Here is a 544,081-nt window from a genome sequence, read left to right on the forward strand (position 1 = left end):
GCCCAAATGCCTGTGGGCCTCTGATCCCGTTTTCATCCACGGATCAGTACGTAACCTTTTTTATGACGGGCTGTGCTCACAGACACCTTATTTAACATACACGGTCAGTTCACGCACGGTGAACTCACGGCCCCCGGTGGTCTAACTCCCGCCTGAACAAAGCCTACGGACAAGGTACTTTGTCCACGAGCCCATCTCGGCACCCTGCACTGGGGAGAGGGAACGTCTTTTCCAGCGGCAAGATCATCAGCAGATAGACACAAGTGAGAGCAAAGCGGGTGTGAACAGATTCGAAAAGCACACTTCTGTGCAGCGGGGGAGCTGGGGCGAGACGGCGGTGGCGGACCTCAGCTGGGTCAGGAGACTCCAGGCGTCTGCCCTTCTGAACGTGTCCGTGAATGACCGCCAAAGTGTCGGGCACGGCGTTTGGAGTTACAGGCACATTTTATCACGTGGGCGGTTTCCCAAATACGGAATCTGTGAATAATGAGGACCGACTGTCTACCTGGGGAAAGAAACGTTTTCATCGAGAGTGAGTCTGGAAGGTGAATGCTGAATTATTTCCTTGTATGTGTTATCTTTTTTTGTGTGTTTATTTTTGAGAGAGACACAGACAGACAGAGTGAGAGCCGGGGAGGGGCACAGAGGGAGGGAGACACAGAAGCCGAAGGGGGATCCTGGCTCCGAGCTGTCAGCACGGAGCCCGACGCGAGGCTCGAAACCATGAATTGCGAGATCATGACCTGAGCCGAAGTCGGATGCTTCACCGACTGAACCGCCCAGGTGCCCCTGAATGCTGAATAATTTTAGAAGGTTGATTCTTTTTTGGAAAACTGGATGATCAGGGAAACAGCGCCAGGGCAAGCCCCATTTTCGCTCTGTTGCCATTGTGGCTTCTGAACCGGAAGGGAGGAATTCAGCACGGTGACGCCCCCCTCCCTCCCTGCAAGAGTCCCTTGAAGACCAGGACAGCGGCCACAGGTGGAAGGCCCCCAAAGCAAGCATGTGACGCGTGAGAGAACTTATGAATGTGCGCAGGTGATCTGTCCACACGGGTGTCGGTTTCCCTGCTCGTGGAAAACACTCCGACAAAAGACGTTTTTAAAAGACGGAGGGGAAAGGGGGAAAGGAAAAACCTACAAGCCACTCACCTTGTCTTTATCCCTAGAGTAGAATGGGGTGCATTGAGTTTCCCGAGGCCATTTCTCTGGAACCCAACGTCTCAGGGAGCGGAAGGTCGACTACCCTAAAATCTGATAAGAGTCTCATATTCAGAACGGCTCAGTTCTGTGCACAGCCTCAACGGGAGACACAAGCCAGGTGCTTTCACGACACACTGGGATTGTTTTGTGATCCAGCTGAGACACCGGTGTTATCGAAGGGTGATGGGGTGCCCTTCCGACGTTTGTAGTGCGTGCATACGTGTGGCTGCCGGCGTGGGACACTTTTTCTGGGGTCAGCGCCATTCCCTGTCTCCTCTTTGTCGTGTCTGTATACCTCTTCTGTAGATCCCGGGATGGGGCAGGGATGAGGGTACACGAGGAAAAAAGTGGAGCTATTTAAAGGAAACAACAAGCAGTATTTATAAAAGTCTGAGACCAAATTCAGTCTGTGCAGTTTATGCAAATGACATGTAAGTTGTATAATTACACACACACGTTGGCATCTCCAGCTGTATACGTCTCTAGAGTGCCCTTGGGAGTTTCGGATTCGAGACCCACAGAGCAGCCCTGATCTCGACGGATGACCCCACCGTTCCTCTCCTGTGGCCCGGCAGCCCGGCCCACCGATGTGCTCACACGCAGCGCTTTGACCGTCACACCATAAAGGTATCTATGTCATTCTACAAAGGCTTCAGGGCATATTAGGGAAGAAACTTTTTCTTTTCAAGCCAAGAATGTCCTTTGCTACGGGACAGCCTGTAGCAAACAGGGGGCTCCCAGAAACAACCTGTGCAGGTGTTCACAATGGATTCCTGCTGGAAGGTTCTGGATGTCTCAGAAAATAGGTTTGGGGCGCCCGGGGGGCTCACTGGGTTAAGCCTCCGGCTCAGGACATGATCTCACGGTTTGTGAGTTTGATCCCAGCGTGGGACTCTGAGCTGACAGCACAGGGCCTGCTTGGGTTTCTCTCTCTCTCTCTCTCTCTCTCTTTCTGCCCCTCCCCCAATCCTGCACTCATTCTCTCAAAATAAACATAAAAACAGAAAATAGGATTAGAACATAATGTACTTAAAAAACATTTAAAAAAAATTTTTTTTTCAACGTTTATTTATTTTTGGGACAGAGAGAGAGAGCATGAACGGGGGAGGGGCAGAGAGAGAGGGAGACACAGAATCGGAAACAGGCTCCAGGCTCTGAGCCATCAGCCCAGAGCCTGACGCGGGGCTCGAACTCACGGACCGCGAGATCGCGACCTGGCTGAAGTCGGACGCTTAACCGACTGCGCCACCCAGGCGCCCCCATGATGTACTTTTAAGAATGCAATGGAACGTAATCTCAGAAATGGTTAACGTAACTCAGGGTCCAGTATCCAAAGTGTGGCCTCTGTTTAATGGCACCAGAATGAGAAGGAATAAGTCCCATACCTCTCAAGGCAGGGATGCTTTCAGAGATAGGAAGTCGAGGGAAGGCCGCCACATGGCGTGTCAGGGTCCTGGGGCCCGTCCCTCGACCTTGGGCAGCAGGTCTGTCCTGGCAGTACAGCAATGCTGTGACATTCGGTGTTATGACAGTGGCATCACAGCCGAGAACTCAGGACAGCCTGACTGAGCCAGAGTGTGGACGGGCGCACGACCCCCATGTCACCCCTCGAGAGCAGGGGAGCTGGGGCGGCGAGACCAAAGGTTTGGCACCCGAACCTGTGCCTTCCTTATCATTTGCCACAGGCCTGGAAACAAATGACGGCATCCCGGACCTCTGTGTCCTCGCTCAGCGGACACACCAAGGTACTGGGTCGAGTGGCGTCCCGCCACAAAATTCACGTCCCGTGGGAAGCTCAGAATGCGACCTAACGTGGGAATGGGGACTTTGCAGGTGCAACTAGGCGAGGTCACACTGGATTAGGGTGTGCTCGGAGTCTAACGGCTGGTGTCCTTACCAGAAGGCAAGACCCGGACGCACACGGAGGGACAGCGCCGCCTGCCAGCAGGAACAGACTGGAAGGATGCGGCCACCACCCGAGGAAGGTCAGGGACAGCCAGCAGCACCCCGGAGCTGGAAGAGGTCAAGGACTCTGCCCGAGAGCCTCTGCGGGGAGTGTGGCCCTGCACACACCTTGATTTAGGACTTTCGGCCTCCAGAACTTCTGTTGTTGGAGGCCGTCGAGTCTGTGGTTGTTTGTGACCGTAGCCCCAGGACACTGATGAGGGTGCCCGCAGGGGCCGCTCCACCAACCAGACATGTCCCTGGGGACACACCTTTGCCCTTCCTGCCTTCTGCACAAGCAAAAGCTACAAGTGACCGCAGAGGGAGGTGAGGCCAGGCCAAGCACAAGACATCAGAACCATTTTCAGAACAAGCAGGGTCTTTGTTGATTGACAGCATCTGCAGCAATGCCTGACACAGTGTTTTTTGTTTTTTTGTTTTTAATTTTTAAGCTTTTTTTTTTTTTTATGTTTTATTTATTTTTGAGAGAGAGAGAGACTGAGCACAAGCAGGGGAGGGGCAGAGACAGAGGGAGACACAGAATCCGAAGCAGGCTCCAGGCTCCGAGCTGTCAGCACAGAGACCGACACGGGGCTCGAACCCACAAACCGTGGGCTCATGACCTGAGCCAAAGTTGGGCGCTTAACTGACGGAGCCACCCAGGCGCCCGAGAACTGTGTATTTCTTGAATGAACGCATGAAGGACGGAGTATGGAGAACAGGATAAATCAGTGTTGCTGCTTTCCAAATGGAGGCAACAGGCTAAATGAATAATAAATAAATAAATGAAATGAAAAGTCAACACACAAAATGGTCACGAATATCATGAGTGTTAGAAGGAAGTGAGTAGAGTGCTGAGATACAAAATAACCGGGCGACCCAGGACGGAATCACATTGGCCGGGAGAGGCCTCTTTAAGGCAGGACATTTAAAAGAAAGAAAGAAAGAAAAAGAAAGAAAGAAAGAAAGAAAGAAAGAAAAGAAAAGAAGGAAGGGAGAAAGAAAGAAAAAGAAAGAAAGAAAGAAAGAAAGAAAGAAAGAAAGAAAAAGAAAAAAGCAGGACATTTAAGGTGAGACTCATTAGAAAGAAAGAAAGAAAGAAAGAAAGAAAGAAAGAGAAAGAAAAAAGCAGGACATTTAAGGTGAGACTCATTAGTAAGGATGAGAAAGAGCCAAGCTTGGGGAGAAGGATTCCAGGAACACAGCAGGTGAGTGCAAAGGCCCTGGGGCAGAAAAGAGCTGAAATTGTTCCCAGCACTGGCAAACCCCTCAGGACATGGCTTGATGGCTTGGCTGAGTTGTAGATGAAGGGATAAGAGGGGAGGTCAGGAAGGGCTTCAGGGCCCGATCACCCCAAGCCTTGACAGGGTGAGCTGGGGGGGGGGGGGAGTCAGATAAAATACAGGACACATAAGTTTTTAGTATAATCATGTCTCGTGCGATATTTGGGACACATAAAAAAATGATTCATTGTTTGTCTGAAATTTAACAGACGTCCGGTATTTTTATCGGCCAACTCTGGCGACTCTAGTTCTGAGAACTGAAAGAGCTTGTGTCAAATGACTCAAGACTGAAAAAATGCTAAGTGGTTTTTTTAAATAGAATTTCTCTTGTCTTAATGTTTATTTATTTATTTCGAGAGAGAGTATGTGTGAGCAGGGGAAGGGCGGAGAGGGAGAGAGAGAATCCCAAGCAAGCTCTACGCTCAGTGCGGAGCCCAAAGCGGGGCTCGGTCCCATAAACCCTGGGATCATGACCTGAGACGAAACCAAGGGTCAGACGCCCAACTGGCCGAGCCACACAGGCACCCCCTACTCAGAAGACTTTTACTCTGAAATTCGTTCATGCTGCTTTCTCCCTTCTCTTCTCTGGGGCTCCCGACCAGCAGGTGTAAGGGACGTACAGTCTCCCCACTTGCGGGTGGTGGGCGCCGGGGGTTTGGGTTTGCTTGGGGAAGTCTCTGGAGGAGGTTAGCCAAGGAAGGTACATGTTCTGGGTAATTTTTTTTTCCAGCGAAGATTTCTTTGTATCGAGGTGGAATTCATATAATGTAAAAGTAACCGTTTTCACGTGAACAATGCCGTGACCTTCAGTGTTAGAGAAGACGCAGAGATCATTCCCCCCTACGCCAACTCCACGGGTCCCCAGCGGGTCCTCTGCAGATCGTCCATTTGTCCCCTGAAGCCCACCCCTCTGCCCGAGCCCTCCCTCACGCTGACCCCATTTCTCTCCCTGGGCTGATCTGTTTGCTTTCAAACCCACAGGTAACAATAATAAAAATAATCGTGAGCAACTAAGGGGAACTGATCGCTGCCTTAGATGCTGGGAACTTGCTTGTTTACTTGCCAGAAGAGCTCTGTGACTAGCTTCTATCATTGTCCCCTTTTTAGAGTGGAGTCCACTGAGGCACAGAGAAGTTAACTTACCATTTTCTTTGTGAAATGTGTGCTTGGAGTTTTAAAAAGGCTTTCTGACACCTCAATAATGCCTACAATTATGGCAGCAGAAGCCAGCAGAGTCGGTAACAGTCGCTCACTACAGGGTCAGAATGAGAATTTAGATGGATATGGCTTGTGTATTGAACATTTGCGTTACCACTGGCATTGTTCTGTGGTTTAAACATCACTGTTGCTAACATCGTGTTCCCAGCCATGCAGCCGCTGGCGGGAGGAAAGAATAACTAAGACCTTTACGGCTTCTGACTTTTATAGCCCCTGGTCTGACGGCGGAGGATAGGTGCTGTCGTCACATGCTATAAATACAACTTCATATTTTGTGCCTCGAGGTGGGATTTCGATACACCTTTAAGGGTAACATTTTCCTGGGTGAACTTTTTAAAAACATTTTTCATGTTTATTTATTTTTGAGAGAGAGAGAGAGAGAGCATGTACAGAGGACGGGCAGAGGGAGAGGGAGACACAGAATCAGAAGCAGGCTCCAGGCTCTGAGCTGTCAGCAGAGAGCCCAATGTGGGGCTCAAGCCAGTGAACCGTGAGATTGTGACCTGAGCCGAAGTCAGACACCTCGCCCACTGAGCCACCCAGGTGCCCCCTGGGTGAACTTAAACAAGTGCGATAGATTTTTTAAGAAGCAGAAAACAAGTGGATGAAATTCTTGTCTACGCTGCATGTAGTATGGATAAAAGCAATATGAGTTCCCATTGGAAAATGGTGTTAATCTTGAGCAAATGACTTCGTGAGTTGTTGGATGCTACTGGGACCCGCCTATTTGTGTTATCGGCGAATTTTGAATTGATTCTTTCCAGGAACATTAACCACAGTGAAATGTTCTGGACAGGGGTATTAGTAACATCTCCTGATTAATTAAAAAAGAAAAAAGGTAATTACATTCTCTGTCAGGGCCCTTAAATCATTTTCTGCTTATGAATTCTCGAAGCTGCTTGAGATTTGCTCAGATCTTTAGTTGAGCTGGTTAAAGACAGACAAGCATGAACTTGTAATAAACATTTAAGAGTGTGGCGGCTGCCCGGGTTGGGTCAAGCGGGGTTGGAGGAACTAGGAAGTTTGTGGAGAGAATCTGATGAACCCGCACCCACCCTCCAGGCACCTCCGTCACTCCCCCCTCCAACCACCCTCCCTCACTCCCCCTCCAGCCCCCTCCCTCACGCCCCCCTTCCAACCACCTTCCTCACTCCTGCACCTGGAGATTGGTTTCTGGACCTTAGCACAGCAGCCGGGCGCTGAGGCTGACAGTGAACAGGAGGAGTCTGTGGGAACGAGGGCTGAGACCCCTATGTCAGCGTGTCCTTCCTCAGCCCCATTGATGCTTGGGGTCGGATTCTTTATTGCGGGGGCTGTCTGATGCGCATGCATAGTAGGATGGTGGGAGCACCCTGTCCTCTATGCACCAGGCGCCCCCCCCACCGGCTGTCACATCACCACGTGTCCCCTGGGGGACAGTCACTGAGCTTAGTTGGCTGGAGGAACTGAGCAGGCCATATTTGAGGGTGGGGGCCAGATTTAGCAAATGAAACTACAGGACGCTGGGTTAAAGTTGAATCTCTGCTACACAATGAATACTTTCTTTTTTTTTTTTTTTGTATTATATGTCTCAAATATTGCATGGGCCGTACTGGGTCCCCTGTATTTTTTTTTTTTAAGTTGACTCATTTATTTTGAGAGAGAGAGGGAGAAAGCACCAGTGGGGGAGGGCCAGAGAGAGGAGAGAGAGATAATCCCAAGCAGGCTCCACACTGTCAGTGCAGAACCCGCTGTGGGGCTCGAACCCATGAATTGTGAGATCGTGACCTGAGCCAAAATCAAGAGTCGGCTACTCAACCGACGGAGCCACCCAGGCGCCTCGCGAATGTGTCTTGTTAGCAGACTCGGTTCCTCGTCAGCTTTCCGGCTTTGATGGAGCCAGTGGCCAGGATGGCAAGTCCCATGGCCGGCAGCTCAGGCCGTCAGTCCAACAGACCTCAGATTACTGAGTTCTGCCAGCAGCCGCCTGAGCCTAGAAGATTCTTCCCAGCTGAGCCCTTTCAGATGAGACCCCAGCCCTGGGTGACACCCTGAGACGGCCCCGGGAGACCCCGCGCAGAGGACCCAGCAAAGCCATGCCCACCACCTGAGCCACAGAGACGGTGATGACAAATGGGCTCGTCCCAAGCTCCGTTTTGGGGCAGCTTGTAACAGAGCAATAGATTCCTCGTGCCTTCCCTTTGCACAAACGAGATCGCACACTGGCCGCTGTTGTGAGCGCTCTAAGAAACTACACACAAGAGCTGCCGGAACGAGGGCCAAGGGGTACAGACTGACGGTGCCTCCGTCGGGCACAAAGCGGTGCCCTTGTCTCCCTGGGTTTTTTCACCAAACAGTAACTTGCTGCCCTAACGGTGTGACAAGTGAGGTCGGTGTCAAGCCATACGTAACATTGAAGAAAATGTGCAAAAAGGCTGGGCCACCTGGGGGGCTCAGTCGGTGAAGCGTCCGACTTGGGCTCAGGTCATGATCTCACAGTCCATGAGTCCAAGCCCTGTGTCGGGCTCTGTGCTGACATCTCAGAGCCTGAAGCCTGTTTCGGATTTCTGTGTCTCCTTCTCTCTCTGTCCCTCCCTGCTCGCACGCTCTATTTATTTATTCAAAACTAAATAAACATTAAAAAAACCAAATAAATAAAATAAAAGGCCAGATAGTAAATATTTGCTGTTTAGCGGGGCATGTAGTCTCTGTTGAAACTGTTCAAGGCTGGGGCGCCTGGGCGGCTCAGTCGGTTGAGCGTCCGACTTCGGCTCAGGTCATGATCTCGCGGTCCGTGAGTTCGAGCCCCGCGTCGGGCTCTGGGCTGACAGCTCAGAGCCTGGAGCTCATTTCGGATTCTGTGTCTCCCTCTCTCTCTGACCCTCCCCCGTTCATGCTCTGTCTCTCTCTCTCTGTCTCAAAAATGAATAAACGTTAAAAAAAAAAAAGAAGAAGAAAAGAAACTGTTCAAGGCTGCCATTACCACGTCTAAGCAGCTCTAGATTATACGAGTGCCAGTGGGCGTGGTTGTGACCCGTTAACACTTTATGGACACTTAAATTCGAATTTCGTATCATTTCCACATGTCGTGAAATAGTCTTCTTTGGATTTCTTCAACCATTAAAAAAAACAAAAACGTAGAAAACATCGTATGGCTCACCAAGTCGTACAAAAAACAGGTGGGAGCCAGATTCAGTCCACAGTCCACTTGAAAAAATGCCGTGTGTCATTCTTTGGGATATTTATTTATTTATTTATTTATTTATTTAAATGTTTATTTACTTTTTTTTTTTTTCCAACGTTTATTTATTTTTGGGACAGAGAGAGACAGAGCATGAACGGGCGAGGGGCAGAGAGAGAGGGAGACACAGAATTGGAAACAGGCTCCAGGCTCCGAGCCATCAGCCCAGAGCCCGACGCGGGGCTCGAACTCACGGACCGCGAGATCGTGACCTGGCTGAAGTCGGACGCTTAACCGACTGCGCCACCCAGGCGCCCCAAATGTTTATTTACTTTTGAGAGAGAGAGACATAGTGCTAGCTTCCCTTCCTCCCTTGGTCCTTCTCCCATTTCATTCTGTTGCTCACATTTAGTCACCATGGATATAGTTTCTCTTATCTGGTGTTAGGGATTTCTTAAGGACAATAATAATATTTTTCAAGGGATTTTAACACCTTTACTCCATATATCTCTTGTAGCTTCTCCTTTCATTTAAATGCTTCATCCCAAACTATTTCGCATGGGTCTTGTGTCTCAAAGTTTCTGAGGCCTTGGATGTCTTAAGAACATATATTTTAAGGTTTATTTATTTTGTAAGGGAGGGAGAGAGAGAGAGAAGGAGAGAGAGAATCCCAAGCAGGCTCTGTGCTGTCAGCTCGGAGCCCACTGCGGGGCTCTATCCCACGACCAGTGAGATCATGACTTGAGCCGAGGTCAAGAGTTGGCTGCTTAATTGACTGAGCCCCCAGGCGTCCTTTAAAATTATTACTCTTGAGGTATAAATCATATATTGTAACATTAATTCTTTTAAAGCATACAGTTCGGCAGTTTCTAGTATATTCACAAAGTTGTGCAACCATCACCGCACTGTAACTGGAGAGCATTTTTATTGTGCAAAAAAGAACGCCCGTGTTCATTAGCATCCACTCCCTGTTTACTCCCACCCCCAGTCTTGGACAACCTCTGCTCTGATTTCTGTCTCTAGGGATTTGCCCATTCTGGGCTTTTCCGTGTCAATGGAGGAAACCGTCCTCAACTCTACAATCGTTAAACACCCCCTCACATCAGATCTTTACCATCTCTTCTTCTTATGGGTTATATTGTGTCTCCAAACTATGTTTCAGTCCTAACCCCGAGGACCTCAGAATGTGACCTTATTTAGAAATAGGATCTTTGCAGATTTAACCAGCTTAAGATGAGGCCATTGGGGTGACCCCCAATCCAATATGATTGGTGTCCTTACAGGAAGGGAAATTTGGGCACCAAGGGAAGCTGATGTTAAGATACAGGGATAAGATACAAGAAGTCTACAGGCCCAGAAGTACCCAAGATGGTGGAAAAACACAAAAAGTTGGAAGGAGTGAGGTGGATCCTTCCCTGGAGCCTGCACAGGGCTCCTTGCCCCATCTCCTTCCTGCACGCCGACACCCTGGCCATTCCTCAGTTCCTTGAACACAGACGGGACAGCTTGGACCATCAGGATGGGGCCACACGGGTGAGCTGGAAAAAGCCTGGGTCCCTGACAGTTTTGCCAAGTAACCCTGGAGCGTTTGCCTTTGGACTTACACGTGAGACAGAAACGTCTATCTTGCTTGCGTCTCTGGTATTTGTTGACTGTTATCTGCGGCCAGAATCAACCTCATGGGTGTGCTTCTTGCGTGGTGGCCCAGGGTTCCCCACCTGGAAGGGCCCTGTACCTGGTTTACCATCTGCTGTCGCCATCTTGAAATTCTGATTAATATTTGAACAAAGGGCTCTGTGTTTTCATCGTGCACTGGGCCCTGAAAGTCGTGGAGGTGATTCTGTTTGCCACTGGATCTGACCCCCAATAACACAGCCTGACTCTGAAGCCTGAACTCTGTCTACTTCCTGGACAGCCATTCTTTTAGTGAGCAAGTTCCAACATCAATCGTTTGTGCCCGGAGCGTCAGGGATGTGGGTTGTTTTTGCTGCTTGGTGTCCATTCGCCTTTCTGTTAGAAGGACAGCAAATTTCCTTTAAATTCAAAAGTTTGGGATGGGGGGGGGAGGGGGGGGAGGGAAGGAGAGGGGGCCCACCCTAGCTCCAGGGTTGGGCATTTGAAGTAGGCTCATCAATGCTTTCCATTCCCTGGTCATAGGGATTGATTCAGGGTGGGGTCAGTGACCCATTTCCAGCCAGTGACAGTCAGACCCAGAATCTGTATTTCATCCGTAGGGACAATGAGCTCCATAGGGGACGCAGAGAAGCTGAGACTTGGGTTTAAGCCTCCGGATTGGGTTGTTTGTTTGTTTGTTTTTGAGAGAAAAAGAGTGAGAGAGAGAGACAGAGCACGAGTGGGAGAGGAGGAGGGACAGAGAAAGAGGGAGACAGAGTATCTGAAGTGGGCTCTGTGCGGACAGCAGCCAGCTGACACGGGGCTCAAACCCAGAAACTGTGAGATCATGACCTGAGCCAAGTCGGCCACTCAACTGACCAAGCCACCCAGCCACCCCAAGAGTTTTGTCTCAACTATCCCGACTTTTACTAGAACCAGTAAAATCTACCACCAGCACCACGATCCGTTTCCTTGAAAGTCAGTTGGATTGTATTTTGTCACTTGCAATGACAAAGGCCCTAATTAACCCATAAAATGAACCCATAAAATTTTCTCAAACAAAGCGCTACCTTCACAGTGCTATCTTAATGAAACTATTAAGGACTATCCTACTCACAGGATTCTGATGCGTTGTTGTTGCTGTTGTTTTGGGGGCTCCTGTGATACAGCAGATCATATTTGGCAAAGTGACCAAGATATCTCATAGGGGCTGGGCAACTTCTGTATCACAGGGTCAGAAAGAATATATCTGTTTAGCTATAGTACGCATTTAGGTCTTGAAGAAGTACACTCAGATACACAGGGGGAAAGGGAAAGGCGATGAACAACATAAAAAGTCTTTATCCAGGGGCGTCTGGGTGGCTCAGTCGGTTAAGCATCCGACTTCAGCTCCGGTCATGATCTCACAGTTCGTGGGTTCGAGCCCCGTGCCGGGCTCTGTGCTGACAGCTCAGAGCCCAGGGTCTGCTTCGGATACTGTGTCTCCCCCTCTCTCTGCCCCTCCTCCACTCAGGCTCTGTCTCTGTCTCTGTCTCTGTCTCTGTCTCTCTCTCTCAAAAATAAACATTAAATTTTAAAAAATTAAAAAAAAAAAGAGAGCCTAGCAAAATATAAATGAAAGGATGTGATATACAAAGTCTTTTTTTCCCCTGTTAATCCATAGCTTAAAGCCTCTGAAATAATTCGATCAGTGGTTGGTATCACGTGAAATGGTGACCCCAGAGCAGTCTGTCAGTTCCCTGCGTGCCATTTTTCAACAGCATGGCATAATTATAATGGACTTTATTGACACAATAAATATGGGAGCACTGGTGGTATCTGTTTCCAGTTGTCTAACTGAAGAAATAAAGATCTTGTAATATAGACTTGACATGGAGAATTTGTCAAGCCACAATAAAATTTTGCAATAGCTCTGACCTTGGGGTCATAAAAAGACTGATCAGGAGGAAAAAATTTTTATGATCTAGGAGCGATTCCATTGACTTATTTCACTCTTCGCTGGAATGCCAAAATGGAGGGAACCGCTTCCTACTGCTGCTTTTCTAAACCCGAGCGGGAAAATCAATACAAATACTGTCTGAAGTCATGAGCTACCGTTAAGTAATAAAACACAGGCAACTTTTATTTTTAAGAATACTGACCCCGACGGGGCGCCTGGGTGGCGCAGTCGGTTAAGCGTCCGACTTCAGCTCAGGTCACGATCTCGCGGCCCGTGAGTTCGAGCCCCGCGTCGGGCTCTGGGCTGATGGCTCAGAGCCTGGAGCCTGTCTCCGATTCTGTGTCTCCGTCTCTCTCTGCCCCTCCCCCGTTCATGCTCTGTCTCTCTCTGTCCCAAAAATAAATAAATGTTTGAAAAAAAAAAAAAAAAGCTTCGGTCCAGGAGATCGTGACACATACACAAAAGTACAAACCCACCGTGTTTCCCCGCAGGGTTTGTACATTTGTGTTCATCTGTGTCCCGCCGGACCTGTCCAAACCTTTTATTTGACAGATAAGGAAAACGAAACTCGCAGAGTCTTGACCGACACCGCTCATTAGTGGCAAAGCTGAAATGTGACCAGACAGCTTGACTTTTAGTTCCTGCGATTCCTGCTAGCCCCTCCCAAACCCCAGGTATTTCGTTTTAGATACGTGCGCGAAGAATCCGCTACGATAAGAGAGCTCTGATGAGTGCAAATGGAAATTAAGCACATTGAGACCTATCTGTCGTCCTTTTCTCAGAGTGATGATTTTAAATTTTGAAACGTCTTTGGTAATTGGGGTTTTCTCGTGCTTCCTTTGGCCCGTGCCAAAATATCGAACAACACAGATAAACAATTGTGCTCTGAGCAAATTACTGAACATGTAAACAGACCTAACAAAGGCGAAGCCTGGGATTTGGACCCAGAATGAGAAAAGGGTGCTGTGCACAGCTTTTCCCAAGCACCTGTATTCTTACCTTGGAGGATTTTTGGACTCTGGGATTGGCAGACTGAGCAGGAGTTATCATCCAAAGCGGTGGGGTGCCTTCATTCCAGGGAGCTCTGAAAAATCTTTTTTTTTTTTTTTGAGAGAGAGAGGGACAGGGTGTGAGTGGGGCAGGGGCAGAGAGAGGGGGAGACGCAGAATCCGAAGCAGGGTCCAGGGTCTGAGCTGTCAGCACAGAGCCCGACGCGGGGCTCGAACTCACGGACCATGAGATCATGACCTGAGCTGAAGTCGGACGTTCAACCGACTGAGCCACCCAGGTGCCCCTCGAGGGAGCTCTTATGAAAATGTTTTCTAGAAGTAATAATGCGATGACGAACGTGATGGACAATGAAGCGAAGGCAATGGACGTAAAGACATTGTGCTCACGGGGTCACCAGGTGTCATATATCTTTAAATCTTTTTTTTATTTGTTTACTTTGAGAGAGAGAGAGCATGAGCACAAGTGGGGGAGGAGTAGAAAAAGGGAAGGAGAGAGAGAATCCCAAGCAGGCTCTACGCTGTCAGTGCAGAACCTGACGCAGGGCTTGATCCCATGAACCGTGAGATCATGATCTGAGCCGAAATCAAGCATCAGATATTCAACCGACTGGGCCACCCAGGTGCCCCATGAAATGCATTTCTAAACATAAATTCATTACCTACGTGCAAGTCTTGGGGAAATGGGCATGTTTTAGAGAAATGGTGGGAAAGAGGGGTAGCGTTTTAAACTGAGTCCAAATTCTAGAAAGTGATGAATGCCAAACTGGGGAATTGTGACTCGAATCCAGGGGTCTGCAAATGATGGCTCACAGGCCAGACGTAGCCCATTGCCTGTTTGGTAAATGGAGTTTTACCAGGACACAGACATGCCCATTTGTTCAGGTATTGTCTGTGGGTAGTTTTGTTTTGTTTTGTTTTGTTTCACTCTAAGGGTAGAGCGGAGTCATTTCAACAGAGACCATATGATCCCTTCCAGAAAAATATGGATTCACTCGATGGCGGACAGTACTGAAGGTTCCAGAACAGAGAAGTGCTGTGCTCAGTCTGGCATGGGGGTGTAGGACGGGCTGGAACAGAGAGAGGTCCGAGTCATGAGACAGGATGTCACTGGAGCCCAAGTGAGAGTGGTTGCCATAAACATGGGGCGACAAGGACAGGTTCAAGAGCCATTCCAGGAAAAACGGAACCTGCCACCTGGTTAGAGCAAAGCAGAGCAGAAGACGGGATTCAAGGCTACCTTTGAGGCTCTGAGCTCCGGTTACTAGCTGCACATCTGCCACAGACCTGGAAGACCAGCGGCTGGCCCGGGGTGAGCGTCTGACTTTGGTTTTAGCTCTACATCCCTGGTCCCTCGGGTGGGGCAAGCGCCTGGGACGTTGCTGATGTGCGGCTGGAACGTGAGAGGTCTGTGATACAGTTCACGGCAATGCCACTGGTAAAGGTATGTTGCCATGAGCTAGGAGGGGTTTTTTTTTTTTTTAATTTTTTTTTTCAACGTTTATTTATTTTTGGGACAGAGAGAGACAGAGCATGAACGGGGGAGGGGCAGAGAGAGAGGGAAACACAGAATCGGAAACAGGCTCCAGGCTCTGAGCCATCAGCCCAGAGCCTGACGCGGGGCTCGAACTCACGGACCACGAGATCGTGACCTGGCTGAAGTCGGAAGCTTAACCAACTGCGCCACCCAGGCGCCCCGTAGGAGGGTTTTAACAGGTTGTGCGTGTCTGATGTGTGCACTGTGATATAAAGTGGCCCGTGACAGCCCTCCAGAGAGGTGCGCCCTTCGTGATGTCACAGCAGGAACTTCCTGGTGGGATCGGCTGAGGGGCAGCTAGAGTGGGCTCCAAGGACCAAATGTGTCAGTTCTCCCCTGGTGTCCCCTCCCTCAGCGCACGTGGACATCAGGCACGGGGAGCACAGAAGGGACACACTGCCAGGCGCAGCGGTCCCTGTGCGTGGACTACAGGCACTACGGGGTGCCCAGCCCGCTCACTGCTCACTTTACCACGGAGCATTGTGCACCTGGGGCCCTCATAGGTTCTCCAGTCCCTTCCGAGTTCCACCTGGATTCCGGCTGCCTCCGGTCAGATGTTACTGTTCTGTTTCTCCTCTCTGCTGGTGGAACAAGTCAAGTTCTTTCCGGCTTGGGCCACCCACACTTGAGAAGGGATCTGTTCTTCCCACAGCCCCCTGGATTCTGACTCAGCAGTTTGTATGGATCTTCCCCAGAACTTTCCAGAACGTTCTTGGGCTCTTGGTGCTTGGGCTACTACTCTGGAGTTGCTAGTGCTTTGTTTTCTCATGAATGCTCTGCCTTCTGATGCTTCTTCAAACCTTCCCGAGTCCTGCTCCCCCCAAATGTGCTTTCACTCTCCTCTCGTTTGCCCCAGCAGCCCCTAATCACCTTGCATTGTCCTTGAACCCTATCTAGTTCTTACCGTCCCATTCATGGGCTACCTTGCTCCTCTTCTCCAGACAAACGTGTGCAAAAATGTACACAAATATCTGTAAGCGTTAGCACATCTAGAATCTACTTAAATGTTGGCTGGTCCCTGGATGGAGACAGGAGTGGGGAGTGACACTAATGATTGATCACTCAGTATTTCTGCACCCGGGACGGATGCTGTAATTACAGGATCAACTTCAGAAAAGTTATTTTGTTGTTAAGTATATTAAAGGTGGTGTTGCAATTCATTAAAATAATTGCCAAGCTTTTCCTCCCGATTAGTAAGTGTAAAGTTGATTACTATATATTTTTCCTGTCACTCCTTTGTGACATACTCCTAAGATGGTTTGACAGCTGGCATGCTCTGGGGAGGCGACGGGCACAGCCTCATACCATTTCTTTAGGCAGACACGCAAGCTATCTTACCTCTGACCTTTGTTCGCTCACCCTTGACTCCTCCATCAAGTGGCAAGCCTAGGCATTCCTTGTCCTTGCTTCTGTTCACATCCATCCAAAACGCATTGACAAGTCAATTCTGTTGTTAAGAACAAACCAAGTTGACGGAATTGCTATAAAAAACGGATGAAACGAATTCTTTTCGCAACAAGAGGGTCCCAATCTGATTATTAACATCAAACAACCCCACTGTTTTAGGCTCGTGTTTCCAAGCAGCGTGTCTTATGAAAAGCCTTTTGTGTCCTAGGCTGACTATGCTCGCTTAATCTCAGATAGCTTTCAGCGAAAATTAATTTACTAAGATATGAAATATACAAACAAAAGTTAAAAAAAAATGTGACTCCCCTACTGAGGCTCAAGTGAAAAATGCTTGCAAACTGTTTTTATACTTTCTTTTTTTCCCTTTAAAGTTGACTTAAAATGCCAGTTCATTCTTTTGGAAAGATCACGGTATGTTCTTTTAAAGACAAAGACTGGAGAGGAAAACGGACAATTTTAAAAAGCTTTCTCTATTAAATTTGATATGTTGGGCATGTAGGTACTTTATTTGGCTTTTGATTGTTATTTGGGAAATTAAAAACTAACAAATGAGGAAAAGTAAAAGCTATGTTGGGATGGTAACATAAATTTGCCTCTGATGTTGTATTTTTCTTTTTCTTTTAATTTTTTAAATGTTTATTTATTTTTGAGAGAGAGAGAGAATGAGCAGGGGAGGGGCAAAGAGAGGGAGACGGGGAGAGACAATCTGAAGCAGGCTCCAGGCTCTGAGCTGTCAGCACAGAGCCCCGACACGGGGCTCAAACCCACAAACTGTGAGATCATGACCTGAACCAAAGTCCGACGCCCGACCGACTGAGCCACGGTGGTACAGTAAGCACCAAAGTTGCTTCTCCTTTTAAAGGGAGAAACTCAACAACTTCAATAATGGTACACGTGGACGAATTTAATAGCTCTAGCTGCTGGATCTTGACTCGTTTGCCCCTGGTCAGTACTCTAGTAACAATAATTCGTTTATGAGTCATTACACTAAAGGGATTTCCAAATGGTGGTAATGAAAATCACCAAGAGCCGGCAATTTTTGTCCGGCTCACCTGAGCCCAACAGCCGGCACCCGTAGTGGCCCACCCGGTTGGCACCTGTGCCCCTCCCCCACCCGACACGCTGGAGACAGCGCCCGGGGGGGGGGGGGGGCTCCCTCCCGCGGCCGCACCCTCAGGCACAGGCACGCGCACCTGCAGAGCCTCGTCCAGCCGGTGTCGGGACCCTGGGACTTCTGCTGGGCGCCCGACGCGCGTGCGCAGGCGCCCTACCTTCCGCAGCCCCGCCGCCCCTGCCCGCTGTCCGGGCCGGCGGGGACGGAAGAGCCGGGGGCCACGCACGCGCTAGTCTCCCGGAGCCCCGCCCCTCACCGGACGCGGTCGGAGCGGGACCTCGTGGCCCTCCGGACGGCGGAGGGAGCGGGGCGGGGCCAGAGCGAAGGGCTGGGCGGAGCACGCGCCAGGGTGGAGGGCGCGGCGAGGCGCGGGGCGAGGGGGGCGGGGCGTAGGGCGGGGCGAAGGCCGTTAGGGGCGGGGCCTGCGCTGAGGGTCTCGCGGCGGGCGGCCGGCGCCGCGTGCTGTGGAGAGGCGGCCGAGCGAGGGCAGGGCGGGCGCGAAGAGCCGCGGGGCGCGGCGGCTGAGGTGAAAGCCGCGGTCGCGCCCCGGCCGGCCTGGCCCGGGCGCGTGGGGCCGGGGACGCAGGGCACTCCTTGGGACCCCGAGCGCGCGGACCGGCGCGGTCTGTGAGGGGCGCGCGCGCGAGGGGCCTGCGGCGACGCGGCGCGCGGGGCGAGTCGGGGTTCCAGTCGCGCGGCTCTCATTTCCTTTGCTTCCCCCTGCGTGCGGGGCGCGGCCTTCCGAAGCGGGGTTCGCGAAGCCAGCTGGCCGGAAGCGCTGTGGTCGCGGCGAGGGGACTCCGCGGCCGCGGGTCACGGAGGGTGGCCGGCGGCGGGGCGGCGGCGGCGGCGGCACCACTTACGTTGGCCCCGGGGCTCGCTGGTCGGCGCCGCGCACCTGTGCCCCGCAGCCGAGCCGAGAGGCGCTGTGGGGACGCGGCCGGGCGAGCTGAGCGCGGCGCCGGCGTCGCGGCGCCGACGAGGGACGCCGAGGGCGGGCGGGGACGCGGGCAGGGCGGCGGGAGCGGTGTTCTCTGGAGACCGGCAGGATGTGCGGAGCCCGTCTCGGGAAGGACCGGGGGGCTGTGGGGCTCCTCAGGGGGCCGGGGTCGCGTCGGGGGAACTGAGCGGTTTTGGGGGGGCGTGGTCTGGCAGAGGCCGGACGGGCTGGACGTTCCAGGGCTGCACCTCCGCGTTGGGACGGAACTCCGTGCGTGCGACCGAGCGAAGTGTTGAAGGAGTTCTCTGTGGTGTGGAGAGGGGAGGGAGGGGGAGGCAAAGGTGGAGGTAGGGAGGAGTAAGGAGGTCAGGGGGAGGGAGGAGGGCGGAGAGGGAGGGGGAGGCAGAGAGGGGTAGGGAGGTCAGGGTCGTGGCGCAGGGCAGGGCGTGGGCAGGATGGGGGAGGCAGAGAGGGGTAAGGAGGTCAGGGGGAGGCAAAGGGGGAGGTAGGGAGGAGTAAGGAGGTCAGGGGAGGGAGGGGGAGGCAGAGAGGGGTACGGAGGTCAGGGAGGTCAGGGTCGTGGCACAGGGCAGGGCGTGGGAGGGATGGGGGAGGCAGAGAGGGGTAAGGAGGTCAGGGGGAGGCAAAGGTGGAGGTAGGGAGGAGTAAGGAGGTCAGGGGGATGGAGGAGGGAGGGGGAGGCAGAGAGGGGTACAGAAGTCAGGGGGAGGCAAAGGGGGAGGTAGGGAGGAGTAAGGAGGTCAGGGGAGGGAGGGGGAGGCAGAGAGGGGTACGGAGGTCAGGGGGGCAGCGGAAGCCAGCGGATTCAGGAGGCAGTTGGGAGAATGCGCAGGGCCGGGCTCGGGCGGTTTGGGATCAGTGCCTCGAAGGACAGGATTTGGTGGCGGACGAGTCTCAGTCTGGGGCCGGCTGCACCGCCCCGCCCCTGGCACCCAGGCTTCCCCAGTAACACACCCCTTCTGGGCTCGGAGAAAAAAGTCAGCGGGGTGTGTGGCAAGGGCCCGTCCCCCCCTCTGCTCCTGACTGTCATCCTGGGCCTCAAATCGGCTGACTGTGGCCTGCTCAGAATTGGGGACGATGGGACGATGGCCTCAAATTCAGAGGGTTGGTAGGGTTTGTCCTGAGGGCCCGGCTGTGAGCCAGACGCCTTGGAGCCAGCAGTGGGGCCCAGGGCCCAGCCAAGCCCTCACCAGGCCTGAAACAAGGGGCCGGAGGGAGGTTGCCTTTTATTTTTCCTAGTTGCTTTTGTTTATTTATTGTTAATTTTTAAATGTTTATTTTTGAGGGAGGCACAGAGCACGAGTGGGGGAGGGGCAGAGAGAGAGGGAGACAGACTCGGAAGCAGGCTCCAGGCTCCGAGCCGTCAGCCCAGAGCCCAACGCGGGGCTCGAACTCACGAACTGCGAGATCACGACCCGAGCCGAAGTCAGAGGCTCAAGCGACTGAGCCCCCCAGGCACCCCGACGATTTTGTTTTTAGAAATCATCTTTCATTGACCGAGTTTGCCTTTTTATTTTTTAAAAGTAATCTCTATCCCCAACATGGGGCTTGAACTCACAACGCCAAGACCAGGATTCGCATGTTCTACTGCGTGAACCAGCCAGGCGCCCCAGAAGGTTGCCCTTTGAAAGTGGGAGGCGGGCCCAGAGCTCAGGAAGGGGAATTTGGGAGATGGGGGGTGGGGCAGCCCGAGATTGTCATGCTGTGTCTGATGTCCGTAGCGTAGAGCCAGCTCGGAGCAGGCGCTCCACAGCTGTGCCCCGTGGCATTGCCACCGTGTTCCCTCTACCCTTGCCAGGGATCCGGATCCGTGGCCCTGAGGCTGTACGCATCCAGTCCTGCATCTGACCCTCTGTTTTCACTGCTGCTCTGAGGCTCCTGGGTGAGGGACCAGCTCCCAGCCCGGCCCGTCCTGATGCAGGGCCTGTGGCAGATCAGACACAACCTGCGTGTGTTGAGTAAATAAGTGAAATCGGATACATCTACCAGTTTGGTGCAGCTGACAAAGGTTGCTACGCTGACACCTCTTACAGTACAGTGAGTGATGACCCTGAGGGAGGGGCCACCATCCGATATTTTGATATCATCCATTTGATATTGAGTGCTTTTTATGTGCAAGGTAGCCTTGAAATACACTCATGAAAATCTCTGAGGTGCCGTCCTTCCCTCATGGAGCTTCCCATCTAGAGATGCGGGTAAAACACTACCTCTCCCAGACACAGTGTAACCAGATTTGAGGTATTTACCAACAGCGTTTGCTGTATTTCCAAAAGTAGGATTTATGCTAATTAATATTTAAGTCTGCAAGTGTCCCATTGAATCATCTTTACCTGCGGGGCGCCTGGGTGGCGTAGTCGGTTAAGCGTCCGACTTCAGCCAGGTCATGATCTCACGGTCCGTGGGTTCGAGCCCCGCGTCGGGCTCTGGGCTGATGGCTCAGAGCCTGGAGCCTGTTTCCGATTCTGTGTCTCCCTCTCTCTTTGCCCCACCCCCATTCATGCTCTGCCTCTCTCTGTCCCAAAAATAATAAACATTGAAAAGAAAAAAAAAAAAAAGAATCTTTACCTGAAACTCTAAACTTGCAGGGTGCTCAAAAATTGCTAAATTTACATGTTTTGGGGAAGTGAAAGTTAAAAATTACAACCTAACTATATCATTCAAAACTGTAAAAGGACTTTTGGAAACCTGTTTTTTACAGGTTTGATCTGTACTGACTTACGTATCGCTGTTAAAATAGAAACTTTTCCCAAAGACTGAATAAAATATCTGAGGCTTTCCTAGACGATTTTTTAAAATCTTGGCACTTTTCATGGTTTTTTCAGTTCTTTAATTTATGCATTCAAGGTATGTTTTCTAAAATGTAGGTAAAAGAATGGCCAACTCCTTTGCATCAAAGACCTTCACGGCACTTGCAGATCTGTATCCAAATATGGCTAACCTGGTAGGTTTTAAGATCTAGTGGTTTGGGTCTCTAATGAAACTGTTTGGTAACATTATATTCCATCAACATTATTGACTTGACACGTGCTTATATAATTGACAAGATACTCACTGCATCAGTACCATTATTAGATATTAGGTACCCCTAAACTGCTTTGAATTTATGTCAGCGACATGAAAATTAGTCTCTCTTTTGGTCAGAGGGTAGGACATTGTAGGTATGATTAGCAATGGTTCAAAATAATCAAGTTTAGTTGTATTGTTTTAATTAAATATTTACTAACAGCTCCAATTTAGCATAATAAAATTAAAACATTTTTCCTCAGCAAGATCTATTCTCTGGCCAAACTGTACTTAAGTTATACATTTAAATACTTATCAATAGGCTCCTTCCATGACCTAAAGGTACATGACAGATATAGTTGTGAAATATTACGTGACAATTCATTTTTTACTGAAGGGCTGCAGGGGGAGTCCATCATTTCAAATATACGAAGACTTATTTAGTCAAACAAAATCTAGATGGAATCCTATTATCGTAACGTAGTCACACCCCCTTACCTTCCCTGCCCTAGCAAATCTGTTGTTTATATCTGGCATTTACAAACCCGGTTTCTTAAAATGGGATTAAATTTACTTGTAACTGTAATAATGTGTAATGAGAAGTTTGTTAATGTTAAAAAATAATTGTTGCTGTTATAGTGTTTCTTGAAAGGTAAGCTATTTGTTCATTTCCTCATCGGTTAGAAAGTTGTACTCGATATTTCCATTAGGTGTATTTTTACAACACAATTTGGTGAGATCTGCATGCATATGGAATTTAAGAAATAGCAGTGTGTCTAAATGTAGTGAGACTAGTTAATAGCTCAGCTAGAATGTGGTAGTCTTGAAAGTTTGAACATATTTTAAATGTAACAGATTATTGCAGGGTTAAAATCAGCTGCTAGAATTAGTAATGTAAGTTTAGATTTATCTTTTCAGGAAAACATTTTTATTTCTTAAAGTACTTTTTCAATTTTTCTTTGGTAGTCACTAAAGAGAACGTTAAAATGTTTAGGGAGATGTTAATATCTTTAAGGTTAAGATCTAGGACTTCAGAGCATAGATTTATTAGGATTAATATACAAGTTTTGTTACAACCAGATTTATATTACCGTTTAGCATGTTTGGATTACAAAGCTAAGCAATTTTATGTGGCTTGTTAGAAAGTCCTATATTAAGGAAAGCTTTGAAGACCGTGGCAAATAAAACTGTATATACATGTGTTTTGAATGAATTCAGTAAGAATGGATAGCAATGGGCAGTGACTGCGCTCCAGTCACTTGCTAGTGATTGAAAGTAAAGTAGAAACTTGCTAAGTATTAAATGATTATATTTGCAGTGGCAGTTAACTGTCTTATTGCTTCGTACTATTCCTCGTGGAATTGAACATTTATGAAGTTCTTTTAGATGTTTGTCTGGAGTAAATATATTTAAATGGCTCCTAGTCAAAAATGTTTGTTAGAGCCAGTAAAATATAACAAGTCCATGAAATTAAATTTACCATCTACATCTGTGTTTAATATTTGTCTTCTATAACTCTTTTGTTTTTCAGAAAATAATTGGTATAGTTATTGGGAAAACAGATGTCAAAGGCTTTCCAGACAGAAAAAGCTGAGTTCTGGTTGACTCTTTGCTTCATTTTTCATCAAGTGTGGCTTATGACTGCAACAAAGTATATTTAAGTTATTGAACCTCTCGTGCCCATTGAACTCCTTGAGGGCAATGGCCATGCTCTCTATTGTATGGTAAAGTACTTGATTTAAGGCCATATGTGGAAGGACGTTAAAATCATTTTTAATGACATGTACAGCTGTGTGGCCATAGTAAGGACTCTACCTTAACGATCACTCTCAGCCTCAGAGGTGCACATACACAGGTACAGCTAAGACAGAGCATGACAAAGGACAGGGGTTTTGAGCACGGATGTGTCATGATAGAGTCGTGTTGAGGGAGAGAAGTCCAGCAGCACATCTGCATGTTTATTCAACCAGACCACCCAGTGGAAAAAATCCATTTTTTGTATGCGGAAAATACAGTTACCTTTGGTTTTAGTGGTTCTCACTGAGTTCTTTGACCTGTGTAAAGCTTTTAGGACTATGATGGGGCGCCTGGGTGGCGCAGTCGGTTGAGCGTCCGACTTCAGCCAGGTCACGATCTCGCGGTCCGTGGGTTCGAGCCCCGCGTCGGGCTCTGGGCTGATGGCTCAGAGCCTGGAGCCCGTTTCCGATTCTGTGTCTCCCTCTCTCTCTGCCCCTCCCTCGTTAATGCTCTGTCTCTTTCTGTCCCAAAAATGAAATAAAACGTTGAAAAAAAAAAAAATTAAAGCTTTTAGGACTATGAAAACATAATCCAAGACTAAAATTAGATTTTCAAAATCAAGTCGTTTTCAAACTATTGTAGGTGACACAGAACAATACCATATAAAATGCCAAAACTAGCGACGCATTACTGTTAGCTTTTCAAACATCAGTGCTGCGTGTTAAAGGTTGCAGTCTGAGTGCTTCTGGACCGTTGGAGGGAGGTCAGAGCTCTCATTAGACAGAAATTTTGTTTGAATCACTTGAGTAATTATGCCTGTCTTTTTTTTTTTGACTCATGGTAGCTTTCTTTTATTTCATGGAATTAAAAAAAATTTTTTTTTAACGTTTATTTATTTTTGAGACAGGGAGAGAGACAGAGCATGAGTGGGGGAGGGACAGAGAAAGAGGGAGACACAGAATCGGAAGCAGGCTCCAGGCTCCGAGCACTCAGCTCAGAGCCCGAGGAGGGGCTCGAACTCGCAGACTGTGAGATCATGACCTGAGCCGAAGTCAGACGCTCAACCGACTGAGCCACTCAGGCACCCGTATTTCATGCGGTATTCTTAAGTTTGATGTAAATAATGAAGATGTCATCTTGCACCCATGCTTGCCTACACCTTCACTTATTTCATCATGATTAATTAGATAGAATTATCATTTGAATAGTTTGAGCAAATCCATATATCTGTTTTCTAAGCTCTAAAAGGAATAACTTAAAATACATGAATTAGAAAAATGTCAGTATTTAAACATTTGCTAAAATCACAACAGTGAAATACAATTTTTACCTATCAGACTGAGGGTAGAGAGCTGTTCCTGTGGTGTTTGACTACTTTTTATGCGTATATGCACAAAACTCCTTTTGGAGACAAGGCGTGCTTACTGACTTTAAGGAAACATTACACATGTATTAATATGTCTTCACTAAAAATTCAAGCAGTTACAGAAGGTTATATAGTTGAAAAATGAACTTTTTAATTCAGCCCCCAGCTCTTCTGAACCTAGTCTCCTTCCCGAAGGTAAACGCTAATAACAGTTTGGTAGATATCTGTAATTTATACATGTATGTTAGGTTGTATTTAAAAACATTTTTTTTAATGTTTATTTTTTTTGGGGGGTGGGTGGGTGTTGGGCAGAGAGAGAGGGAGACAGAATCTGAAGCAGGCTCCAGGCTCCAAATTGTCAGCACACGGCTTGACATGGGGCTGGAACTCAACGAACCAACCATGAGACCGTGACCTGAGCCAAAGTCAGTTGCTTAACTGACTGAGCCACCCAGGTGCCCCACTTTTAAAAAAAAAAATTAAAAAAAAAAATTGTTTTAGTGAGAGTGAGTTTAGGAGAGGGACAGAGAGAAAATCCCAGGCAGGTTCCACAGCCTGACGTGGGGCTCTATCCCACAACCCTGGGATCTTGACCTGAGCCAAAATCAAGAATTGGTTACTCTACCGTCCGGAACCACCCAGGCATCCCATGGTTGTATTGCTTTTTTAATCAGCAAAAAAACAGGGAAGAAATTTTATTTCAGGGGGAAAAGATGTTCCTGCTGACCCCTAGTGGCGCATTTGTTAGCACACATTTATTTATTTGAAGTAATTTAGATCTGAATTACGACTTAGTTTAAAATAATATCAGTAAGAGAGAAATTGCAGAACCTAAGCTACTATCTGTGTGGTTCAAGCCTAGGTGTCATTTCCCTCGAAATCCACAGATAACTGGGGAAAGAGAACAGAGGGGTCAGTCTTGAGGAGAGTTACCGACTGGCAGCTTTGAGATTCATACAGGCATAACATCGTAGAATTTGTATCTGAAATAATATTTTTACCATGTGTTTGAGTATGTTTTTTATCATAATAATCCTGTTTATTCAAACTTAAGAGTTTTCATTTGAAACATGAAAGCATTGGTTTCCCTTAGATGTTGGATCCGAGAGGTACACTTTCAGTTTTACCATTCGGGACTCACCAGCCCATTTTGTAAATGCAGCGTCCTGGGGCAGCGAAGGCTATATCAGATCTCTTTCTGACAGCTTTAGGATTGGAGAGTGTGGTAAGTGGGCATTGGTTCTTAAACTGTTTCTGTTAGACTATTATTCCTGTGATGTATTTGAGGGAGTCAAAATAAAACACGGTTCCTAATTCTCAAGAACCTTATCAGAAGGAAGGCGTGCAGCTTTTCATTGCTTGAAATCCATTAATGTGATACTCCCGTATTTTTACCAGGTAGCTTTACGATCTTTGTTTTCTTTCCTTTTTGAGTTTGCCTCAATACCTGTTGTAGCGATAGCCATTTGTCTTTCCGCAAACATGATAAGGCTGCCAGATAGCTGTTGATAAAACATAATGTTTGAATTTTAATGGGACTTTAAGAAGCTTTGCTTTCAGATTCAAATACCAAGTCTTTGGTATCCTTTGCCCATCCCAGGATCCCTCTGATGGGACAGAGTACTGTACTAAAAAACAAGGACTCTGGAAACAGATCTGGGTTCAAATGCTGGTTCCAACCCTTATTTACATCATGGCTTTGAGGAAATTTCTTAACCTTGTTGAGCCTCGACTATGCATTAGTGCCCTGTAGATTCTCGCGAGTGTTAAATGAGGTTGTGCGCCTGGTGTCAGTGCAGAACTTTGTCATCCGCTGGGTGGCAGCTCCAGCCTCGTGCGGGAGACAACACGTACACCAGCCCTCTTTCGTGGTAGGAAAAAAAGGGGAAGAGTAGCGCACATAATTGAACTATTCCTCTCCAGCGCTGCGGCATCCAGCAGGGTACTACGTGTTCCTGTGGCTTAGCACCTACTCGTACATTTATTCCCTTGTCTTGTGAGCTGGCAGCGTTGTTTGTAGTGTCTCTGTAACTGAGTGATAACATGTGGACTCTGAAGGCAGAAAACTGTGCAAACTTCACAGGGCCCAGGACAGTGAGAAACATTTCTTGGATGAATGCCAGTATGTTAGTTATGTGGAGCTCAAGACATATTTTGGTTTTAAACCATATGTGGATGGGTGTGAGGGTGAATGAGATAAGGGATTCTGAAAGCATTAAGGCTGACGATAATGATAAAGCTAAGTAGGATCTCAGTGTGGTGGAGTGAAAAGATTACAAATTTTGGATCAACAAGTGTAAGTCTAGCTCTACTGCTTTCTAGATATAAAACCTAAGAGAGTTATTTAACCTCTGTGACTTCTTTATTTGTAAAAAGGGATCATCATGGAGTGGTTGCGTGAGGAATTCGCAAAACGGCACAGAGAGGTCTCGTGTAGACCATAATGAGGAAACAGAAGCCCTAAAATGTTAAGTCATAAAGCTGATGAGTTGTGGAACTGAAATCAGGAGGTGGATTTTGTATCGCTCTTTCTGCCCCGAGGCTCTCGTTTCCCAAGGCGACAGTGAATGGGGTGACGTTCACTAAAAGTATAGGATTTATGGAAGGGCAAGTCATGACCAGATCACATGTGGAGACTGACTAGTCAACAAAGTAACGTTAATGCAGGTCATCAGTTGGGATTGAAACCCAAAACATAAGAAATGTCATCTGGGATCAAACTGATGGTCAAACCCTGGGCTTCTGTGCCTCACCGTGCCATAAGAAAAGGACCGTGAAGGATGCGTTAACACTGACTCGGAAGTTAGAAATAACATTGTAATGTTCATTGTTAGAAACACCTGTTCTTTATTTATCTAGTTACTCTTCTGTGATAGTATCTTTTCCTCCTCTTGTAGTGATCATTGAAAATCCTCTCATCCAACGAAAGGAATTAGAAAGAGAAGAAAAATTCAGCCCGGCAACTCCTGGGTAAATATTCCAGCACAGAGTCAACACCTTTGTGCGAGAGTGACCGTCGCTGTTAAGTGCCTGTGCGTCAGCTTAGCAGAGGGCTTACTGAGGGTAGAGGCTTCAGCCTGAAAATTAGAAGTTTAGTTCTTCCTCACAGTATTTACCTTGATTGTGAAGTAATGGACGTTGATACAGGAGTACATGAAAACTGGCTTTGTTACTTTTATTCTCGTGCTTAGATTTAGACAAATTTGACTCTAGTCACATTAAAGCTGAGCAACAGGAAGGACAGCTAAATCTTGTAAGTCCAGTATATGTGTCATAGCAAAAAGGTACGACTCTGGCTACATGCCTTACTCTCTTAGTTCGTGTTGTCTGGAAGCAGAGCCAGGAGGAGCTTTTGTGTGCAGGTGGTGGCTGTCAGGGGCCGCCTGTAACAATAGGGTCAGGGTAGAGCAGAGAGGCGGCTCTACCGGAGCCAGGTGGGAGCTCTGGAACGTGAGTGGCACCCCCGAAGGAAGGGCAGTGGGCTTCGGGCCCCGTGTTCGCAGGCCACTGGCGGCGTTCCATTCCCCGCTGCTGGCATTTCTGATGGAGGACGGTTCTCCAGAGAAAGGTGAGGCTGGTACAGGGCTGTCAGTGGGACTCTGTCCCACTACACACATACCCTCCCCCCTTCCATTCTGTCCTCGCCATATACCAGACCCCAGTTCTCGTTTCTGTGCAGCCACACAGATCTCTTTCCACTTTCTGAACACACTGGGCTCCGTGCACCGACACCACGTGCATTTCACTTCCCTCTGCACAGAGCAGTCTCCTCTCATCTGCTTTGGACGTTTGCTCCTTCTCCTCAGTGAAGTGTCCACTTGAACGCCACCTCCTTAGGCCTTCTCCATTTACTTTGTGTTAGTGGCCCTGCCAGTCCCTCGCTGGGACCTCGCCCTTTGCCCTTATCATCATAACCTGCGATCTGAAATGATTTCATTGCTGTCTGTCCCCCACTCATACCCGTGAGCTCCATGAGATCAAAGGTCTTGTCCGTCTTCTTACCACTGTATTCCCTCTGCCTAGACTAGGGTTTGGCACATAATAGCTCTCGGCAGATATTTATGGAATGAACGATGAATGGATGGAGGGAGGGTCAGGAGGAAGAGCATTTTTGGTAGAGGGAACAAGCCTGAAACCTCCTGGCATTTTCCAGAACAATTAATAGTAGGTTGAAGCATAGGAGACTGTTGCTATTTGACTATATTTGGTCTAAAAACTAGTGCGGGTGCAGGTGTACGTGTCACTCTCGTCATCTAGTATCTGATGTGGCTGGAATACAGGGCAAGGGCAGGGAGCAGTGGGAGGGAAAGCTGGAGAGAAGAGCAGAGAAACCTCACAGGCAGCTCTGCCTGCCTGCCTACCAACTTCATTCTCTAGCGATGGCTAGCCCAGAAGGTCTTTGAGCTGGGAAAGAATATGTTCATATTTGTGGTCGAGGAACATCACTTCAGCTACCTGAGCGGGGAAGGAAGCTTAGGAGACAAGGCGGTAGTTGGGGCGAGAAGTGATAAGATAAAACCCTGCAGAAGTAGGGGGGGGGTGTGGGAAGAGGGCCTGGGTTAGAGGGCTGGACAGAGGCTCCCGGAAGGGACTTGGGAGTTGATTGGCTGCACGGGGAGCGCACCTCAATTCAAGTTCAGTATGTAGATGTTGGGCATCTATTCCACAGAGAGCATCATTGGAGGAAGTCTATGCACGGTCCTGATGCAGGCAGGGAAGGGGGTGTCAAGAGATGGCAATGATGGGACACCCCCACCCTGACATTTCACAGTACTTTTATGCCCCTGTTTCACAGAGAACAAAACAGAAGCTCAGAGTTTTGGGCAAGGTCAGAAACTCGTATGCTTACAACTCGGGCACGGATTGGTCATCAGAACATTTTCTTTTTTTTTTTTTTTCCAACGTTTATTTATTTTTGGGACAGAGAGAGACAGAGCATGAACGGGGGAGGGGCAGAGAGAGAGAGGGAGACACAGAATCGGAAACAGGCTCCAGGCTCTGAGCCATCAGCCCAGAGCCCGACGCGGGGCTCGAACTCACGGACCGCGAGATCGTGACCTGGCTGAAGTCGGACGCTCAACCGACTGCGCCACCCAGGCGCCCCTTTTTAAAGATTTTTTTTTTCAACAGAAAATTTTCTTAATGAAAATACATTTTAGACAAAAAATATTGTACAACATTTTTCACTGTTTCTGTGGGTATAAATTGTCTTGATATAGTCTAAGTCACAAGCAAAAAGATAATTTAATGTGAACCTGGAAATATTTTTCTACCAGAAAGTCACTTGATTTTAACTATTTGTGTGTTTATAATTTAGCAACTGTAAACTATTGCTCAGTGAGAATCACTCCACCGTAAAAGTTTGTTCCAGTTATGAAGTGGACACCAAGCTCCTTGCTCTGATATACTTACCTATTAAAGAGTCTCGTGATTACTATTCACTGGGTGATATTGTTGCAAATGGACACAGTCTGGATGGAAAGATTATTAACGTGCTTGCAGCTGTGAGGTCGGTGAGTTAAAGCCTCAACAAAGCCAACCTCTCTTTGGCAGGGAGTCCTATCACTGCATTTCTGTTTGGAAAGTATTAACCAGTTGGAGCAAATTTTCTTGATCCATAGTCACTTGAATTCAGAAAATGGTACAAGTTCTCATCAACATCAAAGTAGCATTTTATCTGTGAGTGAGTAGCAAAAGAAAATCATATTTGAGTGTGAAATGCAGCACACTCATAAGTGATCTACTAACTGTACGAGAGCTTTTCATACTTGGGTTAAATAAAGACACGAATGGAAAGGGTAAATTCATTGACTTGAAGATCTGCAGGAAGTCTCCTGAAGGAGTGGAAGTTGGAAAACTCATGTCGTCCATTCGTGTGTGTGCTCGTGATATCCTGAGATGGGGGTGAGAATATCCACTGTGTGGCCGGTCTGTGACCTAATGCAGGCATCGTGGGGTGCTGCGGAGCCCCTCATCATCTCTCTCTCACAGTTGCTGCAGTGAGTTTCAAACTGTTGGTCAGACTAGTCACTTGGCAGGCATTTAGAGAGAGATCTCAAAAGTAAGGTTTCAGGGCCCCTGGGTGGCTCAGTGAGTTAAGCATCTGACTCTTGATCTCAGCTCAGGTCATAATCTCAGGGTCATGAGTTTAAGCTACTCTGTGCTGGGTGTGAAGCCTACCAAAAAAAAAAAGTTTCACTAAAAAAAGCTCATGAAGAAGATGAAAGGAGCAAGACCAATTCCTCAGTATATATAGTGATGATAGTCAAAGACCATATATATATATATATATATATATATATATATATATATATATATATGAAATAGCCTTGGGTATTGAAGATAATGTAGATAATGTTGTAAGTAATTGCTCATTGCTTTTCTGTATTAAATGACAGGGTTGATTCTCCCTGTTGACAGACCTGTGATGGTGAAGCCATGTCTGCTTTGCTGTCCACCTTAGCCCCAGCCTAGCACAGTGCCTGCCACATAGTGAGCCCTCGATATAATTCAGATCAGAGGAATAAATACCCTATATGAAAATATTGAAAAACAGAAGCGGTGCCTTGGTGGCTCAGTCAGTTAAGCATCCGACTTTGGCTGAGGTCGTGATCTCACAGCTCCTGAGTTCAAGCCCCGCATCAGGCTCTGTGCTGACAGCTCAGAGCCTGGAGCCTGCTTTCGATTCTGTCTCCCTCTCTCTGCCCCTGCCCCTGCCCCACTCATGCTCTGTCTCTCTCTCTCAAAAACAAATAAACATTTAAAAAAATTTTTTAAATTGGAGAGATCCCTTTCTGGGCAATTTATCTTGTTAAATTTTTTTTTTCAATGTTTACTTATTTTTGAGAGAGAGACAGACAGAGAGAGGGAGACACAGAATCTGAAGCAGGCTCCAGGCTCCGAGCTGTCAGCACAGAGCCCAACACAGGGCTTGAACTTCTGAACCCTGAGATCATGACCTGAGCCTAAGTCAGACCTTTAACCAATTGAGCCATCCAGGCGCCCTGGGCAATTTTAGCTTCTTAGGTAAAGGCGAAATATGATCTCAATTTCCCTGCAATTCCATATAATGCCATTATATTACAATGTAGTAAGAATTCTCTAAAACTCAGTATCGAGTATACACAGAAGCCTGCAACAGCTTTTCCTGCTTAACCGCCATGGGTCTGGTACTCTCTTCTGGGATGATGTTACCTCTTTGTTTTCCCATTCTTTCTTCTGCCATTTTGCTTCCATCCCTCTTTCACTTCCTTTTCTTCACATTTTTGTTTAACCCTTTCTCTCTTCTTTCTTACCTCTTTGTCTTCACTTTAGAGGCCTTTTCCTGTAATTCTCTTGTGTGCTGTGGTACGGCAGACCTCTGTCCTCCTCGGGCTGTCCTTTCCTCCGACTTTCCTTCTAGATCCTGCTCTATTGCTGGCAGCTGTGTCTTTCCTCAGCTCCTTCCCCTGGAGCTCAGCCCTGCCAGGAGATGCAGTGGTGACAGTAGCTTAAGGAGCAGCCGGCTGACTGCCCATGCTTGGGCCACTGCTATGCGGCTGTCAGAGGGGCCTGCTCTTAAATTTGAGAACTCCCTGGGGGGACGGAAGGGCCCCTGAGCTTACCTCCACTTCCGTGATCTTCTTATCCGCAATGTGGGTCAAACGAGATGGGGGTCAAAGTGCCCTCCCATACGTCCCTCATTTGGTCCTCACCACCTTATCCCTATGGAGGCGGCAAAGAAGGCATTGATACCATACCTGTGCTAGCAAGAAGAGGTTGCTGAGGCCTGGGAAGACTGAGCTCATTCAGTCACATATACTCCATGCCAGGCTCTGAGCCAAGCCACGGGGATCACAGGGTGTTGAAAATATACTTTCTATCCTCAGTGAGTCTACCTAGATGCCACCCAGGGGCTTGTCTTGGAGCATGGTTTTTGACATGTTGAAAACATCCCATAGTCTTAAAGCACATATTTCTGTATCTCTCTTTAATCAAAGTGTGTAACTTATAACTTCAGCTAAATATAGCTAGTTTAGATAAAAGATGTTAAAAAAAAATTTTTTTTAATGTTTGCTTATTTTTGAGAGCGGGGGGAGAGGGAGGGGCAGAGAGCGGGAGACTCAGAATCTGAAGCAGGCTCCAGGCTCTGAGCTGTCAGCACGGAGCCTGATGTGGGGCCCAAACTCCCGAACGGTGAGATCATGACCTGAACCGAAGCCGGACGCTTAACTGACTGAGCCACCCAGGCACCCCAGAAGATGCTTTCTAAAAATGTGTGTGTGTGTGTGTTTGTGTATGTGTGTGTGTGTGTATGTGTATGTGTTTGTGTGTGTGTGTGTGTGTGTGTGTGTGTGTGTGTGTGTGAGAGAGAGAGAGAGAGAGACAGAGAGAGAGAGAGAATCCCAAGCAGGCTGCACTGAGCCATTCAGATGACCCCTAGATAGAAGATTCTTTTAAAATCACCAAATATATAGTAGTGATTCTTTCTATTTTGATATTTTAATTTGATATTTAAAAGATAAAGATTTGAGTACTTCCATTAACAAACATTTAAGTACCTCTACAACTATAGGTGAAGAGTAATTATTTCCTTCAATTCCTGAGGTTGGAGAACCAAAATACTTTACAACTTCAGACCGAAGAAAAGGCCAGAGGTGTGAGGTGAAACTCTATGATGAGACGGAGTCTTCTTTTACAATGACATGGTAACCTCCCACATCTGTTCCAAACTGAAATCCCTGCTGTTGTCACCAAGACAGAATGCTTTTGTTTCACCAAAAAGATGATGGATTTCATAGTAGGAGAGGGGTAATGACTGGAGAGAAATGATTATTGGAGACTTTGCTCTTGTACGTTGACTTGTTACACTCTGTGCTGTAAGATTAACTTAAAATGAGATCTTTAGGCAGCACAGGATTGTTTAGATGGACTCCACTGTGACTGGTTCATTCTTGTTCTCTGCTTTATAACAAACAATGATTTATTTGGTCCCATTGGTAATAAACCAGCCAGATTTTCCCTGATTGCCTGGGTAGCATCCTGGAGTCAGGCTGTGGGAAGATGGTAGAAAAGCCAAGTGTTGTCCCAGGCTGCACCTGGGGCACCGTAGGGTAGGACGTGGCATTATCTAGACTCCAGAAGCCAGGGCACCAAAAAAACCCAAAAACAAACAAACAAAAAAAACATTAATGTGAAACAGGCCTTCAACCCATCAGGTCCCCTGAACAGTTTATCCAATGTGGGAGCCCTCTCTTAATGGTCTGACAGAGAGACTTTAAAGGCTTTCAATTTGTAGTCACTCAGTCCTAACTCGCCTGGAATGACCTAAGTAGTGGGCAAAGATGGAATTGATGGGGCAGAAGTTGTTAAAGATGAATAGTATCAAAGGAATGATTTATCACACAGTTGTTAAATGCTTTGTGAAATAGACCGGGTATCCTGCAAAATGCAGGAGAAGCCAGCATCCTTAACTTGTGCCTTGATAACTTGGGGAATCGTTAACTCCAGCCATTAGGACATTCTTTTTTTGGTAAATAAAGTGGTCACTGCCAGTTTTCCCTAATGTATTTGACTTTTGCTTCTTTTTAAAAATATGCAGTTGGGATAATGAATCTATTCTAGTTGCACAGAGCTGGATGCCACGAGAAACAGGTATGATACTGTGATGATTGTGTTCACTGTCTGTCATTTTTTATACCCCCCCCCCCACATAATAATTTTAAAATGGCTTTTTCCCCCTAAACAGTAATATTTGCCTCAGATGTAAGAATAAGTTTTGACAAATTTCGGAACTGCATGACAGCAACAGTAATCTCAAAAACCATTATTACAACTAATCCAGGTAAAAGGCTATCTGAAATTTCTTATCCCTTTGGAAATGTCTGTCTGACACATTTCAGTATTTGTGCAGTATATTTAAGAATGAAAACAGTGCTTGGATTTCATTTGAATTAAAAGTGAAAACTGCTTTATCTGCTTTACATTTATATTTCTTAAATTTGCAGCAAGCTATCTCTTTGCTGTGTTTACTAAAGAAATGTGAAAAACTAGATTCATTTTTAGAGTATCATCCCTTGTAATGATTTCTGAGAGATCAATGCTATTGATTGGATTACCTAAATTTCTGTTTTAAAAATAAATTCAGTTTTACTATATTCAGATAATTTCATACTGGAGTACTGAGAACATATACATAGTATCATTAGTTCATAGCATGAATGAAATACCCCTAAGGCCCACGGGCGTGGATGTTGAAAGCAGTCACAGTTTATTCCAGCATGCAGTCTGGGGAGCGGGATCTGGGGAGACGTGAGGGGTTGGCGCTTTTAAGGACCCTCAGAGCACTTTGTACTGCAGATAGAATGCTTAGCCTGGCACCAGAGCCGGAATGACCCTTCACAATCTCAGGAAGATGTAAATACGACAGCGTTCCCTCTCGAACAGCAGCTCACTCTGCCGGCCACTAACAGAGCATCGACACTGACCGGGAATTATAAAACAATTTTCTGTCTTTGAGCAAATCATTATCAGAATTTTTTAAAGTATGACCTAAAGCGACAAGACTCTGTTGTCTCCGTAAGTGCACTGGACCTTGCACATCTGCCCAGGGACGCTGTGTCCCTGAAAGTGGTGTCGTGGAAGGTGACGTGATGTGCCCTGGCTTGCCTTCGTTGAGATCTCATCTGCTGTGCACATGCTGTGTGCCAGGAATTCTCCTGGGGTCCAGTGACAAAACACAAATGTCTCTGCCCGCGTGATGCTCATGGTCTAGCAGGAGAGAGAGATAAGAAACAACAAAGATAACTCATCTGTGGATTATGAAGTATTTAAGAAGAAAAAGAGGAATGGGGTCAGGAGGGGCCAGAATGACATGGTGGGTATAGGGAAGGTTGGCCTCCTTGGGAAGGTGACATTTGAGCAGAGACGTGGTGAGGCAGTGAGAGGGTTAACCACAGGAAAGAGCGCCAGGCAAAGGAGCAGCCAGTGCAAAGGCCCAGAGGCTGGAGGGAGCCTGCTTGTGGGTAGAACAGCAAGGAGGCCAGTGTGGCTGCAGCTGATGGAGCACAGGCAGGAGGAGGTGTCAAGGTCGGAGGGGAGGGTGGGTCTCAAGAAGGCTTTATAGGCTAATGAGAGGTCATAGGGAAGGGGAACCAGGTCAGGATTTGGAGCAGAGGGTGGCATTTTCTATGAACTAAAAGGATCGCTCTAGCTGCTTTTTATAAATCGATGGTGGCACAACTGTGATCTATTCTCAACATTTAAGACAAGACTGCACTCTTTGGTTCCTTTTCTTTCCATTTCTTTCCTTGAGAGGAATACTATGGTTTATTATTTTTTAATAATTTATCAATATTAATAGTTTTAATAGTATTATATAGAGTAATGTCAATGATTAAGAAATCTCCATCCTTTAAGGGTAAATTAGGCCTGGGAAAATTTCTTTTTTTTTTTTTTTTTAAATTTTTTTTTTCAATGTTTATTTATTTTTGGGACAGAGAGAGACAGAGCATGAACGGGGGAGGGGCAGAGAGAGAGGGAGACACAGAATCGGAAACAGGCTCCAGGCTCTGAGCCATCAGCCTAGAGCCCGACGCGGGGCTCAAACTCCCGGACCGCGAGATCGTGACCTGGCTGAAGTCGGACGCTTAACCGACTGCGCCACCCAGGCGCCCCAGGCCTGGGAAAATTTCTAAAAGACATTTGGGTTTGTCTGTTGGAAAAGGTTATCAAGCTCACTAGGACAAAACTCTAAGTTAATGAGACACATATTCAATGGATGCTGTCTATTTGGTTCTGAAAACAGATGCAAAGGTGAAATGTCAAAGTGTTTGAGCAATGCCAGCATCACCTGTAATTGATGCTGTGAATAGACAGTGAAGAGACACCTGTTTCTCAAAGCGAAAAGGAGAGTACTCAGGAGGGTGTGTGAATTTTCATGTGCATATTTCAAAAAGAATTTCAATGTTTGTTTGTTTTGAGACAGATAGAACATGAGCAGGGGAGGGGCAGAGAGAGAGGGAGACACAGAATCTGAAGCAGGCTCCAGGCACAGAGCCCGACGCAGGGCTCGAACCCACGAACCACAAGATCATGACCTTGGCTGAAGTCGGTCACTTAACCAACTCAACCACCCACGCGCGCCTCATGTGCATATTTAATCACCCTTATTTCTAATTTCCTGGGCTATACCAGCCAAGTAGAAATTAAAAACCTCTACTGGCTTAAACTGTCATCCTAGCTTTGCTTATGGCTTTCTCTGCCCTGTGAGTGTCCACCACACAGGCCTGAGAACCTTGTCGTTGGCAGGGATCTTCATAGCCACACCTGCAGGGGGGTAGGGGGTGGGGGTGGGGGGCCGTGGTTGGATTTCTGTGACCTCGGTCCAGCCCCTGCCCCTGTCTCCAGTGCCACAGTTCCGTCCATGGTTCTGAAACATGCATTCATTCACTCACTCACTTACAAATATCTGTTGAATGCCTTTTATTTGCCAAGCACTGAGATGACGTGAGTCCTTTCTGGAAGAAGGCCGGACACGATGGATGGATGGTCAGATGAGTGAAAGGACAGTCACTGTACTGGGTATGAGAGCCTCAGGGCTGGAAAGGCAGAAGCCCTGCTCACAAGGAATTTCAGGATGGTTCTGTGAAAGCTCAGTGATAGGACTCCAGATTGAACAGGAGTGAGCGAGAAGTGCCTGCCTCTGCCCCGGGGCTCAGTGGGGAGGGGCCCCCGCAATGGCAGGTCTACAGAGTGTTGGAGTCGGTCAGGGAGGGCTGAAAGGTCGTCAGGTGTTGGAGGTTGGGGGCTTGGGCTGAAGGTGTCAGGGTCACATGGAAACCTTCTGGTACACATTCTGACTATTCCTGAGAATACTTGTATTCCAAGTCGAGGAGCAAGACTTTCAAATAAACTTAAAAATTTTTTTCTGATCAGAAAAGAAATGCATATAAAATTCAGAAAATACTAAAAGCAAAAAGGGAAAACAACACCTATACTCCTACTATTTTACAAGAGAATCATTTCTTTGACACATACTCTTCCAGATAACCTTGCATATCTATGTGTGTGTGTGTGTGTGTGTGTGTGTGTGTGTGTGTGTGTGTGTGTATTTAATTTAAAGGAAATTGTTCCACATAGTTTTGTAAGCTGCCCTTTAACAATGTCTGGTCTACATCTCTTCACTGAATAGACTGCTGATGGCTGCACAAGATCCTATTTATGTTTTCATATGCCTTTACTTATTGAAAATCATTTTGGATCACTTGCAGTTATCTAAAAAGTGATCCATTGTTTTTCATTTATTGTGCATTTTTTATTTAAGATACACCAGAAGCTAACATCCTGTTGAATTTTATAAGAGAGAATAAAGAAACAAATCCTCTGGATGGTGAAATCGACAGTTATCTGAAAGATTCCATAAATTGTAAGCGACCTTTAAATGTTATTTGGATTTTTAAAAGGAAGTACTTTGTTTTACACAGTAAAAGATACCATATTCTTATTCTGTAACTGCTATATTTCCACTTTCTCAAAGGTTGTATAAAACTTTTAGAGGTTTCTAAAACCTTTTGCCAATCTCATGGGAGCTGAAAACTTGAGTTGACTGTCTTTTTCTTACTTTTAAGAATTATTTACGTATGTAGATAGGAGTCCTTTTTATCCTCTAAGATTGCTAGCATGCCCACTCTGAGGCTTGCCTTCCCACGCTTTTACTGGTGTCTTCTGATGACCAGAAAGTCTTCAATGAAATAAAATGAATTAAAATTCCCATTCTTTTCCTTTTTTTTTTTTTTGCTTTTTTTTTGTTGTTATGTCCATTTATATAATCAGGTTTAATATAGCAGATATAATAATTTTTCTGTTACTTAACTGAACCTGTTACACGTTCTCATTTGAACTTTATAGTTTTTCTATTTGGATATAATCTTTTGGAGTTCTTCGAATACATAGAGAGCTGTTAATTACTTTTTATTTTTAGTAAATGCAATAGTTGATGTCTATACAGTTGAACAATTAAAGGTAAAAGCTTTGAAGAATGAAGGGAAAGCCGACCCTTTCTACGGGATTCTTTATGCTCACATTTCTACACTGAACATTGATGGTGCAACCACAACTGTCATTCGACGCCGATGGTAAGCAGACATATTACTGTCAGCAAAGTCATTCTTGTAAGAAATAAAGACCAACTAACGTTAATAAATTTTAAGCCCTACAAAAGTTAAAGATATTCTTTGAAATAACAGTGGTTATATATTTGAACGAAAGGTATAAATGAATAACCCATACTTAAGTTTCCAAGACAGACTACTTAGGTTGAAAGATTATAATTGCCTTATATTTTTTTTAATGTTTATTTACTTTGGAGAGAGAGAGAGAGAGTGAGTGAATGAGTGGGGGCAGAGAGAGAGGGAGACACAGAATCCCAAGCAGGCTCCAGGCTCTGAGCACAGTGCCTGACGTGGGGCTCGAACTCACAAGCCGCGGGATCATGACCTCAACTGAAGTCAGATGCTTAACCAACTGAGCCACCCACGTGCCCCAATAATTGCCTTTAAAAAAAGATTTTAAGTAATCCCTATACCCAGTGTGGGGCTCAAACCCATAATCCTGAGGTCAAGAGTCGCACACTCCACTAACTGAGCCAGCCAGGTGCCCCTATAACTGCCTTTAAACAAAAAGTTCCTTTTTTTTAAGAGTCTCATGCTCTACCGACTGAGCTAGCTGGGCAAAAAGTTCCTTTTTTAAAAATATTTATTTTTGACAGAGAGGTAGAGCATGCAAAAATGGAGGCGGGGCAGAGAGGGGAGGGCAGAGGATCCAAAGCGGGCTCTGTGCTGAGAGCTCAGCCCAACGCGGGGCTCAGACCCACAAACTGTGAGATCATGACCTGAGCTGAAGTCAGACCGCTCAACCAACCCAGCCACCCAGGCGCCCAAGCTTTCTCTCTCTCTCTCTCTTTTTTAATGTTTATTTATTTTGAGAGACAGCGAGAGAGAGCAAGGGAGAGAGGGAGAGAGAATCCAGCAGGCTCCATGCTCAGCGTGATGTGGGGCTCCATTCATGACCATGAGATCATGACCGAGCCAAAATCAAGAGTCAGCTGCTTAACTGACTTAGCCACTCAGGTGCCCCTATAATTGTCTTTTAAGGTAAAATTTGATTTGCTGTGTTTCTGTAGTCACAAAATAAAAAGATATAATACTGCCAGAAACTTTGAACTGAGATGACAAGTGACAGCATTTAAAATTTTTCCTTATTTTTGAGAGAGAGAGAGCACATGTGCATACCCACAAATGGGGGAGGGGCGGGGCAAAGGAGAGACAGAATCCCAAGCAGGGTCCACACCCTCAGCACAGAGCCCAACTTGGGACTCAAACTCACAAACCGTGAGGTCACAACCTGAATCTAGATCAAGAGTCAGACACTCAACAGACTGTGCCACTCAGACGCCCTTAGCATTTAAAAAAAAATTCTTTTCAGCTGTGGGCGCCTGAGTGGCTCAGTCGGTTAAGCATCTGACTTCAGCTCAGGTCATGTCTCATGGTTCATGAGCTTGAGCCCTACTTCTCTGTGTCTCTGCTCCTTGTGGTATTTCTCTCTCTCTCTCTCTCTCTCTCTCTCTCTCTCTCTCTCTCTCTCCCCTCTCCCCTCTCCCCTCTCCCTCTCCCTCCCTCCCTCCCTTCCTCCTTTCTGCCCTCCCTCGTCTCTCTCTCTTAAAAAAAATTATTTTCAGGGGCGCCTGGGTGGCGCAGTCGGTTAAGCGTCCGACTTCAGCCAGGTCACGATCTCGCGGTCCGTGAGTTCGAGCCCCGCGTCAGGCTCTGGGCTGACGGCTCAGAGCCTGGAGCCTGTTTCCAATTCTGTGTCTCCCTCTCTCTCTGCCCCTCCCCCGTTCATGCTCTGTCTCTCTCTGTCCCAAAAATAAATAAAAACGTTAAAAAAAAAATTATTTTCAGCCACATGGTAAATATGATTTCTAGCCTCTCCTAGGTCAAAGTTATTGTACAAAAGCAAACCCCAGTAGATTTAATAATCTTAGCCAAAAGATGCTTAGCAAGAAACATCTAGGACGTTACTATGAATTTTTGTAATTGAAAATTTTATTGAGATAGTTGTAGACTCACATGGAGTTTTAAGAACTAATAAAGAGAATCCATGGACACTTTCTCCACTTCCCTCCGATAGGAACATTTTATGAAACTATAGTATTACATCGTAGCCAGGGTATTGATATTAATTCAATCTGATGATTTTTATTCAAATTTCACCAGACTGACATACAGTCATTTGTGTGTGTGTGTGTGTGAAGTTCTATGTAGTTTTATTACATGTGTAGCTTTGTGTATCTACCACCACAGTCAGGATACTGATCTATGGATTTTAAAAACATTTTATGATTTGATATCAAAGTTGAAAAAAAACCAGTGTGGAGGTGGCGATGTATGTCAGGTGTTTACTTTTTGAAAAATATTTTTCAAAAACTTTTTGAAAATTTTAATGTCTTTCTCATTTTTTCCTACATCTTTAATATTGATACGTGAGGAAAAGCATCTGAAATTTAGCTTAAAAGTGATACGTGCCCAGACAAGAAAGCACCGTCTTCAGATCGCCCCTCCACTTGAGAAACTTGAGTCGGTCTTTCTGTTCCAAGTGGCTAAAGCAGACTGCTCCAAACATATGGAACAGCATGTAATTCCCCTAAAGAGAGAAGAGTGGGCTCCTGGCAGTACTAACAGCATTCAGGGTGTGAACTTGACCACCCCTAGGATTTTTCTGTCAACATGTGGAGGCCTAGTACAGAAGCATCATGTGAGCATTTGTCGAACCCGGGCTTTCCGGGGACAGGACATGATCCTTGCCCTCAGCGCCCTGAGCCAGGGAGACTAGACGGACGTACCTGCAGTGTCAAGGAATAGGCCGTGACAGATTTCCAGGGCTGAGAGCCGGTCCTGCCGCTGTCTGCAGAAGGGAAGGGGTGAAGGAGCCCCAGCAGGGGGATGCAGGGCAGTGGAAAATGGGATTGACCGCAAATTGTGGTGTTGCCTGCTTCGCCCGTCCGTCTGGCATTGCATTGCTCTAAGGGCTCCGGAAGTCCTTACTCTGGTTTAGACTTTTAAGGGAACGTGGTTCTTCAGCTAGAGATCAGGTTGGTCATTTACGCCCTCACCTGTTATCACTGTCTTTGTTGCTTTTCAGCTCGGGCTGTGGATACGTTATGAAGGAAGCATCCGGCACCTGCCCTACTTGCCACCGAGATTCTTTGGAACTTAAATCTGTTTTTCTCAGCTTCCACTTGCTAATTGATGTCACTGACCACACAGGCACCCTCCATGCCTGCAGCCTCACGGGAGGTGTTGCAGAGGAGACTTTAGGCTGCACGGTAAGTAGCAGAAAGGAACGTGTGTTTAGAAATAATTCTAGATTGAATTCTCTTCCCCCAAACATAGGTTATTTCAGTGGACATTTGATAGAAATTAAGTCATTAATAAAGAGGTCTGGGGGAAAAATCAGTCTTGATGGAAACACACATTGCTTTAGTGAAGAAATAATTGCACGTTTGCCAATCACCGCGAATCTCGCTGCTGGGAATAGTGCTGGAGGCTGTTGGCTGCAGTGGAGAAAAACCTTCTCTGTAGTCACAGTGGGCAGAACAGCGCATTGGGGGGTGCCGATCGGTGGTGAGACAGAAGGAGGGTTTGGCGACGCGCCACGACCAGCTGCGCAAAGTGAGCCCGATGCAGGCAGCGCACACGGTGGCCTCCATCGGGACGGCAGCAGATACTTAGGGGCGTGTGGGCTTGATGACAGGCATGTGTTTTTTATGGTGAGAACCCGCTCCTGAAGTTTACCATTAAACCTCGGTCCCAAGCGGTTTCTAGTTTGTGAAGGGGAGTTTTCTGGACTGAGCCACCTGACTCCCTTCAGGGGTTTCCTTCAGAGCCTTTCCGACCTCTCCTCCATTTAGAGAATTGAGCTGTCACTTGTGTGAATAAAATCCCAGTCAAGTGAGCAGATTGAAGCTCCACATTGCTGTCAAGATGAGTTATTTATACAGACTTCGGAAATGTGTGTTTGATCGTTTTAACCAGGTGAATGAGTTTCTTACAATGACGGATGAACAGAAAACAGCGCTGAAGTGGCAGTTTCTTCTGGAGAGAAGCAAACTTTACTTAAAAGTTAGTATATTTTACAGTACTATGTCATTCTATATATTCAAGTAATAAGAAAATCCTAGAGTAAGACCTAGAAAGTTCGGGAATTTGTTATTTTTAATGCCCAATTCCACATGTGCAGAAGGACTTGGCTACTGTGGAAACAATGCAAGTCATCTGTTTTGTTTTGTTTTGTTTTGTTTTTTTTCCCCGTAAAGTATAAAGGGACTCTACAGGACACCAAAGAAATAGACCAGCAAGGGGTGCCTGGCTGGCCCAGTCGGTGGAGGGTGGGATTCTTCATCTCAGGGTTCTGAGTTCAAGGCCCACGTTGGGTGTAGAGATTACTTAAAAATAGGATCTTTAAAAGAAAGAGAGAAAGAAATAGACCAACAAAGACACTGTTAGGTTAACTCCAAGGCAGTGCACTGGGCTGTCAAAGCTGGTCCTCGCCCTGCCCCACCTGTGTGGCAGTGCCCCTCAGTTCAGTAAGCAGAATTGGATGGCACGGTCACATGCGTGGGTGTGGGGGGCTACACAGTCTCCGGGTTTGAACTCTAATCCCGCCACTCAGCCTCTGTGACCCTCTAAAATGCTGTGATCCTGCTGCTCTAACCAGAGCGGGGCCGCAGCATTGGGGGGAGGGGGTGGTGTCACAGAATCTTAGTATTAAAGGGGAAAGGGGACTGAGACACACTCCTGTTGTTTTGCAAATGCGGAAAATGGAACCAAGAAATACTGCTACTTGTGCCAGGTCACAGGTGAGATAGGGCTGCAGCCTACGTGACTCCTCTCCTTCTGCCAGTCTGAAAAGTTTTCTCCTTCACACTCTTCAAAGTTTTCAAGCTCCTCTTTCAGAGAATTATATCTGTCTGTATTTACTGCACGAGGACGTAACATCGAGAACAACCTAAAACACGTTCATGAGCACACATTCCTTTAACAGTCTGCAATGTCGTCATCTCATGTTTCATAGCCTCTGGGAAACCACCGTGTGTTCTGTGGAAGAATGAGAGTAAAAAGGCCAACCGCGTCTTAGTATAATCACGGAAGTAGTTGTGATCTCACAGAGACTCTAAAATAGTCTTTGAGAACACTGCATCTCCACCAGCCCAGCCTCAGAAGCAGGTGTTCCCATTTTCCAGTGGCTTCTTTCCTTGTGGCCTCAAGCATATCCGAGTGGGTTACCGACATGGAGTTACCTATGGTCTCACTGATATTTCTAGGACCTTGCTTTGAGACTTCTTCATTGCTAGGCCTAAGGGGGAAATTGCAAGGATATGCTGTGTCTCTTCCACCATTAGCATGGGTCCATGTGAATACTGTCCGTTACCAACTCAGAATATACTCAGATCTATGACCGACTTTGTTTTCCCTCCAAATACGAGGTGCAAGTTGCTAATGAATTTGATCAATTTAAATTCATGGCAAGTTACTTGCAGTTTTCCTAACTCAATTCAAACATACCAATAAATTGCTCTCAAGTAAATATTGTACCTTCCCAAAGAATATTTTTAAAAAGTATTTAAGTCAGATTGAACAAAGATTTTAAGCAGATATAAAATGGTCATATCACAGGGCCACCTGGGTGGTTCAGTCAGTTAGGTGGCCCATTTTGGCTCAGGTCGTGATCTCATGGTCTGTGAGTTCAAGTCCCATGTTGGTCTCTGTGCTGACAGCTCAGAACCTGGAGCCTGCTTGGGATTCTGTGTCTCCCCCTCTCTCTGCCCCTTCCCTGCTCACTCTGTCTGTCTCTCAGAAATAAACTAAAAAGTTAAAATGATCATAATACAAAATGTAATAAAGATCTTGGGGCACCTGGATGGCTCAGTCGGTTAAGCGGCCGACTTCGGCTCAGGTCATGATCTCACAGTCCGTGAGTTCGAGCCCCGCGTCGGGCTCTGTGCTGACAGCTCAGAGCCTGGAGCCTGCTTCTGATTCTGTGTCTCCCTCTCTCTGTGACCCTCCCTCGTTCATGCTCTGTCTCTCTCTGTCTCAAAAATAAATAAACATTAAAAAAAAAACTAAAAAAAAGTAATAAAGATCTTGAGAATCAAATACAATTTATCAATTATTTTAAATCAGTTAAAAAATGACAAAAAGTATTGTTGTACAGATGGGGTATTTTGTATATGCATATTTCAATTAAAAATAGGGGTGCCTGCGGGGGCTTAGTCAGTTGAGTGTCCAACTCTTGATTTTGGCTCAGGTCATGAGCTCATGGTTTGTGAGATCGAGCCCCACACACTGGCTTCCGCGCTGAGTGTGGAGCCTGCTTGGGATTCTCTCTGTCCCTCTGCCCCTGCCCCCCCCCCCCTCTCTCTCTCTCTCTCTCTCTCTCTCCCCTTCAAAACAAACAAACAAAACTATGGCTACTTCAAATGGTTTAGTTGGAGGGATTTCAAAAGAAGGTATTTTAATGTTTTAAAACACATGGTGATATTACTACAGGTCCTTTTTAAGTCTGATGTTAGTGTCAAATGATTTCCAAAAAGGGTAAAGCCATGACTGTCATACAAAAATAAAATGAACACATCAAAGATTTAATTCAATTCATTAGTTAGTGAAGAAACCAGGAATGTGTCCTCCCTGAATGAATTCAGAGGAGAACCGGGAGAAGAGGCATAAAGGCAGGCTACCAGCAGTGCTGAAGCGGGCTTCTGTGCACCTGCAGAGTGGTCCTTCTGCAGGGCAGAGTGGTCGAGTCCTCACCCAGATGGAGTTTATCTGGATTTCTCCGAGTGGGACCACTATTTGCTTCACTATCTGTTTCCTGCAACTTAAAAACCGCTCCATCAAGGCCCTGAAAAGTGCTGCCGAATGAGGCAGCTCCAGCGCTCCGGCCAGCCGCACCCCGACTGGGGGAGGGGGTGGGGACGCTCCATGGGAAGGTGCCCACGGAGCTTCGTTGCCCAGTTCAGTCTTGCAGTGTTTCCTGCCAGGAGTCTTTTCCTAGTAGTCTTTGAAAGTAAACCAGCTAGCTGATGTGCCCTTCTGCCCTGCGTTAAATAAAATGTTGGTGAAGGTGCTTTATTGTCAGAAGGGAGACGTTGTTATCAATAAAGCACATCACCACGTCCCCATAGCCTGACAGATTAGGTCGCCACCACGGGTTAACATCTGTCACAGCTGCTGGCTTGACACACTTTATTTTATGCATGATTGTACGCATGTAACCTCTGCACCCAATGTGGGGCTTGAACTCATGACACTGAGATCAAGAGGTACATGCTCCACTGACTGAGCCAGCCGGTGCCCCTTGAAGACACTTTAAACCCTTCTTTTTGTTAAGTATTGGATTTGAAACTCCAATTTTCCTACCAAAGAGAAATGCCATGAAACAAATAACATAGATTTTTACAAAATCAGCATCAGGAGCCACATCTATAATTTCTCTCCAAACTGGCCCTGAGACTGGGCTCTCTCGTGGCTCTCTTGTGCTCACTGGTTTTCAACTTTATATACGTGGTGGTTTTTAAAGTTAACTCCCTCTCTCTCTCTCTCTCTCTCTCTCTCTCTCTCTCTCTCTCTCTCTTTTCTCCCTGCAGTTCTTTTTATCACATAGAGCAAGGGGTGGACTGAGAGTTAGCGTGCTCTCTTGTAAGCTTGCAGACCCTACTGAGGCAAGCAAGAACTTGTCTGGACAAGGAAATACTTAAAACAGGGTGTTTTAAACTCTGAACAAGGATATGAGCTTCGACTCCCTGGAAAGTGGAAAACGAGTTTGAAGATTATGGATGAAATTGTATTTTGTTCAAATGTGGTAAAAAATGTTTCTATAAATTGTTATTATGTTACCTTCTGCAGTTGGTTGAGAGGGGTGAATCTTAAAATCTCTCATACAACCCAGCTCCTTTGTCAGAAGTCCTTTTCTTCCAGCTTTGCCCAAGTTGGAAAACGTTTGCATGAATTAATAAACAAGTTTAATCTTCCCCACAGATATGAATGATTTCTTTTTTTTTTTTTAATTTACATCCAAGTTAGTTAGCATGTAGTGTCACAATGATTTCAGGAGTAGATTCCTTGATGCCCCTTCCCCATTTAGCCCGTCCCCCCCCAACCCCTCCAGTAACCCTCTGTTTGTTCTCCATATTTAAGAGTCTCTTCTCTTTTGTCCCCTCCCTGTTTTGATATTATTTTTGCTTCCCTTCTCTTATGTTCATCTGTTTTGTATCTTTAAAAAAAATTTTTTTAACGTTTATTTTTGAGACAGAGAGAGACAGAGCATGAACGGGGGAGGAGCAGAGAGAGGTAGACACAGAATCTGAAACAGGCTCCAGGCTCTGAGCTGTCAGGACAGAGCCCGACGCGGGGCTTGAACTCACGGACCGTGAGATTATGACCTGAGCCGAAGTCGGCCGCTTAACCGACTGAGCCACCCAGGCGCCCCTGTTTTGTGTCTTAAAGTCCTCACATGAGTGAAGTCCTATGCTATCTGTCTTTCTCTGACTGATTTCACTTAGCATAATAGCCTCCAGATCCATCCACGCAGTTGAAAATGGCAAGATATCATTCTTTTTCATTGCCAATATACGAGTGTATCGATATACGAGTATCAATAATACTCCATCGTATAAATATACCCCATCTTCTTTATCCATTCATCCATCGATGGACATTTGGGCTTTTTCCATACTTTGGCTGTTGTTGATAGTGCTCCTGTCAACGTAGGGGTGCATGTGTCTCTTCGAAACAGCACACCTGTATCCCATGGATAAATGCCTCGTAGTGCAACTGCTAAGTCGTACGGTAGTTCTATTTTTAGTTTTTTGAGGAACCTCCATACTGTTTTCCAGAGTGGCTACACCAACTTGCATTCCCACCAACAATGCAAAAGAGATCCTCTTTCTCCGCATCCTCGCCAACATCTGTTGTTGCCTGAGTTGTTAATGTTAATTCTGACAGGTGTGAGGTGGTATCTCACTGTGGTTTTGATTTGTATTTCCCTGATGATGAGTGATGTGGAGCATTTTTTCGTGTGTCGGTTGGCCATCTGGATGTCTTCTTTGGGGAAGTGTCTATTTGTGTCTTTTGCCCATTTCTTCACTGGATTATTTGTTTTTTGGGTGTTGGGTTTAATAAGTTCTTTATAGATTTTGGATACTAACCCCTTTATCTGATATGTCATTTGCAAGTATCTTCTCCCATTCTGTCAGCTGCCTTTTAGTTTTGCTGACTGATTCCTTCACTGTGCAGAAGCTTTTTATTTTGATGAGGTCCCAGTAGTTCATTTTTGCTTTTGTTTCCCTTGCCTCTGGAGATGTGTTGCATAAGAAGTTGCTGCAGCCGAGATCAAAGAGGTTTTTGCCTGCTTTCTCCTCGAAGATTTTGATGGCTTCCTGTCTTACATTTAGGTCTGTCATCCATTTCGAGTTTATTTTTGTGTCTGGTGTAAGAAAGTGGTCCAGGTTCATTCTTCTGCATGTCGCTGTCCAGTTTTCCCAGCACCACTTGCTAAAGAGACTGTCTTTATTCCATTGGATATTCTTTCCTGCTTGGTCAAAGATGAGTTGGCCATACATTTGTGGGTTCATTTCTGGGTTCTCTATTCTATCCCATTGATCTGAGTGTCTGTTCTTGTGCCAGTACAATACTGTCTTGATAATTACAGCTTTGCAGTGTAGCTTGAAGTCTGGGATTTTGATGCCTCCTGCTTTGGTTTTCTTTTTCAAGATTGCTTTGGCTATTCTGGGTCTTTTATGGCTCCATACAACTTTTAGGATCATTTGTTCTAGCTCTGTGAAGAATGCTGGTGTTATTTGGATAGGGATCGCATTGAACCTGTAGATTGCTTTGGGTAGTATTGACATTTTAACAATATTTATTCTTCCTATCCAGGAGCATGGAAACTTTTCCCATTTTTTTTTGTGCCTTCTTCAATTTCTTTAATAAGCTTTCTATAGTTTTAGGTGTATAGATTTCTCACCTCTTTGGTTATATTTATTCCTAGGTGTTTTATGGATTTTGGTGCAGTTGTAAATGGGATCGATTCCTTGATTTCTCTGTTGCTTCGTTGTTGGTATATATGAATAATTTCTTTAAGCCCCTTTCCTGTTTGTCTTGTTTCCATGGAGAAGGATCAGAACTTCCGAAAATGATGTCCCTGGAGCTTGGCAGGGGCTGACTGCTCTCCAGGAGCTGGGGAGGGGCGGGAACAGTAGAAACCGGGGTGAGTGCTGGGCAGCGGCTTTGAACGCTCAAGAGGTTCTCTGATCCTCTCCTGTGATGACACATGAAGCCGCTCAACGCTTACGGAGGCTGGCTGACTCAGGGCTGACAGGTGTGAGCCCGACTCAGCTGGGAGGAGACCGGCCTCAGAAGTTCGTAGGAGCGGCGCCAGCCTGGGGCCTGGAAGGATGAGGGTGTCCCGGCAGGACGCCGCCCCCACCCCGGCTGTCCTGCTCAAAGCCCCGGGGCATCCTGCTCAGCCCCGGCCGTTCCACACTTGCTGCGTAGACCCACCAGCGCGGTCAACACTGGCCCACAGTCTGGGAGGTTTGGCCTTTCTGTCCCCCACGCCCGGAGTGAAAAACAAAAGGTAAGTATGTCAAACTCTTAGAAAGCAGGTGTTGGGACATAAACTTGTCAGCAGCGTGGTGTTTGCTTTAACCATGGGCAGCTTTGGGTGGACCTGGTGTGTCCAGACCGTGGTAAGAAACAAGATGATGGAGGACTTGCCTGAGTTGGGCAGGCAGGGAGTGTGCCCGAAGAAGCAGGGTACAGGTGTCCATCCAGACGACAGGCAGGGAAGGAAGGAGGAGGGTGGTGGTGGTGGGGGGGGGGGGTGGTCATGCCCTTCCCTTTGGAGCGGGCAGGTTCAGGGTGGGGAGGAGAGGGAAGTTGAGGGTGCCCGCCTGGTGTCCACATTCACACTCTCTGTTGGTTAAGCAAGAGTGGGTGTCCAGGAGCCCAGGAGACGAGGCAGGACACTGGCCCCTGATGGTGTGTCATGAACTGCCGTGCCCGGCCCCCTGGTGCCCTGACCTCTAGCAGCGGGTCCCCAAGACCAAGGCCTGGACCACAGGTGCCAGGTCCAGGTGTGGGCTCTTACGGTCCATGGGCCTCAGCTGCTCTGGCTGTTTTGCCACTGGCTTCAGCAGCCTAATACAGACGCCTAACACGGGCATTCTGAAATTGGGGTGTGTTTCACACTCTGTGTTCTCTAGCCACAGCCTGAGGACCCTAGCAAGGTGGCAGAGGGCTCTGAATGGCCTCTGCGCAGCTGCCTTGGTGACCTGTGAGTCCACCAGCATTTACTTAAGAAGACCCCGTACCTGTCACTGGAGAGATGCCCTGACTGTGCATTTCTTTTTTAAATTTTTATTTGTGTATTTATTTTAATATGAAATTTATTGTCAAATTGGTTTCCATGCAACACCCAGTACTCATCCCAACAGGTGCCCTCCTCCATACCCATCACCCACCCCCCATCAACCCTCAGTTTGTTCTCAGTTTTTAAGAGTCTCTTATGTTTTGGCTCCCTCCCTCTCTAACTTTTTTTTTCCTTCCCCTCCCTCATGGTCTTCTGTTAAGTTTCTCAGGATCCACATAAGAGTGAAAACATATGGTATCTGTCTTTCTCTGTATGACTTATTGCACTTAGCAGAACACTCTCCAGTTCCATCCACGTTGCTACAAAAGGCCAGATTTCATTCTTTCTCATTGCCACGTAATATTCCATTGTATACATAAACCACAACTTATTTATCCATTCATCAGTTGATGGACATGTAGGCTCTTTCCATAATTTGGCTATTGTTGAGAGTGCTGCTATAGACATTGGGGTACAAGTGCCCCTGTGCATCAGCACTTCTGTATCCCTTGGGTCAATTCCTAGCAGTGCTATCACCAGGTCATAGGGTAGATCTATTTTTAATTTTTTGAGGAACCTCCACCCTGTTTTCCAGAGCCGCTGCACCAGTTTGAATTCCCACCAACAGTGCAAGAGGGTGCCCATTTCTCCACATCCTCTCCAGCATCTGTAGTCTCCTGATTTGTTCCTTTTAGCCACTCTGACTGGCGTGAGGTGATATCTCAGTGTGGTTTTGATTTGTATTTCCCTGATGAGGAGTGACGTTGAGCATCTTTTCATGTGCCTGTTGGCCATCTGGATGTCTTCTTTAGAGAAGTAAGTGTCTATTCATGTTTTCTGCCCACTTCTTCACTGGATTATTTGTTTTTCGGGTGTGGAGTTTGGTGAGGTCTTTATAGATTTTGGATACTAGCCCTTTGTCTGATATGTCATTTGCAAATATCTTTTCCCACTCTGTCGGTTGCCTTTTGGTTTTGTTGATTGTTTCCTTTGGAGTGCAGAAGCTTTTCATCTTCATGAGGTCCCAGTAGTTCATTTTTGCTTTTAATTCCCTTGCCTTTGGAGATGTGTCAAGTAAGAAATTGCTGCGGCTGAGGTCAGAGAGGTTTTTTCCTGCTTTCTCCTCTAGGGTTTTGATGGTTTCCTAAAATACAAATTGTTTCCTGCTTAAAATACAAATTTTAGGACTGCTTGTTCTAGCTTCGAGAAGAATGCCGGTGCAATTTTGATGGGGATTGCATTGAATGCATAGATAGCTTTGGGTAGTATTGACATTTTATTTCACCTGATGACACAGGAAGTCTATAGGGCCAGGGGTCAGGCCACACGGAATCATAGGGGCGCCACAAACTGTAACTCACACCTTTATGAAATGAAGATGACAAATTGGTTGGTACCTAAGTTTGGTAGTAGATTGGCCAGAATTCACACACTAACAGGTAAAGAAGCTACTCCGTCCCACAAAATACACAGGCCCTTGTCCGGGACCTGCACTCCCCCGCTGCTCTCCAGGAGCTGCTCTGTCTGGTCTCTGCGTCCTCGGACCTGCAGCTTTGCTCTTGCTGTCCACAGTCGCATGGCGGGTGTACGATTCTTCCTGATCCACTAGTGGTTCATTTCGGGAAGATCCTCCTCTCCTAATGCTGCGCTGGTGAGTTTATTTGCCTGATACTGTGCACGTGGCAGAAACACGGTGTCCGTGTGTCCGTCTGTCACTCATCTTGAGGAACCCTGGGGTGGTTTCTGCTTTTTAACTATATTTTGTTATAAAGTTTGACGTGTTTATTGTAGAAAAATTAGAAAATACTAGATAACAAATGGGGAAAGCCCTAACCTCCCACCCCCGAAGTCTTTCCCTGGTGTGTGATGCATTCTTTTCTTGTGTGTATGTTTTTGCTGTTGTTTTTTATGGTAAAATATACATCACATAACATTCACCATTTTAGCCATTTTTAGGCTTACAGTTCAGTGGCATTAAATACATTCACAATGTTGTGCTGCTGTCACCACCATTCATTTCCAGATGGTGGTCACCATCCCGAACGGAAACTCTGCCCCCATTAGACTAGAACTCCCATTTCTGCACCCCCAGCCCTTGGGCACCTCTAATCTACCTCATCTCTGTGAGCTTGCCTCTTCCAGGGGCTTCATACACTGTGTGACCTTGTGTGTCTGGCTTTTTCTCCGAGCATCATGTTTTCATGGTTCACCTATGTTACAGCGTGTGTCGGTCTCATTCCTTTTTATGGTTGAGTAGTTTCCGCCGTGTGGATGGAAGGGAGGCTAATCTGCTCATCTGTCGACAGACGCTTGGGCTGTTCCCACCGTTGGCTCTTGTGGTCAGCCAGTCAGCGCTGTTATAGACGTGCGTGTACAAGCACTTTTCATTTTCCTGTACGTCTTTCCTGTCACGTATCTGTCTTTCTTTGTGAATACATACAATTTGCAAACGCAGGTTACATTATAATCTGCTTCCACACTGGGAACTTTGTGATCACTTACTACTGGACACAACTTCAATGGCCACATATCCTCTCATCACAGGAGTGTAGGGTGCTGAGTGTCATCTCCCCAGTACTGCTAGACATGTTAGGTGCTCCCCAGCTTTTGCTGTTGTAAACACCAGCTATAGCTAAGTGTTTGTCCACATTCTTATTTCCTTAGGATGAGTTTCCGGACATTAAATTGCTACAATAATACCAATAGCTGACATTATCGAGTGCTTTCTACGTGACACATTGTAACAAACACTTTACCTATAGTATCCGATTTACTCAAGTACTGTGTTTCCAATAACAAAACATTTGAAACGTGTGCAGCCTGCGGGGGCTGTCGGGCCTCAGCCAGGTCCCTTCACGTTCAGGCAGACATCTCCAACCCTCAGCTTCCCTGGGAGGCGGAGAACCACCTGGGGAAGTCATGGGAAGGGTGGGGGCAGGTCCCAGCAGTGACTTCCCCTTGGGACGGCCAGTGCACTGAAGCTCGCCTCTAGCTCTGAGCCCACCACGTTCCTTCTTAGTTTGCTCTCTGCCGTTTGTGGTTCCTCTTGAGTTTTCTCCTGAGGGTGGTCCTTCAGTAAGTCACCTGAACAAGAACCCCCCTCAGCTCTGCCTCTGGGGTGCTCAATCATAGTACCAGCCATAGAAAGGGATTATGACACAGCCAGAGAAAGGGATTACGAAATCTGTATTCACTGACCTGGAATGATGTTTCATCGTCTATCAAGTGGATGTAGAGTATTCGTTTTTTATAAAAGCTCAAGAAACATTAAAGAAAAAGTGCAAAAGAACAAATGTGAACCATAGGTTCTACAGGAACTACTACCGCATGGGATTGTTTCCTTCAGGGTGCTGACGGTATTGTGTGTAGAAGGTCCCTGTCCGTACGAGATGCGCACTGGAAGGGTAGAGGGTTTCTGCAGTTGGCAGCTTTCCAACGCAAGTGCGCCTAGGCATATGTCTGTGTGGAGGGAGGGGGGGGAGCAAACATAGCCACTATTGACAATTACCGAATCTAACGAAGGGTGTACGGAGCTCATTGTATTAGTCTTTCAACTTTTTGGTAGGTTTAGTTTATTCAAAATAAAAAGTGGGGGGAATATGCCTCCTGGGCTTACAGTGATTTTAGCAAGAGCAGGAATTGTGGGAATTGGTGTCTCTCCGTGTTTTATTCTCCCAGCCAAGGACTTTCTGTGCTATACGTGCAATGCTGTTGTCAGCCGTTTGTGACAAAGCCCATGCCGCCACTGCGGTGGACGCTGACCTCAGGGGCACCCTGCGCTCCCTGGGAGCTGGCTTGTGCCACTGGGCGCTGCATGTGTGAGCACTGCTCCTGCCTCCTACCTTTTGGCTTTGAAGGTCTTTCAGCTCGATGGACGCGTCTCAGTTGAACCTTGTATCCTAACCTAGTTAGACTGACACACTTTCAATACCAGCGGGCCCTTGAGTCAGCTCTTCCCCTTAGGAGAACCAGCCGGATGAAATAACTGCAAACGTGTTCCACTCTACTAGCAAGTAATGAGAAACGATTTCAGTTGCCAGCAATGGGGGGACGGACTTGAGAGTCTTACGCGGTCACTGAAATCAGGACTGCAGAAATGTGCCAACCGACATAGCACAGTCACAATGTACGGTGAGAAAAACGGGTTAGAAAATTGTGTTATGAGCAGACCTTCTTTTAAAAAATCACAGGGGCGCCTGGCTGGCGCAGTCGGTTGACTTTGGCTCAGGTCATGATCTAGCAGTCTGTGAGTTTGAGCCCCATGTTGGGCTCTGTGCTGACAGCTCGGAGCCTGGAGCCTGCTTTTGGATTGTGTCCGCCCCTCCCCTGCTTGTGCTCTGTCTCACCCTGTCTCTTAAAAATAAATAAATGTTTAAAAAAATTAAAAATTACAATGTCATCCACAGGTTTGGAAGAAGGTAGACTGCATGCTTCACTGTAGCTGGCTCTGGGTCAAAGAAATTTTGGGTGTTTTGCTGATTCATGTTCCCTACCTCTTCTGTAATAAGCGTATACTGCTTAAGCAGTTACAATAAGAAACCTGATTAGAAAAGAAGTTAAGATAGTGTGACATTTAGTAAACAAGTCCAATCCCGGCACCTCACAGTAAGTATGGAATCAAATGTGGGGGTTGCCTAATACCTAAACGTCTGAGTCTTCTTGTAGATCTGCTGACAAGATGCAGCCTGCCTTGTGGTCAAGACTTCAAGTTCTGGTCTTAGGAAAGCTGGGTTAGAGCACGGCTCTCTCCCTCAGCTGAGTGACTGTGGAGCCAGGCCGGCTAGCCTCTGAATCCACATCTTCCTGTGTGATAGGGACGGCAGGCAGAGCAATCTCACAGCTTTGCTGAGGGTTCAGTAATACGCGGAAAGCTCTTGGCACGGTCCCTAGCAGTACTAAGGGTTCAATAAATGTGAGCTATTATTAAATGAGATGTCCTCAGCTTTCTGGGAGGGGCCGGCGGACGCTGGCACTGTGCGTCTTGCCGAGACTCTCCGTCCGAGGAGGGCAGGCAAGAACAAGAGTAGCTCTCCCAGGCCATTCAACTTCCCCGAAGCCTCCTGTGTCTGGCTGGAGGTGGAGCTGCTGATTAACTCTGTTAGCAGAGCACAATGCTCCAGAGGCCAAAGAGCAATGATCAAGGTTTGAAGCCCCTTCATGCGAAAGCGTCCTTCCTAGCCACTACTGGAGGACAAAAAGTACACTTTAAGGCCAAACAAAAGGTAGCATATTTATTTGGAAAATAATCGTTTCAAAATTATCTCCCAAATTCAGAATCTACGGGCCATGGCACAGATGGGTGAGGTCATCATTAATTGGTCATTTATTACAATCTTAAATTAACTGATTACGGGAGCAGCCGTTTTCCCCAGTTCCGTGATAAGAATCACTTGGAATGCTGGCGATTAATTCTGCCAATTAACATGGTGGGCCTGGTATGTGTCAGTAAGGTGGAAATTTTTTATTTTTACAATTACCTCCAGATGGTTATCGTGATCAAGGAATTTTAGAAAACATGATTTTCAACTTCCTTTGCAGATTTTCAGTGTTGAATTCCTGATCCCAGAATGACTCACGGAAAAGTCTTATCCAGTCTGGTTTTAGGAAAGGAAAGTAAGGCCTCTGAACATTTAGTCTGATAAAGTCTCCTTTCTGGAAGCTTCACGAAAACTTTGTTTTTTGTTTTTTTTCCCAAAAGACAATCGTTCTTTCCATTTCTGGCCCAGCTTTTCGATCACGTTTTCCTGGAAGAGTCCGTCTTCCTTAAGTCATAACAACCCAATTAAGTCATATTTAAAAATTATTTCTTGGGGCGCCTGGGTGGCGCAGTCGGTTAAGCGTCCGACTTTAGCCAGGTCACAATCTCGCGGTCCGTGAGTTCGAGCCCCGCGTCGGGCTCTGGGCTGACGGCTCCGAGCCTGGAGCCTGTTTCCGATTCTGTGTCTCCCTCTCTCTCTGCCCCTCCCCCGTTCATGCTCTGTCTCTCTCTGTCCCAAAAATAAATAAAAAAACGTTGGAAAAAAAATAAAAATTATTTCTTATTAAAGCATCATTGCATTTAACAATTTTGCTTGCTTCTTCTGTCCGCCTCCCTTCTCTCCTGAAACTTAAGAAGTCCGGGTGCTTTGCACAGACTCAGTACTCTGGCCTTTCGACCTTAAATCTCATGCTGACGACCCCGTGTATGCCGGCCTGGATCTCATCGTTTTCTTTAACGGGTCCGACTCCCTTTGGCGTCCCGGTCAAGATAATATCTCCTTCTTCCAAGGTCATTATCTTAGAAACGTAGCTGATAATGTAGGGGATGGAAAAGATCATGGAGGACGTGTCACCCTCCTGCCTTAGTTCGCCGTTGACCTTGAGCCAGAGCTTCAGGTTGTGAGGGTCGGGGATCTTCTCTTTGGGCACGAACGCGCTGACGGGGCAGGAGGCCGTGAAGCTCTTGGCGAGGGTCCAGGGCAGCCCCTTCTTCTTGCACTCGTCCTGCACGTCTCTGGCGGTCATGTCCAGGCACAGGGCATAGCCGGCCACGTAGTCCATGGCGGCGGCCTCGGGCACCGCGCGGCCGCGCCTGCCCATTACCACGCCCAGCTCGAGCTCGTGGTGCAGGTTGCGGCTGTAGGCCGGCATGAGGATGGCCGAGCCCTCGGGGGCGTAGGCGGTGGACGGCTTCAGGAAGAGCACCGGCTCGCTCGGCACGGCGCTCTGCATCTCCCTGGCGTGCTCCGCGTAGTTCCTGCCCACGCACACGATGTTCTTTCCCCACTCCCAGAAGCGGGACAACGGCTTGGGGGCTGCCATGTCCCGGCCGCGCGACCCCGAAGTCACGTGACTCCGCCGGAACCCGGTCTCCTGATGCCTACGGCGCCCGGGAGAGAACCAACTACCTCTGAGCGCCGTCCCGTCGGCGACGGCCAGTTCCGCTCTGCGCTCTACCGGGCGCTCGGACTCCTGGCAGCCGCTGTCCAGCAGCTGCCTCGGCCACCGGTCTGGTCCCTGGCGAGAGGCGGAGGCCCTGACGCTGCTCTCCGGTCGCCGCCTCAGCCGCCTCCAGCCGCCTCCAGCCGCCTCCCGGCCGGAGCTCAGGTCCGCCGCTGCCGGGCCGCGAGCGGGCACGGGTTTGGACGCGAGCGCCGATTGGTCGGGGTCTGGGGCGGGGGCGCGAGACGTGCGCCGATTGGCTGGGGGGCGGGGCAGCGGGCGCCGATTGGCCGCGGCGCGCCTTTGGCGTGTGCAGCCCGCCCGCCCCTCGCGTCGCCGCCGCCGCCGCCGCCGCTGCCGCCGCCCCGGGTCATGGTGCTGGGCCGCGGGCTGCTCGGCCTCCGGAGCGTCTCCGCACTGGGAGCCGCCTGCGCCCTCCGCGGCCTGGGTACGTGGGCCGGGGCTGGCCGGGGTCTGACGAGGCGCGCGCCTGACAGGGGTCGGGGGCGCGGGGACCGGCCCGCGGAGGGGATTCCGCCGGCGTCGGGGCCGGGTAACGGCGGTTAGGCCGCCGCGCCCGCCCGACGGGGGCCGGGGCGCCGGGGACGGCCGGGAGGCGCCGGTCCGCCGCGGGCTGACGCTGTTTTCTGTCGACACAGGCTCGTAACCCCCGCGCAGGCAGGCCGCCTGGGGTCGGGAAAAGGCGCCGCGGCGCTTGAGTCAGGCTTGGCGGGGGCTGAAGACAGCGGGGTCACTGGTCAGCTGGGGGTTGCTGCAGGAACTGTGCCCGGTAAGGAGCCTCGCGCCGCCTCCCCGCCCGGGCGGGCCCATAGCCCCGGGGAGAGCGTTCCCGTCTTCTCCTCCAGGAGAAACCCGGGCCACACTATTCCGAGGTGTAGACAAAGGGCACAGACTCGGCGCGGGTCCCGGGAGCCGTGGGAACCTTGACCCCCGCCCCCCCCCCCCCCCCGAGCCTCTCTTCCTCACCACCCAGCCCTCCAGACTGAGAGGCGTGGGACGCGCCGGCCCAGGGGCCTGCTCCTGCAGCTGTCACAGTCACCGTGTTCCCTCCCGCCTTGAGGGAATGTTTTGACCTTGATCTTGAAATCTCTTTTTCCTTATTCCTGACGTCTCTTGTGGCTGGTGTAGCGGCAGGGGCAGTAGGTTAACCTGAGCCTTTGCAGATGGTTAGTCGTTACCCGAATGACCACACAGCTGTTAGGGACAGGAAGCCAGCCCCTGCAAATCTCAGCCAGCGCTCTCAGGGGTCTGGAGTGGGTGAGCTGTTGCCCTTGCTAAGGGAAGGGCCCCCGGAGACCCTCACCCGACTGTCAGGGCCTCTGGCAGATCGCCTGTCTGGGGCTTGGTTTACGGCTCAGGTCATGATCTCGTGGTTTGTGAGTTCAAGCCCCGGGCAGCCTCTGTGCTGACCGGGTGCAGCCTGCTTGGGCTTCTCTCCCTCCCTCTCTCTGCCCCTCCCCCTGTTCGTGCTTTCTTTTTCCCTCAAAATAAATAAACTGAAAAAAAAAATCCGTATGTTAAAAAGAGAGAGAGAGAGAGAGAGAGAAGCCACTCAAAACAGGTCTCGGGACTTGGCCCCGACTATAGGCTGCAGTCCTGTGCCCTCTGCTTATACACAAGCAAACTGGTTGCAAACCAGTGAGCTGGAAGCATTTCTCAGGCATATAATTTTTGGAAAAGGACTAATGTTTCTGGTGGTGCCTGAAGAAATAATTGTGAGTTCCCCAGGCTCCCCAGGAGAAGCCTCAGCACAGGTTGTAGATAGTGTTCCTTCACTGGTAGCGCTCCTCTCCCAGCCTGCAGAGTCTTGCTTTAATCCTTTAATCCTGTCACCCCCACCCCCCACCCCCACCCCACTCTGCTCTGCAGTCCTTCCTGGGCCCTGATAGCACTGGACTTTAGCAGAGGTGGAATATCACAGAAACTGGATGATACAGAAATGTTTGTTTTGCCGAGGGCGAGAAGGGCCGGGGAAATGCCAGCCGCTTGTCAGAGGAAAGGGGAATTGGATACTTGGTGTCCTCTTTAAAGCTGCGGTTTGGCCAGTTTCCCCATGAGCACCCCACCGCCCCTGGGGCCGCGGTCCGTCAGTAAGCTGGTGCTGCCTGCGTTTTGGATCCCTTCCGGGAGAGGCCCCCCCATCCCAGTAGCGACCCCAGAATTTCACGGCCGGGTCCTGTCACCTTTAGTGGTGCTGATCTTTTTTTGCGTTAAGACTTAGAGTATTGTTGGCGCCTCTGTGAATTTTTAGGTTGAATAAGTTTGTTGAAAATATCTTGGCACCTGACTCCCTGGTGGAGGATGCTTTTGGCTCTTGCCCTGGTGGGGTCCTGTGGCTCAACAGATGGTGATTCCGTCTCCTGCACACTTGAATCTGGAACCCTGGTGGCCCCTGGTGGGTTTTGGGGATCATCCAGACTTCCAGTTCTGCCCTTTGAAAGTGAATATTGTTCTCTTCAATGGCTGGAGGCCTGGGAGGGGCGGTGAGCCTGTGTGACTGAGGCTCTGTTAGCTGGGCCGCGGGGCACTGAAACGTAGTCTCGCTGGGCATGTGCCCTCAGGCTTCCTCTCTTCCTGGTCTGAGTCAGGTGTGAGCACCCAGAACGAGCGGCGGTCACAGCTGACGGTGGTTTGATCACAGCCACAAGCTGGTCCTTGTGTCCCTCTTGGAACCCGCGGGAAAGAAAGTAAGGATCATGGTCTGAGAGAAATGATTTGTGAATATGCACGTGAATAATTTTCTGTACTTTCCTTGCAGATATGGTAAAGTGAGGATATTTTCTTCTTTACCAAAGGAACTCAGAGAAGCAGACACGGCGAGCCTCACGCTCTGTTGCTCGCTGTCACTTCCCCAGGTCGTGGCATCAGGACGCCAGGGCTCCTGTGCCGTGTCAGCCTGGCGCGGCCTCCTGTGGACTCTGACCGGGGCTGCCCTTTGTCTTCAGGTCCGGCCCTGCTGGGCGTCCTTCTCCATCACACGGACTGTAGGAAGAGCTCCACCATGAACCAGGGAACCCTGAGGGTCGAGTTGCTGCCCGCGCTGACCGACAACTACATGTACCTGATCATCGACGGCGAGACCAAGGAGGCCGCCATCGTGGACCCGGTGCAGCCTCAGAAGGTGGGAGGCCCCGGCGCTGCGTGTTTGTCCCCCGCCGGGGTTCCTATCTGCAGTGTCCTCGCGGCTTGGCGGAAGCTAAACCGAAATTAATCCATTTGGTTTTGAAAAACAACTGAACTAGTGTCCGGCCACTCTGCTGTGGGGCGGAAGGCCAGGGAGGGGTGGGGCCGGCAAAGGCTGGGGCGTGGAGAGAAGTGGGTTTCTGTCTGTAAGGTCCCTGGTGGGGGGCGGGGAGCAGGAGCCCCCCTCAGCCTGCCCGCCCTTCCACGAGGCTTGCTGTCCCTCCGCACTGCCTCTGAGGGCGGCGACATCTTCTGGAGGGGCTCAGGTTGTGGCTGGCACGGAGCTGCCACTTGCCGTGTGAGAGAAAAAGGCCACCTTTGCCCTGCGCTGCTGGAGGGGTGTTGGAGGGCGGGGGGGGGGGCACAGGTCGGCAGGGTCAGGTCAGGGCCCAGCCCCTCCCGGCAAACCCTGGGTCCCGCTGGGCACTGCCGCAGGCTTTGGAGCCAGTGCTGGGAGCGTGGCCGTGGCCCATGTCTTGTCTCACGTTTGGCTGCAGGTCGTAGAAACGGTGAGAAAGCACGGCGTGAAGCTGACCACAGTGCTCACCACCCACCACCACTGGTAAGCCCTGGAGCCCGAGCTACCTCCACGTCAGTCGAACTGCCTGGGCCTGTATGCCCCAGGCTGGCGTCCGTGGGGGTCGGCACCTGCAGGCCCCCTGGACCCTCCCATAGGCGGAGGCCTGGGGCGTCGGGGTCCCCGGAAGCCGTCCCCTCCCAGCTGTATCCTCTGCGCAGCCGAGGGCTGGCCCCGGAGGGACCGTGAGAGGACTCGAGGGCGCCAGCCTCCGGGCCGCTGCCCCATCGACCTTGGCCCCGGCCACGGGCTCTGCTAACTCCGGGGCTCTGTGGGGAGGACCTCCAGCCGCATCTTTGAAGACTCTTGGGCTTGTGTGATGGGAGACCGGCTTTGATGTGGGGGAAGAAACTAGTCTAGACATCAGTGTTTTTAAAAGTCAAGCAGGTGTATTTGGAGAGGTTGTGGTTTTTGAACTTTGAAGGGAAAAGGATGAAAGGAGCACTTGTGTTTGGGTTTTAGACCCTCCTGTGGGGTTTTTGAAACTTTTGAGTCCCTTCTCAGCTGGAAAAAAATCTTTATTTGGCTCATTTTCTTTTCTAATTAAGTGCCTGAGGGCAGCCAGCCCCTGACAGCCCGTCCCCGAGGCTGCCGCTGCGCTTGAGTCTGCGTGGGGCGTCTTCCCCGTGGGAGTGTCCTGGGCACGTGGGTCGGCCAGAGTTTGCTCCGTGGTGGCACCTTCTCGGTCGATGTAACTAAGCCGCTGAGAGTCTATGGGGGCGTCAGGTGTTAATTCCTGGTGCTGACGGATGGGTTTACTGCCGTGACCTTGGCCGCTGCCCAGCCAGCTGCTCTTTCTGGAAGGTGCCCCGCGGGCTGCGGTCTCTCTCCTGCGCCAAGTAACCACCACATCACTTTTCTGATGTTGCGATGCTCTGAGGTTTTTCATGCGTTTGTGTTGGAACACAAGATCCCAAACTGGGTCTCAGGCTGAGCCCCAGGGCGTAGGCGCCTCCCTCTCTCACTGTCCTCGCTCTCCTCGGTGGAGGTGGAGGTGTTTCTGCAGGTCAGTAGGGGACAGTGCTGGGACGCTGGCCTGTGTGGAGCTGACGTGGGGGTGGGGGAAGGGCCCGCCCCTGTTATCTCTGGGCTTTGCCGTGTCTGGGCCCCCGGAGGACTCCGTAAATAAATGTGTGGTGAGGAGCAGGTGCTCTCTGGCCATCCGCAGCCCTCGCCTTGTCCTGGGAAGGCTGATCTGGTGTTGGGACACTAGCCCTGCTCCGAGGTCAGGGCCCTGGGCTCACGCTGGCGTGGTTCCAGCCCCACAAGGCCAGGGGTGGAACTCTTTTCCTGTTTCTGAAGTGCAGGTCAGGCTGCCCCCATTGAGCACTGGGAGCCCTGGAGGAGTGTCCTGGCTGAGGTTAGAATCCCTTGCAGGGTGGGGGGGGGGGGGGGGGGAGGGGGCATGTGTCCAGGGCTGGCCTGGCCCCAGCTCACCCTCTGCCTCTGCCCGTTTGTGTGTGTGTGTATTTGTTTGTTTGTTTAGATATAAGTTGTTTGTATGTTTTAAAGTTTTTAATATTTTAATTTTTAACATTTTATTTTAGAGAGAGCATGAGTGAGGAAGAGGGCAGAGGGAGAGAGAGAGAGAGAAGAGAGAATCCTATGCAGAGCCCCACAAGGGGTTCAATCCCATGACCGTGAGACCATGACCTGATGAGCCTGAGTCGGGTGCTTAACTGACTGAGCCCCCCAGGCACCCCTAAAGTGTTAATTTTGACTCCAGTTAACGTACAGTGTTACGTTAGCTTCACGTGTACGGTACAGTGATTCAGCAATTCCATACGTCACCTGGAGGTCGTCACGACAAGCGCACTCTTAATCCCCATCCTGTTTCCCCCGCCCCCTCTGGTGACCATCAGTGTGTTCTCTGTAGTTAAGAGTCTGTCTCTTGGCTTGCCCCCCGCCCCCCCGATTTGTTTTTCCCTTTGCTCGTTTGTTTTGTTTCTTAAATTCCACATATGAGTGAGATCACACGGTATTTGTCTTTCTCTGACTTATTTTGCTTAGCATTGTACTTTCTAGACCTATCTGTGTCGTTGCAAATGGCAAGAGTTCATACTTTTTTATGACTAATGTTCCGTTGTGTGTGTGTATGCACATAAATACATCGCATTTTCTTTACTCATTTATCAGTCAGAGGACACTTGGGCTGCTTCCTTACCTTGGCTGTCGTAGATAATGCTGCTATAAACATTTGGGTGTTCTTGTATCCCTTGGATAGACACCTAGCAGTGCAACTGCTGGGCCGTAGGGTAGTTCTGTTTTTAATTTTTTGAGGGACCTCCATACTTTTCTTCAGAATGGCTGCACCGGTTTGCATTCCCACCAAAAAGGGTTCCCCTTTCTCCGCATCCTCGCCAATGTCTCTTGTTGCCTGAGTTGTTCACGTGAGCCATTCTGACAGGTGTGAGGCGATACGTCATTGTGGTTTTGATTTGCATTTCCCTGATGATGAGTGATGTCGAGCATTTTTTCATGTGTCGGTTGGCTGTCTGGATGTCCTCTTTGGGGAAGTGTCTATTTGTGTCTTTTGCCCATTTCTTCCCTGGATTATTTGTGTTTTGGCCTGGACGGTCCCCTAAGTCAGGAGCATCACAGGCACATCAGTTTGATAAGTTCTTTATAGATTTTGGATACCAACCCTTTATCTCATATGTCATTTGCAAATATCTTCTCCCATTCTGTGAGTTGCCTTTTAGTTTTGTTGATTGTTTCCTTCGCTGTGCAGAAGCTTTTTATCTTGATGAGGTCCCAATTTTTGCTTTCGTTTGCCTTGCCTCCAGAGATGTGTGTAGTAAGAAGTTGCTCTGATTGACGTCAAAGAAGTTACCGCCTGTGTTCTCCTCGAGGATTTTGATGGCTTCCTGTCTTCATTTAGGCCTCTCATCCATTTTGAGTTTATTTTTGTGTCTGGTGTAAGAAATTGGTCCGGGTTCATTTTTCTTCATGTTTGCTGTCCAGTTTTCCCAGCACCACTTGCTGAAGAGACTGTCTTTATTCCATTGGACATTCTTTCCTGCGTGGTCAAAGAGGAGTCGGCCATCTGTTTGTGGGTCCATTTCTGGGTTCTCTGTCCTGTCCCATTGATCTGAGTGTCTGTTCTTGTGCCAGTCCCATATTGTCTTGATGAGGACAGCTTTGTGATACAGCTTGAAGTTTTGGCTTTCCTCTTCAGGGTTGCTTTGGTTATTCGGGGTCTTTTGTGGATCCATACAGATTTTAGGATCGTTTGTTCTAGCTCTGTGAAGGATGCTGGTGTTATTTTGATAGGGATTGAATTAAACGTGTAGATTGCTTCGGGTAGTATTGAAATTTTAGCGATTTTGTTTTTCTACTCCACTTCTTGCAAACGCTTTTGTTCAGTGTATTATAGTTTTCAGAGTACAGGCTTTCATCTCCTTGGCTAGGTTTATTCCTGGATATCTTATTCTTTTGGGTGTAACCGTAGATGGGCCTGTGTGCTCAGAGCAGCGGGTCCCAAACTGGGACGAGGGGGCCTTTGAAACTCCCGCTGTGCCAGCCGCCCCCCGGCCAACGGTGTCAGGAGCGGGGCAGGAGCCAGGACTTGGTGCTTCTTACAGATCCTCTGGCTACTCTTATGTGCCCAAAGCTTGGGAGCTGGGGGCTTGGGGATTATCCAGGTGTTTGTGATTTGGGTCGGTCGCTCCAGAAGCTTCTCCCGCAACAGGGCAGGGGCACAGAAGTGCCTCATTTGGGAATGGCGTATCTGAGAGCGTTCTTTTCAGTGGAGCCAAATGACACTGAGGCCAGTTTCCTGTGTCGGGAGATGCGTTCCCGCTTCTGAGAAGGTAACCAGGAAAGAACATCCGGTCGGGGTTTAAAAGCAAGCGGGCCCCTCCCATGAGCAGGAGCCCAGGTCTCCTTTCCAACTTCCAGGGACCACGCTGGTGGGAACGAGAAGCTGGTCAAGTTGGAGCCTGGGTTGAAGGTGTGTGGGGGCGATGACCGGATCGGGGCACTGACTCACAAGGTCGCGCATCTGTCCACACTGCAGGTGAGCGGCGAACGAATGGAAAGCACTCGAACGTGGTTGGCCTCTGGGCCTTAAAGGGGCGGGCTGTGGCAGGGACACTTGCCCTGCTCCTGGCAGTTCCCTCCCCTACCCAGGGGCCCAGAGGGGACCTCGAGGGCTAGGGATCGGAGGCAGCATAACCTGCAAATGGGTGGAGGGCCTCTCGGGGCCGCCTAGGCCTGCACGGTCCCCAGTGTCAGGAGCATCACAGGCACGTCAGTAGGCCGATGGTCCCGGCTGCGGGGAGAGGCTGCCAGGCAGGGTTTTGAGACCGTTGGGGAAGTGGAAAAACAGAGCACGCACGCATCAGGTTCTCACATCAGCGTCACGTCTCTTGGAAGTGATGACGATGTGCGGTTAAGTGAGGGGACGTCCCTCTCCTAGGAGACTCAGCTGGAGGCTTTAGGGGCGATATGTCAGCGCGTGTGCGACTCCAGGTGTGTGTGCACAGGACACGCTGCGGACAGGCGCACCGTTAGCATTTGGTGATCGGGTAAAGGTCACAGAAGTTCCTCTTTTTTTCAGTTTTTTGGTAGGTTTGAAAGTTTTTTTTAAAGTTGGCAGTGGGAGACAGAGAAGGAAAACCAAACGGAAGGTCAAGTACTTAAGAAGGAAAGCTAGCTTTTCTAGCACGACACCTGGTTCAAATTTGGCCCGATGTTGAGGAAGAAAGCAAAAGAAGCCCCTTTGCTTTTGCACACCAGCAATACCAGGTTGCAGGGTGCGCCTCGCCTCTGGGGCGCCCTCGAGGTCGGGGTCCCACGGTCACCGGCGAGATCTGTGTCCTGCTCAGTGGAGCAGTGGTGATGGAAGCCGCGCTCTCCTTGGGGCGTTGAGGGTCTGAGGGGGAGTCCGTGGGATCGGTGGTCCACCTCCTGGGAGCCCGTGGGCGAGTTCGCGGCGTGCAGGGAGCCCATGCCAGTGCGTGCTTCCTTTAAGGTGGGGTCTCTCAACATCAAGTGCCTGTCGACACCGTGCCACACTTCCGGCCACATCTGCTACTTCGTGAGCAAGCCCGGGAGCTCTGAGCCTCCTGCTGTGTTCACAGGTGAGGAGTGTTCTGATGTGCGTGCTGGGGCGGGGTGCACTTTAAAAGACCCCCGTGACTTAGGCTTGTCCGAGAGCTCGGGGCAGAGAAGCGGAGCGTTTGCGGCCAGGCTTCCCGAGCAGGGCTGTGGCAGGGGGCCGCAGGGGGCCTGCAGCCCTGGGGGCAGAGCACGGGAAGGCCGCTGTTTGGATGCACCCCCGGCCTCGGCCTGCGTGAGTGGCCGGCAGGTAGGCCTTTCCAGCAGTCGAAGGGGCTTTTCCCTTTGGAGAGAAAGTGAGAGAATGTTGCTGCTGATGGGGGAGCCGGTGAGGACCGGAGCGGCAGAGCGTATCAGCCCCAGCCTCGAGCAGGCCCTGCGGCGGCCAGAGGCAGCGTGGGGGCCCAGAGCGGCTCTGCAGCCGGGCGGGTGCGTGTGGGGATCCGGGTGGGGACCCATGTCGGCTCTGCGGCGGGGCTCAGTCAACAGCCACGTGCGGTGCGGGTGACATGAGACGTTAACTCGGGAAAATCACAGACGGAGCGTGGGGTGCACGGGGCCTCTGGGACCTCCACAGTGCTCGTGAGCCCCTCTTCCCCCGTCGAAGCCGACTTTAAAGACTGCGGCCGTTCTCAGTGTCTTCGGTGGTGCAGCAGCAGGATGTGTGGTCCCTGGGGTGACCCCGAGTTCGGGCTGTGCAGCCCTGAGCTCGCTCTGGGCCTCGCCCGCCTGTGCAGGGGCAGGTGGGCACCGGGCCCGGGAGAGTCTGCGCCCCTGTCATTGCTGCGTCGGGTGGGTCCTTGGACGTCAGTCTGCGCATCTGCCGGGTGGGCTCTTGGGGGTTGGAGTGAGGCGGGTCCCTCGGGACGGCACAGAGGGGAGAAGCCATGTCCCTGCCTTGGAAGGCGGGTCTGCCTGCGCAGAGACCCCGGTCTGAGCCCAGGCCCATGCGGTGCGCGTGTCCTCCATGAGACCACGGCCGGCGGGGGTGTGTTGTACGTGCCAAGTCGCGTGTGCCCTCGTGGCGCAGCTCAGGTGTCCGCGGCACGGACGGTGAGGACTCAATGTGTGGGAATCGGGACGTCTGGCAGGTCCTGGTGTGGAAATAGGGGAAGGCCGGGCCCCCGAGTCTCCTGTTCCTGTGTGCAGCCCGGCCTCCTCTGTGGTCTCTCTGGCTTCTAGCTGGTTCTGACTCACCCTTCCTGGTGGGGCTGTTCAGGGGCACAGCCCAGTCCTGACCCCACTAGGATGTCCTGTCGTCTTGTGGGGACAGTGCTGCACCACACTGTGATGGCCCCACGGTGGCACCCTGGTCCTGGGTTGTGGTCCCAGCGGCCCCCCCACCCCCACCTCGGGGAAGAGTCTGGCCTGCACTGATGGAGGAGGACTCCCCGCCACCGGGGCCTGGAGAGCAACGGTGCCTGAGCCCCCGCTTGGCACGGAGCCCTTCTCAGGGAGGACCCAGGGCGGGAAGCAGCAGCCCACAGAGCCTCAGTGGGGGTCAGGAGCAGGGGTGTCAGGAGGAGGGGAGTCAGGAGGAGAGGTGTCAGAAGGAGGGCCAGGAGGAGGGGTATCTGGAGGAGGGGTGTCAGGAGGAGGGTCAGGAGCAGGGGTGTCCGGAGAAGGGTCAGAAGGAGGAGGGTCAGGAGCAGGGGTGTCTGGAGGAGGGCCAGGAGGGGAATCAGGAAGAGGGTGGAGGTGGGTCAGGAACAGGGATGTCAGGAGGAGGGGACGCCCCTCTAAAGGGCTGAGGCAGGAAGGGGGTCTGTGAGGCGGCAGGCTCGGGTCTTGAGGGCCCGGGTGGTGGCCAGTGGGATCCCGGGGGTTCTATGGGCTGGCACTGCCGCCCAGGATGAGAGGAGACTTGGGGAGGGGCCCTGGCTGGGTCAGTCCGTGGGGCACGTGACTCTCGGTCTCGGGGTTGTGAGTCGAGCTCTACATTGGGTGCAGAGATTACTTAAGAAAAGAAAAAACAACCCCCACACAATTATAAAGAAGTAAAAAGAAAAAATAGGCGCCTTAGGGAGGTGGGCCTGGGAGGGCTGCTGGGCGGGTGGGGACAAGGGCTGGTGGGGGGGTCTCGGCGCTATGGGGACAGGCTAGGACAGTGAAGGGAGGAGTCGGGAGACCCTAAGGGGTGGGTTTGAGCCGCTGCTGGTGGGACTGGTAGTGCCAGTTAGCGAGACTTGACGGGAGAGGTTGGGGCACGGGAGCCGAGAGCTGGGCGTCTCTCTGGGTCCAACCTGGCAGTTGGGGGTGGCCCATCGGGGTCTGGTAGAGGCCGGCTGTGGGTACAGCCATGAACGCTTGGTGTCCAGCGTAGCTCAGGAGCTGGCCACCAGCCCCTCAGGGGGTGTCCTGCCGGCAGCCCCCCACTGCTCCGTGGCTGTCCCGTTTTGCAGGCGACACCTTGTTCGTGGCTGGTTGTGGGAAGTTCTACGAAGGGACAGCGGACGAGATGTACAAAGCCCTGCTTGAGATCCTGGGCCGGCTCCCTCCAGACACGGTAGGTGGGGCCCCACGGAGCGAGGTCCTCACCTCCCGCCCGTCCTGTCCCCCGTGTTGGGAAGAGTGGGAAGGCAGAGGCATTTCCTCTGGAAGCGTGGCTTTTCTTGTACTATTTATTGCTGTTTAACGTACACGCGAGAAATGCCCGTTGTCCTCAGGGACACCTCGGTGCGTGTCGCTAAAAGGACCTGGCCCAGAGCCCCGCATGCGTGTCTGCGAGGGCTTTGAGGACAGATCACGGAGACTCTCCGAACTCACAGTTTGGTGTTCTCCTCAGAGAGTGTACTGCGGCCACGAATATACCATCAACAACCTCAAGTTCGCGCGCCACGTGGAGCCCAACAATACTGCCATTCAGGAGAAACTGGCCTGGGCCAAGGTGAGTGGGGCGCCCCGGGCGGGGGTGCGTCCGCGGGTCCGTGACCCCGAAGTGCCTCTCTGGGAGCAGCGCTGTCAGGGCGCGGTGTCCAGTGTGGGCAGAGGGCGCTCTTCCTGGCCGGCAAGCCAGTCTGGTCTCGGAGCGGCCCTCCTGGAACTCCGCGAGGAAGGCCCAGTTCTCTGGTTAACGTCCTTTCTGACACAGTGGGGCTGGGTTGGGCCTGGGAGTCCGCATTTCCAGCAGGTGCCCAGGTGAGGCCGGCGCCGCGGGTCCCTGATCTGTGGCCCACGTCCTGAGCACAGGGTAGGGGGGACCGTGAGTGAGCACCTCCACCTCCCGTTTGGGGAAAGCGCACCTGCCGGCCAGCGGCTGGATTTGCCCCAGAGGCTGCTAGTCGGGAAGGCATTGATTTCCGTGGCGACCCCTAGGGGTGCTCAGAGGTGTGGCTGCAGGGGTGGCTGCTGCAGGTGGGTGGGCTGAGGGAGGTGCCCCTGGACTTGGGGGCCCTTCCCCATCCGGTGGCTGACGGGTATCAGTAAGCCACACCTGGAGGCCTCAGGTGCCGCTCGGCCTTCTGCTCCGTTCATGACCAGTGCTACTTTGGAGTTTTTTTTTTTTTTTTTAATTTTTTTTTTTCAACGTTTATTTATTTTTGGGACAGAGAGAGACAGAGCATGAAGGGGGGAGGGGCAGAGAGAGAGGGAGACACAGAATCGGAAACAGGCTCCAGGCTCTGAGCCATCAGCCCAGAGCCTGACGCGGGGCTCGAACTCCCGGACCGCGAGATCGTGACCTGGCTGAAGTCGGACGCTTAACCGACTGCGCCACCCAGGCGCCCCTGGAGTTTTGTTTCTTAATATATCCCCTGTTTTTTTTGAGCATCTTTATCAGGTTTTGGGCACGGGCTCACAAAATAACACCCGTAAGACTTCAGACGCTACCTTTATCACTTGGTCAACATTATCCCTTTTTTTTCGCAGTGCACGTAGGCCAGTATTTTAGTGATCTCCACGAACTCACCCTGTGTATGTACCACACGTACTGTTCCCTTTCATTTAGTAATGGGTCCTGCTGCTTTTTCCATAGCAATCTATTCATACTGAACTAATTTGCTTCGTAGTTACCTACTTTTATTAAAAATTTTTTTAAGTGTTTATTTTTGAGAGTGAGAGAGACCGAGTGCGAGTGGGGGAGGGGCAGAGAGAGAGGGAGACACAGAATCTGAAGCAGCTCCAGGCGCTGAGCGGTCAGCACGGAGCCCGACGCGGGCCTCTAACCTACGTGGGGCTCCGGTCATGACCTGAGCTTCACTGAGCCCCCCAGGCGCCCCGTGCACATTGCACTAATTTGCTTCATAGTTATCTACTTCTAAAAGACTAATCTTAACTGAGGATACTTTCCATTTGATAAAACATACCTGTGTTGAGTGAGCAGTGCACGGTTTGATGACTTTTGACAGTGTGTGCCCCTGTGTGAGCCCCCCACCCCCAGTCGAGATTCAGAGTCTCCCTTGTCACTCTGCTTTCACCCCCCAGCTGCAGCTCGGCTGTCACGTAGGTCACTCTGTTCTGGAGTCTCAGAAACAGAGCCGTAGAACACTGGCCGCGTCTGGCTCTTCAGCTCAACGTCACTGGAGATTCATTCCCGTTCTTGGTTTCCGAGCGGTGCGCTGTACTGCAATTTGTTTATCCGCGGTGGATGGACTCTTGGGTCGTTTCCAGCATTTTGCTATTGTAAACAAAGTTGCCGTGAACCTCTGTGCGCACGACTTTGTGTGAACACAGGTTTCCCGGTGTGTGGGTACAGACCTGGGGCAGCGGGGCCCGGCCGCCTGAAGTGTACGTTTAACTTTGAAGAAGCTCCCGAGCCTCTTGGCCCGCCCTCTGGGGACGTGTAAGCCCCAGGGGCTCCCCGTGCATAGGTATCGCCGACGTTTTCAATTTCAGCCGTTCTAATAGGCGTGTAGCCGTGTCTCCCTGTGGTTTTAAAGTTTCCGTTGCTCTGGTGGCTGTCGGCCTCTTACAGGCCCTCTTTTGTGAAATGTCTGTTCAAATCTTTGGTCCATCTGAAAAACTGAACTCAGTTGCAAGAATTCCTTATGTATTCTGCAAACACGTCTTTACCAGATACATATCTCAAATATTTTCACCCGGTCTGTGGCCTGCCCTTTTATTTTAAGTGTCTTTTCCGGAATAAAAGTTTACACTTTTGATGAAGTTCAGTTTGTGGATATTTTCTCTTTACACCCTTTGTGTCCTAAGAAATCTTTGCATACCCCTTGCCGCCAAGACTCTGTGCTGTGTTTTCTCCTGAAAGTTGTATGGTCTCAGTTCTTAGGGTCATTCAGATTTATACTTAGGCCCGTGATCCTGCTCGTATCGACGTCGGTGTCCGTGTGAGGTCGGGGTGCGAGTGCATTTGCTTTTGCCAGCTGACATCCTACTGCACAGCACCATTTGTTGCAAAGATCGTCCTTTCCTTGTTGGATTACCTTGGCGTCTTTGCTAAGTAAAATGGACAGTGCAGGCGTGAGTCACCTCTGGACCCTCCTCGCTGTTCCGTGGGTCTCTGGGCTTCTCCTCCATCCATAGCAGATGGTCTCAGTTACCGTAGCTTGTGGTAAGTCTGGGAATCAGGCTGTATGAATCCTCCAACTGTGGTCTTTTTTTTTTAAATTGGTTTTGGCTCTTTGAAGCGCTTTGCATTTCCATAGAAATTTTAGGATCTTGTTAATTTTTACAAAAAAGTCAGCTTGGCTTTTGATTGGGACTGTGATGCAACAAAAGATTTGGAGAACCGAGATCTTCACAGTATTGAGTCTTTTCATGAATATACTGTCGCTTTCCGTTTACTGAGGTCATCAGTTCCTCTCGGCAGTCTTTTATAATCTTCGTTGCTAAAGAAGCCGTGCGGGTTGTCAAATGTGTCCTTGAGTACTTCACATTTTTGTATTTGGCTGAAAATGTTGTTGAAGTCTTCAGCAACACAGATGATACTTGTTTGATCTTGTATCGTGACCTTGCTAAGCTCCCTTAGCTTAAGACTCTAGCGTCTTTTTCGTAGATTCCTTAGCACACAATCACGTCATCGGCTAAAGAGACACTTTTCTTCCTTCTTTTCCGATCGATGTGCCTCTTATTTACTTTGTTGGCCTAATCACCCCGGCTGCGGTCTCCGGTACGATGCCGAATAGAGACGGTGGGAGCGGACACCTCTGCTTTGTTCCCGGTCTCGGCGGGGAAGCATTCGGTGTGTCACCCGTACGTTAGCTGCAAGTTTTTTGTGATCTTTCTTAGGTTGAGGGCGTTCCCTTCCATTCCTGGTTTTCTGAGAGTTTTAATCACGAGTGGGTGTTGAATTCTGCAAACTGACTTTTTCTCTAGTGTGTAACCATATTCTGTTTTTACTGTTAATATGGCGGGGTACATCGATTGGTTTCATTTTTTTTTTAATTTCTTTGGAGAGAGAGGCAGAGAGAGGCTCCGTGCTGATGCGGGGCCTGATCCCACGAGCTGTGAGACCATGACCTGAGAAACCGAGAGTCGGGTGCTTAACCGGCTGAGCCCCCGGGTCCCCCCTCAGTTGGTTTCAAATGTTAAACCCACCTTGCTTTCTAGACAGACTTTGTCATGCTGTGTTACGCTGCCACAGTCCCTCTGTGTCTGTGTTCACAAAGGATATCGGCCTGTAGTTTTACTTTCTTGTAACGTGTTTGGTCTTAGTACTGGGGCATCGCCGGCCTCATTACGTGACTCGGAAGGTGTTTCCTCGTATTTTTTGAAAGAATCTTTCTGTGATACTATTTTTTCCTTTAATGTTAGAATTCACCATTGGAACCATCTGGACGTTGAATTCTCTTTGTGGAAAGATGTCGTCGTCGTTAGAAGTGGTGTCTGTCTTTTGCGTAGGGCTCTTAGATGTTTGCGTCTTCTCGAGTCCATTTTGTTAGCAGCTTCTGTCTTTCAAGGAACTGTGTACATTTTGTCAAGGTTTTCACATTTGTTGACGGTTTTCATGCTGTCTTTCTCGAGTGTCAACTTTGTGGTGGTACAGTTCGCATGTGATAAACCGCATCAGTTTCAAGTGAAGGGCCGAGTGAATTCTGGCAGATCAACTGACACCACTGAAACGACCATTACGATGAAGACACAGAACGTTCCACCACCCCCGAAAGGCTTCTTCACGCCTCACTGTCTTCGCGGCTCCGGACACCTACCGATCCGCTGGGTGCCCTAGAACTGTTGCGGTTTTTAGAATTTCGTGTAAACGGAAGGTACCTTATGCAGGGTCTCCTGTTCACTCAGCAGCAGGATTCGGAGGTGCACCCCTGCTGCTGCGTGTCAGGAGTTGATTCCTTTTCACCGCCGAGCAGTATTCCATTGTTGGGTTTATCCGTTCCCCCGTCCGTAGACGTTTGTGCTGTTTCCGGGTGTCGGCTGCCGTGAACCTCTGCGCACAGATCCGTGTGCGACACACCCTTTCGTCTCTCTCGAGTAAATACCTAGGAGTGAAACGGGTAGGTGGTAGCGGTGTACGTTTGACGTGTAGAGAAAGTGCCTAGTTGGCTTCCTAAGTGGCCGTCGCTTTACATTCGTGTCAGCCGAGTGTGAGAGTGCCACTCGTTCCACAAGCTCGCCCGCCCTCGGCATCGTCACGCGTTGTGGTTTTAGTCATTCTAGTGGGTACGTAGTGCAGTCGCGTTGTGGTTTTAGCTCGCGTTTCCCTAGTGTCTCAAAACGTCGAGCGTCTTTTTATGTGCTTACTGGCCATTTTGTGAACTGTGTGTTCAAATCTTTTGGCCATTTAAAAATTTGAACTAATTTCCGATCACAAGAGAATTTTGTAAGTATATGCTGGACGCAAGTCCTCTGTCGGCTGGTTTCTCTCGTTCTGTGGACTGCCTTTTATTTTTTTGACAATGTTTTTTGAAGAGCAAACATTTTTAATTTTGATAATCAAGTCCAGCACATTAACTTTTTTATGGTTCATACTTTTTGTCTCTTATCTAAGAAATATTTGCTTTACCCAAGTTCAAAAAACATTAAAAAAGTTTTTTTTTGACACTTATTTATTTCTGAGAGAGGGGCAGAGAGAGGGAGACACAGCATCCGAAGCAGGCTCCAGGCTCTCAGCTGTCAGTACAGAGCCTGATGTGGGGCTCGAACTCATGAACCCTGAGATCGTGACCCGAGCTGAAGTCGGACATTTAACCAGGCGCCCCAGCACTCGTTTTAATAGATAATCTACAAGGTGATGACCGTGTATGGTCCTCTGACTATACGTGTCAAGACGTGTTTTAGAATTATCCTTAGAAGTGTTAACTTGTTTCCTTCCCTCATAGGAGGTGGAGAAGGAATTCTCAGGAGGAGTGAATACTGGAGGAAGCAGGGAATATTCTAAAACACCCAGCTTGTTTTCACCAGAAGGGGAGGATCAGAGATTAGCGACAAGCCTTCATCTTGACCTCCCGCCAGACCCCTGCTTGGCATCCCACCAGCGGTTGAAGGATCATCTCTTGCCACCACTGGTCACGTTTGGGGGTGGCACGGGGACCCTCGGGTCTGAGGGCCCTGCGTGTGGGTGCCGACAGGTGCTGTCCAAGCTCTGACCCTGTGGCCCTTGAGATCAGCCCGGCAGAAGAAGGGCAGGGGCCGCAGGGAGGGCGGAGACCCCCAGCTGCCAGCTGACGTCCTGCACAGGTCCGTACAGGAGTGACCAGTGGGCCAGATGGTGCTGATCAGGAGTGAAACCATCCCGACTGGAGGGCTCGTCCTGGGTTTTTCTCCAGGGGAGCCTGTGACGAGAGCTTGCCGCCTTCCAGAGGGGCTGTGAGCCCAGGGCAGGGACCACGGGCACCTGTCACCTCGCTCTTGCAAGCAGTGAGCTGTGCGTGGCCCATGACTGGTCTCGGTGCAGGGCTGGTGGTGTTTTCTTCTGCGTTTTCTGCGTTTTTGCTGGTTATTTTATCATGTAAAACACACACTTCATATCAGCGTAAAAGTTTTCGCGTCCCCTTCCACTTCCAGGACAGCAAGGGGAGAAGGGACAACTCGTCGGTGGTGGCCGGGACACTCGCGTCTCCACAGCGGGAAGGGGCCCGTCCTTGCACTGACCTGACCCCGTTCACTTTGCCTTCTGAGTTGGATGGTATTTTAAGATTAGAAAGTACTGTGAAACGTTCCTTTAGACGTTTCCGTGTTCACGTGACCTCTGTCCTCTGCAGGAGAAGTACGGTATCGGGGAGCCCACAGTGCCGTCCACCATCGCGGAGGAGTTCACCTACAACCCGTTCATGAGAGTGAGGTAAGGGGCGTGGGCACCTCTGGGTCGCCCTCGTGCCGCCGGCGGGGGCCCGCTCACCAGTCCCTGCAGCTCCCGGGTGGCTCAGGCGACGCCACGGGGTCTTAGCAAGTGCCCTGAGCCTAGGAAGCAGGCGGCTTTGTCAGGGGTGCTCTCCTTACACGTGGCCAGGGTGTGGGGTCCTTTCTGACACCGCAGTCAGGATCCACGCGTGGGCAGGCACGGTCCCCGGGAATCTCGTGGAGCTCTGTCACCGGGGCGCTGCCGGGAGCCAGCGTGGAGTCCGTGTCCCCCGTCTTCTGGGTCACTGGCAGGACGGCTTGGCCAGCAGGCCTTCTACCGTTAGGAACACGCGAGTCGGCCGTTAGTGCCGGCCTTTCGTTTCGAAGAATGTCCCGACTTCTGCCTGCTCTTTTCTTCCCTGGGGCCCCGGGACCCCGGGGGCCCTGGGGCGGGCGGTGGGCCGGGGGGCACCACGTGCGGCCTGCAGCCTGGCCTTCGGCTTCTGCAGGGAGAAGACAGTGCAGCAGCATGCCGGTGAGACGGACCCGGTGACCACCATGAGGGCCATCCGCAAAGAGAAGGACCATTTCAAGGTGCCCCGGGACTGAGGTGGCCGTAGGGCCTGGGGCGCCCGTGGCCGCTGCCGCCTTCAAGCACATTTTGGGTGTTCAGATGTTTTAGGTGGATTTCCTGCCAGGAGTGCAGGAAATTCAATCTTGGCTTAATTTTAAACTAATTTCAGAGCCCTTTGCCCGTGTTATCAGATGTTCTAATGCATATTTATAAGAGAAGTCTAGAAAGTGTATTATTCCCCGATGCTCTGCTTGCGGACTCTCTGTTCTCTCTGGCTTTCGGTGGGGCCCTGGTCCTCGCCGTGTGAGCCCCACATGGTGCCCTGTGAGAGCCAGCCCCCTCCCCGCCCCGTGCCCCCCAGAGCAGGACGCCTGGGGGACGGCGTCGCCCTCACCTCCTTCTCTGGTGGGTCCTGTGGCGTCCTCTTCACAGAGCCGTTTACGTGTGGACGTGGAGTAGAACCCCAGCCCCGCCTGGGGCACCAGCCTGGGCTGGGGCAGTGAAGGGTTCGTTGACACAGCGTTTCTGTGCTTGGGGCCTCCGCCCTGCGATGCCCCGATCCCTGGGTGCCTGGTCCTGGGCCGCCCGCAGGGACAGGCGTGGACACTGTGCCCCATGTGGATGAAGGAACTCTCCGATGCGACCGTCGGCACCTTGCCGCCCCGCTGAGGGTTGATCCACCTGGCCCCCCTGCAGGGAGAGGCCCCCATCACCTTCCCCCTGGCCGAAGTGCGGGGAGGCCGCGTCCCTGACCTGCGTGTCCTTGTCCTGAGTTCCCTCTGCTTTTGCCGGAGGAAACCCCGAAAGCCGCTGTCCCAGGCAGCGGCCATTTCCTTAGCCAGCCGCCGCAGGCCAGACCCGGGCTGGGGGAGCGGGGCGGGCTCTGGCTGCACCGAGCCTCAGCCCAGGTGGGGGTAGCAGGAGGACCCAGAGGCGGGACGGGGAGGGACGAGGCTCGGGGCCCAGCCGGGGGCAGGACGGGCTGCTCACGTGTGCACCCGGAGGTCTTCCCGGTTCAGACCCGACCTCCTCCGCTCGGCTCTGCCCGGTGACGCACGGCGCCTGAGGCCCTGCCTGCCCCACCCTCTCCTGCTGGACAGCCCACGGTTAGTGCTTCTCGTCCAGCTGAGGTTGTCTCCCGCCACTCTCCTCAGACGGCCTCCGGTCGCCAAGGACCTGTCCAGGTCCTGGCTCTGCAGCTGCCCGTGTGGCCGGGGAGCAGTCACCCTTGTCCAAAGAGGATGCCTTAGGTGGAGCCTCAGCCCCCTGCACCCCCAGGTGTGTCAGGGAATGGGGTTTCTGTGGGTCCTTCTAGATGCTTCATTTTGTAGCTCTGTACTGCTAACTGGGCGTAGTGGCGTGGGCGTCTCAGGATGCGTCGTGGTGCTTTGCGAGGCCTGTCGGTACCGGAGAGTGCGGGTATCGGGTGTGGCCCTCTGCTGTGCCCCCTCCGGCCGGGCCCTGTGCGTGAGCAGTTCTCGTGTAGTCAGGGACCCCACGGCCACCGCCTCCCCAACCCACCTCCCCCCCACGGGGATGTGTTTCCTTAGTTTGCGTGTTACCGACTGCACATTCAGATGCCAAAGAAGAGAAATAAACGTTTCTGAAATGTACGAACACAGAAGCGCGTCCCTGCACCCGGCCTCTCCCCACCCCGGGAACCCCGGATAGCAACTCCCTTTGCACGTGTTGTCCTTGGTGGTGGGACCTGCTGGGCCACCCCCACTGGCTCTTGGGCTGTGGTGCGGCTCAAACGCTCTCACGTGGGCCCCAGCTGGCCGTGGAGGATGGGCACTTCCACGCGGGAGAGTGTGTTGGCCCATCTGGTGGAGGAGTCTTGTCCGCCGCACGAGGGTGTGGACCGCCCTGGGGCTGCTCCGCGGGCGTCGTGTGTGCTGGCGTCTGGGGCACTCCGTGGAGGCTGCACGAGAACCGGCGGGGACGGGGGAGGCTGGCCGTGTGCGTTTCCGACCCCGGGCTGCCTCTCCTCGGGCTTCTGGCCAGTGTTCTGCTGGCTTTGCTCCTCGCCGACCTTCCCCGTTGAGGGTCAGCCGCGCTCCGGTCACACGTGTTTGAGTTGGTCGCTCCGCACTCTGTCGTCTTATTGAAGAAATCTTTGATGGAGTCAAGTTCGTGTCTCCTACTTTCCATGCTCTGCTGCCCTCCTGGTTACGTGCTTGCTTCTGACACTCGTGTTTGTAATTCACGTGAAGATGCTGTTATGCCGGCGGTCGGTGGTTTGCCTCCCTGGAGGCACTTTACGTCCCCCCTGCTCGTCTGCACCGCCAGCCCGAGGGCCCGCATCCGGGGGTGCAGACCTGTTCTGAGGCCCCACATTCCCCCTTACTACAGCTTTAGAATAAGTCTTCGTTTCTAGGAAGGGACACGGCCCCACCTGGCCCTTTGCCCGTATGTACGAACGTTAAGAGTATTGACGGCTGTGGTTTGGGCCGGAATAGGGTTCACCGGATTTTTGGACTTGTGACAAGTGTCAGGCCATGGACATGCCCCCCAGTCTGGCATTAGGGTCTCTGCTGCTCTTCCTGCTGCTAAAACTCGTGTAGTGCCAGTGTCTGCGTGGCCCTGTGACTGAGGCTCACGGTCCCCAAGGAGACTGTCCCCTCAGATGGCTGTAAGCTTGGCCCCCCCCCCCCGCCAGGCCTCCTGCCCTTCTGACCACCTGGCTGTGACTTCCATGCATTCCCACTGACCCCTCATCTTCCGTAGGTCACCAGCATGGCTCCTAGAACTCAGAGAAGGGCCACCGTGATGATTTCGCAGTGTGATTGTAACGGGCACAACCAAGCAAATGGCCCAGAACGTGGGCTGTGCCCGCTGTGGCACACGTGAGCCTGTGTTGAGGCGCTCTGGGGTCACTGCGTCATCCCTGGCCCTGCGAGTGAACTCTTGCCACCGGGTGGGTCCTTCTGGTAGGACTGTCCCCCTCAAGTGACCGCGTTAGGGTAAATTCAGGTATGTCGAGGCTGCTGTGACCATGTGGGAAATTCCAAGGAAGTAGAGACTCCCTGCCCGACCCAGGGGAAGGCAGAGCGCCACGCAGCACTTGCCTGGGTGACGTCGGGTGTCACGGCTTCCTTCCCAGATGTCGGTTCTCTGGGAACGTCAGGCCCAGTCTACTTTGTTCTTGTTGTAAATGGTGTCTTTTTCAGATCACGTCAGTGCTCAGGAACGTAAAGGAGCGCAGTGAGCTTTGTTTAGGGAACCTCCTTTTCCCCACGTGGGCTCCGTTTCCTTCGTGAACTTTCTGCGGTCTTGCTGCTTGGCCTTTTGTCCCGTGGGTCTCCCGTATTGAGGTGGGGGGAGGGGAGAGGGGCACTGCTCCTCGTCCTGAACCCCAGTGACCGGTTTGACAAACACCTGGGGGCCGAGGCCGAGCTACCCTCGGGGTTGAGTGAACACAGAAAGCCCTGCCCTTGTCGAATTTCTGTCCCGGTAGAGGGAGTGACAAGATGGACATCCTGGGCAGCTCGGACTGAGGAAGCTCTAAGGAAAATAAAGTGGGCAAGGAGCAAGCGGGAAGCCTTGTGGCCAGGGAGGTGACGTGAGCAAAAACCAAAGGTTCAGGGAGAGGGCCTTGCTGATCTCTGGGAGAGACCAGCGAGTGCCGAGGCCCTGGGGCAGAAGTGCGCGACGGGAGCCCAGTGTGGCTGAGCCGTGAGGGGAGGCGATTGGGGAGCGGTGGCAGGCGGGTCGGCGGACAGGGTGTGGGGGGACCCTGGGGGCCACTCGCAGCCGTGCGGAGGTGGGGGCGGGCAGGTCTCCACGGGATCTCGAGTGCATGTGGGGCCGCAGGGGAGGCCAAGGGGTTCGCAGCGTGAGCCGAGCAGTGAGCATGCGGTTGTGGGGGGTCCAGCTGTGTCCACTGGGGCAGGGGGCGGGTCCAGGCCGGAGCGCGCCCTCGGGAGTCGCCAGCACCCAAGAGGCTGGGCGTGCTAGCGGGGCAGTGAGGTGGGGACGCTGGGGCGCCGGCAGGTGGCAGGACACGCAGAAGTGTGGCCGAAAGTCACCCCCAGGGGAACCGGGCTTCGTCACACGCTTTCCTCTGGTCTGGCCGACTCTACGTGAGTGTGTCGGCGGCTGCACTCTGGCCTTCCTTGTACAAGCCCGGTCTGCTTCCTGTAAATGACGGCAACATGGGGTGGGGGGGGGGCAGGGGGAGGTCTCTTCCCTCGTGGGGAGCTCGAAGGAGGTGATTCTGCAGGGAGCCTGGTGCTCGCTCTGTGCACTTTTTCACACCACCGGCTCCCTTTGTAAACGGTTATGGGCTGTCCCTCCGTGGGTTTCAGCCACTTGGGGAGACGTCTTTCTTTGCAACATTTTCTCTTTTCTCTTTTCAAGAATTAAATCTCCATACCCAGTGTGGGGCTTGAACTCACACCCCACTGAGCCAGCCAGGCACCCTCCTTCCAGCGTTTCCTGAAGGGGTCAGGGGTGCCCTCCTGCTCGCTGATCTCTTGCTGTGGCTCCCACCTCCTGGGCTCCTAGGTGTCGCCTTTCTGAGCACGGATGCGAAGCTGGGAGCCTGTCCGAAGCGTGTGGTGCGGGGCACGGTGGTGTGGCTGGGGCCTGGCGTGGCTTCTCTCCTTCACCTCTTCCCTGACACGTAGGGGCTCTGAGGCGGCCCGTCCTCTTCCCATCAGGCACGAGCCCAGGGCCCCCGCGGCCTGGGGAGGAGTGCTGAAGTCTCTCCCTAGGGCCGTGCGCCCGCTTTCCTGGCTGGGGTCTGCCTGCCCTGCTGTGGTGCTGCTCTCCAGCTAGGAAGGCGCTGGGGTCCTAGCGGTGACCAGGCCTTACTAATCAGAACCTACCACATGTCTCTGTGTACGAGGTGAGGTTCACAGCAGTGACCCGAGTGTGTGTTTCAGGGCCTTTGAGGACATTCATCGTGGTGTAGTCCCCTGAACTTTTCATCATTAACGTGTCAGTGAAACCATAAAAGCAGAGGCTTCTCTTGGTCCATCTCCCCAGGATGCCGATCCTGGGCCGGGGCAGCAGGGAGGCCTGGGACGTGGTCTGGTGTGGGGCCCACAGATCGAGACGGCGAGACACCCTGTGCCCATGTGCGGTCGGGGCTCTGTCTGCATCAAAGGTCAGCCCTTAGCAGAGGTGGGGGTCGGGCCCATCCGGGGTCCCACCGTGGCCAGGTGGGTGTGTGTAGGCAGGGAGAGGGGGGCGAGGAGGCAGGACACCGCATCCTGTGTCTTCCTTCCCCGGCTGCCAGCTCAGACAGGTGTCATAATTATGCGTCACCCGGAACCCTGACTTTCTCAGAGTCCTCTGATGAAGCAGCAAATGGTTCCTGTCCACTGAGTGGGCGTGGCAGCCCCTGGGGACAAAGAACACTTCGTATGTACAGCGGAAGCAAGAGTACAACTGAGAAATCGCAAGGAAGATAAGTAACGTAGCAGTAAGGATTAGAGGTCTTGATTCTCGGCAAGAGCCAGACCGCGTCGATGCCATGGCCAAGGACGCGGAAGGAGCACGGCGCGCGACTGCTCGACGGACCCCGCCTGGGTTCAGAACGGCCCGCGCAGCGGCGTCCTCAGGCACAGACCACAACTCCGGCCACGGAACAAGGCGTCCTAAGTCTCCAGAAGCCAACGCATACGAAGTACGTCCTCTGACCCCAGCGGAATTAGTTACCTGTGGCGGAGCGAAGTGAGGAAAACCTCCCCCTGTTTAGAAGTGAAGTAACAGATCTCTAAGCTTGGGGGTCAAAAGAAGCAAAAGCGGACACCAGTGTCTGTCAGACACAGACAAGCCCAGGGCCTCCTACACCTGCACAGAAAAGGCTTCTACCTCGGGAAACTAGAGAAGAGCAAGAGAAACATGAAGAAGAAGAAGACAGGAAATCAGCCGGACAGTAAACCCAAAGCTCTCTGAAAAGATCATCAAGTTGACAGACCCACAGTGATACAACACCCAGGTTCCCGAATTCACGCGGGAGACGGGGCCGGACCACCCACCCTGCAGAAATAAACGTCAAGGCCTCTCCAGGAATGCGAGTGAACGACACCGATGAATTCCTACAGACACAAATCATTTAAATGGACTCAGAAAAAAACAGGAAAACACCACAGACCTGTAATAAGAAACTGAATTAACACAGAAAGTCTAAAGTTCACACAAAGGAAGAGCCTGGTGACTTCACGGAGCATTTGGACAATAACACCCATCACTCACAAACTCTTTCAGAAGACAGAGGGACGCTTCCCAGCTCCTTTGCGACGCAAGCCTGGGCCTGACAGAAGACTAGACGTCGGTGTCCCTGGTGAACCTAGATGTTAACCTTGTAACACAGCATCAGTAACCCAAATACGGCAGCACTTGCACCATCAGCCGCACATCTGAAAACCAAAAGACGTCGCGGCCCATCCTAGGGGAACGAAGGACAAAATCCACGGGATCAACTCAACGGACGCAGCGAAACAAGGAATGAAACCCGGCACGTTCGTGGTGAGAAGTGTCCAACCGCGGGAAGGCAGCTTCCCTGGCCTCAGGATCAAAGACACCCGTGCGAAGTTTCCTCGCGGACCTCGTGCCGGCAGCCTTGAGTCGGACCCGGGCCACGCCGGACCACAGTGCCTGCGGGGCTGCGTCCTCCCGGAGGTGTCCTACTGCCGGAGGCGCCCACGTTCCTCGGCTCCTGGCCTCTTCCCTGTCTACTCCCGACCCGGGGTTGGGGTCCTCTCACTGCCTACGCCCGCCCTTCCTGACCCCCCGCTTCCACCATCAAGGACCCCTGTGGTGACACTGGGTCCATCTGGAAAACCCACGTTAGTCTCACTATCCAGGCTGATCAGCACCTCCACTCCCTTTGCCCGTGTAACCCGACACAGTCCGGATTCCGGCGGAAGGACAGGATATCTTCGAGAGCATCATTCTGCCTGTCAGAGCATCAGAAGTCATGGTGACGGGCCGAATGCTCACCTCCAACACCAGGAGCAGGTGAGGGAGGTGTGCTCTCACCTCCGTACTCCACATCATACTGGGCGTGCAGTGAGGCACAGAAAGGAACAGAAAAGGGGTAGTACACAGACTGGAGAGAACAAGCGAACACGTTCTTAGTCACAGCTGACAGGGTCCTACGGAATCCAGATACACGCACACACCTGGCCGGTGAGTTTGACGGTCCCGGACACAAGATCGGTAAGAGAAATACAGGATCTTTCTACCTGGAAATGAAATTCAGACCACTTCATACACAACAGCACCAAGACTAATAACATAAGTAGAAACTATTTTATCAAAAACACAAGGGGCACCTGGGTGGCTCAGTCGGTTAAGTGTCCAACTCTTGCTTTCGGCTCAGGTGGTGGTCTCAAGGTTGTGAGTTCAAGCCCCACATCAGGCTGTGTGATGAGCAAGTATCCTGCTTGGGCTTCTCTGCTCACGCTCGCTCTCTTGCTCTGTGTGAAAATAATAAATAAACGTTAAAGTTAAAAAAAATAGTGTCAAGTTTAGAAAACTTAAGGAAGATGTAAGTAAATGGGAAGGTACTCCGTGTCTCTTGATTAGAAGAACTTTGTGATCTTGGGTTAGGCACACAAAAAGCATGAAACACAAAAAACCTCAGTAAGCTGGACTTCACTAAACTTTCACGTTTCAAAGGACAAGGTTTTTTTTTTTTTAATTTTTTTTTTTTTTTAACGTTTTTTATTTATTTCTGAGACAGGGAGAGACAGAGTGTGAACAGGGGAGGGTCAGGGAGAGGGAGACACAGAATCTGATACAGGCTCCAGGCTCTGAGCTGTCAGCACAGAGCCCGACGCGGGGCTCGAACTCACGGACCGCGAGATCGTGACCTGAGCCGAAGTCGGCCGCTTCACCGACTGAGCCACCCAGGCACCCAAGGTTTTTTTTTTTTTTTTTTTTAATTGGTAAGCCACAGGCAAGGAAAAGTATCTGCAGGTATCGTGTCTGATAACCGACAATTAAAGTCTGGCAACTCAGAAAACAATTTAAAAACGTGCAAGACTCAGATCAACACCCCGCCTGTAAAGACGAGGACCACTGTGCACATGAGAAGGCGCTCGGCCCTAACTGTCCACGACACGGAGGGTCGCGGGATGGGAGCAGCTGACCTGCAGACAGCACACCCCACGTGCGGGTGAGGACGAGACCCAGCTGGAACGCTCCCACTTCTCACAATGTTACGCTTTTGAGAACGGTTTTTTAAAAAGTCAGACATAAGGGGTGCCTGGCTGTCAGGAGAGCACGAGAGTTGATCTTGGGGTGGTGAGTTTGAGCCCCAAGTCGGGGATAGAGGCTACTTAAAAATAAAATCCTTAAAAAGTTATACATAAATATCCTGTGAAGCAGCAATTCCACTCCTGAGAACCTACTGGAAGGACGAGACACACGTCCACACCAAGACTTGTATCTAAGCGTCCACGCCAACGCTGTAGCAGCCCCCAAAACAGAAACAAAGCAAATGCCCATCAGCTGGCGAGTGGACCCACACATGGTGCAGATCCCTAGGGCGACAGCCGTTCAGCCAACAAGGCACGAAGGACTCACACGCTGCTGTGTGGGGGATGCACAAGACCACAGAGCGCACACAGGGTCCTGTAGCGGCGGGGGGGGGGGGGGGGGGGCACCGTCCAAACCGCAGGGCTGTGAGCTTTCTACGCATCACAAGGCTGTTGGCGCGGAAGAGAGCCGTCGGTGAAGGGGTCGCGCCAGCTAACGCTCACTGTGCCACCCCACAAGTGACAGGCGCGTCCGGCCCGGACTGATGGGAGACGGAACCCAAGGGGAAAAAAGGGATCAAATAATATCAAGAAGCAACAACCACCTAGGAGAAAACCTACACACGACCCGAGATCCCAGGAGCACCGAGAGCACCGCGTGCGGGGGCGGGAAGACAGCATGGTGAGAACACCCGTCCGCCACGAACCTGAGCACGACCCTCACCCCGACAGCCTCCGGTTTTGGCTCACACACCCGGCAAGCTGCTCCCGTGACATTTGAGGAACCAAAAGGGGCCACGCGCAGGTGGCTGGACTGCTCCGGCGGGGATCTGCTCCACAAGCCACGGACACTTCCCCACACCCTCTGGCCTCGGGGGCAGCCCCCCACGGCCGGGGGCCCCGACATCGTGTCCACACGCACATCCACGGTGCACTCTGGTCCCTGTGGCACACGGGATGTGACCACACGAGGGTCTGCACGGTCAGGACTCTGGGTTTGCTGTCCCTCAGGCTGGCACCCGAGGAACCCAGCTCAGTGACCCTGCAGGGTCTAGGGACAGCAGGCAGGATGCCACGGCCCACACGTGCCCGATGGGGGACTTGTATCCGGAGAAGAAGTTTTTAAACACACACATCAGACTATCCGACAATCGAACAAAATCACAAAATGGGACATTCCCCCGGCGACAAGCCCGAGGTGCTGGTGCGTCACCAACATTTGAGAAACAAACGACAGTTGACATTCACCCCCCTTTGGGGCAAGGGACGGCTGGGGCGGGGGTGTGGTGGGCGACTCGACCGCCCAGAGCAATCCAAGTGTCGCGCCCCGAGGTCTGAGCTGGACGCCAGGACCGCTCAGCCTCCACGACAGCAGCGGCCAAAGCCAGTGCGCGAACCCCGTACACAGAAGCTGGGAAGCGAAGGACGCCGCGCGCCTCGGGCAGACCCTCGGGCGGTCAACCGTGCACGACAGGAGCATCAAGGGACCCGGCAGCCAGGACAGGCCGCTCTGGGAGGCCTGGGGCGCCGGGGACAGGCTGGCGTTGCGGCAACCCCCAGCCCCCCGAGTTCTCCAGCGCCCCACCCGGGATCTATAGACAGCACGGTCCCCTCCCCATGCTCACCCTCCCTTCCCGACGAGGGTCCTCGGCCACGAACGTGCTGAGTCCGCACTTTGCGCTGTGTCAGTGCGTGTTTACCGTGTAAATTTCTGGGCGTGGACTTTCTCCCGGCAGATCTATAATTTCTCAGAACAACCTGGAAATCAATCAAAGCTCAATAAAGGGAGAGATAAAGCTGCCCTCACCCCCAGGCATGAGCAGCTCAGGCAGGGCAGGGGCGAGGCAGGGTGGGGGGCTGGGGAGGGGCGCCGCAGCTGCCCACTGTCCCCTCCACGGGGCTGCGAAGCAACCGCCTCCCTCCGCATCGCCTCGCGGTGGGGGCGTCACGTTGGAGTCTGAACTTCCACAAGCCCTGCCTCCAGCCCCGCCTGCGCAGCCAGAGGAGGGCCCCATGGGCAGAGGCTGGGAGGCGGGGCTGGAGGGCCGACTGCACCCCGCCAGCCCCAGGGAAGAGGGGTTCTGGGCAGCCAGAGCAGAGGCCGGTGGATGAAGGCACAGCAGGGCTCCCCTCGCTCGAGCAACCAGCACCTTGCCGCCCCCCTACTTCCTGGCCTGACCCGGGGCTGCCCGCAGGCCAGGTGCTGGGCCGCCATCCTGTGCAGAGCGGGGTGGCCGTGCCCCCCCCCCCCCCCCCCAACAGCTCTGGGAACATCAGGAGTCCCAAAGCAGGTGGAGGCTGGTCTTGCGGCGCAAGACCTGGCCCCCAAGGCTGGGCCCCCCTCCGCTCTTCCCGGGAGGGCAGTGCTAGGAAAGCAAACACGAGGTGGCCGGGAGCCCGGCTGCTGTTCCTAGAAGAGGCTGGGGGAGGAGGAGTGGCCAGACACCAGCTGACCCTGAGGTCGCAGAAGCCCCGGGGAGTCCTAATGAGGACCCCACCCAGGCTGTTAGGAAACGGGCAGGGGGAGGGAAGGTGTGACCAGCATGCCAGACCCAGCTCCTACTTAACTCCCACGTGGCCATCTGCTGAGCCGGGAGGTCCCCCACAGCGGCCCGAGGGGCCCCCACCTGGGCTCCGGGGGCCGGCCAAGCAGCGGGGCCTCCTCTCCCGGCTTCCCCAAAGCTGTCCCAACCACAGGCTGCTGCAGGGGAGATCCCTGCCCCCACATGCCTGCTGCCCCAGCTCTGCTCAGCCCTGCAGGGCGAAGGTGGGGGGACACGCCCATCCCCCAGAGCTGCACCACCGCCCACCTTGATCCCCAAAGGTGGCTGGGGGGTGAACGCGGCACCCCCCGACTCTCCCCTGTGCTATGTGCACTCTGGGCACTCGGGGCCGATGCTGGCAGCCGGGCATGAGGGGGTTAATGGAACCCAGGTCAGCAGGGCTGGGCTGGCCTGCGGCAGGGTGCTGGCTGCCCCAGCAGTGGGGAAGTCAGAGGGCAGGAGCAGCCGGCCCCAGCAGACGCACCCCTGCTCACTGCCCGCCTGTGGTCTGCTCTGCACACGGGATGGCCCTGAAGAGAGGTGAGGGGCCCCCAAGTGCCCCGGCCCCTCGTTCTGGGGGCAGCCGCCTGGCCAGGGGCGGGCCTTTCTGGGTGGGCCGATGGGGGAAGTGTCCCTGCTGGGGTCCCAGAATGCCTCAGGTCCCTCTGTCCACCTCCACTCTGGTCCCAGGGCCCAGGACAGTGGTACAGGGGAAGGGTGGGAGTCGCCTCTCAACCCCTAGAGACCCTCCCCTGGGGACTGCTGCCCTTCCAGCCCCGTGGGGCCTGGTCCCGTCCACAGGGGATGGGGCATGCTCTGACCTCATGCTGAGTCCCTGAGCCCTTCCAAGGGCCGGGACAGGCCCAGTTCTGTGGGTAGCCCAGCGTTCAATGCAGGTTTTGGGGTGGCGCTGCTGTGAGGCCCAGCGCCCTTCATCCTAACACACCCCTGGCCCCTGGTGAGGGGATGGCGTTCTGTCCACCCTGCTTCTGTCCCCATGCCGGCAGCGGGCTGCATATGCCAGGGAGCACCCGTGTGAGGGCCCTCCAATCTGGGGGCAACGGCCGGCGCTCGAGGGCAGCGAGCACACGTGACCCGGGCCTGTGCCAGCAAGCCCTCCCGCATTCCCCCTGGGCCCACCTGGCAGCCTGGCCGGTGCCCGTGTTCGGGATGCAGACGGCCGCCCAGCTCTACGGGCAGGTTTCCTCTGGGAAGGGGCATCCCGGCCCCACCGGGTGGAGAGGACAGTTGGTCTGGAGCCGGACGACAGCTGTCCTGTCTGGCTCCGCTTCTAGTCCCGGCGGGGTGAGTACGACTCGGCTTCCACCTTTCTGCCGCCTGACTGGCAGCGCATGTCTTTACGGTCACGTGCTGTGGTCTCGGTGCCGAGTTCCATGCTGGGCTGCGGGCACAGGCCGAGGCCTGGAACGTCCCGGGTCTCGCTCGCCCCGGGACTCACGTCCTCCGGCTCCTTCTCCTTGCAGGAGGCCCGGCCCTGGCCGTGCTCCTGGTCTCCTGGGCAGCGCTGGGCCCCTGCGGCCTGGAGGGAGCGGAGCCCGGGGCTCTGGGGAAGGCTGAGAGCCCGCAATGCCCAGCCGTCTGCACCTGCGGCCACGAGGACTATTCGGACGAGCTCAGCGTCTTCTGCAGCTCCAGGAACCTCACGCGGCTGCCCGACGGCATCCCGGACGGCGCCAGGGCCCTGTGGCTGGACGGCAACAACTTCTCCTCCATCCCCGCGGCGGCCTTCCAGAACCTCTCCGGTCTGGGCTTCCTCAACCTACAGGGCAGTGGGCTGGCCAGCCTGGAGCCGCGGGCACTGCTCGGCCTGCACAACCTCCACCACCTGCACCTGGAGCGGAACCAGCTGCGGGGGCTGGCGGCCCACACGTTCCTGCACACCCCGGGCCTCGCCTCGCTCGGCCTCAGCAACAACCTGCTGGGCAGGGTGGACGAGGGCCTCTTCCGGGGGCTGTCCGGCCTCTGGGACCTCAACCTCGGCTGGAACAGCCTGGCCGTGCTCCCGGACGCCGCCTTCCAGGGCCTGGCCGGCCTCCGCGAGCTGGTGCTGGCGGGCAACAAGCTGGCCTACCTGCAGCCCGCGCTCTTCTGTGGCCTCGGCGAGCTGCGGGAGTTGGACCTGAGTAGGAACGCCCTGCGCAGCGTCAAGGCCAACGTCTTCGTCAAACTGCCCAAGCTCCAGAAGCTCTACCTGGACCACAACCTCATCGCCGCCGTGGCCCCCGGCGCCTTCCTGGGCCTGAGGGCGCTGCGCTGGCTGGACCTGTCGCACAACCGGCTGGGCGGCCTCCTGGAGGACACCTTCCCCGGCCTGCTGGGCCTGCACGTCCTGCGCCTCTCGCACAACGCCATCGCGGGCTTGCGGCCCCGCACCTTCAAGGACCTGCACTTCCTGGAGGAGCTGCGGCTGGACCACAACCGCATCCGGCAGCTGCCCGGCCAGGCCTTCGAGGGCCTGGGCCAGCTGGAGGTGCTCACGCTCAATGACAACCAGATCCAGGAGATCGAGGCGGGCGCCTTCCTCGGCCTCCTGAGCGTGGCGGTCATGAACCTGTCCGGGAACTGCCTGCGGGCGCTCCCGGAGCAGGCGTTCCAGGGCCTGGGCCGGCTGCACAGCCTGCACCTGGAGCGCAGCTGCCTGGGCCGCATCCGCCCGCACGCCTTCGCCGGCCTCTCGGGGCTGCGCCGGCTCTTCCTCCGGGACAACGGCATCGTGGCCGTGGAGGACCAGGGCCTGCAGGGGCTCGCGGAGCTCCTGGAGCTGGACCTCACCGCCAACCGGCTCGCACACCTGCCCGGCCAGCTCTTCCAGGGGCTCGGCAAGCTGGAGTACCTGCTCCTCGCCGGCAACCAGCTGGCGGCGCTGTCCGCGGACGCCCTGAGGCCCCTGCGGCGCGTCTTCTGGCTGGACGTGTCGCACAACCGCCTGGAGGCCCTGCCCGAGGACGTGCTGGCGCCGCTGGGGCAGCTGCGCTACCTGAACCTCAGGAACAACTCCCTGCGGACCTTCGTGCCGCGGGCCCCCGGCCTGGAGCGCCTGTGGCTTGAGGGCAACCCCTGGGACTGCGGCTGCCCCCTCCGGGCCCTCAGGGCCCTGGCCCTGCAGCAGCCCGACGTGGTCCCCCGCTTCGTGCGGGCAGCGCCGGACGGCGACGACGGCCAGCCGCCCGCGTACGCCTACAACAACATCACCTGCACCGGCCCCGCAGCCGTCGCCGGCCTCGACCTGCGGGACGTGGCCGAGGCCCACTTTGCTCACTGCTGACCGCGGGCTCGCCGGCCCAGAGCCCGGCGGGGACACGATGTCCGCCTCGGGCCTAGGCGTCACCTGCTCGCTTGCCGGGGTCCTGTCCCTGGGAGGACCCGGGGCAGCCGGGGGGTTCTGCTGGTGGGGGCACCGCCATCACATAGCACCCCCCCGCAGTCGGTAATTAAAAGCAATCTAACACATGCGTGTGACCGCAGGGGTGTAGCCTGGGGGAGGGGGTTGGGAAGAAGGGTGCCATCCCGGGTCCCCGTCCTGTGTCCCCCCACCACCACACCCCTCCTAGGACGCCCGCCCACACCTGAGGGGCAGCAGCACCCACTCCGGGGCTCCGGAACCTCGGCTGTCCTCTTCGTGCAGTGTCCCCGGAGGCCCTGGTCCTGGGAAGCCGAGGTTCAGCCGGGGCAGCCTCCATTGCCAGCTGGGACACCGGCCCGTGCCCCCAGCTCCTGGCCAAAGCTCTCGGCAGTGCCCCCTTTGCCGTCCTTTCCACACCCGGAAGCATCTGTCCGTGGCGCGCCCGCCCCTGTCCCTCAGGACGTGGGACCGGAGGTTGCCCTCCGCCTCGCTCCTCTCTCCTGCTCTCAGCTCTGCCCTGGGCCCTGGGGCAGGAGGAGGCGGGAGCGGCTAAGCCTCCCCCAACGCACATGCCTCTCCGCCATCACCAAGCCCTCCACGTACTGCCACCACACTTGACCCAAATGTATCCAGGGGGCTCGGGGCCGGGGTGCCTGCTGAGAAGTGCGCAACATGCAAACACAGAGCCGGGACCGGGACAGGAGAGTCTGGAAGCATCAGACCTGTCACCGCGGTGAGGGGTGGAGGGGAGAACATTTAATTGTGGGTTCCTTTGAAGCGACAAGCTTAACACCTCACGGCACGCTCTCTTCTGTCACCACCCCCCTTCTGTCACAGGAGTCCCGAGGACAGCAGAGGCCCCAACGATTTTCCAGGCACGTGGGCTTTGGGGCCCAGGGGGAGACGGCTGCCGTTTGAGCACCGTGAGACCAAGTGGGAACGTGCCAGCCAGGGAGAGCTCAGGCCACCGGGACCCCACACGTCCCCCTGGGCCCTGCCACGGGCCAACCTGGGGGAACCACTCACTGTCAGCCGCTCTGCTGTCCAGATGCTACGGCAGCACCGGACTGGGTCCAGGGGCAGGGCTGAGGGAGGGAATGCTGGCCCCACACCCTTCTGCTTGGGTCTGCATACACTCGGCCAGGAGGCCCGTGGTGGGGGGAGGGTTCGATCAGGGGACGCGAGCAGGCGCCTCGGTCAGAACTTTCTGGGCTATAGACAGGAGCGCAGGGAAGGCTGGGCTCTCAGGAAATTCCCGGATGAAGTCTCGACCCTCCTCTAGGCTCTTAGTGAGCTCTGGGTCCAGGGGCACAGAGCCTGTGAAGGGAGAGGGCAGGGGAGGGGCCGTGAGGGCGGCGGGGAGGGCCCCGCAGAGGGGCTCCCAGAGCCAGCCCAAGGGCCAACGGGGGCCGCAACGCACTCACCCAGGAAGGGGACTCCGGCGTGACTGGCCAGCTCCTCCCCGCCTCCCCGGGAGAAGATGCTGGTGCACTCCTACAACAGACACACACGTGCTGCTCCCTCCGTCGGCTCCCCCCGCGCCGAGGGGCAGGTCCCGGGCTGTCCCAGCCGGCCCAACCCCCTCAAGGGCTGCTGACCCCCGCCAAGTCCCCACGACTCACCGCGCAGTGTGGGCAGACGAAACCGCTCATGTTCTCCACCACCCCGAGCACCCGCAGCCCCGTTTTCCTACAGAAGGTCAGCTCCCGCCGCACGTCCCCCACGGACACCGCCTGAGACCGAGGAAGAGAGGACCGTGGCCAGCGGGTCACTCTGCCTAGCCCTGGGTGTAGGGTCCCAGACCTCCAGGAGACCGAAGGAGCTCACGGGGTACCTGGGGTGTGGTGACCACGAGGGCCCCCAGGGGACCGTAGGGACGCAGGGCGTCCACGGTGGCCATGTGCTCATCAGACGTCCCCGGTGGCGTGTCTACAACCAGGTAGTCCAGCTGCCCCCAGGCCACGTCCGACACGAACTGCTTTATCAGCGCTGTAGCGACCCAGGGAGGCCCCGGGGGCAGGTGAGGCCAGGGTCTCACGGGGGCCTCTCCAAGTCCCTCGCCAGCAGCCAGCCTCCAGCAGAGGGGCCGCCCGAGGGCAGCACAGCAAGCCGTTCCTCTGGGAGACGGAAGTGCACCGCGCGGCAGGGAGGCTCCTTCCCGGGCCCCCAACACTCCCGCTCAGGCCTTAGCCGGGACCCGTGACCCTCCTGGGGGTGTCGGTGCCCGGACCCGGGTGCACCTCAAGCCTTGGCAGCTGGAGGTGAGGCGGCCTGCAGCGACGGCCCGCACAAGCGCGCCCCAAAGCAGCCCCCGCGCTCAGCCTGCTGGGGCAGAAACCCCAGAGCCCAGCCTCGCCGGGGCCTCCTGCCCTCATCCCCCGCACCGGCCTGATGGCTCAGGTGGGCAGCAGGACCGTCGTGGAAACAGGGAGCCTGCCGTGGCAGTCTCTGCTTTACCCAACAACGCGGGGAGGGCCCGCGGTTCCTGCGCTTTCTAATGGCAACAGCTGAGGCGAGTAGGAAGGCTGGCCGCCCCCCTCCGCCCGCCATTACCACCGGCCATTACCATTCTTCTTGGGCCCCCTCCACACCACGGCCTCGTCAGGGTTCTCCAGCAGAAAGCCCACGGACATGAGGCAGATGCTCTGCTCCTGGTCCACATAGACGGGCACCCAGCCGCCGTCACACTGGTGCACGGCCCTGCCCTGTGCCCGAAGCATGCGGGGGATGCTGGGACCACACAGGTCCACGTCGAGGATCCCCACCTGCAAGGAAGCGGGACGTCCACACTGCGCAGGGGGCTCACGAGGCAGGGGCAGAAGGGACGCCCGCGCAGTGGCCGGGTTGGGGGGTGCTCACCTTCTTGCCTGCATGGCGCAGGGCCAAGGCCAGCTCCGTGGAGATGGTGCTTTTCCCGACCCCCCCCTTTCCTGAGAGCACGAGGATGATGTGTTGGACGCCTGCCAGGTTTCCAGCCTCTAGCCGGAAGGGAGGAGGGCAGAGGACCTCAGTGCCAGGCGCTCTTCAAGGCTCACTCACCGAGGGGTCGCCAAGCACCTCCCACGCCCCAGATTCTGAGACCTGCCCCCTCACCCTGACATCAGCAAACACCCCAGGCGGAAGGTCTTCCAGTCGCCCAGCCCCAGATTTGACCCTCGGGTTTTCTGAATGCTGCCACCACAGCCCCTGCCTGCAGCCAGGCTGCTGGGGCGGGACTGACCGGCCTCGAGCCGCCCCTTTACACTGCACACCTGTGAGCTCGCTCACACGCGGCCCGCACGTGGTCGATGAGCCGAGGGGCTGCTGGCTCCCAGCTGACTCCAGGGGAAAACAGGCAAACACGGAAGACGATGGGGGATCGGCTCATCGTGACCGATGGCAGGTGCGTCTGTGCTGGGGCGGCCCCCACCCCCGCTCCTAGGACGGACCTGTGGGTGCCCAGCGTCCTCTTCTCGGGAAGGACGCTTCTGGCTCCGGGGACCAGAACCGCCTCTCTCAGACCGGTCCTTAAACCCCAAGTGCATTAGGGCAGCCACAGTTTGCACCTGCATCCTTGGCTATTCCCCATGAGGGCCCGGGTCCAACAACCGTGGATCCCCGCTGGCCGTTGGCCACTCTGCCTCAGCCTCCCTCTCCTTTCAGGGAGCCTGAAATGTCACTGAATATTCACCATTCCCACCCCTGCCACCCCCAGGGGCTGCCATCTGCATCCACGCAACCCCTGTGCGACACTCTCTTGTTACCTCAGCGCCCTCTGGCCCTCGCCATCCAGACTCCAGCCCGGTGTCCGACAAGCGACTTTCCCCACCACCGTCGCTGCGAGCCCGGGTCCTCAGGCGGGCTCCACAAACAACGGTACCGATACCACCCCCCTGCTCAACGCTCCATGGGTAGGTTCAAAGGCCCCCACCTGCAAAGCCTCCACAAGAAAAACCGAGAGGGACAACTGGCCCGGCTTCTGGCGGGTCTCTGTCACAAAAGCACACAGTGCCTGCCCCAGGTCTGCCCCGAGGACTCGGACCGGACCGAGCACGACTTTGAGCCGCGAGCGGCAAAGCGCCGCTACGGAAAGTCTCCTATGCACCCCCCTCCCCGCCCCACTTCTCTTCCTCAGCAGGGACCTTTAGAAAGTTACCCTAGTACTTCGCGCAGAACCAGAAGAGACGTCCGTGTTCGCGTTACGACCCCCGCTTAACCCAGAACTCTCCAGTACGTCGGTTACAACCTGAACCTCCGACCTTCCGGCACCAGCAGGCCCACGAATCGGACGCGTGGGGTGCAGTACGGCGACCCCGCGCCCGTCACCTGCCTGCCCGCGGCTGGAAACCCAGGGCCGCGCCCCGCAGCTGCGCGCCGGACCCTCCCACTCCCGAGGACCCCGGCGCTCACCCGCCGCTGCCTCCATCCCGCCGCACCCCGCGGCCGCTTTCCGCTTCCAGCGCGCAGCGCCCGCCCCCTGGCCGTCCTGATAGGGCCACTCGCGCGGCACTCAGCCAATCACGTCCCACGTAAGGTGCACGCACGTTGCGGTGCGTCCGACGAACCGGAGATGGACTCACTTCCGTGTTGGGCCCTTTCTCGCCCTATGCCGAACGGGCGCACGGGCCCTCTCCCCGACGGGTTGAGATGTGACCAATAGGGATGTCGAGTCAGGATTGACAGGCCCAGCATCCTGTCGGCAGGAAACATGTGCCGCGCGGCCCGCCCCCTGCTCCGGGCCGCCAGCGCCCGCCAACACCCGGCCGCGGCAGCAGGGCCAATGCGGCGCGGGGGGCGGGCTGCGGGGCGGGGATTGTTTACGTCTCGTTCGGGAGCTGAAAGTAGGTCACGGCCGCCCGGCGGAACGCGGCGGCGGCGACAGGTGAGCGGCGGCCGGCGGCACCCGCGCCCGCTGGCCTGGCGGTTCCGCTGGCGGCGGGAGGCCCCGGTGCGCCTTTGTTCGTGCGGGCGGCGGTGCCAAGCGTCCCCGTCGTAATTCCCGCCACCGCGCGGCAGCGGACACCCGCGGGGACCGGGTCGGGAGCGCGTCGCCTGCTGTGCGCTGCGGCGGGGCCGCCACCTGCGCCGAGCGGGCGGGGGCGCCTGGGCTCCGGAAGCTCTCGGTGCAGGGGACCGCCGGGACGGTTACAGAAGCCGGCAAGGAACCTGCGAGCCCAGCACGGGAGGGGAGGGCATTCCGGGTAAAGGGCAGGGCAGGGCTAGCAACTGCAACGGAGCCCTTGCGGCTTGGGGAAACACAGGCGAACTTGAAGGTGTTGCAGAAATTTGCATTCTCTGTTAATGATGCAAGGCTGGAGGGGTTTCAGGGCTTTTTAAGGGTTGTTTAATTTTTAAGATTTGTGTTTCCGAACACAACCTTGGTTGTAATGAGTGGAGTGGGAGGAGCCAGAAGGAAGGTGAGCTGTGGTTGGGAAGTCGGGCGACCGCAGGGATGGAGAGGTGTTCAGGCCACGCCTTGGAGGTGCTGTGACGCTGTTAGGCTACCGCCCAAGGAAGGAAAGGGGTGTTCAGGATGACTGCGGTGGGTCTGGCATGAGGAACTGGGCGGTTGGAGATGCCATTTGTCAAACTGGGCAACAGAGGAGCCAGACAAGGTTTGAGATGCCTGAGGGACACGCAGGCAGGACAGCTGGGCTCAGTAGGCTGAGCTCAGAGAGGGGCTGAAATCCACACTCCGGAGTCATGGGTGTCTGGATGGTGTTCTATGCTCTCTGTCTGGCTTTTATCAAGGTGCTTGCACGCTGGAGGGAGGTGTGAGGTCAGGAAGAGTTCCAGAGCCCTGGCTGGGCACACATGCGGCTCCTAAGAGCGGCCACCTTGAGATGGGCCTGGCACCGCTGGCTGAGGACGGAGCGTGGGAGTTGGTGCCACAGATCTTCTTGGCTCAGAACCTGGGTTTTCTTCCAGATCCTGTCCACCATGGCCAGGCGTCCTCGCAGCAGCACAGCTTGGCATTTCGTCCTGAGTGCAGCCCGCCGAGATGCGGATGCCCGGGCCGTGGCTCTGGCGGGGAGCGCTAACTGGGGCTACGACTCAGATGGGCAGGTAGGTCCTAGCGGGGGAGGTGGACATGGCTGGACCGAAGGGTTGAGACGCCCAGGACGGGCACTGCCTGAGCCCAGACTGAAAGATGAAGATGCGCCCGAGGGCAGTTTATCTCGGTTGAGAACCCACCGGTCCTGGGGTGACAGGACCCAGGGCAGGTGCTGTATCCTTCTCTGTGCTTTCCATTTTCTGTCAGTTTATTCAACAAAAGCTTCTCTGTTCCACTCACCTGACCGTTCTCCAAAGGTAGCTATTGTTAACCGAACATGTGTGCTCTTGCCTGGACAGATGTGCATTTGACGTTTATGCATATGCACACGTGTGTGTAGGAAGACTTCCGATTCTTGGAGGCCAGAGTTGCAGCACCTTTCCTCCGTTGGCAACTCCAGAGCTCTGGGAAGGCCAGGAGCCAGGAGCTGTCCACAGAGTGGCTTGACTGGGGTGCAGGGTGCCTGATGCACCCGAGTCTCACCGCACCAGCCGCAGCCGGGCCAGGATGGAGCGGCAGGGCTGCTTGGCCATTGTGCCTATTGGCTGGGTGGGCACCGTGGAGGGCTTCCTGAGTCTCCTCGACCCGGGCAGGGGTTTGGTTTTGCCCTGAGTCCCCTCTGGCTGCCTGCAGGGATGATCCTTGGGCGACTCACGTCTGCCATGTCACAGCCACCCACCCTTTTGCCCCTGCGCAGCCAGGTGTTCTGGAAGAGGTTGCATCTCTTCTAGAGTGAGTGTGGCCGAGCCCCACGGAACCTCCAGACCTGGAGGCTGCAGTTCTGAGTTGGGGCGGCAGCCCCTTCCTAGGGCCTCCCTGCCCCAGCCAGCAAGAGGCCAGAGGCCTGCATTCCTGTCCTGCCTCTGGCTCCCCTGGACCACGTGACCCAGAGCAGTCTGTTCTGCCAGTCCCTGCCTTTACCAGCTCATCACTGGGAGATGCGGGAGGTGTTCAGGGGCCGGGTCACAGCATCTGACACATATTTGCTGCTCATCTGTCACCTGCTGGGCCTGGAGTACTGGATTGTGTGGGCGGGCCGGTCACCCTGAGAACCTCTGAAGGATGAACACGCCTCTCCCTTCCTCGTTCTATTCTGGTCTGTGACCCTGGCTGCTGACCGAGTGGGAAGGGGGCTAGGGTCCACCCCTGGCCAGTAGAGCCAGTCTGCCTTGGCTTTTGGGGATCAGCATTCCATGGTAGTTGTGTGCTTGGGGTCTCCTTCCTGTATCCCTTTGGCATCGGTCTGTAACTGAAATTTCCCATTGTCTTCACTTGGTCTCTGCCACACGGCTTCTGGGTGACAACCCCGTGGCCCCAACTGTAACAGAAAAGAAACAAGGACCGGGTTCTCCCGAGGGGCTTCCACTCCGGTGGGAGAAGGGAGGAGAGAGATCTGCGGGACGGGGAGCACAGCAGGGGATGGAGGGGCTGGAAGAGCCTCTCTGAAGTGACACACAGAACCTGCGGTCTAAAGGCGGACCACCCTCACCCTGTGGGAGAAAGTGGACAGGCCTGTGGGGGGTTGGGAGGCTGCCTGGTGGGCTCCGATGGAGGCTGTGGGCCTTCGCTCAGAGCAGTGGCTTGCTGAGGTGTGGCAGGCCCAGCCCGGGTCTGAGCAGGGGCTGCCGGCCTGCTGCGCGGAGGGCATTTCAGGGAGCGAGTGGAGGGCCCAGAGGCCAGGAAAGGGAGTTGGAGGGTGGGGCCGGACCAGGTCCCCAGCCCCTTGCTGGTTGGCCTGGAGTCCACAGCTAAGGCAGGTGTCCAGAAAGGCCTGTGTCTTTAGAACAGGAACACCTCCTGTGCACAGAAAGCGTCCCTAACTGGCCTGCAAGAAGGATCTGGCTCTGGGTCACCATCAGGCCTTCAAGACTCGGAACACGTGCCCTGACGACTGGGCCCCTCAGGCAGAAGACCAAGTCTCCACTCAGTGTTTTCCTACTGTAGAAGTGGCATGGGGCCACAGGGCTCCAGGGTGCCCCACCACGTGGATAGGGTGCACGGGCACTGCCACGGCGAGGGGCACCTGCTGGAGTCCGGCTGTTGCCCGAGGGCACGGCCTTCGTGGGGTTGGCATGGCCCTCGCCCTGGGGCTCCCTTGCTTCCGGCTGCCCTCGGGTGGGGCTGCGGCGTCTCCTCAGCCTGGAAGCTGCCTAGAGAACGAGGAGCGGTGGAGCAGGCAGGCGGCCCCGGGTGGCTCAACGTCAGCTGGAGGCCCAGTGCCCCTGGCTGTGTGGAAACGGGGTGGAGCCCTTGAAGCCACTGCCAGGATGCTGGAGCTGTCCAAGGTCACCGTGGGTGGCACTGGCAAGGGTGGGCAGTGCGTGTGTGGGAGACCCGGGAAGCCCTCCGGGGCCAAATCCCCGGGTCCCTTCCTGGGCCATTAGAGCGGCTGACCCGCGGGCCTAGGGATGGTGGGCGGCAGTGCCCCACACCCGAGCAACCAGTCTTTCCCTCCCAGCACAGTGACTCTGACTCGGACCCCGAGTCCTCAGCCCTGCCGCCACCCATCCCCAGCGCCGTGCCCGTGACCGGGGAGTCCTTCTGTGACTGTGACAGTCCGAGCGAGGCCTCCTTCTGCAACAGCCTGCACGCGGCACACCGGGGCAAGGACTGTCGCTGTGGCGAGGAAGATGAGCGTGAGTGCCTGGGGGCCCCTGGGGGGGGGGGGGGGGGCGGGGAGGAGCCTGGGGCCAGCCTGCCCTCCAGCCCTGGCCTCTGGCCTCCCCCTTCGCAGATTTTGACTGGGTGTGGGATGACCTGAATAAGTCTTCGGCCACCCTGCTGAGCTGTGACAACCGCAAGGTCAACTTCCACACGGAGTACAGCTGCGGCACGGCGGCCATCCGGGGCACCAAGGAGCTGGGGGAGGGCCAGCATTTCTGGGAGATCAAGATGACCTCTCCCGTCTATGGCACCGACATGGTAAGCAGCCGGGGGGCGGGGGGCAGGAGTGCCTCCAGGGCCCAGGCCCGCCCCCCACCTCCCCAGCTGGCGGGCCTCGGCAGGCCCTTGACCCCCTGTGCCGGCCCCGCTCTCCCCAGATGGTGGGCATCGGGACATCAGACGTGGATCTGGACAAGTATCACCACACATTCTGCAGCCTGCTCGGCAGGGACGAGGACAGCTGGGGCCTCTCCTATACGGGTGCGCGGGGCACTGCGGCCGGTGGGGCGGGCGGGAGGCCGGGGCGGCATGGCTCACCCCTCCGCCGCCCCCCTCCCCCGCCCCCCCTCAGGGCTCCTCCACCACAAGGGCGACAAGATGAGCTTCTCGTCGAGATTCGGCCAGGGCTCCATCATTGGTGTGCACCTGGACACCTGGCACGGCACGCTGACCTTCTTCAAGAACAGGAAGTGCATAGGTGAGGGCGGCTGGGCCCGGGCCCCCGGGGCCGGCAGCTGGAGCCCCAGGCCAAGCACCCCAGGCTCCCCAGGGGGCTGTCCTCACAGAAGCTGAGGCGCCGGGATCCCCGGCGCGAGAGTCGTCAGGGATGTCCGTGTCCTCGGATGCCGTCGGGGGACACGCAGCCCCCGCAGGGGCCAGAGCTCAGGCTATGCTCCCTGCTCCCGCAGGCGTGGCGGCCACCAAGCTGCAGAACAAGAAGTTCTACCCGATGGTGTGCTCCACGGCGGCCAAGAGCAGCATGAAGGTGATCCGCTCGTGCGCCAGCGTCACGTCCCTGCAGTTCCTGTGCTGCTACCGCCTGCGCCAGCTGCGGCCCGACTCCGGGGACACGCTGGAGGGTCTGCCCCTGCCGCCCGGCCTGAAGCAGGTGCTGCGCCACAAGCTGGGCTGGGTCCTGAGCATGAGCTGTGGCCGCCACAAGCCCCCCGCGCCCTCGCCCAAGGCCACGGCCGATCCCGGCGGCCCGGAGACCCGGCGCTGCCAGAGGAAGCGCTGCCGACGGACCTAACTTGTTTCCCAACGAAAACTGCTTTTCCGGGCCGAGGTGGCGCGTTCTCCGTCCCTCCCTTTTGGGCCACGCTCCAGGGCAGCAGACGGGACGGAGCTGAGGTCCGTCCCTCTGCCACCCGAGGCTGGGACAGGCCCTGCGCTCCTGAAAGCAGAACCGTCCAAGGGCACCTGCTTCCTGCGTTGGGTGTGGGGGCGGCCGTCCTGGCTCTTTGGGACTGACCGCGGGCCCGGGCGGCTGTTGTGGGCTGCGGAGGACACGCGTCAGAGGTGGCACCGCGGCTGCCGCCAGCCGGGGCTCTTTCTTAACTTGCCTTTTGCATGTCGTCAGCTGCTGTTTCTCCCGTCCCAGGCTGAAATGACCCTAATAAACTTGGCGTTTGGGCAACGCCTCGCAGTGGTGCTGGGACAAGGCCTGGGGCTCTTTCCTTATTAGGTCCAGCTGCATTACGGTGCTTTCCAGGAGACAGCCTGGCTGTCTTTCCTCCCGCAAGACCCCATCTTACCGCTTCTTCCCCTTCCTGACCATTCCGCTGGGGCACCAGGCCCGTAGCTCCCGTGGACAGGACCCAGGGCAGGGGAACCTCACCGCCACCCTCTCCAGCCAGCGTGGCAGCTCCTGGCAAGAGCGTCATCTCCTGCTCCTCCCGGCACCACCCCCTCGGGGCCAGGGGGCCAGACCTGACTGAGCATTCCACCCTCCCATCCCCCACATGCAGCGCTGTTCCCTTCCCTCAGCCTGTGGTAGTTTCCAGTTACTAGGCAGGGCAGGCAGCGTACCCCCTTCTGGTCCTGCGGACGTGGTCAGGAGCCCAGGTCCAGCAGGAGCTCAGGACTGGTCGTGGTCAAGAAGAGGCAGATGCGGCGGGCAAGGTCAGGGCCCACCCTGCGGGGCCGCGCACCATCGCCCGTCTTCACGGGGAGGTCAGCCAGGAGGGCCATGCGCTCCTGCTCTGTGTTGCAGGTCCTGTAGGCCTAGGACAGGCACGGAGATGAGCAGGGCAGGTCCTGGGTACCTGGCTCCAAACGTGGCGGGGGGGGGGGGGGGGGGGGGCAGTGCAGGGGGACCTACCTGCTGCAGAAGGCGGGGGGAGGGGAAGGCAGTGACAACAGCATCGGCCACGGCGGGGCTGACCCGGTTGAACTGCCTGATCTGCCGCCACCAGACCCCCCGAAGCCCTGTGCCATCTCTTGCCACTCGTTCACCCCCTGCCCAGCGTCCAGCCACACAGAAGGAAAAGGCACGGGACTCCCGGTACTGCCTGCAGACAGAGAAGGATGCAGAGGAACTTCTAGAAACTTCTCACCTTCTGAACGTCCCACTCTCCAAGCTCAACAAAGCCCTCAGTCTTCCCCGCTCCCAAAGCTATCAGAAAGGTACCACCTCTCCAGGCACTCCTGTCCCCCCTCCCGGCTGCAGCCACCAGTCAGGGTGGTGGTCACGCACTTGAGGGGGCGCTGCGCAAAGGCCTTGGTGAACGCGCACACGTGCCGACTCAGCTCCTGCCAGGAGGCCACCAGCAGCACATCCAGGTGTGCCCAGAGCTGCAGGAGCACCAGGGCCTGAGGACGTGAGCCCAGAGTGCGTCAGCGGAGGTCACCCTTGGGGACACCCAGCTGAGACCAACCCCACATGCTGCCTGGGACCAAAATCGGGGCTGCGGGGCCTTGGAGAGCAGTCCAAGCTCCAGGACCAAGGCCAAACACCTCACCCCACCCAACCAGCCCTCACCTCCTCCACCCTGGGCCAGCTGAGTGCCACTGCCGTACGGGCCACTGCTGCAGTCTCCAGCTGCCTCGTCTCGTGGATGTTGCTGGGCTGGTGAGACCTGAGCAGAGGTTGCCTGTCCCTCCGGCTCCCGCCACCCTGCCATTCCCACCCTCCAGTTCTGTTTCCCCGATCTGCCCAAGGAAGGGGGGCAGCTGTGTCACAGCCACCCCCAAAGCCACCACCTTTCCCCTGAACCCTCCCATCCCAGCTGGGCCTATTGAAGGCATTAGGGTGACCGGTACCACAGGTAGGCATCCAGCCCAATGACAGCTACATGGGGGCTGGCGGAGCCCTCAGGAGAGATCCACGGTACCGAGCAGGGTGGGCCACAGGTCTGCAAGCCAAGGATGAACACACCCGTTTTGGAGGCTGTGGCAGGCAGGACCCACGGGCTACCAGGCCACAGCCAGTTTGCAGACAGAAAAAAAAGCGAGCTTGGGAGTAACTGAGGGGTCCTGGGAAAAACAGGCACAGTCTCTCTCTGGTCACCCAGCCAGCTCCTGTTGGAAACTGGCTTTACACCTCTAGCAAAAGCAAAGAACATGTGAAAGCCCCGGGCACGTCCCAGGTACTGAAAAGAGCAAGTCTGAGTCCCCATCCCCCATTTCTGCTCTATCCCTGCACCCTAGCCTGCCCTGTGGCTGGCATATGACACGTTTGATAAGTACCTAACAACAGACAGCAAAACCTGCAAAGAGTCTGATTGAACGCCTCTGACTTCTCGCTAGTTTCTCTGGGAAACCTTCCTCATCCTGACTCTCATCCTGTGGAAACGGCTGTGGCTCCCATCCACTTCCAGGCCAAGGACCCACTTGGCTTCTCCATCTTGCCCACAACAGCTCCACAGTTGCTGATGAGAACTCCAGACTGCTACATGCATGCCCTGTCTGACCCTCTCTCCTTAAGCAGGGAAGGGAGGCACGCAGAACAGCTCCCCCACGCTAAGAAACCCAGCCCCTAGAGATTTGTGGACGACTACCGCCCCCACCAGAGCACCTGGGTCAGCTGGTTGACGCCCTGCAGAAACTCCTCGGGCTCCAGGAGCAGCAGGAAATCCTGTTCACCTGCGTCCCACACCTCAGAAGGCACCTGTGGGGCATCCAGGTGGCTCTGAGGCTCCTGGCCACAGTCAATCCCAGGCTCCACCAGAACTACTCTGCTAAAAAACCCATGTCCCATCCCCTGCCAGGTCCAAGGCCAGTCGGGTTCTAAGGACAGGAGCCCTGCAACTTACCAGCACAGTAGCTTGGACCCCACCCACTCAGTGTTCTTCCTTCCCAGTTTACCGATCTGTAAAATGTGCAGGGTGTGTGAAGCCTCGCACATAAAACACTCTGGCCAGAATCGTACTCTGTTACAAACCAGGACACTCACGGTGCGGGGGCAAGAATCCGGCTTTGCTCTGGTCCACCTGAGGCTCCGGGCCAGGCGCTGGGTTTCCACTTGGTACTCACAGCCCAGAGTGCTCAGGGCCTCCAGCAGGATGAGAGCACCAGCATCTTCCAGAACGGCTGTGAAAGGCCGCAAGAACACAGCGGTCACTACTTCCCTGCCCCGCGGGCGAGGCCACCATCTGGTCGCCCCCAGGCCACACGCGTCCCCGCCAGGAAACCCACGCCAATTCCTGGACGGGAGGCGGCCTTGGGGATGCGGCTGCCCCTGGGGCGCCCGCAGGGGGAGGTTCTGGGTCCCGCGGCCACTCCCCGCGCCCGCCCGCACCTGGGTCCACGCGCACCGCCACGCGCCGCAGGGCCTGCTCGGGCCGCAGCGCCTTGGCCGCTACCCTGCGCCCCTCCGCCGGGCCGGGCACCCTCGCACCCTCCTCCGCGCCCGCGGGGTCCTCGGCGTCCGAGTCCGAGACCTCCCATGTCGGGGGACGCCGCAGACACCCGCCCCGGCGCGAGCTCCCCGCCCTCCCCGCATCCGTCCGCGACATGGCCGGCCCGGCCTCCAACTGGCTTCCGGCCGAGCCCGGACGCCTTTGCGCGGGACACCGGCCGCTTCCGGCGGCGGCGGTGGAGCGGCTTCCGGTCGGCGGGGCGCGGACCATGGCGCGGAAGAAGTTGCGGCCGCGGCTCATCGCCGAGCTGGCCCGTCGCGTGCGGGCCCTGCGGGAGCAACGGGAGCGGCCGCGCGACTCGCAGCGCTATGCGCTGGACTACGGGACGCTGACGCGGCCGCACTCGGGCCGCCGGCTGCCCGCGCGCGCCTGGGCCGACGTGCGCCGCGAGAGCAGCCTGCTGCAGCTGCTCAGCCGCCTGCCGCTCTTCGGCCTGGGTCGCCTCGTGACGCGCAAGTCCTGGCTGTGGCAGCACGACGAGCCGTGCTACTGGCGCCTCACGCGCGTGCGGCCCGACTACACGGCGCAGGTGCGAGCGCGCGCCCCGTCCCCCGCCACCGCCTCCGAGGCCGCGCGCGCGCTCTGAGCCGACCCCCTCCCTCTGCCCTTGCTTTGCAGAACTTGGAGCACGGCAAGGCCTGGGGCATCCTGACCTTCAAAGGTGAGGCGTTGGGGCCCCGGGTGGGGTGGCCGTCGGCCGCAGCCTGCCCCGCGAGCGTGTGTGCGATGCGCGCCGGCCCTCTTTCTCAGGACACACGGAGACCGAGGCCCGGGAGATCGCGCAGGTCATGCACCACGACTGGCGGCTGGTGCCCAAGCACGAGGAGGCGGCCTTCACGGCTGTCACGCCAGCACCGCCCGAGGACGCTCAGTGCCGTGTGCCCTACCCGCCGCTCCTCCGGGCCATGATTCTAGCGGAGCGACGGAAGAGCGGGGACACCAGCACCGAGGAGCCCATGCTGAATCTCGAGAGGACGCGAGAGCATCCCTGGGACTACCCTGCGAAACAGGAGGCGAAGAAAAAGGCCAAGGCCGCCGCGGTGTAAAACGCCAGAGCGGGCAGGCTGTCGGGGAAGCGAACGGCGCTGGGCCCCGGTGTGAGCGAGAATGAACCCCCAGGAGCTTGCATCCGACCCGCCCCCGGCGACTTGTGCTGAAAAGGACGGGCCGTTGCCCCTGTGTCTTTCCTTTGTCCCCCAGCTCTGTGATGGCTGCTGGGGGGAAGCCGCGGGCGGCGGGGCTGCCCGTGTGCCGCCCTCGCGCTGGCGCCTGTACCTTCCAGGCTCTTTCCCCGTTCCCGTCGCGTACGGCCTCTGCCGGGACTCGGGCAGACTGCACGCGAATAAAGGCAGAAGCCATAGCCTTGGGGTGTGGTTTCTTTGAGTTTGGGGCTGGGTTGGAGGAGTTTGGGGCTTGGGGAGCGCCCGGCGGGTGTCGCAGGGGTCCTGGGGTGGGCGTGAGCTTCAGCGCCCGCCCTCCGGGCCGCGGCCCGGCCCCTTTAAGCGCAGGCCCCGCCCGGTCCGAACCGCTGCCACCACCGCCGCCGCCATCATGATCTGCCTGGTGCTGACGGTGCTGGCCCACCTCTTCCCGGCGGGTGAGCGGCGCGGGCCGGGGCGGGCCGCCGGGGCAGAGGCGGGGGGCGGACGGGCCTGACGCGCCGCGCCCCGCGGGTCCCCGCAGCCTGCGCCGGCGTGCACGAGCGCACCTTCCTGGCCGTGAAGCCCGACGGCGTGCAGCGGCGGCTCGTGGGCGAGATCGTGCGGCGCTTCGAGAGGAAAGGCTTCAAGCTGGTGGCGCTGAAGCTGGTGCAGGTGAGGGAGGGCGGGGGCGGGGCGCAGGGGGAAGCGGGCGGGGGTCCCGGCGCGCGCGGCCCGACCCCACCCCGGCCCGCCGCAGGCCTCGGAGGAACTGCTGCGTGAACACTACGCCGAACTGCGCGAGCGCCCCTTCTACGGCCGCCTGGTGGACTACATGGGCTCGGGGCCGGTGGTGGCCATGGTGAGTGCCGGCCGCGGGCGGGAGGGCGGGCGGTCCGTCCCTGGCCTCGAGCCGAGTACCCCGCCAACCCGCTCACAGGTGTGGCAGGGGCTGGACGTGGTGCGCGCCTCGAGGGCCCTCATCGGGGCCACGGACCCGGCCGACGCGGCGCCCGGCACCATCCGCGGGGACTTCTGCGTCGAGGTTGGCAAGTAAGGCCGCCAGAGCTTGCGCCCAGCCCGTCGCGACGCCCCAGCGGCCGCCGGCGCTCACGCGGCTCTCCCGCAGGAACGTGATCCACGGCAGCGACTCGGTGGAGAGCGCCCGCCGCGAGATCGCCCTCTGGTTCCGCGGCGACGAGCTGCTGTGCTGGGAGGACAGCGCCGGGCACTGGCTGTACGAGTAGCCCTGCCCGCGGGCCCCAGGGGCCATCCGGTTTGCGACCCGCCTGGAAACGCACTCGGGCCAGCGCTGAGGCTGGCCTGCACTTCTGTTTACAATAAAGTGAAGTGCTTATGCTCACGTTGGTCTGGGCCCAGGGACACAGAGCTACATGTTAAGACATTTATTACATACAGAGCAGATACGTGGGTTTGCTTGCAGGGCCAAAGCCTGAGGAGAATGTCCGCCCAGCCCCTCCCCCCCAGCCGCACCCACCCAGCTAGCCCCCGAGTCACTGCACGGCCTGTGGGAACAGACAAGGGACTGAACGTACATCACAGTGGAGGGTGGCAGGGTGGTGGGGGGAAGCCTGCAGCTGCACAGGGCTGTGGCCAGGCCGGCTGGGCTCCTGGGGAGGCTGCCGGAGATGTGTGCTTCTCTGGTGGGAGGTGGGTGGGCAGCAGGGCCGGGGGCTGCCCCAACCAGCGCCCCTCTCCAGTAGGTTCAGGGAGCAGCAGTCCAGGGCGGCACCCCTCAAAGCAAGTGGCCATCCACACCCAGAGCCGGCCACACTGCCAGCCCTAGGCACTTAGAGTGTGTCTCGGGAGCTGGGCTCCTTGGAAACTGTGGGAGGCAGTCCCCAGACAAGTTCCCCTGTCACCCTGAGGCTGAGCCTGTATCTTAGGACCGACCCCAGGAGAGGCCAGGGGCCTCCCCCTTCTTCCTGAGGCCTGGGCTTGCCCTGGCAGCCTGAGAAATTCCACCCTAGGGGTTTCTGGGATGGGTAGGACTCCAGAGCCTGCTCCTGCCAGGGGGGTCTCCTGCCCGACAGTGAGCAGAAAGAGGGCAGCTGCCTTAGGCAGGCTGGTCACGCGCTTTCATGCCAGTTCCCGGGGTGGCAGGGAGCGGGGTGGGGAGCGTCCAGGGAAGGCTAGTGGCTGGGCCGGCCCCCCTAGGGTCAGGCCCCCCCTTCAGGCAGCAGGCAAAGGCTAGTGGGCTCCAGCTGGGAAGACTTGGCGGGCGGAAATCCCTGCCTCCTGCTCCAGGAGCACAGGAAGTGGGGGGGGGCCCGGGGGGAGCTGGGAGCTGCCTGTAGGGCCTCTTCCCAGCCTGACCTACCACGGGATCCTGCCTCGCTCTGGCCCCAAAGGGCCCCTGGGACGTGGGAACTTGGGATGGGGGGCCGGCCACAAGCTGCCGGGGAAAGCACGTCTGTCTGGAGAGGTCCTTCCCCTCCCTGGTGAGAGCGCCACCCGGGTTCCCTGCCTCCCTGACCCACGTTGCCGCCCGCTGTCGGGGACGCCCGGCCGTAAGGTGAAAGCTGCAGGTTGAGAGGTTAGAAGAGGGGCTGGTGCCGGGCTGCCTGCAGGGCGGGCAGTGGGCAGGCGGGCGGGGTCGTATGTACACGTTGGCGTCGGCAGGAGGGGCGCCGGAAGCCGAAGCCTCACTCGGGGCTGTAGGACACCTGCCACACGATGATGTGGCTGCGCTCGGCCTTGGACAGCAAGGGCTTCACCTGGTTCACGTCCCCCGCGCTCTCCTCTGTGTCGTCATCCTCTCCGTCGCCTAGGGAGACAGCAGCCGCGGTGATGAGACGGCCCTGCTGGGGACATGCTGACCCGGGCAGCGCCCACTCACCGATGCGGAAGTCGATGTAGCCCTCCCCGCCACTCAGCACCAGCACGTTCTTCAGCTGCTGGCCCTCGGCTTCAGAGGCAGGGGCGGCCGGCCCGGGGCTCTCGGACGGGCTGTCGAGCACGCTGCCGTTGAGAGTGGCCAACACGTTCCCTGTCGGGGCACAGGGACCTCAGTGGGGCAGCCGAAGGGAGGCCACGCACGGCCCTGCGGCGGGAGTGGGCCCGGCCCCTCCTCACCTGGCACGGAGACGAAAAACTTGACGGCGTCGCGGTGCCCGTGGAAGCAGAGCTGGGCCTGGGCCATGGAGCAGTAGGGGATGAAGCTGCTGGCTGATTTGTCACTGCTGTCGTCACCGTACACGTGGATGACACCCCCCGGACGGGCCCCCTCTCCGGAGGTGGGGGAGGTCTTGTTGGCTGGAGAGAGAGCAGGGCCCCAGGACCCGAGCCTGAGTAGGAGACCAGATCTCTAGCGGGCGAGGGGCAGAGGGTGGGAGTGCACCCTCGCCGAGGGGCCAGGCCGGCCTCGGCCCACAGGGCCTCTCAGGCGGGGGCTTCCCTCTAGGGGCGGGAGACAGGTGCTCTGACTTACCCCGGAGCCCCAGGAGCTGGCCTCGGTGCAGGACCACGGCTGAGGGAGATGGGGGGGACGGAACATGGAAGAGAGAGGAGAGGAGTCACGGGAGGGGCGGGGGGGGGGGCGCGGGGCAAGGCCGCAGCCCGGGAGGCACCCCAGCCCCCCAGTACGGCCCGGCAGAGCCCGCCCCACAACCCCGGCCCTGACTCTCGCCCTTTGGCAGCAGCCGTCGGTGGGGGGTGACTCACTCTCGGTCAGTGGGATGGAGATGACGACGCCGTTGCCGGTGCCCACCCAGAGGCGGTTGCCCGCGATGAGCAGGGCTGTGATGCGCACGAAGGAGAAGCCCAGCTTGCCTGTGCCTGGGGGGGGGGGGGGGGGAGTCAGCATGGCGGGGCCAGGGGCCCTCCCTGCCCGCCCCCCGAGCCGTCGCAGCCCCTCACCCAGCATCTTGCTGACATAGGGTTCGATGTCCACGTCCTGCAGGTGCTGGTGGGTGTGGGCGTGGTAGAGCCTCAGCGTGGAGTCCAGGCGGATGGACACCCACACCCCGTCGCCGATCCACGCCAGCTGCCGGACCTGGCTCTCCCGCCGTGGGTGGGCGTCAAACGATTTCTGTGGAGTCACGGCAGCTTGCGTCAGCGGGGGGTGGGGGGGGGGGTACTCTGACCCTGCCACGGCCACCGGGTCACTGCAACTTCCCCTCTACTGCCTGCTTTGCTCCTCAAGGTCCAGGCTCCGAGGAGGAGCTGTCGCCACCCACCGGCCCCCTCCGCGCACGGCCAGGTGGCCGAGGGGAGGCATGTGGGGCCCACGTGGTGTCACTCTGACTTGTCACAGAGTGCAGCAGCAGGTGGGATCCGGAAAGACGCACTCGCAGCCTGGCCGGTGACGTCGTCTCCCCGAGCACGTCTCCCGTGACCCCACGAAGCCCCCAGTGCCTGTTAGAAGGCACGTTGGGAGTGACCTCAGCTGACCGCCCCTGCACGGAGACCCTCCTGCCGCCAGCACTCACCTCGATCTGCATCGTCTTGGGCTGGATGACGTGCACCTTGTTCTTGTAGCCGCACCAGACGCGGTCGTACACGACGGCCATGCAGCGGATGGAGTGGTGTGGGTGGCCCAGGTCCATCAGGTGGTAGTTGCTCAGGTCCCACTGGCCATCTGCAGAGAGTCCAAGACACCTGCTCACACCTGGCCGGGGCCCGGCTCCGCTCACACAGGGGTGGCTGCTCGGCCCAGGCCTCACCTTCGCCTCGGTGGAAGATGGCCAGAGTTCCGTCTGCCAGGGCCACCAGCACTCGCCCTTTCACGTGCCTGGAACGGAATGGTGGTGAGCGGGTAGAGGCCAGGCCACCCCGGGCCCCTCCCGTGCCCTGGCCTCTGCTGGCGGTCACGTACACCAGGCTCAGGACGGAGTCCTTCAGCTTGATGGAGTGCAGACACTTCTTCCAGTTGGCCACAGCCGAGTGCACGTAGAGCCTGTGGGAGGAGGCTGTGGTGGGCAGGGGTGCTTGCCCGGGGACCCTGCCCCACCGTGGCCCCAGGGCCCCACCTACCAGCCGTTCTGGGCTCCCAGCCACATAGTGGGGGCAGCGCTGGTGCTGGCCCCCGCAGGGTCTGCGCTGGGCTCCGGCTCTGGCTGCACACCCCCCGTGTCGGCCTCCTGCCCGTTCTCGCTGCAGGAAGGATGGCGGCTCCAGGGTGGCCTGTGGAAGCCCGTCCCCGCCCGCCTCTGCCAGTCTCCCTCCCCTCTGTCTGCCCCGTCCCGAGTTCGCCCACCTGCCAGGCTGGGTGCTGGGGGCCGGGGTGGGGGCCAGGTCAGTGAAGACGTGCTCCGTGAGGGGCCCGGGCCGCACCGCAGCTGCCTCCGCCTCGCTGGGCCCAGAGTCTGGCACCTCCGTGGCTTCTGTGGCCTCTTCCGTGGACTGAGCTGGGTTGACCTTCCCGTTGGCGACGGCAGCCACCTCCCCTGCGCGAGCAGAAGGTGAGCCTGGCTGGCTGTGCAGTGGGGAGGAACGCGGGGCTCAGAGAAGATAGCCGCCCGGGCTCAGGCCCAGACTCACCTTGGCCCTTGTCCAGCACCGGGGTGTCCCCTCGGGAGGAGCAGTTGCTGCGTGGCACGTTGCAGCGGGTGGCACAGCCCACCAGGGTGATACCCGCCAGCACACCGTCTGCACTGGAGTCTTCTGGGTTTACGTCGCCGTCCAGGAAGATCTCCCCCGGAGGGTAGTCGCTGTCACTGGCCGCTGGGGGGAGTCACCGCCCCGTCACTCCTCACCAAGAAGCCCCTACTACAAGACCACACACCCAGGGCTCCTGTCCCGGTGTGGGTGCTGGGGGAGGAGGTGGGCCCCAGGCTCTCCTCTCAGGCCAGCCCAGCCTCAGCACGGGGGCCTGCAGGCCACCACCGCCTGGAGGCCTGGGAAGCCTGCGAGAGTGGAGTAGTGAGACTCCGGTCTCTGAGCAAAGGACTGTGGTCACGTGACAGAACCTCAAGAAGTCTGAGGAGCTTGGGGTCATCTCAGCAAATGGACCCCGGCAGGGCCCTGGCCACCCCCGGGTGCTGGCGTGCGGCAAAGCCAAGCCTGGGGGGGCCCCAGCTCTCCCTGCTGCAGCTGGACAGTGGGAGCTGGGCCCCCCAGTAGGTCCACGTTCAGCACCCGACTGACATTTCCGTCTGTCCCGGGGCCCAACGCATCTCCTTCCAGTTGGGTGAGTGGGCCTCACCTTGGGTCTCGCCAGTTGTTCACAACACTAATGGGGACACCCCCACAGGCTCCCGAGTGTCCACATCATGTCCCAAGCAAGGCCGGGGCCGCCTCTACATCACAGCCACGTGTGGAGCGGCGCAGACCCCAGCGCTGTGGGTGTGGGCATCCATGCGGGGCTGGCCCTCACCTGGAATACTGGAGATGCACAGGACGTGGGCATTGCAGACGGTGAACTGGTCCACCACGGTGCCCGGCTGGTTGGCATCGATGATGACCACCTTGCTGGTGGTCAGGGTGCTGGTGAGGATCCACACGCGGCTGGAGGTGGCATCCACCTCGGGGAGCTCTCTTGCCTGTTTTGGGGCACAGGAGACGGGGGCTGGTGCCGGGTGCGGGCCACACCAGCAGCCGCACGGGGCGGTGGGGCCACCTGGACTCTATCAGGAGATAACCTTGCCTGTGGCCTTAGGGGAGACGGCTGTCCTCCCTTGTAGCAGGGCGACAAAAACTCGGGACTGGACTTTCTACCAAGACCGCCGGCATGTGTGGCCTCACTCCCATGGAGAACTGAGCTCCTGAGTCTAAGTCCCTGCCCCCCAAGTCAGCCTAGGCCACAGAACAAGGACCCGCGGGTGAATCATTTCCTGCCGCCCTCCTGTGCACAGCTCGCAAGGACAGAGATGCGCCCGGTGGCCTGACCCCTCCAGCCCTACCACCTGCAGAGCGTCTGGGCCTCCACACTTCCCCACCCGCCGAGGACAAAGCACAGGCCCCGCGTGCCCTGGACAGGGGGTGGGTCCTCAGATGAGCCCAGTCTCCAGCCCTGGCCTTAGTCATCCTATCTCTGTCACTCCCAACAAGACTCCAGTGCCGGGCACAGCCCGAGTACACACACGGCAGCAAAGCAGGTGTCCCCGGCCCTGCCTTCCACTCTGACCTTCTTCTCGGGGGACGTGTGATTGCTCTTGGTCTCTCCTTCCACTTCCCGGTCACAGGTCAGAGGGTCACGGCCTGGTGGGGGCTTGACTCCATTCGTGGAGTCGTCCTCGCTCGGTTTCCACCCACTCAGGTTGACGCCCGCAGCACACCACAGCTGGGAGAAGGGTCGTGTGGTCAGGAGCCCAGTCCCCTCCGCTGGCCCCTGGGGGGCGGCGGGGCCTGAGACAGGTGCTCCCGCCCACCCCCATGTGCCAGGCCGACTGGGCCGGCTCACCTTCATGGTTGGGTCCTTCTCCACCAGAGGGCGGCAGTACACGGGGACAGGCACGTTCTTCATCCGCGTGTCCTCCTGGCCCCCATTGGGACTCAGCTGCAACCACAAGGCCGAGCGGCCACGTGGGCGCGAGGCGTGGGGCAGAGGGCCGGCCCCGGGCAGGAAGGGCCGCGGGGGCACCGCAGGGCTGCCCCGGCACCCTCCCCACCCCACCCCGCGCCCCGCGCCCCCTGCAGCACCTGCTTGTACTTGGCCGGCAGGCTCCAGCCGCAGGCCTGCAGCCGCCCGTCGTCATTGCGCACGTGCTCGCGCACCTGCCGGTACTGCTCGCGCTTCTGCTCCCGGCGGGCGGACGAAGTGCAGTCACTGGGCAGGAGGCGCGGCAGGTTACTCCTCAGCCGCGCGGGTCTGCCCTGTGGGGCGTGCGCCCCGTGCCCCGGTGCCCGTTCGGCCGTTGCTGCCACCGAGGGCTGGCTGGCAGGGCCCTGCAGTGAGGTGCCCTCCCCCCACCCCCCCCCCCCCCCCGCCCCCAACCCTTAACAGGGCAACTTCAGTCTTCTGATGCAAGACACAGAATTCCCCACTTCTGCCCTGGAGCCAGATTCTTGGTATCAAAACTAAGGAAAACATAAAATTCCGAAGGACGCCTATTCCCCGGAAGAAAGCCAACCTTGCTGGTAAACTTCCCATCAGCTCCAAGCGTCCCTGTGGGGCGCAGGTGCACAGGCCAGGCGGGGTTGGGGGGGTCCCCCAGGGCAGGGGAGCACAGCTGAGAGACTTTGTGCAGGGACTGAGGGGAGGGACACCTGGGGCGCCCCGTCATGGTGTGGGCACAGAGAGGTTAGCCTCCTTCCCAGGAGGGACCCCGCCCCCAGCACAGGCCTCACGCTCCTGCCTCGGAGCCCAGAGGGGAGAGGCCCCGGGACACACCGTGTCCTCCTCGCCCCCCGCCCCCACGCAGGCCAGTGGGAGACACTCACTCATCGGGGAAGAACTCCAGAGGCCGGCTGCCAGCCGAGATCTGGCACATGGCATGGCTGCGGCGCTGGCTGAAGCCGGCCGTGGTGGGTGATTTGTAGTGAATGTTCACCGAGGGATAGGAGCGCTTGGCCGGAGGGGGGCTGGAGGAGGAGCTGAAGAGGCGGCTGAAGCTGCCAGCGGAGGCATGGGAAGTGAGGGGCGGCCAGTGGGGAGCCGTCCCTGCCCCCACCCCACCCCGGCGCCCCAACTCACAACTGCCAGATGGTGGACTTCTTCTTCTCCTGGACAGACGGATGCTCTCGGGACGCTCTGCGGGGAGGGGCCGGGAAGGAGCCCCGCTCGGCCAGCGTCCAGTGGACTTGCCCACACACCACACCCCCTCTGGGCCCTAGCCAGTCAAACCCTGCACCGCTGTTGCTGGACTTCTCTGGCTTCGCTTGCCCAGGACCTTCTCAGGGGGTGGGGCGGGGGGGGGGGCCCTCCCCATGGCCAGGAATGGAGCCTCGGGGAAGAGGGGTCCCTGCGTGGGTCGGTTCAAATCCCCCGAGGGGTTCCAGCACACCAGGCCCAACATGCCCCAGCCCAGCTCTAGCCCCTGGCCGGGTCGGGCCCCCAAACAGCTCCCATGAGGTCCCTCCAATCCTCCTATGAGACACGGGGCTGGGGTGCAGACCAAACTCAATCCCACCATCAGGGCCTCCTCTGGGGGTCACAGATCACAAAAGGAGATGGGGGTGCCTTCCAGAACCCCAAGGGCAGCCTGGGGGACCCACCTGATCATCTCGGTCCACCGCACGGCCTCCTGAAGCTCCATCAGCCTTTCTTTGTACTGGTTCCGCTCCATGAGCACACGCGCCATCTCCACCCGTGTGAAGCGGCGGCGCTGCGCCATGGGGATCTTGTCCTGGGGGGGGAGGGGGGCGCTGCCGGTCAGCCAGCGAGGGGCCTGCTGGCCGACTCACATGCGCTTCCTCGCCGGGCTGGCCCAGGTGTGGGCGAATCCCAGGGCGGGTTCCCACGGAGCCTCAGGAAACGTGGCGGGGAGGGTGTGGGCAGGGGGCAGGAGATGCTGGGGGCCTGCCCGCCCCCAAAAGGTCACACGATACACTTGAGGGCTACGACACGGCCCCTGGACACCCTGGCGATCCCAGGTGAAACCGTCCATCAACGCTAACAGGTGAGGCCGGTCCCAGGTGGAACCATGGGAAGACAGGTTCTAGGGAAGGTGCAGTGAGCAGGACCTGGGGTCACACGTCCGAGTAGGACGTGGGAGGTTCTGGCAGATGTGTGGGGTCTGCCGTCTGTGGGTGCTGTGACAGGACCAAGTCCGCTCCGAGGAGCTGTGTCCTGGGCTGCTACAGTCTGGCACAGGGGTGAGGGGCCAGGGGGAGCTGCTGGGCCAGGGAGCACGAGACCCCGGCCCCACGCAAGGAGGCACGGGCCCCGACTGATGCCTCCCGTGGCTCCACAATTCACCCACACCTTTGTTTCTGCTCCTGGGGGTGGGGTTGGCTGGGCTGAAGGAGCACCTACTGCGTCTCGGATGGCTGCTATGTGAGCAGCACCCTGACACCCCCGAAGCTAAGAGCTGACAAGAGGTGCGGCCAGGACGCACCACTCACTTTGGGACAAGGAGCTGGGCCCCACCCTCTCCTACAGGAAAGCGGCCCAGTCACCAGACCTGGGCTCTATTCCAGAAAGGAGGCCAGAAGGGGTCCACGAATTACGGGAAAAGACCCCTACAAACATTCCCTGCATGTCAGGTACGAACCCCCAAGGAGCAGAGGGCTCCTGAGAACATTCCTTGCACCTCAGAGGGGGCCCACAGGCCGAACGGGGGTTCCCACTAAGAAGGGGCAGAGGAGCTGACAGAGGAAGGATGAGGAGGGCCCAGAGACCCAGAGAATTAGCGCGCCCCGGGAGCCCACCCCGCACCACCCGCCCCCCCTGCCCCGCATGTTAATAGTGGAATATACCAATTCTGTACAGAGATAGCTGCTTACATCCTCCACCTCTTCTTTGGGTTCGCGGCGGGCGATGATGGCTTCTGACTTCACTCTGCAGGACGAGGAGGGAAATGTGACTGTGGGGAGGGGGGGTGGAAGCCCACAGCCCTGCTAGCTCACGCCTAGAAGCCCAGATGTCTCTCCTGGCTGCCCAGCAGGGCCGTGGGGCCTGGCTAACGGGCAGGCAGGGCCACGTGCACAGGTGGCAGGGCCGCAGGCCGGCCCCAGACAGGTGTGCGGCACCTGCAGGCCCGACAAGTGCCGCCTGCCCCCCCCCTCCTGTCACACCCCCACTCCGGTCTGGAGCTACAGGCACCCCTCGGATGAGCATCAGGCTGGAAGAGAAGCCACAGGGAGGTGCAGAGTGCTGGGGAGGGGACCCCAGAGCTTCCTGGGTGCCTGAACTCCCTCCTCCTCAAGAAACATAAGGCACGAGAGTGGCAGGACACCCAAGGCGCGACATCCATGCCTCCTGGGGGACTCCCGGGAGGATGGGGAGAGGAGGCCCACAAGTGAGCTGGAACAGAGAGGAGGTGAGGCTGCTGCCCGGGGGAGGAGAGGACTGGGGTGGGGGGCGGGCCTGGCCCCTCTTCCTCCCAGGAGCCTCCAGGCCTACGCTCACCTCCTCAACTCCTCCTCCAGGTCCTTGATGCGGCCCTCCAGCCGGGCTTTGGCCTGTCTGGCAGCTTCCAGGTCCCCTTTCAGCACCTCCTGCTCCCCGGACAGCTGGTCCACCTTGGCGATGAGGTCATTCTTCACCACGTTCAGAGCGTTTCTTTGGAAAGGCAGAAAGATGAGGGCTCTGGGTGAGCCAGCCTGCTCGCTATGATGGGGGCCTCCAAGGGGCTGAGAGGTCACAGCTCCGGGTTGCTACAGGGAGGCCCGGCCCTGGGGGAGGGCCATCTCAGCAAGCCCTGTGCCAGACAGGAGTCCTTACTTGGTTTCTAGAAGCTGTGAGTTCTCCAGCAGCAGGTTCCCCACTTCCTTGCCCATTCCTGCAACAAAAGGCACAGAGAGATTACCTGTGCCTGGTGAGGCCAGACCCTGACACTACTATACCTGCCCCAGAGTACCAAAAATCCTCCCTGGGGGATGGCTCAGCCCTGGGAGGGCAGAGGTGAGGGCGCGAGGCCAGCAGTCTGGTCTCCGGGAAGCCAGACAATCCCTGCAGAGGGATCTCTGCGGCTCCTCGGGCGGGCTCTCAACTCAACAACGCGGTCAGGAATGCAAGCCCAGAACAGCCCCTGGAGGGTACTGAGGAGGGCCCTGCTGCCTCAATGGGCACGGCAGCCCTGGGTTGAGCTCCCACGGCTATCCACGTGAGGCCAGCGTGCCGCAGGGCCCAGCCGGCACCAGCGTGAGCCGGCCCCAAGGACCACCTCAATCTGTCCTCTCTGCCAGCATCCTCCGGTCTCCCCTCGCCCTTCGGGAGGCAGACCCTTTGCAGGGCCGTCCCCGGGAGAACAGCGGTTGGTGCTGTGGTGATGGGGACAGAGAAGGCAGCTCAGGACGGCACAGAGCCCCCGGCCAAGGAGATGGGATGGCCCCATGGTAGGCGCGGCCCTCCACCGGGGCCAGGAGTAGGGCTGGGGGAACCTGGCCCGCCGCGGTGGGGACAGCAGGAGGCAGGGGTAAGGGAGAGCGGGGAGGACACACTCCCTGGGGTTGGTGCCCAGAAGGGCCGACCCGGCCCCTGTAGGCCAGCCCCAAAGTGGACCCCGCCGTCTGAGCTTTGCAGGCACGCCACAGCAACTCCAGAGGACTGAACCTCATCTGTTGGGACAGAAAGCCCCAGAGACCCAGGGTCTGTTCCTCCCATTCACCAGCCCCCCCACCCCCGGTATGAGGTGATCGTGAGATGAGACCCCTGACACACACGGTGTGCGCAGAGTGGCTTCTGACGGCTGTCCCCATCTGCACCCCCTGGCCTCGGATGTGGCCCGCCCCCCCTCCACCTGTCCAGGGTGTGCTCGGAGGGAGGCGGCTGGGGGGCTCAGCACTGCAGCTCCCCACTCGAGCCCCAACCCCACCCTGGAGCCAGGAGTGCCTGTGGCCCCTGCTGACCCCACCGCCAATCCCACCATGCAGAGCAAAGCAAAAGGCTCAGGAAGCACGAGAAGGTGTGAGGCAGACAGAGGAAGCCAAGAAAGGGAGGAACGCAAACTGAAACAGGGCCTTGGGCTTACCAAAGAAATCATGGCGCACTGCGAGAGTCGTCCCAGTGCGGGAGCCCAGTGCGGGAGCCGGGTGGCGGGGGGGTGGGGGGGGGCAGGGGAGGGAGGGAGGGAGAGAAAGAAGCGCATTAAGCCTCAGTGAACAGCAGGGCGGCGGTGCCGTGTGGCTGCTTCTTGCTGTGTTAGAGGTGGACACGGGGGAGGGCAGCAGGGCCAGGGGGGTGGCATGGAGCCTGCTTCTCGCTGGGTTAGGGGTGCACACAGGGGAGGGCTGGGGGGGTGGACACGGGAGAGGGCGGGAGGGAGGGCTGGGGGCTGGACACAGGAGTCGGGGGACGGAGGGCCGGGGGGTGGACACAGGAGACGGGGGGAGGGAGGGCTGGGGGGGTGGACACAGGGGAGGGTGGGCAGGCCGGGGTGGTGGCACGGAGCCTTCTTCTTGCTGGGTTAAGGGTGGGCACAGAAGAGGTCAGGGGTGCCGGGAGGTGGATGCAGGGGAGGGCTAGGAGGGCCAGGGGGTGGACACAGGGGAGGGTGGGAGGCAGGGTGGGTGGACACAAGGGAGGCCGGTAGGGCCGGTGGGTGGACACAGGGGAGAGCTGGGAGGGCTGGAAGGTGGACATAGGAGAGAGCTAGGAGGGCTGGGGTGGTGGACACAGGAGAGGACGGGAGGGAAGGCCAGGGGGTGGACAGAGGGGAGGGCCGGCGGGCAGGTGGGATGGACACAGGGGTGGGTTGGGAGGGCCAGGGGGTGGCACGGAGCCAGCTGCTCCTTCTGGACATTGCATCCTTGGCTGCACAGGTCACCAGGCCAAGGGCAGCGGGTGATGAGATGAGGGGCCGGGCAGTGTACTTGACCCCGTGCACCAGAGTCCTGGGCCGTGCGGGTGGTGGTTTAGGGCACAAGTCTGCAAATGAGGGAAAGCTGTGCCCGGGGACCCGGCACGCCTTCGAGTACACGGGGGAGGCCGCGTGTGGACGGGCCGGGGCCTCAGAGTCTCCTGCTGCGAACAATCGGAGAAGCCCGGAGATGGGCCATCTGCCACGTGGGCATGGGACCCCTGACTTCTGGGGTGTGCCTGACAGGGGAGAACCCTGAGAAATGTCACTGGGGCACTCTCTGCCTTTGAGGGACAGGGTCCAGGGCACAGCCATTCTCCCTCACGTGTCAGGGCCACTGTCAGTGGGCTAGTAGAGCAAACCAAGAGAAGCTTCCGAGCGGCAGTAGGCTGGTAAGCAGAAGCACGTGTGCCTTAGTGGCCTGGAGGGGACCCAGGAAGGGACAGGCCGCACAGCCTGTGGTGACTGGACAGCAGTGGGGAGTGTCCCCAGGATGCCCCCCACTGCAGCCGGACAGCGCCGTGAGGAGGGGTGGCAGACGGCTGGAGATACGCACCTGAGAACTCCCCTGGGGCCGTGTCCAGCAAAGCACAGAGAGACGGGGGAAGGAAGTGACAAAGGTCAGTTGGTGACTGGAACCAACAAAATAAAGAAATTCTTATTACAGAGAAAGCAACAACGCGTGAAAGAATACAAGCAGGTGTCACCAGGCCCGTGGGCGACAAATCCCCCTGGGGACGGCAACCCTGAAGGAAAACAGAGACCCTGAGCGCCGGGCCCCACACCTGCTCAGCCCTCAGGAGGGCGAGGCCCCGAAGACGCAGCAGCGACGGCCGGGGAAGGTGAGAGGGTGTGTGCACGGGGGCTGCGCCGGGGGGCCCGGGGCGTCCAGGCCCCAGGTGCCCCCAGAGCGCGTGAGCTTGGCCTCGTGGCCCCCACCTCTCCCGCCAGCCCAGGCCTTTCCGGAAGGGCGCGACCTCAGGGAAAGGACGGCCAGAAAAAGAGAAAGAAGCAAGGGCCCGGCTGGCAGGGAGGGAAAGGCAGGCAGAAAGCAGGGGCGCTGGGGACAGGGGTGGAGGCGTGTGGGGCCGGCAGTGCCTTCCTCCTGGGCTCCAAACTTTTCCCAGCTGAAGACTGGGTGCAACAGTACTGTGTACGTGGTCACTTCGTCACTTGACGTAAATGACACAACGCACAACGTGCTGCAGGAACTGAAATGATAAAGGAATGTGCCAGCTCAACAGTGGACGTGACCGCTCGTCTTGACGCCCCAGGGCAACCGTGCTCAAGAGCTGATCTTCTGTCTCTCAGAACTCTTTCCAGATAAACACCAGCTTTTCTTTTTAATATTTTTATTTTTGAGAGACAGAGACAAAGCATGAGCAGGGGAGGGGCAGAGAGAGAGAGGGAGACGCAGAACCCGAGGCAGCTCCGGGCTCCGAGCTGTCAGCACAGAGCCTGACGCGGGGCTCGAACTCACGAACTGTGAGGTCCCGACCTGAGTTGAAGTGGAACACAAGTGATTGAGCCACCCAGGCGCCCTGAAGAACACCAGCTTTTAAAACACAAAACCAAAGGGGCACCTGGGTGGCTCAGTCGGTTAAGCGTCTGACTCTTGGTTTTAGTTCAGGTCATGGTCTCGCGGCTTCGTGGGTTCCGGGCCCACGTTGGGCTCTACGCCGGCAGTGCAGAACCTGCGTGGGATTCACTCTCTCCCTCTGCCCCTCCCTCCCCACGCTGTGTCTTTCTCTCTCCCAATACATACATACATAGGCACATACGCACAAACCAAGGGCAAATACCCACCCTCTTGGCCCATTTGCTCTGTCCCACCTGACGCCATGTCACGGGACTGTGCACTGGAGATCTGCGCTCGCCTGGGATGAGTGCTCAGCGCACAGGGGCGTGCACTCACCGCCCAGCACCCCGGACTTCCAGGCGGGGACGGGTAGGAGCGACCGCTCACCTCACCCCGCCAGCACGGCTCCGCAGGCCGCACGACCACCTCCCGGCCGTGGGCGCCCTAGCACCTGCTTCGTGTTTGTTGCTCTTGTGAGAAAAAAACAAAAACAAAAACTCATCTGTGTTTTCTCTTTTCTGTCCTGCCTCATTCTTGAAGTTGAATATCTTTTTGTGGTAGGTGGGCATCTTCTGGGAACTTCCCGATTTCATCCTCTGCTCAGGTTCCACTGTACTTGACCTCTGTCAGCGAGGGAGATCACGTATATGTTGACTTGTGCGTAGCCACACCTGGCAGCACTTTCCTCTACGGTTGTGGCCATGCAGAGAACACTCTCCGGCGTTCTTCCAGTCCCGCTGTCCTTGCGTGTTTATGTTTAGGTCCGAAGTCCCCCTACAAAGTCTTCTGTATACGGCGGGAGGTTGGGACCAGACTTCGCTCTTCACCAAATGGCTATTCAACTAATCCACCCGTTTTCCGGGGATGTGAAGCGCCACATTCAGCGTCGGTGAATTCCCACGCGGGGCCAGCTCTCCTCACACGAACCGGAGGGGTCACCGGTCTGTTGCCACCCCGGGTCCGCCGCCCTCCGCGTCACAGCTTGTAAACCCTTTGGTGCCTGGAGCGTCAGGCAGCCCTGCAGCCTGTTCTTTCTTAGCCCTTTCCGGGCTCTTCTCACATGTTCTCCTGGACGGAGTCTGGAGTCTGCTCACGAAGCTCTTTGGCCGGGGCTGGGTACGGACAATGGGCTGAGCCGTGAGGCCACCCGGCAGCTTTACAGAGCTCAGCCCGCAGACCCGGAGCATGCAGAAGTTCTCGATGCATGAGGCCTTTCGTGTTCTTTTTTTTAAATGTTTATTTTTTTCTGAGGGGAGGGAAGGGCAGAGAGAGAGGGAGACACAGAATCCGAAGCAGGCTCCAGGCTGTCAGCACAGAGTCTGATGCAGGGCCTGAACTCAACGAACTGCAAAATCATGACCTGAGTTGAAGTCGAATGCTTAACCGACTAAGCCGCCTGGGCGCCCCTTTCTATGTTCTTCCGTCATGTTCCCGAGTTCTGTGCACACGGGCTGTCTCTCTCTCAAGGTTAACGTCTAGACGGCGTCTGGGTCTGGTTGCCACGGGGCGGGACCCCGCTATCCGGGCACAGCGCACCGGGTAGAATGCACGTCCGGTCGGCCTGTGCGGCCTTCGGACTCCAACTCACTGACGCAGGGTGCACTGCCTGGCTCGTCTGAGCCTCAGTTTCCTCGTCCGTGAAGGAGAGACGTGACCTCCGTAGCTCGGGCTCCCTGGAAACTCCCTGGTAGACGCCCAGCACGTGCTACGTGGTCACTAGGTGCTAACTCCTCGGCTCCCCAGCTATGTCAGCTCTGAGAGGCGCACTCTTGAAGCACGGCGCCTCTGAGACTGGGCGTGCTCTCAAGATCGAAGTCGTGTCCCCCTTCAACTTGAAGCAAGGGCTTCCTTTCCTGGAGATTTCTAAACTAACGGCGTATCTTACAAGCGGTGCGGTCAGCTTAGTGAAATGTAACAAGACAGGCCCATCCAGGGTCCTTCCTTCCTTGCTAAAGGAATTCACGGTCCAAATGCTGTGGCGAACAGACACGATCCAAATGCCCGATCCAGACACGCGGAGCTTTGAAGGACGCCGTCCTCAGCCACACTGACAACATCACCGTGTTTCTGCTATCGCAGGACCTTGTCACTGTGAGGACGGCCGCCCACTGGCCGCGGGCTTTTTGCTGTTTAGCAGCCACACAGGGAACGCAGGGGACAGGCACGAGGCTCTTCAGAAAGACTCTAGCCGAGCCAGACAACGGGGCTGGGGCCCCTCGGCAAGGGGACTGGAGCCGACCCCAGCCCATTCCTCCACCCTGCTGGGCAAAGGGAGGGCTCCTCTGCCTGGCGCCCCACTGACACAGTGTGACAGCGCCTGATTCTTTCTCACCTCCCAGGGGCGGCCTGCCTTTCAGATGCCCGTCGTGCCTAAGGCTCTGGAAGGGCACGCTCAAGAACGGGGCCCACGCCAGCCAGAACAGAGCGGGGCCCAGGGTGGCCACCGGCCAGTGACCAATGACGGGACGTGCTGGCGGGCAGGCCACCCAGAGTCACGGGCGGCAACGAGGCCGGCCAACTCCAGTCATCCTCCACGACCACGCGAGGGACCAAACGTGGAGCAGAAGCATCAGCCACGATGCCCAGCAGTGGATGAATGGCCACGGGAGGTGGAGGCCCATCTGTGCCACAGAGCACCGCTCTGCCGGGGAAGGATGGAACACTGACCCCTGCTACAACACGTACAAACCTCACGGGCACTGGTGCACAGAAAGAGGCCAGGTGGAAGAGTTGGGCCAGGTGACAGGAAGTGCCCGAGAGGGCAAGAGCACAGACACAGATGGGTCACTGTGTGTGGGCACAGGCTTCCTTCGGGGGGGGACAGTGCTCTAGAGCCGTGGGGTGCTGACCTCACGGCCCTGAGCTCACTCAGAGACACTGGACTGTGCGCTCTGGGCAAACCCATGACATTCCATCCCTAGAAAGCACAGAGGGCGGTCAGTCACGCCTGCTGCTCTGGCTGGACCTGGGTTCAAGTCCCCAGTGTGCTGCTTCACTTCACCTTCCCCGGGCTCAGCTTCTTCATCTATGAAACGGGGGCGGCGGCAGCACCCCAGATTAAAGGCAGACGCGCACATCTAATGCTGGTGTGACTCTTCTCGTGACCGTGTCGATGACTGGAACCGTGTCGTGAGACGAGACTGAAAAGCACAAGGTCTGGGACTCCAGCTGGGCGCCTCCCCTACGGTCCCCTCCCCAACCTGCGGCCGGCCCCTCAACACGGCGCGGGGCAGCTGAGCTGCCCACGGCCAGGAACTCGAACGTGGAGCCGGGTCGCGGACACACGAACGCCGTGTGCCTATGCGCTCTTCCAGGGAGAAGGCCGCCACCTCTTTCATCAGAGACTCAGGAGTGCAGCACACACGAGGCCCTCGCGCCCTCACAGCCTCCAAGGTGGGCCTGGCAGAAAGGTGCTCCTTCGCGGACACACACGTGCGCCTGGTCACCCACTACAGCCTCGCTCCCGGGCACAAACTCTAGGGACGGGAGTTCCTTCCCATGCCTCTCCCGGCCTGGCAGGTCCAACGTCTGAAGAACAGCCAGGCACAAGCCCCACGGAAGCCACATCTGGGAAAGCAACGTGGAGCCAGCGTCAGGAGCCCACATCTCTACGCTGAGGTTCCCACCTCTAGAAACCTGTCCTAAAGAAGTCTCCAGGGGGGGGCGAGCTGATTTACGCCCATAGGTATCTGTGACCGCAGTATCCAAACAGCAAAAACCAGAACCTGGCAGAACGGGTTGAGTAATTTACAGTCTCATGCCACAAGGTGAAGCGCACTGGGGGTATTAGCAGGTCAGAGAGATGGTAACATCGCCCACAAAGGGGAGGACAGACATGACCCAAACCCCCCCACGGGCCACGTACGTGTGTGTGCTACGGCACCTGGGAAGGTGCACTCGTCACGATCGTCTGGTTTTTACGCTCTTATTGGCAATTTCTGGTATTATGCGAATATTGTTATGAACGCGTGCTACTTTTCCAAAAATAAAAATTGGAATGTATATAGGATTACCTGAACTCTATAAAGGAGAGGGGAAAGGTGTCAGAATATTGAAAATGATTTCCTCTAAGTACCTTTTTTCTATATGTTAACAGTTTCTGTTATTTTTTTAAGTAGGCTTCACCGCAGGCGGCTGTGCTCCCGGGGGGCCTCTGCGGCCCGAGCGAGACAACCAGCAGGGCCGGAGCTAAGAGAGTGAGGCTGTGCAGATGGAAACCACCAGCTGGTGGCCCTCCCTCGTGGGCTCCAGCCGGGCCACGTCTGCAGCCGGAAGCCCGGCCATCCACCGAAGACACTGCCGTCCGCACAGGGGAGCTGAGCCCGAGGCAGACACACTCTACAAATGTCCTCAAGTCCCTGATGGCCAAAGGTCACCAGTGCAGAGGGACATTGGTGGGAAGTAGAACTCTTCGACGCAAGGGGCGCCTGGGCGGCTCAGTCGGTTGAGCGTCCGGCTCCTGTTTTCAGCTCAGGTCATGATCTCGTGGGTTCGTGGGTTCGAGCCCCTTCGTCAGACTCTTGGCTGACAGTGCAGAGGCTGCTTAGGATTCTCTGTCTCTGCCTCTCTCTCTGCCCCTCTCCCGCTCTCTCTCTCTCAAAATAAATAAACATTAAAAAACAAAACAAACCTCATCCACGTGAGGCAGCTCCACCTCCTTGGGCAGCACGTGACCAAACCCGGGCCACAGGGCCTGCAGGCGGCCTCACGGATTTCTGGGCTGAAGTGGCACCGCCGACTGGCTGCCCCTCCTAAGCCACGAGAGCTGGGGGTACCATCCCTCCACAGAAGCCAGCGTGGGGAGGAGAGGACAAGCCAGAGCCACAGATCCCCCACAATATGGTCACCCTCTGCCCCGGAAGCTGCCTTGCTGGGAGGAAGGGACCGAGAGCTCTGGTCCTGCAGCAGGCCTTCAGGGGACGAGGTCAGCAGGGGCAGGAGCTGGCGGGGGGGGGGGGGGGGGGGCGGGGGGGGGGGTGAGGCGTGCCACTGCAAGGATCCGATTTCCCACCTGGCCCCGGACCCCGAGGGCAGTGCTCGGCTGCATACATGGCCTCTACGTGCCTGACGCCCACCCCAGGACAGGAAGGAGGCCCCGGAGGGAGTCCACATGGGGAACTGTCTCTGCACCCATTTCTGACCCAGGTGCAGGGAGCTCTGGAGGCGACCACGGTGCCGAGAGCTTGCAGTTGGGCACCGACCCTGTCTGGGCATTTTCTGCGAGGAGCACAATTGCTAAAAAGTGCACCGCCTAGGCACGGGCACGGTTTTCAGGGTGATGGAACGCTCTAAAATTAGGCAGTAACACAGCTCTGTGAGCACCCTGAAACCCACTGAACTTTATACTTTAAGGGGATACCTTTTATGGAATGTGAAATATATCTCGACAAAACTGTGAAAAGAAACCCCTAGGTTGCAGCTGACAAAGACTTTGCTTTCATTACGAACAAAAGCAACGGCAGCAAGCCCGAGGCCCTGAGGTCACGGGGGTGGCCTGAGTTTACCTAGCAGGTCCGCTCCTTCATCCACGTCCCCGATGACCTCCGACCCCGCGGTCGACAGTTCGTGGTACAGGGAGTCAGTGTTGATGCCAAAAGCCTTGTTCACGATCCCCTGGGTTGGGCTGTGAGGACATGTGGCCGGGGGAGGGCAGGGTGAGTGGGCAGCGTTCTGGGCTGCAGGCGGGGGCTCTCCAACACCCTCCAAGGGGCCGCTCAATGCCAGCGCTGCCTGTGCAAGAGGCTGCAGGGGGCACCTTCGCCAAAGGCCCCACCTCCACAGTGAACACTGAGCCCACCCGGCCCCCGGGCTCAGTGAGTACCTGTTGCCCGTGCGATCGAGACGGGGCTCCCGACTCATGTCCAGCTCCGGGGTGGAGTCGATGATGTCTTGAACATCAGACCACTCGTCACTGCTGCCCATGCCTGAGGGGTGGGGGGGACACACAGGAACCCCAGGGTTAGGGGGGGCACCTGCCCTCTGGTCCCGTATCTGGAGACCCCACACTAGACCTCCGCCAGGCAGGGACCGTCAGGAAAGGGCTTCCTCCTCGCCGGTGGCCACGTGGGGCCCCTTCATCAGAACCGGGTCTCCTTTTCATGACCTCCAACGACCAGACCCAAAGCCCTGTCTCTCCTCCTGTCCCTCCTCTAGTGAGTGCGTCTGCTGGGTGATGGCAGTGTACCGTCAGAAGCCGGGTTGCCCCCTGAGTCCACGCGCTGAAGCCACAGCCCCCGGAACCCCTGCATGTGACTGCATCTGGAGATGGGGACTCTGAAGAGGTGAAGGCCACACGGGCAGGCCCTGGTCTCATCTGACCGTGTCCTAAGAGGAAGGGACGACCCCACGAGGACACTGCCACCCTGATCGCTCACTTCTGGCTCTGTGGCCGGGGAGCCCACGAATGTCTGCGCTGTCTGTGCTGGCACCCGAGCTAAAAGCGGTAGCTGGAAGGGACGGCAGGATAGCAGGGGGGGGGGGGGGGGGGGGGGTGCCGCCCGGGAGCACGCGGGCGGCCGAGGCACCTATGCTGACGTTCCGCATCTCCTGTGTGACCTGGACCTCCATGTTGCGGCTGTTCCGCTTCTCCCGAGCCCGCTTGCTGCTCTTTGTGCTGGCGCCGTAGTCCCCCAGCGGCTGCAGGCTCTCGTTGAGCGGCGTCACCGCCGCCGAGGGCACGGAGGACGTGGGCGTGTTGGACTTGGTGCCCGTGGTGCTGGGCGTGGCAGCCGCGGAAGACTGGCCCGACTCGGACATCTCGTCCTGTGGACACTAGGGCCAAACACAGGGAAGGGAGAAGCTCGTCATGTGGGCCACCACGCCCCCAGGCTCTGGGTACGGCCGGGCACGCGGTGCAGGGCCAGCAGGGGCCTTGGCCACCTCCACGGGGCCCCCGTGCTGGGCTCCCTCGGCCACGGTCAAACGGCGCTCTGTGCCGGGACCGGGAGGGACAGGAGACTCCTGCTCTCCTGTCGGGCCAGCTCCTCGGGCCCGGTCCCTTCGTTCACCCAGCCACTCCTCCCACTTTGCAGAGGCTGCTGCCACCTTATTTAAATGCTGCACATCGGGGCTTTTAGCCTACACGCTCCCGGGAACAGCCCGCCGATGCCGCGTGTGATGGACATGAAGCTAGGTGAACATGACAAGCAACCCTTTGCAGCCAGCGGGGTGGGGGTCGGAAACAAGGTGCGCCTCAGGGCGGGGCGGAGGGCTCTACGGGGCCTGGGAGGAGGCTGAGCATGCCTTCGGATCAAGCTACGGGTGCTGCGGCCGGCCAGCCCCGTCTCCCGCCTCCCGCCTCCCGCCTCCCGCCCCCCACTCCATCTCCCGCTCCCAGTGCTGGCCGCAGCCAGGGGCTGGGAGGGGCACAGACCTCCCAAACGAATGCACGAGACTAGAGGGAATGTGGAATTCTCAGCCCCCACGGCTCAAGCACCTACACGTCCACACAAATGCCAACAAACTGTGACTCTTCTTCCACGGAACGGGTCACCCTCAAAACATTCCCGGGGCGGACAGAGACCGACCATTAAAATGCGCCCTTGGCCGCTGACAGTGAGAGCCTCCTGCCGCGAACACGCTCTACTTGAGGAAGTACGGCGCAGGAAACCAGCCCGCTCCTCTCCCGGTCTTTCCTCCTGAAGCTCCTGACAAGATCCATAACCTGGCCCCACGCGGCTACGAACACCGACAACCGTGACTCACCCCCAACCCAGTCCTCGGTGGGCACGCCAGAACCTGCCGGCAGCACCCCCAGGCCCTATCACCACCCTCTTGCGGGGCCCAGCTCCCGGTGCACACCCCAGTCGCCAGCGCCAGTGGCTCACACGATTTCTCCAGAAGGGGTGCTTCTGGGGGCGCTGAGGGGAAGAAGCTGACGGCAGGGGTGCATGGCCTTCTCCGTAAAGCTGGACACACGCTGGGACCCGCTCACACCCGCCTTCAACTAGGAAGGCCTGACCAGGCTCCCGTGGCTGCCTCTAGGTGACCGGGAGGCAGAGCTGGTTGGGGACCTCTGAGACCTGCCTTTTCCTGACCCGCGTGGTCAGTGTCAGGCCAGGGCCTGGGGTGGTGACCTCCAGCTTCATCTAACAGGCTGCGGGGATGCGTGTGCCTGGAATCCAAATCGACACCCTCCTCGACCCGGCGGCCAGGTCCGCGGGGATGTGTGTTGATGTGTGGGAACACCCATGGCTCTCACAACTGGGGACGGGTAGGTGCTCCTGGGGTCCAGTGGGTGGAGGCGGGGGTCCGCTCACTATCCTGCAGGCCACAGGACGGCCCCCACAGCCAAGAACAACGGGCCCGGATTATTAATGTGCTGAGGCCACAGGCCCCGCGTGACAGGTCCTGTCTCCCTGGGGGCACCCCGTCCAAGCATTTTCTATTTGGGTTCCAGTGCCTAAGGCCGATTTGAGAAGGAAAAATCCTCTTTGTGACACGAGGCACACTGACAGCCTCTGTGATGGAGCTGCCCCAGTGGTCTGTCCACCCCACACGACACAGGCTCCCAGGCCTCCCGCGGGCAGGGGCCCTCTGCTGCACGGAGCCCCGGGCCAGCACTCAAGAGACGGCCGCAGGGGACCCGAGGCACGGGGAAGTCCGAGAGGGCCGAGGGAGGCCGGCATTCGAGTCCACACCTCTCCGGACCACACGTTTTCTGGGCCGCCTCCTCAACGGCCACGTCCGGTGGCCTGTCTGTGCCCCGCCAGCTGGTGTCTGCGGGTCTGCAGTGGGCCTCCTCGCCCCCAAAGTCACCGAGGGGAACCGTGCGGCGCAGCCAGGCCTCCCCCAGCCCCTGGCTCTCCCTGAGCCTACAGGCCGCCGCCTACCCGCAGGACGCTCCCCTGGCCACCACTTACCTAACGGCAAACCTCTCAACCTCCTAAACCATCAACGTGTGGCAGTGACCTCCAAATGCAAAGAACCCAAACTCTTAGCGGTCATTCCTCACCATGAGTAGCCACAACTGTTTGGTTAAAACACTGAAAATACAGCACATAAAAACAAAAAACAGAACAAAAAAACAACAAAAAAAATTAAGAAATTAGAAAGACCTTAAAACCTAGAACACAAAATAAAAAGAACTTAAATATAATTAAAAAAAGGCAAATAAAACACATATACGAACTGAAACAGAAAACACGGTGATAAAGAGTAAAGCTACTTTGGACGTCGCAGCGGCAGGAAGAGACGCAGGAAGAAAGCTGGTGGGGGTGCGGGCAAGAGGCGGGGCTCAGCGGCCCCGCAACCCCCGCGGTCACCTCCCCCGGCCGCCCCGCATGAGCCGTCACCTCCAGTGGCATAGCCAGGCTCTGCCGGGGGGGCGCACCTGGCCCCCCAGGCCCCTGCCCTTCTGCCCACCCCCTACACGGGCAGGTCCATTAACAGGTGGGCCGGCACCCAGGTCAAAGGTCGCAGAGACATGCTCAGTGTCTGCAGCAAAAGCGAAAGCGAGTGGGGTCACTTGGTGACAGAACGGGCAGCTTGCAGCCACCTCCAGCAGTCAAGCTGGACACCCAGGGACGAATGGACAGTCAGCCACAAGCTGCGGCAGGGAGAAGCTCCACAAGTTCAGGCCCCACAACCGCCAGCCCGCCCCAGTCCAGAGGCCCAGGGGCTTGGCCTTCCACAGGCACCTCCAACAGCCTCTGCAGGAAGGGCACCAGGCCTGGGTCGCCTCCTCCAGCCCTGGGGGTGCCATACTTACCTGGCGATGGGGCCACAGCCTGTCTGGTGAAGGCAGGCTGAGCTCACAGACCGAAACCGGCAGCACGTGACCAGGGGCCCTGAATGAGTCCCTGCCCCTGGCTTTCTCGGGGACCCCGCTGAGGCGTGCACTCCCCAGATAAGTGCACACACCCAGGACAGCCATCTCCCCAGACTCGGAGACCCAGAAGTCAGGAGCAAAGTAAGGACAGTCTAGAGGAGAAGACGCCGACCCCTCACCCTGGACTTTCCCGCAACTGGCGGGCAAACCTCAGATGCTAAGAGGACGGCACGTTCTGGGCCGGTGTCCAGTCTGGCCACGGGGCTCATGGGCGAGTTGAGGAACAGACGTGCTTGTGCCCCCAAACAAAGGGTCAGCTCAGCCCTGGCCTGAGGCCCACGCCCCCAGAGCAGTCCTTCTCTCCGGCTCGGACGCCCCTCCGCGAGAGGCCCTGCGAACCCAGGGGCAGCTGCAAAGGGTTGGCCGCAAAGACAGCTTCCTGAATGAGCATGGGACGATGAGGGGACGGGACGGGGGAGAGGAGGCGGGGGGACCCTCACTCCAAGGCACGGCTACAAAACCTGGTAGCTGGAGCTCAACTGCAGCTGGCCGAGGTCACTCAGGTGCCAGTGGTCCCCCGCAGGCACGAGCTTGCCCCCCATCTGTGCACGTACCATGCCGTCGGCCAGGGGGAAGACGTTCAGAGAGGTGGGGCGTTCCTTCCTGCTGAAACGTGAGGGAGAGAGGAAGGAAGCACACGTCAGAGGTGGCTCACCACTCGAGAACGGGACTCGCTCTGGACACTCAGGGGCCTGCTCTGAGGGAGCGGGGTCCTGGGTGGGGGCACAGGGGCCGCCTGCCCCGAGCTCCTCTGGAACCAAACACGGTCCCATGTTCAGGGGAACCTGGGCTGTCCTGCGGGCCTGTGTGATACTTCCTTGTTTCACCGTGACTCACGTTTGGTGATTTCGGTCTTACACCCGCTATGTGCACTAAGAAGTCCCATGGGGGAGCCAGCAGCAGGCCCCCTGGCAACGTGGCCGCACAGAGCGCTCCCGGGGGGAGACTTTACGATGGCGGTCTTTCCTATAGGTGGCGCAGCGTGCCTGCTTGTTGCTGTCGGCCCTGCGTCTGTGTCCTGGGGCCAGACAGAAGGGATCGGATGGACCTCTTCGCTCTGTACTTCGCTCCCTGTCCCCCAACCCGCTCCAATGTTCCTTCACGAGACCTCACTGCAAAACGTCAGAACCGACGTGTGCAGAGTGAAGAGGGGCTCCGTCCTCCTGTTGGGTGTCGGTGTCCTTTACAGCCAGAGGGGGCCCCTTTCTCCCACTCCACGCAGTTCTTCCTGGTCATCATGGAGCAAAGACCCCAGAGGGGAGTTCTTTTGAAGGTGTGCCAGGAGACAGGGATGAAGCCAGGATGAAGCCCAAAGCTGCCTGCCAAGTTCAGTCCCCAGGGGACGTTCCATCGGGGGCTTCTGATTGGATCCTGGGTGGCACACAGCCCAGGCCGGCCCATGCATGCCCTGCCCCGGGGCAGACACACCACACCCGGGAGAAGGTGGTCCGCTCAATAGCCCGTGCTGCCCAGAGCTGTTCGGGCCAAGAATTAAAGCCCCTGCACCACAGCATCTCACGCTTGCAGCCTGACCCCCAGAGAGTGTGGTGGGAGGAGTGGCGGGGGGCTTCTGCAGAGTTCCCCAACGGCAGGGTCCAGAGGCTGGACTGTTCTGGAGAGAGAAGACAGGCAGCTTCCTGCGGTGCTTGGAGGGTGCAGGTGACAGAGAGGAGATGTGAGGCCGTCACCCCTGATGTGAACTTGCTGCAGCCGGGCAGGGGCTTCGTGAGGCCTGGCCCTGGGAAGGGGAGGGGAGGCGCTCTCTGGCCGTGGCCAGGATGAAGGAGAAAAACACGGGGTCTGAGTTGGAGTCCTGCTTCGTCCCCTTTGAGGCCGGCTCGTGTGTCCTATTCAGCAAGACACTGCCTCCCCTGGACCCGCTGAGACCTGGCTGTGCCGTCCCAGAGTCCGTCTGTGGCAGGGACAGAACCAGAGGAGTGGAGTGCTCCCGGGGGCTGCACCCTTCACGGCCTCTCAGGAAGCTGGTTTCCCGTGGACGACCTTAGGGGCCTCATGCAGCCCTCGTCACCCGTGACAGAGGACGCGTTCTCAGGCGTGTCTCAGCTGCTCACGTGAGAGCTAGAGACTCAGATCTTAAGAAAGACATCAGGTTAGCAAGCTCTGAGCCTGCAGGTCCATCAAAACCTCAGCAAGCCTGAGGCTCAGCCGGTGCTCAGGCTGCCTCCTGCCAGCAGCCCGTCACCCCCCCCTGCCACGCCCAGGTGTCTGGGAAGGCAGTGGCCGCCACACGGTCAACACATCCCCAGAGGAGGGGCCTGGTCTCAGGCCACAGCGGCCAGGCTCCCAGGAATGCCCATCGCCTGCTCTTCCCCCTTGGGCCCCCAGGGCCAACGTGGGGATCCCTCTCCTCAGGCCTGGCTCCACCTCCGGAGAGATGCAGAGTGGGTCCCTGGGCCCCAGGTGGAGGGCAGCGTGTAAGCATCCCGCCTCGGAGGACACGTGTCCCCCACTTCCATGGCTCTGTGCATAGACGTGCCTCGTGAGCAGTCAGGCTGCTCTCTTGCAATGGCATCCTCCCTGGGGACCCAACATCATCTCCTCTCTCTGCTCCTCACACAGCCACGGGCAGCCGGGTCCACAGTCCCCTGGGCAGTTGCTGGGCACTGCCCACCTGTGGCCCAGACCTGTCCAAAGCTTGGCCACTTCAGAAGCCGCAGCCCTAGGGAGTCACACCGCCTGCAGAGGTCAAGCTGCCCGCAAGGGTCACAGTCACACAGCGGGCTCTGGGCCCAGAATTGGGAGCGACTGTGAGTCCAGGACCGTGTGACACCAGAGCACAGGGTCTCCAGCCCTGCCCGGCCGGGTCCAGCGCGGCGGACCCAAGGTCTGATCTGAGAACAAGGTGGATGCTTGCCGGGCAGGGCCCCTGCACCACCACCTAGTCTGGGGCTGGCTCGGGAACCCGGGCCCAGCCCACTGCCTCCTCTCCATGGCCTCCGAGCGCCACATCCAGACTCCATGATCGGTAACACTGCTGCGAAGAGCAGGGCGAGGACCAGCCCTGCACCTGTAATTAAGAACCGATGGCCGGACCGACTCTCCCGAACCCCAGGGCACCCCGAGCGCTCCGCGCAACAGCGCAGACGCTGCCCCAGGCTTTACCTTTTCCTCCACGACTGGCGAGGACTGCAGGGCAGCGACAGACAAGGGCCAGCACACAGCGGCAACAGCACAGAGGGCGAGACGAGAAGACAGTATTAGAGGGCAGAGGTCAGGAGCTCAGGTCACATGTGCTCACACGGAGGGTGAGTGTGCGGTGCGGGCCAACGGCCAGGCACCCCACTCTGGACTTCCCTCCACAGGAACAGACACGTGGAAACACGCAGACATCTGCACGCGACAGACACACAACACAGACACATGACCCTCTCCGCTTCACCGAGAGGCCCCCAAGTGGGGCCTGTGCAGGCAAACAGGTTGCACACAGACTCTGCGCAGGGAGGAGGGCGGGTGCCGTCTGACACACGTGGGCACGTGGGGATGGAGCACGCGCCACACATACCCTAACCCACGTCTCTAAAGACACACAGACTAAGAAGACCAAGCCAGGACTGAAGAAAACGCCGGAGTAGGTTTTGCAGCGATCGATGGCTCCCAGCACCGGTAGCCTCCAGGAGGGGCCAGAGAGACTGAACTTGGAAGCTGGGGCAGACGTACATCTGTCCCCAAAGAGCTGCGGCAGGAGAGGGACACCCTGGAGAAGCAGGTCAGGATGGTGGGGGGGGAGGGGCCTCCCCGGGCCCCCAGGTGCAGTAGTGCAGCAAGAGAAGGCTCATGCTTCCTGTTTCCACCTGCACTCCCTCTGGGAACGTGGGGTAGAGGCTGTTCACCCGGAAACAGTCCTGAGCAGTCAGACACGCACAGTGCACCCTCAGAGAGTGTGGGCTGCGGGCACGCGATGCAGGAGAGGTGGCCGGTTTCGCGGGCTGCTGAGGAAGTTCAACGCCGAGGGGCCGGCTAGCAGGGCGATAGCGGCCGTGCAGACCCACAGCAACCCCCTCCACCCCCCACCCAGACAAGGGCCGCTCCGGCCATCACCAGGCAGGAGCACCTTCCTCTTCGTGGCCAGAGGGACCCGGCAGAGGCCGACCATATCCAAGGAGGTCTCGGCTGACAGCTCCGGTGCATTCTTCCTGCGAGTAGGACTCTCTCACACGGGTGGGGCTCTGGCTCAGGAAGGTCTGTTAACGGACTGCTGACGGCCTAGAGACCATGGTGACTACATACCCCTCGACCGTGGGGTTCCCTTCTAGTAGGATCAAATCAGGGAGAAGAGGCTCGGCGGATATCCGCACCAGAGCCCCTCCCTCTCCTGGACAGCCGTCAGGTCCGTGTTACAAAAGAAGGGGCTCCTGTGGGCTCTTGCCAGAGTCCCCCCCTCCCCCCCCCCCCCCACCGAGGGCGGTATGGTCTACACCAACAGGAGGTGGACTGTCAGCTGAACGGAAGACACCCGTTCCTTGCTGAACAGGTTGTGGGGCTGCTTATGACCATCCTGGCGCCCGGAGGGAGGAGAGCGCACAGAGCTTCCACAAACGGCCGTGGGGCCTCGGAGGGGACCCTAGACGGGACCCTGTGAGCCGGCCCCTCTCGAGTTTGAGTCTTGACCAGCAGAAGGGTGGCACCTGCAACGGGCTGGACCCCAGCTCCGACACCAGGGAGGCTGGAGGGCCTGGTGCCGTGCTCCGTCCAGACTGGCTCAGGGTCGAGGGAGCCACAAGACACGCGGGAGAGCAGGTTCCCAGACCAGGTCCTGCGTCCGGCGCACATGGAGACATCCACGGAAAGCAACCCCATCCTGCAACCGTGGGGCCTCTTCCACATCCAGGAAGAAACTGAGGCCTGACCCGGCCCCCGGTGACGGCCAGGATGTTCGGTGCCCGGCTTTGTAACTTGCGCAGCTTCTGCTTTTGGCTGAGCCTGCGTCATCCTGAGGTTCTGTGCATCCCTGGGGCCCAGCGTGCTGACCCCTCGTAGAACCCTGCACGCTCATGGCCTCCAAGTCCTGAATTCAGAAGTCACACCTTCCCGGTTTCTGGGAAAACTGGGCCCTTCTCCCTGGGCTCTCTCCTTTGTGACCTTTGAGGTGCTCCTGTCCTAAAGGAGGCTGGCAGGGAAACAGCCTGAAGGTTCTGGAATGCTGCAGCTCTCAGGAACTGGCCACGAGCCCAGCGCTCATCAGAGATGCCCAAACCGCCCAGCTGCTTCAGCCCCAGCCCAGACTGCCCTGACCAACTCCCCACAGAAAACAACACAAAGACCCCTGCCCCAGGTTAGCATTCAAGTGCCGCTGCTCAGAAATCTTCCCGGCACCTCTGAGTGCAGGAGTGAGGACCTCACAGTGCACTCAAGAGAAAATCTCAGCCGTGAACCAGTAGCTTGCGAGATCGCTATATCCCACCTTCAGACATCTGTGACCCAGAAACGATACCTACAGAGTTCTGTCACTCAAACCGTTCGGTCCGTATGCCCTCACTACCTGGTGCTGACTCAGCTAATGAACAGCACAGCGTGTGACACCTCCCTGGGGCGTGAGAATTCACTGCAGAAAAGCGTCCTCAAGGGCCGGCGCCCCCGCTCCCCGCGAGAAGCAGGGGGGCTGTGAAAAACAGGCTGACTGTCCCTGCACCTCCTTTCCTAGGCCCTGCTAGGCCTTCTTCACATGCGTACTCAGTGTTTCTGTTTTCAAGTCAGACGCCTCTAGCACAGGATACAACAGCTCTGCCCGCTGGTAAAGACCGTGGTCGGCAACGGTCACAGCGGCAGGGCCTGAGCCCTCCCGTCTGCGGCGTGACCCATCGAAGAGGCGGGCACGGAGAAAGCTTTCGCAGCCAGCAAGGGCTTCATGCAATGTGACCATGACTTGAGGCCTTGGCCTGCAGGAATGACGGGCCACTGCTGGAAATGGACCCATCACCAAGCTCGATCTGGGGGACCTGGCATTCCAACCTCCGGCCCCTCCTCTGACCTACTAGAGACTTGGGACTTCTGTCCCGGCCCACCCGGCCCAGGTCCGTAACCTGGGTCTCCCCAGGCCAACTCCCTCAAGTTGCCGACACCCTCGAGAAGTTCGCTGACAGTCCGCTCCTTTGGGCCTTATCCCGACTGAAGGGCACAGAGTGGGGAGAAAGCAGCTGGCCTCGGCAGGCCTCTCTCCACCCCCCAAATAAAACCAGCGGAGCTCCTGGACTCAGACCAGCGAGGGCCTCTGGATCTGCTGGTGCCACCCTGGCCTGCAGTAAGAATGTGGCTCCACGCGGCGGTCACCAGGCTGTCTAGGCCTCTTCCCCACCCATGCATCAGTGCTCGTGATTCGAGGTAGTTAAGGCCCACAGTCACGGAGACCTGGGTTAGCGAATGAGACACACACGCCTCACAGAGATCAGAACCTTCGTTCCTGACTCCTCCTGGGAGATTCCACTTGCTATGTTTTACAAAGGAGAAAATGGGGTGTGGAAGAGGCTGCTCCAGGACACGGGCCAGAGCTGGGCTTCCAACGTCCCTGAGCGGCCCTGGTCCGGGCGTCCCACACAACACTGTACCGCCCCACCCGCCTCCACACTCTGGGCGTCTCTGCACCTGTCTGTGCGTGACCCCAGAAACCCCACGAGTGTCGATGGGAGGCCACAGGCAAGTTTTAGTGAGTAGGTGGGTCCAGAAACAAGGCCCTGAGATGATCAGGAACGGCCACCCCATTATCCCAGGGCCTTTGTAATCGCACATGGCCAGCAGGAGGGCCACCCCGTTCCCCCGGACCGGCTCGGGCGCCAGGGGCACAGGCGGGGCACGTTCCTGCTCCAGCCACGCACCCCGGCCAGGAACCCGAGTCAGGGAGAAGCAGCTCTCCAGAGCGCCCTCTGCCCTCCCGGCCCAGGCACCTCGGGGATGAGGGAACCAGAGAGCCTGCCACCTCCAGCTTCCCGCCTTACCTCCTCCCGGGCAGGCTGCCCTCGGTTTGGCTGTTTCCCCCAACCTGCTGCATCTTGGACCTCTCGATATGTTCTACGTAGGTCTGGATCATCTGTGGAGGAGGAGGCTGCCATGTGAGTCATTCCCACTGACCCCGGCCCCTCTCCCCTCCTCTAACTGTGGTACTTTCCAGGCCCGCTGTGCTCTGACAGCAGTAAAAACGATGCTCGCGAAAGGGAGTCTGGCCAGCACGTGGCTAACCGCTTTCTGGCGGGGGCAGGAGAAACCGGAAGTAAAGGCCAGAAGCCTCGCACGGCTGCTGGGCCGCGGGCGGGCACCCACCTCGGTGTGTCGCTGGTGCAGGGCGTTGTACTCCTTCTTCATCTCGGACTCTCTCTCCTCCAAGCGGGAAACTAGAAACACAGCCGCCGCGTGTCAACGGCACAACCCGCATCTCCACGCCCCCTCACTTCCCCTCCGGGCTCGGCACGTGGGCAGAGGGTCCCAGGACAAACTGACGCCTGGTGCAGAGGGCCACCCTCAGGAGAGAACGCCGGGGCCGCCAGAAGGCAGGTCCTGGCTGGTCTGGGCGGCACCTGGTGTGCTCAGTCCTGCCACGAGGAGAACCAGGGTGCCTGAAGCTCGGCCACGGGCGACTGGCTGCGTCTGAGCTGGCCGGCGGCCCCCGAGACGGAGTCAGGTGCAGACAGGACTCCAGCAAGTGGCTTGTGCGAGGGGGCAGAGTTCATACGTGAGTAGCCTCCGTGCCGAGGCAAAGAGCAGAAGACATCTGAACTGTGGGACGGGACACACAAGTGTCCCTTACACATACCGAAGGCTGCAAAGACCACGCCGTGACCTGCCACCTCCGGGCACGGGGGTTCCCCCTGAGTTGACAATCCCTGCCCCTCAGCAAGGGCCTACTCTGGCCGCGAAATGCAGGGAAGGCACCCGAGTGCCCCAGAGGCCTGCTGGGGAGCTCACGAGACAGCCAGGCACCCTGCACCTGTGCCCCACCGAGCAAGCGTGCGGCCAGGACACCTTCCGCCTGTGGCCCTCTGTTCAAACTTCAGCTGTGTCCTTTCTCCGTCACGAAAACTTCTACTCATGGGTCACCATAACGTTGACTTTTAAACAAAGACTTGTGAAAACCGAAACAATGCTTCTTATAACAACCCTCATCCAAAAGCACTCCATTGCCCCTGTGTGCAGGGGACACAGTGATCCTGCAGGCCCCCGGCCAGCCCGGCACCCCCAGGCAGGGCCACGCCGGCGGGCTCCCTCAGCAGGCCTGGCCTCCCGACCACCCAACACCGGCGTCCCCTCGGTGCCACGCAGACAGGGGCCCGCACCGCACGGGAGCTGTAACCCAAGGGGTCACACGGGATGGCGCGCCGGCCCAGTCTGGCTCGGACTGCAGCCTGAAGCCAAAACGCTTTGTCATCAAAGGAGCCTCGTTTACTTATTTCCACAAGGAATCGGAGGCTGATTACGGGAAATGCGTGGCAGCGTAAAGAGGTAAGACAAAGGGTAGGGCGAGTGACAGTGCGGGTAGAATATGGCTTCCCGGGCTCCTTCGCTCTCCTTTCATCAAAGGCTCTCAACATCCTTCCCAGCTGGGGTCAGCCTGGGAACAACAGACACATTCAAATGCCGGTCCCCCTCTGGCGGGCCACTTACTCTGATCCGCGTAGTTCTTGGCCTTCAGTTCCAGCTGGCGGGTCTGAAACTCATAATGTTCCACCTGGATTTGCAGCTCCTTCTTCTCCTGTTCCAGGGCATCTTCAAACTCGATGAATTTCTACACGCGGGAGGAGAAAGAGAGCAGGCGTGTGGTGAATGCGGGATGCCAGGCGACAGCAGCCTCTCACAGAGGGGTCAAAGGCTTCCGGGACCGACATTCACAGGCTCCCGAGGCCACACGGCCTGTCACCCTCAGGCAGCAAACCCCGACACACGGGGGCCCCTGAGGAGGGGCCAGAGTTTCCCAAGAAACCTTCGGTGTGCGTGGGGGGCTCCGTCGGTTAAGCATCAGACTCTTGATCTCCACTCAGGTCATGGTCTCGCGGTTGATGAGTCTGAGCCCTGTGTCCGGCTCTGCACTGATGACAGAGGCTGCTTGGGGTTCTCTCTCTCGTCTCTGTCCCTACCCCGCTTGTGCTCTTTCTCCCTCTCTCAAAATAATAAATACCCTTATTAAAAAAAAAAGGGGGGGGGCTCACGCCCGGTTTAATGTTCTGCTGTTGCCACCCTGCAATTCCTACTAGTATTTGAACAAGGGACCCCACAGTTCCATTTCCACACTGGGCCCCACAAGTCGGGTACCTGGTCCTTTTGCAACAGAGTGACGTTACGCCTCTCGATACCACAACACACCTAAACGAGGTCAAGTCTACTTGGCTCTTCATCTGTATTCCCATTGCCACTCAGTTCAGGAAGGCATCACTACTGGAATAACCAGCAATGGAGATCGGTCTTGGGAATCTTTCCCTTACATGCTAAGTAGCTAAGCAAAATTACCATCAAATCAAGTGAAAAGAAAGCACTTTGGGGAAAAAAAAAAAAAAAAAAAAAAAAGGACAATTCTTGGGACTCCCGGGTGGCTCAGTCAGTTAAGCGTCTGACTCTTGATTTCCGTTCAGGGCAGGATCTCAGGGTTCACGGGATTGAGCCCCGCATCAGGCTCTGCACTGACAGTGTGGAGCCTGCTTGGGATTCTGTCTCCCTCTCTCTCTACCCCTCCCCTGCTCACACTCTGTCTCTCAAACAAACATCAAAAGCAAATGATTGCTACCAACAATTACATGACACGCAAATTCGTGAAGCGTTCCCTATTTTTGTGTTGTATGGAAACCAATTTGACAATAAATTTCATATTAAAAAAACAAAACATAACAAGCCTAGTAAAAATAAATAAATTACAATTCATTTGAAAAACAAAAAGCGATTTCGTTTGTAGGAAGCAGGAGTATCAGCTACGTTAACACATGAAGAGTTTCTCAGAAGATGGGAATACAGGGGCGCCTGGGTGGCTTCGCCGGTTAGGCGCCCAACTTCAGCTCAGGTCACGATCTCATGGTTCCTGGGTTCGAGCCCTGCGTCGGACTGTGTGTTGGCAGCTCAGAGCCTGGAGCCTGCTTCAGATTCTGTGTCTCCCTCTCTCTCTGCCCCTCCCCAGCTCACATGGTCTCTCTCTCTCAAAAATATACAAACGTTAAAAAAAAAAATTTTTTTTTTAAAGAGATGGGAATATAAAACTGATGGCTGGTTTTGGGTTTCGGGCATCTGGAAGAGTGCCGGAATAACTGCACCCAGGACCCAGTGGCTCAAGGCCTTTGTGTCCCAAGCCGACTTGTCAGTGCCCAGCGGGAGAGGGCGGGAACCCCGGGGGAGGGGCAGACAAGTGCCCCAGGAGCAGGAAAATGCACGCTGATGGCGCAGCTGCGCACAAAATACAAGTCAGTTGTTCTGTGTGCTTGGGACTGAACCAGTGTGTGAAGAATAAACTGTTGTTAACAGACTGATGAGGATATTTTTTAAACTGGGTAATTTTAATTCCCATTACTTAAAAAAAAATTATGTTGGGGCGCCTGGGTGGCTCAGTCGGTTAAGCGTCAGACTTCAGCTCAGGTCACGATCTCGTGTTTGGGGAGTTCGAGCCCCGCGTCGGGCTCTGTGCTGACAGCTCAGAGCCTGGAGCCTGCTTCGTATTCTGTGTCTCCTCCTCTCTCTGCCCCTCCCATGCTCATGCTCTGTCTCTCAAGAATAAATAAACATCAAAAACAATTTTTTTTTTTAAATTATGAAAATAATGAAACGTAGGGGCGCCTGGGTGGCTCAGTCGGTTGAGTGGGCAACTCCTGATTTCGGCTCAAGTTATGAGCCCAGGGTCGTGGGATGGAGCCCCACGCTGGGCTCCATGCTGAGTGTGGAGCCTGCTTGGGATCTTTCTTTCCCTCCGTCCCTCCCTGCTCATGCTCTCTATCCCTCTCTCAATTTAAAAAAAAAAAAAAAAGAGAGAGAGAGGGAAGAATGAAATGTAAACAACATGTGCTTTTGTAGGAAAATCAGGTGAGAGTGTGAAGTAAAAAGAAGGCTATTTTCAAGAAACCACAATTCTACTCTCTGGAGTCGGTTTAAGATTAGGAGGTGTTCTTCCAGATGGGTGTGGGCGTGGGTGCACAGGGCAGACGCGCAATCTCTTGTACGCAGGGTCGCGTGGCCTGATTTACACGGTGGCTTCGGGCAGAGCTTCTTTCTACATCCAGAAACACTCTACCACGTCCGCCGTGAGAAGCGGTGCGTGCAGAGCAGATTCTGTCCCGTGGATTACCCGCTGTTGGGGCTTCCGGGCTGCTCGCACACGCCCGTTATTGGGGTCACCGCCTGCGCAAAGGCACGATGGCTACCTGCTCTCGAAGGCTGTGGTCGCACTCGGCTGACGACCCCTCGGCAGGGTCGCCCAGCTCCGGCTCCCCCGGGGCTAGGGCAGCAGCCCTTCCCAGAGCCCCCCGCTGCCTCGGCACAGAGCTTAACCAGAATGCTGCCAGCCGCACGCGTGGGAAAGCGACCGGCCACGATCGTCCCGGCTTTCAGTTCCCTGCTGACTCTGCTAGTGAACATTTTCCACAAACCGACCGGGTACATACTGCACCTCTTCCACGAGCAGCTCGCTACGTCCTGGCCCAGCGTCCTACGACCGTGTCCCCGCTGCTCTCCGTGATCTGCAAGGACTTCTACTGTGCCTGCTCGAGTCTGTCTCACAGGCTACAGACGCGCCCCAGGACGCGGCTGGGTGCGCACACTGTGCAAGTTGACTTAATGGTCTCTCCTGTCCCGTTGCTTTGAAATGCCACCTTTATCACAGGCAAAACCCTAGTAGAGATTTCGGTCTGTCTGTGAGCCAGTACCAGGGGGCTTTCTGAACGTGGACTGTTAACGTTACCCTTCGATACCTGTTCCACACTCATCCTCTCAAGTCCCCTTTCAACGTTTTCTTGGTTATTCCCACTTGCTCATCCTTCTAGAGTGGAGCTTCTTTCTACATCCAGAAACACTCTACCACGTCCGCCGTGATAGAGCACCGTCTGGAGTCACTTCTGTATTTATTTTTGAAGAAGCAGTTTCCCTGTCTCTAAGCACCAGCTCTCTGCACCTCGGGAAGGGGTCCCGGTTTTTGGTGACCAAGTCCTCAGGGCTGGGATCAAGAGAAAAGTCATCGCGAACCCGTCAAAGGCTGTTTGACAGAAGACGGAAAATTCTCCCTTCCTTTACACCGACCCCACCCGGGGCCAGTGGCACCACTGTGGTTTCACACAAAGAAGGGGCCACGTCGTGACAACCGCCCCGTCTCTATTTCGTCACGTGTTACTTGCACTTGACATGTGGAAACCAGCTAAGGGAATTCCAAACTAAAGACCGTGTCAGAAAGCTGTCCTTCCCAGGTTCTTACGAAGCTCAAGACAGACTTTCTTAAGTGTATCCTAATAGGTGATGATTAAAATTTTTTTTTTTTACATTTTTTTTCAACGTTTATTTATTTTTTGGACAGAGAGAGACAGAGCATGAACGGGCGAGGGGCAGAGAGAGAGGGAGACACAGAATCAGAAACAGGCTCCAGGCTCTGAGCCATCAGCCCAGAGCCCGACGCGGGGCTTGAACTCACGGACTGCGAGCTCGTGACCTGGCTGAAGTCGGACGCTTAACCGACTGCGCCACCCAGGCGCCCAAAATTTTTTAACGTCTATTTTTGAGAGACAGACAGAGAGCAAGCAGGGGAGGGGCAGAGAGAGAGGGAGACAACAGAATCCAAAGCAGGCTCTAGGCTCTAAGGTGTCAGCACAGAGTCTGATGTGTGGCTCGAACCCACGAACCATGAGATCATGACCTGAGCTGAAGTCGGACGCTTAACTGACTGATCCGCCCAGGAGCACCCCCCTCCCACCCCCGATAGGTGATCATTAAAATCAACCTAAGTGCCAGTGCCAGAAAGCTTTGCCATGGAACACAACCACCAACGTGTCTGCAGATTCCCGATGAAGCCAGCCCCAAACCAGACCACAGAAAAAGTCCTCTGACCTTGGCATGTTACGGCTTTCAGCGTCGGGAAGGATGGAGACACTGACCAGGAGCAAGCACCAAATGAAGCTATGAACACGGGCATCCTTAAGGCCAAAGGCAAAGGGCACGCAGGGGGTAGGGACACAGAGCCCACGGTGGGTAAGCAGGGCATCTGTGGTTCTCAGGCTGCGTGGAACCCTGTGCCCAAGGAATGGCCCTACGGGGCGGGAACCGCTCCATCCTTAGGGATGGGTCTCTTCCACCCTCTCGCACCCCTGCTCAAAGGCGTGTGGGCGCTCACGTGGAGCAGCCCCTCGGGTGAGCCCAAGTGACCACCAGCAGATGTGACGACCCCGGCCTAGGGCCCACGCTCTCCACGCTGGCTTCTGGACCGCGGTGTGTGCGGCGGGGAGCCCCTGTTCCTGGGCTCCCTGACATCGGCACCCTACCAGACAGAACTGACTGGGGGCCCCGCAAGGCCTCCGGGTCTGTGACAGCATTACAGACACGACGTGGCATGGACAGCTTGCAAGAAATCCTCCTCTCTTCCCCTCTTGAAGGAATTATTTCAGTGTCATTAAAGTAACTCTGGTTAACAACAGCGCAAGCCCGCCATTCACCCGAAATAGAACACGCAATGGAATCTTCATCAAATATTAGAGCGAACAAATAACGTGGAGGAACAGTGCCTGGCCGAGACGCCATACGGAATCTTTGCGTTTTAGCAGGACACGCTCAGAGCTAGACTCGGGAAGAAGCGCACATCATCTGGACAAGTGAGGGAGAAGGCAGGGGCTCCCTCGCTGGCAGCGAGCTCAAGAGAGAAGCAAGGAGGCTGCCAACCCCAGCTCCCCGGGCACAGGGGTGGGCCACGTGGGGGAGGGGCTGGTAGCAGGACACTGTATCATCTGGGTGAGCAAAGTCACCCCAAATTCAATAGATGGCTTCAAAAAAGCAGAAAATATTAAAAAAAAATTTTTTTTAACGTTTATTTATTTTTGAGACAGAGAGAGACAGAGCATGAACGGGGAGGGTCAGAGAGAGGGAGACACAGAATCTGAAACAGGCTCCAAGCTCTGAGCTGTCCGCACAGAGCCCGACGCGGGGCTCGAACTCACAGACCGCGAGATCATGACCTGAGCCGAAGTCGGCCGCTTAACCGACTGGGCCACCCAGGAGCCCCAGAAAATATTTTTAATTAGATACCACTTAGTTTAGATTTAAGGGAATCAAGATTTTTCAGTGCTGGCAGACAGGGTAGGGTGGAGAATAAGTAAAGTCTGTAAAGAAAATCTTCCAAAATTTTAAAAGTAGGATCTGACGAGGGGCGCCTGGGTGGCTCAGGCAGTTAAGAATCTGACTCTTGATCTCAGCTCAGGTCATGATCTAACGGTCTGTGAGTTCGAGCCCTACTTTGGGCTCTGGGCTGACAGGGTGGAGCCCGCTTGGGATGTTCTCTCTCCCTCTCTCTGTGCCCCTCCCCCACTCACAGGAGCTCACATGCGGGCTTTCTCTCTCAAAATAAATCCACAAGCATTAAAAAAAAAAGAATCTGTGGGGCGCCTGGGTGGCTCAGTCAGTTGAACACCCGACTTCGGCTCGTGTCATGATCTTGCAGTTGACGAGTTCGAGCCCCGCGTCGGGCTCTGTGCTGACAGCTCAGAGCCTGGAGCCTGCTTCTCATTCTGTGTCTCCCTCTCTCTCTGCTTCTCCCCCGCTCATGCTCTGTCTCTCTCTGTCTCAAAAATAAAGATAAACGTTAAAAAAAAAAAAAAGAAAAAAAAAAGAATCTGTTACAAAATAGGATAACTGACAAGAATAAAAATTTGACCGTCAGCATTTGGGCTGTGTGGGTCTGCATGGTACCGAAGACACAAAAACAAAAATCTCCCACCTGAACCCACTCTACACATAGTAGCATCTCAGGCCCAAAGGTGTCCGGAAGGCGTGACTGCAGCAGAGTGAAAACTCGGTGCACGTGCTGACTATACGTACCACGGGTTTGAGTGCATTTGAAGTTAACCATCGGTCTAACCAAGTCTCCTCAAAATATCACGAAGCACAGGATAACGCACAGTGTTAACGGTCACTCTTGTGACAAGTCTTTTGAGCGCCCCAAAGAGCAAGGACCGGCCAACACACAGTTGAGGAAAACGCGTCCTATTCTCAGCATCTAGACATCAAACACCGAAGGCGCACTTCTAAATACCAAGAGACCACACAATTCTCTTTTTCGATTTGTTTTAAGGAGTCTGCCCCCTCTCTCCCATGAACAAAGTGCTGTTTTATTTTATTTTTTTAAATTTTTTTTTCAACGTTTTATTTATTTTTGGGACAGAGAGAGACAGAGCATGAACGGGGGAGGGGCAGAGAGAGAGGGAGACACAGAATCGGAAACAGGCTCCAGGCTCTGAGCCATCAGCCCAGAGCCCGATGCGGGGCTCGAACTCCCGGACCGCGAGATCGTGACCTGGCTGAAGTCGGACGCCTAACCGACTGCGCCACCCAGGCGCCCCCAAAGTGCTGTTTTAAAGTGAAACTAGGGGCGCCTGGGTGGCTCAGTCGGTTAAGCATCCAACTTCAGCTCAGGTCATGATCTCATGGTCTGTGAGTTTGAGCCCTGTGTTGGGCTTTGGGCTGACAGCTCAGAGTCTGGAGCCTGCTTTGGACTCTGGGTCTCCCTCTCTCACTCTCCCTCCCCTGCTTGCGCTGTTTCTCTCTCTCTCTCTCTCTCTCTTTCTCTCTCTCTCTCTCTCTCAAAAAGAAATAAACATTAAAAAAAAGTTAAACTCAACTTTGGTTTTCGAATTTGCTTTCAGGTGAATTTCAAGACACACACTGAAATAACCTGAGCGCGGGCTCTTTCTAACTCAGAACCAGAGAATTTCCTCAGTGTTCCATGGAATGAGGTCATTCATCCCAGTGTGTCCATAAAAGCAAAGGCAAGAAGTAAACCGACCTTTTGTGTCAAATATAAAATTAAAAACACAGCAGAAATCAGTATCCCTAATTCCCAGAACGTAAGAGAGATTATCAGGTAAACACTTTTTATAACATAATCATTAATTCTGGCAACTTCCATAACACAAGGTTATTTTAATGGCAAAGTAAGTTAACATATTCAATCTAATCCTTCCCTCATATGTGTCCTTTAGGGCAGGGTCATACACAGGAAATAATTCAACTCTGGCTGGTTTGTTAGAAGAGAATCCAGGGGCGCCTGGGTGACTCAGTCAATTAAGCATCGGACTCCAGCTCTGGTCACGGTTCTCACAGTTCGTGGGCTGGAGCCCTGAGTCAGGCTCTGTGCTGACAGCTCAGAGCCTGGAGCTTGCTTCGGATTCTGTGTCTCCCTTGCTCTCTACCGCTCCCCTGCTCAAAGTCTCTCTTTCCCTCTCAAAAATAAATAAATAAACATTAAAAGAAAAAAAAAAATGAACCCAACAGAAATCAAAGACCTTGTGTTTTTGCATCAGTCATCATTTAATTCCTTCTGGGGTGGTGCAGGGATAGAGTAGATTTCCGAAAAAAGTCCTCTTTTTTGGACTTTTAGGCAGGCAGGGCAGTAAACAGTTGGGGTGCTGGGCACAGACTGCATGCACAGGGGGAGGCGCCCTTCTCCTGGAGGCTGACACCCCTGTACGGTGATGGCACTCATGAAATGTTTACCGGGCTCCCCCTGGGGCGATGAATCCCTAAGACCTCACACCACAGATGTTCTTTTACAGCTTGCTTTCCAACGGTGTCACCACGTAGACCATGAAACGCAGTGCGGGCAGCGGGGCGGAGCAGCCGGGAAGTTACCCCCAGGTACCGGCCCGCCGAGCCCAGGGGGTGGCCCACAGGGTGAGAGAGGAAAGTGCACTTTTGTATTCTGGTAGGATGCACACCTGTGGGGGGCCAGGCCGTGCAGGAATCCAAGAATCAGGCTGGATTCACAGAAAAAGCAGAAGTTTCTCACATTCATGTCACAGGGACCACTGGTTTAGCATCCGCCTGAACCGAATCCCAACAAATGGGGATGGTTTAATTCACACTGACTTCTAAGGATTGGCAAGACAGGAAAAATATCTTTATTTTTATGTCTCAAAAAAGATTTTTATGGGTGTGTTTACATACCAAGTATTAGCATATACTTTATATGTTAAGTATATGCTTTATGAAACACACACACCAGATACACAAAATACCTGACGTGGGTGTTAACGTGGGACAGAAGGAAGGGAGGATAAAACTAAGAGCCTGACTGTCCCAGCCTGGGACAGATGGCCGAGTCTCTCTCAGGGGTGTGCCCGGCTCCTTGCACGTGCTCGCCTGCCCCGTTCGTACCTGGCCCCTGCTCCTACGAGGCTGAGAGCACGCGTGCCAGGGGCACTCTGTCTGGCCGTTCTGTGGGCACAGGGGGCTGCTGTCTAGAAATGAACACGGCAGGCGTGACAGAGACCCCGAGCCACACGCATGAGCAGGCACCCACGGGCTTCCACAGTGCTGAGGAGGGGGCTGGGAAGGCCGCGGAAGGACCCATGAAGCACCAGGGCATCTGGACAGCGGGCAGAGTTCCTGGGGACGGGAGCCCAGAGACTCTTATGAGACGTGTCGCTTTGAACCTGTCGCTATTGACAATCAGAATCTAAACTTGCCAGCCTTTGCCCCACAAGGCCTCCCGAACAAGGGGTAGTCCTCGGGGACAAGGACCTGTCCCCACCTAACCTGGCATTCCCCAAATCTCCTGGCCGTAAGAGGTGATGACTACGCGGGCTCCAAGTATCTGCTGTCAGCCACCCACTGCTTGTGGCCTCTCCCGGGTTCGGGGTGTCCCCCCAGGACCCCCGCAGGCAGGGGCTCCGGGCTGGCCTGTCCCAAGCTACAGCAGCAGGGCCTTGGGCCGCGGACAAATGCACCTCCCCACTTCACCGGCACGGGCGGGACGGACAACGGGGCCGGCTCAGCAGTAAGGGGAGGGTACGGACAACACCTGCAAGAACCCGGATGAGTCTCAAAGTCATTACACAGAAAGACGCCGGACCAAAAAAAGACCAAAAAACTGCACGATTCTATTTATATAAAGTTCTAGAAAACGCAAACTAATCTACCGTGACGGAAAGCGGATCAGTGGTTCCCTGGGGGTGGGGGACGCAGGGAGAGGCCACTGAGGGGCAGAAGGAAACTTCAGGGATGGTGGCGACCATCGTCACCCTGACCGCAGGGACGGTTTCTGGGTGTGAACAGGTCAACACTCGCCACGCTGCACAAACGCATACAGTGTAGCGCGTTGAAGGGAAGACGCGGCCGGGGTCCCAGATCTCCACCTGGGCCGTGACGCCAGCCACTTTGTGGGCGCTGGGGATTTCTCGACAGGTTCTTCCCAGCCTTTCGAGAATTCCCTCGCCTCCTGCTCTTTCCCAAACAGCTGCCATTCCTTTGTTGTTGCTTGTGCCACAATATTTTGCTTCTGTCTGGTCTCCCGTGTCCAATCCTCCTGCTCTGGGTGCTCTCCTCTTTCGGACCACAATCACTGCCAGCGGCTCCCTTTCTGGCCCGAGGCTGTGTAAGGGGATGCCTCCTGCCTGCCCTGCCTGCCCTGCCTGCCCGGGGCGGGGCCGCTGATGCTGTGGCTGTTTACGGGAATTAAAGTGACATAAAGTAAAAACTCACTTCCCCTGCGGCCCGAGCCACCTGTGCAGTGTCAGTGATGCCATGTGGTCACTGGCTATTGAACCGGACAGCTGCCCCGTAGACTCAGTGGTGGAGGCCTTGCCCTCCGGGAACTAGAAGGACGGTTGGGTGTGGTGTGCACTGAGGCAGAGGAAGGCCGCTTCCCTCACCCTCACGCGCAAGGGCGGGGCCCACTCCCGGGTAGGGTGGGAGGTGTGGGGTGGGCCGACAGGGCCCCTCCCTCTGGTCGGGCACTCATCCATCCAAGCACCCAGCATCTGGATGTGTCCACAAAGCCCCTGTGCCAGACGCTGGGGAGGCAGGGGTGCACGGGGACTGGAAGAGCATGCAGAGGGGCAGCGTGGGGGGAGCAGAGCGTGGTGCAGGGAGCCGGCCAGAGTGAGGTGGGCCTGGCCGGTTCAAGCATGGGGGTGGGGTGTCGTCTCTGTCCCTCTACCCAGAGTAGTCCCGTCCCCACTTTTCACCCCGCATCCTGTGCCCCCACTGCACGGGAACATGGAGCAGCATCTTCCCCCGTACCTTCCCCCCGCCCCAGACCTAATCCCCAGAGCCTGCAGCCGAGCCTGGCACTCAGGGGGCTCTGGTGAACGAGGACACGGGAGGGTGCAGGCCCGGATGGGACGTGTCTTTGGAAAAGTCCCCTCTGGTGGAGGAGGGGTTGGGACAGGGAGAGAGGCTGGCAGGCCAGCGTGACGATGCCGACTGGAACCAGGACCGTGGCAAAGGAGACCAAAAAAGCACGGGAAACCTAAAGTCAGGCCACAAGAATGGCCAGGACTCAGTGAGTGTGGGGCTTGGGAGGTAACGTCCTGACCTTTCCCAGAGCACAGGAAACCCGTGCCCGAAAAGGCACATTGGCCCTGCCGCTGATGGCGCCCCTGGCTGTCTGCTGCAGCTCCGTGTTGGTGCAGTGAACAGGCCATCCCGCCACCGTCACAATGAATGGGACCTGAGAGAGGGCCCTGTCCTGCACTCGTGTGCCTCCGCCCGACACCCATCTTGTACACAGCAAGGATTTCAGGGACCCCAGGAAATGCGTGACGTCACCTCTGGGGGCTCTCTGCTGTCCTGAACCCGGTCACCCGGTCACGTGAAAGCCAAACCGAGGAGCGTCCTGCAAAACCAGGGGCCTGTGACAGTCTCAAAAAGTAGAAAGCGAGGAACCGGTCCAGGAGAGAGGACCAGCAGGACCCCGGAGTTGTTGGCAGAGTGAGGAGGAGGGACGGAGAGAGAGAAAACCAGTGCAGGGGGCGCGCGGGGGGGCTCAGTCATTAAGCCTCTGACTCGTGGCTCAGGTCATGATCTCGCAGTCACGGTTGGTGAGACCCAGCCTTGCGTTTGGGATTCTCTCTTTCCCTCCCCGCGCCCTGCTACCGCGTACATGTGCCCTCTCTCTCAAAAATAAATAAACGTTAAAAAGTTTGCAAATAAAAAGAACAAGGTAGAAAAGTGCTCCTATTTGGGAATGTACGCAGAGTATTATTTGCGCACCCTCTATAAATGGTTCCAAAACAGCAAGTTTTAGAAAACTTCAAAATATAAAACCCAGCGGGGTGCCTGGCTGGCTCAGCTGGTAGAGAATGTGACTCTTGATTTCAGGGGTTGTGAGTTTCAGCCCCGTGTGGGGGGGAGGGGCAGAGCTCATTAAAAAAAATTAAATTAATACCATTAAAAAAACACCCCAGGTATTAACTTTAATTTAGCATCCGACTTCGCCTCAGGTCATGATCCCCAAGTTCTGGGAGTTCGAGCCCCATGTCGGGGTTTTTGCTGGCAGCTCAAAGCCTGGAATCTGCTGCAGATTCTGTGTCTCCCTCTCTCTTTGTCTCTCCCATGCTTGTGCTCTCTGTCCCTCTCAAAAACAAACTGAAAACATTATAAACAAACAAACAAACAAACAAACATACATTAAAAAAGAAGCCCTCGCTTGGGAAGAACTCACACTGACTTGTTCCAGTCCTTGACCCCGCTGTCTAGCCGCCGCCACCGGGCCCGGAGGGTTCCTGACACGGCAGGACAGGCAGGTGGCAGGGCTGTGGGCCCAGAGGCCAGCAGACCGCAGTGGGCACCTTCCACACGTTTGCTCTGGCCGGGGAACGCCCCAACTTGTCTGCACGTTTAAGGGCGATGCGGTGGTTCTCTGGGAGACTCAGGACAGCTACAGCGGGCTAGCCTTTAGAAGTAACCGGGAGAGGCGGTACTGGCCACTAAATCTTAATGGCTTTATCCCCAAAAAAAAAAACTTACAGGCTTTTAAAAACTACTTTTAACATTACCACGTGGCAAAATCAGAAGATGACATGCCTTGTCCAAGCAGCAGCGAATTTACTATTTGTCATCTGGGAAACAAGAAGAAAAGCTTCTGATTCAGTGCATTAATTCACTTATGAGAAGAGACAAAATGATCGTCTCTACAGAGTGGATCCAGCTTAATCCTATCCAAATGTTCTCCCGAGAAATAAATTACTTTTACAGAACCAGAAACAGTTTGGGGCAAAACTTTCTTCCCGTCGGATGCCTTCCTTTGGTAGCACCAAATGCCGAGGCATCGGCACACGTTTCTCTGAAAGGGCATCCACTTGGTTGACTTGAATGAGTTGGGGGCACAACGAGTAGTCTCTTTAGGGGGAAGATGATTTTGATGCAAGTAACGGCTATCAAACTCACATCTGGCCGAAAAACGACTCTTTTTCCTCCTATGAGCTACGTGCCTGAGCCCTGCCCTGCCCCGGGGAGCCCTCTGCCTGTTCCTCCCTCAAGTCACACTGGGTGGGCAACTACTTGCTCTGTGTCGCTCTCACCCAACTGCCCACCGCCACCCTTCCTAACAGGAAGGAACTTGGTGGATTTAAAAAACAACTTCCTGTCAATCAGATAAGGATTCGGAATTTTTAAGGTCTCCGTAGAAATTTTAGAGCCAGCAATAGGTCCGCTTAGCTGCACAAGCTTGAGCAGGACTCCGAGATCTCAATTCCAAGGGCAAACCCCACACAATCAGAGACCGAGATGCCCAGCGCTTGCCGTCTGCAAATCCGAGGCGCTCTCCCCTGACTCAACTAAATCTGCCTCGCCGCAGTTCTCCAGGCAAATGACAGCCAACGGGGAGACTTGGCACTTGGTAGGAAAAGAACTTCGCAGCTGGCAAGCCGCTTGCCCTACGGAGGTGGCCACTGCGGCCGGAAAGGGGCACACCAGGCGATGCGAGTGCAGCTCCCAAGCGCGGGGCTGGTGCTCAAGCCCATGTGGACTCCAGGGTTTGGCCCCGCTGCTTGGCCCCCACCGTCTCTAGCCGCCCTCGCTCCCACCAAATGAGCCATCCCAGAACCAGAACATGCTCGCAATCCCTGGCTGCAGTGATTACGGGCAGCAGTAGGGGGACATGGGCAGTTGCTCTGCTCAAGGCTTTTTAAACAAAACCTGCAGATTCTGTCTGCTTGGAAGGCTACAGTGGCTCAGGTTACCCAGCTGTGACTAAGCCTTCTTGAGCAGAGTGGCCAGGGACGCAGGAGCTACTCTGCGCCACGAACGTGCCTCAGCCCGTGACGTTCCAGCTCCTGTGTTAGGAGACACACATCTGTGATCTCAATTCCCTGCCTAGAAAAGAAGTGGTCTTTTCCACAAAACTGGAAATAAATGTCTGGCAGATTTAAGGAATGAGACAGAATGCCAAAATGGTTACAGTATTTGGCCTTTTTCTTTACTTGTAACATGGCCTGAGGTCTTTCCAAGGGCGTCCTATTAGCAGCTAATCACAGCCCTGGGCCGGCTAGCCAAGCATTTGTCTGCTTCATGGCTTTCTGCTCAGGAAGCTCTAGGCAGCTTCTCTTAAGAGCCGGGCGATGCCGGGTCTCGGCCTCAAAGGCAGTGTCCTGCTAACCACACGCACACCCCCCAGCTTGTAATCCAGGCGAGTGCAAGTGGGAGGCAGGAAGCACAGTCACTCATGGCTGCACTCAGAACTGCACAGAGCAGAGCAGAGGCCTGATCCACACCTCGCTCATTTTTTAAGCTGGAAGGTTATCATCGTTAGCCTTAAGGTGGTCAATCTTGATCTTCCCCTTTCATCTCTTCTCACCCACCATGGGGACCAGACAGGCACAGGAAGAAAGAAAACACATCTATGGGAAACATCAGTTAGACATCACGTGGCTGCAGAGAGGAATCAGAGAAGGGGAGGCCGCAGCCACTCCCCACCACCACGGCCGGGCAAGGGTAACCCCCGCACTCCACTTTTCTGGGGGTGCAGCTCTCTGACCTCTCGCGATAGCATGATACAGAAGAGACCAGGCCAGGAGTCCGGGTAGACTGGGTCCAGCCTGGCTCTTGTAGGGCTTGTGACCTTGGTCCAGGCCCCCCCCGCCGCCACGTCTTGGGCCCACTTCCTTCCCCAGTTAGGGCCACTCTGAGCACTAAAATCCTATGAGCTCTTGCACCCCCTCCACTCGAGAACTTTAAACCAGTGGCCAGACTGGTACCCCAACCAATACACAACAGCCTCTTGACAGATGTATGACCCCAAAGGCAAAATAACTACCCTGAGTAGGAATGACTTAAGAACCAAACTAGAATGTAAACCACTCCGATTCAAGAAAAAGCCTGAACACCCAAACAATCTTCTGCTTCAACACTAACATCAAAAATTGCGCTAAGCCAAACTAACTGAAAAGAAATGTGGCCCATGTAACAAGCAGCTTCGCATTCATACATCAAAGACTATCACCTAATGCCTAGAATGAGAGACCCTCAGAGAGGCTTAGAGATCGTCTAGAGCACCTGATTCATTTGATGCAAAATCAAACTCCAGAGTGGGCAGGCGATGTGGACAAGGTCACAGAGGCAAAGCAGGGCTGGGGACCCACACCCCCTGCACCCGCCTGGGGCTGGCACACAGTTGGCACTAAGCATTTGAGAGCGAATGAGTAAGTCAAGCGGTGTTCCCCACAACGCATGGTTCTTCTGACTGGTTCGTAAATAAGTGATTTCCAGGTTACGGAGGTTTCCTAGAACGTAATCAAATATTTCAAAATTCCACTCTTAACTTCCCAGAAGCCAGGGTGAAATTTCTCAGCCTTTTCCACGTAAGCTAATAACACTCCCAACTGAGGGAACCACAAGGCAAACACGTCACCTCCAGAAACCTGGGGTCTTTCCCCTGGTGCCAGAGGAGCAACCCAGGTGCCGCTTCAGTTAGCTGTTTACATCAATCACCAAATTCATCCATGTCGCTGCACTGGGGCCTAAGGGAAAGGTGTTGGGACAACACCCCGCTTCGGGGCGCAGAACCCCAAGGCCAGATGTCCCGTTTCGGGGAGGATTTAGAATGGCAGCAGCCAAAGGCAGTAACGGGGGGTGGGGGTGGGGGTCTAGGAAACGGCTTCGCAAACACACACACACACGGGCCAAGAGAACGGACGCCTGGAGTGAGAGGTGGGTGTGGAGCGGGCAGAGAGGCCTGGCCAGAGGCTCAGGCCGCTCAGGCTGCCTGCTGCCGCTGGCTGGAGCAGCGGGGTCAGGACCCGGGGAGGGGCCGAGGGGCGCGGGGGGTGGGGGGAGGGGCCCGGGCGGGGCAGGGTCCCCCGGGCGGGAAGGGGTCCCCGGGGCGGGGCGGGTCCCCCGGGCGCCGCGGCCCGGCCCACGCACCTCCTCGGCCTGCTTGCGCAGCGCCTTCTCCCGCTCGTACTGGGTGAGCAGCTGCTCGTTGTCCTCGCGCAGCAGCTCCAGCTCCACCTCGTGCTCCTGGTTCTCGCTGAGCACCGAGTCCAGGTTCTCCAGCACGTTGACCACGAGCGGCATGAGCTCCTTGACCACCTCCTCGTCGTAGCAGTGGATGAGGCGCTCGAACTCGCGGTAGATGGAGCCGGCCAGGCCCGACACCCGCTCCGACATCACCGAGCCGGAGCAGTAGTCGTCCTGGTACACCACCACGCCGCCGCCCTCGTCCATCTGGATCTCCATCATCGCGGCCACCGCCGCCGCCAGCGCGGCCCGCTGTCCGCCGGCGCGCCCGCCCGCCCCGGCTGCCCGTAGTCCGCAGGCCGCGGCCCGTCGCCTCCTCCTCCTCCTCCGCCGCCGCCGCCGCCGCCTCAGGGCTCGGGCGCCGCCGCCGCCGCCGCTGCTGATGCTGCTGCTGCTGCCGCTGCCTAGGCTGCGCCCGTCAGTCAGCGGCCGGAAGTTCTGCTGCCCGGAAGTCCCGCCCGAGCCCCGCGGCGCGGCACCACTTAAGGGTCGCGGGGCCCGTGACGTAGAGGTAGCCCGCCCCCGGGACGGAAGCTCGGCCGAGCGGGGCAGGGAGCACTTCCGGTCTGGCTTGTCACGGCCGCAGCTCGCCAGCGCACGTCACCCTGAGCGGGTTCCCGCAGCTCCCACGACACTGGTCCGACTTTAAACGTCACCTCGCCCTGTCCCAGGAGCATATGGACACGGTCGTTGCGCCGCAGGGGCTGCGGCCGCAGCAGCCATCCGGCGCCTGCCGCGGCGCAGAGCTGCCTGTCCCTGAGCTCCGCGCGCGTGCGCGCGTCTCCGCGCTTGTGCCCGGGTACCAGCGAAGTGACGCTGCCCATCTTGTCCCCAAGTCCCCGAATAAGCTCTTCCACCCGGGCTGCTGCGCTGTCCTGCGTTGTGTGTAACTTCCTCAGACTCCCCGGCTTCGCGATTGCTGTAATCACCCCACTGGGTTCTGAATTTCAGGGGTTGTCCTTTCAGTTTGTCCTTCTTGATCCTACATTCTATGTCTTGATAGGCTCTTATTTCCTCCACTTGCATCCACTTGAATGAAATCTCTTTAGCAAGGTTTTTTTTTTGTTTGTTTGTTTTTTAAATCATAATTACAGTATCTGCAGCCTTTGCGAATCTGATTATGCGGTCTGTTGTTTTGGTTGATTCTTGCTTAGGCTGCTCCTCCTTTCCCTTCCGAACTAGGATCCCTTGGATCTTTGTGGAAACACTTTTAAGTGTGAGTTTAGAGTTGCTCCACAGGGATCTGCATTTGCTTTCACCGGTATCTGAGGACACCAACGCACAAGTTACACTTGCATCTTGAGGGCCACACAGGTAGTAGTAGCTGATTAAAAACAACAGCCCCTAAACTTGTCAGGGCTTAATACGAACAGAAATGCTCTCATCCCTTTTACCTAATGAAATGCTTCAAGGTCAGTTCATCCTAACCTGACTGCACCAAATCAATGAACTCTCCTGCAGATAATGATGTCCTGAATACTATTGCACAAATTTTCCCCTTGCAACCTAATTTGCTGTATGGATGCTCACCCACCCCATTAGAGATAAACTAAGGTTTCTGTCTCAGGTCCAGATTATCTGGAGTAAAAAAAAAAACAAAAACAACATTTATTTTTGAGAGACAACATGAATGGGGCAGGAACAGAGAGGGAGACACAGAATCCAAAGTTGGACGCTTAACCGACCGAGCCACCCAGGCGCCCCCAGATTATCTGGATTTTGATGCTAAGTGACTCAGTCATCCCATTTCATTTCCAAACTGAGCCTAAAAATACTACCAACCTCCTAGGAAAGTTATGAACATTAATAAGCTAATCCATTAAAGGGGCTTCATACATTTCTAGCAATATAGTAAGGGCGCAATATAGAATTGTTAGGTTTATTCTCAAGATGAAGAGTCAGGACAAACAAGTATGTGTAATTTTTCTTTTTGAGCCAATTACAAAAAAAGCTTGTGAGTGTTTTGGGGGAATGTTCAAGACTTCTGCCTTAGGCCTTTTTTCAGAAACATGACCCCTCTGAACCTTCTTAGTACCAAATATACAGTAGGGTAGCCCCCGCTGTGAGGCCAATTGGCCACCAACTTTATTGGTTTTTATTACTAACATAACTGGGCAGATTTACTTGAAACTGGCTAAAACAGAACGAAGTTTTAACAAGATGAGCCGCTGGGCAATTCCTGATGCGTACTTGAGGACGCCACTCGTGTACTCGGGCGACATAAGCTAGAACTTGCTTTAACAGACTTCCATTCAGATTTGTAAACTAAATTGGGGCACAATTCTTTTTCCCTCTGCACATGACCCTAAAATGTAAGGTGAGTACTTGGGTTTCAAAAGTGCTGCTTTAGCCTGGCTCTGTGGCACAATGGATGGCATACTGGACTTCCAGGAGTGTGCTCGTCATGACGTGCGAAGGGCGATGTATCAAAGTGTTGATACACTTGAAATAGTACACTGTTTGTTGACTAACTGGAATTTAAATAAAAACTTTAAAAAGGTTATACTTTAATTTGCTAGGAAGTCACCTAGGACCCTGTAATGTCTCCCTTAATTCTTCCTATGCTGAATTTTGATGGCACTTCGTCGTCAAACATACAACAGGAATATTTCACTTGTGATCTTCAAGAATGCTAAGGATTAAGGAGATAATAAGAAATGACCGGGTAACACAGGAGGAATATACATTCTTGCCACGCTTGAAAATAGAACAAGTTCCGTTCCGCTAATGGAGCCAGTACATTCTGGAGAAAGCACAGGATGTGAAACGGCAACCCTTTCATGTTTGTTGATCGCTCCCTCACCATAACATTTCTAGTTACCTTGGTCCTTTCAGACGTGGCCACTGCCCAGCTGCTGGAGACAAATGGGTGGTGACTCTCCAGGACTGAGCTGCCCTGTGGCTGGGGCCGCTTTAACGTTACCAGTGCCTAGCGCACGTCTTGGGACGTGCTCTGCACTCGAACACGTTTTCAGATGAACAAACGAAGACGGTGTCCGTGGCGTACGTCCGGTTTCTTTCTGATATGCTATTCTGGTGCTGGCTGTGGTCCAGCAGGGAGAATGGTGTGCAGCCTCCTGTGGGGTGGGGCTGTGAGGGGGGCCTCCCAGCAGGTGGTCTGAGTGGTTTCATCACCCTAGGTCCATGTAATGCATATTGTTTGCTTTTACGACATAGGGAAATAGCTATCATGTAAGAGGGAAAGACGTTCAATCTGTGCTTTCTTTGCAGGACTTTAATCTAATGGCAGACTAAAAGCTCAGCACCACATCTACTTATTACCAAGCTTGTTACTGGGGTTGGAAAGCCCACTCAAGAGGCAAGTTCAATGCTGTCATTTCTTTAGGAAAACAAGTGGTTAGGAGGAAAAAAAAAAATGATTACCTTTAACTTACCTACAGAAACCCAAAAGGACACTGGCAAATTCCTGTTCATTCTATTCAAAGGTAGGTCTTTGGTTTCCAAATTTAAAACTGTAAACCCATGGGGCGCCTGGATGGCGGTTAAGTGTTTCACTTCAGTTCAGGTCATGATGTTGCAGTTTGTGGGTTCGAGCCCTGTGTTGGGCTCTGTGCTGACAGCTTGGAGCCTGGGGCCTTCTTCAGATTCTGTGTCTCCCTCTCTCTCTGCCCCTCCCCCACTCGTGCTCTGTCTCCCTTTCTCAAAAATAAACCTTAGAACAATTTTTTTAAATAATAAAACAACCCCTGTAAATCCATAACCTCTGAGAAGATTAACTTGGGCATCCTCTGGCTAAATGGTGCAGGGGTGGGGCGGGGAGGGGGTGAAGGCAAACCCCTTCAGCAAAGAACACCTGTGAGGGAAGGACCAGGGTCCAGGCATTTCGGGAAACGGATGCTGAGAAGCACAATGTGAACATGCACACAAAAGACTGACCCAGACTTCGAGTACGTGATTGCGAAGTTTAATTCGACGTGTATACCCAGTCCTGCTTTGTAACAAGATGCCCCTATCAAAACTACATTGTGCTGTGAGTACAGACTTCTCGTTTTTGATACAGCTCTAGAAAAAAGTTGGCACCAGATGCACATAAAAAAAATTTTAAGGCTTAATAAAAATACAGACATAACTTCTCAATGCAGCTTAGAGATTGAAAACAGGATGCTGAGTTAATGAATCTTCCAAATACAGGCAGTCCCCAGTTACAGAGCATTTTCCACATAGGAATGGCCACCCCACTGGCTCACAGGAGCAGAAAGGTCTCTCCTGCTCCTCCCAGTGACCAGACCACCAGGCACCCTAAACTTGTTTCCGCGGCCCCAGGGAGGGAAGGATGGAGATCAAAGGCAGTGCGTCTGTCTCCACTGCACAGAGGCTCTGGCTACAGTTCTGGTTTCCCTCCATTCCCACCCCTACTCCCCTTCCCCCCCCCCAATCTGTGCCTGAGATCCCTGCCGGTAGACAGAAGTAGAGAGCTCCTCCTTGCTTCCTCTCGCTGGGTGGGCAGCGAGGGCAGGGGTGAAGCCACAGGGGCCAGCACTACGGTATCAGGGTTCCTGGCAATCCAATTTGGAATTCACAAATCAGTTTCTTGCACACTGAAAACCACAAGACAGAGTCCTAAATGGTACTTCATTTCTACCACGAGAACACTGCGTTAAGCACGTTAACGTGTGTTTGGGCTTAAGCCCTAACCACCATTTATGACATTTTTTAATGGGGGGGAAGATGCTCTGAGTTCCAACCGACTTTCCTATAAATGGCCATTTGAAAGGTGGAGACAGGAGGTACTTGCACGAGACAGGAAGAGTTGCATGGAATGAGTTTCTTGGCTCCAGAGAGCACAGGGCAGTTGAAAGGGGGAAAACGGTCTTTGGTTGACAAAGCCACGTGCACCAGGTGTAAGAGTGGAGCTCGGCAGGTGGCTCCCGCAGGCACTTCGGTGTCTAGGCCACGGTGGGTGTGACTGAACCCAGCGTTGTTGCTTTTCTACACTGTGATAAGGATGCAGGTGTTTTTAGCACATGGCACTGGCTTTGTAGGCACTCGTACTGACAGGTACCCCCACCCAAGCCCCGTCCCCTGTGAGCTGTTGGTCCAATGTGAGTGAGCATAAGAACAGAGAACGTAGCCCTGTAGGGGCAGGCGGGAGAAGCCTTCGCCCGACAGATCAGAGCGACGGGACTCTGGCCAGCCCGTTATCTCAGCTGGCGAGTAGCACGGAATTGGCCAGTTGAGACTTCGCTATCGAACCATTTCATCTTCTGGCCCAAGGTCTCCAGGTTTCCTCTGGAAACTGAACATGGTCCGGAGGTTCTGCAAAGCTTTATAAAGAGCAGCTAAGCAAACTTTGCTTCCTCTTTACTCTACCTGAGCAAGTGACTTTTTCCTAGAAAGGTGTCAGAAACAGATCAGCGTCCACAGTCACTTATGTAAAGCTGGGAATTTATAATAGCTCTTTAGATATTATTAAAGATTCAAACCTAAGAACCCAAGGTTCAGGAGCACTGCTTCCTCCCACCGTCAACAGGACTAAAGAAGTAGGAAGGATTTAAGTAACCCGCTGTCTGGATGCATGTGGACAGTTTTAAAGCTGCAGAAGTCAGGGGGGCTGGCCAACAGGAAGATCTGACTTGAGAAGGGGTCTGTCCGCCTGGCTGGTGATGGGCACGGACCTAGCATGGAGGCCGCTGAGGAAAAGAGGGGACAAATCACAGTGAAACCAGCCTGCGCATGGCCAAGCGTCTGGATGGCAGACACGGAGCACCTCAAAATGCTGCCACAAAGCGTGAGACTGAGAACGACTTTTTGGTTTCTGCCGACAGCTGCCGAACACAAGCAACTGACGTGTCAGGAAATGTGCGGAGCCACACGCTGGGGCTGATGGCAAAGGAGGCACCGGGGGGCCACAGCGGCAGGCACGGGAACCGTCCTGCGGTCAACGGGGTGAGGATCTGAGGGGCCAGTCACCCAAAGACCCCACCCCCACCAGTCCCCACCCGTAGTGTTCTGGCCAACACCTTGCTCCTGTATCCCACGGCAACACACATGTTGTATTTGATTTTCTTGCCAAGGCTTTAAATTTAAACTCTGCTGCCGTGTTAGTGATTTCTGGACCCCCGGCCGGCCAGCAGAGTGCCAGTGCGGCAAGGCCGAGGGCAACCCCATGCCACCAGGACTCACCGTAGCCCGGCCCCACTGGCCCCCGCGCCCCTCGCAGAGCCCCATCACGTCTGCAGTTACAAGCAAGTCCCGTCTTCTACCCACCAAGACAGGTCTCCCGGCAGTCTGGAAGGTGAGGTCCTCCGCGGCTCTGGGATGGCCACGTGCCCGAGCTGCGGCTTCAGATACACAACAGACCCTCTCCCCACCCGGCTCCTTTGGGCTACAAGACTACAGTATTTGAAATCCTATCTCTCCGGTGTTTTGTCTGGCTACAGGGGAAGCGGCAGCCCCTCTTAGTAGAAGGAGATACTGGATTTGCCTCCAGGCGGGTTCAGGACTTTGTTGTGAGAACGAGGGCGGGGGCCCAACCTGGGCTCGTGGCTGTCAGCTGTGGGCATGGGCACAGGCTGCTGGGTGCGGCCTGCGTCTCCAGGGCCGCCCTTCTGCCCCAGCTCTTCTCCTGGCGAGGTGCTGGCTGCGGCTGTGGGACAAAGTCAGCATGCCATCCCGTTAGAGGCGGCCCAGCAACCAGACAGGCGAGCTCCACATAAAGACTGGCACAGACCAGCCGCCAAGGGAACACCATAACGAGCACAGAGCAAGGCTTCTGTCTTGTCCCAAGAACACATACCGATTGGCAGAGGGCATTCTTGAACCAGGGCTTCATACCATAAACTCTTTGGAAAATTCCTTAATTATTCCTTTACACTGCTTTTTGGACCCCATTCCCCTTTCTTCCACGTCAAGAACAAATAACAAACTTTCTCAACTTGAGCATGACGAGGAAGAGAGGGATCCAGCAAGGTGAGGCAAGGCTTGTGGACAGTCACTCAGCCTTTCTAGATGAAGGGACTCCCGTTTCTCTTGGTTCCCCATCGGGGGAGTGGTGACTCTCAGCACAGCCAGCTGGGAGGGCGAGGCACAGGCTGGCACGCACCTGCCAGCGGGGCAGCTCTCCCCGCCACACACAGGCCTCACGGTCCCCCGCCTCCCCACTCCACCGGTCTTGCTGTCCCCTGTGCGCTTCTCTTCTGCATCAGTGCTGCCTGCGCTACCCTCGGTCATACGTCCATTCAAGGCTTCAGATCCCTGCCCTTCACTACATGACATCAGCTTCTAGAAGGGGACCCCCAGTCTTAGACGTAGGCTGACCACCAATGACAAGAAGTGAAGAAAGGCCCATGGCGGCCCACTGGGAAGCTTTCACCCACCCAACTGAGCCCACGTCCCTGGCTTTCTTCAAATACTACACATCCTCTCAGCAACAAACACGACCTTGCCTGTTTTTGTCAGCAGGCCGGAAGGGGCAGGGAATATTCGCTCATCCCCTGGGGACACACCAGCAACTCTCCCAGAGCGAGCACACTCAGGGGAGGGACAGAAAACAGCAGCTCACCTTTAGGGGCCGACTTTGGGTCTTCTCCTTCGCACAAGAACACGTGGTCCTGCAACAAGGCAAAACGCAGGTCAACACATGATTCAGAAACATTTTACCCACCTTCAAATGTATGATAAAAATCGGAGCACAGACGGGTTTATTTACTTTTAACTTTTAAAAATGTTTTCACTGTGGAGAATTTTACCCACGGACGGTGACACAAACCCCCACGTAACATACTGCAGCGACAGAGACGTGAGCTCTCTGCCGTCTGGGGCTCAGCCACACTTCCAACTGCGATGTTGAGCGCCTTTTTTTTCCTCTAATTTATTCTGAGAGAGACCACACGCGCATGTGAGCGCAAGCAGGGAAGGGGCAGGAGAGAGGGGTAGAGAGAGAATCCCAAGCAGGCTCTGGACTAGCGTAGAGCCTAACGTGGGCCTTCATATCACAAACTGAGATCCTGACCCGAGCCAAAATGAAGAGTCGGACGCCTAACCGACTGGGCCCCCAGGGCGCCCCTGCTGAGCATGTTTTTATGTGCTTACTTGTAGATCTTCTTTGGGGGAAATGTCCAGTCAAGTCCTTTGCCCATTTTTGAATCAGACTGTCTTTCTGTTGCTGAGTTTCGGAAGTTCTTTAAGTATTCCTGAGAATAAACTGCTATCCGACGATAGGATTTGCAACGCAAACGATCTCTCCTGCTCTATGGGTTGTCTTTTCATTTTCCTAACAGTGTCTTTTGATGCACTTAAGTCTAAAAAATTTCTTTCAAAGATTTTTAAGTAATCTCTACATCCAACGTGGGGCTTGAACTCATGACCCTGAGATCAAGAGTCACACACTCCTACTGACGGAGCCAGCCAGGCGCCCCTAAAGTTTTCAATTTTAATGAAATCCAATGTACTTACTTAAAATTTTGCTCCCAGTGTTTAGTGTCACGTTTATGAAACCACTGCCAAAGCCACGCAAACACTGATCAGGCACCCGGCCAGCTCCATCAGAAGAGCTCTTGGGGGTCACGGTCATGAATTCGAGCCGCACGTTGGGTGCACATTATTTTAAAATGAAATCTTAACAAACACAACAAAACAAAGCACAAAAAGATTGTGAAGAACTGTCCCTATGTTTTCTTCTAAGAATCTACTGCTTTAACCCTTAAATTTCGATCTTTGATCCATTTTTAGCTCATATCTATACACAGTGGAAGCTACGAGTCCGCCTCCACTCTCTGGCACGCGCATATCCAGTTGTCCCGGCAGAAGAGACTGTCCTCCCCCATCGAAATGATCCAGGCGTCCTTGTGCAAGTACCAATTAAACCCGCACGTGAGGGTCTATTTCTCAGCTCTCCGTGCTACTCCGCGGTCTCTATGTGCTTAGGCCAGCACTACACTGTTTGGACGAATGGAACTTTGTGGTTTTTTTTGTTTTTGTTTTTGTTTTTTATGAAATTTATTGACAAATTGGTTTCCATACAACACCCAGTGCTCATCCCAAAAGGTGCCCTCCTCAATACCCATCACCCACCCTCTCCACCCTCCCACCCCCCATCAACCCTCAGTTTGTTCTCAGTTTTTAACAGTCTCTTATGCTTTGGCTCTCTCCCATTCTAACCTCTTTTTTTTTTTTCCTTCCCCTCCCCCATGGGTTCCTGTTAAGTTTCTCAGGATCCACATAAGAGTGAAACCATATGGTATCTGTCTTTCTCTGTATGGCTTATTTCACTTAGCATCACACTCTCCAGTTCCATCCACGTTGCTACAAAAGGCCGTATTTCATTTTTTCTCATTGCCACGTAATATTCCATTGTGTATATAAACCACAATTTCTTTATTCATTCATCAGTTGATGGACATTTAGGCTCTTTCCATAATTTGGCTATTGTTGAGAGTGCTGCTATGAACATTGGGGTACAAGTGCCCCTATGCATCAGTACTCCTGTATCCCTTGGATAAATTCCTAGCAGTGCTATTGCTGGGTCATAGGGTAGGTCTATTTTTAATTTTCTGAGGAACCTCCACACTGCTTTCCAGAGCGGCCGCACCAGTTTGCATTCCCACCAACAGTGCAAGAGGGTTCCCGTTTCTCCACATCCTCTCCAGCATCTATAGTCTCCTGATTTGTTCATTTTGGCCACTCTGACTGGCGTGAGGTGATACCTGAGTGTGGTTTTGATTTGTATTTCCCTGATAAGGAGCGACGCTGAACATCTTTTCATGTGCCTGTTGGCCATCCGGATGTCTTCTTTAGAGAAGTGTCTATTCATGTTTTCTGCCCATTTCTTCACTGGGTTATTTGTTTTTCGGGTGTGGAGTTTGGTGAGCTCTTTATAGATTTTGGATACTAGCCCTTTGTCCGATATGTCATTTGCGAATATCTTTTCCCATTCCGTTGGTTGCCTTTTAGTTTTGTTGGTTGTTTCCTTTGCTGTGCAGAAGCTTTTTATCTTCATAAGGTCCCAGTAATTCACTTTTGCTTTTAATTCCCTTGCCTTTGGGGATGTGTCGAGTAAGAGATTGCTACGGCTGAGGTCAGAGAGGTCTTTTCCTGCTTTCTCCTCTAAGGTTTTGATGGTTTCCTGTCTCACATTTAGGTCCTTTATCCATTTTGAGTTTATTTTTGTGAATGGTGTGAGAAAGTGGTCTAGTTTCAACCTTCTGCATGTTGCTGTCCAGTTCTCCCAGCACCATTTGTTAAAGAGGCTGTCTTTCTTCCGTTGGATGTTCTTTCCTGCTTTGTCAAAGATGAGTTGGCCATACGTTTGTGGGTCTAGTTCTGGGGTTTCTATTCTATTCCATTGGTCTATGTGTCTGTTTTTGTGCCAATACCATGCTGTCTTGATGATGACAGCTTTGTAGTAGAGGCTAAAGTCTGGGATTGTGATGCCTCCTGCTTTGGTCTTCTTCTTCAAAATTCCTTTGGCTATTCGGGGCCTTTTGTGGTTCCATATGAATTTTAGGATTACTGGACGAATGGAACTTTGTACCGAGTTCTGAGACTGGGAAGTGAGAGCCATCCAACTTTGTTCTTTGTCAAGCTGTCCGGCTACTCGGCGTTCCTTGAGATTCCCTATGAATTTTAGGGTGGGTCTTTCCCTTTTTTACAAACAAAAAGTAAAACCAAACCAAACAATGTGGTTGGGACTTTGATAGGAATTGTATTCTTTTAAATTTTTTTTAACATTTATTTATTTGGGGGGGGGGGGCACAGAGAGAGAGCGAGTGAGAGAGAATCCCAAGCGGGATCCACACTGTCAGCGAGGAGCCCGACGCGGGGCTTGAACTCCGGAACCATGAGATGACATGAACCGGAATCAAGAGTTGGATGCTCAACCCACTGAGCCACCCAGGTGCCCCAAAAGTGTAATGTTCAATCTCTTTTTAACCATCGGGATTAATGACTGGCCTCCTGTGACTGCTACGTAGAGCCCTCTATTTCGCATTACGCTGCCTGAATCCCTGTGGTATCAATTAATGTGAAGTTCGGTCTGACTCTGCCTCGATTTTTTGACAAGAATTCAAAGGTGGTCTATGATGTTCTATCGAAAGGGACAGCCTGTGATTTCTGGTGGTCCCGCCTTGTGATGTTGTGGTGTAAGCCCGGGGGATTCCTAAGCTTATCCCCCCACACGACGTCAGCCACAGATGCTCATCGCCGAGATCCACAGTTTCATCACAAGTTGGCAAAATGGTGATATTTGAATTCTGTTATTCCTTCCTCATTTTTGGCTGAGTACTCCTGTAAAAGGAAAACTCCCTCCCCAGCAGGCACCCTGAGGTGCGGCTCACGCGGGAATGCTGGCACATGGTACATTCTGTCCTCCGGCACTCTCCCGGCAACAGTTAGACTTTTCCAAGTATGATGATGAGCCCATGGATTCGAAACACGGAGCAAGTTTAATCTAATGGGGCTGCTGTGCTCCCGGTGACCACTAGCACCTGCAGGGAAGGACGGTCGCCCAGGCCGCCCATCGGCACACAAGACCAGCTTCCCAGGCTACAGTCATCACGAGGCTGGCGTGTGGTCTCCCGTGATTCAGGGGAGATGGGAAACCCTGTGACTAGCGACCGCACTCAGGAAAACCAACGTCAGCCACCTTGCCTCCTCCCCCTCACACATCACACCTGCCTCAGAGCCTGTTTTTCCTACTTTCACGTGTGCTACCTGAGGTAGCCCATACCTTGGGTTTGTTTGGGTGTGCTGAAGGCGACGTAGCAGCAACTGGGGACCCAAAGATATCACTGGTCTTCCCACCGGGTGGGTTGAGACGTTGTCGCGTCTGCACAGGCGTGGATTCGTCAAAGATACCGCTTCCTTTCCCCCCTGTAGAAACAATTACACAACAGTGAGCAAACCCACAACATCCATCTGGTCCCATCCTCGACCTTCAGAGACCTCTCCTCCTAGGGACACCCCAATGCCAGTCCCTGGTTTAGGCCAACAAGGGTGGGGTGTTTGGGTTGATGAGGGTCCCTAAAGCCCTATGTCAGACCTGCTTTTTTGGGGGCCTTCTGGGACCTTCATTTCTGGAAGCTGAACCGGGTTGGCTTCTAGAGACAAGACGGTAAGGTGGCATAAAACACCACTTCCCATCTACTAAAATTTCCTTCACTTTGAACTTGGTGTGTTGTCTGTTGAACGGTCTTCTTCATTAAACCCGTGAAAAGTCCTTTATGTTAAAAGCAAACAGCTGTTGCACTTTTAGGTCAGACAGACATAAATGAATTTAACAACATGTCATATTCAAGGCAGACCTGTAATCTGGAAAATAACACAGATCATTCTTCTGACCTCATTCTGGCCAGAACGCCCAGTGACAACTACAGGTGTCAGCAAATTTCAGACACGGAACGCCTTGCAGTACAGGTAAGTGACTTGATGAGCCATAATGAAGATATGCATCTAATGCCTAACTTTTCACAGCTGATGACTCTGGCCAGACACCAAAGTCAACACCCAAAAGCCTCCGTGAAGCAGAGATGGCTGTCACACAATGCCAGCTGGCCGTCTCTTCACTCCATAGATGCCAGCTCCTCTCGGCACGCGGGGGCGGGGTGGGGGTGGGGGGGAGGGCTGTCACAGTCACGGCCCTCATGTACCAAGGATGTACCTTAAAATCTCACAAGAGGAAAAAAGATGCATCCCACTAACTAGCTAGGTGACCACACACAAATTACTTGGCCTTTCTGTGCCCGCAAATCCTCAACTGCAGAATGAAAGGACCTTGCTCACAGCGCTGTGAGTGGATTCAATGCCTCACTGTAGCTCAGACATCACATGCTTAGAAGGATGCCAGGGACACAAATGCTCCAGAGCGTTCGCTGTGTTGTCTACGTACCGATAACAAAACATCTCCTGGATGTATATACCGCTCAGCGACAAAAGGCACACAACATTCTGTACAGCGTATATCCACTTGTATCTGAATCAACAAAGTGGTTACTCCACGTCCCCCGACCCCGCCCCGGGGGGGCCGTGTGCACACAGGACACGGGATGGACGGGGTGCAGGACTCACGACTGCTTATCATGTCATTTTTCGCAGCGCTGAGCTTTGCCTACTGTTTAAGAAACCACGTGGCGAGCAGTCCCTGCTTGGCTCTAGTATGTACACGCACAGCTGAGACGGAGAAACACGAGCACGCAGGCCCGTGGGCTCCCAGGGGATGGGCTCCACCGCCAGAGTGGATGGTGACCCAGAGCGGCTGCTGGGATGCCAGTGTCCCGGGGCCGCCCGTGCAGGAAGCGGGCGCATGCTCGTGTCACCTTGGGGCGTCCGCACACCTTGCCCTCCCAGGCCCTGCATACCGGGCTGGGGAAGCCAGCACAGCACGGCACAGCACTGGACTGCGGGAGGAGCTCCTGAACAGCCACTTGCCAACTGAGCCTGGACAAGTGGCTCCAACCCTCTGGCCTTGTGTGTCAACCGTCAGGAGGCGATACGTAACAAGAGGACCGACCTAGGGCGGCTGGTGAAGGGGCAGCGAGTCGAGGGGGCAGAGCGGGACCGGGCAGATGAGCCCTCAGTGATCCCCAGTGACGCTGCTGAGCTACAGTCAGCAAAAGCGTCTCCACCACAAAGTGGAGAAAAGTACTGCTGAAGGTCGTCCCATACTGTGTTGTTTCTGGTTGTGCTACAAAGCCTTAATTAAATTCTTTTAAAAATGTGCACTCAGCTTTTAAAAAAAATGGAACATAAAAGTAACTCAATTTGGGGGCACCTGAATGGCTCAGTCGGTTAAGCGTTGGGCTCAGGTCATGATCTCACGCACGGTTCTGAGATTGAGCCCTGCTTTGGGCTCTGCGCTGGGCGTGGAGCTCACCTAGGATCGATTCTCTGTCTCCCTCTCCCTCTCCCTGCCCTCCCCCCACGTGCACGCATGTGCTGGCTCTCCCTCTCAGAAAGACAAACAAAAGTAACTCAAGTTGAAGTTTTTGGCTAAAGACACTGATCATTAAGGAAAAAAACTTTTTAATGTTTTATTTAAAAAAAAAAAATTTTTTTTTTCAATGTTTATTTATTTTTGGGACAGAGAGAGACAGAGCGTGAACGGGGGAGGGTCAGAGAAAGAGGGAGACACAGAATCGGAAACAGGCTCCAGGCTCTGAGCCATCAGCCCAGAGCCTGACGCGGGGCTCGAACTCACGGACCGCGAGATCGTGACCTGGCTGAAGTCGGACGCTTAACCGACTGCGCCACCCAGGCACCCCAAATGTTTTATTTTTTTAAGAGCACATGACTGGCAGAAGGGCAGAGAGAGGGAGACAGAGGATACGAAGCAGGTTCTGAAGCAGGCTTCACGCTGACGCACAGAGCCCGACACAGGGCTCGAACTCACGCACCTCTAGATCAGGATCTGAGCCGAAGCCGGACGCTCAACCGAGCCACCCAGGTGCCTCCAAAATTTTTTTTAATTATAAAATGTAACTGAAAACCTCCTAAGACATAATTGTCTCAAATAACGACACAGCCAACACCCAGGTCACCGCCGGCTGAAGCGTACGGAGCACGACCAGCTCCCGGAAGCCTGCGTGTCTCCCCCACCCCAGGTCACCACACGCCTGAGTTTTGTGGAGACCGTGGCATTGTCGGTGTGCTGCTCCTGTGTGTAGGTCCAGCCCTACACAGTACAGCTCTGTTCCTGCCCTTTATGAGGGGTCAGCCTGTGTGTCTGCTGGTCGACATTTACCTGGGCAATGAATTCAGCTCTGAGGAAGGAAAGGTGCTCGATGCACTCATAACCGAAGGAAGATAAAGTCAAGGTGCGCTCTTTGAAAGAATCAAAGTGCGTAAGACAGACATGGTGTCGGCAGGGTGGGGAGCACGTGCGGCACAGGGAGTGGCCGACATGGGGGGCAATTTTAAATGATCCCGCAATTCCATTTCTAGACACTTATCACGACTGGTTTTCCAGGTGGTAAGTTCAGAACACGAGCACTGGAGTCCAGACAAATGCCATCCGAGGGCTAGTTCCGCCCCTGGTGAGGTGTGAGGCGCAGGTGCTGCAGGGAACCCCCTGAGCCTGTTTCCCTCTCTGTAAAGAACCCCGCCCCCCCAACCTCCTAGGGGCGTAGAGACAAAGCACCGTGCACAATCCCTGAAAAATATCTGGTCCCTGTCGTTAGAACCGGAGGACAAGCTGGGGCAGCCAGCAGAGCCCACGCGTGGAGGGTCGGTGAGCACTGGGCCCGACCACGCCGGTGAGTCCTCAGCGATGATGGCGAGCTAAGTCACACCCTCCGCCCCGGACACGCGGGCAGGGGCTTAGGTCTGCGGGGCGGGGCACGCTGGCACGCTTCCCTTTCAGGCTTCCCTTGAGAGTTCCACACAGATGGTTTCCAAAGAGCACCTGGCAGGACCGAAAACAGGCCCCAAACGACAGGACCACAGGACCACCAGGTCCATGCCGGAACCCAGCCCAGGGAGTGAGTTCCGGCAGCTGTGGCCACATCTTGGGACCACACACCACACAGAGGCTCCCCTGTTCTCCCTCTCTCTCCCTCTCTCCAGCCAGGAGGGGCCCAGGCCGCCCACTGGGGAATCACTGGAGGGCGTGCAAAGCAGCACCGCCATACTTCCCAGGGAACTCGCCACCCCAGAGGCAGCCCCAGACACCCTGCCGAGCCGGCGGCCGGTCGTAGGTGCAAGAGGCACATAAGGTAACCTACACGGCTATCGCTGACACACAGGAAGTGCAGGGCTGACCCCTCCGGCCCACACCTGTACGCCAGATACGAGGAGAACGTTGCTCACTTTGAAGAACTCCTGCTCCTTCTGCTGCACCCAGAACTTTAACCCTCCGCCCTCCCTCGCCATAAGAAAACCACCAAGCAAACACACAACTAGCCGTTCCTCTAGGGTTCGGTAAAGAAACACGTGCAGCAGGGCTGCAGCGGCGTGGGGAGCTGTCCGAGCCTCGCTTCCGCGGCGCCTGCCATCTGGGTCCGGCCTCTCAGATCTTCACTGACGGACAAATGTTATTCTCCCCAGGATACAGCTAACTATCACCGTGGTCACTCAACTGGATGGTCTATCGGCCAAAAAACATTTTTCTAAGACTGTCTCACTGTGACTACTGGAAGGTGGGCCAAACGGTAAAGCGTTATATGAACAGAGTCATCTTTTTAGAGCTTCTATCCCATTGACAATCGGATTAAAATGCTCTCCCTAGGGGCGCCTGGTGGCTCAGGTCACGATCTCACGGTTCCTGAGCTCGAGCCCCACATCAGGCTTTGCACGGACAGCACGGAGCCTGCTTGGGATTCTCTCTGCCCCTCCCCTACTTGTGCATGCGCTCATGCTCTCTCTCTCTCAAAAATAAACATAAAATATCTATTATATAAATATTCTCCCTAAGAAAAATGTTTAAATGCATAACCTACACATAATTTCTGAAATCACAAGGGGCCCTTCAAACAACTGGGAGAGCTTCCCTTGGTGGGAACCGAACCCCTTCGTCTCCTCTGTATCCTCAGGGCCTGGATTCAGCCAGGGCCTGTGGTCAGAGGAAGGAGGATTGAAGAATGACTGAGCCACCGTGAGACAAAAAGCAGAAGTCAGGATAAAACTGTCCATACAGGGGGCTCAGTCGGTTAAGCATCTGACTTTGGCTCAGGTCATGATCCCACGGTTCGTGGGTTAGAGCCCCACATCGGGCTCTATGCTGACAGCTCAGAGCCCAGAGCCTGCTTCGGATTCTGTCTCCCTCTCTCTCTGCCCCTCCCCCACTCACACTCTCTCTCTCTCTCTCTCTCTCTCTCTCCTTCAAAAATAAACAAACATTAAAAACATTAAAAAAAAAAAGGGGGGGGGGTCAGCACAAAGAAATAAAAAATGTTATCGAAAGAGCAGCACAGAACAGAACAGACAGAGGCAGAAGGATTAATGGCTCACAAAGGCCCTACCTGGGGGATTGGTCCTCTTAGGTATGTTCTGAGGCTCTTCAGTTGGTCCAAAAATATTAGATGCCATCCTATTGGGCCTGCTTGAAGGAGCAGCTTCTTCTGGACTTCCAAAGAGATTGCTGGCCTCTCCTCCCGGGGGCTTCATGGCCCTACAAGCACAGAGGGAATGTGAGTCACTGATGGCCCTGGACATCACCATTCAGGCAGTACGGCGTAACCACACAGGACAGATACACCTTCTGATGTCTAAGAAAAAAATTACAATTATTTGACACTAGCCCCTCTAGAAATGGTACACTTGCAAATTATTGTGACCCTGTGGTAAGTAAAATTAATTTCCCTAACACAAAGTGACAGCCACATTCAGTAGAGTTTAATGCTAATTTTAATTAGTACACAAGAGTACACAATACTACAAACACAATTGGGGTGCCTGGCTGGCTCAGTCGGTGGAGCGTGTGACTCTTGCTCTTAGGGTCATTAGTTCAAACCCCACGTGGGGTATAGAGATTGTAGAAATTCCTTAAAGAATTAAATTTAAAAAATTAAAAATTTAATGCCACAAACGCATTCAGTAGTGTTTAATATTGTAGCTGACATTTGTTAAGTACTTACTATTTCCGTCAACTGTTCCAAGGAGCGCACGCAACAAACCCTCTAAGGCAGGCAGTATTTTCACAGACGGTGCATCAGAGACAGAGAAAAGTCAAAGAAAGGTCGTGTGGGAAGGAGCAGAACCAGAAGGCAGGCCCAAGCAGTCTGGGTCTAGAGTGCAGACTACAGCCTCAGGCCTCTGTTAAAGGCCTCTAGAAGAAACAAGGGTCAGGACTGATCTGCGCAGTCCACACTAGAGTAATCACCTCGGGTCCTGAAGTCCGGTAAAACCAATAGAATGCCGATCAGAGAGATCGGAGGACACACCCACCAGCACAACTGCTGGCTTCACCTCAGCACACAGGCACCACGTGACCACTCGGGCACCCCCACCCCCACCCCCGCAGCATCTACCCCAAGTCTCGACCGGTGAGAAAACAGCCTGCATCATTTGGAGGCTTTCAGGAAACATTTATGAAGGGGAAGACCGGGACCTCGAGTCACTTTCTATGGCGGTAACTGAAGAGTTAAGAAACTTTCACAAAGCTCCGCCTGGACTCTCCCAGAGCTTCAAACCACGTCAGTAGAGCAGTGGCGCACCGAGTCCGGTGCATCTTTGCAGAACACGTACAAAGATCTTAAAAATGCATTTTAAAGGCGAGAAGGCACTATTGAAACGGACTTTGAAACCAGGGAGCGGCCCGTGTGCCTTCACTAGTCCTGGGCAGCCGGACCATGCTACAGACAGGGGGAAACCGAAGGAAACTCAGAGCTCGAAACCACGTGAAACGCATGAGGCTTTGCAGGCAGTGCGCATGACTTAGGTCACAAGGGGAAAAAAAAAAAAAAAAAAAAAAGACATTTAAAATGCTTTTTGTTTCCTTAAAAGAGCTAGAAAGGGAGGGGTGCCAGTCGGTTAAGCATCTGACTGGCTCAGGTCATGATCTTGCGGTTTGTGGGTTCAAGCCCCATGTCGGGCTCTGTGCTGATGGCTGTGTCTCCCTCTCTCTCTGCCCCTCCTCCACTCGCACTCTGCCTCTAAAATAAATAAACATTAAAAAAATTAAAAAAAAAATAAAGAGCTAGAAAGGGAGCTGACCATGGACTATAATTTAAAGCGAAGGGAGTTCTCAGACTCTCTCTGGCTGTAAAGCAGGACTGCAGAAAAGTACCCCTCTGCTTTATACAGGGCAGATGACGTGCCAGCTGGGACCCAGACACACTCCACGGGCAAGCCTTCCACACGGTGCCGGTGCCGAATCCCTGGCTGCCTTCGGAGGGTGGGGAAGGTGGATACCTACTCAGCAGTTAGTATTTCCTTAACGATTTGGTGAAGGAAAAAAAAGAAAAAAAAAAGAAAAAAAGAAAACCAGTAACAAGATTTAAACTAGGAAGTTAAAAAAAATTTTTGTTTCTAACATTTATTTATTTTTGAGAGACAGAGCAAGATAGAGCATGAGTGGGGGAATACCAGAGCGAGGAGACACAGAATCTGAAGCAGGCTCCAGGCTCTGAGCTGTCAGCACAGAGACCGATGCAGGGCTTGAACCCACCAACTGTGAGATCATGACCTGAGCCGAAGTTGGGTGCTTAACCAACTGAGCTACCCAAGCACCCCAGAAAGGTCTTAATAAGGTCAGGTTCTGGGGCGCCTGGGTGGCTCAGTCGGTTAAGCGGCCGACTTCGGCTCCGGTCATGATCTCGCGGTCCATGAGTTCGAGCCCCGCGTCAGGCTCTGTGCTGACAGCTCAGAGCCTGGAGCCTGTTTCAGATTCTGTGTCTCCCTCTCTCTGATCCTCCCCTGTTCATGCTCTGTCTCTCTCTGTCTCAAAAATAAATAAACGTTAAAAAAAAAAAAAATAAGGTCAGGTTCTGCAGTGACAGGGCAGAACCTGCTTGGGATTCCCTGTCTCCACCTCTCCCCCTCTTGCACCTGTGCTCTCTCAAAATAAACTAAAAAAAACAAAAAAAAAAAACCCAAAAAAACCAAAAGGTCTTAATAAGACCTCAGGTCACCTACTTTGTTGGCGACCACACTAAGGCCATCTGACTTCTACACCATTTATAGATCACACAGCCCAGTCTCATACTCCTGGCTGGCTACAGCAGGCCAGACATTCTCGGGGCTCTACAACCATCTCGCTGACAAACGGGACGGGGATCTGCAATCTTCAGAACTGAACTGAATTTATCATCAAGCCTCCTGCTGAGTTCAAATTCCTATTTTACGAGTTTACTTGAAACATGGCTCTTCCTTCAACCTCCCAGGTCCTGTTCTAATCTGAAGTGGATTCCTTCCGATTCAGAGCTCTTTAGGACTCTCTCCACAACCTTGTAATCTCCCGGTCCCCTGTGCCCTGCACCCTTGTTTCGCTCATCCGGGGGCCCAAGTGCCTGTCCCTGGGCACGTGCACCATACCCTGTGCACGGAAAGATGGCAAGACCAAGTCCTGAGCCTGGAGCAGCTTTGTTTGTGGGGAAAGCCAGCGCCGTGTGCAGGGGGCTCTACTGTTCCAATTAGTGATGCCACTGAGCGCTGGGTCTTACTGGAACTTAAGATCTCTGCGGAGGAAGCAAGGCCCAAATTGAGTCTGTGGTCTCTGTGTGGGAGGGGTACTCCCGGGGCCAAAGGAGGGAAGCCAGAGTTACTGGAAATGACCAAATATTAATTTGGGGTGGTGGAAATATAGCGTTTGCTACATTATGCTATATACCTTCCTGAATTTTATATTACTTTGAAAACAAAGGGAGCACAGGAAGCCCAGAAAGCTGCAGTCAAGAGATCGCTGTGCCTACTGACCAAGCTACCTGGGTGGTGACATCTTCATCACAAGGTGTGGGGTGGGCGCTAGGGCTGCCCACCCTTGGAGCAGATCTGCAGACCGCACAGGCTGCCCAACAGGATCTCAAATAAGGGGACTGAGAGTGAAAGAGGTTATTCTGATAAAAACAGAACCCATGGCAAAGGCTCCGAGTGGCCTCCAGGAGGCTCATTACCAGGTGCAGTTATCACTAGGACACTAACTGCAGGGAGGCAGATGGGAATACTGGTGAGTTCAGAACTCCCAAAGGAGGGGCACGATCCAATGACCTTTTTCTCTCGTCTTATCCCTCAATATATTCCAATAAAAGCATTCAAGTACACAAGAGGAGCGAGAGGGCACGTGACAAAGAAAAGCCACAGATAAAGCTCAAGGGGACGGCGGGTACCAGCAGAGGCAGGTCCCCGTACCCCTGACCCTCCCTCCGAGAGCTCGCGTCCGGGTTTCAGAAAAGCTTTCTGGGGACTGCTCAGACTTGGAGAGAAGCGGTAACAAGACTTTCCAAACGCACAGTTTACAGCTTAGGTGGATGACCTCAGACTAATGCTGGCTGGAGTGTGACGCCTGTACGGCTCAAAATCTCTTTAACCCAAGATAACCCCTTAGCAAGAGAGAAGATGTAGGCTCTTCAAAGAGGAAATCCCGGCCAGGTGGTCTTGCAGCCACCACTTGACTCTCTCCCCCAACAGCCAAAGAAACGTGAGCCTTACAAGGCCCATCCGGCTAATCAATCCCTTTAACACCGCTGCGGAAACCCAAAGTTTGTGACCGATCCCAGCAGCAGCTTCCAATCACATTGAATCATTCAACCAAGAAGACTGCTTTTCCTTCTTCAACGTTCTCCAAGAAATTGTCTCCTGTCCATAATACCCTCTCCAAAGGAAGCGTGAACTGATACTTTAGAGCAGAGGCTCTGCAGCTCGAGAAGTCCATAGGACATCAGCGTTAGGGTGTTTATTCGTTAACGCCAACGTTTATTGGGCATCCAGTGCCAGGCCACGTGCATGACAGGGGACAGACCCAAGGACATAAATGAGAAAGTGCTAGAAGGGGCCTCCACCCAGCGGGCACAAGTGATGCTCCCCAGTGGTTCCTGAGCACCAGAATATGGGTGCATTCTGGGCCCCCGCCAGTACAGATGTAGACGTATGTGACTGGATTGATAGCTAATGACCTGGGCAGGTGTAGAAGTGACGACTGCCCTAACTCCCCCGGATGTACAGGGTTTCAGCAAATCAAAGTGGTTCTTTGAAGGAATATTTACACTGTATCGATCTCAACAGCTGCTACACACACATATTCCCTTCTACTTTTAGGTCAAGGCTGGGGCACAGAAGAGGCTCATGGTAATGGGAACTTGTCGGCATCTACAACCCCCCCCCCCCCACGACTCTACAGTACAAGCTGGCTGCTCGAGTGCCAAGACAGACCTTCTCCCTAGCTCTGGCAACTGTAATCTATGTGACTTCTAATACCCACACAGCGTTTACAAGTTAAAAAGAAAGCTTGCCATGTGTTCCTGAATGTTGAAGCCCAGTCAGAAACCCAACAATTGGTCATTTGCTTCTACTACTTCAGGAAGGAAGCCTGGTTCTCCATCAGCAAGGCAGGGAAGACACTGCCTGGCTCCCAAGCTATAGGGTTAGGGGAGGGCAGCGCCTGGTCCCACAAGGCCCCGGAATCAGGGGAGGGCAGCGCCTGGCCCCACAAGGCCCCGGGATCAGGGGAGGGCAGCGCCTGGCCCCACAAGGCCCTGGGATCAGGGGAGGGCAGCGCCTGGCCCAACGGGGCTGCAGGACCAGGGGAGGGCAGAATCCCGCCACATGGGTCTGCGGGATTACCGGAGGGCACAAGGGTTGGCCCCACAAGGCTGCAGGACCAGGGGAGGGCAGGGCCCCACCACATGGGTCTGCGGGATTAGGGGAAGGCACAGGGGTTGGCCCCACGGGGCCGCAGGATCAGGGGAGGGCAGGGTCTGGCCCCACGGGGCTGCGGGATTAGGGGAGGGCAGCGCCCAGCCCCAAGGGGCTGCGGGACCAGGGGAGGGCAGCTCCCGGACTCACAGGGCTATGGGACCAGGGGAGGGCAGCGCCTGCCCCCGGGGGGCTGTGGGACCAGGGGAGGGCAGCGCCTGGCCCCACAGGGCTGCGGGACCAGGGGAGGGCGGGGCCCCGCCCGAGGGGGCTACGGGACCAGGAGAGGGCAGGAGCAGGCTCCTCGGAACTGCGGGATCAGGGGAAGGCAGGGCCCCGCCACATGGGGCTGTAGGATTAGGGGAAAGCAGCGCCCGGCCCCTCGGGATTAGGGGAGGGCGTGGGCTGGCCCCACGGGGCTGCGGGATTAGGGGAGAGTAGCGCCCGGCCCCAGAGGATGCAGGATCCAGAAGGACACCCACGGTGACCCCCCCACCTCTCGGCCCCGTCCACCGCACACCGGCGCTAGCACGGGGTCCGGGAGGGTGGGTCCCCGTACGCACCGGCATGGCCCCGAGGCAGCACACCGCTCGGCCAGCGTCCCCGGGCGCGCCGGACACGGAAGGGAACGTGGGCCCGTGGTGAGACGCGAGGGGCGGCGCGCCTCGGGCCTTCCGCCGAGACCCTAGCGGGCGCGGGGAACGCGTCCCGCCTGAGCGCCCGCCTCTCGGACGGGAAAGAGGGGGCCTCGGCTCTGTGAGGTCACCCGTCACCCGCGCCCCGCCACGTGGCCGCGCCCGCCACGCACCTGGAGCCGGCCCGGCTGCCCTCGCTCTCCAGGCCCTGGAACATGTCGCCCGCTGCCCGGCGCCTCCTGTCCCGCTGTGCCGCCGTTCCCGCCCGGCCCCACGCAGCGCGAGGTCCGCCCGCCGGAGTCCATTAGATATCGCCAACGCCAGTCACGCCGCCGCAGCCAATAGCGACGCCTGGCCCCGCCCCCGCCCCACCGGACAGGCCCTGGACGAGGCCCGCGCCGCGCTCGCAGCCGATTGGTGAGAACAGATGCCGTTCAGGCCTCGGGCGCCGACATTGGGCAGCAGGGCGGCAGGGGCGGAACGTAGCCCCACCCGAAGCGGACGCCAGGGCCGCCCGATCCCCTTGCGCAGGCGCGGGCCGCGCACCCCGGAAGCGCCTCACGGCCGGGGACCGCCGCCCGCCCTGGAGGCGCGCGGGACTGCCCGGCGTGCGGCAAGCGCCCACTAGCCGGGCCGCAAAGATGTCACTCGGAGACCGCACGAAGGAGAGGCTCACTCGGGAAGTATTAGATCAAGTATTAGTATGTATTTATGCACAATAATAAAAACAGATTTACAAGTTGAACTGGAAATTTAAACATAAGAAGTTTAACAGCTTTTGTTTATTATATTAAATAACCAAAACACCTTTTATTCCCAAAATTGGTAAAGAATAAATAATATAATTTACAATATGGTACAAAAAATAATCAGGAAGGACAGGCATTCTGCTTTATACATACACTGTATATGTATATTTATAATCTATAAAACAAATTCACATCTCAAACAAGCCGAAACCTTAGATGATATGGCTTAACGATTATCAAAAGAAACAGCGGTTAAGTTCTGCGGCCCAGACCATAGCTCTAGCGTCAGCTATCCTGTTACAAAACAAAGGGTCCAGGTTGCTGTAGTGCTTCCAAGACTTAACGTGAGTTACAAATTACTGCAGGGTCCAGAGAGGTCTGACAGGAAAGGTTTGTGGTGGGTTTCTTCCTTTTTTTTCATAAGACAAGGTGCCCTATTTTCTCACAAATGCATTTGATAGATCTCAATGTCTTAAAAAAAACAACTGCTGCTTTCCTCCTCTACTGGTCTCCAAAATCTTTTATTCCATAACTTTTCTTTGCACAAGTTTGGATCCCATGCTGTGATCAAGTTAAAAGATGCTATCAAACTGAAAAGGACACCCTTTCCAGGATTCTGATGCTAAGTTGGAAATGTGAGAAAACAAGTAGATCAATGGATGAAATGTTTTCAAATATCCCCACTCCCTGAGCAAGTACTCTACACCTAGGAGATACGGAAAGATGAGGAAAATGTCACCAACAATCCTATGTGGGGCCTCCAGCTTCGACTTCTGTCTCTATTTTCTAGAGTGTAATGCTCATCACTGGATAGTCACCATAGGAATCAAGGCCCAAACACACCAACTCCCTGGAGACCAGCTATCTCCCGTCTCAATCTTTAAAGAAGATGGATCAGCAAAAAAGATCTCAGACAGCAGTAGACTGACTCGGGAGGGATTTTCTGAGGAACAGCCCTGGTCTTACAATGTGCTCGAATGCACGAAGAAAGCCAGAGGTTCACACGGAGATGACAACTTTCGTTGGGAAGGCAGAGGAAGATAAAGGAAGAGGGAAGTTCCTCTGCTTGGGTCTTTTGAAAATTCCAGCCCTGAACATTAGCTGCTTATTTTTATACACATCCATTTAGGCTGGGAGAAAACACACTCATCCTTTTAATGCTAACGACGCCACTTCCCCTTAGCGTGGCGAGCAAATGCTTATTTGTACTGTCTGGTTGCTGCAGAAGTGGCAGAATTCTCTGGAATCGTGTCAGCTTTATTACAGGTGAGAAGAATCCATCCACTGTCCTCATTAACCCACCTCCCAGCTGGATGACACTCCAGAGAGTCTGTGGTCCAGCCCCCAAGGGGAGGAGACACTAAATGGCCTACAAAAGCTGATCCAGATCCCTACTTTTCCTCCTTTTAGGTGTCACTGAGTAACCTGTGCCACCCTACCCACCAGACTGCCTCGGGGCGTCCCCTAAGGAGAGCAGCTTAAGACCTTCTACCGTCTCTGGCAACGTGCACACTGCCACCAGGCACTGCTCCCAGCACCAGTGCTATAATGTTACTTGGCATCTCTGGTCCCAGACAGTGGGAGTAGAAGCGAGTTATGAGTGGCCTGAACTTGGTCTGGTGTCCTAACCTATTAAAGACCTAACAAAGTCAGATGCCCAGGGACAGATCTGCTGATCTTATCACCTCAACAGGGCGCTAATTCCAGGAAACGGATGGATGGATCACAAAACCACACAAACTAGTTTAAAGATGCTGTGGTTCAAGTGATGCCATCTGTATCTTTTATTAAAGGGGCGCCATGTCCCTCTCTGACACATCTCCAGAGCTTTAGGACTTTCTGTAAGAGTCCAGAAGAGTGGCTTTATTGGTGCTATCTGGACCCAGACCCAGGCCCGAAAGAGGGAAACCTCCTTATAGGCAAGAGCTCTGAGAGACACTTAAGACGAGGGAAGGAGGCTACTGCCCGGAAGCCCAACTGCCTGCTCTCCTCCACTGCTCGGGGGGAACGACCCTGCCCGCAGCCTGTAGCGGCCACATCCGTCTGCTGAGACGGTGAGATCAGGAGGATCCCCTCTGCTCGTGTAAGACCTTTTCTCCCTTTTCACGCTGCCTCAACTCTTCACAGCGGACAGGGAGAGAAGCCCGTGTAGAGGGCCGGGGCTGGCCCGGGAGGCTGCCGCTCCATTCTGCTGCCAGTCGGGAAGAGGAAAGAGAAACGGTGGTCAGTTCTGGCGGGTTTCAGAAGCCAAAGAGCCTGGCTGCGGGGCGGAGGGTGAAGCAGCAGGTGGGACGGCGGGACGCAGGTTTCACCTGAGCAACACCACAGCACTGGCTCCCGGCCGCCACGGATGCGGCCGCATGGTGCTTTGTCTGTGGAGCCTCCCAAGGCCGAGAAGCAAAGGAGCCTTGTTGGCTCCGCTCTGCGGGAAGACCGGGCACGGAACCATCTGCAGCGATGCCAAATGGTCACCGGGGCCGGGGAGCACACCAGAGAGATGTGGTTTTTGTGTGCTCCGACTACACCCAGGCGTTCTGACCTCTGCTTGCGTTCCCCGTGCGGGAAGAGGAGAGACGAAGGCCACGGGGTGGAAATAACGTGAAGGATGAAATCTGTGTGCCCGGGAGGCTCTGCGCGAAAGCCCCCGGAAGGGACAGGAGATGCTGAGGCAGAGAAACCCCTCCCCACAAGGCCCGTGCCGTCAGGTGCCGGACAGCAGCACGCCGGCAGATCAGGAGCTCGTTGGCAAAGGCTCAAGTGTGGTCCCAACAGAGAGAGAACATCTTAGTTGACCAAGAAGAGACTCAGATCGCCAGGAAGAAACTTGAACACAGGAAGGAAACCATTAAACCCTGCTCTTCTCTGACATCTCCTAATTCTCAAAACACGAGGAAAACTTTTTTCCAACCAGTTTAGCAGAACTTTTCCCCTAAAAGTCCACACAACCTGCGTAAAACAGGATTCTTTCCTCCTTCCCATTGAGTCAGAACAAACCTCTAGGTTTCTGCGGTGATGGCACCCGTTAGGCCGCCCTGTGATCCGAGGGTCCTCTGAGGGGTGTGCTAAGGGTAGAGACCCCACGAGGCAGAGCCTAGGCCATGCCCTGCTGTCCCTCCCTGTCATCACTCTGCAGAGAAAGCAACCCAAGAGTGCATAGGTTTGGCAGAAAGAAAGCAGCGGTGGCTGGAAGCATCCCTGCAGGGAATGGGGAGGCCGCAACTCCCTGGGACCAGCGACTACGCCAAGGCACACCCATTCCTTTCCCTCAGAAAGAAAGCCCACTGGAACATCGAACACAACAACTGAGGCAGAAGCGTGGGCAGAAATGTGGTCGCTATGCTGACCCTAACAGGAGACCCCACGGCTGGCAGGGAATTGCTCCAGCCCCATGGCCACGGCTGACATGGGCCCTTCCGGAGAATTCGTCCTCGTGTCCCGCGCCACCACTGGCCTCTGCCCGTTGGGACACGACTTGCTGCGTGTTGTGCGTTCTGGGGTGCAGAAGTTCCTCTGTTCGGACTGTCCTCTGGAGGGCCTGGGCTTGTGTTTTCTCTAGCCTGAAGAGGGCTACACCTACCACAGTTGAGGACCACCAGCCACATGAGCCCTCCTCTGCAGCCTCCAGGATGCCCTGCCAGTGACGAGGTGTGGTCACTGGGACAGGTCACCGACGGGGGGCCCACCTCCACTGCCATCAAACAGGACCTCTCGGCGGCTGGGGTCGGCGATGGCTAGCTCTTGGGCCAAATCATTGAATCGAGATATGTAATCGATGCTGTTTTCATTCATCATGCACACCAGCTGGGAATCCACAACCTGTGGGGCAGAGGACACAAGGGAAGACCATGTCAGCTGGTGACTGGCTGGCTGCTGGACTGGAAGCGAATGGCCACCATGACGGGGACTTCGGTGGATGGTCAATGAACCTGGCGTGTGTATAGTGAAGATTAGAATCCCCCAGCAACTAGCCATGTCACAACAGCTATTCTGTCACTTTGAGCACTGCCTCTCTTGACAGGTGTGCACAACAGCTAACCAGGCTATCTGGCGGCCGGGATCAGAGTGGTAGTTCCCAGCACACACCACTTAACGGGAGACAATCAATAAGCAACGAGGCAAACGAGACGGAAGCAGAGATAGCAGGTGGCCACAGGGGTGGGGAACACATGGCCAGGAAAGAAATAAGAAGTGCAAAGACCGTGGGGGAAGACAGGCTTTGGCTCTTGAAGACACGAGCAAGCTGGCGGACAGGGCAAAGGAAGGAAAACAGGGACAAAGACCAGCGGGTGCGGAGCAGAGCCCCGGGCACAAACACAGGAGACTCGGTCGTCAGTGTGTGTCGTCTGCCTCCTTTGCAAGGGGCGTTGCTTTTGTGCACTCAGGGCCCAGAGCAGTGCCTGGCATGGAGTAGGCCCCGGGTAAGTATTTGTCAATGAATTGCATGACACAGTGAACGAATGAGAAGGCTTTGGAAAACTCTGAGTACAGCTATGGTAGGAACCTGAATTTTAAATTTTTTTTTTTTTTGTTTCAACGTTTATGGGACAGAGAGAGACAGAGCATGAACGGGGGAAGGGCAGAGAGAGAGGGAGACACAGAATCGGAAACAGGCTCCAGGCTCTGAGCCATCAGCCCAGAGCCCGACGCGGGGCTCGAACTCACGGACCGCAAGATCGTGACCTGGCTGAAGTTGGACGCTTAACCGACTGCGCCACCCAGGCGCCCCATCGAATTTTAAATTTTTTATGAGAGGCGCCCGGCCAGCTCAGTTGGAAGAGTATGTGACTCCTGATCTTGGGGTCATGAGTTTAAGCCCCACAATGCGATGAAGACATTACTTAAATAAGTAAACTTTAAACTTTTTATGAGAACTATCATAGAAACTAAACTTCGTTTTCAAAAAGTAAAGCAAATAGTGTCTCTCTTCTCCATGTACGTCCCCCATCAGCTTCATCATTGCCAATCTGGGCCAGCCTGGCTCCACATTTCCCACCTACAACTCCCACCCATCACCTCTGTTCACATCTTATCAGAAGGGCCTGGAGAGGGCCTAGGATGAACCCAGGCTGATCCTGGGAAGAACCAGGGGTCAGTCTAGCACGTGCCTGGGATGAACCTGGGGTGGGTCTGGGGTGGGCCCAAGATGGGCCCAAGAGTCTACACTTCTAACAGCCCCAGACACTGCCGAGCTGCTCTGGGGACCGCCTATGAACCGCGAGGTCCTGGCGTGCCGTCTACGGGTACATGAGCTGCACTTGTCTGCACGGACGCTGAGCGCTCGTAAGCGTCCGTGCACACACGGGAAGGGGACAAATGGGCTGCGCACGTGACCGCAGAGCCATGGGGTTTAAGAAACGTGCAGGGAGGGTGGGTACGGCGTTCTTCTGTCTGTGTCTCTGTCTGGGCAGAAGATCTGTTCACATCCCGGGTCGGCTCGAAACTCTGCAAAGCCTCCCTGCGAGGCCCCCACATCTCCAGGCACAGGTGAGGACTCACAGAAGCTGAGGATCCCTGGGAGACAGCCGTGAGCGCCCTTCCCTCCAGAACCTGACTGTAAAATCCCCAGGAGATACCGCTGACGCCTGGATGTCCCAGAGGAAAGTATGTAAGAAGTGTTGCTTGAGAACCTAACAATTGACTCGACCCTTTGGGGTGGGGGGACCTAGATGTGGCGTTCTCTCCCTCTTAGGCACATCCTCTGCCTCAGTCTGAGCGCCAGGGCTGCATGCCCCACACTAGCTCAGTGCACCTGTGTCCACTCCGTCGACGGGCACCTGTCCTTGCTGGCCTCACCTGCTTGCTGACACCATTCGCTCCTTGTGGAGCGGGTACCCGGGGAGCCTCGTGAGCAGACAATGAAACGGGCCTCTCAGACCGAGTCTCAGCTCCACGTCGAGGGTATGCCATCACCTGATGCGGGCAGGAGCCCGGGGGAGCAGAGCCCACTCTCCAGCTTCGCTGGCCAGCAGCCTCCTGCCACGACGCAGGGGAATGCTGCCCGTGCTGTCTCTGCCCGTCGGGGGCAGCGTCGATGACGGGCCTCTACCGCTGCCTGCACTGTCCCTGTCTATCGGGGAGGGGCAGCAACGATTGACAGGTTCCCTACCACTGCCGCCCACTCGACTAAAACCAGAAGCAAGGCGGCGAGGAGCGGCACTCCCGCCTCGGGTCACGCAGCTGCTGTAGGACAGAACGAGATCCAAACCCTGGCCGGGCTGCCCCCAGAGGCCCAGCGGTTGGCCAGACGCCAGGGCTTCCCAGGCTCCCAGCCTCCAGGGCCGAGCTGTCACTTAGGGTATGTCACGTGACGCTGCGCGGGAACGGACGCCGCCTCCCTAGTCGGGAGAACTCGCAGCTCTCAGGCACCACACGGGCCGGCTGGAGGGGAAGGCCAGCTCCGGGAGGTGGGCTGGTGGTGGAAGTTGGACGAAGGCTGCGCACTCACCTCAGCGACGTCAGCCAGGGACCTGGACACGAAGGAGTCTCTCGAGTTGCCATCCAGCAAGCTGGGGCCCAGCAGAGAGGTGCCGCTGGGGGGCCCCGTGGGGGTCGGCAGCATCTTCCGGCTCTTCTCCGGGGAGATGAAGCTCGCTGCCGAGAGAAGGAGAACGCATGCTGAGGCTGGCTAGCCCGGACCCGTCCAAGGGGGGGATCCTGCGGGCCGCAGGGGGTCGGCATCAGCCCCATGCTCATGTGGGTGCAGCCGTTACGTGGTGCGTGGCCCTTCTCACACGGGAAGGCTGGCAGAGCTCTCCGTGCAGCGTCTGGTCATCACCCTCTCCTCCGTGTAAGGTTGTCTCCAACTCTTCATAAGTTATATTTGACCTTGCAAACACCCGCACCGTCCTATGCGATTTCATCATCGACGCTGCCTACCCGTACCGCCATCGATGGAGCCCCCACCGTTCGGGGCCACCAGGCCTGGTGCCCACACGTGCGCCGACCCGGCTCATCGTGTGTACAACAGCCCCTTTCAGGGGCCACCAGTCCCCTGACGACGCGCACGCCCGGCTGCCCTCAACACCGGGTGCGCTGACCCCAACGTGCCACAGGCGCTCCTCCTGTGTAGGCCACAGAGGCCGGTGTGGCTGTCCTTAGCAGCTCCTCCCACCATACGAACACCTGGCTCCTGGGGAGGGGACCCATCCCACGATGCTCTCATCTTCAGAACACGCTGAGGACGGGGGAGGAAACTGAAAACCCCCCGAGCCGCATCCGGCCCTGCCGACAACAAGGGCAGAAGGCCCGCGCAGGCAGGAGCCAAGATAAGGGGCGGCCCGGAGAAAGGCACAGGAGACTGAGGGGCGAGGCACCCATCTCAGCTGGGCTGAAGGTCACATGTGTCCACGTTCGCCATGGCACGGTGATGTGCATTTCCCCTGCGTAAGTGCCGCGGGATGCACCCCGAAACAGGATAGGAGTTCTAGGACTTCTGCCGCAGTGCGGAGACGTTAGACTCCAGTCCCCGCCTGATGTGCCACGGGGAGCCCGCTGGCGCCCTGCTGGCCTGCGACGACGACCCAGGCACCTACACTCACCAAACAAGCTGCTGAGCGACGAGTCTGTGGGGTCGCTGGGGCACCACTGGGGGTCGTGGGTGGGGGAGGCGATCCAGTCCGGCTGGGGGCTGCTGGATGGGGACGGAAGGCTCTTGGAACTGTCACTGCCATTCAGCTTCGCTGGAGAAAGAGGGACTCCCTCACCTGTCAACAGACACCCCGGATCAGAGATGGCGGGGGGGGAGGGAGAGCACCCCACCTCCCCAACCTGCCATCAACAGCAGCACGGCACAGTCGGGCACCACTGAGCACCTAGACCCGGGGCCACGCGGGACCCCGTGGAGGATGAACAATATTGGCCTGCAGGGGAGACCCGTGGTGGCAACCCCAGTAGCTGTGGTTATGACTGACAGGGCCAGACCCCATGTTGAGGGCCACCCCAACCCGTCACTGGTGCCGACACCAGCCCTCTGAGGCACACGCTTCCCAACTTCACCAGGAAAACGCACGACGGTGCGAGCTGAGTTGTGTGTGAATCCATAGCCAGAAGCAGACCAGCTGTCCAGGGAGCCAGGGAGGCCAGGGCCCCAAAGGCCCCAGGCCAACACCCTCCAAGGGCCCGCACAACCAGGATTCACAGTTAGCCAGAAAGAGGCCCTCTCTGAGCCTTGGGCTGCAGAGGCCCTGCAGGCCCTCCACTGGGGCCGCCCCCACAGGCGGCAGACCCTCCACACCCCAGAGGGGACTCAGGACGGGAGCGTGCCCAGCAAGTGTGCAGACACCTGGCAGGAGGTCAGGCCCCCGGGGGACCTGGAGAGGAGGGCACACGGGCGCCCCGACCCTCACCATACTGGCCGGAGCTGATGGCGATCTCGATGATGGAGTCGCTGATGTGCGTGGCGGGCTCGCCCTGCGAGAGCACGTCTTCAGGCGGGCCGGGCAGGGAGATGTCCAGCAGTGCGGAGACGTTGGGCGGGGACAGGCGGCTGCTGGAGCCCTCTGGCGCGGGCACGGGTGTGGGGAGCCCGTTGTGGAGGGGAGCCTTGGCCAGCTCAGATAAGGAGAGAACAGGTGAGCCCTGGGCGGAGACACAGCGGGTCAGTCAGGAGCACGGAATGCAAAATCAGCCTCAGCTTCGCGAGCAGTGACACGTGACAGGCGGACTGCCGCAAACGAGGACCCGAGCGGTCGCTTCTTCCTCCCCAGCGAGGAACACGCACAGGGGATTCACTTCTCCTGAAACCACTCCAGGGCGGGCAGCGCGGGAGGGCCTGGCGGAGGCGGCTGGCAGGAAAGCTGGTAAACCGGGCAGAGGGGTAGTGCCGGGGGGGGGGGGGCGCTACCCGCTGCCACCCTCCTCCGCCTTGGCCCAGGACACTTAGTCCTTCCAGGGGTGCATCTGAAACAGGCCGCCTTGCGGAGGGGAAGGGGGAAGGACCTGAGGCGGAGGACACACGTTCACCTGTCTGGGCGAGGCAGGTGGAAGGACAAAGCCACCGGGCGGCAACGGCTGTCTGTGTGCCCTTGCCACAACCTCCGGAGAAGCAAGGCGAGGGTCACAGGAAGACCCCGAGGGTGGGGGCCTGGCCTAGGGGTCCCGGGGCAGGCACTGTGCTCAGCAACTGACAGCACATCCTACCTGGAAACTGTCCGTCACTGGCTCCTGCTCAGGCCTCGAGGGAACGCTGACGAACGGGCTGCTGGCGCCCTGCAACACCACCAGGACAGCCCGTGACCCTCCGCCCACACCTGGGGTCGTCTGCCAGTTCAGAGGGCAAGCCAAGTCCCAGCAAAGCCCGAGCGCACAGGCGGTGGGGGGAGTCAGAGGCCAGGTGGGGAGACAGGGCGAGTGACTTCTACAGACAGAGCTCCACGCCTGTCTTAGCTCTGGATCCTGCCGCATCACAGCAAGCCTGTCCCCACTGCCTTCTTTGGTGGCTCTCCCCTCGGGACCACACGATGCTCACCCATGCCATGGCCTCCCTGGTTCAGGCACTCTCCTCCGGCCTACCGGGGCCTGTCCACTCCTCAGGCAGAACTGGGAGCCCAGCGTGACCTCAGCCCCGTGGCCTTGGTGCCCACATATCTGGAAAGTGACCGACCTATCCCAGAAGCTGGTGGGGATGCGAAGAAGCCTTTCTAAACACACTCACCCCCACGGCAGGGATGGGGTCTCCGTTCTGGTGAGTGCCGGTGGAGTCCTGACCCGGGACTGTAGCGGTCACCTCGTCTGAAGAGAGCGGGGAGATGCCAGACAAGCCCTCAGTGTCCAAGACAGGCAGGGGGCTCCCGGGGATGATGCCGGCACTTTTAGCTGCCAAGTCGATAGCACCTAGCAGCAGAAAGGACATTTCGAACCTCGGCTCCAGGGACACCCTGACACGTGCCCCAGGGGGCTCCCTCACACCTCATTTCCAAGAAGGCCAAAGGCCCTGAAGGGTAACCACACACAAGGACTGCAGGAGAAGAGAACAGAAACCTCACTTGGAGGCTGTCGTGCTGACGACAGAAACTTACTGGCCAGATGGCCCGGGGCCTGGGGTGGAAGGGCCTTGGGCACAATCGGCCGAGACAGGGCCGCTTTGGTCAGGGAGGACTGGATGGGCCGGAACGAGCCTCTGCCTGTGAGGACAAGAACAGAGACAGACGCGTCGGCCTGCACCCTCTGACCGCACAAAGGGGGCCGCACACGGTTTCCTTTGAAGCCGCAGACAGAAGCTGAACCATTTCGGGAAGCACTGAGCCTCCCAAACCCTGGCTGACGTCTGACAGGGGTCAGACGGGGTCAGATGGGGAGAAAGCCCCGGCTCCCGGGACTCAGTGCCGCCATGCTCCCCAGGCCGCTGGAAGGGTGCAGTCATATTGCCTCCGGCGCGGGCCCAAAGGGGGACGTGCGCCCGCACAGCCTGACTCTGCCCCGGCAGGTGGGCGCCCCCGCTGGACGGGGCAGCTGAGAGTGGGCACGAGGAGCCATCGACGCTCTGGCGCGTGCGCCCGACAGGTGCGGATCGAGGCTGGCTTAGAGGGTGCGTCGCAGAGTGCAAGCTCCGCTCGCCATCCCTACTGTGTAACAAAGTGTCCCTCAAAGAGCCAGGGCTCCTGCTGCGCTTCCAGACCCGTGGCAGCGTGCCATGCACACGCCGAGGTCATGCCTGCCGGGGGCGGACGACAGGTGCTCCGCGGACACTAGCGAGCAGAGCCTCCAAGCCAGGGCCCCCGAGCCCACCTGTGAAGGAAGCTGCCCGCACCCCACCTGCCAGGGGTCCAGGCCCGCCGCTCCATGGCCCCGGCCCACACGGGGGCACACCCGGTGTTTGTGGACGGGACGCACAGAGGAATGCTGGGGAGGTCATGCCGAGAGCCAACGGCACAAACGTCTAGCGTGCCCAAAGACGAGGCCGGGTATAGGGGAGGAGTGAAGCCGGGCACTTACCAGTTATGGAAGAATTGGACAGGATGGAAAAGGAACAGACGTTGTGGGACTGGTTTTCAGATGGCCGAGGAAGCAGTGTTCTCTGTGGAGGAAGAGGACCCTGTCATCAGGTGATGGAGAGGCCCTGGCACCAAGAATCACTCAGGAGATGAGTGACGGGCTGGAGGGGACATTCCAGGAAAGAGGGGCCCGAGGGGGGCTCCGGCACTAGAGCTGATGATACAAGGGCCCCCAGGGCACCCTGAGGACAGCTGTGTCCATGGATCCCAAGTCCCTGAATACTGGAGCCTCTCCGGGGAGAGCCCTGGGGAGCGATGCCAGGCTAACCCAGAACGCCCCCCCAGTCCTGCACAACTCATGAGCGCTGGACGGGGACGGTTACGAGACACACCCTAGATGTGGGACTCCTCACGTTTGCAGTGAAGAAAATAAAGTGGCTCCTTGCGACGCAGACGGGCAAAGGGCCTTCGCCACTCTGCCCACCCATCCCTGCTCCTGGCCTAGGTCTCCTGGGTGTGAATAATTAAGTGCCAACCGGACCACCGCCTAGTAGGGAATTATGGGAATTGCCGAAACCGTTAGTCACTGAAGTAAAACGTGAACGCGGTCTATCTGACACCACAAAGTGTCACGAGACGCTGCCGGCTCTGGGTGCACAGGTGTGGTCTCCCTATCCCGCAAAGGCTCCCCGAGGCGTCATCACAGAGAGAAGGTGGCTGCTACCAGGGCCACTAACGACACAGAGGGCCGACAGGTCTGCTCAGCTACCAGGAGGCAGCCGGGCAGCCCGCTTCCACGGCAAGGAGACGTGCAGGTTGTGTGTTGGCCTCGCTTCAGACGCGCGCCGTCGGAGAGGGGGACAGGAAATGCCGGGGCTGCAGCAGCCCCGCCGCCCTGCCCTAGGCGTATGACAGCAGCCTGGATGGCAGGGGAACGAAAGACCAGGGCCGTGTGCCAATGACACCTTCTATAAAACCGTAAATGCAAAAGAGCACATACTACACGCAGTTCCGTTTACGTGAAACGCTCAGAGGAGGCAAATCCACAGAGACAGAAAGTGGGCCGGTGGTGGTCGTGGCTGCCAACGTCTGGGGGGGAGGGGCAATTCAGGTAACGTGAAGATGTTCCGGGATTAGACGGCGGTGGCTGGCGCACAGCCCTGGGAACGTACTAACGCCATTGAACAGTACACGTCAGACCTTTACGCCGCGCGAATCGTGAACCGATAGAGTTGTCACAAAACTAAAAGCCGCCACGGAAGGCCACGCAAGTCTGTAGTCCTGGATGGACTCCCACGAGCCAGCCAGCATCCTCCCGCTTCCCCGGGCAGGACTCGCGAACTTCACCCGACACGCAGCTTCCAGGCGCGGCGCACACGGGACCTGGAATACAACTGTCTCCCACATCCACAGGGGACGTGTTCCAAGACCCCCCCGGAGGCCTCCAAGTGCACGTGGCATCAAACCCTGCGTGGGCTTTTTCTGTGTGGACACACCCGTGATCAAGTTTGTAAGTTAGGCACGGTAACAAATCAACAACGCCGAGTCACGACGCGGTAACACCATGAGGATACACTGGAACGGGAACGTGTGAGCGTGGTCTCGAAGGATCTCGGCACCGCACGGACTCCTGTCCCTCAGCTCGTCGCCCACGTGAGCGGCACAGGCACATGACGCAGCGAGCCTACTGCCGCCCTTGTGACGAGCTGTCAGGACAACGTCTGCTCCCCGCTGAGCTCGGGTAGCATCCGTGGCTAAGAGGGGGCCGCTCTACACCATTCTGCGTCAGCCCTGTCGTGTCAGCTCATTTCTAAGGAAGTTCATCTCGAGACAGGAAGACGACAGCACTAACAGAGACCTACGCGTTTATTCTCACGTAACACGTTGGTCAACGTCTAAGCTTACGGTCTTTTCAGAATCCGAGCGTCACCCCTTTTATCTTTTTACCTGTAAGTACAAATGCCCCTGCAGTCGCAGGCCTGTCGTTCCCGGGCTGTGCCCTCGGGGCCGCACGTGGCTCCTACGGGGTCTCCGGCACTCACTGTTAGGAGCTCAGGAGAGCCATTCCGCCCACCTTGCCAACTGCTTCCACTGACTATGTACACATAAACAGAGGCTCCGACAGTCCTCGAACGTTTCCCCGCCCGGGACACTCTTGGGACTCAAATCCCCACAACTTCCTGGTTGTTTTGCAAGGGCTTTCCAAGCTATGCAAAGATTATCATTACTTCGGGGCACAGTCAGAGCCCCCGTTACTACTCCGTCCCGGGCATAAGGAAGGAAGGAGGGGCCGAGGCCTCAGTCTCACAGGAGGAGCCGCAGGAAGGCCGAGGGGTGGGAGCACCCAGATTCCCAAGGGCACCCTCACCTGGACCACCAATGGCTTCCGCAGGTGCCGGTTCCGCAACTTCCTGGGCTTCGGCAGGAAGAAATCCGACTGCATCTGTGAGGAGACAGCGCGGGCCTGAGAGCGAGCCCCCAGAGCCCCCGGGACGCAGGGCCCCCCGCTCTGCCGGCAGGGCGCCGCCCCCACTTACGCTGATGGAGTTCAGGTGCTGACGGAAAGTCAGTTCTGTCTCCTTACTGGGAGAGTAGAGCTTCCCGTGTCGGCTGTTGGGTGGCAAAGTAGTGGGGACAGCGAAAAGGCCACCGTCTGAGTCACTGCTGCCTGTGCTGGAGGGGCCAGCCACCAACAGGGGTCTCGGCGGGTTTCTCAGACCTAGAGACCAAAGGAGAGCCAAAACAACCACTCACCTAGCAGCACCCCCAGCGCAAACAGAGCGGTCTCAGGAAGAGAACTGGGAAGGAATTCGGGACAACTATTCCGATTTCAGTCCCCAAACCTGCTTCCTATCTTCTCCCTGGAACTCTAGCTCCCACTGTGAGTAAAACCTTGGCCCTCGCCGATCGATAAAGGCACTCTGCCGCTTTCATCGACAGCAGGAAGTGCAGACAGGCCTTCAAAGACATTTCAGAGCTGGAAGAACCTTCCAGACCATCTTGCGTAGACCAGAGGTCGGCAAGCTCTCTCTATAAAGAGTCAGAGAGTAACTGCTAGCTTGCTGGGCCATACAGTTCTGCAGCTGTGGCGTAGGCGGCCGGCCCCCAGCAGCCTGTGCGCCTGCGCGAGGCCACGCACCACGGTCTACCGGTCCCGGCTCTCAATCTCTGTTACAACAGAAACAGCCCGGAGATAAAAGGACAGAAAATATTTACTTAGGAACCACGACTTTGGGACTCTGCTGTTTCCTGCATGCACCCTCACTTCATGGTGGACACGGGTCCCCTCTCCTTAGCTCATTTACAAATCTGTGGAATTCAGCTCCTACTCGTGCAGTCCAGAGACAGGCCCTCTAGGCACTAGTTGGACTCTGGCACCACAAACGTATTGGTCTAGAAGGATCCCCAATTCAGAAAGAGATGGGTGTCAGGGTGCCTGGGTGGCTCAGTCAGTTAGGCATCCGACTTCGGCTCAGGTCATGATCTCAGGGTTCCTGGGTTCGAGCCCCACGTCGTGCTCTGTGCTGGCAGCTTGGAGCCTGGAGCCTGCTTCGGAGTCTGTCTCCCTCTCTCTGACCACCCACCCCTCTTCCCCCGTTTCATGCTCTCTGTCTCAAAAATAAACATTAAAAAAAAAGAAAGAAAGAGATAGGTGTCCAAGAATGCACAGAATTATGTAATTTCAAAAACAGAACGGAAGGCAGGAAAAGACCACACCATCCACCAGCCAGCCCCACCATCGACGCTTGAGCCTCCATCTGCAAGGACACCAGACCCAGTCTCGGTCACCCCAGAGGACACCACACGGTGCTCTCATTCAACAGGCAGGCTATTCCCAACACACAGAAAACAGGAAGCTAGTGACGTGCTCAGAACGTCTCAGAAAACAACCCCGGAGAACCACTAACGCACAGGACGCTAAGTCTGTTCGGTGAGATTAAGAACAAGGCGTGGGGCTGGTGGTCATCACGCAGAGACCCCGGCTGGTAAGGGACGTTCAAGACGTCCAGGACGGCCGAGGTCCTGCAGCCAGAGCACCCACCTACAGGGACCGTTATGACACCCTTCGCACCTGGCGAGGACGCACAGCATGTGCCCGTCCTCAACGCCTGTTGCCCCGTGTACCAGGTAACCCAAGTCATGACCCCGAACTTAAGCTGCTCCCCAGTTACAGCTGGGACAGAGGGACAGCGCAGACAGGCAGGCCAGAGTTAACTGCTCGGGAATCCCTTAACCCGAGGGCTGACTTGTCACGTGAAGGGAAACACACCCTTCTCCGACTCGCAGCCGCCGATTCAGCATGTTAGAGAGGCTTCCGCTGACCTCACAAGGATCCCCCGAAGCGACCCAACTGTCACGGGCCACCCCTTGTTTCCCACCGGGAGCGCCCCAGGACCTCAAAGCCTTATGTGCCAGGCGCGTGCTCACCTCCCCGTGACGGGGGGGGGATTTCTGCTCTAACAACCGGGCCAGCGGGGCCGGGCGTCAGGCATCCCCGTGCCCTCAGCTGACACGGCCCACGCGGCCAGGAAGGCACCGGGACGGACGGGTCTCACCTGAGGAGCAGGACGCGGAGCTCGGAGAGAAGGCCTTGCTGTTGCGCAGGGCGGACTGGCTACGCGGGCAGCGCGGGCTCCGGGAGCTGACGGTCACCACCTTCCCTGGCGGGGTCGCGGACTGCTCCTCCTGGGCGGGCCTCGCAGAAGCCGTGGAGCTGACGTTCCCTTCTGGAGCCTGGGACAGAAAGGGCCACCACAGGAGCCCAACTCAGCCCGTGAACAATGGTTCTGGGATGAGTGCTCCCGAACGGAAGGCAGGAGAATGCCCTCGAGCTTAGGGGACACCAACGGGCTCAGAGACCACACTTCTACAACGGCAAAGGGCAGCGTCCCCAAATCACTTGGCAGAAGGCCACTTTTAAAAGCCCCCCGTCGGGCAGGCCCTCAGGGGCACAACCATTCTCCGCTCCTGGTTTCGCTGCCCGTAGGTGACACGGACAGGCCACCCCCTCGTGTGGTGACAGGAGGCAGAGATGTGTGAAGGTAGCGGGTCTCCCACCAGCCTACGAAGCGCTCGCGCTGCTGGAGGGAGCCGCTGGATAGCCGGTGACACCAACCACGTTTCAAAGGCCCGACCGAGGGGGATGCACCGGCCTGTCCTGATCCTGAGCCGGAGAGTCTCTACAATTAACCACGCTCACAGTCCAAAAGCCCTCTGCGGAGTCGGAATGCCAACCTCGGGGCTCTGCAGGCCCCAGCGCGGGCTGCTGACCCACAGGGGCCCCGGGGGGAGACACGCCCTCAGGCCCACCTCAGGCCTCACTCTGGTGACCTCCTCCCCGACCGCCCCCAGGGCCCACCGGGCCGAGCTTTCTGTGAATTAGGGAGCCCCGTCCCCTGCTGTCAGCACAACCTGGTATCCTCTGCTTGCTCAGTGACCCTGCGTCTTCCTGTGCCCCCACAGCCCCTGCCCACCTTTCCCGTTCTGTGGGACCCTCCCTCTCCGTCCCCTCCCACGTGGCTTATCCAGCGTCCCCATCCAACCAGCCAACAGCGCGCCCAGCAGCCTCCCGTCGAGGTCCCGGCTGTCTGGGGCCCGGGCGTCCGCTGCACTTGCTCGCAGGCTCAGCCGGCCCGCCTTTCACTCAAGGTCTCCGCGCTCAGCTTAGGCCTCTGCCCGCTGGTTCTCACACCTGAGCCGTATCAGAATTGCCTGGGTCCGGAGGTCCAGACGGGCCACAAGAGCCTGCATCTCCCACAAGCCCCCAGGAGACGTGGAGGCTGCTGGGCCCCACCCTGGGGCCATGGGTCTGAGCACCCTGCTTTGAGTTCTCTGCAGTGTTTCCAAGCTGCTCCTCCCTCCTCTCCCAGGCAAGGCCAAGGCCAGGACCCGCGTCCCCTGCCGCCCCAGGCTTCTCAGGAGCTGGCCTCACTTGGCCTCCTTCCCCAGGGTGCCGGACGTGCTTCTGTCTCACCAGGATCCTCCCGTGAGGCCTCCAAAACCCTAACTTGAGATTGCTTCCTAAATTCCTCATCTCTGTCCAGTTACCCAAACACGGCCCCTGTCTGCGCGCAGGTCGCCGGCCTCCACACCACTAAATCTAAAGGCTGCTGCTCACCCTCGGGCCGCACCCATGCGGCCTCTGCAGCATCCGGCCGGTTCCCACCCACCCGAGAGCGCCACCTCCCCCACGGCACCACTCGCACCCTCCACGTACTAACGGAGCACCTCTCAGAGGCAAAAGCCGTGCAGGGATGCAGCCAGGAAGGGGATGGGGAGCCTGAGGGAGAAGAATGGGAGAGGGGGGAGGAGGCTCACCGAGGGCCGTCTGCCCAGGAGAAGCGGGTGTGCTGTGTAGACGGGACTTGGCACCGAAGGGTCCACAGGGACCCCACAGTCCCATTCTGTCCCCCAAGCTCCACTCCCTCCTGGCCACCATGTTCTGCCCGGAACTCACGAACCCTCACGCTACCGCTGAGCCCACACAGCAACTTAGGAACCCCCTGCCGCAGACTCTGTTTCTCGGGCCCAGGAAAGTCCACCGGACTTTCTCATCGGTGGCACCTTCCCACCCCGTCTCTGCTGACTGGACGCTCCAGGAGGGGGTCACGGCCACTCCTCTGGCTTAGGAGCCACCCCACCACGGAGCCTCCTGAGGAGCCCTGGAGCCCTCACCCCGTGGGGCGGAACCAGCACCCGTCCGTCCTCACCCCCTCCCTCCTCAGAGCCTGTGCCACCGTCCTCCAGGACGGCCACACTAAAGCACAAACCGCCCTGTCGTTCTCTCCGCTGAAACTCGCAACGTTCCTGACGTTAGCCGAAGCCCAACCCCCACTGGGCTCCTGAAAGTGGCTGCTGCATCGCCGTCCCCTCGGCCAGCACGTGAGGGCTCAGCATGATTACTGATGCCTAGCAAGGCACAGCTTACTGGTCACTGTCGTCTTTGGAGCCTCGTGTGAGCCACGAAGGACAGTGCCTGGTCCTGGCAGCAAACAGGAGCCCTGCTCTGTGAAGCATGGCCTCTGTGGTCACCCCAGTCCCTCCTCCCCTCTTGCTGAGAGCCCCGGGGCACATGGTCACCCGGGTCCCTCCTCCCCTCCCGCTGAAAGCCCTGGGGCACATGGTCCCCCCTTCTCCCCTCCCTCTGAGAGCCCTGGGGCGCATGGTCCCCCCCGATCCCCCCTCCGAGAGCCCCGGGGCACATGGTCACCCTGGGCCCTGCCTCCCCTCCCGCTGAGAGCCCTGGGGCACATGGTCCCCCCCTTCTCCCCTCCCTCTGAGAGCCCTGGGGCGCATGGTCCCCCCGGTACCCCCTCCATCTGAGAGCCCTGGGGCACATGGTCACCCTGGGCCCTGCCTCCCCTCCCGCTGAGAGCCCTGGGGGCGCAGGGTCACCCCGATCCCCCCTCCTCCCCTCCCGCCAAGAGCCCCGGGGCGCACTCACCAGCCTGGGGTTGACCTCGGTGGAGATGAGCTTCAGGAGGCAGCTGAGCAGGCGCTGCTTGTGGAAGGTGGGGGGTGGGGAGCCGCCGCGGGGACCCTGCGTCTGCCCGCCGGGGGCCTGGCCCTCGGGGCCCAGCACGGCCAGCCAGTCGTACTCCAGCTGCAGCTTGTTCGGCTTGCCCATCATGAGGTAGACTTCGGCCAGCGTAAGGCTTTCGGAGGTCTGCAGGTTCCAGCCCTCCTCACGGAGCTGCTGGGCGAGCCGGCTGGCAGGGACGTCCTTCGGAGGCTTGGCGGCAGGCTGTCCCTGAGGCAGGGGTTCCAGGGGGCTCCCCTTGTCCTGGGGCTCCTCCGCGGGTGCGTCTGCCAAGTCTTTAGTGCAAACATCTGGCTGGAGCGCGGGACTGGACTGAAGCTCTGCACCCGGTGGGGCCCGGACGGGGGATGGGGCCCCGGCCCGGGCAAGGTCAGCCGCCTCCGCGCTGCCAGGACCACGAGTCTCTGGGGAGGGGCACCCCGGGGGCCGCGAGTCCGCGCATCGGCACTGCTCGGGGATGATGAGGTCCTGACAGGACTTCATGTAGCGGGGGAAGGGGTCAAGGAGGGAGAGCTCCTCCTCCAGCTCTGGGAGCTGGCCGCAGGTGCACGGCACGTCCCCGGGCTCTCGGGCGGGGCCATCTGCAGGAGCAGCCGTGGGGGTCTTCTCGAGCCGCGCCCCCGCATCCTGGAGCCTGTCAGGAGTGTCTAGACCACCGAGGCTAGGGGCGGCCCCCTCCCCAGGGGCACTTTCAGGGGAACTCTCTCCGGAGCTCTGCGAGGCGTCGGTGGACGGAGGGGGACGTCCGGGGCCCTTGCCCTCGGCGCCACCCCGTGGACACTTCACCTGGCCCCTGGCCGTGCCCTGGCCGCTCTGGATGCCCAGGATCTGCGCTGGAGGCAATGTGTGGGTGTCCCTGGCGCTCTGCCTGCACCGGCCGCCCTCCTGCCAGTGCACTGTGCAGAAGGCTTTGGAGTGCACCACGCGGGCCACGCCCGGGAGCGGCGTCAGCGTGCAGCTCTCTCCGGGGAACAGGTGCAGGGCCACCTTCTCCTGCGCGGGCGCCGCGAGCGAGTGCTGCAGCTGCCGGTCCTCCAGCGTCTTCCGCTGCCACAGAGGTCAAGGAGCAGCCGCAGCAGTGGGCCCCACCGGGCAGTGCCGGGCCTCGAGCAGACCACCGGCCAGGCACCTCCTCCCTCACCGATGTCACACCCAACGAGCCCCTCCCGGCTGGGGGCAGCCCGGGACACAGGAAGTCTGGGGCTGTCCTCGGCCGTGCCGCTCAGCCTGCCAGCGGGGACGCCGTGCACGCCCCCTACCCTGAGCCACGTGGACCAGATGCCACCACCGGCAGTGTGGACAACAGGAAGGAGCTCACACCCGAGCCCCAGGACAAGGGGCTACAGGTTTACTTCTGGTTCTACGCAACCCCGTGGGCCCGCTGTACTCTCAGGCCAGAGAAGCGAGACCCCACCCTCAGGCGCAGGGGCCGCGGAGTTTGGGCGAGTTTGTTTTAGTAGGAAAAGGATACGATCCGCACTTCGTGGAGCGCCCACTTCTGTTTTAAGAATTCAATGAGGCTGGAGACCTTCCGGTGGAGCTCCACGATCATCCTGCCGAGAAATCACAGGCAGGACAAGGCGGCCATTACACAGGGAGGGGGCCTTCTGAAGGGCAGCGCGAGGCCATGAGGCGAGGCCATGGGATCGAGGAAGGGGTATCAGAGGGGCCGGACCCACAGTACCCCAGCAGGCCACACACTCCTTGTCTTAAAAATGAACGCTTTAAATTGAAATAACTAGAAACTCACACGAAACCATAAGAAGACAAGAGCAATCCCTTGTGCCCACTGCACACAGTACGAGATCTCCCTCAGGACACAGGCCGTGATATGACCCACCGTCCTATTCTCTTAGCACCTTTTGGGTCCAGAAAGCGTGGCCTGACCAGACTTAATCGATACCAAAAAAACTTAAAACAAGGAAACAATGAGGTCCTGACACAAACAAACCTCAAAAAAGTCCTGCTCCCATGGAGCGCCTGGGTGGCTCAGTCCGTTGAGCATCCGACTTCGGCTCGGGTCATGATCTCGTGGTTCTTGAGTTCAAGTCCCGTGTCGGGCCCTGTGCTGACAGCTCAGAGCCTGGAGCCTGCTTGGGATTCTGTGTCTCCCTCTCTGTCTGCCCATTCCCCCCTGTCCCCCAACCCCGTGTCTCTCTCTCTCTCTTAAAAAAAAAAAAAAAAAAAAAGTCCCGCTCCCTGAAAGAAGCCAGACCTAAGACCACATGGGCACCAAGGTCTTTAGTGAACTGTCCCTGGCAGGCAAATCTAGAGACAGACAGCAGATGGGTGACGGCTGGAGGCTGGCGGGGGGGGGGGGGCAATTTAGTGAAATGTTTCCTTTCAGGGAACCGAAATGTTCTGGAGCCAGACGGAGGAGATACTCATACAACGCTGTGCGAAGGTCCTCAAGGCCCCCGAGTCAGATGCCTTGAAGTGACCAACGGTTAATCGTACGTTACAGAATTTGACTCGACCAAAAAAGAGGAGGTATAAACGGAAGACGGTGCACACCCAACACGGGGCCCCGTACACGAATCAGACCTACACGTCCAGGAAGATGACGAGAGAGGAGCGGAAAGGGCTTTTGAGGGTAAACACAAGGGAAAGATTCTGGAGCCATCAACCTGGGAACCACATCCTGCACCCTGTGCTCGGCCCACGAGCACCTGCCCAGGTGGGACCCCAGGTCTGAGGGCCACAGTGAGCGCACGCAGGGTCAGAGAGCACGAAGGCCCGTTCAGAGCACTGGGGGAGCCCCACTGCTCCCCACGGATGCCAAAAGCCACGTTACCTGAGCCTCGGGTTCTGAGCCAGGCTCTGCACGCGGGCCCAGGCGTGGTTGTTCCTCGGCTGCAGCTCCACAGGGACTTTCAGGGGCAGGCGCACCGGCTTCTGGTCCTCGTCGTCACTCAAGCCTATGACAAGAAGGGGCCATGAGAGCCGGGCACACGGACGCTAGTGCAAAATGTGAAAAGGTGCTCCGGGCAGACAGCCTCAAGAGGTCTCGAGAGCGAGACTGGCAGGGGAGCCTGCGAGGCTCCACGTTCTGAAGGAGAACTGCGACGTGGCCGCTTGTGCATCTGGGAGCCCGAGCCACGGACCAGGCTGTGACGGGCCAGGAGAGTGTCACCTGCGATGCCGGCTGCCACTTGGTCTGAACGAGCCGGGGCCTCTGAGGGCACCCTGATCTCCTATGCGGATGCGCTGCCGTGACCAGGGGTTTCAACTGCAGGTGCCGCCAACCGGCAGGACCACGTTCAGTAGACTCTGAACCAGCACGAGACTCCGAACCGTCCATCGAGAGCCCGCGCGAGCCCCTGCCCCAAGTCCGTGTTCACGTACCGTCCGGGTCACACAGCTTCTTCAGAGCTCGGCACATGGGCGCTTTGATCCGCAGGTTTCTCCCTTTGTAGCGCACGGTGGTGGCCCTGGGAACAGAGTTTCAAGGAGACAGTGAAGCCTCCAACTGACCGGCCGCTCCCCACCCGGCACACACACAAGGGCCAGCGTGCCCGAAACACACAGAGCCTGGGCAGGTGAGGGTCCCCGGGAAGCTGCTAGGGTCACAGCTGTGCACGGCGAGACCTCATCGTGACCCGGGTGGTCCCACTATTTTCCTGCCCGAGCCTCACACTGTAGAGGACATCTGCGTGCCCTCTGGCCTGGCGACCGGTGTGGCACCAGCTGCTGTCCATCCCCTGGAAAACCCACCTCGCAGAGACCCCCATCAGACATCGAACACGTGCCCTTCTCTCCTCCCCTTCCGCCTCAGGTCCTGCGAGAGAAAGTCTGAGCCCCCTCGCGATGAAACCACTGTAAGCCACGGCAGTGGTGCCCGGGGAGTATGGGACACTCTCAGCCAGCAGGCACGGCGCCACTTGTTCGTGCTCTCCAGAACTGACCTGTGGGCACATCCACACTGTCACAGCTGTGGGTGACACCCCGTCTGGATGCTATGGCCAAAATGTATATAGTACACAAACTAAAGTAATTCCATGTAACCGACAAATAGGAAAACCACAACGGTAGCTCCTTTCAAAAAGCACACTTAGAATGCTCCAGAGATAATAACGGCCGGCTGCTCTGCAAAGCAGCAGTGAAGTCACGCATGGGCAGGACAAGTCCGAAAGACGCTGCAGCGCCACTGCCCTGGGCCCTGCTGCTCTCTCGCTCTGCCTCTGGAAAGTCACAAAGGATGCACGTTGGCTGGAGCTGCCATACAAAACACGGACCTCCGTAACGAGCTACCCGATGCCAGTGAGCGAAAGCGGTTTTCATTTTGGAAAAATGGTCAAGGTCGGTATACCGTTTACGACTGTGCGTTAACCAGTTCTTCGAATGCTGGCCGGCTGGGACCCCCTCCAGGAGAGCTGCTCTGTCCTTGCCATTTCTGAGAAAACCTCGGTGAAAAAGTTACAGAACGCACGCGGTGTGCTTCCAAGGATGTGAAAAAAGTGACAGATTTCTATCTGTACGCACCGACCTCAGAGGGACACGCGTGGAATCTGCGCACAGTTATTCTGGAGAGGGAAGGGGGTGGGGGGGCTGGGGTCCGCTTCTGTTTTACACCGAGGGTGTGCACCACTGACGTTTTTACAAGGTCGTACTGGCACACCACTCACGTAGCTTTACACAGTATCGCCCTGAAATGGAAGCTCCGAAGGCCAAGGGCACCCTGCAGTGGGGCGCGGCTGGGGGGTGCACACATCGCACACGCCACAGCACGTCCCAGCCTCTGCCTCTGAGGAAACAAGGCCGCACGCCCCTCCTCCTTGGCAAGGAAGCCGCTCAAATTTCCAACACGGGTCCCCTAAAGGGCAGACTTCACCACTGCCCCCCGTTGAGCGTTTCTAGGGCCAAGCGGGAGGCGCGACGTGGGGCAGGGCTGACGGCTGGAGACAGCCCGCTAGAACAGGAAGTTCAAGGATTCCAGCAGCGACACGCCCGTGGCCTCCGCCTCTGTACCCGGCGCCCCCAGCGTACCGCTGGGCCCCCTGTGCCGGGAATCCGATGCAGGATGTCACGAGCGGCACTGAGGACGGGCAGGCTGCCCAGAGACCAGGGGACACCAGGAGGCCTCCTCCCCTGTGTCAGGTGGCACGATTCAGACGGCGTCTACGCGGAACGTGCCCCTCGCTCCACTGAGACCAAACACGTGCAGTATAATCATCTCAGTCCGGGAAATGGAGGTGGCCACGTGCGGCCGGGGGCGTGCCACAGATGGCCTCAGTCCTGGCCCGTCCCCAGCGACAGCTCTGGGGCTGGCGGGCCTCTCTGCCCGTCACTTCTCATTCCGTCTGTGCCAAATCAACAACACAGAGGGGGAGGGGCCGTGCCAGGGGGCACCTGCGCTTGCGATAATCACATTTTCCGTTAAACTGCTCTTTTGAGACTTCCTTTTTTTTTTTTTTTTTTTAAAGTGAAATTGAGCAGCCTTTGGTAGGACCAGAACATTCTGAGATTACAATCCCTTCCCTATTCTCTCAAATGGAAGTTCTATGAGTGGCCTGAGGCCAGAGCCTGCGGGGGCAAAGCCGTACTTGAGCTCGGCTCTGGGAGGCCAGGCAGCAGCACCCCAGGGCTCGACGTCTGCACGAGACTCACAGGTTGCCCTCCGACAGGTTCACACAGAGGGCTCCATGCAAACCGCCCCCCTGTCGTCACTTTGACACAACAGGCAACAAGCTAATTCCTCTACACGTACATGCACAGGAGCCTGGCTTTCCCGTCTGCAAAATCACGTGATGAACCCAGAAAGCGCGTGCTAAGTCTATGCTGCCCGCCTGCAACCATCCTAGGGAGAGGGGACCTCAGAGCTCTCCTCAGCCCGTCTGCTCCCGAGTCCCACAGATCTGTAATGAAAGGACACCCACAGTTCACCGAACAAAGCCTGCATGAGAAGCAAGGATGGGAAGGCACTTAAATAAATGCCCCACGAGCTCCGGCCTTAAATAAAGCTGCAGTTCTCCACGGGCACCGTACTGATCCCCCCCACCTGCTTCACCTTTACGGGCCATTTGCTCTGTTTGTGGGAACCAGGGTCTGCTGCTGGAAGAATGGACAATCAGGCAGGGGGACACAAGGGAAACCTAGAGACAGACCCACACAGCAACGACCCTGGCTTCACACAAGGGCGCAAAAGAGCCAAGGGAGGAAGGACAGTGCTTGCAACAGATGGAGCTGGAGTAAGCGGTCACACAGCCCACAAAAACCCACCTCGGCATAAAGGGCACGTCACGTATCACGGACCAAAATTTCCCACCATAAGACTTGCATACAAAGACACGCAGCGGCGCGTGACCTTCGGGCACACGAAGTTCTCGGACGAGACCCAGAGGTCACGGCCTGCACAGAGAGATGGCGGACGGCACCCTGGCGGGACCGGGCACCTCGCCCTGCCGTGGACACCACGAAAGCAGGACAAGCCGCGGACCAGGGGAAAACGTTGCCCGCCGCCTATCCGACACGACGCTCGTGTCTGCGAGGAGGGTAACAGAGGCAAGAAAAATGCAGTTTCAGGTAAGCCTCTTGACGGCCCGCAGCCCCCTAACACCTGGAGCACGCCTGTGACCTTGCGCAAGGAACTCACGGCAGCCTTCCTGCCTTAACGTTTCTGTTTGATTAAGGACTAAAAGTTACCTTAGCCTAACAGGAGCTAGCCCCTCCAGGTCCTGAAAGCGTGCTTCCAAATTCCTTAGAGACTCACCCTGTCCCTAACCCCCACTAACTTAAAAGCATATACTCAGCCACTCCTCACAACCCCAGTGCGGCTTTTTCTGCCCACGGGTCCTGGCCCCCTGCTTTAATAAAATCACCTTTTTGCACCAAAGACGTCTCGAGAATTCTTTCCTAGCTGTTTGCTCACGTTCCCCATCAGATGACACCTGGAGAACTTTCTAAACTCAGTAATAAGGAAACGGACATGAGATTTGAGCAGGCCCATCACCAGACACAGACAGAAGAACAAGCACAAGACATTCAACGTGGTCCGTCGCCAAGGAAACGTGCACGAACACTACCGGGAGATGCTGCTGCCCGTCCCCAAGGACGGCTCAGGACAGCTGCCACGCCAAGCATGCAGGGCGTGGGCAGCGCCCGGGACGGTCCCTGGAGAGCGGCACGCCATCTCCCCACGGAGCGGCACACGCTCACCTGTGGACTTGCCCAGGCGACACGGAACACACACCCGCAGGCGAAGGTTTAGGGCAGTTCCTTCTGTGTAACAGTCCACGTTCCTCACCAGGGGACAGACCAGGGGACGGCGCAGCGGGGACACTGCTCTGCAGGAAAGGGCATGAACTACGGACCCACAGGGACCGATCTCAAGAGAATACCGCTGAGTGGAAGATGCCAACCTCCGAAGGCCACACGTGGCATCACCCCATTTGGATGGCGTTCCGGGAAAGGCAGGACCACGGGGGTCAGAGAGCAGCTGAGGGGCTGCCGGGGCTGGGTGTGGGAGGCGGCCACGAGGGGGTGTGGGGGTGACGGAGCCGCCCGTATCTGGATCGGGGTGGTACCCAACTCCGCACACTTCTTGGAACTCAGAAGAGCAAGTGAAAGGAGCCAGTCTGAAAAGGACGTCTGCTGTACGACACCAACTCGGCGACATTCTGGAAAAGGCAGCTGTGCAGACAGTAAAGGTGGGAGATCACCAGGGGCAGGGAGGAGGGAAACGACCGGGGAGCACGGGGGACTCCCGGGGCAGTGACACTACTCTGCAGGATCCCGGAACGCCGAAGCAGGACACTGCACGCTTCACTGTTGTTTACGGGCCATCGTGAGACACGGGCACACATACTGAAGACGTCAGCTCAAAACGCACTTACTGACAGCGACACGCGGCACGCGGCACGGACCACAGACGAGTCCACAGTCCAGCAGGGGAAAAAGACACATTAAAACACAACAGGAGAAGTAACACACGCCCCCGCGCGCGTGCACACTCTGGATGCACTCTTGCACTGGTAAATCCATGTGAAGGGTACGGAGCTGTCTGCCATACCTCTGTTCCAACCTTTCCGATGTTTAAACTTTTTCACAATAAACTGCCTGGAAGGCCAACAGAGTGACCGTCTTGCTTCTTAGACACAGGCGAGTTTGGTGTGCGACACTCGTCTGTCCAAGCAAACAAAGCAGCTGGCAGCACCTGGCGTCGATGTACTTCTCCGCCTGGGATCTGCCGGGGGGCGGGGGGGCAGGGAGGGGCGCCCGGGGAACCCCGACGGACCGGTAAAGGGCCTGACAGGTGAACACCCGCAGCGTTGGATGGAGTGCCGTGCTGACCAGTCACACGCGAAAGACGCGTCACATCCAGACTTCACGGAGTCCCGGGGCTAGGGAGGGGCGTCCCAGTTCGCAGCTGAGGGACAAGCAAGAGCCCGTCACCGAGGGCACGGAGGGAGCGTCCCAGATGGGGCAGCAGGAGGAAACGGCAGTCAGAAACCCGAATCCCAGTGAGGCGTGCAGCCTGCCACCCACAGCTGCGTTCCGGCGACTCTCCCGAGCACCGCCCCACCCCCAGCCACAGCCACGGTGATGGGGCCAGGAGGAAGAAGGAAGAAGGAAGCAGGAGCCAGGGTACCACGCCCTGTGCTGAACCTGCCACAGCCCAGGGCCTCACGAGCTCCGCACCAGAGCTGGCTCCTACCCGTCCCGGAGGGAGACCAGCACTGGGGGGTCTCCCTCACCCCACAGCCCTCCAGGGGCTCCTAGACGGTCCTACCACCAGGCAGTGACAGCACCCATGCACGATGAGGCCCAGTCAAGGCTGAAGCCACAGATGTTGCGTTTTCGCTGCCAGAAATACAGACAAATACGTTTTATAAACCTAGCTCCACAGAACAAATGTGATTATAGCAATTTAAAGCTAATGAAAAAGAACACCTTTCCCCAACATGGAACTTTTCTCTCCTAAACAGACAAAGACACTATTGTTAAAGACTCAAATAACAAAAGACACGTGTCAAGTCAAGAACGGGGATGCCCCACTGTGTGGGTGGCCCAGCTGGTTAAGTGTCCGAATCTGGCTCAGGTCATGATCTCACAGCTCCGGACTTCAAGCCCCAGGATGGGCTCTGTACTGACAGCTCAGAGCCTGGAGCCTGTTTCGGATTCTGTGTCTCCCTCTCTCTGCGCCCCTCCTATGCTCACGCACGCTCTCTCAAAAACAAACCCTGAGGGGCACCTGGGTGGCTCAGTCGGTTAGGCGGCCGACTTCGGCTCAGGTCATGATCTCACGGTCCGTGAGTTCGAGCCCCGTGTCGGGCTCTGTGCTGACAGCTCAGAGCCCGGAGCCTGTTTCAGATTCTATGTCTCCTTCTTTCTCTGACCCTCCCCTGTTCATGCTCTCTCTCTCTCTGTCTCAAAAATAAATAAATGTTAAAAAAAAAAAAAAGAACAGGGGTACAAAGAGAACCCCAGTGTGAGGTGGGAGCCCCACATCGAGCCACCTCACCGTGGCCACGCAGCCACGCACACACCCCGCCTCACTTCCAGAAAAAGAACAGAGGCCTCTATGTCCCACCCAGGAACTGGTCTTCTCTGTGATGCCCTTTTGCTAGCGAGAGCCAACCTGAGATGTTACAAGCGTGGCTTGCCCATTGATCTGACCGCTCTCTAGAAGTGGGGTGGGGTCAGAGGGCATACGCACCGAGCTCCCGCTGTTTGCAAACACCCACTGTGGACGGCCGAAGCTAACGCCTCTCCATTCACGCCTACCACTGTGACTGTCTGTCTGCCTTCCTTCTTCTCCTGAGCAGAGGGGGGTGGTACAAGGCATCTAGGGAGGCGGGCGTTAAACACTGACCCCCTTCCGGATCTGGGTGGGGTCATCACGCACTCACAGGGCTGTGCAGGAAGGAGGCTCCGAGGGCATCCCTGCAGCGGTCCCCTGGCAGCACGGCTCAGGGAGGGAAGTTGCTGCCGGGGGACTCTGGCTGCAGCCCCACACCTGTGGATTCAGAGAGTTCACACTGGAAGGTAGACACCCTCTCACGCCCTCAACGTGACCTGCTACTGTCAGCCTTGACCTTGTTCTCGGGGTGAGGTCGTGTCCCATCTGGCTCCTTCCCGCCTCCCCGCGCGCAGCCCACACCCGAGGGGGAAGGAGCCACGCTCCCCTCCCAGCAGGCGGAGGTTCTACACAAATTACGTGGAACCTTGCATGGGAAGTTCATCCCTTGTCCCCCACAGAGTCACCCAATCACCGATGGCATCAGTCCAGACTCATGCGTGTTTAATATTTACGGGTCATAACCCAACTGTAAACATTCAAAGCAAACAGGAATCCTTGCTTGTCCAGAATAATCCTGACCATCACGTTACCTCTGGGCTTTACTGTGATGGTTCCTCACTGAGACCGAGGGCGCCCGGTGCTGTGTCTGAGGTTACCTGGACCTTCGGACCCCCAGCTCAGGGCCTGGGGCTCTCCAATCTCTGGCAGCTCCTAGAAGTGATCCTCTGGACACTTTCAAACTTATCAAAACACGCCTTCCTCACATCAGATCAACCATGAGGCATCAGGCCTGCGTGCCTTTCCAGAAGCCCAGGAGCCCACCCTCTCCCCGTGCGGGCCCTCCCAACAAGACCAAGACAGAGCCTAAGACAGAGCCAAACGAACTGGCTTTGCCATCAAGCTGGCCACACATGCCCTGAGCAGAAAGAACCAGGAAGAGTCTCAGCCAACGACTCGGGCGACTCAGGTACAAGGTCGAGTGAGAGCTCCCCCAAAATCGCATCCGGGGACAGCACTCCGCCGCAGGGCAGCTCTCGCCCGCTGGGCAGACGGTAGCGTCAGAAACCACCTCGACCAAGGACTTCGCCTGCCGTCCAAGGCTCCTTGGGTGCACACAAGCCATTCAAAGAGCCTACACACTCAGAAACTGTAGTAGGCGGCTGGTGGGGGAGGGGAGCCAAATGACCCACAAGGCCACAGCTGGTGGCCTCCAGGAGGCTCCCTCTGCCCAAAGACGAATTTTTAAGGTGACCTGCACTCCCCGGCACGGGGTGGGGGCGGGGGGTGAGCCGGGGCTAGCCGGAGCAGCGGTGATACGCAAAGCCTAGTTACCATCGGGCCTGTGCACAGAAATAAGCCCCCAGAACTGAACAGGGGCACCTGTAAGGGAAGACGCCGGGCTGGAGCCAGAGCAGAAGTCACACGGCTGGCCCCACCCGTCAGGGGCTCACACCTGAGGGATGGGCCTGCAGACCACCCGACAACACAATCAGGGAGAAAAGGGACCTGGGTGCGGGAAAGCCGTGACTGCAGAGGTGGCAGGGCCGACTGGCCCTCCACCAGCAGGGGGCTGGGGACGGCAGGTGAGTCCAGCTGAGACGAGGAGCAGGGATCTGGGGAGAGTACACGAGCTCGGGGCGGGGTGACAGACACGGCAGCCGGTGACGGGGGCCAGGCCGAGGGAGAAATGCACGCACACAGAAGCTGCAGACCGCCAAACGGGGGTGGTCAGGGCACCGGCTGGAGCAGCTATGAGAGGCCGAGGGGCCACACTGCCTCCACCTGACGGGAAAAGAGCAAGCGGTGGCCAGGGGAGACCTGAGAGTGTGGGGTCGGGGTCTTTCTCAGAAAGAACTCCCAGAGACTTCCAGCTGGGGCCCAGGAGACGTCTAGGACATGACGGGATTTATAAATCGAGGTACAGAATTGGGGACAAGTTAGATTTGGAATCCCTCACCCACAAACGGGGACAGAAGCCCCGGGGAGCACTAACACGGCCCACGGAGAGCACGCAGGGGCACAGAGCTCAGTACGCCCTTGGGATGGTCCCAGGAGGGGCGAAGGAGGAGAGAAGACCGGGCAGTTACAGGGCTGGAGAGCCGCGAGTCAGACACTTGGCTGGGGGCTGGGATCACCTAGCAAGGCTGACAGTGCAGGAGGGCTCCAAGGCCAACACTGGAGTCGGGGCCAGGGGGCAAAGCACACGGTGCCACCGGGACGATGGGAGATGGGGCACGTGGCAGAAACGGCCTCTGCAGTTGGGCTAAGCAAACAGGAGAACCCCAAGCTCCCGGACGCCGTGAGGGTGAGGGCAGAACGCAGCAGCATCAGACCTGGCTTCGCCTCGTGGGGCACAGAGCCCCAGCAGGTGCGGGAAGGGGCAGCACAGGAAACGGACCGGGAGGGTGACAAGAAAGTGGGACAGGGCTTGCTCTGGTGAGAGGAGAAGGCACTCCCCAACACGAGGTGGGGAAGGGAACGTGAGGCGGGGAGGGCCGCGTGGACGCTGCCACCCCTGTGGGGGACCCGTGGGAAGAACGAGACAGGGAGCAGCCCAGGCCAAGTCTCCCTGCTCTCCCGGGGCTCTGAGAGGCTATCAGCTTGAACCCTGGGGAGGTCAACACTTCAGGGACCTCGGCGAGCAAAGGGAAGAAAACCCCACGCATCTTCAGCTCTGCATCTCAGGGAAGGGCGCACGCGTCCACACAACAGCAACGCTCCCCGAGACGGGCCTACTCACCCTGCCTGGATGAGTTCGTTCAGCTTCGTGGCATTCTTGTCGTCCATACCTAAATGGAAAATAAATAAACGTGAGCATGGGGTAGTTCGGAGCAAACCGGGTAAACGGTCCCAGATTGTTGTCTTCAAGTAGAAAGCAAACACCCCAGTTCCTTTACAGAACATTCAGAGATTTCCAGAACACAACCCCTCCGGCAGCCACGGCTCCTCCGGCAAAGCCGGTGCTGAAGGTGCCGTCCGCACCTGCACGGCCCTCCTTCCCTCGGGACTTTCTCAGGGGAAGCAAACGCTGCCTGCCTCCTGCCCAGACCCCCGGCACGCTGCACCTCTCCTCATCCCTAGCCTCCGAGCTCAGAGACTCGCTTCTCAGGGCACCCGGCAGGCACACTTCTCCCCCTGGGCACGTGCCATCCTTGGGCCCGGTATCGTCGGTCGTGGATGCCTAGGTGCCCGGGGTGGACGAATGACAAACCGAGACCCTGTGCGTTCACTAGAGCAGACGCCACGTTCCTCTGCCCTCCCAGGGTTACTGCTGTCCTCAACAGAAGACACAGGGACAGAGAGCACGCGGAGGTGGTGGGGGTTTGAGGGTCATTGCAAAATTCTTTGGACTCTTCTGTACGTTTTGGGGAAACGAAATTAACAGGCCATAAACACACATCCAAGTGGAAAAGCAGACAAGAACAAAATCCGTAGAGCGGCCAGAGAAATGTAGCGCATCCCCTCCAGAGGCGCGAGGACACAACGGTCAGCGGCCTCTCACCAGAAACAGCGCAGGCCAGAGACGGGGGAATAACAGCTTCCAAGTGAAGACAGGGAAAACTATCAAATCAGAGCTCCACATCCGGCAAAAACACCTTTCGAGAACGAACACAACCTAAGGGCTCCTGGGTGGCTCAGTCGGTTAAGCGTCCGTCTCCTGATTTCGGCTCAGGTCATGATCTCACGGTTCGTGGGCTCGAGCCCCACGCTGGGCTGTGAGCTGACAGTGTGGAGCCTGCTTGGGATTCTCTCTTGCTCTCTCCCTCGCTCTCACTCTCAAAAATAAATGTTAAAAAAAGGTTAAGAAAAAGAAAAAGAAAAGAACATAAAGCTTTACAGATGACTCACCACTGAAAGAATTCACAGCCACACACGACAACCGCGTGGCGGGAAAGACCAGCGCAAGCCCTGCAGACCGAAGGGAAATGGCGCAGAGGGAGCAGCTGCTGGGAAAGAGGCGCGGCAGGGGGAGGCAGGTGCGCAGCCAAGCAGCCGCCCTGCAAAGAAAAGCTGCCCAGACACACGGGTGTCTCCCGGGCCCCCCAACACCAGCCCCTGTCACAGAAAGCCCCCGTGTGAGACTCAGTCCTGGGGGCAAGAAAACCTGTCACTTAATGGCCAAGGAGCCTACGGTCACTCGTTTCATCCAACTGGAGCGTCCTGAGCCCCAGGGACAACGCCCAGGACAGGAGCTGCCACGATGCTAGACACGAGCAGTGCATGTCCGAATCCCAGGAACACAGCAGAGACACCACGTCCGCTGCTTCAGGATTCGTGAGTCTGGAGAGCTCAGGGAGAAACAGGCGTGTCCACTGCTGGCATGCCCTGAGCACGCTTCGTGCACAGCCCGGAAGCGGCTCCCAATGAGCAGTCACGAGAGGCTGTGGCCTGGGGGTGCCCTGCCCGAGGCAGTACCCCGAAGCCTGCCCTTCCCTGCAGATTCACAAAACGACACAACAGTGTCCCCGCAAATGGACCCGTCGGGGGAGTTTTGTGGGGGGTGGGGCGCTCAGGCAGGGCCTCATGGGGTGCGTGTGCGAGAGAACGTGCAAGTGTGACGTGCAACTGGGCTGGGAGGAACCGACGAGGCACCACCGGCAGGAATGGGTCAGCTGAGCTGCAGGGCGGCAGGAAGAGGGGCTGAGGTCCAAGTGCAGGGGATCCTGCGATAGCCAGGGAGGGTGACGGTAAGCCGCCTAAAGTTAGGGAGCAAGGCGCTGACAGATCAAGGCCAGCATCACGCAAAGTCAGACTGGCTGAGACACGGGCACGGCAGGGACAAAGAAGGGGCCCCACACACCACCCACCAGAGGACACAGGCGGGGAGCCAGGCTGGCCTATGCGGAGCAATCCATAATCGCCCGTCCCCCCCTCCTCTGCTGCTTCCACGCCCCTGCCCCGCTGCCCCCTCTGAGCGGCCCCCTCGCACGGTCTCATGGGGCCTCGGGAGCGGCCTTGTGGGTGAGCGCTCTTCCCCCGTGCGACGGTGGCCAGGGGCACCTGCAGAGACCGGCGCGCCCCTCTCCTCGGAGGTCACACGGGGAGGCGAGGTCGGCCACGAGCTGCTCGGCGCCCCAGGAAGGCCAGAGCAGCCGACGTCTATCGGAAATCTGGGTGCAAGGAGACGAGCACCGAGACGCCCGCGGAGGGACCTGGACCCTCCCAAGTACCAGTGTCTCGGGAGACCAAACGTGAGGCTGTTCTCGTCTACGGGCCCAAGGGGTGCCACAGGCTCAAGTGGGACCACGTCCCCAACTGGCGCCCGGACAGGCACGTTGGGTTTTCCGGGAATACTGAACGCGGACGGGTACTAGGGAAGACGGCAGTACGTCGAGTGGCGACAGGAAGGCGGGCACGCATGACAACATGCCTGGGTCTAGGACGCCTGAGCGAGGGGGCGCGCACGTGTGGGGAGGGGTGCACGGACGTGGCCAATGTCAACGACACGCCGGCCTGAGGGCAAGTGAGGGTCTGTGGGGCCGTGGCGCTCGCCAGCGCACCGCACGTAAGACGTTTTCAAGAGTCAAGTCGGGGAAAGGAGAAGAGCTGTGGCAGTAAAGACCCAACGGCGACGGTAGGCAGGCCCCGTGAGGAGCAGCCACACGTGCGGGGACCCCCTGGAGCCCCATACTCACAGCCCCCAACCTTCTTCCGCAGCTCGCCATAGCAGATCAGCCCATACAGCTCCTGGGACGACTTCTTCAGCCCACGGGAGAACACTGAAAGACGAAGGACGGACAGCGTGAGGGGGGAAGACACACACGCCGGGGTCGGCCAGCTCGTGGCAGGGAGGGGTGTGCGGGACGTCGACTCCGGGTACACGGAGTGGCGAGCCCACGGGAACACAGGGCCGCTTTTCAAATCTGCAACGTGAGAAGTTAAACAAGAAACCTGGGGAGGGGCTAGAAGATGAGTGATGTCCAGGCAGCGCAATGGCCCCCAGGAGGAGAAACCGGGAGGGGGGTGTGGCCAGCTTCGGGGAGGCGGGGGGGAGGGGGGCAGGCGTGACCACTCAATCTGTCACGCATCTCCCTGCACACACACAGAATCCGTCCGAGCTCTGTGTGAGGCTGGCAGTCCCAGGACCGGGGAGGTGGGGTGTCGGACCATCTCTGACCGCTGACCAGCCCGCCCCGGGGCCCCGGGCCACACGGAAGAGGAGCCACAGCCCCTACGATTACAAGTATTGACACCCAACTCCTGAGCAACAGACCCCCTTCATGGGGAAGCGATGCATCCGGGTCAGACGCCACACATCCCCGCCCGCACCCTAGGTCCTGGCCTCTGGTGTGAGCAGAAGGCTTCCAGAAGCTCCTGAAATGACTGAAGACAGACTCGGGACAGAACGTGTCCCTTTCACACACCTCTCTTTCCTGCTGAGTTGTTGCCTGGAGCCGTCCTGGACCCAGACAGCATGCAGGGACGGCAACGCAGAAGGAGGGCAGGCCCTAGGTCCCTGGCACCCGCCTGGACCGCCTATGCGCTGAGGTCTGAGACGCGAGAGAACCCTTCCATAGTACCCAAGTTCCACGGCAGCTGCAAGCAAACTGGGATACAACTTATCAGCCCAGCCCCAGCAGTCTGGTGGCTCTTATGTCGCCTCACAGAGCCGTGACCGGTGCACCTGAGCCTCCACTGTCCTCACGACTTCTCTCCGGCCTCTCCTCGGAGACCCCTTTCCAAAGTCGCAACGTTCACCCACGTGTGATTAAACCACCAGGCAAGGAAAACTACGACATATTAGCAACTAGAAAATAAGATCTCGAACAAACGATCTAAAACAAAAGCTCCAAACCTCGCACAGGCTGAGAGGAGCCGGGGACTGCTAACACCACCGGTCAACTGCTCCTCGAGGTTCTCCTGACAAAGACGCAAGGTCTCGTTGGATTCCCACAGGAGATCGCTACTAAGGATGCTTTAGGGTCCGCTGGGCAGAGGACGAACAAGCACGGGTCGTACCGACAACAGAACGGTGACAGCCATACAAGGGAACGAGGCTCTAACGCCCGCAGTGACGTGAATGCACAAAGAAGACGCGATGCTCGGTGTGAGAGGTCACACGCAGAAGGCCGCACGCTGTTTGGTACCGTCTGTGTGAAGCGTCCAGAGCAGCGAATCTACGGCTGCAGCGGCTGAGGACGGGTGGGCGGCTGGGCAGCACCGAGCCCTGAACTAATGCCCGTGCGCCACGAAGGGGCGGCCGGCTGCCACCAACGTGCACCAACGTGCTCGCTGGGATCGGCCAGAAACCCAGGCGGAGCCGCCAGCTCAACAGAAAGAAGGCTCTTCTCGTGGGCTACTATTCTGAGACGCCAAGAAGCACACAGGTCAGGTAAAGGATAGCGGGGACGTGGGCCACACCGTACAGAAGGGACACGTGCTGGGTCTGAGCCCGCAGGGCCTGCTGTGGAACCGACATGAGGTGCAGGGGTGGGACCCGAGAGCGGTGGCTCGTCCACCCCTCGGCCCACTCGGGGAAAGAACCGAAGAGGAGTCGCACCTGCCGGGACCAGGGGAGTTCAGGAGGCCATCCAGGAGGAGGAGGCTATAAAAACACAGAAAATCGACCCTAAGTGCCTCTCAAATCCAACCAAGAAAAAACCCCTGTGCGTGGTACTGCATCTGCCCTGGGGACCCGAATGTCCCCAAAACAGTGGCCACCCTGCCCACAGTGTGGTCGGCATGAAAGACAGTGTGCCCGCCGGCGGCCCCGGAGTCAACTCCTCCCTCTCACCCCGCAGCTTTCTCACATGAAGAGAGCTTTCTGGGACCAGCCCCTGGGGCAGAGCCCTCTCTCGTGGATGACTGAAAGCCGCTAGAGAACAGGATGTGCAACAAAAAAAAGTATAAAAAAAAAAAACACAAAGAGCCAAAGAACTACAACTGTGCCTGCGGCACAAAAACATCTGTGAAGATGATGGATGTTGTCAAGTCTCGGACTCGACAGGACCTGGACCGGTGGTGATGTTTTCAAATCAATTAGAGATACGAGCAGCGCTCTCAGGCAGGGGTGAGCACAGCCGGCAAACACACGGACGCCGTGGGGACAACCTGGTCAACGATGACACATGGCTGACTGGCCACCGCGCACCCAGGCCAGCAGACGATCTTCCGTGACTGGTCACGTGGACACCGAAAGCAAATGAACAAAACAGTATCGGCAAGAGGGCTGCCGACTCTGACCGGGTGGTCCCCATCCACGGAAGGGGCAGGCCGCTAGGAGGTGCTGGACCCACCCATCGCTCTGTGATCTGCTCCGCCCCGAGGCGCCAGCGGAAGGCGCTCCAGCAGTGAGAAATGACGGCGCTTGCTGGCCAGACAGCAGCTCAGCATGGCCAACCCCTGGGCACAATCGTGCACTGCACACGGGGCCTTGGTGGGAAGGCAGACGTGCCGCGAGGGGGACAAGACACTCAAGATGAGACGCAGCTCGTTTCACCCGTCGTGTGAATTTACCCGAAGAAAGGATTTCTGGAGGAGACTGCCGTGTGGACAGGGACGCTGCGTTACTTAAAAACACGAGAAGCGAGGTGCCGGTCTGAAAGGAAACATTTGCGGTAACGCCGACTCAAGGAAACAAGGCTGAACAGAAAGCACACGGAGAAATCCCACAGTGGCGGGAGAAGGTGGCCTGCAAGCCGACGCACAAAGGAGGGAGGGTGAGCCACTGTGCTGAGAACACGGCGGGGTCGTCTGGGGAGAGGGCGCTGGCTTGGCCGTGGGGCTCGGCTCCCCCGCTTACCGTCAGGAAAGGATCTCCGTGTCCGAACCCGGGTTTTCTCGTGTGCCCTTGGGGTGGCGTGCCCAGCGAGCACAGAGCGGGCCAGCCCGCAGACCACAGGGGGCAGGGAAGGATCCGGGCCCGGCAGACGCGGCCCCGCTGTGGATCTGGCGACGTGAAGGGCAGACTAGGAAGGGCAGGACCAGACGGGGAGAAGAGCGATGCTCTAGAACAGGACCAAAGGGGACCAGGCGGTGGGGACAGACCCCAGAAGCTCTGAGGTATGACCAGCAGGACTCTGACTGGCGGGTCACAGATGTCCACAAAGATTCAAAGGGAAGAAACGGCAAGGGACGGTGTCAGGTGATAACCGTGACCATCTAGAGCTTAGGCGCCCCCTCCCCAAGGGCTCCCGGACAGGCCAGTGGCAGCGAGAAAGGATTCCTCGAGGATAGTGGTCGCCAAATGCAGGCCAAATGCAGCCCACGGCCTCTTTTTGTGAAGGAAGTATTTGGGGAACACGGCAATACACACGTGCGTACATCTGGTCTACAAATAAGCTAAGGCGGCAGAACGTGGCAGTTTTGTTAAAGACGGTAAACCCCGAAGCCCCAAATATTTACCATCCGGCCCTTGACACAAAGGCACACCCCTTGAATCGTGCTCTCTGGGCCTTTCTAAGGTCAGAGGAGGAACCCCAGGTGCCAGGGGGAGCCAGGGAAGAGGGGCTGATGGGTCACCCTGGGTGGTGCTGGCTCCCGCGTGACTAAAATACACCCCAATGTGCCGAGGGAACGGCCCACAGGCGGGGCCCAGGCGGCAACACGGGAGTCCCCAAGGGCTGACACAAAGGGCTCACGGCAAAGGCTCAAAGTGGGGATGACCACCGCCATCTCGGTCGTCCCACGTGAGGATTCGTATTGTTTACACAGAAGGGTCAGAAATGAACGGAGTCGATAGAAGCAAACGTCTGGAAGGACGGAGCTACAAGAGCGGTTGTGGAAGTGAAGACCAGCGTCGAGAAGGGTGGAATCAATGATCGAGTGCTGGCGTGACCCGTGGGGACAGAGGGGCTGGTCAGAATGGCTGCTCTGAGACGGACGTCAGACCTGCACTGGAGAATGACCCGGGTGGGTGAACTGAAGACACGGCAACCCAAGCCTGGCCTCAAACCCAGACGTGAGCCTCAGGAGAGCTAGCCCTCCACCCCGGCCCTGCCCAACCCCCGCCCCGAGGAGCCACCATCGGGGAGAGAAGGGTGGGCGTTGGCTGTGTGTGTGCGTGGTGGGGGGGGGGGGAGGGGGGAGTCCGATTCTGGCCTGCGCACCTGTGGCCGCCTCTCCTCATCCACTGTGGTGACCTCCCCTCCCAGTGGGGGACGCAGGCCCAGAGCACGAGGAATGCATTCAGCTCAACGGCCGGCGGTCACCAGAGGTACCAGCAGCTGGAGCACCGTGAGGCACGGGAGCCCTGGCAGCAGGGCTGGGTGAGAACCACGCCGCGGTGTGTCTGATGGGTTTGCCGGAAACCAGCTCCGACCGGGAGCCGGCCGCGCCTCCCACCTGCCACCTCCCAGGAGCCAAGCCTCGGCACACTCACCGTTATCGAAGTCAATGTACTTGGTGATCTTGTGCCACGTGCGGTAGTAGAAGTGGCGGACCTGCTCTTTGTTCTTCACCATGCTCGCGGGCTTCCCTTTCTTCTTGTACTTGAGGGCGATGTTGTTCTGGATGGCTTCAAAGTCTTTCCCGTGCTGGAAAATTAAGCGCACGTTAAAGGCACAGAGCTTACAACAAGGCAGGCTTCCGTACCGCACAGACGCTTCCCGGGAAAGGAGAAAGCCGAACGGACCGTGCAGCGGTCAAGCACGTGTCCTTCACGGCATCAGCTTCAACGTCGCCTCTCCAGAACCTCAGGGGTTTTTTTGTTTTGTTTTTTGTTTTTCTGAAACCCCAAAGACGTGCATGAAGACTGAGGTCTTAACTGGAATAATGGATAAGGCAGCAACAGAAACTCAGGGATAAAACCGTCATAGCACGGGAGACCAAAGAGTAGGTCCCCAGAGCAGGAGGACACAATGCTCATGGCTCAGATGAAAAGGTTAATGCCCAGAGTCCCCTAGAGACCATGAAAGAAGACAGCACCATGAAGACAATTGTGCGAACACAGAACAGAAAGACGAAGGAGCTCAGAGTGTTGTATACCTGACCTCTTAAAACAATACAACCATCCAGAAACATCCTCACTGCTCTGGTCAAACAAAATGCATCCTATACTTAAATACGGGCCGCAAATATAAACACTTAGAGAACCACAGAATATGCTCTGAATACACCTATGGGCCATCCTTCCTTCAACGTCTTCATGCAAAAGCTGAGAATTTCTGAGAATTTCAGACTGGAACCGATGCTCCAGAGAACACCGTCACCACCAGCACTGTTCCGGAGCTGCAGATGCCATCGAAGCTGAGGCAGTGAGGAGTCCTGGGGAGGGCCCAGAGATGACAGCATGCCAGCAGCACTGTGCACCCCCAGCACCCATATCTTGGTTTCTAAATCCCACTTCCCGAGAGGAACCAGGGCCTCTTGGAGAGACGGGAGCAGGGAAAGTACCAGTGAGGCTGGAATATCTTGCTGTGCACGGATGCAAGTGCCGACGGCACCACAGGAGCTTGGGGGAAGAACACAGGAGGCAACCTGAAGAGGCTCCCAGTGGACAAATCTGCCACAATCTGGGCAACAAAACCATCAATGGTGTGAATAGACTGTGACCCAAAGACTAGCCTACATATCCCTGAATCCACATATAAAGGAATTACTGAATTCACACCTAAACACGGGAGACGAAAGAACTTTTTCTTGAATGAGATTTCCAACTAATAAGTGTAGGAATAATGAAGTCAGAAAATCGTGATGGACAAACGCTGTAACAATGGTTATTTCAGATAAGAAGTGGCAAGAGTGGCTAAAGTTAGTGGGGAAAAAATGAAAAATGGGGTATTTATTTACGTAGCCTCAAAGTAAAAAAAAGACTAGGCAGCACAGGACCTGGCAGGTGCCACCTGAATGCAGTCACCAGGGGTCACGCCACGAGGACGGGACAGAACACCTCACACATTCCGGACAGGATGCACACAGGACAGCCCACACTCCCGTGGCTTCCTTGACAAAAGTGCAAAGTGTGTTTAATCATAAGGAAAGCTCAGAGAAGCCCAGAGCTAGGGGCATTCCACAACCTAACAGACCACAAGTCTTCAAAGGGTCCAGGTCTTGAGAGCCGGAAGGAGTCCCCAATGGGGTGCTCAGGAGTCATGTCCACTAAATGCAACATGAGACCCTGATCCAGAACGGACATCAGTGGGAACACCAGCTAAACCCAGTAACACCTGCGGGTCAGTAAATGCTACGGTCCCACGTCGAATCTCATCATGCTGGCCCCACTGAGGTTACGTGCACATCGGGAAAGGTATATGGGAATTCTCTGTCCTCTTTCTGCAAGTTTTTCCTCCAAGTCTGAAATTCAAAGTTAAAGGGTGCCTGGGTGGCTCAGTCTGGTTAAGCGTCTGATCTCGCAGTCCATGAGTTCAAGCCCTGCGTCAGGCTCTGTGCTGACAGCTCAGAGCCTGGAGCCTGCTTCGAATTCTGTGTCTCTCTCTCTCTGCACCTCCCCGACTCGCACTCTCTCTCAGATATAAACGTGGAAAAAAAAATTTTTTTAATGTAAAGTTAAGAGGCATCGGGGTAGCTTAGCTGGTTAAGAATCTTACTCGTGATTTTGGCTCAGGTCATGATCTCACAGTTCGTGGGATGGGGCCCCGTGTTGGGCTCTGTGCTGACATCATGGAGCCTGCTTGGGATTCTCTCTCTCCCTCTGCCCTCTGCCCATCCCCTGCTTGCTTTCCTCTCTCACTCTAAGTAATAAGCATTTTTTTTTAAATGAAAAATGAGAGTTTGAAAAAGAACTTGTTCATTGTTTAAAAAAACAGCTTGGGCACCTGTGTGGCTAAGTTAGTTCAGTGACCCACTTTGGCTCAGGTCATGATCTCACAGTTTGAGTTCGAGCCCTGCGTCAGGCTCTGTACTGACAGCTCAGAGCCTGGAGCCGGCTTTGGATTCTGTGTCTCCCTCTCTCTGCCCCTCCCCTGCTCATGCTCTGTCTCTCTCTCTCTCAAAACTAAACATTGAAAAATTTGAAAACACACACACACACACAATGGCAGGTAAAACACGAAAAGGGGTCTTCGATGCCCTCCTCTGGGCGCCCCGCTCCCCGCAGCCCCCTCTCCCCCCCAGCCCTTGATCAGAACCACAATGGAACGCGTGCAGACGGCCTCTCCATCTCTCGGCTTCGCTGCATGGCGGGAACCAAACCCACGAGGCACACGCTCTCAGTGGGCTGGAACCAGAATCTGGGTTTGGTGATTCCCCATCCCGTGTTCTAAGACGACGCTGCCTTCCGAGTTCCTGGGGTGCCTGTCAGCATGGACTTGCAACTTTTCAAGCTCCTGTTACACTCCCTAATCAGATCGGCCCTTCGGGGCGGCTTTTTCGCACCCTGGCACCGCTCCTGCGCTCTGTCCCGCAGGGGCCTGTACCCACAAGCTACCCGGGGAGAACTAAGCACGGGAGCCTGGCCACTGAGGCGGAAGTCACAAACGTGAAAAGGGAAAACGGGAAGTCGGCAACAGGCTTTGTGAAGAACCGACCAACACCGAGCGGGTAATGACATCAAGGGTGACAACAGTGACGTCAGCTCCCTGACAGGGGCCACACGGCCCACACCCGTTGCCACAGGAAGAGTCTGGGACAGGCCTGGCCCGTCTGCGTCCCTCCCGGAACCGTCCCAAGTTTAGCGGGCGGCGAGGGTGGCACTCCTGCCTCTGGGAAGTGTCTGAAACAGGAGACAGCACAGAAATGTCACCCCCCACACACACAGGGTGACAGAGGCTCCGTGCCATCACTAGAGTCCTGCACGGGTCGGGCTTGAGACTGCCCCTCCCCGTTCCTCTCGGTCATGACAGCTGCTCAGTCCCTTGTGCCTCTCTGTGCCGAGCTGGGTCTGTGTCGCTGGAAGCACAGCTGAGTCCCACGCGTGCGTGGAAAAGGCAGGAATGACTGACACACACCGCAGGGGCCCCCGCGCCCCTCAGTCCGAGCCGTTCTGTCACCCCCCCAACCCCAGCTCGTCAGCCCTACATCAAGGCCTCGCCAGGGTCCTGCCGAGCCCACGTCAGACACACAGCTCAGTGGTAAAGCACACACTCGTCCTCTCTCTCTCATGCACAAACACACACGATACGTGGGACACCCAGTCTCAGCTGTGGAAAGCATGAAGTGACCAGAAGTGTCAACTATTATGGTTAATCCAGGATTTCAGGAGATCTCAAACACCTCGCTGGCGGAAAACGTACAACCAGAAAGCTGGCCCAGCGACAAGGGACTGAACTAATTTATCCAAAGACAGGCGGGGCAGGTCACTGCCAGGGAACCCTCCCCGCACTTTTTAACAGACGAGCATATCTTCCGCCCTCGTTCTGCACCCTGGCAGCCAGACCCCCACAGAGCTGCACCCCCCGCCACCCCCCGGGAAGGAGGGGCCACACCAAAGCAGCTAAGGTTTCAGGTGAGGGTCAGCTACACATTCAAGGCCAGTCCTCGGCCCTCCGGTCTTCTACGCCTAACACACAACTTCAGGGAGGCCTAGTCTGGGGACGTGAGTATACAAAACCAGCCCGTGCCGTGCTCTGAAACCGTCACGGGGAGGGAAAGAACACACTTGACCTGTGTGAGGGACTCTGCACCTGGCAGAACGAGCCTCAAATACACACTCCGTGATCTCCCCGGACGACTGAGTCCCTCGGGATGGACACAGTGGCCTCCTCCAACAGGGACAGCAGAACCGAAGCACTCCCCGGAGGGAGAAGGGCAGCCAGGGGAATATTCTGCCATCGGCACGGAGTCTTCCCTCCGCGCAGCTCTAATCTCTCCAAGGACACTTGGGCGTATCAGCTCCAAGGCCCCTTTCTGCCATGAGCCCTGTTTGCCAGGCTTGGGAAGACTTTTCCATCACTCCCAGTACTTCGCTATTAAAGGAATCAGGCTCGGGGCACGTGGGTGGCTCAGGGGGTTAAGCCTCCGACTTCAGCTCAGGTCATGATCTCAAGGTTCGGGGCTTTGAGAACCACATTGGGCTCTGTGCTGACAGCTCAGAGTCTGGAGCCTGCTTCAGATTCTGTGTCTCTCTCTCTCTGCCCCTCCCCTGCTCACACTCTGTCTCTCTCTCTCTCTCAAAAATAAATAAACACGGAAAAAGTTAAAAAAAAAAAAATAAAACAAAGGCATCAGGCTCGCTGACTGAGCAAACCACTCGTGACACCGCACCCCAATGAGGCAACCTACAATACCGCATGAACACGGGCGTTCACTCCAGCGCTACTCATCACAGAATCCGGAAGGAACCACCCCAATCAACAACACGAGGACGGTTAAACAGAGCAAGGGTTGGATGGAGGGTAAGCACTGAGGTGCTGCAGGCCACTAGTGTCTGCTGTCACTGCTCAATTTGGTCACTGTAGTCAAAAGTGGCCAGAAACCACGTACAAGTGAATGGGTGTGGCTGCGTCCCAGTCAAACTTCGTTTATAAAAACAGTGAGCACGCAAGCCGGTTTGTTCACTCGTGAAGTAGAATACTTTTAGGCGTTAACAGTATACCGAGCAAAAGAACTATAATGTACCACGAAAAGGTACTTGAAGTTAGTAAAAAGGGTATGTCTGGGGCGCCTGGTGGCTCAGTCGGCAGAGCGTCCAACTTCGGCTCAGGTCACCATCTCATGGTTCATGAGTTCGAGCCATGCTGACTCAGGTCATGATCTCACGGTTCATGGGTTTGAGCCCCTCATCGGGCTCTGTGCTGACAGCTCAGAGCCTGGAGCCTGCCTTGGATTCTGTGTCTCCCTCTCCCTCTGCCCCTCCCCGGCTCATGCTCTCTCTCTCTCAAAAATAAAGTACATGTTGAAAAAAAAATTTTTAATAAAAATGAAAAGAGCATGTCCATTACGGTTGCAAATATTTGGGAAAGCAAAACAGAGAAGTGAGAAAGGTTGGCAGGGAGCACAGCGGGGAGCACGGCAGCCTCTCTTTGGACATTGGGATTGGGAACGGGGTGGGGTGGGGGGGGCAGCTTCTATTTTTAGGACTTTCCACTCTGTCCCAGGTCAGCTGTGACATCTCTCAGGGTTGAGCTGCCTGCTCTGACTGATGTGCCAAGTGTCCCCTTGTCCCTCCCTGTCAGGGACCGACCAAGCCTCCCGAGTCAGCCCACTCAACTGCACAGGGAAGACACAGGGACAGGACAGCGCTCTTCAGGAGAGAATGTTCCTGAGACAACGGCGAGACTCTTGGAAGAGAAGGAAAGGAATCCAACAGAGACGCTTCCTAACAACCACCTCACTCTTAACTGGCTTTTAAAGTCACACGGTGAGGACAAAGGGCGAGGTCCATGGCGAGGCATGGGTCTCGGGAACCCACGCCTGCAGCCCACCAGGGGCTCCCCACCGAGCTGCTGAGCTAGGAGATCTGGTAGCCACGTGGCTAGCGAGGCAAAGGCAAACACGGAAATGCGGACAGAGGCGAGAGGCTGGCCGTGCCGCCTGTCCCGGCCCCAGAGCTCACCTCGTACAGCCCCTCGAAGAAGGTGTTCTTGTCCTCTGTGCTCCACGACTCCCACTGCCGCCGGGCCTTCTTGCCTTCTTCCTTCTCACCGCCTGATGACCCCAAGTTCCGGGAAGAGGAGCGGGAGCCCCCGGCAGGGGCGGCAGGGGCGGCAGGGGCGGCCCCAGACCCATTTCCGGATGACGATCCGCCACCGTCGGCTCCTTGGAGAGAAAGAACTATACAGTGATCTGTTCTGAAGGCTGCAGGGCTCGGGGACGCCCCGCGGCACCCGCGTCAAGGGTGGCGCCACACGGGACGGCACCTGGGACCCACCACTTGCCCGGTGGGGCTGTTCGCCGATGACCTCATGCTGACCTGACCTGACCTGACTCCTTCCGGTCTTTTTACGGAGAGCGAAAGCAGAACGAGGTTTCCGTGGACCCAATAAGAGAGCACAACGTCCCCACCGGAGGCAGACCGCCCTTTGCCCCGTGACCTGAAAACACACGTCACGTGTCACAGCGTCTCTCTTTCTCAGATGTGTCTGGGGTGAAGTAATTCTGGTCTTTCCAAACGAACGCAGTGCAATTCAAACTCAAGAAAACATTTAAGCATGTGTGAAATACCACCTTCTCTTAGAAACAACCCATACTTCAGAATGCAAACCACTTGATGCCTTTAAAGGAACCTTTAAAAGATCTCAAAGGTCCTCTTTGTTGAACAACTTCCACCGACAAAATCCGACATTCCAGAGTGACCGGACATGCCCGCAGGTGCTCTGCCAGCAACAGTGACGAGTCCCGGGAACGCATGCTGAACAGGAAGAGCACGGCGAAGTGTGACGGCTCGGCACTCCCGGGGGAATGCAGGCAATCCGCGAGGGGCAAGGGTCACCGATAGAACACGTTTACGACCTAGCCCACTCCTCCCACCCATCTGGCTCCTTCCTCAGAGAGAAGGGAAGCCCCCGCATACACCCACGATAGCCGGACTCTCCCCCAGGGACCTGCAGGACCATCGGTGGGGAGCAATGCAAACTCTCAACGGCTGGGGACGGGGGTAAAGTAAGACCATAAAGATAAAAGCACTTGGGAAAGCAAAAGCGAAACCAATGCTGAATATCGTGAAATGCTTTCCCGGTGAGATGATCGTAGGCTTGTCCAGGGAGGCCGCCTCCCCGCTCGCTCAGGCAGGGCCTCCCGGCGAGGTACGCCCGCCTCACCCCCTCGACAGGCGTGCGCCTCCAGATCCGAGGCAAAGACGGGGAGTTCACAGCAAAGCACAGGACGTGCAAAACCTTAAGCCCACTGATCCATCTCCGTTGGCCAAGACGACCCTGGAGAAACACGAGGCGTGGAGCGGGGGTGGCCTGAGGGACGGGGGGAGGCAGGGTCACCGCGCACCAAGAGGTCTGCCGGACCGCGGCTCCGTGTCGCTGTGCCGAAATAAGGAGCATTTTCCCCACGAGTCAGCTCCCAGAAAGCAGAATGCGTTGTCACACATGCAGAGAGATCACGTGGCTACGCAGAATGGGTGGGATTCTCTCACGTGGAAAAGTGTGCACAAGTTCAGGGACTTCAGAAGCCAACAAGACTGGAGCCCAGAAATCGCCTTTCGTCACCACTGCCCTGTCCAAGTCACTGCCGCTACCACGAGAGACCCTATACACACACTAATTAAAACTCAATAAAACACAAAATTCATATCCTCGGTCACACCAGCCACATTTCTAGCGGTCAGTGTCCCCAAGTGGCTAGTGGCCCCTGTGCGAGACAGCACAGACTACTTCTACCATGGCAGGAAGTGCCAGCGTGGTGTCCGGGAGCTTGATGCCCACGGTCCCAAGCACGCTGTCGGAGGGGAAGACACAGTCAGGGTTTCCCAGCACGGCCCGTGTGCCTGCCACTCACTGCGCCGCCCGCGCGCACAACAGAACCGTCCCCCGACGTCCTCCCTCCTCCCAGGGGGCTGAGGGTGTGCGCCACACACATCTGACTTCGTCCATTCCTCACCAAACCAAACCCAAGATGTGACCTAGCGAACAAACCCAACACCCCCCAGGACGTGTCTGACAGGTGGCGACCTCCGAGCACGCCTGCTGGGACACCTGGCTTCACGCCATGCCCTGTAGAGCCGGAGGCGCCTCTCCCGCCAGGGCACCGACACCCTGAAACCCAGGCACTCGTGGCTGATTCTGGAGCCTGTAATTCCTGAGGTGTAGCGATCCGAGGAAGGGCTGGCTGATCGCCCCTGCGCCACCCACGACAAAGGATTTCAGAGTCCTTTTCAACCTGTGACGAAACGCTCGCTTAGCTCTTTTTCCAAAACAAGAGCGACCCGCCCGGCAGGCCTATCGGGGCACCCGGGCCGCCGGCTCCGCCAGCCCACGCCTGGGGCTGCGTGTGTTCGGAAGTCACACACGCGTCTCTGCGGTCTACGACGCAGGCAGCCCGCCAGCTCTCGCGACAGGTCCCCGATCACGGTGCCGGGGAGACTCCAGATCAGGGGAGCGAAGCCTGAAGGCCAACAGGACCGAAGCGCTTCCGAGCAGAAAGGAACCTCAGGGACAGAGCGCAGAGTAAAGCTAACGTCTGAACATTCTTGTTCAACAAACAAAGCAAATCACGCCGAGTAACCATTTCTAACGTTTGGTGACCGTCACTCGAGACCTCGACTGCTTCGTGAAAGTAGAATCGCACGGCTTCATCGGGAGAGGACATGCTGTCCGGCCCATCCCCCAAATTCCGGCCAAGGACGAGGGCGCCTCATCCCGGCTCATTCAAGCCCTCAGCCGCGGGCAGAAACAAGACGCAGGAGCAGAGACACTGTGGCAGACCGTGACGCTGGGCCCCCGGGAGACGCCACCACCAGTGCAGAAACATTCAGATGCCAAGAGCGACGCGTGAAGCGGGAGAGGGAAGCCAGCGAGGACAGAGGGGAGCTGCCGCAGGGGGAAGAGGAGACCGCCTTGAGCAAGACCGGGTTGGGTACGGGGGCTTTCTCAGGGCTGGGAGTGGATGCGCGCAGAGGACCAAGGCCCACGCCCCAGGCGAGGCCACAGAGACAGCGAGAGCCTGCGTGACAAGAAGTCAGTGTCCAAGAAACCTGGACGGAGGGGCGCCCGCGTGGCTTAGCCGGTTTGAGCCTCCGACTTCGGCTCGGGTCAGGATCTCACGGTTCGTGGGTTCAAGCCCCACGTCGGGCTCCGTGCTGATGATGTGGAGCCAGCTCAGGATTCGCTCTCTCTCCCTCTCTCATCGCCCTCTCCTACTCACGCTTTCTTTCCCTCTCAGAAATAAATAAAAACGCTTAAAACTCAAACAAACAAACCTAGAAAAAAAATGTACAAGAGAAGGATCCCAACGGCGAGGTCGCAGAAGGCAAGAACAGGCTCTGACCTTTCTGTGCCCAGGACTGGCACCGGGCCTCACAGCAGACGCTTGACAAGAGCTGGGGCACCGCAGGAGAGCAGGTCAGAAGCCCCCCGCCAGGCCCCGAAGCCCAGTGCCTCCAGAACAGAGCCCACCCTCCCTCTCAACCTGCTTCTGTGCCCCCGCCCAGCTTCTCCCCGTTCCCAGGCCAGCCCTGTACCACCCCTGAGCGAGACAACTCTAACGGCCTCCTCCCCCATCTCCAAATCATCAACCCTGGCCACGGCCTGCCCTCCAGAGCGTGCACCTGACAAATGCACACGTGTGGCTGGGGTCTGCCAGCTGTGGCGGCCCACTCCCCGCCGGGACGAGCTAGGCCGTCTGCCTCCTGCATGTGCCCCCCCCCCCCACCCCCCCACCACATCTCTGCAGGAGCCCGGGGCTCCATCACTCACGCCCCTCACGTCACCAGAATGGGAAACGATGCCCGCCTTCTGAATGGGAACACTGAGGCACAGGGACAGTGGCCTGGCGGGCACACCACGCAGCTGCTTGGACCAGGAAAGGAACGTGATTTCTACGGCACCTTTACAGCGCGTTCGAACGCTTTACTCCTTTCTGTCTTCACAGTGTGCGGTTATTATCCACATTTCAGAAACGGGGAGACCGAGACTCCAAAAGCACAAAAGCCCCGAGGACTCTGGGCAGCTAGAACCAAGCCTCTTATTCCAAACCCCGGCATCTTCCCCTCGAGCCACACAACACCATGGTGGCTGACGCCCGCGTCACAGATGCTTCTGTATTTTTACTACACATCGAGCTGAAAAATCCACGGATTTCAGGATGGAGGGAACTTGACCTCGACATCCTTCCCTCAGCCTGCGACGCAAAAAGGAACAGACAGGTTCAATGACGTGCCCAAGCTCACGCAGCAGTCAGCGGCAAGAGTTAGGACTGGGGAGCACGTGTACCGCTGAAAACAAAACCGTGGGACGTGACCAGGTAAGACACAGAAGACGCACTAACTCGCTATCCTGGACGTTTCCTTTCGAGTCTGGGGAGCCTCCTTCCAAAGGTATGAATGCAGAGACTGGCAGAAGACCCGCACCGCGAGGTGCTGCGTGACGTCCCTCGAGGGGGACTCAGGCGGGCCACCCCACACTTCGTCCACCCTCAGCTAGAAAGACGTTCCAGTGTCTGCGGACAGAAGCGCATCTCCAGGCACCAGAACGCTTCCTCGTGGCCTGGGTCTGCGGTGAGAGGGGACGGGGACCTTTCAGAGGCCGAGCATGACACACACCGGTCCGTTCACCTGGCTGCCTCCGGTCACAACATGCCACGGTCGAGACAGGGGCTGCTTCTGTGCCCCTCGTAGCACACGCCCTCCACGTCCGACGCCACAGCAGCCAGGCTCGCTCTTAGAGCCCAGCCGTGACTGAGGAGACGCCCTCGCCACCAAGGCCGGAAGGACGACGTGGAACAAGGCCATTCCCGAGCAGGGCGTCGCATCAGCAGGCGTGGCGCACGCCGGTCTTCCGCAAGCTGCTCGCCTCCACCAGGACGCCTCCCTCCTGCTCGGCCTTTGCCGGGTCTCCACAGAGCGCAAGGGACACCGCAGCCGTGCCGTCGGAGCCCCTGCGTGGGGTCCCCGCCTCCGAGACATCCTCTTCCACCAGCCGAAGGTGACCTGGACCCGCACGGTCCCGGCGCATGTCCCGGGCCCCGCCCGCAGCGTCTGCTGCATCTCCAGCCTCCACACGACACCCAGCCTCGACCTCAATCAACGCGCCTGGGGCTGGTCTCCCTCCAAGGCACACAAAACATACGCCTTCTTCAGCGAATCACGAGATTTTCTGCAGGTAACTCTCGAGACCCCAGGCAAACACGACACCCGAGAATCTCTTCGGCCTTTCGCACGTCGTTCTTCGGCGCTAACGCTGCGGTCACGCGAGGAAAGATGCTTGCGCACGCCACCGCCCACGACAAAGCTCGTTGTCGCGTTTCCTCTGTTCTCTTTACCACTTCGTGTAACCCAAAACGAGACACGGTGTACAGCGTAAAACGAAAATCCTACGGAATCCTCGGTGGGCCAAGGGCAGCTCCACAAGCGGGCGCCGTAGAAACGGTAGTTCTGATGTTAACAGCCAGCGAGGTGTTTGAAAATTAGCTCCACCTTCCAGCCAACGCTCGGATGTTGCCTTATCTACTCGCCTATGCCCTCTGTCCGGCTCTTCAACGTGAAGTCAGTGCAGTCTGTATGACCCTGAATTCAGTCTTTCACTGAGAGCCCCTGGGCTACGGGTGTTTTCCTCTCTATCCCGCACAGCTTCCTCAGGGCCCAGATTTGAGGTGGCCAGGGACGCAGGTCTCCTGACCCGACGTGCGGTCGGGGGTCACAAAGCAGCACCGTGTGTCAGGGCTTCCGTGTCTTCTACAATGTGCCGCACCACATGGGGCGTGGGGGGGAACACCCCGCCTTCCTCCTCCTCTTCTCCCCAAGAGGTCTGAGAGCTCTTGGCAAAGCCTGGTATCCCTGCCCAGGCGGCCGCGGTGGGCTCCGTACGGTCATCACTGAAAAATTTTTTTTTTTTTTTTAATTTATCTGTTTGAGAGACACAGAGAACCAGCCGGGGAGGAGTAGAGAGAGGGAGACAGAGGATCCGAAGCAGGCTCTGAGCTGTCAGCAGACGGCCTGAGGCGGGGCCAGAACTCACAAACCAGGAGATTGCGACCTGAGTCAAAGTCGACACTTAAACTACCGAGCCACCCAGGCACCCTGCCGCCGCACCTGGTTTTATTAAACGTCACTTACCGACTGACACTGGGCACAAGAATCCCAGGCCTGGGGCCTGGCCCAAGAGCCTGAGAAGCGACAACATGAGCGACCGGAGCAGATGAGGAGCAAAGTGCCGGTGCCGGTGCCGACGCACAGAAAGGCCCCGGGGGGAGGGGCACACTCTGATCACGCCCTGCGCAGGGCTCTCCCAGAGGCCCACACACACAGAGCTCCACCGACTTCACGGAACCTACCTTCCAGAATGCTCTCTTGAAACACAGAGGGCCCACGTCCAGACTGCAAGCTGACCCCTTCATCCCTCAACATTACCTTAAGGTGGCTTTCGCCACTATCTCAGCCGACCCATTTGGAAAGTAAAGAACCTAACGCTTGGGCCGCTGAAGGGACCTCCCTTTGTCCCACAGCCGAACCGGCCCCACAGCAGCTCCGGGGGTAGAACCTGTGTCTCCTGACTGCCGGCTCACCTCTCTTTCCAGTATGGTATTCGTCTCCCAAAGGCTGACCCCATTGGGGTGGCAGAGCTCACGTGATGTCTTCTAAAAACACCTAGAAGCTATGAGTAGCCCACAGTTTGTGCAAAACATACGTAAGTTCTGCACAGGGATTTGCTGATTCCCTCAGAACGAGCACAGAGAAACCAGGTGACACAGCCCAACTGTGGAGCCCGCACTTTCACGACCAGCCTGCCCGCAGGTGGGTGGAAGGAAGGGTCTTGGGCAGGGAGCAGGGGAGAGGGAGGGCAGCAATGGAAAGCGAGAGTCTACTCTGCACCCGCCTCAAGTGGCCTGACAGGGCAGGTAGCAGCTCAGGGGCGTTCCTGGGACCTCTCTCTCCCCCTCCCCACAGGTGACACCTGCCCGTGTCCACCTGCCCAGCCTCTCTAGCTCCCTAACCTCAAAACTATCCACGTTTCCCGTAACAGAGGCGTCGGGAGATTCTTAACGACTTACACCAGGGCTTAGCGGTGATATTTACTGCACCGAGGCAGACGCTGGCGTTATCCTCGTTCACAAAGAAACCAAACCTCCGAGAGAGAGACAGGTTTGCTCAGTCACCCACATCGCGAACTGGCCAAAGGCGGAAGAGCCTCGAGAGCTCTGTGTCCTCGACCTGGTTCTTACAGATATGTGAATTCTGGGTTTCAGGCTCAAACACATCCTTGGTTTGCGGCTTACCTTCCGCTTAGGTGGAGCACATCATTCAAACAACAAACTTCAGTTTCTGCGCCCACTTGACACTGAAGTAACAGATACGAGATGCCCGGCACCTAGGTGCTAAATCCTGACCTTTAGAATTCAAAGAGAATTTAATGCAGGATCGTGCTAGAAAAAAGTCACTGTTTGTTGAAGTTGACAAAACACAGTCCTCTTGGAGAGCAAGAAAAGAGCACTGCGGACAGCAGTCCAGGGGGACTTCCTTCCCTCCACAAGACCATCTCCCCCAGACTCACCACAAGCTTCGCACGCCTGTCTGCAAGCTATCGGCCAAAGAACCGCCAACAACCAGACGAATGGAAATCTCATTTTTTGAAAAAACTAAAAAACGCTGGACTGTTCATTTCCCCCTGGATCTGCGCTCCACACCCCAGGTGGAGATTTCCACAATCTGTAAGACAGATGCCCCTCTAAGAAGTGTCTGCAAAGGTTACGGGGCACACAGTCAGAACCTGACCTTTGCTGGCTGCTAATGGAGATGATAAGCAAGCAGAGGTTCCTGAGACACGTGGCGGGGCACCGTGAAGTGTGGAGCCAACATCAGACCCCACCAGGAAACTCCAGGCTCAACCTTCCCTGTGAAGCAAAGCAGACATGCTTCCTACTCCTCTGCTAAAAGCCACCATTACTTTACTCTCACTCCGGGAAATATCAGCTTGCTAAAATAAGAAAGTACGTAGCTCCCAAGAAGCACATATCCTGACAAGCTTCCATTTTCCTAACGGAAAGTCGATCGCCACTCAGAGCCACACTCTGGAACAAGAACCGATGATGTGATGTGAGGCTCCTCCAGGGGCCCTTCTCCATGGGAGCCACACTCTTCTGGGCAAACAAAAGCAAACCTCCCCTCATCACCTGACGGCTGTGAGTCTAACCACACACCGAAGCCAGAGCGCCGTGGCACCTGACGCACAGCTGGCCATTTACAGGTGACCAAGGACTTTCACTCGGCCCGTCGCACGTGAGCAGCCACCGCTGTGCCTGGTTTCTCAGGGGAGTGGGAGCCTCTCTCTGGCAGATTCAAGAAATCAAACAAGCAGACGAAAGGTCAGAGGGCCAAGTTGGCAAGGCCCTGAGCTCCTCCAGGGCTTCTGAAGCCACAAACCATTGACGGCATCCCAGGGGCTGAGCTGACTTACACACCTGTAACCAGGAGCGGAAAAGCTATTTGGTTTACACAACAGATAAAGCAAATTAACGTTTTCCTAATTAACTGACAACTCTCACACCAACGTAAACGTATGTGACCCAAGGTTTAATTTCTGAAACGTGCCAAATTACCGCACACTTACAACTTTCCTTAAACCCAATCTACCAAAAACAAAAATCTGGTAAAGCTAGGATGATTTCAGAGGCCGGCCTCCTCAGATGAGGACAAGGCAGAACTCCGCTGAATCGTACACATTTGGCACAGGTCTCCAAAGTGGGTTCTTTCTCCGTTGGTTTCCGAAATCTTTCCTTCTTAAGATGATAAGGGCCGTCTAACAAATTTCACTTACCTTTTCCCAAGGAACTAAACATGAGGCTTTTTTTCCTGAAAAACTCATTGGAACTTTGTTCCATTTGCTACCTGTAAAAGTGCTGCAGACTCGGCCTCGAACGAAAAGGACGTTAAGAGCAGCTCGCTTACAGAGAAAAGCGGTACACGACGGAGAACGAACACAGCAGCAGCAGCACCACGGCGCGGCTCTCGTCCCGGTTCTGGAAGGGACCCTAGCGAAGCTGCACTCCTGTCCATCGGGCCAAAACACGGGGCCAACACCGCAGACGGTAGGTACGTCCCAGGCCGCAGATGTTCTCACTACCTCCTTCCCCAGGGGACAGCCTTTCGTGGCGCCCGGTGGAAAGTCTAAGGGCTGCATCCCCGTGTCCTCAGCACTTTTGAGCCTAGACTACAGGAGGCAGGGAGCGATGGGCCCAAGTCAGACTCTGTGATCGTCACTTTTGGCTTCTTATCAAATGAGTTTCAAAAGCCCACTCCTTTGTTGTACGTCCACCAGCTCGTGTCCAGGAAAGAGACATGGTAGGTATTTCGCCTTTCCTCTCCCAACTATTGTCTGTGGTTTAAAGAGCCCACCGTGTAGGTCACCGAGGCTGCTCTACCAGGAAAACCCCCCCAGACTCAGGAACCCATTGTACTTGCCCAGAACGCATACTCACTGCCTCTTCCCGGAGTTTCAGCACGGAGAGCAACAGCCTCTTGGGAGGAGAAAGGGGGCACGTCCCCTGCCCAGTGCCACCTGAAGTGAGCGGCAGGGCGCACGGAGACGCGGGCGGGGGTCCCTCTGAGCCACCCCCACCACCACCCCCCCCCCGGGGTCCGGGGCACACCCTGGAGGAGCGGGGGTCCCGTACCTTTGCCTCGCGGCCCCGAGCCGCCGGCGCCGCCGCTCCCCCCGGCGCACGACGAGTCCTTCCTGAGCCTCTTGCTCTGCGGCCTGACGCTGGACCGGAGGAAGTGGTGCTGGTCCTGCGGGCAGGCGGGCGGCGGGGACGGGGCTTGGGGGCCGCCCGCGGGCGCAGGGGGGCCGTCGCCGCCGTCCCGGGGGGTCCTGGCGTCCCTCTTTGTGCCGCCGCTCTCCTCGGCCGCGTCCCCGCCGCCGGGCCCCTCGCCCTCCAGCGAGTCCTCCTCGGCCGACCGCTTGCCCAGCCGCTTGAGCCCGTCCTCCCCGCCGCCGCCGCCGCCGTCTCCCAACTTCACTGTCATCCTGGCGGGGCAGGGGAGGGGACCCCGGTGAGGCGCGCGCCCGGCAGCCTGCCCGAGAAGTTTAGCGCACCGATGCCCTCTCAACATGGCCGCCGTTGTTTGTTCCCGATCCCCTCCCGGCCGCCCGCCGCCGCCGCCGCCGCCGCCGCCGCCGCCCGGCCCGGCCCGGCCCCCGGCCCCCGACGCCGACCCCGGCGAACGGCGGCCGGCAGGCGCGGAGGCGGCGGGGCTGGCGGTCCGGGGGGCCGCGGCCGGACCGCCCTGCCCGCGCGGCGCCCCGGCCGGCGGGGTCGTGGGGTGGGGGTGGGGAGGGCCGGGGACGGCGGGCCCCGAAGGAGGTCCCGGGGTCCCGGGGCCGAGCCCCGAGTCACCTACCCCGTGGGGCCGCGACTCATGGCCTGCGCGGCGGGCGGCTCGCGCGCCGGCGTCTCCCAGAGCCGCCCCAGCCTCGGCGCCCGCGCCCCCGACCCCACCCCTCCCCGCCCCCAAAACGCGCGGGGCTCCGGGCCCGCGCACCTGCCCCACACGCCGCTCCCCAAAGTTGGCCCCGGAGCGGGGGCGAGGGGCCCGGATCCACCCCGCCAGGGGAGAGGCGCGGGCTCGCCTGCGTGCACAGGGGACTCCATGGTGGCCCGCGGCTGCCGGTCCGCCTGCTTATTTTAAAACACACGTAAAGAATAATAAGCTCGGGGTTTCTGGGAATCTTGCTTCCTAGGGTGGGAGGTGTGTGCTGCTGCCGAGATTTACGAATTAAAAATGCTTCTACAACAAAGGAGCCTGGGGCATGGAACAGGTTGGAGCCACCAGTGAACGTGACATCCGCAGACACGTCCAGATCCAAATGCAAGAATGGGCAGAAGACGGGGTCGCGTAAAAATTCTCGACAACCGTTGGTAAAACCCTTGCATTAACTTTGTTACCCGCTGCAGTGTGAAATGTCAACCACAGAACTTGAGGGCCCTAAAAATGTGCGCAAGCCCGAGAAGCAGATGCGCTCAAAAACTGAGTCAGGATCAGGTAGCATCACATTATAAGCCCGAAAAGGGTCAGTAATGTGTACCTGTGATAAAGCAAGAAAGATGAAAATTAGATTCCTCAACAGGTGATGATACTATGTCCAAACTGTTTGACATCCTCAACAAAGCTGCTGAGAATGGAAACGCTTCGTTCCAAAGGGAAAAGACAGCAAGGCATCCAGGCTATGGGTGAAATACAGGAATAGGGGCAATGGTCTCTCACTGAAACATTTCGAAAAGAGTAAAAATCATAGCAAAAAACCATAGTAACACCTCCCACTGCTCCGATGTATTGTCACAAAATGATCTGTGCCAGTTTTCATCTGCTGGAATTGGTCTTACAAATTATTCGAATTTAAGGAATGACAGTTAAGAAAACAAATACAAAAAAAACTCTGCCAAAGAATAAAACCATACAGGGCAAACACCCAAACTTTTTAGAGGACTTCACTGCACAGCACTTAAGGCGACCTATTTCTCAACCTATCGTTCGTACCTAAGAAACCTGGGAATACCCCAAAGGGCCTTTCTCTGGGTTATAATGCGGAGAAACCTACTCCCAGGGACCTTTTATCCCCAAAACTACCCACAGTCAAGCCAGGCAGGACCCACGCGGGGCATACACCGGCCACAACACAACAGACTTGCCTGTGTGCCTGGCTGAATACAGGGAAGACCTGAACGCAGAAGGACACGGCTTCTCAGAACCAAAAGGATATTGACACATTTCAGAGTTTTCCCCTACAGGAAAAGGAAACCACGGGGATGGAATCCTTTGACCGAAAACCTCCAACGCTACTTCCTGACCGTTCGCAGAGGTGGAATCACCTCGAGCGAAAAATCCCGACTCGACACCGTTTTGTCAGGCTTCGGGAAGGAAAAAGCAAAACCCTCCCTCCCGGGCCGACTTCTGGCTGCACACAAAGAGCGCTGTCACCGCGCCACTCCTCGGTCCGGACTCCGCCGGCCCACCCCGACGGAGTACCGCGTGCGTAAGCACCGACGCGAGGGCACAGGCCGCTTCTCCCGCAGCCCCGCTCCACCTGGGGCCCGGGCCTCGCCATGACAGGCGGTCGGGGCGGCCCACCCCTCCCGAACCCCGGCCCCCGGTCACCTTCTTCATCAACGCCTCGCAGCGGCCTGGCTTCGCGGGCTCCCCGGGGGCCTCCCGGGCGCCCGCAGAACCGGCCGGGCCGGGCAGCCCCGGCCCCCGAGAGCCCGCTGCACAGAAGCCGCGACGTCGATGTGGTCCTCCCGCCTCGGAAGCAGTTGCCCGGGGGCCCTCGCCCCGGCACGTCCCCTCCGCGGCAGGCGAGCGGCTGACGAGGCTGCGGGCGCGGGTGCTGCCGCCTCTCAGCTCCCGGAGGCCCGGCCCGTCGCGCTCAGCAGCAGTTCCGGCTACGGCAGCCGGCGGGGACGGCGGGCGCTGCGCGCGGGGCGGGGCGGGGCGGACGGCGCGCGGGGCGGGGCAGGGCGGGGCGACGCGCGCGGGGACGAGCACGCCCGAGTTTCCAGCGGGCGCGCCCCCCTAGGGGCGCTGCCATTGGCCAGCAGCGGGCGCGCGCGCTTGCACGTACGGACGCTGGGAGGGGGCGCGGGGCGGGCCTGCGACGCTGGTAGTGTTGTGACGCCGGCCTCGCGGCCGTGCGAGCCAATGCGTCTCTCCGGATTGGCGGATAGACAGCCAATAGGGCCAGCGCCCTGGCTGTGATTGGCCGGAGCCGTGTTGACGGATGCGTGAGAAGTAAACGCCGCCTCAGCTCAGAGTCTTGAATCCGGCGCGAACCGGGTTTTTGACGACAAAGTATACAAATGCAACTGAGTGAGATAAATACGCCCTTTATTAGATCAAGTGTGTGCTTTTGAAGTTTCTTAGTGCAGTGGATGGCGCTGGGCACGTGGGTCATATTTCTTCGTCATGGCGATAAAGGAGTGTGTTCTAAATTCTCGCGTTTATTACGGAAGAGAGGATAAGCGGGGTGGTGTTCGAGGGTACAAACCTGGAAGGAGCAGCGTATGAGTCATAGAGCTCTAATGCACAATAAGACGGATGCAGACGATAATATTGTACTTAGTTACGTCATATGACCGATGTCGCTACAGCCGCCACATAACACGAACGCATCAAAGTAACACGCAGTACACCTTAAACCTACAGTGTCTCATGTCAGGGTTTTTTTTTTCCCCCAATAAATGTTTTTGTTTCTGAAAATGAGGTCTTTAAAAACGGCATATTCCTTGTACCTATGTGATCCAGCACCTATCCTGTCGGATCCAGTAGTATCTGCATTTTCCTTTTATTTTTTTCACTTAATGTGGACTTCTTTGCTGTAGCAACATTTTTTTCCCTTTAACGACATGACTTTGCTGTGTTGTTCAAAGTTAATTTCCAAGTTTAAGCACGCCTGACCGAAACGGCCAGGGCGCACGTTCTAGTGCCTTTGGGAATGCAATCTGCCGCCACGAGTCACATTGGTTTCTAATGAGATGAAGCCATCGGTACCCTTGGCTACCATTTTCTCGCCAAAGGAGTCCATACGGCCCCCAAAGCGTTGCATGCACATCAAGTATTACGTCGAATCAATCGGCTTTGCTCAGAAATCCTCTTGAACCACACCCTCCTCCTTGAGATGAGACAAAGTAGAGCCCAGCAAACGGTGTGCGGTCCCAAAGACCGAAGAAGATGAACCGAAGAGAATCTTAAGGAAGATGGCGTTCCGTTTCTCCTCCACACTGTCAGCTGACCAACCCGTTTATTAAGGTGTAACTGCAGGAGCCGGTCCCAACAGGCTTTGCATCCTCATCACACCTAGAAAAATGTCACCCGCTTCCCTTCTCTGCGCAGCACAGGCAAATGCTGGCCTCCTAGCTCCCCTTTCTGAGCTGGCGTTGTTGGTTGTGAACTGCGACGGGGACAAAATGCCCCGCAGGACCGCGGAGCTGGCCGCCGGCGGGGACCCGCCAGGGACTCTTGCCCTTGGCGCCTCACGAACACTCTCGACCGTATTCGGCTCTTTCCGGCCTCTCGAGGCGCTTCGGGTGGCCTCGGCTTCCGCCGCTCTCACGTTCGGCAGTTTCCGCGTTCCGCGCGCAGCCGTTGTCCGGGCAACGCGCTGCGGCTCGGCGGAGGTGAGTGGGGTCGAAGGGCGAGGACTGCGAGCCGCCGGGTAGGGGCTCCGTGGCGGTCTGGGGCGGGGGAGCGGAGCGATGACAAGCCGGGCCAGACCCCGGTCCCGCGGACCCCCGGGCCATTTTCCTCCGGAAACCGGGCCTCGGCCGAGCGGGTCGGGTCGGGGTCGGCGGGAGCTGGGCGCGGCGTCCGAGGTCAGCACGCGATGATGGCCACAGCGGGCGCAGTCCCGGCTCCACCGAGGGCCGCGGGGAGGGACGAGCCCCCGGCGGGACCCGGGAGGGGAGGCGGGCGGCGCCGGCAGGGCTCCCGGGACCCCCGCGGGACGGGGTGGGGGTTAGAAAACCGCCCCTATGCGCGGCCGGTCGGCCTTCGCGTGCAAGGCCTGCGGCTGTGACCCTGAACCGTCTGCGGTGAGGGGGGCCGGCTGGGTGGCCGCGAGTGCCCGCGCCCCAGCATTCTGCCGCCGCCCCCAGAGCCTCCCCCCGCCCTCCCCCAGTCTCCCCCGCCCCCCCCCCCCCGCTGCTCACTCAGCCTGCGCACCCCGAACCCCCAGCTGAGCCGGGCGCCCCGAGGCGGTGGTCCGCGGCAGGGACTGGCGTCGGACAGGAGCAAATCGCTTAGAACTCACGGAATTTGGTTCTTTTCCTCAAAGTTTGTACATTTGCCACTTTGTTGTTGTTCTAGAGGCCCCGAGTTTAAGGAAAGGAAGTGCGCTTGTTTGCGAACTGATGCCACTGATCGGTGTCGTTAGGTAAGGATAATATTGTTAGTCACCTCTTCTTGTGTTTAGCCTGGTAGCTTTTGTTTATGATCATGCAGATAATACCTCTTCGTAGTGGAAAAACGTTGAAACGCAGGTACAAGGAATGGTGAGCAATCCATCACACTGGGTAAAAACGGACTCACCCACCTTGGCGGCTGTTTGCAATAAACCAGCAAGAGCATCTTCCCTTGCTAATCAACATCTTCATCGTATTCGCCTGGAGGGGGTGCTGTTCTCAGGGCTGGGGGTGCAGCCAGGGACTCCCACCTGCAGCAGGTAGAGAAGTCAGTCAAGCACACATTTGCAATAAAGTCTGAAGGACTTTGCAATGAAGGACCGGCCTGTGTGGGGACGCTGGAGAGAAGCCTAGAACAACCTGGTAGTGAAGTCAGAGAGGGATGGGGCTTCTGAATATCCAAAGGTGGAGTGTGGGGGAGGGAGTCTCCCAGGAAGTCCCAGGCAGGAAAAAGTAGTTTAAAGACCTGAGAGTGGGCCGCCTGGGTGGCTTAAGCCGACTTGGGCTCAGGTCATGATCTCACGGTTCCTGGGTTCGAGCCCCGCATCGGGCTCTGTGCTGACAGCTCAGAGCCTGGGGCCTGCTTGGGATTCTGTGTCTCCCTCTCTGTCTGCCCCTACCCCGCTCATGCTGTCTCTCTCTCTGGGTCAAAAATAAATAAAACGTTAAAAAAATAAAACCTGTGAGCACCCATGCTTATTCCACAGTGATGTTTGAGACAAAAAATACAGGGGAAGCCAGGTTTTACCTCAAGTGCTGTGGTAACTCTTCCTTCAGTCTAACAAAATTAACATGACTTATTTTTCAGAGCAATATTTTCACCAAGTAAACTTGTTAAACACAAGTACAAATTTGTCATAGCCCCAAATTTCCACCCTTGGTTGGCTGCGACACATGAAAACTCAAAAGCTTTCCTTTGCTTTAACGCAAACGTTTCCTTTCGTTTAAACGCCCCGATTTTTATGCGGTTTTTTTCCGTTGTACTGACTTCATTTGAAAGTGCATAAGGATAGTCGGAGCCCCGTCCAGAGTGGATGTCCCCTTTGTGATGGGGGGGGAGAGGTCTCTGGATCCTGCTCCTTCCCCTGACTCCGGCCCCCCACGCCTCCCGCCTCCCGTCCGTGCCTCCCTGCTCCACCAGCAGCCCCCAGCATGTGTTCCTTACTCCATGGCAGTGAGAACACCACCTCAGAAAGTGTGCCTGTATTTCAGACTCAGTATATACTCAGAAGAAAAAAGGGAACGTTTGATACGTGACTGTTCGTTTGTACCTTCGTGCATTTAGCTTCTTCCTGAAACGGGTTTCCTTCTCTAAATCCAAGCTGAGACTTCGAGGCTTCCTCTGATAGAATTATTGTTGCTGCTAAAGCAAACGGCATAGTCCATTCTCCACTCCGATGGTAAAACGTCGCAGCATCCATTTTTTTTTTAACACCATTTTTTTTCTTGTGGCTAAATATACGTAATATAAAATCTACCATTGTAATTATTTGCGTGTATACAACCGGTGACATTTAGCACATTGACGTGTGGTGTAACCATCCCCACCAACCCTCTTCAGTATTCTTCATCTTCCCAAACAGAAATCCTCTCTCCATTAAACACTAGCTCCCCATCCCCCAGCGCTACAGGCCCTGGTCCCCACCCTTTCACTTTCTGTCTCTTTGAATGTGACTGTGCTGGTCCCTCCCAGAGGTAGAAACACACTGCATTCGATCTTCTGTGATTGGTTTATTTTGCTGAGCGGAACGTAACGTCTCCTACGTTCATCGATATTGTCACATGTCAGAATCTCAAGGCTGGTTCATTCTGTGTCCTGTACGTGCACCATATTGTGTTTCTCCATTCATCTGCCAAGAGACCGTGGTTGTTCCATCTTTCTGACTACTGTGAATAGTGCTGCCGTGAACGTGCGTGTACAAGGATGTACCCGACCCCCTGCTTTCAGTCTTCCGGGTGTACACCCAGAGGTGGAGCTGCTGAATTCTGTGTTTGAGTTTTCAGGAACCACCATACCGTCTTCCACAGCGTCTGCACCAGTTTGCACTCCCACCGGCAGTGCACGAGGGTTCCGATTTCCCCACATCTTTGCCAAGAGTTATTTTCTTTTTTTATTTAAAAAAAAATTTTTTTTTCAACGTCTTTTATTTATTTTTGGGACAGAGCGAGACAGAGCATGAACGGGGGAGGGGCAGAGAGAGAGGGAGATACAGAATCGGAAACAGGCTCCAGGCTCTGAGCCATCAGCCCAGAGCCCAACGCGGGGCTCGAACTCACGGACCGCGAGATTGTGACCTGGCTGAAGTCGGACGCTTAACCGACTGCGCCACCCAGGCGCCCCAAGAGTTTTTTTCTATCTATCTGGTAACAGCCATTTTTTAAAAAATATAATTTATTGCTGCGTTAGCTAACATACAGCGTATACGGGGTGCTCTTGGTTTTGGGGGTAGATTCCCGTGATTCATCGCTTACATACAACACTCAGCGCTCATCCCAACAAGTGCCCTCCTTGCTGCCCATCACCCATGTTCCCCTTCCCCCCGCTCCCCCATCAACACTCAGCTTGTTCTCTGTATTTAAGAGTCTCTTATGGTTCGTCTCCCTCTCTGAAACTGTTTTTTCCCCTTCCCTTCCCCCACGATCTTAAGTTTCTCAAGTTCCACATATGAGGGAATATCTTTGTGATATCTTTGACTGACTTATTTCACTCAGCTTAATACCCTCCATTCCATCCACGTTGTTGCAAATGGCAGGATTTCATTCCTTCTCATTGCCAAGGAGTACGTCGTCTATGTAAACCACATCTTCTTTATCTGATAATGGCCATTCTAACAGGCATGACGTTGAATACTTTTAAATGATAGCACAGGAACCTGCAAATATTGTCTTATCTGCCAGTTAGCTGCCCCAGACTGACTCGAGGGTGTGAGAAGTGGGCAGCGGGACTGGCCAATCACGCACCGTCCCACCCTCCTGCGAGGGGCAGTACGCAAATCTTTTCCGGGAAAGAAAGACGTTAAGTCTGGAGAACGAATCAAGTTCACCGTCCCTACTGTTGCCGTGGCTTCGTTTTCTCGATTCTCTAACCAAGGAACCCTCTTGCCTTCGACTACCTGAGAGTCTGATGTTGAAGACAGCCGTGGTCTTCAGGGTTTATAGCAAATCGAATAAGGTTTTTCTATATATTTCTGTGAAGCAGTTTCACTTCTATTTGGCTGGAGATTTTTGCTCAAAGGGCAGCTATGGAAATACAAACTGTCCTCCTTATGATTGGAATAAGGATGTCGTCTAGCCTGCTGGGCTTTACTTTATTGTTTTGATGGCAGTGTTTTATTCTTTCCGTCGTGCCTGGATCATTCCGGGTCCAATTTCTTGCTTATTGTACGCTTTCCCCCTGTTAGAGCTCTCTTCCACATAAAGTTGCCTGCATGGTCTTAAGGGGCCTTTGTCAGTTGCATCATGTTCCGATGTTGGCTTCGTGATGCTTGTCCTTCCCGGTTCCTCGTATGGTCACTGTCTTTGTTTTGTTCAAAACCAACAGGACTTGGCCATCTTTCCCACGCAGGTTTGAGCCCTGACTTGGTCTGAGTGTCATCATGGCCCTGTATTTTGACCACCGAGTGGAAGCCCCGGACTCCGTTGGGTCTCCTTCCCACATCCACTGGCACCCTGTGCATCCGTTCCTGGCAGTTGCCTCCGTCAGCCCGACCTCAGGAGGCAGCGTGGATGTATACCTGGAACAAGTGAGTAGTAAGAAGCCACAGTGCTGACTCCCAGAGCTCTGGCTCTTGTCTCCTCTTCGTTCTCACGTATATGTGTGCACACGGGTGTGGGGGAGTGTGTGGAATGTGGGGGATGTGTGTGTGTGTGTGTGTGTGTGTGTGTGTGTGTGTGTGTGTGTGTATCATGTTTTCCTGGGGTTCAAACTCCCAATATCATAAAAGCCCTTCAGTGTGGACAGTTCTCTCAGCCCCGGCACTTAGGTTGGGGACATGGTTAGGAGTGTTTAGCAGATTCCACAGTCAGCCTGTGGCCTCTGACCAGAGCCAACCCCTCCGTGCATCTGTGCGTCCCGGTCCAGTCTCCTGTTGGCCACGTTGGCCATCGGAAACTCTGCTGGTGTCCTGTGGCCGCCATAACGAATCCCCGTGAGCTGAGTGGCTTAAAACAAATCTGTCCTCTCACAGTCCGGAGGCCACAGTCTGAAATGAGGGCTCCTCAGGGCCACGCTGTCCCCGAAGACTCTAGGAGAGGACCGTGCCAGCCCTCATCCTGGCTTCCGGCGGCCGCCTCTGCTTGTACCCACATCGCTCCACTGCCATCATGTGTGTCTGTGTCTCTTTCCCCTTCTTGTAAGGACACCAGCCATTGGCTTCGGGCTCATTCTAATGACTTTTTCTTAACCTGATCATGTGCAGAGACTCCATTTCCAAATAAGGTCGTGGCACAGGCACTGGGTCAGGACTTCAGCACATCTCTTTCCGGGATGGCTCTTTGAGAGCTTTGTAGAAGCTCCCCCACCCCCTGCTCCCCACCGTTCTCCGTGCACGACACCCCTCACGTGTCACAAAGACAATCTCCCTTCCCGCTGCAACCCTCTGCAGCCCCACCACACCTTCACTGGAGCGGCGAAGGTCATCAGTGATGTCTGCGTGCTTCTGGGTCCTATCTGAGGTCCCCCGCTCCTGGAAAACAGCCTGGAGGTCAGAGGGGCCGCAAATAACTTTGGCATTGCAGACCCTGGAAAGGCTCCTGGGGTCACCCAAGAGCCTGCCCTCAGGGGTGCCTGGGTGGCTCAGTCGGTTGAGACTTCAGCTCAGGTCATGATCTCGCCGTCCATGAGTTCAAGCCCCGTGTCAGGGTTGGTGACACTCCCCCGCTTGCACTCTGTCTCTGTCTCTCTCAAAATAATAAATAAACGTTGAAAAACTTAAAAAAAAAAAAAAAAAGAGCCCGCACTTATAGAACCTTGGGGTCAACGCCCTTGACCTCCGGGCCTAGTGCTTATTTTTGTAAATAAAGTTTTATTGGAACCCATTGAAATGCTAGCTAGCAACCAAGCCGTTGGGAGTATGAGGTATGAGATCATACGCCTTGATAACCTGGTCAGCGTGGTCAGTTGAGTCTTAATTCTATGCCTTCATAGCCAAGGGTAAGATTGGTATTTCTATGAAAATTAAGTAGAACGTTTCCTTAATAAACAGCTCTTTATATCCTCTAGCTGATACCGATTTCATTGATCAGCCAGAAGTTCCAGAGTAGCTGTCTCCCTTCACCACGTGGGATTTACCTCTTGTCCGTTGTAGGGTGAGCATGCGCCCGATACGCATATCGAGAGGTCGTTCCGGGTCACTTCCTTGTGCTGGCATCCGACGCGAATGATCCTGGCTGTTGGCTGGGAGACCGGAGAAGTGACAGTGTTTAATAAGCAGGACAAGGAGCAGCATGCGGTCCCCCCGACCCACACCAGCGACATCACCGTCCTCAAGTGGAGCCCCAACGGGAACTGCCTCGTGTCGGGGGACAGGGTAAGCAGACGTGGTTGTCACTGATTTCGGATCGCTGCATCCCCATCGGTGCTGTTAGAGTGCAAGTGGGGAAGAGTGTTAAAGGTCAGAATTTGAGACATAGTGGTTGTTGAATTCACTTGACCTTGTTGGATGTCATGGCAGAATCTGTTTTATACTGAAAGTAAGGTTTGAAAATTTCGTCCTACCGTCATACTCTGGCAGAGGTGTGTCTGTAATTTTTTAAGTGAACTTTTCTAGGAAACTATGTTCATCAAGGTGAGGTGACTGTTACAGGTACTGTCACTTTTATGCTCCCCCCACCCCCCACCCCCGAATCAGCAGGTTCCCTGAGCACACTCCTTCGTTGCCTGGGAGGCCCTGGTCCTAATTGTCTAGCTCAGGGCTTCCTCATGGAGCTCGCTTTGCCCCCGGGGGACAGTTGGCAGAATGTTTCTGCTGTCAGAGTGGTTGGAGGGGGCCGTCTACTGGCATCTAGTGGGTGAAGACCCGAGAAACTTCCCACAACACAGAGTTATCAGCCGAAAGTGCTAAGTAAGTGTTCCCAGTCTGAGAACCAGCATTTATACCTAATTCGATTCACAGACAGGTGGCAGAAACTTTACACTGCGGTCATTCATTTCCCTTGGGCAAGGTAATACGTTTACGTGGGTCAAAGTCCACAGACTATGAAAAGGTCTCTACCGTGACAGGACTCTCCAACCCCATGCACTCCGCTCCCCTCCACCCCGCCCTCCAGCGCCCACAGCTTCCCGAAGCTTCTCCCGTTTCTTCCGATTCACAGCAGCACATACCGATGCATTCTGTCCCATTGCCACTTCTGAAAAATTTCAAGCTATTAAAGGAGTTGAAAGACTAGCCCGAGGATCACCGTGTACCCTTCACATAAATTCTCTGGTTGTTACATTTTGACACGTCTGCTTTCTCTATCTTTTCTCCTGAATACTTGAGAATTTGTCGCAGAGATCACACTTCACCCCAGGTCCTCTGGCGTTGATGTCTTGAGGACAAGGACTTGTACACAGCTGCCATGTGTGTGGCACTCGCGCTGAGGAAGGCGAGCGCTGAGGCGGCGCCCTCTCGGGCTGTCCCGTCCTGTCCCGTCCACGGCGGGTGTTGTCCTAACCCAGAATGTGGCCAAGGACCACGCGCTGCGTTTGGCTGTCCCTTCTCTTTGGTTTCCCTGAATCACGAACGGTTCCCTGGTCTCATCTTTCCTTTCTTCTCTTGTTTTTGGTCTTTGGTGACATCACCAAATGGAGGAGTCCAGACAGGTTATTTTGTAGACTGTTCCTCAGTATAGACTTGTTGTGCTTGGCAGGGGGTGGCAGTTAGGTGACAGGTAGCAACGTGGGGAGCCTTGCAGGTCCCCGGAGCCAGTGCCAGCAGGGGTGGGGAACAGGGTTCCCCAACACCGAACACTAAGTAGTCCTCGTGCACGGGGTGCCCAGAATTCAACTCCGTTCTGACACCGTGCACCTAGAGACAGCGCCAGGTCCCACGGGTCATGGCCTCCGTCCCACACCCCCACCCCCACCCGTGCTCCCGCCACAGGCCACAGAGTGGAGGGTCCTCCTCGGGCTCTTGCAGCCTGTTAGAGCGGCTCCCAGAGGCCAGGGAACCACGTACTCGCTCGCGCTTAGCGGTGTGTGGAAGGATGCGATAAAGGACACGAGGCAGCAGCCAGATGAAGAGACGCACAGGGCACGTCCGGGGAGGGCGCAGAGCTCCTGAGTCCTCGAGTCCTCGCCGGGTGCCACTCCCCCCACCCCTCCCTGCCCGGAGGCCTGCGATCGCAGTCCTGGGCGGTTATGGAGGCCTCGCTGGAGCCCTCTGACCCTTGGCGGGTCCTCCCGGCAGCCACCCCGCCCCTGGGCAGAGACCCAAAGTCACCTTCGTTAACGTGAGCGGAGACACCTCTGTGGCCCTTCTCACGGGAGATTCCGTGAACCGGTGGTGAGGGAACGTTTGGTCCTCTGAATGAGTGAGGACATATTTGTTATCAGTCAGGGTGTTGTGGGTCCTAATGTGTCACGGGTCACGTGAAGTGATGGTATGTCCCGACACTCACGTGTCAACACACTGACTGCACTTCTGTCTCGTACGACATTAGACTCTTGCTCGTGCGTGGGCTGATTTCTTGTCTTCCGAGGTGACCTGTGTCTAGAGTGTATAAAACTGTGATGAATGTTGTCGCCACAAGGGAGACCGGTCAGCTCAGGTGTTGCCTCCAGTCTGGCACCTGGTTACCCAGAAACCCGAGGGGGCTTTGCTGAGAGACTTTGTGTGTAAGTTGCCTTTTAAGGCCGACACTACAACTGATCCTGGAACCACCTGGGAGTTAGGGGTATCAAGCCTCTCCCAGTCAGAGATCTGAGTATAACTTTGACTCCCCAGAAGCTTACCTGCTAACAGCCTCTGTTGACCCAAAGCCTGGCCAGTAACATAACAGTCGAATAACAACGTTTTACGCGCCAGGTGTCTCATATACCGCGTGCTTACCATAAAGTAGGCTGGAATAAAGAAAACTGCAAAAAACTCACACGGCAGAGAAGATACGTTTACGGCACCATACCCTGAAAGTCCACCTATAAAGGACCCACGTCGAGACCCGAGTTGTTCGAGGGCCATCTGTATCTGGAAAGCACTTTCCCGTTTACGATGATATAGTGCTCTCGGGCCTGCGGGACGATCGGGGGCACGCTGAGAGAACAAAGGATGGGAAGAAAAGTGTGTGGCAGCCTCCTCGAGCGGGACATGTGTCCTGACAGCTGCGTGGGCCTCCTTGCTGACGGATTCTATGGAAGTGGTGCCGTTTGGCAAAGCTCAGCATGCCTCCGCAGCCACGGAGGCCTCCTGGCCCGGGCCCAGTGGCACCGTCTCCCCACCCGACCTCTCGCGCTCGTGAGCGCCCTAAGCTTGGGAGCTCGATGACTTAAAAATTGCACACGTAGTACGCCTGTCCCCAGGTGGTGGTTTCCTGGGAAAATGGCTGATCCCAGGACTGGGGCCGGGCCCTGAGCCCAGAGGATCCGGAGAGCCAGCAAGTAAGGGAAGTGCTCGCAGATCCCGCGGTCCGGGCTGGGTCGGAGGGACGCAGGAGCTAACGCAAGACCTCCCGGTGGCCGAAGCTGGAGCTGGAAAGTGAACCAAGAGGTGCTGGATTGTAACCCAAAGCGGAAAGTCACCGTCTGTGACATAAACAGGGGTATGAACCCGTGATGTAGTACTTAGTGAGTGGTGGAGAAGAGACAAATCTCTCGTCCTGAAGAACCCAAGCGATTATGTAGATGGTCCACACTCAAGCGGGTGACTTCGTTCCAAATAGTACGGGACGGAGAGGGGGGAGAAGCAAAGACTTCACCGTGGACAGGGTCACCCAAGGGACCTCACCGGGCGGAGAGGGTCAGCAGTGGCACAGATGAGGCTCGCCAGTGGCACCGATCACCCGTGTACGTGACGTGACGAGAAGGGCGCGCGGTCTCCGTGGCCTTCTCCCCGAACCTACAACCCAGCCCAGTCGCGAGAAGAGCGTCAGACGGGTCCCGACGGAGGGACGCCCCACATCATCCCTGACCAGTCCTGCAAGCTGGGGGGGTCAGAGACACTGTCCCGGCCCAGAGGAGCCTAAGGGGACGTGACGTCCAAATGTCCTGTGGCTCCTGGGGGGGGGGGGGGGGGACCCAGGGAGAAAGTAAGTGTGAATAAAGCACGACTCTAGTCAATACAGTACGTCAGTGTCGGCTTGTTAAATCTGGGAAACGCACTATGCTAAGTAAGGTCTGCTCACGGGAGAAGTGAGGGGTGGAGAACAGGACTTCTCTGAATGATCTCTACCGCTTTTGGTAAATCTGAGTCTATTCAAAAATTGAGTTTTGAAAGCTGGCTGTGTGGCAGGTGTTATCTAGGGGAGTGAGGGTGGCAGAGGGCACACGGAAGGCTCCTGTTCCTCCCACGTTCACGGCGCACACATAACAGTTTTGTGACTTGTCGTAAAAGGAATCGGCCTTTATTCTCTCGCACCGCGTAACACTCCCACCGGTCACCGTAAGATCGTGTCTCCTTCACACGGTGTTGGGTTTTCCAGCTTGGCGTCCTGCTCTTGTGGAGGTTGGACCAAAGGGGTCGGGCACAAGGGCCTCCTCTGCTGAAGCACGACTACGGAAAACACCTAACCCACTGCATCTTCCGGCTCCCCCCTCCGGGCGAGTGAGTAAGAGCGCGGGGCTGGTGCGGGGCGGGCTGCGGGCACATCTGCAGTGACCACGCCTTCCTGTAAGGAACCTCTGGGAATCTGACTTCCTGTCGTGTCTGCCTTCCAAAGGGACCTCATTCAGCTGGCGAAGGCGGCTGTGAGTGGCGACGAGCGAGCCCTGGACATGTTTAACTGGAGGAAAAGCGGCTTTGGGAGTCTCCTGAAAATGGGCTCTCAAGAGGGACTGTCGTTCTTTGTCAGCCTGATGGATGGTGAGAATCTTAGGTGGGGATTCTAGGACATTGAAGCGTTTAGGGGCGTCTGGTAGGGACTGTGAACAAAGAGGTGATGTCTCTGCATAAAAAAGCAGTGGCCTGTGTGTGTGCCAGCCTTAGAGTGACGCATCAGCGACTCTCGGCCATCACTGACCCAGCGTTCAGAGAAGGGCCTCACCTGGTCCTGATGGAGGCGGATGGGCTCGGCTTATGTTTGGAGGGCTCTCAGGACGAGGCCCCGTTGGTACCTCCCCCCGCCCCAGCCGCTCCGTGTGCAGCTCCGGGCAGGGGGACGGTGCTGCCCTCTTGTTGTCCAGTCTGTGTGGCCCGGAAGCGCCCTGACCTGAGCTCTGGGGAGGGAGTGTGACAGGGCAGGACGGGCGGGGGCACCGTCTGTCTGGGTCCTGACTCCTCAGTGTGAGCAGGGACACAGGTACCCGCGGCAGCAGATAAGTGCGGTATGGGGTGCGGGCAAAGAAGAGGGGTTACGGGAGACACGAGTGTGCATGCCACAGGAGCAAGAGCAGGGAAGGGGGGCTCACGACGGCTTCCAGGCCGGGCCGCCGCGTAGCTCAGCCTTGACGGGAAGAAGAGAGCAGAGGGCAGCTGCCAGGGCTGGGCTTTGCCCTTGTTAAGGTAGAGATACCGCTTGTTTCTGGAGGTAAAAAGAGACGGCTGATGGAGGGGACTTGGAGGAGGTCCAGAGGGCCAGGCGTGGGTACAGAGCCGTGGGCGGTGCCGGGAGGAAGAGGCCAGCGCCAAGGCCCCCTTAGCAGGGAGTCGAGGAGATGATGTGGGAAGAAGGCCCAGTGGGCAGGGGTGCGCGGTGGGGACAAGCCTGGCTCTGGAAGGGTCAGGCCTGCCCCTCCCACAGGAGCTGTGGGCCTCGGGAGGGTCACCCTGTGCAGTCAGACCCCTGCCTGCGAGCTCGCGGGACACATCAGCTGAGTGAACACGTGTGGGTGTCACCAAGCCTGCCACAGATGCTCGCTGAGGCGGTGCCGGCACGGTGACGTCGTGCTGACCGTGGGCCTCGGCACAACCTTGAACTTGTAAGGTTGAACGGGAAGTCACGTTATCCTTGGAAGCAGATGAGAGCAGACGGGGAGGGTGAGGAGGCTCCTGAGGGCAGCAGACGGGGCTGCTTGGCGGGCACTCACCGGAGGCTCCCCACCGACTCAGAAGGCTGAGGAGGGGCCGGCAGGCCGGGCAGAGCAGGGGAGGGAGGGCCTCTGGGTCGGGAGAACGCGTGCAGCTGCGGGAGGGCCGTGGCTCCAGGTCTCGGCGTCTGGGTGAGGGATGTGCACCTAATGTCAGCACATCAGGAGGAACAGAGAGTTTCGAGGCCGCCCGGCAGGTGGGCAGGGCTGAGAAGTGAAGCTTATTTCAGAGATGGCTGGGGAGTCTATGTGCAGACGGTTTTTCAATGTTTGGTTTGTAAAGTTTTATAATGGACGTGTTTATGCTTTGCAATCGCACCTAAGTAGCTACAGGGACCGCCAGCGAGCGCCCCCCACCTGGACTGACCCCTTTGCCCTTAGGGACGGTGCACTATGTGGACGAGAAAGGCAAGACCACCGAGGCAGCGTCCACGGACAGCTCGGTGCAGGCGCTCTTCTACCTGGAGAGGAGGGAGGCCCTGGTGGTGGTCACGCGGAGCCTGCTGCTGTCCCTGTTCGTGGTGAGGCCCGAGGGCGAAGCGGAGGAAGTGATGAAGGTAGGCGGGCAGCAGGGCGGCCGGGCCGGGCTTCACCCGACCTGAGCACCGCCGTCCACGACCGTCACGAAGGTGACTCCGTTCCCAAGAGCTTTGCGGGAATCCGCCGACGGGCGGGGGCGGGAGAGGGCGGCCAGCTCGCAGCCTGGACACCCGGCTCTGACTAGGGACAACTGCTCACCCCGCAGCAGCAGCTCAATTGACCTTCACGGTGGGAACGGGATGGGGGACAACGTCCTGCTTCCCACCCTTGTGCAGATGGGGCCCTCACTTCCCTCCGTCACAGCCGCCGCTGCCCCCCCTCCCCTGCACGCGCCCTGTTTTGCCCCAAGGCGTGTCAGTCACCCTCCTGGGCAGCACACGTCTAGCTGTGGGGCTGCCGAGATCCAACGAGGCCTGGAGCAGGTGTCTCAGCCCCATGTTGGCCACCGCTCTCGGCCTGCCGCTCAGCAAGGGCTGGTCCACCCTGCCTCTGGCCAGTGCCCTGGTTTGTACCAGCTGAGTCCACGTTCCTGAGAGAATTCTGAACTTCTCCTGAAGATGATCCTGTAGGTTACCGAGCTGATTGATTTCTTGTGAATAGGTGTTTACACAATTACTTAGGTGCCCCTGGCACAGCAGTGGAAAATAGGGTCCTGAGTCATGTGGACCCGGGTCCAGATCTCCGTGAGCCTCTCACTGGCCGGGGGGCCCGGGCAGAACGGGGTCACGACACCTGCCCGAGAGCGTGTGGTCATGTCTGAACGGGGCTCGCCTTGGTAGTTGCTCTAGAAACGCGCTCACCATGCGCCATGCGTGGAAGCCACAGTCGTTAGCCATTTAACATACCACAGAGAGTCGTGTGGCTGAGTGGGCATCACCTTTCCATGTGTCTCCACCCACCCGGCTGGCACATCCCCACCAGGCTACCACACACTGGACACTCTGGGCTCCAAAGAGCAACGTGCTTCCTTCAGGTTGTTTCTCGTCATCAGGTCAAGTTGAGTGGGAAGACGGGTCACCGGGCAGACATCGCGTTGATCGAGGACAGTGTGCTCGTGACCGCCGTAGGGGAGCCCATCCTCAGGTAAGAGCCCGGATGCTCGGCAGGCACCGCCATCGAGGGTCAGTCCCTTTGGAGTCACATCCATACAACCAGCTCTGAGGTCAGAGAGTAGAGCACAGCACCGACCCAGGCGTCCCCTCTCGGCCCTCACCGGGCAGGCCCGTCCCGATTCCGACGCGTGGTTTTCTCGAGCCTGGCGTATGTGGAATCACGTCTTGGCTTATCTACCTGCCCCTGCTCCATGTGATACTTGGGTTTCTCCCATGTTAATGCCTGTGGTTGGGGTCCCTTCGTTCTCGTTGTGACCTGGTGTGTCACGAACCCTGCTCCCTTTGAATATGAACAAGGCATCAAATAGATCTAAGCATAATGACGGCGGGCCTTTCGTGTCGGAGTCCCTCGGGCTCCGTCTGCTTCCCGATCGCTGTGCACATGGAGCAAGACCCTGGGAGGCGGGGAAGGGCGCGACATGGTCCCCTGAATGGCGCCATCTGCCTTTCGTTGTAGATTCTGGGATTTGGAAGGAGGAGAGAATTACGTGCTGAGTCCAGAAGAGAAGTTTGGTTTCGAGAAGGGAGAGAATATAAACTGTGTTTCTTACTGTAAAGTCAAAGGTGAGCCTTGTCGGGTGCCGGAGAGAGAGAGGCGGCCTCAGTCCTCGCTCTGTGGGCTGCAAAACGGCTGGTGGCGACTCAGAGAGCGGTAGATGGGTTGTAACTGTCAGTCGCCTGAGCAAAGTCACTGGGGAGCGGGGAAATGACAGCACGTGAAGGTCGGCGGGTTTGCTCGACAGTGTGGCCACCGTGGGTACAGGCGGGTGACCTGTGTTCCCTCCTGAAACCGCGAGGAAAAGCGTGGGAAAGTAACAACACGCATGCATGTGCCTGTACGTACGTGTGCACGCGTGTACACACACGGAGGACAGGAAAACGGGCGACGAGCCAGGCCATCGTTTATTTTGCGCCTGCTGGGCACTGGGTGCCAGGCTAGCCCCGGAAGCAGCACCGAACGGGCACCCAGGCCCCTGCTCTCGTGGAAAATCTAGAGGAGCAGCGCCGGCACCCCCGGCGCACGCAGGTGGGGGCCGGTGCCGGAGCTCACCGGGCAGAGGGCTGGTTCGGATGTTTGAGAGCCTTTGCCCCTGCCTTTAACCCTTTCACCTCAGAGAGCTTCGTTTTTACCCGCAGGTCTCCTGGCAGCGGGCACCGATAAGGGGCGAGTTGCCATGTGGAGAAAACTGCCGGGCCCGCAGAGCGGCCGAGCGGCCGAGGGCAAGGACGGGTGGGCCGTTCAGACCCCCACTGTGCTCGAAGGCAACATCACACACATCAAGGTACGCGGCACCGGGGCGCTGGGCACTCTCTCCGCCCTGCGACGGCGGAGGACGTGGTTGGCTTTGCACCTGCCAGTTCCTCAGCCTAGGGCCCTATGAAAACAACAGAATGACTCTGAAGGCCTTTGGGGTTTCGGAACTGTGGATACGGGACTGTGGATGTGTAGTCCTCGGTACCCGTGTTCTCCGTCCACCCACCCTCTCTCCGTCACCTCTCTCTACGCTGACAGCAGCTTTGTCGAGATGGGTAACACCCCGGTTTTCCTTTCAGTGTATTCGGAGTGTGCAGTCCTCCCCCTCCAACCCCCCAGCCCCTGTCCTCTGTGCGCACACGCGCGCGCTTTCTGTCTCTGGGTTTGCCCGCACTTGGCGTGTCGTAGAGACAGAACCGTACAATCCGCCGCTTTCCGTGTCCGGCCTCCGTCACCGAGTGTCACGTGTCCCCCGTCCGTGCCCGTTACGGTGCATGTGGGCGGTTCATCGCTTCCCACAGCTGAGGGGCGCCCAGTGCGGGCACGGACCACGTTTCGTTTCCGTTCTCCTTCCGTCCGTTCCATCGACGGACACATGGGTTGTTCCCACGTCTGGACTTGTTGTGACTCACGTGGCCATGAACGTTTGTGTACAAGTTTCTGTGTGGATATATGATTTCATTTCTCTTGGGCGTATGCCTTTTCTGCTCTTTTATTATGAATCGTCTCCCTGTCGATGGCCCGTATTTGGGGAGATGCAGTGTCACACCTTCCTTCGCGTCTCTAGGTGCCGTTTCCTGTATTGTTTGAATATGTTTGTAGTGGCTGCTGTGAAGGCCTGTTAAACGTGACATCTCGGCCTTCTGGCAGTTTCTGTTTGCTTTTACTTTCCAGGATGTCTGTCATACTCTCCTGTTTTACGTGGCTCTCGATTTTTGATTGCAAACCGTTCCTCCAGCCGCCCCCCCACCGCCTCTAGGGTTTCTTGCTGCCGCTTGTTTATTTGTTTGGTGGCTGGACCACCGCAGTGACGTCTCTGTCCCCTGGCGCAGCAGGGACCGTGAGGCTCTCTGACCGTCCTCTCCCTGATCTGCCGAACTTCGTGCCTCAGCCGCCCTCAGCTGCTGGCCAGTGGCTCTGGGCATCGACTGCCCCACGGTCCAGTCCCATCCGATTTGGGCAGGTGTGGTCTTTGAGCTCAGGGTCGGTGCTTCGTTGTGACCCAGTAAGGCCGCTCTAGGCGTATCTGTCCCCCATTCCTTCTGGGCATCGGTCTGGCTTGTGGGGAGCTTGTAGCTCTCTTGAAGCTCCCAGCCTCCTCCCTATGCTCACACCCAAACCCCCGCTCTCTCCGAGAGCACCCTGAGGCTCGGAATTGCCCACGTTCTGTTTCCAGCGAGGTCACCTTCTCTGGGGAGCGCTTCGGAGCTCTGTTCCCGTGGGCTGTCTCTCCTCCTGGGGGAAGAAAGTCTGAGTCCCCCCTCCAGAGCTCAGAATGGGGACGGTGGCCACTTCCGTGCAGTGATACCCTGCCTGCCCTGCGAGCAGGGAGCCGGGCTCCGCGGCCTGTGGTCTTCTCAGGCCGCCTCTCCCAGAGTGGAGCCCACGCACCATGAACGAGCCGGGGTGCGGGCGTGGGGGCCCGGCATTCTCGGGCATCCGGTGAGCTGCAGGGACCCCACCCTCACAACGTGGAGCCGGGGGAGTGAGAAACGCCACCTGGGAGATGCTGTGGGCCGCGATGAGACAGGGAGCTGACCTCCCTGCCACACCTGCCCTGGGTCGGGGGGGGGGGGGGGTTGGGGAGGGAGGGCGCCACAGACGCTGCTGTTCCTGCCGGGTGCAGCGGACTTTCCTGGGGCCTTCTTCATTTGCCTCTTGCCCAACTTCCAGAGCGTTAGGTGGCCATTGCCTCACACTTTGCTCCGGTTGTGCCCGCCCCCGCCTCAGGGCTCCTGACCTCAGACCTGGTCCTCAGACCTGCGGTGTGCGGTCCTCTGAGACCAGATCTACCTAAGCGCAGCCGGGTCAGGACAGGAGGACACACGTGCTAAGTGGTCAGGGGCGCCATATGGCACTTTGGGGGCTACCCTTAGACCCTTGTGGCACAGCCGGTGGTAAAAGTCGCTTCTCGGTGAAGTAGGGAGTTAAATATCTTACCGAGGCCAAAACGAATGGCTGCAAATAGCATAGATTATTATCAGGTCGGCAGAGAACGTACGACTTTCTCAGATTTGAAGAGATAGGAAGAGCCCTGCTAATTTTCCTGAAGACCTTAAAGAGAAACCAAGTAAGCGCTGAGACATTCCTTAAAGAGAAGCCTCGATCTCCTAAAAGTGTCATTTCTTCCCAAGTAAATTTACCCGTTACGTGTACGTCTGTGCAAATCATGACCTTTTTTTTTTCCCTTCCGGAGGAATTCAACAAAGTTAACTCCTCTGGGAGAGCACATGGCACATGGCTGAGGAAAACACGTACAGAATCAGAACATTTCCGTATCCCCGACCAGAACATATCTCAAAACTACAGCAATTAAAACAGCGCACGCTGGTCACGAATGGGTAAACGTAGCCGTGGAACAGGATAGCGCAGCCAAAGCCAGACTGAGGTAGATTTGGAGGGTGATGTGAAGTTATCAAAGCAGGAGTTCGTGTCACCGGAGGAGAGCCACGCGATTTAATACACTGTGTCAGCCTGCTGTCCGTTTACAAAGAATAAACATCCCTAAATTGACAATTAACGGGTCAGAACAGACCGGAGACGGGACAGCCACGCCAGTGTCTCCCTGTCGCGTCACACCTCGAGCGTCCGCGTTTTACGGTTTTCCGTACAGCGCGTACTTTACGCTTAAAAATCTGTAAATCGGTTTCCATAACGAGGGGAGGTAGTGCCGGGAAAACTGTCGACGCTCCGCGCGTGTGCCGTTCTCCTGACAGCGCCTCCCTCCTCTTTGCCCCACTCTCGTCTCGTCTGTGGCGCGGAACCCAGTGGGGCTCGCGGAAGAGCCTGCTGGCGGTCAACAGCATCAGCTCCGTGGTGATCCTCAGCGAGCAGGCCATGTGCTCACACTTCCACCAGCAAGTGGCCGTGGTGCAGACCTCCCCAAGCCTGCTCAGCGTGTCCTTCCTGTCCACGGGCGTGACGCACAGCCTGCGCACAGACATGCACGTCCGCGGGGTGTTCGCCACCAAGGTGACCACGCGGGGGACGCTGGGCTCGGCCGGGCTCTTCGGTGTGGACAAAGGACCTGGCCAGCTGTCTGGGTCACTCGGGGCGGTAAGGGTGCCGGTGGCAGGTTGCTTTATGATCTCCGTGACTCTCTATAGGATGCTGTTGCTGTCTGGAACGGGAAACAGGTGGCGATCTTCGAGCCTTCTGGAGCCACGTTACGGAATGCAGGTGAGAGCCTTGTTCCCCCCACGGGGGGCTCACAGCACCCTGCTTTTATCTTCTTGCCATCTAACAGGGGCGCTGGTGCCCGTGGTGTGGGCCCTGGCCCAGGGCTCCGGCCCTTCACTGATGGGCGGCACCCTACCGAAGCCAGCGGGGGGTGGCCGGGAAGCCCTCCTGGGTGCCAGGACAGTGAACAGCCGCAGTGCTTTCTGGGGAAGGGGGTTGCTACGATAACCCGGCTTCTGAACTGGTTCCCGACCCGCTCAGAGCAGGAGCCCCGTGGCACCTTGACCAAAGCCAGCCTGTGTCTGGAAACGTGAGATGGGCTGTCAGAGACGCTCTGTCAGCCTCCACCTCCTTCTCACGGGCGCCTTTCCCTCACTCTTCAGCACAGGCCTGCGGGAGTGTCCTGGGGCTGCTGTGACAGTGACCGCAACCTAGGCAGAAATTTTCTCTCTCACAGCCGTAGAGGTCAGGAGTCCAGACTCACTTTCCCCGGGGCCAAATCGAGGTGCCGACAGGCCGCGCTACCCCCTGAGCACTTGGGGAGTCTGTCCCTCACTTCTTCCAACGTTTGGCAGCTGCTGGCCATCCTTGGCTTGGGCCCCATCATTCCAGGGCCTACCCGCACCGTCACCTCGTTCCTGTTGCAAATCGGCTCCCTCTTACGGGGACGCTTGTGGTTGCCTTTAGGGCCCACCTGAGTCATCCGGGACAATCTCCCCATCTCACAACCCTCCAGCTTTGCCCTTATCCTAACATTCACGGCTCCAGGGATGAAGACCTGACAGCTCTGGGGGTCGTGTCCAGCACACCCGAACGACCCTCGGGATACGCTTCTCGGCCGGCTCTCCTATACGGTTGTCATGTCCACCCGTGCTGACCCCACGGGTCCGGTCATCACGTGCTCTGGGAGGCTCTCCCTGTGGGCTTGTCTGAGCCGCTCTCACGTCCCTGGGGGTGTTGCTCCCTCACCCCACAGGAGGCTGTCCCCGCTTCCCAACCCGTCCCTCCTTTTCTCCCCTAACACTTCATTGCCTAAATTTTCCTAGAAGACTCTTCCTGCCCTGCCTCGTGTTCTGGCCTCACTTAACGTCCTCTCTTCCAGGGCAGACCCCCTCGGGGCAGGGATGAACTTCTTGCCTCACGGGAAGACAGCACGGCAGGTGCTGACGTATTTTCTGTCTCGTGTGTGTCATCACCTCCCTGACTAGATAAGAACCGGTCTAGACCCAGAGACTAGGGCTGGTGGCCTCCAAAGGTCCACCTAGAGTGGACGGACACCTGCTTGAACAGCCGCACCAGCTACTAGTTAGTTGGAGGAGAGAGGAGACGGCTAGTGAGTGGGGCAGGGCGGGGTCCCTGGTGCCGCAGCCCCGCACCAGCCCCGGGCCTGCACGCGCTGTCCCCGTGCCTCGGGCCTCGCTTTCCCACAAGAACGCACCCCTCACTGCGCTGTGGTGAGGGCCGGGGCGAGAAGGAAACGCGCGTGAGGAGCTGAAGTCTGAGCACGTGTGCAAAGGTGGGCTGCCGTCGTATCCTGTTCATCTCTCGTCCTAGGAACCTTCCTGTGTGAATCTCCAGTGTTAGCCATGCACGAGGAAAACGTTTACACCGTGGAGCCAAACCGAGTTCAAGTTCGAACCTGGCAGGTAAATCATTGCTCTGGAGCGAGAGGGTTTGATGGTAAAGCAACTAGAACAGTGTAAGAGGCCATCTGTCAGTCCAGCCACAGCCACTTACGGACTGCACGCGGCCAGACCGTAGTCCCCCGGCCCGGTGCTTGGTGGTAAACTGGACCCCAGGCTGGCTGCTCCACCGGTGACTGCCGGGATTTGTGATAGCGGGGGGCGGGGCAACGGCCCCGCACAGTGATAAGGACTGGGTCGCTGGACCCCGAGTCCACGGGCTGGAAGCGGGAGGAAACGTTTGCTGCAGTTAATGTCCATCCTGAAGGCTCTGGACAGGCCCTGCCCTGCATGTTGTGTCCGTATCCCAGACACGCGCAGGAGCCCGGGGCTGACCTGGTGCGTTAGTTTCCTGAGCCTGCCATCCCAAAGCAGCATAAATCGAGCGGCTTAAGGCAATAGAAATTTACTTTCTCCCAGTTCAGGAGGCCACAACCCGGGGGTGGGCAGGGCTGGCTCCTCCTGAGGTTCTGAGGGAGCGTCCATCCCACGCATCCCCTGCTTCTGGCGGCCCCGGCGTGCCTTGCTGTGCGGATGCATCGTTCCGTCTCTGCCTCTGTGTTCACTTGGCCCTCTTGTGTCTGTGTCTTGTTCTCTGTGTCTTATAAGGACGCTTGTCCTCGGATTTAGGGCCACCCTAATCCAGAGCAGTCTTCTCTTGAGATCCTTAATTCCATCTGCAAAGACCTTTTTTCCAAAATAAGGTCACGGTCACAAGTTCCAGGTGGACAGATTTAGGGGCCACCGCTCAGCCCGGGACACGCAGCAGCGTTGTGTCAAGGTCGGGAAAACTTTCACGGCCCCGGTCCCAGCTCTTAGTGGGACTGCGTCGTCTGTCTCTGAGTCCTTTGCTGGGATCCGTGTTCGGTTTCTGTGGGCTGCAGTTCGCCTGCGCCGTGTCATCCACTGCTCACCCTGCGTGCCGCAGATTTCCAAGTTCTTCCTGGTGGGGCTCAGGGCGGGTGGGAAGTGCCCCTTGGGGAGGCCCTGGAATAGAGCCTCACGTGGGGATGCCGCCCCCCGCCCCACCTCCACCGTGAGGTCCTCAACCTGTTTGAGGTGGGAGGGGAGGCAGAGAGAGAGCTGCAGGGAAGGAGGCCAGAGCCCGCTGCTGCTGGCTTGGTTGGGGACACCTGTTGAGGCCAAGAGGGGCCATGTTAACAGCCCATGAATGGCGCAGCTATGTGAGCACAGGTGGCCCGCGGGCCCCGCTGTAGGGTTGGGGGGTGGACAGCCAGCAGAACTGGGCTCATCGGGGAGTAGCAGAGAATTGCATCCAGGATGAGCAAGTTACAGCAAAACCACAGCAAGTCTGCAGAACCAGAAGAGGAGGCTCTTCTGCGGGTGCGGGGAGGCTGTTGTCGACAAAACGTCCCCTGGGGTGAGCTGGGAGCTGGGCTGTTGTGGGAGGGGACCTCCCTCCTGCTGGGGTAGCAGTCTACGCTTGAACAACTTATAGGCGAGGGGGCCAAGCCCCCAAGCAGTCAAAATCCACATGTAACTAGACTCCCCAAAACTCTGGTGCCCGGAAGCCTTACCAGTAGCACAGTTGGTTAACGCATATTTTGTAATACGTGTTGTACTACACTTGATCTTAGCCGAAAGGCCAAGAAGCAATTATCTGTGTTACATACTGTATTTTGACAATAAAGCAAGCTAGGGAAAAGAGAAGAAAATCACAAGGAAAATGTCTTTAGTCTGTACCATATTTACAAAGAAATGTGCAGGTCAGTGTGTAAGTAGACAGCGCGGCTCAGAGCCCTGTTGTCCAAGGGCCAGCTGCGTATCCACTTGCACGGTTGGTCTCTTCCTGCAGACCAGAGTCTGCAACCGACCTGGCAGGTGGGGCTGAGAGCGCCCCCTGCCGGCCTCCTGACTTTTTTTTTCTAACATTTATTTTTGAGGGAGAGAGGAAGATACAGAATCTGAGGCAGGCTTCAGGCTGTGAGCTGTCAGCACAGAGCCCGATGTGGGGCTTGAACTCACAAACCATGAGATCACGACCTGAGCCGAAGTACGATGCTCAACTAACTGAGCCACCCAGGCGCCCCCCGACTCCATTTTCTTTTTTTTTTTCAACGTTTATTTATTTTTGGGACAGAGAGAGACAGAGCATGAACGGGGGAGGGGCAGAGAGAGGGAGACACAGAATCGGAAACAGGCTCCAGGCTCTGAGCCATCAGCCCAGAGCCTGACGCGGGGCTCGAACTCACGGACCGCGAGATCGTGACCTGGCTGAAGTCGGACGCCCAACCGACTGCGCCACCCAGGCGCCCCCCGACTCCATTTTCTAAACGAGGTTTCCCTTTATTCTCACATTTCCCCTTTTTGATCAAGATCTTTCTTTGAAAGCATCACTGATCAAGTCACGTTTTCTATACTTAGTGGTCCTGTTCCTCCGTGCCAGGAAGGACCTTGCCTGGTTGTCCTGTCCCACATCACAGGTCAAGTGCATAGCTTGCTGCAAACCACTTAGGGCCACGTTTCAGTAACACGGAAGGTCAGGAGGCGGAGAAAGGCAACCTGAAGGTACACAAGCCTAAAGTTTGTACGGTTCCAGTGCCGTAAGCCTTGGAGATCATCTCCTTGTTGGGTACGTCGTGTTTTAAAAGTTTGAAGAAGTAACAAAATACAGACCTTAAGATAACATACAAAAGAGGAAGTAACACGATAAGGCCAAATCATATGACGAGCCAGGACCAGGTGTGAAGGGAGCCCACTGAAATACTTACCAGCACTTACTCTGACGTAGGGGGAAGGGTTCTCCCTGTGGAAGCAAACTGAGGCCGTGTCTTCCTCCTGAAATCTCCCTCGACGACAGCCACAAGGGCAGCACAGCGGGCCCACAGGGGCACCCTGAAAGAATGAGGTGTGCATCTGGGAGGATACAGTGCAAGCAGAGAAAGAAAGCAATAGATGAACTTGCAAAACGGCAAAACTTCAAAGACGTCTTAAATCGGTACTGTCATCTCAAACGCGCTGTGTGGAACCAGAGGTAGTCTCACGGATACAACACGCACACTTGTAAATTCAGACACCGTGAATCTGGGTAATAGTTTCGACGAAGGAAAGACTTCTGCAAATTCTGAACCTTCTCGCTCTTCAGAAAACATTTGTGAAAATGAAAGATTCATGTGTCATTGGATCATGACGAGGCTTCAGCGAAAGGCCATAAACGAAGAGGTTTGCCCTTTCTCGAGGGTGTGGGAAATGCAGACGAATGCGTCCCTGTCATGAAAGACGGCAATTGCAGTGGCGAGGAGATGGAGCACGGGCCTGGGCTGCACGTCTTGGCAAAGCGGTCTCGTCCACCTCGGTTCCGGGAAATCTGTGCTCTCAGGTCACCGGACGGCACGCAGGGCCACTCGGGGTTCACTGCTTCGTTTAGATGCGTCACATGAATCCAGAGTCTATCTCCTGTAGTTCGGCAGCACAAAGGCTGGTTACCCGTGGCTGATAAGAACCTTTCCAGTGGGGAAGAAAGTCTTTCTGGAGGCTTCTTTTCTGACAGCCTCCAGGTGGCAAGGCCGATCTAAGGTCACCGTCTCCCAGGAGCGCACGGTGAAAAGATCGCTCTGTCAAAGCATGGTTATTTTTAATGGAAGCATTTAGGCCTTTACAACATTGAAGTGCATCTCCTGTTACCAGCTGTGGGTCAGAGGTGGCAGGGGCCAAGTGCACTGACACCCTGTGACGACCTCACAGGGTGAGAGCCTAGGAGTCCCCACGGCGGGCGATCTCAGATATAGGGCCAACCACAGTGCTTTAGGCCACGATGGTTGGAGGGCCTCTACACATTTGCCAACTGAGTCTTAGCGGTGCCGTTAGGTGAATGTGACTCACCCACGGTGACGACGCTGCACAACCAGCCAGGCAGGACAGACTCACTGCAGCGCCCGCCTGGGAAATGGGTCCCCTGGTCACCGCATAGCTGGAGAGCGGTTCCCAGGTAAGGGTAATGTTTTCCGACAGAATTTTAGCCACAGAAATGGCAGGGGCCTGTGTGTAAGGAAAACTTCGGCCCAGTGAGAAAAGATACGGACCGTGACCAAAACCTATTACGTCCGTGAGACGAGCACGTTTTATGAAACGAGCAGGCTTCTCCAGATTACACGTTTGACAGGCAGGGCGAGCGAGGCGGGCACTTCTCGTGGCACTTCTCTTAATACTTCTCCACGTTTGTTCATGAACCCTATCATTTTGTGAGTAAACCAGTGGTTTAACACGTGTCTGGTGGTAACAAGTGGGACTTTGGAATTTCTGGCGGGGCCGGGGTGTTACTTGGTCGAACTTTTATCAAACCGACAATTACCAATGTTTCCAACATTGTCTTTCTCTTCTGGGGCCAATCGTTGGGCACCTCTGGTCAATTGTTCCAGATCGTCATTTGGAAGAACGTCCCTTTGGAAGATGACTGAGGTCTAGCTACCGGCCTCCCTGACAGCGGCACTGTTGGTGGAAATAGCAGCCTAGTGGTTTCCTTTGGCCTCCAGGGAGCCAAGTCTTGAATGCCCTTAACGACAGTCAGAGCTGCTGGCCGAAGTGAGGCTTCTAATACATTGCAGACGTAGGAGCCATCTGAAATTTCATCCCCATTGGAGCTAAGGAAATCTTGTGGCTCCCGGAACGTCTCCGGATCCCGGGCGGCCCCGAAGGCACACCGAGTGTTGGCGTAAATGTGTGCGGTTTTACCCCGGCTGAGGTCCGAGCTCCGGGACGGGCCTGTGGCAGCCTGTTGGGCTGAAGCAGCAGGCGGTAAAGCAGCCGCCTCGATGGCTGCCACGGGAGTTGCGGTAGCAGAGCTGGCACGGTGCCCGCCGCTTCCCTCCGCACACCATGAAAGTGCGCGTTGGTTGGACGAGTTTCCTGTCACTTGTGATGGGCAAGGTGATCTGTCCGCGTCAAGCAGTCATGAGGGGTTTCATGTGCGTCCAGGTGGAGTCCTCGTGCTGAGATCGGATGCCCAAAGCGTCGAGCCTGAGTTTGAGCAAACTGCAACCTTTCTTTGGAGACTTTGTCTCTGTTTTTTTTTTTAAGTTTATTAATTTTGAGAGAGGAGAGAGAGAGACTGCGTGTGAGCAGGGGTGGGTCAGAGCGGGAGAATCCCGAGCAGGCTCCGTGCTGTCTGCGCAGAGCCCGACGCGGGGCTTGGATTTATGATCGGTGAGATCGTGACCTGAGCTGGAATCAACAGTCGGACATTTAGCCACCTGAGCCACCCAGGCGCCCTGGAGACTTTGTGTCTTTAAGGCCAGAAGTTTTAACAGGTGAAAGCTGTTTCCCACGAGGAGAAGCAGAAGCAAAGCAAATCCTCTACATGCTGTAACAGCCCAGAGTCTCCAGAAAACTGCATCATCCATATCCGCTTTAAAGGTTTGCGAAAAGGAGGAAGGACACTCTGAGAAACACTGGGGCATTGCTGGCTATCCTCGTCAGCTAGAATACTAAAAACGCGCACATCGATTGCAGTGAAACTTTTGGTTGCAATGGATGTTGGTGTAGGAGGGTTGGGAACAAGGGGGTGCCCAGGGGCAACTCATTTATTGTTTCCAGCTCAACAGACCTCCACGCTCAGCCACTGGTTTTTCTCACAGGTAAAACGGGGCTGTTACAGGGTCTCGTCCAGGGGATAACAAGGCCCTGAACCTTGTAAGTCATCATGGGTCTCGTGCCTTGAAGGACATCTATATTTGAGGGTCCTGTTCCGGGGACAGGTTGTGAGGAATCCGTTTGAATCTTGATGGCACATGCAGTATGGATTCCGCCAATGTCGGTTCAGGATTTTGCTTATAAAGAGGATAGTAGCTCCTCCAATAGGGACAAGTAACCAGTGTCCCCAGACTCGGCCCCGGTGCCATCAGAGAAGGAGCTAAGAAAAGATGCCAAAGAGTCTTTTACTTTGAGTACTGCTGTCAAATTGAGAGTTAATTCCCCCTTTTGGGAGAAAAAAAATTCTAGCCTGATACTTTCCTGAGAAAGCTTGACCCAACAGATGACTAGTCACAGGAATTAAGGAGAAAGGGTGTGTGTCTCTCACAAGACCTGGACAAAAGGAAAGAGGCTCAGGGACAGGAAACTGTTGGGCTCTATTGGGACCACCCACTATTTGAACTGTTTTGGTATTCCAGTATTCTAAGGCCGGGGCAGCTTCACAGCAGTGAGGTTGAACGGGAGTGTGGCCCCGGTGTCAGTAAGGACAGAGGGTCGTTCCTAATTTGGAGAGTAGTTTGAGCCAGTTAAGAGGGAAGGTTGGGAAGAGCCCCTGTATCTCTTTGGAGCCCCATTACTGGCAATTAGGAGGGCCTGGAAAGGCTGGCTGGAAGGCTGAAGGTGCCTGGTGTGCTTCAGCCCGTAAGTAGTAATAGTCTTTTCCAGTGTCCCGGCCATTTGCAGTAATACCAGAAAACAGGCATATTTGGTTCTGTCTAGAGGTCTTCGTTTGCCACAGTTGAAAATTAAGAATTTTAGCAGTTTTTCTTTTAGGCGATTCATCCAGGATGCACCCTGGCTTGTTTGCCAGATAACTCCATGTGGAGTGGATGTCATTTCCCATTCCATCCTGGTTTTAACTAAGACCCGGGTTCAGTCTGTGAAATAAACAGAGTTAAATGCGACCCAGGTGGGCTCGACATCTAAAGACCAGAGGGGCACCTGCGTGGTGGCTCAGTCGGTTAAGCGTCCGACCCTTGATCTCGGCTCTGGCCATGATCTCATGGTTTTGTGAGTTCAAGCCCCGCATCGGGCTCTGTCCTGACAGCATGGAGTCTGCCTGGGATTCCCTCTCTCCTCTCTCTTAAAATAAATAAACACTTAAAAGCGTTTTTTAAAGAAGACCAGTATTTACTTTGAAAGCGATCTGAAGTCAATTATAATAGTTTTTTTAAAATTTTTTTAATGTTTATTTTTGACAGAGAGACAGAGCATGAGTGGGGGAGGGGCAGAGAGAGAGGGTGACACAGAATCGGAAGCAGGCTCCAGGCTCTGAGCTGTCAGCACAGAGCCCATTGTGGGGATTGAACTCATGAACTGTCAGATCACGAACTGAGTCAAAGTTGGATGCTTAACCGCCTGAGCCACCCAGGCGCCCCTGAAGTCAATTGTGATAGTTAATGAACAGGTTCATCAGCCCTTTTTATGTTCTCTTTTTGCAAATATGAATTTTATTCCAATCAACAGGCTTGGGAAGAGCTACTGTAATTGCTTGGTGATTTCCAGTGAGTGTTCTAGCACCTTGCAAAATCACAGAGTTTAGTTTTTCTAAATCCCTTTCGGAATGTTCCCATTGGGCTAGGTTTATCCAGTATTTGGCCTGGGCTCATGCACTAAATGATAAAAATAAGAAACCAGGTTCGTAAGTTCGAATAAATGTGAAATTATTCAACAAACCTATGGCGGGGCAGGTCCCAGTCACTTTAGGAAACTGTAACTAAGGCTCACGATTCAGCCTTGGGCCACGGAACATAAAAAATTCAAGGTTTATTTGGATCTTCGGAAGCCTTAACTTTAAGGAGGGAGGTGTGAATAGTTCAGGAGTGGAGGGAGACTCAGAGGAAAAGGGAAGTTTGACAAAAGGATTGGAGTGAGGCAGCAGCACTGTGTGGGAGTGGGGGCAGGTGCAGAGTGAGGAAGAGAAAGCGGCCCCAGAGCTGGGGCCCAAGCACAAGGTGGCTGTCAGCCTGGGGATAAGGACCACCGGGGGAGAGGAAATAAGAGTCCTCAGAGGCCATTTTGACTTATTTCAGTTGTTTGTCTGCCTCAGTTAATTCAGAAATGGTATTTTTGTAAAGAGGCAAACAGAATCCTGAAAACGTCTGCAAGTGTCAAGGCACCGATTAAGATGGGCATCCCGTTCAGGCTTGTGTGTTTCAAGGTTGTTTTTGATTTTTTCGAGTTGGAGCTTTGTGATTTAATTTTGAGCAAAACAATTTGAGGAAGATCAAACGTTCCCCATAATGGCTTTTGAAGTTAGAAATTATTTTTCGTTAAGTCTGTCCATTTGGTTAGAAATCCCATTAGGAAGGGGCATAGTTTTTAAACGTGGGTCCAGTCAGGATCCCCAGAAAGGAGGGGCATGGCATGACCTCAAGAGCATTTTAGTGCCTAGGATCCTATATCGTACAAGCTTTTTTTCTAAAAAAAAAAAAAAAAAAAAAAAAAAACCTAAACAGTTGCAAAAAGAAGTTGGACCAAAGGCCAAACAACTCTCAAAAAGGACAAAGCCTTAAAACATCTGAATTAAGCCCGGAGAGCTCAAAACACAAAGCAAGGCTCAAAATCCAGGAGCAAACCTACCCTCCAACCCCAAGGTGGGTGGCACACTTTGGGGAGCCCAGTGGGCTCTGTGGGCACCGGCACCTGTTTGCTCAACAGCCTGGAGTCACTGGAAGTCTTCTCCTCGTGTTGATTTTCACAGGGTGGTCAACATGCTGAGAAAGGATGAAAGGCATACTGGGAACGGGAGCGTGGCCTGCTGGGAAAGGGTGAAAGGCACACTGGGAACGGGAGCGTGGCCTGCTGGGGAAGGGTGAAAGGCATACTGGGAACGGGAGCGTGGCCTGCTGGGGAAGGGTGAAAGGCATACTGGGAACGGGAGCGTGGCCTGCTGGGGAAGGGTGAAAGGCATACTGGGAAAGGGAGCGTGGCCTCCTGGGAAAGGGTGAAAGGCATACTGGGAACAGGAGCGTGGCCTGCTGGGAAAAAGGGTGAAAGGCCTTCTGTGAAACGTGGAGACGACTGACAAGCCCGCTGACGGCCTTAGGGTCCTCCAACAATAGACAGGCTGTAGCTGGGTGTGAATTTTCTAACTAAAAGGCATATGTGCCTGTGGAAACTCGTAATCAACGTGCAGTAGCTCTCGGGTTTGGAAAGCCTGGGGGCGTCTCTGCACACCGTGCTCCCCACTCTTGAGGACGTACACACGCACACCGCGGTTGTCGTTGCCTCTTTGAGATGACGCCGCCTGCCATGCACCGTCCACTTCTCTAGGGGGACTCCTTTCCGGGCCGGGAGGTGGCGCTCCACTCACCCCCAGTGTTTTCTGCCGTTTGGTGTCGGTGAGGGCACCTCGATTACGGGGGTCCGAGCTTCCAAAGAAGGGGCTGATGGGGGCGGAAGCAGTGGGAGAGGAGGCAGGAGGACCGGCTGGCCTGACTAAAGGCCCTCACCCGAAGCCCGCGGGGGGTGTGAAGCCCGGAGGGATGGGGACAAGCATTCCAGCTTTAGTTTTGTTACTTTCTGCTGGAAGATGGGTTTTGTGTGTGAGCGGCGTGGTGGGGGGGAGCTGCCTACAGTGAGGTCAGGTGGGCGGGGCCACGGTGCGGTCCGAGGACCTGGAGCCAGGCAGCTGGGAACTGAGGCCACAGCCGGGGAAGGGGCAAAGCAGTGCTTGGGGGCGGTGGCAGTTAGGTGACAGGTAGCAACGTGGGGAGCCTTGCAGGTTCCCGGAGGAACAGGGTTCCCCACCACCAAACACTAAGTAGTCCTCATGCACGGGGTGCCCAGAGTTCAACTTGGTTCTGACACCATACACCCAGAGACGCGCCAGGTCCCACGGGTCACGGCCTCCGTCCCGCACCCCCACCCCCACCAGTGCTCCCGCCACAGGCCACAGAGTGGAGGGTCCTCCTCGGGCTCTTGCAGCCGGTTAGAGCGGCTCCCAGAGGCCAGGGAACCACGTACTCGCGCTTAGCGGTGTGTGGAAGGATGCGATAAAGGACACGAGGCAGCAGCCAGATGAAGAGACGCACAGGGCACGTCCGGGAGGGCGCAGAGCTCCCGAGTCCTCGAGTCCTCACCGGGTGCCACTCCCCCCACCCCTCCCTGCCCGGAGGCCTGTGGTCGCAGTCCTGGGCGGTTATGGAGGCCTCAGTTATGGAGGCCTCGCTGGAGCCCTCTGAGCAGTGGCGGGTCCTCCCGGCAGCCACCCTGCCCCTGGGCAGAGACCCAAAGTCACCTTCGTTAACGTGAGCAGGGACACATCTGTGGCCCTTTTCACTGGAAATTCCACGGGTTTTGGCGGCCGTGAGCACCACATACCCCTGAGCCTTCCCTGTGTAGTGTTAGAATCTGCTCGGTGCTGCGCGTCTTACCTGAGAGCCTGCTTAGTGCAAACACGATTACCTATGAGTAATGTTTAGTACCAAAAGTAAGATGCTATGTGCACGCTGCTTCCCTTAATCATTCTCCTTTCCTTTTCCTCAGGGCACTGTGAAACAGCTCCTACTGTTCCCAGAGGCGGAGGGGAACCCATGCTTCCTTGACATCTGTGGAGATTTCCTGGTTGTGGGGACAGACTTGGCTCACTTTAAAAGCTTTGATCTTTCCCGAAGGTACGGTCTCTGTCCAAATAAAAGTATAGACGTGTATCGGGAGATATTGCGGGTTCAGATTGAGGCCATTGCAATAGAGTGAATTTCTCAATAAAGCGAGTCAGATTAATTTTTTATTTTCTCGGTACATGTAAAAGATAGGTCTGTTCTCTAGTCAAGTGTGCAGTAGCGTTATGTAAAAAAAAAAATGTTCGTGCCTTAAATAAGAAAGCGGTTTATTGCTAAAAACCGCTGACCGTCACCTGAACGTGCAGCACCTGTGAGCACAGGTCACCGTAACAAATATGCCAACGATGAAAAGGTTTGAGATAAGGCAAGAATTACCAGAATGGAACCTGAAGACACAAAGTGAGCAAATGATGTTGGCAAAACGGCACCGACTGACTTTTTGACCATGGGGTTGCCGCAGACCTTCCGTTTGTAAAAAACACAGTGTGTGGGACGGGCAGTAAAGTGAGGTATGTCCGCACACTTTGTAAAAACTAACCGGGAGACAGCGTGGCGGGTAGAAATGGACAAGAGTCATTTCAACGTTAATGTACCGCTGAATTTTTTGAAACGCTCTTTGTCTTGGCTTTGAAAATTTGTTTTGGGCCCATTCTATTCTTGGGGTTGTGCTGCTGTCCAGTGAGCGTGGAGTGAGGGCAATATTGCTAACGCCTAAACAACACCCGTGGCAGCTAGAGCTTTGCTGTACCTTGGTGCAGTGTTTGGAAAAAAGAAGGATCTCTTTCCATTCCTTTTTTGTTGTTTTTGTTTTTGAGAGAGAGAGCGAGAGAGAGAGCACACATTCACGTGAGCAGGGGACAGGGGCAGACAGAGAGTGAGAGTCCCAGGCAGGCTCTATGCTCAGCGCAGAGCCTGATGCAGGGCTTGATCCCACGACCCTGGGATCATGACCTGAGCAGAAATCAAGAGTCAGACCCTCAACCAGATGAGCCACCCAGGAACCCCTTGGCTTAAATTCTTAATACTTGTGTGGTGGGGGAGGGCACATATGAGATGAGGGTTGAGCAGGTAGAGCCCAGGGCAGTTTTTAGGCAGTAAAATTTTCTACGTGGTAGGGGCACCTGGGTGGTTCAGTCGGTTAAGCATCCGCCTTTGGCTCCGGTCATGATCTCACGGTCTGTGGGTTTGAGTCCCGCGTCGGGCTCTGTGCCGACAGCTCAGAGCCTGGAGCCTGCTTCGGATTCTGTGTCTCCCTCTCTCTCTCACCCTCCCCCACTTCCAATCTGTCTCTCTCTCAAAAATAAACATTAAAAATGTTTTTCTGTGGTAAATACAAGGCACCACGGTTGTCAGAGCCTATAGCACTTTACAGCAGAAAATGAGTCTTAACGTGTGTCAATTTTAAAAATCTTTCAGGGGATCACAGGATAGAGTACGGAATGTGACAGTCACCTAAGTATGGTAGAAATGTGTGAACCAGCCCTCGGAGAGGCGGTGCTGACCCCGGCCCTTCGGGTAGTGGTGGTGGTGGTGGTGGTGTTGATACTGGGGGCTGAGGGACCGGACACAGGACCGCACTGCCGTCCACAGAGCTCCCCGCACAGGGCACAGGGCAAGCGTCCCGCGCCGCCCCTCAGCTGCACAGAGTGAAGGTGCAGGTTTTGGGAGCCGGGGCTTCAGTGTTGGGAGGAGGTGACATAAGCGAGGGGAGGAGGCGAGAATGAGCCTCATGGCGAAGGGTTGAGCACAAGTCACGTTTAGCTTCATACGGACACAGACGTCAGGTGCGCGTCGAGACATCTCCGGATACACGTCCGGGCACCAGTGAGTCCGCGTGCGGGGCCTTGCTCTGCCAGCACGCCCAGGGCCCAGGAGCGGGTTTCCACAGCGCTCTCCAACAGGACCACGAGGCTCCTTGGAGAAATTCTAGGATGGAGCCAGGAAATGTCACAGGAGCCTGGAGTCAGACAAACTGTCCCAGCCTGGAGGGCCTAAGGACACGGGGCCTGGAAGGGATCCGGGGACACAGAGGACACCAGGGAAGCACGGAGGAAATGAGAATTAAGTGGAAACAGTCGGGAGGAGCCACCGCTGCCGACCCAGTGCCGTTTGTAACAGCGTCACGCCAGAACCCAGTAAACGGGCTAGAGACACGCGTGTTTGTACGTGGCATGTGGGACAGCAGCCCGTTCTGGCAGGACGAACGGCCAAAACGTGTCGCAGGGACAGAGGCTGAGCACAGAGGAGTAGGGGGAGGGATACGTATTCACTTCTGTTCGTTAAACCTGGGAACTTTACAGACTGACCCAGACGTTGAATCAGTATGTTTATGCCTGAAAGTAATAACGACGTTATTGTCATCGTACCTCAGTTTAGCAACTTAAACTGCTGACGCTCGCCCTGTACCCTGATCTGGGCCCTCTGTCGTGGCGCAAGACCTCCGGCGTGCGAGCAGCCACGCCTTCGAGGAGCCCCGAGTTCTTTGAAGGAAGGTTTCTGTTCTCTTCAGAGAGCGGGCTCTGGCCCTGTGAGCTGCCCAGCCACAGGCCTGCGCCTCCCCTGAGCCCCCGTGTCCCCCTACAGAGAGGCCAAAGAGCACTGTGGTGACCGGAAGCTGGCCGATCTGATCCCGGGCGCAGTGGGCATGGCCTCACTCAGGTGTAACGCCAGCGGCGGCAAGATCAGCATCCTCCTCAGCAAGGTGGGTGCGCGGCGGCAGCTGCTCCCCGGACCGCGGCCTCCTCCGGCCGTGCCCACTGCGCTCCCTTCCTGCCACGAGACCTGAGCCCCACCTGTCCCCGGTCCCTAGTTCCTCTGAGACAGCGGGTCCCCCTGTGCAGGGTCCCCCTCTGCACCTCTTCTCTTTTCTGTACCTTTTCACCGGCCGGCTGCGTTCTCTTGGCATGAGGGGGCGGCAAGGCCCTCTGAGCCTCTGGCTTAGAGAAGGCAAGGACAGCCAGGGAGCAGAGTCTGACAGAAGGGACGTGGACACGTCTGTCCTGCCCTGCAGGCAGTGAGCCTTGCTGCCCACGAGTGTTTGCCTGCGAATCCATTCGTTCACCACCTACTTACCGGTTGCCTTCCGGGAACCAGGCGCTGTGTTGGGCACCGCGGACACAAGCCGATGCTTAATTAGGAGAGTGTGGCCCCTTCCTGTGGACAAACAGACGTCCATCAGAGACGGTCCAACTGCGGGCCATGCTGGGCGGGAGGCTTCCAGACGAGCATGTGGCAGGGGCAGGGGAGGCACAGGGAGACGCACCCGGAGTATAAGCAGGTGGTACAGCACGACCCGAGGGCCTGCCATCCCTGGCACAGGGTCGAGGCTGAGGCCAGCACGGTCAGTGGGCCATCACACAGGCGCCGGCCTTGGCGCAGGGGCAAGGCAGGACCGTCACATAGCATCTTTCTACAGGTTGCTTCTCAGCGGTGGGGGGGTGTGCAGAAGTCTTCTGGGGGTTGGGGATCATCTGGGGCAGGGGGCACAGATGGGCGGGGACTGACTCCACCCTGGGCAGCCACGTGGAGGTTGAAAGGGGGACGGTGGGGTGTCCTGTCTCAGTGCTGAGTTCGAGGCTCCTCAGGGCGGCACGTGGGCCAGCGAAGACAAGCCTGAGTCTCAGAGGCTAAGTCTGGCTGGAGATGGGGGTCCTCGGGCAGCAGGAGGGCGGTGCCAGAGCCCAGGGGCACGGAAGCAGAAGCAGGGTGGGCATCCCAGGACACGGCACCATCTCCCTGCTGCTGGGGTGAATGCATGGCACGGGCGGGGACAGTGCGGTGACGCTAAGGGACAAAAACATCTCTCCTGGCACCAGGAATTCTTGTCCGCGGTGAAAGAAAACATGGCAAAGAAATAAAGTTCAGGCAGCACAAGCGAGCTTGTGGTGAAAACCAGCTGTCCCCAGCCCCGCTGGCGCTCCCCGCAGGAGGGTGCACTTTGGAAGGAGGGGCTGGCGCGGGCAGTGGTCCACCGTTCCCCTGGGCGGGGGGCGGGGGCGGGGGGGGGGCAGGAGGCTGGGCACCTTCAGGGTCGCTGACGCGTCTCCCGGTTCGTCGTTGGTCTTTCCTCTCGCGGACGGTGTTTGTGATGAGAAACCGCTGATGCCATCGGGCTTACGGTGTTCTCTGTCTGAGGTTTTGACGGGCTGATCTTCTTGTTTTTCTTGAGTCCTCAGGCCCCATTTAGCGTCCTGCCGCCTGGTAAGACAAAGCCTTGCACAGTCTCCCCGAGTCGTTGGCATTCGTTCCCCCACCAGCCAAGCTGCTCCCCTTCTCTCGTCTTCATTCGCCTGTGTGATAACTGGCGCGTGGGGATCCACTCCTCCGTGTCCCTGTGGTTCATCCACCTCAGCCGGACAGCTGGCGTTGGACCTCCACAATGTTCTAGAGTTTCTCGGCCCCCTGAAATTACAAAGTACCCCCCGGACAGCTGTCTCGGTGGGACGACGGTGCACCGACACCCACGTTAGGAGTGCTGGAGTGGCCGGCGGGTCGTGGACGCCACACGCTTGTTCTCAAACCCACGGGGTGCCAGCCACGCGGTTCCGTGAGCCCCGTTTTGTCTTCCCCTAGGCTGACGGCAGCCCCGATTCCAAAATCTGCTTCTACGACGTGGAAATGGACACTGTGACTCTCCTGGACCTCAAGACGGGGCAGATTGATCGGAGGGAGACGCTGTCCTTCAACGGGCAAGAGACCAAGAAGTAAGGCTATGATTCGGCGGGACTTCAGTGTAAAGCTAGTGAAAATGATACACAGCTTCCGAGCAGGTGGTGGCTGAGTGACGCTCCAGACTTGAAGGCCCTTAGCAGGTGGTGGTGGAGGAAACAGTGAAGCCAACAGCCCCGACAGTTGGGATGGATGGGAGCCCCTGGGGTCCTGGAATTACCCGGCAGAAACGGGCTTCTGGAAGGGCAGTGGCAGCCATGGGCACACGGTGGCCCGGATGTTGTGGGGAGTGGCGGTCACTCAGCCTTGTCTGCACCTGGGAAGGGAGCGCGTCTGTCTGGGTGGTGGTGTCTTTCTAGAAAAGTAATCACTGCTCTTCAGGGAGTTCGTATAACCTGTGTTTGAGTTCCTGCTGCTGCCAGGGACACGCTCGCCCTGCCCCACTGAGGGCTCACCTCTGACTCTGGAAAGTGACACCTGAGGGCCCAGTGCGCGGCTCAGGACCCAGGGTGCACACTGCGGCCGGCACCCACAACGCGTGCCCGACAGCAGAGCCCGAGGCCGGCCTTGCCGGGCACCGGCTCCTTTTCTCTGTTACGGTCCCCTCCCACTCCACTGCTGAAACCCTTTTCCAGAACCTTCTTTCTCCTGGGGGCTTAAACTGGTCGCCGCCGGTGGCCCTGCCCGAACAGGCCCGTCCTCACCTCTCCCCAGCCTCGCTCTGCTTTCTCGGTCCCAAATGTCCGCTGGAATCTCTTGTCATCACCTGCACCTCATTTCCAGAGATCACTCTTGTCTCGGCTGTGTGCTCGGAAACCTCACAGCTCACCTCTCCCTTAGTCGCCTCGGCTGTGACTCGTCCCATTTCCCTTGTTTGAATCATGTCTCAGACTCACACTTTCCCTCTGCCCTCCACCTTCAAGCCACGTCCTCCCTGGCCCGGCCTGTCACTCCTCCGGTGACAGCAGGGACAGTGCATGGCCTCCCCGCAGACTCCCCTCCGCTTCTGAGATCTGACCTTCCTTTGCCTCCAGACCCACCTTGTCTGTGGGCAGCACACCTACCCCTCGGCACGTGTCCGCCCTACAGGACACGAGGTCCACACCAGTCCTGGCAGGCGCCCTCTGTGGAGTCTCCAGAGCCAAAGTGTCACACACCCTCCAACGAGGCTGCCCTGGGCCTCTTTGACTGGCTTTGTTTGATGTGAGCGTGTCCCCGGCAGGCTGGCTGCAGCGTGCTGTGGGAAGCGGCCCCGGAGCAGGCAGTCTGTGGAGCGCACAGCAGCCTGCGGACGCAGACGCCGACCCTGGGCACGCGTTTCCAGAGCGCATCTCAGCCCTCGGGACTCAGGATGGGCCTTCTCTTTCAGGAGCCCCGCCTTTGCGGACAAAAGATTGAGGGATCTCGTTCCTGTGAGCCACTTCTGGGACCAGAGCGAGCCCAGGCTGTTCGTGTGCGAGGCCGTGCGGGAGGCGCCGGGGGCCCCGCTGCAGCCCGGGGACAGGAAGCCCCCCGCCGAGGACGGCCCGGACCCCACGGTACCCTGTCTGCGTCGTGGTTGTCTCTTGGTGCAGGGGTCTGGGCACGTTCACGGTCCTGACGTGGTTTATGGGAAAGCTGGAGGGAGGTTGGTGCCCGTGGAGCAGACTGCCTCCTCGACACGTGGCCTGCATTTGCATGGCAGCGGGCCCCACCCTCTCTGTCTGTTCCCACTCGGGCTGTCCTGTTTTAGTTCTCCCATGACGTCGAGTGCTGCATATTACTTTCTCCCTGGGACCGAGCCTGCCACCCTAACGGTTAACAGAGCTAACCCATGGCGGGCGTGTGTCCTGGGGCTGGGTCAGCAAGGCCGGTTCCCACTGACATCCTCGCCCTGGCCCCTGACCTCCACCCTACCAGGCACCCCCCACCCACCCCCCCGTAGCATCCAGGACTCTGATGCTTTCCTTACGTATGTTGTCAGAACGTCTGGAGCTCCCTGGGAGAGGCCAGCGGCCGGCTGTGCCTCCCTGTGATGACCTTGTTCCGAGAGGGGTCTGTAGCCAGTCCCAGTAAGTCGGCAAGGGCAGCCAGCCTGCTGACGCTGGCGGCCTTGTGTCCCTGCCAAAGGAAGCCCCCCCTCCCCAGGGGTTGAGCACAGGGCCCAGGATTATCAGCAGTGGGTGTCTGTGCCCCCAGACATTCAGACGCACGGCCGATCCTTGGTTCTGAAACGCTGAGTGGTAAACAGGTGGCATCTCCGTGACTCTGTGACTGGAACAGGAGACGGCCCCGGGCGGGCAGTGAGGGTACGCGCTGATCGCCACTCTGGGGCCCTTGCCGGCACGCTGACCGGGTGCCGCGTCCGGGCTTCTCGAGGAGGGTGAGGCCCGGGAGGGCTTCGCCACCTGGACCTCCTGCTGCTCCTGTCCACAGGGGGCTCACGGCACTGCCGCCCTGGTCCCTCCACCCCCCTCCCCCCCCCCAAGAGCGGATGAGAGAATCTTTCTGCTGCTGTCTTTGAAATGAGAGTCGAGGAGCTGAACAGAAAAACTGACACCCGAGAGTTCTTTGGTGTCATTTACCAGCTGGGTGGGGAAAGATTTGTTTTTGCTACAAGGAAACCCATCCCTAAGAGGGTCTAGCGGCTCTCCACGCAGGATGTGGCACATCCTTCCAGAAGGGGGCTAATGGATTATCCGCATGAGGCTGTGTGCCCACGTTCGTCCTTCTTCTCTGTGTATCAACATCCTGGCCGTGAACGTGGGGATCAGATGCATGATGGAAGGTGACGTGGTCACACCAGAGCCGACGGCGTCTCCCTCTCCCTCAGGCTGACGTGCTGGTCCTGTCCTTCTTCGTCACCGAAGAGCATGGCTTCTTGCTCCAGGACAGCTTCTCCCGGCCTCCCGCCTACCAGACCCTTCTGGGAATTCAAGTGCCTCACTATTACTTCACGAGGAAGGTGGGAGCCCGCGAGCGCGGGGCCGCGTTCCCGGGTCCCAGCGGGGCGGGGGGTCTCTGGCAGCCGCGGCTCACCCCTCATTATGCACCGCGCACCACGTGCTCTAATTTGTGCCCCAAAACTCCAGCAGCTGGGAGGCCCCCGGGTCAGGAAAGTGACAAGCCTTGGCTGTGCCGTCAAGACAGGGTAGCACGGACGTGGCGTGTCCGCGGTCCTCGGGTAGGGGACTAACGGTGATGCGGGCGCAGAGGTGGCCCCTGGGGACAGGCCAGCCTATGGCTTTTCAGGAAGCGTGTCTCACTCACACGTCTGCTTGTTTATTTTCGACGGAACGGGGTTGTTTTCACGCACGTGCACGCTCCCAGCTAGCTTGTCTTGCAAAGAGTTGTCTGCCTCCCCTGGGGCTCGGCCTCCTTGTCGCCAGGGTCTCCGGACCCGTGAGTGTCTCGCGGCTCCGCCCACAGCTTTTCTTCATTCCCTTATTTTAAACCATCTCTGCCCTCACGCCGGCATTTTTCTGGATTTCATTCTCATTTCACGTACCTCAGGAACATTCGTCTTTCCTTTGACCTGAGGACTCAAAACATCATGAGAGCGCGTTTATGGTTCCTCCTGTCGAGTTTTCCTCCTAATTTCCCTGATTTGGTTTGAAGCGGGGTTCAATAGGGAATAGTCAAGAAAGTTCTTGAGATGTTCTGGTACAAAGGGGTGATTTTATTACGGCAGGGGGACAGGCAGAAAGAGCCGCACCGGGGTCATGAGAGGCAGCTGTTATCCTTGGGAGTTGGACGGGCGGAGGATGGTAATGACAAGGAGGTTTCCAAACGGACCGTCCGTACGCTGGGGACTCCAGGATCCCAGAGGCCTGGCTGTCGTCCGGCTGAGGGGGTTTTCCCGCTAGCAAAAGCATTACCGACCGTGAAGACAGTGGGGTTCCTGGGGGAACGTCTGCTCTGCCGGCCTCAAGTATTTCTCCACGGGCTGCAGGTTAGAAGGAAAGTCAATCTTATCCGCATTTCTCTTGTTCTGCCTGTTATTCCCAGCGTGGACTTTGGTTTCTCCCGTTCGCGTGAGCCCTCCGTGTTCCCCTCACCATCCGGCCCCTAGACTTTGCCTTACTCGTATGTGGCCCCTTCTGCTTGCGTTCCTCTGTCCCTCTGTCCCCAGGCTTGTCGGGGAGTCTGATGCCACAGCAGCTCCGGCGTGGGAGCCGCACGCCTACGTCGCTCCGCATAGCCCCTGTCCTGGCTCAGACTGTGGCTTGAACAGTCCGTCACCATGTTGTAATGCAGGAAATAGTTTATGAACTAGGTTAGCAAAAAAGGGAATCTTATTAACTTGATCTCTAAAGTGCTAGTAAGGGGAAGCTGTGAAGCATCGTGTTTCTTTATTTTTTTTTTTAAATTTTTTTTTTTCAACGTTTTATTTTTTTATTTTTGGGACAGAGAGAGACAGAGCATGAACGGGGGAGGGGCAGAGAGAGAGGGAGACACAGAATCGGAAACAGGCCCCAGGCTCCGAGCCATCAGCCCAGAGCCCGACGCAGGGCTCGAACTCACGGACCGCGAGATCGTGACCTGGCTGAAGTCGGACGCTTAACCGACTGCGCCACCCAGGCGCCCCGCATCGTGTTTCTTTAAAAGCTGCCCTTCTTTGGGGCGCCTGGGTGGCGCAGTCGGTTAAGCGTCCGACTTTAGCCAGGTCACGATCTCGCGGTCCGTGAGTTCGAGCCCCGCGTCGGGCTCTGGGCTGATGGCTCGGAGCCTGGGGCCTGTTTCCGATTCTGTGTCTCCCTCTCTCTCTCTGCCCCTCCCCCGTTCATGCTCTGTCTCTCTCTGTCCCAAAAATAAAAAAATAAAACGTTGAAAAAAAAAAAATTAAAAAAAAAAAAAAAAAGCTGCCCTTCTTCTGGATTACTGACCCGTATCCGAGGCCGTCAACACCGCGTCTGCAGGTCCCCTGTCTGCACACTTGAGGGTGTGGATGAGAACGTGACAACCCAGGGTCCCCAGCTCAGTGCCCCCTCTCGGAACAGAGCTGAGGCTCTGAAACGAGGGCAGCGGCCATTGCCTGTGGTGGGTGAGCCACGGCACTCTCGTTTCTGTGAGAATTCCCCGGCGCAACCACAGTGGGCCCGGTTCTGATCATAATGGGGCACCGGGTCCATAGCAGACTGACCGGCTGGAAGTCTGGCCTCTGCCTCGCAGTGTGCGCACACGTTTTCTGAAAGTTCCCGCTCAGGGCCGACTCTGCAGCTTTCAGCCTCCTCCTGATGTGACCCGGCCTGCGCTCATCCACCCAGACTGGGGGCTGCCCCAGGCCCTTTGCTTATGCTCTGCTCTGTGCCTTGCCATCCACACCTGGGTCTGACAAATCCTACCAGTGTTTCAAGTGCCCCCCCAAGTTAGAGACTTTAGGTGAACATCAGGGAGCAGCAAGATGAGGGGCTGCTGAGAACCGAGTGGGGGCAGGGGTCACGCAGCAGCAGCCACGGTGATGAGATCTGTTAGGGTTCCTAGACCCAATTCCGCCGTGGCGAGGGAGCCCCCCACAACACGAAGAAAGTCTCAGATACCACCTGGAGGCCTGAGAATTCAACTCCGTTTTTTTCTCTTTTATTTAACATTCATTTTTGGGAGACCAAGAGCGAGTGGGGGAGGGGCAGAGAGAGGGGAAGATACAGAATCTGAAGCAGGCTCCAGGCTCTGAGCTGTCAGCACAGAGCCCAACGTGGGGCTCAAACTCACAGACCGTGAGATCATGACCTCAGCTGAAGTCGGACCCTCAACCGACCAAGCCACCCAGGTGCCCCCGTTTTTTTTTCTTAAAAAGATTTTTTTTACAGAAACATAGTTAATATCCAAAGTTACACTGGCTGCAGGTGTACAACATAGTGACCTGACCCTTCTGTACACAGCTCTATGCTCAACACAATCCAGTCGGTTCTGACACCGTGCACCCAGAGACAGCGCCAAGTCCCACGGGTCACGGCCTCCGTCCCGCACCCCCACCCCCACCCGTGCTCCCGCCACAGGCCACAGAGTGGAGGAGGGTCCTCCTCGGGCTCTTGCAGCCGGTTAGAGCGGCTCCCAGAGGCCAGGGAACCACGTACTCGCTCGCGCTTAGCGGTGTGTGGAAGGATGCGATAAAGGACACGAGGCAGCAGCCAGATGAAGAGACGCACAGGGCACGTCCGAGGAGGGCGCAGAGCTCCCGAGTCCTCGAGTCCTCGCCGGGTGCCACTCCCCCCACCCCTCCCTGCCCGGAGGCCTGTGGTCGCAGTCCTGGGCGGTTATGGAGGCCTCGCTGGAGCCCTCTGAGCAGTGGCAGGTCCTCCCGGCAGCCACCCTGCCCCTGGGCAGAGACCCAAAGTCACCTTCATTCTGAGGCCTTATCATGGGGAAATTCCAGGGGTTTTAGCAGCTGTGAGCTGTGAATCTGTGGTGAAGAAATGTATGGTCGTTTGAGTGACCGAGTACATACTTGTTATCAATGACAGCATCCCAGGAGACCAAGGACTAGCCAGGGGAGCCGGGTCCAAGGAGCGTGGGCCGTGACCACGTTTAGAGAGGCAGAGAACTGGGGCCTTCGCAGAGAGAAAAGCGGATGATGCGGGAGGCGGGGCGCGTGTGGGCCCCAGGCGAGATGGAGCAGAGCAGCACCTGGGTGGGCGGAAGGGAGCAGGGTGGGGAGGGGGAGGGCCCAGGTGCCGTCAGCACGTTGTCTCCCCAGGCCCGTCTGGGAAGCGCTGCGCAGGGTCAGTGGTTCTGAAAAACATCAGTAAGGGCACACGACTAATCTGGGTTACGGCTTTGGAAAGTTCTGCCGGAAATCTTGTTGGCGTTACTTGATTCTAGGGCCCCGTGCCCGTGCGAGAGCACCTGGCTTGGCAGCGAGACCTCTCGAGGCTGTGGAGTAACCGAGGGGTCGGCATTCGTGAGCTAGAGGCTGAGGGACAGGTCCCTACGCGGGACAGCCTGTGCTTTCTGCTGCCTGAAACCGGCGCCCACAGCTTTCCCGGTGCCCAGCGGGGACGGCGGCCACCTCCGCGCACGGGCACACGTCTCGAGCAGAGGCTCAGTGTGCGTATCCGCTTCCCCGACCCGACAGCTAACGGTGTCCTTTGTCATTCAGCCAGGAGAAGCAGACGGGGAAGACCAGGGGGACCCGGGGCGCCACCGCGTCCCCCACCTGGTGGGCAGGAGACCCCTGCGAGACTTCGTCGGACTGGAGGGCTGTGATAAGCCCACTCAGGATGCCATGCTCGACTTCAGCTTCTTTGTCACCATCGGAGACATGGATGAAGCTTTGAAATGTATCAAGCTCATCAAAAGGTGAGGACTCTGCTCGCTGAGGTATGAGGGCACGTGTGCACCTCCGGGAGCCTCTCTGTAGGCCTCTGTCCCTTCTCGAGGTTCTGAGAAGCAGTAACTCTTCTGTGACTGTGTCACAGAGGATCTCCTGGTTTGTCACCCACGGAGGCAGGTGAATTAGGCAGCACACCAGGGCGTGGGCAAGCCCAGCTCCCCTCTGCTGGGCTCAGAGTCTCTTGGGCTGCTGTGTATTTGATTGATTTTTAAGTGGTCCGGGTACCTCCTAGTCAAAAGTTCTGCAGTCGCTAGATATTCGCAGTACCTGTTCCTCTGGGAATAATTGCTACTAAACAGGAAGGCATCGGTAACAGACACCTGAAACAGTACAGGGAAACACAGTTAAAATCGCTCTAAATTTAAAAAAAACATTTTTTTGGGGCGCCTGGGTGGCGCAGTCGGTTAAGCGCCCGACTTCAGCCAGGTCACGATCTCGCGGTCCGTGAGTTCGAGCCCCGCGTCGGGCTCTGGGCTGATGGCTCAGAGCCTGGAGCCTGTTTCCGATTCTGTGTCTCCCTCTCTCTCTGCCCCTCCCCCGTTCATGCTCTGTCTCTCTCTGTCCCAAAAATAAATAAACGTTGAAAAAAAAAAATTTAAAAAAAAAAAAACCAAACATTTTTTTTTTTTTTTTTTTTTTAAATTTTTTTTTTTCAACATTTATTTATTTTTGGGACAGAGAGAGACAGAGCATGAACGGGGGAGGGGCAGAGACAGAGGGAGACACAGAATCGGAAGCAGGCTCCAGGCTCTGAGCCATCAGCCCAGAGCCCGACGCGGGGCTCGAACTCACGGACCGCGAGATCGTGACCTGGCTGAAGTCGGACGCCTAACCGACTGCGCCACCCAGGCGCCCCCAAACATTTTTTTTAATGTTTATTTTTGAGAGAGACAGAGCATGAGCAGGGGAGGGGCAGAGAGAGAGAGAGAGAGAGAGAGAGAGAGAGAATATGAATCCCAAGCAGGCTCCAGACCTCGAGCTGTCAGTGCAGAGCCTGTTGCGGGGCTCGAACCCATGAACCCCGAGATCATGACCTGAGCCAAAGTCGGACGCTTTACCTACTAAGCCGCCCCAGGTGCCCCATGCTCTAAAATGTTTAATCAAAGGCTGTCTCCAAGCAGCCTCGTCTCCATTCCTGAGAGAATTCAGCAACTCTTCTCAAGAGCACTTACAGGCGTTCACATCCGAAGGGCAGGAAAATTATTACATGGTGAAAGTGAAGCGGGAACACAGAGATGAAAACTGAACCTGTCACCTAGAACAGCCCCTCGTTTGCAGTGATGGTACTTTTCAAACGAGCTCATGACTCCCAGTCCCTTGTCTTATTTCTAAAACTGTGGCCAAACCTTGTTTCTGGAGCAGGCCGTGTCCACACTGATCTCTCTACGAGAGGGCTCTTCACTTGACAGGTGAACCAGAGGGGCTGATGGCACAGCCCAGTCTTTCTCTGGCCTCCTTTCATTTACCATAAACACAATCACAACTACGTGGTTAGCTTTAATACTTTAATGTACCTTAGCATAGTCGTATGTGTGATATTATGAAATCGTACATCTTTTTTTATGTTATTTATTTTTGAGAGAGACAGAGTCAGTGAAGGAGTGGGGGGGACAGAGAGAGAGGGAGACACAGAATTCAAAGCAGGCTCCAGGGTCTGAGCTGTGAGCGCAGAGCCCGATGTGGGGCTCGAACTCACGGACCGTGAGATCATGACCTGAGCTGAAGTTGGACGCTCAACTGGCTGAGCCCCCCAGGCGCCCCTGAAATTGTACATCTTAACTGTTTCATTATTCTTTTAAAAATCTATTATTTTTAGCATGTGCTTGGGGGGTGTGGAAGGGTCCATTGTGGAAGGAAGCTCGGAGGGAGGAAGGTCAGACTTAAACGTTCCCATGAGTGTGCTGGGGTGGGACACAAATCTGCTTATTTCTACAGCATGTGATGAGTTTATTGTAAATGGTCAAGCTTTAGATGCTTTTCAGTCGTTCTCAATTGCATTATGATTTTTAAAGCACGAGCCGCACCGCACTGTTTGTCTCACTGAAGACAGGCTCCACACAGCTACCTCATGCTCACCAGAAGGTCGAAAGAGCGAGGCTTAACGTTTTTTAGTGGGAGGCGGCCTGGCTTGGGGGGAGGCGGCCTCATGTTGGGGGAGGCGGCCAGCGGGCCTCTGATCCGACCCTGGCTTGGTGTGCTACCCGCGGGCCCCAGTGTCAGCTTCCTGGGGATCACTGCCGCCAGGTGGCGCAGGGCCAAGCATTTCAGTGCACAGGAAGCGTCCAGGTGGGTGCGGTGGGCACTCTGTCCTGACAGATGTGGACAGGCATCCGGGGTTCTGGAGGGTGAGGGCCGGTGTTGAACCCCTCAAGTGCAACTCTTCAGTGTTTTCCGTTTGGCCTGGGGAGTAACAGCTGACTCACCTCCTCCCGATTTAGGACCAGTGTCGTTTGCAATCAGTGTCGTGTCACGAAGGCATCTGTAGACCACCCAGAATTTGGCTGAAGCTAGGTTGAAGGTTTTTATAGGGGGAAAAGCGTAAAGCGGTCTCTCTGAATTTTCTTAAATAAACGTTTCCCCCTCTTACCCTGCCAGTGGAGGATCTGTCTTACCACAGTGTTCGTCTGCAGGCCCTTGGTGGCGCAGGAGTGTAAGGGCCTGAGCGACCCACAGGTGTCTTCCCACCGGGCCTTTAAAAATGTTTCAAGCCTCCTCTTCCTGCCGGCCCACAAAATGCCACAAGGCCAGACCAAATTCTTTTCACCCGCGTGGCAGCGTGATGGATAAAACACGAGTTTTAGACAGTGGTGGGAAGTTTGCATTTTATTTTAACTTAGAAAAATAATCAGGAGCAAAACGGACATTACTGACACAGTCCTGTCATAAAACCGTAGCCATCTGGTTGTAAATTCTAAGTCACTCGAGGAAGATCACGGACCGTTCCGGAAAATCTTCCCGGGTAGTCTGCTTTACCAAAGTAAATGTGACCGAGGACCCACCCCTCAGCAGATAGAGAATAAATTAATCCTAGACCGAGGCGCAGAGTGAGCTGGCTGCCGTCCTTGCACCTGAGGAGCTGCTCTCCTCCTGGAACGTGCGGACAGTGAAGCCCAGTGGCGGGCGCATCAGGAGCGTGGCGCAGGCGGTATATAACCACGTAATATGCTTATGTGTAACGTAGTAAACGTAGCTGTGGGTCGTACATGTATATATGGGAAACCCTACGGATGGCCCGCACGGACAGCCCTGCGGCTTCTACGCTGTTTGGTTATAGTGGAGAAAGTCCTGAGCAGGTGTCCCCCAGCGGCCCTCAGCACGGTGACTCCACGTACTCGTTGTCCAGCCCTCGGCGGAACCGCGCGGTCAGGGAGCGGCTGATGACAATCACCCGGGGTGCGATGCAGTCCTCTCTCCTGTGAAGGATGTTCCAGATGAGCATGGCGGCTGCCAGGGTGGCCAGGAGGCAGGCACCAATGTTCAGGTAGCAAGACCAGGACAGGCTGGTGTACGGGCCGATTCTGTAGAACGTCACCAGCCCGATGACCAGGACGAAACCTGCAAGTGAGAGAGGAGAGTTCAGAAAGGCCCGTGTGGAGCCGGGGCAGGACCGGCCGCTCGGTCTGTAGAGCCCTGCGGACACGCAGCCCCTGCTCCCCCTGTGGGCCGTCGCCCCTTTGTGTGCCACGCTTCAGCGTGGAGCCGCTTTTCATCGGCCTCTGTGGGCCTTTATGACCTCTGGGGGGCCGTCTAATCCTGGCACGGAACAATTTCCGGGGGCCCCGCGAGAAAGCTGCCTGGTCCCGGCGCACTCTCCCTTTGGTCCAGCAGGGCCGGGCCATTTCCTCTGCGTGAGCTGCTCCCGGCTTGCAGAAATGCTCCATTCGAAAGTAAGGCGTCCCTTACTCTCCCAGTTTGTCGGCTCTTGCCTCAGGGAAACGCGGGTTTCGTGCCTGGGGCCTGCCGCCTAGGATGACAGGACACTGGTGTTTGGTAGAGTTCAGGGCTGAGTCCGGGCCGGGAGCCCCTACGGGCACGAAGGAGAGGCCCCGCCACTCCTTGTGTGGGTCTCCGACCCCTCAGCCAGGAGGCGCCGGATGAGGCCGCAAGGAGGCGTGATGCCGAGCCGGAGCCGTGGCCGGAGTGGCTGGCGTGGCTGGAGAGGGCAGGGAGGGCTGGGCAGAAGCAGGGGCCTGGGCGGCCCTCACCACACGTCTGCTGTGGCGACCTAGGGGAAGCCGTGTCTTGGAACCCAAAGCACCTGACGAGGACAGAGCTTCTTACAGTGATCCGGACGGAACCCTGGGCGCCTGCCGGACTCGCCCGTGTCCCCCGCCCTGGGCTCTGGCCAGGCCAGCCTCCCGCTGCGGTCCCTCCCCCGCCCTGTGCTGTGACATCCGTCCGTCTGTTCCTGTGGTCCCTCCGTCCCCCACAGCCTCCCCTGCTTTCCTCAGGAAACCAGACCCTGCACGACCCCCGTGGCCCCGGAGCTGAGCCGCAGTGGTGCCAGCTCACGGTTCTGGAAACTTACGGGGGCAGGGGTAGGGGGGAGCCAGCTTTCACAAGCAGCATGGTGTCATTATCGCGGCACCTTCCAGAAAGCATGAATTAAACATTGATCCACCCCAGTCATGTGCTAAACAATAGTGGCAGTGACTAATCTCTGATAATTCTCTGCAGTACTTAGGAGAGCTTTTTATACACAGAAAGCTTCTAGATACTTCCTTTCTGTTAAAAATAACTATTTCTCTTTGTCATGCACACTGACAGAAAGAATCTTCTGGCGTTTCTCTCTCCCGGTGAAGAGTGTATCCCTTGCTCGTCGTTCTGTGGCCCCAAGTTTTGTGTTGTCGGGGAAAGGAGTTCGAGTCTGTGTTTTGTGCCATGACAATGAAAACACTTGGTGTGTGCCCCTCAGTTCTCCGTGTCTTCGGGCATTTTCTGCCGGCGAAGGGAGCTCCTTGTGCACCATTCTCCACAAGGTCCGGCAGGATGGGGCAAGCAGGGAGCACCGGGAGAGCAGGCGAACGCGCAGGGTCGTGCCTGAGGTCACCCAGGAGGCACCGGGACGGGTGCGCCCACAGGGCAGGCGGGAGCCTTCTGTAGGGAGCCAGGCCGAGCAGAGGGCACGCCAGCGGGTGGGAAGGGGTTCACCCGAATGGCCGCCGCGGTCCAAGTCTGTGCCCGCCCGTCGCCGGCGTCTGGCGTCCTTGCGCTGCTTATAGGAATGTCTGTAAACCTCTGCTCTGCGGCCTGAGCCCCGGTTCTGCCGCATCATTTGTGGGGGTGGACAGCCCCTCCCCAGCTCCGCGGCTGACTGGGGTCGGCCGACAGCACTGAAGAGTAAGGACGGGTCTGTGAAGTCCGTCGCGAGACATTTCGGGACAGGCCGGTGCAGAGCTGGCCCTGAGCCGGAAGGATCCAGGCCCCCTAGCTCACCGACCCCGGAAGGGAGAAGGCGCCTGTCACTCAGATGCGGGTGCCGGGGCCGCCCGCCTTTGCCAGGCCTCGAGTCTCCGCCTCCGCCCTCTGTTAGGCTGCAGCCACGCTGGCCCCTTTTCACTCCTCCGGGAACCCGGGTTCCAGCCTCTCCGGGCCTTTGCTGGCTCAGCCGGCCCGTGCTGGCCCAGCCCTGGGGAGGAAGACTGCGCTCGGAGCTCAGCCCGGACGCCCGGCCTGTCCCCCACTGTCACCCCTGGGCTGGCGGGAGGCCTCCCGGAGGGCCTTCCAGGAATCACTTACGGAGTGAATTATTTGAGACAAACCAACTAGATCCCGTGGTGCGGAATTAAATGCGGCGTGGGCCTCTGGGAAGGAGGCGTGACAAAGAGCGACTTTATAGCACCCAAGCCCGTCAGAGGGACAGGGCCCTTTAGCCACGATTGCGTCTCTCAGCGTTGGAGCCACAGCGGGACGTGCCAGTTCCCGCTCTGCCCCCTCTGCCGGTTTCCACACGCGTGTGCTGTGCGGAGGCTTGACGCGTCCTCGGGGAGCCGAAGCGGCGCTCTTGTTGGGCTAACCAGGGAGGTGCGCCCTGGCCCAGCACGGTGAGGGCAGGTGGGGGAACGCTGCGCCGGGGAAGCAGGCACGAGCTGGCACAGACCCTCCCGGAGGGTGGCCACCTGTGGACGGGGCACCTCCAGGCACTGAAGACCCTGACTCACGGACCCGTCCCCGACGCGTGTGGGCGGAGCGGCCGCCGGCTTCCCACCCCCACCCAGCACCCACGCGCCGTCCGAGCCCCGAGTGGCGGGTGCCCCTCGGGCCCACGCTGGCCGGCCTCACGGGGTTACTGAAATGTATTGTTGCTTATTTTCTCAAGACGAGTGTCGCGTATTTCTGAAAGCAGGGTCGCCGTCTCCTGTTGCCGTCTGAGTCTGTTTCTTTCCCCCTCCCTGGGGCCATGCGGCCCACCCGATGCTCAGATTCTGGCATCACAGTGTGGAGCCGCCTCTGGTGACGAGTAATGTTTTTCATGTTAGAGATGAAGGAACGGGTGGGGGAGGACAGAGTAAGGAACAAGAATTCACAGGTGCACCAACGAGCTGCGCGTGGCGCCCACGTCCCGCAGTCATGGGTGACAGGTGGGAGCTCCGTGTCAACGTGGAGCCTGCTGGACGGAATCTTAGAGTCCAGCCAGCAGTAGGCGGCACCGGGCGAGTTTCGAGCACAGTCCGCGGTGCGTCTCCCCTCTCTGGCTTGGTTCAGAGGCTGCACCTTACTTGGCTCTTTTTTCTAGGAGAAGTGGCCGGGTTGGGGGGGGGAAATCTATAGTGAAAACCGGTTTAAAAATCTGCATTGAGATGACTCATCCTGTGTAAAGACCAGTTCAACTCAGAACACGTGTGGTCAGAGAAGAGCTTGACTCCCCATCATTAAAAAATGACTTTAGAAAAGCCTCTCCTCAAGCGGGAAGATGCAAAGAACCTGCCAGAACAGCGGTGCAAGCACAGAACCACGAGAAGTGCCCGAGCCACGCGGGGGGATGTTCTGTCCGGCGGCGTGAGGACACATGACCCCGTCTGGGTCCCCGGGGGCGGTACGAACCGCACAGACATGAGGACGTGCTGTGTGCCCTGTGTCGGCAGTGGAAAGGATGGGGCACATTAGGCACGTGGCCCTTCATGAAGTTCTCCTGTGGGGCTAGGGGCCCGGGTGTGGGAAGGAGCCCCAGCCCCGCCGGCCTCAAACCACGGGCTTCCCAGCTCTGGCACGTGGTGTGGAGACCCCCTGGGAGTGTCCTGGAGGCGGCTCTCCCAGGACTTGTCAGCGATGGTCACGTCTGTCCAGAAACACACAAAAGGGGCGAGTGTGAGCACAGCCTGAATTCTGCATGCGGAGTCAGTTCCATTCTCGCGAATCTGTTTCCAAAGCAAACAGCCGCTTCCTGTGAGCCGGCCACGCGGGCGCTGCGAATCACAGCTCGGCCTGCACGGCGTCCCTTTCCCCTCGCTTCCTTCCTGCCTGCTTCCGAGGGCTGCGGTGCCTGTCACAGGGCCTTCCTGTTGGAGTGACTGTCGAGCACACGCAGGTGGCGTAAGGAGAGACCATGCAGCTGAACCCTGAACCTTCACACAGCACGCCTGCCCCGTGGTGCCTGCGACATAGGTGTCGTGACGGCTTCCAGGGAGACCGTTCCCAGACAAAGAGTACATGGCCCGTCTCGGCACGGCCGCAGCTGGGATGTCCCAGCTTCTGTGAACAGCAGAGTGACGGGGTCCACACGCTCCTTCCTAGAGGGAGGGATTCTGGGAAAGGAAGAGCTGAAGGTTCGACGGGTCCGGTCACCTTTCCACGGAGCTGCAGCTCCCACGCGGCGCCTGGCATGCCAGGGCTGAGGGCGCCGAGGCCCCCAGAGGATGTGGAAGTGAGCGACAAACGCAGGATGCGGTTGGGGTGCAGACCAGCGCTGTGGAGGCAGGGGCCAAAGACAGAAGAGCACTCTGTCCAGACCAAGCCAAGCCCTGTTCTTCGTGAAAAACAAAAACTCAGATATTCCCATGAGAGGATCCCTGAGCCTACAAATGGCAGAATCCCCACCAGCTCACAAGCCGCCAGGACCGACGACATCAGCATTCTCACGGGCACGGGGTGCTCCGTGTGCATGTAAATTTTGCCATCCCAAGAAAAAAAAAATGCTGATTTCCAGAAGCAGAGAGAGGAAGCCAGAGACGCGGGGCCCAGGAGGTTCTGCCATGATTCTGCTCCCAGGGTCGTCCCGCTGGAGTTCCGGAGGCTTTGCGTCTGGAGGAGGAGCGGGCTGGTAAAGGTTGGCGTCCACTGGCCGGGCCACGTGTGCAGGGACCCTGCACTCTGTGCAGTGCCAAGGGACAGAGCATAAGCCTGTGAGCTCGGGGCTGCTCGTCAGCGGCCCAGAGGACGTGAGGAGTCACTGGACAGGGGTCCCGAGGACAGCCTGGTGCTGTCATGAAGGGGTTCAGCACAACGCAGAACACTGGCCTGCGCGAGTCGGTTGTTCATCTGTCCTCAAACTACAGCGTTTCGTGGTGGGATTGTGCTGTACGGAAAACCCTCGGTCTGAAAAAGCTGCAGGGCCTCTCGGATGACAGATGAGGAGGCTGGACTGAGATTCTACAGACGTGGAGATGAGGGGCCACTTAGGATCAAAGCTAATAAATCGTAAACCAGGAGTCACATCAAACGTTACAAAGTCGCGGACGCTTGAGACGGAGGAGAAGCCTTACACCACGGTCGATTTGTCACCAGTGGACCCAAAGCCAGGGAAGTGGGACGCCTGGACTACGGGCCCCGTGCTGGGACGTCACAGAGGGACTGGAGTTTTCCTCAGCGCCCCTGGGCGTCCCCGACACAGTGGGCCCAGCCCGGGTCGGCCGTCGGGGCCCTTGCCGCAGCGCGGGAGGACTTCCCGGTCTCCGGAGGGGCTGGGAGGTGCCGCACATGCTCTCCGGTGAGCAGTGGGGGTGAGGGAGGGGTGTGGAGGAGGGAACAGATGAGTGGCCTAGTCCTTGGGTCCCCCACCGCGTCATCAGGCAAGACAAGAAGCAGAGCCTGCTAGCCGAGGGCTCTGGGGACTGGGGCCTCACCCCCAGGAGAGCTCAATGCAGTTATTGCAGGGAGGCCAGCCGCGTGGGACCCCGACGCCAGCCTGAATGTGCACCTGCGGCCACGGTGCTCTGAGACCACTTCCACGACGACCAGCGAGTTGCCCTTCAAAGGTGCAGCTCGACTGAGGAACAGAGCCCTGAATAGCCGTGAGAGTGTCCCACCTGGAAATAATCCGCCTGGGGACAGATTTGGTTGGTTCCCGCACGGCAGCTGGAGCCCGGGGGCCACTGGCACCTCACAAGCCATAGGTGGGGTCAACTTAGGAAAGTTCGGAGCCACCAGCGTTCTGGCAAGGAGGAGACTCCCCTCCCCGGTGCTGGCTGCTCCGGCACGCACGCCAGGCTCCGTGGGGAGTCTTCGGCTGACCCAGGAGCCCTGACGACGCTGCCCTGTGGCATCCCCAGCAGACACGAGGTTGGAGGTCAGGGTAATCACAGTGGCAGGTGTGGCTGAGCCTGCACCTCGGGTCCCAGCTGCCCGAGAGCACAGGGTGAGGTGGCTCATCCAGGGCCTCGGAGCCTGGTGCAGCACCTCAACGCCCAGGAAAAGCCCCGGTATGCTCAGGAACCCTCCAGAGCAAAGGAGCCTCCCTGTGACGCGCCTGGCAGGCAGGCCGCCTGCCGAAGCCGCCCTCGACTGTCTTGCTCTGGGTGTCGCTTAGGTGTCTGATGCAGGGTCCGACGGCCACCTGCCTGCAGTCATCAGGCCAGGATGACCATGCGTTTCGTGCACACGAGCAGGGAGACCAGACACGGACAAGCGAGAGAATAAAGGACAGGGGAAGGGTCAGCAGAGCCAGCTGCCAGGAGCCTGTATGGGCACATGGCCATAGCAGGGGGCCGCCCATGGCGGCTGTTCACCCTGGGATGGGGTCCGCCAGGCCGCCACAGCCCCCATGGGAGCTGTTGTCACAGGGAGCACGTGGAGGCCACACGGGGATGTTAAACTTGTGGGCGGAGGTGGAATAAGGGACACAAAGCGTTTCCAACTCTAAAGCAAATTAGAATTACACGTGGAAAGTTCTACAAGGAGGCAGGAACCTCCCGTGTGGCAGCTGGAGCAGGTGTGAGGGACAGAGCAGCGGACAGGAAGGGAGTCTGGCCCCTGCACGCTCCAGCTCGCCCCGCCGCCCCGCGGACTCGCCTGCACCATCTCTCCCTTCTGCCCACCCTCTGGCCCCGGCACTGGGGACTGAAGGTTCACTTGCATAACAGGTACCAGCAGGCATTTCCCCTCCTGGGACAGGATATCCCGGCGCCCTTCAGTCTCTCCCTGACTGTTTAAAGCAGACCAGAGCACAGGAAAAAACCTAACTCTAAAATTAGCAGCGTGGTGGCAGAAAGGCACACGGCTGCATTCTGTACTGTTTGTCAATGAAACAAGTCTAAACACGGCCAAGTGCATTTCCTTTTTGGGCAAAACAGACCTGTGGGGGTGAGGGCAGGGCGCCACCAGGAGACGCCTGCAGGGGCAGGAGGGGCCCCAGCGCCCCTCGGCGCTCCTGGCTCTTCCCGGCGGCCTCCGCCTGTGTGATGGTCTGTGCGCGACGGCCCCACGGTCTGGAAACGCCCGGGAGAGAGAGCGCCTGCCCCACAGGCAGGACAGGCCGCGGGTGGCCTGGGCTGCCGCCAGGCAGCAGGGTTTACCTAACGGGGCCCCCGGGCTGCCTTTTCAAAACTATGTTATCTGGAAACAACACTGTATTGCTCTGAAGTGAGGGCTCGCAGGAAGTGAGCCGACCATTCGACGCCAAACCTGCCATTTCTCTCCCGTAATTCTAATAAAAGATGCCGTGGTCCGTTTGGGCTGCCACAGGGAGTTACTTCCAGGATCCAGATCTGTCCCTTTCTTTGCTAGGTTGTCACTGAATGTCTGTTCCTAATCTTCCACTTCCTTCTGGGAGGGGTGGAATTTCAGATAAGCTCCCTGTGGTAGGGGTGGGCAGTCTCCACGAGGCCAAGGACCCTGTTTCTGCCTTATGGCCCTAAGGTCAGCAGAGGGCAGAGGGGTAGTTTTCTGAACGGCCACCGTCCTTTGGGATGTCTGTGTTTCTACCCACAGCCATGGACGAGGCAAAGAGGCCGAGGTGATCAGACATCCCAGCCCACCTGCCTCTTTAATTCTCAAGACCAGCCTGCTGGGAGCAGACAGAGGGGCCGGTGGGCTGGCGGTTTGCCCCGACCCCCACGGATTGCGGGTGGCAGAGCCGGCGTGCATGCCCGGCACCCCTGCCCCAAGGCGACTCCTTCCTGGAAGCCGCCTGTTCGGCCCTCTGTGCTCCTAGGCCCTGTGGGTGACGGGGCCGTGGGGAAGTGACCGGCCCAGGACCACCCGCCTTCTATGAAAAGGCGCAGGAAGGCCTGTTTCCAATTCCCGATTCCCACCCGGGTCACTCGCAGCGTGTGAATTCCTGCCAGTCGGTCAGCTTCCCTCTCCAGAAAGATAAGGGCCGGGGGCCATTATTCCCGGAATGATTCACTTCAGACTTCCTGCCGTTTCTTTCGCCGGGTTTGTTGGAACTGTACCTTCAACTTTGGGGCCTGCTGCAATTCTCTGCTGGCAGGAGAGGCAAGCGGGTCAGCCGATAACGTCCCCACACCCTGGCCACGCCGTCCCCGCTTCGGACCGCGATCGTGCTTTCCCTAGCAGGCAACAGGGGACCTGAACTGCCCCCAGGTCTCGGTGATCAGGAAAACTGAGCTGGCGGCCAGAGCCGAGGGCACACCAGCAGAGAAGCCCCTCTCCTCACCAGGGTCACCTGGACAGCTTCCGTGGCTACCTGCGTGGAACCTCCCAGAAGAGTCGCACTCCTCATTCACGACTCCCACCACCCCTCTCAGCTTTTCAGGACCACGGGCGTGTCCGCACCCTCCCTGTCCTGCTACCCCCAACAGCCGCCCCTAAGGCCTCGCCACTCTGCGGCCTCCCGGCCCGCTCCCGTGGCAGCACGGGCGGTGGGCGTGGGTGCCAGGACACGGCGCGTATGCTCGGACACTGGTGTCCTCTCTGCTTTTTGCTGCTCACGAAAAAGGGCCTGTAGCTGAGCCAGGCCGGAACCACGAGCTTGCCCAGACCTCCCCGCTAGCACAATGTGAGCGGGGAAGGCAGAGGCGTGGGCTCAGGTGGGGGCTCTCACCCTGCCTGTGCCAGGCTGCTGCACTGTTGTGGGAGGACCGTGAGCCCAGACCACCAGCCACACCGGCTGCATGGTCCCAGACTGTGGGAAGCAGAGCAGGTCACTCTAGAGCCTCAGCAGCCGGTGTTAAAATGGAAAAAGGCAGGAGCTCAGGAGTGAACAGAAATACCCATCTGGATGCTTCCTGTGTCTTCACTTCCCCATGCGCGTTTTTGTGTCATTTCCACCCCAGCGACGGGCCAGAGGGTGACCCACATGGGTTGTGGTGACAGGAGAAGGCCACAGTGGGCCCAGCAGCCCCCACGAGCTGAGGGTGCAGTCGCTCTGCCTGCCCGGGGCCCGAGGCTACTTACTCGCCAGCTGGAACGCGGCGGCCATGGCCTCCTCCCAGCACTGTGAATCGGGCGACATCAGGGGCAGGCCCGTCAGACCCAGGACGAAGGTGAGCTGGCCCGCAGCAAGTGCTGCCGTGGCCACCAGGTTGCAGGCGCGCATCATGTCAAACTGCACTGTGAGAACGACAGGGGGAGACAGGTGGTCAGCTCAGGTCGGGACTCCACGTGTGCCCGGAGCCCCGCAGCCCTCTCTCCCTGGCTCCTAGCTCTCCACTCCCCTCGTGCCCCAGGCCCGGGAGCCAGACGCACGGGGGATGCACCACAGACAGGGTCAGGGCTGCGGTGCTGCCTCGAGAGGCCCGTGGAGAGACCTCCCCACGTGCCGGGCAGCAGAGTGCCGGCCTGCAAGAGTGCGCCCGTCGTGAAGCCGGACCCCTACCGCACGGAGCCCCCGCCACGAGAGCAGAGGACCGGCCCCATCGGGCCCCAGCCCACGGTGGTATCTGTGACTCGCCCACGGGTGGGCAGGCGGCCTTCAAATTTCGCAGCCGAGGAGCCCAGAGGGAACAGGGCCGCTCCTGCCCACTGTGTGTCCAGCGGCTTCCTCCTTGCCATTGTCCCTGAGCGCAGACCCGGGCAGCGCTGTAGCAGTCAGGGTGGCCCTGCGGGCAGAGAGGCTTCTGAAAGGAGAGGAGGAGGGAGGGGCCGCGGGAGGATGACAGTCCCCATGGCTGAACACCTTCCGGAGCCGGCAGCTGCCTTTGACCTGGCTTGCTGTGTAGATGAGCTGTGTAGACGGTGAGCATGGCCGGTTATGCCCTCCCACAGGGAAGACACCGCTCTCTTGCCCTGTGGGCTGACAGCTCACACACCGTGTGTTTCAAAGTCGCCTGGAAAAAGTCCCTGCGGTTGCTAGAAGGCCTGACGCCCCTCTGACCCAGTAAACGGCAGGGGTGCCAGAGGCCGGACCCGGCGAGTGGGAACTCCTGGTGCAGAGGGAGGCACCGGCACCGGCAGCGGCACCGGCACCCGCGCTTCCTCGCCTGCTCCCTGGGCTGCGAGCCAGGCTTCAGGCCAATTTGCTCGAACCTTCCTGGCTGCCCACACAGTCTTCGGGGCACAACCCAAGTCGCGGCCAGCCTGACCAGTGGCCACACGTGCGTGCAGGAGACCAGACGGGCCCTGCTGTGCGGACGGAACGGGCTCCAGGCGGGTCCTTCCCGTGCACTGGAAGACTGGCCGGCCTCCCTTCCCGTGGAGGCCCCGCTCTTCGTATGCTCTCTGGGGGGGTCTTCCCGCTCTGTGTTCTTTGCTGTTACTTGTACTGATACGTGACCACACACAAGTTTCTTCCACGCTAAAAGGCGGTCGAACACGGGAGGTGGGGGTGACCTCCGAGACGAGGGGCGGTAAACACGGTGGGCACTAACAGCCCAGGACAGCGGGCACTCCGGTTCAGAGCCAGACCCGGGGGAGGTAAGGCTGGAGGTGCACAGAGGAGAGTGGCCTGCGTGGCCCCGGGAGCCAGGGCCCTGCCCTCCCGCTCGCCCACCCCCAGCTCTCTGTCCCAGTGCACTGCCCGCGGCCCCGCATGCCGCCCCCACCCCCTCAGCCTCTGCCCCCATGGACGTGAGGATGTAGGCCAGAGGGTACAGCACCGACTGCCCGAGCCCACTCCCCTGACCAGCCGCGGGGGACCTGCCCGGCAGGCATCCGCCACGCCCGGGGTACGTGACCTCGTGCATAGCCTGGGCAGCGGCACCCAGCAGAACTGTGACATGAGGGACTGAGGCCGGGCAGTGTGATGTGCACAGTTGCGCCTGGGGCCCCGGAGCCGTACACGTTTACCCGTGCCGCGCCTCGCTTCAGAAAAAGGCTAGGGTGCTGGACGGAATGCCTGGAATCCGGAGCTGTGAAACATGCGCAGAGAGCCACGCTGCCGGGGACTTGGGTTGTGAGGTCTCCGTGGGAGCTAGGGGAGGACCTCGGGGACGCTGCGTCCCCACATCGCCTCACGGGGACGAAAGCCACCTGAGCAATGGTCCTGGAGGACAGGACCCCGTGTACATGGGGGGCTAGCCCTGGAGTCCCCGACCCGACACACTTGGGACACCCTGCAGCGGGGTCCCCTGACCCGTCATGGCGGGTGGTCCCTTGCCGTGCTCACTCCGTGAGCGCAGAGTGGCTCTTACCGGGCCACGCAGGGGCCCCCAGAGCAGAGCGGACGAGCGTGTCCGCCATCGCCCCACCTGCCTCAACGTCTGAAGTCTCTCGGGCCCCGAGAAGGGAGCTCAGAGCAGATTGAGTCCGGCCTGACGCCACACACGCCTGCCTGTCGCGGACGGAGACGACCGCGGAGCCTGCAGGTGTTCAGGGCTGAGCTGGCAGGTGCTGGCGGAGCGCCGCTGCTCCCTCCTGCGCCCAGCGGAGCCGCACGCCGGGTGCTGGTGTGACTGGTGGCGGGCGCAGGCCGGGAGATGAGGTGCCAGAGCCCCCGAAGGAGCGCCGGGCAGCGCGCAGTCCGCCCGGTCGCCGCTCCTGCTGCCCTGCGCTCGCGCCCTGGGGCAGGTGAGAAGCGTGTCAGCAGCTCAGTCTCCCTCACGAGAAGCTTCCATGGCCTTTCCCTCGTTTGTGGCGAATATTTGACACTCGTGTCGGTTAAGGATTAGCTCCACAGATGCCGTACCCGTGGGAGGATGTCCTAGAAGTCTTACGAGTTGCTGATCAGGTTGTCGGGGGATGCAGGCGGCTGGCCGGGTGGGAAGGGGGTCTGGAGGCAGAGCACGTCCCAACCCGTGAATCCTCCTCCTGGCCTCGGCAAGGGGACAGAGGGTCTGGACGCCCAGGGCAGGCACCAGCTGGAGCTTGAGGCCCGGGCAGGGGCTGGGTGATGTGGGCTGCCTCTGGGCCAGGGGTGCTCTGTGGGCCAGGACAACCTCAGAACCCAAGAGGCCTGCTCTCCGCCAGCCAGTCTCCTGGCACCCAAGTTCAACTGCACGGAGTTTTGAGAGCTTGCGGAAAAGTTTGAAATTCCTGCTTGTGGCAGAGGGGGAGGGGCTGACAGGCACAGCCCCCCCCCCCCGCCAGAAGACCCCCAGACCCAGAGGAAGGGGCTCTGAGCCGAAAAACTGGGGTGGCCTCCCCACAGGGACCTTGGTGGAGCACGTGCCTCTTGCAGCCTCTGTCTCTGCCTGTGGAATGGGACCCCACCCCCACCCCGGCCCCTGAGCCGGGCAGGGCCCCCGGCACGTGGCAGGTGGGGGTAGTCACCGATGAGGACTCTGGGGACACCCTCCGAGAGCAGTTACAAAACCCCCACCGAAGCCTCACGTTCTCTAAAGGACCAGCTCGAGTTCGGTCTCCTGCTGATCTTGGAGTTAGACCCTCAGCAGCAGCTTTACAGGGTCCACTCCGGAAGACCTCTGCTTGTCAGCCACTGTGACCACATAGGTGACACATTAGGTGACAAGTGTCTTACACCTGTGAGCCCTTTGCTCCCCTACCCTCAAACCTGACCCCACGGTCAAAGTCCTGTTCCCACCTTCCAGAGTGGTGAACAGACCGGCCGCGGGCCACCAGCTGGGGCGGGGACAAACCGGTGAGGGGCTCTGCTCTCCAGAGCCACTGTCCTGAGCCCCTTCCCTGCCTCCAGGCTGGTCCCCTCCCAGAGGTCCTGTCTGCCATCTGACCCGAGTCGCTGCCTGAACGACTCTGTCAGTCCGTGGAATGAAGTCAGAACTCAGCCGTGTTTTTAAGCTTCTTGCTTATTTCACTCACTAACAATCTGTATTTTCCATCAAGGAAAGTGTATTTTCCTTGATTTCGTTAATGTATCTGCCCCATAGCTTTACATAAAGGCAGAGAAACGCCCCATGCTCTCCCAAGAATTCCACCCAAAAGGAGCCAGAGTCAGGTCTGGCTCAGCAGAACTGTGGCTGGGGCTCCCCTGGAGGGTGGGTGCAGAGCTCGGGGTTTGCCCGGGTCCCCATCACCAGACGCGCGCCCCATGCCCACGACGTGCCCCGACCGTTCTAAAGGAGACGGAGAAGTCGGCAGACTTACGTTTGACGGTGCCTCGAGCCTCCTGGAAGCCTGCCGCCTCGGAGCCCCAGCCCAGGGCCTCACAGTCTCTGGCGTCCGCCGGCCCCGGCCGGGCCCCGGGGCTTGGCCCTCCCCGGGTCCCATCTGCCAGCCAGCAGGACTTCCACAGCCCCACGCTCCGCCTGCGCCCGTCCTCCAGCGTCTGGTACACCCAGTTGGGGGTGAAGGCCGCCGCGTTGTTGAGGACAAGAGAGACCAGGGCCACCAGCACCGCTGTGGCCACCAGTTTCTGAACAGTCATCGCTGACTGCCGGTGCCGTCCGCTTGTCCTGGAGAAAGTCCCAGCCCCGGTCAGTCGCTGTGGCCAGGGAGAGCCGAGACCAGCTAGGGGCTGCTAGAGGACATCACCGCTCATTCTCAGAGGCGTCTGGAAGGCCCATGTGACAGGTGCCGGTGAGCCCACCTGGGCCCGTCCTTACCCTCCCTCCTGCACCTGGAGCAGGGCCAGGCCCCAGCTGCAGCCAGCCTCTCCGCCCATCCCGGGGAGGGATCCGGGGCGCCAGCAACAGTCCAGAGTGGTGCGTGCGCCGTCTTCCTGAGAAGCTAGGCCTCTCCTCCCCGTGAGCCACCGGAGAGGCGGGCGGCGACGTGGGGGTATGTCCCGCCTGGCTCCCTAGAACCAGCTCCTCGGAGCAAACCCAGCAGCCGGGCTCCGAGCGGGGCCGGTTCAGCTGTGCCGGAGCGCTTCAGCCTCTGGCTGCCCGAGCCCCTGCCCTGTGCCTCCGCCACGGAACAGCCGGTCCTGGAAGGCAGAGGGCCTGCTGCGGGGAAGCGCCTGTGCGTCTGTGTGTGTGCGGCGCGCGCGTGTGTCCCCCCCCCTCGGCAGAGAGGAAATGGTTGTTTTTGAGGCTGTTTTTTGTGAGCTGGATGGAGGGCGTAGCCAACTGCAACAAAGAGCGGCAAGGCTGCTGCAACCAGACGCCGACAGGACACGTTTCCTGAGAGGAGAGCGGGGGGCTTCTGAAGCCCTGCTCCGGGGCCCTCCTCCCCTGCCCTCCCGGAGCAGGCCCATGGTCACGCCAGCCTCGCACTCGGGCACCACGAAGCAGCCACGGCGGCAGATAACCGCCCGGAGCATGAGCCCCTGCGCTGGGCCTGGGGACGTCTGCACCTAGCTCAGGACGGCCAGGGTTCTGGTGGCCAGTCACCGGCTCTAGGGACTTGCCGGCCGTTCCCCCGGCGCGTAGGTACCGGCAACCCACAGTGCCCCGGCCCTCGTCATGGCAGTTCACAGACGGTGGAGGAAATGGCCGGGCGTGGTAGAGAGGCCTCCTGACACAGGCCTTTGCCTGGGTCGGGGCCACACCTGCAGACCTGCCGGGCCAGAGCATTGTCCTGGACGTGCGAGAAGGTGGGCTTCTGGACGTGCAGGGCAGGTGCCCCACCGTGGCCCGAGGGCAGAGGGCACGTCCCCGCCGAGGGGGCTGCAGCCCCTCTGCGTGTGCAGATACTCGGGGGAGGTCGTGCCACCCCACTGGAGAACCCCGTGCCCGACCGGGGCCCCGGAGCGGCTGTGCACAGAGAGAGCGGTGCCCGCGCCCCCCTCTACAAACACACGTACCCTGGACGTCGCGTGGGGAAAGCCCTCGGGCCCCTCTGGCTGCTCGCCGCCTTCACTAGCTGCCCGGCCAGCACCGGGCGCCCTCGTTATGGGAGAGGAGGCCACACACCTGCGAGAGGGGCCCGACAACCTGGAGAGGGACGGGCTCGGTCCCCTCGGCTTGGCCCTGTCGGCACCTGGGACGCCTGTGCCCTGCCCGCCTGCCGCTTCTGGAGCTCTGGAGAGTTCCAACGACTTCGCCACCTCATGTCCTGGAAGCCTCGGCCCCTTGTGTGTGTGTGCGCAGGGGGAGGGGGGTTCAGTTTTACCGTTCATTCGATGGCAAGCGGTCATCGTGAGATTAGTAACCGTTGTGTTCAAAAAGTACATTCAAGCTTGCCGCGCCGTCAGTCTCAAGGACGGTCAGGTACCTGGAGTCACAGACTTTCCCCACATGACCCGTCATGTCAATCAGACTTAGTTTGTCACCAGCGTTGATAAAAGCAGACCCAGGGAGAGAAGTCGGTCTGGGGTCACGTGCATGGTCTTAACGTGGCGAGTGCTTAGGCTGCGCTGATTATCACAACATCAGGATGGCGGGAACAGTCACAGCCCCCCCGACTTTGCATCCCATTCTGGGGGGGGGGGGGCCTGTGCCTGCTGCCTCGGGGAGCCCCACGCCACCAAGCCTATGACCCTGAAAGGTGGTTGGGGGAGGGGTGGGCAGGTCCTTGGAGAATCATAAGTCTCAAGACAACGTCTGTGCTTTGGGTCCCTGATGGGCTTTGCTCGTGTCACAGCACGTGTCCTTTGTAGCAAATGTGCCGGCTGACTTCTTCCCACCTGCCTTCTTTCCTTGGCTTGTGTTCTCTCCCGCCTCTGCTCCAGCCTCCCGGAGGCTGGGCGGGGGGGGGGGGGGGGGGGGGGGGGGGGGGGGGGGAAGGGGCAGGGTCCTCCAGGGGCACCCCTAGCCCTCCGCCTGTGGCCCCTTTCTCCAAGGTCTGGGACCAGCGTGTAATTCCGAGTCCCTGAGTGCATGGTACAGGGGTCACCTCGCCAAGGCACCTCTCCCCTGTCTTCCTTTAGAAGGGATCAGTCCCCTCCCCCTCATTTATTTAGGTCACTTCTCCCAGGGTGGACTTTGGTGGCTACTGGGTCAGCTCCCTCCAGCCCCTCTACCAGGTGAGGCAGGGAGGCCCAGGCCACTCACTGGGTCCTCCTGTCAGGCCATCGGCCATCTGGCCCTGCCCACAGAGGACCCTCCTCAGCCACCCGTGGGACCGCGGGGCCCACCCTGGGCACCCAAACCCCCAAGGGCCCTCCCTGTGCCCCAGAACTGCTTGCGCCGGGCACTGTGGCGGGAGCTAAGAGCGGCGAAGCCGGGGCTGGCGTGCACCAGGAGGCCGTGAACCCTGCAAGCCTGAGGGGCAGGCCCGAGAAGAGGGGCCTCGGGGGCCAGTTCCGGTAGCTCTTCCAAGAGAGGCCGTCTTGAGGCCAGGCCCCTCGGCAGGCGGCCCGTGTGCCTTGGCGTCAGCGTCTCTCATGTTGATGAAGTGCAGATGTGAGCGCGTCGTGGCGGGGACGACAGGAAGCGCGGAGCTGCAGCGGGCTGGCGGCTGTCCAAAGCCCAGGGCCCCCGGTCCTGCGTGCAGGCCGGTGGCGGGGCTCCCGGGCCCACAGCCTCAGCCCCGCGGCCAGGGCTCGGGCTGTCCTCCCGACACATGCTTGTCCCCTGCTCGTGCGTACGCCCTGCTGGACCCCTCTAGCCTAGGAGTGCACCGGAAACCGAGTCGGGAAAGAGCTGAGATGGGCCGCCGGGTTCCTTTGCTTCTTTGGGTTTTGCCCCTCCATCATACGCAGATGGCAGCCATCTGTGCTCACAACTCGGCAGAGGGTGGGGACACACGAGGACCCCGGGCCCCGGCCCACCCCCACGCTGGTCTCAGCCTCGGGTGGAGAGTACGTTAAAGAAGGCTCTGATGTGGAACGCGTCCGGAAGGGAGGGGGAGCCTGTTTCCATCCAGTACCTCGCGGCGGCCCTGGCTCGTCCGCCTGGCGGAGGAGGGGCAGCGACTCCATCAGTTCCGTGAGCCGGAAGAGAGCTCCTGCGCTCTGACTGCGACCACCAGGCTCACCGGTCACCGCCGGCCCTCCTGGAACCCCGGCCACGTGCTCACGTGCCTCTGCTGACAGGAGGTTCTGCCCTGACAAGCGTCCCCTCCCTCCCCGTTCCTCAGCAGTCCCGCTCTTCACAGGCAAGGCTGCGGTTAGATGCACTGACCACACAGCCGGGGGCCCCAGGGGCGCCGCAGACCCAGCCGCCCCCTCCTTGCCCGCGCTGTGCAGAGAGGATCTGAGTGCAGGGTGCACAGCGCCAGGACCCCTGAATTCTATTGTTTCCCAAGGTGGGAGGGGGAAGCTACCTCAAGGCAGAAGTTTCTAGACCCAGGGAGGGCAGGAGCCCCAGGTCATTGTCGGCAGGAGAGAGGTTGCTGGAAGGTTAAGGTGGGGGGTGGGACCCATGCCTCCGAACCTCCCCTCCTTGGGGCTGCGTGAGGTCCGGGGGATGTGCTGGGACCCCTGCCTCTGTTCAGCCCAGGTGAGGGGCCCTCCGACCCCACGCTGGGCATCGTGCACTGGTCCTCAGTCCATCAGGCTTGGGGCCCCGCACCCCCTTCCCCAGGCCCCTGGGGTGTGAAGGTTCTACGGTCCCCCCTCCCTGTGGCCTTTTCCCTTCTTCCTCGGCCCAGCTGAGGGCACGGACAGGTGTGTTCCAGAGGAGCATTTGCACAGCAGAAGGCCATCAAGGCAGGGAGGAAAACGTCCTGAGCACGTCCCTGGCCCTGTCGGCTGCAGAGGACACGCAGGTGGCCTTCAGCCCCGGGAAGAGTCGGGGCCCCGGTTTGCCGTATCGCCGTGCCGAGGAAGCCCGTCCGGCACGCGTCTCTGTGGGGCTGGTGGCGCGAGGGCCCCAAGCTGACACGGCTGCCGTGTCCCCCGCACAGCGAGGCAGTCTGGGAGAACATGGCCCGTGTGTGCGTGAAGACCCAGCGGCTGGACGTCGCCAAGGTGTGCCTGGGGAACATGGGCCACGCTCGCGGAGCCCGAGCGCTGCGCGAGGCCGAGCAGGAGCCAGAGCTGGAGGCCAGGGTGGCCGTGCTGGCCATACAGCTGGGCATGCTGGTGAGTCCGGCAAAGCCCCAGGGCGGGCGGGCGGCGCAAGGGCGGGGGGCTGCCCTGCGGCAGAGGTAGGGTTGCGGCTGGCCCCACTGGGGAGGCCATGGCGTCTGCTCCTCTGGGTCACTAGCTTCCGCCAGAAAGCAGAGCGAGGCCCCTGAGGCGCCACCGAGGCCTGTGTCCTCCTCCGCTGTCCTCCCCGTCTCAGGCACGTGCGTGAAACTCCCAGGCCGTCATGCACCTGGGAGACCAGGTGGGGTTGGGGTCCGCAGGACGGTGCAGCAGGTGGGGTCTCCTCCCCGGCATGCAGGGGCAGCCCCCCAGCCTTCCTGGCTGATGCTTCCTCCCCGCGGGACACACTGCCACGCTGGCCTGGGCATCGCCGCCCCCAGGGGACACCAGCAGGCTTCCTGGAGCCCGAGGGCCCACGCTCGCTCTCCCCTCTCCAGGAGGACGCCGAGCAGCTGTACCGGAAGTGCGGCCGCTACGACCTCCTCAACAAGCTGTACCAGGCGTCCGACCAGTGGCAGAAGGCCGTGGAGGCAGCGGAACTGCGGGACCGCATCCACCTGCGCACCACCTACTACAACTACGCCAGGCACCTGGAGGCCAGCGCCGACCGCAGCCTGGCCCTCAGCCAGTGAGTGAGGGCCCGCAGGGAGGGCCGGGAGGGGCCCGCATGCCCCTGCTTCATTCTCTGCCCCGGGGAGGGCCTTGGAGGCACTCAGAAGAAGCTTGTAGGCTGAGGCACCGCCTCAGAGCAGGTGGCAGCCTTCTGGGTGGGAGGCTCCACAGGGCAGCTGGAGCTCAGTCTCGTCAGAACCTCAGGCCCCCGAGCGTCTCGCGCTGGGCTCCAGTCTCCGGGCCTGGGGTCGCCGGCAGCGCTGAGACCACGGGAGGAGCCACTGCCCCGCTGGCCTTGCAGCTACGAGAAGTCGGACACCCACCGCTTCGAGGTGCCCAGGATGCTCTCGGAGGACCCACAGTCCCTGGAGCTCTACGTCAATAAGATGAAGGACAAGTGAGTGTCGCCGCCAGGTGGTGGGCAGACGCAGGGTTGGCCGTGGTGCCCAGGGGCATCCTGCCGCTGCTCCCGTAGGGTGGGTGGCGGGGTGGGCGGAGCATGAGGCATCCGTGCTCTCCTGCCGAGCTGCGCCCTCCTGGCTGCCGGTGGCGCTGGGGTGCCAGGGCTCCTTTCCAGGGTGTGCAGGCCCTGAAGGGGATCGTGGGCTCCCCCCAGGACCCTGTGGCGGTGGTGGGCCCAGTACCTGGAGAGCCAGGCAGAGATGGATGCCGCACTGCACTACTACGAGCTGGCACAGGACTACTTCTCCCTGGTCCGCATCCACTGCTTCCAGGGCAACATCCAGAAGGTAGACGCCTCTGGGGCGCCTGGGGGCTCAGTCGGGTAAGCCTCCTATCTCGGCTCAGGTCATGATCTCATGGTTCGTGGGGTCCAGCCTCGCGTCGGGCTCTGTGCTGACGGCTCGGAGCCTGGAGCCTGCTTCCGATTCTGTGTCTCCCTCTCTCTCTCTGCCCCTCCCCTGCTCACTCTCTGCATCTCTCACTCTCTCAAAAATAAATAATCATTAAAAAAAATAATAAAGAAGGTCGGAGGGGGCAGGGGGCAGGCCTGGCGGGCGTGGGGAGGCAGAGACATGGCCCCAGGGCTCCCTGCTCTCTTTCCAGGCTGCTGAGATCGCAAATGAGAGCGGAAACTGGGCCGCGTCCTATCATCTGGCCCGCCAGTACGAGAGTCAGGAGGAGGTGAGGCAGGCAGTGCACTTCTACGCGCGCGCACAGGCCTTCAACAACGCCATCCGCCTGTGCAAGGTAGGCGGCCGGCCGGCGTGCAGCCCCCGGTGGCTAAAGCCGGGCAGGTGGGAGGCTCCGTCCAGGTCACTTCAGAAAGAGGAGGGAGTTGTATCGCGAGGCCCTATTCCCCACCCCGGCCTGTTTCCACCACGCCCGCCTCACTCTGGGCGCCGGGAGTGTCCGCCCCCCCATCCGCCTGCCACAGCCTCCTTGGCGGTGTTTGCAAAAGCGAGCACTCAGGCTGGCTTGGCGCTTGGGGCCTGTGCACAGCAAGAAGGGACATTCTGAGTGGGCGAGAGTGCCCCCACCCAGCCTGGAGAGCCCTCGTGTCAGATAGGTCCTACAACATTGTTAATAGGAAGAGAAGGGAGCCCCCCCAGAATTCTGTGTGCGGACCCGGGGAGACACTCGACACTGGAAACTACAGTCATGTAGACCAACAGCGTGCCGGGCAGGGGCGGTGGGCTCCTCGGGCGCCCTCAGCACAGTGCACAGGAGGCCCTGGCGACCCCGTCCCCGCAGGAGAACGGCCTGGACGACCAGCTCATGAACCTGGCCCTGCTGAGCTCCCCCGAGGACATGACGGAGGCTGCGCTCTACTACGAGGACAAGGGCGAGCACGTGGACAGGGCGGTGATGCTGTACCACAAGGTGAGCCAGCGGCCGGGTACCCCGGGGCCTGCCGCCGTGCCGGGGGCGCCACTCGGGCGTTCTCGGGACCTGGGGCCTGGGCGGCCGCTCAGAGTGCCCCGCCATCCACAGGCCGGCCACTTCTCCAAGGCTCTGGAGCTGGCCTTCGCCACCCAGCAGTTTGTGGCCCTGCAGCTCATAGCGGAGGACCTGGACGAGAGGTCGGACCCTGCCCTCCTGGCCCGCTGCTCGGACTTCTTCCTTGAGCACAATCAGTACGAGAAGGCGGTGGAGCTGCTCCTGGCCGCAAAGAAGGTACGGCCTGGGGCCCCCGCGTGGCGCCCACTCAGGCACCGAAGCCCGGGGCCACCTTTTCCAGACACGGTGGATGTAGCTTTGCCGTCTCTCATGGTTACGGTTTCACAAGAAGGCTGTGGCTCTGGCCTGTCCTGGGGGTGTTGGAGCCTGGGAACGGGCTCACCCGTGCAGCCCCTTCGTGAGTCTTCACGTCGTAACCAGGGCGGCGTGCTCGTCCTTTCCGTGTGTGCGGCAAACACACGTGACATCAGATTTAGCATCTTAGCTATTTTCTAAGTGTGTTTAAAAAGTTTTTTAGCTTTATTTATTAGAGAGAGAAAGAGACAGAGCATTCACACGCAGGAGGGGCAGAGAGAGAGAGAGAGAGAGAGAGAGAGAGAGAGAGAGAGGGAGGGAGAGGAGAGAATCCCAAGCAGGCTCCGTGCTGTCAGGGCCCAACATGGGGCTCAAACTCACGAATCATGAGATAATGGCCTGAGCCAAAACTAAGAGTCAGACACTTAGGCGACTGAGCCCCCCGGTGCCCTGCTCTTTCTGAGTGTCAAGTGCGTTGACATTGTGGTGCAGTCTCCACGTACCTCCTTTCATCTTGCAAAACCAAAGCTCTGTCCCCCTGAAATGCCAGCTGCCCATCCTCCCCTAGCCCCGGCACCCACCCTCTACCTCCTGTGTCTATGAATTTGACGACTCCGGAGACCACACGTAAGTGGAATCGTACAGGATCTGCCCTCGTGGGTCCGGTTTGTTTCACTGAGTGTCGTACCGTCAAGGTTCATCAGTGCTGTAGCAGGTGTCAGAACCTCCTTCCTTTTTCAGGCCAAGTAGTACTCCTTTCCGCATCGGCATTGCCTCGCGTTTCCCTGCCCTCGGACACTGGCTCGCCTCCACCTCTTGGCTCCTGTGAATACTGCTGCTGTGAACACGGGTGTACAAATCTCTCTCCAACCCTGCTTTCAATTCCTGCAGGCATTTACCCAGAAACGGAATTACCAGACTATCTGGCAACTCGGTTCTAGTTTTTTGAGGACCCTCCAGAACGTCTTCCACAGCCGCTGCCCCGGTTTTCATTGCCAGCAGCCGTGCACAGGGCTCCCATCCTGCCACGTCCTAACCGTCACTTGTTGGTAGCACTCTCAGGCGTGTTGCAGCCATACTCTACGTAGAAGGCTTGTCCCTGATAGCCACTGAATGGAGATGAAGAAAACTGTTAGCCATGGGAAATCAGCCTGTCCAAATTGAAAGTTATTTCTTCCTGAAGCCAGAATTGTGCTTGTAGCTTCGTGCCTCCCTGGTGAGCGACACGAGAATTTTCGCCCAAGTAAGAGGCACGTGCCGGGTTCATGGCCAGACCCAGCAGATAGATGCACATGTCCACCCTGCCTAAGGCAGCCCCAGGCCTAATCTGAGCCAGCAAAAACACCACAGGGCTTTTTCTAGCCAGGTAAGTGGATTCTGTAGTTTCACGGTGCAACCCAGATAAGCCAGAACAGCCGGGAAATTTTTAAAAGAAGATAAACAAGCGGTGACAAGGCCCCAAGATTGTAAAACGCATCGGAGATAGAACACTTGAGGTCGAGTCCATGAGCAGGCCTACGGGTCAGTGGAAAATATTAGAAAACCCAGAAGGAGAACCATTTACATAGGCACATCTAGCAGGTGCTGAGGAGCACTTCACAACGGGGGGCAAAAGGTGAACCGTCCGCTCAAAGGGGTTGATGCAACGAGGCAGCCACTTGGGAAAACACGCAAGTAAACCCTCTTCGTCTCCTGTGTCCCAGCAAGTTCCAGATGTGTCTACGATTTAAGTGTGCCAGTGAAACGGCAGCCAGCACCGAAAGCCACGGGACGTCTCGTACTGTCTGAAAACACAGAAGGTGTGTTCTGAGTAGGATTCAAAATCCAATGGGAAAGACTCATTGATGTAACCAAATATAAATTTGAAAATAACACATGGAAAAAACACCATAAAAAAGTAAAGGTAAATAATAAAATGAGAAAAGATATGTTCTACCTCTATCCCAAAGTGTCCTGTTCCTAATATGTATGGAGTTCCTATAAATAGTAGGAAATTTACCAACAACTCACAAGGAAAGGACAAAGATTATGGACAGTTTCTTTTAAGAAGGAAATGTAGGTGGGGACGCCTGGGTGGCTCTGTCAGTTAAGCATCTGACTGTTGACTTCAACTCAGGTCGTGATCCCAGGGTCTTGAGTTCGAGCCCCATGTCAGGCTCCTTGCGGATGGCTCGGATTCTCTCTCTCTCCCCTCCCCCCCAAAATAAATAAGTAAACTTAAAAAAAAAAAAAAGGAAGGAAAGGTGGGTGGTTCCAGCACATCAGATTCTTAGCCTCGTTCGTAATAAGAGAAATACAAATCAAAACTCACGGAGATCCCGTTTGTCCCGGATTCCACCCATGAAGGTGAAAAGGTAAGCAAACCCCCTGGATTGTCGTGGGACACAGGTGTGCTCTGGCAGGACAGGAACGCGGCAGGCACTGCCCATCCCGGCCCGGGATCAGTCCCAAGAGCGCACTGGCAGGCGGCCGTGGGAGTGGCGCGCCAGGGCTGTACCCGCGTGACGAGGCAGGTGTGCACCTGTGGGCGGGGCGGCGAGGAGCCAGCGTCCTCTTGTGGTGGAGCACCGCGCAGCCATCCAAACCACAGAGGTGGCATCTCCTCCAAGACCTGCCCTCAAGTGAAGGATACAAAGTTTCCCTTAAATTTTTAAGAAAATTAATTCAAACCCTTAACTTAAAAATTTGAGAAGAATCGTGGAAGAAAATCAATTTCTGGCTTCTCTTTCCTCCCACAAGCAGGACAGTGTGCTCTGGGGCTCCCCGCCCCCCACTTGCCCTGCATAGTGCATGGCATGACACGGTCACCGGGCTGAGCATCGGCCTCTGCGTGGTGAGCCGCTGCCCCCCAGGCCCCGTGGTGACCACCTCTCCCGCCCCCCCCCCCCCCCCCCCCCCCGGCCGGCGCCTTGCAGCACCACGAAGCCCTGCAGCTCTGCCTGGAGCAGAACATGACCATCACTGAGGAGATGGCTGAGAAGATGACCGTGCCCAAGGACTCCAAGGACCTGTCTGAAGAGTCTCGGCGCCAGCTGCTGGAGCAGATCGCCAACTGCTGCATGCGCCAGGGCAGCTACCACCTGGCCACCAAGAAGTACACGCAGGCGGGGAACAAGCTCAAGGTGAGCACGCCCGCCGGTGGGGTGGCACCCATGTGCCCGTGAATCGCGTCTCCGCTTGCCCCAAGTTTAAGCGAGCTTAAGCCCGACCGACTTTCCCTGCCCGGGCTTGCCTGCGTCCTGCGGGGACCAAGGAGCCCTGAGCTCCCTCTGGTGGTGAAATCCTCGTGAGCCCGCCTGGCGCTTCCCCGTCTAGGCCATGAGAGCGCTGCTGAAGTCGGGGGACACGGAGAAGATCGTGTTCTTTGCGGGCGTCTCGAGGCAAAAGGAGATCTACATCATGGCTGCCAACTACCTGCAGTCCCTGGACTGGCGGAAGGAGCCGGAGATCATGAAGACCATCATCAGCTTCTACACCAAGGGGCGGGCCCTGGACCTCCTGGCCAGCTTCTACGAGGCCTGCGCCCAGGTACACGCCCTCCGCCCGGTCCCCGGTCCCCGGTCCCCCCCGCCCCCGGGGCAGCTCGTGGACCCCTGCGGGCCCTGACGGGTCTCCTCCTTGCAGGTGGAGATCGATGAATACCAAAACTACGACAAAGCCCACGGGGCGCTGACCGAGGCCTACAAGTGCCTGGCCAAGGCCAAGGCCAAGAGCCCCCTGGACCAGGAGACCAAGCTGGCTCAGCTGCAGAACAAGATGGCACTGGTGAAGCGGCTCATCCAGGCCCGAAGGTGCGTTCACAGGACGGCTGCACCTCGGACCCCACGGAGCCCCCAGGCTCCCCCTCACGGCTGGGAACCAGACCCGGGTGTCACATGCAGCCAGCACTCAGCAGGGAGCCCCGTGAGCCCTGGGTGGGATGTGGCGGGCATTCTGCGGGGGTGGGGGCCCCGTGCACCCTGGGTGGGATGCATGGACGTCATGTTGCGTCCTTCACACTAAGTTCCTCCTGGGGAATTCTCAAACCTAGGTGCATTCCCAGGCCAGTTCCAGAAAAAAACAGAGAAGTCTGGGGTGGGGGCAGTGAGGCAGATGTGGGTCAGGAGAGCATGTGTGTGAGGGGAGCCTGGGGCCTTCTAAAGTGTGTGCAGAGCTCCAGCTTGATGTTTGGGAGCCGGCGGGCCACCACAGCACCCAGTGGTGCGGGGACGGTTTGAAGGGCGCTTGCAGGCAGCAGGTTGTTGCTGTTTTTAGGAGAGACCATGTAAATTCGGACCTGATGCCAGTTTTTATCTCCTGGCAACCCACCCGGCTTTGCCAGGAGCCCACTGTGTGGGCAGCAGGGCTCGGCTCATGCCTGAACCAGTACAAGCCTTTTCCTCATCTGGGAACAGGCTTTTAAAAGAAAAGTTGCAAAAATATTTTGAACCCCTTGTACAAAGTGGGGATCCCTGCTTGGATACGTAAGTTCTGGAATATCTGCTACGCCTGGGCTGCGGGAGGGAGAGAGCAGGACATTGGGAAGCAAGGAGCAGGGCACCCTGGAGCTCCTTCCTGGTCCCCCCGCCGCTTACACCACCCCTGTTCGGCGACGGACCCCGGAGCCCAGCGTGTCGTGTCCAGCGCGCCGCTGCGCTGGTCTTCGCTGGTGCTCACCCCCTGCCTGACCTCCTCGGGCAGGGCGCCCTGCATCCCCCTGCATCAGTGTCCCCCTCCAGACTGGTGGGCCGGCAGGGATTGGGGTGACAAGCTGAGTGTAGCGCGGTAGCAGGAGTGCGAGCTAGCCCAAGTTTCCATTCAACGAATCGGTGAGTTTATGAATGAACTCAGTAATGAATCAGTTTAATTCATGGGAATTAACTTCACAAAAGTTTCTGCCGCGGACTCCAGGAGCTCCTCATTCAGGTGGGGAGGCTGCTCTGACCCCTGACCCCTGACCCCGGCCGTGTTCCTGCTCTGGGCAGGACATATGCCGAGGACCCTAAGGAGGCGGTCAAGCAGTGTGAGCTGCTCCTGGAGGAGCCCGAGCTGGACAGCAGCGTCCGCGTCGGGGACGTCTACAGCTTCCTGGTGCAGCACTACCTGCAGACGGAGGAGTTCCAGGCGGTGAGGCGGAGCGGGGGCGGGGGCGGGGCTTCCGGGAAGGGGCGGGGCTTCCGGGGAAGGGGGCGGGCTCCGCTTCGCGGCCGTCCCCGCCCTCTGAGCCGCAGGTGTTTCTCCTGTGTTTGATTTTTCAGCCTTTTTTATTTGGAATAATTTCAAACTGAGAATTACAAGAATAAGAGAACCCACACATAACCCCTCATCAGATTTGGCAGGTTTAAACATTTTGCTATGTTTACTTACTCATTTTACGTGTGTGTTTTCAAATTTCTGTTTTCTGCCTAACATGGGTATTTTTCTGAGCTCTCTGAGAATCGCAGGCGCCCTGCCCTTCCCGCTTGGTTCGCAGACACTCGGGTAGATGCCCAGGGCTGGGATGGTGGGGTTGTGTGGTAAGTGTGTGTTTAACGTTTTAAGAAACTGCCAGACTTCTTCCTTTTTGTAGTGTCTTTTTCACCGTTGGTTTCAAGGTTATTCTAGCCTTATAAAATGCACTGGGGAGCATGCCCACCTCCCGTATTTTCCAGAAGAGTTTATGTAAGATTGTTGTGATTTCTTCCTTCCTTGATAGAATGCCTACCTGAACCCACCTGGCCTGGAGCTTTCTTTGCAGAAGGGTTTCAGTGATTCATTTTAGCAGAGCACTTCTCAGACATTTTGGTGTCTGGACCCCTTTGCACTAGGAAAGTTATTGAGGACCCAAAGACCATTGGTCTGTGTGGGGCGCACCTACCAGGATTTACTATTACCCAATAAAACTAATGTAAAAATATTCATTAATTCACTTAAACCCGCGATATGTTAACATAAGTAACATTTTCATTGAAGCAATTTTATATTTTTTATATTTTGCAAAACAACTTGAGTGAGGAAAGTAGCACTATGTTACATGTCTCCAAATCTCTCGTCCGGCTAAATCCGATGGGATCAGTTTCTGCTTTTGCACTCAATTTGGTAAAATAGGGTTTTTCTTAGCTGAAATATATGAAGAAAATGTAGCCTCACAGCAATACGTAGGTGAAGGGGCCTCTTCAGACACGTGCAGGCCACCTTTGATGCTGCGCCACAAGTCAACAAGTGGTAATTCTTTTTTTTTAATGTTTATTTATTTTTGAGGACAGAGGATTTGAAGCAGGCTCCGTGCTGAGAGCAGAGAGCCCAATGTGGGGCTCGAACTCACGAACTATGAGATCATGACCTGACCTGAAGTCAGCTGAGCCGCCTAGGCGCCCCAGGTGGCAATTCTCAAAAGTTAGTTGCGATGTTGGAATGCTGTTGTATTCTGTCACATTTAAAACTGTATGGTCTGTCTCAGATCTTTTACACACGCATCGTTTTATGACATCATGTTGTTTGCAGAGTTAGAAGATGTTGACACGTTTCATTATACGTATCAGAATACCATATTTGCAGAAATCACCACCAGCATCGTCAGAAAATAGGGCATTGGGAAGACGTCCGGCTCGTGGTGGCCGATACGTAAGGTTTCTGAAATCCTTCCGTTTGAAAGCTCAGATTTTATCCTTGGCAAAACTATTGCCTGTTACTCTTTTCCTTGATGTGGTGGCCCCCTTGGTTCCTTTTTGAGACAGTCTGCCACGAACCCGAGTCTGAGTAGCCACGCTTACCTGCAGTCACGTTTACAAGTAAAGGCGGTATTCTATGCGCGAGCGGCCACTTTTGCTCACGACCTCCAAAGCTGTGCCTCGTCTCTGCGCACGTTCGGTACGACCCGTCTTTCACTTCCGCCATCCTGGTGGGTGCGTCGCGGTAGCTCATGGTGGTTTCAGTGCCCCTCTCTCTCTGACCTCCGGTGTTGCGCAGCTGCTCATAGGTTCGTCTCCTCCTCCAAGTGCCCGAATCCTCCCCTGTCAGTTTGTTGGGGGTTTGTCTTCTCACCGTTGCTTGTGGCCCTTATGAATTCTGGGTACCTTTCCTTTACCAGCGTGTGACCACTAGTGCTTTCTCCCTGTCTGGGGGAAATTCCCTCCTGTCCCTCTCTCCTCTCCTTACGGAACTCCAATTATCTGTGTATACTATCCCCTGGTTCAACTGATTGTCCTGTTTTTTTTCCAGAATTCTCTCTGGTTTTCATTTTTGGTGGTGGCTTTTACTGTTGCTTCAAGTTTACCAGTCCTGTTCAGTACTCTGATGTTGCTCCTGGGCCTGTATTACACCTGCTGTTATAATTTTCCCCACTAGTAGCTTCTGGATCACATCGAGTTAGCTCCCTTGTCTTTTCTCTCGAGTTTGGTCACATCTTGTTGTTGTTCCTTACGTCTAGCAGTTCCTGGACGTTATGGATAAACCACCATAGAGACTCTGGATTTTTTAGGTTCCTTCCTTCCTTCCTTCCTTCCTTCGTTTCTTCCTTTCCTTCCATCCTTCCTTTCCTTCCTTCCTTCCTTTCCTTCCTTCCTTTCTCCCTCCCTCCCTTCCTCCCTCCCTCCCTCCCTTCCTCCCTCTCTCCTTCCCTTCCTTCCTTCCAGCATTGCAGGCAACAACAAGAGCCTCTATGCTCAGCACATCACCTTGGGCTGGGCTTGAAGTCAGCGCCTATCCCCACCACATGCAGCATGTGCTAGCTAGGTTGACCAGGGAGCCGCGTTCATGCTCAGGGTGTGAGCTCCCCTCAGTGAGTGTCTTCTGACGTCTCCTCACTTCTGGCGGCTGCAGTTGACCTCAGTTCTGGTTCTGGTTCTTCGAGTCAGTGAGGGTGGGTTTTCTATGTGACATTCAGCTTCCCACAGTGGCCCTTGTTTGGAGCCTGTGGGACTTAGCAACCTTAACTTAGAAGAAACAAACATGAGTGGTGAGGTGGACAGACCTAGGTCTCCTCCGGGCAGGGCAAGAAGGCCCCTGTCGCTGCTCCGGTGTCTCCCATGCTCCCTCGCACTCACCTCACCACCGCGTCGGAGCCCAACCCCAAGGCCCCTGACCCTGGTCAGTGTCCTCAGTGGCCAGGACATCCAGGAGCACTTCTGTCTTTGTCACCCTTCAGCTGTGTCTGGTGACCGTGCCTGCCTTCTGGAAACTGCTTCCTTGCCCGTGCCGACACCAGCTGTGCACACGGAGGGTGACGCCCCTGGGCCACAATGCAGCCCTGCGGTCTCTGGCAGACCCCACCCCGGGGGGGCACGCCCTCAACTCCCCTCACTCCCGAAGCTCAGAGCCCTGGCACTGGCCTTGGCCTGCCTTGTGCTTGTGTCCCGTGAGCCCTGCATGATGCCTGGGTCACACAGGCAGTGGACACATTCTCGGGAAATCTCTTCCTGTGCGGGTGTCCCCCCACCTCGCTTGAGAATGCCAGAGGGCTTGCATTCTGCCCATCCTCCGTCCTTCCAACACTCATGGCTCACCTTTCTACTTTCATCTTTCTCTCTTACTTTTTATATCTTGGTTCTGTCTGCTCAAAAGAAAATTGCTCAGGAAATTTATCATCTTTAAGAAATGCTAAGATTAAGGGCACCTGAGTGACCCAACCTGTTGAGCATCTGACTTCAGCTCAGATCATGATCTCATGGTCTGTGACTTTGAGCCCCATGTCAGGCTCTCTGCTGTCAGTGCAGAGCCCGCTTCAGATCCTCTGTCCCCCTCTCTCTGCCCCTCCCCCCGCCCAAACCAAACATTAAAAAAAAAAGAATACTAAGATCTGGAGCACCTGGTTGGCTCAGTCAGTTAAGCGGCTGGCCCTTGATTTTAGCTCAGGTCATGATCTCACAGTTCATGAGATCAAACTCAGTGTCGGGGTCTTTGTGGACAGTGTGGAGCCTGCTTCGGATTCTCTCTTTCTCCCCTTCCCCCGCTCACACACATGTGTGCTCTCTGTCTCTAAAAATACACTTTATTTATTTTTTAAATGTTTATTTGAGAGAGAACAAGCAAGGGAGGGGAAGAGAGAGAGGGAGACACAGAATCCGAAACAGGCTCCAGGCGCTGTGATGTCAGCGCAGAGCCCGACAATGGGGCTAGAACTCATGAGCCTGATCATGACCTGATCCAAAGTCAGACACCCAACTGACTGAGTCACCCAGGTGCCCCTCAAAATACACTTAAAAAAAAAATTAAGATCTGATCTTTCCCATAAACAGTTTCAAAGCTCCTAGAAATTTTGATCACATCTGAGCTGATATGAAGTGTACCTTGGGAGTGGGCCTTAGAAGCCACATGGGACCCTGTTCCTCCCCTCATTCTTGTGTGTGGCCCTCCCTGTGGGTGCAGCAGGTGTTAGCAGGTGCAGGCAGGCCTGGGCAAATGTGAGCAGGCATGGGCAGGTGAAGGCAGGTGTGGGGCAGGCGTTGGCACGTGTGGAAGGGGGACAGGTGTAGGCAGATGTAAGCAGGCACAGCAGGCGAGTGACGGGCCTGGGCACATGTGGACAGGTGTGGGTCCTCGAGCACAGGCCGCTCACGGGACTCTCCGGGGCAGCTGGCTGGACCTGTTCGGCCGGGAGTGCTGATCACAGCTGACAGCATTGACAGAAGCTTAAAGTCAGACACCTTGGAAAGGCCGTGCAGTCACAGACAACTGCCCTGTTGGGAAGGTGTCCCTCACCACCTGGGGCGGGTGCCCAGGAAGCTCCGTGCCCCGGACTGAGGGGGTGGCTCCCCTGGTTCTCACTGCGGACTAACCCGGTAACGACTGTCCCCACCCAGGCATACAGGTATCTGGAGGAGATGCGGAAGAAAGTGCCCTCCGCCAACATGTCCTACTACGTGAGCCAGCAGACCGTGGACGCCGTGCACCGGGGCCTGGGCCTCCCTGTGATGCGCGCCATGTCCGGGCGGGTCCACCACAACAGCGTTGACGACCGGAGAGAGGCAGATGAGGAGGTGCAGGAGGAGGAAGAGGACAGCGAGCCCTGACAGCCGCTACTGCTCCCCCAGAACCTGCCAGGGTTCATGGCAAGAGCCTGACTTTCTCGTTGAAATGACAGCTGTGTCTGACACCCCAGGGCACCGGCTGTCCTGCTCAGAAGGGGCCCTGAGGTCCCTTTCCTGCCCAGGGACTTGGTTCCTCTTCTCCAGGACTGTCTCCCAAGCATAGTCTGTAAAGCCTAAAAACCTTGTGGAACTCGATGGACTGCAGATATTAGCGTGTTCACTGCGCCTCGTCCCAACACCCAGGCGAGTTCCAGGAGAGCACGTCTCACGGCTCCCGGCAGGACACGCCATCCCTGACCACGGGGCCCAGCGTCCACTGGAACAGAGACATAGGGGTGGCCAGCACGGGTTGGGGGGGGGGTGCAGTTGTCTGCACGAGGCAGCCTGGTGGCTCCGTCCACGTGGGCGTGTCCCATCACCAGCCCCCACCATGAAGGGCTGGCCCCACGACATGTCCGTGCAGGGAGGGGGACCTTGGGGTCTCCCACCCCCAGCTCGTCACCAGCTGCCAGAACCGTGTCCCCCTTCAGAGGGATACTGAGGCGCCGCGGACCCTGCTGAGCAGTCAGAGCCAAGAGGAATGGGTTTGAACACCTCTGGCTCCTTTTTATTCTTCCACTTTGCTGCTTTTCAAAGCCTGTGTTCACGTGAGGAACGGGCTTGGGGACAGGCCGAGAATCAGCCCATAGGGGCCCCAGCGGCTCCCTCCCTCCTCGGGACCCCCCCCCCGCCATGTTCAGGTGGCCCTGTCTGTGGACGCAGGGCCAGAGGCCCTCCCGCGGGCTGCTGCCGGGGCGGGCCTCCCTCTCCAGTGAGAACTAAGGAGAAGCGAGGGGGAGCAGTCGGTCTCTGAGTTTCTCCAGAAGCAGCAGGGCTTTCACAGCCAGCATCCTGCAGTCCTCGTCCGCATCCCGGTCAGCCACATCTGCCAAAGACGAAAATAGAGCAGGACATCGGCGGCGCCCACAGCCGGGCAGGCCAGCCCTCATTTGCTCTTAGGGAGTCATCCCACACAAGCCCCCACAGGGCCTGGTGGGGCCTGGCCGTGTGCGGGGGCAGCACCCCACTCTCCCTGGGGCTGGGCGCCCAGCCAGCGGCCGGCGACAGGGAGGCAGCGGGATGGAGCGGACACCATCGTCTCCGCGGGGAGGCCACCGGTCCCGGGAAGCAGGACGCCACACGCCTGTGGCACGGGGCCCGAGGACCTGGAGCCGACCGGACACGCGTGATCGGACAAAGCCCAAGGGTGCTCTGCAAACTAACTGACGCGACAAGAGGGGCCCCGCCTGAACCCCGGGCCCCCGAGTGTGGTGCCACGTCAGAGTGTCTACTCCCGGCCTGGAGCCCCGGGTGGACACCGGTGGGTGGGCAACACAGGTGCCTACGGGCAGGAGGTCACGTGTGCTCCAACAGACTCTTCAAAGAGAACACTGTGGCGAGGGGTGGGGTGGAGGGTGCAGGGAGGAAAGCTTATCCAAGTTAGTTGGCAAGTCTGGTGAGGTAACGTGCCTCCTGCATGGCTCTTGTGACCTTACAGAAGATACAGAATTTTCCAGAACAAACACACCGTCTCCCACATCGGGGCACCTTCTCTTGGGTCCTCCAGGACCTCCCCAAAGTGACTCAAGAACAGCTGAGTCCCCACCCCCCCACCAGGGACCATTTCGTGCACAGACGGGGGGGATGTGACGGTCCTGGGGCCTCTGCACCGCCCCGTGCCCCGATGGCCACTGCACCAGCCTCCAACCACCCGCCTCACCCATGCAGCTGGGGGCCTGGCACTCACCCGCCAGCCAGGATCGGGTTTCCAGCAGCTCGTCTGGCAGGTCTGCCAGCAGTCGCTCAGCCGGAACACTGAGGAGGACGGAGGAGACCGCGGACAGCAGGCCCCGGCGCACGTAGCTAGCAAGCCAGGCCGGGACGCTGAGCGCCGACGGAGCCCAGGCCAGGGAGACCCCGCTTATCCGCGGTACAGCAGACCCACGGGCAAGCAACGCACGCTCCAGCCGCCCTGCCCCTTCGTGCTTGGGAAGCACCAGGCCGCTGGCCACGCCCACGGGAGTCGCGCCCCCCCCCCCCACCTCCTGCTGTCCTGGGAGCCCCGCCTCCACGTCCACGTGGGACCACTTTCCTCAGCCACACGGCCACTCACGCGTCACTGTGGAAGCGAAGGGTCCACACGAACTCCAGGAGGGCCTTGCCCATGGTCACAGCCACCTGAAACAGCAGAGGCCAGTGGGCAGGGGTCCTGGCACCCAAAGGTGGGTCCCAACAACCCAGCCCCAGGGCCAAGGGGACGCCCACCGGGAGGACGGCCACCGGCTCCGCCTCCCACTCACCGTGGTGTTCACAGCCAGGTACATCAGGGCCCCCAAGGTGTGGGCCAATCTCCCGAGAACCAGCTGGTCTTCTCCCAAAAGGTCGAAGGTCACCAGCGGTCTACAAGAGCATCAGGTGTGTGTGTGCGGGAGGCGTGGTCGGGGCTCATTCTCCAACCCCTGGGCCACCAAGGGACAGCCAGCGCCCTGGAGGAGCCTCCTCACCGCCCGTTCCCATGTGGCTCCCACAGCCATGAGGAGAAGGCGTCAGACAGACACACAGTGCGTGGAGCATCGAGGCTCCACGGCGAGGCTCCGGCCCCGCCCACCGGGAACCCGCCAGCAACCCACCATCCATGACGGACACCGCAGATCCTGACGCCCTCGCTTTGCCATTTAAGCTACGAAGGACCGAAAGCCAGGTGGTGACCTTGCTGCTGCCCAAACCCCACCACAGACCCCGTCCTGGGAAGCCTCTGGTACTCGAGGGCGTCCAGGCCTCCCGCTCACCTGTCAAAGTGCTGAATGAGTGGGAAGAAGAAGTAGCCAGCCACCGAGCTGAACTGGTTGGCGCGAGCGTCCCGTCCCCGCCTGGCAGAGCCCTGCAAACATGGTGCGCACAGGTGCCGCGTCCCTTCGCTGTCCCGTACGCACCCCTGTCACAGCCCCGGCCCACACGGACACGGCACATACAGGCCGTTTCTTGCTGACGCAGAATTCCGGGGCTTTATTCGCACTTGCATATTAAAGCCATGCGGCTCTGATGCCCTAAGGCACGTGTCCCGACATGCAATTTGTACCCAATGCCCTCCCTCCACACAACAGCAGTGTCGGTGCCGCCCCGTCCCCCACCAGGACCTGAGCCCGGGCTGGCTGACCTGCGAGAACCGCCGGGTCTTGTTTCTGATCCGCTCCTCCACGACCGCGCGCCAGGCGGGAGCCACGGCGCTGCCGGGCGGGGGGGCGGGGCCCCGGGGGTCGCACTGGGGGGCCTTGGGCGCGCGGCCAGGCCGAGACAGCTCCTGGGCGGCCAGAGTCAGGACCTAGAGGAGCGGGAGACCCAGGGCAGCGGTCCTTGTTCTAGGGAGGGGCGGCATCTTCTCAAACCCGAGGTAAACTGAGTGCCCGTCGGCGCCATCGGCCGTCACAGGCTGCGCCAGGGAACATTCTGGGGACCGCACAGGAAGTCAGTTCCGGCTACCCCAGGATCGCTTCACTTTGTGGGGGACAGAAGGGAAAGGCAGCCCCGCTCCTGCACCCGGAGCTCCTGCGGTTCCAGAGCCTCACCAACCTGCTGCCCAGCCGCCTGCACACAGGTGGGCCCCGGAACAGGCCTGCGCCGTCACATGCCTGGAGCCCTGGAACAGGCGGGGCCACGGACAGCAGCCTGGTGGCTGCAGGCGCCCGGCCGGGCAGTGAGTGCTAAGGGCTGTTCCTCTGAGGGTGACACAGGACACTGAACCGTCAACGTACCAGATGCCCCTGAACTGCAAGCACGGAGGTGGTGACTGTTCAGCGCCGTCTCATGAGACACACAGCGTCACGCTTGCCGTCTTGACAGCCGTGCGCGCACAGCTCAGCGGCAGCAGGTGCGTGCACATCGTATGGCCGTCGCCACCATCGTTCCAAGACTCCGTCTTCCCAGACGCAGCCCTTTCCCCTGCGACGTGCCCTCCCCACCGTCTACTTTTCAGTCTCTCTGATTCTGACAGCCCAGGGACCTCACGCAAGTGGATTCCTACAGGGTCGTCTGGTTCATCCATGTTGTGGCAGGTTACCACGTCCCTCCTGTGCGAGGCCCAAGTAACATCCCGACGTGTGCACAGACCACATTTTGTTTGTCTTAAGATGGGGAACTGTACCGCGTGGGAATTGTCTCAATAAAGCTTCTGTCTCAGATGAAGGACACGGCCCCTACTGAATCCTGTGCGCCACCCAGAAAACTGCCAGTCCCAGCCCCTGGGTCCAGCCACGGGGGACTTGGGGAGGCCTCTGGTCCTGACCGTGGAGCTTTCGGCAGGGCGCTGTGCCAGGCCTGGCCCTCGTGAGGGCAGCTTGGGCGTGACAGGTGGGACGGAGAGCCCCAGGGCACTTACATCCAGAATGTCCATGCGCTGTCGGAGGCTGAAGTTGAGGGCGTAGAATTGCGAGGTCAGGTACTCTGCTACCTGAGCCAGACACACGAGAGGCCGCTGTGGACGCCACCCAGAGGCAGGGCCCCAACACAGACACTGACTGGGCGGCGGGACGGGGACTCACCGGGGCCGGGTCTGTGACCACGACGGCCACAAGGGCTCTCTGGCGCAGCCCCTCAAAGCCCTCCACGCTCGTCTTCTCCTCCAGGTGCAGCAGCACCTTGGCCAGCTCCACACTCACCTGTGCACAGGGGTCGGCGTGCCTCAGGCCCTGCGGCCCTGGGCCCCCGCAGCCCTCCACCTCCCCATCCCTGCCACGGGCCTCCTAGGCAGACACACACCCCTCCCCGACGTCCCTGCCCCACTCACCTCGCGTGCAGCAGCCGGGTTCCTGATGACCAACGCCTCGAGGGCCCGCAGGGCCGCCTCCCAGCGCTCCCAATCCTCGGACGAGGTCAGGGCTGCACAGAACACACACGGGCCTGCACTGGTCCCCAGCCCTGACCTTGCAGAGGCAGAGCCGGCAGCCAGGGTCTGGACGCTGGGCAGAGGCAGCCAAGGTCCGGGACACGCAGGGTTCCCACGGCTCAGCCACCCCAGGGCAGGCGTTTGGAGGGGCCTCCCGCCAGGGAAGAGACCCACCTTCCACGCAGTCCCGAACGTAGGTGGGTGCCTTGCTCTTCTTTAGCTCTTGGTCCCCCGACATGTCATAGGGGACAAGCTCATCGTCACTGGGGAAGCAACAGAGACCGGTGGGGCCTGCCCGTCACCCGGGAGCAGACAGGCCGTGCTCCTGAGTCCCGGGAATTCACCCCAAGTCCTTGCGCCTCAGGAACAGCACACTTTCCTACGGGAGGGCACTCGGAGAGAGGGCGGCCGCGGGGCCGACCCGTGGCCTCCAGACAGCGTGGGCCATCCACTCCCACGCTCATGCGCGGCTCTGAGGCCAGCGCGGGACTGCTCCCCCACCTCTGTAGTTTCTACCCGAGGCCTCCCCCTACCTGTCCAGGTCAGAGCCTGAGCCTTCCGGCAGGGCCTGGGGGACGCCACCGTCCACGCTCCCACTGCCGGGGGGCTCTGCAGCCTCTGGAGTGACGGCAGGGCTGTGGGGAGCAAAGAAGGAACCCGTCGGGGAGGCCCCACACGAGCTACTGGCCCCGGAACCCACCTTCCCCAGGGAAATGCTCTCCCGGCCCCCACCCTGCGCTTCTCGGCTTCTGTCTCAGCAACGAGTCCAAGACGACGAGGTAAGGGAGCAGCAGGAACCGGGCCTGCCCAGCTTGGGGTGGAGACCGGGGGCAGGAAGCCCTCACCTCGCCTCCAAGGGGCTGTCGGCCGCAGGCCAGGGGGCTGCCAGGGCCAGCATCTCACGGCTCAGCTCATCTTCCTCGTACTGCAACGCACACGGGCTGGAGCGAGTCACGGGGAGCGCCCGCCACCACCCCCCACTTGCCCCACTTGCCAAGTGTCCACGTGGCAGTGGGCGGTGCTGGGTGCACGGGCTCAGGAGCCCGCCCTCCTGAGGGGCTGCTCTCCCCCCCACCCCCACCCAGGAGGACATCCCAGGGGCTCAGCAACGGAGGGGAGGGGATGCCAGAGAGATCGCTTCCAAACACCTCCAGAATCCACCCGGGGCATCTGTTCAGGCACCGCTGAGGGGTCAACATGCAGAAGGTTCGTGGGCCTGGACCCCAGAAGGCAAGGGGATACCAGGGAGGGAAGGAAACACAGGGCGCGGCCCTTGCTCACCTGGAACTTCAGGGGTGGCCCCTCAGGGTGGAGCCGGGCGCTGGCCACCTCGGCCACGATCATGCCCAGACGGCGCACAACGGGCAGGCTGCTGTCCAGGCGACTCTTCACCCCCGCCATCAGGCTAGTCAGCAGCTCTGGAAGCACCAAGCCCACACTGAGCACTGGGGGGGCCAGTAGGGACGGGCGGGGACAGGAGGGGACAGCTCTGCACAGTGAGCACGGGGGGCTGGCGGGGACGGGCAGAGACGGGGTGGGGACAGTGTCCGCGTGGCCCACTCACCGTCTCGGCTGTCCTGGAGCTCCGCCTCCCCCAGGAGCGCCAAGCAGATGAGGACGGCCTTGCTAACGTAGCGCTGCTGCGCCAGAGGGGCGTGGCGGACGGCACTGCAGCTGCCCCACGTCTCCAGGAGCCCCTTCAGTGCCTGGCGGGTGGCGCGGCCCGGTTACACAGCCGCAGCGACCTCCCCACCACAGCGCGGGAACGCACGGGCCTCGGTGCCCGCGTGCTTGCCAGTGTCCTCTGTTCCAGGCGGGAACGTTCTCTCTCTCCCACCAAAAGGCCCAGACAGAGGACCAGACCGCGCTTACCTGTACGAGGAGCGGGCGCCGTTGGCTGTCCGTGGCCAGGTACCCCAGCAGGCTCTGCAGCATGGGCGTCTGGGACAGAAGCCAGGCATCCTGTCACTGTCTGTCGGCAGACGCCCGCTGCCCACCTGCCGGGCTAAGACCCGTCTGCCCAGGCTCCCAGAGCACAAACGGCTCTGGGCTGAGGGTCAGCGGAGTTTCCCGGACAACCGAGCTCAGCTGCACCTGCTACGGTCACTTCTCCTGGACCCCCAGGGTGGCCCTCGGCCCACGCCCTCACCGAGTACTGGTACTGTAGGAACAGAAGTTTCCGGGTCATCACGAACTGGGCCTTCTTATTTTTCATCACCAGGTTCCCCAGCAGCCGTGAGAGGACTTCAGGCCTGTGAGGCACAGTGGGGGGGGGGGGGGGGGGGGAGGGGGAAAAGCATGAACCCCAGATCTCAACAGGTCCGAGCTGCACCCCTCCCCAGCTCTGTGCTAACCACTGGGAGCCCGGGGCCTGTGCTTCAGCTCGGACTCCGTCCTGATTCGCTCTCCTCCCGGTAACGTGGAAACCTGGGACAGCCCAGTGCCTCCGTGCAAGAGGATGTCCTTTCCCCGCTCTGCCCAAGCGGAGCAGGGGTGGCCAGGCTTATCTGGGAAGGGCCAGAGAACAAAAGCTCTATGTTTACGGGCCATCGGTCTCCGCAGAACTCCTGCAGCCAGAAGCAGCCAGGGGCGTGTGCGTGAGCGAGCGCGGCTGTGGACCCACAAAACGGTTGTAAAAACGCACGGTGGGCTGAGTTTGGCCCAAAGGCTGCAGTTTGCAGACGACTGGTGTAGAGTGGGATCCCTCCCCGCTCCCCTCCATGGGTGAGAGCCCAGCAAACCCTCCAGCCGGTGTGGAAAGACGGGAGGATACAGCCCTTCCTCCCTCGGCCCTTTCACGTTCTACGCAAAGTCGCCAAGTCGCAAAGTCGTAAAGATGAAAAGAAAAAGAAAAAAGAACGGCAGCAGGAACCAAAAAAACAGAAACAGAAGAGACAAACCCACGCAAACCAACCCACAGCCTCAGGGCAGGAGCGTGACACAGCCCGGAAGACAGAGAAGCCATCGGCTCGCAGCCTGATGCGCTTACAGGGCAGTGTGGACACCTTGTAAAAGCCACAAACCAAGGACTAGCTGGGAGGGACCAGAAGCGCCTGGCAGGGGGTGAGTGCCTTCCTCACATTATTTTGCAAATAAGCACCCAGCAGCAGAGGGGGTGAGACCTCAGACGGTTCAGAGAGAGAACATGGGTCCCTGGACACACACACCCGCGCCCAGAACCAAAGACACAGCCAGCACTCGCGCCAGGGGACGCCGTCTGAAGGCGGGCGCCATCGCACACGCACATGCCTGCGCAGCCCCGGGGGTGGGGGGTAGCGAAAAGGGTCTCCACGGCCACAGCCAGGGGAGGGGCTGGGCTGGGCTGGGCTGCCACGGCCTCACCGCATGAGGTCCGACAAACCAGAGGCTTGGGCACCGCCACCCGCCCTCCGGCTCCTTACCCCGCGGCGACCTCCACCAGTCCCGTCAGCAGCGCCTCCACCGCCCGGTCGGGCACACGCTCCACCAGGCGCCAGCAGACCCGCTGCCAGAGGCAGCTGCCCTGGGTGAGCGCCGTCAGCCGCGGCACCAGCACGCCCAGCATCTCCTCTGAGGGAAGCACACGGGGGCCCCTGAGCCCGGGGCCGGGGTCCGGGCGACGGACATCAGCCCACCCGGGGCCAGGCCCAGGCGAGGGAACTGTGCTGTCTTCCCCCTCCCGGGAGGGCCGACAGGAAGCGGGGGGGAGACACCCAGACAGCGCTGCGGACCCCCCGGGACAGGAAACACTCACTCTGCCTCCCGCGGACACAGGCTTTCCCGAGCACCTGCGACAGGAAGGAGACGGAGCAGTCCCAGCCACCTGCGGCAAGAGAGAAAGCGAGATTTTCAAGAAGGGCGATGGTTAGGGTCTCGGGACAACACCTGCCCAGGCGGGGACAGACCTCGTTTCCAGACAGGCGTCTGTGCGCTGTAAAAGCACCGTTTTTCTCGATCTAATTCCAACTGGAACCTCAACAGCTGGAAGCCAACAGTAATTGCAAAAAGCCTCACACGCTCTTGCTCACCTAATCGCCACGATGACCCCACAGAGCGGGGACCGGTGTGGTGGCGCGGGGAGGGGGAGGCACCAAAGGACACGTGAGGTGGGCGGGCGGGAGGAAACAGGACTCGGGGACAAGGGGAGGATGGCGCCCCAGCCCCGCCGGAAGTGGCCACCCTGAGACGGTCACGACGCACTCAGACGCAAATGCAGTCTCTGCCACCTGAAGGGAGCGGCTGAGACCCTAAAAGGCGAACTGGACGCAGTCACCCAGCCGAGAAGCGGACGTGGCCCACAGTCGCTCTGGACACGTTCGGGACATGCTGGCGACTCCCCCCAGCACAGAGCAGGGACGGTCCGGCAGGGGCCCCAATGGAACCCGTGGGCTCCCTCCCGATCTACAGTGGCGGAGGCTCCCTCGTGGGGCGGGCACAGGGACCACGTGAGCACACGCGTGAAGGGCCTCTAGTGGCGCCCGAGCGTGGCACCCACTCCACGGCCTTGGCCGGTGGGATGCTGGACGTGCAGGGGTGAGACCCTGAGCTGCCCCGTGGTGGGAGAGCAGAGGGTGGTGTGGACACCAGGGCCCGTGGAGAGCAGCCCCATCCGGACGGCTCCACCGGCAGGCCAACCAGGAGCTAAAGGATTCAAGGTCAGCTCCAGCTCCGAGGTCAACAGCCAAGAACGGGTGAAGCTCAGGGTACAGGTCGCTACCTCCCCACACAGAAGGCAACATATGACCTGCCAACGGCATCACCCCGAGAATCCCAAGTCCCCAGAGTCCGTGAGAAGCTGGGGGGGGAGGGAGGAAAGGGACGGTGGCCAGAGAAGCTGGCCGGAAGGACAGCGCGGAGGGGCCCGCACCTCGGAGGGAGTCCACCACCGCCTGCAGCGCCCGCATCATCTCCTCGCCGAGCAGAGGGAAGTAATTCTGGGGGAGGAACGCGTCCAGGTTCTCCCGCTGCAGACGGTTGCCCAGGCAGTCGGGCAAGCCCACCACCTTGGCGAGGAGCGTCTCCTGGAGCAGCGGGGACGCCGGCTCCGTCACCTGGCGACACTGGCCCTCCATCACAGCGGCCATCCTGCCCGCGCTCAGGAACCTGGCCAGGAGCTGTGCCATCTTCATCAGACGGAAGCTCGGGCTGCAGCAAGAGCAGGTGTGACGGGCGGAGTGGCGAGCCCCCCACCCTTGGCGCCCCCCGCCCGGACGGGGAGCCACGGCCGTCAGGAAACCAGTAGTCCCACGGCGTCATCAGCGCTTAAAAAAACGAGCATTTAAATCCCACCGCTGGGGCGCCTGGGTGGCTCTTGATTTCCGTTCAGGTCACGATCCCAGGGTTTGTGGGATCGAGCCTCGCGTCAGGCTCCGTGCTGACGGCCTGGGGCCCGCTTGGGATTCTTTCTCTCTCTCTGCCCCTCCCCTGCTCATGCTTTCTCTCAAGCTAAATAAACATTAAAGAAAACAAAAGGTCTACACATCCCACTGCCAAATAGCCAGCCAGTGGTACAGCGTGAGCGCCCGCCGGGCCCCATGGCGTCACCGACGCCACCTCCTCTCCCGCTCCGCGCCACAGGGCGCTTGCCGCTTATCTCCGGAACCGCTCAAACCCAGCTTCGCTACCGCACGAAGGCCTCGTCCCCACAGGCCCGTCCGGTGCTCTGACACCTGAGTCTGGGAAGCGCTTTGAGCAAGTCCCACCCCCCGCCCCCAGGAGTTTGCCGGAGCGCCCGGGGGCCTCACTGCAGAGCTGACGGCCACGAGTGAGGCCAAGGGCCCGCGGACGCTGGCGAGGCCCACCGCCTACCTAGGTCACCTCAGCCCGGAGCTCACCCGCTGCCGAGGCCACCGGGATGGGGACGCTCCTGCCCCCTCCCTTCACCAACACGGCGGGACCTACTGCTGCAAGAGCCTCTTCGTCGCAAGGGAGGTTAACAAACTGCTTTCGGTGTCCAGGGGCTCTGCTCCTCCCACACCTTTCAGGACACCAAATTCTCACAGAACCTGCTGGTTCGCAACCCTTCCGGCCATGCCCCTGCCTCAGACGTTACAAGTGCCCCGGAATCGGGGCCCCCCCCCCGCACTCACCCGGCGGCACCCTCGATGGACTCCATCAGCACCAGGAAGGCCTGGTCAGCCGGGCCCTCCAGGAAGAAGCTGGCCCACAGCTCCTCCGCCTGGCCGTCGGGCAGAAGCCCCAGCCAGCCTGGGCTCAGCCTGCCCACTAGACACCTGAGGAGGGCGGAAAAGTGCACCCTGGCGAACTCCTCCTGCTCCCCGGGAAGGGCTGGGTTCTCCGCTCCGCTGAGATACCGTCTCAGGGACCCCAAGGTGGAGAGGACGCGGCCGCCATCCTCACAAGAGGAAAGGGTGTGAATCGCTTCCCGCACAGTCAGCCGGACTGCAGAGCGCGCTGGGTCCATCCTGGGGCGCAGAGAAGCACATGAGAAGGCCGAGGAGCCCCTGGCATCTGCACCAGTCACATCTCGCATACGCTCAGACCCTCTGGCCCCTCTCGTTAAGCGTCTGGGGACCCCATCTCTCCTCACCCCTGCTGTCACCCAGCAGTATCCTCCCCTCCGGCATCCGTCACCATTCCTACCAAGTCTGTGTCATAGCTGGGGCCTCCATGATGCCCTCTACAGTAGGGTCACTGTGCCCCAGGGCCACAAGTGGGGGTGCTGTTGGCATCTCGTGAGCGGGTGGCAGAGGCCGGGGATGCTGGTTACACAGCCCACGTGTGCAGGACAGCACCCATGACAGAGGGTGATCCAAACCCAAATGCTAACAGTGCTGAGCTTGAGACCCTGGGCTACCTGCGTTGCAGCATTTCTAACTGCCTGACCGTCCGTCTAACAGACTGTCCGTCTGCCAAACCCCCTTCTTTCCCAGAAACCATCCCATCTGTAGATAGTATTTGGGGTCAGGCGCCCCTGCAGCATTGAGTGCCGTTACGCAGGCACCTGTCCATCACCAGTGACCCAGCCCTAGATAAGCCTGCCTCAGGGGACCAAGGAGGGCCCCCAACACCCTAGGGCCTCCTCACCCAGCCGGGTCTAAGCGGGCTCCGGTGGCCAGCTAACACACCAGCGACCCGCCAGTACCACACCCCCCTTCACAGCTGTGCCGGGAGCCCACGTCACGGCGCCCAAGTCACGGCGCGGCTAGCAGGGGTCCCCGAAGCGGGGGGGTGGGGGGGGGGGCAAGTCTCGGGGAGCGCATGGGTCTCCGGGGCGGGAGGGGATCTCGGGGTGGGCGAAGGTCTTAAGGGTAGACGGGGTGTCGGGGCGCGCACGGGCCTGGGGACGGACGGGGGGTCTCAGGGTGGGCCCGGGTCTCGGGGAGCGCAAGGGTCTCCGGGGCGGGAGAGTGTCTCGGGGAAGCGCGCACCCGCTCGATCTCGGAGTCCCCAGGGTGTGCTCAAGGCCCGCCCCGCCGCTGCCGCCCCGCGCCGATTCGCCACGGTCGCCGAGGCCCAGTTCCGCAAGCGGTCCGCGGACTAGAGACTGAGAGCGCGGAGCACGAGCTCCCCGCGCGCTGGCAGAGCTGCTGCTGAATTTTTCGAGCCTGCGAGGCCGGTCCCGCGGGCCGATCGCGACGAATCCGCCGCCAGGCTGGGGAAGCCGGAAGAAGCGTGGGCGAGCGGCCGCTTCCGCGCCTGCGCCGGGCGGGGCGGGGCCCTGGTGGGCGGGGGCGAGCGCGCGCGCCTCCGCAGACACCCGCTGAGCGCCGAGCGCGCTCCCGGCCAACTTCGGGTCCCTGAGCCGCGGCCGCCGGCTGTAACCAGCGAGGGCTCGAGTGGTTTCGGGTCCCGATGGGCGGCTCAACAGGGGTGGGCGCCGCACGGTTCCGCGCGGGGGCCGCCAGCCGCAAGTGGCCCTGTAAATTGGCCGAAATCCACTTCCTCGGTGGTCACGTTCCAAGGGCTGCCCTCTGTCCTGACGAACGGGCGGTGGGGCAGTGCCGTGGGCGATCTGGAAAGACCTCACAGGGGAGGCGCCGCTTCAGCCTCGACTGCCCTTGCAAGGGAGTCCGGGAAGGGTGTATTCATTCAGCATGCACAAATTAAATGCCTACTGCGTGCAGCAAGCACTCTTCCAGGACAGAATGAAGAAAATAAAGTGCCCGCTCACAAATCAGGGGCACAAGCTGGGGCGCCTGGGTGGCTCCGTCGGTTGAGCGTCGACTTGGGCTCAGGGCATGATCTCCCGGTCCGTGAGTTCGAGCCCCGCGTCCAGCTTGCTGCTGTCAGCCTGTCAATGCAAAGCCCGCTTTTGGATCCTCTGTCCTCCTCTCTCTGCCCCCATCCTGAGCGCGCTCTCTCTCTCTCTCCTTCAAAAATAAATAAACGTTTTTTTTTTTTTTAAGTTAAAAACAAATCAGGAGCACAGTGAGATACAGGAGCGATAATGTCCGTCGGCAAAGAGAGATAAGAAAGTTCAAGCAGGCTGAGAAGGAGTCTCCTGTTGGAAGGTTCGGCCTGGTTGCAGGCAGGAGAACGGCCGGTAGGGGGCAGCGGCGGTCGCAGGGTCGCAGGTGCGAGGCTCGTGCTGCGCAGGTATGGGCCTGGCGGTGAGGACGGCTGGCCTGGGATGCTTCTGCAGGAGCGGAGCCGATGGAGTGGGTGTGGGCTGTGACAGGTGCGAGGAGTCCAGGACGATGTCTTCCTGGGACTCGGGGAATTCCTCCCAGTCCGCTTCTGGATGAGAGCCTCACTCTCCGGTTCCTACAGCAACTTCATTCAACTTCCATCCCCGTGTTTTCCCCAAGCCTATGAGGCCCATAGGTGCACAGAAGATAAACTTAAGCCTATACGTATTTGAAAAATGCCTTTGGGCCAGTTCACATTGGAGCGAGATGAAATTTTTTTTTTAATTTTTTAACATTTATCTTTGAGAGAGAGAGAGAGAGAAAGAGCGAGTGGGGGAAGGGCAGGGAGAGAGGAAGACACAGAATCCGAAGCAGGCTGCAGGCTCCGAGCCGTCAGCACAGAGCCAGATGCGGGGCTCAAGGCCACAAACCACCAGATCATGACCTGAGCCGAAGTCGGACGCTTCGCCGACGGAGCCACCCAGGCGCCCCATGAGCGAGATGAACAATTTTAAATGAAACTAACTTGGGGGCGCCTGGGTGGCTCCATGGGTGAAGCGTCCGACCTCGGCTCAGATCATGATCTCACGGTTGGTGACATGGGGCTCTCTGCTGTCAGTGCTTGAGACCCTCGGTCTCCCTCTCTCTCTGCCGCTTCCCCACTCAAACTTTGTCTCAAAAATAAATAAACACTGAAAATAATTTCTACTCAGAAATGCTAAGGTGTGCTCGTGTACTTTCGGCAGCCAGCATTCAGTTCTCAGAGGAATGTCTCAGTCTTTCCCACGTGACCAGGTGTTTCCTCTGCGGACACTTTTAGCATCTTCTCCATCCTCCGTGGGGTCCCGACCCTGGAGGAGAGACCTGGCCCCCTCTGGCGTGTGGCCTTGGGGATGGTGGGTGCTTTGGGCTGTGACACCTTCCTGGATTATCTTCCCCGCTACCTTGAGTCTCACTCTCTACACTCGTGTTTTATCGGGTTGACCTCAAAGGCTGTTTTTTTCCCTTTTCTTCCCCATCTCTTCATCTTTTTGCCCTACTTTCTGGGCAATCACTCAAACCTTGTCTTTCAGCTCTGCGGATTTACTTATTTATTTGGAAAATCCTCGTTTTCATTTTCAAGAGCAACTTTTTCCTCTTGATTATTCCTTTTCTCCTAAGATCCTTTTTTTTTTTTTTTTGGCCTTGCAGACACAAAGCTTTTCTTCCCTCTCCGGGGGTAGTGATTAAGATGTTTTTGAGCTTTTCCTTGGCTCTTGGCATTGTTCCGCCCCGGGGAGATTTCTGTCAGCAGGTCCCAGTGTCCAGTGACCCTTAGCTGAGCCGTCACATGAAACATGAGACAGTGAAGGGCGGGAAGCTCTGTGTGTGGACGAGGGGAATTTGTTTTGATAGATGGGGGAAGGGAGGTGCTTTTTGTTGGTAAATGCAAGTTCTCCCAGGCCCGAGGAAGCTCCCGCCCTTGAGTCGCTGGATTCTACTCCTGAGACCAATATTGCCCTGTGTGTTAATTAACTAGAGTGAAATAAAAACAAAAAAATCTAAGAGAATTTTTTAAAAATAGCTCCCACCCTCCTGGGGGCAGGTGCCTGGCTTTGGTTGCTGCTTTCTGGAAGCTAGCGGAACCTCAGAGTCCCACAAGCCAATATGTAGACATTTATTTCAATTACTCGCTTTCAGCATTAGCCTTAAAATAAGTGAATTTTGTGTGTAATTTCCACTACGATTTTTTTTTTAATTTTTTTAACGTTTTATTTATTTTTGAGACAGGGAGAGACAGAGCATGAACAGGGGAGGGGCAGAGAGAGGGAGACACAGAATCCGAAGCAGGCTCCAGGCCCTGAGCGGTCAGCACAGAGCCCGACGCGGGGCTCGAACTCACGGACCGCGAGATCGTGACCTGAGCCGAAGTCGGCCGCTTAACCGACTGAGCCACCCAGGCGCCCCTAAAATTATTTTTTTTTAACTGACGATGAAGGAGATTGAAAGTCACCTGACGCAGTGCACCTGCACGCACTTGCACGTCCGCACATGCTTGCACACTGCAGACTTGCACACCTACACGTGCTTACATGCCTGCACACAGCTGCATATCCAGTCTTTCCCCGGGCAATGCTGTCCCATCACAATAGGTTGTGAGCCCCATATGTAACGTTAAGTTTTCTGTTAGCTGTACTAAAACAGTAAGAAGGTCAGGTGAAGATCATTTTAATTTTAACATACGTGTTACATACACAATACAAATATATATATACGTACGTCTTAAAGTAGGCTCCACACTCAACACGGGGCTTGAACTCATCACCCTGAGATCAAGAGTCGCATGTTCTACTGACTGAGCCAGCCAAGTGCCCCAAGAACATAGTTTGTTTAACCCAGTCGATCCAGAATGTTACCATTTCAATGTCACATGTAACGTACAATGCTTAGTGAGATCTTTCACATTCTTTTCTCGTATGAAGTCCTGTAATCCAGTGTGGGTTTCATTACACCCGTGGTGCAGCGCAATTCCGACCAGTCACATGGCAGGAAAGGGGGGGTTGCTCCGGGGTCAGACGGCTCGGCTCCAGAGAGCCACCTGACCACATCCCACGGCAGAGCTGACGTGCAGAGGAGTCGCCAGCTGCAGGAGGCCAAGCAGGCACTGGGGAGCCGGCAGCTCTGTGTCCAGATTCACGCGAGTCTCTTCACTGAAGCCTGTGCCGTGTCCCAGCCTCCCCACCATCCCTGGACACCCCTAGCCTCTCAAACCTCCGTGTCACAAGCTGCACGGTGGTTCCCAAAAAGTAGATCCAAGTTCATGAATGCAAGCTTATTCAGAGAAAGAGTCTTGGTGGATGTAATTAAGTTACAGACCTCAAGATCGTAATGGATTATGCAAGTGGGCCCGAATCCAGGGAGCAGTGTAACTTACAAGAGACAGAAGGACAGAGACACGGGGGAGAAGGCCGTGGGAAGACAGAGGAAGAGAGTGGGGTGACATGGCCACTAGGAGAGCCAGGGTCTGGACCAGGCAGGAGGGTCCTCCCCTGAAGCCTTGGGGAGGAAGGAGAAGGGCCCTGGGACGCTGGTCTCCAGAACTACCGTTGTTTTAAGCTCCCCTGTGGCGATCACTGGTTACACTAGCACAGCCATCGGCCTAAATAAATGGGGCAGGTGGGGACCTCACCCCAGGGCCAGCTGTAGGGACCGAGATGCAGGGAGGAAGCAGGATAAAAGCACGTCCAGTTCAACACGCGGCTGTGCTCAGACATGCATGGCTCCTCTGCCCCCCCAGGTGCCCCTTCGATGGCAGCAAAATGACAAAGGTGAAAGAGCCCAGGGCCAGGGGAACACAAGGGACAGAGACAGCAGCAGGAACAAGGATCCAACGTGGCCTGGGAGAGTGATAGGTGGAGGGTGGAGCAGGGGGAGTCCCAGAGGGCCGGAAGTGCGGCAGCGTCCTGGGCAGCAGCCTATGGCCAGTAACCAATGGAGGTCCAAGGTCAAGGTCCTCAATGCTCCAGGGGGAGGACCCTTCCTGCCTCGTCCGGCCCCTGGCTCTCCTGGTGGCCACGTCACCCCAGTCTCTGCCTCCGTCTTCCCATGGCCTCCCCCCCGTGTATTCGCCTCTTCTGTCTCTTCTAAGGACACCCTAATTCAGCATGGGCTCATCGCCAGACCCTTAATGACACCCGCAAGGGTCTTTTTTCCATACAGACTCCTATTCACAGGCACAAGGCAATTCACAGAGTTAGGACTCAGACCTACCATTTCGGGGACCACCATGCAGCCCACCACACAACCTACACCCCAAAATAAGTTAAGACGTCTCCCAACCCCGTCCTCTGCCTTATCCAGAGGAGAGAGATGGGCCTCATGGGACTAGCACGCTGGGCCCCACCGCAGACTTGGCCCCGGGGGCTCCCTGGCCCTGGCTGGGCCCTGTCCTGTTTCCGCTTCTCTTTGGTGGGAACACGAGTCCGTGCGTCCCTGCTAAAGCCATCACCTCCGTCTGCCTCTGAGCCAGCCAGGCTAGGGATCTCACCCAGAAGAATTATTTTCCGGAGAAACTGTTTGCCTCTGTTTTTAAGCTCGTGTCCTTGGGACACGTGACCATCTCCCCAGAGCTCGGCGGCTGGCGGACAGATGCTTTGCACGAAGGTGGTGGAGGGAGGAAGCTCGCTCCCGTGGCACTCGAGCAGGGCTGTGGGTGGCGAAGGAGCACACAGCAGACGGCCTCGTCCTGTGCGCGTCCTCGGGATGGGCGGCCCACGGACGACCCTGTCTGTCTTCCTTATTTTTGTGTCTGTGTATCTGCATGGGGTTCTGTCGCAGGAAGCCGGCCCTGCAGCGCAAAGAAAACCATTTTTCGAGAGGCTCCGCAGACTAGAAGAGCAGGTAAGGGTGCCCAGTTACGCGGGGCAGTTGATGGTGTCACAGAAACAGAGTGGGAAGTTGTCGGCCCTCTGGGGACCCAAACGTGGAGTCCTCGGTTCTTCCGTTCAGCCGATGCTATTGTCACCTGTGGCTGGAAAGCAGCACAGAAGGTTTCTTAGGCTCTGTTATGAAGATAAGCCAAGTGACCACGGGACTGGATGGGCGTCAGGCTGGGAGGGGGCACGGGGAGCCCTGGGAAGTGCAGCTGGAGGGGCGCAGGGTCACGGGGGGGCAGGACCCTGAGGGTCACAGGGCTGGGGGATGTGGGGCGGAGGGGGCATGGGAGCCCGAAGCCCTCGCCCCACCTAGTGCAGCCCGGGGCCCTCGGGTTGGTCACCCACGTCTCTGAGCTCGGCCGCCCCGGGGCCGCGGTAATCGGCCCACCCCTCAGCAGCGGCCTGGGGATCACATCAGTGCGGAGCACGGCCAGGGCTTGGTAGGCGCCCAGACGCATGAGCGGGAAGTCATGTGCCGCGTCCTCCCCGGCCCTCGGCCCTTGTGATGGCTGTGTGTCCTCTCTCTAGTTTCGGAGGCTCCAAGAGGTGACCCTCACACACCTGCGGGGCCTTGCCAGCAACTACAACCTGTCCTACGACATTGACACTCGGTTCCAGAGCCTGGCCCTGGAGACCCAGGCTGTGGCCTTGGCCGTGAACCGGTCACAGACCGCTGTGCAGGGTGACCTGAGCCGCCTCAAGACCTGGATGCAGAAGTCACAGCGCAGGAGCCGGAAGCTGGACTCCAGGCTGCTGGCCTTGGACTCCGCCCTGAGTGACAGGGACAGGCAGCTGGCCCAGGCGGGGAAGGAGCGGGAGGCACAGGGGGATGGCCTCGCCAGCCTTGGCCTGGCTCTGCGGGCCCTACAGGACACGGTGGCCGGCCTCACGCACCTGGTGCAGAGCCAGGGCGCCAGGCTGGCTGCTCTCGAGGGACGACTGCAGGTGGCCGGTCCTGGCGCCGTGGCCCCGGGGCCGACTCCGGCCCTGCCCCCGCCCCTGCCCCCTCCGCTGCCCCTGCCCCAGCTGGGGCTGCCAAGCCCAGGCTCCCCGAAGCTGCAGAGGGGCGGGCAGGCGCTCAGAGCTCCGCCTGAGCCCGGGGACCCACCTCAGGACCTCACAGGCCGTCTCCAGGGGACGCAGGAGCCACCAGGCCCAGGCAGCCGGCAGACCCGGCCGCCCGAGAGACCAGGAGAGAGTAAGTACCATGGCCCGCCCTTCCCCCGCTGGTGCCTCCTTGGGCCTCCGGTCCCCTCTGAACAGCCTCCTCCCCAGAGCTGTGCGGAGAGGACGCTGGCCTCACAGTCGCACCTGCTGGCGGGAAGGAGGGGGCCGTGCAGGGGATGGTCTGTCTGCGGGTCCCCCGCAGCGTGGGCGTTAGGGACAGATGGGCACACAGGACTGGGGTAAACGCCCCTTCATTCTTGAGTCCAGTGGGCCAGCGAGTTAGAGATGTAGGTCCGCAGCCTGCCAATCGGGACCTCGGAGCAGGTACAGCCGCCCCGGGCCCACCCCCCCCCCCCCCAAAACCCTTGGTCAGGCAGACCTGAAGAGCAATGACCCCAAAGATGTTCACGTCCTGATCCCTGGGCCCTGTGGATGCGTCACCTCACACAGCAAGGGGAACTTCCGTCTGCGATGTCGCATCCTGAGATGGGAGGGAATCCGGGATTATCCCTTCTTGGGGAGGCAGGAAGGTCAGGATCGGAGAAGGAGGTGTGACCCCAGGGGCAAAGGTTCGACGGATGTGCGGGAGGGGCCGTGAGCCACGGAGTGGGGGCATCGCTAGACTGGAAGGGCAGCAAAGGAACCACGGCTGCCCACGCTGTGAGTCGAGTCCGCGGGAGAGACCCGCGTCTGGCTTTTGACCTCCAACCTGCAGCCCCGGAAGACACTGAATTTGTGTGGTTTTGAGCCTCTAAGTTGTGGGGCTCCCTTACAGCAGCCCCGGGGGGGCTCGGTTCTGCCCAGTTGTGTGACTGCCCCAGCTCCCGGCGTCCCCGGCTGCGAGACAGGCTGGTGGTTCGGCCGCAAGGACCAACAGGGCCGTGCACAGCCACCCTCGCAGTTACTGCTTGAGGCAGGTCGGCCACGGGGTCTGTGGCCTGTGCCCCACAGCAAGGGCAGTGCCCGCGGTCATGGGTGCTTCTGCGGCCCCCTGGTGCCCGGGCTGACTCTCCCGTCTGTCCCCAGCCTGCAACGTGGGCCCCGTGCTCGTCTTCCCCAACGCCTCCACCCAGAACGTCGCCTTCCTGAGCCCCGGCTTCCCCGCAGGCCTGCGGGCCCTGTCTGTCTGCAGCTGGGTCCGCGTGGCCTCGGGCCACCTGGGCACCCTGCTCTCCTACGCCACCGAGGAGAATGACAACAAGCTCGTGCTGCACGGCAGGGACTCCCTGGTCCCTGGCTCTGTCCACTTCGTGATCGGAGACCCGGCCTTCAGGGAGCTGCCCCTGCAGCCACTGCTGGACGGCCGGTGGCACCATGTGTGTGTCATCTGGACGTCCACGCTGGGCAGGTACCGGCTCCACGTAGACCGCAGGCTAGTGGCCACCGGCTCCCGCTTCAGGGAGGGTTACGAGATCCCTCCAGGGGGGTCCCTTGTGCTGGGCCAGGAGCAAGACAGCGTGGGGGGTGGGTTCGACAGCTCCGAGGCCTTCGTGGGGAGCGTGGCGGGCCTGGCCATATGGGACCGGGCGCTGGTCCCCGGGGAGGTGGCAAGCCTCGCCACGGGGAGGGGGCTCCCTCCGGGCGCTATCCTCACGCTGGACGACGCCCACCGGGTGGGCGGATTCGTGCAGAGGGTGAACTGCAGCTGCCTGGCACTCTGTACCTGAGGCTTTGTTCTCGGGCTGGACGGGGACAGCCTAAGCAGCACCAGCCACCTGGCCCCTGGCCCCAGCACCCCCCCCCCCCGTAGAGGGCCCCCTCCCAGACTGGGGAGGGGACAGGGCAGCGTGGAGGGAGGGGGGGGCGGGCCACCGGGCAGAGCAGGGCTGTGGGAGGATGGCAGGCAGGGACAGAATGGGCTGTGACACCATGCCAGCTGGGCCCCACCTGCCAGCAGGGAGCGCAGGACTCCAGTGGAGACTCTCTGGGCTGGGGCTGCCGATGGAGAACCCCGTTTTCCTGGAAACAGTGTGGGTCATTTGGACTACCGTGGGCCTCTCTAAGGCGGCTTATGGAAGAGTCCTTCTGGGCTGTCCTTGCTCCCGTGTCCCTCGTGGAGAGGACCAGGGATCCATTTCCTGCCCCAGGGCTCCACTGCCCTATGCCGGGTGCCCTGGGGGGTCCCTTAAGGTGCTGTGGTGGCTGGAGGGGCTGCCAGAGCCGTCGGGACGGGGGACCCACAAAGGGAGCAAGCTATTCAGGAACGAACGGCAGCCTCGCCGGACCCTCACCGGAGAGCGTGTCACCAAGTTCACCCGTGTCACGGAAGCAGTTCAAAGATGATCAGCGAGTTTACTGAGCTGGGCAACCGTCACTGCGTTCCACTTTGAGGGGGTTTCCACGGCCCCTCACCCGCAAACCATGCCTGTTCATGGTCGCTCCTGCCACCCCAGCCACCGCAACCACGGAGCGGCTCCCCGTCTCCGCCGACCTGCCTGGACGTCGGACATCTCTCGGGATGGAATCCCACTCCGTGTCTGCCTCCGGCCTCACCCACGAGGCAGCACGTCAGGCACCCGTCCTCAGCTGTGCCCGCCCCCACCAGCTGATGGGCACTGGGGCTGTGTCCAGGCTTCGGCTTCAGCGAATAAAGCTGCTCCAGGCATTGTCACGTGAGTCCCTGTGCAGACACGCGCTCCCGTTCCCTCGAGTGGGCACCCGGGAGGAGGAGTTTTTCGGGGCCACATGGTGGGGTGGGGTTTACTGTGTTGACATCGTAGGGTGATGGACATTAACCCCTCCGGAGTGGAGATGCCCAAACCGAGGAGGAGCCAAACCCAGGCTCACAGAATCAGGAAGGAGTCAGTGTAGACAGAACAGGGTAGTCGCCCCCTCCCCCCCCAACCCGCCCCACGTGGGAGAGGTGTGGAATCACGGAGTTTGGAACGGGCTGGGTTCTCAGCACTCCCCCCATTGAGTTCTATTTATTTTTTAAAGATTTTATTTTTAAAAATTTTTCTTTTACGTTTATTTATTAGTGAGAGACAGAGCGTGAGTGGGGGAGGGGCAGAGAGAGAGGGAGACACAGAATCCGAAGCAGCTCCAGGCTCCGAGCTGTCAGCACAGAGCCCGACACGGGGCTCGAACTCATGGAGCGTGACATCATAACCTGAGCCGAAGTCGGACGCTCAACTGACTGAGCCACCCAGGTGCCCCTAAAGATTTTATTTTTAAGTAATGTCCACACCCAACATGGGGCTCAAACTCACAACCCTGAGGTCAAGAGTTGCACACTCTACCGACTGAGCCACCCAGGCATCCTGAGAACTGCCCCACTTTAAAAGTGAGAAGGGGCTCCTGGTGGCTCAGCGGTTAAGCATCCAACTTCGGCTCAGGTTGTGATCCGTTCGTGAGTTCGAGCCCGGCATCGGCTCTGAGCGGGAGCCTGCTTCGGATTGTGTCTCCCTCTCTCTCTCTCTGCCCCTCCCCCACTCTCACTCTGTCTCTGTCTCTCTTTCTCAAAAATGAATAAACATTAACGAAATTTAAATAAAAATGAGAAAGCAAACTGGAGAGGCCCCCAAGCCCGCACCAGCCCAGCCTCGAGGGACCCTGGTTTCAGCCCTGCAGCTGCCCCGTGGGACAGGTGACTCCCTCGCTCTCTGCAGAGCTGTGGCCCCAGCAATCTGGGGCCTTCCGCTCAGACTCAGCCAGGCACCTCCCCCTACACCACCTGTCCATGAGTCAAGGTCTGAGGAGGGGTTCTGGAACTGAACCCCCCACCCCCACCCGGGTGGCCACGTGAATGCCCCCTGAATCACTGGGGTCTGCTTCCTCTGGAACTTCCCCAGGGCACCACACCTTCAGGGAGAGCTCCGCCTTCTCTTCCTTCCCAGGCGCCTCAGGCTCTTTCTGGAGCTCTTGCTCAGTCCCACTGTGCTGTTAAGGAAGGAGAAAGAACATCTTTCTTTAGGGAAGACTGGTAATCTGAGTACTTCTTCAGAGACAGCGGGGGCCCCCTGCATAAAAAGACCACTCAGGGTGTTACTTCTGAGTGTCCCCCACTCCTTGGGTGCTTATAACACCCCGGGGCCCAGGTAGCTCACAGCAGCACCCCCTACGAGTCCATAAACCCTAAACCACAGGGATTTGGCAAAGACAACATCGCCGTGGGCTCTCACATCCACATTCAGGAAACTTCATGGGAGAGGGGATCCCAAGAGGGCACAGCGGCCTGGGGAAGGGCTTGCAGTCAGGGCTGACCCAGCGGCGGGGGTGGTGGGGGGTTCTGGTAAGTGAGTATTTGAGACAAGGGAAGCCATCCAGGGTTTGGAGCAAGGCAGTCTGAATGGGGCCATCCCCATGGGGCCAGTGACAAAGTCCCCTGTGCATTTTGAAGCATGATCTGTCGAATCCCAGCTATGACCTGAGTCTGCCGTGTTTCTGGGTAAAGAGGACAAGACGACCCAGGTGTCCTCCTTATGTTGCAGGGGCCAGGGCCTGATAGGAAGCTGGGGCTGGTTTCTCTCTTCCCCACCTGGCCATCTATCCTCTACAAGGGCCACTGGTCCCGCAGCAGCACAAGTCCAGCCCCTTCGTCTGACAATGCTGGCCTTTAGGACCAGCCTGGCCCTGCTTGGCGACAGGGATGCCCCCCACCTCCAGCAGGATCCCTTCATCCCCCATCGGTTCTCACCTCCCTATCACTCAGCTCAGCACTTCTGCTGGCCTGGACCCCATCATCCATTCCACTCGGTCAAATGCACCCAGCCCAACCCTGCCTGCTCCTCTGGGCCAGTGTGTGCCAGCCTCCGTGCACTGGGCCACAAACTGGAGGCCACCATGCCGCTCTTGTCCACCACCAGAAAGGGCAAAGCCCTAAGACGCCAATGACAAAACACCTCTTTCGAAAGAACGTTATTCTTAGAATTTCCAGAAGAGCATTGCACAGTAACTGTGGGGAAAATTTAAAACCCAGTTGGGGATTTCTTTCCTGTTAGTTTGGTTTTAGTTTTGATTTTGAGTTATTCGGGGGAGGGGCTCTGTTACCTTCTCAGCCACAGAGCCTCTAACACACTTTTTAAAGTTGTTTGTTTGTTTTTTTAATGTGTATTTATTTTTGAGAGAGAGAGCGCGAGCAGGGAAGGGGCAGAGAGAGAGGGAGACCCAGAATCCTAAGCAGGCTCCAGCCTCCAAGCACGGAACCGATGTGGGGCTCGAACTCATGAACCATGAGATCATAACCTGAACCGCCTTCAGTCGCTTAACTGACTGAGCCACCCAGGCGCCCCTCTAACACACTTGTTACATCTTTTTCTTTTGAAAAGTTTCAAACCTAAAATACAAAAGCTGTAAGAGGAATACATTGCACCATCATAAGTGCTTGGCCTAGACTGACCGAGTCAACATTCTGTCACATTTTGTCCTCCCTGTCGGTGGCCACCTGTCATTATGATGACCAGGCCATCCACCTGTATAGGTGGTGTGTCTCGAGAACAAGGACCTTCCCTGCGGTGACTCCAAGACAATGCTCAGCCTTGAGCGCTGAACCAGACTATCCTACCACCCAGCGCAGGGGCCATCGGGAGCCTCAGTCTGCCCGGTGTCGTCAATCCCGTGTCACACAGGGCGGTCCCAGCCCTTTGTGGAACAGAGCTGCCCAGAAGTTTAGCAGATGTCCCCCAGTCTGCGTGTGCGTGATTCCCCACCGTGATTCTGCAGCAATGCCACAGGGGCCACGAGTCTCACGGGCGCCGGCGACCGCTCACTCCCCGGCAACCCGGCGGCCACGTGTCCACCCGTCCTTCCGCGCTACTGGTCGGCGGCCATCTGCCCTCCTCCCCTTTCCTCCGGTCTCGTCCGCGCGGACGCCGGCCCTCCCCTCCATTCCTGCCGTGACCCGTTCTCGGAAGCCGGACTCCGGTCGGTCACCCAAGCGCCCGAGTGGGCGGCGCCCCTCTCGCCGGCCCCAGCTGCCGCAGAGCTCCCACCACCCAGGACGGCGCCGGGCGCGGGACTACAACTCCCAGAAGGCCCCGCGCGCGCGCCCCTGCGCGGCCGCCGTCGCGCGTCACGTGGGGTTGGCCTCGCCGGTCACGTGCCCGCGGCGCGGGTCACGAGAACAAACACTCGGCCGCCGCGCTTTCCGGGCCGGTTCGGCCGCTGCTGGCCATGGCCAACGTGTCCAAGAAGGTGTCGTGGTCCGGCCGCGACCTGGACGACGACGAGGCGGCGCCCCTGCTGCGGAGGACGGCGCGGCCCGGGGCGCCAGCCGGCGAGGGCACGCCGCTGCTGAACGGGGCCGGGCCCGCGGCCGCCCGTCAGGTGAGTCCCTTCCGCCGGGAGAGCCCCGGGCCCGCGCCTCAGGCCCCCCGCCGCCGGGAGCCGGGAGCCGGGCGGGTGCGCCCCGGGCGGCCTTGGGCTACGCCTTCCCGGCCGCTCCGTCTCGCGGGTCAGCGGCTCTGGCGGGCGAGGGGTCGCCGGGTCGGCGGTGGCCCCGTGCCCGGCGGGTGCTGGCGGGCGCATCGTTGCTCTGACCATCCCCCTGCCGAAGAGGAGGCAGCTGAGGCTCGACTAGTTCCGGAACGTGCCCCGGGGCCGCTTTGGCAAATGGCAGCGCTGGCTGGAACCTGGGCCGTGGGTTCTGGAGTCTTGGGAGGGAAGCTCTGGGCCGGGTGACTAGTGGGGTTCGAGGGGCCGGCCCGGCTCCACGAGCTTCCGCTTGCACAGTGTTCTCTGGCGGTGGGGAGCTCTGCCGGCCCCCCTTTTCTGCAGGCACCAGTACGGGGCGATCTTAGGAAGGACGAGTATTTCCACCCAGGTGCCCTTAGCAATTAATTGAAACTGGGGCGTCCACACAGACGCTGGGAGCGAGTCAGGGTGGTTGCGGGGTTGGTCAGCACATCGGCGATGCAGTGGAGGTGTTTAATGAATTGCGTGTGGTGTTGATTTTGAGTTCTTGGACTCTTTTTATCCATTGCTTGCTCTTACTGTTTTTGCGTTTATTTTTCAGTTTTTCTTCTCCTGGTCTAGATCTGTCCTTTAAACGTTTGGACAGTGTTTAAAGATGAGAGAGGACCCAAGCCTCAGGCTGTTTCTCTAGGGCTTATCTTTGTACCCCCCCCCCCCCCCCCCCCGCCCCCAGAGGCATCGGACAGCCAAAGCCCACGTCTGCTCTTTGAGTGAAATCTTAACGTTGAAATGCTTCCTGTGTCTATATGAGAAGTGATCTGAAGTGGCTCATTTGGGGGGGGGGGGAGGGGGACGCATAAGGGTGCTTTGTCATTTTCTTCTTGGAACGTTATTTTTTCCTCTTCTAAAAGAAAGTAACCCGAGGCCTACAAAATGGAAGCATAAAACTGGCTTTAATTAAAGAAATTGGAAACTTTGGGGTGGAATTTGGGTTTATATCTAGAGTGAACGTGCTGGGGTTTCCCACTTCTCTCTCTTTTTTTTAGCGTTTCTATTTATTAGTGAGAGACAGAGAGAGAGAGAGAGAGAGAGAGAGAGCGAGCACGAGTGGGGGAGGGGCAGAGAGAGAGGGAGACACAGAATCGGAAGCAGGCTCCAGGCTCCGAGCTGTCAGCCCAGAGCCCGACGTGGGGCTAGAACCCAGGAACTGTGAGATCATGACCTGAGCCCAAGTCAAATGCTTAACTCACTGAGCCACCCAGGCGCCCTGGGGTTCCTCGTTTCTCTTTGCAAATAGACACAGGAGTTGGCTCTTATGGTTTTTGTTTTGTTTCATTTTCTTTTTTTAAGAGCTCTTTGAAATCTTTTCTTAAAAAAAAATTTATTCCCTTAAAAAATGCTAAGCTCTTTGTTCATCTGTGTTAGGTAGTAACAGACTAGCCTTTCTTAAACAATTAAGAGAAAAGTTTATCCTGCACGTACTCAGTGCCCGGCTGTGTGCAGTGTGCCTAGGACACCGAAGCGCACGAAGCAGCTTCCTTCCGACCGGCTGCAGGCTCACGGAGACACAGGCCTCCTGCTCCGGGAAGACCGTGAGGGGCCCCAGAGACAGAAGAGGTCACAGTTGGTTCCATTCTTTTTTAAAAAAAAAATTTTTTTTAACGTTTATTTATTTTTGAGACAGGGAGAGACAGAGCATGAACGGGGGAGGGGCAGAGAGAGAGGGAGACACAGAATCTGAAACAGGCTCCAGGCTCTGAGCTGTCAGCACAGAGCCTGACGTGGGGCTCAAACTCACGGACCATGAGATCATGACCTGAGCCGAAGTCGGCCGCTCAACCGACTGGGCCACCCAGGCGCCGCTGGTTCCATTCTTGAAAAGTGTGAGACCCTCAGGCAGGCCGATGTCTGGGAAAGGATGAAGGGTGTGTTTGGGATCCTGTGCGAGTTTGGGAAGTAGGTGGGAGTGGGGAGAGAGGCGGGTGGGACCTGCAGGGGACAGCTGCTGGCTTTGAATTTGGCTGTATCTTGCAGAGAGCGCTGCAGGAAGCTGGCCGTTCCAGCCTGAAAGGATCGTAGCCTGCTGTGTGCGGACTGGCACGCGGGAGACTGTAGGCATTTGAGCTGGAAGTGTCGCTCCGCACCCCGGGAGGCGAGCCCCGCAGCCTCCTCTGCCTCAGCGTCCCCGCCCGCAGAAAGGTCCGTGTGCGTGCTGCGCTCAGCGCTGTGCCCGTCCCAGCCGGCCAGCGGTAGCCGCTGTTCGTAGTCTTCGCGTTGGGAATGGCAGCACGAACGTGACTGTCCTTGGGTTGTCGTTCACGGGGTGACTCCGCTGGAGGCTGACGGGATTCTTTGACGCTGGCCTTTTGGTGAGAGGGTCTGCTCTGGGCCCGCAGGCCGAGCTCAGCGTTAGGCTCGGGGGCGCCCTGGTGCTGCTCTCAGTCCCGGGTCCATTTGGACTAAAATGATATCCCAGGCCAGCAACCCCCCTGCAGGAATGTTCTAGTGAATCAGACGCAGGAGCTTGTCTTGGCCACCTACTGGCCCTCCGGGGTTTGTTGCATTGTGTCCAGAGTCACGTGGTGGTGGTGGTGGTGCCACCGCAGCGTGGGCGTAGCCTGCTCCGCTCCTGAAGAAGCTGTTCTGGGCAGTGCCTGCCGGGTGACCTCCCTGCCAGGCTGCTGAGTGCCCCGTGGGGAGCAAGCACGGTGGGCAGGGTGGACTGGCGACCCTCCTGAGCTCAGCCGCCTGCCCGGAAGGAAGCAGGCTGCTCTGAGCCACCTGTGGGATTCTGTCCCCTTGGGCAGGCCCCTGGGCCCATGGGGCCGGAGTGTGGGGTGATGGTGACTTATCAGCGAGTCACTGCCGTTGTGCTGCTGGGACAAGAAGAGGGTGTGGTCAGCCAGTCATGGTTACGTATGTGGGTAGCGGGGAGCGGAGCATTTGGAGGACTTCTGGGGGAAATCTGAGGCAGAAGCAGATGCTTCAGCAGTGGGGGGGGGGGGTGTCTGCAGGGTTTGTAAATGCAGGACATTTCCAGGGACCTCAGCCTTGGGAAGATCTGCCTGGGACACCTTAGGGTCAGGAGGCGGGTAGCACTGTCAGGTTAGTGTTTAGAATCGATTCCAGGGATCTTCTCTGGAAGCTGGGTTACCTCCGGGTCTTCCCTGGTGACCTTGGAGCCGCAGACCACAGTCGGGGAGTGCCAAGGGCCAGGGCGGGGTGTTCGGGGAATCTGCCCGGACGGCTCATCCGTCGTCCTCCCCAGCCCCTTGAGTGCTGGACATAAGCAAGCCCCCCGTCTTTCTTCTCGGTGGTTTCTAGAACCTTGTCATTCCATCCTGGAAGTTCCTCCGCCTTGGCGTCTGTGTCCTGTCCTCCCTTTCTGTCTGCCCAGCCCCACCTTGGAGGGTCCAGGCTGGTTGCCCCACTGGCCTCCGTGAGGGCTCCCCAGATGGGTGTCCCTCCTGTCTTTAGTACCACTCAGGCAGGGTCAGCGTGGGTGGGACAGACCCCTGTCGTCAGCAAGGAGGCAGGCTGGAGAGCTGAGGGCCAAGACCAAGCCCAGGCCTAGACAGAACGTCCGGGGAAGCCTCCTGGGCAGAGGCCATGGTGGCGTTCCCGTCCCAGACGATTCCGCCTGCCGTCCCCTGCCCCCTCTGCACGGCTCACTCCTTCTCGATGGGGCTCAGCCTGCCGGCCTCCTCGCCCACCTGACCCAGCGTGCCAGGTTCTCACAGGCTCCCTCGGGTTTGCACTCGGTTTACAGGCGCCTGTCTGCTTGCCTGTGTGCCCCTGGCCGCTGCGGCCCTGTCCTCAGTGTAGAGCATGGACCTTGGCGGCCGTCAGAATGCGGCACGGTCGAATAGAACAAGAGACAGCTTGTAAGTTTTTTTTTTTTAATTAAAAAAAATTTTTTTAACGTTTGCATAGTTTTGAGAGAGACGGAGATGGAACATGAGCAGGGGAGGGGCAGAGAGAGAGGGAGACACAGAATCCGAAGCAGCTGCAGGCTCCGAGCTGTCAGTACAGAGCCTGATGCAGGGCTTGAACTCACAGACTGCAAGGTCATGACCTGAGCCAAAGTCGGACACTTAACTGACTGAGCCACCCAGGCACCCCAATAAGTTGCTTCTAAACTTTTGCTTTATGTTTGAGTAAAAACGTACGACAGAACTTGGCACCTTAACCAGTCTTTAGGGTACGGTTCAGTGGTGTCAGATGCATTCATGTTGTGCACTTGTCCCCACTGCCCGTCAGGGAACTCGCCCGCCTTGCACAACTGAAACACTGGTGCCCCAGCCCCTCCCCAGCCTGGCGCCCACTTTTCTACTTCCCGTTTTTGTAGACCCGAGTAGGAACCGCGCTGTGGTGTACGTGCAGTCACAGCGTCTGTCTTGCCGTGGCCAGCTGCCGTCTCTCAGCATAACATCCCTAAGGTTCCTCCGCGTCGTAGCAGATTGCAGAATCTACTTCCTTTTCGAGGCCAGACCGTCTTCTTTTGCACATGTGGACCCCAGTGGATTTATCCGTTCATCCGTCAAGAGACACTTGGGTTCCCCCCCAGCCCCCCGCCCCGTGGCCTGATTATGCTTCCATGAGTGGGGTGTGCAAGGGTCTCTTCAGGTCCCTGCTTCCAGCTCTACAGTGTACCCCCAAGGTGGGGTTGCTGGGTCACGTGGTCATCTTGTGCTGAATTGTCCGAGGAGCCGCCAGGCTGTGTGCCACGGCCGCCGCACCATCACGCCCCCGACCCGGCACACAGGGCTCGGGCTCCTGGGCACCCCTGCCGCATTCACGACTCCGGGCTTTGGTGGTGGCCGTTCTGACAGGTGTGAGGTGGCATCTGGTGGTTTGGATGTGCATGGCTCTGGAGACGTCGAGCACATTGTCCTGTGCTCACTGGCCATATGCATCTCGGCTTTGGAGACGTGTACTCGGGGCCTCTGCCCACTTTTGTGATTGGCTTCTTTTTGTGGTTGACTTGTGGGAGTTCTTCAGGGTTAAGGTGCTTGACTCCTTTCAGAAGTGCGATTCACAGCACGTTCTCCCTCTCTGCAGGCTGCCTTCTCCTCTGTTGTGTCTTCTGATGCACGGGGGTTTTTTGGCAGGTCCCATTTGCACGTGCTTTTGTTTTTCATTTTAAAAATAGCTATGGATTTACAGGAAGTTGACAAGGCCATACAGAGCGGGCCCGAGCGCCTTGCCCCCATTTCCTTCACTGCGTCAGTCCCCGTAGTGACAGCACAGCGCTGAAACCGGGACACTGATGTTGGCACGCGGGCGGTTCTCCGCCCTCCGTCACGCAGGTGCCTCCGTGTGAGCGCCACCGCAGTCAACGTGCAGACCGTGTGGGTCGGCACGAGGCTCCCTCGTCCTGCCTCTTGTGGTCACCCCTCCCGCACCCCGATCCGTTCTCGTCCCCCAGACCTGACGTTTCCAGAGAGTCATGTCCATGCGGCTGCACAGTGTGTAATCTCTGGGATCTTCACGCCCTAGAGATTCCGTCCTGGCTGTTGTGCGTATCAGTAATTTGAGGAGCTCGTATGTCACCTCACCCGTGTTTAAGAGAGAGAAACAGACACGACATGAAATAAGTCATTGAACTTCACGTAAATGGTTTTTCTCACCATGAAAGATGTTTCCCGGAAGATGCCTTGAAGCCCAGAAAAGACGTGGAGAAGCTGGGGGGGGGGGGGCGGGGGGGGGGGGTGCTTCACCTCCACTGCCATCACGCGGTCCGGGTGCAGCGTGCTCTGCTGGGGTGCGGTCCACCCTCCACACCTGGCAGCCTCTGTGTCACCTGAGCACGGGGGACCGTGCCCACTGGACCCTTCTTGCCGCACCTCTCCGGAGGTGATGCGTGTGCGGCGGCCTGGCCCCTGCAAACCGTTTAGACGTCAGAGGAAGCACTTTGCGGGTCCCGACTTTGGGCACCCTTTTTGCGGAGGAGTGATTGCCTGGTGTCCTTGAGCTCCTTTCGTGATCACCGGAGAATAAGTGGCTCCGCCTGCCGGGTCGAAGCGCAGACCACCGTCTCCAGATGCCCCTCACTTCAGCGCTCAGTTCCACCCAGGCGTTGTTCAGCTGGGTTGTCCGCGCTTGCGCCCCATCCGCCGACCGGTCAGCGTGTGTGGATGTGCGCCCAAGGAAGTGCACTCGGTGTTGGCCGCGCTCAGGCTTGCGGCCGGGGGCGGTGGCCTAGGACCCCTCCGGGTCCACGCGTCCTGTCTGCAGAGCGGAGGCTGTTCCAGGTCCAGGCAGCCTCCTGGCTGCGGTTCCCTCGAGAACTGGGACCTCTCGCCGGCCCAGCGCAGTCGTCAGCGGGGCTGGCCCTCCTGCCCAGGGCGTGAGGCTGGGGAGCCCCGTCCTGCCTTTCTGCTCAGATTCAGCAGTTTGGGGCCGTTCCCGATCGTTTTTAATAGAACCAGATGTTTCTGTCAGTAGCCCCGCTTTACCAGAACTCGCTGCACGTGTGTGGACGGACGTGCCCACCTGCACACGGGGCACGGGTCCTCACGGGAACACGCAGCACTGTGGGGTGAGCGTGGGCCCCATGGATACCTGAGCCCGCACACAGGACGAAGTGAGAGGTCGACAGCAGTGACTGGTAACGAAATAGGACAGTCGTGACGACGTCCCATCCCAGAAGGTACGCGAATGCCGTCTCCCTCTCCAGGCGTCGTACTGTTGTGCACGCGCCCTCGCTCCTTTGAGGACGCCAGGTGGCAGGATGCCCACGTGACGAGGTGGAGGGAGGCGGCTGGTGCCTTGTGATGTGGCGCCAGGTGGCTGCTGACCTTGTGACCGCCCATCAGGAGGAGGGTCATCTGCCTGCTGACCACGCGGCGGGAACCGTGGCCGGGGGGCTGGCGTCTGATTTGTTCTCGTGCTGCGTCCTGTCCTCTGCGTCTGGGTCGACCCCCAGCGCAAGGCGCCCAGCTGCATGTGCCCTCCTCAGAGAAACCACGAGTCACGTTTCGGTGCCAGTATATTCCACGCAGTACTTGGGACATACTTAACGCTGCAACATGATGTTTCTCTGAAGTGCGAACGTTGGCCAGTCCCCCGACGTGGCTGGGCAGTGGGTGTAGGAAGAACCATGCGCCTGGGTGTCTGTCCTCTGTGGCTGACCCGCCCCCGGGCCCAGGAGCCCGGCCCCGCTTCAGAGGCACCCTGGGGGTGTGGGTGCCCTGACCACACGTCTGGAGGGGCTGCGTGGAGACCTGTGACAGGTCCCCACCTGCCGGAGCCTCCCGGTCTCCCGACGACGAGACACAGGAGGATGGGTGGGGTGGGGGGAGCCTGGAGGATGCTCGCGTGGGTGTCCTGCAGCCCTTGGTCCCTGGGGCTGGCAGCTGTCTGCAGTCTCGGTAGAGCAGAGGAGGGCCCGGCCTCTGGGGCCAGGAAGGCCTGGGCTTCCCGTTCAGGGGCTCGACTCGTCCCGGGCCCCCCCGCCGGCCGTGCGGTAGGGTGGGGGGCCCCAGATGAGTCAGCACCGCCTGTGGCTGAGCGCCCTGTGATTTCTCTCACGCTTCCAGTCACCACGCTCAGCGTTTTTCCGGATCGGACAGATGAGCAACGTGGATCTGGATGACGAGCTGCTCGACCCCGTGAGTGCTAGACTCATCCCCTACCCTTCGCCTCTCACCACCCACCCCTTCCTCCTGTGGGGGTGCCACCCGGCAGGGGGCAGACGGGGAGCGCCGAACACGGAGGTGGTGGACGGCGGGCAGGGCCGGGCAGAGCAGGGGGGCAGCCGTGGGTCGTGCAGAGCTCAGGGACAAAATGACCAGCTGTCTCGCGGGGACCCCAGAGCCTGGGCGACCGAGGGTCTGCTTGCCCTGAGGCTGAGCCACGTGAGCAGAGATGGGGCAGCGCGAGCCGGGAGGGAACACTGAGGGAGAGTGTCATGTGGGAGCACGAGACAGCTGGGGAAAGGCCAGGGGAACAGGCACCACCCAGGGGAGAGGGGCCTCGAGTGGGCCGGAGGGGGACTCTGGGGACAAGGACCTCAGGGGTGAGGGACCTTTGGACAGCGTGATGCCCTCTTGCCCTGCCCCGTGCCGAGCTGTCCGGCAGCTGCCGGGGAGTGCTTCCTGAGCCCGCCCGGCTCCCCCGACTTGCATTTGATTTCCTCCTCGGTGCCTCGTGGTTCGGACCTGCATTTCTGTGATGCCTGGTGGCAGCCCTCCATATGTCTTCTTTGCAGAAATGTCTGTTCCCATTCTGTGCCGTTTTTATCAGGTTATTTGTGTTTTCGTTATTGGGTTGTAAGAATTCTTGAACTTTTTTAAAGATTTTATTTACTTATTTTTAAGTTTATGTTGAAATTAGTCAGCATGTAGTGCAACAGTGATTCCAGGAGTAGATTCCTTAGTGCCCCTTCCCCATTTAGCCCATCCGCCCTCCCACACCCCCTCCAGCAACCCTCCGTTTGTTCTCCATATTTATGAGTCTCTTCTCTTTTGTCCCCCTCCCTGTTTTGATACTATTTTTGTTGCCTTTCCCTTAGGTTCATCTGTTTTGTCTCTTAAATTTTTTTTTGAATGTTTATTTTTGAGAGAGAGAGACAGAGCATGAGCGGGGGAGGGGCAGAGAGAGAGGGAGACACAGAATCGGAAGCAGGCTCCAGGCTGCGAGCTGTCAGCACAGGGCCCGACGCAGGGCTTGAACCCACGAGCCATGAGATCATGACCTCAGCCGAAGTCGGACGCTCAACCGACTGAGCCACCCAGGCGCCCCTCCTCTGTTTTGTCTCTTAAAGTCCTCATAGGAGTGAAGTCCTATGATACCTGTCTTTCTCTGACTAATTTCACTCAGCATAATACTTTCCAGTTCCATCCATGTAGTTGCAAATGGCAAGATTTCATTCTTTTTGATTGCTGAGTAATACTCCATCGTGTATATATTCCACATCTTCTTTTCCATTCATCCATCGATGGACATTTGGGCTCTTTCCATACTTTGGCTCTTGCCGATAGTGCTGCTATAAACATGGGGGTGCATGTGTCCCTTTGAAACAGCACACCTTGGGGCGCCTGGGTGGCTCAGTCAGTTAAGCATCCGACTTCGGCTCAGGTCATGATCTCGCGGTCCGTGAGTTCGAGCCCCGCGTCAGGCTCTGTGCTGACAGCTCAGAGCCTGGAGCCTGTTTAGGATTCTGTGTCTCCCTCTCTCTCTAGCCCTCCCCCATTCATGCTCTGTCTCTCTCTGCCTCAAAAATAAAATAAAAGTTAAAAAAAAAAGAAAAAAAAAAAAGAAAAAAAAACAGCACACCTGTATCCCTTGGATAAATGCCTAGCAGGGCAATTGCTGGGTCGTAGGGTAGTTCTATTTTTAATTTTTTTTTTTTTTTAATTTTTTTTTTCAACGTTTTATTTATTTTTGGGGGGACAGAGAGAGACAGAGCATGAACGGAGGAGGGGCAGAGAGAGAGGGAGACACAGAATCAGAAACAGGCTCCAGGCTCTGAGCCACCAGCCCAGAGCCTGACGCGGGGCTCGAACTCACGGACCGTGAGATCGTGACCTGGCTGAAGTCGGACACTTAACCGACTGCGCCACCCAGGTGCCCCCTATTTTTAATTTTTTGAGGAATCTCCACACTGTTTTCCAGAGTGGCTGCACCAGCTTGCATTCCCAAGAATTCTTTAATTTTGATGCACTTCAGTTAACTATTTCTTTCTGTTGTTACTGTACCTTTGCTGTCTTATGTAAGAAGCCACTGCCTAGTCCAAGGTCATGAAGATTTTCTCCTGTGTTTTCTTCTGAGACTTCTTTGATTTTAAAGATTTTGTTTGTTTTGGGGGAGAGAGAGAGAATGCCCATATGCACAGGCATACGAGTGGAGGAGGGGCAGAGAGAGAGAGAATCCCAAGCAGGCTCTGTGCTGCCCACACAGAGCTCGACTTGGGGCGTGATCCCACAACCCTGGGGTCATGACCTGACCTGAGATCTATGCTCAACCGACTGAGCCACCGAGACGCCTCGAGAGTTCTATGATTTTGGGTCTTGAATCTGTTTGTCACTGATTTTGTCTGGTGGAAGGTAAGGGTAGAGCTTCACTCTCTTGGATGTGGATGTCCAGTTCCCTAGCACCGTTTCTCAGAAAAACCCTTCTTCTTTCCACACTGAGTTGTGTTGGCACTGTGTTCAAAAGTCAGCCATCCACGTGAGGCTCTGGGTGCCCCTTGTCTCCACCGATCCCTGTGTCTGTCCTGGAGCCAGGGCCACACTGTCCGGGGGACCGGAGCTTTCACGTGAGTCTTGAAACTAGGAAGTGAGTGTCCTCCAACTTTGTTCTCCTTTTTCAAGCTCATATTGGCCGCTGGAGACCCCTTGTGTTTCTGTGTGCTTTTTAAGCATGTCAGTTTCTTTGGGGACGCCAGCTGGGGTGGCCCGGGACTCGCCGCTTCTTCTTAGTGCTCAGTCCTCTGACCTGTGAGCACAGTGTGTCTGTCCACATATTCACATCTCTAGGTTCTCTCAGCGGTACGTTGTGGTTTTCAGAACACACGTCTTACGCTTCCCTTGGTAAATGTATTTTAGGAGTAAGTATCATTTCATATATTGTGCTTTTGGTGCTAACGTAAGTAGGGTTCTCTTAATTTCATTTTTGGTTGTTCATTGCAGGCATTTAGAGATGTGTTTGATATTTGCGTGGTGATCCCATATCCTTCAATCTTACTGAATGCGTTATAGTTTTAATAATTTTTTAGTATGTTTTTTGAGATTTTGTGTATACAAGATCATGTCACCTGCACATAGAGAGTTTTGTTTCTTCCTTTCCACTCTGGATGCCTTTTCTCTCTTGTTGCCTCATGGGCCTGGCGGAGCCTCCAGGACGAGGTCGAGTGGAAGTGGCCATCCTCGTCTCGTTCCTGGTCTTCCGGGAGGAGCTTCGGTCCTTCGCCATCGAGGGTGATGACTGACGCCTCGACCAGGTTGACGTGGTTCTTTTCTTACTTTGTGACATATTTTTGTCACGAAGGAGTGTCGAATTTTTATCAGACACTTTTTCTGAACTTACTGAGATGATTGTGTAGATTTTTTCCTTTATTCTGTTGAAACGGTATTGAACTGTTTTTACTCAACCACACTTTGGACACCAAGTGTGTGGGTTTTCCTCGCCAAGCAGTTCTCTGCAGACGTCGACCGGGTGTCCTACAACTTAACTCAATTCTGACACTCTTATCCGGCATTATGCAGACGCCCGGGGCTGAGGGCCCAGTCCCACGAGACCACCCCCTCTTCTGACGCCAGTCACAAATTCAGGCTGTCACCTGTGCTTCTGATCCATCGGCTCTGAGTCGGGGTTCTCATGCCCACCCCCCCTTCTCAGCCTCCATAATTTGCTAGAACGGCTCACAGAACTCAGGGAAACCCTCATTCATGTTTACTGGTCCCTCGTCAAGGATAGGACTCTCGGGAACAGGCACCCTGCAGAAAGGCCATGGGATTTCGGAGCCGGGTGCCGGCCCCTGGGACAGACCAAGAATGTATTTCCCATGGTTCCATAAACACGACATTACTTGATTTTCGGACGTTAAGCCAGCCTCACGTCCCTGAGATAAACCTGCCTTGGTCATGGTGCCGAGGGATCCGACGCGCTGGTTCCTCATCCAGGACTTAGTGTCTGCATTCCTAAGGGGGTGTGCCTGTGCCCTCCTGTCTTGTGGCACCCCCGTCTGGCTCTAGGGTCCACAGACTACTGGCTTCATAGAACAGATGGACACATGTCCCCTCCCCTTCTCGTTTGTGCTTGCTCTTAAAAAAAATTTTTGGGGGGGGGGCGCCTGGGTGGCTCAGTCGGTTAAGCGTCAGACTTTGGCTCAGGTCACGATCTCACGGTTTGTGGGTTCGGGCCCCGCGTCGGGCTCTGTGCTGACAGCTCAGAGCCTGGAGCCTGCTTCGGATTCTGTGTCTCCCTTTTTCTCTGACCCTCCCCCGTTCGTGCTCTGTCTCTCTCTGTCCCAAAAATAAATAAAAACGTTTAAAAAAATTTAAAAAAAATTTTTTTTTAAATAATGCATGTTTATTTTTGAGAGAGAACGAGCAGGGGAGGGGCAGACAGGGAGACAGAATTCGAAGCAGGCTCCAGGCTCTGAGCTGTCAGGACAGAGCCCGACGTGGGGCTCAAACCCACGAACCGTGAGATCGTGACCTGAGTCGGAGTCGGGTGCTTATCCGACTGAGCGCCGCAGGTGCCCCCCTGTGGTTTCTTCTTAAATGTGCTGGCTCATCAAGTATGTGGCTCTACTCTTTCTCCTACAGGACTTGGAACCCCCTCACCCTTTCCCCAAGGAGATCCCGCACAATGAGAAGCTCCTGTCCCTCAAGTACGAGGTGGGCCTCCTTCCTCTGGGCCCCACCCCAAGCAGCCCCTGGGCACCTGTCCCCCGCCCCCGCCCCACGTGAAGCTGGAGCGTGGGGTCAGGCGTGGCGTTGTGTCTGCCGCCCGCAGAGCTTGGACTACGACAACAGCGAGAACCAGCTCTTCCTGGAGGAGGAGCGGCGGATCAACCACACGGTGAGTCTGCGCGGGCCGCCCACGCTGCTGCCCCGCGCTGCCCTGGCGCCATCTCCCTCCCCCTCCGTGGTCCTTGCACCTCCATCCCTTCTGCAGGAGACACCAGCGTGGGGCCCCGTGTGGGAGCGGCTGTGTCCTGTGGGTGGCGGAGGCCGCCTGTGCCCAGGCGCCCAAGGTGGCGGCCTCTGATGGCAAATCGGTTGGGAAGGCCCACTGCCTCTGAGTTGACCAGAGGCCGCCTCCCCGTGATGCGGGGTCCGTGTGTAGCGTGCCGTTCCCGGTGGGGGCCTCCCCCCCACACCCGCTTCTGATGGGCACACCCCCCTCCCCCCCCCAAAGGCCTTCCGAACGGTGGAGATGAAGCGCTGGGTCATCTGTGCCATGATCGGGATCCTCACGGGCCTCGTGGCCTGCTTCATCGACATCGTGGTGGAGAACGTGGCTGGCCTGAAGTACAAGGTCGTCAAGGACAGTATCCTTCATCTGTGGTCCCCAGCACAGGAGGGTCCACCGGCAGCGAAGCCTCTGAGCCCTGCGTGTGTGCTATCAAGGGCGGGGAGGTGTGGCTGCGTGCCCGTGTCTGTCACGGCCGGGAGGTGACGGTCCGGTCAGTGCGCAGCTCCTGGCGCTTGGGGCTCGGGAGGCCGGGCCGCAGGAGAGAGCAGGAAAGTTTTCATCCTTGACGAGCCCTCGACATCGACAAGTTCACGGAGCGGGGCGGGCTGTCCTTCTCCCTTCTGCTGTGGGCCACCCTCAATTCCGCATTCGTGCTCGTCGGCTCCGCCATCGTCGCGTTTGTGGAGGTAGGGCCACCAGGAGGTCGAGGCAGGGGCGCCTGCGTGGGTGGGAGCCCTGACACTGTGCTGGCCGGGTGGGCGTGGCTATACTGCTGGGGCCTCCGGCGCAGATGTTAAACGTCCAGTCACCCCCGACCCCAGGGCGCCGGGCTCCTGCCCCGCTCAGCGAGGACTGTGGGGCCGGCCTAGGTGGAAGGGACCCCCCGTGTCTCTCAGAAGCCTGCCTTCCTTCGCCTGCCCCTTTGCCTCTCCCTTGTCGTGGGTATAGCATCCAGAAGCTTCTGTGTGGGGTGCTGTGCGGTCCCCTCCCCCCCGGCCCCTCGGCCAGTGTGTGGCATGTGCCTTCTGTCTGTCTTGTAGCGTCCCCTGCCCCTCGTGCCCTCTTGGGGACACCGGGCTTCCTTTCCTCTCCTTTCCCCACCCCTCCCGTGGTCTGCCGACCCCGGTGGTCACTGCCTGGGGGGTGAAGCGAGAATCCCTCCGTGGGCAGCTGTTCCCCGTGTGGGGCCCCGCGTGGCTGTCCTCCTGGGCCGGGTGGTGGCTGCGGCCCCTCGCTACCTGACCCGGCTCAGTGCTGGCCTCTGCCTCCTTCCAGCCGGTCGCTGCCGGCAGCGGGATCCCCCAGATCAAGTGCTTCCTCAACGGGGTGAAGATCCCGCATGTGGTCCGGCTCAAGGTGAGGCCCGGAGGGGGCGCGTGGCTGGCAGCAGGCGCTCCGCGTGGGGTTCTCGCGGGGTTGGGAGCTCCCGGTTTGCCCGCCTGCACGTGGGGACCGGCCCAGACGGACTCTGTGTGCTGCCCGTGAGCGCGTGCGTGGATTTTGCGTAATCTTGCTTTGGAAGGTGGTGAGGTTTTCTCTTAGCGCTTTAAGTCCTGCCCAAATGCTGAAATGGGGTATCTGTTAGGATCACGGCGGTGTGGAACCTAAGTTCTGCGTGGTGGTTAATGTTTCCAAACGAGAACAGCTCTGGTAGAGTGGTGGGTACGCTTGCCGTGACGCTTCTCTTGTTCTTAAAATTGTCCTCGATGTTCGTTACACTTACTGTCTTTGGCACCCTGTTTCTGAGGAGGTTGGGGGGGTCAGGAGCGTGGTCCCTCCGTGGTCCTTTCCGGTGTTGGGTCGGCATGCCTCAGCCAGAGGCTTCTCACCCCGTCTGGGGAGAGGGGGTGCTCCTGGGAGCCGGCAGCTGTGCACTGGGGGTGACACCCCGGGGGAGGCCCCGTGCCCTGCTGCAAAGGGCAGGACTCGCCTCGGAGCCGCCGGGAGCAGCGTCTGCCCCGTTGCTACCACACGGGTAGCCAGGCAGCGGTGGGCAGTGACCCTGGCAGGTGGTCGGCAGAGAAATGCACCCGGGGGCCCGGAGGAGCCGTACCTCCTGCTGCTTTCTGCTCCCTGGGACACACGAGTACTCAGGGTAGAAAATGGGAAGATTAAGGAAGTCAGGAAAGAATCAGCCGGGAGCCCGGCTCCGAGGATACCTGCGGTAGACGCATGGGCCCTCCCCACCTGCCTTGTCTCGTGGGGCTGGGGCTGGACACGTAGTCAGGATTGCTTCACGTTTACAGCTTTGCTACAGGTTCCCAGACCGCGTGGCCTTCGATCAGAGACTCGATGTATTTTCCCTTGTATTCTAGACCCTCGTGATCAAAGTGTCTGGAGTGATCCTGTCTGTGGTGGGCGGACTGGCAGTGGGAAAGGTAACGGAGCGCGTGTGGTGCCGTCCTAGCCTGAGTCCCCTGCGCTCTGCCTGCGACCCGAGGCCACTGTGTTCTCTCGGAGCCACGCTTGTCTGAGGGCGGCTGTCCTGTGCTTCTAGGAGGGGCCGATGATTCACTCGGGCTCTGTGATCGCCGCCGGGATTTCCCAAGGGAGGTCAACGTCGCTGAAGCGAGATTTCAAGGTGAGTTCTCTCCTGCCGACACGGACGACCACGCATCCCTGGGAGGCTCCGCCAGGACCTTGGCCTCTCCTGCGACCATCCCCAAGGCACGCAGAACGAGGAGGCAAGAGTGACTCATGGACACATTGAAGAGGCTTAGTTTCGGGATCTGTTCCAGAGCACTTTTGTCACGTTTCCCCTAAAAGCCACCACGTTTTGATGGCTAGTGCGCTGAGTTGACGTGGGAATGCACACGTTCGTTGTTTTTATAAGCAGAGTCTTAGATTTTTCCATCAAGAACGTGTTTTCAGCTCATCTGTTCTCAGTTGGCGGTGGGGTTTTGAGTTTCTAACGTGTCTCTTAGGCAGACTGTGACGTGTCCTCGTTGTTGTGAATGGGTGTCTTCGGTCCCCTCTCTCGGTTGTTGGCGTGCAAGGGTGCGTTCAGCGTGTGTCGCCTCGTCAGCTCTCTGGTCTTTGTGAATGCAAGTCGATGGCTGTCCTGAGACGCCTTCATGTCCCCTCCTCCCTGCCCCCCTCTGCCTTCGGGCCCTGTCTCCGCGGCCTCTGGCTGACCTCGGCCCTTTCTCAGTGAAGTGCCCTCGGGGAGGCTGGCTGAGCCCCACTCTCCCCGTTTCTTCCTGTTGTAGATCTTTGAGTACTTCCGCAGAGACACGGAGAAGCGGGACTTCGTCTCAGCGGGAGCTGCGGCCGGAGTGTCCGCTGCATTTGGAGCCCCTGTGGGTGAGGAGGGCGGCCTGTGCCGGGGAGGTCTCCGTGCCCACTGTGTGGAGGAGAGTTCTTGGTGTTGGCAGACTTTGAGCTCGGGGTGAGGATGGGCACGTGCCCCCGAGAGGCCCTGTGGCCGCCCTTGACGGTCTTGGGGCCCTGGGGTCTCGTGGGGCAGGGGCTGTGGTAGATGCGGGGTCCCCCGCGGCCTGGGTCAGCGCGGCAGTGCCGGGCTGCTTGCCGTTCTAGGTGGGGTGCTGTTCAGCTTGGAGGAGGGCGCCTCCTTCTGGAACCAGTTCCTGACGTGGAGAATAGTAAGTCTGTGGAGGGCCGCTCCCTCGCTGGAGTCAGGCACTGCCAGTCCCTGGCCTCTGCTGTCTGGCGGGCCCCTGCTCCTGGGGAGACGTCCCCTGGCGTGCTGGGAGCCGTGCACCCTGTGGGTCTGTCATGGCCGGCCCTGCCCATCACTTGACCTGAGCCGCTGCCCGTCCCCCGTCGGCCGCGGGCCTTGTTTGCCACCTGCTCTCCTGCTTATCAGGACCCCAGACCCCGCACGGCTCGTCCCTCGGCTCCATCACTGGCTTGGCCCAACGCTCATCCACACAAGGCAGTGACCCACTCGTCCAGCCGCGAGGGGCCAGCCTCGGGAGGGTCTCCAGACACCTCCTAAGTGACAGGGGAAGGCCCCCACCCAGCCTCCTGGCTCTGGGACTTCGGCCCAATGGGCTTGGTTCTGATGGGGCTCGTTCTCTCTGCCTACAGTTCTTTGCTTCCATGATTTCCACGTTCACCCTCAATTTTGTCCTGAGCATTTATCATGGAAACATATGGGACCTGTCGAGCCCAGGACTGATCAACTTTGGAAGATTTGACACAGAGGTAATATAATGTGCTCCGCGTCCTTCCCGGTTCTTTCTTAGTGTGGGGCCAAGATCATCCCGGATGATTCCGGTTCATTCTGAGAATGTGGACTGTAGAGAAATAGCTGGTTTTAGCTGCATGATTGAGCTGAGTGCCGAGGGCCGGAGATGGGAGGAAAGCACACCTCGGAACTGCCCGTCAGGTTAGGATGCCTGACACCCATCGGACACTCCCGGGGGTATCTTGGCAGTCTGCTGACTGTTGGACAAAGGTGCTTAGATCCCACTCCCGGGTGGGGCCGCGCACGCGGACACAGAGGAGCCCTGGGTGGCTCAGAGGGTCACAAGACGTGTTCCCGGGGCTCTTCCTCACTTGTGCCCTGCTGACTGCCATTTGGCAGAAGCTTGGGCCGTCCCCGCCTTCAGCTGGACGGAGACGCAGACCAGGAGCAGGTGAAAGCCTTACAGGGAGCGTGATCTGCTCAGAACGCCCGGCGCTTCTGTCTCGTGGGACCCCCACGGTCCTGCGTGCAAATGCTGGGGGCACCGTGTGCACGGGCAGACTGTGGGCCGTGTCTGTACCAGGGTCTGCGTGGAGACAGCTCACGGGCTGCTCGTTCTCTCCCCTGTGCAGACGATGGTGTACACGATCCACGAGATCCCCATCTTCATCGCCATGGGCGTGGTGGGTAAGGGCCGGTCCGTGCTTCCTGTCACTCCCCCAGACGGCCGCGGGTCCCTTCCAGTGGGGTCAGGGCCTGCCAGAGCCCAGCCTGGCCCAGCTTTGAGGTGGCCGGAGAGGAAAACAGCCCCGCACCCCACATCCTGCCGTGTCCTGCCCTGTGCACACGCCCCCAGGAGGGAGCCCACAGCCCGAAGACCAGAGCTTTACCTCTCCACCAGAGAAGCTGCTGTTGGGGGGGGGGGGGCAGGGGGTCCACAGAGAAATAGAATGAGCTGTGGATGGTGCTTTCTGCTGTGAGAAACCTTTTTTCCTGGAAGGAAAGCAAAGCCTCTGACACAAGCCAGGGCGTCTGTCAGGGTGCAGTGACACAGACATACACTGCTCCCTTCCCACGCCTCTGCTGCCTGGGAGGCCACCTCCTTCCTCCCCCGTGTTCCTTACATGCTCCCCCTTCCCGGTCGTAGGTGGTATTCTTGGGGCCGTGTTCAATGCCTTGAATTACTGGCTGACGATGTTTCGAATCAGGTGAGAAACCTCCACTTTGTGGACCAAACGGACCAGTGTGGCTCCTGGGGCCTTTGAAAACGGATGTATTGTGGGCCCTGTGCCCACGGAGCCACGCGGAAGGCCATGTGCCAACGTGTGTCCTTCTGTGATGGGTTGTACAGGAGGGGACTGGCCAGGGGCTGGGTGAGGCTGGGTTTGGCTGGAGGCCCGGAAAGGGGCCCTGGGGTTGGGGTCCTCCCAGCTGTTCCATCCAGCCTTGGCCTGGTCCATCCGGGCGTCTCGACCCGGGGTATAGTCAGGCTCATAGACCTGCAGAGCAGCGTGGGAGCTCGCGAGTTTCCTGAACCTTCGGGCGGGTCCTGGGCTCAAGGACGCACACCTTCCTTCTTGTCGTCTGGCCCGGACTGAAAGTGCTGCCAGGGAGCATCCAGATGACCTGGTGCCTGCGCACTGTCACCCCATTGTGTCCTGTGACGGGCTTTCCTTGGAGCCATGGTCTCCATTGTCACGGCAGCGGCCCAGGCGTCCAGCCGTCCCAAGGCCCTGTCCATCCTGCTATCTGCTCTAGGTACATCCACCGGCCCTGCCTCCAGGTGATTGAGGCCATGCTGGTGGCTGCCGTCACGGCCACGGTCGCCTTCGTGCTGATTTACTCATCGCGGGACTGCCAGCCCCTGCAGGGGAGCTCCGTGTCCTATCCCCTCCAGGTAGGGGGTCCAGGGTCGGGGGGAAGGGTCCGCCAGCCGGGGCCCAGCAGGAAGGAGGCTGGCACAGCTGAACTCCGGGATGGAGGGGCTTCCCAGGGCCACCGGGCGTCAGGGAGAGGCATTATGTCAGACAGGGTCTCCCCGGTCCTCCCTCCAGAGCACTGGCCTGCCCAGGGCCACGCGAGGACTTCCAAAGCAGGTTGTTGTGGGTGTGGACCTGAGAAGTGCAGCCACACGCACACACGTGCTCTGGCGGTTGGCACACAGATAAACATGACAGGGTTTGCCTGTAAATGGGTTTATTTGGCCATGAAAAGGGGTGAAGCCCTGACACACAATACGGCGTGGAGGGACCTCGAAAACACTGTGGAGAGAAGCCAGACACAAAGTCCCGTATGGTGTGTGACGCTCTGTATGTGAAACATCCAGAACAGATGGGTCCACGGAGGCAGAGCAGACTCTCGGTGGCCAGGGGCTGGGGGACGCACCCGGGAGTGACCACTGACGGGTAGACAGAAACCGGTGTCACAGGTGTGGGTCTGGGCATCCCCCAGCCGACTGGCCACCCGAGCCGGCCTCCTCTGTGGGTTAGGTGTCCAGGAACCACAGCCGTGCTCGCTTGGGAGGGCCGGACCCCTGGGCACCAGCGCTCAGGTGGCCGCCTGTTGAGCCCCGGGAGTGTGCTCAGGGGTGCGTCCCGGAGTCCTCGTGTGCCCCATTGTTCCGTGGACTGGCCCCTGCAGGCTGGACCTCTGATGCTCTGGCCGTTCCTGGGCCTGGCTCTTTGCTGGCCCCTGCTAGCCTTGACCTGCCCCACCCATCACGTGGTTGGCCCCTGGCCCCAGCGGCCTGTCCCCTCTTCCACCCTCGCAGCTTTTCTGTGCGGACGGTGAGTACAACTCCATGGCCGCGGCCTTCTTCAACACTCCCGAGAAGAGCGTGGTCAGCCTTTTCCACGACCCCCCAGGTGAGTGCTCAGGCTCTCTGCTGCCAGCCGCGTGTCCCCACATGCTCTCTGACCGACCCGCGGTCACTGGGCCCAGGGCCCCGGTGTCGCCTTCCGGCCAGCTGTGCCCTGAGGGCAGGGGTCACCACCCTTGCCGCAGTGGTGGGCACGCTGGTGAGCAGGGGTTCGACCGGGACCCTTCTCTTCCTGGAGGGCGGCTGCTGGCGTGGGCCCACGCGGGTGGGTGCACGCTCAGGCCCTGGCCAGCCCCCTCTCCCCCAGGCTCCTACAACCCCGTGACACTGGGTCTCTTCACCCTGGTCTACTTCTTCCTGGCCTGCTGGACCTACGGGCTCACGGTGTCCGCCGGCGTCTTCATCCCGTCCCTGCTCATCGGGGCCGCCTGGGGCCGGCTCTTCGGGATCTCCCTGTCCTACGTCACCGGGGCCGCGGTGAGTGTGGGCTCCCAGCGCGCGGGGACGGTGCTTGTGCTGGGCCTCGAGTTTCCTGGACGCTGGTGTTTGATGCGTCCCGTTGGCCCAGCCGCCTGTCTGTGCCGCACAGACGCTCGTCAGGGAGGCTTGGTGTTTCCCGTTACAGGACGGGCCCTGGAGCATGTGACCAAGGCGCGTGTGCCCGGCCTCTGGGAACTTGGTTTCCATTTTTTGTGTTTTTATTCTTATTTTAGTCAAGATTTTAAAACCTGTGAGAAGGCGCAGGCAGAGTCTCCCGTCCCCCCATCTGCTCCCTTTTCCAGGCTCTGGTTGTGTGTTTTATCAGGTTTCCTTCCAGACGTGGTCTTTGGGTGGTGGTCTTTCAATCCCGAAGCGGTTTGTGCGCCGTAAGGCCTCCCCCTCCGCGGAAGCACGTAGTTCGGCGTTCCTTAGCGTGTTCTCAGACTTGTGTACGAGTCTCCGCTGTCGAGCGCCATGCTTGACATCCCTCACCCCAGGAAGCCTGCACCCCTGGCAGCCGCTGCCACACCCCGTCTCTGCACATGCACCCGTTCTGGGCATTTCCTGAGCGGAACCCCACGCTGTGAGGCGTCGCCCGCGTCTGTCCGTGCTGTGCACGTGCTGGGTTCCCTGCTCCCTCGCGGTGCAGTCATTTCTGCACAGACGGTGCCCGCTGCGTGCGCGTGGGCGCCATCGTCCTTCCTCAGCGCACAGAAGGTGCTTCTTGCCTTAGCTGCTGAGTCGTCCGGTGCGTGCAGGTGGCATAGGTCATTCGGGGCATCCTGAGCGGGGCGCACTTAGGGTACTTCCAGGTTTCTGTCACTCTGGATGCTGCCACAGACCACTTTGCTCACGTGTGTGTAAACCATAGGGTTTCCTTCTAGGACTGGAATTGCTGGGCCCAGTGGCCCCTGGGGCGTCATGCATCTCTTTGGGTTTGAGTAGGGGGCTGCCAGCCCCTGACCCTCCTCTGTCATCCCCACAGATCTGGGCGGATCCTGGCAAATACGCCCTGATGGGAGCGGCCGCCCAGCTGGGTGAGTCCTGGCCTCCCCGTGGGGTCCCAAGGTTAGGAGGGGGCACCTTCCCCTTGGAGGAGTGAAGGCAGGAGTTGACCCCGTGTCAGTGTGCAGGGTCACTGTCCCCACCCAGTGCGGTCTGCCTGGGCGGACCACGAGGGTAAATGGTGGGGTCGGGGAGGCACGCAGGCGTGCACAGAGAACACAGATGGGCAGGGGAGGTAGGAGAGGCCTTGTGGCCCACAGAGGCTGGACGCTACCCCTGACTACCCCCCCCACACCTCCCCACCCCTGGACAGGTGGGATCGTGAGGATGACGCTCAGCCTGACCGTCATCATGATGGAGGCCACCAGCAACGTGACCTATGGCTTCCCCATCATGCTGGTCCTGATGACTGCCAAGATCGTGGGGGACATCTTCATCGAGGTGTGGCTTGTGGGAAGAGGCCTGCCAATCCTTCTTGTTCCTTGCTTTGTGGGCCCCCCATGCCCCTGGCCGGGAGCCTGAGCCTGGGGGCTGGGGGTGTGCGGCAGAGGTGGAGGGAGGGACCGACAGAGCCCCCGCGCCAACAGCCCGCACGTCCTCAGGGCCTGTACGACATGCACATCCAGCTGCAGAGCGTGCCGTTCCTGCACTGGGAGGCCCCCGTCACCTCACATTCGCTCACCGCCAGGTACGGTGGCACCGTGGCGGCTTCCGGGGGTTTGGGAGGGCCCGTGTCTGAGGGTCTGGGGAAGCGCCGTGTGGGCGGCCGGCCAGGGAAGCCCCTGGGGGTCTGCGGGCTCCTGGCTCCCCGTCCCCGGTTTTCCCGCCTACGGGGGCTGCACACGTATCACGCGTGCACTCCCGTGTGAGCAGAGCGGGGAGCTCCCCTCGGTCCCGTGGCTGGTCACGGCAAGGCCACAGCGGGGGCTCTTCCGCAGGGAGGTGATGAGCACGCCGGTCGTCTGCCTGCGGAGGAGGGAGAAGGTGGGCGTCATCGTGGACGTTCTCAGCAACACGGCCTCCAATCACAACGGGTTCCCTGTGGTGGAGCTGGCCGACGACAGCCAGGTACCCGGGGCGGCCCACCCGCGCCCACGCGGCCCCGGTACGGCTGGCGGAGGCCAAGTTCCCGGCTGCATGCGTGGCCTGTGCGGCCGTGCTGCGGATATGGAGACCCTGCATGCGCAGTTGGGGCTCCGCCCCGCTTGCTGGGAAGGAACGGAATCAGGAGGCCAGGCAGAGGCGGCCCTCTGGGGGTGGCCAGCCATCCACGTGTCTTGGGCTCCTGCCCTGTCAGCTGAGGAGCTGTTGTGGGGGGACGGGAGACACCCATCAGGAGCTGCCTGGGATGTCAGGGCCGCGGTGTGCGTCTCACCCTGGCTTCTCGTCGCCTCGTTCCCGCGGTCACGTCGCGTTGCCGCTGCCGGGAGTGTGCGAGATGCCTGCTGCAGGGCCGGTGTCTGCCTCGAAGGTCGCCGCGGGGCCACTGAGCATGACAGGAAGGGCCTCGGGTTTGGGTTTCACCCACAGACCACAGACGGGTCTCTTTTCTGCAGCCGGCCCGGCTTCAGGGCTTGATCCTGCGCTCCCAGCTGATCGTTCTCCTGAAGCACAAGGTGGCTGCCGGGCACCTGGGGGGGTGGGGGTGGGGGTGGGAGGCAGGAGACACGGCCGGGCGCCCGAGTCCTGACACACTACTGCCTGCAGGTGTTTGTGGAGCGCTCCAACATGGGCCTGGTGCGGCGGCGGCTTCGGCTGAAGGACTTCCGGGACGCCTACCCACGCTTCCCCCCAATCCAGTCCATCCATGTGTCCCAGGACGAGCGGGAGTGCACCATGGACCTCTCAGAGTTCATGAACCCCTCCCCCTACACGGTGCCCCAGGTGCCTGCCCGAAAGGCTGTGGCCAGGGCAGGAGCCACTCCGAACACGTCCTTTGTTTTTCTTTTTTACATTTTTTCAATTTGAGATAGCGTGATGGGGCGCACGCGAGTGGGGGAAGGGCAGAGAGGGAGGGAGAGCGGGGGAGGGGCGCAGAAAGAGAGCGAGAATCCCAAGCAGGCCCTGCACTGTCATCACAGAGCCCCACGCGGGGCTCAAACCCACGAACCGTGAGACTGTGGCCTGAGCTGAAATCAGGAGTCGGGCGCTCAACCAACCGAGCCCCCCAGGCGTCTCCGGGACGCATCTTTGTGCGGAGGGGGGAGGTACAGGGGGGCCGGCAGGTCAGCTGAGGCCCTGACCCCTCCCTTTGCAGGAGGCGTCCCTCCCTCGGGTGTTCAAGCTGTTCCGGGCGCTGGGCCTCAGGCACCTGGTGGTGGTGGACAACTGCAACCAGGTGAGTGGTGGGGAGGGCGTGCCCGAGGGAGCCCTGGGGCAGGGCCTGGGTGCCGGCCTCGCCCTTTGCCTCCTGAGCTGACTGCCCTGGTCGCGGGTGGGTACTCGCTCTCGGCTCCTGTGGGGGACTCGAGGTTCGGTATCCAGACTGGCCACCTGCTCGGTCCTGGGGTTCCCCAAACTGTGCCGCCCCTTGGCACGTGGGGCGGCGGCTTCCACAGAGGCAGAGGGTTGCCAGCGTCACTGACTTGGCTTTGCCTCCACAGGTGGTCGGACTGGTGACCAGGAAAGACCTAGCCAGGTACCGGCTCGGGAAAGGGGGCCTTGAAGAGCTCTCCCTGGCCCAGACGTGAGGCCTCAGCCCTTCTCTGGGGCCCCCCCTACTCCCTGGATCAGCACTGGATCCAGCATCCCCTACTCCTCGGGACGTGTGTGTCTGTGTTTGTGCGCCTGTGAGACCGTGAGCGAGCGGCACCCCGTGGGTCCCAGTGGTGCCAGCCCGCAGGCAGGGCCCTCTGCTGCTTGTGTGCCGTCTGTCCCGCTGCGGGCCGGCCTGGAAGGACCACACTGACTGTGCATCACCAGCTGGGGCCCGGGTGACGCACAGCTGCTGCAGAGATCATGGCCTTGTCCTTTTGGCTCATTCTGTGGCCGTCAGGTGACGGGCCTGGGCACTGGACCCTGCCTGGCAAAGGCTCCGGCTGGACACCTGGAGGCGGGGCCCTGGGGAGCGGCCTCTGCAGCCAGCTCTGTAGGGAGTTAGGCTCTTTTGCCAGACTCACCACGCCTCTCTGGGGTCTTGGCCAGAGAGAAAGCCGAAAACATCGATGGGGTGAACACCTCCGTCACCCCGAGCTGTGGTCCAGACCAGACCCACAGCTGTCGCCAGAGTGCACGGCACTGAGAGAGCTGCTGTCTAAGCACGTGGGGCCTCCCACTGGCCTCTGAGGACCCTTGGTCCGGGGCCATGTTCCAGGACAGCTCCAGTTCCAGTCCTGGGGCAGGTGGGCTCTGGGATGGGCAGGTGGGCTCTGGGATGGGCTGGTGAGCCCAGAGCAAGAATGCTGTGCCTCTGTTAGGCTAGATGGGCCTGGATCCGGTGTCCTGTGTCCCCAGAGCCCTAGGGAACCTTTTCTGGAGGTGATTCCCTGGCCGACTTCTGAGACTAGGTGATGTGGGTGCCATTGTAGCAGCTGGGGGTGGGGTGGGGGACGGTTCGCCTTGGTTCTGGCCCCTTGAAGGAAGTGGGTCCTCAAAACGCTGGTCCCTTCTTGGTGGGAGCCCCCCTGGGGAACGCGGTGAGAGGAGCGGGGGCTTTGAAAGGGAGAAATAAAGGAATCGTACCCTCACACTCGCAGCTTGGCTCCCTTGTTCCTGCTCAGCACCAGCCGCGGTCTAGCAGCGGGGGATTTGCAGGACCGCTGAGGGTGGGGGTGTCTGGGACGGGGCGTCTTGGATGCGCATGTGGGGACCCCACGGGGAGGCGGGGAAGGCAAGAGACACAGAAACCCACGGGTGAGGAAGCAGTTGTGGCCGACACACGCCCATGGGATGTGCTGGCACCAGCTGCCAGACAGGTTCAGGGCCAGTCTGGGCGGTTTGCTGCCCCTGGGCCCTTGGTCTGGATGCTGCTCTGGGCCACGGGGGGGGGTGATGTGGCCACAGGCAGGGCCTTGAAAGGGCCCCGGACCACGGGTTGACTTCGGAGTGTCCACCTTGTGCCCTCTGTGGGTGGGCTTGGGCGACCGGGCAGGGGGAGCACCGCGCCGGGCTGGGAGGACCTGGCGTGGGAGAGTGTGCGTGTCGTGGTTTGCGTTGACGACATGAACCGGCCGCACATTCGTCACGTGGGATTAAATAAAATGCACCATGGAAACGCTGCAGCCGCCTCTGTTTGCTTTCTTACTGTGGCCACGAGGATCCTGGAGCCCGCGCGCACCCCACGCCTGCGGCCCGCACCCTCTCCTGCTCCGGCCGCGTGCCTCTGCCTGTTCTATCTGTCCCGGACAACCCCTTCTCTGACCCGCTGGCCAGAGAATGCCCCCACCTGTTCCTCCCACCTGGGGCCCGCTGGGGTCCCTGCTCCTTGACCCACAGGCCAGCAGCCACTCCCTGCCCTGGCCCTGGCCGGCTGAATGGTGCCCTCTCGGGTCTTTCTGGGAACAGGCAGTTGGGAAGGCCTTGCTGGGAGAGTTGAGGGCCCGGGTTCCACTGGCAGTTGGGCCGTGACGTGCGAAGGTTCTGGTGACGAAAAGACGGTTCCGGAAGAGCCCCTGCTGCCGTGCGGCTCTGTCCACCTTGCTGTTGGATCGGAAGGAGAGACGCGAGGGTGGGTGCCCCCCGAGGCCTTCCCTGCCTCCGTCCAGCCGCCCTGGTGCGAGGCCCGGGGCCTCGGCAGCGGCCGAGGCCACGGACGGTGGTTGCCGGTGAAGCCGTGTCGGGTGAGCCTGGTACCAACGGGGCCGAGCCAGGAGGGCAGGAGTGTGGGCCACCCGGGACGGCACTAATTCCTTGACCCCTCAGGTGGCCTCGCTGCCCGGGGGCTCCCTCTGGAACTGGGCAGGCAGAGCACTGCCCCGTTTCTGCTGCCTAGTGCCGTGTGTCCTCAGGCTCCGGTCTCTCTGGGGCAGCGCGAGCCGAGCCCAGCCGGGGCTGCGCTGGGTGACTCAGCTGGACGGGTGGAGGTGAGCGCAGTGGACACTGAGCTCAGCGGACAGGGATTTGAGTCCCTGTTATCCTGAGCTCCACCTGGGGGCCTTCGCCGACCCAGAGGTCGCCTTCTCACAGAGCTGGCCGCTAGCCACCCCTTATCTGGGGCTTCGCCCCCCTCCCAGGCGAGCACCATCACCCTGGGGGACCTGGGGCTCTCCCTGGAGGAGGAGCTGGCCAGCCCCGGGCTCTTGAGTCCGGAGGAGATCTCCGAGAGGTATGAGTCCAGCCACCTGGCGTCTGCCACGTCCGTCCCCGAGCAGGATCCCGCTAAGCCCTGGAAGCAGCTGGAGCAGTGGTGAGCCCGTGTGGAGCCGGGGAGGGAGAGCCACGCTGCCTACCGCCCCCACCCCCCGGCACACGCGGCCCGACTCAGCCTGCTCCTCGCCCTGGCCAGGGTGGCCGACCTGCAGGCCGAGGTGGTGTCCCTGCGGGAACACAGGGACCGCTGTGAGCCGGCCATGCTGAGCCTGCTCCGGGAAATGCTCCGGCTGCGGGCCTGCGTGCAACTCCAGGACTCGGAGCTGAAGAAGCTTCAGCAGGACCTACGGCGGGTGGCCCGGGCCCCCGAGAAGGAGGCCCTCGAGGTCAGCTGCCCGCCGTCCCCACCCACGGGCGGGGCTCCCCGGCCCCTGTGGGTGTCGGCCGTGCTGTGAGGCTCAGCCTGACCTTCCTCCTTCCAGTTTCCTAGCCCCCAGAACCAGACCCAGATGCAGGCCCTGGACAGGAGGTACCCCACACCGATGGCCTGGGCCCCAGCGGGGAGGTCAGGGGCTTTGGGAAAGCGGCGGCTGGGGCGGGAACCTGGGGTCCTGGTCGCCTCGCTCTGGTAAGCAGCGTGTGTCCACGGCCCAGCCCGAGAAGTCTGGGTTTGCATGGGCCGTGGCACCTGCAGAGGAAAGGGCGGGAGACCCGTTGCCGGGGCCCCTGGGCCGGGACCTGAACCCCAAAGGCGGCCAGGAGGGCAGGCCAGGCAGGCCCCAGGCAGAAGTGGCTCTTGCGTGCCAGGCTGGTGGAGGTCCGGGAAGCCCTGACACAGGTCCGGAGGAAGCAGGCGCTCCAGGACTCTGAGCGGAAGGACACCGAGCAGGAGGCCAGCCTCAGGTGGGCCCCGCCTGCCTCCCTCCTTGGGGGCCGGCTCTGAACTTCCCACGTGTGGTCACGTGGGTAGGAGGCACCGAGGCGGGGAAGGCGTCCCCTGGCCCTTGGTGCCACGCTGCTGGTCGACAGGGTGGAGGGCTCGGACCACCCCCCCCCCCCCCGGACCCTCTGTGGGGAAAAGAGAGTTAGGTCCAGAATCCCTACCGCTCTCTTCCCCATCAGTCACACTCATTCAAGCCGCTGTCACGTCCCCGCATGGGTACGCGGAAGTCAGCGGCTTATCCTTGTCTGTGTTTGCCCAGGTGGCCTGTAGGTCAGCCTGGGCCCCTCCGGATGCAGGCCTGGCCTCGAGAGGGACTCTCAGTGTCCGGATACCCGAAAAGTTCACGGTAGCCCCACAGCCAGGCCCTCTGGCCAGCCGGGCTGCCGTGACCCTCGCCGTTGCCCTAGGTTGGCCGAGCTGGCCGGGAGGCTGGAGCAGGAGGAACAGTCCCGGGAAGCGGCCTGCAGCGGTCTGCAGAAGAGCCAGGAGGAGGCGAGCCAGAGGGCAGACCTTGAGGTGGCCAAGACGCAGGTACCAGGAGGGAGGCCGGGCCCGGGCAGCCAGGCGAGCCGCCACCAGGAGGGTCCGTCAGAAGAGACCACTGCACCTGTAGCCTGTGTCCTCCCTGCCCATGTGACTGGGCCCACATGGTCCCCCATGGTCCTGCCCCGTCCGGTAGGTGGCCACCAGCCACAGGTGGCTTCGTCCGTGGAAATGAGCTAACATTTTAGGTCCCTCGGTCACGTGAGCCACGTTCCGGATGCCCAGTAGCCGCACGTGGCCCACGGCTGCCGATTTGGGAAGCGCTGAGACCGAGCTCATCCTTCTGCACAGATGACACCTCAGTGGCCCTGTCTTAGCCCCCGCCCCTCACCCCCTTCCTGTGACCAGCACCCAAATCAGGACATAGGACGTCATAGCCCTGAAGCCCCTTCCTCGGCCATCTCCCGGCGTGGTCCCAGCCCTGGGCTGGTCAGGTGCCCCCGCTGCGTGAGACCCTGGGAGGCAGGGCAGGGCCCGGGAGGCACGTCTCCAGACCCAGCCTCTTCAGCTCTGCAAACAGAGACCAGGGCCTGCGCGGGCCAAGTGCTCCCAGCTGCTGCCCACATAGCTCGGCTGCCCAGCTTCGGTGGCCTCCCTTCCTCTGCCCTTCGGGAAGGTGGCGTCTTGGCTGCATCGAGACCCTGCCCACCGCTGCGGCCGGGAGCTCCGGGAGGCACTCACTGGCCCTCGGATTCCTGACGTGCCAGGCGGGTTCCGAGCGCCCGCGTCTTCCCCAAGCGCTCTCGGGTGCCCGGTCAGCAACCTGTGGCCTCCGCCTGGTTCTGCAAAGCCCACTCATTTACTGCCGTCCACTTCTGCTTTTGCGCTGTAACCGCAGAGCGGACAGACTGAGGCACAGACCCTTGGGCTCTCACAGAGACCGTGTGCTGACCTGCTCCAGAGCGCCCCATGTGCAGGGGCAAGGCTGGCGGGGCCCAGGGCACAGCTGCCTGCGGGGAGGAGGGGGCAGGAGCCCGGAGCTCGGAGCGTGTGTGGTCTATGCACGCACGTCCCTGTGTGCGCACATGCGTGTGGAGCGTGGAGCGCTCTTGTACTTACTCGGCTTCCCGCACGGAGGCTCCCGGCTCAGGATGCGATTCCCTGGGTGTGGCATCTGGTGGTCACCACGAGCACCCAGTGTGTTCCGGACCCTGTAGACCCTTCACAGCCCTGGTGCCTGGCGCTCTGGGGGGAACACGTGGCCCCCGACCGCCCCGCTGGCCTTCCTCAGGAGGGTGCGGTAGGCCCAGCTCTGCGAGGCTCGGGGGCAGTGGGGGACACAGGACCCGGAGCCCCCTCTGTGATGGGCCCGGTTGGGCAAGAAAGCAAACAAGTCCGAGATGGCAGGGGGGCCGCGGGCGGACGTGGCGAGGAGGGAGGTCCGACCCCATGGTGGCCGCGCTGACCCCCCGCAGGCCCAGGTGACCAAGCTCGGGGAGGAGATGAGCCTCCGCTTCCTCAAGAGAGAGGCCAAGCTGTGCGGCTTCCTGCAGAAGAGCTTCCTGGCCCTGGAGAAGGTGGGAGCCCGCGGGCCTGCGGCCGGGCCGGGCCCCCCACAGCCCTACTCACGGCAGGCGGGGGCGGGTCTCCCCACAGAGGATGAAGGTCTCGGAGAGCGCCCGGCTCAAGGCGGAGGGCAGCCTGCGGGAGGAGCTGGACAGCAGGTGGCGGGGGCTGCAGGAGCTGGCCGAGGAGCGCGTCCGGGCCCTGCAGGGGCAGCACGAGGTGCGCAGTACGGGGGCAGGGGCTGGGGGTGGCCGGGCCGGGCCGGCCGGCGCCTGGGCTCAGGGCCACTTGCGCACAGCAGCAGGAAGCACGCCGCCTCCTGGAGCAGTGCCGGGGCCTGGACAGGGCCGTGGTCCAGCTGACCAAGTTCGTACGGCAGAACCAGGTGTCCCTGAGCCGCATCCTCCTGGCCGAGCAGAAGGCCCGGTGGGTGTCCCAACCCCTTCCTCCCCCCGCCCCCGCTGGTGGGGGCTCCCGTCCCCCCCACGGAGGACTCAGCGTGCCCCACTGTACACAGCCCCCGTCCTGGTGGGCCCTGTGACCCTTCTCTGCTCCCCGGGTCTCCCGGATGGTTCTGGAGCCCGCCGCCAGGCCCCCGCCTTGACCCAGCGCCTCGGCGGGCAGGCAGCCTCGGCTGAGGGGCGGTCTGTCTGGGCACCGACCCCCAGGGACGTCAAGGGGCACCTGGAGGAGAGCCGGGCGGGGGAGCTGGCCACCTGCCTGCGGGAGGACCTGAAAGCCGTGCAGCTGGCCGGGGAGCTGGCCCAGCGGGAGGTGCACAGCGCGCTGGACCTGGTGAGGGCCGCGGGGCCCGGGTCGGTCTCCCCGTGGGGCCCCCGCCTCCCCAGGTGCCTGCACTCAGCCCAGCGCCCCGCAGCAACGAGAGAAGAGCCAGGCCCTGGAGGTGTCGCTGGCCGAGCTGGAGACGCAGGTGAAGGACCTGAGTGACCACTTCCTGGCTCTGAGCTGGAGACTGGACCTGCAGGAGCAGACACTGAGCCTTCGGCTGAGCGAGGTGAGCGCGGAGCCGAGCGGAGCGCGGAGCAGGAGCAGGGGGGAGCACGGAGCAGGAGCAGGGGGGAGCGCGGAGCAGAGGGGGGTCACCTGCACCCCACACCAAGCCCCAGCCATCTCCAGTGCCCGAGCAAGCAAGCCTGACAGGCGGTCCCAAACCTCCCGCCCCTTCCCAGCTGCTGTCCACGAGGCCCGTGGTGGCCCCGACCACAAAGCGGATTCCAGAGGGGCCGGCAAGGTGGCCTGGCCCTTGGGTTTTTTCCTCTTTCTAGTAACAGTGTCGTTGACCTTTAATTCCCACGCCCTAGCGTCCACCCTTGGAAAGGGTGGGGATCGCGGCTGCTCGTGTATTCAGGGTTGGACAACCACCACATAACTCGTAGTTCCTTCCTGTCACCACAGAGGAAGCCCTGGTGTGGCTAGTGGTCACTCCCTACCCCGAGGCCCCTGGCGACCGCTGATCTGACGCCCGCCTCTGCGGATTTGCTTGTTCTGGACGTTTCCTATAAATGCTCCCATACAGTGTGTGACCAGCTTATCTTTTCTTCCGCTGATGGACACTGCACCGCCCCCTGGTCTGGCCACGGAAGGCGCTGCTGTGAATACACGTCCACCCTTCCACTATGGGGCGGGGCCCCCCAAGCCTCCCAAGGCCACATGTCCACCCTTCTGCTATGGGGCGGGGCCCCCCCAGGCCTCCCGAGACCCCTCCCTTGCAGGTGTGGGCAGGCTGCCCGTTGTGCCCTTGCTGACTGACTCCTGGTGGGCTCGGGGCCAAGCCAGGCCTCCTTCTTCCGGATGTGGCTCTGCCCAGCCTGGAGGCCCTGCCCGGGGTCCCCGGGTCCCTGGAGAGTGGCTGTGTGCTGACTGGGTGGACGAGCTCAGAGTCGGCCCCCTCCGGAGCTCTCTGCTGCCTGGGTTCAACTCTGGCTCCAGTGGGCCCCGTCCATCCATCTGTCCCCCCTCCCTGTCCCCGCCGTGTCCTAGGCAAAGAGAGAGTGGGAAGGCTCAGAGCAGAAATCCCTGGAGGGCCTGGTCCGCTGTCAGAAGGAGGCTGAGGCGCACCTGAGGGAGGTGCGGGAGCGAGTGGACAGCCTGCCGCGGCAGGTGGGTGAGGGCCGGGCGCCCCGCCTCCCCCCACCCCCACCCTGCTGTGCCGCCCCGGCTGCCCGCCTACCTTGCCTCTGCTGCAGATAGAGGCCGTGTCCGACAAGTGCGTCCTCCACAAGAGCGACTCAGACCTCAAGATCTCGGCCGAGGGCAAGGCCAGGTGAGGCCCCAGCTCCTGGCCTCAGAACGGCCCTGCTGCGTCCACAAGTCTCCTACTCCCTCAGCCCCCCGCACCTCCCCAGCTCTGCGCTTGGCCCCACCGGGTGCAGCCCACACACATCCTCCACTTGGCCTTCTGTCACCCCCTGGGGTCCCCCCCAGTTCCCGCTGGAGGGGTGGCAAAGCTGGGCGCCCCCTCACGCCCTGCCCTCTTCCCTCTGCACGCCCTGGGCCTGGGACCCCCGCCCAGACCCTCCTGTTCCTACAGGGAGTTCGAGGTCGGGGCCGTGCGGCAGGAGCTGGCCTCTCTGCTGTCCTCTGTTCAGCTGCTCAGGGAGGGCAACCCCGGGCGCAAGATCGCGGAGATCCAGGGCAAGCTGGTCACGGTACCCCTGAGCCCCTGTGCCCATCACACTCGGCAGAGGGGCCCCCAGGGCCAAGACACCCTGAGCGGGGACACCTGTCCAGAGTCCCCAGACGCTGGGCTGGCAGCAATCACGGTGACAGGCGCCGGCTGAACCCTGGACTGAGTGACGCGCCCCAGATCCCACATGTCACGGGCCAGCTCCTGCCTGACTGACGGGCGGATGGGGGTAGGGGCCAGCCTCAGGCCCGAGGGTTCGCCCCCGCCCAACAGACGAGGGCCGTGTTTAGTTTCAGAGCCAAATAATGAAACTGGAGAACAGCATCCAAGACAACAAGACCATCCAGAACCTCAAGTTTAATACAGAAACCAAGCTGGTGAGAGAGGTGGCCCCTCCGTGGACCCTGCCCCCCTCCCCCCTCCCCGGCACAACCTCTGGCTTTGTGGCCTTCCCCATGTCTGTCCATCTGCGTGTCTGGCCTGAGCGGAGTTTCCCGGTAGATAAGACCCTGGTTTGTCCAGAGGGAGATAAATCCCGTCTGCTGTCGGGCCCCCTGTGGCCAGATTCCTGCGTTCCCGCACTGGCCCCTCCTCACGGTGCCCTTGTCTGCAGCGCGCGGAGGAGTTGGCCAGCCTGCGTGAGAGCGTCGTGCGGCTGTGGAGTGAGGAGGGCCCGTGGGCGCTGACGCTGGGCAGCAGGAGGGTCCTCGGGTCCCTGGTGAGGCAGCGGTTTTTCATCAAGGACGCGGCCCCCGGAGAGGCGGTCCCCATGAACTGCTGGGGCATGTATCAGGCCGTGAGGTGGGCAGGGAAGCCGCCCTCTGGAGACCCCTCCAGGTCAGGGTGGTGCCGGGGAGGCCCCGAGGTCAGCAGCCATGAGCCGCGTCTCCCGGCAGGTGGCTGCAGTGGAAGGCGGTCCTCATGAGCCGGGTGGCGCAGCGGAGGGCGAGCGCGGTCTCGGAGAGGTCCCTCTGCCAGGAGCCCGCCCGCCCGCTCACGTCCGCGTCCCTTTCCCGGAAATAAACGTGCCAGCTCCCGTTGCTGTCGGAGTCCAGAGTCCCCTCCCCCAGGAGCGCGAGCCCAGTGAGCCCTCCACCCAGGGCTTTCCTGGGCCTTCCTGCCGATGGCCGTGGCGTCCCGGGGCCCCAGCCACTCACTGCAGGCCTCCTTGAGGGCCAGCTGGCCCGGGTCTGGGGTCCCCTGGGTCACGCCCGTGCGGTGGCCAGCACAGGAAGCAGCTCCCCCTGCCCCGATCTGGGGAGCGAATGTTGCGTTTGCTCCCACGCTCGAGGAGCGCCCTTTCTTCCCGCCTCCAAGGAGGCCCTCGCTCTTCCCTCCCACGTGGCTGGCCCTGCCACCTGCCTCGGGGCCTCAAGGAGGGGCAGCCCCAGGACCGGGCGGTGGGCAGGTGGTGGGAACAGCTGCCCTTTGCTGCCCACCTGGGGCCTCAGGGATGTCTGGGTGGCGAACGGCCTCACCCAGAGCCAGGCACAGTGTGTAGACCCCCTGAGCACACGACCTCTGAGGGGCTGCGGCTCCTGCCCGGGGGGCCTCTGCTGGGGGCCGACTCCCTGGGCCTGCCAAGTCCCGACCTGAGCTGGCTCATTCTGCTGGCTGCCACCATGGTTGGGGGGCCCCAGGGGCTCCTCCGAGAGAGCAGTGACAGTCCAGACGCCTGCTGCTCCAGCCCGCCCCTCACCCCCGACCCCGGCCCACTCGCTAGGCCTCGGCCAGCTGCACCCCATCCAGGGTCTGGGGGCCTCCACCGGGCAGTTCGGGGCCGGTCTCCGCAGACCAGCTGGCCAGCAGGTCGCTGAAGTCGGGCGTGCCGGGGCGGAGCAGGCCCAGGGGGCCGGGCGCCGGCTCCTCCCAGAAGGAGACCGGCAGCTTCCTCTGGGTCATGGGGACGATGTGGCCGTACTTGCGCTCCAGCCGTAGCCGGCGGCCGGCCGGGGCCCTGGGCCCTGAGTACTGCCGCAGCCCGTAGTCAAAGAGCTCGGCCAGGGGCCCCAGCCCGCGTGCCTGCCCCTCGGGACCCCTCGGGGAGAGGACGCCGGGCTCCATAGCCTCCTCGCCACCGGGGGGCCCACCCGGAGCCCGGTTCACCAGGTCAGCACAGCGGAGGCCCTGGGCTGAGCTGTCGTCCTCCCGGATGTCACGGGTGTCCGGGTCCTGCCCCCTGTCCTTGCGGCCAAAGTACCGCTGGATGTCGCCGCTGATGAGCTCAGAGAAGCGCAGCAGCTGCAGGGGGTTCTCGGGGCTGCTGGGACCCCTGGGGGCTGCTTCTGGGGCCCAGCCTGAGGCCTGGGGGGCTGGGCTGCGGCCCTCTGGCCCCGCCCCCTCCAGCTCCTCCTCCCCCTCCTCCCCCTCCTCCTCCTCCTCCTCCTCTTCAGAAGTCTCTTGGGGCTCCAGGTCTGAGGGCAGGAAGGGCCCGTGGGTGGGCAGGGGCAGCCGGAAGTCGCAAAGAGGCCGGATCACGCCTGCGGCCATCTCCTCAAGGCCCGAGCTTCTGGGGCCTCTGGGGCAGCAGGTGCAGCTGGGGAGGGAGGCGGAGAGAGCACAGGTCGACCGTCAGGTCCCCAGGCCTTGCAGCCACACTGGTGCTTACAGAGGGTGTCATGCTCAGAAGCTGGTGAGGTTCGCAGAGAGCCTGGGACCGTGGGCACCGTGGGCGATGGGCATCGCAGGGGTGGGGAACAGGAAGCTAAGGGGTGTAGAGGTGGCTCTGCTGGGACCGTGGAGATGGGGCAGGTGGCAGGCGAGGGGAGTGCCAGCCCAGGGGAGCAGAGCCCTGGTCCCAGCATGGAATCGCCCTGGCTCTTGATGGGACAGGCCCGCCGAGGTGGCATCTACCCAGGTGCTGGCAGGGGGGCCCCCAAGATGCCCACACTGAGCCCGGGAACTGGGCCTGACGGCCTCGGCCAGCCTGCTGGGTCCAGGCCCCAGAGCCCTTATGGCTTCGGGGGGCCTCGGGGGCTTAGGGGAGGCTCAGAGCTGGGCGCTGTTTCTCCCATGCTGTCTGATGGGTCCCAAGCTTTCATCCGTCTGCTCCCTGCCCGGGCACCTGGGGTTTGGCAGGGTCAGCAGGTCAGCAGGAGGCAGGGAAGGTGTGGGGTGGGAGTTTGAGGAGGTGTGGGGGGGGGGCAGGTGCTGGCCCTCCCTGGCCTGATGCCAAAGGGGGTTGACTCTGAGCTTTGGAGCGGTCACCCCCCGGGGGGTGGTGCTCTTGCAGCGGGCAGGCAGGTGGTGAGCCCTTTTGCCTCCTGGCAAAGCACAGAAAGGGAGGGTGACGTGGGGAGAGGGAGAAGGGGGTCCCCGGGTGGTCAGAACCCTCACCCCAGGGAGGCTGGTTGTCACTCAGGGTCAGGCCGGCCTGGGGAGGGCAGGGGCCATGCTGTGCTGTGGCTCCTCCCTGCCAGGGGTCCCTGTGGCCCCAGCTTGGGCTCCTTGGGCTCCTCCTCCTTCAGCCGCACCCCTGTGCCTCAGCGCCGCCCTCCCCCAACCCCAACGGACCTCCATGGCCCCTGGTGGGTGGTCCCCACAGCCCACTTGGCGGGAAGGGCCCGCAGCCTTCCCGGGGAGGGGGGGGAGGCCGCATCCCGCCCGCCACCCAGTGGGGCTCCTACCTGGAGGCCTGCAGCTCCCGCGGGGCGGGCCCGCCTCCACCTGGGCTCCAGCATTTATAGCTGCGCTCCGAGGCCGGCCGGGCTGGCAAATATTTGGCGACTGCATTGTCATCGCAGACTGGGCAAATAGAGCCCGTTTGCTTTAGCGCCCGGCAACCAGGGCCCCGCGGGGGGAGCCGCAACCTGCCCGGGGACCGTGGAGTGTTTGCCGCAGGCCCAGCTGGCTCACACCCGGGGCCGAGGGCCCTTATCTCCGCCACCGACTGGGACCCGGACCAAGCTTTGTCAAATAGGCGGAAAATTAAATTTCATGCTATTTTGACTTCTGGAGTAGCCCTTCTCCAGCGCACATCCTGCCCGGGCGGTTCTCTGGGTAAACGGTGCTGCAGGCCGGCAGAGGAAGCTGCGGGACCACCAGCCCCCGTGGTGGCCTCATGCGGGGGGCCCCCTGGAACCCCCACTCAGCCCCCTCTAACCGCCAGGCCTTGCTGGCCCTGTGAACAGTCTCATCCCTCCCCCAGAGGGCCCCCGGGGGCCCCACATCCCGGCCCCCTCCCCCGGCTCCTATGTCCCACAGCTGCAGGCGTGTCCCTGCCCCACCCCCGACACAGGGCTTCACCCCCAGGGTCCAAGCTGAGATGACCACTCTTTCCCTGGTGCCAAGTTTTTTCTGGGGGGGCTTGGCGCCCACCCCACCGCACCCCCACCGTGGAGCGTGCTCCTCCCCTCGGGTTACACCATCAGCAGGCCCCCAGGGGGACTGCGCGTGGTGCTGCCAGAGTGTCCACCACCCCCCCCCCCCCCGTAGTCAGTCACCCAACCTGCGGGTGTTGTCCAGGTGGGAACCCGTGCCATGCTTCTCCACCACCGTCTGCTGTGGTGCTCCTTGGCGGTGACTGAGTCCTGGCAGCCTCTGCCGCCATCCACACAGGGCCACGTCCCATTTCCTCCTCTCTTAGGAGGACGCCCATCGTTGGCCTCGGGGGGCCGCTGGGCTGCAGTCTGACCTCATATTCGTAACATCTGCAAAGACCCTATTTCCACGTAAGGTTCCATTCCGAGGTTCCGGTGGACCAGAGGCGGCTTCTGCCGGGTGCTTTGCTCCCCTGGAGCACCCCCCACACTGCCTGCTGGGAGGACTCCAGGGTCCCGTCCGCCACGGCTCAAAGCCACCACTGCTTGTGGGCCAGCCAGGTTCTGAGCACAGGACAGCGGCCCCCTCCCACCCCGGCATGCACCTGGCCCCTAATGTCCCTTCCAGCTCCCTGGGAGGGTCACGATGCCCTCCCGTCCTCCCCGGGCCCTTGGCCTCTGCTCCAGGCTCCGTTCCCTTCAGGCAGGGGACAGCCCCCATCCCACCCAGTGGCACCCCGTTACACACGGGGTGTGGGCACAGACCCAGGCCTTTCCTGCAAGTGGGGGCCGTGGGTGATTGCCGCCGGTCATTTCTCGAGCACCTGGAGGGCCCAGTGCAGGAGCCCCTGGTCAGAACCCACAGCTCTGGGGGACTCAGGGAAATGAAGCCATCCCCCCGGGCCAGGCCTGTGACTTGGCAGGGGCAGACCTACGGAGCTGCCAACATCCCGCAAGCAGGTGGTTCACCGGAGGCAGTGCCCCTACGTGTGCCAGGGGAAGGCTGCAGGCCTCCCTACGGCCTGTGTTCACTGACCGGGGTGACGCCAGGCCCCGGGCGGTCTGTGTCGTGAGTCCAGTCTAGGTTTGTACCTCAGTGTGCTGTGGGGTGGCCCAGCACAGTCCAGCAGCAGCCCTCTGGGACAGCCCAGGACCCCAGGGAGGGGCTCACCAGGTGTCCAGACTGGAGCCGCAGTGTCCCCTGCAGCCCGTCGGGAAGGACTGGGGCCCGGGCCCAGGAAGGGAGTCAGCTGGTGCCAGCACCCACCGCACTCAGTTGACCAAGGTGGGCCTCGGGGACCCGAGGGGAGTGCCGTCTGGGTGGAGCCTCCAGTCCTCATGGGTGCCCTGCCCCAGGCTCTGAGCAAGGTGAGGCATGGCCCTGCCCTCGAGGAAGTCCCAGCCCTTGTGACCAGAGGAGGGGCTTCACGAAGGAGGCCAATTGCTTGGCACCGATGGGACCACAGCTCACTCGGCCTGTCCATGGGAAGCGCAGGGGATCCAGCAGAGAGGACAGTCTGGAAAGTCCCAGGCCACAGGGAGCTGGCACCCCCATGGTTGGCTGGCCCCACGGACAGCCCCGCCGTCATCCCCGGGGTACTGTGGGCATGTCACTCCACGTGGCAAAGGGACCCTGCAGACGTGATTGTGGATCATCCTGTGGGTCCAGGGTCATCGCGGGGGCCCTACAAGAGAGGAAGCTCAGGGCTGGAAGGGGAGACGTGACCACAGAAGCAGGGTCACTGCCGGCTTTGAAGGTGGAACGTAGGGGCCTCAAATCCGGGAAACGCAAGCAAACGGCTCTCCCCTGCAGGCACCTGGATTGGGGGCCGTTTTGGACTTGCAACCCCCAGGACAGCACGCCAGTCACCAGCGCTGTTCTGAGCCCCTCTGCCTGGGCTCAGCAACCACGGGACGCTCACGGCCAGAAGCATGGGCTGGAAAGTGGGGTTGGGTGTTGTGCAGGGCCTCCTGGCGGGCAGCGGAGCTGCCTTCCTCCCGGCCACAGGAGGCCCAGGCCGCCTGGGCCCTCAGCCATGCCCTCTGTGGCCAGAACAAATCTCAGTGTGCGGACGGGCCCGTGACGGTCACCACCGCCCCCCCCCCCCCCAGGGCCCACTCCTTCCTGATGGCCCTGTTTCCCTCCACCCCACAGGCCTACTTCTGCATCCTGGCCTCTGGCGCAGGCCCCTGGTCAGTGGAGCTGGGGCTTTGACGGAGGCTTCGGGTCCTGCAGGGGGCCTGGCGAGGGGATGTCCACTAATGCCAGCCATGGAAGACGGTCCACAATCAGCCAGCCCCGTCTTTCTCTGCTGGCATTATCTCAATGCTCTATTTCTGCCTGACCAGAGACCACGGAGGACCCCTAGCCTAAGAGGGAGAATTTTAGAGCAGGGGAGACACCGGAGCAGTTAAAGGTTTGGGACGAGGAACCTGGGCAGCACAGCACGGGGCGGGCATCTGGGCCGGGGGCTGGAGGGCAGGGAGGGCGCAGCTGCGCTAGTCCCAGCAATCGATGCTAGGGCCCCACAAAGCACAGCCTGAGGGGGTGAAGGTGTGGGACAGGCATGAGGGGTTTAAGAAGCAGATCTGAGGTCTTAGTAGGGGGGTCCGTGAATTAGCCACACCCTTGCTGCTCCCGAGTCTGAGCCACGTGCAAGATGAACCCAGGAGTCCGCGAGTGGAGGCTGAACTCCTGCTTTCGTTACTGGCAAGGCTGGGTTGGGGCGCAACAGTCTGGGGGGACCCTGGCCTGGGTCAGTGGACACACTTGCCCAGAATCACTGCCCACACATGTCTACCCTGGTGTTGGGTGGCCAGGGCCAGGCTGAGTGGCGTGGGGGGGTCGCAAGCCCCCGGCTGCCCACTGGGACCCCTGGAGTGGGGCCGGGGACTGATGCACTCAGGCTGCCGGGCTTGGACCCCAGCACGTGTCCCAGCACCTGCTCCCCGCCGGCCCCGCTGTGGGCAGCGTCAGGCCTTACGGACCTCTGTGCCCCCGCTGCCCCCGTGGTCAGGCCTCGGTCCCCGGGGGAAAGGCCCCGCTCTTCCTAAGGCGTGGGTCTGCCTGCCCCCACGCGCCTCATATAGATCGTCCTGGCGAAAATCAATAACCCCAATATGTCAGCTCGCAGGCGGCCTCCGGGGAACCAGTCTTGTCCTCAGGCCCACGAGGGCTGGGCCTCCCCGCCCATTAGCGGGACATTAGGCCCCAGAGAGGTTTCTCTGTGTGCTTTGAGATAATGAAGGCCCAGGTGTTGGTGTACGCTCTGACGGGGGAGGGGGGGCTCGAACCCGAGCAGGCAGCGCCGGCACCCGGCCTGGCATGGCGGGGTCGTGGAGGAGAGGGCTCCAGACACACCGGGGCCCCCCAGACCCATCCGGTTGTGGCTCCACCGCGTCGGAGGGTCGAGGAGATCGCAGCATCTGGGGCCGCCGCTGCCCTCCAGCCACAGGCCACCGGGGCACACGGGTCGTTGAACAAGGCGGGCGTAAGCGGGAGTCAGGCCCACCGCGGGACGTGGTGTCTCGGTAGGAGCAGGTTGGCAGGGGCTGTGTGGGCCGAGGGGCTCTGCTCTGGGTAGGGAAGCAGGGTGACAGTGACCGCGCTGTCTCCCGGGGCGGGGGGCGCCCCACAGAGCACCACAAACAGGGTGGCCCAAGACACAGAAACCCCTCCTCTCGCAGTCTGGAGGCCAGAGTCTGAAGGGAAGGTGTCGGCAGGGCCGGCCCCTCGGACGGGCCCCGGGGAGAGTCAGTCCCAGGCCTCTCTCTCAGCTTCTGGTGTTGCTGGCGACCCTCGGTGCTCGTTGGCTTGGGGCCGCGTCGCTCCAGTCTCTGCCTGCCTCTTTGCGTGGCCTCCCTCGTGTTTCTCTGTGTCTTTTCTCCTTTCCTCAGGGGGGCAACGGTCCTCGGATGTAGGCCCCCCCTAAGATGATGTCATCTTAACTACATCTGCAAAGACCCCATTTCCAAATAAAGTCCTTGCTGGAGATCCAGGTGAATGTGAATTTGAGGGGACGTGGTTCAGCCCAGGAGGGCAACCCAATACATCTTCCCCAGAAGGAGGCAGCTGAGGCCCAGCCACAGCTGGAAAAGGACAAGGTCCGACCCGCCCGCCGGGACAGGGGGACGTGTTTGAGCGTCCAGATGTGATTGCGGAAGGGTCCTGTCTTGTCATGAGCCACCGTGGTTCTGGAGTGACTGGAGCCAGTGTTATCCCCTGAAATTGCTTATGTCCACCAGGAGACCTGCCCTGTGAGCACACGGCCAGCTCCCCGAGATCAGGGGCTTCTGTCCTCTTAAGACTTGGGGCGCCCGGGTGGCTCCGTCGGTTAAGCATTTGACTTCAGCTCCTGACCTGTGAGTTCCAACCCCGCGTCGGGCTCTGTGCTGACAGCTCGGAGCCCGGAGCCTGTTTCGGATTCTGTGTCTCCCTCTCTCTCTGCCCCGCCCCCACTCACGCTCTTGCTCTCTCAAAAATAAACATTAAAACAAAGAAAGACTCTACAGGAACTATGTCTTTTGCGTAGTGCTTTCACCTACAAAGGACACCGAGTGGCAGTAGGAAGAGGAGAAAGAGGAGGGGTCGTCTGGACACTCTGATTTGCTCATTCTTCATTGTGAGCAGGCACTCCCCCCCGCCCCAGACCCCAGCCTCGAATGCCCCTCAGAACCCGGTGGCAGTAAGGGTGACCCCACTGCCTCAGGGCCGCAGGATGGAAGGGTGTTTCCAGGCCACCCCCTTATCAATCGTAGCTGTCCCAAGACCAGCCACAGACTCCCCAGGCACGGGACCGGTCCTCACAGCGGCCCGAGAAGGGCACGTGACACCCGTTTTACAAGTGAGGCTCGAGCGCCGAGGTCACCTGTCCAAGCTGTCTTGTTTTGTCACCCATCCAGGGCAGTCACCGAGACTGAGATGGGATTCGTGGCCCCCTGGAGGCTGCCTTGACCCGGAGTGACGCCCCAGCCCCTACCCCCCTCTCTCAGCTCTGCGCTCACTCTGCTGTCCCAGGCTAGCTTGTGCCCAGTGCCCTTGGCGTCCCCAACAGGTGGCTGCATCAGCCTCAGTCAGCAGCTCCACCCCTAACCTCAGAGCTCCTTGAGCTCCGCCTCCGCCAGGAAGACCTCCAGGCGGCACACGAGGGTGATTCTGGCCCATCCTGTGGACCACAGCAGACTCCTGGGGGTCCCTGGGGGTGAGTTAGTTTGGCAGCGATTTGGGGTGGGGTCCTGTGGTTGGCCAGAGGAAAAGCTCTCTAAAGTCATGATCTAGAAGGGAAGCCACTTTAGATTTCTTTTATTTATTTATTTATTTATTTATTTATTTATTTATTAAGAAAAAATTTTTCTTGAGAGAAAGGCAGAGACAGAGGAAGAGACAGAATCCCAAGCAGGCTCCACACTGTCAGCACAGAGCCCGATGCTGGGCTCAAACTCCCAAACCATGAGATCATGACCTGAGCCTAAATCAAGGATCAGATGCTCAACTGACTGAGCCCCCCAGGTACCCCCATGCTAGATTTCTAAATCGGCATGACCGTACACGCACTTTGCTTAGACCAAAAGCCTCATTTACAGTACCCCGTGCGTGCATCATACACCCATCTTGCGAACGGCGGCCTAAAGGAAAACATCTTGTCCTTGAGATACCATCAACGCCACTTGATGATAAAATTCATGTTGCTGCCTATATGCTGATCTATAATCTTCTGAGCTTTCACAAGATGTAAAAAAAAAAGTCTAAAAACAATTCATTCTCCAGAACACTCTCTTCCCCGTGAAGATTGCATTTCCTGGGCATCTGTCCTAACTTGGGTTGGAATAAAACTCTCTGTTTTCTATTTATACTAGAGTGTTCTCTCTGGTGAATTCGCATGGGCAGGGTGGAACAGGTGGGGTGGGGCCCAGCGAGGAGGACCCGGGCACACAGGTGCCTCTGTTGACACAGGCACCTCTCAACAGTCTAGCCTGGGCCCTGAGCTGCCCCGGGGCATCAGAGCTGGGCTTCCCCGGGTGGGGAGGACTCCCAGATGTTGTCGAGCTGGGAACACCTCCAGCCTGCCGCTCTCGCCCTAATGTCTGGAGAGTGCCTGGTGGGGCGGGGAGCGGGGGCACTGGTCCCGGAGTCTGGTGTTTCTCCAGGAAGCAGGTGCAGGAGAGGGACGCTCCAGAGGGGAAGAAGCTGAATGAGGCAGGTAGCACATCACAGCTCACAAGGTGGCCTCACGATCTGATACTGTCACCAAGACACACACACCCCCCCCCCCCCCCCCCCCCGCAACACACACACACGTCCCCACAAGATGATGTCTGGACACTCCATGTAGTCTTCTCACAACACCAAGGCCAGTCTGCCTGGAGGACAAAAGCTACCGTGGCTTCGCTATGAAGCCAGGTGGGGTAACCGCGTGGGGCAGGGAGCCCCGGGACAGCCCGAAGGACAGGAAGGTGCCGCGGGAGCCCTCCGAAGCCTCGGTCCCCGACAGCGGCCCTGGCCAGGAGCGCGGAGACCGGCCGCGCGGTGAGCGCCCGGGGTCGTGCCCTGCGGCTGAGGGACCATCGCCAGGAGGCCGAGAGCGACGATCTCGCCCCAGCCCCGCCGACGCCCAGGCACCTGACAGCTCTTTCCTCTTCTGGCTGGGGGAGAACTACATTTCCCGGCATGCCCATGCGGCCTGGCTTGCGTCAGCCGGCTGCGACGGAAAAGGCCGCCGGAGAAGGCGGGTCACTTCCGTTGCGCGAGCGGGCCCACGTTCTGTAGTCGTGAGCGGAGGCTCCAACGGCTACCGGTTTCCGGTTTCGCGCTCCGGAAGTGACGCAAACGGGCCGCGCCGCCCCGCCGAGCGCAGAGACAGGGTCGCGATGAGCCGTGTCTGGCGTGCGCCGGCCACCGGGTGAGCTGCGCGCGGCCTCGGAGGGGCCGAGGGCGGGCGCGGCGGGCGCGGCGGGCGGGCGCGCTCACGGCTGTCTCTTTTCCAGGGCTGTCCGGGCGCTGAGGTTCGTGCGCGGGGCTTCCCGACACCTGCAGCCGCCGCCGGGTGTCCGGGCTCAGGGCCAGCCCGCGGCCGAGGCTGAGGAAGAGGACGACCCTAACCGTCCCATTCAGTTTTCCTCCAGCAAAGCCAGCCCGTCCCGCTGGAAAGTGCAGCACTCCCTGGGAGGGGAGCAGCAACGGCCCTGGTGGAGGGTGCTGCCCTTCAGCCTCTCGCTCATGGCTCTGGTGGCCTGGTGCTTCTTCAGGCAGGAGACCAGCACGGACCGGTGGTTGAAACAGGTGTTGGGAGAAGAGGAGCCGGAGCCCGGCGATCGTTCTCAGGAGCCTGGAGCTCCGACCGTCCACCAGGCGAGAACGTAGCGGGGTGCCGGCGGGGGCTAGCAGCGAGGAGACAGGGAGCCGCCCTTGGGCTTCTGATATCGCGTTTGACCGTTTCTGCCTTGGTTATGCGCGTCCCCAGAGTGAAGGACTTGGCACAGCTGGCCACACCGACCCGCGTGAGGGCAGAGCAGAGTGTCCACAGAACGGAACCGGCTCTTCGCCTGATACTTGCTGCCCAGCGGATACGCCCCCGAGACGTTTCTCTTTCCGACCCGTGGAAAGGGTTTTGGTTGCACTATGTACCGTTGGATTTGGGATGTGTCTTTCTCCAACGCGATCATGTTTCCAAAGCAATTCTGGTGACACTGGCAGTCCAGCGTAACCCAGTCTGCAGGTCGTTTGCTTTCCGAGACAGAGTAACTGGGAGAAGCGTGAAACTTTTTTTAACGTACCGTGCTGTGTAGAAATAGATGTTCGTTTGACAAACTGACAATAAATTTTAATTTGGTGATGTGGAATTAAGCCAACCCCCTCCCTTTTTTGCATCTCATTAAAAAAAAAAAAAAAGGCGGGGGGGGGGGGTTGCCTTTTAGTCCTCTCCAGTTCCTTTGTTTTTCTGTTTTTCCAGAATAGGAAGTGAGGAAAGAAACCTAAATGTAAATTGTGGGATTTACAAAAGATACCGGAAATAATGAACTTTCTCGGCTTTACACAGTCTTATTTTTAGCAAGGCAACAACTTTCTGAGTGGAATAAAACTGGGCAGCATTTTTCGTTTTTTTAAACATTTTATTTTTGAGAAAAAGCCCGTGTTTGTGCTGGGGGGAGGGCAGAGGGGGGTGGTGGGGACAGAGGATCCCTAACGGGCTCAGTGCTGACAGCAGAGAGCTCTGATGTGGGGCTGGAGCTCAGGAACCATAAGATCATGACCTGAGCTGAAGTCGCAGGCTTAACCGACTGAGCCCCCCAGGCGCCCTGCTAGGTATTTCTTTTGACAAATTACAGGCAGGATTTTTGGGTATCGAAATGATATGCTTTTCAAACACTACTTACTAAGAAACTGCTTAATTTTGAATTAAATATGAGGGAAACAAGAGGAAGAGTTTATTCACTACGTTTCTAGTGGAAGGTTTTATTATGTCTGTGGTGCTGAAGTTAACTGGAGGTCTCTTCGATCCGGGTGTTTGCAGACTGGTGGCTGCATGGCAGTGCACCGGCTTCCCGAAGGCTCTCTGCTGCAGGGGTTTCAATGTCGGGCCCGCCCCGGGGAAATTCCACTTGTGTGGCAGGTGGGATTGATAGAAGGATGTTTATAGATTTATATGTTAATTATTTTTATTTTTTTTAAGTAAGCTCGGTACCCAGTGGGCTGGAACTCGTGACCCTGAGATCAAGAATCCCATGCTTTACTGACCGAGCTCACCAGGAGCCCCCAAGTATGTTCATTTTTTGGAGGTAGATCGAGGTTTGGGAAGATTGTTATCTGGGAGGGAACAAAGAACGAAGCCGTCCTGGCACAGTTGTTACGTTTAATTGTGAGCTACCCAGTCATTCAAACCAGAACCCTTAACTCTTCCCTTCCCAGCTTTTGTAGGAAATAAAAAAACCTAATGAAAAGAATTTCTGTTGTAATTGAAAGTTACTCTCATATGGCAAAAGCAATGTGATCTACCAGGAAAAGTTAGACGCTGTCATAAGCAAAAGGAAGAGAATCAGAAACACTAACGATGCCACTGTGGGACAACCACTGTGAAAACGACGTATCTGTCCATAGAAATTCACACCTTTTCAAAACACGATGGTGGGCATTACCGTTTTTGATGGCACATCATACCACACGGGAATAAGTCCTGAGTATCTCCGGGGCGGCTGACAGGGGTTTGCTGGTTCCTGACTTTGCACCCCAGACCCGGGTGGGCTTTGTCCTGAGCAAAAGGAAGACCTGAGGCCAGCGAGTACCGTGCGAGCGGGCCCTCCCCACACCGGGTCTTGGCCGAAGGGTGGCAGCAGACAGATGGAGAGGTGAGCCGTGACTTCCGCCCTTTCATTATTCATCCTCGTCCTGGGCTCCTCTTGCCGGGGCACGCGTCTTCAGGGGCATGTTTCGATGCAGGCCACCAGCGGCGCGGGGCTCTGTTCCCAACAAAAAAATGTCTGCTTACTCCATGGGCTCTTCGTTGTTTTCATTTGCTTAAAAATTTTTTTTAAATATTTATTTTTGAGAGACAGAGAGACATGGAGCGCGAATGGGGGAGGGGCAGAGGGAAAGGGAATCTGAGGCAGGTTCTGGGCTCTGAGCTGTCAGCACAGAGCCGGATGCGGGGCTGAACTCGTGAACCCCAATATCATGACCTGAGCTGAACTCCGCTCAACCAACTGAGCAACCCAGGCGCCCCTTTAGCCTGGTGTTTAAAAAAATGTTTACTTTTAAAAAATTATTTGGGGGGGGGAGGGGCAGAGAGAGACTCGCAAGCAGGCTCTTCGCTGATAGCCCGGAGCTGGAGGCCCCCGGGGAACTCCCCAAACATGAGATCATCACCTGGGCCAGAAACAAGAGTCGGACCCTCAATAACCGAGCCACCCAGCTGTCCTGGATTCTTCCTTGAAAATCAGCTTTAATGGTATATAACTCACATGGTGTTCACTTCACCCACTTAAAGCATACAATGAAAATGTTCGCTATATTCACTTGGGGCAGCCATCGCCACAATCTAACTTTGGGACACGTTCCTAACCCCTAAAAGAAAGCTGGGTAGCCATGGCAGTCGCACCCCATGGCCCCCCATCTCTCACACACCCAGCCCCAAGCAACAGGCTCCATTCTTTGCAGCTCAGCACCCAGCCCCGGGGATCAGAGTCATGGACGAGTGGAGAGCCAGAGTGACCAGCCAGCCCGCGGCCTCCGTGCGGGGGGACCCGCTGCGGGTGGCGCAGGGCGCTGCGCGGTGGGCCGGGGTCCGCCAGAGCGCGGGCTGGGGTGGACGCGGACGAGGGGAGCCCGCGGGGGCGGGGCGGCGCGCTCGGGGCGTGTGCCCGCCGATGGGGGCGCGGCGCTAGGTCGCCCCGCGGGTCTGGGGTCCGCGGGGCGCCGGCGGGGGCGGGGCGGGGGCGGGGCCGGCCGGCGGGGGCGCGGGGGGCTCGGCACGGGGGGAGATCCGGAGGGGCGGGGGCGGGCCCGCCTGGCGCATGCGCGCTGCATTGTTTTGACTGAAAATGCCGTCGGTTTCGAAAGCGGCGGCGGCGGCGCTGAGCGGGTCCCCCCCGCAGACGGAGAAGCCGACCCACTACAGGTCAGTGGCAGGGCCGGCCGCGGCGGGGCCAGGGGACGGGGTGGGGGGCGGCCCCGCGCGCCCCCGGCTCGCGCCCCGCGCCCCTGGGCCTGGGTGCCGCCTCCGGTGCGGCCTGGGGCCCCGCGCCGCCCCCCGCCCCGCGCCCGGGCCTCCGCGTCGCGTCCGGGCTCGGGGCGGCGGACCGCCGTCCGACGCGGGCTGCCGCCGCCTGAGGTCGAAAAGCGGCGCCCAGGGTCTGGGGCGGCACCTGGGGGCGGGGGCTGGGGAGCGCGCCGGGAGGCTGGGGGGTCCACGCGCCTCTGCGGGGGAGGGTCGGGGGCTGGGGCGGATGCGCCTGGGGGCGGGGGGGGGGGGGGAGGAGGGCGGTCCCCTGCGCTCCGGCGGCCTCCGCCTGGGATCAGGGTTGGCACCACGGCTTGGGGGGTCGGGCGTGTCTGGGGTTGCCGTATCGCGCCTGAAGTTGGGCGTTGCGTCCGTGGCCGGGATGGGGAATGCTGCGGACGGGGTCTGGGGAGTCGCGCCTGGGCTGGGTGAGGGGGCGGCCGTCTGGGGTCCGGGGTCGGACCTAGGGTCGGGAATGGGCAGCCATCTGGACTCGGGCTGTCTCTGCCCCGGGTCGGGGCGTGCCTGGGGTCGCTGTGTCGCGCCTGAAGTTGGGGGTCTCGTCCGTGGCCGGGATGGGCGACGCTGCGGGCGGGGTCTGGGGACTCGCGCCTGGGCTGGGTGGGGGGGTGGCCCTCTGGACTCAGAGTGGGGCCGGGGGTCGCGCCTGGGGCCGGGAATCGAGGGCTGCGCCTGGGGTCCGGGACCGTGCCAGGGATCGGAGGAACGCGCTGGGAATGGGGGGGGCGGCCGTTTGGGGCCGTCTGCCTTCAGAGAGGGGGCTGCTCTTGAGGTTGGGGCACCCTGGCTTGCGGGGTCCGGTCCCCGTTCCCGAGTCCTCGAGGCCGCCCGCCGGCGGCGGCGGCGGCGGAAGCGACCCGCAACGCTGTTTGTCTTTTTAGGTATCTAAAGGAATTTAGGACAGAGCAGTGCGCCCTGTTTGTGCAGCACAAGTGCGCCCAGCACAGGCCATTTACCTGTTTCCATTGGCATTTCCTAAATCAGCGTCGGCGCAGACCGCTCCGCAGGCGCGACGGCACCTTCAACTACAGCCCGGACGTGTACTGCTCCAAGTACGACGAGGCCAGCGGCGTGTGCCCCGACGGCGACGAGTGAGTGTGGGGCGGGGCCAGCTCTGGCCGCTCTTTCCAGCAGCCGCCACCTGTAGAGGGGATCTGGGCTTTGTGACCAGTGGTGGTGGGCGGACTTTTCTCTACCTCCAGGACTGTGTCTCCGGGACACCCTTTGGGCGCTGCCAACCGACTTGACTTCACTTCCCATCTGGGACCCATTTCCCCAGATTTTCCGTATTAGAGACAACCCTTATGAGGGCTTAGGACCGTTTTGTAGTTGCCCCATGTTTTCTGGTTCAGAGAGCGTGTTAAAATGTTTGCTCACCCTGTGCAAGTTATACCTGGAATGTTTACTTCCTTGCAGCATACATATCTAACGTCTTAAAAAAAAAAAATGATAGGGAAGTTATTTCATTTGCAGACTGTCGCTTATGTAGCACTTTTAAAGTTTAAGAAACCAAGGTTTTGTTTGGGTTGGCTTTTTTCTTACAAGTTTCTTGATGGTGTTATGAACAGATGTATTTATTTAGCAATGTGTAGAATGGGAAAACAGGGCACGTGCAGGCAGAGTGTATAGGCTGGTAACGGACAGAACCCAGTAACGGGAGGTTTTGCTTTTTTTTTTCCTGGGCTGTTTGAGGAAGGAGGAGGGCTGGTCCGCCTTTGCCTGGAGGTCAGATAGCATCACTGAGCTCCGGGCCCTCTGAATAACTTGTTCAACTTCTGAACTGCTTGTTCAACTTCTCTTTGGATCCAGGCCTGATCTGGGGGAGGTCCTTTGGGCTCAGTCCCCTGATCCCTTGAAAGGAGTTGCGACTCCAGGAATGCTCCCTTTTGAAAGAAAAATTTCTTTTAATGTTTATTTTTGAAAGAGAGAGAGAGATAGTGAGGGGAGGGGCAGAGAAAGGGAGACACAGAATCTGAAGCAGGCTCGGGCTCCAAGCTGTCAGCAGAGAGCCCGACACGGGGCTCGAACTCGTGAACCACGAGATGATCTGAGCTAAATTCAGACACGTGACTGACTGAGCCTCCCAGGAGCCCCGTGAAATGCTCCCTTCTGAAGACAGCTTTCACTGTGCTGCACTCAGACATCAGAGTGATGTGTGTCCTTCATTTTCCAAAGATGCTTAGGCCAGGGAGTAAACTTTTCGTTCATGGTGATATCATAAGCTTTATCTACTTACTGAAATATTTTTAGTTGAGCACCAGAGAGTTCAATAAGATTGTTATTAAGGCAGCTTGACGCTTGCTGGAATAACGCGCCCAGCCCTTCCTTGGTTAAGATGGTGTTACACTTCTGTGAAGTTTTAAAAGTGCCTTATATAATTGCTTCTTGAACTGATCTTTCCTGCAAACGTGTCTTCAGAAGAAATATGTTTCTCTGGCTGAGGCCTGGAATCAGGTCCCTCATTTCTCTTGGCGATGTCGGTCACCTCTCTGGCCTTGGGTCTTGAGTTCCCCAAGGGGGGAGGCAGTGCTGCTTGACCCTGGTGCGGCAGTCCCGTCACCCAGCGTGTATGACCTCACCCCAGAGCCCTTTATGAAGAACTGACAGTATTCACTGATGCTTTTGGTACATGTAGACAAAGCAAGTTTGAACAGCTGTTTGGGGTTCCAGAGTCTGGATGTCCTGGTATTGATTTGGCCCCACTGTTAGACATCACCTGACGGATGAAACGTCTGTGGGTGATCATTTCAGCTGGGCTCGATAGTAATTAAATAACAGGCAGTTGGTTTCTTTTTATTTTTATATGTTTATTTTTGAGAGAGCACGCGCAAGCACGAGAGGGGAGGGGCAGAGAGAGAGGGAGACACAGAATCCGAAGCAGGCTGCAGGCTCCGAGCCGTCAGCCCAGAGCCCGACGCGGGGCTCGAACTCACGCGAGATCACTCGAGATCTCGCGAGATCGTGACCTGGCTGAAGTCGGACGCTCAACCGACTGCGCCACCCAGGTGCCCCCCAGGCAATCATTTGTTACAGAAATATTAACGTGTGATCTACATGACACGGAGGTCATCATTGAGAGCCAGATGAGTGGCAGTTAGGCGCCTGTTTGACATTTTCTGTTTGGGGTGCATTCTGTGACCCTCCATGTAGTAAGAACGTCACACATATCTTAGTAAAGATTTTGTCAGTTGTATCGAGGTTCAGCCTGAAATTCAGGAAGTGTTTGGCAGAGAGCAGATGTCTCCCCTAGGGGTCTCTCCTTAGTAATTACCGCTCAGTTCCATGGGGGAGGGACTTTCTCACCCCCCACGAGTGGAACAGCACAGCGTTTGTCCTGTTTGACTACATATTCTGGTTCACAAAGCATCACCATGGAATTCCTAAGTAGATACTACCTTCCAGAGTAAGGACAGAACCTTTCTTTTATTTCAGTTTATGGGTTCTCGAAAACTGTTTTGGGTATGTGTACTACCAACCTGTTAATTTTTTTTAATGTTTATTTTTGAGGGGGGAGTGGCAGAGGGAGAGGGAGGGGCAGAGTGGGGGGGGGGTAGAGAAAACAAAAAAAAAGAAAAGAAAGGAAAGAAAGAAAGAATCCTAAGCAGGCTCCACGCTGTCTGCACAGAGTCAGACATGAAGCTGGAAACCACAAACGGTGAGATGGTGACCAGAGCTGAAGTCAGAGGCTTAACCGGCTGAGCCTCCCAGGCGCCCCCCCCCCCAACCCGTTATTTCAGAACATGGATCCTATCAAAGAGCAAAGACCCTTAAGCCCTTGTCGGGTGACCTAAGCATCCAGGACTGTTCTTGGAGCTGGCTGGCAGCAGCTCGCGGCCCGAGCTGTGTGGCAGGACCGGATGGGGACTCCAGGGGGATTGGCACCTCTGCTGTCACGGCCTTTCCTAGGATGGCGCTCACCTTCTCCCCTCACTGTCACGCCTCCTCCCATGGCCCCTTCCCCCAGGGCCCCCCTCACCTCCGTGGCGCTTCCAGTGTCACCTCTGGATAGACCTCCCGGTGTCATCTCCCCCTCCCCATGGACACCCCGGCTGTCACCCCCCCTCTTCTCCGCAGGCGGGCCCCCCCATTAGCCAGGGAGGTCCTGCTGCCCTCGCGTCCCCTGCTCGCCCACTCAGGGCCCTCTGCTCTGGCGGGCACGCCCCTTCCCCGGGGCCCGCTGCGATTGGTCGTGCGGTCACGTGTTCCCGCCCCGCCCCGCCCCGGCGGCTTACAAGCCCGCCCGCGCTGGTGCGCCAGGGTCAGCTGAGCGGTGTCCGCGTTTGACAATCCTCGAGTAAGAGTCGAGAGAGTCGGCGGCGCAGAAAGCCGCTTCGGAGCCTGAGGTCTGGCCCAGCTCCATCGAGTCTGTGTTCCCACTTGTGAGGGTGCATCTCAGATATTTCTTAGGCTGGGCTTCAAGGAGAGCGACTCCTGTCGGAGGTGTTCGCTGGCCCACCCTCATCCTGAAAGCTGCTGAGCGGCATCGGGTGTGGACAGCCCAGGCCCCCAGCTGGCCCTGCTCCCCACGCCAGGCCCTCCGCCGTCAGGGCCGGCCTGGGTGTTCGCACCCGGAATCCAGGTGTGATTGGTGCCTCCTGTTGAGACGAGCAGGTGCGGGGCTCCTGGGGATGATTAGGCACCTTCCCAGTGGCCTCTGCGGCCCTCGGGGGACATCTTCATTGGGGGAAATCAAGCAGCCCCCAGTTGTCTCGTGTGCAAAGTAACCATTCTCTTTCCTAGGTCAACCCTCCTCCTGCGGTACATAGAATGTTCCTGGGGAGTCAACCCTCCAGACCCCCAGTTGTAGGTTCTCTTGCTTACTAGGAAGTGGGCCTGTCCCATTACTGCGGCCTTATTCTTTCAGGGCTCCCCTGGCTGGCCTGGCTCTTCTCCCACAAGCCCCCCCCCCCCCCCACCTCACTGCACTTGGGGTATCTGGGACACAGGCCCGGGGTCAGGTGGGCCAGGGGCTTCCGGCTCATGAATCCGAGTGTGCTTGTGGGAGCTTGTTGGCTCAGAGAGACGTCCTAGTGTCCGAGGTGTGGCATGCCTGCCGCACCACACTGCCTTCAGCCTGCCCTTTCTAGGGAAAGACGCTCGCCTGTTTAGTTGTAAAAGCCCAAGTGTCTGGGGCCCTGAGCCCTGGGTGAACTTCACCCCCGCGTAGCTGTGGACTTGCTCCAAACTGACCTTACAAGGGAACTCTGCTTGGGCTTGTAGGGTGGGGTGAGAGCCAGGGCAGGCCCGGAACGTCACAGCCTAATAGTCCGGAGCCGGGGAGTTGCTGACAGTCTGCAGGACACGTGATTTTCGGTTACATGTTAGCCGAGTGAGTGAAGTTGCAGGAGGTGACCGGGAGGGAGGCCCCCTCGGAGGCCAGTGGAGAGGCGGCCAGGGGAGTCTTTTGTCTTCCAGGGAGGGTGGCAGCTGTGGGGGCGCAGAGGAAGGTGTGGACCTGTTGTCGGTGCTGATGGCCCACGTTAGGCACTGATGAGGGGCCACTTCCCTGGTTCGGGAGTCCAGGCCGCCCTTGGAAACCAGGGGGTGCGGGGCTGAGCGGATGGGCGTGGCCAACATGGGGTTGGCTGTCAGCCCCCCATCCCTGGTGTCTAAGAGGAGGGGGCTGGTGTGAGCTGATCCTCGAGGTTTCCCCAGAAGCCCCTCCTGCTCCCCTTTGCAGCCCAACGTCTTTCTCCATATTTGCTGTTCCCCACATTCCGTGACTGCGTGGCGTTGCTCGACTTGCTCTGGTTTGCACCTCTGTCTCCCCACCCCTGTTTGAGCGCCTTGGGCACTGGCAGGGAGTCAGGTTGTACTTGAGTGTCCCCGAACGCCCAGCGGTAGCCCCTGTCACGGCCCCCGGACCAGCAGTTGGGACCCGAGGAACCTACCTGGACTCGACTCGGGGACCACACCTTCTGGGGTTGGCAAGCCCTCCAGGGGTTCTGACACCTGGTCCGGTGTGCTCCTGGCTGGTGCTAACGCATGGTGGATGTGAGCTGCGTGGGCCACTTGTGTCACCCACTGCAGACTGGCCTTGGCGGTTCTATTTTTGTTTCAGGCAAGGGCTGCCAGAGGGAGGGGGACAGCCTGCTGGACACGGAGGGGCAGCCATGAACCCCTGGTTTCGTCCTCCCTGCGTCCTGGCACGTGGGTTCCAGAGCATCGTGACTGTGCCCTTGTCCGGCTTGTGCTGTTCCATCATGGCATCGATGGAGATCTGCTGGATTTTCTTTTAGAGGGAGCAAGAGTGCGCACATGTGTGCACATGGGCAGGGGAGAGGGGCAGAGAGAGAGGGAGAATACCAGGCAGGCTCCACACTCCATGCGGAGCCTGACACGGGGCTCGAGCCCACGACCCTGGGATCATGACCTGAGCCTAGATCAAGAGTTGAACACTCAACCTGTGAGACACCCAGGTGCACCTGGAGCCCTGTTTTAATTACACGGTTTGGGTCCCTAACTGTGGCAGGTAGCTTGAGAACCAAGGCCCCCACCTGAATCCGGTCACCGTGGGGCACATCACGGTTGCGGTGGGCTGGCAGTGGCCCAGGGGGAGGGGCGGGTGGATTAGCGGACTCCTGCGGGAAGAATCTGCCTGCGGTGTTGGGCGGAACCCTGGGTCTTTCCCGCCCTAAGGAGGGTTTTCTGGCTTTGCCACTATGTTGTCTCTGAAGTCCTGACTGCCTAGACCTTCTGCACGCGGAGCCACTGTGTGTCGTTAAGAGCCCTCCAGTATCTCAGGGTCCTGACCCGAGTAAAATAGTCGAGGCTGCTCAGGGCTGGGCAGGGAGCTCGGCCGCGCCCTGGTTGCCTTGGCGATGGCACCAGAGAGGAGACGATGCTTAGTGCCGAGCTGAGGGGCCGCTAGGGAATGAGCGAGGGCTGCGATGTGACACGGGGCAGTCGGGCGGGCCCAGCACCCCCCTCCCTGGGGCTGTGTTGTCGCTGAGCGGCCTTCATCTCTAGTCGCGGGCTCCCCGTGACAGCTTCCACGCCCCGGGTACCCAGAGACCCGTCCCGGGCCGGGTCGATGTGCCGGCGGAGGACACGGCTGCATAGAGAGGGGCGCGGGGCGGTTGCCCAGTCCTCGCTGTAGCCGCTCCGCCCGCCGTCCTCGCTCTGGCTCATGGGCCGTGCGTCCTGTCTCCTTTTCCAGGTATGTGTCTAGTGGCGTGGCTGTGCTTGTTTCCAGAAAGTGCCACCAGGTCGTCTTGTCCGTTTGCCACCTCGCCCGTGTCTCAGGGGTCTGCGGGGATTGTCTGCGACGGGTGGCGTTCCATGGAAGGCTTCGCCGGGGCCTTCGTGCCCTGTGGCACATCTGCCCCGTTGCCAGTTTCTGCCGTCGCCGAGGGAGTGCGTGTCCTCACTGCGGGCCTGTCTGAGGGGCCCCGGGGCGCTGGCCGCGTTCTGTCCTCCCGGCCCGCATGCTGTGACGTCACCGTGTCCGCCTGTGAAAATCCCGCAGAGGGCCAGACGTGACGCACGCTATCTGTACAAATACGTAACGTCTCTCTCTTCCGTCTCCAGCGGGCTCTGTTTACGACTACGATAGAACATTTGTAACGTAGGATTTGTAACGTAGGAAAGTGGATGTAACCATTTTCAGTGCGCGGTTTTGCGACACGGACGACTCCCGTAGTGTCGTATATGACCGTCCCCGCTGCCTGTTCCCCAGTCCTTTTCTTCGTCCCAACCTGAAGCTCTGTCCCCGCTCAGCACTGACGCCCCTCGCATCCACTCCCCACCTCCCGGGGACGTGACCCTGAGTCGCGGGACCTCGTAGAGTGGAATCACACAGCACGTGGGCTTTGCCTGTGGCTTCTCTCGCTGAGCGCAGCGCCCTCACGGTTTATCCGCGCCGTCCAACGTGTCCGAGTTCTGTTCCCTTCGAGGCCGAGGAGCGTCCTGGTCCGCACGGGCTCCGTGTCGCTCCCCCACGCGTCAGCTGATGGGCGCTGGGGTCGTTCGCAGCTTTCAGCTCTTGTGGGTCACGTGCTGTGACCCGGGTGCAGAGGACTCTCCCCCGGACGACAGCGGGGTCTCGCAGCGTTTCTGGGGCGCGCATCTGGCAGCGGAAGTGCCGGACCCCGAGCTGGCTTCTCCTTTGGCTTTTGCTTCGTTGGTTCCCAGGGACCCGGCCTCGCGGCCACAGTGCGCTCTCCCCTCATGCCCTGCACACCCCAGGTGCTCAGGGAGCTCTGGGGTGCGCTGTCTGAAGGCCGAGAGAGGGGTTGAGAGTGAGTGGCCCCCTGTTCCTTACTTCCGGGTTTTGTCCCTGCTTCGTGTGTGGGGAGCCATCCCGCCGGTGCTCCCAGCAGCCGGGTCCACGGTTTGCTGGGCCCTGAGGTGGGACTGGGCCCTGACGCGGTCCTCCTCAACCGTCCCCTCTGGAAGGGGACACCAGGCCCCTGCCTCACCCTTCAGGCGGCTCACGGGGAGTTGCTGGCTCAGGCTCTGTGCGTTTTTTTTTTTTCAAGTTTATTTTAAAACTAGTCTTTTTTTTTTTTTTTAACGTTTATTTTTGAGAGAGAGCAGGGAGGGGCAGAGAGAGAGAGGGAGACAGAGGATCTGAAGCAGACTCTCCACTGACACCAGAGTCCGAGGTGGGGCTTGAACTCAGGAACGGTGAGATTGTGACCTGAGCTGAAGCCAAGTGTCAGACACTTAAGACTGAGCCACCCAGGTGTCCCCGGCTCAGGCTTTTTTCAGTATTCCTCCCCCCTTCTGTGCCTCTTCGTCTAGAGGGGCTAACCTCCATGTGGGCTCAGTGCCCAGCTTCACGTGTGGAGCCAGCCCCCTGCTGCCTGGGGACCCCAGGGGGACTCTCCCTGGGAGTGTGTGGCTTGGCACCTGCAAGTGGCACGGCCCGCCCCCCTCCATCTGGGGCACGTGGTACCGCCCCCCCCCATCCCCCGCTCTCCTGCCCGGCTCCCACCAGCCTCCTCCTCCAGCCGCGTCCGGGTTTCTCCCCAGGCTCCTTCCCTCGAGGGGTCCCCTGAAGCACCTGGATGGATGGGAGTGACCACAAGTCCTCCTCTGATAATGCTCGTCGGGAAAAATGAGGGGCGCTGCTGCATCCCGGGCACGGACTTCATTTTTCCATAATCAGAAAATGATGCAGGATGAGTTCCAGGGAAATTTGGTTCTGTGTTTTTCCACCAGATGTAGTTGCGGGATCTGTGGGGCATCTGAGTGTCTGGGGGACGGGCCCAGGGGACAGGTGCTCCACCCAGGACCTCAGGCCTGCGATCGGAACAGATAAGTGTGTGAAGGGAGACCGCGAGAGCAGGGCGTTGGCCAGGTGCCGACGAGGAGTGGGGCGGGTCCGCGCTGGTGTCCCCGAGGCCTCAGATGGCCTGTGTCTGCCCCTCTGCTTCCCAGGTGCCCGTACCTGCACCGGACGACCGGGGACACGGAGCGCAAGTACCACCTGCGCTACTACAAGACCGGGACGTGCATCCACGAGACGGACGCCCGTGGCCACTGCGTCAAGAACGGGCTGCACTGCGCCTTTGCGCACGGCCCGCTGGACCTGCGGCCGCCTGTGTGTGACATCAGGTGTGTGGGGCGTCCGCGCGGGGCGGCCGGCCAGCTCACCTCTCTGGGATGCTGGCCTGAGCGCTCTCTCTCTGGCTTTGACTCTGATGAAAAGGTTTCCTTTCCGCTGCCCCGTGTGCCCGTGGGAGTTCATGAGGCTGAGCTCGTGCACCTGTGGGACCCCCCGGGGGGGACAGATGAGTCCTCACTAAACGCGTCTCGGCTCTGAAGGTGTTGGATTCGTCCCAGGACAGGGCTGTGCCTGAGGCCCGAGGGCTGCCCGTCCCGAACCTTCTAGGTTGCTCCGCAGAGCGACAGCACCGAATGATTCCGTCACCTTGCGGGAGGTCTTGGGACAGACGCGAGGCAGCGCTGTAACCAGTGTGACATTTGCTCGCAGGGAGCTGCAGGCCCAGGAATCCTTGCAAAGCGGCCAGCTTTGCGCTGGGGACGGCGTCCCTGATTTGCAGCCCGGGGCCTTGGCCAGCCAGGCCATGATCGAGAAGATCCTGGGCGAGGACCCCCGGTGGCAAGGTAACCCTGAGGCCACCATGGAGGGTGGGGGGGGGGGGGGAGGTCCTCTCCATCTGTAAAGTGACCACATGGTGGACCTCACCGCCTTCATTTGTAGACCACATGGGGAAACAGTCTCCAGCGCAGTATATCACCCCCAATGCCTCAGGTAGTGGTGGGTGAGTGGGATCTGAGCCCCGGCGTCCAGGCCCCACGGTTGCTCTGGATGTTTACCCTGGCGTCTTCTTGCCGAGGTCAGCCAGCGGCTGCCGCCTGGGGAGGGGAATATGTGGCAGGCACGGCTCCTTCCGGGCGCCCCGTCCCAGAGCTGGGTTGATGTTCGCCGCACACCTGCTCTTGGGACGTCCGTGCTTCCGCCTTGGCCCTGCCCTGTGGGTCTCCCGGGGCCCTCGGCTCAGTCCCTGCAGCTCCTGGATGCGTCCCTCGGAGCTGCGGGACCCGCGCTCCTCACAGGCTTCACAAGTGATGGCTGTGGGCGGTGAAATTTGGGGGGGTGTTATTGTAAGTACCCATAACATAGTTAATTTACTGTTTCGGCTGTTTTCAAGTGAACAGTTTGTGTCGTTTGGTACACTCACCGTGTTGTGCAAGCATCAGCACTAATTTGGAACGTTTCTGTAACGTGCACGGAACCCTGTCCCCGTTAAGCAGCACCCCCCTGCCCCGGCACTCACTAGTTTGCCTTCTCTCTGTGTGTTTGTCTGTTCTGGGTAGCTGATAAGGGCGGTGCGGTTTTAACAAAAGTCCTCTAAGTCTTGATGGGGCTCCTTGGACTCGCTCGGCTGACAGCACCTGTGTAAACAGTGCTTTCACGCCGTCGTTACTGAGCAACAAATTTTCTCCTTGCAAATGTCTTTGCCTGTTCTCGGGAAGTCCACGCTAGGGCCCGGGGTACTGGATCAGTCAGCAGAGGTCATGCGAGGCTGATCCAGATTCTCCTCCCATCTCTACTATCCCCCCCACCCCCACCGCCAACCCCTCCTTGAGACCAAGTGCCCGGCGCCCACCCCACGATGGCACCTGCCGGCTGGCCTCTTGGCTGGGCCGCGTGAAGAGTGCCCCAGGGTCCCCTCTGTGTTTCAGGGCACCCGCTGGTGCTGTGCACTCGTCCCCCTGTGGTGGTGTCACTGCTTGGGGAAGGGCCGCCTCAGCGGGAGCTGTGTGCCCGCAGCTTCCGGCTTCCAGCACCTGAGGACACGTGCTTTGCCTGGGGTCTCTTGTCTTTCCGGAAAACGCCCGTGAGAACCTCCTGTCTCCCACATTGCAGCTTGTCGTCTCCCCGTCTGGGATGCCCGCTTCCGCCTGTGTGAGCTCCGGTTCGTGGCGGGGGCACGCCGCCAGCCAGGCTGGGCTTGAGGAGGGAGAGCAGGGAGGCGGCGGTGAGGCCTGTGGCTTCGCCCTGGGGGCGGCCCTCAGCTCCTGCACCCGGGTCCGTGTCAGGAAGGTCCAGTTAGGCGCTCTGGCTTCGGTTACTGAGCGTTTCAGACGGAGCCTGTGGCGCCGCGGTCAGATGCGCTGCTCCAGACTGTTGTTTCCACGCCTTCGTTTGCCATCTCTATGTGGCGGTTCGGCTTTTAACTAGCAGATTTTATTTGTTGCTTTTTAGATGTCCAGAGGTGTCGCGGGTGGTACAGGGTCCTGTGTACCCCCTCCCACCTTCCCCTCATGAACGCCTTGCCCCGACGTGACACTTTGTTACAGGCAAGGAACCGACACGGACACGTTCACTAACGTCCACAGTTTCCATTAGGGCTCACGCTCTGGGCTTGGCCAAAGCCGTGTCAAGCTCTGCTCTCGGCCTGGCCCCTGGCCACCACTGATCCTTTACGCTCCTGTTGGTTGCCGTGGTTTTGCCGTTTTCAGAATGTCCCATGGCTGGGGGGCGCCCGGGTGGCTCAGTCGGTCACACATCCGAGTTTGCCTCACGTCATCATCTCTCGGTTGCGTCAGACTGTATCTGTACGAGGCACTCACTCCGCACTTGTGAATAAATGTTCTAGGTTCTGTTTTCCTTTTTTAATTTTTTTTTAATTTTTTTTTCTACGTTTATCTATTTTTGGGACAGAGAGAGACAGAGCATGAACGGGGGAGGGGCAGAGAGAGAGGGAGACACAGAATCGGAAACAGGCTCCAGGCTCCGAGCCATCAGCCCAGAGCCTGACGCGGGGCTCGAACTCCCGGACCGCGAGATCGTGACCTGGCTGAAGTCGGACGTTTAACCGACTGCGCCACCCAGGCGCCCCTGTTTTCCTTTTTTAATATAAAGTTGATTTATTTTGAGCAAGAGAGAACAGGGGAGGGGCAGAGAAAGGGAAAAAGAGAATCCCAAGCAGGCTGTGCACTGTCAACACAGAGCCCCATGTGGAACTTGAACTCCCGAACCTCGAGATCGTGACCCGAGCTGAAACGAAGAGTTGGCTGCTTAACTGACTGAACCACCCAGGCATCCCTGATTTGTTTTCTTAAAATGGGCTTTTTTGTTTCTCAGCCCCTTTTTGTTCTTTCTGTGTCCCTCTGTGTGTCATTTAATGAGTTAGAAATTGTATTTGGTGTGGCTGGACAACGCAGTGATGTTAAACTTTGACCTGCAGACATTTCCTGAGGGTCGGGTCGCGTTGTCTTGGGTGCTGGGCCCGCCCCTCCCCTCCCCCTGCCGCTCTCCCATCCCTTAGCGTGAAGCTCAGCCCTGCTGGGAACGGCAGTGGGAACAGTAGCGTCTGCAGGTGCCGTGTTGATCATGAACCAGGCTGCTAGTGGATATGATTTTTAGGATTTTCTCTCATCCGTTCTTGCTTTCAAATGACCCCAGGTGGCTTTTTGTTTGTTTTTGCTCTCAGATGAAATTCAGAAAACATGAAATTAACTACTTAAACAATATACAAGGGGCACCGGCACCTGGGCTCAGTCACTTAAGCGTCTGACTTCACCTCGGGTCATGATCTCATGGTTCGTGGGTTCGAGGCCCGCGTGGGGCTCTGTGCTGACAGCTCAGAGCCTGGGGCCTGCTTGGGATTCTGTGTCTCCCCCTCTCTCTGCCCCTTCCCTGCTCATGCTCTGTTTCTCTCTCAAAAATAAACATTAAAAATTTTTTTAAAATAAAATTGAAAATCTATTTTTTAGAGCAATGTGGGATTCCGCTGATAGGAAAAGATGGAATTCTCATATGCCCTGTGACTCCATGTGTGCACTGTCCCCACCACAGCTGGACATTTGTCCCTGCCCATCAGCCGGCATCACAGGTCCTTATCACCCCAAATCCACTGTTGATATCAGGGTTAAAATGCACCGTTTTAAAGTGTGCGTTTCAGGGGTTGTTTGGCCGTCAGGTGAGCTAGTTTAGAACCCTGTCATGAGCCCCCGCCATCAACCCCTGGCAGCACCCGTGTCCTTCCCGTCCGGGATCTGCCCCATCCCACGGCTCCTGTAGTCGAGTCACGCGACAAGTAGACTTCCGGGCCTGGCCTCTCACCGAGCGTCACGTTCTCCAGGCTCGTCCAGGTTGTGGCGGGTGTCAGCGTCTCGCTCCCGATCGTGGCGGTGGGGTGGACACGCCGTGTCCTTTGGCCCGCTGAGCACACGTGCACGTGCTCCCATGTGGACTCCTGTGTTTTCAGACGCCAGTTTCGTGCTGGGCAGCTATAAGACAGAGCCGTGTCCGAAGCCACCGCGTCTGTGTCGCCAGGGCTATGCGTGTCCGCACTACCACAACAGCAGGGACCGGCGGCGGAGCCCGCGAAGGTTCCAGTACAGGTGAGCCCCTGCGGCGCGCGGCAGCGTGGACCTGCCTCCCGCCCCCCTCCCCCCGCCCCCTGAGAGCCAGCGTTCTGCCGCGTGAGCGCGCGCGCTGGGCTCTGCCGCCGCCTCCCGTGCGCGCGCACAAAAGGCCAGACGCCGCCGCGTGCGGGTCAGCGACGGTCGTGCTTCCTTCCTTCCTTCCTTCCTTCCTTCCGTCTCCGCGGTTTCAGGGCCCGGGGGCCGAGAGCCGCCCCTGCGCATCCTGCCAGTGGTAGTCACCAGAGCGCAGCCTGAGAGGTTAAGATGCATTCACGTAGATGGAAGGGACGGAGAATGTGCCGAAAAAGAATAAAACCTTACTCCCCACGGCGGCTCGTTGTTTCCGGGAGTCCAAAGAGATTTTGATAAGGCTGTCCGACAGCACGTGGAAAATGAGCATCAGGGCTGGGTTTTCCTGCTGTGGGATCACTTGTTTGGGACTCGGTGTGGGACTCAGCTCGGGAGGGAAGGAGGGAGGGCGCCCGCTGCCTGTCCAACGCTCGCATGGTACGCCACCCGGGTGCCTCTGAGCCGCACCTGCCGCGGAGCCGGCCGAGCCCCGTCTGGCTTCAGGCGGCCCTCACTCTGAGGCGCGCTCCTAGGCGTTGTGTGTGCCCGCCCGCGTGCCAATAGCGGCTGGGCACACTGACGCCCCCCCTGTCCCCCCAGGTCCACGCCGTGTCCCAGCGTGAAGCACGGTGACGAGTGGGGTGAGCCCGCGAGGTGTGACAGCGGGGACAGCTGTCAGTACTGCCATTCCCGCGCGGAGCAGCAGTTTCACCCGGAGGTACGAGGCACCCGCGTCGGCGTACAGCCCGGGGTAGGGGGAGGTCTTCCCCCTTTGACTCCGGGTCCCTGGGACCACCCTCTGGTCCTGCGATTCGCCGGGAGGATTCGTAGATCCCAGCAGCGCTGTCGTGCCCACAGCCGTGATTCGTTGGTGACAGGATAGGGGCCGAGGTCAGCTAGGGGTGGGGCGGGGGGGGGGTCCCTCCCGGGGCTGGGTCCCCGACCCACCGGGCCTGAGCTTCGAGGGCTATCCTGCAGGGAGTCACGTGGACCGTGTCTGTGGACAGGCGTGTGGGCCTCGGTGTCTGGGGTTTTCACTAGGGGTCACATAGACGTGCTGACCTCCATCTCCAGTCCCCCCAGAGACCGAGCCCACACGACCGGGCCCAGAGCCCCTACCAGAAATCACGTTGTGACTATCCGGGGTGACCTCAGAGCAGGTAAACGGAGACACTTACCAGGCAGGACACCCCGCCCTCCGGGAGCCGGTCAAGGCCGGACCTTCCTTTGGCACCGGCAGGGCACGGACGGTTGAAGTTCGCAGAGCTAACCAGAGCACGCTTGGGTTTGTGGTGAAAACAGACCAGCAAGGGGCTCCTGGGTGGCTCAGTCGGTTGAGCCTCCGACTTGGGCTCAGGTCATGATCTCATGCTTTGTGAGTTCGAGCCCCGCGTCGGGCTCTGTGCTGACAGTTCGGAGCCTGGAGCCTGCTTCCGATTTTGTGTGTCCCTCTCTCCCTGCCCCTCCCCTGCTGGTGCTATGTGTCTCTCTCTCAAAAAATGAATAAACATTAAAAAAAAAAAAAAAAAAGATTACTGATCAGCAGGGACGCTTGGGCAGCTCAGTTGGTTAAGTATCTGACTCTTGGTTTCAGCTCAGGTCTGGATCTCATGATTTCGTGAGTTTGAGCCCTGCATCGGGCTCTGTGCTGACAGCATGGAGCCTGCTTGGGATTCTCTCTCTCCCCGCTTCTCTCTCTGCCCCTCCCCTGCTCGTGCTGTGTCTTTCTCTCAAAAATAAACACTAAAAAAAACACAGCAAACCAGCCCTCTTCACGGTTGTGAGAGTGTGGGGACCAGGATGGGTGGGGGGCAGTCCAGGAGGGTGGGGTGTGCGGCTCGCTTGCAGGAGGGGTGCCTCGAGGGCCCCGCAGGGAGCAGGGATGGAGCGGTCGAGGCAGAGAGCAGGAATAAGCGAGGGGTCAGTGCCCCGGCGGGGGATGGACCATGCGGGCCGGTCGGGAGCAGGAGGCGCCCTGTTCTGGCCCATGGCTGCCCCTGGTGCCGCCTGATTGGCGCTGGGCGTGGCCCGCCTGGGCTGGGTCGTGAACTCCGGGGCTGGCCTCTGCCGCCTGCCTGTGTCTCAGGCCCTACGATTGCCCCTCTCGACTCGAGATTTTTGTCTTCTGCTTCCTTTGCTGACTCATTGGCTACTGACTCATTCACTCTGTTTCTAAAACTCAGAAATGTGGTAAAGGGTGCCGCCTCCACTGCGGCTCCGTGGCCCCAAGGGCACTCCGTCCCCACTCACCCCTGCGGCTCCTCGGTTACTCGGAACCCTTACCGTTCGCCAGCGCCGTGCCCAGGGAGGCCCTGGGCTCCCGGAAGGGGCCCCCGCATCTACTCTCCTCTTTCCTTTCTGGGGCTTCTGTTCTTTTCAGAGGTTCTGTGCTTTAAAATTCACGTAAAATGCCACCCTCCTGATGTCATAGGTCCCGAGTTGGAGCCCCTCTGAAATTGCTTCTGTTGGTAGGCATTAAAATCTCAGCACAGGCACTTAGCGGGTGAGTGAAGACCGAGGAGAGTACGTGGCCTTTGTGGGGGAAGGAAGGCCACTGGCTGGGGAAGGCTTCCGGAGGGTGTGGATTTGGGGTCTGGCAGGAGCGCCCTGGGGCCTGCCCCGCTTGGTGTGCTGTAGGGCCAGAACCGAGTGTTGTTGGCGTCGTGAGAGTATCTTTGACCCTAGTGAAGGGAATCGGGGCTGACCATGCAGCTCATGCATGTGGTTGTGACACAGGCATTTGTCGAGCACCTGCTGTATACCGGGAGCACTGAATTGAGCATCTCTTTCAGAAAATGCCAAGTGGTGAAATTGACTTTGTGTGAGATTTCCTTTTTTTTTTTTTTTTTTTTTTTGTAAGTTGATTTACTCATTTTGAGAGAGAATCCGAGCAGGTTGTGTGCTTTTATCACAGAGCTGGAAGCGATGCACGGCTGGATCTCGCAAACCCTTAGATCCTGACCTGAGCCCAACCGACTGGGCCATCCACGCAGCCCTGTGTGCTCTTTCAAGGACGGTCAGGCCTGCTCTGCGGAGAGCGGGGGATTCTGGGGCCACGGCATGCAGGGCAGCGGTCACATCCACACCGCCTTCGCAGGAGGCGCGTTGTGGTTTGGAGCTGGGTCCTCTGGGCTTCCCGTGGAAACCCGTTCCCAACCCAGCCCCTTTGCTTTGCTGGTAGATTTCACTCGCTTTATTTTCTCCTTGCCGCCCAGATCTACAAGTCTACAAAGTGCAACGACATGCGGCAAACCGGTTACTGCCCCCGGGGCCCCTTCTGCGCCTTCGCACACGTGGAAAGTAAGTGGGTGACGCCAGGCTGCCCGCGCGCCTGGAGCAGGAGGGGGGCCGGGAGCACCCCGCATGCCCTTCAGGGTCACTTCAGGCCGCCCCCCCGCCCAGAGACCTCCCTACCTCGTGGCCGGCCCTGCGGTTCCCTGGGGGCAGACACCAACTCCGGCCGGCCCTCCTGGGGAGGGCGGCCAGTCCCTGCTGGACTCGCACGCCTTTCTGTGGTGCTGTGGCCGCTGTCCCCTGTCGCGCGGGGCGAGTGGCCTCCCCAGGCCCCCCTCCCCGGTCTGGGGACCTCTGGACCCCAGGTCGCCCTGCACGCAGCTCTGTTTGCAGCCAGCAGCCGCTCACAGCCTGCCACCTCCCTCTGTTGACAGAGAGCCTCGGAACGGCCAACGGCTGGGGCTGCCCCGCGCCCGCCCGCAGCTCCGTGGCCAGCAGCGGCCAGCCCGTGCACGTAAGTGGACGGCGTCCTGGGGAGGGTGCCGAGGGTGTCGTGTGGTTTTGTGAATGGCTGGGGACACGGATGGGTGTGGTCTCTGGGTGACTCGGCTGCACGGTCTGCCTGGGGCGGGGGGGGGGGGGGGCGCCTCCTTCTAGAAGCCTGGGACAGCCCAGCCGAGCTCTGGCCTGGGCCAGCTGCCCCCAGACATGTCGGCAGCACATAAAACGTGGTCTCCAGCGAGCGTGGAGAAGGGGCCCTGTGTCCGGGTGGGTCTCCTCACAGGTGGGTGGCCGTGGCGCCAAGGGGGGCGTCCGGGCGGGGCAGGCCCCCGACGGCGGCCGGGGCTCTGGGTCCTGGGTCTGGCCCTGCAGGCCTGCTTCAGGCATTGAGAGATGTGGGGGGCACCTCAGGGAGAGGATGGTCCTGACCTGGTTGGACTTCATGTCTGTGCGATGGAGGACACGGGGGGGGGGGGGGGGCCTCAGGCCTCATGCCCTGCCCTTCACCCTGGCGTCGTAGCGGTCTCCCCGTCTGCTCTCGCTCTGAGCTTTCGAAAGGGTGACGGGAGGGTGTTTGCATCTGCGTGTCGGATCTGCTGAGAAAGCGGCCCCTCGGCGAGGAGACTGGAGCCTCAGGCGTTTCCCCGCCCGCCTTTCTTCCCACTTTGGGCTTTTGCTTTTTTAACTTTTCATTTGGGTATATTTTTGTTTAATTAACTTACTTATTGAGAGAGAGAAAGAGCGAGCGTGCACATGAGCAGGGAAGGGCACGGGGGGAGAGACCATCCCAAGCGGGCTCCCTGCTGTCAGCGCAGAGCCGGACACGGGGCTCGAACCCACAAACCGCGAGATTGTGACCTGAGCTGACATCAAGGGTCAGGCGCTCAACCTACTGAGCCCCCCAGGCGCTCCTGCCCCCACTTTGCGCTTTTTTTAGAAAAGAGGAAAACAGGAAAGTTGAGGAAAGCCTGGGTGGAATTTACTTCCAAGGAGCCGGGCAATGATCTGCCAGCTCGCGGTCTGTTCCGCGTCTCCGGCATCTCCGTGCCAGGCGGCGACACGGCCATCCTGCGCTCCCAGTGGGTCAGCACCCAGTGTCCCCCCACGCCCCGGCACGCGGGGGTTCGATCTGATCCCGAATCCATGGAGCCTGAAGACCAGACAGACAGCTCTTCCGCTGCAGCCCTGCAGGGTCTGGCGTGACCCCTCCTCGCCCCGGTGCTGACGGCAGATGGGCTCCCCTCACCCTGCAGCCTTGTCACGGGCCCGTCCACTAGGAGGACCGGGCTGCCCCTTCACACCCACGCCGGGCCTTTGTCCCTCTGCAAGCCCAGCTGGTGTCCTCTGGGGGAACCGAGCAGAGCAGAGCTCCCAGGAGCATAGCCGGGTGCTGGGCGTGGCAGGAAGCTCTCCCCCCTTCCCCCCCCCATCTTAGTGGCTCCCAGGGGACCATGCCGGTCGTGGGCTTAGGTGGTGGGCACAGGGCCACCGGCTTGCCCCCCCTGAGGGCCTAGGGTGAATGGAGCCTCGGGGGGGCAGGGGTTGTGCCTCGGAGGCAACAGCCTGGGTGCGGTAGGTGACCCTGTGCCTTGGATGGCACGAGAACAGTGCCCACCCCTGCGGGCATGGTCTAGTGAGGGCGTCTTTTATGTTCTTTTAATTATTTTGCAGTTTAAAAACCCTACTTGCTAAGGGCGCCTGGGTGGCTCAGTCACTTAACCATCTGACTCTTGATCTCGGCTCTGGTCTTGATCTCAGGGTCGTGAGTTCAAGCCCCGTGGCTCACGCCCAGCACGGGGCCTCCCTAAAAAAGGGGGGTGGGGAATAAGCCAGCCTGCTAGGACACGATGGGTGGCGGGTGCCAGGCTGCAGGGGGTTCCCCGCGGGTGGAGACGAGAGCAGCATGGAGAGCACGCGGTATGCCGTGTTCCTCAACGGGGTCACGTCGCAAGACAACCGAAAACACGTACATCGCTCTCTGATCCCAGTTCCTGACCCAGAGCTCCTGAAACCCTTATAACTTCCCAAGGGGATAAAAATACCTTGTGTTTCGGGGTGCCTGGGGGGCTCAGGTCACGATCTCACGATTGGTGGGTTCAAGCACCGCATCGGGCTCTGTGCCGACATCGTGGAGCCTGCTTAGGATTCTCTCTCTCCCTCTCTCTCTCTGCCCTTCCCTGCTTGCGTGCTCTCTCTCAAAATAAATAAACTTAAAAAAAAAAAAAAAGATTAAAAAAACGCACCAAAACCCTCTTTTGTTTTGCAGAGGTGACTCTGGGTGGGCTCCTCGTAGCTCCTGGATGCGGGCTGGTCACCGGAAAGGCCAAGCCATGGTTAGAAGCTTGGGACTTTCTGCACCACCCGACATGATCCGGGGCAGGAAGGGGCTGCAGGTGGAATTAAGGGGGTGAGCCCCATGAAAATCGCTGAAGTGTGCGGTGTGGAGAGCGTCCGCACTGGCGACATCTCCATGCTGGCGGGTGGAGGTCCCCAGCTGCACCGGGACAGTAGCGCCCGCACTCGGGGCCCTCGCAGACCTCACCTGACATGTCTCTATCTGAATGTCTGTAGTGTTTATTATATTATGTAATAATCCGGTAAACGTAAGTGCTTCCCTGGGCCCTGGGAGCGGTTCTAGAAATCGGCCAAATCTGAGGAGAGAGTGGTGGGAATCCTGATTCGGAGCCAGTCGGTCAGAGGCACAGGTGACAGGGTGGGGTGGGGGGTTGCTGAAGCGGGGCCATCTTCAGGGGCCGACCCCAGGCAGAGGGTGTGGCCCAGCAGCAGGGAGCCTGGGGCAGGGGTGGCCGGAAAGGGGCCTGGACGAAGGGGCGAGGTCCCCACAGGGAGCCCTGGGTTGCAAAGGCAAACAGAACAGCTTCAGGAAACGCGTGCTTGGCCTGGAGGTATGTTCAGGTCTGTGGTCAGTGACTTCGGAGGCCCTCACCCCACCCTGCAGGTGGGGTCACTCTGGACAACAGAGGTACAGGGAACTCCGAAATACCAGCACGACCTCCGGGTTGAGCCCGAGGCCAAGCACTGCGTTGGAGGAAGGGGCCCCGGGCACGGCCTGCGTGGACCCCTTTTCTTCCTCTGCCCCTGGTGATCACTCTGGGTCTTTCTACAAATCCAGAAACCAAAAAATAAAGGAAGAAAGGCCAGAAGGACCTGAAATACCACTACAAGTTAACTTGCTGTAAAAGTAGTCATAAAAATCAGAATCTGATTTTGTCCTTTGATCTGAAGGACATCTGGGTGTGCGGCCTCCGTGTTGATGTTTGACCTGGGGGAGCCCTGGTCCTGAGCTCTGGGAGCAAAGCCATCATTGGGCCCGGTTTTCCTGGCAGGTGGCTCGTCAGTCAAGATTTCTGTATGTGTCGGAGAGGGACAAATGTTTCCGTCTACCCTTTCACGTTCGGTACGGGGCCTCTGCAAATTAAACTGATAAAAGATAAACGGGACAGAAGCCTTATTGCTTATCCATACAGAAGGTTTGGTGGTGAGGAAGTAAAGACCCCTCCGGGTCTCAGCAGACCTGGCGGCTGGTATACCCTTTAACAAAGAGCGGTAGATCGTGGAGAAGGGGCCGGACAAAAGGAGTTTCTGCTCCTGGGGAGGTAAATTGTGGGACGGTAAATGTGGGGGGGAAAGCGATGTCGGATCAGGGTTACGTGGACGTAGACGGGAGCGTCTGGTGGCTGAGGGTCGTCCTCTTCCCGGTGCGGGAGAGGCGAGGGGGTGCCTTCTCAAGGGCCAGCTGACACCCCGCTTTCAGCATTGTCGGTAGAATAATCCTTTGCTTCGGGATAGGTCTCCCCAAGACTTGCCCGGCTCCCCGGGCTCGGGTCTCACGACCTCTGGTCGCAGGGGGCACAGAGCTCACCCCCTCCTTCACACGGACCGGCCCGGAGGTTAGAGGTCAGTGTGCAGGTGTAAGAGACAGACTTGGGAGAACGGACAGAGGGTGGTAACTTGAACGGCTTTTCTGTTCTCTGAGATCCCCGGGCTCAGCGTTTTCTCTCCGGTGCGTGAAGCGGAGGTGTCTGTAAACCGTGCTGCTCTCTTCCAACCCTGGTGCTTTCCTGTTGTAGGCGAAGCGGAGAGAGTCCCCTGCCGAGGGCAGCCACAAGGCCGCTGAGCAGGACAGCAAGCAGGTACCGCCCGGGGGGCTCCCGCTGTTCGCAGCGGGGCCGCCCTGTGTGCTGGGACTCTCGCACGTTCCCTCTTGACCCAGAGCCCTGTGCTTGTCCGTTCGGGACGTAATTATGTTTTCACTTAATTCTTAAACTGGCCCATTCCACGCGTCTTTCGTCTCAACGTTCAAAACGTGTTTGTGTTGTACTTTGGACACAACGAAACCAAAACCTCCTGACGTTTTCCCCACGGGGAGTACGGGGCGCCCTTCGCAGCCGCCCGTGGTGGTCCGTGTGTGTCCGGGGGCTGCCCTCACAAAGCCCCGCAGATGGGGCAGCCCCAACCACTCACCGTCCAGAGCTGGGAGTCCTCGTGTCGGGGCAGTGGGGTCGGCACCTCCGAGGCCGTGCGGGAGCTGCCTCTGTCCTGGGCCCGTACGCAGCCGATGACTCTCTGTCTCGTCCTGCTCGCACCCCCCCTCAGCCCCCTGCCCCCGGGTCTGGGTCTGTCTCCACATTTCCCCCTTTTCATAAGGACCCCGGTCATTGATTAGGACAGCCTCATGTGAACTTGATTTCCCTGGTAAAGACCCCGTCTGCGGGTCAGGTCACACTCTGGTGTTTTGGGGGTCAGGACCCCGCGGAATGAGCTTCCGGGGCACAGGGCGGCCCACTACCGCATCCAAGCTGCATCTGGGCCAGTGTCTGTGGGGGCTGCTGTAGAGACTCCCTGCTCCTGCGTCACGGCTGGGGGACACGTGCACACCTGAGGTAATCACAGGCTCCCGCCGTGAGTGTCCTCCACGTGTCCCCTCCGGTGAGGCTGCTGTGGCCTCAGCTGAGGCTTCCCTGAGCCCAACCCCGGTTCGGTGGCGCAGTTCCCGAAGGCTCTTCGGACCCGCTTGCCCATTTTAAGCAACGCTTTCGTCCTGGCCACCACTGCCGTCCGTCCCCGTCCCCGTAAGACAAGAGGGCCTGAGCCTCTGGCAGGCCTGGGGTGCGGTGTGGGAGGGCAGCGGGGGCCCCGGCCCCCCCAGGCCCAGCACATCACCACTTGTCACTGGCCCCTGTCGTCTTCCTTCTCCATTCCTACGCGGGCGACACGCCCGGTCCCTCTCTGCCCCGGTTTGCTTGGCGCCCACCTGAGGCCACCCCCTCGGGACTCTCCAGAGTGACCCCGACATTCTTCGTGGCCTCGGGAGCTTTGAGATCCGCAGAGGGGAGTTGAGGGTAAACTGTTACCTGGCAGCGTTTTGGAGAGTAAAGTGGATTAAGATGTTCGTTGCGAATCCGAAGCAGGAAATGTTAGCGGCCACGGAGCCAATGCACGGGGGCCTCGGGACGTGGTGCTGCCACCGCCTGACACGTCCTCACGTGCTGGCAGCCCGAGGAGCCCGCGTGGCTCATCTACAGGTCCCCTCCCACCTGCGCCCGGAGACGCCCTCCGTCCCACCCAAAGCCGGGCTCCGGGGACCTCGAGTGTCCGGTGGGAGGACTGGAAGGCCAGCGGAGGGGCTCCCGGTGTTTCCCTGGGACCCTCCGTTTGAAAGGCCACGGGGCCGGAGGCCGGCCCTCTGGGGACCCCTCCCTCGCCTGTGGGCCCCAGTCTGCCCCGGCCGGGGGACGCCCCAGCCCCCCCAGCCTTGAGAGCGTCATTCTCGGTTTTCGGGATAAAGCGTCCCCTGACGTCTTTGAGAGACATAGTCCCTGCACTATGTATGACTTTGTGGGCGGGTGAAGTCACAGCAGGCGCCTCGGGCCCCCGGGTCAGCGTTTGGGCTTGGCTGTGAGGTGTCTCGGAGTGTCCTTGTTGCTGCCACCCTTCCTGCCTCGCCCGGGGCTGCTGGGGCGGGTGGGAGGCACCCCTCCCCGTGCTGAGGAGACGGCCCGCCCCTGGGCCTGAGCCCCGGGAGCACCAGGGACTTTGGCGTCCGGACTGATGCAGTTCGTGTTAATTTTACGACAGCCTCATACGCGCGGTGACCGGCTGTCGCGGGGTCAGTCACCGAGGGCCCCTTGTGAGCGAGGTTAGCCGGCCGGGAAGCTCAGAGGAGCTTTGCTGTGTGTGTTCCTCTCTCCCCGCCGCTCCCCGCGCAAAACCTATGTTCACGTGTGGGTAAAATTTCACTTAAGCCGACAAACTAGTGAAATCCTCCCCCCTTGTGGTGGTGGAGCTCGCCCCCCCGAAGTGAACTTCTGCTGGTGCATTTTGAAGCGAAACCCAGATGCCACACGCTTCCCTTTGGTGTGGCTTCTGGGCCCTGGTGTCACAGCGACATCGGGTGGGCTGCGGACGCAGCTGCCGTGTGTCGAGCAGCCCCGGCCTGCGGCTCTGTGCCGTTTGCTTGGGACGGTGAGGTGCCGCCCAGACCCGGCTGGCCCTTCTGGGCTGCTCTCCGCAACTCGGATAACGTGCGGCGCCCAGGTTATTGCCTGAGTACCGAGAGGTAAAAACCTGAGATCGTAGGGCCGTTTTTGCTTTTGGAGGCCGTGTGGGCTCCCTACTTATGTCTTTTTTTTTTTTTTTTAAATAAACTCTTTTTTAATGTTTGCTTATTTTGAGAGAGAGCGAGCCAGCCCGGGAGGGGCAGAGAGAGAGAGAGAGAGAGGGAGAGAAAATCCCAAGCAGGCTCCACGCTGTCAGCTCGGGGAGCCTGACGCGGGGCTGGATCCCACGAATGGAGATCGTGACCTGAACTGAAATCAAGAGTTGGACGCTTAACCCACTGAGCACCCCCCAGGCACCCCTCTGGTTAGGCCTTTGGGTGGATTGTGTTTTGCTGTCCTAGATCAGCTGTTGGCAGCCATTTCTGCAGAAAACCTCCTTGGATCAGACACTTTCTAGATGGATGTGTTCAGTCCCTGATTAGCCAGCCAATCTTGATTGCAGCTGTCGTGCTGACTGCAACCAACTCGGCCTTTACAGCCCCCCTAGAATGTTTGGAAGAGTCGAACTTTTGTTTTGCTTTGGGGATAGAAGTCGGACAACCGTCCCGTCCGTGACCCTGCGCCCTTCTGCTCTCCCCCGGGTCCGCCGTCACTGCGCCCTCACGGCGGCCGTTGTGTGTGCACACCCGCTCACCTCGTGTGTCTTTGCACAGAACCACCTGCCGGTGTCCACAGGGGCTCATCCGCTCGCCCCCAGCCTGGGTTCCAGCGTGGCGTCCGGCGCCGGCTCTGGCAGCTCCTCCCCGGCCGCCCTGCCCTCGGCTCCCCGCACCCACCCGCCTGAGCCCGCCCCAGGTAGGTCTAAAACTTCTCTCGCGGCTCCCCGACTTTTCTTTGCGCTTACGTCGTGTCTTTTCAGGACCCGCTGCACACGTGTTTCGGTCACCTGTCACTTGGCTGTACTGCCCATGACCTAGAAACCCCCGCCCCCCGCGTCCCTGGGAGTCACAGGCTGCAGAGGGGACCAGGACCCTTGGGCCGAGGCTGTGGCCCCTGGTCACCAAGACCAGGGTGGGAGGGGTTTGGGATGCAGCCGAGGGCAGCGGCACGGCTGAGGGGCCCTTAGCCCCTGGGAGTCCTAGAGGGTTTGCAGACCGATGAGGGGAGGGGCTGTCCTGAGAGTTGGGAAGAGGGGCGGGCACGGAGCTGGGGGGAGACCCGGCCCCCAGCCCCTCAGGCCACGTCTGGCTGCACCTGCGGACGCTTGTGTCGCTGAGCTCCCCAAAACCTGCATTTCCGTCCCGGCCAAGGGAGACCCGGCAAGGGCTCTGCTCGTGGCGTTTCCACGTCCTCTGCGCCAGGGCAGGCTGGGCAGGTGTGGCCGCGGGCAGGCCGGGGAGGCCGCTGCGGAGCGGTCTGCCCTGGGGTATACGCGTCCTGTGCGCCTCCTTCCTGGTGTGGGGCGGGTGCCGGCTCTGCCCACGTTCCCACGTCAGGGCACCACGTCGACGCCAGAGCTGGCCACATGGTCGGGCCCAGGGTGGTATTTCCCGCCCGGAGAGAACTGTCCGTTGCCGACAGCCAAGGATGGCACACACGTTGTTTTCCACACCTCAGCACCTGTGGACGCCAGTCACGCCACTGGCCGTGGGGTCGTGGCTGAGACCCAGGTGGGGATGATGGCAGCCAAGGCAAGGGAGGAGAGGTGTCCTTTCAGTGGCCATTTAGACGGCAAATCTTGGGCTCGGGCCATCTGAGCACCTGGTGTCCCTTGTGCTGATGTGAGGGATGCCGGGCAGGCGTGCTTGACCTTGCTACCCGTGTCGCGGCTGCCTCCTGGGGCACTTCTACCCATGTGGGGCTCGAGGCTACCACCCCTGTGCTCATTCTGAGCTGCAAAGGGCCGCCTTATTCTGGAACCCCGGGGCCTTGTGTGGCCAGGCACATCTTCCTGCACAGCCCCAGCGTTCCTGCACGGGCTCCACGGTGGAGCTGTCCGACTGCCAGAGAACCCTCTAGAGTCTAGCCTGCCCAGCCCTCTGAGGACAGGGTGTCCTTGATGAAACCACCCCTCCCCCGCTGGTGTTTCTGAGCCCTGACCTTGGTTCCTTGCCCTGCGCACTCTTGTGCCTCCCCCCCCCCCCCCCCCCCCGCCCCACCAGCTTCCCTGTGCTGGTCTTTTGTGGAAATCCTGTCCACGTAGGAGTGAAGACTAAACCGACTCTTGCCCGGGCTCTGCCTTAGAGTAGGGGAGTTTGTTCAAGTCCTCACATACTTTGTAGGGTGCGTCCGTGTGGGTTCTCTTTTAAGCAAAAACAGGTACGTGTGTGTTATTTTACGTTGACGTGGAATTGGGGTGGGGCGAGGTATCCTTCCTGAACTCCTGAACCCCAGAGGCCTCTGGGCTTGCGTGCTGGGCTTGCGTGCACTGGACCTGGCCGGTGGGCTTGAGAACTCAGCCCTCAGACTCACGCGCGCCGGCAGAGAGCAGAGGCCAGGGCGGAGGCTCGAGGTCACTCTGCCCTTGTCTGAACTTGGGGCCAAAACACAGCAGGAGGGCAGCCGGAGCCAGCCTGGCCTCTGAGCAGGTTCTCTGCCCACTCGAGGGAGCCGAACAGTTCGTGGTCACAGAACGGAGATCGGAACTACGTGTGTGTCTGAAGGGCTCCTCCAGAGCGCGTTAGCCTCGAGGCGCCTGGCTGACTCACACGTGGTGGGGGACCGTCTGGGTGGCGCGTGGGGCGCCTGCGCACAGGAGTCCTTGGTTACTCCCTGGAAATGAGCCGGAAAGCCATTGGTATAAATGGCATGCTTCATTTTGTTGTTTTGTTTTTTATGTGTAAAAAACACGGTTTTTAAAAATAAGGCTTATTGTCCCCAGTTTAAGGGTAGTAACAGTCAAGTGTGAGCATTGCGGGAAAGTAATTAGGAGAATGGAGTCCCTGCCACCAATCAGGAGAGGCCGTCCTCAGCTCTGCTCACCTGAGCGGGCGAAAGCACTGGATGCACCTGTGCCCCCTGGGGTTGTGTGGTGACCCACGGGGGCCTCTGCCTGGTTCCACGCGTCACCGTCTTGCAGTTCATTCTTTCATTGACGTAAGTGGTTCCTGAACCAAGTGCCCAGAGGCGAGGAGATTAATTCCTGCTCGGGATCAACACGGTCTGTTCACAGAAAACTGCTGCTGCTAAATCCCGAGCTGCTGCCGCAGTAGGGGCCTCCTTTCTCTGAACACGCTCTTGAGATCCCCAGTCAAATCGTGTGCCAGTTAACAGGGGCCCCAGCTGGGAGAAGTGACACACTCCTCACAGCTGCCCTCTGGTCCCGGAGGGCCGGGCCGGGCTGTCCTTCTGCCCCCCCCCGAGGACCCCAGGGCTCAGGGGCGCCTGGATCGAAGAGCCTGCTCTACCTACTTAGGGCCTAGCGGGTGTAGACCGGGTCCTTTTCTGCTCGTAGTCTGGTTCAGGCTATATCGTTACTAATGCAGTGCCTACAAAGAACGAGTAAATTCTAAAATAAATAGGTGCTGTTTGCAGACTAATTGTGTATTCGGTGGTTTAGTGGAGTCATTTCAGGGCCACTTGACAAGAGGCCATTTCCTTTGTCTCTATGAGCAGGCTGCCGGTGAAAATAGTCCCCTGCGGAGCTGGTGGCCTGGGGTGGCCGCGGGGCTGTGGGCAGCTGACTCTCCGTGACCTCCGAGGGCAGGGGTCATGGCTTGTTTGCCCTGACTGCTGCCTCGTGTGCGTTTTCACCTGAGCGGGTCCGCCTGGAGCCAAGATGCTTCCTTACCTGAAGGAAAGCGGCCCTGCCCGGCGAGGCCCCCCCCCCCCCCGCCCCCCCCGCGAGCACCTGGACCCGGGCTTTGGGCTCGGCGCCGGGAGGGGCCAGGGCCGGTGACGGGGGGCTGCGCGCCCGGCCGGGGGCCACACAGGGGGCCAGGGGGTGGGGCCGCCCCCCCCTCCCGCCCAGGACTCCGAGCGGCGGGGCCGCCCACGCACACCTGCTGGCTGGCGCGCACCCCGACAGGTGCGGCGGGGGCGGGGCCGGCGGAGTGGGCGGGTTGGCCGGAGGGTTGCGTCACCCGGGGCGGCCCGGCGGGGGCGGGTGTAAGGCTTACGTCACCGGGGGCGGGACGGACCTGAGGGTTACGTCACCCGGGGGCGGGGCGGCGCAGGGAGGGCGGGGAGCGGGCTGCGTTTGAATCGGCGGCGGCGGCGCGGTAGACGGTGAGTCAGCATCGTCAGCCCCGCGCCGCCAGGGTGCGGGTCGTCGTTATGCGGAACTGGCTGTGCACCCCCGGCGAGGTGAGAGCCAACCCCCTCTCTCGACGCGCCTCCCCGCGAGGCCCGCCAACCGCCCCTCCCCACGTGCGCCGCACCCCCACGTGCCAACCCCCCCAGGTGGGGTGCGTCTCCCACCAACCCCCTGCTCCTTCCCGCTCCCCCGGGGGCCTCCTCCCCAGGCGCGCCACGCCTCGCCCTCCCCCCTCCTCCCCAGGTGCACACCTCCTCCTCTCTAGGTGCTCCTCGGACCCGCTCCGGTCGCCCGCCCCCGGGGCCGAGAGTGACCGCCGGGGTCAGCACCGGGTTCCGCGGAGGCTCTGCGAGGAGGCGAAGGCGAACGTCCCCTTTCTGGGCACCTGCTCGGCAGAGGCGCCCTTTGGTCCCCTGCGTGGGCGCGCCGCAGGGCTTCTCCGGGGGGAGGGGGGCCCGCGTTACCTAGCCGAGGTGGGTCTTTTGCTCCGCGGCGAGGACCGGGTTCCTGCCTTGTCCTGCCGAGAACCGTCGGCTGCACCGTCGGAAATTGAGGCCGGTGGGTGGGTTTGCCAGGCGCTTCACCCTGCGGTCGGGGCAGGTCGGCCTGCGGGGTGAGGGCATCCCGGCCGCGGCGGGCGCGCGTGTTAGGAGTGCGCCCGGCGTCGGGGCTTCCCCGTTCTGTCCTGTGTGCATTGTCCCTGCGCGTCCCTTGACCCCGAAGGACCGCGTCGCCTCTCGGATGTGCTGTGTCATGTCAGGGTCGGGGTTTTGCCAGGGCCGTTACTCAGCAGTTCTCCCGCGATTTCTCATTAACATCTGGGCGGTTCCTGGCAGTTGGGCAAGGCGGGTTTTGGGTCAGAGGCAGAGCTTACGTAATTCGGTTCATCTGGATCTTGAGTGTTAAAGCCTCTTTGAAAGTCAGCTCTTCCTTGAAGAGAACATCCCAGAAGACCTGGGTCTGAGTCAGCGGAGAGGTGCAGTAGGCGCGGGACCACCGCGGACACCCAAGCAGCCAGGGCACCCTGGCGGCGGCCGCTGTCCGGTGGGGGCTGGCTCCTCCGCGTCACTCTGGACCAGGGGGCTTCTTTGTGCTGAGTCATGGGGCGGGGGTCGGGGAGTGTGATAAGGCTAGGTCTTTTCAAGGTGAGGAAAAGCTCTTGCTTCAGCCTGTTTTCCTCGTCGTCTCTTCATTTCTGGTTTTGTTATTCAGGAAGTGGTTCCGGAACTTTGTTGGCGTTAAAGCACACCACCCGTCAGCCCCTCCTGAGACCCCAGGTGCTGAAAGCTAGATCCGGGTCGTCAGGCCTGGCCGGCCTGCAAGTCCGGGCAGGAGGCCCAGGGGGCACAAGGGGCCAGGGCCAGGGGTGGGGGGCAGAGCAGGTGGTGGACAGGTGGGGGTAGAGCAGGGGGTGTAGTGCTGGGGGGCGGGGAGGGCAGGGCGCCCTGCACCTGGTGCTGGTGCTGCATGGAGTGGGGACAGCCGCGAGTTTTGGAGGCTCAGCAGGCGGTCTTCCAGTACCCCTGGGGCCCCTGGAGGCTGCACCTGGCTGCAGCCTGGCATCAGCTGAAGGGTAGAGGAGAGGCTGGGGTGGGAGGAGCCTGGCCATAAGTGTCCACCAGTACACCAGGGGCATGTTCTTTGTGGGCAGTAGGACTCGGCCTGCGGGGCTGGCCTCCTAGAAAGGTCACTCTTGAGACAGTGCAGGTGGGGGATGAGGTGCAGCCTGCAGAGATGGCTGGAGCTTGGGGCCCTCGCCGGCGAGGGTTCAGGGAGGATGGAGGGGCCGAGGGCTCCTGGCTTCTGCTCAGTGTCTGGGCCGTCGTGTCCCCGGAGTTTGAGAAGCTGCTGGTGAGGCAGTAGGTCCTCTCCCTGGTAGGAGGTGGTGAGGCGCCCTTGCTGGGAGATGCCGGTGTCTGAGGGTTAGGGCTGCCGAAGCCAGGTGTGCGTGTGTGTGTGTGTGTGTGTGTGTGTGTGTGCACGCGCGCGCGCGCACACGCTCGTGGAGCAGGGATGGGACGGGACGGGACGGGCCAGGCCTCCAGGGCTGAGAAGTCGGCCATAGTGGAGGAGGGTGAGGGACCGGGTGTGAGAGTGGGCTGCCTTTGACCCGGGCCCGGGGGCATGGTGCCAGCTGGCATGGCTTGGCAGTGGTTTGTAGTGAGGGGGAAGTAGGAGGTCAAGAAAGCGGGCATTGGTCAGCAAGGGGTGGGCCTGAGAGCAAGTGGGCCCTACGTTCACGGCAAGGGGAGACGGGTCTGCCTGGGGCGGGTGGCGGGGGGGGGGGGGGGCGCCCAGCAGTTCTGGGCCCTGGGCCTGCGGAAGGTGCCTGGTACCTGGAGACGATGGTTGCTGGGGGTGTCTGTGGCCCCCATTATTGTGGGGTAAATTACGTGCCCCCAGAAAATACGTCTCTGTTCTGAGCCCCCTCACCCCCCAATCTGTGAACACGACTGCTTGGATGCAGGCTCTCCAGGTGCAGTCAAGGTAAAGTGAGGTCATCGGGCTGGGCCCTGATCCAGCGTGCCTTGGGTCTGAATAAGAAGGTACTTTGGAGCCCACACGGGAGGCGGAGGGTGGGGTGGTGCATCCGCCAGCCCCAAGCAGCTAGACTGCGCCATTGGAGGGAGCCCAGCCGTGCGCACGTTGTTCTGGACTTCCGGCTCCCAACCGCGAGAACGCATGAGTCGGTGCTCGGTCGGGGCGGCCCCTGGACGCAGATGCCCCTGTGCTCCTGGGCGTCGGGAAGAACGAGCCGGCCGGAGGCACCTGCTGTAAAGGAAGGCCGGAGAAGCAAGCGTTGGGAGCCCCCCGTGGGGGCCGGGCCCCACAGGCGGGCGGGCGGTGTCTCCCCAAGCGCGAGGGCTGCGGAGGGGGGGTCTTGGTGCCGCATTGGGCTCCCTGGGTCTCCCGGGCTAGGCCTCTTTGCTCTTCAGAGTGATTGGGGGATTTGAGGGTTCCGGTGCATGGCTGTGCCCGGACCAGCTGCCACCCTTCACGTTTGCCTCCTTTCGGGATGAGTCCCTCGCGAGTCTTTAAAAATCTCTGTTGGAAGAGTGTTTCCTTTGGAGTGGGCAGGCCCGAGGCGGGCTGGGGTTCGTGCTCCTGGCTGTGGCTGTGGAGTGGGTGCGGCAGTGGTGACGAGACAGACAGACCTCGCCAGGCAGCGCAGTGCTCTCCTGCCCAGACACTGGGTCCCCCACCTGTCCCCTTCATGCGCCACAGAGGCCAGAGCCAGTGGCTCGCGGACGGCAGATGTGCTTGCCGCGCTCTGTGAACTTAGGCAGCAGGGGGCCGCTAAGTACCAGTGTTGGGTGAAGGGCTGTCCCTGCGGCCAGCTCAGTGGGCCCCTCGGGCTGAGTGGTGCCCAGCAGCCCTAGAGACAGGGAAGGGACGGCACAGCTGGGGTCGCCCGCTGGGGCCAGACCTGAAGTCCGCACGCGTCCCGCAGCCGGCTCCTCGGGAACCTGCCTGCTCCTGGGACGTTCTCCGCCAAGTCCTGTTTCTCTTCCCCCCCATCCCCTGTTTCTCTGGTAATCATGGTAAATGCCTCTCATTTGAAAGGTGGTGGCTTCTCCGCAGTCACTGGCGGGTTCAGCCTTCGCTCCCGGGTTGTAACGTGGTCGTTTGAAACAGGCCTGGCCTGCCTGCTGCCTCCTGGCACGTCTCTGGCACGGCTGCTTCTGTGATGTGGTCAGGAGTGTGGGCCCAGCCGAGGGCTGGACGTGGTCAGAGATGAGCAATGGCGTCTCTCTCTGATGGTTCTGACTTGGTGTCATTTGTCACACGGGGTTCAGGGCTCTTTTGACACTTTGCACTAGGAGGCTGGGGGCAGGAAAAAGGCAGAAGGCTCTAGAAGCCCAGCTCACGGACCCAGAGCAGGCAGGCTGTCTAGGGACAGGGCTCAGCCACACAGGAAAGGCCCACCTACTTCTGGGACGGGTGCTGGTGCAGGTGAACTTGTGTCTTTAGCGCCGCCGGGTCTTCTGTGGACCCAGCGCGTGTCCCGGGAGCGGGAATCACCAGGCCTTCCTGGCCCTCGCTGGATGGCCTGCACGCTGTCCAGGTCCTCTGGCCGCTCGGCTGCTGGAACTTGGAAGCTTTGGGGGCTGGTGGGCCTGACCTCAGCAGCTCGGAGCCGGGGCCGTGTCACGTGGGGCCGGGGTGAAGGGAGAAGACCCTGCTTGCAGGAGAGGGTTTACGAGGAAATCTTTGGAAGTCGGGGGGCTCCAGGGGGCCCCACGTTGTTCCATTTCTCTGCTCTTTCACACGCGGGCCCCAGAAACTGTCCTAGTACCGTGGGCTCTCTACTGAGGCTCTGGGGTCGTCCCGTGGTTACACCGTGTTTTGTTAACAGGCCCCGCTGTGGATCTTCATCCCGGCGATGTCAGCCTCGCACCCCTAGATAAGGAGCTGGAAGAGCATGACCTGGGCGACCCGGGACCGGCAGGTAGGAGTGCTGATCCCCTGCTCTTTTCAGGGCCGTGCTGGGGCGGCTTGGTCCTTTCTTTGGAGAGCCGTTCAGTGGTTCTTGGAGGGGGTGCTCCCAGCACGCCGGTGCGCGGTCAGCCTCCCACCATCTTTGCAGCTGCTGTGGGCGCACGTACCCTGGGACACCGTGTCCCCAAACGTTTGCTTCGTCTGCTGTGAAAATGAACCGTTCTTGGGGGTCCCCGGATGTCCCAGGACCAGCATGCTGGCGGGTGGGTCAGCTGGGCAGGGCCTGGCAGGTGTCTGGCCTCCGCGGAGCCCCCGCCGAACCCCTCGCCCGTGAGCTCACTGCGCCAGGAGGGCGCGCCCACACGGTGGCTGCCCCCCTGGCCCCCGTGTGCGCCCCCCCCCCCCGGGTCACCCCCCAGCCTGGAGGCCAGGCGCCGTGTCTGGTGGTCAGCGCCTCCCGCTAACTTGGCCCCTCTGATCCGTGCAGGTCCGCGTTCGCCGGGGGGCTCGGCACCCGTCACCATCCCCGGCCGCCTGCCCCGCTCCCCGTCCCTGCTGTCGTCCCCCTCAGTGTCTGCCTCCCCACTCAGCTCGCTCTCCCAGTCTCTGTCGGGGCCCCTCGTCTCTTCGGCCATGACGCCCCCCCAGCAGCCACCGGCCCTCACGTCGGAGCCCGGGGCGCTGGGCTCCTCGGCTGCATCCTACAGCTCCTTAGGTGAGCCGGGCGCTGGCGGGGACAGTGGGGTGAGCTCGTCCCAGGGGGTCCCCTGGCCAGTCTGTGGGTTCGCTGGCGGTGCCTCAGGGCACGAAGCCCCGGCCTGTGCGTGGCCGGGACCCTGAGACACTGTTGTGACAACACATGGTGGCCCCGCTGTCACTCGTGTGCGGTGGAGGGCCTCAGGCTGGGGACGTCACTGGAGACCCGGTGCAGCACAGACGGGCAGAAACCGTGGACGGTGCTTTTTCCCTGGAAAACGTTCTTTCACGTGACTTGCTATGTTTTAAAGGAGTATTTTTAAGTATCATTTTAATTTGTTATGTCACGAACACAGATCAGTAGGTGTCACCCCAGGCCCTCTGGGGTCCTCACGATTTGGAGGCGGAACGGGTTTCAGGGACCAGAGTTTGATGCCGCTGCGGCACACGATGCGACACTTGCAAATTCACTCCCTTCTCTGCCTCAAGCCCCCCAGTCAGCCGGACAGGGGCCGGGTAGAAAGATCTGGGGCACGTGTCCTTGTCTGCCAAGCCCCAAAGGCTGCCAGGGAGGCGCTCCCGCGGGTGACCTCTCCCGTCTCGTCTTGTCCACACTCAGGCTTGAACGGCGTCCCTGGGAGCATCTGGGACTTTGTTTCTGGCAGCTTCTCTCCCAGCCCGTCCCCCATCCTGAACGCCGGCCCTGCCCCCGCCTCAAGCGCCAGCCCGAGTGGAGCGGAGCTGGCCCGGGTCAGGCGGCAGCTGGACGAGGCCAAGAGGAAGATCCGGCAGTGGGAGGAGTCCTGGCAGCAGGTGAAGCAGGTGAGCCGGGAGGGGCTGGGGCGCAGGGCCGGCGGGACAGGCGCAGGCGCGTGGGGGCTCCCCCTGCACCGGCCGCTACAGCGCAGCCCCCTGGGTTTCAGGCCTGTGACGCGTGGCAGCGGGAGGCCAAGGAGGCCAAGGAGCGGGCGCTGGCGGCCGACAGTGCGCGGCAGCTGGCGCTGCAGAAGAAGGAGGAGGTGGAGGCCCAGTTCCGGAGGCTGCGGGAGGAGCTGGAGGGCCGAGGGCCGGGCGCCACGCTCCCGGGGCTGCCGCGCTGTGCCGACCTCGGAGCCACCCCCCTCCCCAAGCTGCACTCGCTGCAGACTCGGCTGCGCCTGGATCTGGAAGCCGTGGACGGGGTGAGTCGGGGGGCCACAACCCTCTTCCTTCCCCGCCTGCCGGCCCTGCCCTCCGGCCCTGCCCCGCGCGGTCCGGAGTCACCTTCCAGAGTCACCGTGGCATCTCGGCCTGTTCCACGCTTGGTGTTCTCTGCACTCAGCTACCGACCCCTTCCAGGCCAGGGCTTTGTGTTAGAACCTGGAGCATCTGAAGGTTCCAGAGCCCTGTCTCTTGCGCACTCTCTCCCTCCATTGGTCTGAGGTGCAGCTTTCCCACCCCCCCTCCAGCTCTGGCTGCCCTCTTGGCCGCTGGGCTTGGTCCCAGGTCAGGGATCTGATGAGCCCAGTCCCGTGAGCCCGCCTGCTGGCCACAAGGCACAGGTGTGGGCCTCCCTCTGGGCCCAGCCCATTGAGGCGGCCACCCGCCTGGCCACCCCTTCCCACGCTGGTGCGGCAGCTCAGCTCCCTGGTCCTCGTGAAGGATCTCCCCGCCCCCCCCCCCCCCCCGCCTTTGTTCCGGGGCGTCTCCGGTCCTGCCGGTAGGTCACCTGGGTCTCGCCCCGCAGGTGATCCTCCAGCTTCGAGCCAAGCAGTGCGCTGTGTGCCGGGAGCGGGCCCGCGGCGGCGCCCTGCAGCCCTGCGCCTGCTGCGAGGGCCCACCGCTCCCGTGGTGACCGCCGCGTCCTCACCGGCCCCTCGGGCGCCCCCGGGCTCCGGAACGACGGGGGCTCGCGGACCTGACGCACCGGGACCCTGACCAGCACTTTGTAAACCGGGGGATTTAGACGTTCTAAGTTGCTGTAAGCTGCTTCCTAGGTTCGTGATTTTTTTACTATGCGGTAACATGAAGCTTTGTATGTGTACTGTGAGCTGAGGACATTTCCTGTCAGTTTCTTGTTAATTCACGGTATGGTAAAGACCTTTGATTTCCTTTTCTGAAATTAGTACTTCTGAGATGAGCGTTTATCTAGTAGTGAGAAACACCTAGGACTTCTCAATAGTTTCCAAATTAAGTGCAGACATAGTATTTATAGCAGTGAGACTGAAAGACACATCTAGGGTTTTAGTTTTGTGAAAGGGACGCTCTCAATGGCGTGCACGCGCACATTAATTGGAGGTTTGTATTCCAGGCCCGTGAAATGGCGTTGCGCCTGATTTGCCCCATGACCCGTGGCCACTTTTTCTAAGTGCCTGAGCCTTGCGAAAGGAGCGAAGGAGGCCCTTCGCGCAGGTCCGTTCTCTCCTCTAGTGAGCAGCACGGCGGGGGGGGGCCCATTGGTGGAGGCTTCCGCGTTAGTTTTACAAAGCTGTGCCTCGGCGGCACCCGTAGCCTCTGGAGCCTGCTGGAGGGCGTCCCGGCTCCTTCGCGGGCAGCCTGAGGCCAGAGACTCGCTCATGCCCCTCCCTGCGACCAGACAGACGCCCGCCCGGGACCCCTGCCTGCAAGGGAGAGGCTCACAGGCCGCGGTGTAACCCAGGTATTACCAGGGTCACTCGGGGGACCCCAGGGTTGCAGAGAGAACCTGGCTGCCCTGCCGTGGCAAAAACACTCCCGAGAACAGGTCTGGTTTTGGTGAGGACCAGAATCTTCTCTGGTCTGCACTGGGTCATTTTTCCTAGCAATCTGGGGAGAAGCAAAAGAGGTGAGTGGTCTACCCAGACTTTGCTCTCCCCGAGGCACATCTAGCCGGCTGCAAGATCTTTCCCGAACCTGCCGCTGGGGTGGGAGCAGGTCACGGCCCCTCTGGCCTGGAAGTGAGCGCCGGTGCCTCTCGGCCCACTGTGGCTTTGCCAAAGACTTTTAATAGCATTTTTTAAAGCGCAGAATGGCTCGGTAAAAATTATCAGTGACCAAATATTTAGTAAGAGGCTTAAAACATTTTTAACGTAAGACAAAGCGGTAGTTCTGTTCTTTAAGGGGGGCCCGTGGCGGGCTGCAGCGAGTCCACTACCACAGGTGACCGTCGACTGGGTTTTAGTGAATCGACTTTGTTTTTAATGATAGTGATGATGATTTATTAGCTCTTAGAAATGACGTATATTTTGTGCTACTGTTACCACCGTTTAAAATTCTTTATTTTTATTAATATTTATGCACTTGTTTCACATTTCAGACCTTTGGTCTTTTATGGGAAACAGAACAACGTTTTTATTGTGGGTCCCCAGCCTCGGCATCGTCAGATGACAAACTGGGAACAGCCCGCATGCTCCCCGTAGGCGGCTCGGGCGGGCTCCGCACAGCAGGCAGACCAGGCAGGGCTGCAGCGTCGCGGGGCCCCTCGGCCCTGCCTGAGCCGGTCCTTTCTGCTCGGGGTCTTGGCTGTGGCGGCCCTGGTCTCCTGCAGCAGGCGTCCCTACCCCGCAGGCCTCACGGGCTGGGCCACTGCCCTCGCACGGGTGACGGGAGCACTGGGTGCGGGGTTAGCGATCACGGGGCATGTTATGGCCTCCGGCTGTTTGGAACTGGGGTCGGCAGAAGACCTCAGGTCAGTGTGGACACTTCACGTGGATTAATTTATGGAAGCCTCAATCTCTGTTTGTTCTGAGTATTTAGAGGAGGTCGTTACTGGAATGAATTTTCTTAACCCAGAAGGTAGTATTTATAAAGCATAATCATTTACTTGTAGTGAACCGTTCCAAGTTAACACTTGTTTAAATTTTTTTACACTATAGCATTTATGCAATGGTTTACAGAATTCATGGAATTATTTTTATCAGTATGGAAATTAATTAAAACTTTGAATCTTTATTCTGTCTGCCTCTTTGAGCCGATGCTGATGGCCGGCAGGCCCCGAAGGCAGAGGAAGCCCCCCGCCGGCCTGGCTCTGCCCCCGAGGCCTGTCTCGGGTCACAAGGTGTTCCCTCGCCGTCCCGGGTCGCCACGGAGCCGTTCCGCTGTCCCGTCTGTGGGTGTCCTGGGGCCCCCGTGCTCAGAGGGGGGCGTTTCTGCCAGAACAGCGAGCGGCAGGAGGTCAGCGCAGGTCCTGCGGGTGGGCTGAGCCCCCACACCCCCGCAGGACTCACCCGCGGCCTGCGCGTAGGGGATGCCATGCTGTGTCAGCAAGCTCCGGAGTCTCCTGACCTCCTTCCACAGCTCCCTGTGAGCCTGGAACAGAGCAGGTAAAAGGGCAGTGCCGTGGCCCCGCGGCGGGAGGCCAGCCCAGGGCTGGGGCGCCCTTCCCCGTCTGTACCTCACTGCAGTTCTCCAGGGTCTGGAACGCCAGGGCCTTGGCACCTCCTTCCCGCACGGAGTCACTGTCCTCCGGGGTCTTCAAGTAGCCGGCCTCCTCAAAGAGCGCCCTGAGCAACTTCTCATAGCCCTGAGGGTCGTGGAAGAGGGAACCCCCAGCTCCTGGCCGCCCTGTGCCCGGGCAAGGGGGTGCCCGCCTGGCGCCTCACCTGGGACGTGATCAGCTCGTCAGCCAGGTCCTGTTCCACCTGGTCCCACCTGTGCTGCAGGGCCGCCGGCAGGGCCGGGTACACTGCAAGCGACCCAGCAGACGGGGGCTTAGCCGAGCGCCTCTGCCCCCTCCCTCCCCCGCATCCCTGGGGCGGCCCCCCCGGGGCCCACCTAACAGGGAGTGCGGGTGGCAGACCAGAGGCGTCTCGAAGGTCAGTGCGTAGACGCAGGTGCTGGGCTCAGACACGTGTGCCAGGCGGTTGCTTTTCCCACAGGTAAGCTCCACCTGTGGGAGGGCCTTGGTGGGCAGGTGGGGGGCGAGGAGCCTGCCCCCTCCCCCCGGGGTCCCCCCAACGCGGGCCCACCTTGCTCTGCCGGCTCCGGGAGCGGCAGGAGTCACCGTCCCTCATCCACATGCCCCTGAAGGTGTTGTTAGAGATCTCCCACTCGTGCCAGATGCTGAGGGGGGGGGGGGGCGGAATGAGCGCGTGAGGCGGGCCGGGGTGCCTGTCGGGGGCGGGGTCCCCGTGAGCAGCCGGCGGCCCCTCTCACCCCAGGATCCCGCTGTAAGCGTTCCAGCGGAAGGTCTGCTCGTGCTGCGTCACGTTGTGGAAGGGGCACAGCTCGTACTTGTACCTGCGGGCACAGCGGCGTCAGGGGGGTCCCCGCGCCCGTCCCCGCCGGCAGCGCCCCGCACTCACGTGGACTCCACCAGGCTGAAGCACTTGCCGGAGAGCCTGAAGAGGTGCGCGGGCCCTGGAAGAGAGCGCGACAGCCGAGTCCGGCGGGGGCGCCCGCGGCTGGGACTCGGGACAGGAGCACCGGGGCCCACTGAAGCGACCTCCGAGGGCGACAGCGGGCACCCTGCAGCTGGCGGGGGCCTCCGTCCGGCCTCGCGCTCGGGCAGAAAGGTGGGCGCTGAGACTTCCTGGAGCCGGGGGCGGGAGGCGGCCGGGGGACGACGGGGCCCCAAGAAGCGTGGGGACACGGGGAAAGGAAGATGGGCGAAAGCAGCCGCGCGCTCACGGGCCATCGACGAGGAGCCTCGGCACGGAGCCCGGGTCGCAACGAATCCCTACCCGGGACACAGGGCCTCATCTAGGGGAAGGGTGACACGGCAGTCCCAGCAGAAGCCCATACGGCTCTCTGGGAGTAAAGGCTTCTAAATGTACTAGAAGAACTGGGACCCAGGCAGACACGAGAACAAGGGACAGCAGGAAGGAACGCCGGAGCAGGCGGCGGAGACGAGGGCTCGATGCCACTCCGGCAGACGGAAGAGCCGGGCCGTGGGGTGGGGTCGCAGCATGGGGGCCCCCACGGGAGGGCTCGGATGGGCCGAGCGTCTGGGAGGACAAGAAAGTCTCCAATGTGACAGAAGAGGGGAACTCCAAGGAGGACAGGCCCCGACCCTCGGCAGACACCCAAGGGCGACGAGAACTGAGGCCCGTCGGGGGACCCAGCCTGCAGCCTGGAAGGCGGCGCAGTGAGGGACGCGGCCGTCAACCCACCCGCCAGGCGGACGGGGGGCGGCAGAGGGGACCCGGTCCCCACAGGGTGCCCTGCCCTTGGAACGGTGAAGGCGAAGTCACGGCTGCGGCACAGAGCCGGGATGCTTGCCGTCCCGACCTTGTCAGTCTACCGAATGTGGGAGGTGCATCACAAAACCATCACGCGTCTTTGCTGGTGGGTCCCCGGCGTCTGAGGAGGTGAGCCTGAGACGGACAGCAGAGCTGGGGGGGGGACACTGATTTTGTCCGTGACTCAAACTGACGAGAAACTGCAATCAGATCTGAATAACCTGATGTTACGAACCCCCAGAGTGACACAGAGGGAAAGCAGCGTCACAAGGGAGGAAACGAGGGACGAGATACACGGTTTCCTGGGAGTCCTTCCTTATCGACACGTCCAAGTGAAGGAATTAACTATCCATCCGGTCAAAAGGCACAGGCCGGCCAAGGGGAGGAGACCCCTCAGAGAGGCTCCTGTTAGCTGTAAAAGTCAGGAGAAAGAGGGCCGGGGCGGCCACACTGCCACCAGAGCGACCGTATGCCACAAACGGTCAGGAGAGACCATGGGTGTTCTGTTCTGAACAAACCTAGTAGGACTAAAACGCCACTTTCTGATCACAACGGAAACCAGAAATCAACAGCAGAAGCAGGAAATGCACAGATCCAGAGTAATTACACTCAGGGAAATCAGGAAATACTCGAGACAGAGAGCAGGAGGCTCAGAGCCCAGGTGCTGAGAGGGAGCCGGGCGTCTCCGGCACGTTCAAGTACGCGCTCACGCCCATGACCTAGCTCTCTCACACTCAGCACTAAAACGAGCACACGAGACACAAAGCTGGCAGAAGAAAGAAAACGAAAAGCAGTAAAAGCCAACACTCCTTTAAAAAGCTCCCCAAGATCCTAAGTGTTTCGCTAGACTGACTAAAACACACACACGAGCGCTGAAACCCCTAAAGCCAGGCAGGAACGTGGGAAAGCTGCCAGTTTGGCTGAAAGACGGCTACCAGAATACTGAACGAGCCGGCCGCCAACCGGTCGATCACCTATGCGAAACGGGCAGTTCCTAGGAATGCGCCATCTATCAGTCCTTCTCAAGGGTCCCCAAGCCACGGAAGAGCGGACCACACGCTGCTTCACGGTGTGGGGCCAGCGTCACCCCGAACCCTAAGTCAACAAGTCACAAGGAAACCACGGTCCAATATCCACTCCGAACAGGAGTGCAAAAAACCCTCCACGAAACACCAGCAGACTGATTGCAACGACGCACTGAAAGGTTCCTACGTCGTCACCAAGTGGGGTTGATTCCTAGAACGTGAGGATGGCTCAAAATACAACAATCACGGTAACAACACGATCCACTACCAGACCCAGGGGGGACCCCACGGCCACGCGACTGTTGCAGAAAAAGCACCTGACAAAATTCAACCCTCTTTCATGGCACGAAGCCTCCACAACCAAGGAAACGAACGAAACTGCCACCAACGCAGAAGCCGTATGGGCCGACCCCACGGCTGACCTCAGACGGAACGTGGGCAACACCCAGCGCGTTCCTCCTCCCGTCGGGCGCTCTTGGCCGTCGACGCCGCACTCAAGTTCTACCACAGCGATCAGGCGAGAAAGAAAACGCATCCAAACTGGAAAGGAAGAAAGAACTACGTGGCCACGTTAGCAGACGACATGGTCGCGTACGTAGAAAACCCTAGTGGGGACTCCTGGGCGACTCGGTCGGATCAGTGTCTGACCCTTGATTTCAGCTCAGGTCACGATCTCACGGTTTGTGGGACCGAGCCCTGCGTCAGGCTTTGTGGTGACAGCAAGGAACCTGCTTGGGACACTCTGCACGCCTCCTTCCTCCCCAAAATAAACAAAAAGGGAAAAGAAAGAAAAGCAAACCCTAGAGTCCACAAAAATCTGTGAGCAAAGGGGCAAGATACCAAGTTGACACTGAAGAACGAGGTGTGTTTTTCTACACGGACAACAACCCAAAAAGGAAATCTGAGACAACGATTCCATTTATAAGGGTACCAAAAAATACATCTATTTTGGAATAAACCGAAGAGGCAAAATACTTGTACAGAGAAAACTACAAGATAGCACCTAGAAAATGAAGCATGTAAATAAATGAAATAAATGGAGAGAGACCCTGTGTTCATGGATAGGACGATTTAATACTAAAATGTGAATACTCTCCTAACTAACCTAATTGAGGGCAATCCATATCAAAATCCCAGGAACTTTTTTTTTTTTTTTTTTTTTTACAGAAATAGTAAAACCCATCCTAAAATTAAAACAGAATCTCAACCCCAAACAGCCAAAACTATCTTGAAAAAGAACAGTTGAAAAAATTACTTATTTCAAAACTTACTGCAAGACTACACATTAGAACAGTGCGACCCTGGCTTAAAGACAGACAGGTGCAGCGACAGGACAGAAGATACCTCATAAATAAAGTCTTGAACATACATCCCTATGATATGATGTGGGTGCCAAGACCATTCAGCAGGGAAAAGACCGTCTTCTCCATAAATGGTGCTGGGGAACTTGCACGCACACAAGGATGACGCTGGACCCTTACTCTACACAGTACACAAAAATAACTCGGGGCGCCTGGTCGGGGGGGCAGCCTGTTGAGCACCCGACTCTTGACTTCAGCTCAGGTCACGATCTCATGGTTTGTGGGATCGATCAGGGTTTGTGCTGACAGCATGGACCCTTCTTGGGATTCTCTCTCTGCCCCTCTCACACACGTACTCTATCTCAAAAATAAACAAACATTAAAAATAAGCATTAAGGGGCGCCTGGGTGGGTCAGTCGGTTGAGCGTCTGACTTTGGCTCAGGTCATGATCTCACAGCTCTTGAGTTCGAGCCCCACGTCGGGCTCTGTGCTGACAGCTCGGAGCCTGGAGCCTGCTTCTGCTTCTGTGTCTCCCTCTCCCCCTAACCCACTCGCATTCTGTCTCTGTCTCTCTCAAAAATAAACAAACATCAAGAAATAAAAATTAAAAAAATAAAATCTATACATATGATGGAGTATTATTCAGCCCTCACAAGTTCACCCTGACACCTGTTGAAACAGAGACGAACCTTGGAGACCTACGCCAAGTGAGCCACGCCGGCCACCAAAAGGCCAGCACAGGACTCCACTTACGGGAGGTCCTTAGTCCGTGTGAGTGGCTCTAACAAAAGACCACACGCGGGGTGAGTTCTAAACTAATTTTTCACAGTTTGGGAGGCTGGAAGTACAGATAGGGCACCAGCACGGTCAAGTTCTGGTTCACGGGGACAGGGGGAGGCACCTCTGACGTCCCCCACGTGGTGGAAGCGGCTGGAAAGGTCTGGCGCCTCCCTTGGGAAGGGAAGAGGGTGCAGGTCCCACTGTCGAGGGCTCCACCCTTGTGACCGAAGCACCTCTTAATACCATCAGTTTGGGGGTTCAGGCATCAACGTACAAATGTCGGGGGGGACACATCCAGACCACAGCAGCTATCTGGAGCAAATTCAGACAGACGTAGAAGGTGGTGGTGGGGCTGGGGCAGGGGAACAGGGACGTGGCCTTCAAGTAGTTTCAGTTCCAGAAGATGAGACGTTTCTGGAGACAGATGGTGGTGCGCACAACAACGTGAATGTGCTTCATGTTCCCGCACTGTAGGGACTGGTTAAAATAGGAAATTTTATGTATGTTTTGCCACAATGAAAAACAGAATTCTTACTATGCTTGGAAAAAGAAGTATCAGAACACGGAATCATAAACAGAATCCAAACGGTCTAGGGGCGCCCAGCTGGCTGAGTCAGAAGAGTAGGTGACTCTTGATCCCAGGGTTGTAAGTTCAAGCCCCATGATGGGTGTACAGATGACTTAAAAATAAATGAATAAACCTGAAAAAAAAAAACCCAGTATAGTATTGACATAAGAACAGACACGGAGATGAATGGAACAGAGCCCAGAAATAAACACGCACATACGGTCAATTAACTCAAGAGAAGGCGCCGAGAATCTCCAGTGGGAACAGGACGGTCTGTTCAATAAATGGCGGGGGACACCGGACCACTACCTTCCACCACACGCACAAATTAACTCAAAAAGTATTAAAGACGTGAATGTGAGACCTGAAACCATGAAGCTCCTGGAGGAGAACGGGCGGGAAGCTCCCGGACAGCGGCCTTGGCGATGAACTTTTGGATCTGGCCACAAAAGCAAACACTGACAAGTGGGACTACGTAAAACTGGAAAGTTTCCGCAGAGAGAGACCAACAAGATGAAAAGGCAAGCTCCTGGACGGGCAAACGTATCTGCAGACCACCTCTCTGATGAGGGCTTCAAAACCCAAAATACAAAGAGCTCCTGCGACTCAACAGCGAAAAGAAAACCATCTCACCATCTCAAGGAGACGCCTGAGCCCTGTGCTCACTGCAGCCTGAGTTCAGCGGCCGAGACACGGAAGCACCTAGGTGACCGTGCCCGGTGGAGGGATAAAGAGGCGGTGTGCACACAGCCGAACAGCGCTCAGCCACGGACGAGGGAATCTTGCCATCTGCGACGTGCGTGGACCTCGAGAGCACTATGCTAAGTGACATCAGAGAAACACAGATACCGGATGTCACACGTGGAATCTAAAAAATAAACCACCAGACGTAAGATCCAGAGAACAGACCGGTGGCCGCCAGAGGACCGAATGGGTGAGGGGGTCAAACGGAACGCGCTTCCAGTGTAAGTAAGGTTCGGGGACTGGAACCCGACCACGTTTCCTCTCTGAAAACTGCTGAGAGAGTAGAAACCAAGAGTCCACATCACAAGAAAAAGCGACGCGCAGCTACGAAAGGTGACGGCTGTTAATTACACTTGCTACGGCGATCACTCTGCACTAGGTACAAATACCAACTCCCGTCCTGTACGCCCGGAACTACCACCGTGTTGCAGACCCATTACACCTCCACTTAAAAAGGACCAACGAATGCCCCCCCTCCCCCAGGGAGCACAAGGTAAGAGGACGAGGCGGGCTGCACGTGAGCCATGTGAACGTCTGCACGCTCAAAGTTACAAGGATGACCTACGTCCCTGCAGCTAAAACCAGATGAACCCAACTGTGTGCAACCGGGAGGGCCAGCTCAGTTTAAGAACATGAGGTTTCGTGAGTCCACAGTAATGACCCCACGTGAGACTTCTGACACCGTCCTAGGTGTGCCGTAGAACAGAGCGGGAACTCTGGGCGACAGCGGGAGCCACACCAGCCAGCGGGACACTGAGCCCTCAGTGGCTCCGGAAGGCTTTGGGGAGCACTCAGAAGCGGGCGTGGGGCACACGTGATCGTGCAGCTCCTGCCTCGGGGCGGGCTCAGTGGCACCACTGTGGTGGCCGAGCCCGGGCAGGCCCTCCCCAGTCTCCCTGACGGCAGGGGATGACCCAGCAGCCATAGGCGGAGGAGAAGCCCGGAGCTGCTTCACCGAGAGGGCCGCGTGCCCACAGGGACGGGAGCCTCCGCTTAGGACGGGTGGCCGGTGAGACCTCTATGCTAAGTGCTTTAGGCTCAGCCCTTCAACTCCCGACACCTGAAGAAAAACCGTGCGCTTGACAAAACTAAGCGAGAAGAACCAGGGAGGGGCTCACTGGTGCCAGCTTCTCCTGAGCGGAGCCTGCATCTGAGCTGCTGATGAGCGCGACACGGCCGGGAAGTCACGGAAACGTGAAGGCTCTGCTCTGGTTTGCAACTAGACAACTGTGGACAAGACAACCCTGACCTTCCAACTCCCCAGACTGTAGGCGTCAGTGGCGGGGAAGCAGCAAGCCCACACGTGGCTTTTGGGGGAAAAACACAACAAAACATAACAGTGTGGGTTTTAAAAATCAAGTTAGGAATATTCCTCTATGTGGAAAACTTACATTGTCATTAAGGGGTCCTCTCATCTACTTTGTTTTAAAAAAAATTTTTTTTTCAACGTTTATTTATTTTTGGGACAGAGAGAGACAGAACATGAACGGGGGAGGGGCAGAGAGAGAGGGAGACACAGAATCAGAAACAGGCTCCAGGCTCTGAGCCATCAGCCCAGAGCCCGTCGCGGGGCTCGAACTCACGGACCGCGAGATCGTGACCTGGCTGAAGTCGGACGCTTAACCGACTGCGCCATCCAGGCGCCCCGGCATCTACTTTGTTTTAAAAAGGAAACTTAACAGGCGCCTGGGTGACTCAGTCGGTTGAGCGTCCGACTTCGGCTCGGGCCATGATCTGGTGGTTCTGGAGTTCAAGCCCCGTGTCGGGCTCTGTGCTGACGGCTCAGAGCCTGGAGCCTGCTTTGGATTCTGTGTCTCCCTCTCTCTCTGGCCCTCCCCCTGTTCATGCTTTGTCTCTGTCTCAAAAATAAATGTTACAAAAAAAAAATGAAACTTAAAGGGCGTCTGGGTGGCTCAGTCAGTTGGGCGTCTGACTTCGGCTCAGGTCATGATCTCTCACGCTCCATGAGTTCGAGCCCCATGTCGGGCTCTGTGCTGACAGCTCGGAGCCTGGAGCCCGCTTCGGATTCTGTGTCTCCCTCTCTCTCTGGCCCTCCCCCCGTTCATGCTTTGTCTCTGTCTCAAAAATAAATAAATGTTAAAAAAAAAAAAGAAACTTAAAGGGCCCCCGGGTGGCTCAGTTAGTTGAGCATCTGACTCTTGATTTTGGCTCAGGTCAAGATTGCACAGTTCATGGGATCAAGCCCCACATCAGGCTCTTCACTGACAGCTTGGAACCTGCTTGGGATTCTCTCCCTCACTCACACACTCTTTTGCCTCAAAATAAATAAACTTTAAAAAAAGTATTTAAGTCCTGAAAGAAATTTACTATTGTCAGGCTGAGTGGACAGTTTTTCACTGAATTTTTTCAACTTTATTTGCCGTGTGCTTCACTGGAACCATTTTCGTTTATATACATCATATGTGCTCAGAGCACTGGTTTTTAACAACTCAGCGACCGACTGAAAATGCGGGGTAACTGCTGTGATCCTGTTAACTCTCACTTTCTAACCTGCACGCCAGACTTGACGAAAGGGCCCATCTCTACTGGAGGCCCCTTGCTCTCCTCCAGGTCGCTAACCTCCTAAATTCTGGTTTTCATCTGCTTAAGGAAAATCATTGCGCTACGTTATTTAAAAAACATCCCGACTGAGGCTCCTGGGTGGCTCAGTCGGCTGGGCGTCCGGCTCTTGATGTCGGCTCGAGGCATGATCTCACCGGTCTGTGGGTCAAGCCCCGTGTCCGGCTCTGCGCGGACAGTGCAGAGCCTGTGTGGGATTCTCTCTCCCCCGCTCGCTCTCTGCCCCCACCCCTCACACACGTGCGCTCTCTCTCAAAATAACTAAAGCTTTAAAAAAAAAATTTCAAGGTTCTCACATTAAAGGTTTTGGTGGTAACACTAGTGGTTTTTCAAAAGGAAGCTTAATTAGCAGAATTAGCTCTTGCTGAGACAGCTGGGTGCTCTCCCCAAGCTGCTCGGGGCGGGTGTCCGTATCTGTGACGCCCCGAACCCTTCACTCCCCTTCCATAAAACAGCATCTCTGGACACCTCATTCTGGGAAGCCTGCTTGCATCAGAGTAAAAGACGCACATTTAGGTGGGGATAAGTGGTAAAAATGGAGAGTTTTGTCCTGATTACACAAAGCTAAGCTCTAAAATATTTTCTCACAAACTATTTGAACTGTATAATCCCAACACGTCAAATATTCTCTGGGAGTTTTATATAAGCATATGGCTCCGTAGGCCAAAACTCTTTGGTTTAAGATACAATTTCAGAACAGAAGTGACCCCTCAGCGGGGCACCTGGGTGGCTCAGTCGGCTAAGTGTCCGACTTCGGCTTAGGTCATGATCTCACAGTCTGTGCGTTCAAGCCCCGCATCAGGCTCCGTGCCGACAGCTCAGAGACTGGAGCCTGCTTCGGATTCTGTGTCTCCCCCTCTCTCTGTCCCTCCCCACTCATGCTCCGTCTCACTCTCTCTCTCAAAAATAAGATTTTAAAAAGTTAAAAAAACCAAACACCTTATCAGTCTATGAGTAAATATTAGCTTTTTTTTTTTTTACATTTATTTATTTTGAAAAAGAGTGCACGTGTGTGCACTCAAGTAGGGGAGGGGCAGAGGGAGGAAGAGAGAATCCCAAGCGGGCTATGTGTTGTCAGCACAGAGCCCATGTGGGGCTTGAATCCCCCGTGAGATTCAAGACCTGTGAGATCATGACCTGAACCAGAACCAAGAGTGGGACGCTCAACGGACTGAGCCCCCCAGGTGCCCCGAATCTCAGTGCCTGTATATACTCAGCAAAAAGAAAACGGTGATGGCATAACAACACAGAGGAATCCCAGAAACACGAGTCCGGAAAGACACGAGACAGGCGAGCATGTGCTCCAGAACTCCCATTCAGCTGGAGTCCAAGCCCAGATGACCCTCCTCTACAGGGACGGAAACCAGAAAGTGACGGGGAGGAGGATTTGGAAAGAAACCCACAGGAACCTTCTGGGGGAGAGAACCGTTCTCTACCTCGTCTGGGGCCGTGACGGCATGGATGTGGTCAATCGTCCCACTTCATCAAAGTGAATGTGTCAGCTATAGCTCCAGAAATATGGTTTAAATCTGAGCCAACGATGATACTCAAAAAGAAAAGAGAAACAAACAAGAAAAGGGGGGAAAAGGAACGCCCCTCTTTATCAGGTGCCATCGGCTGGCGGAGGCAGGGACAGGAGAGAGGCAGAAAATGGGTGCACACCCTCCTCCCTCAGGGTAGACCGTGAAACCACTGGACACAGCAGTTATGGAATTACCACTAATTTTGGGGGGTGGGAGGTGCGATCCAGACTGGAACTACCCAGGGAGAAGGTGTCCTGATAGTTTCAAATGGTGCGACAAAACGCAAGTTCCCTTTCTTCAGAATGGCCACGGGGAAACAAGGAAAGGCGAGGCAAACGCTTACTGCCGCGCTGAGACGTGGCGTTCGCCGCCCCGTTTCTCTTTTCCACACTTTTCATAACAAACAGGACACATCTGTTTAGGGTGAAAGCTCACATCTGTCCCTCTCGGATCTCATCCCCCCCCATCCCTCTGGCCTCGCGCTCAAGGCCTCTACCTGGCCACTCCTTTTGCTGCCCCCTCCTCCCCAGATATCCCACCCCTTACTTTTCGCCTTCAGCCTCCGACCAAATGTCGCTTCTCAGCCTTTTCCTGTCCCCCTATTTAGAAGGGGAATCCCCAAGGGCGCTGGGCTGGGGGCTCAGTCCACAGAGCAGTACTCTCCAACTCAGCATCCCCTCTGTGCCCCGCGCTGGGTGTAGAATTTACATAACAACAAGTAAAACGGCGACCCTCAAAACAACCCTTGCCCCAGACGCGCGCGCGCGCGCGCACACGCGCGCGCGCGCACACACACAGGCACGCACGCGCGCCTGTGTGCTTGCTTGCTTGCTCTTCCCCGCTTTCACACCTTGGGAGCATTTCCCACCACCAACCACTCTACACTTCACCTACCTCGTAGCTTACTGGCGCGCGCACAGCCCGTTAGACCGTCAACTCCAGGAGGACAAGCTGTGTTTTTTGCTCATTGCTGCGTTCCCAGCACAGACCCTAGCACATAGTACTGTGCAGTTAAAAAACAAAAAACTGGATGTTTCCTACTTGTATTTCTCACTGAACGAGCCAGCAACTCCACTTGTGGTATGGGACCTTAGGAAACCACTCACACAGGGTAGGAAGAGGCGATCTTCCGCAGGAGGAAAGTTTCTAATGACCAAAAAACCAAACACCTGGCAACAAAGGCACACAGAGCCATCCTATAAACCACTAAGTATCAAGCGAAAAGGGGGAAGACCTATGTTCACCCTCTTAAAAAGTTCCAAGACACACAGTGAGCGACAACAGCAAATGAGCAAACCTGTGTCGTTATTACTTTAACAGAAAAAGACAGAAAATAAGTCTTAAAAAAAGAGAAAAAAAATCACGAAAGCAAATTAGTGCACGCTTTTACTTGTGTGCTCATGAACGTGAGCATGAAACACGTCTGTACCCAACTGTTCACGGAGATCACCTCCACAGACGGAATTAAAAAGGACTAAAGGGGTAGCGACTTAACTTGTCCTAGAACGTTCTGGAATTGCATCGCGCCCTCAAGCTCTGAAAGGCTGACAAACCAAGGCACGGGCCTCCCAGGCTGCCCCTCGGCCCCCGGGTCGGGAACCCACGCCGGCTCCCGGCTCCCTGCCCCGCCGCCCCCGCATCCAGGGTCCCGCACTCACCAGACAGCGGGGAAGGATCCCTCTTGGGCTGGAGGCGACTGGTCTGGGGCAGGAACGGGTTGTTGAGCCTGCGGGGAGCGGCAGGGTCAGGGGGCACGGGGCTCCGGGCGGCCCCGCCGCGCCCCGCCGCGCCCCGCGGGGCCGCTCACCCGAACGAGTTGGGCTCCTCCACCACCTTCATCTTGGCGGCAGCGGCGGCAGCGGGCCCTGCGGGGAACGGGGCGGTGAGGAGGCGGCCGGGCGGCGCCGGCGGGGGACGCACGGGAGGGGCCCCGGGGCGCAGGGACACTAACCGCGCGCCGCGAGCCCCAGCAGCAGCAGCAGCAGCTGGAAGCCCCCCGACCTCGCCGCCATCGCCGGCCGCGCGCGCCGTCACGTGGGCGCCGTTAGGTCACGTGGGCGCCGCCGGGCCGGAAGTGGGGCCCGGCGCCTGCGCAGGTGGGCCGCAGAGGAGGCGTGCGCCCGAGTGTCGGGGACCCCCGGCTGCTTCCCCGCCATGGGCCGCAGGAGGGCGGCGCGCGGGCCGGTGGCCGAAGGCGGCCGCGCTCGGCGCCCCGCGGGCCGCTCCCTGGAGGCCTTCGCGGAGGAGGTGGGCGCCGCGCTGCGCGGTGAGTGGGGCGCGATCGGGGAATGGGCCGGGGGTCGCAGGCCCGGGGCGGGCCCTCGGAGCTGCGCCTGAGGCTCGGTACCCTTCTCTGCTCCGGTGCAGCGTCCGTGGAGCCAGAGGCGGCCGAGGACGAGGGCATTTCGGGGCCGGCGCGGCTGCCGTGCCCGCTGGCCATGTGGGAGCTGGGCCACTGCGACCCCCGGCGCTGCACGGGCCGCAAGCTGGCCCGCCTGGGCCTCGTGCGCTGCCTGCGCCTGGGCCACAGGTTCGGCGGCGTGGTGCTCAGCCCCGTGGGCTCCCAGTACGTGTCCCCCGCGGACAGGTAGGAGCGGGGCGGGGGGGGGGGGGTCAGGGGCGTCGGCGGGAGTCTCAGTAAGCCCCCGGCCCTGGCGCATCATTCCTTTCTGAGCTTTTCTACCTGTCTAGTTTGCGCCCCCCGCCCCCATCCCTAATGCAGGACACAGTAGGACCTCAGTAAACGTTTGTGGAGTGAATAAAGGAACCTACCCCGGGAACACACACCGTTGAGGCTGTTTGGGGGCCGGGGAATGATGTTCTTGTATCTCTAGTGAAGTCAGTTTTCAGGACTCCACCGTGGTGCGGGCCCCCGGAACCTAGCCCTCCTCTGCTTCTGACAGACAGCTGGTGGCACGGTGTGGGGTCGCGGTCATCGACTGCTCCTGGGCCCGACTGGATGAGACACCGTTTGGGAAGATGCGGGGGGGCCACTTGCGGCTGCTGCCCCACCTGGTAGCAGCCAACCCCGTGAACTACGGCCGACCCTGCAAACTGTCTTGCGTGGAGGCTTTTGCCGCCACCTTCTGTATCCTCGGTGAGCGCTGGAGCCTGCCAGCCTGGAAGTCTGGCTAGGATCCCAGCAGTGTGTTTTCTGCTGGCACGTCCCGGGAGGGACGGGAGGGCCCGTGGGGTGGTCAAGGTGGACAGGCTAGCATTTCAATCCCACCTTTGTCACCCCTCCACTTGTCCTCAGAGAATTTATGGTCCCAGTAGAGGCTCAGACAGCCGGCCCCACGAGACGTGGGAAGAGGGCCTTAGTGGATGGCGGAGGCGGGTGAGCCGTCTGGACCGTGGGACAGAGCGTCAGATCTTGGGACGGCCTTGAGGGTGCTGGGAGCACACTCGGGATGGGTGAGGGATTGTCAACATCCTTGCGTTTTCTGTGTCCTCACCGTCAGGCTTCTCCGACCTTGCTGTCATCTTGCTGCGGAAGTTCAAATGGGGCAAGGGCTTCCTAGACCTGAACCGCCAGCTCCTGGACAAGTACGCGGCCTGCAGCGGCCCAGAGGAGGTGCTGCAGGCGGAGCAGGAGTTCCTGGCCTGTGCCAAGGAGCACCCCGGGGAGGAGGAAATCGGTGAGCCCTGGCATGGACACAAGCCCCCTGGCTGGGTGCCAGGACGCTAATGCTAATCCTCCTCCAGGCATGCAGCCTCTTTTTGAGAAGCTGGGGGGGCGGGGGGGGGGGGGGCGGCGCATCCTGCCCCAGCTTGTGGGAGGCTTGTGTGCGCTCTGAGGTCACGTGTGGGTGTTTTTCTTATTTGCTTCCTCTGTTCAGATCCTTTCGATGTGGATTCTGGGCGAGAGTTTGCAAACCCCAACAGGCCGCTGGCTGGCACCCGGTAGGTCCTTGGGCTTCCCAGTATGGGGACAGGTCAGACCCAGGGCTCTCCTCTGGCCTCGGCCCCTCCTGTGGATGGCAGCGGGGGCGGGGGGGGGTGGATCCCCAAACAACAGCACGATGATTTTGTGACTGTGGTCAAGGACCGTGGCCGCCCCACTGGAGAGGTGCTGGTTTCGAGAACACAGGGAATATGAGAATCCGTTCTCAGCTGGGGCTTCTGTGAGTGAGCGTGCCGGGGATGGTGCCTTTAGTGAATGCACCTCTCCCTTCCAGGCTGCTTACAGACAGCAGTGACAGCGACAGCGAGGACGAGCCTGTGGAGCGCGGGCCTGATGCCGAGGACGGAGAAGACAGCAGCGGCTGCCCTGAAGAGGGTTCTCAGAAGCGGGAGGCAGAGGCCAGGGCCCCCGCCCAGGTTTGGAAAGGAATCAAGAAACGGCAGAGAGACTAAAGGTTGCAGACACGTATATTTTTTGAGGCGGAGCAATAAGAAACTCGAGAGGGAGCGACAGGACTTGTGGGGATACAGACAGGCTGGCAGCGTCGGCCCTCTCAACACCGAGTGGCCCTGGACTGTGTCCCCGCGGTTCTGACACAGCTGTGCTCTGGGGCCTTCAAGCCCTCCCAGTGAAGCTGCAAGCCAGGAGACCCCGGTGTGAGCCTGTTTCTTTGCACTTGCCCTGGGGATGGGGGGGGAGGGGACTCTCAGTCTCCAGCGAGGCCGAGTCGGACGGGAAGGGTCTGGGCCGCTGGACGGTGGGGTGCCGGGCTTGGGGCCCATCTTGCATGGGCACGCGTGTGCGCACACGGAGGGACAGTAACTGCACAGCTGAGTGGCCGACATGGGTCCCCTCACCCTGACCGATCGACCTTGCATGAGGGCCCAGCCTCACAGTGACGTTGGGGCACCCTCCCCCAGGCCTAGGAACCAGGTGGGGATTGGAGACCCGGGCGCTGCTTAGCAAACCTCTGTGTGTGCCCTCGGGTGAGGGTGAAGGGTCCCAGACGCTCACTCTGTCCCTCCACCAGGACACCTGGGAGCGGTTTCCCACCACAGCTGGGGTTGTCCAGACTCAAACCTGGGCCATCCCTCCTGTTGGCCTGCGAGGCCCTGCCACACTCCCCACCCCACAAAGCAAAGACCGTGCTTCCTCTGAGAAGGGCTGTGGCACTGGTAACGTTTGGGGCGGGCTGTTCCTTGCTGGGCGGAGGGCGCTGTCACGTTTACCGCAGGACTTCCAGCAGCGTCCTTGGTCTCGCCATGGGTGCCGTGGCACCTCCTTCAGTAGTAGCCGTGACCACCGAAAACGCCTCCAGTCATAGCCTGATGTCTCCTGGGGAGCAGAGCCACCCCTCCGGGAATCCTGTGTGGGCTGCACAAGCTAAGGTTGCAGATAGAGAAGCTTGCCGGGTGGCCAGGCCCTGCGAGTTACCCCCAGATCCAGGGTGGGGGCTGCTCACTGGACGCAAGGGGTTCACTGTACACACCACACAGACACGGCCGGGGCAGCACACACACCACACGGGGGAGCATGAGCCCGACTGCACAAAGCTGATGCGGGGCAGGACTGGGGGGGGGGGGGGCGGCGGGAGCTCAGGGGTCCGCTTCCATGCACTTCTCCAGCTCCTTGAGTCTCTTGACAAATTCCTGCGCCTCCTTGTTGGTGCGGCCCTCCAGCATCCTCAGTGCCGACTTCACTACAGGCGGGAGGGTGGGGCCGGCATGAGACCGCGGCGGCCGTCGAACCCGCCACCCCCGGACCCTCACTCACCCTGGGCCCTGGGCCGGCGCAGATGCAAGGTGACGGGCTGCCTGGCCCTCGCGCTCCCTCCCACCTGAGGTCGTGCTATGCCACCGACGCCGCCCAGGCCGAGGGCTGCCTCCCCCGCGAAGTCGTTGGTGGACAGCCAGTCGTGGTCCATGACGGTGAACAGCACGCAGGCACCGCGGCGGCGGCACGCCTCTGCCGGCACAGAGCTGCGGGCGAAGGGCAGTCCCTGGAGCCCTGCCCCCCTGTCCGGGAGGGGACGGGGGTCGCGGGCGGGGGTGGGGGGGGAGAACACTCACAAGTAGAAGAGTTCGTCGTACACGGGGTGCAGCGTCCGGTTCTTCACCTGGGTCCTCTGGCTGCGGACCAGCGGGAAGAGGTGTGGCGGGCCCAGCTCCACGATCACAAACGGGTCACTCAGGCCTGGGGGGCACAGCCGCGTGCGGACCGTGAGCACCGCCCCCAGAGGCCTCGCCCCCTCCGCTGGCCCCGGCCCCGCCCCTCACCGTTGGCGTCCAGCGGGGGCAGGTCCGCGGCGTGCAGCACCTCCACCACCAGCCGCTGCTCCGCTGCCTCGTAGTGACAGCGCACGCTCAGGCGTCCGAACCGCTTCTGCTCCAGGGACCTCTGCGGAAGGGCTTGCGCCAGTGACCGCGGCGCAGGGGTTCGGGGGCGGGGCCGCGTGCCCACACTGCGCGTGCGCACACGGGGCCTCGCTACCTGCTTGAGCTTGTCCAGGTAGTACTGCTCGATGCACTCGCGGGTGGAGCACTGATGCAGGCGCAGCTCCTCCTCCAGCCTCTGCGGAGCCGAGGGGCTGCTGACCGTGGGCCCCCCCCCCCCCCCGGCGCCGCGCCCCCCTCTCCCGCCGCCCGAGGCCCCGGGGCCAGACTCACCTTGTAGCTTCCGTCTTTCAGGCTCTCCAGGGGCAGACCCTGGCCCTCCGCGTGGAAAAAACTCACCAGGGCCTGGGGGCAGGGCGAAGTGGGAGGGATGTGGGGCACGGGTCGTGCTGGGGCTAGTGGCGGTGCCAGGCGGAGCCCTGAGCAACACCAGGGCGCCTAGGAGCCCCGGGGCAGAGCCACTTGTCACACCTAGCGCATACCGGGGCGGGGTGGGGGGTGGGGGCTGGGGAATGCCAGTGCCTGGGGCCAGACAACGGTCTTGGCAGGTGGCCCAGGTGCTGCTCACACAGGCGGCCTGCAGGGAGGAGGCACTGGTCTGGTGGGATCCCAGGGGAGTGGTCCGGGCTGGGAAGGCCAGGCCTCCCGGCCGAGGGCACATGGCCGGGTGCCCCGGACAAGGGCCTGGGAGCCCCAGCAGGGAGGCCCCTCCACCTACCTCCAGCGTAAAGTGGAAGCGGCCGTAGAAATCGGCAGAGACGTCGAGGTTTGCCCCCAGTGCCCGAAGGATGGCCTGCAGGAGCAGCTCCCAGAGGGCCTCCAACACCCTGCAGGGACACTCCGTGCCCGTGCCCGTGGCCGTGAAGGGACCCCAGGCCCCGGCCCGGCCCAACCGCCCCAAGCTGTACCTGCTAAGGTTCTCCTTCACCAGGGAGGTATTCAGCAGGGCCAGCTTCTCATCCAAGTACTTCATGAGTGGGGCCACGGCCTGCGGGCAGCATCCTCAGTGCCACACTGCCCGGGCCCCACCCCGCGCACGCTCCCCTAGGTGCCCAGGCCCTCACTTCATCGTTCTGGATGGAGTCGGGCGACAGGCTGATGTGCTGCACGTACTTCCTGATGTCAGCCACCATCTGAGGGACGGCAGAGCTCAGCACCAAGTGACAGTGAGGGGGCGGCGGGGTCCTCTGCCCGCCCGCCGGCCCACCTTGGAGGTCAGGTGCGCCGTCACGGTGTGGACCTCCTGCTGCAGGTCTTCGTCCAGGGCCTGTGCACAGCCGAGCAGAGGTCGCGGGAGCACCCCCTCGGGCCCCGAGGGCACCTCCGGCCACGCCAGACCCCGCAGCGTCTGCCCGGCAGCCTTGCGCAGGAGCTCCACGTTGTTGAGAACCACACAGAGCTGGGGAGGCGGCCCACGTCGGGGGGGAGGGGTCGGCAGCCCGGTGGTCGCCCCGCCCCGCCCCCGGCCCCGCCCCCTGCCCGCCAGGCCGCTCACTGGCTCGCTCACTGCCTCGCCCGCGGCCCCCGGCTGAGCGTCCACCTTCTTCCGCAGCAGCTCAGTGTAGAAAAGGGTGGCCGCACACAGGTCCTACGGTGGGAGACGAGGGCTCAGGAGCTGCGGGCTGTGTCCCCTGGGCCCGCGGCCCTCCCAGACTCGTCTCCCCCCAGACCACGCTCCCCAGAGCACAGCCAACACACCTGGCTGAGCTGGGTGCCCAGGGCCTCGGCCTGGGCAGGGTCCGGCCATGCCAGGCGGGCCCACAGCTCCTGGATGTGACTGAAGCAGAGACTAGCCGTGGCCGCAGAACTGCTGTGCTTGGAGGAGGCGTCCATGGGCTCCAGCTAGGAAGGCAGGAGGAGGCCTGGGTGGCAAGGGGGGGCCCTGGCTGAGCCCAGCACCCTCAGGCCCGGGCGCCTACTCACCGTGTCCACATCCACGGCTCCCTGCAGCCTCCACCTGACCTGGTCCCGCAGCACCTGCAGCCAAAGCTTCACAGCGGGCAGGAACGGGCCATGGATGCCAGCCAGGGCGAGGGAGCGGCTGTCGCTGTGGCAGGAGGCCAGTGGGAGCTCGCTCGGAATCCGACACCTTGAGCCAGCACGTCCCAGGGTCCCGGCCCAAGGGGACACCCGGGAGAGCCTGCCTCCAAGGGCCCTCGGGCTGTCCCAGAGGCCTCCTAGAGGAGGCTGCGGGACAGGTGGGAGTGGGTGCAGGTCTGGGAGGCCAACAGTGGAGGGGACAGACAGGGCAGGTGGGGGGAAGGGGATAGGTTGGGGCAGGGCACCCACCGGCCGGGGATGCTGCTCCAGAAACGCTGGATGTCCGCCAGGGTCACGTACAGTTCGAAGAGCCCTGAGGCCACCTCGAGGGTCATCTTGGGGCTCAGCTCCTCCGTCAGCACCCATGCCTCCTCGGCCACCTACTCAGGAGGACGCATTCAGGCCACCAGCAACAGGGAAAGCGGGCCCCTTCCCAGCCCCGGGGCTTCTCCCCACAGCCCCTCCTCACCAGACGCTCCAGCTGCCGGAAAGTGAGTGTGAAGAAGTCGATGTCGGTGATGCTGCAGGGAACAAATGTCACACACCTGCTTGCCCCGCCACCGGCCTGGCGGCATCCCTGACGGGCCGGGGGCAGGGACGGCGGGCAGAGCCCTGGGCCCCACCTGTGGAAGAGGCTGGCGTAGATGCCGTAGCAGGACTGCAGATCCTCGTAGACGGCGTCCGCCAGCTCGACCAGCCCCGCGAGGCGCTGCGGCCCCGACTGCGAGGAAGCCCGGTTCACACTGACCTTCTGGCCCGCACCTACTTGCTGCACCCCCCCCTCCGCTCCCCTCCCCCGCGGCACCTGCTCTCGAGGACTCTTGGTGTTCAGGAGCCTGTCATACCACTCACGGTTGCCTCTCTGCAAGACAAGCCACCAACACGGGGTGGTGAGTTGGGGGGGAGGTTAAAAGGGCCCTGGAGCGTGGCGGAGCAGGCCGGGAGCCGGGAGTGGGCGCGGCTGGGCACCCCCGTGTGGGCCGCGAGGGGCGGGCACCGGGCACAGATTCGCTACCAGACACACCTTCAGAGCAGCAGAGATGTCCGCGTTTAGTTCTGTCCGGAAGGAGCACACCTCGAAGGAAGGCTGGAAGATCTGCATCTTGCTGAGACACCTGGAGGGGCCGCCCGCTGACTGTGCGCTGCCCCGCCCAGCTCCCTACCCACCCCCACTGACCCCCCACGCCCCCACCCCCGGCCAGGACCTGGGCTACACCCACTTGAGCAGCAGCTCCAGACGGTAGACGGCAGTGCTGTTGCTGGCGGGGAAGAAGTCTCGAAGCTGACGCAGCAGCCGCAGCCCAAACTCAGAGAAGGCATTGAAGCTGTCAGCCAGGCTCTCCTCCTGGGGGCACCGGCCCGTCGGAGCTGACCCCCACTGCCCTCCCCACGGGGTGGGTAGGGGCAGCCAGTCTGCAAGGGCCTCCTTGGGCCATCCGTGGGCCTGGTTTCTCCAAACTCAGCCACCACAGTCCCCACGGCCTCAGGGCCTTGGCGCCCCCCCCCCGTTCCCCCTACCCAGCTTCGAGCACCCACTCCCTCCGTCCGTCACCCAGATGGAGGGCACGACCTCCCTCCCCTGGGACTCGGACACGTCCCCTGTCTCAGCATTGCACAGTACCCGCTCTATCCTGGGTCATGAAGTTTGTTTGCAGCCCCACAGGGCCCTGTAAGCCGAGCACCCCATGTGGGCAGCACTCCGCCCTGTCTGCCCCAGCGCCAGCGGCCCCACAGCACACCACCCCCAGGAACAGCTCACCTGCCCTTGGGGCAGCGAAGACGCCTCTTCCCAATGCGCCTGCATGTCCTCCAGCAGCCCCAGCAGGTAGCCGTAGTCCAGGGTCCGGGTCTGATGGTGGCGGCTGCTGACCTGCCAGTGCCTGCAAGTCGGGGGGAGCCCCGCCCATGGGCACGGAGACCCCGTTGAGACCACCCCCCCGTGCCCCTCCTACTTGCCCCTTACACGCCCCCAACTCCCCCATGGCACCGCCCCCTTTCATGCCTTCCCACTCAGAGGACTCCTTCCCTCGCTCGCCCCGCCCCGAGGCCCGCCCACCCGCCGCCGGCCTCCCTGTGCCCCGCCCCCGGAGGCCCCGCCCACTCACAGCACAGCCAGCTGCAGCGCCGACAGGTTGTTTTGCGCGCCGTGCAGGCAGAGGATCGTGGCCGCGGGCCCGCTGAGCTCTCCCCGCCAGCAGCTCGCCTTGGGCTGGGGGAGTTGGGGGCAGGCGTGGATGCAGGCAGGGGCCGCCATCCCCTCCTCCCCCCGGTGCCCAGGCTCCCCTGCTCTGCCTCCCCAGGCGCCCGGTCAGCCCCGTCCGGAGGGCGAGGCTACCTCCTCGGATCGGTGCTCGAACTGCAGGAGACGACTGAGCAGCAGCATGTAGGACAGGAAGCCCGCCCGCCCGCGCTGGCTCATGCCCGTGTCCCTCTGGAATGCAGGAGCCGCCCGTCACCAGCCCTGCCCAAGCCCGTGGGCAGGGGTGCACGGCCAAGACGGAGGGCGGGGGACCCCCACGGCTCCCCACCTGTGTGGTGATCAGCTTGAGGACCAGCTGGCAGTCTCCTTGAACGCGGGAGGCGCTGGAGCGTGGTTCCAGCTTGAACCAGCGGTCTTCACCGGCCACGGGCACCTCCTGAAAGGAAAGGGTTCACACCGGCCATCCCCCCTCCAGCTCCCTCCCACGGACTCTCTGTGGGACCAAGAGGAGAACACACAGCTCTGCTGGCCCCGGAGACGGGTGGTCAGCACCGAGTGAGCCCTCAGGGGTGCCCGGACACCCAGGAAGCTGTTCCTTCCCCCTCCCCTGCAGCTCAAGGCCCCACCAGCCCAAGAAGGCCAGGAGATGCTTGGGGGAGTCGCAGGGCAGACCCACCAGCAGTATCCCCGGAGGATGAGATCCCACAAACAGGCGGTCCGTGAGCGGAGCCCCGGCCCCCACTCACCCGGACGGGTATGTTGAGACACCCCAGGAAATCATCCGTGTGGTCCTCCGCGGGCCCTGCTGTCCCATTTGCACGGGCCGACTTGACAATCTGTTTAAAATACCTAGGCAAAGCGGGTGGGGGGGGGGGGCGGCCCCACCTTAGTCCCTGGGGAGCTACTATCTGCTGGCCCACGTGGCCAAGCTGCAGCCCCAGTGTCTGGGGGGCACGAGGGTCCCACCTGTCATACCTGCTCATGCCCTTCAGGCCGATGACTTCATTCAGCTTCCTGCATGCTTCCACCAGAGACACATCATCGTCATGGTCCCTAGGGGCGGGGCGCGGAAACCTGGCTTGTCTGGAGCCTGGCTGGGCCCTGAGTGTCCTCTCTCAACCCACCCCCCACCCCCGAGCAGGTGCACCCACACCCGCTGCCCTGCAGGGACCAGGGGCGTCTACCAGATATCCAGGTGCAGCTGGTCCGTGCTGACATCCTCGATCTCACTGTAAGGAAAACGGAGAGAAGCCCAGAGGGTGGAGGACCGTCCCCTGCCCAGGGCGAGGGCAGGGACAATTTCAGGAGCTGCGGGCAGGGGTCCACGAGCTCGAGCTCTCAGGACAGGCCGCCCGGATTTGGATCCTGACTGTGTGGCCCCGGGGCACGGCACCTCTCTCTGAGGCGATTTCCTCCTCTGGACAGTGGTCACGTGAACAGCCCCCACTCGGGTCCCTGGGGCAGGCACAGTGTGGCAGCCACCGGCCTGCGTCCTCAGGACATGCTCTGGCCCAGCAGGCAGCACTCCCCCGCCCGACCGCCCTGCCGCCCAGCTGGGCCAGGGCCCTTACAAGACGAAGTTCTCTTTCCAGACAGGGTTCAGGGTGCTGCTCTTGACCTCGGTGACCTGGATGCACTTGGCCGGGAGCGGACCCCCACGCTTGCTGCCTTTGCGGAAGCTGAAGCGCTGCTCCGTGCGCGGCCCTGGCTCCCGGGGGGCACCCGAGGCCGGCAGGATACCCAGCATGCAGTACGGGTCACTGAAGCCTGAGACACATCGGGCGCCTCAGCCGCCAGCCCTGGTCCCTCCGTGGCCACCGGACCCGGGCACAGCCGAGGTCCAGGCTGGTCCCCACTCACCATTGGGGTCTTTGGCCAGCAGGTTCTTGGCACGCATGACAGAGACTTTCAGGGCATACGTGGGGGCCTGTGGGCAGAGGGTGCTGACCGGCCTCTTGCAGAAGGCTCGGTGTGACCGCGACAAGGCCCTGCTCTGTGTCCTCCCACCCCGAGCCCTAGCACCGCGGCTGGCCAGCGTCTGCCCACGTGGGTGGCAGCCTCACCTTGGCCTTCTTCACACGCTCAATGGCCTCAGCGTGCTCCTCAGGGCTGGTACCAAACACCTGTAGAGGGTGGGCCGGTGTGAGGGCCCAGGTACCCCCAAGGCAAACCTGGCCATTGTCCTGGGGGCCTCCCGGGGCAGAGGAAACACACACACACACAGAGGAGGAGGAAAGATCTGTTTATCTGTCGGTCCATCCTCTGGGTCCGTTCCTCTGTCGGTTTGTGCTTTCTACCCTTCTTTGTTTGTGTGTGTGTGTGTGTGTGTCCCCATCCCTCCATCCTCCCGGGCACACCTACCAGCACATATGTGTATCTGCACATGCACGTGTGGGTATGTGTGTGTTCCGTACGTGGGGCGAATCTGTGTGTGTTACATGGGTGATGGTGATGGTGATGCCTCCAGGCAGAGGAAAGGGGTCCCCTGACAAGGCACGGCCAGGCCAGCACGGAGGGTGGGCCAGTGGGGCTCACCTGCTGAAGGTAGCCCAGTAGGGTCTCCTGGTCATCCACCTGGTCAGGGCCCATGGTCCCTGCACGGTAGAGGACTGTGTACAAGGCCTCCTCATAGAGCATCTCCACCTGTGGGTGGGGCGGGGCGCACACCCTGAGTCCCAGCCGCCCCATCCCTGTATCCTTCAGCCCCAGGCCCTGAGCCCTGGCCACTGGGGGTCGGGGCTCCTTGGTTCCACCCCCTGTATGCCTGGGAGGGGCGGGGGGGGGGGCAGTCCTCAGGAGCTCCCCCCACTGGCAGACCACAGTCCCAGCATCAGGACCTTTGCACCTGCTGGGCCCTGCACTGGCCCCCTGAGCTCTGCTTCCTACTCGCTTGCATGGGAAGTCCCGGCCCACTCACCCTTGCCACCTTTGGTGTCCACCCTGTCCCCAGATCCTGGGCCAGGCCCATCTTAGGTGCTCCCAGACCCTCCCTGGGGCCAGGCCCCCTCCCCCTTACCTCCTCCTGGGTCAGGGCTCTCAGGCCACGGCTGGGGTCCACGGGCTCAGCAGGGGCTGGCGAACCGCTGCGCAAGAGGACCTGTGAGGAGCACTGGGGTGAGGGTCTAGAGGGTGGAGGGCCCCAGGGACGGCGGGAGTCGGTTTGAGGGGTGGGGGCCCGCTGCAGAGGGGGCTGGCGGGGAGGCCCACACGGGGCAGCAGCTCTGGGCCATCCTCACCTCGGGGCACGGCAGGCCCTGTCTGCCCTCCCCCTTCTTCAGAATGAGGCGCATGTGCGCGAAGAACTCCACGCCGTCCCCGGGCTTCCTGCAGGGAGAGGCCAGGCCTGAGACCCCGGCCCCCGGCACACACCCGCCCCCTGCCCAGGACTGGCTGCCTGCCGTGGGCCTCGAGGGGATTCCCCGTGTCCACACATCCGGGGACGCAGCGCGGCGTCCACGGCGCGCCCCGCTCTCCCAGCTCCCCCGGGGACGCGCGACGGTGCAGGCTTGGGCGCGGAGCACCCACCAAGCCCCTGCGGCCGGCTCCGGGGGGTCAGCGTTGGTGGCGGCCGGCTCTCCCTCGGCCCTCCGGCGGAAGGTGGGGCACGCCTGCACCTGCCGCAGCACGCTGCTCTTGATCTCCAGCAGGGTCGTCATGGCCGGCGGTCTGCGGGCAGAGCGCACGGCTGCGGCCCCTGCACGTCCCAGCAGCACCGCCGCGCCGGCCCCAGAAACCGCAGCGGGTGCACATCGAGCGGCGAACGGATCCGCCGGAAGCGCACACGAGCCGCGTTCCTGACGGCGCAGCCTCCTGGCCTCCGCGGGGCAACGGGAGCCTGAGGCCCTGCGACTCGGCTCCCGTGCCGCACCGCGCTGGGCACCCAGGGGCCACCCGGGGCCGGTCCCTCGGGCTCCCTCAGCCTTCGTGTCCCATCTGCAAGACGGGACATCCCTGCGGGGCCGCGCCGGAGACGGGACGAGGCTGCCAGGCGGTGGTCGTGCTGGCACGGTCCGGGCTCCGTCACCGGTTGCTGCTGGACTTCACCGCAGAGGGCCCTACTGCCACGCTCCCGCCGCCGCCCTTCTAGGGCTGGGACCCCTGGCTGTGTCCCTGGGGTCCTAGGACCGCTCAGCAGCAAGTGCGTGTGTGTATCTCCTGGGCGCTTTGCGAACAAGACGGAGTTGTCGGGGAGGGGTGCCCAATTCACCCAGCCTGTGATGGTCCAGTCTGGGGCCAGGGCAGGCAAAGGTCCTGCAGGAGGCAACCCCTCCCCAGGACTCCCAAAGTCCTCATCCTGCAGAGGAGCTTGGGCAAGAAGAGGCCACCGTGCCTGGGGCCTTCCTCGAGACCCCCTCACCCCGAGTGGCCAGCATGCGCAGGAGGGGCCGCTGGCGAAGTCCTTACCCGCCCAGCACAGCCAGGGACAGCGCCCCATCGTCTCCCTGTGGGCGCACTTGCACACCTCCCCCTGGGGCCACAGTGTTCCCTGCAGACCCTGGAGGAAGGGCAGGAGGACCACCAAGCAGCCGTGGGCCCTCGAGCCCTGCTCCTGCTCAGCCCTGACCAGCCCAGGCACCCGACCCCTTCCCGACCCGCCTGTGCCTCCCCAAACCCCAGGGTGGTCTTCGTGCACCCCTGCTGAAAGCTAGCAGAGGAAAGTGCTGACCCCCCACCCCGCTGGGCTGAATCTACCCCTCGGTGCCCACCTTTCGGACTTCCCTGCCCCAGGATGTCAGCCTGTGCCTCCGCACAGGACACATCATCCTCCCTTCAGGGTACCACAGGGCCTTTGCACCCACTGCCCTGGTCCCCTTCCCTGGTGGTGCCCACTTGTCCACTCACTGAGGGCCCCTCCAGTCCAGGCACAGCCGTGCAGAGAAGCACTGCCGTTTTCACTGGACAAAACAGGAAATGGGGACTCAGCCCACTCCAACTATACCTGCCCCCGATCTCATGGGCAGTTAGTGTTCCTGCACATCTCTACTTAACGTCTGCTCCCTCCTCCTTAGAATCCTGTGCCGTGTTGGGAGCGCTGGGGCCAGGGCAGACGGCACCTCATGAGTCCTACAGATTTTGTTCAACAAACCGGATCCCTGCTCCCAGCTGTGTCTGTCTGCCTCTCACTGGTCCCTGCGCTGCCGTCCCTGCTCAGGCCACCACTGCAGATGGCACATCCTCCTACCCCCTGGTGCCCCAGCCCTGGTTCTACGGAATGCTGGGCTCAGAGGGTCTCATCTGACCAGACCCGAGAGCTGGGGACAGAAAGGACAACTGGCCCGTGGCCCTGAAACGAGGCCCCCACCTTCCTCGTACTTCTTACTGCCTCCCCCGGGAGCCTCCCTTCAAAGATCGGGAGGATGTGTGGACGGGGCTCAGCGGCTGGGGCATGTGGTTCTGGAAGCTGTCGCCCCTACCGCCAGCAGCGAGGTCCTAAGGGGATGGGCATCAGGGCACCCCCCTCCTCTCTAGCTGTGGGGAAGAGTCTGCTACCCCCCCCCCCGGCCCCCCAAAGCAAGGGAGCAGCCACTGCTTGAGCCGTTGCCAGGGCAACCGCCAATTGCGTCTGCGTGTGACAGGGGCTACAGGGGCTCACAGTCCCAGAGACAAACGTGACGCAGGAACCAAGCGGCCTGAGCCGCAGAGACGGGGTGTCTTTGTGGCAATAAAACGTTCAGGGTAGAGGGGGAGCCACCTCACCTCATAATCACAGCCCCCAAAAGGCCCCAAGCTGAGGCCCCCGGGTTAGGCGCTTACTCAAGACCATAGAGCCAGCAAGTGGCCAGGGATGAACTCCATTCTGTGGTGCTCAAGCTCTAAGCTCCCGGCACATCCTGACTTCTGGGGGTCCAGACAGGCTGGCTCCCCCTCCGTGGGGCTCCCTCCCTCAGCCCACGGGCCGGATGGGGGCAAAAGTGGTCTCTGGGCACCGGTGTCTGGGAGAGATGGCTCATCCCTGGGTGCCCAGACACTCCTCCAGTCGCCCTGGAAACCCCTGGCTGCTGGGGCACTGATGACGTTTCTGCACCAAATGGCCTGGGCCTTGGGAGCCAGCCAGCACCTCACTCGGAGCCGCACCAGCGGTGGGTGCGTGGCTGACCCCCAGGAAGCACTTGCTGGCTGCAGCGACCCTCTGCCGGCCCCCGACAGAGCCCCTCCTTGAGCTCTCCCTGTCTCTGTCCCTTCTGGCCCCGGGCAGCAGCACACAGCAAAATGTGTCTGTAGCCTCCGCTCATGCTCGTCCACCAGGGCCAGAGCGACTGCCCGATGGACAAAGTGAGGCTGGCCAAGGAGCTGAATGCCACACTGGCACTTGGGCCAAGCCGAAAGTACCACCTTGTCCCCTGGCCGTCTTCAAGACCCAGGGTGAATGGGAAAAGACAATGCTGCAAAGTTGCTATCACCGTCCCGTTTCGCAGCCCGGGGCTGGGCTGACCCGCCCGGAGCCAGGACTCAAAGCGAGGGCTGTAAGCCACACCCGTCTCCTGTAAGCCCACCTGTGGGCTTAGGTGGCACCAAAGCGGGTGAGTCTAGGGGCACCTGAGCAGAGCCAGATGTATCTCCCTAGTTAGTGTCCCCTGTGGCCACCTGGCCACCCTCACGATGAATAAACACCTTCATAACAAACACTCAGAACACTAGGTCCCTTCTTACCAAAATCTGGTCCCTGGTGAAGCAAGGGCAGGGGTCCGTTGATGCTACCCTGGGTGTGTACGGGCAGTGGCAGGATGTCTGGCCCCACATTCTGGTCTCTGTGTCACCCTCTCAGCCTTCTCTTCCCAGGCAGCCACTCCCTTCACATTTTTTTTTTTTTTACTGGATTTCTCACTGTCCTGTGACTCCCTAGACAGTGCTCCCCTGCACACAGCTCAGCAGCCGTGTCCATCACAAATGCTGCTCCCTGAGATCTAATCCCAACCCAGTCCCTGGGGAGATGCCTGGGAATGTGATTTTAAGCGAGCTCCGCAGCTGGACCTGAAGCCCTAGTTAGTCTGAGATCAACTGTCAGGGGCTACCTAGATGCTTCTAGAATGAACGCATGAAAAATGAAATTCTCTGTCCGTTCTTCCTCCGAGGCTCCCTCCCCCGCTCTTTACTCACCGGTCTCCACCGTGATGTCCCCCCTCCCTCCCCTCCCGTCCCCCTCCTCTCGGTGCTCCCCGCGGGAGCCTCGGGGGTGGGGGCCCCCAGATCCGTCGAGGTCCTTCCCTCGCTGATGAGCGGGTGGTCGCGGGCAGGTCAGAAGCCTGGTAGGTGCGTGTTGTTTTACACCATTCCGACCCGTGGAGGGGTTTCGTGGAGACTAGGGGTCCTACGGTGACTGGCGGCAGGGTGGGGGGGACTGGGCACTGGGGGCATCTCCCCCCCCCCCGCCCCCGCCCCCGGCGGGTTGCCTGGGAAACCCCGCGGAGCGTTTCTGAAGTCCCTGGCCGAGACCCACCGGCGGCCTGCGCCTGGCGGGGATGGGGGCCCCGGCGTCGTTGGGGGTGTGTGTGTGGGGGGGGGGTCCTGCTGCCCGCCTCCTCGATCCCCGCCCGCTCCGGCGCTCTTGGGGACGCGGGCCCAGAGAAGGGCCCGAGACCGTCCCTCCGAGCACGCGCCGGCTTCAATTTTCCCGGAGCCGAGGGAGCGTCTTCGCGACCTCCCGCCGCCCTCCTCCTCGGGGGGGCCTCCCCGCGCCCCCTCGGGGTCCTCAAACGCAGGAGCCGGACCGGGCGCCGGCCGCAGGAGGGGGCGCCCCAAGGCCGTCCAAAGGCCGCGCACTCACCGTGGGCCGGGCCGGGGGCGCGCGGTCGGGGGCTCCGGAGATGCGGCGCTCCGCACCCGCTCCAGAGACGCCAGGCACAGCGCGCGCTAGCAGCCGCGCCGAACCTTGAGCGCTGCGGGGGCGGGGCCTGGCGGCGGGGCCCGCCCCCGCCCCCGCCCCCTCCAGCCCGCCACGCCCCCGCCGCTCCCGCCCGCCACTCCCCCGCCGCTCCCGCCGCGAGCGCGATCCCCTCCGCACCCAGGCCGCCGAGCGGGTCGGGCCACGGAGCCCCCTCCCCTGGGGGGCGGGGCGGTCAGCCAAGCCACCGGTAGGCGCAGAGCGGGGAGCAGGTTCTGCCGTGTCAGGACCCCGTCCCCTGGGGACCCTCGGGAAGCCAGAATCACCGAAACCGTATCAGACAAGCCCGGACCGCAGCGAGGACTTTTCTGGAAGGGCTGCGCAGCCATCTCGAGTCGCCCTCCCAGCCCAAGCGCTGACCCCACCGCCAGCCTGCACCCCGGGCGAAGGGTGCTGCAGGCACCAACCCGGGACGCGCCACAACCACCCCGATCACCACTTGGGTGATCCTCCCGGTGGCGCAGGTGAGGGCTCTGGCGCCACCTGCAACCTCAGGCCTGGGCGGGATGCCCCGCGCGCGCGCACCCTTCCTAGCCCACCCTCCACCCCCTCTGAAATTTGAGCCAGCACCGCACTGTGTTGGCCTGCAGAGCTCGTTAAAACAGATTGTTGCACCAGCCCCAGACCTGCTGATGCCAAAAGTCTGGGCTAGGTAGGGGTGACCCGTCTGCATTTCTTTTTAAGTTTATTTATTTTGGGGGAGGGTGGGGTAGAGCGAGAGGGAAACCGAGAATCCCAAGCAGGATCCACCCTGTCAGTGCAGAGCCCAACGCCAGCCTCCAACTCACCAAACCTCGAGATCGTGACCTGAGCTGAAAACTGACTGAAAACTGAGCCACCCAGGTGCCCTCATCTGTGTTTCTAACAAGTTCCCGCTGGTGCTAGAGGTCCCGGAAGGAACGTGGAGGTTCTGGAGCTGTCTGAGGGGCGCCGGGTCCCCGGATCCCCGCCTTGCCTCTGGCTGATCTTGGATCATCAGGGTACCTTGTATTTAGAGGATCGACAGATTTGGAGATGTTTTTAACTCAGAGGACCTCATCGCTAATGTGGGACCCCAGGCAGTGTGGGACACAGAAAGGCCCAGAGGCGAGGACAGTTTGCTCGGGGGAGGCCAGGGGTCAGCCGGGCTGAAGGAAGGGCCAGAGGCTGGAGGAACAGGTTTCCAACAGCTGCACACAGGGAGGCAGCCTGTCCGCCTGTGAACACCTGTGCCTTTTATTTCGTGGTGCGGGTGGGTGGCGGCGGGAGTGTGGGGAGCCCGGGGTGGGGGAACCAGGTGCTTCCTCTATCACCCCAAGCCGGAGTGGACACTGCTCTGATGGGCCACCTCCTGTCTCAGCTCCTGGGTTCAGACCCACACACGTGCAAGCTGCCCTCCGCACATCTGTACTGGAGGAGACACAGAACTACGGCTGGGGGGGGGGGGGGGGGGTTGCGGGGGCAGCACCGCAGGGTGGATTCTCCTTCTGGAAGCTCTGTCTCCAGGCCCTGCCTCCATCCTGATCCAGCACAGCCAGGCAAATGGGGGCAGAAGGGTGCAGGGGAGCGAGAGACCAGCCACCCCTCGGCTTCCTTCTGCACGAGACAACGAGGCAGGAATCCGGGAGGGGACAGTTACCATCCTTCCCCGGGGACTGGCGGGTCCTGAGCCAGGATCTCGGTGCTGATGCCCTCCCCTCCTGCAGTCTTTCATCAGATTCTGCCAACCTGTTGGAACAAACACAGGCCTGGTTGCCATGGTGATCATCGTGGCTTTGGGGTGAAGAGATTCTGCGGCTGCTGTAAACAGGAAGTTAGGAAGGGCAGCTGCCAGGGGAGGGGCCCCTGCCCGCACCCCCATCCAATGCCCTTTGGGGAGCAAGGGACTGGAGGCCAGCACCGCCGAGTCTTCAGGCCTAACACTGCGGCCTGCTGGGGTGGAGGAGACCTTACGACTGCCCTGTACAGATGAGGAAACTGAAGCCCAGAGAGGGAAAGAGCTTTTTCAGGGCCACACAGCAACCGGCTGGGTTCATAGCCCAGCTCTGGGCCTCAGTTTCCCTTTTTTGTAAAATGGACATAGTATGCACCTGTCAGTGAGGGGGGTTCTCAGTGAGAAGCTAGTACTTGACCATGGTCACAGCAGGCTGGCCCTCCAGGGACTCCGTTCCCGCCTCCATAGGTTGGGGGTGACTCCACAGTGGGGAGAGAGGCCGGGAGCAGGCAATGTGGGACATGCACTTGTCACAGCAGGAGTTGGGCACAAAACACTTCACCTAGAGGGTCAGGCGGCTGGGACTGACCCAGGGGCTCACACCTTCTGGGCTTTGGGCGGGCAGGAGAGTGGTTTCCTCCTTGGGGCCAGGGGAAAACCCCCAGGCTCCAGATGGATGGCCACTGGAGACCAGGGAGAAAGGCAGCACAGGAGGTGAGGGGGCGTCTCTGTAAGGCCACCTCACCCTTGCGGAGCCTGGCTGGCTCTGTCAGTGGAGCATGCGACTAGTGATCTCAGGTTGTAGGTTGGAGCCTCACGTCGCATGTAGATATTAGTGAAAAAATGAAATCTTGGGGCGCCTGGGGGGCCTCAGGTGGTTAAGCATCCAACTTCAGCTCAGGTCATGATCTCATGGTTTGTGGGTTCGAGCCCCACGTTGGGCTCTGTGCTGACAGCTCGGAGCCTGGAGCCTGCTTCGGATTCTGTGTCTCCCTCTCTCTCTGCCTCTCTCCTGCTCGTGCTCTCTCGCTCTCAATCAAAAATATACAAACATTAAAAATGTAAAAATAAAATCAAGTAAAATAAAATCTTAAAAAAATACATGCTTGACCTGATGCCCTCTGGCGGCAGACCTTGGAATTGCAGGCATAGCCTTCTGGCAGTACGGCTCCTCCCACCGCTCCCACTGGCACTGCGGCACCTGTCAGAGGCCTGCAGGGGTGGGGGTGGGGGTGGGGCAGCCTAGGAGAATCGTGGGGGCTCACCCAGGGACTTGGCCACAGTGCTGACTGCAGGAACCTGTCCCATCACCTGTGCCATCCTGGGTGCTTCTGCCAGCAGAAGAGGTGGCTGGCTCCAGGTGGGAGGGGGTCTGGCCCTTCACCTGAAATGCTGGCTCCTGGGGCCCAGTTGCCAGCACCCGCACAGGTGACGCCTGTGCAGGACCAGGGTGGTCCCGGGCATCAGGCCTGGCGGTGGAAGGGGAGCAGGCCCACACAGGGCTTTGCGGGTCTCTGTGAGGGTGAGCGGCCTGGCTGCAGCCCACTGTCCAGTGTCTGTCCACTGAGCCCGAGCGTCAGCTTCTGGCCCAGGGGCAGGTGTGCCGGCCCACCCCGGAGGGGGCGAAGGTCGTGTGTGACATCAGAAGGCAAAGCTGGGGGAGTCGAATACCCAGCATCACTCTGCACGATGGGGGCCCAGGTTCTGGGGCTCCAGGAGTAGGAGGGGCAGCGTTCAGGAATGTGGTGGCAGGTCACCTAGGAAGGCAGAGACCAGGAAGGGAGGACCTAGGCCCTGGCCCTGCCAACTTCCTGGGGTCCGGACAGCAGATGGGGCCAGGTGCTCCAGCCCCTGTCCACCCCGTGGTCCTAAGCCAGCCTCCTCGGTCAGGGTCAGGGCCTCTGCAGGTGGGGTCACAGGGTCCGGAGGTCTCTGGACGAGCCTCACGGGCCACCTTGCAGAACCGCACCCCCCCTTCTGTCTCAGCACCAGGGACAGCCCCTCCCTGCTAGAGCAGGCTCAGACTGGTTCGAGCCAGCCCAAGTCAGCGCTCAGCCTGGCCCTCCAACCTGGCAACTCGTCGTCATGGCAACCTCAAAATGGAGGCCGCCTGTCCACAGAGCCCAACGCGTCCACAGAGCCCAACGCGAGCTGATGCGAACCAGGAGGGTTTGGGGTGGCCCAGTTAGGGAATGAGGTGGCGCTGCTCAGTAGACAGGTGTGAGCACGCGGCACTGGCCTGGGCGGGACAGTCCAGGGAGGCCAGGGGGACTCTCGGGGACCCACAGCCCGTCTTCCGGTGGCCGGCTTGTCCCGGGAGCCCCAAGGTGGGGCTGACACGCGGTCAGGGTCTGGGCACCTGAGGACTTCGACGCCCTTTCCTGTGGAGGCCCGGCCCGGGGTCCCCAGGAGGGACACCCTCCTCCGGCGCCAAGGGTCAGCACGGGATGTGTTCCCTGCCTTCGCCGCCCTCGCCTGGTCCCAGCGGGGACGACAGAGGGGACCAGCCCCCCCCCCCCCCCCCCCCCCCCGCGCGAACCACCGAGGGTCTGACTCGAGGCCAGCGGTGGGGCGGCCCGCGTGGCACAGGGCAGGAAAGGACACAGCCTGCAGGCAGCACTTGTGGAAATGTTTTAATTAGAGGATTCTCAGATACAGTGGTTAACGTATTGCCCACAATTCCTTACTAAGTATCAGGCGCCTCATGCCGGGAACAGGCTCTTCCCTCATAGCAGAAACAGGACGGGCACAGTCCCTCCTTCCCCCGTTACAAGAGTTACATCTTCGTTAAGCCAAGGACTGTGGCACAAGAGGACATTTCATTAGTCGAAGTCATGACAATTTGCTAGAAACATCGATTACTTCAGAATGCTTTAACTAGAAAATATATTGAATTTCCATATATATTAACCATATACACGTGTGGCTATTACTAAGTGTAGTTGAGTCATTACAAAATAAGACATTCTGGGAGAGGCTTTGCACACACACGACCCGGCTGGGTCCCCCGGGGGGCCCTGCGCATTAGAAAATACATCGCCAACATCAAGCGTCGAGCTCAGCTACACGTCCAGCCGAGCAAGCGAGCAAGGCACTGGGACCGCGGGGCCACACAGGCGCTGTGGACGGGGGCCTCACGCGCCCCCCTCCCCCCAGCCCACTGCCATCCTGCTGCCTGGCGAGTGGAGGTGCCCTTCCTGACCGAGGGCCCTGGCGACCAGCTCCCGCCCCTTCGGAGACCCCTCTGGCCCGGCCGGGTCCCTGCACCGGAGCCACACAGGTGAGCCGGCCGGGAAGGCGAGGTCAGCCGGCGCAGGGCAGGCTCCGGGCCTCCCGTCTACTCCGCACCGTGCTCCCTGGGACCAGGGGGCCAAGGCCCCACCTTGCTGGCACCAGGCCGCGGGGCACTGGGCCTGTCCCCCTCTGCGTCCGCGGCACCTCCCGGCTGGGCCCAAGTGAGCAGGCAGCCAGCTCCGGAAGCTGTGCGGCAGGCTCAGCTTCTGGGGTGCTTTCTGAGAACAGCCCTTCAGGAAAAAGGAAGCGCCCGCGCACAGTGGCCTCAGACCTGCCTCCGGGGCATCCTGACGCCCAGGACCCCCCCCCCCCCCAGGCAGGGCTCCGGCCAGTGCCTGCGCACGGTCCTCCCTGGGGCCCGGAGGACCTCGGACCGGCCGGTGCCAGCTCCGGGAGGCTCCGGACGCCAGTTCCGCCCTGACCAGACCCGCCCTCTGAGGAGCGCAAAGACCCGGGGTCGGGAGACAACCCCCGGGCACACACCTCCTCGTACACAGCGCTCCTCACAGGGCCCGGGCCGAGCGCCGCGCGGGTCCAGGCGCAGCCGAGCACGGCCGCGAGCTGGGCGCCGCCGGCCTGCAGCCGCGTGGGGGGCCGGGCCCCGCGAGGCCGCCTCCTCACGCTCTTAATGACGATAATGCCACGAAAACCTTTATATAAACAGTTTATTTACTCTAAACAGCAACACAGACAAAACGCCATATAGACACAAAGGAAGTGATGCGGGAACGAGACGCCGGCTGACTTTGGATCTGAGGCTCGTAAGCAACACAACCCAGGGTGCGCGGAGACCGAGGCGGGAGGGAGGCCAGCTGAGGCCGGGCGTAGCTCTACACTGTGGGAAGCATGCCTGCATCCGCGAGCAAAGGAAACTAGGAAACTAGCTCCTCGGGGCTCATCGAAGTATAAAAGTTTATAATTTTACAGCAGTTGAAATACTGACATCAATATTAAAATAAAAGCAAGTTTTACATAACAATCAAAAATACAAAAGACTGAAGGAAGAGACCCTGTATGAAAAACCGGGCAATTCAGCGAGTCGAGGACTGTGTACCGGTGGCGGAAATGGAAAGTGGCGCCCGCCCAACCCTCCCCAGGCGACTAGTAATTGTACAGAGCAACGTTAGGTTTGCAAAAATGTTGTAAACAAGTTCTTGCCAGACCAATCCCTTCCTTCTTACGCTGCCACGCGGTCGCCGCTTATGAAGGTGCAAACTTCTTGGCCTGTGCTCGAACCCTCTTCTCATACTCCACTCTGTTTTGGCTGAGAAGGTCAAGAGAGAGACACGTCAGCAGGTGCAGCCCCCGCGGGGGCCCAGGGCCGGGCGGGCTCAGAGGGCGGCTCGCGGTCAGGAAGGCCTGGGGTGGGGTGGGGTGGGGGTGGGGGTGGGGGGGCGCAGCGAAGTTTACGGATCTGACCGGCCACCGGCACCTCTCGGTTTGAAACCATAGCGACGGTTCTGGAGAGAGAACCCAGACTGCCGGGCACCACTCTGCTGGCCAGGCGGACAGGACTTGGTGCCGGTTTCCCCACGGGGCTCCAGGGGACCGCCATGACCTCCAGGGCTGGTCTGGGACCCCCCCCCCCCCCCCACCCAAGGAGCCGAGGCACAGCACGCGTCCAGCGGGGACGCACCTGGGAGTGTGCAGTGCTCTCCGGAAGAGAGGGGTCCCTCCAAGCCGTGCTCTCCGCAAGTGTGCCTCTCAGGGCGCTGCTCTGGGTCACCTGTGGCCCAGGCCCCGGGGTGTGTGGGGGCTCCCAGGGTGGAGGGACAAAGGGCCACGAGAGCCGAGGAGTCGAGGCCACAGGACAAGCCTCTGTCGCTGGGCCACGGCACGTGAACTCCCACCCCAGCCAATAGCCCAGCCTGGCCCCAGGGCCCCCCAGATGGAGGCAGCTGCCTAGGGAGCTCTGGAAGGAGCTAGAAGGCAGTCAAGTCAGCTCTGAAGTGCTCCAGCGCACGCCGCTGGCGGGAGAAATCGTAGAAAAGGAGGGGTGGCGTGACGGGCGGCCAGGAGCCCGGGCCCCGCGGGGACGACCCTCAGCGGCCCCAGGCGAGCGGCCGCCCACCCTGCAGCGCCTGCTGCTGCCCCGGCAGCTACGGACACAGGCGCGGAAAGGCCAGCCTCTCACAAGTGACACCATGGCGCCCGTGGCCACCACCGGCCACCGCAAACATCACCCCTGCAACGAGGCGCAGGCCAGGGCCGGCAGCAAGCTCTTTGAAGGCCACGGAGACCTTGGCTTTGCAGACCATTTGGTCTGTCGTGAGAACTCTGCGTGTACTGTCATGAGTGGCCTCACAGAGGCCTGGGCCAGCGGGCTGCTGCAGACAGAGGTCATGGTGACCTCGCACAGCGCCCGGCCGGGGGCGGAGAGCAGGGGGACGCATCTCATGAGCCACTGGCACACAGCTGCCAAGGGACCACGTGACCTCCAGCTGAGCCACGGCGGGAACACGCCCCTGGGGATGCGGGCCTCGCCCCGCCTGGGCCTAGGGACCTGAGCCATCAACTGCAAGCTCCTGCCCGCAGGCAGACATCGGACGTCTAGCCTGCTGCTCAGGGCGGCCAGAGAACGGTCCTGCCCTCGGCTTTCACCCTCTGCACCCACGGCTTCCAGAAATGTCCCCTGGAAGGAACACGTCCCTGCCTGACCTCTACCCCCTATGCTAGCCCTGCAGGTCCCAGAGCCCCGCTCCAGGCCTAAGCCCCACCTCCCAGACCAGCGGGAAGCTGGCTGGCAGGGCCAGGGGATGCCGGACCCCACAACCCGGAGGCTTCTGCCCTGCTAACAATCCAGCCAGGCTCACAGCACCAGGTTTCAACTTGTCGCCCACCTTAACACACACCTGGCCTTTCTCCCTCGGCACAGGTGGTGGACGCTGGCCCGCGGGACTCACCGGCCACCAGAGTGCCACACAGGGAAGGGCTACTCCCCGATGGCACACACGCAGGCCCAGGAAGGTGTGGGAAACAGGGCCACAGGAGAGCCGTGACGCGAGATCTGGGGCCCGGGGAGCTGCGCTACTGGAAACGCCTCCTTTGGCGCCCGCACCTGGGGGCCCTTTCCTCTGCGCCGGACTGAGATTCACCAAACGCATGGTCTGCCCAGCCACAGCTTCTCAGGGACAAAGTGGCCAACGGAGGCCCGTATCACCTGACCTTCACCTCCTGCCACGCCCCACCCCGCCCAACAATACCGTGGCCACGTCAACCCTCGCTCACCCGTTCTTGCCCACCACGGGCCCTTTGCACCTGCAGCTCCTGCTGCCTACAGGGCCTGTCCTGGTTGCTTCCTGGCCTCAGACGCTTCCCTGGCGGCCTCACTCGGTCTCCCCGTTACAGCTGGTGTCTCACGGCCTTTCGTGAAGGCTGCCCGGAGGGGCAGGAACTGTTCTCCCACCCACAGCCAGCCTGTGGCTCCCCCTTCTTACGGGCTGCCCGGACCAGACTTCCGGGGAAAAGCATGCAGGCCAGCGAGCGGCCACAGCAAGCAGCGCCAAACCGCTACTAACCAGTAAATCGTGTAGGCCTCTGCTTGGGCTGGGTCCTGGATATTTGGTTCATTTAGAAGTTCCTGTATTCCTAACAAGATCTGTGTGAGAGACAAGAGAACACAGGGGTCAGCGGTTTGAAAGGCAAGCTTCTCTGGGACGTCGGCCTCGGCCTCAGATGAAGACCGCAGGCCTCTGGCCCCACAGGAAGGCTGAGGCCAGCACCCTGCACGCCGTACCTGCTTGATCGTGATGGCCGGCCTCCAGTCCTTGTCCTCCTCGAGGATGGACAGGCACACTGTGCCCGAAGGGTACACGTTCGGGTGAAACAGCGGTGGTTCAAATTTGCCTGGACCACAGGGAGGAAGGAAACGTGTTTCTGGCGGCAGCGGTCGTCTGGCAGGATGATGCGATCTCCCTGCACCAGGGCGACCCGCTGCCACCAGGCATTTGGCGAAGGACGGCGGCCGTGAGGTGGCAGTAGGTGGGGGGCGGGGGCAGGCGTGCACCTTTCCCGGACCGGGAGGCGAAGCCATGTGCTCGCCCGGACCCTGCCTCCCGACAGTGGGCGGACGGAGCCAAGTCCTGGGCATCCCCACCCCTCCCGTCCCTCCCCAAGTCAGCACAGCAGGTGAGGACGGTCCTGGGGGGACAGCTGAGGGCAGAAACTCGGCGGCCCTTCCAAACAAGTGACCATTTTCAAAGCACAAAATTCTGCTCCAAAAAGAGAGGCTCTTAGGATCCCACGTTCTCTCTTTTAAATTTTTTTTTTTTCAACGTTTATTTATTTTTTGGGACAGAGAGAGACAGAGCATGAACGGGGGTGGGGCAGAGAGAGAGGGAGACACAGAATCGGAAACAGGCTCCAGGCTCCGAGCCATCAGCCCAGAGCCCGACGCGGGGCTCGAACTCACGGACCGCGAGATCGCGACCCGGCTGAAGTCGGACGCTTAACCGACTGCGCCACCCAGGCGTCCCAAAAGTTCCTTCTTTCTAAAAAATGAACACCCGTAGGAAATCCTACAACAGAGAAGAGCAGGAAAACTGCCTCAAGCTCCCCGGGGACCGTTCACCACAACTGACAGGGTTGTTGTCACCAGAACTGACAGGGCGTTCCTCTCTGCTTATCCGGGCACCGTCCCCTCTTCTCTTCACTTAAAAACGTTAATTACGCCCCGAAAAGTACAATGGGTCTCACGCAGCTTGACGGAACTCCCGAACCACCACCACACCGGGCACCAGCACCCGGAGTCTCCCAGAGACTCCCCGCGGGCCACCAGGGTCCAGCCTGCGCCCTCCCGGCCCTGCGCTCGCGGGTCACGCGCACACGTGTCTACGTGACGCCGCCAGTCCATCCGGCCCCGAGGAGGTGCTGCCCACCGCCAGCTCCCACTGCTTCACGATCCCAGACCCCCGGCAGCCTCATGGAGGTCAGCCGTCCCTGGGGACTCCGGACGGCGAGCACCTTCACTCACTGTGACGCACCGGCCGCTTCTTGGAGAAACTCCCGGCCTCGTCTCCCGCCTGCTAATCCGGTCTGCCTCCTGACCTGTGGGCGTGCTGCACACCTTCTGGCTCGAGCCCCCGCAGGAAGGGCCCTCGGGAACCTGCTCCCGCCCCGAGCACGCCTTTCTGCTCTTTGAATTCAGCTTCTTCCTCAGCACAAGTGCCTGATTTTAATTTCATCTGGGCGGTCGATCTCTTTTCTCACCTAGGAAAGCACAGCCGTGGCGGGCACGGCCTCGCCCAAGCCCCTGTCCCCGACTTCTGCTCACCGCTGGCTTCCTCCAGTCAGAGAAGCCCCTGCCGAGACCCCCTCCGCCGCAGGGCCGGCCGCCGACTTCCTGTGCGGCTCTGCTCTTCCGCATCACGTTGGGAGACGCGCAGTCTCAGGTACTTGCAGGCCCTTCCCTCTGGCTGCTGTAGACTGTCCCCCAATGTTTACCCATTCTTCTTTTTTGGATTTTTTTTAACGTATGAGAGAGTGAGGGCTGCCTGGGTGGCTCAGGTGGGTAAATGTCTGACTTCGGCTCAGGTCACGATCTCATGGTTCGTGGGTTCGAACCCCGCGTCGGGCTCTGTGCCGACAGCTCAGGGCCTGGAGCCTGTTTTGGATTCCGCGTGTCCCCCTCTCTCTGCCCCTCCCCTGCTCGTGCTCCATCTCTCTCTGTCAAAAGTAAACGTTAAAGTTTGACAGAGTGAGCGAGCAGAGGGAGGAGCAGAGAGAGGAGAAGCAGACTCCATGCTGTCGATGCAATCCCAGCAGAAATCAAGAGTCGGAGCTTAACTGACTGGGTCCCCGGGGCGCCCCCGCCCATCTTTGGGTCGGGGACACTTGGCTGCCTCCAGCTTCTGGCCACTACAGATGGGGCTGCCGTGACCAAGCTGGTCCCCACCCGCGGTGAGCGTGCGTGCGCATCTGCTGAACGCTCACTTGAGCAGAGCAGCCGGGTCCTGGAGAGACCCAACTTCAGCTTCCGCAGACTCGGGGGACAGCTCTCCAGGGGAAGCGGTGCAAATCCGCACCTGCGGTGGGGTCTGAGGGCCCCGCCGCTCCGCCCCTCCGCGGGAGAGGACGTCGGCACCTCTTCCCACGCTGCGGGCCCAAGAGGGGACAGCCTCCCGTGTGGCCCGACAGCGCCTACGGTTTCCTTACTGGCGTGCCGACGCCCTTTGCGCTTCAGGGTCAGTGCTGGCGGGTGTCGGGGGGGGGGGGGGGCGCGTGTGCTCCCATCTCTCTCCCTTACTGGCTTCTCCTGGTGAACACGTGGTGCTCAGTGTGACGTAGCCCCGTTAGCGATGTTCTGCCTAAGGGGCCAAAGCACTGTCTGTGCCTCGCTGCTGAAATCTACCAATCTTCTTCTAGAAGCTGCACCATTCCTTCTTTCCACTGGATGTCGAGATTCATCTGGAAGGCTACCTGGGTGGCGGGGGGGGGGGGATTCCTGTCTCCTCCGCAGGGATACTCTGTGGGCCCGGTCCATTTGCCGGACTAGCCTTGTGCCCATGTCATAAACACGTGGCACGTGTGGCCTCTGCCTGGCAGACCTGCGTCCCAGTCACCGTGTCCCCGTAGCAGGTCTGTCCGGTTTACATCTTGCCCATCCTGCTGACGGGTGTGGGTGCCCTTGGACCGACGTGCCTCAGCCCCGGCCTCCCCGACCACCCCCGGCACTCTAAGGGCCGCGGCTACTCTCCGTGCTCCTGACTTCTAGAATCTGTGTGACGATTTCCACAAAAACTTCCACACTTGGATTTGACACCATTGTAAACAGTCGGGGTCAAACACTTCCGTTTGTTGCAATTATGTTGAAAATAGGTTTTTGCAGGTTAATCCCTTATTGCACAACCTTACCAAAAAGATCTAAAAAGAAAGGCGAGACCATCTGCAGCCCGTCTTCCCTTCCCGCTCTTCGGCTGGGATTTTTGTTTTTCCCTTGTCAAGTCCGCTTGGAATTCAGGTATCAAGCTGAACACAAGTGACGAAAGCAGCCGTGACCGGTCTCGTTTCTTAATCAGAGCTACTATTCAACGCAATACCTCCACGCGGCAGAAACCATTCAAACAGCAAAGAACCAGCCAAATGAAAAGTCTCCATCCCAGGGGTCGCCCTGCTAATTATCCACGCTTAAAAGTCTTCCGCTAGACGCCGTTATGATGAAAACGTTCTTCTACCTTTTCGAGTTACTAACCCAAGCGCAGATGTTTCCGTGTGGCCGTTCCCGGTGGCCGCGTGCTGTGCGGGACACTTCTCCACACAACGAGGCACGCCTTCACTCATTTAATTGACCAACCACGGACCGGTTTTGGTGGCTTCCAGTTGCAAGCGGGGAGGAATTTGGTGCTCCTCCCGTCCTGAGTCTCGCGCAAGTGCGCTTTGATGACATAACCGTAGCACGACGTTGGAGACAGCCTCGGCCTTTTCTTCCCACGGCCTTCTCCGGAGACTTACCCATCCAGGCGGCTCGCAGCCAACAAGTTGGATGTGGAGCGTTAACAAACGGGCGCGGTGACAACGGGTCAGGGAAGGAAACCCTCCGAGAGGTGGGGTTCCGGACCGTGGTCCTTGTGACGCCCATCCCTAGCGAGGGCAGACAGTGGTGGCACCTTATCCCCGACACGGACTCAGGGCCAGGAGCCTCCCGGTGGATCACAGCCGGCACCCGATGACGCCCGCCACGTGCACCTGGCTCCAGTCCACGGCCTCCAGGGGTCAGAGCCCCCGGGGCCGCCGCACGGCGAACGGGGGGAAGCAGACGGAGTCGCGAGGGCTTCGCTCTACTTACATTTTGGGGGTGAGGATGGGTAGTCGTCCTTGAAAAGCATCCGCAGTTTAAACAAGCCTCCTTCCCACGGGGTCTGCGGGGAAACGAACGTGCAGTCAGGCGTGCCGCCGGCCTCCGCCGCACGCCCCCAGCACCGCCCCACAAACCGACCGGCTGTCCCCACGACGGGACCGTGGGGGCTGCCACGGGCCCTGAGGGGGCCGGAAAGAGCCATCCCCGGAGAGGAGCGTGGCGGGAGCTAGGCTTCCGGGAAGACAGGCGGGGGCCGGCAGGCCACCCCCTGTGACCCAGGATCGGGGGTCAGGATCTCCACCTGAGCGGCCCCTGTCGCCAGCTCCACCAGCACAGCCCTCCCCAGCCTCCTCCGGGAGGGACAAGGCCACGGCGCACCTGCCTCAGCCTCAGACGATGGGCCGAGAATGGGCTTAGCAAAGGCAGAGGTGCGGGCCCGGCCTTCCACGGAGCCGTGGCAAACGGAGAAAGCAAACCACATCGTCCGAGGACAAAGCCGAGTCCTAATCCTGCCAGCTTAGCATCGGGCGAGGAGGCTGTCAGGAAGCACTAGGGTGAGCTCACGCAAACGCCACGCCACGGGTGGAGGGACGTGGCAGCGATAAGGCGATAAGGCCGGGGCGTAACCAGGTCACCTCAGGGGTCTCCTCTTGGCTTTGGGGTCACCCAGAAAGAGCCGGATGCGGGGCTGCTGGAGACCTTGACTCCCAAATGCTTCCAATACGCTGGCCCTGACTGGACCCCCCGCTACCTGCCCCAGGCTCAAAGACCGCCAGGTCGCGCGTCACTATATCCTGGCTACTTCAGCTGCAGCGGGTTTGAAGGACAAACGGGAAGGCCCTTCCTTCCGTCTGGGCCCTTCTCCAGCGTGTCCCAAGGCTCCTTTTCCCTGAACACGCAGCAGGGTCTGCCCCCGGGCTCGGTGGGGGTGCCACACCCAGCCCCTCCTGCAACACAGCTCCTTCTTTCTGAATTAAAGCTGACTGGTGGGGGAGGGGGGGAATCACCTGTCACCCCAACCCTGTCCCCTCCCCCCCGGAGAAGCAGGTCAGCAGAGTGGTGCCCCTTACCCCTTTCTTCCCGGGAATGGCGCACTCCCAGTTCATGAGGTTCATCGTGCCATCGGGGTTTTTTGTTGGGACAGCCACAAAGCCCTGAGAGAAAACAACCACACAGGCACATCAACGCCCCGGCATCTCATTCCTCCCGCTTGCACAACAGTCCTGAGACTCCCAAGGGCACCGTGCACAGAGTGTGTAAGAGAGCAGGTGTGATGGGGTTCCCGGGTTCCACCGGGGGACCCCCCCCCCGCCGCTACGCACAGAAATAAAGCTTTCCTTACAAACGGGTGGTCCTTTCTCCAGGCTTTCCTCTCCTGGGCCAGTCTGCTGAGGGCGATCCCCGACATGTTCAAAGTCCCTGCAAGAGACCGGGCACAGCACGCGGTTAGGACAGGCAGAGTGCAGGAGCCGTCCGCCCCTCGCCTCGCTCACCCAGCTTGACACAGACCGGACGCCCAGCAAACCGCCCAGCCTGGAGTCTGCCCCGGGCATCACGTCCCCAAGGGGCGACCCCGGCCTCCTCCCGCAAGCGGTTCTCCAGGAAAGAGGGAGCCAGGATGCTCCGGAGACCCAGAACGCCTCCACGTGGGGCCCCTTCCCTGTGAACATCCCACCCCCAGGGGCCACGGCACAGGCCTAGGTATGTGCGGTGCAGGAAGGGTTCACCAGCATTCCCAGCAGACGCCCGCACACCTGTCCTGCCCTCTTGTCACACTGCAGAGGGCCGCAGCGACAGGGTTCCCACCGTCAGTCTCCACAGGAAAGGCAAGGACACGGTGGGGATGTCCAGAGCACTGCCTGAGGACCGGGGTGAGGGGCCAGGGCAGTGGCAGACCACTCCCCTCTGCCAATGCAGAGATTGCGGGGGGGGGGGGGGGCATCAGGCCCCCAGTGTAGAATCAGGGGCTCACAATTTAGATTCAGGTCTGGCCAAGAGAGTAACTCTTATTCTTGAAACCAACCGAGTAGAAAGGTGCCCCAGGTCAGACAGCAAGCCCACCGCGTTGTGCACAAGTCCCTAGACTGCAACTGGCCCACAGCACCCGACCCTCCTCCATCCCCTCTGCTTTCTCACCCCACCGCACCTCCCCATCCACTGGCACTCCACGAACATCAGAGAGATCAGGGCTCTTCTCCCATTTACTTCGGGAAAGTCAGCGGGGGTGGGGGGGTGGCCAGCAGGACCCAGGAACCCCTGGGGAGAAGACACCCGTGCAGGCCCAGAGGTAGGCAGTCTGCCCGCTGGGCCCGCCAGTCTGAGGAGCGCTGCAGGAGTGGGTTACTCAGAGACCCGCTTCTGGGTGTCAGGTCCCCCAGCATCCCCAGACCACAGACCCCCAAGGCCTGGTGCCTTCAGGGTCCCCACTAGTGGCCCAGAGCTCCCCCTACCCCTGCCATCCGCTTGGCTCACGCTCCCTGCGGGGAGAGCTGCCTCTCAGGGTCTCCAGGGTGCTGCTCACCCCGCACAGCCTAAGAGGCCGGAGCCCCAACTTCCCTCTACCCTCAGAGATCACTAACCTTGCTAGAGAATTTGGCCTTAAGTCTGTCTTCAAAGTCCACGGAAACATAAACAAGGCTTTAACGAGACAAAAAGGGAGTCCCCTAGCCTGTCCCGACCCTCAGCCCCTCAGCCTTCCAAGGAGAGCGTCTCCTCTCTGCTCTTGTGGGTGAAAGGACCACACCTCACGTTCCTGAGGACAACAGGGGTGCCCTCCACCGGGTTCAGAACCACCTTCCAGCCACGACAATGCATGACAACGCGTGAAACCAGCCCCGCCTGCCGGCTCAGGCTCACCCACCGCCCCCGGGGCTCAACACAGACTCAGGACGACCAGAAGTGAAGATCCAGAAGGTAACGTGCCTGTTAAGCATGGAGCCTCAACTCGAACCCGGCTCACGTCCCCCTCTGCCTTCCGGGGGACGGCCTCCTCTCGGCTGCTGCCACCACTCACCCGTCGGCTACGCCTGTGCAAACCCCCCCGCCCGGCTCAGGCTGACCCTCACCGGCCTCAGCAACCCAATCCAAATCACACCCTTCACCCCCGCCACCCCGCCGGAGAGCGGGAGCGGTTAGGCCACCAGCTCAGCAGAGGCAGGCCCGGGTGGTGGTGTCACCTGGGTGCGTGTCAGAAACGAACGTCCCCAGGCCCCGTGGCCACGAGTCGGGAACTCTGGGTGAGGCCCAGCACTACAGGTTCAGGAGGCTCTTGGACAACTGTGTTCCCAGGAAAGGGGCAGGAGGGGCCTGGGCATCAGCACCGCAGCCTCTGGGGTCATCCATGGGCCCGGGTCTCAGGAAGCCGGCTGAGTTGTGACAGACACACCACCAGACCAATCAGATGGGGTCCAGTACTAAGAAAGTTTATTTCTGTTATTGTAAGAAAAAGCAAAAGTCAAAAAGGAAAGTCCTCCACTCAGGAAACTGTCAGGATGACGTGACCAACGGGCTGAACCCCGGCCACCACCTCAGGCTGTGGCACTGACCCCAGAACACCTTGTAAATGGGCTCCAACCTTCCCTGACTGCAAAATTAAGTCCAAAATAGACAGCACCATGCTGGGACCCCAACCAGAACTCCTCCCTGTCACCGCTCCGTCCCAGGGCTCCGGCCTGCCCTCTTCCTTCCCCGTCCCTGTGCAGACCTGACTGCCAGGAGCACGATGCTGTGGGGGTTTGGGACCTTGAAGGGCAACACCTGGGGGACCTCCTTCACTGGACAGCACACCTGTCTGGAATATTTGTTTGGGACAGAGGCAGAGGCCCAGGGAAAACGACAAGGCGGGGGCAATGATCCCGAAGACGAGGACCCGGGCTTGCATGAGGTGGACGGAGTACCCTCAGGGAGCCAGGGCGCAGGGGAGCACAGCCCAGTCTGTCTTTAAGGTGCTCTCTGGCCAGAGGCTGGCAGGGACCCTGACACCTGAAAATCTTCACTTCCCCAAGTTTCTCAAACCCTTCACCTCAACTGGCTCTTCTGCACGGAACCTGACCCAGCACCAAGCTGCGTCAGTGGAAATGCCCTTCCCTGCAGAAGCCCTGAGGGCACGGGACACTCTGGACTCTCAATCAAGTGCCCGCGGCCCCATGCCCCCCACCGTCCTCGGAGTGATCACTGTGGCAGCACACACCCCCGCCCCCTGGGCAGACAGCACAAGTAGGCAGGGCGCTTCTGCAGGATTAACCCACACAGAGCTTCGGTGACCGAAGGCATGCGAGGTCCCCAGTGAGTCTGAGCTCAGCCAGGCAACAAAACAGGTCTGTGAAACCACAGGCCAGCGCTCCCCACAGCGAGGAGCCACGGACACCGACAATCCGGGCGCTCCGGAGGGGCTGCAACGGGGCCGGGCCAGGGGGGCGACCCTGAGTGCCGTCTGCTGGCTCACCGCGGGTCACAACCCTGCCACGGGCCACCTCTTCTGCCCTGAAGAGCAGCCAGAGTCACCTAGTCCTAGGGCCTGGCTGCACGTGCTTGTCCCGGTTTGTGGAAGGTAATGAGGGCTGGGCCCACCAAAGTCCCTGCAGCCCCCTCCTCGGGGGTGGCTGGTGGACCCGGACTGGGCAGCAAACTCGGTTTGTGCCATCGGGTCGCAGAACCTCAGGTGCCCACCTGCACTGTCCCAAGCAGAGACCTGGTGCTTCCACTCCCACTGGCCTCCTGCCGCCAGGACAAAGCAGCCAGTTTGTTACATTTTCACCACGGCGCGGATCCATTCATTCAGAGTCCCAGATCCACCCGCCAAGCCAAGAGAGCCATTTCCGCAGCTTTAGGTGTCAGGAGAGCGCCTCAGAGCAGCAGGCAGGAGCCGGGGCAGCACAACCTGGCACTACTAGTCACAGCCTGAGGGACGAGAGGCCAGCCTGCCACCTGCCTCCAGGGCTCCCTCCAGGGCTCCCACTGTGGGCTGCACCGGAATGTGCTCTTCTCAGATCCCGATCTGCTACCGGAGGGCACAGAGCTGAGCACCTCCATCCCCAACTTTCCCAACAAAATGGGGGAAGGCGCTAGGAGCCCACAGGCTGGCCCAGGAGGAAGCAGATTACGGAGGGGAAGCAGTGGACCACCTTTTCCCACCCCCTGGGGGTGGGGTGGGGCAGGAAACTCGGCGCGCACCTGACACGGGTGCCTGCGGAGGCTGCGCTTCCCTGCTCTCTCCCAACACACCTCCCAGGACCCCAGGCTGTTCCCGAAGCAAGGTCCCTAATGCCAGGACTCCCCGGACAAAGGTCCAACAGCAAGAAGAACTCATCCCTAACCTCCCCCGCTACCAAAGACCAGAGCAGAGCGAGACAAATTCAGAATCCATCTTCCCTTTCGGTGAAGTTGACGCTCTACCCAAAAGCCACCTTTTAAGTGTTTCCTTAAGAGCGAGAGACACTTAGGACTACAGACTTCCAAAACAAACAAAAAGACAACTTCACAAACCGAGGAACTGAGTACATTTTCAAACTACACCAGCCGAACCAAGTGGTACCGACTTCGGGGCAGCTGCAGGCCACGATCAGGAGCCCGGCTAACCATCCCCTTCGCCTCCTCCTACTCACGTTAACTACCAGTTCCGACCTCCGTTCGATGGCTACAAAGCAACCGCGTACGAAAACTCTCCCTCGAGCGCAGCGCTAACGTCAGGGAGGGATCCCACCAACTGCAAGCGGAGCTCTTCAGAGGCACAAGAAAACTCAGTCTGTTTTGGTTTCTCGACCCCCGCCAGACGAGCCGGCGATGTTGCAATCCCCCACTTTCAACTCCCTCTGTCGTGCACACTCGCCCCAGCTGCCAGGCGCCACAGGTCTGTGTGCAGACCGTGACCCCGGAAACGAATTTCCCTGGGGCGGAGAAGAGCCCCGGCGGCGGGGCGGCCCAGGCTCGCGTCCCTGTCAACAGCGGCCGCTGCCAGCAGCACCTCGGGGACGCCGCCGAGCACGCGCCAGGGGGCCGTTCTCTCCGCTCCCGAACGGGGCGCGCGGCGGGGGGCCGAGGGGCCGGCCCGACGCGACCCCGGGCCCGGGGCCGAGGCCGCACGCCCGTAGCTCCGAGGAGGACCGGTTCCGGGGAGCGGGGCCTGCCCGGGGCGGGGGCGCGGGGCAGGGCCGGGGGTGAAGAGGCGCCCGCTCGGCCCGGGCCCGACGGCGGCGGAGGCCCCGAGCCCGGCCCCCGCCCGCGCCTCCCGCCGCCCGCCCGCGCCCCCGCGCTCACCTCGGGCGGCCGCGGCCCGGCGAGCGAGGCGGACGAGGAGGAGGAGGAAGCGGCGGCGGCGGCGGCGGCGGCGCTCCCTTTGTCTCGGGACTTCCCTCCCGAGCCCGCTCCGCGCGCAGCCCGAGCGCTCCGAGGACCCCGGCGGGCGGGGCGGGGCGGGGCCTGCGGAGCCTGCCCGCCGCGCGCCTGCCCCACGCGCCCCCGCCGCCGCCCCGCGCCCCGCGTCGCCCGCGCCGCCGCGCGCCGCCCGCCGCCCGCGCCCTGCTGTCGCGCGCTCGCGCCCCGGGCCCTGCCCGGGAGCGGGATCCGGGTGCGGCTTTCCAGTCAGGCGGCGCCGCGGACACCTGCGCCCTTAAAGGAGCCGCGTCCCCGAATGGAGGGAGCGTCTACAAACTCCCCCTCGCGATGCGTGTGTCCACTCGAGGACACGCCGGCGGGCAGCGGGGCCAGGGGGAGGCCGAGATCTCCAAGGGCTCCCCGGATGCCGTGCGGGCAGCTCTCCGGGCACGGGTCCCGGAGGTCTCCTTGGGGCTGGGACCAGGGGCCGGGCGGAAAAGATCACCGAGGCCTAAGGATCCCCTGAAGCGTCGCAGCACGGTGACGGTCCCCCGAGCACGGCGCCCTGTGAAACCCCTTGCAATTGGTCAGTTCCGGGCCCTGGGCGGGGCGTCCGTCGAAGCCGCCCAATGAGTTGACCCGGTACAGGAGGCCGAGTGCCGGCCCGACCGACGGGAGGAGTAGTGCGGATACTCCCTAACCCGGGGACTGGCCCGGGGGTGGGGGGCGGGGCGCCGGGGCTGCCGGCGGGTGGGGGAGGGGCGGGCGGCCCGGAGCGAACGCCGGCCCCTCCCGGTCTCGCCGGGCACCTCCCCGTCGGGCCCGCCTCGCTGCCCAAACCCCAAGCTCACGGTGGGGAGCGGGTGCCTTCCAAGGTCAGCCCGCTCCGCCCGTGGGCGCTTTGGGGTCAGGGAGCCGGAGGTGTCTCGGGTCCCCACCCTGGACAGCGGCCGGTGGAGGGCACCTGGGCCAGGCTGCCCGGCATGGGGTGGGGGGCGCTGGACAGCGGAAGCGACTTGCATTCATTCACTCCTGCTTTCCCTCCCTTCCCCTCTCCTTCCCTCAGAACCCCCTAGTTGGCCCTGTGCTGAGGCCGCCAGCTTCCCCCCGGGACCTGGGGCCACCGGATGCTCAGTGCATGTGGTTCCAGACGTCCTGTTACTTGGGGACTAAAATGAGGGCGTCTCACAAGCCTTCAGATGGCAGGGGGAGGGCGGTGTCCCCTCGGTGTGGTGGCTGGGCACGGCTGGGTTGGGGACGGGTTGTGCCTAGGTTACCTCCCCATCAGTAATGGCCCGTAGGGCCTGGCTATGGTGACCGGGTCCCAGGTGATGAAGGCCAGAGGGCCTGGCCCCCTAAGCAGAATGTGAGAATTCCAGGTCTCTCCCAGACTCTGAATTCCAAAGGGGCTGCCCACTCCTGGATCCCCTCAGTGACCCAGCACGGGCCTGGCCTGGGGATGCTGCTCCCCTCTGCCCCTCCACCCAGGCAGCTGCAGCTCTCCACCTCGGGTGCCGGGATCCTCAGGGGCTCCCCGGAGACACCTGTTCTCTGGGGCCCAACCCTGGCTCGGAAGTTCTGAGTGGTCCTAGGAGCGTGTGTTTTCACAAGAGCCACAGCTGAGCCTGGGCACGTGGCTGCTCGCTACACTTCCGTAAACCGTCTTCCTGGGGAGGAGCTCGGGCTTCGGTTCTGTCTTTCTCTGCCGGGAAGTTCACACAGGGTCGCGCGAGGAAGGCACCCAACAAATAGCGTAGCCACTAAAAGGTGGTGGCTGCTGGAGGAGAGAGGACAACCAGGGGCTCCTGTGCACTCAGCACACATGAGGGCAGGGAGAGCAGGGCTGGCCACATGGGGGTGGCCTAGCGGGGTAATGAGGGGTGCAGTTAGGGGAGGTGACCAATGTGGTGTGTGTCCTGGGCCGGACCCTGTGGGCCACGGGGAGCCATGGAAGGTTGTGGAGCAGGAAACGTAAGACTAGGTCCTGTCTTTATGTGTGGTGAGGGGATACCCGGACATGGGGAGATGTGGCCCCTTGGCCCTGGTGGACAAGTTATCAACCAGTAGTAAGAACTGTCCCCCTGGTGGAGAGTGGCTCTCCTGCTGGGAGGAGAGTCAAGATTGGTGGAGAAGGAAGGGGCATTTAGCTGGAGGACAGGTTGGAGAAGGGCAGGGGGAGGGAGGGCAGAAGGCTCCCTCCGATCGGGTATCATCAACGCAAAGCCTCCTTGGGCTCACACTCTGGCACACAGATGCTCGGGGACGGCCCCCAGGCTGTCCTTTCATCAGTCAGCTCACACACTTACCCAGAGCACTGACTTTGACCTTGAAGAAGCACGCTGGCGTGGTGTAGACTGGGCCTCGTGGCAGGGAAGAGTGGGGGGGCCTCTAGGACCTGAGAATGGCCCCCGCGACAGCCGGCAAGAAAGCACCTCGAATGAGGGCATTCTCGTGGGAAACTGACGTAAGAAGAGTGCCTTGTTTAAAGCCACTAAGCGTGCAGCGAGCTGTCATGCAGCTAAGGGACACACACCTGGCTTAGATAGGGTGGTCATGGGGGTCTCCGAGGAGGGGACATCCCAACTAAGTCCTGAAGGAGGAGCAGGACCCGGCTGTGGGGACGCTGGGGGACGATCCTTCCTGGCAGAGGGAATGGGAAGCAGGCTGAGCAGGGAGAGACCCGTGTGGCTGGGGCAGCACCAGCAGGGGAGGCTGGCATGGGGACAGGATGGAACAGGTAGTTGGGCTGGACCGTACGTGACATTTCCAGGGTGCTGGGGACTTTGCTGTGTGTTCAAGGTGTACCAGTTCCAGCAGGAGAGACGGGATTTGGTTGGGTCCAGCTCCCGGGTACAAAGGAGAAACTGAGTCTTGGAGGGGATGAGGCCTTTGTGCAGACTCAGTGAATGTAGAACCCCGAGGGGGAAGAATGCTGGCCGGCCATGCCAGGCCATACGCCCACCCCACGAGGAGGGGGCGGTGTGGCTGGGAGCTGCCTGCAGTGGGGGCAGGATCCCTGCTCCCCTGGGTGTCTGTCAGAGGCCAAGCTGTGGGCACGGAGGCCCACTGCTCCAGGGGCTGGGTTGAAAAGAAAACAGATCCACACACAAAAGAGTGAGGTCGGACCCCTTACCTCACACCACATACAAAACTAAAAGGAAACACAGGAGAAAACCTTCACAACACTGGGTCTGGCCATCATTTCTTGGGGAAAACACCAGAACCACAGGCCAGTAAAGAGAAAATAGATAAATCGGGCTTCATCAATGTTGAAAACTTTTGCCCATCGAAGGAAACTACGGGAGAAGATATTCTCTGGAAGGAGGAAGGCCTGGGGCTGGACCTGCCTTCTCGAGTTCCGGGGGCCATTCCAGGAGGACAAGGAGCCTTCTTCCAGCTCTGGGGGACACATGCAGATGGCCAGGGGCTCCCTTTGCAACTTCCTCAAAGGGCCAGAGCATCCCTCGGAACCGCACCCCCTGCCCCCAGGCTCCTCAGCCCTTAGCCTGGCCCCACAGGACACAGAGGGCACCTTCCAGACGTCCCCATCTGGGATCCTGGGGCCGCGTGAAGGTATAATGATCCCTCCCCATCGGGTCAGTGGTCCCCAAGCCTGCTCATCCCTGTCCCCCAGATGGTTTGTATGTTAGATTAGAAGGAGTCAAGTCCGGGACCTTCTCTCTGTGCCGTGACCTGTGGGTTTGACTGCTTCTTCCCGCCCCAAACGAAAAAGGCAGATGGTCATTGGATGCCCATCGCTGCAAACCACTGTCACCTGGGGGAGAGGCTGAGACCAAGCTTGGCGGTGGGCAGACCTCCTGCTGTGTGCCCCTCCCAGCCGCTGGGTGGTGGGGACCGTGACGGGGCACGGTGTCCGCTCTGACCCGGCCAGCGGCGAGCTCCGCGACCCGTGTAGGAAATACCCGATCGCCTCCAGCGCCGTGGCGAGTAGGGGATACGAGGGTGGGTTGGTGGGGCTGGGGCGTCCCACATGACTGGGCAGCACGAGCCTGGCACCAGCAGAGTTTGGTCCCCAGCCTCCCAACCCACGGAAGAGGCCGTGGAGCGGGGTGCACGGGGCCGGGGGAGGGTGCCTCTTCTCCCCCGGGGCCTGCCCGCCTGGTCGCGCAGGCGTTCAACTCTTCCCTGTGTATGGAACGTGGGGCCAAGGAGAAGGGGGTTGCCTCGTGTTCATTTTAAGATGGGAGACATGTTTGCCGCCCAGGATGCCGAGGGAGAAAGCTGGACACACCGTGGGGGGACCGGGCTCCACACGCCCTGCAGGCACACATTTCCAGAGGCCTCTCTCAGCCTGAGCCTCCCCCACTCCACCGCCCCGGGTCTAAATGACGGGGGCGGGGGCTCTGAGGACCCTAGAGCCACTGCCGGAGTGGGTCCTCGCCCCCCCTAGGCTGGGCCGGTCAGGTCTGTACCTCTCTGTGGTGTCGGTGGTGCAGCCGGCCCTGCCTCAAATAGGGACACTAGGACCCCAGACCAAGGCCTTGGCCCCAGCCCACCGCTTCCTGCCTCCAGACCCTGCAGCCTGATGGCTCCCACCTCCCCTCCTCCCTGCTCTGAACCCAGCATCCCAGAAGGCCCTCCCCATTGCGCTATAACCCTGTGTGGGGGTCTCCCTCCCTACCTGCACCCAGGTGGGGGAGGAGTTCAAAATATGCGGGGGGGGGGTGCGTGGAAGACAGGAACAGCATACTCACCTGGCTGGGGGCTACTCCCATGAATCTCCGTGTCTCGTGGCCCAGGCGCCCCCAAGTCCCTGCCCTGGTGGCCGTGGCGGGCAAGGCAGGTCTGACCCTGCCCCACACGGAGCCACAGGCGCCCTCTGACCTGGCTGTTCCTGTGTTTGCTCGCCGATCCAGGTCAATAAGCGTGTGTTAAACAGAGACTTTCTATCACAGCCCCCGGGCCTTGTGCCCCCATGAACGCGGCACAGACCCAGCGCGCTCCTTGACTGTAGCCAGATAGAGTCACCTGCCAAGATTCTGTGTCCACAGCTTCTTTCCTGTTGGGGGTGGGAGCGGGGCACGAGTGAGGGGCTGTCCGAGTTTGGAGAGCAGTGACCGTAACCACGAGGGCCCCCAAGGGGGGCCCTTCTCTTGTTTCAGCCAGCAGGATTTTACTGGGAACCAGAACGCCTCCTTCGTCCTCTAGTTCTCCGGTATTTCACACAAGCTCCCTGAGCCCCTGAGAACTGTCTGTGGACACACTGCTCTGCCCCGACTGTGCCAGAGGAAAACGCCATGTGCTCCACGGCCAGTGGGCCGTGTCCCCCCCGCCCCCGCTGCTTGGTCCCCACACCCCAGACTCCAGGTCCTAGAGATTCTCCAGACCAAGGATGTGTGTCCCCACGGCTGAGCCGGGTCCTGGTCGCTGCTGGCCCATCCCCGAGGAGGGACACGAGGCGCGGGCCGGACCTGAGGCAGAGAGGGCAGCTCAGCCTCGCCCCCGACTCCCTGCCACAGGTCAGCATCGCCGTCTTCCCTGTCCACGGGGCCCGCCAGCTCCCACGTGGCGTGCCACATCACTGACTCATGCCCCGCTGTGTCTTCTCCGGAGGAACGAGCCCAAAGCCCTTCGTGCCTCCACCCACATATACTCTCTGGCCCCTCTGACACAGCAGACGCTTCCCGAACGTGTGCCCGTGCTGGAGCACAGCTGGGAATGGGCGACAAGGGGCCACAAGCGAGGACCGTCCCCATGTCTCCAGAGCTGACAGTCCAGAGGAGAGATCGCTCAGCAAAGGGGGCACGCAACGGTTTGGAGAGGGCAGGCCCAACAGGGAGACCAGCCAGCTGACTCTTGGTGAAATCGGGGTGGGGTGGGGAGGGATTCAGTGGTGTGGACAGGAAGGAGGAGGGAGGGTGACGGGGGTGGGGGGGTAGGATCTAGGACTGGCTCTTAGGAGCAGGAAGAACAGAGAGTCGAGGGTGATACCCCAGCCTTGAGGCTGGGCGGCTGGCAGCTGGGGGTGCCCACTGTGGATGCTGGGGTCTGCAGGGCGGGTCTGGGGATCAGGGGCAGCTGGGGGTCCAGTTTGGGGCCCGGTGGGTCCTGGGTGCCACGAGACGCCGCTGGAGGTGTATCTGCAGCCCCCGGGATGGAGGAGCAGAGTGAGGCACACGTGCAAAGGCCACGGAATTGGTTACAAAGGCGGGTTTTACGTCACGTATTTTTACGACAATAAAAACGGTACAAAAGCCCCAAAGCCTGGCCAGAATGGTTGCTCACAACCATTACCTGTGACTTGAGTAAACCAGCCCCGCGTCGGGCTCTGTGCCGACAGCTCAGAGCGTGGAGCCTGCTTCAGATTCTGGGTCTCCCTCTCTCTCTGTTCCTCCCCTGCTCATGCTCTCTCTCTCTCTCTCTCTCTCTCTCTCTCTCAAAAATAAATAAACACTTAAAAAAAATTTTTAAAAACACATTTTTTTTTTTCTAAATGGAAAAAGAAAAATATTATCAGTAAGCGTGACTCAAGGAAAGGTAAGTAACCTTAGTAAATAAAGCAGTCACCAACACCAATTAGAAAAACACGGAAACCTGTAAGGCTGGTTGGCCAAGGAAGGCCAGAGACCAGTGAGTCATGGAAGAGGGACTGAGATCAGGGATAAACAGAGGGGAAACTGAGGCCCACCCAGGGTAAGATAGAGAGTGTGGGCGCGGGGAGACAGGGCAGGGCCCAGGGGACAAGGGGCGGGGGATGTGCTTCCCTATCGGGGTCATGCAGGGTGGGGGGGTGTGACCCAAGGGTTTGGGGAGCAGATCCTAACCCCGCGGCCCCTGAGGCGCTTTCCTGCCCACGGGGAGATGGTGCTCGGACTCTGCCATCGGTCAGGGCGCGTGGCCCCCCTGGGATTTCACAGCATCTGTGGCGGGACTGAATTGTGTCCCCCACCCTCCACACGTTCAATCCCGGCACCCCCCCCCCCCCCCCCCCCCCCCGTGTGAGTGTGTTTGGAGGTAGGGCTGTCAGGAGGTAATTAAGGTTAAGAGAGGTGGGACCCTGATCCTGATAAGAGGAGAGAGATCACTGACCCTTTCCTCCCTGCGAACAGGGAACTCGCCCCGGGAACTCTGAGGAATGACTGGAGATTGCTCAAGCCCCAGGCTGCGGGTTTTGTTGTGATGGCAGGCCGGCTGGGACTCCGTTTGCACGCCTGCCTGCGTCCAGCCCAGCCCAGCCTGTGGTGGCAGAGCGAGGGGGCTGGGTGCCTGCCCCGGGGTGGGGGAGGGGGGAGGAGCCTGCAGGTCCCCCCCCCCCCCCCCACCGGGGCAGGGCAGAGTTTTATTCAGGTCCACAGTTTGGGTGCTTAGTAAACGGCTGGAGACTTAGGACAGGCCTGCCACATGAATGAATGAATGCATGAATGAAGAGCGACAGGTTCTCAGGAAGGAGAGGGCTACCTGAGGGGCTCAGAGCTTAGGGAGTCCAGCGGACGTGTTACCCGTGGAGCAGGCTCCCAGGGCCAGGCGGGACGAACCAGGAAGCAGATGGTTCTGTGAAAGCCAGATGACTGAGGCTGCGAGCCGGGTGTGGGAGACCCCTGAATGGCTTGGGACGGACGTCCTGTTGGAGTGGGGATGTGTGTGTGTGGGGGGAGACCCGGCTGCTGCCTCACGTTCTGGGGGTCTGGGTAGACCACAAGGCATAGGGCAGAGTTCTAGAGCCACGGCTCGGCTCCCTTGACTGGCTGTGACTCCCTGGGAAGGTCATGATCATGACCTTCGCAAAGGCCCCGAGGTCACTCGTGCTGGAGTCTGCTGCAGATCCCTTTCTTACTCTGGGCTCCCCTCGAAACCGGCCGGTGACAGGTGCACCGTTGCTCGATAACTGGGTCGGAGCAGAATCCCCTTGGTGGGGCGGATACGGCCTCCAAACATGCCTTTTTTGGTGGCAGGAGGCACAACGTGTAAGTTGTCCTTCATCTTGGAAGGGATGTCTCAGCGCCTCCAAAGCCCCACACCCTAAACGCCTCCCCAGTGAGTCACGCCCCTGGCAGGCGTGTGTCTTACCAGGTACTTGCGCCTTCTGGCCGACGACCGCGATGTCATCAGTGTGCAGGACCGGCGGGACGCCGTGCAGGATGGCTAGGTGACCACGGGCGACCCCCGGGTGCACGTCCTTCCCTGTGAGTGCCGCCTGCTTCGCTCCTGATGCTACTCGGAAAGAACACATTCACCAGATCGACAGCCACGCGCCCGGGGCCCAGGGCTGTCGATCTGTCCTCGCGAAGATGCCGGCACAGCATCTGCCGTTGAAGTTACCGAATATCCACCAGGACCCGTGTGGTTTTTGCAGGGACTGTGCTGGTGAGTTCAGCGGGGACAGGAGGGGGCCGCCTCCCTGTATCATCGAAGCCTTTGCCATTCCCCTGGGGCTGCCCGTTGCCTCTGATTCATAGACTCGGACGGGAGCTGAGGGCATTTCTAAGGGTTTCTACTAGGCCTTTCCCACCGTGATGGTCCCCGCATGCACTGGAGAGCTTCCTCTGGGAAAACGAGGCTCGCGGGTCTCTCCTCCTTCCGGGTCCTGGACGGAGGCGGCCTCGGTCACCGGCTGACCCTGATACACAGCAGTACCCGGTCAGCGTCTGGCAACAACACTTGGTCTTCATCGAGTTAACTTCCGTGTTGTGTTTCTATTGACAACAAGTGACCCTGGGCTTCTGTTTCTGCTACCGATTTACAGCTTTTGTTTCTGGCCCAGGTCTTACCGAAACACCTGATCAGATTGAAAGAGACCGCGTGGAGGGCGGGGGAGGGTGTGGGGCGCTGGGTCAGGCCCTACAGGACCAGCTGTCCCGCTCTCTGGCGCCCCCTGCGGGCCGCGTCCTGTGGGTCCTGCGCCCTCACTTGGGCTGGTCTGCTGTCCAGGTTTGGGGGCGCCAACGGACTGCCCCCTCTGCACCGGGCGCCTCCGCCCACGCCCCCGGGGGTCCAGAGACGAACCGGGGACGCGGCCGTGCCCTCCGAGGGCTCCCGGGGGGACAGCAGTGCAGCTGCCCCTGGGCCGGGCTCAGCGGGGAGCCAGTGGGGACCCCTCCCAGGGCACCGGGGCCTCAGCCCGGAGCTGTGCCTGCAGGTGGGCTGTGGAGTGTTGGGACACGGCGACAAGCTTCCGCGAGGACCGCCTAACGTCGGTGCCCTGACCTCAGCACCCTGACCTGTTTCATCCTGACCTCCACACCCTGATCGCAGTGTCCCAACCTGTGCGCCCTGACCTCTGCTCCCTGACCTGCATACCCTGACCCCACGCTCTGACCTCGTCGCCCTGACCTCTGCACCCTGACCTGCGCACCTTCACCTCCACGCCCTGACCTCCGCTGCGTGACCTTGGTGCGCTAAGGTGCGCACCTGACCCGGGCTCCTTGAGCTGTTCCGACTTGACACGACGGGCCTGCAGTACCTCCTTACGGCCACACGGGGGCGTAGGGGCCGCGCGCCCCCGGGCGGAGGGGCGTGGCCAGCGCGGCCGGCGGCGGGACCCGATCCCCGGACACCTGGGCGCTGCGCCCCCAGGGGCTGGATTCTGCCGTCGCCGACTCCAGCTTCTCCGTGGAGCCTGAGGGGCTACAGAGACCGCTCACGTTGCTGTGCAGGTGTGCCCACCCCCAGAGAGGCGTTTGGGGGTGCGGGTGGCGGAGGCCGCGCCCTCTCCGTCTGTTAGGTTTCAGTCCCCACACTCGGGAGACCAGGGGCATCTGTCGTTTGCTCGCTGCATGCTCCCAATGCCGGAGACAGCGCCCGACAGCCCATTCGCTGAAATGTCTGCCCCGAGCCGGCGGAGTCAACCAACCGGGGACACGAAGTGGGAAACGAGGTAGGTTACCGAGCCCCACCTTTGCACCCGGTTCCTCCAGACACCCGCGGTCTCGAGGTTTGCTGCTGGGACAGCTGCACTTGGCCTCTGGCATTGCAGGATTCCCCCCTGCCAGGAAGGGGGGTGAATCAGGGCCCAGAGGAAAACACCAAAGGTCCCTGCTCCTCGCGCTGGGTTTTAAGTCCCGATTTCGTGTTTCTGAGTGGTGTTAAATGCGCCCAGACATCCCCACCTTCCTTCGCTACGCGCCCCCCCCTCCCCCCCCCCCGTGGGACTCTGCTACAACAGGTGCTGGGGCCGGGGGTCTTGCGGCCTGCCCCCCTCCGCCTGCCCCCCCCCCCCCCCCACAACCTGTCCTGACCTAGGTGTTTGTTGTGGCTCCTCGTCTTGGATCAAGTTCCCTCTGAGCAGAGCTCCAGTCACGGGCATTCGGCTTCCGAAGATTCCTCCTCTCTCGGAACACGCCGCCTTTGGGGCCTGGCTACCTGCTCTGAACACCTGCCTCGTTGCTTCCTCTTCTCCCGTTTCCATGAGCCAGGCTCTTGCTTTCTGTGCAAGAATCTTCTCTGGGCTATCTGCCCCTGGGAGCCAACACTGGGGCCGGGGCACAGGTCCATCTGACTGCACCACGCATGGCTAAGTGGCTTTCCACCCCTGCTGGTGCCCAGCACACGGTTTGAACGGTGCCCCACAAAGGCACGTCTGCTTCCTCCTCTCTGGGACTTATATCGCCGCAAACTGCGTGACTAAGGGTCTGGATGATGTGCTGGGCCCTACACGCAGACATGCCCTGGGGACACATGGAGGGATCAGGGATCGCAGCCCGGCTGTCCCTCACCGGCCCCAGGGCTCTGCCGCCTTTATTTCAGTCACTTTGTAGCTTTTCTCTTTTTCAAACTTTAGTGAGGTGTGATTCAGTCTTTAGGGGCGGGGCTCCTGCCGCCCGCCTGCGCCTCTGTCACCGGGGAGCCCCCCCAGCCTCCGCAGGACACGCTCTCTTGCTCCTGGGCTGTCCCCAGGTTAGGCTGTCTTACTTTCCCTGACTGCCGTGGCCAAACACCACAGCTGGGTGGCCTAGAACAACAGAAATTTACTTTTTCGTGGTCCTGGTGCTCCCAGGGAGAGTCCTTCGCAGGCTCCCCCCGCTTCTGGAGGCCCCCGCGCTCCCTGGCCTGCGGACACATCACTCCTGTGCCTCTGTCTCCTCCTCTCTCCTAGGGACACCAGTCATTGCAGTCAGGGCCCACCCTCCTCCAGTCTGACCTTGACCTAGTGACGTCTGCAAAGACCCTGGTTTTTGAATAGGATCACATTTCGAGCTTCCGAGTGGACGTGATTTGGAGAGGACACCATTCCAAACCCTGTGCGTCCGGGAATGGGACCGGGGAGCCCCTGTGCACCTGTTCCCCAGCGGGAGGAGGCCGCACCACCAGTATCCTTTCCTGAAGTCTCCTTTCTGCTTCAGGTGGCTGGAGTCGGCCCAGAGTGTCACTGACCCAGGCCCGGGCCGAGCCCACGGGGACGGGCGTGATGGGGGATGGCACACAGCAAGCAGGGTGTGGGATGGGCAAGGCATTGGTGCCGTCTCCCAGCGGGTACAGAACACCCACGTGGGAGCCAGGAGACCCCTGGACGCCTGCATCCACGCCTCTTCCTGCGGGCCGGGGCCCCCGGCTGTGCGGTCAGGGCGTCACGGGCTCCCATTCCTCCCCTGTGCCCCACACCTGCAGCATTAGTCGCAGCCCGTGGATGTGTCCGGGGACGTGCTGGGTGTCCTCCTGGATGCCAGACTGTCCTCCCCTTCCTTCCTCTCCCCGGGGCGGGGGAGGGCCGGGCAGACCCTGCACGGTCACGCTCTCACGTGGGCCAGACGCGGAGGCCCGCTCCTGCCACCTTCTCCCTGTGACGACTCCGAGAGGCCACCGCGTCACCGCTGCCAGCTCCGGCCGCCTGGCCTCCTCCCTCTTGCCTTGAGCCCATCTCAGACCTCCTTCTTCTTCTAAGAGATTTTTGAAAATTAACGTCGATTTACTTCTTAGGGCATCGTGAGGTCCATAGGAATACTGTGCACGGGAGGTCCAGTTGCCACAGGCACAGATGTCCTCACTTCCAGCGTCTGTCATTAGAGTGCTACGATTGTTACTGCCCGCGGACACCGTGGAGACCATCTTACCGGGCGCACAGCGCTGTGCACCCCGGGGGCCCTGACAACGTCGAAGGGACGCGTCTAGCACCACACCCCACCTTCCAGTGACATTCCCCAGCACGCGGGCTCCCGTCCGGCCCCGGCAGCCCTCCGGGATGGCCGCACGCAGACCGTCCTGTACAGAAGGTCCCCTTCCGGGCCCTCCTCCCACTTTGTATACCAATGGCACCTGTAACTTGCAACAGCAGTTTCGTTTTTTTTTTTTTTTTTCTCTAGTCAAACAAAAAGCTGGAGGGGCTCCTGGGCGGCTCAGTCACTGAAGGGTCCAACTTCGGCTCAGGTCATGATCTTACAGCTCGTGAGTTCGAGCCCCGCGTGAGGCTCTGGGCCCACAGCTCAGAGCCTGGAACTGGCTTCGGATTCTGTGTCTCCCTCTCTCTGTGCCCCTCCCCCACCCATACTCCGTGTCTCTGTCTCTCACTCAAAAGTAAATAAACATTAAAGCCACACCGAGACCCTATCATCTAGAAAGCAGACTGGCAAAAATGAAAAGCCCAAGCGTGCCAAGTTCAGTGGAGGCCGGCTCAGCGGGCTCTCGCGGTGGGGCGGCCGCCTGGGGACACGTCACCCAGTAAACCCGGGGAGGCGCAGCCCTGGGTGGAGACGCTCTCGCCCCGGTCCCCCCAGGAGACGGGCAAGGCCCAGCAGCAGCGGGCGAGCATCAGTGCCGGACCGGACCGGGGACGCAGAACAGGGAGGCGGCACCCACGGCTGCTCAGCGTCAGGGACGGGGACTTGCCCGCATCCAGCAAATGCAAAGACGCAAGTCAGAAAGGCATATGCAGCTGCATGATGCCAAAACCAAAGTGTGCTGTTCAGGGGGCTCTGTGGGGAATAAAACTCTAAAGAAAAGCAGCAGAAGTCAGGATTGGGGGACTCCAACCAGACGTCCCCAAGGTGAGGTGTTTCCGAGTCTGTGTGAGCCTTGTGTGGGGGTGGGGAGACCTGCGCGGGCCCCACTCAGGGTCCAGTGTCCCTGACCGTCTGTCCCCTCCTCACCTCCAGCCTCGGGGCTGTGTGGGCGGAGAGGGCCCTTGGGGCCAATTCGGTCCATGGGGGACCTCAGCCTCCCATTCCAGGCCCTGGGCTCCAGACCCAAGCAGGGCGAGGACGACACCGGGTCGGTGCTTGTCTCCTGTCCCTCTCGTCATCGACTCATCCGTGTGCTCTATTTGTCTATTCTCCCAGTAGCCCATCACCTCCTGGGGGACGGGGTCTCCAAAATACGAGGTCCGTGTCAGGTGGCTGAGACTATGACCACGGCCAGCTGACAAAAGTGACCCACACCAGCCAGCACCCCAAGTTCAACATCAGGCTGTCTGTTTTGGGCCCTTGAACCCCGCCCTGCTGAACCCTGGGGCCCGTGTGAGGCTCTCCCAATGCCTCCACCTGCTCTAGGGCTCCAAGCCTTTCCTGTCCAGGGTCCCCCTCGTGGTCCCCGCCAGGCAGGACCTGTGCTGGGTCTCCCACACCTGGAGGAGCAGCCACGGAGGAAAGCCCAGGCTCAGAGAGGTTGGAGATTTGCTCCGGGTCCCACGGCATTAGTTTCTGAGGCTGGGCGAGCGCCTCTCTCGGGACCTGCCTGCCTGCACCCCTAGCAGCCTCCTCGACTGAGTGCACGTGTGGCCAGGAGGCTGGAGGCCCGGAGTGGAAGAGGCTTCCTGCCTGGACTTCTCTTCCCTCTTCCCCTCCCCTCTGGACACAGCGCCAGGGGTCTGTTCGGGGGTGGGGGGCTAGCCCCCGCATCACCCAAACCGCGGTACATCACTGTCTCCATTGTCTGTACTTTTCTGTCTATGAGACAGGATGCTGGCTTCCCATTTCTGGAAGATAAGTGTTTACAATCCCAGGTCTTAACGAAACACCTGATCAGATTGAAAGAGACCACGTGGAGGCAGGAATGGGGCGGGGGAGGGTGTGGGGCGCTGGGTCAGGCCCTACAGGACCAGCTGTCCCGCTCTCTGCTGCCCCCTGCGGGCCGCGTCCTGTGGGTCCTGCGCCCTCACTTGGACTGGTCTGCTGTTCAGGTTTGGAGCGGAAGCTTTCAGAGGCAGCTCCCACTTACCTTCCTCCAGCCGCGGGATGAGTCTGTTAGTGGCAACTTCTGGAGGGAGGGCACGCGGGGGCTGGCAGGCCTCCAACATGTCCTCTGCCCGCTGGCCAGCCCTTTCCTTCAGTCTCCAGGGACAGCTGGCCTTGGCCGAGCCCCTTCCCTGGGACTGTGGCCGCCCATGGCCTCCCCTGCTGGATCCTGTCTCCCCTCCCTCCCCATCCGGCACTGGCTCCCAGGCACTTCCTGCATGCTGACTCCTCCTGGGAGCAGACTTCCCCAAGCCCGGCGGCACCTGCAGCGGCCCCGGGTCCCCCAGCACTGACAAAGGGCACGTGCAGTGGCCCAGCGGTACCCGGGGAGCCGGCCGGTGTGCAGACGTGGCCACGAGACGTCAGCCGTTCGAGAGATCGGGGAGGACAGGGACTGTGGGGGCCAAGGTGCGTGGCACCATCACTAAGCCCTTGGAGGCTCTAGGAAAAGACAACGAAAAGCTGAGGGTGATTAACCGGCGATCGCGGGCTGGCCGTGACGGCAGGTGGCGCTCGGTGCCCAGGGGGGGCGAAGGAAGCGGGCTCCAGCAGAGCGGGCACCCCCTTGGGCACAGCCGCTGGCCGAGGCAGGTCCTGCACGTGGGACGTGACATCTGGGCAGGTGACCGAATGCAGAGTGGCCCCCCTGTCGCCCAGCCCACATCCTCTGTGGGTTCAGACCCCGGGATTATCTACCCCGGGATGCGAGGGCCCAGGAGACGGTGCTAGAAACTCAGCAGAGCCCGTGGTCCACGGGGCGGCTCGGGGGATACACGGTTCACCAAAGCCCTGGGGTTTGTGCTGGGCCCTGGCATCGTGAGACACAGCGTGGGGCTCTCCTCTGCCTGCCGGGCGGCCGGTGAGAGACGCTGTCCCCGACAGGCTTGCCGGTGGCACCAGGCCCGTGGACCCGCCTACAGTCATTTGGCTGCTCTCCAAAACGAGAACAGACATAGCCGGTGCTTGGCGCCAACCCACGTGGGTTCCTGGGCCTGTGGGAACGAGGGCAGTATGTCCGTGGCACAGAGGACACTCTGTGTGAGGACGAGGGCCCCCTCCAGGACACAGGGCACGTCCTCATCCATGACCTTCCTATGGGCCGCGTGCCCACAAGCTGGATCAATGGATCTGAGAGCAGGGACGGCCCAGGCTGCCGGATCTGCCGTGATCCGGGCGGGAACCCGGGTTTCCCGACCCCGCGCCTGGTCCCAGAGGACACGTCAAGAGTCCTGCTGGGCAGCTACAGCTGCGCCTCGTCTCCTCGGGCTCCTGTACCAAGGCGCCGACCGGCAAGAAGCAGAGACTCCATCCGCCCGTCCCGGCAGCACGTGTCAGTGTCCTGTGGCCACCGCACAAACTGCCATAGACCGGGGTGCCTAGGGCAACAGAACTTTATTCTTGGCGTTGTGGAGGCCGGAAGGCAGAAGCCAGGGGTCAGCGGGCTGGCTCCTTCTGGGAGGCTCAGAGGGAACTCTGTTCCAGGCCTCTCCCGGCTTCTGTCTGGCTTTCAGAGCAGGATTCCAATCTCTGCCATCACACGGTCATCCCGTGCCCGTGTCCAGGGCTTCCTCCTCTTCCTGTGAGGACAAAGTCATTCGGGATCGGAGCCCACGCCCATGACCTCATCCAAACTTGATCACGTCTGCAACACGTGTTTCCTTTTTTTTTTTTTTTTGAAATTTATCGTCCAATTGGTTTCCATGCAACACCCAGTGCTCAATACCCATCACCCACCCCCCATCAACCCTCAGTTTGTTCTCAGTTTTTAAGAGTCTCTTATGTTTTGGCTCCCTCCCTCTCTAACCTTTTTTTTTTTCCCCCTTCCCCTCCCCCATGGTCTTCTGTTAAGTTTCTCAGGATCCACGTAAGAGTGAAAACATACGGTATCTGTCTTTCTCTGTATGACTTATTGCACTTAGCAGAACACTCTCCAGTTCCATCCACGTTGCTACAAAAGGCCAGATTTCATTCTTTCTCATTGCCACGTAATATTCCATTGTATACATAAACCACAACTTCTTTATCCATTCATCACTTGATGGACATGTAGGCTCTTTCCATAATTTGGCTATTGTTGAGAGTGCTGCTACAGACATTGGGGTACAAGTGCCCCTGTGCATCAGCACTCCTGTATCCCTTGGGTCAATTCCTAGCAGTGCTATCACCAGGTCATAAGGTAGATCTATTTTTAATTTTTTGAGGAACCTCCACCCTGTTTTCCAGAGCGGCTGCACCATGCAACACGCGTTTCCAGTAAAGTTCCCATTCACGTGTGCCAGGGGTGAGGACTTCGGCCGCCACCCCAACCTGTCACGGCGAGGACAAGGTGAGCCCAGCTGGCGCTTCTCAAGCCGGTGGCCCCCGCTTGGTAGCCCTCCAGGTGATGAGAAGGAGTTAGTCGGGGAGACGGGGCAGATACAGTGGGACGTCAGCTGGGCTCGGGGTCTCCCCGTGTGTGGGAGGCCACAGATCCGGGTACCCGGAGACAGGGGCGGCTGGAGGGAGGCCAGGTTGTGCGCCGGCCGGGACGTGGTCCCCTCTGGTCATTGTCTTGAGCTGGGCTGACCCCGTCTCCGCCGGCTGGGGTGACATCACAGACAATTATAGGTACTGGGGAGACTAGCTGGGGAAGGATGGGGGGGATGGGGTGGCTGGACCTTTACAGCGAGTAGCTCACGGCCTTTTGGGATCCCCAGGGTCAGGCGGGATGGGAAGTTTCTGGAACAGACATCAGAAACTGGATCCTTCCATCAGGCAGGCAGTTCTGTGTTTGACTCAGACCCGTGCCACATCCCAGCTGGACTCTGGCCACTACAGTCGAAGGGCACATGGGGATGGTCACATCACGGGGGAAGAACTCAGGCTCGCTGAGTTTGGGTGACCCACAAGGTGCTGGGCTCCTCTGTTGCTGAGGCAGGAGCTGTGAGTCCCACGGACGCTGGAGGGCTCTCCGGGCCCTCAGGCTTGGGGGCCCAGACTCCGGCAAGGGAGTCCTGCGTCCTGGAGCTGGTTGGGCACCTGGACTTTTAGTCGCATGGCCAGATCCTGGGATAGAGGACGTGGGGAACCGAGTGGACCGCAGGAGGGTGAGGGGGCCTCCAACCCCACCCAGGGTGGGCCATCCCCAATGCAGCCCCTTAAACTGCTGGATTTCTCCCTCCCTGAGGCTGAGGACTCAGTCCCGGGAAGGCCAGTCCCACCTGGGACCTGGAGGCGCCTGGGGACCTCCCTTGCCCCGCCCCCTTCGGGAGCACCTATCTACAAGTTGCGGCTCCGGGAGAGCGCCGGCTCCGGGGGGGTGAGGTCCACTCCCTCCCTTCCCCACCCCTCTGTCCAGGACCTGGGTCCCGGGAGCAGGAAGGCCCTTCAGAATCTGGCCCCAGGGACAAGGTGCCTGAGGCTCAGGGCAGGAGACACCGTGTGGTGGGGATCTTCGGCCAGGGTTGTGAACGGCGGGGGTGGGGGGTTGGTGAGCTCTGGCCACGGTGATGTTCCTGCGGTCTGTGCCCTTAGTCCCTGCCTCGCGGAGCAGTCCCCAAACAGGCCACAGAGGAAGACCCTGCTGACCCCGAAGGCCCTCGGGGGCGCCTTGGAATTACAGGCAAAGACCCCATTACAGTGTGGAGGACCTGAACCCCAGAGGGGCCCGGTCGGCGGGTGCAGACCTCCACCGTGGGGCGGCCGCGGCCCGCAGAGACCTGCGGCTGCCTGGAGGGAAGAGGCGCCCTGAGGCCGGGCCCCCACCCCCCACAGCCCTCGTGGCGGTCTGCCCGGGCGGGGGTGGGGGGAGGAGGAGGCCCGTGTGGGACCGGCTTGCTGACAAGGGACAGCGGGGGCCGCCTCGGCCATCCCAGCGCCCGCGCCCGCTCCGGGAGCCAGTCTGCACTCACCGCGGACCCCGGAGCCGCCTTCCGCGACGTCACGTGACCTGCAGTGCCACCGGCGCCCACGCGAGGGCAGCCACGTGCTCCCCGGGAAAGGGGCGGGGTCGGGACCCTGGAAGAACAGGGGCCACGTGGGCCCCGCCCCGCCCCCTCTTGCCAGCGCTGGACCTGGACCCGGGCCGACCCACCCCCCCCCCCCCCCCGCCGTGGACTCCAGCCTGGGCCCAGCGGCTCAGCCGGAGTGCTGACCTTTCAGGGTCCTTCTAAACATCTGGGCGAGTCTGTGTGTGCAGGTGTGTACGTGCGTGCGCGTGAAGGTGCTCCTGTGCCTATGAACAGGTCTGTACGTGCATACGTGCACGTGCACGTACATGTGTGTATGCGTGGGCACGCTTGTTGGCATATACGTCCCTACTTCTGTCAGCCTTGAAGAGAGGGGCAGGTGGGTGGCAGGGCCACACGGGTGCTGGGCTCAGGGGCCCCGAGGGTGATCACGTGTAACCCATGGCCTCTTTGAGGGCTTGCACTTTTTTTTTTAATTTTTTTTCAACCTTTATTTTTTGGGGGACAGAGAGAGACAGAGCATGAACCGGGGAGGGGCAGGGAGAGAGGGAGACACAGAATCGGAAACAGGCTCCAGGCTCCGAGCCATCAGCCCAGAGCCCGACGCGGGGCTCGAACTCACGGACCGCGAGCTCGTGACCTGGCTGAAGTCAGACGCTTAACCGACTGCGCCACCCAGGCGCCCCGAGGGCTTGCACTTTTTAAAAACATTTTCGCACTGAATCATCCAATGTGTCCCCTGGATAGTTCCAGAACAGGTGGGGTCTCCTCCCCAGTGACGCCTTCGCTCCTTGGTTCTGAGGGAGACCCTACTTGCACACCTAGGCACCTGTGATAGGTCCCTTTGGGCACCTGCGGGCCCAGGGCCTTTTTGGGTGCCTCCTGCCCAGAATTCTGGGGTCCTTGGGGCGCTGTTTGAAGAACCGGCTTGAGAGGAAACGAAGAAGGCTGTCTAGGTCCCCCTGAGGCTGCCCCTGGGGTTTCTTGCTCCCCATGGGCCGGACCAGCACCTCCCTCCTGCGGGGCATGAGTCGGCGTGGTCTGCAGCCGGGACACCTGGGTTTGGGACTTGGCCAGGACCGTGGCCAGTGTCGCAGGCGGTACCAGGGCTGGACGGAGGCGGCCCGATCTTGCAGATGCTGGAATCAGGGGCAAAGCCTCTAAAGCGGCTGTTAAAACTGTGCTCCGCCGTGTAGAGAAAAACCCACAGTTAATGAAAAAGTAAGAAATCTCAGTAGAGAAATAAAAACTAAATAAGTAAAAGATAAACTTATTAGAAGATAAACCTCTCTTCCCCAGGCGAGCTCATTCCAACGGACTCCTGTCCTTTTCCCCAATCTTTCCTTTGTCAGTGGTTTCTGCTGTGAGGGTTGTCTGTGATTTTTGGATGTATTTTCCACCTGTTTCCAGCTATCATGTTTGTTTATTTTTAAGATGTTATTTTTAAGTCATCTCTACACCCAACGTGGGGATGGAACTCACGACCCCGAGATCAAGGGTCATAGGCTCCACTGCCTGAGCCAGCCGGGTGACCCTCATGGTCTAAATTATAAATTCGTATGATTTAATTTTCTTCATGCCTGTGTATAACCGCTGAGTCACCAAATTCCTGAAAACTGACAACTGGGGTTTGTGAGCTGGGATGAGCCGCCGGGTCTGGCTGCCCCCACGCCCCCCCAACTTCCCGGGGGGTCTGAGGCCAGAGAGGGGGGACCCGGCCTGGCCAGCGGCAGGGTGCTCACGGCCTCCTCGGCCCCCGGCTCTACCTCCGTGGCTGTTGTGTCCTTTTCTCAGTGAAATCAGCAGGCGTGTCCCTGGGCCTTAAACGGGTCACCCAGAGCGCTGCGCTGAGCAAAGATTTCAGGTGTGAGTCATGACTGCCGGGCAGACAACATGTCCTGCTGGCCACTTACAGGCATTCGACCGGAGGGGGGTGACCCTGGGGACGAGAAGCAGCGAGCCCGGCCAGCCTGCGGCGGGTGTGGGGGCAGGGGGAGGGGCTAGGGGTGTCCGCACCCCATCCTGGCTGTTCCCGCCTGGTCTCTGACCCCAGACCCCCCACCTTCGGGCTGGGGGAGGCTACTGCAAACCCCACGGCAAGGAGAACGAACGTCACTCCCTGTCCTGAGCGGGGCACCGGCTTCTCTCGTGGGCTCTCGGGCTGCCCTGAGCCCATATGGCTCCTTGGTGGCTGTGATGCCAGGGCCCTGGGGCCAGGCTCAGGTTGGGTGAGGCTCAGGGCTGCCCTGGGTCTGATTAGCCTGTTTGAACGCCGTGTCCGGGGGAGGGCGGTCTCTGCAAGGGACCCGGCACCGGGTCTGGGGATCTCCCATCTTAAGGCTTCAGGGGGGATCTCGGTGACAGGAGGCTGTGAATACCCACCTACCTTCCCTCTGATGGGTCACACATGTCACACGACTGTATTACACGTCACATAGAAGTGGACTGTGAGCTGGCAGAGAACCCAATCTCAGGGTTCTCAGGGGCCGTCATGCATATGTAGGGCCCTGTGAAGGAGCCCCAGGCAGGGTGGAGCACAGGGGGTGCCCAGGGAGCCTGCCCTCCGCCCCCCTGCTCCGACACACCCAGTTCCCAACCAGTACCGTGAGCCTTTCTCTCCATCCCCTCCCCCCACCAGGACGGGTTCCCTCCACCCTTCATCAGGCACAGCAGGGCCGCCTCGGGGCCTTGGGTGGGAGAAGACAGATGTCCTCATCCCCACCTGCAAGCCTGCCGTCCCCAAGGGTGTCCTTTTGTCCTGAGGACAACTGATGATCCCCAACAGAAGCCTAGTCTGCACACATCCCCGGGTCCCTGGTCGGTCCCTGCTTTGTTTCTTCACTGTGTTTCTCGCCACCTCCAATGACCTTATTCTGCAGCCCAGACCAGGGCAGACCCTCTGCCCGTTTTATGCATTGTGTTCTCACGGCCCTGTGACTGGCACGGCGCCGGGCTCAGTAAATGTTTGTTGAGTGACTGAAAGACCAGTCGTTAGCACTGGTCCCAGGAAGGGGAAGGGGAGACACGCACTTTTCTCTGCCAGCTTTACCCCGGGAGGTGGTCAAGCTGCAGATGGGGAACTGGTGCGCAGAGGCATCAAGGGCCGTGGTGCTGACTCAGAACCCAACTAGCCCCAGTGATGCTTAGCCCAGTGTGGACACCGGCCAGAGTCAGTCTGACGGAGCCACTTGGGAGGACGCACGGGCCCACCACAGTCCCTCCCTGCCGTCCCTCCCCGGTAGGGCCCGGTACCATAGGCCCTGTGTTGTACTTTTGGAAAATCTCATCAGAGCCCCTGAAAAGGCCCATTTGGGATTTACACGGGAATCACGTTGAACCTACAGGTGTTAACGCCTCCATGACACGTCACCCTTCTCTCCAAGGCCGCGGCTCATGTCTCTACCGGTTCGGGGCTCTCCAGAAGTACATCCAAAGAGCTCACACGTGTTCCAAACGGAGCACCCAGCGAATGAGTAAACGCCGTGTGGTCTGTGCAGGGGACTGTGATTCAGCCTCGAGAAGGGGGGATAGTGACACTCGCTCCAACACAGATAAACCCCGAGGACCATATCGACATGCACCAGGCACACACCGCAGGACACAGGTCCCTGGAGCCATCAGATCACAGGCACGGGAAGCAGATGGCAGGAGCCAGCGCGTCAGTTTTGTGAGATGAGGAAGTTCCGGACGTGGATGGTGGGGACGGGTGTATGCTGTGAATATATTTAGTGCCACGGAACAGCGTGCTCAAAACGTTTAAGGTGAATTTTACGTTATGTGTATTTTACCATGACAACAGCTAAGAGAAAAATCCTAATAATCTACTATGATGTACCTTTCTAGAATTACTTTTTAAGATTTTATTTAATTACTTACCTACTTATCTACTTACAGTGACAGAGCTCACACGAGCAGGGGAGGGGCAGAGAGGGAGAGAGCGAATCCCAAGCAGACTCCACACTCGGCCCAGAGCCCGACACGGGGCTCGATCCCAAGACCCTGGGATCGTGACGTGAGCCGAAATGGAGAGTCAGAGGCTCAACCGACTGAGGCACCCAGGCACCCCTCTTCGAGTGTGTTTTGAGGAGTGTGTTTTTCACTGCTGACAAACTCCCACCTTGCCAAAAACGCTTTTCAACGAATCACGCTACAGGTGGTCTAGCATTTATCTGCCTGTAATACCTTTTTCCACCCTTTTCCCCTTGACTTTTGCTTCTGTCTCGCAAACAGTGTGTCACCTGGATGTGTGTGTTTTAATAGCCAATCCACCTTCAGAACTGGACTTCTGGCCACTAAGTTCTGTCCCTCTGTGTTTATTACGATCACTGATGTGCTCAGACTGATTTCTACCACGTGAACGTATTATATTTTATATTGGTCCACTAGCCCCGTGTTTGTTCCTTCTTCTCCCTCCCTTCCCTGTCTTCTAGAACAGACGTATGCGGGAAGATGAGATCGCGTCCGCGCCGTCCGCACCTCGTATCTCCGGCTCTCACTTTCCTGATTCCGTTGTGTTGATATCTGAACTGTTGATTCTGGGTTACTGTGGATACGGCTTTTCTCGGTCTTTGACACTATCGTTTTGAAAAGGATGGTGGTAACCTTTATCACGATATTTGATTTCTTTCGCTGAATATATCTCTTGCAACATTTTCCTTTACGAGTCTTATCTCAACCGTCGCAGAGAGTATCAAAGGTTTGAGATGCTGCGTTACTGAGGATATGCTTAGGTTGCCCTTGAAGGGCAGTTTGCTCGGTTCTAAATGATTTTTTTTTTCCTTGCCTTTAATGACACGCAGAATGGCGAGTGCGTGCGTGTGTCTCCGGCCTGGCCCCCGCCTCGTGGTCGGAGTGGGCAGGAGCACACAGAGGCGCCCACCCATCACCCACGGCTTCCTCCAGGGCTGCCTGAGTCACATTTTCACACGGAAATCATCAGATGTGTCCCCTGGGGCTCAAGGTGGAACTATCCAGGCGGGAGGGTCTCCTCATAAGACACCTTCATCCGCAGGGAAGACCCTGCTTGCGTTTCTAGGCTCCGTGTCCGGCCGCACCTGTGGCTGGTCCCCCTGGGCACCTGCAGGCTCTAGGCCCAAGGCCTTTTCCGGGGTCTCCTGCCTCTTCTGGGCGGCCCTGCTGAAGGGAGCCAAGAGCCAGGGCCCGACAGATGATGAGAGTGGGCGCGTCGCCCCCGTGGCCTCCTTGACCTGCCCCGGGGCTCCCCGGTGCCCCACACCATGCTCCGGCCCTGCCTGTCTACAGTCAGCCTGAGCAGAAAAGGACCAGGCCGCCGTCTCCTGCCCTGAGGTTGGGACTGGGGTTCCTCACCCCTTCTTCGGGGCTGCGTGGACCTCCCAGCACCTCCCCGTCTCTGTGGCTCAGTTGTGATGCAGCCTGGGCTGGGCCCGGGGCCCGGGGTCACTGCTTCATCGACTCGGGGGCCTCGGGGAGTGGCTGAGGTCAGCGGAGCGCGGGCCTCCCGGAGGGTCTCCAACACAAGTTTCCCGGTGGCCTGGGGACCCGGGCCCCGATGCCCCCTCACTTCCCCCTGCCTGGGTGAGCAGGGAGGCCCAGACACTCCACGGAAGAGAGACCGAGTTGTCAGGAAGTACAAGCCCGGCTGGGGCACCGTCTGTGAATCGTAGATAGAGCTAAGGGATCCCCACAGGAGCGTGACCGAACTGGTCCTGAGATGTCCCGGCCCAATGGCACAGCTCGGAGCAAAGCCCCCCACGCCCACTCATGGGGCAGCCTCATGTGGTTTTTTCTCCCTCCTGGGGGCTGGAGGACCGGGATCCAGGCGGGGCAGGGCCGGCTCCTCTGAGGCCCTCTCCTGGGCCCCTCGCCGTGTCCCTCTGTGCCTGTCTGTATCCCCATTGCCTCTTACAAGGACTCAGCCAGAGTGGATTAGGGCCTGCCCATGTGGCCCCGATTTACCTAAATCGCCTGTGTAAAGACCCCGTCTCCAGGTATAGTCACGTCCCGCGGTGCTGGGGACCGGCCCTTCGACATGTGAATTGCGGGGGACACAGCTCAGGCCGTAACAGGGGCCCTCTCCGGAGGAACCCACGGAGCCCTCCCCTCTGTGGGGAACAAGAGGAACATCTCTGTCCCTCCTGAGTCTCCTGTCAGACGCACACACCTGTCCCCACACACCGTTAGCAGAACCGTCTCTAAACCTCAGGCTCTCCTAGAAGGTGGCCGGCAGCTGGTCTGTGAGCAGCAGGCTCACAGGGGCTGTGTCCAGGGCCCGGGAAGGACCCTGGGGAATCTCACGGCCCTCTTCCTCTGATTCCTTCACGGCCTCAAAACCGGGCACAGCACAGGCCCTCAGCACCCTCCAGCGTGCCCCGTGTCCCCCAGGCCTGTCCTGCCCCCCGAGGCTACGGCCAGGGATACACTGACCACACCGTCCTTTGGCTCTGGGGATGATGACGTATTCCCCCGAGAAGGCTGAGTCCCCAGGGTTCCCTGGGGGCCCTCCGACAGCCCGGCCCCCACTCCCTTGTGGCTGAAACTGTCCTTTGGCCTGGATGTGGAGCCTCCCGGAGGCTCTGTGTGAGAGCCAGTGACGGTGAGTCCCCTGGGGCCACGGCCCGGGTGTCATCAGCCCCAGGTGACGGGCTCCTTAGTCTCCAGGAGTGACTGGGGCCCAGGGGAGCAGGACCACGGGCTAAGGGGTGACACCAAGGCTGAGGGCAGATGGCTTCAAGTTCATCTCTGTCTCAGCCTCAAATCACCTTCCTGAGACAGCAGCCGGGACGGGCCGTCTCTTCACGGAAGGTCTCACTCTCTCCAGACACCACATTCGCGACTGTGTCCTTCACGGTGGGACCTGCCCCCACGGTGTGGCCCAGGGGGTTTCCTCCCCCGCCTGCTCTGCCTGGCTGGCAGAAGGTGGCAAGGCTGTGCCCTGTTTGGCCACAGAGTGTCCCCCCCCCCCCCCGGGGGAGGGCTGACCCACTCTGGTCACTTCCTGTGTTGTTAGGATAAATGGGGGCCAGGGAGGGACGCCCAGGGAAGGGGCCGCCGTGGAGAAAGCTGCATCTGAGCTCTTCCCCTCGGGTCCCCTGCAGATGCTGTGGCTACTGTTTCTGACTCTCCCCTTCCCGGGGGGCTCTGTGCCCGTGACCCCTGGTGAGTCCGGATCCCCTCCAATGTGCTCAGGGCTCCCAGAAGTAGCCCAGGGGTTGTGGGGACTGTCCCTTTGGGAAAAGCTTCCCTTGTCCCTTCCTGAACTCTGAGGTCATTGTCTGGGCCCCTGACAGCCCCTCAACTTATTCCTCAGCCCCCAGCCCAGGACGAGAGTCGGTGGGCATCGTGGGGGGCTGCGATGTCTCAGGCTGGAGGTATCCGTGGCAGGTCAGCCTGAGGTTCTACGACATGGGGCTTGGCCTGTGGCAGCACGAATGCGGGGGCTCCCTCATCCACCCCCAGTGGGTGCTGACTGCTGCCCACTGCGTTGAGCCGTGAGTCGTGCGTCACCATCCCCGTGGCTGGGTGCAAGCTGGGTGGGGATGTGCCATGTGCAGGGTCCTGCTGCTTTGGGCGGGCTTCCTGGGGTCTCCCTCCCAGCTCTGCGTGCCCCCTGCCCCTCCCCCTGAGAAGCCCTGGGCCCCTTCTCCCCCAGGGAGGACTTGGAGGCTTGTGCCTTCAGGGTCCAAGTCGGGCAGCTGAGACTCTATGACCACGACCAGCTGCACAAGGTGGCTGAGATCATCCGCCACCCCAAGTTCAACACGAGCCTGTCCGCCTGGGGGGGCGCGGACATCGCCCTGCTGAGACTGGAGGCGCCCGTGATGCTCTCTGAGCATGTCAACCTGGTCTCCCTCCCGCCTGCCTCCCTACGGGTCCCCTCAAGGAAGATGTGCTGGGTCACCGGCTGGGGTGACATTGCGGACAACTGTAGGTATTGGGGAGACTAGCTGGGGAAGGATGGGGGCATGGGGTGGCTGGGCCTTTAAAGAGAGTGGCTCACTGCACGGGCCTTTTGGGATCCCCAGGGTCAGGCGGATGCCGGGGTTCTGGGCAGGAAGTTTCTGGAACAGACGTCAGGAACTGGACGCTCGCCCCAGGGCAGGCGGTTCCGCGTTTGACTCCGGCCCCTGCCGTATCCGAGCTGGACTCTGGCCACCACAGTCGGAGGGCGCACGGGGGCGGTCACGTCACGGGGGACGAACTCAGGCTCGCTGAGTTTGGGTGACCCACAAGGTGCGGGGCTCCTCTGTCGCTGAGGCGGAGTTTCCCCGCAGGAGCTGTGAGTCCCGCTGACACTGGAGGGCTCTCCTAGGGCCTGTCCTCGGGCTCGGGGGCCCAGACTCCGGCGAGGGAGTCCTGCGTTCTGGAGCTGCGTGGGCATCTGGACAGATGCCCGGGCACAGAGGACGTGGGCTGTACCCGCGGGGGGTGGTGCTGGGCCCCGGGGTCAGGCCTGGCAGTGGGGGGCGGCCCAGCACACAGCTGGGGAAGAAGGCGAGCCCGGTTCTGACGCGGCGCCTCCCCGCAGCGCCTCTGCCCCCCCCCCACCACCTGCAGGAGGTGGAGATCCCCGTGGTGGGGAACAAGGAGTGTAACCGCCACTATCAGAACTCTTCGGACAGCAGTGATCAGGTCATCAAGGCCGACATGCTATGTGCGGGGAGTGAGGGCCGGGACTCCTGCCAGGTGAGGCTCCCGGCTGCCCTGGCCTCTTCCTCTGTCCCCTTCCCGGCGGTCCCTGGGCCGTGGGGACGCGGGGAGCCCGGGCTGAGGGCCTTCTCTCCCCGCAGCTGGACTCCGGGGGCCCCCTGGTGTGCCGCTGGAACTGCACCTGGTTCCAGGTGGGGATCGTGAGCTGGGGCCACCTGTGCGGTCATCACGACTTCCCCGGGGTGTACACGCGAGTGACGAGCTACGTGCCCTGGATCTGCCGGCACGTCCCTCTGTCCCCCGCACCCTAGAAGGGACAGACCCCCGAAGTCCCTTGTCTCGGCACCACGTTTCCCTGCGGGGTTGGGGGGAGCAGGGGAGCGGCTCCTCGAGGCGAGTCCAGCGTGGGAAAAAGCCCAGGAATCACAGGGGACCGCTTGCGATTGGAGTCTCATTAAACGCTCCGGGAGAACCGCCCAAGGCCGCGTCTGTGCTTGACTGTGGTGCGTCTGCGGCTCGGGGGGGCGGGGGGGGCGCTGGCCAGGCCTGCCTGCTGGGGTCCCTGGCGCTGGCATCTGCGGGCCAGGCAGAGAGGAGAGGGGTGGCTCCCGGGGGCCCCGAAAGAATGTCAGGGGACGATGTGCTGCTTTCGGTGCCGGGGGGCTTCGGTCCTAGATCTCTCTTCCTCCCTCCTCGCTCCCTCCGCTGGCACGAGGCTCGAGATCCAGCGGGAGGCCCTGGGGGGCCCTCCTCCGCCCCTCTGCTCCTTCAGAACGCCCTGCACTCCTGGACGGTGTCGGGCCCGTTCTACAGACCATTTCCTCCCTTTCTGGCACCAGATTCTTTCCTGGATTTTCAATGTGCCATCTGACAAATCAAAATGTCTCTTTCTTTCATTCTGATCATGTGTCCCAAAAGCCTCGGTCCCCTAAGGTCCTCCCTGCGGGGATGACATCAGGCCGCCAGGTTGCCCTGCGAGGACAGCTTCACCAGGAAAACGGGGGGTCTCCTTTGGCGCCTCTGGATTTTCTGGCCATGATGGTGACGGGACAGCTGTTCCCCGCCCCACACACCTGTCCGTCAGGGTCCTGAATGCTCGGACCTACAGCAAGGAAGTCCTGCATCAGGGGCCCCCCAGGCTGCGCCCCATCCTGTCCTGCACTGCTCTGCTCCAGAAACCTCAGCTCTGTCCCTCCCTGCCAACCCCAGCTGCCTTAAAAAACAAACAAACAAACAAACAAACAAACACAAAACACCAAATAAACATGGAACTGAAAACTTTTTAAAGAGCTCAGAGCTTTTGGGGCGCCTGGGTGGCGCAGTCGGTTAAGCGTCCGACTTCAGCCAGGTCACGATCTCGCGGTCGGTGAGTTCGAGCCCCGCGTCAGGCTCTGGGCTGATGGCTCAGAGCCTGGAGTCTGTTTCCGATACTGTGTCTCCCTCTCTCTCTGCCCCTCCCCCGTTCATGCTCTGTCTCTCTCTGTCCCAAAAATAAATAAACGTTGAAAAAAAAAATTAAAAAAAAAAAAAAGAGCTCAGAGCTTTCATTTTCTGACTAACTTGTAGCTGACGAACCAGGACACGAGTGCCTGGAGAAGCCACCCAGACATCGGTGTCCATAAACGAGTTGGGGTCTCCCGGGCACCCCTCCCTGCACTGGGGACGCGGGGGTCTTAAAAGGGACAGCCACCGGGCGTGTAGTAGGACCATTCTGGGATCATCCATCAGATGGAGGCCCAGCGTCCAGCCCCTCCTGAGTTCGGGGGTCCCTTCTTAGGGGTCGGCGGGTGCTTCCCCATCCCCTCATCGTGGTTCGGCCACGTGACCGGGTGGAACCATGGCAGGGACCCAGCTGTGCCGGCAGCAGGGAGGCTGAGGGCGGACGAGGGCGCAGGTGAGAGGTCGGCTGTGGTGACGGGGTCGGGGGGCAGCCCCTCATGCCCAAGCGTCCCACCCTGCCCCCTCAGCCCAGGTTTCAGGGCCCAGCAGGGACCTACCGGGCTCCAGATGACTGGACCCTCCCCCAGCCACGGTACCCTCGTCCGGCAAACCTCCACCAGACCCGGTGCTGACACTGGGGAGCCTTGTCCTGTGCTGGCCCAGCGTGTGTCCAGTCCTAGGAAGAGGGAGGAGGCCTCCACGCAGGTCGTGCCGGGTCCCCACGGAGGTCGCTGCACCCATGGCCCTCGCCGGCTAGGGCCAGGTTACGGGACCTCCTGTGGGGCTGCCTGGGGAGCTGGTGGTCCCGCGAGGGGTTGGAGGGCAGGTGTGGACCCAGGGCCTGGGCCTGCAGAACGAGGCTCCACCCTTACCCTTCGGATCTGCGCCCCCAGGACGGGCCTTTCCTGACCCTGGGCACCTAATATCACCCCAGGAGGCCCGATTCACCCCCGGAGGGGCCTGTGTCCACTCTGGCTGCTGGGTTCCCAGCGCCTGGCCCTGGGCCAGCAACAGTGGGTTCTCTGAAGGTGCTGGTGCCCTGACGACTAGTTGGGGGGGGGCTTGCCCCCAGGTTCCCCGCTCTTGGCCCACCCACTTCCTGGGCTTGCAGGATAAAGGGGCTCCGAGGCCCCAGGGGCAGAAGGGAGAGGACCCAGGAGGGTGAGGACATAGCCCAGACCCCTGCCCTCTCCATCCCAGATGCGGGGGACCTGGCCCTGGTGTCCTGACTCCAGCCGCCCCCTCTCCCACCACAGATGCTGTGGCTGCTGTTCGTGACCCTCCCCTGCTTGGGGGGCTCTGTGCCTGTGACCCCTGGTGAGTGCCTACCCCATGCAGTGCTCCCGTCGTCCTAAAACCCATCGGTGACCTCGGGCCTGCACTGACCTGGAGTGGGACAGGGTGGTGACCCTTGGGAGATGCTAAGCGTGGGAGGCTGTGCTTAGCCCCAGGCGGCGGCCTCTGGGTCCCTGACGGCTCCCCACTGCGCTTCCCCAGGGCCTGGCCTGGGGCCCGAGCTGGTGGGCACCGACAGGGACCATGACATCCCTGCCGGGAAGTGGCCATGGCAGGTCAGCCTGAGGGTCTTCAACGAAGAGTGTGACCGGTGGCAGCACGAATGTGGCGGCTCCCTCGTCCACCCCCAGTGGGTGCTGACCGCGGCCCACTGCGTTGGACTGTGGGTGACTCTGGCCGCCCCCTTGGCAGGGGAGGGGGCGGGAGGGGAGCAGGCAGAGGGCTGGGGCAGTGTGAGGGGACAGTGTCCTGGGCCAGGAGACTCCGGGTCTGGGTGGCTCTGGGGGCGTCAGGGGGAGCCTTCAGGCTCTGAGCCCCTGGAGACAGTCCTACTGGGCGGGGGTGACCAGGTGCCTGCCCCCATCTGGCTTCCTGGAGAAGCTCCTGGTCTCTCTCCCAGGGAGCCACAGAAATACAGGGTCCAAATGGGGCAGCTGAGACTCTATGACCACGACCAGCTGCACAACGTGGCCGAGATCATCCGCCACCCCAAGTTCAACGTGAGCCTGTCTGCCTGGGGGGGCGCGGACATCGCCCTGCTGAGACTGGAGGCGCCCGTGACGCTTTCCCAGCACGTGAACCCCGTCAGCCTTGCTCCTGACTCACTGGTGCTCAGCCCCGGAACAAAGTGCTGGGTGACTGGCTGGGGCACCTTTGGGGCCCACGGTAAGACCGGGGGGGGGGGCCCAGAGGAGGGACAAGGCAGAGGACACGGGGGTGCGGTGGGGACCGCACGGCCCACGGCCTCGGTTGGTGGGGGAACATGCCCGTCACAGATGGGCCGGCCGGACTACTGGCCACCCACCCCCGGCCCGGCCTCAGGAGGCATCTGAGAACGTCCTTGTTTAAACTTGGACAACAGCCTACGGGCGAGGGGTCACTGCTCCTGCAGCTGGGAACCCAGGGACTCGGGACTCGTCCTGCTGGGAGGGGTTCACTGCTGTGCTTCCCGGGGAGACCACCTTCCCTTGCTTCCCTCCCTGCCCGTTTACCCAGGCTGATTGCACACCGGAGGTTAAGACGGGGAAACTGAGGCCGGGGTGAAGGAGGCCCCGGGCTCAGGATCACATGATGGTCCTGGGAGGGGCTCCCTCCCCACCCTGGCTCGTGTCACTGGCCGGCTGCGGAGGGGTGGGGGGGACCCGCAGGCTGAGAGTGAGGGTGTGGCTTCCTCCGGCACCACCCCACTCGGCGACCACCAAACACGGCAGGGAACCGCGTGGCTTCCGGACCCCAAAGATCCCTCAAAAACCGTCCCAGCTCTTTCTGGGGTCTGGCTGTGAGTGAACTTTCTGGGCCCCCAGCCCCGGGCATGGCCCCGCTCTGTTAACGCGCCAGAATGTCGCGGCTTGGCCTCTTGGTTGTGAGTAAAGTAGCAAAGTCTTCAAAACCCCCACCGTGTGACCGCCAGTAGGGACAGGGACCTCAGCGTGGCTCGTTGGTTTCCGCATGGCCTTTCTCTCGTGTACCCAAGCCTGGCCTCTGATTTCATGGAGCGGCTTTTGGATACACGACAACGAATTGGCCACGAGTCCCGTCCTTTTTTCCGTCGAAGCCATGGTGTGACGGGTGACTCCGAGAGGAGGGACCCAGGGGAGCGTGACCTGGCGCCCCGGGGGGAGGGGCGTGAGCCCCTGGAGCCGCCCTCTCTCACCCAGCCCCTCCCGCAGCCCTGCCATCCCAAGCCCACCGCCTGCAGGACGCGGAGGTCCCCATCATGGAGAACCAGGTCTGCGAGAAGATCTACCGCCAGGGGTCACCTGCTGGAGGCCACGGCCGTGTCATCAAGAAGGACATGCTGTGTGCAGGGAGGAGGGGAAGGGGCTCCCGCCAGGTGAGACTCAGCCCGCCCCTGCCCTCCGTTGCAGGGCTTCTGGGTGTTGCAGTGGGGCGCCCTGTGGCCGACTGACCTGTGAGTCCCCCTTCCAGGGTGATGCGGGGGGCCCCCTGGTCTGTTCCTGGCTGGACATGTGGATCCAAGTGGGAGTGCTGAGCTGGGGCATGGCCTCTGGGCGCATCAACTATCCTGCTGTCTACACCCGCGTGATGACCTACTCATCCTGGATCTACCAGCACGTCCCCCTGGGGCCTTGATGGGCCTGTGTGGCCGAGGAGCCAGCCACCCCTGCCACCTCCCCCGTTCGGCACCACCGTCTCCCAGGTGCCCTGTCCCCGCGGTGCCCTGTCCTTCTCTGACTTTGGGGCGCAAGAGGCAGAGGAGGGGCTGGGAAGCTGGTGTCTCCTTGACAGCGGGCATGTTGGGTAAGAAGCGTCAGGGACCTCCCTCCTCCCCGCTGTCTGCTGTCCTATTAAACTGTGTGCAAAGCAGCCTCCAGGATTTCTGCATGTACTTGACCGCGGTGGGGAGGGGGTACTTCCTGGTGGAGGTTCCAAGGCTCTGAAAGCTTCAGGAACAACCTGGACCAATTGTATCTGCTGGCAGGGCGAGTGGCTGAGCCGGCGAGGCCCCGTGGTTACTGCCCTGCCCTGGGTGGGGTCTGTTTCCAGGAGGCCACATTCTAGACCCCTCCTGCGGCTCGGCCTCCCTCCCCAGCCTCGTCCCCCCAGTCCTCAGGGATGAGACCAATGTCCCCTCCCGGCACTCCTTCCCCTGCATTACCTCATGTTCCCTAACTGCACCATCGAACCCAGCCTCCCCTGGGGGCCAGACACCAAGAAAAGCGAGAGGTGGTCCTACGCCGGCATCTGTCCTTCCCTACAACAGTGGGGATTCACTCCAGCTCCTGCAGGACGGCCTGCACCCTGTCTGCCAGTGTGGGGCCCGGGAGCCCGCCGGCCATGTGGGGCCACGTACGCATCACCAAGAGTGAATTACGTGAAAACTCACATCCTCAGTCTCACTATGTCATGGTGGGCACAGAGACACAGTCCATTGTTGTGGAAAGTTCCACTGATCAGTGCTGTTCGAATTTCAGAAAGTTGACTGTGGCCAACAGGATCCAGAGGTGGAGGCGGGACGACAGCTCACCTCTCTGGCTGGGTTCCTGCCCAGCTCCTGAGAGTGCAGCTCCTTCCCTGTCCCAGTCTCTCTGCTCTGTCCTCCTTCCAACATATGACTCTTCTGCTCCCCCCACCCCCACAGCGTCCTCAGTCCCTTCCACCCTGGTGGGTGCTGCTCCTTCCTCCCTTACACTAAGAAGAAGAGAAATGGAAACTTCTCTGAGCGAGGGTGTGGTTAGGAACAGAAGGGTCCGGGGCCAAGTCTCAGTTTTGTTTCGTTAAACTGTTAGCAAAGCAAGACAAAACGTGACCAATGATTTCTTGGGTGTGGGTACGGCTGGGGTGGCCCAGGGGCCCTGGGACTTCCTGATGGCTCCATCTGCTCTGGGGCTTGGGTTGGAGAGGTTGTTGCTCCATGCCAAAAAGTGGTGGGGTGGTGGGGGTAGTGGGGGTAGAAAGATGGGTGGACTGGCAAGAGGGAGGGAGGATGTTCTCAGCGATACTCCACTCTTGGGCCGCTGTTCTCAGCCCACCCTCTGCTAGAAGGCCAGCCTCATCTCAAAATTCCAACCATCTATCATCCATCCACCTACCCACTCATCCATCCATCCACACATCTATCCATCCATGCACTCATCCATCCATCCACTCATCTATCCACTCATCCATCTATCTATCCATCCACCCACTCATCCATTCTTCCATCCTCTCATCTATCCACTCATCTATCCACTCATCTATCCATTCAACCATCCACTCATCCTTGCATCCACTCATCAATCCACCCACTCATCCACCCACCCACTCACTCATCCATCCATCCATCCATCCATCCATTCATGCATCCACTCATCCATTCATTCATCCATACACTCACCCACCCATCCATCCATCCACCCACTCATTCATCCATCCATCCACCACTCATCCATCCTTCCATCCTCTCATCCCTCCACTCATCTATCCACTCATCCATTCATCCAACCATCCTTCCATCCACTCATCTATCCACTCAACCATCCATCCATCCTTCCATCCACTCATCCTTGCATCCACTCATCAATCCACCCACTCATCCACCCACCCACTCACTCATACATCCATCCACCCACTCATCCATCCACCCACTCATCCATGCATCCATCCATCCATCCATCCATCCACGCATCCATCCATCCATCCATCCACTCATCCATCCATCCATCCATGCATCCATCCATCCATCCGCCCATCCATCCATCCGTCCACTCATCCATCCACTCATCCATCCACTCAACCATCCACTCATCCATCCATCCATCCATCCATCCATCCACTCATCCATCCATCCATCCATCCACTCATCCATCCATCCATCCATCCACTCATCCATCCATCCATCCATCCATCCATCCATCCATTTGCCCATCCACCCACCCACTCACTTATCCATCCTGGAACTCTGTATGGCAAATCCTGGACTGGATATGGAAGGTCCAGATATGAATAGAACATGACATCTTTCTTTCTCAGTCTTTGAGTCTGGCAGAAGACCACCTTTTAAACAAATAATGAGTACAGGGTGCTGCATATAAGTGACACACCAGAGGAAGACATGGTGGCCATGCTAAGGAGAACCTGAGCAAGCCTTCCGCAGGTGTTGGGGGAAGTGCTCCAAGGAGGAGATGCTTGGCTGGCTCTCCAAGGACAGGAAGGGTGTCCCTTGGTGGACACGGTAAGGAAGGCTCCCCTCAGGCAAACGCAGGAGGGCAGGGACCGGTCCGGGTCACCGGCAGGTGCGCACCTGGGGCCTCAGCTTGAGGCAGCATCCGTGAGGCACGTGGGTTGAGGGAAAGTAGGTGCTGAGAAAGAAATGCCAGGAATTTCGGCGGAGCCTATTTGTGGATGTCTTTTCACCCGAACGCCATCTCAAAGTGACCCTGAGAGCTTTGTCAGGTGCATGTGACTACGCCTCCCTGGTCCCCACCCTGACTTGTGAGGACGATCCTGGAGGGTGACCCCTCTCAGGCTGCCTGCCAGGGGGCGCGGGGGGGTTTGGCACCGCAGCATGGGATGGGTGCCTGAGCCCACCTGGGACCTGGAGCGGGGCCAAGAGGCTGCCGGGGGCGTGGGAAAGGCCACCAGCGCTGTCCGCTTACTACTGCCCTGTCACCTGGCCCTCTGCCCTGGGCATCGAGGTGCCGGCCTGTGACCCCGGGCCCGTGCGGGGCTCTACTGTGACCGTCACTGCCCGCAGCCCAGCTGCCTTTGGGCCCCTCGGCCGCGTCTCCCCCCTGCCCGCTCCGTAGCTCGCACTGTCCCTCCTCGTGGAGCCCCGGGTGCCTCCACCAGGTTCGCAGCCGTGACTGGCAAGTGCCTGTGGTCGCCAGCGTCAGCCTGGCGGGCACCTGGGGCTTCGTGCAGAAAGAGCTGCCCAGCAGTGGGAGGGCCGAGCCGCCTGTCCGGGGGGCACCCCCCCAATGCCTTCAGGTGCTCCCCCTGGCTTCAGGACAGGGCCGGGGACAGGAGGCTGGTGTCCCTGCCCCAGGGGCCTCCCAGGACTGCCCTCTGCACATGCGTGTCCCTGGGGTGCCGGGCCGGGGAGGGCCCCGGGCCTCCGTCAGCGCCCTCGGGAAATGCCGAGCTTGGGTTCTGCTCTCTGAGCTCATTTTGCTCGCCTTATGTTAGAAAACAGGACCGGACCGGGTTGTCATCTTAGACGTGTTTGTCCTTATATCAAGGGACAGACACAATTGGAAATTTAAAAATACACTTCCAAAGAGCTCTCGGGTCAAAGAAATGTCCGAACGGAGAGTACAAGCTGTTCAGGACCAACAAGAGGAAAATGCCGCCTGCCGATGTCGCGGGGCTAGACGCGGAGCATGTCTGCGGGACAAGAGCGGGCCAGCCCCGGGTTTGGGGAAAATGGGACAATCCAGAATGCCACGTTCACTGCGGAAGTAAAACAGCTGATGTAGCCCAAAGAAAACATAAATGATACGATCAAAGACAATGTAACTAAAAGAACACAGTAAAGAGTGATTCAGGGGCGCCTGGGTGGCACAGTCGGTTAAGCGTCCGACTTCAGCCAGGTCACGATCTCGCGCTCCGTGAGTTCGAGCCCCGCGTCGGGCTCTGGGCTGATGGCTCGGAGCCTGGAGCCTGTTTCCGATTCTGTGCCTCCGTCTCTCTCTGCCCCTCCCCCGTTCATGCTCTGTCTCTCTCTGTCCCAAAAATAAATAAACGTTGAAAAAAAAATTAAAAAAAAAAAAAGAGTGATTCAGAATAAGTAAGAGGGGCTTCGGGGGGGGGCTCAGTCCCTTAAGCGTCTGACTTCAGGTCCGGTCATGATCTCACAGTTCGTGGGTTCGAGCCCTGCATCAGGCTCTGTGCCAACAGCTCGGAACCTGGAGCCTGCTTTGAATTCTGTGTCTCCCTCTCTCTCTGTTCCTCCCCTGCTGTCTCTCTCTCGTAAAGATAAATAAAAACTAAAAAAGAGAGAGAGAGAGAGAGAGAGAGAGCCTGAACAGAACTGTAATCGTTGAAGCATTTCACGTGGGCAGTTGAAAATCGACCCAGACACAAAGTACAAATTAAAACACCAGCCTTGCGTGGTTTCTCGAGAGAATGACACTAAATCTTGTAGGACCAGATGGTCCCCACTGAACACACCCTCTCAGGGAATAGAAAAAGGAGGAAAGAACAGAAGAAGGAGGAAAGAACAGAAGAAGGAGGAAAGAACAGAGCTGGGTACATAGAATAAAGGAGATTTCCGGGCCAAGTTCAATTAGGAACATCGATTCAAAATCCAAAATAGGACATTATCATCTGATGCCAACGGTGTAGTTTAAAAACTGCAGTAAAACTGATGAACATCTGAACCAGGATGGTTTAACCGAGTAGAGATAGATGAACGGCCTTGTCAATGCTACAGATAAGGAAAACGCATATGATTCTCTTGATTGAGAAACTCAACCACCCTTCGTGACAAAACTCTTACCAAACTTGGGCCAAGGGGGACTCTGTCCATCCGATAAGGGGGAATCTCGCCAGCGGTAATAACCATCGCTGCGGGTGCGCGGGCTCCTTGGGAGCATCCGGGGGTCACCTGAAACTGTCCCCCACGTGCAGAGGGCAGGGAGAAACTGAAGGAGGAGGCAGGCCACTCTAGTCGGGCGGGTGGCGGGGTCAACAAGCAAACGGGCCTTACCTACAAGACGCGTCCTGGGCTGCGGCACCCGCCCACCAGAGCTTAAAGGCTGATGTCGCGGGAGGCCCTCAGCGGGCTCAGCCGTGTACCGTGCACTACCTCAAGGCTGTGTCCTCGGAGAAGCCCCTGGGAGCGACGAGGCAAGTGGAACCCACATTCCGAAGACAGGGGAGGGGGCGAGGAGCCTCCTGCTGCCCAGATCCAGCTCACGGGTCAGCGGGTGGTCACGTCTCCACGGGCACAGCCGTCAGGAGCCTGTTTCCCTCCCCGCCCCTGGCAACCTCAGATCCACCTTCTCTCTGCGAGGATTTGCCTGTTCTGGACGTTTCACACACACAGAGCCACGCGCTCCGTGGCCTTCTGAGTGGCTGAGCTCACTGAGCATCAGGCTTACGATGAACAGCCCCCCTTACAAAGTTCCTCGTGTGGATGCCGTCCGTGTCCCTGGCTTCCGTGGTTCCGAGGGGCTCGCTGGGGGAACGTGCTGCCCGCCGCCCGCCTCGCTGTCTCTGCCCCTCTGTGCCCTGGCGTTGGGTCCGGGAGGATGAGGGAGATAGGCGGTGGCCACCCTCTCACGGGCACCAGCAGGACGCACGCCCACAACCGTCAACCGTGAACTCGAGGTCCCTCCCGGCAGGAGACATGTGGGCGCCTCACCTCGCCCGCAGCCCCCTGCCCCCCGCCCAGTTCCAGGGTCCCTTCCGGCTGGAAATTCATTTTCGGCGGGGAGCGCACCCGCTGGCCGCAAACACTTAATGTGAACAAACAGGAAGCGTCGCTGGTGTTGGCCTCGGAGCCTGTGCTACTTTCCCGGGCCGCCGCTCAGAGTGCGCTCACATGGCAGGTGACTCTCTGGAGGTCTGGGGCCAGAAGCGGAACTACCCCGAGCGTGGCAGGAAGGCTCCCTCCTGGGCATCTGGGGCTCGTGGTCGCCACCCTCCAGCCCTGTCTCCACTGTCGCCGGGCGCCTCCTCTCCCGCGCCCCCTGTCCCAAACCTCCCCCCTCCCTTGTCCTTTAGGGCCGACGGTCACAGGATGTAGGGTCCACCCTGAATCCAAGATGATCTCACCTCAAGATCCTCAGTTCAGTTACGTCGCAAAGACTAAGTTTCCAGTGAGGTCACGTTCACAGGTACCCAGGGTTAGGATGTGAACACTATTCAACCCACCATCCTGCTGCGTGGCCCCAGGTTTATTTCTCTTTCTCCTCCAGTCGGACGTCCTGTGGGAGCCCTTCCGGCCAGGACGCTGAGCTGGCCAACTTCCCCAGCCCGGTCTGGGTGAAAATGCCCAATGTCCTCAGACCTCGCCCTGACTCCAGGTAGGCACAGAGTAAAGACAAAAGACGGATCTAGGCTTCTCCCATCCCGTGAGGACCAATATCACAGCCTCTGCACAGGACCAGCTCAGGCCACCCCTTCCCGGAACTCACCTGCACCCGGGGCTCCTCCTGCCGTCCCAGGCGTCCAGGTGCTCAGGAGTCTCAGGCATCCGGGCTTCCAGGTGCCCAGGCTTCCGGGCTTCCAGGTGCCCAGGTGTCCAGGAGTCCCAGGCATCCAGAAGGCCACAGGCCCCGTGTCTGGTGACCCTAGCCCATGGCCGCCCCCGGTGGACCGTGTTCCCGCATCTTGCTCTCTGCACACGCGTGGCCTTTATCCTGATTGGCTGCTGCCGCGCCTTCCCGGAGGGCAGCAGGTCTGGTCTGGAGTCTCAGGGCACATTCTGCGCCCCAGCCTGATGCACTGCACGCTCCGCACCGCCTCCTGTGGCCACGGCCCCAGGGGTCTGTGAGAAGCAAGCCTCCAGGCCTGTTTTCCCCGTGTGTCCCCCTGAGGCTTCTCTCGTCGGGGCACAGGGGCTCCTGTAGCCGCAGGTCCAGCCTCCCTGCCTGCCTCCTCCCCCACGGGACCCTGTGCCCGCGGGAAGGTCTGCGGGGAGCACCGCGGGGCTTCCCAGGGAGACCCGCTCCTCAGGGAGAGGCTCACACACACGGTATGTTAGCGCACGCTCCTGCACGCACGCGCGCACACAAACACACACACGCTCGCGCATGCAGGCACGCTCACACGCACGCGCACGTCCGTGCGCGCGCGTGCACACGCTCGCGCACGCAGGCACGCGCGCGCTCACATGCATGCGCGCTCACATGCACGCACGCTCACACATGCACGCACGCATGCTCGCACACGTTAACACACACACGCTCGCACACACACATATACACATACAGGCCCACACGCGCGCACACACACACACACACACTACAATCCCCATGGAAAGTAAGACTCCTGTTCCAGAGAGATGTCCTAGCCTCCCTCCCTGAGGCGACCTGAACCCCAGGTGTGGCTGGGCAGCAAGGGGGGCACAGGCGGTGGGGTCTGTCTTCGGGAGACGCAGTCCCCAGCTGTCTGCGATCCCACCGCCATCCCCTCTCCCCCTGCCTGAAGCCGCAGTTTGGTGGACAGCGAGAAGGGGTTCCTGGCCCCGGGGTAGGAGCTGTGCTCCTGAGGGTGACCCTGCTGGGCCCTGAGCTGCTGTGATGGCCGCTGGGCCGCCGCTTCTGCGCCCGCCGAGGACACCTGAGTGCCAGGCCTCCGGGGCTGGCCACCAGCATGGCCGAGCCTGGGCCAGGGCCACGTCCACCTGGACACGGGGCACGAGGGCTGATGGCCCTGCGCCTCGGGGGGCGTCGTGGGGTCCGGGCCTCCGTGCCGGAAGAGCCCTGTAGTCTGACAACTAAAAATGTCACCAGACTCGTGCAACGGCCGGGTTGAGATGCGCGGGCCTGGCAGGCGCCCAGTTGGTCTCTCCCAGGAGCTGTGCGGGCCCAAGGGGGGGGGGGGATGCAGGGGGCGAGAGGTGGGGATGGGGCCCCAACGGCCAACTCCAGTCACCGCAGGGGCTCCCCCGCCACCTGAGGCGGCGGGGTGTGTCTGACCAGACCCCACCCGCTTCCTTCCAAAGGAAGATAAAGGGACTCCCAGGGAGGGCTGGGGAGGAGGGCTTTGCGACCATCCATCCAGGTGAGGAGGCTGAGGTCGGACACTCCGGGCTGGCTTTCCCGACCCTGGGGGCTGGCCCTGGTCATCTCACGCGGGCCCTCCCCTCCTTCCCCTGCAGATGCTGTGGCTGCTGTTCCTGTCCCTCCCCTGCCTGGGGGCCTCTGTGCCCGAAATCCCAGGTGAGTCCTAACCTGGCACAGTGCCCTCCCCACCCCGGGCCCCGGCCCGCCAACCCTCTGACCTATGTGAGGACCGCCCAGAAGTCACCTGGGATCTGCGGGATGGCGCAGCCGCGTCACCGACCCCTGCCCATTGTTCCCCCAGCGCCTGCCCCCGAGAGGGAGTTGGTGGGCATCGTGGGGGGTCACAGTGCCCCCCAGGGGAAGTGGCCGTGGCAGGTCAGCCTGAGAGTCTACGTTTACCACTGGGCCTCCTGGGTGCACATCTGCGGGGGCTCCCTCGTCCACCCCCAGTGGGTGCTGACCGCTGCCCACTGCATCGACCGGTGAGTCCCGCTGCGGGCCCAACCCCCCCCCCCACTGGATGGGGGGTGGGGGAAGGGGGCTGACGCAGAGATTGGGGCTCCCTCGGGGTCGTGCACCTGACCAATCGGGGCCTGGGGTCCGCCTCCCCCAGGAAAGACGCCGACCCATCAGCTTACCGGATCCACGCCGGCAACGTGTATCTGTACGGGGGGGCAGGACGCTGTTGAACGTGAGCCGCGTCATCGTCCACCCCGACTACATCGCTGCCTTTCTGGGGTTTGACCTGGCCCTGCTGAAGCTGGCCACCCCCGTGAGAATGTCCAGCAGGACTCGGCCGGTCACCCTGCCCCTGCAGAGCCTGGATTTCAGCCCGGAGGACGAGTGTTGGCTGACAGGCTGGGGCAGGGGCTTCTACTTCGGTGAGAATGCCTGGGGGGGTCGGGTCCCGGAGGGGAGCCGGCAAGTTCCAGATCTTTCCCACCGCCGTCTGGGTCTGGGTTGGGCCGCGGGTGGGGGGGAAGGTTCAGGTCAGGAATACACGGGGAAGAAGGAAACTCCCTTTCCAGCCACCTGTCTCCCAGGTGCGGGTGGGCAGGTGGCCACGAGGGCCCTGTGACTTTGGGTTTGTGTGAAGGAACCGGGCCTGACGGGTCAAAGAATCTGCCAGATGCGACAGTCAGCCCAGGGAGCCTGGACCCAAACCTGCTCCTCTCAGACTCCCGTGGTTTTCAGACGGCGGAATGACGTTGGAGGTGTGGGTCCGCGAAAACGAAGGACCCGGGTGCCTGGCGTATCGGTGTCCTGGGGCCACCGTATAAAGGACCGCACACAGGGGGACTTCAAATGACAGAAATGTATTCTCTCACAGTCTGGGGGCCAGAGTCCAAAATGGAACTGTTGGCAGGGGTGGTTCCTCCCAGAAGCCTTAGCAGGGGAGCCCTCCTTGCCTCCCCCTGCTTCGGGCTCATCCTCAGCTGTGCCCACCCCCCTCTGGTCTCTTGACCCGCCTTCTCTGAGGCTCAAATCCCCCTGCCTGTCCTCGCGCGGGGACACCAGCCACTGGACTTAGGGCCCCCCCTGCATCCAGTGCGACCTCATTTCCGCTTGATTACGTCCGCAAAGACTATTTCCACGTAAGGTCAAATTCTGAAGGTCGGGGTGAGCGTGAGTTTTTGAGGGACACTCTTCAACCCACTGTGTGTTTATGGAATCTGAGCCCATTCGTGACAGCGGGAGGAGTCGGCAGACGTGGCCCGGGCCCATAGTCTGGGGCTCCTCTCTGTGTCCAGCCCTGGCGGTGTGGGCAGCGCCGACTGGTCTGTGCCAATGGGGGCGGCGGGGGCGCGGCGGGGACAGCCGCCTCCGCGCCTCCATTTCCTGACTCCTCCTTTCCACCCCAGAGCCGCTGAGGCCCCCCCTACCGCCTGCAGCAGGTGCAAATCCCACTGGAAGAGGAGGGGGCCTGTGAGCAAGGTTACCGGAGGTTCCTGCACACCAGAGCCAATGGCAAGGTGATCCCGGAGGACATGCTGTGTGCCGGCACTCAGGGCCGCGGTCCCTGCATGGTGAGGCGCTCAGGCCGCAGGCCGCGGGTCTCCTCCCGGCCTCGCCCCCCGACGCGCCGCGTGACCGCCCCCTCTCCCCGCAGGGGGACTCCGGGGGCCCCTTGGTCTGCAAGAAGAAAGGCACGTGGGTCCAGGTGGGCGTGGTCAGCTGGGGCATCGGCTGCTCCATGTACGAGCTGCCCACCGTCTTCACAAACGTCCAGAGCCACGTGGACTTGATCCGACAACAGCTGCGGAGGCGCCGGTGAGCCCAGGCTGCAGGACGACGCAGGACGGCGCTTCTTCTGCCGCGTCACCTCCCCAGAGCGAGCCTTCCGCGCCACTCCCCTCCCCTCCCTGCGGCTTCAGCCCTCCCCTCCCCTGCCCCCTCCCTCGGCCCCATCCTTCCCCGCCAGTGGGGACGGGCAGGGTGGAGGCCCCGACGGGGCTGGTGTGCTTGTCTCATTAAACTGTCTTGGTGAACAGGCTGGTGGTCGAGTGGTCTTTGAGGTGGGGGTGGCTGCAGAGCTGGGGGGCCCAGCCATCCTGTCTGGGATCCCAGAGTGGTGGCGGGGGCTCGGGCAGGCAGAGGATGGGGGTCCGAGACTCTCCCCCAACCCCGGGCGGCCATCCCCTGTGCCATCCTGCCCGCAGCGCACTCCGTCCTAAAGGAGGGTGTTTGCGAGTCTGCAGAGGGCGGAATCATCCTTGGGATCTCATTCATTCATCCCAGCAATGTCGGGGGGGGGGGCACCGCCCGGGGTTACAGGGGAACCGACCTTGCCTTCCTCCACCTTGGGGTCCGGAGGGGGGTAGATGTGCAGCAAGGACTTGAAATGCAGCAAGGAGGGCCACATGGCCACATAAAGATGCCCAGCGGTGATAGACTTGGGGACACGCAGCGTGCGCGCGGGGGGAGGGTTGGGGCCACAGTCACGGGAGACTCCGGACAGGAGCTGGCACTGGCCAACTCGTCATTGTGGTCACAGCAAATAATTGGAAGCCACCTAAATATCCACGGAGAATTGTTTCCGTAAGTTACCCTAGACCCACACAGCCAAGGGTGGCAGGTCGTGAAAAATGATGTCTTTGTCTCCAGATGGGCGGGGCTGAAGGGGACGCCTGCCCAGCGGCATCCTGGCTGCCCCTCTGGCCTACAGGCGCCCGTGTGTGGGAGTGACCGTGGGCGGCCACAGTGGCCACTGCGAGCAGGAGGTCAGCCAGACTGTCTACTTTCCGATGATTTTTTGTAGCCTGCGTCTCTTACATTATTTTCGTAATTAAAAACAAAGGTACTCTCACGTTGGAGGAAAATGAAGCTTCCTTGTTTTTAGAAGCCACGTCAAAGTGGGTTTTAAGCTCCTATAGCTGGTGGCATGTCGAGGGCTCCATCAAAATGGCCCTGGGCAACCGTCTTCCCATCCTGGAAGGTCAGGGTCCTCGTCAGGAGGGACGCCGGGCTTCGCTGCGTGAGGCCAGATTTGATCCCCCGAAGCGACACTCTCGGTGAGGGCTCCCGGAACAGGCGCGAGGGCCTCCAGGTCTCTCCAAAGCCGGGTCACTCGTGTTCGCTCCACCGGTTTGTGCCCAAGCACCGGCCCGCCAGCGGGGCCGCGGGAGAAACGTGGCACTGAAGGGCCTTCCCCCTCCAGGCTCCCTCTGAGACGCCGGCGCCCATGCCAGGACCCTCTGCCCGGTCTTTTGCCCAACGAAGGGCTTTTGCAACCAGCCTGGGCAGCCACATCCTTTACCCCACGATATCCCTGAACCAGGCGTCTTGTCCACGGTCCTGGACTCGACCTTGTGGCCTCGGTGTTGACGGTTACGCGGCCCCTGGCCGCGCGGCCCCCCCTCCTTCCTCTGCTTCCATCGCTGAGCCTTCTCTTGGTGGTCCGGTCCCGACCGTATCAAAGCGACCAGGTGTCCCACCCCCACGGCCCGGTCGCTTAGTTGCTGGAGCCAGGATGGCCAAGGGACGGTGGGCTGAGGCCCGTCTCCTGGAGATGAGGGGCCCAGTCCTCACAGCCGACACAGAAAGCCACACGGTTGGTGCTCGTTCGCGGCCCCGGGGTCACCCCTCACGCTGTGGTGGGGGTCCCCGGGGTGGGCACCGGGCCAGAGGCAGGAGGGTGTGAGGAGGGGCAGTCCTGTCCCCTCGAGAGCGCCCTCCTTCCAGGCCTCCCTTGCCGGCCGATTTCCCTCGGGGACCCACGTTCTCCCTCTCCTCTGCCCAGACGCTGGAGGCCACGCTTTCTCTGACGGGCTCTGGGTGGCCGGCCTCGGGGGCTGGGCTGCTCGGACTCCTGTTCGCTGACATCCAGCCATGCTTAGCGTGGGGCTCTCCAGGATGGCGGACCCAGACTTCCCCACCCCAGCTTGCCTCCTGGGGTCCCCTGGGCTCACTGTGTGCACTCCATTGCCCTGTGCCCACGTGCCCTCGACAAGCAGGGCTGGGCTGGGCCCCCCAGCTCAGGGCTGCTATCGTGGACCTCTGTCCTTCTGTCCCCACTTGGAGATGGCTCCAGGTCAAGGTGTGCCACCTTCCTGGTCACCTCCCCCAGGTTCCTGGGGCACGAATCACCATCACCACCGACCATAGAGGCTCTTCTGAGCTTGGAGCTCAGGGGCCAGGGGCTCTGACAAGGGCTGAGGAAGGGGAGACGCGGCTTGCTCCCGATGAGGAAGGGGAGCAGAGGGGCAGGGGCTTTGAAGCCGGGTTTGTCCACTCAGGATGGGGCGGAGCCCCGGGGACGGGGGCGCTGCGCCACGTGCGGGGGTCCCTCCGTGGCCCTGACGGCCGGGCCAACGCGGGGAAGAGACATGACTGCACTGGCTGGAAGCGGGGCAGGGTGGGTGGACAGGGCCCCGGGCCGGGCCTGCCACGGGCTCTGCGGCCTCTGGTGCTCAGACGTGTCGTGAGAGGCAGTCAGCCGGGGGTGGGCGGCCAGGGTGGGAGTCTGGCCTCCCGGGTGTGTGATGGGGAACCGGCTCCCCACCCCCCTGCACACGCTCTGCCTGACACCCGGCTGCCTTTCTTCCCCATCCTCCACCCCCATCGCCTCCCCGAATGGAATGATGCCCAAGCCCCCGCCTACTTCCTGTGGCCAAAAGATAAAGGACCTCGGGAGCCCCCAGAGCACAGACCCGTGGAGCCTGGCAAGGTAGGGGTGCTGTCCCCTCTCACACGGCTGCAGAGGCCCCTGGCCCCCTCCAGCCCTGAGCTGTCCCTCCGTGCCCTCTCTCTTTGCAGATGCTGTGGCTGTTGCTTCTAACCCCCTTCTTCTCGGGGACTTGCCTTGCGGGGAGCCCAGGTGAGTCCTGACCCCACGGGGGTCGTCCCTTCCCAGAGGCTCCTGTAACCTCGTCTCCAGTTCCAGTCACTGGGGGGCCTTGGGGCTGCCTGTTGTGCCCTCTGGGGAGGCCTAGGTGGGGTCGGGGCTCCGCCCCGGCCCGAGGCCCGGCCTCCCTCCCCCCTCATATTGCTTCCTGGCCTCCCTCTGCCCTCATGTTGCTTCCCAGCCTCCCTCCCTGAAAACGAGCTGGTGGGCATCGTCGGGGGCCACAGTGCCCCCCAGGGGAAGTGGCCTTGGCAGGTCAGCCTGAAAGTCTACAATTATAACTGGGCCTCGTGGGTGCACATCTGCGGGGGCTCCCTCATCCACCCCCAGTGGGTGCTGACCGCCGCCCACTGCATCGCCCGGTGAGTCCCGCTCGCTGCCGTCCAGCTCTGGGAGAATCAGGAGGTGTGGGAATCCGGGCTCCAGGCAGGGTTCAGCCTACCCGCGGGGCGGAGGGGGCCACCCTCGAAGGACCCGCCTCCGTGGCTTCTTTGCGACCCCAGGAAGGACGCCGACCCGGCAGCCTACCGCATCCATGCCGGGGACGTGTACCTCTACGGGGGGAGGACGCTGCTGAATGTGACCCGCGTCATCGTCCACCCCGACTACATCTACGCCCATCTGGGTGCGGACGTGGCCCTGCTCCAGCTGTCACACTCTGTGAAATACACGGCTAACGTCAGGCCTGTCAAGCTCCCGTCGGCCCTGCTTGAAGTCACCCCAGAGGACGAGTGCTGGGTGACCGGCTGGGGCACCGTCCTGGTGCACCGTGTGTACGGGGTGGGGGTCGGGAGGGGTTCGGGGCCGCGCGAGGCATTTCCCGACCTGGCCACAGGGAGAAGTCCTGGCGGGTGGGCGGTTGCAGGTTCTGGAAAGGAATCGCCTTCCGACACCCTCCCCCACCCCACCCCGTGTGCGCCCCAATCGGGAGATCCGACCCCAGAGGCTGGAGGGTCCCTGAAGCACAACTGAGCTCGGGACCCAACAGTGTGACGAGGAAATTCATATTCTTAGTTTTTTCCCAACTTATAGGAAGATATTGGGGGGCGGGCAGAAATCCTCACCCCCCCCCCCATTTTCTTTCCAGTCCTTCCAACTAAAGGCAGAATCCCCCTTCCGGGTCTTTGGAATTTAGAGGCAGATGGGAACCCTGCACCCTGGGGTCCCCACGGTGGCGATCCGGGCGGGAACGCAGGCTCGCAGCCGACAGTGGGGGCCACGCTCCAGCCTCCGGTCACATCTCTCCCCCAGAGTCGCTGCCTCCACCCTACCATCTGCAGGAGGTGGCGGTGAGCCTGGTGGAGAACGCCATCTGTGACCAGCAGTACCACAACGCCACCAGGTACCGCTTGGCGGGCAGGAGGATCATCCAGGACGACATGCTGTGTGCGGGGACCGAGGGCCGGGACTCCTGCCAGGTGAGTCCGAGCCCATCCCGGCCCCCACCCGGTGCTGGAGGACAGCCGGGGCTCAGTGCTGTCTCTCCTTCCTCAGGGCGACTCCGGAGGCCCTCTGGTCTGCAAGACGACGGGTGCTTGGCACTTGGTGGGAGTGGTCAGCTGGGGCGAGAGCTGTGCCGTGAGAAACCGTCCCGGGGTCTACGCTCGCGTCCAGACGTACGTGCCCTGGATCACGCAGCAAATCAGGAGGGGCCTCTGACCAGGGCCTGCTGGCCGTCCGCCCGGCTGGGCCCGGAGGAGAGACGCCTTCCTCCCCCCAGAGCCTGCTGCTTCAGCCTCTGCGCCCCCGTCCCTGGCCTGGGCTCCGCCTTCGCTTCTGGCCTCCTCAGTGTCTGGGACTTCCCTGACTGCTGGGGGAAGGAGCAAGAAGATGCCAGGGGGAGGGCGGGAAGTCCCTGGGGCCCAGGGTGCCTCGCTGTGCTGTCTGTCAAATTAAAGAGCTTGAGGAATGACCAGAGTGCGGTCAGTCTTTGTGGAGTGGGCTCTCCGTGGGAGCGTGTCGGCCAGCCCCGAGGTACAGGGGCTGCGTTGGGGCTGGTATCCTGCCAGGCTTGGCAAGGGAGAGTGAGGATCTCAGGGTTGGCTCCACTCTGTGGCCACAGCCCCCAGCTCTGTCCTGCACCAGAGGCCACCACGTGTTTCCAACATTGCATCCATCCCTCCTTCCATCCCCCCATCCTTCTGACCATCCATCTGTCCATCCCACTTCTCTCTTAAGGCAAGGTCTGTTCTGGGAATTAACCAGTTGCCACGCAAAAGTGACCTGGGTATGATGCCAATATGTCCTCCCCTTTAGGGACGTGCTTGCCCATCTGGGTACCTTCAGGTGAGGGTCTTTGCTGGCTCCCAGGGGGAGTTGGGTATGAGCTCCAGGTGCTGGGCAGCAGCCGGGGAGAATTTCCCGGTAGGCAGCCGGGTGAGGGGCTGGAGGCCACGGTGCCCCAGAGCCATGATGTGTGTGCGCTGCAGGGTTAGGGGGTGCCCTGAGCCCATGTGCCGGGCCTGGGGTGGGGCAGGGAGGGCCCATTCACCTGCTGTGCAGAACGGATGAGGGAGGCGGGAGGAGGGAGGAGGGAGGAGCTGAGGGGCAGGCTCCGTGGCAGGCCCCACCTGCTCCTTCTGGGCACCTGCAGCTATGGCTGTCCCTACCACTTGTGCCCCGTGGATGCTGCCCCCTGGCACTAAGTGGCCAGCTCTGGGCCGCACCGGCCACAGCAGGACCAGGGCGGCCACAGGTGACCTGTCTGTAAGCCCACGTTTGTTTTTCCCCGTCACCCGGACAGGGGTGGGGATGGGTGTCCCCCACCTCCAGGAAGCCCTCCCCGGTTCCCGGGGGGCACACTGGCTCGTCTCCTCTGTCCTCCAAGTGTTGGGTCTGCGGGGTGCCCCGGAGGGTCCCAGCTCGAGGCCCAGAGTGAGCCAGGAGACAGTCAGGCCCTCGTGACAGGCGTCTGTGCCAGCCCACGCTGCCCACGTCCCTGCCCCCGCGCCCATCTCAGGGTCCCGTGGTCTTCACCGCAGATCAGATGGGCATAGCCCCCAGCTGCCCAGCTCAGAGCAGGCGCTTCCTAACCGTCTGCCGTGTGGCCAGGGCCTGATGACAGAGCCGATTAGGGGCCCTGGGAGGGGGCTGGACTTGTCTGCACCCGGCCCCGGCTTGAGACAGAAACTCTGAGGGCCACCTGTGCCCCCCGCCAAATGTCTCTGGACACTGTGCCGTTTCTGCCCCCTATTTGACAAACTGAGGCACAGAGAAGGGGATCCTGTCCCTAGGTGCCTTCCTTCTCTGGCCCCGGGGATGACCTCCCAGCCTGCTGAGGTCTCTGGTTGCCCAGGGGACATGGGTCACGTGGGCCCACGTGGTGGCCTCGGCAGGGGGAACCCTCCTCCTTGCCCCCACCCCCACACTAGCCGCTGACTCGGCTCTGGCTGCCCTCGCCCTGACCTTTCCTGGTCTCGGCTGTGTGGGTTTGGTTTCCAGGCACACGGGAACCCCCACCCCTGCCCTGCCCGAGGTGCCCTTCGTCTCTGATCTGCAGCTCTGGGCGTGAAGGAGCCTAGTCCTGTCTTTCCGCCCTCACCCTGTCCCCTCGGAGCCTTTCCTTGCAAGACACGCCTCCCTCCACACCTCATCTGGCCCGAGGCCTACCCAGGCCTCAGAAAGTTCTAGAACTCATCACCCCAACAACGGACAGTGACAACCCCTGGGTGGGATGAGGGAAGGAGGAAGGAGGACGGATTTCTTGGTTTTTTCTCTTTTTTGTCTTAGCACGTCCATATCCGCCAAGAGTTTCCAGGGGGCGCGTACCATACTTGTCATAAAAATAACTTCCAGGTTAAGAAGGTGCGGCCTCCCTGCCCCCCTGTGCCGAGGTCTCACGTCACATGGCAGCCGAGGGGGTCTGATGGGCAGAGCCGGGACCCGGTGTCCCGATGCCCCTCTGGCCCCCGCCCTCGCTGGGCCCCTTCCCTGAGGGCTCGATGCGCACCAGGGGAAGGTCCCGCCTCGGTTCTTCCACAGCCCCCCTCGATGTGAGGTCAGTTCTAGAAGGAGTAGAGCGCACGTGTGTGAACAACCGAGAAATCTTCAGTCTACACGCACAAACACCTCCGACTGTGAAAATGTTATGCCCAGAATGCGTGATCCCCAAAGACCACCAGGGAGCTGAGTCCGATGTAAAAGCAAAGAGCCTTTTTTCGAGCTAGCTCGAGCTCAATCCCCTACCTGCACCGAGGCAGTGGTGAGATACTGGGGAGAGAGCAAGTTTCAAAAGGACAAAGGTTTTACTGGGGCCTAGGGGCCCTTGGTGAGGTAATGGCTGTGGCCTCAGCCCATTGGCTGGGGTAGGGTCCTAGTCCTGCTAGGCAGGTAGGCCCAGGCTGGGGCACTTAGGAGGGCCTTTTTTAACTGATTAAAGGCAGTTTCTTCTTTTTCAGTCCATTTAAATATTTCCCCTCTTTGGTAGCTTCATATAGGGGCCCGGCGATCTCAGCAAAACCCTCTCGCTGCATATCTGAGCCTTCTTCGCGGATGCCCAGTACCCTAAGGCCCCCAGGGTAGTCAGCAGGTCCTGGGTCCCTCGCTCACAGTCTTTGGCCTTGTCGGCAGCAATCAGGGTGTCATCTACGTACTGTAGGAGCGCGAGACCAGGGTGCTACCGTCTGTACTCACCCAGGTCCTCGTGTAGTGCCTCGTCGAAGATGGTGGGCGAAGTTTTGAATCCCTGAGGTAGCCGTGTCCAAGTGAGTTGCCCACTGTAGCCCTCCTCCGGATCATGCCACTCGAAGGCGAACAAGGATTGGCTCTGGGATGCCAGCGGCAGACTGAAGAAGGCGTCCTTTCAATCTAGTACCGTATACCAGACCCTGGAGGGCACCAAGGAGCTCAAGAGAGTATATGGGTTGGGAACAGTTGGGTGTATGTCCGTGACCCTCTTATTTACTTCCTGGAGGTCTTGTACCGGTCGGTAGTCATTTGTGTGAGGCTTTTTGACCGGCAGTAGGGGGTGTTCCAGGGAGACTGGCAAAGAACTAGTACCCCTAGGCTTCGTAGTCTCCGGATGTGGCTGGACCCCTTCCGGGCCTCCTGAGACATGCGGTATTGTTTGATCCTTACCGCACTCTCTCCTGGCTTGAGCTCTACCAGGACCGGGGTCCTGTCAGTGGCTAGTCCTATCCCTCCCCACCTGCCCCCCCGTGTCTGCCCAAACCGAGGGGAATTCTTGAAGCCATCTGTCTATATTATCTTCTCTCGGGAGCACCTCCTAGTGGAGGCGGTATTCATCCTCCAGTTTCATGGTCAGGACCTGGATGGGGGTGGCCCTTGCCATCGGTGACCTGAGGCCCCCCTTGTCTGAAAGTTATCTGAGCTCCAATCTTGGTCAGTAAGTCCCGTCCTAACAGCAGGTAGGGGCATTCTGGTATTACCATAAAGGAGTGGGATACCCGGCCCATCCCCAAATCTACCGTTCTTCGGGTAGTCCATGAATACTGGCTCATACCAGTTGCCCCTTGGACCCAGGACTTCTTGCTGGCTAGTTTTCCTTGTGGGGTGCGGAGGACCGAATGTTGTGCTCTGGTGTGGACAAGGAAGTCAACAGGGGTCCCCTTCACTTTCAGAGTTACCCTGGGTTTGGGGAGAGGGTCCGAACCCCGACTCCCCTAATCACTCAGTTCATCTAGCTCTAGGACGTTTACTCAATCAGTCTTGCCTCCCTTCCCGCCGGCCCTTTTCAGACAATCTTGGGCCCAATGCCCTATCTCCTTGCAGTATGCGCACTGATCCTTCTGCAGCCTCTGCTTCCCCCCCTTGGTGGTTCCTTTACCTTTTCTTGCGTCGTCTGCCAGCTGCCGGAGACGGCGGTCTCGTTCCTCGGGGGAGTCAGAAGTGGTAGCTAGTAGTATTCTGGCCAGGTCTGGCAGGGTCTGCTTCCTGCTGGCAGCCGCCATGGTGCGAGCCTGCTTGTCCTCAGGAGGCTCCCGGTTGTTATATACCTTTTCGGCTACCACCAGTAAGTCCTGCAGACTTTTTCTCCTAGTCTATCTATTTTCTGTAATTTTCTCCTAATGTCTATGGTCGATTGGTTTACAAAGGCCATGATAACAGCTGCCCTGCTTTCCGGAGCCTCTGGATCCATGGGGGTATAGGTACGGAATGCCTGCATGATCCGTTCTAAAAAGGCAGCCGGAGATTCATCTTTTCCCTGTTGTACATTTCCTACCTTGGCCAAATTGGTTGGCTTTCTAGCAGCCATTCTGACACCCCCCATTAGAGTCTGGGGGTAGACCTGGAGCCTCTTCTTACCTTCTGCCGTGTTGAAATCCCACTGGGGCCGAGTTAAGGGGGGGGAAGGAGGCATCTATCTGAGCCTGGTTGGTGGTGGGATTCCCGTCTGTGCCCAGAACTAGTTTTGGGGCCTCATTGAGGATTCTTTCTCTTTCTTCAGTCGTGACCAGGACCTGCAAAAGCTGCTGGTAATCGTCCCACGTGGGGCTAGGAAGGGCTTAAGCCAAGAGGGTGGGTAGAGGGGTAGTCTGAGTCTGTCCCATAAGGTCTGTCCAGTATGTCCACAGAACAAAACAGAGAAACACAGAAGCAGACCAACAGAGGGCCCTTAGAAAGTCTTCCAACTCCATGGAAGCAAAACTGAAAGCTAGCTTAGACCTTTGAGGGGATTCCACGTCCCTCCAAGACCAAGAGCTAGATGACGGCCTCACGCCGACCAGTGGGAGAGACCCGCCTCGTCTCAGACCTTTGAGGGGATTGCACGTCCCCCCAAAACAGATGAGGGGATTCCACGTCCCTCCAGAAGGGAGAATCGGAATGTCTTCCGAAACTCCTGGCCCGTGGTCCTCCAGTGCGTCCACTTAGACCGCATCGGGCACTACCAGAATTCCAGAAATGAGCTCACACAGAAAAGACGGAACAAACAGACACTAACCGTGGCCAGTCAGGCTCTCCAGGTTGGGGGTCCCTCGGGGGTCTTGGGGATCCCGGACGAGCCCCCAAATGTTATGCCCAGAGACCACCAGGGAGCCGAGTCTAATGTAAAAGCAAAAGAGCCTTTATTTGAGCTAGCACGAGCTCAATCCCTGCCCCGACGCATCGGTGAGATACCTGGGAGAGAGAGTGAGTTTCAAAAGGATAAAGGTTTTACTGGGGCCTAGGGGCAGTTGGTGAGGTAATGGCTGTGGCCTCAGCCGATTGGCTGGGGAAGGGTCCCAGTCCTGTTAGGCAGGGGAGGGGTGGTGGTGGTTACTCAAGGGGAAGAGGCGTGGTCAAGGTGAAGGACATAGAACAAGATGGAGTCGGCCGGTGTAAGCCCGTCCTTTCAAAAAGCACACAAAACGGCTTGCGGCAACTGTGAACAACAGAATGTTGACGCATCTGGCTGAAAATCTCCCAATGAGGAGAAGGCCAGAACTCTGACGAAGAGGCACCGGGCCGCCAGATGAGACACCCCTCGGGCGGCGCAGGGGGTTCCGAGCTCGGTCAGAAACGAGACGGGTGCGGGTCTCGAGCCGACACGGCAGAAGGACGCTGTTTGCTAGAAGACCTTCAAAAATTAAGGATCTCGGGGCCCCTGGCTGGCTCAGTCGGTGGGGGGTGCGTCTCTTAACCTCAGGGGCATGAGTTTGAGCCCCACGTTGGGCACGGAGCCTACTTAAAGATTAAAAAAAATGAAAAGGACGTTAAAACTTGAGGGTCTGTTGGGTCTTTTCCCCATAACGTGGTTGTATTACGTCCTCTTTAAAAACTTTTACTGTTTATGTATTCATTTTGAGGGAGACAAAGAGACAGCATGAAAGGGGGGGCAGAGAGATAGAAAGAGAGAGAGAATCCCAAGCAGGCTCCGCAGAGGCCGACACGCCCAGAGGCCGACGCGGGGCTCCATCCCACCAACCGCCAGACCGTGACCCGAGCTGAATCGAGAGTTGGACGTTGCAACAGGGGAATGGAGACCACGTCCTGAGTGAGGCAGGGACAAGCAGGGGTGTATGGCCAGGGGCAGGGGTTTCTGAACGGGCATTCGCTAAGAGGGGGCATCTGGGGACTCGTGCCAGAACCAGCCCACAGGGCCTCTGCTGAGGGCTGTGGGGAGTGAGGTGGGGATGAGGCGGGGGTGGGGTCGGGGTTTTCATCCCAGGTGGAGCCTGATGAGGTGCCAAGGGCACATAAAAGCCTTGAGGGCAGAGAGAGAGAGGTCTCCTGGTCCTAAAGTCTGTCAACTTGAACCGTTGAGCAGACGCCAGGTTTTTTTCCAGCAACAAGTGGAATTAGACAGTCCATGTCAGGACAGAGAAGACAGAGAACTTCCACTGATTAGAAGGAGTTTTGGCAGCGGCTTGGGAATATTCCTGAAAGCCTCCATTCTGAGGGAGACCAACAAGAGACCCCTGGCTCTAATCACCATAATCGTTGACCCAGGAAACGAATGAGGGAGTAACTCCCCCATACAGTTACGGTAACCCGAATGTATTAGGAAAAACAGTAAAAGGGTGTTAGATTCCCCTTTGTTAGGGATGGCCTGTGTCTTTTTATTCCCCAGCACCCTGGGTTAGCTTTTGGAACACTTGTATATATTGCTCAGGGTTGTCTGCAACTGTGCTCAGGTCCTTTTGTTTGCTTAGAATATTGCAACGAAAATGGACCCTTCATGGGACCAAATTCACCATGAAGCATTTTAGTCAATAGATACATTGAAAGTGCCTTCCTTTCGGGGGGATGATATTTCGTCTCTGACAATCCTGGATAAGGAGGGCATGAGGGTCTCACAGGTGGCTTTTCCTGAGAAGAGCCCTCAGAGGGCAAGTCTGCAAGAAATTGCTTTTCTCAGTGCCTTTAAGGCAGGAAGGTTGGCACCTAACTTACAAGTCTTACATAAGGACATTTTGACCATTTACCCTCTCTTTTACAATATAGATCTAACTTTAAGGTAGTACTGATTGAGTGCCTCCCTCAGGAGACCTGGAATCTCTATTCGACAAGAGGATCCTTTGAAGGATTTTCTAAAATAATGTGCAGATACTCTGAACTTGAGATCCACGACCTACGATTTGACAACAGTAACCAAAATAGCAAAAAGGGGAAACAGATGATCCTCTGACACCTTTTCTGTGCCGTGTCTGTGCTGGTCCTGAAGCAGAGTGGAGGTACTGATCATTTATTCCTATTGGATCAGCTCCCATCCTCTTTATGGGCAAAATCTTCAACTGGTCTTGGCAGAATCCACAGTGTACCTCCCGTCAAGATTCAAATTGACCTTGCAAAACTTCTGCCTAGAGTTAATATCTTTTCAATTACGAAGGCCTTCAAGGCATCCACACCATAATAGAATGTTACAAGGCTCATGGCCTCATGATCCCCTGCAGTAGTCCAGATAACACCTCTATTATACCTGTGAGAAAACCCAACTGCTGAGGGTAGTATTTTGTCCAGGACTTCCGAGAAATCAATAGCGCTGTAATCCCTCGACTTCCCCTTCTTCCCAAACCTCACACTCTACCAACATCCACTCTTCCTGAAAGCAAAGTTTTCACTCTACACGACCCATGTGCTGTAGTTTTTAGCATTCTAGTTGATAAGGATAGCCAGTATCTTTTTACCGTCACACGCAGCGAATGACAATACATCTGGACTGCAACCTCCCTGGGTTTCACAGAGTGCTTCACATGTCCCACAAACCTTAAAGGCTGATTTGGATGATGGAAAGCGTTCTTCAGGCTCGACTTTGTTACAATGTGTAGATGATTTGCTTCTCTGCTCCCTGGCTCGTGCCTCTTCACATGAAGACAGCACCCCCCTGGGAAAACTTCTGGTTTTAAAATGCCCATAAAATCTCCAAAGAAAAAGTACAGTTTGCTCAATCTCAGGTTAGGTATTTAGCTCACCTGTTCCCAGAACAAGGCCCACATCTAGATCCAGGCACTCTCGAGGCATCCACAATCTCTCACAACTTAAATCTAAGAGCCAATTACAAGGCTCTCTTGGACTGGCTGTCTACTCTCAAAACTGAATTCCAAACTTCTCTCTTAAGGCTCAGCTCAATGCAGGCTTTCAGACACCTGGGCAATATCTGAAAAAGTAAAAAAAAAAAAAAAGTAGTCGTTACTTCAAAAGCAACATTAGCGTTAGACACAAAGGGATCGTGATGAAAGGTTTAGGTAGAAAACATATGATTTCATGGTGCTGTACCCATGGTCCTGTACCCTCGTGTCTCACCAAATTATACCCTTTAACTTGAGGCTTTGTTATATGTAAATTATACCTCATTAAAGAGAGTTTCAAAACATAAAATACTAGAAGCAAATGTTGCAATGTTCCTTTCAAATCCTGAAGTGCATGGGTGATATGAGTCTGTCTGCCCGTGTCTCAAAAATCCAAAATAATAAGATATTAAAAAAATTAATAACAGCAGAGTAAGCAGATCCTGAGCGCACCCTGTCCCACGTGTTCAACTACATAATATCCACATCCAAGTCCATGAACCAGAGAGCGATCCACAGACTGGCAGAAGAAACTCCACACCTAAATAGAGAGAAGCTGCATCAGAAAGGTTAGGAAGGTCAGAAAGGGGGAGGCTGGCTGCCTGCAGAGAGGGCAGAGAAAGTGAGCCCTCACACCAGGGAGCTCACACAGAGAAGACTAATCTCCATAACACTTGGCATTAAAACCCAGAGGGGCTGAATCCCCTTGAATTTAGATCCTGGAGCTTTGGAGGTCAGCTGACCCAGCACTGGGTGATCCAGGAGGATGAGTGCTAGCCAGGTCCCTGCCTGTGTAGACAGGCAACGTCAACGTGGCATTTTACACATGCCAAGGCAACAGGAGACAGATGTATTCATGCTGATTCCTGTGTGTTGGAGGAGTTCAACAATGAGGGAGCTCACAGGCACCATTCTTCTCCCCCAGCCTCCCAGAATAAGCATAGAAGCACCCACCAGAGGCTGAGGCTGCACAGACACTTGCTACCTAACCCGTTAGGCAGCGCGCCAGTCCCAAGGGTTCACAGGGGGACTCACCACACCAAGCCTGCTTGTCTCAGGGCAAACATTCTTTTTTTTTTTTTCAACATTTATTTATTTTTGGGACAGAGAGAGACAGAGCATGAACGGGGGAGGGGCAGAGAGAGAGGGAGACACAGAATCGGAAACAGGCTCCAGGCTCTGAGCCATCAGCCCAGAGCCTGACGCGGGGCTTGAACTCACAGACCGCGAGATCACGACCTGGCTGAAGTCGGACGCTTAACCGACTGCGCCACCCAGGCGCCCCTCAGGGCAAACATTCTTAAAACCACAAGGGCACCCTGTCCGACAAGCTGCACGCATAGCTGCCACAGCACGCTGTGCACATCTGCACCTCACTCAGCTGTGCACATCCAGGCACCCTCATCTGTCTCACCCAGCCACATGTCCCCAGGCACAGACATGCTCTGTGCATATCCTCACGCCCCTAGCTTCCACCGCTGGTCCACAGCCCGGAGCCACCAAAGGACATCGGGAAACCTGGCATAGGACTAGTAGCCTTGTGCAATTTTTCTAACACTCCTGCCCTGCTCCCAAGTTACCCGAGGGCATACCACCCCACAGCTGGCCTGCCTGGGTCCCACTGACACCACTGAGTGTAAGCACAGCCCACAACAGGCACGCAATCAGTGCAGACATCTACACTGAAAGGAAAAGTAACACAGACACAATAGCAGGGAGTGAGCAATACCCATGCGATATCCTCCTGAAGGTCCAGGTCCTATAAATGGAGACGTGCACTACTGAGGACTCCAGGACCTCTTTTTCAGACCGTCGTTAATTCCAAGATCAGAAGGCACAGCTGACTTTCTCAACACAGAGAAATAGACCCAGAGAGACAGACAAAATGGACACATAGAGATGTTTATCCACAAGGAAAGAGCTAGTCAACCTCACAGCGAGAGATCTAAGCCAAAGAGATATAAATAACATACCTGATACTGAATTGAAAGCAATGATCATAAGGATCCTCACTGGAGTTGCAAAATGAGTAGAAGAGTGAGACCCCTGACATGGAGATAAGAAATAACACAGTACACATTGAGGACACAATAAAGGGGAAACACGCTAGCTGGAATGAACAGAGGGATGGAAGAAGCAGGCGAACAAACTAGTGACCTCGAAGACTGAGTGTTGGAAATTAATCACACTGAACCAAGGAGAGCACAGGATTCTGCAACGTGAGATGAGACTAAGGGAACTCAGTGACTACAGGAAAGATAATAATATTCATATTGTAGGACTCCCAGGAGGAAGAGAATTTGGGGCCGAAAATGTATTTGAGGAAATAATAGCTGAAAACGTCCCCAACTGGGGGAGGGAAACAAACATCCACATCCAGGAGACTAGAGAACTCCCATCAACATCAACAAAATCAGGCCCACACACAAACATATTGTAACCAAACTTGCAAATTACAGTGACAGTAAAGAAAAACTCTTAAAAGCAGCAAGACAGAAGACCTTAACTCAGAAGGGAAGACCCATAAGGCGAGCTCCCCGATTTCTGAACAGAAACTCGACAAGCCAGAAGCTAGCGACATCACATATTCAAAGTGCTGAATGGAAAAATCAGGAGCCAACATTATTCTATCCAGCAAGGCTTTCCTTCAGAATGGAAGGAGACACAAGCTTTCCCAAACAAAAACTAAAGGATTCTGTACCACTAAACCCGTCCTGCAAGAACTATTAAGAGGGATTCTTTGAGTGGAAAGGAGAGACCAACAGTGACAGTTTAGAGACAGAAGACACAAATCAAGTAAAAAATGAATATGTCTGCAAAACAAATCAGTTAAGGAACTCAGAGAAATGGATTTGAATTGTAATAACGTCTACCAAAAACCTAGGGAGGAGAAAATATTGGGTGCGAAGGTAAATGACCATCAACTTAATACGAACCGCTAAATGCAGAAGAGGTTATATAAACACCTGACAGTGACCATATGCTAAAACCAATCATAAATATGCTAAGAACAGAGATAAGGAAATCAAACTATATCACTAAAGAAAAGAAGCAAAACATGAAAGAAAGGCAAGAAAGGATCAGAGAAAATCATTAGAAACCACAGCCAAACAGGCGATAAAATGGCAATACGTACGTACGTATCAATGATTACTTTGAAGGTAAATGGAGTGAATGCTCCAATCTAGAGACGCGGGTTGTAAGCATGGATGAAAAAACAAAACCGATTTGTATGCCTATAAGTGACCCACTCTACACCTCAAGAATGATAGAGAGAGGACAGAGAAACATTGCACACATTAGTGTCAAATGAAACCTGGAGTAGCAACACTTGTAAAAAAAAATACACTTAAAAAAAGTACATAACAAGAGAGAGAGGAGGACACTGTATAGCAGTAAAGGGTACAATCCAAAAAGAAGATGTAACAAGAGTAAATGTATCCCACAATTCGGTGGGATTTATTCCCAAGCTGCAAAGGTGGTTCAATATTTGCCTATCAACCAATGTGACACAATACATCTGTAGGAGAAAGGATAAGGACCACATGATCGGGGCACCTTGGTGGCTCAATCCTTTAACAGTCTGACATCAGCTCAGGTCATGACTTCACAATTCGTGAGTTCGAGTCCCATGTCAGACTCTGTGCTGAAGGCTGAGAGCCAAGAGCCTCCTTCAAATTCTGGGTCTCCCTCTCTCGCTGCCCCTCCCCTGCTTACGCTCTGTCTCTCTCAAGATTAATAAACTTTAAAAGAAAAGAACCATACGGTCATCTCAATACATGAAGAAAGGAGCATTTGACAAAGTACAACATCCACTCAGGATTATAACCCCCTAAACTAGGTTTACAGGAAACATACATCAACGTAATAAAGGTTATCTATGAAAACCCTGCAGTTATAATCCACCTCAATGGGGAAAATCTGAGAGGTTTTCCTGTAAGGTCAGGAAGAAGACCAAGATGTTTACTCTTACCAGTTTTAATAAATTACTGGAAGTCCTAGCCACAGCCAGCAGACAAACGAAATGGAACTAAACTGAAATAAATAAAATAAAATAAAATAAAATAAAATAAAATAAAATAAAATAAAATAAAATAAAATAAAATAAATAAAATTAAATAAAATAAATAAATAAAATAAATAAAGTAAAATAAAATTGGATAGAATAGAATAAAATAAAATAAAATAAATAAAATAAAATAAAATAAATAAAATAAAATAGAATAGAATAAAATAAAATAAAATAAATAAAATAAAATAAAATAAATAAAATAGAATAAATAAAATAAAATAAAATAAATAAAATAAAATAAAATAAAATAAATAAAATAAATAAAGTAAAATAAAATAGGATAGAGTAGAATAAAATAAAATAAATAAAATAAAATAAAATAAAGTAAATAAAATAAAATAAAATAAATAAAATAAATAAAATAAATAAAATAAAATAAAATAGAATAAAATAAAATAAAATAAAAAATTAAAATAAAATAAATAGAAAAGAATAGAATAGAATAAATAAAATAAAATAAGTAAAATAAAATAAAGAAAATAAAATAAATAAACTAAACTAAACTAAAATAGAATAGAATAAATAAAATAAAATAAATAGAATAGATTAGAATAAATAAAATAAAATGAATAAAATAAAATAAAATAAAATAAAATAAAATAAAATAAAATATAAAGCAACTCCAAATCTGGAGGAAGTGAAACTTTCACACTTTGCAGATTACATGACACTATATAGAAAACCTTAAAGAGTCCCCTCAATAACTGCTAGAACTGATAAATGAATTCAGCAATGTCACAGGATACAAATCACTGTCCAGAAATCTGTTGTATTTGGAGAAAACAATACTGAAGCAGTAGAAATAGAAATTAAGAAGACAGTCCTATTTACACTTGTACAGCAAATAATAAGATGCCTATGAATAAATCTAACCAAAGTGGTGAGTGACCTATACTCTGAAAAGTATAAAACAGTGATGAAATTCAAGATGACACAAAGACATGGAAGGACATTCCATACTCATGGGTCGGAAGTACAAATATAGTGAAAATGTCTCTACTTCCAAAGCAATGGACACAATTAATGCAATTTCCATCAAAACACCAACAACATTTTTCACAGAACTAGAACAGTCCTAAAATGTGTATGGAACCACAAAAGACCCCAATCTTCAGAGTGAACAACCTTCATGTGAAGTGGTAATTATGGATGGCCTTATGCCTCTGGATCTTCTGCTCCAAAACACGGTAACTATGGCCTAAGCATTTGAACAAACGGTAGACATATCCCAACCAGGGATCATTCTACAAAATACATTCTACACACGTACCCTCAAAACTTTGCAGATTATGTAAAATATGGAAAAATCTAAAAATTGTCATGGCCAAGTGGAGCCTAAGGAGACAGGATGACTCTACTGTGCCAGCTGGGATGAGTCTGGGACAGAAGAGGTTCAAACCGAAGCAATCTGAATACAAATATAAACTTTAGTTAATACTACCATATCTCTTCGGGATACCGATTGCGATCATGTACCAACTCATATGACATCCATAGTCAGAAAACAGTCTGTTGTATGTAGAGACTCAATAATATCTTCCCCATTTTTCTGGTAACTAGAAACCCATCACGAATGACAAGATTATTAGTAATCGTGGTTTTATGTGTGCGACACATGATATTATATGACTAGTTCTAATATTAGTTACTAGTGATGGCCAAGTACCTATTCTTGTTGTTCTTACTATTGTTTAATTGAAATAATAGCATTCACGGTAGAGAAAACTGAATGCATGATAAACACTTCATAGAAACATCTACTTTACATAATTTAAGATAATAACGTATGTATATACCACTCTATTATGTGGTCTGTAAATTAAGTGTTTTTCTGATCTTGAACGAGCATGTCATTGAAAGGCTTTCCATAAAGGTGGTTATCCTGGATAATGAATGATACTCAGATTTTACAGGATATACTTCACTTCATGCCTGAACACTGTCAAAACTAAAAATGTACACATGGCCAGATGAATCATTGTGACTGGCTCAGTGATTGTAAAGAATCCTTGGTTTAATATTTTCACACATATTTTTTTATCAGGAATACAAGAGAATCAAATGTTTCCAAATCAAAGAGATATTCAAAGACTGGAAGAACAATAGGGAATTCGAGGGGTTTCAGAAGGATAAGATGTGACCATGAAGTGGCAGTCACAGGCAAGCAGCTTTTTCTGGTCCACTTTGACAGGTTTGCATGAGGATATGTGACTTGCCAAAGGATAGGTCCCGGAAGTACCAGAGGGAAAGACAACGCTTTAGGGAGAGGTGACTTGGAAAGGGTGCTTCTGTGCCTAAATGATGGCTCAGCAACCTCATTGGGGGTCGGTCCCTGGGTGAAAGACATCGAAAGGCCAACAGTAACCTAGACTCACAAAGATCTTAGTAACACAGATCAAAGTAACTTAGAGCCACAAAGATCTTAGAGCCACAGAGTTGATCTTCCTCTATGATTAGGAGATAGTTACAGTGGCACAGGATATGATCATCGGGCTGGCAGTAGATGGCTAAAATCTTATTTAGGGCTATACATGTAATAAAAAATGTAAACATAAAATTTGGCTTTGGAATGTTAAGAAAAATCACAGGCCCACCATGGAGTTACTTATGCTAAGGCCCCATGTCACTAAACCTAATCTCATTCCTGTAGGAATGTAACTTTAACCAGTCAGCAAAGAATTTCCTAGCCAGTGCTGGAAATACATCTCATAGATCCTTGCCATTCCCCTCAGAGAGGCAGTCTTGCCTAAACCAGGTATTCCATGCCCCTAATTTTTTTAAGTTTATTTATTTTGAGAGAGAGAGAGAAAGAGGGCCCATGCAAGGGAGGGGCAGGACAAGAGGGAAATAGAGAGTCCCATGACCACGAGGTCATGATCTGAACCAGGATCAAGAGGCAGACACTTAACCAAGCCATCCAGGCACCCCGAGAATGTGGAGTTTCAAAGGTTGGAAGCCTTGGCTGGGACACAGCCCCGAGGGCACCGGCCTACTCCTGAAGAGAAGGCAGCCAACAACTTGCAGGCAGATGGCATGGAAACAGTGATCTGGACAAAGCCTGGTGCACACAGTGGGGAGATTATACACTCATCGTGGAGACCATCCCTGAGAAGCAGTGTTCACAATGAGAGGACAAAGAGCTAGGACAGAGGAGCTGCGTGGGGCCATTTCCCTGCTCTGCCCCCTGCCCCCTGCCCCCCAGCATAAACACAGAGCCGTCTGCTGGAAACAAGGCAGTTCCCACACTGGCTGCCTAAGCTGCTTACACCAACCCCACCTTCCTGTGCTCTGGCAAGACTGGCCTTCTAGGTCATTCAGGGTTGCCTCAGTCCCAGTGGAGCTGGCCCCTTCCCCAGAAGACCAGGTGAAGCCCATGACCACACCACCTCTCTTGACCAAAGAGTTGTGCAGGGCTTCACTTCTAGGAGCAGTCGTTTCAAGTCTCATTTAGCAAGCAGATCAGAGCAGACCTAGATCAGACTCACCACATTCTGGCCAAGGACCCTACCTTGACCATACCACTGACCTGAAGGATAGTGCAGCCAGAACACAAAACAGTGCACGCAACACATGCCACAGACACTCCGTGAAGTGCCAGGCCCTGGACATTGGATGACCTCCTCTTCATAAAACCATTCAACTCACCGGCAGGTAACACAATGAGCTTTGGTAACACAGAGATGGCAAATACTCAACCCAAATTCCAAGACGAGAGGAAGGCATCCCAAATGAAAGAACAAGATAAGGTCATGGGCAGAGAAATGGAGGGAACACTTCCAAACTCATTCTATGAGGCCAGCATGGCCTTGAGTGCAAGCTGGACAAAGACCCCACTAAAAAGGAAAACTACAGACCAATTTCCCTGATGACCATGGATGCAAAACATCTCAACAAAGAGTGGCAAACTGGATCCGAGAATACATAAAAAGAATTATTCAGCACAACGAGGTGGATTGTATTCCTGGGATGCGCAATCGATTCAATGGCAAAACAACTAGTAGAATGTCACTAAATATATACCTATCAATAATTACTCTTCATGTAAATCGACTACATGCTCCAATCAAAAGACAAGGATAGGGTGTCAGAACGGACAAAATAAAAAATAAATAAATAAACAAAAAGAGAAACAAAAAAAAACAAGGCCCATCTAGATGCTGCCTACCAAGCGTTATTTGGACATATGTCACCTGCACATTTAAAAGGAGGGAATGAAAAAACATTTGTCATGACAACAATGTCAAAAGAAAGCCAGTAGCAATACTTGTATTAGGCAAAATAAACTTTAAAACCGAGAGTGTAGTTTGGTACCCTTTGGGTCAGTACCTAGTAGTAAAATTGCATGCACCCAATATTTATAGCAGCATTATCAACAGTAGCCAAACTCTGGAGAAAACCCAAGTATCCACCAACTGATGAAGGTATAAAGAACTTGTGGTGTGTGTGTGTGTGTGTGTGTGTGTGCATGTATACGCATATGTACTCACGTGTATGCTCACATATACATACAGATATACATACGTATATACAATGAAATGTAACTCAGCTTCAAAAAGAATGAAATCCTGCCACTTGCCACGATGTGGATGGACCTAGAATGTATTATGCCAAGTGAAATATGCCAATCGGTGAAAGACACGTATATGATTTCACTCGTGTGGAATTGAAGAAAAAAAACAGATGAAAACATGGGAAGGGGGCAGGAAAAGAGAAGAGTGGTGACAAACCACATGAGTCTCTTAACCGTAGAGAAGAAGAGTGAGGGTTGATAGGGGGAGATGTGTCGGCGCTGGGCTAGATGGCGGACCAGTATTAAGGGGAGCACTTGTTGTCATGAGTGCTGGGTGTCGTATGTAAGGGATGAATCACTGGATTCTACTCCCGAAACAGAGAATGTGCTATATGTCAACTAAGACTGATATTAAAAAAATAAATAAAGCTGTAACGAGTTGAAGACAGACACTATCTCATACTAAAGGGGACAGCCACACAAGAAGATCCAATGGTTGTAAATTTTGATGCGCCCAATATGCAATCACCAACATATAAAGCACTTAACAAAACCATAAAGGAATTGATAATAATACAACGATAATAGAGGACTTTAACACATCAGTCACATCAATGGACAGAACCTGTAAACAGAAAATCAACAAGGAAACAATGCCTTTGAATGACACACTGGACCAGATGCGTTTAACAGATGTATTCAGAACACTCCATACTAAAATGGCAGAGTACATATTCTTTTCAAGCGCCCATGGGGCATTCTCCAGAAATGATCACATTCTACATCACAAATCAGACCTCAACAGGTACCCAAAGACAGAGCTCAGACCAAGCATCTTTTCTGACCACAAAGCTAGGAAACTTGAAGTTAACCACACTCACACACACACACACACACACACACACACACACACACACACACGGGGAAAGGCCACACAAATAAAGGGAGGTTAAATAACATGCTACGAAATGAATGGGTCAAATAGGAAATCAATGAGAAAATACACTGAAACAAATGAAAATGAAAATACACTGGTAAAAACCTTTGGAATGCAGCAAAAGCAATCTGAGATGGAAGTATATAGCAATACAAGCCTACCTTAAAGAGCAAGAAAAATCTCAAACACTCCTAACTTACAACTAAAGGAATGAGAAGAAGAGCAGAAGGAAGGAAATAATAGAGATTAAGGCAGAAATAAGGGATATACAAACCAAAAAGACACTAGACCAAATCAATGAAACCAGGGGCTGGTTCCTTGAAAACAGTAATCAACATGAAAACCTCCTAGGCAGAGTTTTCACAAAGAAGAGAGAAAGGACTCAAATAAAGAAAATCACAAATAAGAAAGGAGAAACAACAGTCAACACTACAAAAATACAGTTAGAGGATAATATTATGAACTATATGCAACAAATTGGACACTCTGAGAAAAATGGACAAATTCCTAGAAACACAAAAACTACCAAAACTGAAACAGGAAGACACATAAAATCTGAAAACAGAAAGAAATCAAATCAGTAAGGAAAAAAAAAAAATCTCCCCCAACAAAAGTGTTCATGGCCAGAGGGCCTCCCTGATGAATTCTACCATCCATTTAAGGAAGAGGTAATATGTATTCTCCTCAAATTATTACAAAAAGTAAAAAAGAAGGAAAACTTACAAATTCATCTTATGAGGCCATCATTACCCTGATGCCAACACCAGATAAAGCCTCCACCAAAACCGAAAACTGCCAGGGCGCCGGTGTGGCTCGGTCGGTTTACCGTCCAACTCTTAATTTTGGATTAGGACATTATCTTGCGGTGCGTGGGTTCGAGTCCCACGTTGGGCCCTGCCATGACAATGTGGGGCATGGCCAGGATTCTCTCTCTCCCTGTCTCTCTGCCCCTCCCTCACTTTTATGTACTCTATCTAAGGAAAGAAATAAGCATTTAAAAAGATGTTTAAAATTTTTTAAATAAAACTGCAGACCAATAGCCTGATGAGTACGTATGCACAAATTCTCATTAAAATACCTTCAAATTAAAGTCAACAATACATGAATAGAATCATTTACCATAATCAAGTGGGATATATTCCCGGGCTGCAAGGGTGGTTCCACATTCACAGATCAATCAACATGATGCACCACAGTAATGGAAGAAAGGATAAGAACAATATGATGCTTTCAACAGATGCAGGAAAACCATCTGACAAAATGTCACATCCATTCATGATAAAAACCCTCAGCAAAGTACATTGAGACTCAACCTACCTGCAAATAATAAAGGTCATCTAGGAAAAACCCACAACTCATCTCATCCTCAATGGGGAAACATTGAAAGTGTTTCCTCCAAGGTCAGGGACAAGACAGGGAAGACCCCTCTCACCACTATTATTCCACATAGTACAGGAAGTCCTAGCCACAGCAATCAGACAAAAAAAGAAACGAGGCATCCAAATTGGCCAGGAAGAAGCAGAACTTTCGCTGTTTGGAACTGACATGATGCTCTCTATAAACAACAGGAAAGACTCCAATGAAAATTGCTAGGATCGATATACGAATTCGACAAATCACAATATACAGAAATCAATGTACAGAAATCTATTGCATTTCTGTAGACGAATAATGAATTAACAGAAGAGAAAGTAAGCGATCCATCCCATTGACAGGTGCACCAAATACCCCAAGATACCTAGAATGAACCTAAGCAAAGAGGTGAAAGACCTGTACTCTAAAGGCTGTGAAACACTGATGAAAGAAATGGAAGAGGACACAAAGAAAAGGAAATAGATTTCACCCTCATGGATGGGAAGCAGAAAATACTGTTAACATGTCTACACTCCTCAAAACAATCTGCATATGTAATGAAATCCCTATCACACTAACAAAACCATTTGTCACAGAACTACAACAAATAATCCCAAGATTTGTATGGAACGACAAAGACCCCAAACAGCAAAAACAAAATTGAAGAAGAAAACGAAAGCTGGAGGCATCACAATTCCAGACTTCAGGTTATATTCAAAAGCTGTACGGAACAGAACAGTATGGTCCTGGCCAAAAACAACATCAACAACAACAACAGCAACAACAACAACAACAACAACAACAGACGCACAGATCAATAGAACGGAAACGCAGAAATGAAGTCACACCTATGTGGTCAATTGATTCTCAACACAGCAGGAAAGCATATCCAATGGAAAAGAAAAGATAGTCTGGGGACACGTGGGTGGCTGCAAAGCGTGTGATTGTGGGTTCAGCTCAGGTCATGATCTCAGGGCAGTACAGAGCATGTGTGGGATTCTCAGTCCCCATTTCTCTCTGCCCCTCTTCTGCATTCTCTCTGTCTCTCAAAAATACATACATACACTTAAAAAAAATCTCCTCAACATATGGTTTTGGAAAAACTAGACAGCAACCTGCGAAACAAAACAAGACCAACAACGGACCACCTTCTTACAACACACACAAAAGTAAATCCAACACGGATAAAGATCTATGTGTGAAACCTGAAACCATAAAAATCCCAGAGGATAATTAACACAGGCAGTATTTTATTTGGCACTGGCTGTACAAACGTCTTTGTAGATATATCTCCTGAGTTGAGGGAAACACAAGCAAAAATAATGGGACTTGGTAAAAGTAAAAAGCTTCTGTCACCAAGGAAATAATCAACAACACCTACAGAATACTATTTGCAAACGACATCTGATTAAGGGTTAGTGTCCAAAACAAATAAAGTCATACAGCACCCAAAAAAGGAGAAATCCCGTTAAAAATGGGCAGAAGACACGAATGGACATTTTCCCAAGGAAGACATACACATACCAAAGCCATGTTAAAAGATGCTCAACAATACTGATCTTCAGGAAAATACAACTCAAAAGTACAACGAGATAACACATCACATCTTTCAGAATGACTAAAATCAATGAATGTTGAAACAGCAGGTGTTGCCAAGGATGTGAGGACAGAGAAACCCTCTTGCACTGTGGGTTGGAATGCAAACTGGAGCAGCCACACTGGAAAACATCACAGAGATTCATTAAAAAAAAAAAAAAAAAAGCAAATGGAACTACCTTACGATCCAGCGTTTTCACTACGAGGTATTTCCACAAAGAATACAAAATAATCCTTCAAAGGGATACATGCACCCTGATGTTTACAGCAGCATTTTCTACAACAGCCAAATTACGGAAACTTCCTGAGCATCCATCAACTGATGAATAAGTTGAGATGTAGTATATGGAATGTAATATTATTGAGCCGTAAAAACAGGAAATCTTGTCATTGGCCACGAGGCGGAGGAGCGACAGAATGTTATGCTGGGTGAAAAATGCCTGTCAGAGAAACACGAATATCAGGTGATTTCACTAACACGTGGAAATGAAACAAAACAAAGGGGGGGTGGGGTGAAGGACCCAGTGACAAACAGACTCTTCACTGGGAAACAAACTGAGGGCTTCCACAGTGAGATGGGGAATGGGTGAAACAGCTGCTGGGGATTAAGAATGCACCTGGGATGAGCACCAGGTGACACGTGCAAGTGTTACTCTATATTGGACACCTGAAACTAACATTACACTGGGTCTTCACTCACTGGAATTTAAATGAAAAGGTAACACAAGGTTAATGACACCTACCTACCAGGTTTTCTGTAGTTTTCACTCACTTCACTAGGTTGGAAAAATAACCATGAAATTTTTAAAAAGGATGTATGATGTGGGGGACAGTTTGTGCCCTTACCTTGGTCTCTGGTGCCAGCAGGACGCAGAAACTGGGTCCCAGCTCATTCTTCTAGAAGGTCCTGAGATGAGCATTTCATGTATTCACGTCCTAACGGAATGTAGCTCCCGTTCCTCTGAAATTCTGTCAGGGTTTCATCCTGGAAACAAGCCTGAATCCGGAACTAACCATCAACTGCATCGATGAGGTGATGTCGTGGGACCCCGCAATCCATGAGTCCTTCAGTAAAATATGTCTTATTCAAATACTGTCTGGGAAGGGGAGGAATGAAACACGGGGACAGCCCAGAAAATGAAAGTGCCTATGCTGCCCAGCACCAGCTTGCCCAGGGAAGCCACCCAGCGCCCCCTCCTCAGCACTCAGCACAACAAGGCAGCTTCTTCCCGGTGACTCAGGAGATGCCAAGTTGCTGCAAAGCTCCCCAGGTCTCCCCTGGGGTGGGCGGCAGAACGCGCTGGAAAGGCAGCTCTACTCTCTGTCCTGAGGCAGCGGCAGAGGCCCTGAGTCCTCTGGGAGCAACAGCGACCCTTCCTGCTCTCAGGTGTCCTGGGTCAGAAATGCCTATGGTGCGCCCTCTGCTGGCCATCACTGCCCAGGCAGAGGAACCCACCCCTCTGGGTCTGTGGTGCTGGAGCTCTCTCTGCTGGCCACCATGGGAATTCCTGCAATGTTGAAGGCCCCGAGGGCTCAGCTGAGGGACCGAAGGTGCTCTGGGCAACCAAGCCTGTTCTCCACATTGGGAAGGGTCTTAGTGACAGGGCCTGGGACACAAAGAAATCTTTTCCTTCTCCTTTCTTGTGAGTGAAGAATGAAACCGAATTTATTAACGTAATGACATCATTTGTAATGCTCTAAGCAATGTTCCCAGAAAAATAGACCACCAAATTACACATCCTGAACAAGAGGTAATGGTGTTGACCACCTAAGTGTTTAGGTTAGATAAAGAATGGACACTTTTGAGAGAGAGATACCGGCTTCCAGCTATGGAATGAATGCGTCCTAGGGATACAAGGGACAGCAATGGAAGAGAGTCCATCCTGTAATAATACTGTTGCATGCTTTCACAGGATAGCTACACTTGTGCTTAAGAACAACATAATTTATAGACATCTAGAAGGACTACAATGTATGCCTAAAACGAATACAACAAATGTGTGAAGAATATTTCAATTAAAAGTCGACATCCTTTATGCTATCTTTAATTTCTCTTTCTTTGCCAATAAACTATCATTCCTGGGGTGCTTCGGTGGCTTACTTGGTTAAGGGTCCGACTTCCACTAGGTCATGATCTTGCAGCCCATCAGTTTGAGCCCCGCGTCAGGCTCTATCCTGACAGCTCAGAGCCTGGAGCCTGCCTCAGATTCAGTATCTCCCACTCTCTCCCCCATCCCCAGCTCGGGCTCTCTCATAAAAGGAAAAAGAAACATTAAAAATGAAAAATCATGCCTAATTTAGAATCTGTGCAATTCTGTCTATACCAGATTCTCCAACATGACCATCTTGATGTTTAGAGCTTATCTGAAAAGTCACTAATAATATCTGATGACACATATGTGACAAGGTCAGCATGCAACTTACAGGGAGCTGCACATCTGTTGTGAACTTACGACATGCATCCGTGGCTTATATTTCCAATGAAATGTGCTTTAGGGATACGGATGGATGAAATAATGTCCATCAGTCATGTAGGTCAATTTCCTACAGGACCATCATGCCTTCAATTAGTAATGGCCATCTCTTCAAAATGAAAAGAAAGCTGGGAAAAGGAATTGTCTTTGAAGGATGTAAGAGAAGACTATGGTGTTTTAAAGGGTTCACCTACCTTCTGGAATCCTCAGAGTTGTTGTGGACAGGAGGATAGCAACCCACGATTTGGATGCACACCGCTCTTTCCAGAGGGAGAATATGAACCTTCTTGTCAAATACTTTTTTATCAATATCAGCAGTTCAACTCTGCCAGGTCCAGACTGCCGGACCTGGGGGCAGCACAATGCCTCATGCCTGGGTTCAGAACATGAGGAACACCAGCTGGTGGCGGGAGGGGGGAAACCCCACAGGGCCTGGGGCAGTGAGGCAGATGACCCCGGGACACCTCCCCACAGGGCGGGCTCTGGAGTTTACGTGCCAAAGAGCAGCACACTCTCCCTGAAGACATCCTTCTCCATGACAGAACAAAACGCTGAGCCCCACAATTGCAGGAGAAGTGACGGATGCCCATCTTTTCAATTGCAATGGCCTCTGCAGAGCTTGGCCCCAGGGATGTTGGAGTCGTAGATTCATGAAACTATGATGCCCAATATACCAGCCCTTTCTGCCCCAGCACTCAGAGCCACTTCACACATCCCCTCTCCCCTGGCCCATCTCGCCCCGTCCACATACCTGCACCAGGTCTCCACTTTTCTCCTTGTACTTCCTCTTTGTCTCTGTTTCTCTCTGACCACACCTCTCTCTGTTTCTTCCTATCACTCTCTGGATCTTGCCCCATTTTCCTATCACTCATCCAGTTTCTCTCTCCTTACCTGTCTCTTTGTCCACCTCTCCCCAGGCTTCAGGCTATCTGCTCTGTGCATGCAGCCCTGTCCAGGAGCACAGGGCACTCCTGTCTCTCTCTCGCTCGTCATGTTTTGTCCCAGGCCCTGATCATAATGGAGGAGAATCCCCCGTACAGCAGCTGCTCATGTTGACATTTGCTAGAGCAATGCTGGCAGCATGTGGACAGCCACACATTTACCCTTGGTGGCCCAGCCAGGACCCAAAAGCTGCTGGAGGGCTGGCTGCTTCCCTAAGCTGGAAGGAAAAAAGGGCTCACAGGGTTCAGGGTCCCTGATGTAGATTGGATTGGCCGATGTAGAAGGAGCCATAGGCTTACACCCAACTCTCCTGGGTGTTGTCGAAGGAACCTATCGCAGACCATGGACCTCTGCCCTCCCCGTGCCTCAATACGGCATCAGGGGGAGCTTTAGGGGACACCGTGTGACTCGCCACAAGAATTGCATCATTTTCCCCCTTGGAGGCCACCGGGATGGGTGCTATTGGTGGCAGCTGGGAAGGTGGGCTGTGAAGCCGGGTTTGTCCACTCAGGATGGGGCGGAGGCCAGGGGACGGGGGCGCTGCGCCACGTGCGAGGGTCCCTCCGTGGCCCTGACAGCCGGGCCAACGCGGGGGAAGAGACGTGACTGCACTGGCTGGAAGCAGGGCAGGGTGGGTGGACAGCGCCCCGGGCCGGGCCTGCCACAGGCTCTGCGGCCTCTGGTGCTCAGACGTGTCGTGAGAATCGCAGTCAGCCGAGGGTGGGCGGCCAGGGTGGGAGTCTGGCCTCCCGGGTGTGTGATGGGGAACCGGCTCCCCACCCCCTGCACACACTCTGCCTGACACCCAGCTGCCTTTCTTCCCCATCCTCCACCCCCACCCCCCCAAATGGAACACTGCCCAAGCCGCCCGCCCACTTCCTGTGGCCAAAATATAAAGGACCTCGGGGGCCCCCAGAGCAGAGACCCGTGGAGCCTGGCAAGGTAGGGGCGCTGTCCCCTCTCACACGACTGCAGAGGCCCCTGGCCCCCTCCGGCCCTGAGCTGTCCCTCCGTGCCCTCTCTCTTTGCAGATGCTGTGGCTGTTGCTTCTGACCCCCTTCTTCTCGGGGACCTGCGTCATGGGGAGCCCAGGTGAGTCCTGACCCCACGGGGGTCCTTCCTTCCCAGAGGCTCCTGTAACCTTGTCTCCAGTTCCAGTCGCTGGGGGGCCTTGGGACTGCCTGTTGTGCCCTCGGGGGAGGCCTAGGTGGGGACGGGGCTCGGCCCTGGGCGCCGAGGCCCGGCCTCCCTCCCCTCTCATGTTGCTTCCCGGCCTCCTTCCCCCCTCATGTTGCTTCCCAGCCTCCCTCCCTGAAAACGAGCTGGTGGGCATCGTTGGGGGCCACAGTGCCCCCCAGGGGAAGTGGCCTTGGCAGGTCAGCCTGAAAGTCTACGATTATAACTGGGCCTCGTGGGTGCACATCTGCGGGGGCTCCCTCATCCACCCCCAGTGGGTGCTGACCGCCGCCCACTGCATCGACCGGTGAGTCCCGCTCGCTGCCGTCCAGCTCTGGGAGAATCAGGAGGTGTGGGAATCTGGGCTCCAGGCAGGGATCGGCCTCCCCGTGGGGCGGAGGGGGCCGCCCTCGAAGGACCCGCCTCCGTGGCTTCTTTGCGACCCCAGGAAGGACGCCGACCCGGCAGCCTACCGCATCCATGCCGGGGACGTGTACCTCTACGGGGGGAGGACGCTGCTGAATGTGACCCGCGTCATCGTCCACCCCGACTACATCTATGCCCATCTGGGTGCGGACGTGGCCCTGCTCCAGCTGTCACACTCTGTGAAATGCACGGCTAACGTCAGGCCTGTCAAGCTCCCGGCGGCCCTGCTTGAAGTCACCCCAGAGGACGAGTGCTGGGTGACCGGCTGGGGCACCGTCATGGTGCACCGTGTGTACGGGGTGGGGGTCGGGAGGGGTTCGGGGCCGCGCGAGGCATTTCCCGACCTGGCCACAGGGAGAAGTCCTGGCGGGTGGGCGGTTGCAGGTTCTGGAAAGGAATCGCCTTCCGACACCCTCCCCCACCCCACCCCGTGTGCGCCCCAATCGGGAGATCCGACCCCAGAGGCTGGAGGGTCCCTGAAGCACAACTGAGCTCGGGACCCAACAGTGTGACGAGGAAATTCATATTCTTAGTTTTTTCCCAACTTATAGGAAGATATTGGGGGGCGGGCAGAAATCCTCACCCCCCCCCCCATTTTCTTTCCGGTCCTTCCAACTAAAGGCAGAATCCACCTTCCGGGTGTTAGGAATTTGAGGCAGATGGGAACCCTGCACCCTGGGGTCCCCACGGTGGCGATCCGGGCGGGAACGCAGGCTCGCGGCCGACAGCACTGGCCACGCTCCAGCCTCCCATCACGTCTCTCCCCCAGAGTCGCTGCCTCCACCCTACCATCTGCAGGAGGTGGCGGTGAGCCTGGTGGAGAACGCCGTCTGTGACCAGCAGTACCACAACGCCACCAGGTACCGCTTGGCGGGCAGGAGGATCATCCAGGACGACATGCTGTGTGCGGGGACTGAGGGCCGGGACTCCTGCCAGGTGAGTCCCAGCCCATCCCGGCCCCCACCCCGCGCTGGAGGCCAGCCGGGGCTCAGTGCTGTCTCTCCTTCCTCAGGGCGACTCCGGAGGCCCTCTGGTCTGCAAGACGACGGGTGCTTGGC

At 58.2% G+C, this 544,081-nt stretch overlaps 29 protein-coding genes, 2 long non-coding RNA genes, 2 other non-coding genes and 1 pseudogene across 98 annotated transcripts in view; 20 read left to right on the top strand and 14 right to left on the bottom strand.

Moving 5' to 3' along the window:
• Nucleotides 1–9,812: 9,812 nt before the first annotated feature.
• LOC125154609 (uncharacterized) lies at nt 9,813–17,734 on the bottom strand. The gene is made up of 5 exons (XR_007147855.1): nt 17,505–17,734; nt 16,243–16,351; nt 13,360–13,453; nt 11,539–11,642; nt 9,813–10,817 (listed from the first exon to the last, which is right to left on the bottom strand). It is a non-coding gene; the product is annotated as an uncharacterized LOC125154609 (long non-coding RNA).
• Nucleotides 17,735–17,897: 163 nt separating this feature from the next.
• MEIOB (meiosis specific with OB-fold) lies at nt 17,898–46,553 on the top strand. Of its 3 annotated transcripts, none has more exons than XM_047839135.1 (14): nt 17,898–17,951; nt 21,251–21,327; nt 22,921–22,978; nt 25,586–25,717; nt 27,390–27,462; nt 29,810–30,005; nt 33,079–33,179; nt 34,073–34,125; nt 34,220–34,315; nt 37,796–37,897; nt 38,453–38,606; nt 41,671–41,854; nt 42,564–42,650; nt 46,175–46,553. In XM_047839135.1, exons 2-14 carry the CDS (start codon nt 21,259–21,261, stop codon nt 46,283–46,285), a joined length of 1,416 nt encoding a protein of 471 aa, XP_047695091.1. In that variant the 5' UTR covers nt 17,898–17,951; nt 21,251–21,258; the 3' UTR covers nt 46,286–46,553. The 3 variants fall into 3 exon arrangements, with proteins under 3 accessions (XP_047695091.1, XP_047695090.1, XP_047695089.1); XM_047839134.1 differs by lacking the exon at nt 17,898–17,951 and adding an exon at nt 19,855–20,624; XM_047839133.1 differs by lacking the exon at nt 17,898–17,951 and adding an exon at nt 19,858–20,002.
• A 9,304-nt stretch (nt 46,554–55,857) lies between these two features.
• Nucleotides 55,858–57,030, bottom strand: FAHD1 (fumarylacetoacetate hydrolase domain containing 1). Its single transcript, XM_047838562.1, has one exon. It carries the CDS (start codon nt 56,737–56,739, stop codon nt 56,074–56,076), a length of 666 nt encoding a protein of 221 aa, XP_047694518.1. The 5' UTR covers nt 56,740–57,030; the 3' UTR covers nt 55,858–56,073.
• Nucleotides 57,031–57,168: 138 nt separating this feature from the next.
• Nucleotides 57,169–75,682, top strand: HAGH (hydroxyacylglutathione hydrolase). Of its 3 annotated transcripts, none has more exons than XR_007147776.1 (9): nt 57,169–57,307; nt 59,826–60,001; nt 60,561–60,625; nt 64,541–64,658; nt 65,616–65,724; nt 68,104–68,207; nt 68,487–68,588; nt 73,930–74,891; nt 75,379–75,431. XR_007147776.1 is itself a non-coding variant. In XM_047838554.1 (9 exons), exons 1-9 carry the CDS (start codon nt 57,232–57,234, stop codon nt 75,497–75,499), a joined length of 951 nt encoding a protein of 316 aa, XP_047694510.1. In that variant the 5' UTR covers nt 57,169–57,231; the 3' UTR covers nt 75,500–75,682. The 3 variants fall into 3 exon arrangements, 2 of the variants coding, with proteins under 2 accessions (XP_047694510.1, XP_047694511.1); XM_047838554.1 differs by having other exon boundaries at nt 74,812–74,891; nt 75,379–75,682; XM_047838555.1 differs by having other exon boundaries at nt 74,812–74,891; nt 75,400–75,682.
• Nucleotides 75,683–81,564: 5,882 nt separating this feature from the next.
• EME2 (essential meiotic structure-specific endonuclease subunit 2) lies at nt 81,565–103,381 on the bottom strand. Of its 9 annotated transcripts, none has more exons than XM_047838549.1 (10): nt 103,021–103,381; nt 102,676–102,812; nt 102,298–102,390; nt 101,544–101,635; nt 101,263–101,359; nt 100,978–101,093; nt 100,603–100,792; nt 100,311–100,505; nt 94,144–96,936; nt 81,565–82,894 (listed from the first exon to the last, which is right to left on the bottom strand). In XM_047838549.1, the coding sequence occupies exons 1-8, from the start codon at nt 103,379–103,381 to the stop codon at nt 100,335–100,337; spliced, it is 1,257 nt and encodes a 418-aa protein (XP_047694505.1). In that variant the 3' UTR covers nt 81,565–82,894; nt 94,144–96,936; nt 100,311–100,334. The 9 variants fall into 9 exon arrangements, with proteins under 9 accessions (XP_047694505.1, XP_047694502.1, XP_047694504.1 ...); XM_047838546.1 differs by having other exon boundaries at nt 94,144–100,149; XM_047838548.1 differs by having other exon boundaries at nt 94,144–98,234; nt 98,376–100,505.
• On the top strand, nt 85,553–89,691 carry IGFALS (insulin like growth factor binding protein acid labile subunit). Its single transcript, XM_047838539.1, has 2 exons — nt 85,553–86,760; nt 87,705–89,691. Exons 1-2 carry the CDS (start codon nt 86,547–86,549, stop codon nt 89,504–89,506), a joined length of 2,016 nt encoding a protein of 671 aa, XP_047694495.1. The 5' UTR covers nt 85,553–86,546; the 3' UTR covers nt 89,507–89,691.
• NUBP2 (NUBP iron-sulfur cluster assembly factor 2, cytosolic) lies at nt 90,319–94,042 on the bottom strand. Of its 4 annotated transcripts, XM_047838556.1 has the most exons (8): nt 93,974–94,016; nt 92,836–92,898; nt 92,444–92,562; nt 92,151–92,349; nt 91,419–91,573; nt 91,207–91,317; nt 91,009–91,078; nt 90,319–90,901 (listed from the first exon to the last, which is right to left on the bottom strand). In XM_047838556.1, the coding sequence occupies exons 1-8, from the start codon at nt 93,987–93,989 to the stop codon at nt 90,756–90,758; spliced, it is 879 nt and encodes a 292-aa protein (XP_047694512.1). In that variant the 5' UTR covers nt 93,990–94,016; the 3' UTR covers nt 90,319–90,755. The 4 variants fall into 4 exon arrangements, with proteins under 4 accessions (XP_047694512.1, XP_047694513.1, XP_047694515.1 ...); XM_047838557.1 differs by lacking the exon at nt 92,836–92,898 and having other exon boundaries at nt 93,974–94,042; XM_047838559.1 differs by lacking the exons at nt 92,836–92,898; nt 93,974–94,016 and adding an exon at nt 93,720–93,967.
• SPSB3 (splA/ryanodine receptor domain and SOCS box containing 3) lies at nt 94,272–99,918 on the top strand. Of its 4 annotated transcripts, XM_047838542.1 has the most exons (7): nt 94,272–94,445; nt 95,492–95,629; nt 98,077–98,254; nt 98,353–98,540; nt 98,660–98,762; nt 98,854–98,979; nt 99,191–99,531. In XM_047838542.1, the coding sequence occupies exons 1-7, from the start codon at nt 94,272–94,274 to the stop codon at nt 99,529–99,531; spliced, it is 1,248 nt and encodes a 415-aa protein (XP_047694498.1). The 4 variants fall into 4 exon arrangements, with proteins under 4 accessions (XP_047694498.1, XP_047694496.1, XP_047694497.1 ...); XM_047838540.1 differs by having other exon boundaries at nt 98,660–98,979; nt 99,191–99,918; XM_047838541.1 differs by having other exon boundaries at nt 98,353–98,979.
• Nucleotides 103,350–104,193, top strand: MRPS34 (mitochondrial ribosomal protein S34). Its single transcript, XM_047838563.1, has 3 exons — nt 103,350–103,670; nt 103,760–103,802; nt 103,892–104,193. Exons 1-3 carry the CDS (start codon nt 103,350–103,352, stop codon nt 104,185–104,187), a joined length of 660 nt encoding a protein of 219 aa, XP_047694519.1. The 3' UTR covers nt 104,188–104,193.
• A 146-nt stretch (nt 104,194–104,339) lies between these two features.
• NME3 (NME/NM23 nucleoside diphosphate kinase 3) lies at nt 104,340–105,643 on the top strand. The gene is made up of 6 exons (XM_047838561.1): nt 104,340–104,509; nt 104,650–104,738; nt 104,825–104,955; nt 105,041–105,142; nt 105,221–105,333; nt 105,410–105,643. The coding sequence occupies exons 1-6, from the start codon at nt 104,349–104,351 to the stop codon at nt 105,525–105,527; spliced, it is 714 nt and encodes a 237-aa protein (XP_047694517.1). The 5' UTR covers nt 104,340–104,348; the 3' UTR covers nt 105,528–105,643.
• A 98-nt stretch (nt 105,644–105,741) lies between these two features.
• On the bottom strand, nt 105,742–153,778 carry MAPK8IP3 (mitogen-activated protein kinase 8 interacting protein 3). 13 transcript variants are annotated; one of them, XM_047838314.1, is made up of 32 exons: nt 153,359–153,778; nt 137,663–137,783; nt 136,325–136,395; nt 136,003–136,094; nt 129,514–129,658; nt 125,748–125,994; nt 125,045–125,147; nt 124,728–124,846; nt 118,201–118,212; nt 116,817–116,834; nt 115,568–115,625; nt 115,253–115,405; nt 114,628–114,682; nt 113,398–113,528; nt 112,877–112,933; nt 112,624–112,794; nt 111,883–112,009; nt 111,644–111,739; nt 111,368–111,523; nt 110,618–110,783; nt 109,783–109,965; nt 109,499–109,688; nt 109,276–109,395; nt 109,118–109,198; nt 108,966–109,033; nt 108,732–108,880; nt 108,160–108,331; nt 107,965–108,078; nt 107,732–107,770; nt 107,377–107,556; nt 107,141–107,290; nt 105,742–107,068 (listed from the first exon to the last, which is right to left on the bottom strand). In XM_047838314.1, exons 1-32 carry the CDS (start codon nt 153,674–153,676, stop codon nt 106,947–106,949), a joined length of 3,984 nt encoding a protein of 1,327 aa, XP_047694270.1. In that variant the 5' UTR covers nt 153,677–153,778; the 3' UTR covers nt 105,742–106,946. The 13 variants fall into 13 exon arrangements, with proteins under 13 accessions (XP_047694270.1, XP_047694274.1, XP_047694276.1 ...); XM_047838318.1 differs by having other exon boundaries at nt 111,958–112,009; nt 114,601–114,682; XM_047838320.1 differs by having other exon boundaries at nt 105,743–107,068; nt 114,601–114,682; nt 129,607–129,655.
• Nucleotides 153,779–157,357: 3,579 nt separating this feature from the next.
• On the bottom strand, nt 157,358–176,654 carry JPT2 (Jupiter microtubule associated homolog 2). Of its 2 annotated transcripts, none has more exons than XM_047838325.1 (5): nt 176,502–176,654; nt 170,365–170,513; nt 165,141–165,283; nt 160,977–161,025; nt 157,358–160,061 (listed from the first exon to the last, which is right to left on the bottom strand). In XM_047838325.1, the coding sequence occupies exons 1-5, from the start codon at nt 176,543–176,545 to the stop codon at nt 159,874–159,876; spliced, it is 573 nt and encodes a 190-aa protein (XP_047694281.1). In that variant the 5' UTR covers nt 176,546–176,654; the 3' UTR covers nt 157,358–159,873. The 2 variants fall into 2 exon arrangements, with proteins under 2 accessions (XP_047694281.1, XP_047694282.1); XM_047838326.1 differs by lacking the exon at nt 176,502–176,654 and adding an exon at nt 176,257–176,421.
• Nucleotides 176,655–177,012: 358 nt separating this feature from the next.
• On the bottom strand, nt 177,013–234,175 carry CRAMP1 (cramped chromatin regulator homolog 1). Of its 2 annotated transcripts, none has more exons than XM_047838324.1 (21): nt 233,882–234,175; nt 231,400–231,752; nt 221,681–221,883; nt 215,609–215,762; nt 210,924–211,007; nt 208,028–208,076; nt 198,894–198,979; nt 198,343–198,466; nt 197,020–197,101; nt 195,453–196,595; nt 192,565–192,742; nt 190,546–190,727; nt 190,377–190,451; nt 188,010–188,091; nt 187,094–187,198; nt 186,730–186,908; nt 186,216–186,284; nt 185,423–185,654; nt 184,616–184,780; nt 183,523–183,668; nt 177,013–180,893 (listed from the first exon to the last, which is right to left on the bottom strand). In XM_047838324.1, exons 2-21 carry the CDS (start codon nt 231,749–231,751, stop codon nt 180,729–180,731), a joined length of 3,855 nt encoding a protein of 1,284 aa, XP_047694280.1. In that variant the 5' UTR covers nt 231,752; nt 233,882–234,175; the 3' UTR covers nt 177,013–180,728. The 2 variants fall into 2 exon arrangements, with proteins under 2 accessions (XP_047694280.1, XP_047694279.1); XM_047838323.1 differs by lacking the exon at nt 233,882–234,175 and adding an exon at nt 232,127–232,167.
• Nucleotides 234,176–235,772: 1,597 nt separating this feature from the next.
• On the top strand, nt 235,773–312,474 carry IFT140 (intraflagellar transport 140). Of its 7 annotated transcripts, none has more exons than XM_047837547.1 (31): nt 235,773–236,091; nt 236,585–236,651; nt 240,221–240,422; nt 241,986–242,207; nt 246,295–246,416; nt 246,532–246,674; nt 248,219–248,394; nt 249,369–249,460; nt 249,947–250,053; nt 250,627–250,772; nt 253,733–253,936; nt 254,071–254,143; nt 255,698–255,789; nt 266,026–266,153; nt 268,686–268,803; nt 270,675–270,805; nt 272,140–272,308; nt 273,583–273,714; nt 277,849–278,048; nt 299,284–299,461; nt 299,905–300,095; nt 300,381–300,476; nt 300,696–300,828; nt 301,145–301,288; nt 301,793–301,921; nt 302,033–302,215; nt 305,209–305,415; nt 305,609–305,821; nt 305,918–306,084; nt 307,258–307,399; nt 312,052–312,474. In XM_047837547.1, the coding sequence occupies exons 3-31, from the start codon at nt 240,276–240,278 to the stop codon at nt 312,259–312,261; spliced, it is 4,395 nt and encodes a 1,464-aa protein (XP_047693503.1). In that variant the 5' UTR covers nt 235,773–236,091; nt 236,585–236,651; nt 240,221–240,275; the 3' UTR covers nt 312,262–312,474. The 7 variants fall into 7 exon arrangements, with proteins under 7 accessions (XP_047693503.1, XP_047693500.1, XP_047693502.1 ...); XM_047837544.1 differs by having other exon boundaries at nt 240,245–240,422; XM_047837546.1 differs by having other exon boundaries at nt 235,773–235,934; nt 240,245–240,422.
• On the top strand, nt 266,748–266,871 carry LOC125154885 (U4atac minor spliceosomal RNA). The gene has a single exon (XR_007147976.1). It is a non-coding gene; the product is annotated as a U4atac minor spliceosomal RNA (small nuclear RNA).
• On the bottom strand, nt 280,878–295,677 carry TMEM204 (transmembrane protein 204). Its single transcript, XM_047837553.1, has 3 exons — nt 294,700–295,677; nt 290,656–290,811; nt 280,878–281,637 (listed from the first exon to the last, which is right to left on the bottom strand). Exons 1-3 carry the CDS (start codon nt 294,977–294,979, stop codon nt 281,393–281,395), a joined length of 681 nt encoding a protein of 226 aa, XP_047693509.1. The 5' UTR covers nt 294,980–295,677; the 3' UTR covers nt 280,878–281,392.
• Nucleotides 296,759–296,890, bottom strand: LOC125154874 (small nucleolar RNA SNORA72). The gene has a single exon (XR_007147965.1). It is a non-coding gene; the product is annotated as a small nucleolar RNA SNORA72 (small nucleolar RNA).
• Nucleotides 312,475–312,860: 386 nt separating the features above from the next.
• Nucleotides 312,861–324,823, bottom strand: TELO2 (telomere maintenance 2). 2 transcript variants are annotated; one of them, XM_047837552.1, is made up of 21 exons: nt 324,571–324,822; nt 323,269–323,604; nt 322,047–322,324; nt 320,934–321,002; nt 320,602–320,749; nt 319,350–319,452; nt 319,073–319,141; nt 318,765–318,906; nt 318,482–318,618; nt 318,046–318,125; nt 317,734–317,835; nt 317,375–317,463; nt 317,102–317,193; nt 316,857–316,973; nt 316,694–316,765; nt 315,476–315,640; nt 315,108–315,199; nt 314,619–314,718; nt 314,432–314,496; nt 314,066–314,181; nt 312,861–313,204 (listed from the first exon to the last, which is right to left on the bottom strand). In XM_047837552.1, the coding sequence occupies exons 2-21, from the start codon at nt 323,601–323,603 to the stop codon at nt 313,098–313,100; spliced, it is 2,478 nt and encodes an 825-aa protein (XP_047693508.1). In that variant the 5' UTR covers nt 323,604; nt 324,571–324,822; the 3' UTR covers nt 312,861–313,097. The 2 variants fall into 2 exon arrangements, with proteins under 2 accessions (XP_047693508.1, XP_047693507.1); XM_047837551.1 differs by having other exon boundaries at nt 312,861–314,181; nt 324,571–324,823.
• Nucleotides 324,824–329,898: 5,075 nt separating this feature from the next.
• On the top strand, nt 329,899–333,940 carry PTX4 (pentraxin 4). The gene is made up of 3 exons (XM_047838388.1): nt 329,899–330,150; nt 330,714–331,383; nt 332,379–333,940. Exons 1-3 carry the CDS (start codon nt 329,899–329,901, stop codon nt 333,017–333,019), a joined length of 1,563 nt encoding a protein of 520 aa, XP_047694344.1. The 3' UTR covers nt 333,020–333,940.
• Nucleotides 333,941–337,385: 3,445 nt separating this feature from the next.
• CLCN7 (chloride voltage-gated channel 7) lies at nt 337,386–362,492 on the top strand. 3 transcript variants are annotated; one of them, XM_047838379.1, is made up of 25 exons: nt 337,387–337,616; nt 345,245–345,316; nt 349,979–350,050; nt 350,169–350,234; nt 350,574–350,706; nt 350,928–351,037; nt 351,627–351,707; nt 352,667–352,729; nt 352,849–352,932; nt 353,561–353,654; nt 353,889–353,953; nt 354,402–354,518; nt 355,134–355,188; nt 355,649–355,709; nt 356,260–356,398; nt 357,272–357,365; nt 357,627–357,796; nt 358,785–358,836; nt 359,118–359,245; nt 359,407–359,492; nt 359,743–359,872; nt 360,361–360,420; nt 360,512–360,688; nt 361,062–361,142; nt 361,408–362,492. In XM_047838379.1, the coding sequence occupies exons 1-25, from the start codon at nt 337,464–337,466 to the stop codon at nt 361,492–361,494; spliced, it is 2,430 nt and encodes an 809-aa protein (XP_047694335.1). In that variant the 5' UTR covers nt 337,387–337,463; the 3' UTR covers nt 361,495–362,492. The 3 variants fall into 3 exon arrangements, with proteins under 3 accessions (XP_047694336.1, XP_047694335.1, XP_047694337.1); XM_047838381.1 differs by lacking the exon at nt 345,245–345,316; XM_047838380.1 differs by lacking the exons at nt 361,062–361,142; nt 361,408–362,492 and having other exon boundaries at nt 337,386–337,616; nt 360,335–360,420; nt 360,512–360,654.
• Nucleotides 362,493–363,154: 662 nt separating this feature from the next.
• Nucleotides 363,155–371,147, top strand: CCDC154 (coiled-coil domain containing 154). Of its 5 annotated transcripts, none has more exons than XM_047838383.1 (18): nt 363,155–363,582; nt 363,751–363,825; nt 363,976–364,148; nt 364,248–364,437; nt 364,534–364,580; nt 364,859–364,954; nt 365,402–365,525; nt 366,953–367,054; nt 367,134–367,262; nt 367,342–367,469; nt 367,712–367,838; nt 367,921–368,058; nt 369,045–369,164; nt 369,251–369,327; nt 369,595–369,712; nt 369,981–370,067; nt 370,304–370,491; nt 370,587–371,140. In XM_047838383.1, exons 1-18 carry the CDS (start codon nt 363,277–363,279, stop codon nt 370,711–370,713), a joined length of 2,352 nt encoding a protein of 783 aa, XP_047694339.1. In that variant the 5' UTR covers nt 363,155–363,276; the 3' UTR covers nt 370,714–371,140. The 5 variants fall into 5 exon arrangements, with proteins under 5 accessions (XP_047694339.1, XP_047694340.1, XP_047694343.1 ...); XM_047838384.1 differs by having other exon boundaries at nt 367,345–367,469; XM_047838387.1 differs by having other exon boundaries at nt 367,423–367,469.
• A 262-nt stretch (nt 371,148–371,409) lies between these two features.
• Nucleotides 371,410–372,226, bottom strand: PERCC1 (proline and glutamate rich with coiled coil 1). Its single transcript, XM_047838389.1, has one exon. The coding sequence runs from the start codon at nt 372,178–372,180 to the stop codon at nt 371,410–371,412; it is 771 nt and encodes a 256-aa protein (XP_047694345.1). The 5' UTR covers nt 372,181–372,226.
• Nucleotides 372,227–380,766: 8,540 nt separating this feature from the next.
• Nucleotides 380,767–381,792, top strand: LOC125154412 (protein CCSMST1). Its single transcript, XM_047838719.1, has 2 exons — nt 380,767–380,848; nt 380,934–381,792. The coding sequence occupies exons 1-2, from the start codon at nt 380,817–380,819 to the stop codon at nt 381,307–381,309; spliced, it is 408 nt and encodes a 135-aa protein (XP_047694675.1). The 5' UTR covers nt 380,767–380,816; the 3' UTR covers nt 381,310–381,792.
• A 2,649-nt stretch (nt 381,793–384,441) lies between these two features.
• On the top strand, nt 384,442–422,155 carry UNKL (unk like zinc finger). 5 transcript variants are annotated; one of them, XM_047838464.1, is made up of 15 exons: nt 384,442–384,559; nt 385,564–385,773; nt 394,067–394,243; nt 394,623–394,756; nt 398,371–398,506; nt 399,200–399,317; nt 401,815–401,899; nt 402,268–402,347; nt 406,426–406,488; nt 409,569–409,710; nt 417,468–417,560; nt 418,038–418,265; nt 418,866–419,068; nt 419,170–419,427; nt 419,973–422,155. In XM_047838464.1, the coding sequence occupies exons 1-15, from the start codon at nt 384,483–384,485 to the stop codon at nt 420,078–420,080; spliced, it is 2,112 nt and encodes a 703-aa protein (XP_047694420.1). In that variant the 5' UTR covers nt 384,442–384,482; the 3' UTR covers nt 420,081–422,155. The 5 variants fall into 5 exon arrangements, with proteins under 5 accessions (XP_047694420.1, XP_047694417.1, XP_047694416.1 ...); XM_047838461.1 differs by lacking the exon at nt 419,973–422,155 and having other exon boundaries at nt 418,866–419,059; nt 419,170–419,897; XM_047838460.1 differs by lacking the exon at nt 419,973–422,155 and having other exon boundaries at nt 419,170–419,892.
• GNPTG (N-acetylglucosamine-1-phosphate transferase subunit gamma) lies at nt 422,001–434,958 on the bottom strand. Of its 2 annotated transcripts, XM_047838467.1 has the most exons (11): nt 434,857–434,958; nt 434,713–434,770; nt 434,564–434,631; nt 423,508–423,562; nt 423,359–423,442; nt 423,172–423,265; nt 422,978–423,092; nt 422,806–422,888; nt 422,598–422,726; nt 422,431–422,512; nt 422,001–422,352 (listed from the first exon to the last, which is right to left on the bottom strand). In XM_047838467.1, exons 1-11 carry the CDS (start codon nt 434,915–434,917, stop codon nt 422,255–422,257), a joined length of 927 nt encoding a protein of 308 aa, XP_047694423.1. In that variant the 5' UTR covers nt 434,918–434,958; the 3' UTR covers nt 422,001–422,254. The 2 variants fall into 2 exon arrangements, with proteins under 2 accessions (XP_047694423.1, XP_047694422.1); XM_047838466.1 differs by having other exon boundaries at nt 422,001–422,512.
• Nucleotides 423,439–426,609, top strand: LOC125154325 (uncharacterized). The gene is made up of 2 exons (XR_007147760.1): nt 423,439–423,717; nt 424,182–426,609. It is a non-coding gene; the product is annotated as an uncharacterized LOC125154325 (long non-coding RNA).
• Nucleotides 434,959–434,981: 23 nt separating the features above from the next.
• On the top strand, nt 434,982–437,456 carry TSR3 (TSR3 ribosome maturation factor). Of its 2 annotated transcripts, none has more exons than XM_047838468.1 (6): nt 434,982–435,171; nt 435,273–435,492; nt 435,809–436,002; nt 436,367–436,543; nt 436,745–436,808; nt 437,084–437,456. In XM_047838468.1, exons 1-6 carry the CDS (start codon nt 435,060–435,062, stop codon nt 437,259–437,261), a joined length of 945 nt encoding a protein of 314 aa, XP_047694424.1. In that variant the 5' UTR covers nt 434,982–435,059; the 3' UTR covers nt 437,262–437,456. The 2 variants fall into 2 exon arrangements, with proteins under 2 accessions (XP_047694424.1, XP_047694425.1); XM_047838469.1 differs by having other exon boundaries at nt 435,273–435,471.
• On the bottom strand, nt 437,259–451,304 carry BAIAP3 (BAI1 associated protein 3). 12 transcript variants are annotated; one of them, XM_047838459.1, is made up of 34 exons: nt 451,208–451,304; nt 446,968–447,108; nt 446,679–446,766; nt 446,459–446,539; nt 445,978–446,085; nt 445,506–445,565; nt 445,303–445,369; nt 445,014–445,209; nt 444,627–444,671; nt 444,418–444,495; nt 444,189–444,291; nt 443,771–443,878; nt 443,578–443,673; nt 443,348–443,451; nt 443,002–443,122; nt 442,463–442,587; nt 442,267–442,357; nt 442,048–442,104; nt 441,866–441,963; nt 441,712–441,763; nt 441,492–441,622; nt 441,126–441,249; nt 440,901–441,044; nt 440,698–440,790; nt 440,410–440,601; nt 440,267–440,335; nt 440,111–440,190; nt 439,921–440,029; nt 439,476–439,547; nt 439,300–439,380; nt 439,086–439,206; nt 438,879–439,002; nt 438,583–438,788; nt 437,259–438,508 (listed from the first exon to the last, which is right to left on the bottom strand). In XM_047838459.1, the coding sequence occupies exons 2-34, from the start codon at nt 447,096–447,098 to the stop codon at nt 438,405–438,407; spliced, it is 3,459 nt and encodes a 1,152-aa protein (XP_047694415.1). In that variant the 5' UTR covers nt 447,099–447,108; nt 451,208–451,304; the 3' UTR covers nt 437,259–438,404. The 12 variants fall into 12 exon arrangements, 10 of the variants coding, with proteins under 10 accessions (XP_047694415.1, XP_047694410.1, XP_047694408.1 ...); XM_047838454.1 differs by having other exon boundaries at nt 439,086–439,380; nt 439,921–440,190; XM_047838452.1 differs by having other exon boundaries at nt 439,086–439,380; nt 440,410–440,790.
• Nucleotides 451,305–455,637: 4,333 nt separating this feature from the next.
• UBE2I (ubiquitin conjugating enzyme E2 I) lies at nt 455,638–470,943 on the bottom strand. Of its 4 annotated transcripts, none has more exons than XM_047838471.1 (7): nt 470,924–470,943; nt 465,449–465,525; nt 465,177–465,260; nt 464,095–464,167; nt 460,048–460,157; nt 459,830–459,909; nt 455,638–457,575 (listed from the first exon to the last, which is right to left on the bottom strand). In XM_047838471.1, exons 2-7 carry the CDS (start codon nt 465,512–465,514, stop codon nt 457,512–457,514), a joined length of 477 nt encoding a protein of 158 aa, XP_047694427.1. In that variant the 5' UTR covers nt 465,515–465,525; nt 470,924–470,943; the 3' UTR covers nt 455,638–457,511. The 4 variants fall into 4 exon arrangements, with proteins under 4 accessions (XP_047694427.1, XP_047694429.1, XP_047694428.1 ...); XM_047838473.1 differs by lacking the exon at nt 470,924–470,943 and adding an exon at nt 470,362–470,518; XM_047838472.1 differs by lacking the exon at nt 470,924–470,943 and adding an exon at nt 469,710–470,093.
• A 24,579-nt stretch (nt 470,944–495,522) lies between these two features.
• LOC125154573 (mastin-like) lies at nt 495,523–497,546 on the top strand. The gene is made up of 5 exons (XM_047839037.1): nt 495,523–495,625; nt 495,777–495,957; nt 496,119–496,393; nt 496,995–497,152; nt 497,257–497,546. Exons 1-5 carry the CDS (start codon nt 495,565–495,567, stop codon nt 497,425–497,427), a joined length of 846 nt encoding a protein of 281 aa, XP_047694993.1. The 5' UTR covers nt 495,523–495,564; the 3' UTR covers nt 497,428–497,546.
• A 2,266-nt stretch (nt 497,547–499,812) lies between these two features.
• On the top strand, nt 499,813–502,290 carry LOC125154632 (mastin-like). Its single transcript, XM_047839154.1, has 5 exons — nt 499,813–499,873; nt 500,054–500,234; nt 500,472–500,737; nt 501,742–501,905; nt 502,001–502,290. The coding sequence occupies exons 1-5, from the start codon at nt 499,813–499,815 to the stop codon at nt 502,163–502,165; spliced, it is 837 nt and encodes a 278-aa protein (XP_047695110.1). The 3' UTR covers nt 502,166–502,290.
• Nucleotides 502,291–510,341: 8,051 nt separating this feature from the next.
• On the top strand, nt 510,342–512,578 carry LOC125154600 (serine protease 29-like; annotated as a pseudogene).
• Nucleotides 512,579–515,363: 2,785 nt separating this feature from the next.
• On the top strand, nt 515,364–517,502 carry LOC125154786 (serine protease 29-like). The gene is made up of 6 exons (XM_047839411.1): nt 515,364–515,413; nt 515,503–515,563; nt 515,772–515,952; nt 516,094–516,359; nt 516,842–517,008; nt 517,085–517,502. The coding sequence occupies exons 2-6, from the start codon at nt 515,503–515,505 to the stop codon at nt 517,247–517,249; spliced, it is 840 nt and encodes a 279-aa protein (XP_047695367.1). The 5' UTR covers nt 515,364–515,413; the 3' UTR covers nt 517,250–517,502.
• A 24,844-nt stretch (nt 517,503–542,346) lies between these two features.
• LOC125154787 (serine protease 29-like) overlaps nt 542,347–544,081 on the top strand; it is a 2,093-nt gene continuing 358 nt past the window's right edge. Inside the window, exons 1-6 of the mRNA XM_047839412.1 lie at nt 542,347–542,363; nt 542,453–542,513; nt 542,724–542,904; nt 543,046–543,311; nt 543,793–543,959; nt 544,036–544,081. The exon at nt 544,036–544,081 is cut by the window's right edge and continues 358 nt beyond it. Of these exons, the coding sequence (XP_047695368.1) occupies nt 542,453–542,513; nt 542,724–542,904; nt 543,046–543,311; nt 543,793–543,959; nt 544,036–544,081 (721 nt within the window). The 5' untranslated portion in view covers nt 542,347–542,363. The remainder of the gene's footprint in view (nt 542,364–542,452; nt 542,514–542,723; nt 542,905–543,045; nt 543,312–543,792; nt 543,960–544,035) is intronic.

This window comes from Prionailurus viverrinus, chromosome E3, assembly GCF_022837055.1.
Source record: "Prionailurus viverrinus isolate Anna chromosome E3, UM_Priviv_1.0, whole genome shotgun sequence".
NCBI lineage: Eukaryota > Metazoa > Chordata > Mammalia > Carnivora > Felidae > Prionailurus > Prionailurus viverrinus.

Excerpts from the sequence above, each read along its gene's own strand:
- PTX4 (XM_047838388.1), top strand. The coding sequence starts at position 329,899 with ATGCTTTGCACGAAGGTGGTGGAGGGAGGAAGCTCGCTCCCGTGGCAC. Across the intron at positions 330,151-330,713 it reads TCCGCAGACTAGAAGAGCAG|TTTCGGAGGCTCCAAGAGGT; the intron begins GTAAGGGTGCCC and ends TCCTCTCTCTAG. Across the intron at positions 331,384-332,378 it reads GCCCGAGAGACCAGGAGAGA|CCTGCAACGTGGGCCCCGTG; the intron begins GTAAGTACCATG and ends GTCTGTCCCCAG.
- CCDC154 (XM_047838382.1), top strand. The coding sequence starts at position 363,277 with ATGGTGCCCTCTCGGGTCTTTCTGGGAACAGGCAGTTGGGAAGGCCTT. Across the intron at positions 364,438-364,533 it reads CCGAGAAGGAGGCCCTCGAG|TTTCCTAGCCCCCAGAACCA; the intron begins GTCAGCTGCCCG and ends TCCTCCTTCCAG. Across the intron at positions 367,263-367,532 it reads CCCTGCAGGGGCAGCACGAG|AGGACTCAGCGTGCCCCACT; the intron begins GTGCGCAGTACG and ends TCCCCCCCACGG.
- LOC125154632 (XM_047839154.1), top strand. The coding sequence starts at position 499,813 with ATGCTGTGGCTGCTGTTCGTGACCCTCCCCTGCTTGGGGGGCTCTGTG. Across the intron at positions 499,874-500,053 it reads CTCTGTGCCTGTGACCCCTG|GGCCTGGCCTGGGGCCCGAG; the intron begins GTGAGTGCCTAC and ends GCGCTTCCCCAG. Across the intron at positions 501,906-502,000 it reads GGGGAAGGGGCTCCCGCCAG|GGTGATGCGGGGGGCCCCCT; the intron begins GTGAGACTCAGC and ends TCCCCCTTCCAG.
- IFT140 (XM_047837547.1), top strand. The coding sequence starts at position 240,276 with ATGGCCCTGTATTTTGACCACCGAGTGGAAGCCCCGGACTCCGTTGGG. Across the intron at positions 249,461-249,946 it reads GTAGGGGAGCCCATCCTCAG|ATTCTGGGATTTGGAAGGAG; the intron begins GTAAGAGCCCGG and ends CTTTCGTTGTAG. Across the intron at positions 305,822-305,917 it reads TCTACGAGGCCTGCGCCCAG|GTGGAGATCGATGAATACCA; the intron begins GTACACGCCCTC and ends TCCTCCTTGCAG.
- UNKL (XM_047838460.1), top strand. The coding sequence starts at position 384,483 with ATGCCGTCGGTTTCGAAAGCGGCGGCGGCGGCGCTGAGCGGGTCCCCC. Across the intron at positions 394,757-398,370 it reads CGAGGACCCCCGGTGGCAAG|ACGCCAGTTTCGTGCTGGGC; the intron begins GTAACCCTGAGG and ends CTGTGTTTTCAG. Across the intron at positions 418,266-418,865 it reads TGCATCCTACAGCTCCTTAG|GCTTGAACGGCGTCCCTGGG; the intron begins GTGAGCCGGGCG and ends GTCCACACTCAG.
- TELO2 (XM_047837551.1), bottom strand. The coding sequence starts at position 323,603 with ATGGACCCAGCGCGCTCTGCAGTCCGGCTGACTGTGCGGGAAGCGATT. Across the intron at positions 321,003-322,046 it reads GGTGGTGGACTCCCTCCGAG|GTGGCTGGGACTGCTCCGTC; the intron begins GTGCGGGCCCCT and ends CTCTTGCCGCAG. Across the intron at positions 314,497-314,618 it reads ACCTGGCTGTGAACACCACG|GTGGCTGTGACCATGGGCAA; the intron begins GTGAGTGGGAGG and ends CTGCTGTTTCAG.
- GNPTG (XM_047838466.1), bottom strand. The coding sequence starts at position 434,917 with ATGGCGGCGAGGTCGGGGGGCTTCCAGCTGCTGCTGCTGCTGCTGGGG. Across the intron at positions 434,632-434,712 it reads GAGGAGCCCAACTCGTTCGG|GCTCAACAACCCGTTCCTGC; the intron begins GTGAGCGGCCCC and ends CGCTCCCCGCAG. Across the intron at positions 422,513-422,597 it reads CCCTGGAGAACTGCAGTGAG|GCTCACAGGGAGCTGTGGAA; the intron begins GTACAGACGGGG and ends GCTCTGTTCCAG.
- IGFALS (XM_047838539.1), top strand. The coding sequence starts at position 86,547 with ATGTGCACTCTGGGCACTCGGGGCCGATGCTGGCAGCCGGGCATGAGG. Across the intron at positions 86,761-87,704 it reads CGGGATGGCCCTGAAGAGAG|GAGGCCCGGCCCTGGCCGTG; the intron begins GTGAGGGGCCCC and ends TTCTCCTTGCAG.
- CRAMP1 (XM_047838323.1), bottom strand. The coding sequence starts at position 232,146 with ATGAGTCGCGGCCCCACGGG. Across the intron at positions 211,008-215,608 it reads GTACATTGACTTCGATAACG|TGTTCTCCCGTGGGCTGAAG; the intron begins GTGAGTGTGCCG and ends TTCGTCTTTCAG. Across the intron at positions 186,285-186,729 it reads ACCCCATCCCTGCCGTGGGG|GGCGCCAGCAGCCCGTTCGT; the intron begins GTGAGTGTGTTT and ends GTGGTGTTGCAG.
- NUBP2 (XM_047838556.1), bottom strand. Across the intron at positions 91,318-91,418 it reads TCGTGGTCACCACACCCCAG|GCGGTGTCCGTGGGGGACGT; the intron begins GTACCCCGTGAG and ends CCTCGGTCTCAG. Across the intron at positions 91,079-91,206 it reads TCGTCTGCCCACACTGCGCG|GAGTGCACCAGCATCTTCTC; the intron begins GTGAGTCGTGGG and ends TGTCTGTTGTAG.
- SPSB3 (XM_047838540.1), top strand. The coding sequence starts at position 94,272 with ATGTGCCGCGCGGCCCGCCCCCTGCTCCGGGCCGCCAGCGCCCGCCAA. Across the intron at positions 94,446-95,491 it reads GAACGCGGCGGCGGCGACAG|ATCCTGTCCACCATGGCCAG; the intron begins GTGAGCGGCGGC and ends GTTTTCTTCCAG. Across the intron at positions 98,255-98,352 it reads CTGTGGCGAGGAAGATGAGC|ATTTTGACTGGGTGTGGGAT; the intron begins GTGAGTGCCTGG and ends CCCCCTTCGCAG.
- MEIOB (XM_047839133.1), top strand. The coding sequence starts at position 19,966 with ATGTTCTACTGCGTGAACCAGCCAGGCGCCCCAGAAG. Across the intron at positions 22,979-25,585 it reads AGGCTTTCCAGACAGAAAAA|ATGTTGGATCCGAGAGGTAC; the intron begins GCTGAGTTCTGG and ends GGTTTCCCTTAG. Across the intron at positions 38,607-41,670 it reads ACTGTCATTCGACGCCGATG|CTCGGGCTGTGGATACGTTA; the intron begins GTAAGCAGACAT and ends GTTGCTTTTCAG.
- BAIAP3 (XM_047838450.1), bottom strand. The coding sequence starts at position 447,098 with ATGACGACCCTGCTGGAGATCAAGAGCAGCGTGCTGCGGCAGGTGCAG. Across the intron at positions 444,292-444,417 it reads GGCCTGAAGGGCATGAGCAG|GTATTTTAAACAGATTGTCA; the intron begins GTATGACAGGTG and ends CGCTTTGCCTAG. Across the intron at positions 441,964-442,047 it reads CCAAGAGTCCTCGAGAGCAG|TCGGGGCCGCAGCGCCTCGC; the intron begins GTGCCGCGGGGG and ends GCTTCCTCGCAG.
- TMEM204 (XM_047837553.1), bottom strand. The coding sequence starts at position 294,979 with ATGACTGTTCAGAAACTGGTGGCCACAGCGGTGCTGGTGGCCCTGGTC. Across the intron at positions 290,812-294,699 it reads GGCTCGAGGCACCGTCAAAC|TGCAGTTTGACATGATGCGC; the intron begins GTAAGTCTGCCG and ends TCGTTCTCACAG. Across the intron at positions 281,638-290,655 it reads CGCCGCGTTCCAGCTGGCGA|GTTTCGTCCTGGTCATCGGG; the intron begins GTAAGTAGCCTC and ends TCTCACTTGCAG.
- LOC125154786 (XM_047839411.1), top strand. The coding sequence starts at position 515,503 with ATGCTGTGGCTGTTGCTTCTAACCCCCTTCTTCTCGGGGACTTGCCTT. Across the intron at positions 515,953-516,093 it reads GCCGCCCACTGCATCGCCCG|GAAGGACGCCGACCCGGCAG; the intron begins GTGAGTCCCGCT and ends TTGCGACCCCAG. Across the intron at positions 517,009-517,084 it reads AGGGCCGGGACTCCTGCCAG|GGCGACTCCGGAGGCCCTCT; the intron begins GTGAGTCCGAGC and ends CTCCTTCCTCAG.
- FAHD1 (XM_047838562.1), bottom strand. The coding sequence starts at position 56,739 with ATGGCAGCCCCCAAGCCGTTGTCCCGCTTCTGGGAGTGGGGAAAGAAC.
- MAPK8IP3 (XM_047838310.1), bottom strand. The coding sequence starts at position 153,676 with ATGATGGAGATCCAGATGGACGAGGGCGGCGGCGTGGTGGTGTACCAG. Across the intron at positions 113,529-114,600 it reads GCTATCTCTGTACAGAATTG|GACAAGATCCCCATGGCGCA; the intron begins GTATATTCCACT and ends CTCCCCCCCCAG. Across the intron at positions 112,795-112,876 it reads AAGTCCACCATCTGGCAGTT|CTTCAGCCGCCTCTTCAGCT; the intron begins GTGAGTTGGGGC and ends CTCCGCTGGCAG.
- HAGH (XM_047838554.1), top strand. The coding sequence starts at position 57,232 with ATGGTGCTGGGCCGCGGGCTGCTCGGCCTCCGGAGCGTCTCCGCACTG. Across the intron at positions 57,308-59,825 it reads CTGCGCCCTCCGCGGCCTGG|GTCCGGCCCTGCTGGGCGTC; the intron begins GTACGTGGGCCG and ends CTTTGTCTTCAG. Across the intron at positions 65,725-68,103 it reads GCCTCCTGCTGTGTTCACAG|GCGACACCTTGTTCGTGGCT; the intron begins GTGAGGAGTGTT and ends CCCGTTTTGCAG.
- CLCN7 (XM_047838379.1), top strand. The coding sequence starts at position 337,464 with ATGGCCAACGTGTCCAAGAAGGTGTCGTGGTCCGGCCGCGACCTGGAC. Across the intron at positions 360,421-360,511 it reads TCGTTCTCCTGAAGCACAAG|GTGTTTGTGGAGCGCTCCAA; the intron begins GTGGCTGCCGGG and ends TACTGCCTGCAG. Across the intron at positions 360,689-361,061 it reads CCCCCTACACGGTGCCCCAG|GAGGCGTCCCTCCCTCGGGT; the intron begins GTGCCTGCCCGA and ends CTCCCTTTGCAG.
- MRPS34 (XM_047838563.1), top strand. The coding sequence starts at position 103,350 with ATGGCGCGGAAGAAGTTGCGGCCGCGGCTCATCGCCGAGCTGGCCCGT. Across the intron at positions 103,671-103,759 it reads GGCCCGACTACACGGCGCAG|AACTTGGAGCACGGCAAGGC; the intron begins GTGCGAGCGCGC and ends CTTGCTTTGCAG. Across the intron at positions 103,803-103,891 it reads GGGCATCCTGACCTTCAAAG|GACACACGGAGACCGAGGCC; the intron begins GTGAGGCGTTGG and ends CCTCTTTCTCAG.
- LOC125154573 (XM_047839037.1), top strand. The coding sequence starts at position 495,565 with ATGCTGTGGCTACTGTTTCTGACTCTCCCCTTCCCGGGGGGCTCTGTG. Across the intron at positions 496,394-496,994 it reads GGGTGACATTGCGGACAACT|CGCCTCTGCCCCCCCCCCAC; the intron begins GTAGGTATTGGG and ends GCCTCCCCGCAG. Across the intron at positions 497,153-497,256 it reads AGGGCCGGGACTCCTGCCAG|CTGGACTCCGGGGGCCCCCT; the intron begins GTGAGGCTCCCG and ends CTCTCCCCGCAG.
- PERCC1 (XM_047838389.1), bottom strand. The coding sequence starts at position 372,180 with ATGGCCGCAGGCGTGATCCGGCCTCTTTGCGACTTCCGGCTGCCCCTG.
- UBE2I (XM_047838471.1), bottom strand. The coding sequence starts at position 465,514 with ATGTCGGGGATCGCCCTCAGCAGACTGGCCCAGGAGAGGAAAGCCTGG. Across the intron at positions 465,261-465,448 it reads GGAGAAAGGACCACCCGTTT|GGCTTTGTGGCTGTCCCAAC; the intron begins GTAAGGAAAGCT and ends GTTTTCTCTCAG. Across the intron at positions 460,158-464,094 it reads CCCATCCTCACCCCCAAAAT|GCAAATTTGAACCACCGCTG; the intron begins GTAAGTAGAGCG and ends CCTGTGGTCCAG.
- EME2 (XM_047838549.1), bottom strand. The coding sequence starts at position 103,381 with ATGAGCCGCGGCCGCAACTTCTTCCGCGCCATGGTCCGCGCCCCGCCG. Across the intron at positions 102,813-103,020 it reads GGCGGTGCGCGTGGACCCAG|CCGTTCTGGAAGATGCTGGT; the intron begins GTGCGGGCGGGC and ends GGCCTTTCACAG. Across the intron at positions 101,636-102,297 it reads GCGTCAACCAGCTGACCCAG|ACCTGTGGCCCACCCTGCTC; the intron begins GTGCTCTGGTGG and ends CTTGGCTTGCAG.
- TSR3 (XM_047838468.1), top strand. The coding sequence starts at position 435,060 with ATGGGCCGCAGGAGGGCGGCGCGCGGGCCGGTGGCCGAAGGCGGCCGC. Across the intron at positions 435,172-435,272 it reads GGTGGGCGCCGCGCTGCGCG|CGTCCGTGGAGCCAGAGGCG; the intron begins GTGAGTGGGGCG and ends GCTCCGGTGCAG. Across the intron at positions 436,809-437,083 it reads AGGCCGCTGGCTGGCACCCG|GCTGCTTACAGACAGCAGTG; the intron begins GTAGGTCCTTGG and ends TCTCCCTTCCAG.
- LOC125154412 (XM_047838719.1), top strand. The coding sequence starts at position 380,817 with ATGAGCCGTGTCTGGCGTGCGCCGGCCACCGG. Across the intron at positions 380,849-380,933 it reads TGGCGTGCGCCGGCCACCGG|GGCTGTCCGGGCGCTGAGGT; the intron begins GTGAGCTGCGCG and ends TCTCTTTTCCAG.
- JPT2 (XM_047838325.1), bottom strand. The coding sequence starts at position 176,545 with ATGTTCCAGGGCCTGGAGAGCGAGGGCAGCCGGGCCGGCTCCAG. Across the intron at positions 170,514-176,501 it reads GGCAGCCGGGCCGGCTCCAG|GGCCATGAAGCCCCCGGGAG; the intron begins GTGCGTGGCGGG and ends CTGTGCTTGTAG. Across the intron at positions 165,284-170,364 it reads TAAGAGGACCAATCCCCCAG|GGGGGAAAGGAAGCGGTATC; the intron begins GTAGGGCCTTTG and ends TTGTTTCTACAG.
- NME3 (XM_047838561.1), top strand. The coding sequence starts at position 104,349 with ATGGCTGCTGGGGGGAAGCCGCGGGCGGCGGGGCTGCCCGTGTGCCGC. Across the intron at positions 104,956-105,040 it reads TGGCGCTGAAGCTGGTGCAG|GCCTCGGAGGAACTGCTGCG; the intron begins GTGAGGGAGGGC and ends GGCCCGCCGCAG. Across the intron at positions 105,143-105,220 it reads CGGGGCCGGTGGTGGCCATG|GTGTGGCAGGGGCTGGACGT; the intron begins GTGAGTGCCGGC and ends ACCCGCTCACAG.